The sequence below is a fragment of the Mustela erminea genome, chromosome 9 (assembly GCF_009829155.1).
Source record: "Mustela erminea isolate mMusErm1 chromosome 9, mMusErm1.Pri, whole genome shotgun sequence".
Classification (NCBI taxonomy): domain Eukaryota; kingdom Metazoa; phylum Chordata; class Mammalia; order Carnivora; family Mustelidae; genus Mustela; species Mustela erminea.
The window spans coordinates 16,234,518-16,695,387 of NC_045622.1; the positions used below are offsets into that span (position 1 = coordinate 16,234,518).

Here is a 460,870-nt window from a genome sequence, read left to right on the forward strand (position 1 = left end):
AGGTGTTTGAAGATGTTTTTTGAGGGGGGAAAAAAAAAATAAAGTAAAACATTAGCCTTGGGGGAAGGAGGCAAAAAGTCAGGATTATTTATAGTATTTGTTACAAGGGCCTGTGGTTCTTTTCCTTCTTTCGAACTGTCTTTCTGGTTTACTCCTTGCTCTGTTCCCACCATCACCAGGTCGTTTTGTACATGGGGCATCTAAAACCCCAGCATGAGCCCGAGTTCCCACTCTGGGGTCATGCCCCTGGCTTCCCATCCTGTTCCCCCCAAATCCACAAATTTCCTCGTGTCCCTTGCCTGCCTGAGAGCCATAATGGCCTCATGGGGACTGCTGTATGCAGACAGAACTCTGCTTGCTTTCCGAGATGTCCACGATTCATTTGGGCAACTTGCTTTCCCTCTCCTACCCAGTCACCCTTCACCCCAGTCAGGCATAGCCTTCTCCCTACCCCCCTCCTCTTGCCTCCAGGTGGTCCTGCCTCAACCTTGGCTCTGACACCAGCCTAGAACAGACCCGTTTATCCATGTCTTGCTCATCTTCCCAACCTCCCTTTTTTCATTCTCTGCGACCGCTAGTTCTCGTTCACTTTGCCCGATTCTTTCAGCCGTTGTGGTTCCCCCCGTGCTCCACCAGCCCCCTACATTGCCAGTTAGCAGTGCACGCTTATTTGGGTGCGTGCTTTGCAGAGCAGTGTAGCACATCCTGGGGAGGATCCAGCGGCAGGGATGAAAGCTAGCTACATCCGTGAAGTAGCTACAGTTCCCTGCTCATGAAGTACATGGCAGGCGCCATCCCTTTACGTGCCTAACCTCTAATCTTCACAAGCACCCTGAGAGGTAAGTGGCTTCTTCTGTCCCCACCCCCCACCACCTTTTTTTTTTTTTTTTTTTTTTAATAAAAGATAATTGAAACTTGTGGCCGTTCTGATGTCCCTAGTGGAATAGCTAGGATTCAAGAGGAGGTCTGGCTTCCACCAAAGCCTTGTCTTTATGACCTGCTGTGGAAATGGTTTTTCCCTTAAAGGAATACTTACAATCAAATAGTGAAGACAAGTACACGACTGTCGCTTTCCTGCCTCTCTTCCTTACTAAACCGCAAGTTACTTAACTCTGGACCAAGGGGCAGAAATTTGCATTTCATTTCAGGTGTTTGATCTTGGGATGGGTATGGACACAGCTGAACATAAAAAGAATAAATCCAGCAGCTGAATCATACTGAGCAGAGTAGAAAGGGGACAGGTAGTAGATGGGGAAGCTGGTGGAAAACTATACTAATGACCAACAAGAGGCTTGAAATCAGTGGTGACAGAATAGGGGAAATGGTAGAGTCGAGGCAGGGTTTACAGATGTTGGCATGTGAGTTACTGTGCAGGAGAAGAAGGAGTTAAAAAAGAAGAAGACTGTTTTGTGCACCTGAGAGATTGGTGTTGCCATTAACCAGAGTGGGGAAGCGTGAAGGAGGGAGGCTGCAGGGAAGCTACAAGTGTGCTCCTGGTGCCAAACTGAACTGAGTCCCCCATGTTAGTGTCCTGGCTGGAGGGAGAACAGGAGCCCTGCGTTCACAAAACCTCAGAGTGGAAAGCACTTCGCAGTCCGTCCGCTGACGTACCGTTTAACAAAATGGCGCGCCCACACAATGGAATATTATCCTGCCATTAACAGGAATGAGACACACCACCACAGGATGGTCCTTGGAGAATTCACGCTGAGTGAAGAAGCCAGTTATGGAATACCACAGATTGTATGATTCATTTACATGGAATGTCTAAAATAGGTGATTCCATAGAAACAGATTACTGGTTGCCAGAAGCTGGGAGATGGGAGAATACGAATGAGTATGGAAGGATCACAATGTTCTGGAATTCGATGATGGTGACAATACAACCTTGGAAATACACAAAGAACCATTGAATGGTTCACTTAAAAAGGGTGAATTCTATGGTATGTGAATTATATCTTTAAAAAAAAAAAAGGAAGGAAAAAAATAAGTACCTCAGAGATCGCCTACTTTGTTCCCCTACTGAGTGATTCAAGGCTTTCATCTGTTCCCTACTTACATTCCTTAAACATGCTCAGCGGCTCCTGCCACAGAGAACTCACTCTCCGTATACCTCATAGGGTTGTGCTGATGAAAAAGAAGGAATAAATGTGAAGTATGTAGTACCTAGCACATAGTCCACACTTGATCAATGGCAATCCTTTTTTTCTTACTTCTTGCCTGTCCTTTACAACACAAAATCCTAGCAAGAACTCAATAAGAACATACATGCATTCGGTCATCCAATTGCCTAAAAAGCCTGTAGCACCAAGTTGAAGGAATGACCTTGTTGGAATAATCTGTGGAAACATAAGGTTGGTTAGTGGTCTTGTTTTTTAAGACTCTCAACGGGGATGGGGCGCCTGGGTGGCTCAGTGGGTTAAAGCCTCTGCCTTCGGCTCAGGTCATGGTCTCAGGGTTCTGGGATCGAGCCCCGCATTGGGCTCTCTGCTCAGCGGGGGACCTGCTTCCTCCTCTCTATCTGCCTGCCTCTCTGACTACTTATAATCTCTGTCTATCAAATAAATAAATAAAATCTTAAAAAAAAAAAAAGAGGACTCTCAATGGGATCTACCGACGCTTTGACAGCCGATGAGGTCAGCTGGCTAGCAAGCTTATTTTCCCCTTCATGAGGCATGCACCCACTGTGGCCAAACATCTGAGGCGCTGTTGGACGGGGACAACGGTGTGACCTCTCATTAAGATGTGAGGGGAGCTCTGTATTTAGTTTCAACGTTTCACCCCCTGACCCAAAATGCCAATGATATTAAGAGTAAGATCAGTGTTTATTGGAAACGAGGCAGCTGACCCAAACCTTCCCAATAGCCCTCTGCTTTTTGGTAACTAAAATAGAGAAAGAAACCTAATTTGTAAAGGGAGGGAAAGTAATGAGTTGCTTCCTAGATTCTTACCCTGATCTCAGACTTTTTCTCCTGGTTTTGGCTTAGGTCAGGCAAATATGATGAAATGATAAGGCACAAAAATCCTAGGCAAGAGACAGTTTATTTAGGTTCAATCATCTAGAAGATTGGGACACCTTTTACAAGCCATTTGTTATATGACATTAGCCCAGTGCAGCCCTCGTGGTAGCTGATGTCTGGGTAATCTCTTGGATTGCTTCATAAAACACTGTAATAAACCCAACAGGAGAAGCCCTCAATAGCTTTGCACCAAGGGGGCATCAATCCTCCCACCTCTCATTCCCTCTGCTTCCTACTCCCCACCCCCTCACCCACTCACGATGCTGGGCAGCTGGAACCACGGAACACCAGGGTTCCTTTCAGAGGAACAGAACAACCAAAACGTCCCCACCTGCTTTTTTAACTGGCCAGTTGGTTTCCTGGTTTCAGTAGTGTGAAGCGTTTTTCCTAATCGATGTTTTAACCTCCTCCATATTTATTCAACTAGGTTGAATATACTCTATTAAATGGAACTCTGCGGATGGGAAAATAAATCTGAATTTCGCTTCTCTGGAGACATCATAGTATTTCTTATTATCTGAGGTTCGTGTTTTGCTAGGATATTAATGAGCTGTTTGCCTGCTGGGGAAGTCATTGCTTCTTCCTTCCTTCGATCGCCAAACAAACGGTCTTGAATGAACTTGGGAACCAAGCTTAATTTCTTGATTCCTCCTCTGAATCTCGTTTGAATCTCGTTCACTGTTCCTTGCCGCTGTAGGTCATTTGGTGCTCCTATATGTCCATTTCCTCTGACCCTTGCCACTGATAATAGGATTAAAGCCTCCACTCTGTTGCTTTTCATTTACTTCAAATTATTGGTGATTATGTGTGCTGTATTTTCTTTCTTTAGACCCAAGGTATAATTAGGGAAGAGAGCTGGACAAAAGAGTATTTTTTTTTCTGTCGCTCACCATGGTGTTGGGTGGAAAATGTCCAGTTCTCCGGGTAAGATCCCAGCCGGTCCATGTCTTTTGTGACAGTTGGGGGAGGGACTTAGCTACGTAAATCCAGGCGTGTGGTGGTAGCTTTTTTGTCTTATTTTGTGTTTAATAAGATTCTTCAGATATTGTTACTTTGAAGTACTGTTTCTATTTTATCTAACACTCATTAAGTGTCACCCACGTGCTCATTTGCACACGAAGGATTGAGAATCTAGAATGCTTGCAGGTTTAATTTCAACACTGGTGACTAAAAAAATATGTCTAATGGACAGTGTATGTCATCCTAGGGTATGTTTTCCAAATATTTTCTATGAAATTAATACATATTAGACCCTGCCCCTGGGAAAGATATCTATAAAACAAGGCACACTGGAACATACTTTAAAAGTCAGATTGATCTAAAAATGAGATTTAATTTTTGCTCTTGTTTTGAGTGATTGGTTGAATTTTCTAGCTATTTTGGGTTTGGGTCTTACCAGTGTTTTCCATTCTATAAAGAACGTTTTGGTCTTTGCATTTGGCCCAAGGCAAAATGGGTGGCTTGGCTCAGTTACAAAGAGCAGAAGTGTGGACTACAGATCACTTAATCAAGAGGTGACATAGCTTTGTTCCATTAAACATTTTGTTCCTCAGGTTCTATATGTATTACATTGTTGTGGGGGGAAGGCACCGGGCTGGCTCAATCTGTAGAGCGAGCAACTCTTGATCACAGTGTCGTGAGTTCAAGCCCCACATTGGGCATGGACCATACGTAACATAAAAATGAATGTGTAAAGGAAGAAAGGAAGGAAGGAATGTATAAAAATAGATAGGTATTACATCAGGATGGCAGAGTAGTTATTAAGATAGAACTGTAGTGGAAGGGGAGTTTTCTGGCTTAAAAATCAGAAGATACACAGGTTCTCTGCTCATCGGGGAGCCTGCTTCCTCCTCTCTCTCTGCCTGCCTCTCTGCCTACTTGTGATCTCTGTCTGCCAAATAAATAAGTAAAACCTTTAAAAAAAATCAGAAGATACAACTTGAAGCCTCATTGTTGACTACGACTTGGGTGATGTTCCCATCTTTGAAAGGGGGCTAACACCACAAGTCACAGGGCTATGATGAGAAACACGCATCTCTGATGGCAGCAGCAGCGAGAGCACATTCTAGACTGTGAACTGGGGTGCAAATGTCACTTGTCAGAGTGACAGGGAGATGGCCCAGGGACCTACATCATAACAGAATTGAAAGGTACGTATCGGGGCGCCTGGGCAGCTCAGTGGGTTAAGCCTCTCCCTTTGGCTCACGTCATGATCCCAGGGTTCTAGGATCGAGCCCCACATTGGGCTCTCTGCTCTGCAGGGAGCCTGATTCCTCCTCTCTCTCTCTCTGCCTGCCTCTCTGCCTACTTGTGATCTCTGTCTGTCAAATAAATAAATAAAAATCTTAAAAAAAAAAAAAAAGGTATGTATCTTGAGAAGTCTTTCTATGTGAAACCTCTATGTTTGGTTTTTCATGAGTGGGGTGTAGGGGCAGCGATGGGAGCTGGGGACTGGAGTTAAGGGGGTGGACTCCCACAGAAGGGCCTCCCCCTGCCTCACCAGAAGGAGAGAGGGGTCTTCCGGAGGGCCCGGACCACATCTCCTCACACCTGCCTCCCCAGCACCTAGGACAGCGCCTGGCAACAGGCAGGCAGTGAGCAGAACGTTCAGGAAACCCCGCTGAGGACTGGAAACACCCCAGCAGTAACCCTGTTATGAGACAACCTTTCTCTCCTCTGCCCCCATCCACTTTTTCATCCAGCTATACCGTAAAGCAGGTCCTGTAAGAGCATGAGAAGACACAAACCTTGTCTCTGGGGGTTAGGAGAGAGAAGACCTACATTCTACTCCGGTTAGTACATGTCTAAGTATTTATGTATAGGTATTTTTGCCTGGGTCTGCTTTTGCCTTTTTTTTTTTTTTCAGTTTAGCTTCTCTATTTCTCTTTCCCCGCCAAATTTTGAAGTCAACCATATCACCTCCACAGGCTCCGTAATTAGCATTTGAAAAGCAGCGCACTCCATCAGACTGTGGGCGGGGGGCAGGGCAGGATAACTTGGAGTCGATTTGTATTCCAAAGAACAGGGTATTACTGTGCAGGGCTGAGCTTTGCCCAAGTGCTTAATGCTTGAAAATGCATGAAGAAAACCATCCTTCCTCTAGCAGGTGGTACAGTCTGATTCCAAGGCATAAAATCTGTAGATATATTGAGATACATCTTCATTTTTCTCCACTCACTGTTTTCCTTCCTGAACGTGTATGCATGTGTGCACATTATAAGTCATTTAAAAAACAAGCACGATGTTCATCTATTCAAACTGGTCTTATTTGGGAACTCTCGTCCTGTCTTGTAAATAGATTTCCTTCTTTAACAAGGCCATTAATGCTATTTACCTAGTAACAGTTGAGTGTATCAATCATATTAATTTCGTCAATAGAGCATTTAAGTGATTATCACATTTTCTAATATTAAGTATCTTCACTGCATTTAAGAAAAAGTGTCCATGCATCTAAAGAGAAAAGCCCAAACACATAAGGCATGTGTTTACTTTCAACAATAGGAGTTACATTTCTCCAAAGATTGACTTTTTTTTTTTTTTTTTGCCTCGGGCCAAAGAGACAGACTGAGAACCCAAGAATTTAGCGATGGAAGATACCTCATTCAACCTCCTAATCCAATGCTGGAATCCCTTTTCTGACAGTCCTGGCAGATGGCCATCCATCTGCTTGTATACTTCCAGTGTCGGGGAGCTCATTATCTCCTGAGGCAACTCATAAATTCTTTCTTATTTGAGCTAAAATCGGCCTGTAACTTCTACCCACCGGTCTTGGTTGTGAAGCAAATAGGAAAGATCCTCAGTGTTTGAAAACAGCTACCACATCTTCCTTTAGTCTTTTTAAAATTAAGAAAACTGGATGCTTCTAAATTAAGACTCTCACCTGGAATCTGGAAGAGTCAGGACGTAAACAACCGAGTGTTAAACCATGCAGTACCCGGTACAAAACTTGGGCTGCAAAGCCGCTAGCGGGTAAACATCTCTTCTATCTTCAAGCCTGGCCACTGCGCAGTACAGTTCTGGAACATAACTCATCCCTCATTTAGCTAGGAGTAGTAAGAAATCTGTCCTGGGCGAATAGCAATCCTACTATCTTATTCTTTTTACTATTCTGAATTCCTTCAGAGGGCACAAGCTCCTAAAAATTGCTGTGAGATAAAACGTAAAGGTTTTCCTTTAGAAGGGAAAATTAAATGCACCAGAACATAAATTTTTGAAAGTAGGAACTATGTCCAGTTTTTCTTTCTTTCCCCCTTAGTGCCTAATATCATTCCTGGCAGATGGAAGCTGCCTGCTGATTTATGGTTTTATTGAGCTGAAAAAGCGAACCAGCCAACATTATGTTGAAATATACATGTATTTGGGAATGCACACTAACATCCATCTATCTATCTACCTATCTGTCTGTAGAGAGACATATAAACACAAGCATATGCACACACATATTTTTTTTTTTTTTTTTTTTTTTACCTTTACACTATCCTGGGGTCGTTTCATAGTAACTCATGGTAAGACTTAAAGCCACAATGCAGGCAAAGCTGTTCTCTGGATAAGCTGAAAACCCCAGTCACCTGGGATGATGTGAAAAGTGGCATCTTATTTACTTATTTACTTATTTTGGCATCTTATATATTTCTTAAAGATTTTTTTTTTTTTTTTAGATTTTACTTATTTATTTGACAGACAGAGATCACAAGTAGGCAGAGAAGCAGGCGGGAAGTGGGGGAAGCAAGCTCCCTGCTGAGCAGGGAGCCCGACACGTGGGGCTCTATCCTAGGACCCTGAGATCATGACCTGAGCTGAAGGCAGATGCTTTAACCCACTAAGCCACACAGACGCCCTTTTTAAAAAGATTTTATTTCTTTATTTGAGAGAGAAAGAGAGAGAGGCAGGGGCAGAGGAAGAGGGAGAGAGAGAGAATCCCAAGTAGATTACCCATTGAGCACAGAGCGTGATGCAGGGCTTGATCCCCGGACTCTGAGGTCAAGCCCCAGACTGTCACCAAGAGTCAGACACCCAAACGACAAGACCACCCTGGGCCCCCCTTGGCATCTTATTCTTGCGTCCCGAGGTGGTTGCACTGTGAACGCAGACCCTCTCCTGTGTCCTCTCACTGCTAAAGCAATCAGGCTTTGCTCCCAGATACAACAGGCACCCCCCCAACCCCCACCTTCCTTGTCTTCCCTCCCTCTCCCTCCCTCTCCACTGTAGAGCTTCTCCAGTCACTCTTGTTCTTGGAGCTCGAGAAGGACAACAGTGAAAGGGTGAGAAAACGTACAACTTCTTTCATCGTTTGCTTTTAGCCCTTCACCCAGTTTGACTTAAGTGGGCTTATCCCCTTCTCGCAGAGGTCTGTGCCCAGTCGTCCTCCATGCAGGACTCGCCCTAAGCCACAGGTGCCTGCTGCTGGCCTCCACCCCACCCAGCCTGCCGCCGAGACCGTGACCACGCGACGGAGTCCACTGTATGGGAAAGATGGCACAGAGAATACCTGATATCAGAGTGTGCCAGAACTGTGACAAGAGATGACATTTTTTTATTTGACTGAACCCCAAGAGGCCAAGCCCTGGATTTGTCTTATTTCCTATTTCGTCTCCAGGGCCTGACACATAATAGGCACCAAAGATTTCTAGAAGAAGAACAAATTGCCATGATGGCTTATCTCCTCTGCGCAGGAGTAAATGGAAACTGAGACACGGGGTGGAGACGACTTAGGTTCTCAGGTTGGGAGCAGAGCAGGCCTACAGGAGGAGAGGCCAGGGTATTCCGATCAAGGAGGATCCCCGTTTTCACTGTAATTTCCGTGTGAGCAGAATCCTGTATGCCTAGACTAATGAAATGGAGATAAGAGAGGTTGGGGGAAGGAGCTGCATCAGAGCACAGTCGTCAGGCTACGGCCATACCACCCTGAACGCGCCCCATCTCGTCTGATCTCGGAAGCTAAGCAGGTCGGGCCTGGTTAGTACTGGGATGGCAGAACACAGTCGTCAAGGGGAGATGGGGCTTTTTCACCATAGACATAGTCTTTACAGTCAGCGAGGCTGAGCGACGTGCCGCCGTGGGGCCTGGGGACTATGTACATCGACACCCACAGGCGCACATATCTGCTCTGGGCCGACACTCGGCCACAATGTCATTAAGCAAAACCATGGCTTAGCGTCTCTTCTAAGCCAAGAGAAGAAAGAAAAAAAATCAAAGTAAAATCAAAGAACGATTCTCTTTCTCATTTCAGTTCTGCTTCTCAGCTGGTCCTGTTAGACATTCTCCTTTAGGAGGGAACCGTGTATCCCCCAGACAGGTGGCAAGAAGGACAGAGAATTATGTCATTTAATCTGGAGTAGAGTGCGGTCCTCCAGCGGGGCTGCTGCGTTTGACCCCGTGGGGCGGTGAGGACGCTCGGCCAGCCCTGAAGTTGAACCCTACCTTCAGCTTAGGTCTGTAAAGGCTGCAAGCTTAGCGGGGACCAGTGGTTTACACTGCCCGTCAGGAAGTCTCATCTGGCTCACGGAGACCAGCGACAGAAGCAAACTCGATTTGCCAGAACAGCAGACCTCACTAACCCCTACTTCATGCTGGTTCATTCATTCAGCACATTTACTGGGCACCTACAATCCCAGGCATTCTGTTGTTAATATAGATTTTTTTTTTCAAGTCTGTATTCTCATTACGAGCTTGGGATTAACCTTCAAAAGGATCTTAGAAAAGAGGTGGTAGGTAAATTTAAGAACAACTGTTCTGCTCTGTGGGTATACCTGAGGAAAATACAAAGAAGGAAGAAGCTAAAAATAAATCCAGGGGAACAAGTCCGTAGTCTTTAAGCGCACGCAGACACGAATCGAGTAAGTAACGATTAGCTCTAATAAGTGCAAGAGAATTCTAGAGAGGGGAGCAGATTCTTGTAGGAGGAGATTCCTAAGCTGAATTTTGGGTGCATGTGTGTGTGCGCGCGCGTGCACATCTGTGTGTGTGTGTGTGTGTGTGTGTGTGCAGAGGGATGTGGTTTAGGGACCTTCCGGGCCGAAATCAATGTTAACATTCACAGAATGCTCACAGAAGCATAAAACAGGAGGACCAGGGAACTAACTGTGGGCAGCTTGGCACTGATGGAGCAGGAGGTGGGCAGTGGTGTGCGATGCGTGGGCTGACACGCTGTGCCGAGGTGTGTTGGACTCAGTTTTACTTTATAGGCCACATGGGGTCATGAAACGGTTTTAAGCGGAGGTGCTAAGCAGTCATGTTCGTTTTAGATCCCTCACTTGGGCAGCCACTTGTGGGGTGCTAGGGGGCCGATCTGAAGGCAGGGACATCTGTTAGAGGCTGCCGCTAAGAAGTGGTGACAGAGGGATGGCATGACCCCCGAGGTCAAGCATGCAAAAGTCACCTGGTCACTGGAGGCCTCAGTTGGCCCTACCGATGCAGTGGGCTCACTAGGCACTTGTGATGAGCCTTCACAGGGACCTTTGGAAAAGACGATCAGTAAAGTTAAGATCACGTGTTCTTTGCTGACAAAGGAGGAAGAAGCTATCAATAAACGTGGGAAAACAGACTCCTTCCTGTGCGCTCCAGCCCCCAAAGAACTCAGATCCACGAGACTCCCTCATGGTGCGCAGGCACTGCTGAACCCTGGCTGGGACAGATGCTTCAGTTGAGGAGTTCCGGGGGGGGTAGCCCCATTTCCCAGCTCCTCGGGAATCCCCCAAATGGTCTGGACTGACCTCCGCAGCCCATCCCCAACCCCAGCTGAGCTGGGGAACTTAGCCTGTCTGGAATCAAGTTCTGAGGGACAAGTGGCACTGACATTCAGGAGAAAAGAACGCGGAGAGAAGTGAGTGCTCCAGACCGCTCATCAGCTGAGAGCAGAAGAAGGGAGGTTGTTGTCCCTTCACAACCCCAGCGTGGGGCTGCTGGCGGGCTTTTCTGGCCCTGCCACCCACCCCCCGACTTGTAGAGGGACCCTTGCTTCTAGGGTTAGAGCCCTGAGGGGCAAGACAGACTCATCCTTGCAGGAAAGGGAGAAACGGGGGCTACCTCAGACCCATCAGCAATGTGTCTGACCTTGTCCAAAGCTCCTTCCCGCCTCCTTGGTTAATAGGATGAGCTCACCAGGCAAAAGAATAAGATGAAGAGTTTCACTCAGTATTTTTTCTCCCAAACCCTTAAGCTTCTACGGTCTTACTGATCTTGCATTGTTCCTGGAAAAGGGGCCCCGGGAACCATGCTTGGAATTTCACAGTTGGAGGTCATTTTAAAGATTATTTAGTTTGCTTTTCTTGTGTTTAGAGATGTGGAAACGGAAGCAGAGGGTCTTGAAGTCTCTTGCATCAGATCCCAGGGATCCCTCCAGTGTATTTTCTCCTGGGCTCAGGGCAGTCCTTCTGCCCATTTGGCAAATGACACCCAGACTGAGGGACTAGAGCTGGAATTAGAACTTCCTTCTGTGTAGCCTGTTCACCCCTGTGGCCTGCTTTGCCGGCTTCCTCCTCTGCGGAAGGGGACTAGTTTCACTTTGCCAGTTGATGTGAAGGTGATTGGAAAGACAGTGTGTACCTGCTGTTGTCGTGGTACACAGTTGGTGCTAAATAATGTCCTCCCTAGGGAGCATGATCCCGGCCAGCGTGGGGAGGTGGGGGATGGGAAATTGTGAGACACACTGCTGCCTGCAGTCTGGGTGGCAGGGAGGTGGCAAGGGCCGGCGGCCAACCCTCCGTGGAGAGTGCCATGCCAACCAGTGTTCTGTCCCTTCAAGCCTGAGACCCAACCGCCAAGGCTGAGAACAAACTGTTCACCGAGGGTCCCATCAGGCTGTGGATGTGGGGGCCGCAGCCCCGCGGGCCGGAGGGCTCTGTGATCAGTTCGGTTGTCAGCCAAGACCAACGTGTGTCGTGGAAAAGAGGGACCGATGTTTGCGGACCTCACAGAGCCTTGGACCTCCTTCCCCAGCCTCCTCCTGGGCGCAGCTGCGCTGTAGCAAACAGAGCACCGACTGCATGTCAGACGGCTTGGTTGCCCTCCCGGTCCTGCCTCTCGCTACCTCGCTCACTTGGGGCCCTGGGCTCTGGGCTGGACTGTGCTCCTCTCCCGGCCTTGGGGTCCTCATCCGTTATACGAGGAGATAGTTCCTCCCAAGATGTTTGTACTCGTCAAACAGCGCCCTGGAACCCGGGCGCGGGGTCTCTCTGGCTTTCGGGTACAATTCGCTTTCCGGTCCCAGCACGGAGTCTCCAGCTCCCCATCTTCGCCGCCGCCCGGCCGCAGTCTCTGGCAACCCCGCACGCTCGTCCCCCGCGCGGTTCCCCCAAGCCCCACAAGGGGGCGCCCTTTGCCCGCCGAAGCCTGTCGGGCTGTAACTCCGGGGGCCGGGACCGACTGCCCCCTCGCGCCGGGCGGTGCGGGCCGTGCCCGGGTGCCTCCCCCCCACCCGCCTCCAGGGCACTACACCGCAGCGCCCGCCTCTCGTCCCGCGGCCGTCCAGCTCCGCGCGCCCCTCGCGCCCCGGCCCCGGCCTCCCGCTCGGCCTCGGCCCCGGCTCCCCCGGGGCGGCGTCAAGTTTGCCTCCGGCCGCCCGGCCCCGCTGCCGGCCCGCTCCTCCTGCGCCTCGGCTCCGGGGCGCGCCGGACGAGGCCCCCCAGCCGGCGCCCGGGGTGTGCGGGCTGCCGGCCACCCGGCCCCGAAGGGGCGCCCCCCCGGCCGGCGTGCGCGGGCCGCCGCAGTTCCAGCGCTGGCCGCCGGGCGGCGCCCCGTGCCTCGGCCGCGCTCCTCCCGCGCTGCCCGCTCCCCGCTCGCTCGCAGCCGGACACAGACTGCCTTCAGCTGCCGGCGGATCGCGCTGGGGCCGCCGCGGCTGCTGCGGAAGCAGGGAGAACCGGAAAACAACAGCCCGGCGGCCCGGCCCCAGCTCAGCCCCCGGCGTGCGGAGCCGCCCAGGTAAGGGCAGGGCCCGCCGCGGCGCCCCCCAGCCCGCCTCTTGGGCTGCCCCCGGCGCCCCTCGCGTCCCGGCCGCGCGGGCCCCGCGCGCGCCCCCTCCCGCGCCCGTCCCCCCGACTTCTGACGTCTCTGCCTCTCCGCTCCCCCGGGGCCGCTGCCCCGCACCCTTCCCTGCCCCCCGCCCCCACCGCCTCCCCGGCGCCCTGCCTCCCCTCTCCCGCCTTCAGCCCGCCGGTCCCCTGCCCTCGGATCCCTGCGTCTCCCGGGCTCTGGACCCCATCGCTCCGCTCCCGTAGTCCCTCCAGTCTCCATCCCCGTCTCTCTCCCTCCGCAGCCCTTCCCCGGGCTCGCGATCCTCCCGCGCTGGTCCTCCCCTTCCCCCGTGCAACTCCCCGCCCTGCCTCTGCCCCCTGCAGGGATGCCGGCCCCTGCCCGCCGCCGGCGCGCTCCCCCAGCCGCCGTCACCCCTGCTTCCCGCCCGGCCCCGGCTGCTCTGCCCCATCCCGGCGCAGCCCCGGAGCCCACGAGGCCCCCCTCCCTCTTTGCTCGCTGCCATCTGCCTCCGTTGCCCCCTGCCCCTGAGCTGGACTCCCGCCACCACCACACCCCCACCCTCCACGCCGGGCTCGCTTCGGGGGACCGGCGTCCTATCAGAAATGACCCTCTTTCCCTGGACTCATGAGGCTCCCACCCACCTCACCCTAGTTCACCCGAGTGGGAAGTGAGGGAGAAACTCTGGAGACCTGCATTTGGGCGTGTGATGGGGGAGGGGGCTGAGGAGGAGGGGGGGAGGGGAGCTGATTGAGATTCTCTCCGGTGAGGACTGGCAGAGCGGTGAGCTGCTCAGACCTGGCCTGGGTGGAGGGCCGGCTTGCGACAGCTGGGACAGGGGTTTCAAGGCACTGAGAGCACCTGTGTCTCTTTCCCTGGCTCCCTGGAGCTGAAGAAAGTGAGAGAGGAGGAGCCGGAGCCCGGGGAGAGTTGGCCAGTGGGCGGGGGCGGCGGCGGTGGGGGGCTGGGCCGGGGCCCTCTGGCCAGCCGGCCTGCCTGGCAGTGGTGGGGCGCTGCGGCCCGAGCTTCTCCCCCGCTGGACCTTTGGTTGCACAGCTCTTGGCATCTCTACTTTACGCTGCCATCTTCCTCCTGGTGCTGTTGTCTGGTGATGCCAGGAGGTGCCACCTCCCTGCCTCCCTCCAGTGGCTCTCCTGGGCATGTCTCCCAAGGGCCTGGGTTGTCTGGAAAGAAGAGGGGAGCTCTGGGCAAGGCCGGGGCCCCTCCGATACCAGACAGAATGGTCCTGGGGGCTGGCCCAGAGTGCGGAGCCCTGCTAGGAGCAGAGAGCTACCTTCACTTAAGCTCCCTGTGGGTCACCTGGGTGACAGTGACACTTCCAGGAGCACCTGCCAACGGCTGGCATCCCCTATGACAGAGGCTGTCTGGGTTGGCAGTGGACATCCGAGAGAGCAGTGTGGTCCCGCTTTGTCCCCCGAGTGTCTGTGCTCCTGTGATCTGGCGCGAGGGGCCTGGGGAGGTCAGCTGGGTTCCGCGCCCCCCCCTCCACCCCCAGCCTGGGAAGGAAGCCCCAGGAACTCCACTGGGCATCATCAGGCCGGTTGTATTTGCTGAAGCTGCAGCCCATGCCTCATCATTAATCAGGTTTATTATTTTCCTCACTGGCTGGATGTGTTCCTCAAGGTCGCGACCCTTTGGAGAGTTAATCTAATATGCACACATTACAGTGTCTGGGTTTGTTTAATTTTCCGTATTTTGTTCATTTCTTGCGGAGCGAGACTTCCGTGGGGAGCTGTGGCCCGGGCTTGCCCACCAGCCTCCTGCCCGCCTGGCTGGCTCTATCCCCTAGCCCTCCTCCGGGCATGCCACCTGAGACCAGAGGCAAGGCTGGTCCCTGGAGGTCTTGGCAGTGCCTGGTGGGGAAGGCGGGGTAGTGAGTGGAGGGGCGCTGGGCAGGACATTCTGGTTTTTCTTTGTTTTTTTCCCTCTTCCCCCCTCCCCCAGGCGTCTTGATCATTGGCTGACATTTTCATCAGCACCAAAAGTTCTTCCCAGAGCCTGGGTCTGTGTCCCGGTCTGGCTTTCCAGTTTGGTTTTCCCCGAGGATGGAGAGGAACTTTGGAGGAGTGGGAGAGAAGTGGGGGCCGTCATGAGGGGATGCGGGGGGCTCCTGGAGAGTGGGTCTGAGCCAGACCTGTTGGGAGGAAGGAGGACCTGTCCTGGGCGAGGGGAGACACTGCTGGAAAAGCAGAGGAGTGGGGTGGCAGGGGCGGGTGCTGTGCGGCTGGTGGGGGGTGGGCCGTGGCAGGGAGTGTGTGGGAAGAAAGCCTCTGCCGCTACTTCTACAGAGTACGAATCCCTTATGTGTGTGATGAGCGCCGCAGTTTTCCAAATGCTTTTTAGGAGAATTACTTCATCTGATCTCTACCAGGGCCCTACAAGCATCTCATCTGCACTGTCGCCCTCTAAGGAGGGATCACTTGTTCCCCCAGGTTCTGAGATCCGGAGAACTTAGGTGACCTGCCCAAGGCTCTGCGGCCGCACAGGAGGCCTCCGGACTCCCAGCCCAGTGCTCGGGTCCTGCTACTTGTTGCTGGTGAAGGTCTCTGCTGCTCGGCCCTTCCTCTCCCTGTCCCGAGCTTCATTTCACCTTCACCTTCTCTAGGGTCAGCGCCACACTTTCCCCTCCCCGCGGGGGCTGGCTGGTGGTCCCCACTGCCTTCCCCACCAAGGTCTTGAATCTGGCTAATTCTTGGCTCTGCATTCTCAGCCCTAGACTGGGGGCTTCTGCACATGGCGGGGGTGTGGGGGGGGGCGTGAGGGAGGAGGATGTCCCGCCAGCCCCGTGCTTCCTCTTAACTGCCTCCCACAGAGAGTTCCAGGTTATTCCAGACACTGGTCTGGAAACCGCAGACCCCTAGGCTCTGTCTTCCTCCTCTGTCTCCCCCACCCCACTCCTGGGCGCCTTATCCCTTTGGTGTTCAGTTCTTTCCAGCACTTTTGCTACCTGGCCTGACCTTTCCTTTAGTACTGCTACTGCCCCATGCTGGACTCAGCCCCTGGATGATGGGGACACAGGCTCCTCCGTGGGTGGCCTGCGGGCTCTGTGTCCAGGCACCCTGCTGCCACACCTGCTTTCCCAGAAAGATGGCATTTGTAATGCGTCGTGACCAGGTCTCAGGAGCCTCAGGGCTGTCCCCCCCCCCCCCCCCCCCCCGCAGCTCCTGGACTCGGTTCTGTGGGGGTAGCTGGAGTTTACGGGCCTCCTCCTGTGGCCATGCTTTAGGCCTCTGGACCTGATCCCCCTCTCTGCCCCGCCTGCCCTCGCCCCGGGCTAAGTGGCAGATCCGGCTTCCTGTCTTCTTGTCACTCTCTGGGTGACTTTGAACAAACTGCTTAACCTCTCTCAGCCTCATTTGTCTCACCTGTAAAATGGGGACCATCTCCCCTGCCCGAGAGGCTAGTTGTCAGCATGGCTCTGTTTGTGTGGGCACGTGATCTGTCAATGGGAAGGCCATATGGAGGGCTCCTGTCACCCTGCTTCCTTGGGGTGATCTGTTGGTCTCCCTGCCCAGAAGGTAGGTCCCTTGAGGAGCAAGGCCTTTGCCTGGTGCCTGAAGTTTGTCCTTCCGTGCCCCGGTTTTCCGCACCCATGCACCGGCCCCTGCTTATAGCGGGAGTGGAAGAAATAGTTGTTGCTTGATGATAACATTTGGTTACATAAAATAGGGTATGCCTTACACTGAACAAACCCAACACGAAAAAGCAATTTATGCCACCGTAGCAGGCCAAGGTAAATCGTGGGAAGGAAGGAGGGAATCGGTTTAGCACCGCACACGCCGCTCATTGCACAGTCACCCCAGCTCCATGTTTACGGATGAGGAAAGGGGGCCTACAGAGAGCCCTTCTGAGCCCTGCCATGGTCCGGGGAGCACTCCAGAACCCCCCCTTCCTTCCCTCATACGTGGGCCTAAAAATGGGAGGGAGATGCCTCCTTATGGAAAGATCTGATACAGGTTTTCTTGGAACAACTCAATACCTCAGTCATTTACATAAGCAGCGTTTGGGTCTTTGGGGGCTCCTCAGTGAGGCAGGGCTTAGCGAAGCAGGTTAAGGATTTGGGGGGCAGCACAGGAGGATGCCCCCTGGATGGGACTAGGAGGGGTGCGTGGATGTGCTCAGGCTGCCGTGGACGCTGGCGGTCTGATGGGGCTGGAGGTCAGTGAGGACGGGGAAGGACTTAGCCGGTGAGGAGGGCTGCCCAGGCGGAGTGGGGGGGACAGGGGTGGCCTGAGGGGTGGGTGATGGGTGGGGACGGACTGAGGGGTCCTGTCTTCGGGGAGTCAGGGTGGCAGGCATAGGGTAGAGCTAACAATTCAAGAGGACCTTGAAAGCCAAAGAGAAGAGGTTCACTGGCTGCCTGGGGCTTGGGGGGTGTGGAGCCTCCTGGGCAGGCAGATGAGTGAGGGCCCAGAGAGGGCTTGAGGGCTGGGGGCACTGGCAGCAGGGGAGGGGTGCATTTGAGTGGCATTTCCAAGGAACAGCAGAACGTGAGGACAGATTGGAAATAGCAGACGAGGCAGCAGAAAGTGTCGCCGAGAACTTAGAGATTTGGAGCCCTGGAGGCTCCCCAGGATGGTAATGCCACTTCAGAAACGGGGAAGCCAGAAGGGGAAGCAGGCCTGAGGGAAAGCCGAGGAGTGTGTTCCCAGAAGTGCTGGGAGGCAGGTGTGGGCCCAGGAGCATTTGGGGAGGGAGCCTGGGTGGCCCGTGGACTCCTGCTAGAAGTTGCTCCCTGGTCTGTTGCCTCCAGGGACCCCCTGGGCTGAGCTTCCCTCCAGACACGTTCACAGGGGTGTCCCCAGTGCCATGCCCTGGGCAGGTGCTAAATAAATATTTGTCTTATTAAAGTGACCCCAAGTCATGTTTAACAAATGTTTGTTACCGAGAGAAATTCCTGGTGGAACATGGTGGGTGAGGAGGGGACCGGAAGACTGCGGGGGACTTCCGGCGTCCGGGAATTGGGTGTCTTGGGGCTCCCCCCGCCGTCAGAATCCAGGCTACTTCTTGCTGCCTCAGTTTACTCTTTGTGACCTCTGTCATCTCAGGCATATGACACACTCGATCTCAGGGACAGAGTCTCGGGCAGGCTCCCTGGCAAAGGGAGGGGGTGCGGGGGGCGGGCACGACCCCCACGACAGGGCACCACAGCGGCGGCCTGGGAGAGGGACTGTGGAGTAAACATATGTTTAGAATTAGAGTTTAAGGGCCGGAGTTAAAGAAGAGGATTTAATAGAATGAGAAATCAATAGCCCAGAGGAGGTTAAGATGTGTAAGTGAGAGCCTGGCTACAAGGTGCACTTAATAAAAAAGAAAATTTTAAGAAGAGCGGAGGACGGCTGCACGCTGCGGGGCGGCTAGGGCAGTTGCTGCCGTTCAGCCCGGAGGCTCCTGGGTAGGGAGACTGGGTTTCGGGAATCTAGTTTGGCTGTCCCCTTTTGGGGGCTGCTGTCTGTCTTTCTGGGTGGCCGGGGTGCGACAGCCCTGTCCCTGCCCCAGAGGCTGTGTGGGGTCGTGGTCGGCCACAGCTGGCTCAGATTGCGCAGGATTCAAGTCCCGGCTCCTGCAGCTGTCCGGCTGTGAGCTAAGGACCATAATAGTGGCCAAAGGAACCCTCAGCAGGTGACTGAGCACCCGCGAATGGTCACAGTTGTCGCTGTTACAAGTACGATTAAATTTTCATCTTCACAGAGTCTCTCCTAGCCCCGTTCGGCTCATCCGCCGCTGTGGAATGCTGTCCCTGGCGAGGCTGGTGAGACCGTGGGAACTGGGTGCGGCCCTGTGGGCCTCGGTGTGGTTGAGTTACTTGGTCCAAGTTGCAAGGTGGGCAGTGGCAGAGCTGGGGCGTCAGCCCGGGGCTCCAGGCTCCCTGGCCTGTATCCCTTCTGGGGGGCTTCGTGGCCCTCCACGCAGGAGCGAGAGGACAGGCAAAGAGAGACGTCTGTAACCCACGTGGTCCTATCTTGGCATCCGAACAAATTCGGGTTGGTACTGACCGGGAACTTAGTTCTCTAAGGCGCTTAGACCAGGAGCCCCTCATGGTCAAGGAGATGGCCTGTGTGTTTGTGTCTGGGGATAAGCTCACATTGTAGGTAAATACAGTAAATATTTGTTAAGTGGACAGATTAGTTGACAGCAACAACTCCTATGGCCATGATAATGGCGAGTATTTTTCAGATGCCTCTCCTGTACCAAACATGACACAAAGTGCTTTCTATATAGTAACTTCGCTTATCCCCTTACTAACTTTAAGCTTTGGGATATGGTTTATGGTGCTATGATTAGTTTAGGCACTACTTAGCCTTCTGTTATACCCATTTCACAGACAGGGAGGCTGAGATTCGGGGAGATGATTCATTAGCCTAAAGTCCCGTAGCTGGTAAGAAGCAGAGTTGGAATTTGTACCCAGGCGGTCCAATTTAAAAAAATATATATTTTCTTGTTATTAAGTAAACTCTCTCCCCAGCACAGGGCTCAAACTCACAACCCTGAGATCAAGAGTTGGGTGTTCTACCAGCTGAGCCAGCCGGCGCCCCTCAGGCTGTCTGATTTCAAACTAGGGGTCGGAAGTTTCTGCGTGCCTGTGAGGGTACGTGCACATGTGTGCACATGTGCGTGTCTGTGAAACAGGCACTGACTGTCCCCCAACTTCCTAGCTCCCCCTCCGGCCCCCTCACTGTCCTGTTCCTCATCTCATAGGCAGGGACGCCAGACACGGGGGACGCACAGACCTTCCACACACTCTCTGGCTTGTCTTTCCTTGACCTGATTTCTTTGACCTACCGAGGGAGCGGTCACTGGTACTACTGGGGAATCAGGGAAAGGCTTCTCTCCTCAGAGCTCCTGCACGGGCCCTGACTTCCCCCACAGAGGCCATCCAGACGAGAGCCGGGGGTGGAAGCTGGAATGAGGCAGACAGGAACCGCGGATGAGACTCTCTCATGACATGAAAAGTTTGAGGATTGGTGGCACTCGGGGGACACGTGGCTCCTTGAGGTTGCAGCAGTCCTGCCCTGCCTGGACCATTCCTTCCAGTGCACCGGGGTCCAGCCGGCTGGCGTGCGAGGCTGCCTGCGTCATCAGTTGGGGGGTCTCGCTGGGGTCTTGGACTCTCAGAGGCATGACGGGGTATCTCTGGAAGAAATCTGTTGGGACACTCCTGTCACAGTGGTGCTTTTTCATCTTTCCAGCATCTTCCTTGGCCTCGTTGTGTTCATACGATCATGACAGAATGTCCCCAGCAAGGTTGGTGATGGGATAGGAATTCGGGGATGTCTTTCTGGAGGCAGCAGAGACTTTTTCCGAGCTAGAGAAGACTGGAGTGGACGTAGGGAGGGCCAGAAGGGACCCCCTGGAGTCCTTTCCTGAGGGTGGCTCTGGAGTTTCTCACCAGCTGTTCGCTGCTCCTGAGTTTCCATCAGACGATCAGCCCTTATGCTGAAGACGCTAACGCCGCTTCCTGGTGGGTATCCCATATTCAGCGCTTACGATAATCTTGATGATTTCGCCCTTGCCCCAAGGATCGCTCTCAGAGGTGGACAGAGCTGCTAGGTATGATCACCTCAGACTCCCAGAATTTCCATAACTAGCTGAAAACCAGTGTTTCTCTATTGAAGGCTTATATTGGGATCCAGGAACCCTGCCCCCTGCCAGGGGCTCTTCTGAAGGTGCCTTCTGAAGGTCACCCGTGGTTCTTGCAAATAGTGGAGGCAGTGGTCCCTGGGCGCTCCTGCTCTTCCCAAGGTGGAGAATATTCCACACAATAAAACAATGTTTGTCCAGAAATGATGATGCCTATTTTATTGCTGGGAAAACTGAAATCCAGGGAGGGCATTGAAAACCAGTCTTATCCCTGTACCGAACTTGAACGCATTCATTCAGCGTCCTACTTGACACTCTCCTCTTGTCTACACACAGAATACCCACTGGCTAGTTATCCAGCCCCAGCTGTCACCTCTCCCCTTCCTCCTCTTCCTCCCCGTCTTCTGAAAGCTGACTTTATTGAGCACCAATTACATTCTAGATGCTTTACATGTATTAAGTTGATCTACCGACAACCAACCCCAAGAGTGAACCGAGACCCAGAGAGGTCGTGTAGCTTTCTCAAGGTGACACACTAGAACATGGTAGAGCCAGGACGGAAATTTGGCTTCCCGGGCCATGTCCTTGACCACTCCCAAGGCAGCCGTGAATGAGGGAAGATGTGAGAACACCCAGCCCGCTGTCTGGCATACAGAAGGGGCTCAGGAAATGCTAGCGATTTTCTTCAAAAAATACCAGAAGATTTTTACCTTATTCCCAAGCCAAATCTCCTTCCCATGGGTCCTCATTCTGCACCCCTCCTGGGAACCCCATAAGGCACTCCTGCCCCCCTTCCTGTTCAGTCCTCGGGCTGTGAAGATACCTCATGAGCAGAAGCAAAGCCGGCATCCAGGCTCTTCCTCGCTGGGTTTCTGTCCAAGACTCCCTCCCCCACACCAAATCCCTGGCTGGGAAGATGATGGGGGAGCTCAGAGAGGTCCGAGGCTAGGACTCATGAACAGGTAGTTGCCTGATCCTTGGCCACAGGGCTGTGCGGGCAGCTGCCACACATCCATCATAGGACACATTTCCGGAGCACCTCTGGGGTTCCAGGCGCAGCCACGGGCTGGCACTGGGTGGGCGCACCCCATGGCTGGGCCCTTACACCATGCCCGCACAGATCCAGAATCTGCCAGAGGCTACACTGGGTCTTGGGTCCTGGGGGTGGAGGGCTTGAGGCCTAAGGTGACTGCCTGCTCCTTTGGGCTCCTCCGAGGTCCTCTGAGGCTAGATGATGCTGCAGCTACCCCCCGCCCCCCCGTGAGGGCCAGAAAGTTCAGGTGACCCAAATCTAGGAGTACAGAGTGGGCAACTAGATGGAGAAAGCTCCCCATTTATTTGAGCTAAAATAGCACCATCCCGTTCGCCTTTGAAAAGGGAGAGTCCTGCCAGAGTCCAAAGTAAATAGGCTGGAACATGCGGTCGGCAAGGTGGGGTGCGGATTGGAAGTAACAAGGCCATGGGCTCTGTAGGCAGCAGAGAGTCAGCTGAGAGAGCGCATGTCCCTCAGCACCGACTGGCTGCTCTCTCTGCCCCTCTGCTCCTCTTTGGGGAGGGGGTTAGTCCCGGGGTGAGGGGGATGCTGGGGCCTGACATGCTGGGACAGAGCCAACCTCTGTCACATGTTCCCAGGCCAGGAAGGGCTGCTGCTCTCGTGTCCGTTGTCTTGTGTCAGTAAGCCCTGCCCAGGGGTTATTCGTTCCCTCTGACCTAGCAGTAACTGCCCAAACCCTCTCTGTGTCTTCTCCTCCGTGGCCTGTGCTTCTCCGAGGAGCCAGTAGGTGTCTCTGTTCAGCCTCCAGCCCCGAGCAGGGGAGGCACTGGAGCTACTCACCTAGGGGAGGGTCAGGCCACACTGATGCTGCGGGAAGGTCAGCAGAGGTCATCACATCTGTCTCTGCTGCACTGGCTCAAGGGCTGTCCGCTTCTCAGCTTTGCATTCTCAATGACTAGGACAGCCCCAGTACATAGTAGCTGCTCAATAAACATTTTGCGGCGTGGATGGCTGCGTCTGTTAGCTCCTTGTCGGCGGAGGCCGTGGATGGGGGAGCCCTCCGCTTTGCTGAGCCCTATCTCTGGAAAGCAGGGATGGGCTGCTTTAACTCACAGATGTGGGCGGCCGAAGAGTCGGTTAGTTGTGTGGATCTCAAAAGACATTTTCTCCTCAGACCGGGGGGCGGGGGGTGGGGGGCGGGCGGTTAGCGTGACCTGTCATGAGGCAGAACAAGTACGAAAAGCAGCCTGGGTTCTGCCTGGACCTTGACCCTAGGTATACACTTCACACTGTCCTCAAACCCAGCTGAGCCCTGCATGAAGGGCCGGGGGGTGGGGGGACTGGACGGGGCTGTCTTAGTGAGAGCAGGGGTGGTACCCACGGGTGAGGGGCCCTGGCGTGAGATCAGAGTGGGGGTGCTGTGGCTCCTGTGAGTCAGGGGGAGGGGCCGTGGGAGCAGGGACCTCCGACACCCAGTGTGACCTGGGCCCCTGTGCACTCTGGAATTCAGGTACTTGCAAGTAGAGTCAGCGGGGCGGGAGGGCGGTGTGCAGGGAGGGGTGTGGGGAATGCAGGCACGGAGCCTAGGAAGAGGCTGCCTTTGTGTGGAGACCATGAAAAGGGGCCCAGGATCTAGGGGATGAGAGGAGGTCTTGTTTGATATTTCATGCCCTGGATCCCGGGCCCTGATCATGAGCCACGTGGAAGCACAGCCTCAGGGACTCTGGTCACCAGCTGCTGGCCATGGTCATCCGGGGCCACTGAGTCGTCCCCACACACACCCCCTCCTGTGCCCATTTCTGCTGATGGGCGGCGGTGCCACAGGACTGAGCTGAGAGGGGTCTGCAGCCGAGTGTGGGCTCCTGGGACGGGGCCCAGTTCGCTCTGTGTGTGCTGTGGGCACTGGGCAGGATGAATTTGCCAAGTGAGATTTTGGCCGACCATCTCATTTTACAGATGGGGAAATTACTCAGAGAGGGGAGGCAGCTCACCCAAAGTCACACAGCTTGCAGAGTCGGAATTTCCCTGACCCCTGGTTTCTTCGGTCTCGTGCCTCTCTGACTTGCAAGGAGCTTCTTATCAAGCCAGGGGGCCCAGTGCCCTGCTTCCCTGCTCGCCCCACCTTTGGCTGGGGCCCTCCCCAGCTTCTAGCCAGCCCTCTCCTGCCTGGGCAGGGTGTGGAATGATCCACAGAAGTAGGCCCTGCTCTCTGGGAGTCGTGACTCCAAGCAGGATATGGAGGAGGGCCGGGCAGAGGCGTCCCCCCGGCTGGGGGAGGAGCAAATCAGTCACATCTAATAGAAGCCCATCTTAAATCATAAGGTGCTTCCTTTTTTTTTTTTTTTAAGATCTTTTTTATTTATTTGAGACAGGGAGTGCGAGAGAGCTGAAGCCTGGGGGCAACGGCAGAGGGAGAAGCAGGAGAAGCAGACTCTCCCACTGAGCAGGGAGCCCAATGTAGGGCTCCATCCCGGGACCCCGGAATCATGACCTGAGCCAAAGGCAGACGCCTAACCAGCAGAGCCACTCACGTGGCCCCAGAAAGTGCTTTCATTAGATCCTGTCTGACTTTATTTATATAAGATTCAGGAACAGGCAAGGTAATCTTTGGTGATGGAAATCAGGCTAGTAGCTTCCCTTGGAAGGGGGTGGCAGGGGGCCCTGGCCTGGGGACCACTGGGAACGCTTCATGTCTGGATCTGTGAACCCAGCGAATGGAAAGTTCCTTGGGCTCTTCGTGTGCGATGCATGTGCACTTTTATTTTTTTTCTTTTTTTTTTTTTTCATTTTTCAGTTTGACTTTATTCATGTGTTTAAATATTTAAGATTAGTAAATATATCTATTTTATTTTATTTTTTTATTAATTTATTTATTTTCAGCCTAACAGTATTCATTATTTTTCACCACACCCAGTGCTCCGTGCAATCCGTGCCCTCTATAATACCCACCACCTGGTACCCCGACCTCCCAACCCCCGCATGTGCACTTTTCTATACACATATCATATGGTCAATTTTAAAAGTTTTTATAGTGGTTCTCATGGCTAGAGACTGGTCACTCGGCAGAATGTCCCGGAGGAGAGCTAGAGTGACATTAATGGAAATAGCAGGTGGTGTTTGCTGGACACATTTTAGGCAGTGTTGCTCGTCATTCATGTGTATTTTCTCATTTAATCCTTATAACCAGCCTCATTTGACAACACTCAGAGGAGGGACATAAATGGCCCAATGTCACACAGCCAGCCCCCAGCAGAGGCAGGCCCAGGCCAGGTCTGACTGCAGAGCCGGCCTTGTCGGCAGAGTACAGAGGCCTCTGGAGCTGCCCTGACCCACTGGTCCGTCTGCTCACGGTGGGGTGGGGGGTGGGGGTGTGGAAAGCAGCGGGGAGCCTCCTGGACAGTGTTGTCTTGGCCACTCTGCTATGCCCGGTAGCTTGTGCCGGAATGTGCAGAACAGCCACAGCTGTCCGGCTGGTCCCAGTCTGGAGATGCCTCTAGAATGGAAGTGGACGGGCAGCAGGAGCCGGAAGGGAGGCAGTGTCCAGAGAGTCGCAAGTGCTGCTGGTGCTGTAGGGGTCTCCGAGGGGCACTGCCGGCTGGTGGGGATGGGGCCCTGTGGAGGCTGGTGCGAGGGCAGATGATAAAAGCCTCCAGGGCAGATCCCTGCCAGGTAAAAGAGGGAAAACCAATATTTCTCCCAGCAGCCGGTTGGGGGGGGGGGAGCTGATCTGCATAATGCAAATTCCCACACTGTCCCGGCCAGCTGGGGAGTTTGCATCTTCTCGGAGACCTCCCTGCTCCCCGGGAGAAGACAGGAGGATCCAGGGCACACGCTGGCATCTTCCCCTGGGCTGGGGGCTGAGAGGACACTGGGAAGTCAGGCGCTTTTGTTGCGCCTGACTTTTTGTCTTACTTGGCGAAGCAAGTCAGCCTAACTCAGACTAAGCCACCCTGACGTGTGGCCTTGTTGAGGGGGAGAGAGGTGTCATTGTGTTCGTGTTTATATGCAACTGGCAAACCAGACAAAGCCTTATTGTTGTCCAAGGTTTCCAATCAGATGGGGAAAAAGAGGGCCCTGGCTTCATTCCTGGTGCTGGAGGGCTTCTTAGCCAAGGACCCTGCTCACCTCCTCTGGGAGGCCTGCCCTGATTAACCTCTTCAGCCCCTTCCTATTATATCCCAGTCCTCAGCAAGGATGTATATATGCTGGGAAGGGTGTAAGTACATTAGCAAAGTTTGATTGTTTAGGGTTGATTTTGTCTTCAGTCTATTTCCAGTACCTTTTCCTATTACCCACTTTGACTGGAGGCTGGCTGAGGACAGAGAGTATGAGGACCTTTCCTTGGAGCCTCTCCTTGCGATTCCCTCTTTGAGCATTTGCCCATTGAGCCCAGCTGGCTGACTCGAGCTCCCTAGTGCAGCTTTGGCTCTCTACCTCAGGATGTTTGCACATGCTGTTTGCCCTGCTTGGAACCCCTTCCTCTACCACCTCTCCTCCTCTTGCTTTGCTCCTGCACATGGACTCTTTTGGGCAGCCCTTCCTGCTGCCTCCTGCAGCCTGAATGAGGCCCGTTTGGGTGCTTTGAAGCCTCTAGCCTTCCTTCCCTTTGGAGCGCTCCCCACACCACGTTGTAACTGCCCATTTAAGGCTTGGACTCTCTGACTGGGGCCTGAGCTCTGGAGAGCCAGGGATTGGATTGGGCTGTTTGGGCCACTTCTGGGATCCAGGCCCTAACACAAAGCCCCGCACGCGGGAGGGTCTCACTGCATGTTTGTGGAAAGAGGTGAGGCACTGAGTGCCAAAGAGAGATGAGAGGTTCTGGAGCTGCTCCGTTGGGAGCCCACTTGCTGGGCCTGCCCACATTGGAAGGGTTGCCCTTGTCTGTGGACTCCTTCCAGCTGAGTCTGAGCCCCAGAGCAGCTGCTAGAGGCAGGCATCGAAAGCCCAGCCTGGGCACCAGGGATCACATGGTTTTTGCTCTGCACCGAGTTCCTGACAGCGGCGCACAGAGGTGCATGTATTCCACAAACATGCCTGGATGCTAAGCGTTTAAGACCCCTGTGGGGACTAGGGATCAGGAAAGGTGCTGGCCCTTATTTATTCGTCCGTGGAACCAGGTAAGGGTAATTTCAGGTATCGTGCAGTTCTTGGTAGGGAGAACCCTTCCTCCCTCATACCCCTCACGGCCACCGCCCCCGCTGTGTGCATGTTTGCCAGCTTGCCGATGTAATAATACTCCCAGCAACTCTGGGAGGCGAGTGTTATTGACCCATTTTACAGATGAGGAAACAGAAGTTCAGAGTGATTAAGCTGACATGTTTGCTTCATGGCGCTAGACTGGTAGGTCGTAGAGCTAGGATCCAGGTCTTCTAGCATGCCCTGCCACAGCTGCCCTTCCTTCCAGGCAGCTAAGTGCCTGCTTAGGAATCAGGGAGCCCCAAGTGCAATTCCTCAGAGCACCCCCCTCCCCCTGCTCTCACTTGGCGCCTGGGAGTCCATGACCTTGGAAGGGCCTGTGTCTGACCACAAAATGCAGGTGGGAGGGAGACGTCTGGCTTTGACAAATAGTCCTGTGGTCCCAGGACATGCAGGGCTAATTCAAGTGCAAACAGTGTATTAGTATTTATTACTCATGCTCCACTGCTAATAAAATTTGAGTTTTAAAAATAATGGTGAGCAAATGAATTGGTCGATGGTCTGTGGGAAGAGGAAGCAGGGAAGGATATTTCATGGAGAAGAGTGACGGGGGACTTAGCTCCAGCAAGTTCCTTGCGGGGAGGGGTGGGCGGGTGCATGGGAAGGACTATTACTGGGGGCAGCTCTCCGCTCGCTGCCCTGTCTGGGACATTGTTCATCGGCATATTCACATCTGTCGGAGAGCCTTTGTCGAAGGTGGCGGCATCTCCAGGCTGGGTGCCCAAAGAGCCGTTTATATCATCTGTGCTTAAACTCCGAAATTTGGAAAGGCACTTCCTGCAGGGTCCCGTGCCCATGATCCAGGGGGTGTCCCCACCTCCAAAACCTGAGTTGGATGAGCAGGCTGAGCTCTGCCAAGCAGGGCAGAGACCTAAGGAGTTCCTCAGACAAACGAAGGGACATACCATAGGCTCTGTGGTGTTTGAGGATGTGGGAAAAGGGCCAGAGGACCCCAGGTGTTGAGGGGACTCGGAGCTGGGTAGCACTTTGGAGTGACGAGAAGTCTGATGGTCAGACCCCCTCCCCTCTGCGGGAGGCAGCACCCCTGTCCCTGTAATTCACTGGTCTTGCCTGTGTCTCAGGAGCATCATGGGCTGGAAAAAAGTATAATTTAAGAAAGAGAAGACTTGCTACTGTGTGACTTCAAGCAAATCATTTAACTTTTTTGGGACTTAGTTCGCTGATCTATAAAATGGGACTGCTGAGGCCTGCCTGGCCCGTCATGGGATCAAGAGGGAAAACAAGGCTGTGCAAGCAGAAGGGATATGATGGGCCATCTGGTGTTTGGAGACAGCGCTCACACTCTCCTCAAGAAACTGCTTTGCAGTTTGGGCTTTTGGAAGGCTTAGAAGATATGAGGGGACCTGGGGTCTGTGTGTGTAGGTAGTACTTACAAGAGATTTCGGTACCTATCTGTCAGGAGCAATAAAGGGGGCGTGGCATTTTCCTCCCCTCACCTTCTTGCCCCCCACATGGACCTGTTCCGTAGTGCTGTCCCAAGTAGGGCTTAGACACCCAACGTCACTGTGCGCTGGAGTGAGCGCTCTGCCCACATGCTGTCCAAGTCTCACCCAGCCTCGAGGTGGGCACCAGTGTGATCCCATTTTATTGGAGCGGGAAACTGAGGCCCGAAGCAGTGAGGGGCCTACCCAAGGTCACAGTTAGAATTGAGCTCTGCCCAGTTCCTTCAGCGCTCTGCGCCCTCAAGGTTCTGGCCCAAGGATGTCATGCCGAGGGTTGCATCAGTGACCTTGGGGTGACCCTGTGGAGTGGATGCTTTCTCTTTTCTCTCCTGTGTACCCCGAAAGGGAGATGTGCCCTGTCTTTGGATGCACTGAGCATGAAGATGGACTTCATTGCACCTGGCAGGTGCTTTGCCTTCAAAGCGCCTTGGGCTGCAGTGAGCAGGACTTCCAAAGGCCGAGCCAGGGTCTGTGGCCGCTCAGATGCCTGCCTGATTCTGATTTTGCCCTCTTGGAATCTCTGATGGTTCCTCTCCAGTTCTAGAAGTGACCCGGCCACGTGCTCTGAACATCTTTGCCCCAACCCCTGGTCCCAGCTCCGTGCACCTGCCCGGGCCCACCCTTCACCCCAGGATCTCTCGGTCTGGCTGTCCCAGTGGGGTCTGCCCCGGGCGCGGGCACAGTGGCCCTGCAGGGTTTGCAGGGAGCATCCCACCCCCTGGGAGGCATTGACTCAAGATCTCCCCGGAGGGGGAAAGGGTATTGTTTAGACATTTTGTGTAAATTAGTAATATTGTAACTGTTAATTGAATGTGCATCGATTGCCTGTCGGAGGTTTGATTTAATCTGTCCTTCCCTTCCCGGTCTCAGTCGACTGCTTCAGTGGTTTGCTTGGTCTCGTTTCTCTTTCTCTAATGTGGACGCCTCCCCGGCACCCCCAACCTTGGTCTCATTTCGCTGGCTTCATAATGAGCATCTTCTGTTTTCTGGCACTGGCCTTGGCCTCCCTGCGGCCACCAGTCCCTCCCAAGTGGATCCACACGACTTGTCCCTCAACTAGGGTTTTCTCAAGTATCTGGAGACCCAGTGAAGACAGACTTGGCCTGGTGCCTTTCTTTCGGGATTCGAATGCTTTGAGATGTTCGGAGGTCTGGAGACTTATGGGATGAGTCCTGGTTTTGCTGATTCATTCGTTCATTCATTCATTCATTCATTCATTATTTGGGGAGGCATTCACTTTATGCCAGGCCTTATGTTTAGCTCTCAGGGAACACATTTCCGAGTTCAGCATTTTGTAGTGAAGCTGGGGCAGTGGACGGATAACACAGTGCAGCGTAATGGGCTGAGGTGGAGGCCAAGGCACAGAGCCGGGGGTGCACAGAGAGGACATGGAAATCAGGCGTGGGCAGCAGAGGAGAAATAATACCTGTAATACAGCTTGAGCTGATTTCAGAGAACAAGTAGGAGTTTGTCTGGTAAAGAAAAGGTCAGAGGCATCTTAGGCAGAGGGAACAGCGTGTGATGGCTGGGCCAGGGCAGGAGCTGGGGCAGAGGTGGCCAAGAATAAGGCAAGGGGCTAGGGACGCCTGGATGGCTTAGTTGTTAAGCATCTGCCTTTCGCTCAGGTCATGATCTCAGGGTCCTGGGATCGAGTCCTGCATCAGGCTCCCTGCTTGGTGGGAAGCCTGCTTCTCCCTCTCCCGCTCCCGCTGCTTGTGTTCCCTCTCTTGCTGTCAAATAAATTAATAAAATCTTAAAACAAAAAAAAGGCAAAGGGCTAATCACAGTTACAATGGAGCAGTTCCTAAACATGGCTAAGGGTTTTCCTCAGATTATCTAGTTTGTACCTATAGCAATCCTGCATGCAGGGGCCAATAGGGTCTTTCATCTCTGCAGTGGCAAAGCCTGGATCCCACATGTCCTTGGTGGGAATTCAGGGATGCTGCTTCTCTCAGACCCCGCAGCTGCACGGCGGTTGTCTGGCCCCGGATTGGTGTGCCAGGGGTTGGGTCAGTGACCTTGGGGTATCCCCACAGTACAGCTTATGAAGGGTCTTATGTGTGTGCACTGGAATGTGTGAACTGTATCCCAAAAACTGCAGAGAACCACTAAGAAATTTTAAACAGAATAATAGCTCGATCAGATTTGTTTTTAGAAATAATCACTCTTGCTGCGGGATGGAGGAAGAAGGGGATGTGACCCGGAGCGCAGGCACAGAGAGCAGTAACAGTGTGTCAGTGACCCTGTGCAAAAGCTGGTGCCGCCTAAGGCAGGCGGATGGGTGTTCGGGTGGCGCGGAGGACACAGGGCACCTAGGGGTCGATTGTATATGGGTGAGGGGTGCTGGGTGAAAGGCAGGTGTTCAGGTGATTCTCAGATTTTTTTTTAAGCCAGAGTTTACAGAAATTTATTTTTGTAAAATACATGAATACATCTCATCCAAATAAAGTCCTGTCAAAAGCCAGATTATTACCTGTTCCAATTTCCAAATCAATGCAGGATATCTTTGTTGATCATGGAAAGGACTCATGCCCATGTTCCCTAACATGAGAAGGCATGTGCATGGCACGACATGCTGGTTCTTTCTGCCCACTGACCGGGAGGCTCGTATAGGGCCTGGATCTCACACTGAGGACCATAAGCTGATACACCATCACTGGCATTATTTAATAGCACTGTTTCCCCCAACACAGAGAAGATGCATATGAAAACTACCCAGGGTGAAAAAGAAAGCCTTGTGGTACTTCATACCCTCTCAATGTAACTGCAAGGCTCATTAGCTACAGAAATTCCTCATTAACAGTTACCCCGGCCAGGACGGGTGGCTTCTTCTCCCCCGTGTTGCTGAGACGTAATTGACAAACCTCACTGTAGAAGTTTAAGCCATCCTGCTGTCCAGCATGGATATTGTGGAATGATTGATTAATGAATTTAGTTACCACCCATCCGCTCATAGATACAATAAAAAGAAAAGACAAAAAAAAAAAAAAAAAAGCAAAAGAATTTGTTTCCTTGTGATGAGAACTGAGGACCAACATTCTCAGCAGCTTTCTGTGTCCTACAGCCGTGTTAACTGTGGTCATCGCCTCGTACATGGTCCCCCAAGGGCCAAATCGTCCCATAACTAGAAGTTTGTTTCTTTCAACTACCTTCCTCCAGTCCTCCCTCCCCTCTGCTCCCCACCTCTGAGAACCTCAAGCTGGTCTCTTGTTCTGTGAGTTTGGATTTTTGGTTTGGGTTTTATTTTTATTTTTTTAGATCTCACCTAGAAGCGAGATCATACGGTATTTGTCTTCCTCTGTCTGACTTATTTCACTTAGCGTAATGCCTTCAAGCTTTATCCATGTTTTTGCCAATGGCAGGATTTCCTTGTTTCTCGTAGCCGAATAATATTGTGTTGTATATATATATAGCACATCTTCTGTATCCATTCACGTGTTGATGGACACTTGCACTGTTTCCATGTCTTGGCTGTTGTAAATAACGGGGCAGTAAATGTGGGGGCACAGATAGGCCCTTGGCGTAGTGTTCTCATTTTCTTTGGATAAATTCCCAGAAGTGGGATTACTGCAATATACTAGTACTCTTTTTAAGGTTTTGAGGACCCTCCATAGTGCTTTCCACAGCGGCTGTACCAGCTTGCACACCCACCAGTAGTGCACGAGGGCTCCCTTTTCTCCACATCCGCACCAGCTCTGGTTGTCTCAGACTCTTCTTTTGGGGCAGCTGGGCGTCATTCAGCAAGGCCTGGTGTACAGGGAAGGATTGGATTGCCGTAGAAGATGATGGACTCAGCCCTGTTGTAGACTAGCTAATTTGCAGCGACCATGGTGATCTCCAATGGACAGTTGAATATGCCCACCCAGAGCTCAGGGCAGAGGCAAGGGCTGGGGTGCAGATTTGGGAACTGAGGCAATAGGGGACACATGGGTTTGGAGGAACTCCCCGTGAAAGACATTTTTTTAAAAAATATTTTATTTATTTATTTGTCAGAGAGAGAAAGCACACCAGGCAGAGTAGCAGGGAGGCAGAGGGAAAAGCAGGCTCCCCGCCAAGCAAGGAGCCCAATGCGGGACTCGATCCCAGGACCCTGGGATCATGACCTGAGCTGAAGGCAGCTGCCCAACCAATTGAGCCACCCAGGCCTCCCCCCCCATCATGAAAGACATTTAACGATAGAAGAGAAGGGGGCTGGTGACGAGCTCTGAAGACTGTCCACTTGGAGGGCCTGAGTCGGGGAAGGAACCAGAAGAAGTAGACAGAGGTAGAAGGACCAGCAGGAGAGAAGGGTGTCTCAGAAGGCAGGGTAGACATGGGGGAATGGTCCCAGTGTGGAGTGCTGTAGAAAGGTACATACGATAAGGCAAAAGCAAACAGTGTTTAGGGGTTTGGCAGCTCAGGGGTCCTTGGCAACCTTCCTGGGAGAGGATTGGATGGGTCAAGGGGAGGGGGAAATTCCAGGAGGGAAACGGTGTTGGACAGGACAGGAAAGGACTTTTGACAGTGGCCTCTGCAGCCTGGCCAGGAGGAGAGGAGAGACCAGGAAAAGTGAGGGCGAGGGCACAGGTTCAGGGAGGGCTTCTCCAGCCCGAGAAACCCAACAGCTTACTGACTGAGGAAGATCAGCAGAAGTAAAGCTGATGGTGACCAACCATCAGTTGCCCATTCAGGGCTCAGAGGCTTCCTGGGACTCAGACTAAACCTGGGATGATCCTGGGCAAACTGGGATGGTTGCTCATTCTGGGAGAGTTTACTTTCACTGGTTAGCTGGTCAGTCTTTGACAAAGGGCTTGTGTGGAGGAAGCCCTAATGCATAGTATTTACTGAATGCCATGGTGCGAACACCCTTGCTATGGTGTGAACACCCTTGCTATGGTGTGAACACTCTTGCCATGGTGCGAACACCCGCACCAGAATTCATTTTAAGCTACCAGCATGACATCACTGAAGGCAGAATTGGGAAGTCTCGTGAGGTGGTCTGGGCTGGCTCCAGCACACAGCAGAAGAGAGCCAGGGGGAAGGGCCTGCAGGGCAGGAGGGGCTTCCCCTCAACGGGGACCAGAAGGAGGAGGCAGGACTCTGGGTGAATTTCAGAGCCGTCAGGAAAGTAAGACCCTGCTTGGAGGGGGCAGGGTGGGCCAGGGACCAGAGGTGAGGCTGGGAGGGAGCCTGACCTTTGGGGCAGATGCGGTCAAGGGTGAAGGTGAGAGTACTGGAGTCAGTGCAGGTTTGGGGAAAGAAGAAACAACCGCCAGGAGCTGGGCGGCCCCGGGGAGCCAGGTTCAACATGAGGCAGAGGCTGTAGGTGGGCAGCCAAAGGCACTTTTGGATACACATGTCTGTGCCGTCATTTGGCTGCTAAGAGGGACAATGAGGGTACTTTCTTGCCCCACAAGTAAGGTTAGGGTGAGGTACAGCAGCACTGGGCCAGCCTGGGGAAGCAGGAGAGGCCCGTGGGGGTGCCCAGGGGGGAAGCACCTGGTCAGGCCTGGCCACGGGTTCAGAGCCTCTCTCCTCAGCCATGCCCCCCTTCTGGCTGCAGAGCTGAACACCTCGTTCGGGAGCCAGCCGGCATCCCGGGACTGTCCAGGCTCCCGTCGGTCACAGGGCTCAGCTTGTAGAGTCCCTCTCTGCTCCCTGCACTGCACTTTGTCTCTGCTCTTGGGCATGTTTTGGGGCTGACCCAGACAACAGGAGGCTTGGCTGGTACCGCTCGAGTTCTGGGGTGTGGGGATCCAGCACCGTGGCCTCGAAGTCGGAAGGACATGGGTTTGATTCCCAGCCATCATTTAAACTCCTTGGGCCCCTGGTCCAGAAGCTTAACTTCCCCCAGTCTCAGCTTTCTCATCCATGAAAGGGGAGTAACAATAGTCCTCGCTACAGAGACCAGTGAGGATTCTATGAAATAATTCACGGAAAGTGTTGGGCGCCATGCCTGGGGGCGCAGACTTCACTCAGTTACTGTTAGACATGATCGCTGTGAACGGGTGTCTGTTCCCGCTGTGACCGCACATGCTTTTTCCTGTCTGCATCTACCTCCTCAAATGAACAGGAGGGTGTTGGCTCCCCGTCCCTCCCCTCTGCTCTACTCCCTCCCTCCCTTCCTGACTCCTCCCCACAGCACTCACTTCCTGCTAATATGCTATATATTCTACTGATTTTATTTATCACTGGTCCCCCCTCACTAGACTGTAAGCTCCAAGAAGGCAGGAATGTCTATGTTTTGTTCACTGCTTTATCCCCAGGATCAGGAAGAGTAGCCTGGTATACAGTAGGTATGAAATAAGTATTTATTAAATGAATTAATAAGTGAAAGCCTCAAATAGCCAGCAATCTTTATTCTTTTTTTTTCTTTTTAGATTTTATTCATTTATTTGACAGAGAGAGAGAGAGAAATCGCAAGTAGGCAGAGCAGCAGGCAGAGAGACAGAGGGAAGAAGGCTCCTGCCTGCAAACTTTATCCTTGCTATTTGTGTCGGCTCTTAACTTACCCTTTCCAGAATCTTTTGCTATTTATAAAGCCTGATCTGGATGGTCTTGCTCTAGTATAGTGCAAACAGGTTGCTGTAGGACCAGGAGGGAGGGGACAAATCATTCTACCTGAGGTGAGACTAGGATACGATTCACCAAGAAGATGATGCCGCTGAACTAGGCTTTGAGGGATGAATAGGAGTTTCCTGAGTGGGCAGGAGAGGAAAGGCTATTCCAGGCAGAGCCAGTAGCAAGAACAGAGAGAGGCACGGTGATGTAAAAGTCCTTGGAATGTCTGCAGAAGAGTGAACAGTATCTGGGTATAAGGAATGTGATGCCTGCCGGGGGCTGGAGGAGATGCAGTGGAAGGCTTGGGACGGGGTCTGGCGATGTATGGAATCACACCTAAGAGAGGCAGACTTCATGGCCGGGCTGCCTGGGTCCCCGTCCCAGTGCTCTGGCTGCCAGGGGCACGCTTCTATTTGCTATGAACTGGGCATAAGCACAGTCCTCACCTGTAGGGCTAGAGTGGGGATTAAACGGGTAAAATATATGGAGCACTTAGTACCTGAGCAAAGTGATATAAAATATTAACTATTATTATTACAGCAGGAACTCCGCGAATGCTGAATTTTTTATATGCGCATTCGTGCACATATGCTCACATTTGCATTGCCACTTGTATGCATCCCTTGCTCCTACATAATGAACAGTCCTTAAGATACAAAAATGACGCTATAACCTGCCTTCAAATCAGCGGGCACGGTTTTAATTTTTCGGGGGTAGGCATGAATGTACATGAATACGGTATTAGTGAGCTCGGCCGGCTCCTCCCGACCACAGGGCTGCATTTATACCTCGGGGGGCCAAAGCCAGGTATAAATCTGAGACCCAGACAAACAAAGGTAATCATAAAGTCCTTCTTCGAGAGGAGGAGCGGAAGATTGTAAATGCGATTCTGGAAGCATCGCATTGAGGAATCGCGGAGAGGGTGAGAGGTGCCGGAAGTCTGCAGACGGGCAGATGGTTTCACAAAGGAGGAAAAGGCAGATTAAAAAATATTTTAAAGCAATAAGCGTTATGGCATTTTCCTCCAACATCTTGAAAGAGTTTACGGAGCAGATGGTTTTGGAGCGCTGGGAAAACAAAGAGGTGCTCACCGGGGCTGGTAAGGGTTCATGAAGAACATGCAAGGTCAAGTCCCATGTCCCGTTCTTTTTCAAAATCTTGCCGTGTTTCAGTATCTTAGACATGGGTGTCTTAATGTCAGGGAGCCTTAAGCCATGTCTTGATGGTGTCTTTAGAGATAAGATGGAAAGCTATGAAAAAAAAAGAAGGAGGAGGAGGGAAGGAAAAGCTGTAAACCGCCCAGTGGTATAGACAGTTGATCTGTAGCTGGCGGAACAGTCCGACCCAGGGCATTGAAGAAAGACCAGGCTGGACCTGGAGAGAATCCACAGTCCTCTCTTTAGTCATTCAGTTGCTCACGGTTTTGCTTGACGGATGTTAAGTGAACCGTCCCTGTAGGTCTCTAGTACCACGGGTGTCATCCTCGGCTCCGTCCTGGTGACATATCGATGTCTTGGATGGGGATAGGAAAGGCAGACTATTGAATTCACACATAGCACCAGGCTGGCCAGGAAAGGAGCTACGCCGCTGGCTGACATAAGCAGCATGTAGAATGATCGATAGGCAGAACGATGAGCCCAAACCAAAGGAGATGGAATTAACCAGGAGCGAATGTGAACTCTTGCATATAGATTTAAAAAAAAAAAAAAATCAATCGCCTGAACACAGGATGGGGAGGCCTGGCTTGGCGTCCTCCAAGGCAGAGGACTTGGCAGTGGGGCTGACCACGGGCTCCGTCTGCCCAGGTCGTGCTGAGAAAAGCATCACGTGGTCAGCCGCGGGGCATGTTCCCTACCCCACACCCCCCCCCCCTTAGAGCATGCTCAGGGATGCAGGGTGCCTAGAACCCAGAGTCTCATTCTGAGACATGGTTGATAAAAGCTACCCTGTGTCCCCGAGCAGGCAGGCGAGATGGCAAGGGGCTGCAGGGAGGTTAGAGAGAAGATGCAGAACGGCTGCTCGGGACATTGGAAGGTTTGCGGTGTGGCTAATGGAGAGGGCCTGACTTCTTTTTGTCCCTCTCCCTCACTCTTTGCCCCGCCAGTGGACACACAGGACCCCTCCTTTTCTTTCCCATGTTTCTGTCATCCTCTCCCTACCTGGCTCACGGATCCTTCAGAAATGACAGAGCGGAAAGCAGGCGGAAAGGCAGGTTGTGGACAGCAGGGGAAGCACCCGGCTGGAGAAGTTTAAGTGCTCTTGGGTCCTAGCTGCGGAGCAGGCTTCAATACAGTCACTGTCCTTGATAGGGAGGTCGCACTGCTCTTTGCTGGGCATGAAGACAAGGGAAATGCATGTGTACAGATGAGATCTGTGGGATCTCTGTATTGCCTGGGGGGGGTTCTACCTGGAAGGCAACGCCTTCTGGAAGTTCTTTCCAACCCTGGGGGGAGCATTTAATCATTCTTTCTTCTCTGGTTCCCAAACACTTTGTGTACCGCTTCTCTCAGGCATATATATGTATGTATTAATACATAGTGATATGTACATATGCTGTAGGTGTGTGTGTATATGGCGTATGTGTGTCTGTGTACGTACATTCGTGTGTATTTGCAAGCTACGCCCCCACCACACTGTGAAACCGCCTTCCCCTAGTTTCAGCTTCCGCCGTGGTCCCACGCCATGCGCAAAGTAGATGTTCAATAATGAATGAGAGAATCTATTGCAGAATAAATACACGTTCTTCTGTGTACAGGTTGGAAGGCGTACTCCCTCGTTCCTAAAAACCACCCGAACAAACCAACCTTTGCATAGGTTTCCCTTATTAGGGGGAGGGACCCAGGCTGGAGGGCAAGGATATATATTTACATGTCCTACAGCAAGGAACCCCAGGAAGGTTCACGTTTGTGATTTATTGCCAATGACAATGTTTAAGTAAAAACCTTGTCTTAATTATTTAGCTTTAATAAACAGGAGCGTGTTTTGATGTCCCCGCTGCAGACTTTCATATATCACACAGCCATAATGAGGGCAGAAGTCTTTAGCGATAGGAAGAAACAAACCACCCACCGTCTCTGAGGCTGCCTGCGTCCCTCCGGACGTGTGTCTTTCTCCAGGATGGGTCTGCTTTCCTGGACAGGTCTGGCATGGCACCGGGTCAGGGGGAGAGGGCTTGTTTTTGGAGACGCTGTCCCTTCCTGGGAAGAAAGAATGGAGCCCAGTAATTGGTTATGGGCAGGTTCTTGTAAGGGAAGTAGACACTGTCCTGTGGTGGGGAAGACACTGTCCCCCCAGTCCCCACCCCAGTCCACACAGGGCAGGCACGTCTGATCCCACACTGTGAGGTCAACCTTGTGAATGTCTCACTCTCCCAGGGACACGCATATCCAGCCTCTGCAAATCCTTGGGACTTAACATTCCAAGCATATTTTCTCTTTCTTTCTCCATGAGTTAGAATCAATTTTCACATTAGTAATGAAACTGTGTGTATTGCATTAGCCATTATCATTGGCTTCCTTGCCGCTCTGGGCTGGCTGGGCAGACTGTCTCAGGTCCCTTATCCCCCTGAAGTATGGAGATAGGCCAGGGGCTGCACTTGGCTGCTTGTCTGAGACCTTTAAACTGGCAGCCTATCTAGTCAACCTCATCGCAGAGAAGAAGAAAGTCAGGAGGGGAAAAAGAATGGGTTTCCATCCACAAGTCGGTGTAATCTGTGGTACACAGATTACCGGATGACAATGCTGAGTCCCAGCCAGGGCTCAGGGCTCCGACTGTGTCCCAGGATGGGCCAGGGGTCCTCCTGCAGGTGTCAGAGGGAAGGCCAGTGACCTCATTGGCCGAGGGAGGGATGGGCAGGTTAGAGGTTTCTTCTCTGCTTATTCTCTGCGCTGGGAAATCCCAAGTAAAGAAAAGGAAGCAGCCCAGACTAACTGCCCCTCAAGCTCCTGGTGGTCCCCAAAGCCAAAACCACTTTCGAATCAGGTGAGAGGTGCTCAACTCAGGCTGTGGCGGTGGGTAGGAGGTTAGCACCTGGGGCTCTCTGCCTAGGGGAAGGTGCCCTGGGGGGAGGGGGGGACGTGTCCCTGAGGGAGGAGAGTGTAGCTCTCTTGCAGGGGTTGGGGTAGCTTCTGGGGGCCTGTGGGATAGTCCTGGGTCTTGTGTCCCTGGGGTCTGGAAGAGGTTCTGGGTAAGAGGTCTGGCACATCGCAGAGTGGACCTCTGGGGAGGAGCCATGAGTGTCTTAAACTCTCCGTGGTGTCCCTTACCTCGGTAGCCCACTAGGGGGTCACCAGAAGAAGCAGTTTTGCAAAGTTTCCTTTGCTTTTTACAACACCACCATGGGAAAGAGTGCTATTCGCCCCTCTGCAGATGGACTCCGAGTCCAGTACTCTGCCTGGGATACACAGCTGCCCCTTGTGGCCATCTGCTGTAAGCAAAGCTGGCTGGGGACCTTACTTGAAGTATGGTAGGTCCCACAAATCGTATTTGATCTGGAGCTTAATTTGAGCTGCCATGAGCAAAGTTATTATCAATGCCAAAGTGGTTAAATATTTAAAGCCATGTCAGCTTCTCCTGACTGAACAGGATCCCCAAACACAGAAGCCAGACGCCTCCCCTGGGAGCCAGACGGTGGGTCTCTGCAGGGGCCGTGAGTGATGGGGGCTTCCATGGGGTTCCGTGGAGCAGCCCAAGGGCTAAGGAGGCAGCCAGGTAAAGGGAGTGAACAGCTCTAACCTACCTGGCATTCAAAGCCCTTCCCGGGCACCCCACCAAAGGCAATTTAAAAATTCTTGAGTTTCTGTGGGGCTAGGACTTGGTCATAGGTGGGGAGAATGTGACCACATAGGGTGGGGGAGGGGGCGAAAATGGAGTGCAGCTTGGTGGGGGGGGGTTGTCAGGGGCCCATCCAGGCCTCTGGGGAGGGATCACTGGGGTCCCAGGGGCTTGCCGCCTGTGGGGAAGGAGCAGGGCTCTCTACATGGTGTGGCATGCTGCTTTTGGGGGGAGAACCCAAACCACAGAGCGCAGGCTCTGAGCCAAGAGATGTGGCTGTGTCGATGGGTTTCTTTCTGAAGGCACTTGTCTGTGGTTTATAACCTGGGGTTTATCAACGTGTAGGGGTCCCTGAGAGGGTTCAGTGTCGGGGTACAAGGTCAATAACATTCATTAGGTTCTCAGGGAGGTCTGTAGCCTCAAAAATCCTAATAACAACCTGTCTGCTGTGTAAGGCCCTCCCCAACCTGCCCTGTATTTTATCTACCCCAACTCCCCAAACTGGGGTCTAGGCATAGGATTTAAGTAAAATTTCTTGAACGTTTTATGCTAGTTCAGGCTCCAAGGTCTTGGTTGGTGCCGCTCAGTGTCTGCCTCCTTTTCCACCTACCGAACTCCTGCTCATTCTCTGAGACCCAGCTCAAGCCTTTGCTGAGCCGTTCCTCTGGGCAGAGCCAATGGCGCCCTCCTTTGAGACCCCGTAATCCTTAGCCGGCTTTCCTGGAGCACCTATCACTCGGGTTGACACTTCTGATTCCGGAGTCTGTTTCCCCAGAAGACTGGAGGCCAGGGGTGCCTTCCACCTTCAGAGGAAGCTTTTTTAGTAGACCTTCCGTTCAGTGTGGTAATTTGACCTAAGTCCCTTCAACCACGTTAGAGCAGGCTAAGTTTGAGTCAACGGGGTGACAAGGGGGGCATCTTGTGGGTCATCAGAACTCTGGTCCTAAAGTAGGGGAGCGAGGTCCGGGCTGGAGCTGGAAGGTTGGGGATAATCACCTGCCTTGTCGTCAGGGAAACCATGTTTGGCCCATGTCACTAAGGGAGTGGAAAGAGGAAGTGGGAAGAACTAGGACCTTGTTGAGCACTTTGTTGAGCACGATGCATGTTCCCAGGTTGGGGTCAGACATGGCACCCGAGGTGTCTCATTTAATCACCACAGCAACCCAACGGGGGGAGTTCCTGTTTTCTATCATTTGGGTGTGTGGAAACTGAGGCAGAGAGCTGGCACAGTTTCCAAGGTCACATGGCTGGTCAGCAGTGGGGTCAGAACTCAACTGCTGTGGTCTGTCATGAGGCCAGAGCACTACCGTCTCCCATGGTGTTGGAGGGTGGCATCTTGGAGCTAGAGGAGGTCTGGTCCGGGCATGGTGGGGTAGCCCGCAGCTGGGGCTCCCCGAGGTGGGGCTCATCCCTCGTCCTGGCTGTGAGGAAACCTCCTGTTGTTGCTAAAAGGACTGAGGCATCCCAGACCTGCAGCCCAGCTCGCTCAAAACCAGCTTATCTCGTCTTTAGAATGTTCTTTTGGCTGCAACTATATTAAGTTAATTGAAGGTTATTTTCCTAAGATGCTTTTTTTTCCTAATTATAAAATGATACATGCTCATTGAAGACAGTTTAAAAATACAGGGAGGCAAATGTAAGGGGGTGGGAGGCATCCGTCACCCTACTGTGGAGTAGTAAGCACCATCAGGTGCCTGAAGACATTATTATTATTAAGCCTTCTTTACACATGAGGAAAGCAGATTCCGAGAGGTTAAGTAACTGGGTGAAGGTCACACAGCCAGGAAACGATGATGGCTGTCATAGACGCAGCTGGCTCCAGGGTCCCCGCTCTTTAGCTCCCCCTGTATTATGTGAAGTACCAACAGCAATGAATTTTGAAAAGGAGGAGTTGAAGCTGTTTACTGGGTTTTAACTACTCAGAACTCCAGAAATCTTGATTATAATTGTCAGGTAGGGACCACCGGCTCCAGGAATCTTTAGATAACAACACCTAGAGGGTCTCTAACTCAAGCTCTATGAAGACAGAACAAGAGTTATTGGGAACCACCGAGCTGCACTCCGTCACGAGAAGTTCACTCGGTCGGTGCTGTGTGATGACTGAGGGATGGAACAGTGAGGGGCGTGGCTCGGGGCCACTTCACCCGTGGGCCCCATGTTGTGGTCCGGTGTCCCACAGTGTGACCTGGGTACCCTTGGGTTCTCCCCAAGGTGGCCCTAAGGCCAGTGACCCAGAGGCCTTGGTCTTCTTGGGTTGGTTCAGGTGTTGGCCCTGAGACACAGCCGTTTTGTGTTTCCCACGGGGTACCCTGGGGCCGCATCCTCCCCGGGAACAGCGTGCGGGGACACCAGGCAGGAGCCCTCACTTGAAGACTGCCCCTGACCGCTGCCGCCTAGGCATATCGGTTTAATTGATTCATCCCCAGTTGGCAGGGGTTTGCTCGTGGATTTCTCAGTCTTGCACCCTGAGAAAGATGGGCTAAAACTAGATCTGGTCCAGAGAAGTGATCGGGAGTGTATTCCAAGGAGGTTGAGGGGGTGGAGAGAGGGTGAGCCGTGTGAGAACAGACAGGACAGTTTGGAATGACCCCCTCTGGAATGGCAGAGGACTTCCTGAGGGACCGTGCCTGCCCACCTCCTGCCAGGCGGGGGGTTGGATGGCTTCTGTGCCTTCCGTTCCACTAGCCTGATTCCTTCTCCCCAGAGATCCACTCAGAGCAGGGGGGCTGCAGCCTGGACGGTCGTCCGGCACCTTGAGGGGGCTGGGCCCAGCGTGTTCCCATGGGAGTCCTGTCCCAGAGTGTGTAGAGAAGGTGGAGGCGGGAGTCTGTGGCCCACACATGGAGGGTGCATGGAGAGGGCCTGGGTCTTGAGTGCCTCAGTGAGTCACTCCCCTTCCTGAGTCAGATACCCCTCCCCCACCCCCCACCTACCTCCCGGAGTCCCCTCCTCCCCATGTGGCTCCTAGGACCAAGGATGGAATTTGTGGCGGGCTTCAGGCCTCCCTGGATGGGACATAAAATGGAAATGCAAGAAGTCGATGAAGCATCTTGCTAGAGGAATCAGATGCCACTTCGATCTCTAATCTAGGCTCTGAAGCCGAGCACAGCTTCCAACCGGCGAGGGCTCTGCCTGGCTGTCCAGCTTCAGGCTGTTGCCTGCAGAGCCCCGGGAGCCTCCCCGGCACCCTGCCTCCTGGCTCTGGCAGCTTTCCCTCTGTGGGCTGGCATCTGTTGTGCCCCGGGCCCTTGCGTGGCCATCCCATCTACTGACTGCCCTCCTCTCCCCGCCTCTCCCCCTCCTCCTCCTCCTCGGGAGCCTGCACAGTGGTCTCCCCCTCGGAGCCTGGTCTGGAAGTCTTCCCTAGAAACACTCTTATCCTCCATACCCCGGGCATGCCCCCACTGTAGCCTTCAGCATCTGAGCTAGTTTGTTTTGACATCTCTCTTTGCAGCTGGACTGTGGGCCCTGGGACGTCAGAGACCTCGCCTCGGGCATCTCTGCGCGTCCAGATTCTAGCACGCAGTGACCTCAGCAGGTGGCTGCATGGCTGGAGGGACAGACAGACGAATGTGGGGAAGTGGGGTCACACCAGCCTGAAGTGTCACACACACATTCAAGACAGTAACCAGATAAGTGGGGGGTGGGGTGGGGAAAGGCTCTGGGGTGGTGGTTGGAGCTGGGGAGACCAAATAGGGAAGACTTCCTCCTATTTCCAGCCCGTCAGAGATGGTTTTTGTCCTAACAAAGACGCATCGGTTTTCTACATGGAAAATCAGAAGATCTGTCTTTGGGAGAGACCACAATTCCATGAGCTTGTCATTATTTTTTAATTAAAAGACAGCAACTGCCAGTATTTGGTAAATTCAGCCTCCTCCCTGTGGGTCCACTAATGTGCCGAATTTATTTTTTATAAGAATCTGTTACTGAACCTGCTTGGTGGAAAGAGCCTCGTTAGAGCTTTAAGGAACTTCTCATTAGCGGGATAAATGTGCCGGGTGCAGGGGGAGTGTGCAGCTCACTGCTGCTGGGCGCCGGCCAGGGTGAGCAGGCTGCCTGGCCTTATGTTGGGGGGGTACTCCTGAGCCTTCCTGCGGGAGCACACATGTGCTGGGGGGGCACCGGGGAGATGCACGGGTAGGCATCCCGCCAAAAAGTCTTGCCTGAGTCGTTCCCCCCCCCCCCGCCCCCATTACCTGGTGCCTGTACGCAACTCAGCCCACTGGGAATGCAAGCCTGCTGGACTCCCCAGGCCTGCCCCATCTCCCCCTACTCCGCCAGTTCCCTGGAGCTCCCTGATGAGTCAAAATAGCCATCGGCCGTGTTACAAGTGCTGGCGGTGGAAGGGGTGTAGAGGACCCAGGGCGTGGATATCCGGGTGATGGGCCTCTGATTCTAACTATGCGTTAGGGGTGGGTGAGGGTACACAGAAGACACTGATGCAAAGCCTTGATTCTTCTTCTTCTTTTTTAAAAAAATTATTTATTAGAGAGCATAAGAAGGGAGTGGCAGAGGCAGAGGGAGAAGCAGACCCCCTGCTGAGCGGGGAGTCTGACACGGGGCTCCTTCCCTGGACCCCAGGATCATGTCCCAAGCTGAAGGCAGACACTTCACTGACTGAACCACCCAGGCAGACGCTTCACTGACTGAACCAACCACAGAGCCTTGATTCTGAGGTTGAATTGCACAGCGGGGAGGCCTAGGGCACGGGGGCCAGGGAGGCGTTCCAGGCAGAGGGAACATCTGAGCACCGGTGTGGCGGTGTGGAGATAGGAGGGGGGCAGTCTGAGAAGGGCCCAGTGTCTCCTGGGCTGGACATCAGGCTTGTGGGAGGCAGGAAGGAGAAGCGGCTGGAGGCGGCTTCGTTCCTGATTGTCTCGCTGGGGGGTTTAGACATTCTCTACTGGGGCCCCAGAGACATGACACCATCCTGTTAGTCTCTGGGGAAGAGGGCTCCGCAGATGGCAGGGAGGATTCTGAGGGGGAGAGAGGAGGGTCTCTGGTGCAAATAGCCGAAAACAGAGGCAGGTCCCTGAGCCACCTGCCCCAGCCCCAAGGCCCCTTCTGTTGTCAGCAGACTTCTTCTTTGGGGCCAGACTTTGGCGTGGAAGCACAACTCCAAAGGAACTTTCTAGGCCTGAGAAGCATTATGTGTTAGAGGCAGAAGGGGCCCTAAGGTCACTCCCACAGCCCCTTCATTTTACAGACAGGACACAGAGCCCCAAGGTGCTGGGATTCATCCCAAGTCACTCAGAAGAGGGGGCAGAATTTGCAGGGAAGAAAGGGCGCTCTTGGCCAGGGGAGAACCTCCACTCGGGCACATGAGCCTGTGCCCAAATAATGCCAGTCAGACAGGTGGGGGGGTGCACAGCTGGAGGCAGGCCTGGGTGTGGTCTGGTAAGTGGTCTGGTCCGTGGTCTGGTCCGTGGCCAGGTCTTCCCTCCGCCTCGCTTCACCATCGCAGGCAGCCGTGGGAGCCGCGGGCTCCGAAGGATGCTCTTTGTTTCTTGGCTAGTTTTCACAGAAAACACACGTCCCCATGGGGTCCCGTTAGATGGCAGTTGTGAACAGACACGAAGTGTGGTGAAGAGAGAGTGACACCTTCACGGGGAGCTGCAGTGGCACGTGTTGAAAGGGCTCTTTCCTTCAAAAGGACGCAGAGAAGGAGAGAGGAGAGGGAGGAATGCCAGCACCCCTGCCCTGAGCCTGGGAAGGGGGACATGCCCCGAGGGCAGCTCAGCTCCCTGCAGGAGCCCAGAACAAGAAAGGGCCAAGGCTGAGGAGGGTGGTGTGGGGGCAGCCGCCAGGCTGGGTGCAGAGCAGGAGCCCAAGAGGCAGGTCTCTCTGAAGGGAAGGCAGACCGGGGAGATCTCTGAGCGGATAGAGCCCCTCGGGACTGAGGACTCCCCCTACCCCCAGCTGCCCAGGCTGCTGCTGCTCCCGGCCCATTGTGCCATTTGGAAAAGGCAGCCCTGTAAGGGGAGGGATGAAGATCCGAGCTCTCCCACAGCTTCAGCCGTTTGGTGTCCATAAATTAGCTTCTCTCATGTAAGCCCGTTTGAGTTGGGTTTTCTGTCGCTTGCCTGGATTTGGTTCTCAGCACAACAAAAGCTGCGAAAGGATTTTGAGCTGGGGGGTGACGGGCTCTGATTTCTATTCTAAAAACGTCCCTCTGGCAGCCATGGGGACAAGGAACTGTGGAGGGGCAAAGATGAGAACCGGCGACCACTGAGTCACGAGGGTTGGTCACAGAGTGGCGGACGCCGGGAGTCCCGGTCCAAGCTGGGACAGCATCAGCGGGTCTGCTGCTGGTGGGCTGGAAGGATCTGGGGCACTGGGGTGTGGACCGGGTTGCCGAGTGATACTGGAGAGGAGAAGAGTGCGAGGAAGGTGTGGCTTGGGGGCAAGGGGCTGGGGGTTCTCTTTAGAGCGGGCTACATTTGAGATGCCGGTGATACCACTGAATACGGAGGTATCAGGTCAGCGGTTGGATGGGGGCCGGTTGCCCAGGCTGGAGGTCCGGGCTGGGGAGTCGCCAGTGATCAAGAGGAAAGACAGTAATGTGGGGAGAAAACAGAAACACCGAGGAGGGGGAGAGGAGTGAGGACAGAGCCCCGGGGAATGAGCGCCAGGCAGAAGTGGAGAGACCAGCATGGAGGGGGAGCAGTTGTGGCCAGAGAGTGAGGAGGCCAGGGCCGTGTGGTGCCCGGCATGGCAGAGAAGAAAGGGCCCCGAGAAGGGGGAGAGGAGGGAGTGGTCAGCCGCACCCACGGTGCAGAAATGTCTGCAAGGTTGGGCAACATGGGGGCCCCGATCAGAAGCCCGGCCGGAGCGACCGAAGAGTGGACAGGAGGAGAGGGCTGGGGGAATGAGCACAAGAATGTCTTTGAGGGGCCCTGTGAGCAGGTCCGTGGGGACAGGAGCAGCGGCGGGGAGGGGGTGGGGGGGATGGGCAGGGACGGAGGTTCTAGGGCGCACATTCTATTTCTAAAGACCAGAGGTGGCAGAGCACGTGCACACAGGGATGGGAATATGGGGTCTGGGGACCAAAAGGATAATAGGGGAAAGCGGGTCACTTCCAGAATGAAGGCCTCGAGAGAGGGAGGGGTTGGAAAATGAATGGTTTGGCGTCTGATGGGAGAGTATTTGCGTGGATGACGGAGAAGGTGGCGACAGGCAGAGGCAAGTCTATAGATTCAGTGGGGGATGTTAGGGGTGCCTGTGGACTTGTTTTCCCTGTGGACTTTGGGGGGCAAGGCCATGGGGTACAGGGGACGGGCTAAGGTATAGAATGCCAGTCTGGAGGGGTTGGTGTCACTATACTGGGGATCTATGGAGCAGGGTGGTCACAGGGCAGTGATGATGATGAGTGCCTGTTGAAAGCTTGTGGCTATAAACTACAGGGCAAGTGGGCAGCCGGCCATGTGGGGCTGTCTGGACACATTCCAGTGCTGGCGTGCGGGCCTGGAGAAGATGCTTAGTTGAGCGCAGGTGGATGCGGGGTTTTGCCAGGTGAGAAGAGGTTAAGAAGGAAGGTGCAAAGGTTTGGAGGGTAATTTGCAAGGGACAGATTCTAATGAGCTATGATTATGCATATCCCCAAACTGGAGAGAAGACATGGAAAATGCAGGTTTGGGGTCATCAGGGTAATAGGCAGTGGTGAGGGTTTTGACAGGTGGCCAGGGGTGTGTGTGGGGTGAGGAGGAGGAGGGCCAGTGACCAAGCCCTGAAAGCCAGCATTTAAGGGGTGAGGGGGGAGCCTTCTGGGGAGACAGATGGAGGGAACTCAGGCAAGGTGGTGCCGTGGAAAGCCCAAGGGAAGAGAAGAAGCTGGGGCCGACCATAGGGCTTGCTTCTAGGCAGTCCCGGAGGCCGGAACTCTTCATTTGAAGGCCATCCAGGGCCCGGTGAGAAGGTTTTCAGAGGAGAGGTGGTGGGGGTGGGAGGTGCTGGCCAGAGCCAAGAAGGGAAGGGAGGAGGCGGGAAACAGTGAGTAGGGTCAGAGGATCAAGTGTTAGATACAGAGGGAAGTGGATCCGGGTCTGGAGAAATGAGAAATCGGTTAATTTTCCAAGAAGCTGTAGGGAGAGAAGTTATGATCTGAACTCGGGGTTATATTTGGAACCAGCAAACAGCACTTGGCTTGCAGGGCCTGGAGCTGTGGAGGAGAGAACCCTCTGGACCTGGTGAGGCGGGGAGAAGTTAAGAGGGGTCAGGGGGATGGACCGGGAGTGAGGCTGGCACTGCTAGATCAGGACCAGCCGAGGAGCCGCACCTGTGCCCCGAGGTGTCTCACCCCTCTGGGGGTGCTGAAGTAGATGGAGCTCTCCCAACCCCTGCTGAGTGTGGGAGGGGCCGAGGGAGGGAGGACTCAGGAGGGCCAGGCCCCAGGGTCAAGGACAGGCCGTTACCCCAAGAATTCACTTTGGCGAGCTGGGCTGGATGCGGGGATGCTAATATGACGGGAATGTTGTAGGTTTCACCCCCAGCCCCCACCCCCACCCGTACCTGCCCCGTGAAACTGACACGCACAAGGCTCTAGGAGTGAAAGAAAGGTGGATGAATATTGAAGTTAAAAACCTAGGGTCTAGCCCAGATGGGGCCAGCAGTGATAGCTGGGGGTTGCATGAGTGTTTTGAGCCCGGGATCTCACTGGCAGGGACAGTTTGTGCTTTAAAACAGCCCTGGAGAGTTGGGGGGATGGTGGGCAATTCGTTTTTCTCTGCCATGAAAGCCTCTGCCCGTCTCACAGCATGTTCTGCCCTCTCTCTTTGTATCAGGGTGGGTGGTCAGGGCTCTGCGTGGGAACACACTGTCTCTCTGTCTTGCGACCCCTGCAAGGCCTTCTGCCTCCCCTGGGTTTTCTTTTTCTCCAAGTTTCTCTTCCCACTTCCCCAGCGGGTGTGCGGTAGAAAGTCAAGGGGGAGCTCTGGGTCCCTCTTCCTCCGCAGGCTCCTGGGAGGGGCTTCGTTGGAGAGCCCCTGTGCATCTTTTCATCTCCTGGCAGGTGAGGGAGGTGCTAGGCTTGAGGGTGCGGTGAGGATGGCTCTGGCGGGGGTGGGGAGGGGACATGGCAGCCACGTTGCTGGGAGGGTGGGCCCCTGAAGCCCACTGGGTGGGGTGGTTGCTCCCACTGCCTGGGAGACCGCAGACTGCTGCCCACACGTCTTCCAGGCCTTGCACGCCTGGATCAAAGTGAAGGTGTCACGGTGTTATCCACCCATCCTTTTTTTAAAGATTTCATTTATTTATTTGACAGAGACCACAAGTAGGCAGAGAGGCAGGCAGAGAGAGAGGAGGAAGCAGGTTCCCTGCTGAGCAGAGAGCCAGATTCGGGGCTCGATCCCAGGACCCTGAGACCATGACCTGAGCTGAGGGCAGAGGCTTTAACCCACGGAGCCACCCAGGCGCCTCTGTCCACCTGTCTTTACCATGGCTTCACGCTTAGCTCCTGCAGATGGATCGACAAAGCCCCAGAAAGCACGGTGTTCGATGCTTTTTGCAGGCTGGGACCCCAAATGCAGAGCCCGGCTAGTGGCTTCCTGTTTATTCCTTAGGTCTGGGAGCCACGGTGGGCTTTGGGGTCAGATGAGAAGTGGAGAAGTTTCCCTGCGGCTGACATCAGCCCTCGCAGGTCTGGCCTTTGTTTCTCCAAGTCTGATTTGCACTGAGGTTGCTATGAACGCTTTCTGCTGGGTCGGCCATTTACTCGAGTAGCCTGGCCAGCACTCCTGACTTTCTCATCTTCCCTTGGTAAGATTCACGGCGGGACTGAGGCTGCTGCCACAGGCACACAGCGGGCATCCTTCTCTCTCCCAGCTCACCTGCCTTCCCTGCCCTACCCACTCCTAGATGGTTGACTTGGCGGCTAGCATCCAGAAGCATCCAGGGTCCTGATGGGGAAGTAGAGGAGGGGCAGAGAGCTTGGCCCCTGCTCTCCTGCAGTTCTGTGGCCGCCCAGGAGAGCTGTGAGTGGCACCAAGTATGCAAGTTCCTTTTATGTCTGTCCCAACCACTCTGTCATCATGAAAGGCCTTGGGGTCCGTTCCCACTGTCCCTGTTACAGATGCTCCTGCCCACTGCGAATCATGGCCAGGCTGAGGCCACTCGTCTCAGGGGCAACAGAAATTACTTTACCTTGGATTTGATGATTTGGGCAATGACAGTGTTTAAATGGGCACTTCCTGCTTATGTACGGGTCATATTTCTAGTGGTTTATTTACAAATTGGCTGTTGGCTACTTGAAACGAGTTCTTACAGAAATAGGTTTTCGGGTGATGCTTAGGTTTCCAAGCCGGTGCACAGAGGGCTGTTTCACTGATCAAACCTAGGGATCTGATAGCTGCAAGCGTCGGGTTATAGGTCAAGTTTACACTGAGGGAAGACTAGGCAGGGGTGGAGGTAAGCCTGGGTGAAGACGAGGGTCACTGACCCTTCCGTTCTACGGAAGAACGCCATCAGGCTGGGACATTCATTCATTCATGATTCCTTTCTTCACCTCACACCCATCTTCAGCTCCCCTTTGCTCCATCCTCAGAATATATCCCAAATCTAGCCCCTTCTGCTACCTACCACCACCCTGGTCCCAACTGCTGCCCTCTCGCCACCTCCCTGCTGTGTGCTCCACCCCCCACCTAGTCCCTCCCCACCCCCCACAGCCAGAATGAAGCTTTTAAAATGCAAGTCAGCTCAAGTCTTTTGCAAGGATCACGCAGAACTCGGTCCAGGAGGCAGGAGACTGGCACCCACCCCTTCCTTCTCCACCCCAACCATTCCACTTACCTTGGCCCCCTCCACCGCGAAGTCGGGGTCAACGTTTCTCGGGCGCCTGCTTTCTTTTGGAGCTGTCCGGTTCCCTTTTGTCCCTACATGTTCCTGCTTACTTCCTCAACATCCTGCGTGACCTCTGTCTTTGGAGCGGGCTTACCACCTACCCTTTGCTTTAGGATGACAAAATGGCACCTCCCTCCTCTCACCGGCTGTGTATACACCCCAGAGGGCAGGAGGACAGTTTTCTTTCTTTCTTTCTTTCTTTTTAAACTCCACAGGTTCATAACTGCAGTAATTCATCTCTTCTGCGCTCCTTCCTTAATTGTGAGTGGCAGTCACGTTCCCGCCCCCGTGTCAGTTTAGCTCAGCTCCATGCACCAGGCTTCGGATTCCTCCTCATTAGTCACCCTCCCTCCCTCCCCTGCATCTCGCCACCCTTCCCTCCTGGGCCCCCAGCCTTCTCTTCCTGGGGTGAGCTGATGCCCCACCTTGAGCTGACCCATCAAGGCTGCATTCTTTCGCCTGAAGGCACCCACCTCTAACTCCCACTGCCACGTTGGCCTGATAGGCTCAGGCTGCCCTGATTCTCAGGCAGGCAGCTGCTTCTTGGAGCTGCCCCAGAGCAGCTTCCGAGGCGGACTGTTCTCTCCTGCGGCTCCATCAGTGAGTTTCTGGGCCCTGTGTCATGGCTGCATGGAATCTGGGACTGCAGGAGCCCCTGGGGGTCATTTTGCTCTTCTCTTGCCCTCTGCCCTTCCCACCAAGGAAGAACCTTCTTCCCTGGCCAGGGACTGTCGTGTTCAGCATCCTTCTCTTGCATCTGCCGGCAGGCTTCTTGCCGCGGGCTCCTGTCCTTGCATCAGGGGAAAAGACAGCAGTATGTCCTGCTGCTGGAGTCACCCGCCTCTGGGGCTGCACTCCCCCTCCCCACGCCCATCCCATGCTTTTCTCTCGACCACTTGTTTACGGCTTCCCAGCCGCTCTGCTGTCTGGGTGATGGGAGCACCCAGCCAAGACAATCTGAATTAATTTTGCAAGTAAAATTTCATCAGACGACCTATCAAGCGCTTCACTAAATCAAGACATATTACATCTCGTGTGTGCCCTGAGCCCATTTATCATGAAAGTCAGCCCCTGAAACACCAGACAGGCTTAGGCCAGGAAGGAGGAACGTTCTTCTGTGAAGTGAGAAGGGTCTTCCTTATCTCTAGATGTGTGACCTGAAGGCCTTTGCTCTGTTCTTTTGCAGAGAAGGCACTGTTGATCGTACTTGAGATTCAGGGTCAGATGACCCTGAAACAGAACCCCTGCTTTGATGCTTCCTCACTGTGCAACTCTGTGCAAGCTGCTTAACCTCTCTGAGCCTGTTTTCTTGGGTGTGAAATGGAAATCATACCTACCTTAGAGGGCTGTTATGAGGTTAACTGAGATGAGCCTCCATGAAGTCTCTGTATGATAGCAAGGGCTGTATGAATGTGCATTCCTTTCTCCCATATGAGGTAAGTTAGAAACCCTATGGATGTTTTGGTTCTGACATGCTGACGTGGAGGTATCTGCATTCGACATGAATGATAGGAAATTAACAAGAGAGTAGATGCTTTGCAGGTTACAAGGACGAGTATGTAGTTGACAGAAGGGAGGGAGATGGCTTCAGGGTAGTTCCTGTTCACACAGAAAGAAAGTAGGCAGAAGATATCACCTTCCAGGCACGGTATGGATTCTGTAGGTTGGTCCCTCTTTTGTGTCTTTTTTTCTCGCCCTGACTCATCACCTGTGAGTTGCTGTTTTCACAGAGACCTCTGAGATCTTGATAGGACCTCACTACGGTGATGTTGATGGACCCTCCCCTTTCTGCTTTGTTGTTTGACTTTGTTCCTGTCACCTTTCCAGGCAGCGGTTGACTAGAACCATTTAGAAGCAGGCAAAGGGAGATAGAGACATGTGCTCTCTTATCTGCTGCCAACTTAGGTTAGGACTCCTTCCAGAGAAGTCTGGGGTGGTGACCCTCATGGGATGTGGCCAAGACCCCCTTTGTGACAATTCTCCTCTAAGCTTGGCCTCCTGGGAGCTGGGAAAGTGAGGTCCTGGGCTCCCCAGGACTGGTTTTGGAGGGAGCCCAGGCTCCCTAGTTCCCTCTGCCTTCTCGTCTGCACATGCAGGAGGCACATGGGCACCAGCGCTGCTGTGAAGGTCCCCCATATTTTGTTGGGGGCCTACCTGTGTTGTGCCTTGAGCTGAGAGGGCCAGACAGAAGAGTCTATCTGTCCACCAGGAGCTCCCAGTCCTGACTGGCACTGGTGGTGAAGGACAGAATGAGTTACGGGATGTAACTTATTTCTTTAAGAAGCACGATTAGGGGCGCCTGGGTGGCTCAGTGGGTTAAAGCCTCTGCCTTCGGCTCAGGTTATGATCCCAGGGTCCTGGGATCAAGCCCCGCATCGGGCTCTCTGCTCAGCAAGGAGCCTGCTTCCTCCTCTCTCTGCCTGCCTCTCTGCCTACTTGTGATCTCTGTCTGTCAAAGGATCACTAATGTGCCTCTCTCTCAGACAGAATACACAGAGCCCAAGCTGGCCATCCACCTCATTACTCAGGGTCTTATTAAAAACATCAGCTATTACCCGGATATTCTGGGTCCCACACCAAGTGGACCCGACCTGCTCCGTTCTTTACCCATTTTGTGGTTTTCACCTCTCCTTCTTTATCAGTTGCTTCTTGCTGGTTTTGCCAGCCTGCCTGCCTCCCTTGTGTTTTGCATTTAGTAAGAATAAACTCTATTAGCATTAGGCATACACTAGAGTCTGGAAGGGTCTCTCTTGTTTATTTTGAGGCGTTGTTGTTGTTTTTGAGAGAGCTAGAAAGCTTGGGGATGGGGGTTGGGAGTAAGAGGGAGGGGAAGAGGGAGAGAGAGAATCTTAAGCAGGACCCATGCCCAGTGTGGAGAATGACGTGGGGCTCGATCTCATGACCCTGAGATCATGCCCTGAGCTGAAATCAAGAGTCAGATGCTTAATCAACTGAGCTGCCTAGGCGCCCCCCAACACTGAGCTTATCAGTGAGTTTACTTAATAAAATAAGAAATGAAATCTAATGTGTCATAGTTGTATCACTAGAAAGCAAGAGAGTATTTCCATGAGCTCTACAAGAGACAGTATGGCCGTGGGTAAGACTTAGTCAAACTGGGGCTCCCGTTTCAGCCCTTCCATGTACTAGTTGGGCGATTTTAGATTACTCTCTGCCTCAGTTTCCTTGCCTCAGAAATGGGATGATTATAATGGCTGCCTCACAGACTAGTGAATTCAATGACAAGACTGCTTTTAAACAGCTTAGCGCATATCCAGCCCATAGTGAGCATGGGGATGTTAATGACAATGATAAAAAAAAGAGCCAAAACGTCTGATTTGGTGGAAGAGTGGTAGAGGTGGTATGACCTTTGTGTGTGTGGGGGTGTTTCTGGGGACCATCCCTCCCTGCCCAGGATTTCCTCCTCCTCCTCCTCCCCCTCTTCCACGCCTCTCGGAAGCTCTTTATTTGGTCTCAGTGCTAGATGGATATTAATGCTGAAATGTTAGGGTTGGAGATTTCCACAGCCTTTGAATAATAGGCATTTGGAAAATTAAATATTTCTGTCAAGGAGGCCATAAATCTTGGCTGTTTAGGAAGGTGAGAAATTAAAATTGCAGAACAGCTGGGAAGGGAGCGTGTGGTCCAGCCCCTGTGTGTGGTCTCAGGATGAGGGTGGGTGGAGCCCTGGGCTCCCAACTGCTTTGGAGCAGGGACAGGAGCAGGGACAGGAGCAGGCCCGAGGGGCAGAGGCAGTCAGGAGAAGGTTGCCTGTCGCAGGTTCTCAGCCTGGCAGACTTTGAAGTTCAGATGGTTTTGATGGAGGCTTCCTGCTTTGTGTTCTAGATCGGCATCTGGCCTGCTCCTGCTGGGCTTTAAGCCATCTTCTCTTCTTTCCCTCCCACTAGGGCTTTCCTGCCCACCAGCTAAGTGCCCCCACCCCCCTCCCCTCTCAGAGGCAGCGTGCGGCACCACGGACAAGAACTTGCCCTTAGTTCCTTCTGCTGCTGGAGAGCCACCCTGAAAGGGGGCAGCCCACTCTGGGCGTCCCCTGCTCCAGCAAAGGCAAAAGCTGTGATAGGGTCTTGTGTAAAAGGGTCTCCCGGACCACACAGAGGGGGCAGTGCACGTATTCCCAGGGGTCAGGAAACAGCAAAGACAAGAAGATAAGAGGTTGGATAAGGGATAAGCAGTTGGAACATTCCTGATATGCCGGGTACCTAGGAAATACAAGTACCAGTGAGAACAGACTGTCTTACCTTATATTGGGCATTGAGCTAAATTCTTTAAACACATTAATTCATTTAGCCCCAAGAGTCTTAAGATAACATTGTTACCCGCTTTAATAAGGAAGCTGTGATTCAGAAAAATGAAGTGACCTTCCCAGATGGAAGAGCTGAGAATTAAAACCCACATCTGACTTTTATTTTTTTAATATGTATTTTTTCAGATTCTGTTTGTTTATTTGAGAGAGAGAGTGAGTGGGAGAGCATGAGCAGGGTGAGGGGCGGTGGGAAAAGCGGACTCTTCGCTGAGTAGGGAGCCCAATCTGGGGCTCGATCCCTGGACTCTGAGATCATGACCTGAGCCCAAGGCAGACGCTTAACTGAGTGAGTCACCCAGGCGCCCCCACATCTGACTCTTAATCACTTTGGATCTCTTGCCAATAAGGCCTTGTTGAAAATTCAACAGGCAATCCAGCCTTGTTCCTAAGAAGCTCAGTCTAGAAGGAGAGCGGGTGAGTATATTTGAGGATGGATGGGCAGGGAATAGGGAGGGCTTCCTGGAGGAGGTGATGTTTAAGCTTCGTCCAGAAGGATATACAGGAGCTAGCCCAGGGAAGAAACAGTAGTAGGGTGTTGTTGAGCCGAGGGAAGAGCTTCAATAAAGCTATGAGTGAGAATCAACTGAGTGAGAGTTTGTGTCTAGGTAACAGGAAGCAGGTTGGAACTAAGGTACGCAGGACAGAGAATAAGCCAGAGAAGTAGCAGAGATCAGACATGAAAGGCCTTCTGTGTCACACTTAAAGACACCAGGAAGCCACTGCAAGGATTTACCCAGAAGGGAACAGGTTGAGATCCTCTGGGGGTGGTAGGACTGCTGGGTAATAAGAAGCAGAAAAATGAGGCTGTGGCAGATATCTGTGAGAACTGATGTGGGCTTTAACTGAGGCCTGCACATGGGGCAAACTTGACAGACTCTCTTAAAGGCAGAATCGAGGGGACTTAGTGCCCATTAGACATGGGGGGGTTGCCATGGGTAGAGAAGGGAGAAACCAGGTCTGAGGGGCCAGCATGGGCAGCCTGTACCCTCATACGTGTGGCCCACCTGCTTGGTGGCCATGGGGATCCTCACCATGGACACAAACCTCGTGTCTGGCCTTGTGTGGATGAAGGGGACGCGTTCCCTGGCTGTGGGATGCACGTGACCATTGAGATGTCAGTCATGCCGGCAGGGGCCCAGCTGGCCCAGCTTCCACCTCTTAGTCCCCTCCAGGCAAACCCATTCTTTGTCCCTTACAGAAGGAAGTAGGTTCTTCCTGTATTGGACATATGGATGGTGTCATTACTGGCCTCTTTTCCTGTATGGCCTAGGGCTTGCTTGGCCAGCCAGCACTGTGCTTGGCCCTAGCTGCTTCTAGGTTCCTAGCATATGGCCATGGGGAAGGCAGCTGTCGGAAAGCCCCCTTGTCTAGGAGCTCTAAGATCCAAGTTCCCCTACACTCCAGCTTCTCAGGGCTCTAGAGACTACCTTCTGGGGCCTGGATGAACTGGTGCCCAAGAAGAAGCTTGTGAAAAGGAGATAAGACAACCCCTAGATTTCTGGGTTTCCTGCGAAGAAAGCAGGATAGGTAGCAACCTTCACTTTCTGGGGTAAAATGTGAACTTTGAAAATCTGAGGACGGGAAATTAAGTTCAGTCTTAGGCCAAGCTAGCTAGGCCAGGGGCTGAGAGGGGACAACGGCAGCCTCCCGCGGTTTAAGGGCGGCATGGGTGGGCTTTGTTGCCGACCCAGATGGCTTCTCCTAGCTTAACAGGCCAAAGCACTTAAGGGATTCTAGCCTTTGGCCCTTTGGTCCTCCATCCAAGGAAATTAGATGTGGTGCTCCTGGTTATTCAGCTCTGAATCCCCCCACCCCCTTTCCTGCAGAAGAAGCCCACCTCCTGTTCAGAGAATTTATGGATCCCTGTGTGCCTGTTCTGTCCCTTCTGGCACCTGTCACACCTGGGACGGGTTATGCCATGGGGACCTACCTGGAGCACCAACCACCAGTCTGGCTGGACTCCTGACGGAAGCCGGAGGGCCTGGCCCCATTATCTTGCCCTCTAGGAGGAAGTGTGCCAGGCCAGGCCAGGCGTGTCTCATGATTAAATACAAGCTCCCAGGGAGCCTTTGAAAGGCTGAGTCGGGGGTTGGCGGCGGGGCGGGGTGGTCTTCCTCATGGTGAGAGAACAAGTGCAGGGAGAAAGTCGGGGTGGGGATCGGTGATGTCCAGGAGCACAGGATTCTCGGTGGCCGGAGGAAGGGACCCGGGGCCTGGGCGTGGATGGCGGCGGAGGCGGCGAGCCTGGCGCCCCCCGCCCGGCCCCGTCTCACCACGTGTGCCGAGGCCTTCGTTACTCTGGCAACTCGCCCGGCTCAGACGGCACCCGGCAGCTGAATTCAGCCCCTTGTTACGGGGGAAAATGCTCTCATTGAAGCGCCCGAGCGGAGCTTCTGCCTTTTATTGCGACCGGCGCCACCGGCTTCCATTTGTAAACTTATTAGTGTGCGCGCGCGGCCAGGGGCCCGGGAATCCGGGCGGCGGCGCGGGGCGACGGAAGGGGGCGACGGCCGCCGCATGCTAATCAGGGGCCGGGCCGAGCCGAGGGGTGGGCATCGGCCGCCCGCCGCGAGCGCCCCAGCCCAGGCGTTGCCCTGGGCCCTTCGGTCTCCGATTTCCTGCCCTTGCGGTAGGAGTGGAGTCGGAGCGGCCCACGGGTGGGGAGCGTCTTGGGACCCAGAGAGGAGACCGGTGTCTCCCGGGAGCAGACCCCCCCTGCACTCCTACCGGGATGGGGCGGCTCCCTCCCCTGCCCCGGGGGTGTCTCGGTCCCCAGGCCCGGGGCTCCGCGCAGCCCCAGCCCCGTGGGCGCTAGCCCGGCCCGCGAGGGGAGGCCCCGGCGCCCGGAATGATAATGCGCCCGCGCCTCCTTATTCTGAAGGGACCGGTGGTTAGCCGGGAAGTGGGGCCGGGCGCCCCGCTCCCAGAAGGCTCCCGAGTGGGCTGACGACCAGAGCATGGGCCTCCCGGAAGCCGGCTGCTCTGGACCCGTCCCCGGACTTCGCACAAGGGCAGCTCTTTGTTGACAGCGCCCCTCTCTCTCCACCCTCCCCACCGCCCCCCGGTTTCCTTCTCCCCGCCTCCCCCTTTCCGGTGATCGGCTCCACGTGGGGGCGGGGCGGGGGGGGCGTGTCTGAGCGGCGCCCTCCCCCCTCCTGTCCATTCTGCTGGGGACCCTTTGCCGGGGAGGTGGCGCAGGCTCCTGGCCGAGGCGGTGACGCTGGGGCAGGCGTGGGAGGACCGACTGCCGAGCCCACGTCATCTGGCCCGCGAGGAGCGCTGTGCTGCTCTCCTGCCAGCGGGCGGAGGGGCCTCGCCGCCACCGAGCAGGGCCACCGGGCCACCAAGCGAGCGAGGCTTCGCTTGCCTCGCTTGCCTTGTCGCCACCAGCTGCTGACCTCATTAGGGCTGGCATCATGGAGGAGCGGGCGGTTAAAGGACCAGAAGAACTGGAGCTAAGTGGCTGCGAAGAAATTGACAGCCTCCCTGGAAACTCGCTTCCCAATGAGCGGCTGCATCCCTCCTCCTTTAATTAGCAGGAGGGAGCTGGACAAGTTGTTACAACTGCAGGGAAAACGATAAAAGATGGCTTTGTATTAGTGTGGCAAATTTTATTAAACTGAGAGAAAGGGTAACTGAAACATGACAGCCGTGTGTGGAGTGCCTCCTGAATTTGTAATAACCCAATCTTGTTCTGAATCATCCCTGCGTTGGCAAACGGAATATAAAGCATTTAACAGATCCAATATTGTAGGAGGTACAACAGAGAACAGCGGAGTGGGAAAGGACAGGTAAGGGAAGAGGGCCTCCAACCCAGGGCAGCCTTGGCTGGTTAATGAGACTCGAACAGAAATACAGGGTCTGGCTCCGGGGTTTGTCTTATTAATTACTCCTGCCCCCCCTGGCTCGCTCTTACATCCTGGTGTTTCCACTTATAATTCAGAGGTAATATCTGGCCACGAGAGAAAACTTAACTAATAGCACATTAGTTGGTAGAGAATGGACAAAGCCATCTTTTCCTAATGGGAGTAGAAAGACAGGGTGTGCCTGTGGTTATCATTTTGATGATAGACATGTGCGTGAGGCCCAGACAGGTTAAGTCCCACGTCCAGGATTTAGTAAATGGCAAGCTTGGTCTGGCACCTGGGTCCGGCACCTGGGTCCTTCAGAGTCCAAAGTCTGTGCTTTGCCTGCTACCTTAGGTCTCAGATTTCAGCTGACAAATGAAAAGGGGGAAAAATCATTTGTAGAGGCCCTTGAGTGAGGAATTGTAGCTCTTGAACTCTAGGGGAATATCAAGATCTCCTGATCTAGGCAAGATACTATTTACTCTGCTTTTCAGAAGAAGTGATTCTGCTCCAGAGATGTGAAGCCACCTGTCCAGGGTCACCCAGCCGGGAGGTGACTGAGGAGGGAGACCAGACCACACGTTCCTTCCTACTGAGTAAAGCCTCAGATGTCCAATAATTGCATGCTTTATTAAAACAGGGTCTATTTAAGATGATTGCGAGCTGAATCTGCGGACTGAGCCTGACTGACTCCTGCCATTTCCTCTTCTGCCATCCTCAGTGGAGACAGCAACGTACATCACCGTCTTTCCTGTTGCTCCTCCTGGACTCGAAGGCTGGCATTTAAATCTGACCTCTCCCCTCACTCACTTTCTTCCTGCCAAAGACTAAGCTGGACCCTCTTGGGGGTTTCACTTCCCACTCTGGAGTGATTAACATGTCCCTTCTCCCGGCACACAGAGGAAATGAGCAAAGCACTTCTGTCTGGAAAAAGAGAGAGAGAGAGAGAGAGAGGACAAAAATATATAACACAACCCCAGGCTCCAGTTTGGGTTTGCAAAGTGGAAAACAAAACAGAACCATTTCCCAGGTACTTTTATGTTATTGCCTCTATAATGTGCCCAAAAATATTTTCCAAGTGATTCATCTACAATCCAATAAGAACAACGGCTGTTGCCATTCGTGGGAAAGAAGCTGGAGAGCATTAGTGAGCCATTTTATTTTATGAAGGGGAAGTGGCACAGGTGTTTGGAGCCATTTGCCTGAGGCATCGAGGCCGTTGCCCGGGGGCGTCTGTAGCTCCGGGCGGGGCAGCTGGCAGAGGTGCAGGTTGGCTGAGGCACCAAGCAGACAGTACCCCGTGGCTAACTCGGGACAGGGCTACCCAGGCTGGAAGCTTTCAACTTCAGCGCACTGGCCTCTCGCCACTCAAAGATCTCTTTGTCGCCTGCCGACTTTCAGAAAGTATCATTAATGGTAATAATTCACATTTGTAAGGGACTTTGTAGTTTCCAGGGCTGCCATTTAGCCATCATCTGGTGTGATCCTGAAACTGAAACAGATACCGTCATCCCCATTTTACAGATGGGAAGACTGAGGCTTTGAAACCTTTAGTGCTTTATTCAGATTAAGAGGCTCCCTTCTCCACAACCTCTCTTCCCCTGCTGTTTTTGTATGTCCCTGCCCCTCTTGTGAATGCTGGGGATTTTCTGTTGAATTCTGATGTAGAGCAGGAGGTATGGGCTTCTCTAATGGGTAATGCTGCACAGTGTCCGTCCCTGGGACAAGAAGAAGGTTGTTAACCAAGAAACAGGAGTGGTCAAGGGAACCTCAAGGTGGCAGGGGAGAAACTCTGCCAGGCCCTACTCTGCCAGGCCCTACCCTGAACACAGACATGGAGGAAGCTGGGCATAGGAAATGGTGCTTCTCCAGATAGGTGGGCAGGGCCCAGGAAGGGTAAAGAGGGAAACTCAGAGTGGGTCTAAGGGGACCACCAGAGGCCAGGTTGGATAGATGAGTGACCCTCTTGTTCCTTTCCTCTTCTTATTTCCAGGCTGGTAGAACGGTCGTATTGAATCATTCCAGTCTCATTAGTTGTGCATTTTGGATTAAGGCAAAGGACGGGTTTGCAGCAAAGCAATAGTGAGGGGGACAAGATGAATCTTAGGGGACAAAGGTCAGGGGAGAAGGAGCCTGCTGCCTGCCTCACTGGAAAGCCTCCCTCTCCTGCCAACCACGGAAGGCCAGGGTTTGAGGAATTTGAAACCTAATCGTCCACAACAATGTGAATTTACCTAACACTACTGAACTGTACACTTGAAAATGATTAAGACGGTAAATTGTATTTCATGTAGTTTACCCATAAGAAAAATAACTAGTTGTAAGAACTGCTCATAGTTGATGAGTCAAAGGTTTATGAGGGTTCTGACAACAGACAGTATTTCTCTGCCCTACCTTTTCCTAACCCTTCAGCCTCCCCTCTTCGAAGCAATGGCTTTCAACTTTTTATCTCTTTCTTCTGACATTTACATATCTCTAGAGTTCTAAATAATGTGTATGTATCGTTTAGTCTAATGCATCAATTATATTATCTATTGACTTTCTATTTATGCTAATGAGGATTTAGTTCTCTTCTGCTACGTCCCCTCTGATTCTTACCCTCGATGTAGGGTATTTAAATTCTCGTTAAATCAATATTCAGGATTTATACTGCGCCTATTTGACTGTGATTCACAGCTGACAATTATATTATGGTTATGTTTCTTTTTTTTTTCTTTTCCTGACGTTCATAACCTTGTTTTGTTTTTTGCTTTAATTTTCTCTGTATTTACCAAAAGCCTCTGAGAATAACTTTCCTGAAGGTCAGACTCATCAGACCATCAGTTTGTTCCAACACGTGTCTTGGAGACTTCGCTTTTGGACGCCGCTGTCATGTCCAGTTGGCTTATGCCTGGGCCTATGGCTCGGCTGTGATCCCCGGATGTTCCCTGCTCTGGTCCCAGGAAATCCCTTTGCCTTACTGTAATATACATGCCTTCTTTCCAGGGTCTTGCATCTTCTTTTTTTGGCTTGCTCCATTGTTTGGATGGAGTGCATTTACTGGGAGTTTTCGCAGGTTTAAAAGATGCGCAGTGACCAAAGGCCTGGTGAGGACAGGCCATGGTGTGGCGCTGTACACACCGGACTGGCATGTTCTTCACCTGGGGCACAGCAGCCTCCTCTCCCCTGGGTAGGATCTCCTGCTTTCTGTAGCCCCTGTGGTCTTTCTTCTTATCTCTTCCTCCTGCTGAAGGATTTTGAATTTTAGTAAGGCAGGGCCTTCACCCATGTCCCATTAGTAAGGGACAGAACGGTGACTTGAACCCATCTCCATGGCAAGCATGGCCATCTTGCTTCCACTCTGCCTAGAAAACTTCCCAAGGAAGGCAATGCTTTAGGAGGGGAGGGAGGAGGCAGCGTCCTTCAGCAGGCCAGCCAAGGCCTCCCAGAGACAGCCCCGCAAAGGAACCCATCTCCATGGGTTCAAGTCCAGCATCTTCTTCCAACTGAGCTGTGATCCGTACCCCTTCTACCACAGCAGGACCAGTGCTCCCAGGTCCTTGCCACTCACCAGCCGTCAGGCCTCATGCAACAGACCTCACCTCTAATTCCCTTCCTCTTTACCCAGTTCCATTGTGGATGCATGACCCCAGCCCCCTGCGCCCCTGCCTGGCCCCTGTCCAGGGAAGGCATGGTCCCCCTGACGTGAAACCCCAGAGGCTATAAGATGACCTGGAGGTTTATCCTTTTCTGGGTGGCTGGTCTACTTGGTGGAGGGGAATGTGGTTAAAAGGATCAAGGTCTTCCCTGCCTCCTCCCTTCGTCTGTCACACAGCCTTGCTCAGACCCCTTTGAATTGGCAGGATGTCAGTGGAGGGGATCCCCTCTACGACATGCCTGGTCACCTTTGCCTGGAAAAACTCAGGTCTGAATCAAACAAGGGAAGGCGTAGCGCATTGGGGAGAGAGTCAGGCTCCTCTCCATCAAGTCTGTTGTAACTCAGTAGGTGAGAGCATGTCATGGAAGCAAACAGGGCAGGAGAGCCTGTCCTTTGCGGGGCTGTCTCTGGGAGGCCTTGGCTGGCCTGCTGAAGGACGCTGCCTCCTCCCTCCCTCCTAAAGCATTGCCTTCCTTGGGAAGTTTTCTAGGCAGAGTGGAAGCAAGATGGCCATGCTTGCCTGAAGTCATGCATAAGTAAAATCCACAGATAATTCCCAAGCTCTGCTTTAGCCATTAGTTTTCATCTTTCTTGCCACAAAACCTTTCTCCAAACTGCTAAGGGAGCAATGCTGATTGATTTGTGCCTTTCCCCTTTATGTTTCCTCTGCTCCCTCTGTCTGCTTCTGATGAAGATAGAAATTAGCTATGAAATAACCCAAGTAAAGCCACTTCTTCTGCACGTAGATAGACAAGCAAGAGTCTTCAGTAATCCATAAACTAGATGATTAGGCCCAATGCCATTTACTGTTTACTTATTCATTTATTCATTCTATGCTGTTTACCCTATGCTGTTTACTCATTCATTCATTCATTCACTCCGTGGAATCTTCTTGATTGAAGAACATTCTAGGCTCTGGGGTGATGAAATCATAGCATCTCCCTGTCAGAGGTATTTAAAGTGCATTTGCAGGGGCACCTGGGTGGCTCAGTGGGTTAAAGTGCATTTGCAGTAGCGTGACCTCTTACAGACTGTAGTCACCCCAAGGCCATGAACCTGGATGGATTTGCTCGTTGGGTATGGGGTCCTCTGGGTCTGGCTTGGACGGCAGGACAGGCCGTTTGCTCAGAGTGAGAGCCCCGTAAGTGTGTGTTGTTGATGGTGATGCTTGGCCAATAACGCTAATCCCACCGTTGTCATCAGGGGATAAATCAGTCCTCGCGTGTATGAGAATTTCCCCTTGAACGTGTTTCCAAGGATGCTCAATCACACGTTTTATGGGTTCCAAGAGCTGAGGCATGATGAAAAGGGCCTTGGCAGTTGGCTGCTGGGGAGAAGTTGAGCAGAAAAGAGGGAGTCCGTGAATTAGAGCCCCGCTGCTCACCCATGCTACCCCGCGGCTGCTGAGGACCCTGGGCCTCCGCTCGGCGATCTTCAGCTCAAGCTTGGGAGTTCTTTGGTGGCCGCTCCCCTCTTGTCTCTCTGGGTGGGAGGAGGAGGTAGGCGTGGGGATGGAAAGTTGGCACCAGAGTACGTGGGACTCAGAATGGTTGTGAACAAGTGTGTAAGAGAGCAGAGGAGGACTGGGCAGGGGAGCGGCTGGGACTGGACTTGGACTCAGCAGGCCGTGGTCCTGGCCACCGAAGACCGCATGTGTATGGCCGTGAGTCGGGAACCAGGGAGCCGCAGAGGTTGAGGGCTTGGGGCTCAGGACCTGCTCCCAGCCCCTTCTGTGTGGAGGTGGCCCAGCCTGATGGCTAAGCCTGCGCTCACACTCCTGCTTCTCAGACTGAGGCCTGGACAGAAGGACAGAAGGACTGCCTCTCAGTCCAAGGCCTGGACATGGCTGATGGCGAGGCCTTGGTACTTCAGCTGACTCTCCTCCACCGACTCAGGGATTGGGGGCGTCACAGCCCTGAGAGCATCTCCTGTGACACATCCTCTCCCCTCCAGGACCAGCCCCAGGGCCTCCAGGACAGAGTCCCCGATGTAAGGTTTAGTTCTTTGTTACATGTTTTCTCTGCAACCTTATCTCAAGCTTCTGAGAACAAGTCAGGAACGTCTCCCATCATCTGAGTGTGCCCTAATGTGGGCCAGGTGTGTGACAGGGACTACGTAAGTGCTGGGCGGACAGAGCCGGGGCTGCGCTGCGTGGTTGTGCCAGAACGGATGGGGGACAGTGCCCAGAGATGGTGTCGCCAGGCAGGATGGGCCGTCATGGTTCTGGGTCTTCTTCCAGGGAGGGGAGGCCAAAGGGATGGAGATGATGGTGAGCAAACACTAGAAGGGTGCGTGTTCTGCCCCGGGGCCTGTTGGAACGCCTTACACAAGCGCCCTCATTTAATCCTTTTTTTTTTTTTTTCTCATTTAATTCTTAGTACAGCCCTATGAGGTGGGTGTTCCGATTACGCCCACTTCACAGATGAGGAACTGGAGACCTGGCTTACTCCCGTGCGCCCTTCACATCTCTTCCTTGGCAAAGGCTCGAATTCCCTCCACCTCCCTGTCACTGCATTCCTTGCTCTTCCTGGCTGTTTGCTTGTCCCGCTTCCCCAGGACTGACCGTAAGTTCTGTTTGCACAGGACAAGGCCTGTCTTGAACCCCTGTGTTGAACCCCTGGTAGCCGGCAGGTGGTTGGTATGGCGTAGAGGCCCAGTGCATGTGTTTGAATGAATGAATGAATGAATGAATGAATGGACAGACTGCAGGAGTGTCCCTTGCTCTCCACTGACGCGTTCCCCCAGGCTGCAGGCAGGGTGGTTCTTTCTTCTGTGTCTCCCCAAGGGGCCCATGAGCAGAGGGGTGCCCCAGAACCAGGCCCCTCTGTGGAAGCTGTGTTTGTTGAGCACCTACTGTGTGCCCAGGTTCATACTGAGTACCAGGGAAGGGGCCCTTGCTGTCAAGGAGTTTCCAGCATCTTCTGTGGAGAAATCCTTTCCTTTGAATCTCTCCTGTGCTGCTCACGAATAGCCCCCACTTCATCTTGTAGGAGTTGTAGGAAGGGACGAATGAGGGCAATTCTCGGCAGCCTTCGCAACCTTGGAGGACTCTGCCAGGGCCACCCTACCGCCAGCTAGACCAGCCGAAATGATTCAGTCATGCACCTTAGTGCTGGGATCTTTTGCTCGCTTCTTTTTGGGAACGTGAGGTTTTGTTTGTTTGTTTGTTTCAAAATTGGAAGCATGTAAGTTTTCTGCTCAGCCTGTGGCAGACCAGGGGTCTCTTTCCATTTACTGTCTCCAGTCTTGCCTCGCCTCGCCTCGCCTCGCCTCTCCTCTGCCTGCCCAGCCACTGCCTTGTACCTGGTGTAATGTTCCCTCCTTATTCCGTGGCTCCTCACAGAATCTGACCTGCATCACATCCCTCTGGGTGCCTGGGTCTTCCCACCATCTTCCACGCTCTCCTTCCCCACTGGGACATTTTTGCAGGAGATGCCAAGGGTTTTCTGCGTGGGGTGTTCTCCTGAGAGTGTGGACGTGTCTCGGCACGTGCCTCACACACTGCCCCAGGCACAGCTGTATATCCAACTCCAGCTCTTGGTGGGTTCTCTGTCCTTTTCCCTCCAGACACCACAAGTCTCTCCGACCTCCTGCTCGGCACCGCAGGGACATTGGCAGGCCTCGATGTCCTTGTGAACTGCGCAGTAGAAAGCTACTGAGGGGACCCTGAGCAGAGCTGCTCAAACGTGGTCCCCAGGGCATTCTGCTGCCACCGGAAGAGGCAGCTCCTTGTATTTTGAGGCGGCGACCATAGGAAAACAAAGTATGAATGGCCATAATTTCCTGGGCTCCTGAGCAAATTTGTATTTCATTCTGATTATTGAATGTGTTGCCTAATTGTAGCTATAAAAAGAAATAGTCCATCTTCCCCATGAAAGCCTGGTGCTGGCTAATTGTTGTTTAATTAGTTGATTCCAGTGGTCGAGGGGTGAGTGTGGAATTACAATTACAACTCCTATTATTTCACGGAGATGGCTGAATTAATTAGTGGGACAATAGGATTCCTCATTGTTGACATCTTAAGAATCCACAATAATAACTTTAAGATGGGTTGCAATCATGGAAGTTGGTAATGGATTTGTCTTCTCTGCTGGGTGAGACTGGACTTTAGGAGGACCAAGGCCTCCCTTTCTGTCCCACTCCCAGGGGTTGGATGGGAGTCTGCAGAGGCAGGTGCTCTCAGAGTTTTGGCAGGAGGAAGCAGGGAGGGATCCCACACCTGTGCTTGGCTCTCTCGTGACCTGAGTGGGTGGAGGCCAAGGGTAATGTGAGCTGGGGAAGAGGAGAAGGGAGACGGTCCAGCCAAGAATGTGCAGGGTTTGATTCAAGGTCAATGAAGAACTTTGCTTACAGCTACGCTGGCCAGGGGCTAGTGGCAGGGCTTTCGGGGAGTCAAGCAGTGACAAGGCCAAGGTCATGCAAGGAGCTCTTGGAACTGGATGGGTCCTCGGGAGCCTGTGTTCCCAAAGCTCTCTCTCTAACTACCAGCCTGCGCTGGGCCAGAGACAAGGTTGGTTCCTGTTTGGTTCCGGGTGACCTTCAGCCTTCTGCTTAAAATCTGACCTTAGCTCCTGCTGGGCATGCCCAGGTTGGGGTGGGGAGCTGGGAAGATTCTGCTCCCTCTCCTTCATTGTCATTTTCCGCCCTCTCCCCAGGAGTCACCAGAAGCATCCTCCACTCTGGATATAAAAGAGAAATATTGTACTGTAGCTTCAGCAAGAGAGGTGATAATGAGGATATAGGAGAAACTGTTTATCCAGGTAGTTAATATATGAATCATCCTGAAGGTCACGTGGTAGCTTTCTTTAAAAGAGAGATTCCTACCCTAGCCTCAGCTGCACATGTGGGCACGTGGGCCAGGGTATTGTTCTGCCCGGAATTCTGGATCTTGTTAGAGTTGGAGCCTGGAGACGTGAAGTCTGAGATGGTGGGGTGGGTGGTGGGTGGGCTGTGGCCTCTGAGGAGAGTGGAAGGGGGTGAGATCCTGTGGAAAGCACTGAATGGGGTGATGGAGATCTCTCGGATTTGAAGGACCTTCTCCCTTCAGGTTCTGAAGACAGTTGCCCAATGAGAGCTGGACGGGAGCCCTTTCCAGGTGCTTTGTTCTGGGTGCACAACTTCCCCTTCTCCCACCAGTGTCCCACTCTGTTCTTCCAGGGCTAGAGGCCTCCTCCAAGGGGACAGAGGGCCCAGGGTTTCTTGGAAGGCACATCATTAAGATTTAATGGGACATTTCCTGCCAGACAGAGGGATTGTAAAATGCGACTAATTCAGATAGCTAGGGGAGCACAGAGTCATTTCGCCTGTCGGCTCGCAAAGGCCAGACATGAAATTATGCCAGTCCCCTGCTTTCCTCTCTCCAGCCCTCCCCACCTCACCCCTGGGCTGCAGCTGTGCTGCTCCCGGAACAGCTCCTGGACAGTGGCCCACCCCACCGGCGGCCGGGTGTGCCGCACAGCCCGCAGAGGGTAGTTAGCAGCACTGGGAGCTTAATGAGGAACGCCACACCAGGCAGGGTCCAGGCAGCCACAAGCCCCTGTGCAGGGCACAGGCTCCTTGGCTCAAGCCCTGGGGACTCCAGCCACAGCCCAGGCAACCTTTTGATTCCCCTGCAGTGGGTTTTCCGGAGCCTAATCTGTGAGGATCCTATCCCTTTGGCAGAGGGAGCTGAACAGCTGAAGGAAGGGAGTTGGAGAAGGGGATGCGGTATGTGTGTGCATGTGTGTGTGCACGCGCCTGCGAGAGACAAAGGATCAGAGACAGACAGACAAAGGGAGAGAGAGGGGCCAGAGCGGGAGAAGGAGAGAAATAAGAGTGTGGGGGGGGGGGGGGCGGAGTAGAAGGGCAGTGGTTGCCTTCCCCAGGGCAGGATCATTTGGTCAAGGCTGGTCTCATCTGTGAGTCTATACCCACAGGAGCCTAGAAATGAGAACAAGGAGGGACAGAGAACAAGGAGTCCCACAGTCCTCTGGGGCTCTCTGCTCTGTACCTCAACTCTCGGGAGAAGAACATGCTGGATTAGATTCCCAGGAACCCCGAGAGAGGCCGGAGTTTAGAGCTGCCCATAGGCATAAGGTGGAAACACCTCTAGAGGTGGCCTCCAGAAGGCTCTGCCTCTTACAGCGGGTGTGACCTCTCTGAGGTCACGTAAATGAGAGGCTGCTGTTGCCAACCTCACAGGGTCGTCATGGGTATTCATGAGACAACACAGCCAGAACTTCTGGGATATACCAGTAAGCTGATGTTAGCCACCTTCCCTCCCTTCTGTGAAAGAGGTGCCTAAGGCAATGTCAGACACAGGCTTGGCTCTCCTTGCAACCTGGTGTCATCAGCCTCTGGGACCCGAGGACCATTCAGGAGCTGCCCAGCAGGACATGGGGCTCTGCCCGACCTGCCAGCTGGCCCCTACCCTGCCTGTCACGTATCCCTTGCTTTCTTGCGTGGCCCAACTTTGCCCATCCCCACAGGTACCCCAAGTGAGAGGTTTGCTAATGCCGCTAGCTTACTGGTGGCTGGGTTTGAGCCCAGCCTCAAGTTCTGGGCTAGTTACTCCGTCCAGAGTGGGGCTGAGGGTAGGCCATCTCTCGGGCAGTGCCGGGCCTCCCTTGTGTCTGCAGCTCAGAGGCAGACTCCTTCCTGAGGACACAGCATTTGTGGCATACCTACTTTGTGCCGGGCCCTGCCCCTAGCACCGAGGATTCCACAGAGGCTAAGGCTGGTGTGATGACTGGCTGTGAATGAAGGTGATCAAGATGTGATAAATGTCATGACGAAATGAAAACCCCAGAACAGTTGAGGTATGGGGGGTTTTGGGGGGACCTGAGGGGACATCCTTCTGAGGTGACGTTCTTCTGCTCAGATGTGGAGGGTCAGAAGGAGCTCTCCACATAGGTCAAGCCAGAGCCTTCTGGGTGAGGGGAATTAGGCTGGAGCAAAATCCCCCACGTGGGGCATACTTGGTGTCCCTGAGAGACAGAAAGATGGCCAGAGTGGCTGGCTCATGGCAGACGAAGGGAGGCTGTGTGGCGGGGCCAGAGCTCTAGGCGTGGCCTTGAGGGCTGGGCAAGAATTTGGATTTTACTCTCAAATGAGACAAGAAGACAGCAGAGTTTGAAGTAGGGAGTGACACAGTCTGATTTATATTTGAAAAAAGTGATACTGACTGCCCTTTAAGAATAAATTATAGGGGAGGAAGAATTAAGAAGTGACATATAATAGGCTGGCTTTGAGCTGATGGTGGCTTGGACGGAGGGCAGCCCTGGCAACAGCAGAAGTCTGTTGGGTGGGATCCAGATATGTGTGCTTCCCTTTTCTGAGGAAGGTACACTTCACGTACATTAAAATGCACTGTGTAACGCGAAGTTCTATGAATTTTGACAAAGGCGCACACTGTGTGACCAGAGCCACTCAAGATACGGAACGATCCCGTCAACTCACAAATTCCCCTGTGCCTGTTGTCAGCCCCTCCTCCCACCTCCTCCCCCAGACCCACCACCGATCTGGTTTTGTTCCTGTGGGTTTGCCTTTTCCAAAAAAGTCGTGTAAATGGAATCATATGGTACATGGCTTTTGGAGTCTTTGCCCAATCCATTCCTTCCCTTCATGCAATGCATCCGAGAGCACTCTTTGTTACTGCTGGGTAGTATTCTGTTCTATGAAAATACCACTTTATTCATTCACTTTTTGAAGGACATTCAGGCAGTGTTTCATGTTTGACAATGTCAGGTAAACCCTCGAGTACAGATTTTTATGTGAGTATAAGTTTTGACTTCACCTGGGTCAACCCCAAGGAGCGGAATTGCTGGGTCATCCAGTAAATGTAGGTGTCACTTCATCAGAAACCCCAACCTGTTTTCCAAGGTACCATTTTGCATCCACACTTAGCCATGGATGAGAATTCTAGTTGCTCTGAATCCTTGCCAACACTTGGTATTGTCCTTTTTTTAAAAAAAATAAAATGTTTTCCTCCATTCTAATAGATACATAGCAATATCTCCTTATGCTTTTAATTTGCGTGTCCCCAAACACGAATGATGTAAGTATGTTTTCATCTGCTCATTTGCAATCCCTCTATCTTCTTGGGTAAATTATCTAAGTCTTTTGTACATTTTAAAAATATATTTTAATTATTTAACAGACAGAAATCACAAGTAGGCAGAGAGGCAGCAGAGAGAGAGAGAGGGAAGTGGGGTCCCTGCTGAGCAGAGAGCCCAATGTGGGGCTTGATCCCAGGACCCTAGGATCACGACCTGAGCCAAAGGCAGAGGCTTTAAACCCCTGAGCCAGCCAGGCCGCCCTCTTTTGTACATTTTTGTATTGCTTGTTACTTTTCTTATTATTGAATTTTGTGAGTTCTGTATATATTCTGGATGTACGTTCTTTATCAGAACTGCGATTGGCACAGGTTCTCTCCCACTCTGTGGCTTATCCTTCCTCTCATGCGTACTCATTCTTGCTTGCTCTCTCTTAAATCATAAGACCAAGGATATTTATGAAAATAGAACAAAGACTAAAACAAGCATAATTCTTTTATCACAGACCAATCCTCTGTTGTTCAGAGTGTGGTTTCAGAAGACAGCTTCTATGAGAATCTTACCTTGATAGATTTTGTGTTTCTATGTTTTTTAATTATAGTAAAATACACAGAGCACAAATTTAGTATCATAGCCATTTTTAAGTGTATGGTCCCGTAACATTAAATACAGGTACGTTATTATAACCAGCCTCTAGGGCACTTTTCACCGTTCAGAACTGAAATCTTCACCCGTAAAGCAACAGCTCTGTATTTCCTACTCCTCCAGGCCCAGGTGATGACTATTCTTTCTGCCTCTCTGAAGCTGGCTACTCGTTAAGTGGAATCATACAATATTTATCCTTTTGCGACTAGCTTATTTAACCGAAGATAGTGTCCTCACGGTTCATCCATGTTACAGCCTGTGACAGATTTTCTTTCTTTTTTAAGGCTAAATGATGTTCTAGGGTATGTAGATGCCACCTTCCCTTTATCCATTCGTGTGTCAGTGGACATCTGATTGGCTTACACTTTTTGAAGATTTTTATTCATTTATTAGAGAGAGTGCATGTGCACACATGCGAGAGAAGGGGGAGAGGGAGAGGGAAAGAATCTTAAATAGACTCCCCGCTGAGTGCAGAGTCCTGACATGGGGCTTATGACCCTGACTGAGCTCATGACCTGAGCCAAAACCAAGAGTTGGACACTTAAGTGACTGAGCCCCTCTAGGAGCCCCTTGCTTACACTTTTTGATTATTGTGATTAATGCTGCTATAAAATTGGGTGTAAGCATATCTCTTTGAGATCCTGCTTTCAACTGTTCTATATTCTTTTCATTCTTTGGACAGTGCCTTTTGAAGAGCGGAAGTTTGGGGTTCCTGGGTGGCTCACTGGGTTAAGCCTCTGCCTTCGGCTCAGGTCCTGATCTCAGGGTTCTGGGATCAAGCCCTGCCTCGGGCTCTCTGCTCAGCAGGGAGCCTGCTTCTCCCTTTCCTCTGCCTGCCTCTCTGCCTACCTGTGATCCCTCTCTCTCTCAAATAAATACATAAAATCTTGAAGAGCAGAAGTCCTTAATTTGATAAAGTCTAATTTGTCAGTTTTTCTTTTATGGATTGTGCTTTGGTATTGTGTCTGAGTACTCATTGCCTGATCCAAGGTCACAAATATTTCCTCCTACAATTTCTTATAGGAATTTTGTAATTTTATTTTATTTTATTTTTTTAAAGATTTCACTTATTTTTTTGACAGAGAGAGATCAGAAGTAGGCAGAGAGGCAGGCAGAGAGAGTGAGAGGGAAGCGGGCTCCCCGCCGAGCAGAGAGCCCAATGCGGGACTCGAACCCAGGACCCCGAGATCACGACCTAAGCCTAAGGCAGCGGCCCAACCCACTGAGCCACCCAGGCGCCCCTAGAAATTTTGTAATTTTAGATTTGATTGTTTGGTTCATGATCCATATAGAGGTATTTTTAAAAATATGGTGAGGGGTAAGGGTTAAGGGTTCTTTTGTTCATTTGTTCGTATTTTGTTTTGTTTTGCATGTGGATAACCGGTTGTTTTAGGACTGTTTGTTGAAAAGACTACCCTTCCTCCACTGAATGACTTTTACATTAGATAAGTTTTTGAGCTAGGATTGATAGGACTTATGTTTGGGTGTGGAACACGAGGGAGAAGGAGGAATAAAGGTTGACTGAGTTTTGCTCAAGCATCTGATAGGATTATGGTGCCATTTTCCAAGATGGGGGAACTTAAAGGAGAACAAGTTTGGGAGTTGGGAGTTATGCTTTGGAAAAGCCCATGAGGCATAAGAGCATTTGGCAAGGAGACAGCTGACAAAGGAGTCTGGAGTTCAGGGCAGAAGTAAAGGCTGGAGATACAAATTTTGCAAGTCACTGGTGCAGAGAGACAGGTAAGCCAACACTGAGAGTGCCATGTGCTGAGTGTAGCAATAGAGCTTTGTGCGAGGGGGGCAGGGCTCTGGGGCAAAGAGTAAGGGCGGGAGCACGGAAGGGGCTTCGAGGGGGCCAGGTGAGTGGGTCTTAATGAGCGAGTGGGAATTTGCCGAGAGAGGACCTGGGGCATGGCACTCCCGGGGAAGGATCAGAATGTGCACAGGTGTAGGAGTATGAAGCACGGGGGTCTTAGGGAACCTGCAGCGTTTGGAGCAGCCAGAGGAAAGGCACCGATCGGGAGGATGGGGCGGGGCTGAGTCTGGGAGAAGACAAGGCCAACTCAGGAAGAGCTGCTATGTAGAGAGAAGAGTTTAAACTTCCTCATGGAGACCCAGGGTGAAGCAGTGACAGACTTTCTGCGAGGTCATGACCATATGCCTCTGCCCTCACATGTCTGTTTCAGACAAATAACCAGGGCCCTGGTGACAAGTGGGGACCTGGAGAGAGGAAGGGGGAAGGTCAGGGAGGAGGAGTTGGGTGCCTACGACAAGCTGATGTGTGCACTTGGCAGTGGTGGGAGGGATGGGAGGTTAGAGGGGCAGTGAGGACATTTAGGGCAAGTGCCCTCCTCTCTTAGGGCTCCCTCCTTCTGCACTACAAGCCAGTCTACCCTTCTTCTGACCCGTGGAGTGTGTTTGTCCCTCGGGATCCCTGATTAGATCAAACCCCACAATGTAGATGGTTCTCTGTGCTTTGCAATCCTGATGTGCGGTTAAAATCAAGGCACCTGCTCACTCCTGTCCACTCAGGCCCGGCAGCAAGGGGAGACCAGAGCCAGGCCTCCAGTGGACGGCGGCTGGGTCTGATCCTTCATCCATCGGCCTAATCAGACCCTGTCTGTCCTGACAGGAATACAGATGTGATGCTTCTTTTTCACTCTGTCTGAAATTGCTTTGTAATAACAGTAGGAGTTAGAGAGGCATTTTTATTGATTAAACAATCGAGGCGATCTGTCTTTACAAAACTGAAAATATAGAGGTGTCTCTTTCTCCCTCTGTATACATTACACATGCTTATTTATTAGCGGCAACAGTCTCTGCTTATAATCAAGCTGATGTTTATGATGGGCGCTGCTTTACCACGCCAGGCCGAGATGGTATAATGGGAACTGGAGTGAAAAGAAGCCTAATGAAATGACACTGACAATCACGGGTGAGAGGCCCCCGGGGAAGGCAGCGCCGGCGGGGATGAGCGGTTGGAGGGAACCGTGGAGCCATTTTGATGCGGAAAAAAGGATTCTCATAATGTCACATGGACAGAACAACAGGGCTTTGGACCAGACGCCTCAAGGTTTGAATCCTAGCTCTGCCATTTATTGCGTGTGTCACCTGGGAGAAGCTACTAAAAGTCTCTGTCACCCGAAATGGGGATAATGATGTCTCATAGGATGGCATATGCGAATCACTTAACACAGTGTTAGACCTGTGGAATTAGTACCTCGATCTTTCCAGAATGGGGTTCTAGGTAGGGCTGGGTGTGCTTGGTTTGGTAACTTGGGTAGTGAGCAAGTTCAGAGCTGCTCAGAATTAAAGTTCAGGCCCAGCTCATTCATCTTAGATCCTGCTTGCAAGGCTGGCTGCCGTCTGGAGCCTGCTGGTTTCCTGGGCCAGGTGCTGGTTAGCTGCGGTGCTAGGGGAGTCTTCCAGGGGAGGGAGCAGGCCGAGGGAGGTGGGTGAGTCACCTTTCCAGTCGAGGGGGTGGAGCGTGGCCTTGTTGGACAAGTAGGCTGCTGCTGGAGCGACTGGCTGCGTCTAAGAGATCTTTCTAATTCCAAACTGATATGGTGTAATTGTTCCAGCCCTGCAGAGCTCTGTAGGAAAACCGCTGGCAGTCGCTTGGCTGCTGGGTTTGCTAAATCGTTTTCCTGAATTCAGTTTATCATCCTCGATTGTGAGCCTCGGCACACAGACCAGGGGCCTGCAGGCTCAGGAGGGCAGGTGGCTGGAGGTGAGCGAAACAGATGTTTGGAGTAGCTATCTCTGCTGGTGGGCTGGATTTGGCCTGCTCTTGGGAATACCCAGAATCCAGAGGGAGGTGAAATAACTTAGGTGGGGTTCTCTGCATGCTTCTGGTCCTCAGGCTTCTGGGTGCTCGGATTTGGGGTCTCTTGGGGCAGGAGCTTCTTGCAGCATGATGTTCTTGGTGTTAAAATGTTAGGGTGAGGTGACCACCCTGCCAGTCAACTGCCTTCCTTACTGCTTGGCAACTGATCAGTAATTGCAAACCTGGTACCCGCTGTGTGTACGCACCAAAGGGGATAGGGTTTCCCTGGAGTGGGTGGTGGCAAGCATTGTATAAAGTCTTCATGGGCTCATCTGGAGTAGGTTTTCAGAGGTCAGGGAGTTACTGTGAATTAACTAACCTAGTGAGGAAGGTCTTACAGCAGGAGTGGGGTTTGCAGGATTCAGTCTGCAGGGTGGTCTGGGAGGCATTTCAGAAGGTCAAGGGTAGAAGCCAAGGTCAAAGTGTCTGGAATAATGAATGGAAGAGTTTGGTGTCAGGGAAGACTAGGGCCGGTGTTCTCAACATTTTGGCTCAGATGATTCTTTGTTATGGGGGCTGCCCTGGCATTGTAGGGTACTTAGCAGCATCTCTGGTCTCTACCTACGAGATTCCAGTCATACCAAACCCCTGAGCCCCCAAGTTGTGAAAACCAAATATGTCTCCAGACTTGTCAGACATGTGTGCAAAGTTGCACCCCTGTTGAGAACTGTTGGTGTAGGGGATAATGAGAGATAAGAGCGAAACATTGGCTGGGCCTTCTGGAAGGGCCTTGGGTTTCTTGTTAACATTGGGATTTCAGCTCAACAACAACAAAAAAATCAACCTGATTAAAAAATGGGCAAAAGACTTGAATAGGCATTTCGCCAAAGATGAAGGACCAATAAGCATATCAAAAGGTGTTTGATGTCACTAATCATCAGAAGTATGATCAAAACCACAATGAGGGGGGCGCCTGGGTGGCTCAGTGGGTTAAAGCCTCTGCCTTCGGCTCAGGTCATGATCCCAGGGTCCTGGGATCGAGCCCCACATCTGGCTCTCTGCTCAGCAGGGAGCCTGCTTCCTCCTCCGTCTCTCTGCCTGCCTCTCTGCCTACTTGTGATCTCTGTCTGTCAAATAAATAAATAAATAAAATCTTTAAAAAAAAAAACCACAATGAGGTATCACTTCACACTCACTGGGATGGCTACTATGAGAAAAATAAAAGTAAGTGTTGATAGGGATATGGAGTTGTACACCATTGGTATACCACTGTGGGAAAACAGTATGGCAGCTCTTCAGAAAATTGAAAGTAGACTTACTATATGATTTAGAAATCCCACTTTTGGGTGTAGATCCAAAATAATTGAAAGCAGGTTTTGAAGAGATATTTGCACACCTGTGTTCATAGCAGCTCTCTTCAGAATAGCCAAGAGGTAGAGGCAAACCACATGTCTATTGATGGATGAATTAATAAACAAAATGTAGCCTATGCATAGAATGGAATATTATTTGGCCTTAAAAAAGGATGAACTGTCTCATGCTACAACATGAATGAGCCTTGAGGACGTTTTGCTAAGTAAAATAAGCCAGTCACAGAAGGATAAATATGGTATGATTCCACTCATATGAGGCATATAGTCAAGTTCCTTGACAGTGGTTACTCGGGACTGGGGAGAAGGGGCAAAAGGGAGTTGTTTATGGGTATAGAGTTTCAGTTCTGCAAGAAGAAAAAATTCTGGGGATCTGTGTCTCAACAATGCAAATATACTTAACACGACTCAACTGTGTGCCTACCATGGTTAGGACGGTAAGTTCTATGATATGTATTTTTTACCACAATAACAAAAATTAAAGGGAGTTGGGACTTTCTTCTGGAAGTAATGGGGAGATACAGGTAGATGATTCAGAGAGGTTTTGCTGTGCAACCGTCTTCAGCATTCTTCTCCAGAACCTTTCACCTCTCCAGTATGAAACTCTGTACCCATTAGATACTAACTCCCATGCCTCCCTCCCCCAGGCCTTGGAGTCACCATTCTGCTCCGACTCGATAAATTTGACTGCTCTAGCTACCTCATAGGAGTGGAATTGTACAATATGTGCCCTTTCGTTTCTGGCTTATTTCACTTAGCATAATGCCTTCAAGTTCCTCCCTTTAAAAAACTGAATAATATTCCATTGTGTGGACATTTTGTTTATCCATTTATCTATTGATGGACCACCAAGAGCTTTTGCTCAGTTCCAAACTCCCTTTCCTGCCAAGGGTCCCCAAAGACAGACGCAGTGTGGGGCCCAGTGGGATGGTAATCTGAATGCAGCGGGGAGGCCAAGCAGAAGCCAATGCTGTTCAACAGCTTGCATTGGAGCCCAAGAGTGACCCCTATCTGGTTATACTACCTTAGTGGTCCTCAGACTTTACCAAGTACCCCCGTCATGAAGAGGACTGGTGAAAACACAGGCTGCTGGGCCCAGCCCCACAGTTTCTTATTCAGGAGAGAGTCAGAAAATTTGCATATTTATCGAGTTCCCAGGTAATATGTACACTGCTGGTCTGGGAGAGCCACTGTACTATATAATTTTAACTCAGTGCCCAGGCCAGACAAAACAGTTTGTAGGCTATAGGTGTTCAGTGCCTGGCCTCTTCCTAGCAGAGCTCAAAATCCTCCCCTTAACCCTGACTTCTGAATAGTGAAGACCTGTCTAGGAAGGGCTTGACAGATTGGAGACACTTGCTTTTAGCCGAGGATAAAGTCTCCGGAACTCCTATTGGCTTAGCCACTGGAACATTCTCAGTGCTGACTACCCCATTCTCTTGAGCCTCTTGAGTTAGGCGCAGCTGCTGGAGGACAGTGCTCAGAATGTCTGAAAAAAAATGCCAGAGGCATTGAGCCTTTGACCTTTTAACTTTGGGAGCATTTCTTGTATGCACTCCCTGCCTACAGGAGGATCTCAGAAGACAAAACATGACCCTACCCATAGAGGATCCCCTTGGGCCTCTCACTGCCCTCCTGCTGGCCTCGCCTCTTTGTCCACAATCAAGGCTCTCCTCAGCAGGGCAGAGCGCATTGGTCTCTTTTAATATATATTTAAAAGGTATTGATAGCCTAAAGGGCCGGAGGGACCCATACACAGCCCTGCCTGGGCGGCTGGCATTTTCAGATGTAAGCTTCCGTCTCCTTCACTCCTGAAAGGTGAGAGCAGGAAGGGGCCTCAAAAGTCATTCTACCTAAACCCCCGAGGCCAGAGAGGGAGGTAAGGGTCACAGGGTCATGCAGCCAAAGGGGGGACAGAGCTGGCTCTGGACCCTGGTCTTTCTTACTGATGCATCTTGCCAATTCAAGGACGTACCTATACTGAAGGTCAAGGTCTGGGGCCAGGAGGTTTCAGTGGCCTTTCCATCCATAAAAGAATAATTCCCATTGGCCTTCTCTTCTTTCTCTCTAGTGTTTCAGCTCCACCCAGTCGTCTGCCCCTTACCCTGCTCCTGCTTCCTCTCAGCTGGCCTGCCCTTACCCACAGGTCTCAGCACCAGAGTTCTTGGGTTCACCTGGCCTGGGCTGAGCATTTCCTCACAGCCTCAGACTTTGTCTTTCCCGGGGAGAGAGTGAAATCATCCTGTAGCTTCTGCCTTCCTCCCCAGAAGGGGTCCTTGGCTGTGTGGATCAGCCCGGTGGCCTGGGTCTCTGGTCCCAGACGAATTCTTGTATGGATTCCCTGCATCCTGATGTCCGGGGACCACCTGCTGCTGCCTGGCGGTTATCACCTCGCTGCTGTTTTTCTAGGCTGTGCACAGGGCCTGACATATGATTGGAGCTCAGTCTGATTGTAGAGGGATAGTGGATGCACACATAGGCTTCGTTCCTTCCCTTGAGTTGGATTCGGGTCTCAGGAACCCCAAGCCTGACTATACAGTGACTCAGACACGACTGAGTGACCCATGTCCGTGGGGTCTTAGGCCCTTCGTGCCACAGGGTCGCTTTTCTCCAGGCCCATCTAACCTTTATTTGGGGAGTACCTACCAATGCCAGGCACCTGCTAGGCCGTTTATGCACGTTATTGATTTTCTCAGCAGCCCTGGAGGTAGGTATCGCTGTCTTTATTTTACAGTCTGGTTAAATGAAGAGGTTGAGAGGTTAAGGAGCTTTTAAGAGCCTTGCCTTAACTCGTCCTCAGCTCTCTCTCTCCCTCCCTTCCTTGGCTTTCTGTTGCCTGACCCTGACCTAAGCCTTGAGACAGTCCCACATTGTGCTGGTAATTGCCAAGAGGCGGTGCGTTCAGCGGTTAAGTCACAAGAGCTCTGGCTTGTCCACGCGCGTCCTTCTTGTCTGGAGGGGTAAACTGAGGCAAGTCATCACACTTGGGGGATCCAGCCGTATCTGAGGACCCGGCTCTCTCCTCCTCCTTCCCAAGCCTCCAGCTGGGCTCTGGCAGGTGGGCCTGGGCACAACTGGGCCCCCTGCTGGGCAAGGGCGCTAATGCATCCGAACAACTCTTCAACTCCAAGTCACTTTTCCCCCGTCCTCTTGGTACGGTCTCACGGTAGCCAGAGCACTGATCGTGTCAGGGGTTTAGGTGAACAACATGTTGGAAGGGTGAACCCAGATAATCGGGCTGCACCCCGTACCCCCTTCTGCTCCTCCCTCCCTCCCCTCCGCTGCCCCCTCTTCTTGGGAGTTCCATGGGTCAGGACACTCACACACAGCTCTCCGCGGTCTTCATCCCATGCGGCCGTGGTGTTTGCCTCTGGACTGAGGCTCACAGACACCCATCTTTGGTGCCAGCAAAGGGCTATGCTTCCGTTTTGCTGGGCTGTACAGTTCCTGAGCTGGGTCTCTTTTTGAGCTCCCCTCCTCATCTGTATTTGCCGGCACAGGAGCTCCTGTTCCCATCAGATGAGTCAGGGGAGAGATCTTGGAAGAGTAATGAATTTGAGCAGATGTGTGTCAGTGTCCCAGGAAATAAGAGCTATGGGTACAAGCCACCTCTGGGCTGCTCTGACCACGAGCTCCGGGAACAGGTGGGCCTCTCTTTAGGAAAACCCACGAGGTCAAGGCTGTTGGTGTTACCAAAAGACCCATCACTTTACTGAAGTCTTTGCTGCTACTTTCTTTAAAATCGGAGCTCTTTTAGTTTATGTAAGTGGTTTACAGGTCATTAGGTACTTGACAGAGGGGCTTTAGGGACAGGAAAACTTTATGTTCGAGCTTAAGAACCCGGTGCCAATTACACATCTTTTAGAGATGAAGATGAAGCATCTCAGAAATTGTATGTAAGCCCTGGGGGCCACGCTGTCTGGCTCAGACGGGGCTCCCCACAAACTTTCAGAGATGGTAGGCAGGGATTCCTACAGAAAGGTCCCTGTTTCTCTTCAGGGATGAACTCTGCGCCCCTCTCCCGACCGATCCCCTACTCAAGGCTCCACCCCCTCGGCTGTCGGGGGAGATCACCGGACTGAAATATCAGAGTTCAGTTCATAACCTTTGAAGATTTACTATCTTATGCTTTTGTCTAGTGGACTCCCTTTCTGCACCCCAAAGCTCCCTTTCTTACCTTCTCTCAGTTGGGACCTCCCTGCTCAGCCCAGCGCCCTCAGGCTGAGCTCAGCATCGCACCCTGGAGCTGGAGGCGGACCCGGAAGGTCTGGGATGGAGCGTCCTCCTCTCCCCACCTGCAAGCCTGCAGCTCTCACACAGCCTAGCCAGAGCTCCGAGGGCGGGGCCTCCCGCGTGTGCTCTGGATCCCGGCCTGTCCCCTTCTCGCCCACCTCCCTGCCGGGATGGGTCCAGCAGCATATGGGGGCGTGCCCTCTTATGGGTCATCACGGAGAAAGCCACCTGCCACTGCCTACTGAGACACTGAGCTCCAGCTCAGCTCCTTTTCTTGGCCCAGCGACTGAGAACAATGTGGGCACACTCAGTCCCCACTCCTTCACACCCCCCCACCAGTCACTCTCCTGTCCACTTCAGTCTGGTCTCTGTCCCCACTGCTCTGCCCCCCACCTCCCAGCTTGGGGAGGCCACTGGTAGCTTTCACGTGGCCCGGTCCTGTGGACACTGCTCATCTTGGCTTCTCAACAGCAGGTAACACCCTCTTCTGCTTGGAGACCCTTTCTCCAGGCTCTGGACAGGATACTCCCCTGGCACCCTTCCCACCCCCTCTGCTTGTTCTTCCTTTACTCTTGTCTAAATATTGGGGGGTCCCCAGTGTTGGCCCCAGGCCTTCTCCTCTGTCCTCACTTCTGCGCCCTGTGGTCTTGCCAGGTAAGCTCACTGGTCGCCAAGCATTAAATACAATAGATACATTAAATACATTAAATACTATCCAGTGATGACTTCCAGAGTTCTCTCTTGATCTCTGGTCTTGCAATTCTATCTGTGTACTCGAATTTTCCATCTGAATGTCCTGCAGGTATTACAAACATATATATGTAAAAACCCAACAACCCAAACTCTTGATTTCTTTTTCCAGATCTCTGTCTCCCTAAATCTTCCTCATCTCAGTAAATGACATCCACCACTTTGCAAGGCCAGAAACATGGGAGTCAGCCCTGATTTCTCCTGTCTCACCTCACATCTCCTGTCCCACGAAGTCCTGCCAGCGTACTGCCCCTGTGTGTCTCATATTTATACCCCTCTCTCCATCTACCCTGCCACCTACCAGCTGAGGCCTCCATCATCTCTGACCTAGGACCATAGCTTTCGGATTGATCTCTCTGCTTCCATTTTTGCTGCCTGGTCTTCACAGAACATGGCATTTTAAAAACATAAGATGTCGCATGTTACTCCTCTGCTTCCAACCCTTCAGTGGTTTTAAGGATAATGAATAAAATCCTAACTCCTTGCTGTGCCTTATAAGGCTCTGTGTGATCCGGCCATCCATGAGATTATCTAGCCTTAGCTTATATGCTCTTCTTGATTGGTTGTCCTGCCAGCAACCCTTCCGCCCACCCTCCGTTATAGCAGAGGCCCGATTGTGTTCAGACTGGGAGAATTTTTCGTGAAAGAGGTGGTGTTATTTTCAGGGGGAGACAAGCCCTTCCCCCTTCCCCCTCTACTCCAGGAGGTGACCCTGGTGAATCTGAGCTCATCACGGGATGCTGCGACTCCGTGGCCAGTGACTGGCTTCAGGGTGGGTGTGCGACTGGTTCTGTGCCTTAGGACTTTAGAAGTGTCTGCTGGCCATGTGTAGGAAGGTTGTGTTGCCTTCATGAGAGAGTTGTACATAGGGGTGATGCCTCCAGGGTACCCTTGCTGCTTCTCAGATGTTGGATGAGGATGTGGTTCTGGACACCACGAGGGGGGACGCTGCCAACACTGAAGGTGGCAGACGACGGGGGCTGGTCCTCAAAGACATGGATGAATGGCAGAATCTACCCTGTGATCTACTATCTCCCTTAAGTGGGATAATAGATGTCTTTATGGTTCCAGTCACTTTTTTAGGAAGACTTCTGTTGCTTGTAATTGACCCTGTCCTCGCTGATATTCTTCCTCTTCTCACTGTGTTTCACCCTCATTGCCCTGTCAGCCCTGGGACAGGCCAAGCTCTCTCCTGCCCCAGGACATTTGCACATACTGTCCCCTCTGTTTAGAGCCTCTCCACCTGCTTTTCCCACAGCCACTGTTGGTCCATCCTTGGGTCTCTCATCGTTCTCACGTCATGGCTTCTTGCCCCTATTATTTTCTTTGCTGATACTCTGATTAGACTCATTTGTAGCTTCTAGAGCATTTTTTTAAAAAAGATTTTATTTATTTGACAGACAGAGATCACAAGTAGGCAGAGGCAGGCAGAGAGAGAGGAAGGGAAGCAGGCTCCCCGCTGAGTGGAGAGCCCGATGCAGGGCTCGGTCCCAGGGTGCTGGGATGTCTTCTAAAGCCGAAGACAGAGGCTTTAACCCACTGAGCCACTCAGGTGCCCCAGAGCACTTTTTATTTTATTTTATTTTATTTTTTTTAAAGATTTTTATTTGTTTATTTGACAGACAGAGATCACAAGTAGGTGGAGAGGCAGGCAGAGGGAGAGAGAGAGAGAGAAGCAGGCTCCCCACTGAGCAGAGAACCCGATGTGGGACTCTATCCCAGGACTCTGAGATCATGACCTGAGCCGAAGGCAGCGGCTTAACCCACTGAGCCACCCAGGCGCCCCCCCAGAGCACTTTTTAAAAAAGATTTTATTCATCCATTTGACAGAGAGAGATCACAAGTAGGCAGAGAGGCAGGCAGAGTGTGTGTTGGGGGGAAGCAGGCTCGCTGCTGAGCAGAGAGCCCGATGTGGGACTTGATACCAGGACCCTGAGATCATGACCTGAGCTGAAGGCAGAGGTGTAGCCCACTGAGCCATGCAGGCACCCCTCTAGTTTATTTTTAAAAGTATTTCTTGTGTTTACTTTTTTCTTCCCCTAGACTGTAAGCTCCATAAGGGCAGAGACTGTACGTCTCGCACGCCACTTCAGCCCAGCCACCTTACACAGTACCTCATGGAGAGAAGGTGCTCACCTCCTGTGTGTGCATAGATTGCCTGACTGAAGGAACTGTCTGATCCGTGCTAATTTTCCCACCTTTATCCTCTACTGCTCGGCGACCTGGCATGCTTTGTGCTGTAGCCCTGCCGATAGGATAGGGCTGTACTCTCTCACCTCCGGACGCTGCATGTGCCTCGAACAGTTCTTTCTTCTCTCAGATACTCCCATTCATTCGTAGGTCTTGGCTGAGATCTCACCTCTTCCCAGAGCCTCCCTCCCCAGATCGGGAGCCTTCAGGATGTCTTTCTGACCCACCAAATCCCTCACCAGACTCTAGGTCCCTAACTGTCTGCCCCTCCCCGCCAAGACTGTGAGCTCCTTGAGGGAATGCCTTCTTCCTCACTTCCTTATCACTGTAGCCCTAACACCCAGCTCACAGTAACTGTTCAATCCTTAGTTGCCGAACCGAATCCTTTGACTGACATTTCTGAGTGCTCCCCGTGCGTCAGACATTGTGCTAAGTGTTCAGGATACAAAGGTGAATAAGAAATTGCCTTTATTCTCACATTCTGGAAAGGGACACTGGCCTGTTAACCAGTAAATATCATATATTGTGGTGAGTGTGGGAAAAGGGGCTGTGGGGACTCGGGTGAGGGAACGTGAATTCTGCCCGGGGACAGGGCAGACACAGGGTGCTGGGAGAGCTTCGGAGACCGAGTAGGAGAACAGCTGGGGTGGGGGGGTTCAGGCCCACAAAGTTATTTCCAAAGAGGAAGGGTGATTCTCTGTGTTTATGTGTATTGGTATTTACAGAATGTAGAGAAGGGGCCGGGCTAGGGAGGTATGTTGGGGGGTGTGTGTGTGTGTGTGTGTGTGTGTGTGAGAGAGAGAGAGAGAGAGAGAGAGAGAGAAGGGCCTTCAGCAGCTAGGCCTGTGTTTGACCCAGTTCTCTCCTCACCTGGTGCTTCTTCATGTGTCAGTACTGGGTGGTGGGGGACTTCGGGCCCCCGGCTTGGTCCATGGCTACTCTCACAGAGCTGGGGACACACCAACCCCATACCACTCTGGCCTCAGGCGACTTTGTTCCTGGGCTCCCTGGTTGCCAGAAGCATCGCTACTCACCTCGGAGGGCTGGTCCCTTTCCTTCTGCTTCTGCTCCTTACCGGCCGGGTGAGTAGGGACAAGGCCCTTCCCGCTGTTCCCAAGGGGGGGGGTCTTGAGAGGCCTCAGGTGGGCTCATGGAGCGTGCAGAGCAGGGTGGGGGCTTGCAATGGCGGATCCCTCCTTCCTCATCCCCTCCTGGGCTGGCTTTACCCAACAGGGGTCTCCTTGCCCTGCTCTTGCCCCAGCCCCCGGCTCCCTGGGCACAGCCTTGTGGCGAACAGCAGAGTCTCCGTGTGACATAAAGGCCGTTCCTTCAGCTGCTTCTTTTTAAACAACAAAAATAAAATTGCCTCTCCGTCTTCCTTGGCTGCCTCAGCCGAACGCCTTGCCAACGTGTTTACATTAAGGGATCGGCGGGGGTCCTCTAGGTTGTGGGCTGTGTGTGTTTTTCCTATCTGGTGCGGCTCCCACTTTGTCTAATTTCCTGATACAGTGCAGCATGCTAATTTTTTCTCTTAAAGGTGTGAGAGGGAAAGGGAAATTGCGGCTCTAGACGAGTCCCTCCTCAGCGGCCCCTGTGCAGTACCCCCAACCCCACCCAGTGTCGTGCTCCAGCCCAATTAGAAACCTGCTTGGCTTTTAGGAGCCGGAGTGCCTGCCGACGAAGATTCCTATTCCAGGCCCTAATTACCGCTTGATGGAATGAATAAAGACATTGTGTTTCCTGCATTTTACTTACAGAGTTGCTGATGCAGTGAATGTTGGAGGAAACGTCTCTTTCCTCGGAGAGATTAAAAACCAAGTGCCTCAGCGACTGATCCAAGTGGCTGTTTTGGCGACAGACTCCCTCCTGCCCCTGTGTGGCCTGGCAGTGGAAGCAGACCTGGGGTCCCGAGTGGGATGGGTCCTGAGAGGGACCTGCACTTTCTCCTCTTCTTCATCACAGGGGGAGACCTGGGCTGGATTGTCTGAGTACAAAAGAGAGGGTTTATGTAGCCCTGGCTGTGTGTCCCGGGTTTTCACTCATTCTGTCCTATCGCTATTTTGCGAGGGCTTACTAGCCCCACTGGGCAGATGAGACACTCAGGATCCTGCCTGAGGTCACACACAGCTAGCAGGTGGCAGGATGGTGGTTTGAAGTCAGCCTTGCTGTGGTGCTGAGTTCATGGTCTTTCCGCACTGGCCCCTGGACACTTGCCTGGCCTGTTTGGTCCAGTCTGCCCTAGCCCTGGGTGGGGTGGGCGGCCAGTTCTTTGCCTTGAGAGTGGCCAGCAGATTACAGTGGTTAACTTCCACTGCATAAAAAACCTCCCCCAACCTTAGTGGCTTCAAGCAACAAACTTTATGGTTTTTCGTAGCTCTGTGTCCCCCTGGGTGTTCCTTGGGTTTGCACTAGCTCAACGAAGGCACGGTCTGGGATGGCCTCCCTCGGTCTCACCGGGGGCAAGACCCATGCGGTCTCTTGCTTCCCCATGAGACAGCTCGGGGCCTCTTCGTCTACCTATTTCATATGCAGATGAAACGTGGACACAGATACAGACACCCATCCTTCCTTTGCAAAAAATCGCCAGCGTGAACCCATCTATCTTTACTCATTCACAAGGCGGTGGATGGTTCCTAGCAGTGGAAGAGGGACATGCCAATGGAGAACCCTTTCTAGAGCCTCTGTTATTTTATGTTAACTAGTGTTTGCTTGGCCAAAGCAGGTCACCTGTTGGTGCTCAGATTCAAGAGGTAGAGGAGAGACCCATCCTCTCACTCGGAAGGGCTAGCGCGTCCCATTGCACAGGGCTTGCATCCCAAGATGGGGAAACTGGGATCGTTTTGCCATCTACCGTGAAGGGTGATGTTGCTCAGGAGGCTGTCTCAGCACTCCTGGTCCTGTCAACCAAGGGCTTGGCGAGGGGGACCTCCTGATCCTCTGTATCTGGACAGGATGTCACCAAGCCTGTTCCAAACAGTTGTTTCTTTTCTTTTTTAACATGCAGGGAATGTGGTAATTTATCCACATTCTCATAACCGGCTATTATCTTTCATTATTTTTTATTTCTCGGGACCAGATGCTTCCGATGCCTGGGAGTGCATGTTTGGACTGGGTGGCAGGCGCATCCCTGCGCCATGGCCTGTCGCTGGAGCAATGGTGGAGGGAACAGCTCTGTGTTGCCTGTCTCCTCATCCTTTCTCTAGGACTCATGGTGTGCCCCGGTTTCTCCATCTGAATTTTACACATTTCCCCCCACTATCTGCGAATCGCAGACCAGAGAGTTTTAGAGGTTCTGAGGAATCAGTGTAGGGATCGAGTCTCTGGGTGTCTTGCCAGCTCTGTCTCAGAGTCTGCATTCCGGGGCCCCCCAGCCTCTCCCCTGTGCCTCCAAGGCCATGGTGACCTGTTTTCTGAGTAGAAACGGTTTCTATGAGAGATCTGTGGAAGCCAGTTCCAAGGCCTCCCGCCTTGGTACTGTCGGGGTGTGGGCCTCATTTCAAGGTTGCTCTGGAACACTCCTTCCACCAGGGGGAGAACAGGGCAGCAGGAAGTAGAAGCTCCTTGGGTCTTTCCCCAGCTTCACCGTCTTGGGTCCGTCACTGTGGGAACCAGTCAAACACAGCAAGGCCCCCCCCCCCCCCAGGAGAATGACGCAAAAGTGAGATGCTTTGGGGCTGCTTAGCACTATTGGCTGGTTTTTGGTTTTTTTTTCCCTTCCTGCATTGGCTTGGGCACCTAGCCCTGGGCCTGGCCCAGGAGACACACTCCAGAGGGCAACTCACCCTTCGACCCCTGTGCGGGAGGCCCAAGGCCCCTAGTGGTAAGGCCCCAGGGAAGACGGTAGTGGCAGCTCTGGTGAGGATGGAAATGGTGGCTTCTGGTTGCCAAGACAGGCGGAAGAGAGGGGGTAGGTGAGAACCTGAGAGTGGGGGCCCCGAGACTATACCCCTGAAGCCTACGTGCTCTGTCCTCAGAGGAACTCCTGGGGCTCCCTGCTCCGGGCCCTGCCTGCTGGCTTTCCGCACAGCCATTGACTCCTGGTGCTTGTTCACTGTCAGCCTTTATGGGTCCCATTAGAGCAAGAGAGTAAAAGGTTTTATGAGGGTGGTTTTTTTCCCTTTGTCTTAAAAAAAAAGGTAAAGCGTTTTCCTGCAAATTAAACAAATGTCAAATCAGCTTTGTTTGCCTGAATGGCAGCCTTCCAGAAACAGTGCCTCAGGGTAACCCAGGGAAGCTGGGCTTTCCACTCCCAGGGCCTCCCCAGAAGGCCTGCCTGGTCCTAGTCAGCAGAGGGCTGAAGCTGGCTTCTTCCTGCTCCTCCAGTCAGGGCTGTAGGAGGTCCCTTCCCGCGAGTGGTTTGTATTATTGAGAGTGAAATTGGGGAGGGGTAAACCTGTAGCTTTCTTCACATCCTCAAAGAGGTGCTCAGCCCTAGAAAAGATTAAGGGCTCATGAGAACTGGTCCATCTCCCTCATTATGGACCAGAAGAACCTCAGGCGCACCCAGGCCAAGTGACCCGATTCGAATCACACAGAACCGCAGCAGCTTTTTGTTTAAAGATCAGATCCCCATGTTCAAGGGGAGGGAGGCTTTTTCTCACTTGCGGGCGATTTGCAAAGCAGCTTGTTTCTTAATTGATTGTGTGTGTAGTGGTGGTTCTTTTTGTTGTTGTTGTTGCTGTTGTTGGAATCACTCCCAGAAGTAAAGGGGCTGAGATGAGCAAAATAAATAAGGAATAAACAGGCCCATCGCGTGGGGGAGGCGGGAAGTAAAGCACCGCTGTGAGTTTGGGGGCGAAACTGATCAGAAGTGAATGGGCCACGATAGAGGCGGGGCCGGATGTGTCCTTCGTGCAGCCTTAATGAGATGGAAAAGGAGCAGCATCAATGATGAAAACCTGGAGGGAGTTTCTGTATTTTCTTTTCTGCCATAGCGGGGCCAAGGGGTTCGTGTTTTCTTTAAACGAGGAGCCCCAGGCTTTGGTGTGGCCCCCGACTTCGGCAGGCCCCTACAGGCCCTGAGGACTGACAAGGAACTCTAGCCTTCCAGGCCATTGATCCTTCCCTTTGATCTTGCCTGGGTCCCCTCCTCCCAGCTCAGTCACCCGCCAGGCACCCCGGGGCGGCTTCCGTGCGCTCTCACCCTTCTCCTTCATCAGGCGCAGCTCATTCAATTCCCAGCTTGTACCACTGACAGTCCTGATCCCGGAGCTCCGGGGGGCCGGCTCCCCGCAGATGGGCACCTCCTCGGTGTTACCATGGACGAGCGCAGCTCCCCCTCTTCTGCTCTCTCTGTAATGATGGGGATGCTGAAAACAATCTTTTGCGATTTTCAACTGATAAGAGTTTTTGCTTCCTGGGGCCGGTCTCTGTTTAGTGGATAAAACAGAACTCTGTAGGAATTGATTGCCTCCCCACTGGCACCTCGTAGGCCCGTTCGGGAAGCCCCAACCCCTTCCTGGGAATGCGAAGTTGGCCGGATTAGAGCCTGCCCAAAGAGGAAGGGGGAAGAAACTAGCTTAGCGTCTTACAGACATTCCCTAGCGCTGACGTCATCGCCACCCCCAGCGGTGGGCATTCATAGTCCATTTTGAAGATGAGATTATTTTCTTTATTGAGGCCCAGAGCAGGAAAGGAGCCCACTCCAGTCTTCTTCTTTTTTTTTTTTTTTAAAGATTTTATTTATTCATTTGACAGACAGAGATCACAAGTAGGCAGAGAGGTAGGCAGAGAGAGAGGAGGAAGCAGGCTCCCTGCTGAGCAGAGAGCCGAATGCGGGGCTCGATCCCAGGACCCTGAGATCATGACCTGAGCCGAAAGCAGAGGTCTTAACCCACTGAGCCACCCAGGTGCCCCCCTACTCCAGTCTTGACAGCAGGAGGCTTGACTATAGGACTGTCTGCACCCAAGGCTCATTGTCCCCATGAAAGGCCCATGTGCGAGGGTACCCTCCTTTCCTAACTGTGTTTTCATTGTTATCTTGTTAATGCTAGAAATACATCCATGCGCTCAGTGCTAGCTCTCATAACAGGGGCTGGAGGCAGAAGAGAAGGAGGAAGAGGACTGAGGAATAGTTTTTGATGGGGAATCTCCAGAGCAGAGATCACAAAGCGGGAGGAGGGGCTGGGTCCCGTGGTCCTGTGAGCAGACACGCTGTGTCCGGAAATGCTGTTGCTTTGAAACGACTTTGAACGCCTTTGAGCCAGGCAGACATTTTCCAGTGAGGCCACAGGCCCACCTTTCCCTCCTGCCACCTGCCTGTCTGGGTCACACTTATTGTATCGGCTTGGCTGGCTCGGGAGAGTGATTTTGCACATCTAGTCCCAATTCTGCATTCTGCAGCGTCGGATCTGTAGCTTGAAATTGGCCATTTTGGGCATACCCACATCGTAGAAGTCAGCAAACAGGACAAATCAGAGCTTTTTATTTATTTTAGTTAGTGGCTTATCGTTTGTGAGCTCGTGTACCTGCACACCACTACGAGGAGGCATTTGCTTTCGAGGCTTGTTCTAAAAACCTCTCCAATTTGTTCTAGGCGTGTTCGCCCAAGTTCATTTATTTAATTCAGTCTCATTCACATCTCTTAAAGACTCTGCATGGTGGAGGTCATCAACCCCGTCTTTGAAGACAAAAAAATACACGCAGGGTAGGGCCAGAGCTGGAATTCAAAGTCAAGTCCTTTGCCTACAAGGTCAGTGCTGTCTGATGGCTTAGCTCCTTGGTTCTCCACTGGTTAGTGGGTTAGTTTTGCCACCCAGGGACACTTGACAAGGTCTGGGGACATTTTCGGTTGTCACGGAGAAGGTGGCTCTCCAGGTATGAAGTGGGCAGAGCCCTGAAATGCTACTACAGATGCACAGTGCCTAGGACAGCCTGCAGGATTGATCCAGCGCTAGATGTCCGGGGTGCCAAGGTTGAGGCCCCCTGGCCTAGCTGGTGGTGCCCCCATGCGTATTTCTCTTCCTTTCCTCTCTTGGGAAGAGATGAACTAAGTAAAGGGAACTTCATCTTGGTCAGGAAGGGGGAGCCGCCGATTGTCCAGCTGAGGCAGATTCCAGAATGGGAGTGGTTCAGCCCTGCCTGGTTTATGTCCAGACCCAGGAACCAAAATAAGGCTGGAGAGGCTCAGTCATCCCTGAGCAGAGGGAGCTGGGCCCTGAATGAAGACATGGAAGGATTTCACAAGAAAAAGAAGTTGGGGAAAGGTGATAATGAGCAGAAAAAGCTCTGTCCCAAGAAGGGGCCAGTGGGATTCTGTTAGCCTTAAAGACTGAGTTGGGGAAAACGTAGGGCAAAATTCAGATGAAAGGTTTAGTCAGAATACAATGAGAACCACATTGGTGGTTCCCAAATCTGCCTCATTAGCAGAACAGGCCAGGTGACTTCAATAAGGGAAAAAATATATGTGGCCTGTCCCCAGCTGGGACTTAATTGGAAAGACCAGGAGTGGGGTCCGGAACTCTGAGTTTTTGAAAATTTCCAAGGTGGTGGTGATGACCCACCAAGTTGGAGGGCCCCCGGGATAGATGGGTGTGCGGGCTGTGACACGTCAAAATGAGGATTCGAGGGAGGCTAGGAATCAGTAGTCTTCCCTGTACCAGATGCTTGAAGACTTGGCCCACACCGTGCCCAGCTCTGGGCTCACAGCGGGAGGGTGCATGGGCCCCCTGTCCTCTAGGAGCACATGGAATGGTGTTAGGCACAGGCGGCAGAATCTGAGTCTCATTTAACTCACCAGTTAGATAGATACTGCTTAGCACAGGGTCTTTGCGAAGAGGAGTATGAAAGCCATCAGCAAGTTCCTAGCCGAGCATCAGGCCGCCGGGAATGTTCTAGAGCTGTGGTTCTCAGTGAGAGAGCTTCCTCTCTTTCAGTTCAAGTTCCACGTGGTTTGAGGATCTCCCCTGTGTCCAGGAGGTTCCAGGCTCTGGAGGCTACTGAAGGGAGGAGCCCTGGTCTTGATCATCAAAGAGCTTAGAGTCTGGAAGGGAGGCAGGTGTGGAAGGCCCCGAGCTATCACATGTAGAACGCCAGGCCCCGTGTACAGAGCGGTGTGTGTCCTACTTTCCCTGGGTCTGGGGCGAGAGTGTACAAAGGCCAGGGGAAGGCACTTAGAGAGAATTCCTGAGGAAGTTGCTGGATTTTTGCAGGAGGAATAAAGTTCTTTAGACAAGGAAGGGGCAGGAGGCATGTAGACAGCCTGCACGGAAGGTTCGAGCATTGGTGGTGGCTGAGAGCCGGTGTGTCCGGGGTGGGGGGGTGTCTCCAGATCCCATATTCCAGAGTCTACAGGCCCTTCATTCTTCCCTCCCTTTCTCTCTCCCTCTCTTCTTATCCTCCTGGGGAATGGCACATCTCAGGTGCAGACACTTGAAAAAGTTCATCTGCTCAGCACTTGATTTATCGGTCAAACCTTCGGTAACCGATCTCCAGTCTCATAAAATATTAAATACATCCATATATTGAATATCACATTTTGATATGTTTTCACGCCTCATTTGCCACCGACGTCAAGGACAGACTCACATTTTTCATGGCATGGGGCCCAGATTTGTCCTCGTACGGTGTTTTATTATATCCCCTTTCCCAACCCTCCACTGCGGACCCGCTGTTCCTCCATGTCTCACTGGGGCTGCCACACTGACAGCCCAGCTTGGCTTGGACCTTCACAGGCCCAGGGCAGAAAGGCCACATATATCATCCCCAGGAAAGGTTGTTTACATAGCACCGTAAACATCTGCAGAAAGGCAAGGCCTCTGCCAGTCATCTCCAGATCCTGCATCAGACAGTGGCCAAGCCAGTGGCAGAGCCTAAGGGGAAGAAGCTTTACATTCATTCTTCCCACCCATTCCAGTTCTTAGCTTGCAACGGACATTTACTGAGCACCTGTTACATTGTGTGCTGAGCTAGGCTCTGGAGATTTTAAGATGATATACCATTGCCTCACCTTCAAAGAGAAAGGTATGGATGCTATTCAGGGCACGAGAGGGCCGCAGGTGTGCAGAGAGAAGCGTGTCATAGGGACTGTGAGGGTGGAGAGGAAGGCGTGGAATTCTCTCGTGGGAAATACGGGGAGGCGATGGGCGGCAGGAAGGACTTCACAGGAGTGATCCTCGAGCTCAGTGTTTGACGAGGAGTATATGGGCAGAAGGAGCAGGGAGGACACGGACAGGCCTTGGAAGGGTGAAAGATCCTGTTCTTGAGTTGGGAACTCTTGGTAAGGTTGGGAGGGCGTGCTCAGGGTAGAGTCCAATGAGGCTTGAGGGTGGACAGAGGTGAGGACAGATCATGGAGCATCTCTGAAGCCATGAGGATAAAAGGCTCATGGGCTTTTTGGACTGTGTCCTCTAGACAGTGGTCTCTACTCCAGGGTTTCAGGCAAGAGAATGCGGTGATCAGTTGCATCACTGGAGATGGTTTCAAGCAGGACAGGCCATTTGGAAGGCTGTTTTTCTCAGCTAGGTGGGACACCATGAGGGTAGAAGCAGGTGTAGGAGCAGGATATCATTTGAGGCATGTGGGAAGTGGGCTTGACATTGGTGATAGAACCAGGATTGGGTGGGCAGTGAGGCAGGGTTCCCTCAAGGGCAGAGCCTGAGGCCAGGATTTAGGTTGTAAGAGGTTCGTTTAGGGGAGGTGACCAATGGCAAAGCGAGACAGGGAAGGGAAGGGATCCAATGCAAGGAGAATTAAAGAGCAGTTACAGCTACAGACACATGGGTTCAATCCCACTGGGGTCTCGCAGAGACAGTGGGGGAACACAGCTCCAACGTATCCCACCCAAAGGACCAGGAAGTTGGGGTCCTCATCATATAGTTCCCACATGGCATGGGCTCAGGTTGTGTCTGGGTTGAACTCCCCAGCCCTGCGGTCTGCGGGAGGAAGGCCCCCTGGACTGGGAAGTCCACGTACTTGCAGTACGGGGATGGTGCTTGCTGGGGATGGGGGCAGGGCCCCGCCAACACCTGTGTGGTGGGGAAGCGAGAGGGGCACGTCGAGAATGATTCCCAGGACAACTGGTTGGGTGGTGATGCCATTCGGAAAGAGAGGCTTTGGGAGGAGTAGTCATTTGGAGGCAGAAAGAGGGATGATGAGTTCGGTTTCGATGTGTTGAGTTTGGGGGGCCATGGGGAAGAATCTCATTGGTGCAAGCAGCTAGTTGATGGGATCTGGAATTCAGGAGAGGGATGTGGGCTCAAGACACGGATTTGGAGTTCCTTTGGGTGGAGATGCAGCCAAAGCCATGGGGTCAGAGGAAGTCATGGTATCATAAAGGCTAAGAGGAGAGAGCTGGGAAACACGAGCATTTACCGAGGAGGAAAGCTCAAACGCCACCCGAGGAGTAACCGGAGAGGTAAAGGACACACAAAATCAACCCAGGGAACCGAGGGAGGCAGTTTCCAGGATGGAGGTGGTTGGAGGCGACAGGAGCTTCTGAGAGAAGGTGCAGTAAGGTGGGACAGAAGGCGACCGTTGGGCAGTGAGAGGGTCACTGGGGGAGCATTTTCAGTTGAGTGGTGGGAGCAGAAGCTCAGAGCAGAGGCAGCTGTGTGAAGTTTATGAGCAAAGAAGTGGCAAGGTCAATGTGGCATTTTAGAAGATCATTCTGGAACTGGCTTACAAGATTGGAGAGAGGGGAGGCAGTGAGGGGGCTGCTTCGGGCATCCTGGATCCTGGCTTGGAGTGGAGCAGTGGGCTTAGAAAAGAGGAGACAGATGGGCGGCAGCTTGCGAGGAAGACCTGATGGGGCTCCAGCTCGCTAGGCTGAGCGGGGCCTGTTTGCGGTGGCTCTCCGGGCCGGCCCCGCCGGTCACCCTCGGCTGGGAGCCTGCAGACTCTGCCGTTATCATGAGCGTGTGTGCGTTCCGGGGCTGAATGCTGTTCCCATTAATACACATAGTCGCTGCCCTCTTCCTACCGACAGGGTGACCTTGGCCATGCCCCTAACCCCTCTGAAGCTCACAGCTTGGAGAAGGCAGTGAGGCCTGCCTCGCCCACCTCCTAAGTTATGGGGCTCAAGTGCCTGATCTTTTCAAAGCACTGCACAGGCTCGTGCGGGCTTTTAACTAGGGACAGAATGAACATTGGGGTCTGTATCTTTGGAAGGCCCAGGACGGCGTCCACTGACCCCGACCCTGCTGCCTCTAGCTCTCTGTTTCTCTGCTCGCTGGGCTCTGAGCCCCCAGATGTCCCCTTCTGGAAGCGGCAGTGTGTGCTGACCTTGGATGCTTCCACCTCAAGGTGGACAGGCCTGGCTGGATGGCAGCCTGTGGACAAAAAAAGTGACCTGCCAGCAGGAGCCCTTTTCTCTCTTCCCTCTTCAATTCAGGGCTGGTCTGCAACCCACTGGCAGGGAGATGATTGAACCTGATTTGCTGAAGTACAATAGCAAATTGATTTTGTAGCCACCAGCGCCTGTAACGAATTCCGAGTGAAGTTTGGAGAGCGCCATTGTGGGGTAATGACATTTTAATTGTGTGTCATATTTAGTCTGGCTATAATCTGGAGGCCTGGGGCAGATGCCCAACCCCACCTCCTCCCTCCCCCTGTAAGCCCAGTCTGGTTGTCCCTGATCGGAGGTTATATCCCCTCTCCCAGCCGTCTTCTGCCCCGGGGGTTTGGGCGCTGAGCAGCTGGGGGGTGACACTGGGGCCAGCTCTGGGCTAGCTGGCTCCCATGTGCCCCCGTCCTTACTCATCCTTTGTCCTTCCTTCTCTGCTTCTTCCTTCTCGCCCTCTTTGTGCTTCTTTACAGACCTGCCTCCTGCCCCCTTGCCCTCCTATCGCCTTGCCCTCTTCCACATTCTGGTTTTTGCTCCTTCGTTCCTCTCATCCCTCCTCTCACCTGCTGTGTGATCTTGGTCATGTCGCTCACCCTCTCTGAGCTACAGTCCTCATTTATAAAACCAGGTGGTTAGACTCTGTGGGGTTGGTTCCTCCGTTGTCCCTCTCTCCCTCCCCCGTGCCTTCTCCTCCCTCTTTGGATTTCTTCCTCTCACTTCTTGGCTTTAGTTGCATTTTCTTATGACCAGCCTGCCTTTAGGCCAGGCAGCCACGCTGTCGGTGGGGAGCGGGACCTTCCCCTGTCCACAGTACAGGTGGAGGCCCAGGCTGCCTTTTACGGCCTCCGAGCCGTCCACGGGAGAAGGATTTAGGAGGCAGCTGACTGCTCCCCTCCCCCAGAACAGCCAAGTAATTGAAGAAAACATGAATGTTAATGATGCATTTAGCATTTGGAAGTTAGAAGGGTGATTAATATGTTGTAAGTTGTATATTAACACCTTCACGGTGGCATAATGAAGACAAAATATACACTTGGAGATGAGATTGTTTATTCTTGTGTGCAGCACTCCTGGATCCCAGCCCCTTAAGCCTGAGAAAACACGGCGTTGCTGTGTGTGTGCTCAGGAGAGAGTGGGTGGAGGAACAGCTTTCTGGCAAAATGGGTCCTGCTAGTGGGCGGTCCCTCCCACCTGTCTCTCACCTGGCCCCGGAGCTGGGAGCTGGACGCGGAGGGCGGGAGCACGGCAGGCAGGGGCCTGGGGTCAGCGGAGGACCAGATGGCAGAGAACATTGTCCTTGAGAAGCAGCCTGTCCAGAGGAGAACGCAGTGTGTTCTTGGTGGCTCGTGGGGCGGATTCTAAGTCTTTGGAGGAGCAAACGGATAGGGTACTCTCTTCAGACGTGCAGAGAGGGCGAAGTGAGGGAAGATGATGGACATAGGAACACCCTGGGGCAACTTGAGCCTCAGGGACTTGGCCGTTTGCACACCCTGTTCTGAGGTGGTCTCCTCTCCTGGACGGGGGATCCTTGCTAAGTCACAGGCTGGCCCACGTGAGACACAGTGATGGGACACTCTGACTAGCTTCTTGTCCCCTGCCGATGCCTCGGGCAGGCCTTTTCGATGAGAGCCAGAGTTGGAGAATGTCGGAGCGGGAATTCTCGAAAGAGCCTCTAGTCTCCATCTCATGGCTGACCCTTGGAAGTGAGGCGCAGCTTAAGGCAGAACAGGGAGAGGGCTGGCCCCTTGCTTGCTTCTCCAGGGTGCTAGACCACAGTGCTGAACACAGGAGCTGGGGCCCCTTGACCAGGTCGCTCTTCTCACTGTGTGGACCTGTGGACCGCTCAGTTATCCAGGGGGCCAGGGAAGCGTCCATTCCTGACCTCCCCTCCCCCCACCCCACCCCTCCACCACTACCCATATTCCAAAGTGCGGAACAGTGGGTGGATTTGAATCTCAGTGCAACCTGTATGGCCGTGAGAAAGTCACTTCCATCTCCCGTTCACTCAGCGGGATAGTAATACTTAAGATCCGGCACAGTTGCGAGGCTCACTTGTATCCTGAACACACACACGCAGACGGGGTTAGAATCGAAGTGTCTGTGTGGATGGGGGCGAGGGTGTGCGTGAAATGTCAGGTACTGTTTTGGCCACAGAAAGGAGCCCCCCCAAACCGATGGTACTGAGGGTGCACTCTAACTCGTGGTCATCCCCGATCGCGTTCCTGGCTGCACACCTGTGACTCAGGATTCAGCTTAGTCATGTCCTCTGGGCCCATTGCCTTGCTGGCCACCCCTACCCCCATCTGGAGTTTCCCCCCTCGTGTGTGTGGTTCAGGCATTTACCCATCTGTCCTGTCACCGCCGCAGCGTGCTGGTCTCCTCCCCCATCTGACTGGAAGCTCAGTGAGGGCAGAGCCTGTGCCTCGCTCTCCCGGGCCTCCTCAGTATCATCCTTTGGCAAGTGTTCAATGACCAAATGAGGGATCTAACTGCAGGCCTGGTGAGCTCATCGTGGACCGCAGCCCATGGGCATGAACAGACCGGCATCTCGTTTTCCAAGATTAATCCTGCATCCTTCCATGCTACGCAGGGAACAGTGTGCTTTCGGGTCACAGGGTCTCGTCGTAGTGATGGGGAGCCTGAGACTCTGCTTACCTCCTTATGTGGCCAGTCAGGACGTCAGTCCTGCTACTTTCTCAAGACCTGCCCTGCTCACACTGTCTTTTCTGTACAGACTCCCAGGATACGTGGTTCTTTCTTCTCCTGACGTAGTTGTCATTCTGCCTTATCCTCTGTTCCCTTGCTCACACAGCCTGCGTCCCCCAGGGTCTTTGGGGATATGCCCCATCTCTATCCCCATCAACACCTCTCACCACTTTGAACTCTCAGGGTGTTGGTCTATAACAGGCTGTACTGTGAGTGTCACCTAAATGGTATTTCACTGAATGAACGAATGAATGAATGATTCCTACCGTACTGATAGTGCAGGAGCCCCTCCACCTGTTACCTCCTTTTTTGTCATGCTAATTTTCTTACTCATCCAGGGTTCTAAGCTCTCAGAAAGAAAGGATCTTTTGAATTCTGTGTCCTCCCAGTGCTGGGCAAATAATGTTTAATGGGTAATTAGTTGCTCATTGATTTCCTCAAATTCTCTGTCCTATTAAGACTTTTGAAGAAAAAAAAAATCTTATTAGCCTTGTTAAGGGCTGACAGCATCTGAAAGAATTGACTGAGCCTGGCTCCCAGTGATGAAACTTGCGGCACGTGGGATTCAACATGACGGGTGGAAATCCTAAGAGTTTTTTTGATCGTTTCCTGACAGGCCCTGATTCCATTAATGAAGGCAAAAGATCTCAGTTAAAGGGAATTATTAGACTTGACAATAGAAGCTGTAAATGCATCCCTCATTAATGACTTGGTTAATTGAGATGCCTCATCGTGGAGGGTAACCGGCTCTGGGGCTTCCCCTGTGACATCTGGGAAAGAGAGAGCGGATCTCCACTCGCTCCAGGTCAGGCAGAGACCACACCACAGCTCTGAGCTGCCACTGTGCATGGAGTCCAGAGCGAGGGGCCCTGGTGGGCCTGGGGAAAGAGAAATGACCATTGACAACTTAGATCCCGAGGAGGGGAGAGGGGCCGCGATCACATGACGCGAGCCAGAGGGTCTGTGCCTGAAGAGACAGTTCAAAACAGTCCAGCAAGCATGAGCGGTGGGGATGCTGGGGGGGGCAGTCATTTGAGGCCAGAAGGGCTGGTCTCTGCCAGGTCATCTCAGAGTGTGAAATCCTGGGAGTGGTAACTATTATCTTTACACAGTCGTGGTTAGGAGCCGGCTCTGGAGGTTGGGGAGACTTAAGTTTGCAGCCGAGCCCAACCCCTTCCCAGCTGCTTAGCCTCCGGTCAGTCCCTTACTCCCTGTGTTTCTTCCTCTCTTGTGTGGGGTAGCAGAGGAATCACAGGCACACCTTGTGTTACTGTGATTTGCTTCATTGCACTTTGCAGACACTGTTTTGTTTTTTGTGTTTTTTTTTAAATTTTACAAATGGAAGGTTTGCAGCCACCCTGCATGGACGAGGTCTTGTGGTGCCTTTTTTCCAACAGTATTTGCTCAGGCCGTGTCTCTGTGTCTCATTCTGGTCATTCTCACAATATTTCAGATTTTTAAATTATTATTATATTTTATTTATGGTGATCTGTGATCAGTGATCACAATTCCTTGAAAGTTCAGATTACGGTTAGCACAGTTTTAGCAATAAAGTATTTTCTAATTTAGGCATGGACACTGTATTTTATCATGTATTATTATTTTTAAAGATTTCATTTTATTATTTGAAAGAGAGAGAGAGCCTGAGAGGGGAGAGGATCAGAGGAAGAAGCAGACTCCCTGCTGAGCAAGGAGCCCGATGCAGGACTTGATCCAGGGACCCTGGGATCGTGACCTGAGCCAAAGGCAATCACTTAACCAACTGAGCCACCCAGATGCCCCTGGACACTATCTTTTAGACATAATGCTCTTGTGCATTTAACAGACTACAGCATAGTGTAAACATGACTTTCGTGTGGGCTGGGAAACCAAAAAGTTCACTAGGCTTGCTTTTTGGCGATAGTCATTTTACTGTGGGGGTCGGGAACCGCACCTGTGGTAAGTCTGAGGGGCGCCTGTATTCTCCGTATTTTGTAGAAGGAGATGTATCTCTCCATCGGGCTAGAACTTGGGTCTCGTTAATTCATGTCTTAGGCTTTCCACACATGACAGCCAAGGGAAAGGGGACTGTGTCTGTTTAATTAGCTAGTGTTGGTAAGAGCTTTGGAGATACAAAGCTCTCGATATGAGCTAATCCTCTTAATCTTTGTAGGGCTAATGTGTGAATGGAATATACAAGGCAAATAGCACGAGGGGTGGGGGGGAATGGAGCAGGAGTGCAGGGCAGCCCAGAGAGAAGGGGAGGGAGGGAGAATGTGTACGTGCATTTGCACACACATAACGTTTGTAGGCATGTGTGTGTGCACCTGTGGTTCATGCTTGCCTTGAGGGCGCAGCAGAAATGATGGAGGGGGCATATGGTATTGGAGAGGATTTGGGGGAATTGCCCTCCATGGCTTCCCATCACAGAAATTCTGTGATTCTGTGCTTGGTTGGGAGGCGACCCCAGGACTGGGGACAGGGAAATTCCTAAGTTCTGAATGCACATCCGTGTGGTCCCAGGGAATGATGTCAGAGCCTGGTGCAGAGTGGGCTTCCCACTCATTGTCTCAGGATGCCTGGAAAATTTAGGTGTTGGCCTGATGGATCCCTCTGGCAACATTGCCTGCCGTGCTGTAGCATGGACTGGGGAGTCTGTGAACCCTCTGGTCTGCTTTGACTTGGTGGCGGACACTCTTTTCTCCCAGGGTTCAGGTTTGGTGTTAAGTTATGGGTGGGTTCACCCTCTCCTCTGTTCCCTCCTCCTCTCCCTAAGAAGCCTCTGCCCGCATCCTCCCTAGCTTCCTTCTTCCTTCCTTCCTCCTTCCCTCTGCTGGCGGATGAACACAGACCCCCCATCACTGCAGGGCCTGGCCCACAACTTGTGCTAGGCTTGCTCCCCCAGAAGCAGAGGGGGCATAAAGGTGTAAGTGTGGTGGGTACCTTGGAGCCGATCCCAGGAAACAGTCATTTGCCTGAGAAACAAGATAGCAACGAGAAAGCAGACAGTAACACACGTTATAGGTTATCACCAAGGATGCCCAGTGCCCCGTCCATTGCGTCTGTGAGAGAGAGAGCAGAGCAATGGGCAGGATATCCTGACGACCAATGACTGCACATTGTGGCACTGGGTCTGCCTACGTACATGGGCTGCATGGGCTCTAGAGACCAGAAAGTTCTCAGGTAAGCCACAGGTGCCCCACAGCTGGGAGGCCTCTGATCGCTGGTTTGCTGAGTCTGAGGGGCAGTGGGCAGAGCCCACTCAGCCGAACTGAGCTGCAGACCAGACCCATGCTTGCTTGACCCACTGCGGGAGGGTAGCTTCCATGGCCATAGCCCGCTCGCTTGTGGATGGCAGCTAGCCTCTAGATTTAGGAGGATTTCTCCAATTTTTGTTGCCCGAAGAGCCTGGCAGTGATCAGACTTAGGAAAACTGCGAACAAGTCGTCGTTTCTCCAGGGTTTCCTGTGTGCCAGATGCCGTGCAAAGGGAATCTCTTGCATACCTTATCTTAGTTCTTACGGTATCCCATAAAACAAATCTCGTGATGCTTATTTTCCATTTGGGGCAACTGAGGTGCAGGTGGTTAGGGGATTCGCCCCTGTTCACACAGCTTGGAAGAGGCAGATGGGGCCCCTAACCAGGCCCTTGGTCCTGCCCTGCACAGCTCTCCCGCCTCATCACAGGCTCTGGGAGCTGGCGTATGCCTGTGGGTGGGCCGAGTCTGCGGGCCTCCTTGCGCAGACACCCGATGAAATTCATCTAAAAATCTGTTAATTACCCCCTGGATTATGGATCGATTGGTTTGCGCACCTGGAGGGATGGCAGCTGCCTTTAAACCAGGCTCTGAGGAATGGCCCAGCCTCTGGCCCTTTGATGAATTTGTCTCTGCCTGGCAGAGCCTGGCAGCTGCCCGAGCCCTGATCTCTTCCCCATTCCAGGAAGCCCAGCCATACCAGCGTCTGCTTGTCACTCTCTTTGTTCCGGGGAGCCCCTGGAGACCTCTCAGGAACACATTCTACCTGTTGGGTCTGGCTGGCACACTCTGTTCCCCAGGGCCTGCTACTGTGACTGCCATCAGGCTTCGGGATTATAGCTCACGGACAGGGGACCCCAGGGTCCTCTTTAATTGGGTGCTCGGTTTTCATTTGAATCATACAGCTGAGGAGCCCTGGAGTAGGAGATGTTGATTTAAATCCCACTAATTGCTTGTATGTCTTTGTACTTTTCTTCTCTGGGCCCCAGTTTCTTCATAAGCAATGGAATCCTGTATCCCTTCTAGCACTCTGATCCCTCAGGGAGACATGGGATGTGACCAGGTTACACAGAGGGAGGCAGGTTAACAGCTGTTTTCAGGCGTGGGTCTCTATTGGGTCACAGCTATCTGCCAGCTGACTTCTCAAGCACCCAGGATCCTTAGGACGGTCCCAGAGACCTTGGATCCCACCCGTCCTAGGAGCTTGAAATAACTGCTGGCCATCGATCTTCATGGGGATAAGCGGCAGAGGGAAACTGTGGAGATCTGTGCATGTAGTGTAGTCGGGGAGGAGAAGGGCTGTGGACACAATCAGATTTGAGCCCCTGGAATGTGGGCCAGCCCCAGGAACGGAGGGGCCAGTGGTTTGGACCAGACATGATGGATTATACCTGCTGGGCTTCTGGGTCAGTAATCCCTTCACTGAGGAATCCCCAGGTACATCTTAGCCAGAGCTCAGTCATAAGGACAGCACTGGAGAACAGAGCTTTCATAGGGGGGTCCTGGGGAAGAACCTGGTAGATTGTTCTTTCAAATTGGCTATGACAGACATAGGCCTCAAGGAGCCATTATGAGCTTTCTGTTTCTCATCAGATGGAAGCTGGCTACTTTGTTCCAGAAGATTTGACCCTAAGCTGTTCAGCCCGGGTGGATAGAATTGGAGGTTAGCCCCTACAGGGCTTCAGCCGGAGGGCACTGGGCTCAGCTAGCATGCCCGAATACCTTCTTCAGCCAGAGCCTGCCTTCAGCCCAGCTCTCTCTGCCTATAGTCTCTGCTTCCCCAAAGAAGACCACAGCATCAACCGAGCACCTGTTAGGGGCCTGGCACTGTGCAAAGCCCTAGGGGATTTCCAGGTGAATGAGACAGAGACCCTTCAAGGGCCTTAGCTCCTGTGGGCAGAGACAGGACATGTGCACGTGTTCCTGGTGCCCATGGAAAACAGCCCAGAAGAGGAGAGCGTGCCATGGACTGGGATATAGGTGAAAATTCTGCAGGATTTACTGGGGTGAGGGGCAGGTGGGAGTGGGGTTCCTCTCTAGGGCAGCTGCAGAAGCAAAGGTCTGATGGCAAGATTGCATCTCTGCCTGGCTTGAATGAGGGGTGGGGGGTATGAGGCTAGGTCTGGAACAAGGACCAGGAATCAGTGGGCAGCTCTGGCCCATGTGTTAGAAGGGAGGCAGAGCTTTGAGTGGGCTGGAGAAGACTGGAGATGGACAAGCACGAGCCACTGACTCCTGCCCAAGGGCCATCAGAGACCCAAGGCCAGAGGGTGAAGCCAGGGAGATAGCTTGAGGGAGCAGACGGATGGCAAACATGGGGTTTGGCTGTTCGGATTTTTACCAGATACCCCTTGGCCTCGGGCAGTGAACCGATGAACTTTTCTTGCTCTGAACATGCTGTGATACACTGTGATGACCTAGGCAAGTGATTCCAGCACCCCTTTCTGCGTCAGGCTATTTTTACTGGGCTCTGGGGGTTCCTCGAAGTTCCTCTTGGCCTCTGCGAGATGGGTCAGGGGTGGGGGTTCCCGGGGTGGTAGTAGACGACTGTGGCTGGAGCAGGAAAGCTCATGGAGGCCAGAGACTCTCACTGCCCACCTTCTCTGAGCCGCTTGAATGTTGGTAAAATGTTACGTAAAAGGAGTGAACTGTGTTTTCCTGGAAGCGATCTGAAACTTCCAACCAGACTCTCCGAACAGCTAAGGTTTAGGGCCAAAACACGTTCTGTGAGAGCAGTGTTCTGTCTACGTCGCTCTCCCCTGTATTCCCAGACCTAGCTCAGCACCTGAGCCTGTGTGGGCTATTACGACAAAATACCATAGACCAGGCAGCTTATAAACATTAGGCATTTATGCCTCACAGTTTCGGAGGCTGGCAGTCCGAGGTCAAGGTGGCAGTGAGTTCAGAACACCCACCTTTCCTCTACAATCTCAGGGGTGGAAGGGGCAAGGGAGCTCTCTGGAGCCTTGATGATGACTCCGATCCCATCCGTGGGGGCCCCACTCTCATGACCTCGTCACCCCCAAAGCCTCCCCCTTCCTAATACCATCACACTAGGGGTTAGGATTTCAACATATGAGATTTGGGGGAATGCATTCAGTTTATAGCAGTGCTTAATAACTGTTGGATGACTAGATGATTCAAAGGAATTATGGTTCCTTTGGATGGGGAATGCATTAAATGCAGACGTTCCTTAGCCCCGTGGAAAACTTCTTGTTCAATTTATTTCGTGTCTCTTTAGCGCCCGCCACGTGCTAAGTATTACAGTATTATTACTGCTACACGTGGCTCCTTCTAGCAGCCCCCACTTACTGGACATCTGTAATGTGCGAGGCATTGTGCTAAGCCCCTTACAAACGTGATGGCCTTCGTCCTTATGACAGTCCAGCAAAGTAGACATCATGACCCCTCCTTTATAAATGAGGCTCCGACCACAGTTAAGTTCCTTGCCCAAGATCGGGCAGTCAGTAAGTACAAAAGCTCAAATTCCAGCCCAAGCCTGCCTGACCCCCAAACCTGTATCCTCAGCCCTTATTTCAGGGCTGGGTGGCTCAGTGCTGAGAAAGAGGCCTCCTCTGGCCTTGTCCCTGTTTCCCCAGATTGGCTGAATTCTCTTTGTCTGCGTGTTACCATGGAGCTGTCTACACAGCCCGCCCGGTCCAAAGCCCCTGGCAGCTAGGAGAGGAACACGGTTGCTCTGAGTCCCAGGTGAGGTAAGGAAAGTGGCCGGGGCTCTGCGGTGAGTCTGGAGGATTGGGGGTGATCCTGAGAATCCTTTCTCCAGCCACGCTTTCTCACAGTCTGTCCTGCTGTCTCTGGTTAGCTGGCTGCTTGGACGCCTGCAGGCCCTCCTGCTAGACAGGATCAGGGGATCAGCACTTGGAGCTGTCAGGGAGAAATATTGGAATCATTTGAACAGGTAATCGTAGGATATTGTGAGCTTGTTCTGTGCAAGGAAAGCTCATTGGTGCAGAAACCCTCTCCCGGATAACCCATGGGCATGGCATCTAAGGGATTTCCTGTGGGTTGGACACAAAGGAGGCTTGTGTAGGGCCCTGCCAGTGGTCCAAAGGCTTGGGCCATAGGAGTGGTATCCGTGGTGCCCTACGGGCCAATGAGAGTTCATGAAGGTTGGAGGTAGGTAGCATGCCTTTGCCTTAGCCTGGGAGTTCAAAGACTAAGATCTGGTCCCACCTTGGTCGTTTCATTAACCCTGTCACCTTGGTCAAGTCAATGTTCTTTGGGCCTCAGTTTTCCCCTCGCTGAAACGAAGGGGCTTGCTTGCATGGTTTTAGTCCATTCACTCTATCATTCTGCCATCTCTAGAAGTTCTCAGTTGGGGCAGCAAAAGGGGCTTGGTGCTACCTAACACGGCATGGGATGTGGCTTGGGCCTGTCTTTCCATGTGTCTGGTTATCATTAACCATAACAGCAAATATACCTGGTGGGCTCTGCTGGAAGGGCATGATTTCATCTCTGCTTCACATGCGGGGTGAGTGACTCGCCCCAGGCCACATAGCCTGTAGGGGGCAGAAGTGAGTTATTTGTCTTCGCTTGGACTCCAAAGCCCAGGACCTCAGCCACGGGGCCGGTTTTTCAATCTCTCTGAACACGATCCCTTGCAAGAAATACGTTTCAGAGCCAGCCAACCCAGATGACCCCCAGAGAGATATATTATCAAACTCAGCTACTATGTCTGTGTGCTCTGACAGTTCTGTCTTCACCGCTCTTGGCTTTCTCTTTTTGGGATATCATTATTGTATTAGTTTCCTGTGGCTGCTGTAACAGACGACCGCAGACTGGGTGGCTGAAGACAGCAGAAGTATATTCTGTCGCAGTTTTGGAGGTTGGTTGTCCAAAGTCAAGGTGTTGTCTGAACTGTGCTCCTTCCGAAGGCTTGGGGTGGGGGGGGTGGGAGAATCTGTTCCGTCCTTCCCTTGCAGCTTCTGGGGGCTTCGGGCCGCCGTTGGCTTTGGACGGTGTCCCTCCAGGCTGCCTGGCCACATCCTCCCCTGCGTGTCTGTCTCTTCTGGATACAGGTGATTACGTTTGGGACCCACCTGATAGCCTAGGGCTCAGCCTTCCCTTTAAGATCCTTAACTGAATCAAACCACTTGCCCTATAAGGCAATATCTTCAGATTCCAAGGATTAATACATGGACTTAGGTTTCGGGGTACCCCTTTTATCTCACTACAATTAGGGACTCGTGAATGGTTCAGCGTATCTCCATCAGTTATCCTCATTCTTCTTCTTGAAGCTCAAATTGTCTCATCCTCAGCCAGACGAAGCCCCTTCTGGTCAGCCCCTTGCTCATCAGAGAGGATCCCAAACTAATCTAACATTGTACGTTAATTATACTGGAATTTTAAAAAGATTAATGATAAAATTTACAAAATTAAAAAAAAATTGGATAGGACCTCCATAATCTAGAAGCAGTCCCTTGCTCTCTGGCACAAGCTGGCACAGGCTTACCTGGGCATTCCTTGCCTCTGACCAGGCATTTGTCCAGGTTGCCCTGATTTCTTTCTGTAGTGAGCAGTATTTCTTTTGCAGTATCGTTCATTCTAGTTCATTAAAAAAAAATGTACTGATTATGCCTATCGACATGATTTCAGGGACCTGCAGTTTGAAAATCACGGAGCTGGGCTCTTCTGCTTTTCCTCGTCCTTCCCACAGATTTTTACAAGCTTCTATCCCATTTGAATGTGAAGTACCCCAAAGATAGGGCCAGATCTCCAGTCACTAGATCTCCCTTGGCCCCAAGACACGGTATGTGTCGGCTTCTAGCCACTAAGCCCCCCTCTTCCTTTCTGGGCTTCAGCTCGCTCCTCTTCCCCTCCCCTCCCCGCCTCCCCTTGCTCCCCCTTCCCCGGCTCTGCCCCCCTCTGTCCCTCTCATTCTCCCCTCCCCAGCCCCCTCTCCTTCCCCCCTCCCCACTGCTCAACCCCCTTCTCCCCCCTCCCCTCCTCAACCCTCTACATCACTGTGGGGCCTCCGATTTGCCATTCTGAGAGGCTAATGTGAAAATTGCTCACAGATGGCACAAACAATGTGGAAAAGAGCCTCTCTCTTCATTAGAGCAACACAGATAGTGTTTTTAAATGATTAAATTGTTATCGCAATAATTATGCCCAAATCCAAACATCTCAATGTGCCGCTCCAGCCTCTCATCGAGGGCTCCTGAGACCCCCATGGGGGTTCTTGGGGAGCAAAATCTCCGGAGCACCCAAGGACGGGCCGCCCAGTTCTTTCTGTGGCCTTCATCATGGGACCAAATGGACAGAAATCCGGGATGAGGGTTTGTCTCCACGGCAGCCCCTCGTCTCTGACCAGGTGCCCCTAAACTTTGGTCTTTGGTGGCCGGCTGCCTCTCTCCCAGCAGTCTTTCCTTGCTCCACCCCCAGGCTCTGAGTGCCAAATTAGCCCACAGGTGATCCTGGAGGGCTGGTCCTGTCCACCCTTCTGTGCTGACTGCCCGGCTTCTAGAAGTCATGGTTCTCTCAGCACCCTCTCTGGAGTTGGGGGCAGTCTGTGGAGGAAAGAAAACTGGGTGAAGTCCTTCACAGGACAGACACTCATCTCTTACCCTCCCCAGAGTGTTTGGATTTTTGGAGTGTCTTAGGGATCGCTGGCATTTCAGCCGTCCCTCCTTACCCTTAGTGCCTAGGTTGGTGATGGGGGGTGGGGACACACACACACACATACACACTCTCTCTCTCTCTCTCTCTTGCTCTCAGGTCTTCCTTCCAGGACTGGGAACCAGCTCTGCTTCCCTTCTTGCCCGCCAGCCCCCACCCTGCCTGCTGCCCCGAGAAGCACCAAATAAAGACAGCTTCAGGCATCTGGTGATCTGAAGGGGAGGCCTTGGGTGGAAGAGAGACTTAGGTACAGTGAAATACATCCGTGTTAAAAGTAAAGAGTAGCCATCAGGAGACTGCCTTTTAAACAAATATTTAGAGATTGATTTTAATTTCACAGTGTGGTCATCCGGGAAGGAGATCTAGATGGAGGGCAATAAAGAAGGGAATGGCCCAGGAGCAGCTGGGTGGGAAAGGGGAGTCTGGGGATGCCGAGAGACAAGTGGGTGAATTGTTAACAGACGGCTTCATTTTAGGTTCGGAATTCAGTGTCACTAACACAGGAAATGCTGATGGGTCAGCTTTTAAGCTGCTCTCTCCTTAGGTCTTTCTGTCCCCCCCTTTAACAGGGACAACTCCATCTGTCCAGTAGAGGAGACGTTTTGGTCTGTGTCTCAGTGGACGGATGTCCGACCTGGCTTGTATGTTCTTCTCGTCCCCAGTTCCAAGCAGGGTGCCAGAGACACGGTATCCTCATCCTCGGTGTGCCCGGGGGGAGGTGGGTGGACCGACCGGCGAATCAGCACTTCCGGGTGGAATGGTCATGGTGGGGGGCCGACTGGTCAGCAGGGGGGACAGGGTAGCCTCTGGGGGTGTGGGGAGGTGTCGGCAGTGGCCACCCTTGTCCCACCCCAGCCTCTGATGGACAGACGCGGCTCCATCCCCCTCCCATTCAGATTCTACATCTGATTAAGGGCCCTGACACAATATTTGAAGAAATATGAAAAGCCAAGTTCATCTGCCAGGATAGAATTACATTAAGGAGGATGAAATTAAAGGCTTTTCATGGAAAGAGATCTCGAGGATAATTTGATGGAAGACTTTAATTACTTCAGAGTGCCCCCCAAAAAAAGATGCTTTCAAGAAGAATTCATTTGGGGGAATCGCATAAAAATATAATGTATGAGAATCTCTTTGAGTTGTTACAGCTGCTATTGATCTAGTGCCTGTTGGCAGCCCACAAAAGGGGGCTTTGATTCCCTGCCCTCTCCTCTATGTGCTGGTGACAGATGAGGCAAGACTCGGCCACCAGGGGCACCGAGACCAAGTCATGGGAAGTGGGTTTAAGTTACTCTGATGAGACACCAGGGAGGACTTTGAAGCCATCTTGCCTGCTTTAATGGACTTGGTATAGATGCTCCTCTGGAAGGAAATTGATGAGTTTCCCCTGCCTTTGGAAGACAGAGAAGCACATCTTCTGTGAGTCAGGAGGCACTGTCCGGAGGTCGTGCTCAGGGCCACACAGGGTAGTGGTTCTAGGACCCCGTGTCCTGCAATCTGAGCATCTTTCCACTGCGAGACTGGCACTGCTTCCTGGTGCACTCACATCTCAAGCTCATTTCAAGCTGGGCTTTCCCCGGGTGAACCGAGTCCCTAAAACCCACCCGAGTTCGCTCAGTCCATCCCTCCATCTGAACCCCCGTTCGGATCAGAGCTCAGGAGTGACCAAGCTGCTGCCCATTCTTTGATCTGTACCCACACAGTCTAGAAACCCTTCCCACGGCCCTTTAAGCCTATTCCTCCTTGTTCAGGGTTTTTCTGGAAGGATGGTAGAGTCCGCTAGGCAGAGCTCTGTAGGGGCAAACAGATTAGAATGTTTGCTAGGTAGGCCTGTCCCGAAGAAGCACCTGCCGAATGTGATTGGCAAAGAGCCAAGCCTAGCAGCAAGAAACAGGGACGGTCAGCACCCCGCTTCTTGATGTGGTACCTGACGTCTGGAGGCTCTCGTGACTCTTCTCTGGGCTCCCCAGTCACTGGCGCCTGGGAACAGCCCCATCCATGCCGACCTTGTCTTGGGAGCCCCTGGGCCAGTCCTGGGGATGCATCCGGGCTTGTAGGGCTCCATGGCCATCTGCATCATATTCCAGCTTGTTTACTGTCGTATCCCCAAGGACAGAACCTAGTAGGTGTCTCGCTAATATGGGAGGATGAATGAGCATCACAGAGCTTAAGCGAATCCAGTCCTTTATTCATCAGAAATCATTCACACTGGCCCAGTTTACTCACGAAACCGACATGAGCTGGGAACCTTCGCTCTCGGTCTTCCCCAGAGGAGGCGGCGCATGGTCTGTGCAGGGAGAGCACTGGACTGAGAGTCATAAGGCTGAGTTCTAGCCCCAGTTCAGCCGGCATTGGCTCTGTGAACCCCCGTCTCCACACCACTCTGCCGTGGGGCAGGCAGGCTCTGCTCCCTCCCTCCAGGCTTAGAGAACGCTCTTCCTCTGTTTCCAGCTCTCTTCTTGGCCCTTTGCCTCCCAGAGTCCCAGGCTGGGGGGCGGTGGGGGTGGACTGGACCTGCCCACCTGCTGCCTCCCTGTTGTCCTCACCTCCTGCCTGCTTGCTTTGTATAACTGAGGCTGTGTCAGTCCTCCAGTGATCTGCTGTATACAACCCCGGGGCTGCCCAGCCGCACCCAACCCCAGATCACCTACTGGGGAGAAAGGCCACCTGTCTCAAGGGGCAGGAGCTGCTAGAGCAAAGCTCTCCATACAGCTATTGTCCTCTTGGCTTCTGGGCTACAAGCAGCATGAGCTTGTGGCCTGGGGGCACCTGCTAGAGCTGCCCACAAGGGCCTGAAGCATTTGTCCCTGTTGGAGCAGCTAAGCCAGGCAAGCAGAGAGGGGCCCTTGAGAACAGCCCCCATCCGGCTGCACACTCCCGAATTCCAGCAAGGAAGTGTTCTTCAGGTCCTAACATACTCCTTGAAGAATAAATGTCAAGGCACACTTCAAAGAAGACTCCCGAGCTCATGTCAGGGTGCTGCCGGCAATTGCTAGGCCCCTTAATTTCCCCAAGCCTCAGTCTCCTTGTCTGCAAAATGGGCCTAGAATGTTCACGACGAGATGGTTAGAGGCAAAGCTTGTGAAAGTGTTTTGAAAAGTATAGCCTTGGGGGAGAGGAGGCAGGGGTTCTAAGAAGGCTGGGCAGAGTGAGGGCGTGCTCCGTGGAGGGGTGCTGTAAAGATGGCTCAGATGTGGGGAGAAACTCAGAGGCTTGGTGAGCTGGTGGGTTGAGGGAGGGTGAGTGGGCTTGGTCTTCAGCCCCTGGCCCTTCATCTGACCTCTCTGGCCCAGGCTGTTCATGGATCAGACTGCTCTCTTCTTCCCGGCCTGGAGGAGTTGTTAATCTTGCCCTAGAAATAGATCTTCCGTCCATGACATCAGGAGACCCCAGCAACCCCGACAGCACTCACTGCCTCTTAGCTGCCTGTTCCCTTGGCAGAAAGAAGGAATCTGACTCTTGAAAACCTGCTTACTTGGTGTTCACGGAGCCTCTCTGATGACCACGTGACCCTTTGGGTAAGAGCATCCCTGGGGGATTGTAGGTTTCCCGAAGTCAGGAGCTGGGCTCCCAGCGTCCCCCTGACAACATGCAGCCTGTGCACAGAGGGACCTGTGGTGCAAAAGCCCATGATTCCACCGAGATTGCCAGGTCATCCCTGCACTGGCCCGTGTCTCTGCCAGACAGAGGAGGACGGGAGAGAGCAGCTCCCAAGGCCCTGTGGAAGCCTGCTCCACAGGACCCAGAAGGGCCTGGGAATAAGAGCAGCCTTGCTAGCTGTTGGGATGGAAGGCTTCTCCAGAAAGAGTGAGAAGCCCCCCGCTCAGTGCTCGTTTTTGTTTCCTATACCATGAAAAATAAATGTGAAGTAAAGAGGGTTTCAGGAAAAGATCCATCCCTCTTCCCTCCCGCCCTCCCTCTCTTCCTTAAATATTTATCGAACAAGCTGTGTATGCCTTCCGTTATGCTAGGACGCCGAGCGTGAAGAACATGTCTTCTGCACTCTTAGGAGCTCACAGTATAGTCAAGAAGATGGAATAACCTCCGAACGAGGCAGTCAGAGTGGGCATGCAGGCACCGATGGGGGTACTGTAGCCGATCTAGACTGGGTGAGCTTGGGGAAGCCTCAGGGAGTTGAGGAGGGCAACATGGAGGAGGCAGCCCAGAGCTAGGCCTTGGACCATCGCGGGGATCTGGAGAGGTGGGGGAGGGGGGAGGCACGTGGTGAGAACAGAACTGGTCCAGGGTGGTGGTTGATGATCTGAGTTTGTATCCGGTCTATACCACTGAATAGCCACGTGGTCTGAGACCAGTCGCCTTCCTATGTGAGCTTCAGTTTCTTCATTTGAAAAATGGGGGCAAGCACGGTATCTGCCTGCTAGCGCTGTTTGAGCCGAGCACGTGAGGCCAGGTTGCTCCAGAGAACGCGCACCTTCAGGAAGGGCGGCCATTGCTGTTCCCAGAAGCACCGGGGCCGCTCTCTCCCCTCTGCCTTTCCGCTGCTGCCCCTCAGCCTCCTCGTGCCCTCCCAGCCTCCCCATGCTCTCTGCTGGGGCCACAGATGTACCTGATGATGTACTCGGGCCCTTGGCCAATCCCCTCTCCCCAAGCAGGGGAGGCTGGACCACCTCGAGCAGGTGGGAATTAAACTCAGCTTCCCTCCAGCTCTGCTCCTTGTCCTCTCGGGCAGGAAGTCAGTGTTTCCCCGGGACGCTGTTGCTGTTTGTCTCGGCAGCGCCAGCCACCTCTGCCTCCCTGGCGTCCTCCCCAACCCCGCCATGCTGGGTGGCTGGGGAGCTGGCCTTTTGGGAGGAGAGGGGGCTGCTTTGCCCTCAGAGGCAGTGTCTGCCCACCCCTGCTGGAGCCTGACATTTTGTCTGCGCCAGGCCAGAGGCCTCTGAGCTAATTGGGCCCTTCCCAGCTGTCCTGGTGTCAATCCGCACCGTGAGCCTGTGGGACCCGCCGTGGACTGGCAAAGCTCGGGGGCAGAGGGCCCTGGCCACACAGGAGGGGCACCTGGCGTTTGGGCCGGGGGGGGGCAGCCCTCCCCAGCCTGGGTCTTGGAGCCCACCGAGCTCGTTGTGCCCTCCCCTGGGAGGGTCACAGGCTTCGGAGTCGCTCCTCTTTCCAGCCATCACAACCCTGCCCTCAGCTGCCGCTCACCTGTCAGCCTCTAGGGTGAACTTCTAGAAGGCCCTTCAGCTGGACTATGTGGGAGCTGAACCCCTCGGAGTAGGCAAGCCAGGCCTCCCGGGGCCTGCTCTTTAGCTCAGACAAAAGGCTGCCTGGCCTCTTTGTGATGCTCTTAAAGGATTCCTGAAACAAATCGAAATGTGCCTGAAGAACGAGGGTGAATCAGAATCTCCTTGGGTTGCGTGTGTTCCTGGCAGCCCTCTGGGAAGAGGGGGCCATCCAGACCTTGAAGCGACACTTCTGCCAGGGTTCTGAGCTCGCAGCCACGGCCACCCTTCCCCGCACTGCCGAAGGAGCCTGCCATCGGCAGAGAAGCCCGCCCCTGACTCCTCTTCCCCAGGTGCCGGGCTATGTGCGGGGGTCACTGGGACCCTGTCTCCGGAGCTTCAGGTAAGGCAGAGGCTCTCGGGAGCGAGCTTCTGTTATGGTCCGTGAGTCCGTATCGCGTTGAGCACAGATGAGCTGATGATTTACTCCTGGCCCTTCCGGGCAACACCACTGGGTGCTGGGGGAGGGCAGTGTAGGATTCTGGGAAGTACACCGACCACGGTTCTGGGGCCTCGGCCGTGGGATCTCGGGCGGGGGCCCTTCTCTTGCCAGACCTGCTTCTTCACCTGTGAGATGAGAACACGTGCTCAGGTGACCCCCGAGTTCTTGGAGAAGGGCTCTGCTTCTCGCCTGCATCTGCAGGAAAGAATGAGGTAGGGGCCGGGACGTTGGATGGTCTGGCTCTGAGTCCCAGCTTTGTCATTTACAAGGAGGCTTAGCCTGTGTCTGCCTCAGTTCTCTTGTCTGCAGAATGGGAATCATCCCAGCACCGGCCACTCTGGGCTTTTGGGAGAATTGGTAGAGAGGCACAGAGCACCGAGCCCCGTGTTTAGCTCTTAGACAGCACCTGGAACGTGTCATCTGTCCTGTCTGCGCTCGATGCTGGTGTCTTCATTGTCACCATGCCTTCCGGTTCGGACAGTGCTGGCTGTGAGGCTGGTTGGGAGTTCCAGAACACTTTACAGACTTTAACTGGCTCATGAATCACTTGGAGACCTCGTCAGAAGGCAGATTCTGACACAGTAGGATTCTGAAATGGAGCCTGAGAATGTGTATTTCTCACAAGCTCCCTGGTGATGCCACTGCCATGGTCCCTAAGCCACACTCGGAGTGGCCAGGCTGCAGGTGCATGGCTTGGCCATTGATGCACAGGGTGTGTTATCCGGGGCCAGGCCTCCGAGGGGGATGGGAGCCTAGTGGGGTCCCAGAAGAGAGGTGACCAGCTGGTAAGTTCAGCAGCCCCGTCATCATCAGAGAAAGAGAGGGCGGAGGCCTCTGGGGAGTGGGGCATCAGGTCAGGGGAGGTCTTCCCCGCTGATGTCATGAAAGAGACTTTTAAGATGATTCTTGCCGTGAACTCTTAATTTTCTCATAATTTAGAGCTGATTGTGATGATTGCCTCATGAGTCTTGGGCTTGTCTTTCAAATCCTTCCAAAAGCTCTTTGAGGTTAAGGGTCTGTCTCCTATTCCTCTTCACCCCAGAGCTCCCAGAATCTAGCTGGGCTTGTGAGAGGCGCGAGGGACACTTCTGCCTGGAACCTCAGCTGTAGAGCCTGATGGGGTGGGGATGTGGGCTTTGCGGGTGGCCCCTGCTGCAGGCCAGCATCGTCATGTGCTGTCGTGCAGCTGGTGGGGGCACGTGCCCTTCCCTCGGCAGCCTTCCACATCTGGAAAGATAGGGAGGGCAGAAGCCGTCTTAGAGATTTAGCAGGATTAAGTGAGACAAAGATGGAAAGGACCCAGCTCCTAATGGGGCTTCTGCACCCAGCTGCTCCCATGCTGTCCTCTTTATCTCCATTCTGTGTCTTCATCCGTATTCTCAGACGCAGCACGCCTTCTCAGAATTCTGGAGCCACTTAGAACTCCATGCTCATTGCCAAGGTCTTCACTGTACCGGCCAGGCCTGCCTCCAGGTTAGCTCCAAGCTGTGAAAGGTCTAAAACTTGTCCCTCTTTTTCTGAGTGTTCCTACCCCTTCTGCCTTTCCTCCATTCATCTTTTTTTTTTTGTTTGTTTTACTTATTTAAATTCAATGGGTGAATATGGGGTTACCATTAGTTTCAGATGTAGAGTTCCGTAATTCACCAGTTGCGTATCATACCCTGTACTCATCACACCCCCCGTTCGCCTTGCTGTGAACTTTGGTCCTGCAGGAATGATGTTCAGGTCTCACTGCCCAGGGAGTCCTGGGGGTGGGGTGGGGTATGTGCCCTTCCAGTCCCCTGTAGCCCTCTGCACTACCACTGGCAGCCCCCAGAGGCCTCTGTGTGTTCATGGTGAACACGCCTTTCTCCAGGGACCCCAGGCCCCTTCGTTCTGTGTGCCGGAATGGGAGTACTGTGCTCTGCTTAGCCGCTGGGGGTTGCTGCCGAGGGACATCTGGGTTGGGGGAGTTGCTGCTAATCCTTACTCATTATGCCTGTTTGTAACCCTCTTAGAGTTCGCACGTGGCTGCCTCCTTCCTCATGTGGAACCTGTGAGGCAGGCCCATTATTTCGCAGGTGAGGGGCCCCAAAAGTCACCTGGGTCACTCAGGAACACAGACGGTGGCACCTCTGTCCCCCCCCCCCCCCCCCCCGGCTGTAAGTGCCTTGTCTGTTGCCGTGGGGAACAGCCACCCTGGGACCACCCACGCAATGGCGAGGAGGAGCGTCGGCCAAGGGCACTGTCTGTGCGGTGACGATGATTTCCAAGTCTTCTTGGCCTGAGCCTTCACTTAGGATGAAATGCCGTCAGCAGGGTATTATCATAATTGGTGTATTTAAAGTGCTTAAATGTCTGAAGCTATGTCGGGCTTGCATGGCCTCCTGAATCAGAGAGGAGCCACTCCGGGGGGCCGGTCTCGGGAATCGCAGCTCCCTGATTAGGAGCAGACAGCAGACCGTCTTCTGGAATGGTCCCTGCGCCTCTCTGTGCACACCCGCCTGTGTGTGTTTGCGTGTATCTGTCTAAAAACCCTTTGACTTAGAAGTTTTCAGCACAGTACCCCATATCTGAAGTTAGGCTGCCTCACTTGTCGTTGGTGGGGCTCAATTAGGGACCTGAGAGGCTATTAACTTTCATTACTTAAGAGAAATTCTAAGCATTAAAACTACTGATGTAGCTTTTTCCTGTGAAGCAATGAAAATGCAACATTTCCTAGGTGACAGGGGGAGGGCTGGGAGAGGGTATGAGAACTCTCTCTCCCCCTGCCGGCTTCCTGGTGTTTGCTGGTGGGGAGCCAAGAGAGAGAGAAGGGAGGCGTGGCTGTGTTTGGAGATCTGGCGGGGAGAGGCGCCCCACTTGCAGAACATCTACTGTGGGATGTGCAAAAAGGCCACTGGGAATCTCTTTGCTTATGCAGCTGTGTAGCTGTGAGCCTGTGTCACAGGGGAGAGCTAGTATCGCGGTGAGCCATGCAGGCTCTGAAGGTGGCCAGACATGGGTTCAGATCTCGTTGCTTCTGCTTGAAAGCTGTACCATGTCAGAGCAGCTGCAGCGCCTTCCTGGACCGTGTCCCTAAAATGGGGCTCTTCAGACCCGCCTTTTGGTTTGCTTGATTGAGAGCGATAGGTATGTGAAGTGCGTCGAGTGGTACCTGTCAGGTGCTAAGTCCCCAATACACGGCAGGAGGCAGCCCCAGGTGCCCTGTGTTTGATGGCACGCTGTCTTTATCTCTCTAAGGTGGTTGGAGTAGTTCACAGACACCCAGATATGTGCTGGGGCCATGGCTGAGGTCCCACAGCCCATGGGGACTCCAAGGTGAAGGTGAGATTCACACCTTTACTGGTTCACACCTGTGCTGCCGCTTTCCACGTGAAGGCAGGGGGAGCCCAGAGAGGCGTCCACCCGGCACACATGGGCTCCTCCTCCCTCAAGGGCCCAGCCCTGGTTTGCCCCCCTGCAGAGCCTGTGTGCAGGGCCCTGCCCCGGGGTTCTGGAAAGAGCCCCAGGTGCGAGACTCCGGCCCGCCGGCCTGCCTCCCCTGAGAGGCACTTCAGAGAGAGAGAGAGAGAGAGAGAGAGAGAATATGTGTGTGTATGTGTGTGTGTGTGTGTGTGTGTGAGTGTGTCTTTGTTCCCCTGGGGACCTATTCAGGGCTGAGTCTGTCAGGCGGGGGACCTGTTGCTATGTCTGGGAAAACCACTGATCTAGAGACAGTGGGTTTGGAAAGAGTCTGGTGAGCGGGAGAGCTTCATCTCCAGATCTCTCGTGAGACCGTCGCTGGCAAGAGGAGGGGATACCCCCAGCCAGGGAGGGGTTTCTCTCTCCTCTCTGCCAGTCTCCTTGCCCGAGCCAAGCCTGGGGAAAAAAACAGACTGATGAGACCCAGGGACCTCGAGCAGTCCAAGGGGTTTTTTTCCCTGGTCCCTTATTTGCTTTCAGGACTGAGAAGAGTAGAGGCAGCCGGGTGTGGCTGGCAGCTGTCCCCAAGGAAGCCTTAGGTCCTGGTCCCCACGATGCGTCTGCTTCCTGCTCTGCCTGCTGTGAATTTTTGTCCGAGATCACAAACCTATAGCAATTCCCACGTGCTCAGGAGCAGGGAAATATTTGGATAATTCTTGGAAACGCGATAGAGCTGCCCAAAGGCCACTCAATCTGCTATGTAAATTAAGAGATGTAGGTCAAAATCCTGTTTGTTTTTTGGCAGTATAAAGTTGCAGTCCCTGGCAAGCCTTGCACGGACACACCCATGACATCCGCCACCTCCCCTCTGCCTGGAGCGCCTGTCCGTTTTTGCCGCCCACTCTCCGTACCTTGGGGTAAGGATGCACCCCCTGCAGAAGGTGCCTCCCTCCACTGTGGCTCATGCTCCCGGAAGAAGCAGGATGCTCAGCGTGTCCCACGGTCTTTGGGTGAAGCAATGGCATCGGGGTGTTGAAGGCGCTAGGGAGGAGCCCTCCACCCCACAGCTTAGGTCTCCTTGCTCCTGCCTGGCCATGGTTACTATCTGGAGTTCAGGCAAATCTGCTTTATTAAAAAGGACTTCCCCCAGGGAGGGGTCATACTGTTGAACGGCTTTTAGTCATGGACAATTTAGTGTGAATTAATTAATCTGATGCTTTCTGGTGTGACTGTAGATTAAGAGGTGTAGACTGCTGCTTGGAAGGGGCGTAGGTCACATGGGTGACTGAGAGATGGTGAAGGGCTTTGAAGACGGGCAGGACCTCTGCTTTGCCAGCTTATCTCTCATTTACCTTAAATTTTTTTTTTAAAAATTTTATTTATTTATTTGGCAGAGATCACAAGTAGGCAGAGAGATAGGCAGAGAAAGGGGAGGAAGCAGGATCCCCGCTGAGCAGAGAGCCCGATGTGGGGCTCGATCCCAGGACCCTGAGATCATGACCCGAGCCGAAGGCAGAGGCTTAAACCAGTGAGCTACCCAGGCTCCCCCGCAATTTTTTTTTTTAATTTAAACTTTTTCATGGAAGTCATTCCAGCGTACCAACCAATGAAGAAATCGTTAAGTGTATAGTTTTGAGTTTTTGCAGTGAACACACAGTTATATCCAATACCTGGGTTGAGAAACTGCACATTTGTCCCAGTTGGACCCCCCACAGGTCCCTGTGACCTGAAGGTCCCCACCATCCTGACTCCCAGTACTAGGGCCAAGCCTTGCCTCTTTCTGAAGCGCACAGACGTGGAATCACAGAGCATGCACCTTTTGTGTCTGGCTTCCTTTTGTTCAGTGTTCTTCTCCTTGTGGGATTCACCCGTGTTGTTATACCTTGTTCATTTCATGGCTGTGTTCCATTGTGTGACTATCTTGCAATTGATCCATTCTGTGGTTGGTAGATGTTGAGAAGTCTAGTTTTTGAATTTCATGAACAGGGATGCCTCCAATATTCTTGGACATGTCTTTCTTATTTCTCTTTGACCTCTCCGGCTAAATGGTGTTCTCCTGGAGACTTCCTCTGACCTCCACCCCCAGGAGAGCTTAGGTGCCTCTCTGTTAGCCAGCGTACCAACCAATGAAGTCCCCCCCATACCCCCACATGGGACTGCAGTACTCCATGAGGGCAAGAGTGTTGAACAGTAATATTTTCAGCTCCTAGGCTATGCACGGGGCTGAGTAGGTGCTCAGAAGTGTTGGTTGGATGAATGAACAGATTTAGATTTCATGTAGATCACGGTTTTGGCCAGGGCTGGTCCTTATACTAACTGGTCTAAGGAAAGCAGCTTAGGAAAGCTGTATTGGGGCATTGTGGGGACCCACCAGGATCCTCCTTAGAGACAGTGCTGCTCTTTGGGTCCTGAGTGTCCCTGGGAATGGGAGGAGTCCAGGACCGTGGTCAGGGGTGTCTGGCTGGGCAAGAGCATCCTTCTCTGGCAGTTTCACAGAGACCCAGAGATTAAACTGATGCCAAATGAGCTTCCCCCCACTCTGTGTCTCAGAGGGCCCCAATACCCTGGGCTGCCCTGGACGTAGGCCTCTGGTAGCCAGCTGGGAGGGAGGAGTCACAAAGAACAGATGAGAATGAAAAGAGGCAGAAAGGAGGAGCGAGAGCGAGTGTAGACGCACGACCAGCAATTTTTCCTTTCCTTTCCAGAAGCAAGGCGTGGGGACAGCCACATAGGCATGGAGCCTGCGATCTCGGGGGAAGCTGGTGACCTCGTGTTGGGGCTGTATTGTTTTCACTAGCAAGTGACAAAGTCGAAGCAGGAGCACGAGCCTGTAGGAATACAATGTCAGGGTGTCCTCCTGGGATGGGCTTTCCTCCCCCTCTCCACAGCCAGAGTGAGTACCTCTCAGGCTTGCTGGCTGAGCGGTGTTGAGCAAGCAGGCTCGTCTTTATTCATACACCTTTTGCTGAGCTGCATAGCAAATGTGCTGTGAATTTCAGTGTTTTAGAGAGAGAGCCTGATACATACGACAGGACTACCCCACCCCCCGCAATATCACGGAGGCTGGTCAAATTCCACACACATCAAAGCTATTTGGGGTGTCTTTGCTGTGTTTCTGCAATAAACATTACTTCTTAAAGAAGATCCACACCCAGAATAATTATTTCTCGGAGTGATCCGTGGCTAAAGCTGGTTTAATCTATTCGCTTGGCTCAGCCCAGTATTTTCCCTAATGAGGAGTGCCAGAGTGCTTAAAGCCCACACTGCAGAATGCTCCTTCTTTCTCCTGGGTCCCCTTGGCCTGCAGAACCTCACCTCCCCGACTCCTAATTATCTTGTTCCCGGTGACGGCATCTAAATCCTCATGTTATGCGTATATTTTTATTAATTTAACAAGTATGCGGTGCTTACTGTCTTCCAGACCCTCTTCTAAGCTCTTTAACAAATGTTAATTCGCTTAACCTTCACAGCTCTGTGAGAAGGCACATATTTTTTTAACCCCATATTCCTAATGAGGGCAACAAGGCACAGAGAAGTTAAGTAACCTGCACGAGATCACACAGCTAGCGGGTGGAGTTGGAATTTGTTCCCAGCGTCTGCATTCTTCATTGCCATGCTCTGCTGTCTCTCAGCTGTGTCTTCTAAAGTGGCATGATAAGCAGGGGCCTTTTTTCAGGACTGAGAAATAACTTTCTGTGCCTTTCTGAACGTTCTCCAAGCTGGCCCCTTGACCTTGGAAGAGTAGAGGTTCAGCCCCTGGGGAAGAAGTCACAGGCTGTCCAAAGGCTCTGCTGACTTGGGAGCACCACAGTCAGCTGCAAAGGTGACCTTGGAGCTTAGCCCCAAACGGTCTGAGCTCTGTATGGGAGGATTTCAAGGGCCTGCTGTTTATTCTCTTGCTGGACATGCATACCACCGGCGCTCTTGGCATCTCAAGGTTCGCTGTCTCTTCCTCCTGATTGTTGGTTCCTCTGTTCTTCTGGGATGGGGTCTCATTCTATCCTCTGCCCCTACCTGTCCCCCCACCCCTGTCTCTCCTCTGGTGGAACCAATGTCCACACAGTTGCTCATTCTAGAAGGCAGGAAGTCCTTCTTCCTTCTGGTTTCTTCATGATCCAGCTCTATACTCTAAAGAGGTCTCGATGCAAACATGCCTCTTCCTGCACTGTCTCTGTTATCCTTAACTCTCGCCAAGACACCCATCCAGCCGATCATCCCAGACCCCAGCCGGAACCCTCTAAAACTGTTTAGTTTCAGCCAGAGTGATCTTCCTATAAGTAATTCTGTTAATGTCACCGAGTTTACTTACAACCCTTCAATGGCTCACATTACCCTTAGGATAACATTCAAATCTCTTCGCTTGGCTGCCAAAGCCTTGCATGACTGGGTCCTGTGTGCCTCTGGGCATCATTTCTCACTGCTTTCAGATTCCTAAAGATCCCGTTTCCTCTCCCCTTCTGGCCAAGTCCGTAGGTGCTGTTTCTTCCTCCCACCACTCCCCTTCCCTCTGGCCGACTCTGGCTTCAACATTCTTGCTTCTGAGGATTCCTCCTGATGCCCCGACTGTGGCATGGGGGACCCCCCCCCCAGTGTTCCCATGGCAACCAGCCCACACTTCCTCCGGGATAACACTGCACCTTGTATATGAATCTGATGACTGCCAGTGTGTTTATCCGTTCGGCATAGTGTCTTGTGTCTCCAACATCCAGTACAGTGCTGGTTTGTGTAAGATATAAAACAAACAAATTAAAAAAAAACAAAAAACAAAATGTTTTAGTGAGCGAGTACTACATGAAAAGGGTGTTGACCAAGCAGCCAGGAGAGTCGGGTTTTAGAACCTGCTCTGGCACCAATTCTTGACCTTGATGAAGTCATTTTCCCTCTCTGAGCCTATTTTTCTATCTGTGAGCCGAGGAGCCTGTGCTGTGTGATTTCCAAGGTCCCTTGCTGCATGGAGATTCTGGGATCTGTCTTCACCAGGAGTTGGGTTTTCCCCAACTCTCAACTTCCCAGGCTGTGAAGACCCACCGTCCCCCTGTCCCTTTGCCATGTTGCTGTCCCTTCAGGATATGCTGATAAGCAGAGCCTGGCTTCCAGGCTTCAGCTGGGCTCTGACGTGGCCTTGGGTTCTCCTTGTATCCTAGACAAGAATGCCTTGAAATTCTCTGATGCCCTTCTTCTCACTTCATCTTGTTGGCTGTCAGAACATTGTAAATAGGAAGCTTCTAATGCCACCTTTGTGTCTGAATTGTCACGGTAATCAATAGGCCCGTCCTCCGATCTCCTCCAATATCCGTGCTCCTGAGGCTGCCCTACCCCCAGCAGAATTGGGAAGCTCCTGGGGGCCATAGCCCCCTCTTCAGAATATGCACAGCCTCCTCAGTGCTCTGCGTGTGTCACGTTGATAGCCGTGTACGAGAGGTTTCTCGTATTAGTTCTGCACCTTTATTGAGCGCCTGCTGTATGACACGCATTACTCTAGCTGCGTCGGAGGCCCGAGGAACAAAGGAGACCAAATTCATAGGGAGCTTACATTTTAGAAAGCGTGTGTTGGGGCAACCTATATAAATAAGAAACATAAATAAGTCAAAAAGTTACATAATAAACTAGGAGGCGGTCGGTGTTACGGGAAGAAAGGAAAAGTAGAATGGGGAGGATAAAGGCATCTGGAGACAGATTTGAGTCAAGGCCTGGAAGAAGGTGAAAGCATGAGCCAGTCTTTTGGTGGGAGAATGTTCTAGGCAAAGGGCAGAACCCATGTGAAGGCCCCCCGGGGGGATCGTGCAGGGAGTGCGCGAGGAACCTCGGGGACTTGGCGTTGCCCTTCACAGCGCACTCCCTGGTGCATAGTAGGCCTGTCCCCAGGCTTTGTGGGAGGTCAGAGCCCAGGCTGCTGGGCCTGCAGCCAGAGAGGCGACAATTAATCAGAACTGTGCCATGTACTAAATCTTCCCCGGCCCCCTGGGAGAAGCTGGCGGGTCTGATTCAGACAAACTGTTTGCATCCTGGCTCGTCGCTTAGCTTTGTGATCCTTAGAGAATTACCTACCCTTGCTGCGTTTCTGTTTCCTTGTCTTCGCAGGAGGGTTCTGACTAGGGCCTCAGAGGGTTTTTGTGGGACCGGATGGTGGGAGCACATGGAAGGGGCAAAGACACCCGTATGCACAGGGTGCAGAGTGGGTGCCCAGGAACGTCATTCCCCGGGATGCCCTTCCCTGGGTTTTGGGCAAGACATTTATTTTCTCTGAGCCTCAGTTTCCTCTTCCAGAAATAGTATAGTTATTCCAGCGCCACCTACTGCCTAGACTGTCATAGCCATCAGGTCACACAATGTGGATACTAGTACTTTCAATGTAGACGGACAGTTTCCAGGGGCTCCGTGTTTCTGTGTGTATGCACAAACGTATGCGCATATGTGTATATACGTGTGTATGATTGTGTGTGTGTGTGCGTACAGCTCTGCAGGACACAGGTGGGTTTCTTTTTCTTATGATTCATAAAGGCTTCAAGGACAAGGACATTTGTACAAGACCTTATGCTTCCCCACACTGGCTGCTCGAATCCTCGTTGCATGAAGGAAATCGTGCCGATGTAAAGGCCCTTTGCTGGAGTAAATGTGGACTTCGATCGGCAGAGCTCTTTGCTTCTAGGTAGCAGGAATGTGGGGCCATTGTGAGTTATATTTGGAATATATTTACTGGAGGCTCAACTATGTGCCAGGTACTGTCCTGGGCACTTCATATGCATTTCTCATTTAAAACGGCCAACAGCCCGACGAGGTAGGTGCTGCTATCATCAGTGTTCTACAGGGGAGGCAGCCCAGGCTGAGAGGTCCGTGCCTTGACCCCAGCTAGTAAACGAGGGGCCTGGCGTTAGGAGTCAGCCTTGCAGAGCTGATGCACCTGCCTGCCCCTCATGAGTGTCCTGAAATGTCCCTGCCCCTTGTCATGGTCTGATTTCTCAGGAGGAGGAAGAGGAAGGATTGCTCTGGTGGCCAAGCCCAGAGGGAGGTCCCTGCTTATAATCGCACTTCTCAGGGCTTTGGTAGGCCTTTCCAGGAGCGGGGGGGGGGGGGGGGGGGGGGGGGGCGCGGGGAGAGGAAGGGCTCAACTTTTCTTGCCTGTAAGAGACCGTGAAGATGGTCAAAGACAAGGCTTGTTTTCCACTGTGTACCCCAGTTTGTCCCTTTCTTTTTGGCTTCAGGGTATGTTAAGATCTTGATGGGACTATGAGAGCCTTGGGCTGCAGGCCTCCCGTTCAGATGCTGAAAACCTGGCTACGTGTGTGTCTGTGCACACGCGGTACATGGCGTATGTCTGTATGAAGGGTGCACGTGCGGGTGTGTGTCTGTGTGTGTGTCTGGGTCCTTCAAGACCAGCTTAATGGTCCTTGCCTGGACCGTGCCTGGCATCACTAGAGCTCTCTGCCTAGGGGTGGCACTGCTTTTTATCTTGGCTGTGTGACTGCCCGACCCAGCCTGTGCCCAGTGACGGATGTCTGTGCCTGACTCTCCTTGGAAGAGTGTCTCGTGTCCTATTCACTTTTCCCTCACTTGCCACCAATGCCTAATAAATGCACACCGAGCATCTGGGTGAAGAGATGAATGGTCTTCCTGCCGCCGTGGCCTACGCCAGCTTGGGCGAGCGCATCATTCTACCCCCGGGTGTGGGTTGGTAACTTCCCGTGGGGTGGTGCACTTGGCCGAGCTGGAATCCTTGTCATCCCAGCTCACGGAGGGATATCCGGCCGCATGCAGCTGACCCAGATGTTCTCCCCTTGCTCTCAAATCTGTGGAGGGCGCTGTGCCGGCCAGCCAGCTGTGGTCGGCTGGAAGACCTTTCTTCTGCAGTTCTGGAGTGTTCCCCATTTGGTGCCTGCTGGCTTCCTGTCCCCTTGCCTGCTGGCTTCTCCTTGGGTCTGTGTGGAGAAGGAAAGCGTTGGGAAGTCGTTCCTCCCCATGTTTAATGTCTTCCCTGCCTGCTGTGTCCCCCTGTGCTCAAGTTCCGGGCAATTACCCTCCTGCCGGGTTTTGTTGCTGAGCACAGCAGGTGGGCCTTGTTTGTAATTCACTTGCACCATTAACGCTGGGTTAGCACCATAAGGGCGACTGATCCACTCAGTGCCCCCAGCCCCAGATGCCACTTGATAGCTGGTTGTTAGATTGGCTTGGGGGTCCAGGCATTTCAGAGCTCCCTGAAATGTGTTTTCTCCAGTTGAAAGCAATGAGAAGCTTGATCTATTGGCGGTCACAAAGCACACACCATCATCCACACTAATGGGAAATCTGTACCCAAATGCCACCCCCCCCCCCCAATCACAGTGATTTGGCTCTGGACAATAATAACAATAGTCACAATAACACAGTAGCCATCTCAGTCAGCTCAGTATCAGGGCAAGCAGGGCACACTTTCTGTTTGCAGCTGCATTGCTAAGGTCATGGGGAATCTTTGAAAGCAACCTTAGGAAGAGTTAACATTTTCTCCATTTTGTGGGTGGGGAAACTGAGGCTTGGGGAGATGACTCACTTGCCCAGCGTCCCTGCTAGTAAGAAACTGAGTCCCGAATCAAGGAACGGTCTGAAGCAGACACAGAGCTTTGTGCTGCTAACCTCTGCCTTATGCGGCCTTCCTTTGGGAGGAATTATGTGAAGGGAGACGGGAGAGGGGAGAGAGCTCTCAACCTGCCATCCTAATTATTTTTTTTTGTCCCAGCATTGATATTAAGATGAGCCACTGAGCAGGGGAATGATGAGTAGGATTAAAACATCCTCTATAGGTTCACTTTTAATAATTAATCGTACATTTATTGAGCTCCAACTAGGTGGAAAACATTGTCCTAGGTGTTTTATAGAAAACAATGATAAATCATTCATCTGTTCGATCATTCTGAGAGATGGGGAGTCAGACATAGATTCTAGGACAAAAGACAAGGAATAAAATGTTGGTGGGGGAGGTGGAGGAGATTAGCTCGAACAAACCCTAGAGACTGATCTAGAAGACAATCTTCCTGACTTTCTGATTGCAGGTTATGAAAACATTTTTGGACACATCCTATCTTCTTCGATTTTTGGACAGCCTTGTGCCTGTTTTATGGGAAACTAAGAGCCAGAGAGGCTGGAGGACTGGACCATAATACAGGGAACAGTAGCAAAGTCAGGTTTGAATGCAGGCCTTCTGACTCCCAGTTCACTCATCCACAGAGTCCCTCCCCGTTGGGCCCCATCCAGGCCCTACCGGATGTTTGATGTCTCGTGTCCTGCTGAGGCTGGCTTTGGGCTGCCTTGGGCTCTGCTTTCCTTGGAGATCCATGAAGTCTGTGCTCTTGCCCAACGCTTGGCAGTCTAGAACCTTTCTTTTCCAGTCTGTGGGCAATCCAGTCTAGTGCCTTAATGTTCAGCTGTGCAGGGTCTGTTCCCTCCAGGCATGGCTTCTTCTACAATCTCAGGCTCTCCTGCAGTGGCTAAGTGCCCACTCCCCAGCCTCTCTGCCTTCCAGGCCATCTGGCACACCTCGGTCTCATTGATCTCCTGCAAGCGCAGCTCCATGATTCACCCTCCCTTGCCCAGAAACTTTCAGTGTGGCTCTTTATTGCCTACACGATAAAGTCCCAGCTCCTTAACCTTGGCATTTGAGGCCTTCTAGAATCTGACCCCTATACTTATCTGTCTCTGGGTAGTGTGCCTCTGCCAAGCTGGTTAGTCACTGCCCTTTGGACACCTCTTGCTTTTCCTGGTGCCCTGCTAGAAGGTCTTCCTTCCTAAGCAGCATGTGCCTGCACTGTCCAAGAATGCGGCTCACCTGTCCAGGCCTGGGGATGTTCTCCCCCTCTGTTTTCCCAGCGCTTCTTTCTCATTTGGTGACGAAGGCTGCCCTGCCTTGTCAAAGCTGCTTTGTGACTGTGGCGCATCATGCGTTCATAGGTGTGCTGCTTGTGATGTCCTCCTTTTCCAGGGCAGACAGTGCTCTGGAAGGTTCTGCGGCAGCGTTCTTGGAGGTGTGTCCAGGTCCCATCCGGGTGGCAGCCCCGTCAGTAGAGGAGCAATGCTCACAGCCTTTCTCTCCCCTTCTTGGAGAGAAAGGAGCTGGGCTCCCATGGTCATGGTCTGTGCTCCTTTCACCGTGGTTCCTAGGTGGGGCATACGGAGTGTGGATACAGCTCCCTACTTAGCTAAGGAGGTCAAGGTTCTCCCCCACAGTGCTTCTGAGACTATGGGTGCCCCGGACTTCCTGTCATCCACAAGGGAAGGACTGGACCTCTCTGGGCCATGGCAGAGGGAAAGTGATGGGACTTTGGCAAGCTGAATGCGAGCTGTGCTCTCCTGTGGCTTGTTGCAAATGCAAAAGCCCAAGGCAGCTGCTGGAGAGGGTGTCCTCTGCATCCCTAAGCCCCTCAGAGACCGACTGAACATGGCAGCCCTCCCACCCTGGGGTCTCTCCTTCAGAGGGAGGGCCCTCCTTTTGCCCAGGGCATGGGATCCAGCCAAGAACCAGAGCTCAGGTGTATGGGGGGTACTCAGAGGTGAGCACTGAGGCTGTGGGTAGCCTGGGGAGGGGGTGGGAGCTGTGGGCGGAGGACAGGAGAGCGGAGAGTTGGGCTTGGACTGTGGCTGGGAGAGTAGTGTGATCTCAGACCAGGTTCCAGGGTCAGCTCAGAACAACCGACGCCGACGAGGGCCCGGGCAGGCCCAGCAGTCACTGCGCACTTGAACCTGAGGTGTGTTTAGCCTCACTACACAGAACAAGGGGACCCAGGTTCAGGGGCTTAAGTAGCGTGCTCATATCTCTGAGCCAGTCATTGAGAAAGTTGGGATTCTTTATTGTTTTTTAAATTATTAAGTAGATTTCTTAATTGAAACAGCAGTCCAATCTCTGAAAATGCACACACACTGTAGAGAACACTTTAGAATGAAAAGCAAGTCTCCTTTCTACCCTAACTGCCGTTCTAGAACCCTCTCCCGGGGGCAACTGGCCAGCAGCCAGTGACTGTTCTCTGCACTCACAGAGCCTGGTGCCAGGCCTCCCCTACGCAGATGGCCGTCGGTGCCAACAGAATTGGGTGGCAGAGAAGAGGTGGATGGACCGTTCATAGGCTCTTGGGCAAGTCCCAGAGATTGTGTTTTGCTTTGATGACTGCTAGAATAAGTTCAGTTGCTTTGCATCTTGAATGGGACACCACGTGTTTGTTATGCACCTTTATCTTACTATATGGGGCTCTCTTCTTCTCCCCACCCCCCACTCATCCTCCACCCCGGGGAGAGCCCAGGGGGTCCATCCTGGGCTTCCCCGTGGAATGCAGACACCTAGGGAGAGTTGGTTTGGCCCCTGGTCTGGCTGGCACTTAGAAAAAGAGGACAGGGCCTTGCTTTCTGACCATGGTGTCAGAGACACCAAAAAGCCGATATGTACACGAAGTGACTGTGAACAGGACAGACTCCACTTCGGCTGGGTCAAGGGAAGGCTCCGGGTCTGCCACGTGCTTCTTCATTACTAACATCAGAGCGCTTTCCTCTGGCTTTGACCTCAGTGGCGTGGGAGAGAGTCTGCGTACCATCACCCGTGTGTCTCTTGTAACCCATCTTTGGCTTCTGATAGTTCAGTTCTGTTGAACCTCCCCTCCTGCGTCACACACAGCCCACCCAGCCGTGCCGGCTCTTTCCAGATCTCCTTATGGAGGGCTGCGGTGCGTACAGCTTCACTCTAGGGCATGGCCAAGCCTCTCCAGGACAACCCCTCTACTCCCAGACACACAGACAGATCCCGAGCAGGGGAAGAAGAGCTGTGTTTATCTGGAGGTAATTAAAACACTGTCCTTAAAAAGCAGTTTCTCTCTGCATCAGCCTTGTCGCCTGCTCACTCTCTGTTCCACTGTGGACACTCTTGCAAGGTCTCTCTGCTCTAAATGTGTTACCAACAGCTCCAGCACTGGGCAGTTTTGTTTCAAAGCCTCAGCTCACGTGGTCTCTGCTAGGAGCTCATCTCCCTCAGGACCCAGCCTGGTGGCCTCAGATAAATGCCAGAGACGTTCCTCACCCATCCCCAGCCAGTCTTGCCTGTCACATCCGACGCTGGGATTCTCTTCCCGCCTCCCCCAGCTCACTAAGACCGGTGCTTAACTTCCTGTCTTCTCACCTCTAACCACCTCCTTTGCACTGGAAAGCAGATTGGATGCTGTGGCCTCCTCTGCTTGTCTGGGAAGGTGGCTGGGTCCGGAGCCAGGTTCATGGAGGCAGCTGGCTTTAGATGCGGAGCTGTATCCAGGAACCAAGGGCCCCTAATGAGGGAGACGGGATGAAAAATACAAGAGACGGGGAATATGTTTCAGCTTTCCATCCTTTTGGACTCCCTGCCATTTCCAAAATGCACACTGCTGGCTCTCACCAGAGGCCTCTGGGTCTCCCCTGGGTCGTTCCTCTGTCTGGGAATCTTCTCCCTGCTCACTGTGTCCCCTTTAAGAGACCTGGCTAACTCAGGTCGAACCTTTTGTTCCCAGGGAAACCTTCCCTTCCCACCACATGAGGTCCTTCTGCCACACACTCCATAGCATCCTGAACTTTTCCTTCATTGTCTGTAATCATGGCATCCAGCTTCCTGGATAGGAGGACACTGTCCCTTCCCTGACTGTGAGCGCCAGGGCCTGGACGGTGCCTGCTCGTAGGCACTCAGTAGAAATATTTGTGGAATGAATAAAGTATCAATCCTCTAGTGTTGTAAAGGATATTTCTATGCTTTGGCCAGTCTGGAGGGAAGGAACAAGGTACACCATTTTGTTTAGAAAGCACTTTGCTCGTCTGTGAAGGAATGCTTCACTCATTTTCTCATTTGGTTCTCTTAGCAACCCTGTAAGGGAGATGGTCGAAGTATAACTTCCCATTTTATAGACGAGAGGTTAAGAGATGGGTCCAAAGTCCGCTCTTCTCCTCCAGTCCCCTCCGCTAGGCTGAGTCTGAATGAGGAAGGAAGAAGACCTTCTTCAGAGAAAGCTTCCGGATGGGGTTGACTTAGAGCAGCGTTTTGGGGATGAGAGAGCTGTGCGGTATTACGTGTGAGAGGCCTGGGAGGCTGCCTTGTTGGGAGAGGCTGTGGATGTGGTCCTGGACGCCTGTGTGTAGGGCTGGAGGGAGCCTTGAATGGTGGGTGGAGAGAGGAAAGAATGGAAGTTCTCACGGACTGATTGCATTACAGTTAGAATCTATTGCAACAGCTTTTCAAGGGAGGAGCCCTAGGCCATGGTTCATGTTTGCGGAGATGGAGCTCTCAGAGCTTAAGTGACCAGTTTAAGGACACAGAGTGGCCTGTAGGTTGGGAAGCGGGGGACACGCTCTGGCCCCTGGGGAGGGGGCAATTCTTTAGAAGTGGATTGAGGGCTTCAGGCTAGATCTACACAGGAAGTGGCTTGGAGGGGAAGAGAGACTGGTTATTCCTCATGTCCTGCTCGTTAGTGTCCGAGAATGGGGGAGAGCTGTCCCTTATCATGTGTCCTAAGTGCTAGCAGATTCCCCTGGTTGCTTTGGTCCTTGAATACCCTTCCTGAATATCAAGCCTGGGCCAGGCTGGCCACCGCTGTCTTTAGTTTATCTGAGGAGTCAGACTGGGTCCCACTCCCCAGCTGATGCAAGCCGCCTTTGGCTAACATGCCACGTTGTAACTCATCCCAAACTCCTGGACACATCTCCTGATGGTAAATCCCAAACACTGAGGACACCTGGGCTGTTCATTTGGCCAAGGGAGACACTCAGACTCCTTTCTCTGTTGCTTGCTTCCCCCGATGTGAAAATCGTGCAGATGGGCCCTAGATCGACTTGGATTCGACTCCTCTTCTTCAACATCATGATAATCATTATAATCATATTCCAACATTTCCTCAAGTACCAACTGTGTGCCAAGTTCTGGGATACAGAGAGAAGGCACGTGTAGAGAATAGTGAGTACGAACCGGTCTTGGAGCCGGTGGCCTGGTATTCCCATTGGCCCGCCAGGTGACCGTAGCAGGTCTCACGTAACCTCAGCAGTTCCGGCTGCCACATCGATAGGTGGAGAAAGTGTGAGAATCTGCCTCCCAGGGCTCTTCTGAGGAGCACTGAGGCTGAAACAGTATTCCACACATAGAAAGTGTATATTCAGTAAATGTTAGCATGAAGTCGAATTCTTAGAGCTGCAGAACGGCACCACTTGAAAGAACTTAGCGAACATCTAGACCTATTCCCTCATTTTACAGAATAAGAAACAGACTCAGAGAGGTTATCCCCCAGAGCCTGTGAACACTGGGTCCCTGCCTCCGGTCCTGGGGGGAGATGGAAAACTTAGACATGCTGCCCAACTCTATCAGGCCCCAGAGGTTGATCCTCCCTCAAGGAGACCACAGGGTCTGGGGCAGCGCTGCTTCCCTGACCTGGCCACCCAGCTTCCCTGCATGCTCCGTCCAAGCTGCTGGCTGCTGCTGGGAGTGTCTTCCAGCCAGGGCGGGTCGGAACAGCCGAGAAGCCCACATCCATTTGTCTTGAGGAGCCTGGAGCATCATGAGGAGTAATCAAGATCTTGTTGCCCACAGACGAGAGAAAACCTGTAATTAATCTGGCTGCCCCTCTGATTTCCTCTGTCATCCCTGCTATCAAACACCGTCTGGTGGCTGTCAGCCGCCTCTCGGACCCACCCTGGAAAATCATGATTAATAGTGCAACAGCCCTATGAGGACTGGAGAGAAAGAGAGAGAGACGGGAGAGGGACTGCTGACACATCAGGAGAGGAGAGGCCATTTAGCTCAGCTGGGCTGGTGGGGGGGTCCCAGCGGCATGCTTACTACCTGAACGCGGTCAGCCGGCAACATGCTGTGTGCTGTGTGTGTGTGTGTGTGTGTGTGCAAACCAGTGTGGCCTGGGGATCTTCAGGCACTTAGCGAGTTCTGCTCAGTGTAGGCAGCACAGCAAAGTGTGTCGGGAAGCTACTTGTGCAGAAGAGATGTTCCCCTGCTCCTCTGGAGCTCATGGTCTGGTTGTGGAGCCAGGTGGTAAGTAAGCACAGAGTGTTTGGCGAAGGCGTGTGTGCAGGCACGGGGAGCTGGGCGCTGTCCATGGTGCTGACGGGCCTGTCCTCCTAGCACCTTCCATCAGGCGTCTAAGTGTGGAAGTGGGCCAGAGATGTCTGGAGACTTTAGGGATCCTCTGGCCTGAGGAAGTTCACCTGTCCTGAGATTCTGGGGGGGAAAATGACAAATCAGGTTCTTTCAGAAGAAGTGGGGATGAGTGATTTTTGGTGTTTGTGTGAGGAAACTGCCCCTGGGTAGGTAAGCAGTAGAGCCCATCTCCTCCCGGAGCACATCCTTCCTGTGCTCAGAGAACAGTGGGTGTCACATGCTGCCTGCCACCAGAGCTTCCCAGGACAGCCTGTGCCATGGAGAAATGGGCTCTAGATTGTAGGCTCCTCCTGGGCAAGTGCTCCAAACGTCAGTCACGGGTAAAGACTTCATGCTGCCAGAGCCTTTTCCACGTATGTTATCTGACTGGATTCGTTCATTATTTCCACAGATATTTTTGAGTGCCTACTATGTGCCAGCCTGTGCTAGGCATTGGAGATACAGGTGGAAAATTCCAACGTGTTCCCCGCTCTCCTGGTGCTCATCAGCCTGTGAGGTAGGCATCACTGCTCGCATGTTCCTGACGAGGAGGTGGGCTTTGAAGGAAGTAAGCCCCTCGAGAGTGTTCCTTCAGTAAGGTCCAGAGCCACCCCCGCTGGCCTGACTTCCGTCCCGGTGTGGCCTGATCAGCAGGGTTATCCCATGTCATCCAGAGCGGTGCCCTCAGTGACACAGGAAAGGGCTACATGTCAACCTTCTGCCCTCCAAGTTCCCAAAAGTCCAGGAGTAAGGCCCAGCTCTGGTTACGTGGGGACAAAGACCCCCCAGAGAGCCAAAGTCATGCTTAGATACCTGCTTTGAACTAAAATTCTGCTGGAAAAGAGCAGCAAAAGTGCAAGAGACAGAGAAGATGTTTCAGCTTTCCACCCTCTTGGACTCCCTGCCGTTTCCGAAATGCACACTGCTGGCTCTCACTAGAGGCCTCTGGGTCTCCCCCGGGTCGTTCCTCTGGGAATCTTTTCCCTGCTCACTGTGTCCCCTTTAAGAGACCTGGCTAACTCAGGTCGAACCTTTTGTCCCCAGGGAAGCCTTCCCTTCCCACCACATGAGGTCCTCTTGCCACACACTCCATATAGCATCCTGAACTTTTCCTTCATTGTCTGTAATCATGGCATCCAGCTTCCTGGACATGGGAGTGCTGTCCCTCCCCTGACTGTGAGCGCCAGGGCCTGGACAGTGCCTGCTAGTAGGCGCTCAGTTCCTGCTTGCTTCCCTCCCCATGCTGTGATTCCTCTTTGCCCGGATCTACACTGTGATTTCCCCTTAGATTGTTTGACCTACAGCAAATATACAAAATGTACAAATCAATTGGCAATTTATTTCATATTGGTGTAAACTGAACATATGTCTTTTTTTTAAATGACCCCTTTACTGTTTTAAGTAAACTACCCCCAACGTGGGACTTGAATCCATGACCCCAAGACCAAAAGTTACATGCTCTGCTGAGCCAGCAAGACGCCCAAGCCAATGCCTTTTGGATGTCATCTGTTCATTGATTCATTTGGCCAATATTGACAGAGCACCTACTATGTGCCAAGTAGCATGCTAGGTACTTGTCACTGTCCCTCCCATCACCGCCGATGGTTCTGCAGGCAGACAGCCTTCTTGTAACTGGCTAGTGCCATGAGGAAGAATGTTCCAGGTGTGGTGGCAGCATATGGGGAAGAGATCACAGAAAGCCTCAGAGGGGAGATACTGCAGTGAGCCTGTAGAAAACTGTCCCCAGGCCATTGGGGGTCGAGATCACATCCCACGTGGGAGCTCTCATACAGGAGGCATATTGGGAAAATCAGGGCTCAGATTTTGCTGGAACCTGAGGTGCAATGGGCTGGGGGGCAAGGGCAGGTGAGCAGGATCCAGCTCGTGAAGAGTTTGCCTGTGAGACTGAGGAGTTTGCCCTTGATCCTGGAGGCAGGACAGAGTCAGGGGAGACTGAGCCTGGGTATGTCGTTATCATGTTTGCATTTTAGTAAGAATCCCCACCACACAGCTGAATGGAGAACCACCCTGGGAGGGAAGGAAAGACCCAAGGGAGGGAGGCCAGGAAGGCTGCTCTGACCAGAGTCCAGGTCATTGCTGAGAGACATCTGGATGGGGGTGGCGTGAGGGTGACAGACCAGGGGGATACAGAGACAGTCATGGGCTTTAGGAGGCAGAGCAGTCGGGATGGGGTGATTGATCAGAATGGCGTGTGGGATGGGAACCATCTTTCTGGCTTGGATGACGAGTGGGGTGTGGTGCTGCCTAAGAGGACGGAGGAGAGAGAAGAAGCAGCTGATGGGTGTGAGGGGTAGGGGGAGAGGTTACCCTTTGTCTAGGATGCAGTGTGTCTGAGGTGCTCAGAATTGCGGGACGCAACTGTATTATGCCAGGGCCCTGGGCATGAGATGAAGCCACACCATGCAGGTGGCAAGGAGCCACAGGAGGAGGGGAGCTCCCCATGGGGGACAATGTTCATGGGCAGGGGGCCTTGGTGCTGTATCTTCAGGATCGTTTCTTTTTCCTCCCTAAATTATTCAGATACTTTTAGTTGATAAAGGCTGCCCTCTTTGGTTCTAAGACCAGATTCATCTAAACATTAAAATGAAAATAAGACCTCAGATTTCTTTGTGCTTTTTGATGAAGAATCTGCAAGCTTCCTCTCTTGTTCTTATGTACACACAGTAAAGCTATATAAGAAAGGCCAGTGGAGTCAGAGACCTGGCTGTCTGGGGCTTTGCCTCCTGATGCCTATGTGACCTTGAGCTAGGCCCTACCCCTTTCTTGGATTCTACTTCCTTGGTGTGATTGAGATTTTCCTGTGGATTAAAGCAGAAAGAGACGGTGGAAAGAATTTTGCAAACCAACGAGCCTTACAATCATGAAACACCATGGTTCTTTTGATTCCTGTAAGGTTTGGGAAGAGATTATTTCTCATCTCTGTGCCCCAGATCATACAGTCGAGGCCCCAGAGCAGCCCAGGACCTCCGTCCTTGCTGTCCTTATGTGCGGTCTCCAGAGTCAGCTAGGCTTCATGGCCACGAACGACGGGAGGCAGGCCTGCATGGAAGGAGTGTAGTTGTGTCATCAAATAGAATTTACACAGGCTAATCTGACACCTTTTTAGCAGTCTGAATAATAATTACCGAGTGGCGTGCTGATCAGGCATAAATGGAAGGCATTTGACATAAATGATTATAGTTAGTATTGCTTTTATACAGCCTAACCAGATTTTTACAGTTCTTTCCTCTTTGACAGCTGATTCATTTATCCATTCAACACATATTTATTGAGGCTGTAATATATGCCAGGCCCTGTTCTGGGCCCCGAGGAGACAGACGAACAAGATTTCTGCTCCTTGCCCACCCCCCTTTGTTTGAGCTTGCATTCCAGTGTGGGAACCGTCACTGGACAATCAACTTTATCCATAGCAAGTCAGAATGTCAGGTTTCTCTGGAGACTGTGTGTGCTGTAATTCGTCCTTGCATCAACATCCATGAATGATAGGATGGAGATTCTGGGCCTGATTTGCCAACAGCAGAGTTGCCTTTGTCTTAGTCCTTTACCTTCCTTCCTTTCTTTCTTTCTTTCCTTTTTTTTTTTTTTTAAAGATTTTATTTATTTATTTGACAGACAGAGATCACAAGTAGGCAGAGAGGCAGGAAGAAAGAGAGAGAAAGGAGGAAGCAGGCTCCCTGCCAAGCAGAGAGCCCGATGCGGAGCTCTATCCCAGGACCCTGGGATCATGACCTGAGCTGAAGGCAGAGGCTTTAGCCCACTGGGCCACCCAGGTGCCCCAGTCCTTTACCTTTCTTTACCTCTGACTCCTAATAGCAGGTGATGGCTTGAGCCCTTCTATTCATTGAACAAGTTCATCCTGCACACCTGTTGTGTATACATAGACTGGGGAATCAACAGCAGGCTGGCACTTGTCCTTGACCTTAAGAAACCCACACTGGTTCCATGTGTGGGCACATGGCAATGTGAGAAATAAAATAAACAGAAATATTTTATTTCTCCCAGCAATGGGAGGAAAAGCTGTAAGAATCAGCATAGGCTGTCACAGTGGCACACAGAGGGGCCCTGGATCCTGGCAAATGGCAGGGGTCGGGGAGAGGAGCATCAGGCAGAGGGAACCAGGGGTGCACAGGATGCTGCCTGGTGCTGGGTGTGGCTGGAACATCAAGTGTGTGATCCTTAAATAAAGACTTACTGAAGTGTGCAACACACACACACACACACACACACACACACACAGAAAAGTGAATATAGTCCTAAGTATACAGCTGAGGGAGTTTTCACAAACTGACTGAACACACTTGCTGGGCAGGGGGCCTTGGTGTTGTATCTTCAGGATCGTGCCTAGAGTAAGCAACAGGACATTGTCAGCACTTCCAGAAGACCCCACATGCCCCTTCCTGTTACCCCAAGGGTACCCACCAACAAGGCTTCTAACAGTTTTTTATGCTACTTTTCTTTAAAAAAAAATTATTTTATTTGAGAGAGAGCACGAGTGAGCAGGAACAGGGTGAGAGGGAGAAGGAGAAGGAGAAGCAGATTCCCTGCCTCAGGGTGCCTTATGAGGGGCTTGATCTCAGGACTCCAAGATCATGACCTGAGCTGAAGGCAGACAGTTAACCAACCGAACTACCTAAGCACCCCAGTTTTTTATACTTTTTATAGAAAGAATCATGTCGTATGTGTGCATGTATGCTTCTGTTCCTAGTTTCTTTTGGTCAAATTATGTTCATGAGATTCATCATGAATCTCAACACGTGGTTGTTGATGATTAATTTTCATTTCCATGGAACCTTCTGTTGTGTGGATATACACTGTATTTCTCTGTTCTGCCTCTGGACAGCTGGGTAGTTTCCAGTTTGGGGAAGTGCAAAGTGCTGCTATGAACATTCTAATACATCTCTAAGACATCTGAGCACATACATTCTGTTGGGGATAGGCTTATTGTGGGGTTTCAGTGTCCCTACGGTACTGGTAAAGCTCTGGGTTTTGGGAGCATAAAGACCGGTTTTTCAAATCTGTTCTATCAACTTACACTTGCCTTGGCACCATACAAGAGTTCCAGTTGCTCCACATCCTTGTCAACACTTGACACTGTCTTTTTTAAAAAGTCATTCTGGTGGGTGTATAGTGGTTTCTTACTATGGTTTGAAGTTGCATTTTTTGATGCCCAGGGATGCTGAGACCCTCTTCCAATGTTTATAGGCTTTTGGATGCAGTTATTAGTGGACTGTCTGTTCTAGTCTTTGCCCATTTTTCTGTTGAATTGTCTGGATTGGGTGGGGGAAAGAATAATTTTAATACTACTATCCTAATCAGTGGTGACCAGGGGCTAGCATATCCAGGTGCTTACTAGCTCTGACTTGACCCCATTGATGGTGTGTGGCTGGCAGGCTGCAGACTCTGTTCTCAGGGTGTTGGTGGTCTCAGGGAGGGGACAGTACCCATGCTGCCTCGGGGGAGGTAGTCCTCTCCAAGGCTCTGGTTTTGACATCAGGCCCATTGGCCTCAGGAGGAATGGAGATTTGTGGAGAAAGGATGGGGAGGGGCTCATTTCCGTCAGGTAGCAAGAGCAGATGCGGAAACCAGCTGATGACCTGGTTTGTGTGCTTCTACCCTCAGTTTTTACTGAGAATGGACCTCTCGATCTGGGCCAGGGAGGGACTGATGGTGTGTAGTTCATCCTTTAGGCCAGGCCTGAGCGCAGCTGCTTTTCCCCTGTTATCTCGGTCTGTGGTTCAGCTCTCCCACCTGAGAGACGCCAAGCTAGTTTTACCTGCGAGGAAACTGAGCTGAGGGGTCAAGGACAGTCCTCCTGAAGGCCACCTTGCTAGCACATGGAGGAGTAGGACTTGAACCCAGCCCCTTCCCCTCACTGCTCCCCAGTGAGCAGAGCAGGGCATACAGCGTGTCTCCGGGGCAATGGCATAGTCTCGCCACCCCTTCCTCTTCGGCTCACTCATGGCTCTTGTTTCTCAAGAGCAGATGAGGGTTTTCATTCCAGTTAGAGATTTCAGAACCGTGGAGCCCCTTACATCATTTGGTCAGAGTTACTCCCCCAAACCCCCAGCTGGATCGGGGGGCTGGGGTTAGAACATGAGCCTTCTGTGGGCCTGGCCTCAGAAGCAAGGACCAAGGAGCTGGCCTAGAGCTGGCCTGGAGGTTTCCCTGCCAGTGGTTCTGCAGGGGATTGAGAGCCCTCCCCACGGGGCAGCTTTGGTCGCAGGGCTGGGTGGGTGGCTACCTGGCAGGGGCGTCAGACTCACCTGCTCCCTCCCGCCGCTCTCCCGCAGAGTTATGTCATGCCCAGACCAGCAGAGGGCTCCATGAGGATTTATAGAAGATGCCCCGCCTCTCGGCGCCTTTGGTGCTGCTTCCCGCGTGGCTAGTGATGGTCGCCTGCAGCCCGCACTCCTTGAGAATTGGTAAGTGGGGCAGCCCAGCTCTGGGGGATGCCCCCGCCTGGAGCCCGGGTGTTCGTGGGGGATATCTTGTGCGTTGTGCCCTCCCTGAGTTCAGCTGGGCTAGCGGTGGGGGTGGGCCGGGCTCACAGCTCCGATCCTGCTGGTGGTCAGTCTGTCCAGCCCCCTTGTGGGGAGAACAGAGACGCGGAGTCCCTGTTCCAGTTTGTGGCGGACTCGGCCTGGCACACGAAGGGTGAAGCAGGAGGGTGGGCATGACTGTGGGGATTTTAAATCCAGGGCTGGAGATTAGAGAAGAAATTACCTCTCCTGGTCTCTTATCAATCCAAGAAGGCTTCCTGGAGAGTGTGCCTCAGATCTAGTCAGGGAGAGCTCTCAGGGGCCCTGGCCGGCTGCTCGGCAGGGCCCTTGACATGGTGTGTCGGTTCTCCCTGGCCTGGTTCTAGAGAGGGAGGCAAGGCTACTGCAGTGGCCCACATTCTCCCCCTGGCCTTGCTGCTTGGGGACGCCCACTCTAGGGACAGGCAGGGGCTGTGCTGCTCCCTGTCCCAGCAGCAGCCCTGGTCCCGGAGCAAGGCCTTTCTCCCCTGGGAATACAGGAGTGCCTGGGAAGCCAGGTGCCTCTTCTTCCCCACGACGGCGTGAGCCTCATTCCCTATAGGCTCGGGCACTGCGAATATGGGTCATATGAAAACAGCCCTGACTGCAGGGACAAACAAGGAGAGTTTATGCCAGTGTGCACTGTGTGGTTGGTCCATCTGATGGCCCAGGACTGATGTAGGCTGTCATGGATTGGGGGATTGTGTATATATGGGGAACGGGGTCAGTGTGGACAGGTGGGTTGGGGTACAGCAGTGAGAAGCCCAGGTGGATGGGCTATTGGTCGTAAGAAGGCTGAGTTAACATCAGGACCCCTGGGGCAAGGTGAGACAAGAGCCCCAGAAGGACTCAAATCTAGGCAGCTTCTGCGGATAGGTACCCATGGGATGCCCCTCTTCCCAGACTGGGGTGGGGAGTGAGGGAAGTGGATACTGCCAATGAGGCAGGATCCTAGATCCTAGACCTGAACTTAAAAGTGTTAGAGGCTGATTGAGAAGGAAGGTATCTTGACGCCGAGTCCTAGGAGATTGGCTTTTAAGCCGCTTGCAACCAGGACTGGTCCAGAGTCCTAGAGGTTGGCCTGCTGGTGGTGGGCAGGAGGCCCCGGGGGGGCAGAGGCAGGCCAGCAGCCACGACCCGGGCTAGGCCCGCACCGTGGGCCAGAAGCCAAGCTGCAGGTCTCCGGGCTGCCCCGTGTGGACTCTTGGGCCCACTTCTCCATGCATATGCAACAGTGGCTGATTGGAATCAGAAATGCAGACAGGTGACTTAGTTCTTCCCTTCTCACTGCCCTCAGCTCGCCACTCTGCATGCTTTAAAGCAAGGAATTAAAAACAAAATCTTCCCTCCCTCTCCCCATTCGTTTTTACCGAACTTCAAAACCTAATTTAATTCTGCTTAGGAGCAATGCAAAACGGTTCGTATCCTTAAGATGCTTAATTTATAAGATGCCTACAGTTATTCAGCGTTTGCTGCGAGGTTTTCTCCCCCTCTAAATGAGCGGATAAAGCGGTAACCCATCAATTTCCATTTGTCGCTAATGGGAAGCGGAAAGGGATTGAGCCAGAAACGGCAGCGCCTCACGGCCTTGGCTCTCCTGACACCGGTTCTCCAGGAGGGGAACAGAAAGTGGAGCTGACAGATCCTTCTCTTGGCTGCGACGCTGACAACGGAGGGCTTCAAAGGGACCCCTCCTGCTCCCGCACCCACTCCTGGAGCATTGCTTGTCCAGTGCTGTCAAGATGCTGTTGGCCCTCTGTTTTGGTTCACGCCAGGCCACTTTCAGCCCATCTCCAGCCAGGCGCCCTGCTGGCTGGCAAGGTCAAACCGGGCCTCCTCTCACACAGAGGCCAGGAAGCAGAGTGAAGCCAACAAAGGGACAGAAAAGAAAGGCAAAACCAAAAGCCTGCAATGCCGGGACCCGTTTCCCCCGTCTCCTTGGTTATCCTGGGAGCCAGGAGGTTTTTCAAGTCTCCTGAACCTAATGAACAGAAAGGTGCTAATTACTGTGGGCTCCAGAGGGGATCTGGAGTGGGGCGGGGAGGGGAGGAGAAGTAGGTCAAGAAAACAAGTAGCTGAGCTTGGCAGCAGGCAGCCTTGAGCAGAACGGGCCGGACCGATGCTGGTGGGGCTGGCGTCTCCCGCGGCCCCCAGAGGCGCACGGGAAAGGGAGGGGTGTGGTTCCCCTTGCCCCTTCCCAAGGGTCACTTCTCCCTGCATTTGGTGCTTTCGGGGTTCCTCCCAAACTCCTCAGCCTCAGGAGAGATAGCGGAGAGAGTGAGGCTGCAGAAAGGATGAGAATCCCAGAGATGAACTGCCCCGCCTGCTCTGTCCTCAGCCCTGCTCTGTCCTCAGCCCTGCTCTGTCCTCAGCCCTGCTCTGTCCTCAGCCCTGCTCCATCCTCAGCCCTGCTCCTCCACCGGTGACAGTATGGATGTTTGCAAAGAGACGGCCGAACCCATTACGCTGCCCGGGCACTGCTGTTTTTCATTCAAGTGAGGTGCGGGGCGGGAGATCCAGCCAAATTGTCTATTACGGTGCCCGGTGTTTACCCCCCGAATGAGGTTTTGGGTAAGAGAAAGGGATTTTATTTATGACCGTGAGGCTGCCCGCATAAATTCCCCAAACTCTCACACATATGTCAGCCCCCTTCAGTCATCCGTCTTCTGAAAATGTCTTTTGATTTTGCTTCTGTCCCTCTGGGTTCTCTGAGTGATGACTGTGGGAGCCACAAGTTAATAAATGCTCAGAAGGGGACCCCACCCCATCTCTCCCGCCCTCTAGTACTTGGAGGGACTGTCGTCTTCTCTTAGAGCGATGAAGGATTCTGAAGATCCCATTCTCCAAGCCGCTCATTTCACATGTGGGGAAGGAGGCCCCAAGGGGATGTCGCAAGTAGGTGGCCGGGCTGGTGGCAGCCCACGCTAGAGCCACTAGTCATTGACCGCTCTTGCCCTGCTCGCTTGGCCGCCCACCTGCGGGCTCACCGGCCACTGGGAAGGAGATTGGCCACCCGCGGTATTGTCTCTGGTGCTTTTCTTCCACCCATTCCTGACATTAGCAAATGTTACCTTTGCCCCGAACACATGAAGTACTCAGTAAGTATTTGTCAGCTTTCTAGACTGCCTCCCGTTACTCGTTCCTTGGCCCCCGTTTCAGCCCCCGTGAACTACTTACTGTTACCCAAATAGACCAGGAGGCTTTGCTCTGGGCTTTCCCCTCCTCCCTCCCATGCGGGGGAGCTGCTCTCCCCATTCTGACTTCTCTTCCTGGAAAACTGCTCCCACGGCGCGTCTGCTTCCTCTTCACCCCCCGCCCCTCCTCTTCTCAGAAAACTCCTACCGCAGCTACCCCTTCTCCCCCTCCCTCTCCTCCTCTTCCTCCCCTATCACTATTCTCCCAAGCTTCAATGGCTTCCACTGCAAAGTCCTTTCTCATGATCTCCCTGTCCGTCCCGGGGAGAAATCATCTTTTTCCTGCCATGTTTCCCATTCCCTGGTACTTAACACCTGTTCCAGCACCTGCTGGGTCATGCTCTACTTATCACCAGACTGTGAACTCCAAGGGCAACTGGCCACCGGACACACTCCACGTATGTGAACGGATTGCTCAGATTCAGTCACTGGGTGTGTGGACAGATCCGCGGCCCCTTGCAAGACCAGGTTCCCCAAGAACACATTCAGTATCTTTGTTTTAACATACGGTCCTCTGGTCTTGCGTATGCTTAAAGGGGTAGACTGACTGCTGGAAGGGGAAGACAAAGGAGGAAAAGGAGGAGAAAATGTGCTCGGTCTTCTCTGGAACACATAACAAGAATGGGCTGAGGCTCTTCATTGGGTTCTGATGCTGGCTGTGACAGTAGATGCAGTGAGTCAACTACCCATTTACCAGTGCCCTCGACAGGTGTTTGTTGAGTACTCTGTGCCGAGCACTGAGGACTTGGAGGCGCGGTAATAATCACCAGAGCCCCTCCCACTCAAAAAGGCCTTCCTCTCCCCCACGACCCAGGCTTCGTAGTTCACGTATATCCGGCAATGTCCATGGCAGAATTAACCACCTGATGTTTAAGATGAAGACAGGAAGCCTTGGGGAGTTGAAAGATCACACAAGGTCGTGTAGATACTGAAATTGGAATCTGTCTCCAAAGCTGTCTCTTTCTACCCTGGGCCACCGCAGCTGTACACCTGGAGACATAAGGGCGATCCCATTATCAGAACACACATGTAAACGACACCGTGTTCTACCCAGTAAAGGAATTGACAGAGGGAGTCTTGGCCTTATGTCCTCTCCAGCTCTCCGTGGATTCTTTTACCTGCAAATCATTTCCCAAGGGCACAGAGAAAGTCCATCTGACCAACGGGGAAACTGAGGCCTGGGGATTTGAGAGGCTTGCTCATGGGGCACAGAAGTCCCGATGGGCTTGGGGCTCAGGAGACACATGAGCAGGTTATGGGAGCAGTTGTGTCTCTCTCAAGTTCAGAGTTTCCTGGCTGGTAAAGCAGCAGGAACCTGGATTTATTTGACGCTCTGCCTTACTAGGACACCCATGCACTTTACAACTACCATTTTTTACTTGGTTGGTTTCCCCCAGTGAGTTCCAAGTCCTGTACAGAGAACATTAAACATAGAATATTCAAATGTTATAAAGATGGAGATAATAAGAGAACTGGGGGAGGTAAGAGGGAAGAATTAAAAACACCATTTTTTTCATTCTCTTCTGCTGTGTATTAAATATATCTGACACACCGAGATCCAAATATACCAGCAGAATTCTGTGTCTTGCAAAGAAAGGATTCACCATGGGTTGTTTTTTTTGTTTTTGTTTTTTTTGAGGAGTGGGTTCCCCTCAATAATCTTACCACATGATGTGATTTATGGAATTTTGATGGGCACGTAACTTGTCATCTCTCTTCCAAACTGAGTCATGCAGGTAGGCAATCAATTGGTCTTTCATATTAGTGACAAATAGAAATTGATGACTTTCTCCTTCATCTGTCATCTAGAGAGGGAATATGGAAAGATTTCTGGGACACAGATCTCTCCCCTGCTGAACACCTTAGGGGATCTGTGTCTGTCTTTATGATGTCTGTATTCCTGGGTCTAACCCAGTGCCTGCCTCAGAGTCGTGCCCACCTAATGTTTGCTAGATGTGTGACCTGATGGCACGGTTTTGAAGGTGGAGCTTGACCGGTCCGTTTTTGGATGTCTCTCTCCCCAGAAATCGGTCAATGCTCAAAAACACCAAACAGTGTCATTTAACGATAAATGAGCAACATACGTAATTAAAAGAGTAGATATTTTACCGAAAAATCAAGACGTCTATGTGTGTGTCTATAAGCATGTGTGCCTGCGCCAGGCTGTCTCACCCTGCTCCCCCACCACGTCTGCTGCCACACCTGTAGTCGGGGGGAGGGAGGTCAGCTGTGTTTAGGTAGGCAACCGGGCCAGGGTGCTGTGCAGAGTCCCTCGGCCCATGATGTCATCATCTGCCTTCACCTGCAGCTTGCCTTCTTCCAAGAGTGCTACACAGGATGCTTTCATGAAGTCTGAATTCTCTCTCCACCTTCCCAGAGCCCATCGGTGCAGTATGACTTCAGGCTGTAGTCTTTTCTGCTGAGATGTGAGGATTGAGTTTGGTCTGGGTGGGTTTCATGTTACTGATAAAACTGGGGGGTCCCCATTAGGTGAAGTAAGCCAGCAAAGGGCCCCTCCTGCAATGCCACAGCTCCTGACTCCCAGCCATCTGGAGAGTTCTGTGCCATGGTTTGTGGTATGTAATGCGTTCTCACACCTGTGTTAGCTCAATTTCCCCAGCAACCTGCAAGGCAGGTGGGAGTGAGCCCATCTAATGGAGGAAGGTCCTGAGGTTCACAGAGGTTGTGACCTGCCCAAGCTTCTCCAAGGGAGGAGGGGAGCAGGCATGTCCCAGGTGGGTTAGCAGAGGAGCTCTGGGAAGCAGAGTTGGGGCACAGCTAAGGTGGCGGGGTCCTGAATAGCCTGTTGGCGGTACGTTCTTGCTCGGTGGAACTGAAAGCCACTGGAGGCCTGTACACCGTCACCAAGACCTGAAATCTGGCTGAGCTAAAGAGAATAGGCAAGTAATGGTAGCAAATGTGCTGTTTTCTTAAACAGATCGTGAAGGATCTTTGGGAGAAAGCTGGGAAAGGTCCCAGAAGTAGGGATATCAGAGCCAAGGAATGGGGCTCTTGTTCTGTAACTAAAAGTTCTATTTTAGAGAATAGAGCTGATTTTCAGATGAGTTTTGGTGTGTGGCTGCCTGGGTTCCCTTGTGTTAGAATGGCCTGGTTTCCCTTGGGCTCTCATTTTGCCCCTCTGCACGTGCCTGAGAGGAGCTGCTGCTCTGGTGGGTGAAGCCCAGCCTGGCAGAGACGCACCTGGTCTGGGAGAACAGCCATGACCGTATCACGTCAGACTTTTGGAAACTTGTCTTCAGCTCTGTGAGATGGTTTACAAAAGTCTTGAAATGGGGAGTGACTGGTTAGCAAGCTCTATTTTCTTCCCCCTGTGGTGGTTTCAGGTATGTGTGGGGACGGTGGAAATTATAGAGAGAAATTGGGCTGAGAAGTCAAAAACTGTCCATCAGGCAGACGGGATCAGCCATTCTGGGGACAGAGGCTCCCACAGCTGGAGGTGGCCACAGGGGTGGGACAAGGATTTCAGCCTCAAAGCCGGGGGTTGGACATGTTACCTCGAAGGCCACTTTGAACCTGGGATTCTGTGGAAGCATACTTTGGTCTGTGTTCATATGTCCATAGGGAGACATTTCATTATCCTTGTGTCCTCATTAACGACCATCAATAAGGGCTTAGAATGGAGGCAGCCATCTGCTTAACTTAAGCCCTGACCCCATCTGGCCCCAGATGCTTGGACAGGGCAGATAAGACAAGATAGCCCTCCTGATCCTTTCTCCTTAGTCAGTGTAGACCTGTCTGCGTGTTTCCCTTCTTCTTGCGGCCACGGGTCGGGGAGCTGGAGAATCATGGGGGGATGGTGGGAGCTGCTGAGTGTGTGTGAGCTGAGTGTCCGAGTGCCCGTGGGATACACGTGTGTGCGTCGGCAGAGCCCCCACATCCCCCTCACAGCCTTGCAGCTTGGCTCCAGGAACGACAGCAGTCGCGCTTTCTCTCTCTGGTCTCTGCAGGAGTAGACACACATTCTGTGTCAACTTGATGGGGCCTGGGCCACGGCTGCAGGGGAGCCCTGGGTATCAGGAGGCTGTAGACACCTGTGAGACTGCTCAAGTGTACTGCTGTGTCTCCCTGTGGGTTTCTTTCCATCGAGCTGAGTCATGGCGCCCAGCTGTCACGGCGGCTGGGTTGGTGGGGCCCATTTGAGCTCACATTGATGAGGAGGGCTGTGGAGAGGGAAGGGAGCCCAGACTGGCGTGGGTAGCGGGTGCTCAGCTTGCACCTCTGTTGGCATGCCTGGGGAGACCGTGCTGGTCTCAGGAGGCACCACAGCCCTTGATGGGGGCTCTTTCACCACAACTCCTGATGGGGGTTGAGATTCTCTCTGTTAGCATGACCCTTCTCAGAGGAGAGGGTCTGAAGTCCATTCTGAAACTCTACCCCAGGGGCAGACATTAGCCACATCCCCTCAGCTCCTCTCCCTCCCTCCCTCCATGTGTTGGGGTTGAGTGGCCATTTGTGGTGGGCCATGAGAGGGTGCCTCAGTGTCCCCTCCTCCTGGCCTTTTCCACCCAGACCCTCCCAGATGTCTGTGGCTATTCCAAACTGATGGGTGCATGGAGGGCAAGAGGAAAAGGGAATCAGATGTGTTCTGGGTAGCACTGGGGTTGGCTCTGGAAGGCTCTGGCATTGTGTGGGGTTGATGCCAGAGCAGGAACTCTAACCAGACTGCCTAGGTTTGCATCTGAGCTCCACTCTTTATTGTGAGGTTGTATGACCTTGGGCAAGCACTTAATATCTTGGTGTTTTAATTTCTTTATCCATTAACATGGGATAAGAGCGGTCCCCAGCTCAGGCTCTCATGAGAGTTCAATAATTGACCCCAGAGACAGTCCTTCGAGCTGCATCAGGTGTGCAGCAAGTGCCGGGACAGTGACAGCTGGGATGACGAAGAGGACTTTGGGGCCACCCTGTCTCCATCCGGCAGCTGTCCCCTGCCCGGGCCCCTGCCCTTCTGCACTCCTCCAGCAAATGCTATCTTTCCCCTTTTTCTAAAGCCTGCTTTAAATTCATCTTTTTCTGGGCGCTGGGACTCCGCACCTGGTTGGGAAACTCTTGCTTCCAGAATTTTCCGGGGCAAGTCATGCGCATGCTCATATGTGCACTGCACTGTGTTCACTGACGAGCACCCACCTCTCCCTTGTTTGAACTCCATCTAGCCCAGGAGCCTAAGAGCTTTTGAGAGACGGAAGTCTGTCTTCTCCACCCTCGAGGGGCACTTTGCACACTGCGGTGCTGGTCCCAGGGCCTGGCTAAGGGATGCAAAGGGTCTCCCATCTTAAAACGTCCCCAGCCTCACATCTGTCTTCAGCTAACGTCCCATGTCTCTCCTCCCCTTTACACAGAAACTCTGCAAGAGAATTACCAACTCAAAGCTGTCTGCATCCCCTGTCTTCTCACCCTCTCCGTGCGGCTTCCTCCCGTCCTAACATCATCCCCACCAGGATGCCCGCCGGACCGCATCCGGTTGTCGGTCCCGAGGCCTCATCTCACTGGCATTGATGTAGCCTCTCACTCCCTCTCCCTGGAAACATTTCTTGCTCTTGGCTTCCGGTCACGCTCCATCTTGGTTCTTGCGCTTCTCGCCGGCTACTCCCTCCCAGCGTCCTCTGCTGATTCCTTCTTGTCTCCCTGACCTCTGGATAGGGATGTGCCCCAGGCTTCGCTGCTGACACACCTCTCTCCTCACCCGCCCCTAGTGATCTCCCTCGGTCTCGGGGCTTTACGTGCGTCTGGCTTCTGTCTTCTCAGCTCCCGCCCCGACCTCTCCCGCAACGCCAGACTCCTGCGCCGACTCACCATCCCCACGTGGATGTCTGAGAGAAACTCAGACTTGGCATACCCAAAGTCAAGGTTTGGATGTTTCCCTCCAGCCTGCCGCTCCTCCTTTCTCCCCCATTCCACACACTGGAATATGCTACCCCCTCTTTTCTGACTTAGGCGCCAACCTTTGGAGTCACGCTGCATCCTCTCTTTCTCTGACATCCTGTATCTTTTCCACCAGAAAATTCTCTCCAACTATACCCAGAGACCAGCCACTTCTTAGCACTTCTCTCTTGCTTTCCTGTTCTAAGACTGTATCATCTCGCACTTGGGTTACCACAAAGCCTTTCTCCTGGTTTCTCTGCTTCCTGCTCGCCTGGTCACTTTCATTTATCAAAATGGCAGCAAGAAATGATTATTTCAAAATGTCAGTTGCACCATGTCAGTGCACCTCCCCAGCGCCTTCTCAGCCCAGAGTCGAAGAAAACAGCCACAGTGTCCCATGGGACTCTTCATGGTCTGCCCCACTGTTGGGTTACTTTTCCAGTTCCTCTCTAACCGGGTGACTCTTGTTCACCCACACCAACCGCGACCCCAGTAATCCCCTGCCTTTTTCTCCAACGAGGCAAGGACGCGCTCACCTCAGGGCTTTTGCACCTGCTGTGCTCTCTGCCTAACACATGCTCCACCGAGATCCCTGCCTGGTCCATGCCGTCACCCCCTGCAGGCCATGCCCTGCCCCACAACAACCCCCCCCCCCCTTACTTGCTTGATTTTTTTCCTTAGCACTTATGGCCACCTGGCAAACCAGTCCTGGTTGTTTCTGTGTCCTCCCATCAGGGAAAGCTCTTTGTTTTCTTCCCTACTGTTTCTCCAGCACATCAACAGTGCTTGGTGTATAGAAAGTACTTGCTGAATAGCTAGCGGACAAATGAATGATGCGGCCCCAGGGAGGGTCCCAAAGGAGCGTCCCATACGCCTGCCGTTCAATGGCAGAGACGATGATGGTCTCCCCGGACGCAGAAGCGGTTTTGAACAGGTGTTCCTTGTTAGGGACAGTGCAGCAGCCCTGCTGGCTCCCTGTCCTGCGTTCTCCCGTTCCTGCAGCCAACTCCAGGTCCTGGGGCCAACCTCAGTCTCATTCTGAGGAAGCCCAAGCCAGCAGTTAATGACTCAGCATCGGAGTGAATCTTGGCTGCTGGTCTTCCTTCGTCCCCCTCAGATGCAAACACCTGGCCGTTGACTTCTAATCACCCCCACCTGGGTTGCCGCTGCAGTGCCCAAGATTCTGTCTCATTGGCAAGTCTGAGACCTCACTCTGGCATTCAGCAGTGCCCAGGCTCCCCTGGGCCTCTATGGTCAGGCCTTGCTCGTCTGTCTTCTGAGAGCCCGGGGGCCAGCTGCGACCCTGCCGCCTGCTTCTGGCTCTTTCCTGCAGCCTCCTTTGCTGGCCAGGGTACCTGTCTGTTGTCTGCCAGCAGATGTTCCCAGTGCTGTACTCCGCCTGTCAACAGTCCTGATGGTGGGAGGGACCCCGATCTAACCCATTCCGCTTTGAAGACTGACTGTTGGTCTTTTCTTTCTGTTGAGCCCAAGTCTGTGTGTCCGTCTGTGTCTTCTACTTCCTGTCCCAGCCCTGCCTGTGGCTCAGGAGCATTCAGAGCGGGTGTCTGCTCTTCCCAGTGATGGCACCGCTGGGCTCCAAGACACTGTTCACAGCTCCTGGTATCTCCTTTCTTCCAGAGATCCATCATCACTGCCTTCATTCCTTCCTTCTCAGCATCCTGGTCACCCTCCTCCAAATGGGTTTTCTCTTTTCTTCTTTTTCCAGAGTATGCAACCCCCAGATCAGAGGCAATTGGAAGCAGTTAAGGCCCTCCCCTTAACTGCTTCCAATTGAACACAAGCTCCTGCTCCGGCTCCAAGCCCCTTGTTGGACCCACTCCCACCGAGCCCTGGCTGACCACTCTAGAGGTTAAGGAAAGCCCATCCAGGTCCCACCTCTGCCTGTGAAATGCTCCCCACTCCCCCTACCCCCCCGGCTCTTCACAGGCTGGGCTTTGCTCCCAGCCCCCAGAGTCAATGCTCCTATTGGAGGGCCTGCAGTAGGATGTCCTAGGGTCACCTGCGCAAAGACACCTGTGTTAAAGAGCCCAGGGCTGGAGCTCCACGATGTTGCGACCCCTGTGGTGTCTTCCCAGATGTGCTTTTCCCCATCCTTTCTAGTATGGGTCTTTTAAGCAGGGAGTGACACAGGCAGGGCAGGGAATGCCACTTGGCTAGCAATGCTCGTAAATTCCCCCTAGTGGCTGGGATCTGACAACATGAGACTTTGAGCTTTCAGCTCATAAATGAAAGAACAGGGATTTTCCCGGAGATGACAGAAAAGGGAAGCACACAGCCCGGGGGCCCTCAGCAGGAAGCTGTGCTAAGGACTTGGCCCAGAGTGACAGCAGCTGCTGGTCTGTGTGAGAGTCGATTTGCTTAGGGTGGCCCCCAAACCTCTGGGCAGCCACCCTGGGGTCTCAGGCCAACAGACCCGGCAAGGGGGCGAGCTGTGCGAAGGCCATCTGTAAGGAATGCTGCTTGTACTTTCTGGAGCCCTCGGGGTTTCTGAACCCAAGGGGACTCTTACCTGGAAACGGTGGTTGATACGACTTTCCCCTTCAGAGCCAATTTGGACGCCAAGAATGTCCAAGGAATTAAGGTTGTTAAGTGGATGTAAGTAGCATTGGTGGAGATGAGTCAAAGTATCTGTGATCCCTCCTATTGGAGCTCTCCTTATCCTTAATTAGCTCCTTCCTCATGGGCCCAGAGAGCATCGGCTTGAGCAGGACAGGTGGGCCAGGCTCTCTGGGAGGGCTGCCACTGTTGGTTTGTGGTTCCAGCCTGGGGCAGGAGGCTCCCCCTTGGGTCACGAGCCAGCGCCTCTCTTGGATTAAAAATCCATAGGTACGAATCTCCCTTACTGGCTATATTCCTTTAGGCAAATTACTGAGCCTTTCTTGCACTCAATTTCCCATCTGTCCACTGGAGATAGCAGTGTACTGTGGGAGGTTACTGTATTAACTGAGAGGAGGTACGTAAAATACATGGTGTGTGCATCTAGTAATATTTAATAAACAGTAGTTCATTTCCTTTTGTTCCTTAAAAAAATAGTAATACATTCTATAAAAAAAGCAACAATTTGCTCGACATCGGGGCCAGCATAATTTTTGGATGTTGTCATAGGGTAGTGGAATGGGGCTGGGCTTTATTGACAAGCAGTGTTGGAACTGAATTACGGTTTCAGCATGTGACCCTGGACAAATTACTTGGCGCCTGTTTTCTCCTATAAAAGGGGAGTGATATTACTTACCCTGGGTGATTGTTGAGGTTTACGTGTGATAACTTATGCAAAATAGCTAGCATGGTGCCTGATAATTTATAGGTCAATAAATAATAGTTATCAGTAGTTCTATTAATTATTATTACCACAGTTAATAATCATAATTATTATTACTGTAGTTTTCCATTGCTTGCCATAATGAATTACAATGAATTCAGTGGCTTTACCAAGAAACATTCATTATCTTACAGTCTGTAATTCTGATGTCCAACACGGCTCTTGCTGGGTAAAAAACTACCGTGTCGGCAGAGCTTTATCCTTTTTGGAGGCTCTAGGGGAAAGTCTGTTTCCTGCTCATTTGAGTTTTTGGCAGAATTCAGTACTTTGCGGTTATAAAATCAAGGTTTCCGTTTTATTGCTGGCTATCGGTTAAGGCTGCTCCCAGCTTCTGGAGTCTGATGCATCCCTTGGCTCGTGGCCCCCTTCTTTCTCCTCAGAGCTGGGGGTCAAGTCCTTGTCACATGGTAGCCCAGCCAGGGAAGGCTCTCTGATTTTAAGAACTCAGGAGATTATATTGAGCCTACGGGGACAATCCAGGATAATCTCCTCATCTCAGGGTCTGTAACCTTAATCACATCTGCAAAGCCCCTTTTGCCTTGGAAGGTAACACATTCGCAGGCTCCTGGGAGTGGGCGGTGGGCGTCTTTGGGGGCCATTATTCTGCTCTTCTGCTTGGACGGCCTCCAAGATGGGAGGCTGAGCCACTCGAAAGCGTTCTCACGAGCTGTGCCTTGTGCAGGGGGCTGTGCGTGCACTAGAACCTGTTTCCAGTCTAATCCTTGCCCCGAGCTGCCTGACTCCTGTTACGGTCAGCCATTTCGCAGGAGAACCAGGCAACCCAGAACACCAAAGCCAGTGCATTTCCTTGATGAGTGCAGAGAACCCCAGAGGACGGCCATCTGACTATGCCGGCAGTTGTACCGCATGGGGAGAGAGGGCCGGGAGACAGAGAGAGAGAGACTGTGTAGCAGGAAGCCCTTCATCATGTTGATTTAACGCGTCAGGGTTCTAAAGGAGTAACCTACAAGCTGAGTATTAGCTGAGGGCGTGTCACGTCGGCTTTGCTGGGCCTGGCTTGGAGTGATGTGTTTATTTCCTGCCACAGGGCCCGGAGACAATAACGTCCCCCAGGGTCTCAGCAGACTGTCTTGTACTCTGCCTGTCATCTTTCCAGAAAGGGACAGATCCTTCTTCCTCTAATGGTTTGAGGAGCACCATGATATAGGAAGGTGCTGCTCCGAGCAAGGAATTAGGAGACCTGGAAGCTGGTCCAGCCTGTCCCTCCGCCTCTGGGTACTTACTGAATGCTGACCGTGCCCTGCAGAGGGCTCACGTCTGTGGGACATATAGGACAGAGCACATGTTGTTACTGTTCTAAATACAGAAGGGCAGGACTCGCAGACATGAAGGAACCATGGGGCAGTAGGAAACAGGGAGGCATCCAGTGCTAAAGGGTCAGCAAGCAGCGGGGACATGGTGATCCAGGGACCACAGGCACATTGGCATTTTGGGTTTTGTTTGTGCTTCTTGATGCCTCTCCTGCTTCCATCTCAAGCGGGCTTAATGCAAGGGTGGTGGGCCAGCCCTTCCAAGGGCCTTAGTGCAGGAGATACAATGACATTTGCATTTACTGAGCATCTAATATGTGCCTGTCACCTCCTATGGATTATGTATTTAACATTTGGCAACAATTTCCAGAGGTAGTGTTGATAATGGCTGGTATTTAGGGATGGAAACTGAGGCTGGGCGAGACTAAGGTCACTCGTGCAGATCCTGGAGGACCCTGGAGGACCCTGGATTTGAACCCAGAGTATTTTGGCTGCAACCCTGTGCTCTGTCCTCCACACCAGGCACCTCCCTTTCTTGCCCCCAGCCCTGCTGCCCGCCACGAAGCCCCCAGGGAGAGGTGTGGGGAGAAGGTAGGCATGAAGAAGGTCTGTTGCCCCCACCACCCCCAGGGTCACTGGGACAATTCAGTTTCTTCAAGGAAGCAGAAGGCAGATGCTGCCCCTGAGCCCTCCTCCTGGTCCTACCCTTGCCGGCTTCCTTTGTGGACATTTGGGACAGAGAAATAGACTTGAAATTGAACCATAGGACTAGCGCTGGAGGCACCTTTAGGCTAAAAATGAGAGCAGAGGCTGCGCTGCTCAGAGGGGACGAGTCTGCGTGCCGCCTTTATTTATAGTCACTTATTTATTAGGTTTCAAATGATGTTTAACCAGGAATCATATGGCAGTGATCTTTGATTACTTATGCGGCTAATGGCTGAACATATATTATGATCGCTATTTATTCAGCCCTGTTAAATGTACCGGGTGTTGCTTTTCCTGGAAGCCACCAAGGAGAGGGCCCAGAGATTGCTTGCTGTGTAAGAGCAGCGTGGGGCCCCAGGGGGAGAATGGAGAAGGCGGCTTGGCAGGTGGTCCCAAAGACAGGGCAAGCCCCCCCTCACCGAAGAAATTTTTATAAAATGGGGCAATTCTTTGAAGTAGAGGGAGTGGGGATGGGAGTGAGAAGGAACACTCTAAAAGGGAAGAAGAGTTTGGGGTGAGATTTGGGTTTTGGGGGGGGCCAGAAATATCTAGCCTTCTAATAATAGCAACTTTTAATAAGTATTTATTGCATGCCAGGGATGGGGCTGATCAAAATTATTTAATCCTATCATCCAGGCCCATTTTAGAGATGAGAAAGCTGAGACTCTGAGAAGTTCAATCACATACCCCAGGTCCCACAGCTGGTGTGAGGCTGGAGGCCTGTCTGCCTCTGGACACTATATGCCCATTACACCATCCTGCCCAGCTTCAAAACCAGTACCCTTCTCCTCTTCTGATGAAGCTTGACGTCTTTAGTGAACAGCTCAGGAAGATAATGGAGAGCTTCTTGTCCCTGGAGCCCAGCAGTGTGGAGACCGGAGTTGCTGGCTTCTCTCTGCTCTCCCACGGTGCTTGATGAGCTCTCAGGATGAGCTTCTAGCCCCGGGGCACAGCCCACCCACCTGACACAGACCTGGGGGGCCACTTGGGGAGGGGCAGGAAAGGTGCCATTCGGGGTGGTGGGTAAACATTTACTCAGACAGTGGGACCCCCTTCTGCCTAAGCCGTGGGGCATGGCAGCCAAGAAGGTGGCAGGCGGCAGGGTCCTGGGGGCTTCAGGCCCTGATGCGCCAGGATCCAGAGCCAAGAAGTCCCCACCCAGATGTCTGAGGGGAGCAGGACCTGCCTCTCAGGAGAGCTTGGCTCACTGAATGACCCCAAGACCACTGCTACCACTCCCAGCCCTGGCCACCCTCGCTGTCACCTCTCACTTCCCGAGTGTTTCCCAGTTTCGTCTTTCTAGAAGAAAGTGCAAACTTCTTTCCAGGGTGTCCGAAGCCTTCACAGGCAGGCTGCAGACCTTCTAGATGGCATCATTGCTCAGTATCCCTCCCTCCTCCCCATATCCTGCCCCGTAGCCGCTCACTAGCTCCCCTTCCACCTGCTGGACCCACAGGCTTCTCCAGAACATGCTTGCCCATCAGGTGCCTGGGCCTCGGCCTCCTCTGCCTGAAACGCTCCCCCTCTCACCCTGCGGACTGGTGGGATTTTATTCACATTCAAGGCCTTGTTGACCTCTGAGCTCCTCCTGGGTCACCAGCCTGACCACCCTTTCCATGTCTTTCCATGTCAGGGACTTTGGCCTCTCCCGTGCTCCGCTTCCCAGGGTGCGTGTGACTCACAGGGACGTGGCGATGGGAGTTGTAAGCACTGATTTCTCTTTTCACCTGCTTCCTTGGCCTTGCTCATAGCAGGTGGTAAACAAACACTGGTGGAATGAATGAGTAAATGGATGACTCATTTGATCCCAGGCTGCTCTGGGGGACGTGTTTGTTCCATGTGGGACCGTATACCCACTGGCTTTGAAAATGGGGACATTGGGGCAGGAAACAGGGACTAAATGAGCTAAGTTACGCATCTTGAAATAGAACAGCAGAGAGCCTGGAACATTCTGGTTGTGGCGGGGAGGAGGGAGGCTGTGAACTGGCTGTCTCAGAGTTTGGAAGGGAGGGCAAGAGACTTGGGGTGGGGGAAGCGCCCTCCCCGTGCCCTCATCCTCCCTCTCATTACTGCGTGCCTGTCTCCAGCCTTTCCAGTTATAGTGGGATACTCTGCAGGAAGCCTTTGACCTTTAGAGATGGTATATGCTCAGCCCAGCATCTCAGGGACCCCCTGCCCTGCTTGGCTCTGATGCCCGATTCCCGCCCCCACCCCCCCCCACCCCCACCGGGGAGGCGCCCCTGCGCCCTGGGGTGGGCTGACCTCAGGCTTTGTCACCCTTCTTCCTCTTCCCTCCATGCCCTTCCCTTCATCCCTGCAGACACAGCCAGCAGCTGGCCGGGGTTCGCCCAGAGGCCGGGGGGCTGGAGGTGAGGGTTCCTACAGGCTCAGGTCAGGTTGGAGGAGGAACAGAGAGCCAGTCCATAGCTTCGAGTGGGGCAGCTCAGAGCTTGGGAGGAAAGCCCGGGATGAGAATGAGTCTCCGGCTGTGGCACCTGCTGCCGCTCAGGGTCACGGCCCCTCTCTGGACCTCCATTTCTCAAGCCGTGGTCCCCCAGGTTCGCCTCCAGCCAGAAGCCCTGGGCTTCTGGGCAGTTCCTCTCCCTCTCCGGAGGCTGCAGCAGATGCATGTGAACCTCCCTGTCGTCGTCCCCCTCTGCTGTTTCCTCTCCCCTCCCTCTCTTCATGCTGCCCCTCCAAGTATTTACTGTCCACCTGGGCCCAGATTATCCCCTGATTAAGTGCCATTTAGCTGTTGGCTGCCTGTTCCCTCCGTTTTATAGACACATTCAGCATGGCACAGAGGCCAAGGCCTGATTTTGGAGAGGGAGGGTAATGAGAACAGAGCACAGCGGCGGCCCACTTAGATTGGATTTTAATAAAGTTTCCAGCTAACCTAAATCATCCTCGTCACAGGCTGCCTAGAGACCGCAGAGTGTGACTGTCAGCCCGGTGCTGCCTCTCCAGGCTGGGGCAGACAGGAAGGTGCAGAACTGGGGTTTTGGGGGGGAGCGCTGCTGGAGCGGGGGGAGCCCTGTTGGAGAGGAAGTGCTTGCCCCCAGCAGAGGACCCTCCTTGCGGGCAGGGGCGGGCGCGGTGGTAGAGGGTCTTGGAGGGGAAGCCTATCACCTTCTCTTGGAGCAGCTGTTAATTAGTTGCAGATGATGAGATAATTCATAAAAATTAGCCGTGATTTCCTTCATTGTGTTAATATCGCCGGGCAATAAAACTGCTGTTAAAGATGACTTTTCTCTGCATCGAGGAGCAGGATGTCAAGGAAGAAAACAGCCCTCCTCAGGGGTGAAGGGAAAAAAGGGAGAACAGGGCCGCAGAGAGAGAATGACAGGGGGACGATTTCCCAGCTTTGGCGGAATCATCGGAAAGGAGTCCAATTGAAATGCAAATCCTGGGTGTCTCTGAGAGCACTGGCTGGGAAGAAATGCATTTGGTGGTGTCACCTTGGCGTTGTGGGCAGACCGCTGGGCCTCAGGGAGGGCTTCCCTGGCTGCGCGGGGCAGGAGAAAGATGGCAGTGACCAGAGGCTATGGCTCCGGCTTCTGCCCCCAGCAGCCCCTTCCAGCTGGCCGAGAATTTTCCAGGAGAATTCTCTGGAGAGGAGACACACTTGCCTAGGAGGCCTAGGAAGCATGAGCTAGCCTTGACCCCTTCCATGCGCCTGTCTCCCCCAGCTCTGCCCACTCTGACCTGGTGTCTGTTTCTTCAGCGTGCCCAAAGCCTTCCTGGGTTAGGGGCTTCACACACACTGTTCTCTTTGTCTAGAAGACTAGTATTTGCCCTGCTGCCCTTTGCTTTTCTTTTTCTTCCTTTTTTTTTTTTTTTTTTTTTTTGGGGGGCCAACTCCTGTTTGTCCCTCTGGTCTTTTCCGCAGATAAGCCATTGGACCGTACTTCTGGTTCCTGACACAGTTCCCACATTGTGTACAGGGACCAATCGATGGACTAAGAGTCCTTTCCCTGCTTAAGCCTCTTCCAGTTGCCTGTTACCTCCAGGAGAAGGTCGCAGCTCACGTGCATGTTGATAGTAGCCGTAATAATTTGCGAGGCCTGGCATCACCAGGTGCTGCAGACGGGGTCGCTTGCACGACGGGAAAGTATTTCCTCATGGGCTGGAGGCTGCAAGTCCGAGCTGCTGGTGTCGGCGCGTTAGCTTTCTCCTGAGCCCTCTGTCCTCGGTTGGCAGATGGTCACCTTCTCACCATCACCTCTCGTGGTCTCTCCTCTGTGCGTGTGCACACCTGCTATGTCTCCGTGCGTCTGAATGTCCTCTTGGCATAAGGACACCAGTCACCGGTCGGAGTGGATGAGGACACACCCTAATGACCTAATGTTACTTTCTCACCTCTTTAAAGGCTGTCTCCCCAAATACTCTGACATATAAGGGGTGAGGGTTTCAATATATGAATTTCAGGGGAACACAGGCCACTTCATTGTAGTACCCCACGTTTTCTGGCCCTTGCCTACCCTACCGGGCACATCGCCACCTCCTCTCCCAACTCTGAGCTCTGCTTAATGCGTCCCGAAAGTGCCCTACTTTTCTATCTGCCACCACACCCAGAAGGCTTTTGTCTGTAATCCTCTAAACGAAGTTTAAATGTCATGTGTCCGATGCGGTGTTCCCTGTTACATTTTCTGCTCCGTCCTAGTGCTCAGACCCTTCTACTGCATCATGATGCCTTATAAATATCTTTAGTGTAGGAGCGCCTGGGTGATTTGTCAGTTAACTGTCTGCCTTCGGCTCAGGTCCTGATCTAAGGGTCCTGGGATCAAGCCCCACTTTGGGCTCCCTGCTCACTGGGGAGTCTGCTTCTCCCTCTGTCCCTCCTTCCCACTTGTGTACGTGCTTTCTCTCTCTCTCTCAAATAAAAAAAATTTTTTTTTTAAGATTTTTTTTTTTTTTTTTTTTTAAAGAGAGGCAGGCAGAGAGAGAGATGGGGAAGCAAGCTCCCTACTGAGCAGAGAGCCCGATGCGGGGCTCAATCCCAGGACCCTGGGCTCAATCTCAGAACCCTGGGATCATGACCTGAGCTGAAGACAGAGGCTTTAACCCATGGATTAAACCCACCCAGGCACCCCAATAGATAAAATCTTTAAGCAAAAATAAATATCTCTACCATAGCAGGTTTGCTTATGAGTGTTTCCGGAACTTCTCCTGTTCTTTTGACTAGCACAGAGGAGATATGCCATCAGTTGTTGAATGAGCAAATGAACACATGGGTTGAAAGATCAGAACGTAGTTTTGGGTACCATTGAATAATCCGGAGATGATAATGGCCTGAGGTGATGTTGACTTAGATTAAGAGGGAGACAGTGGAGATGGTGAGAGGTGAACAGTTCTTTTTGAAGTTGCATCGACCAGTCTTGGTTGTAGACTGATGTGGAAGATGAAGGAAAGCTCAGGAATGATCTGGTTTCTGGCTTGAGCAGCTCAGTAGTCAGAGGGATCGTTTATGAAGAAGGGGAGAATGGGAGAGGGCAACCCTGATTGGGGAAGAGGGTTAGGAAGGGTGCATTAGGAAGGATTCCATCTGGGAAACAGGGAATTCTATAGGCATCCAAGTGGAGATGTCAGGGAGTCAAATGGAAATAATGTGATATTTAGAAGGGAGGTCTTGGATGGAGATATGAATATGGGCATAGTTATTAGTCTTTTAGGGAGAGAATAGTGTGGAGGACCTACAACTGAGCAACCTGAAATGTTTGCTCGGAAAAGAAGGATGATCAAGGCTCACGGGGCATTTTGCAAAAGAGACCTAGTCTAGTGAATCCACAATAAATCTCAAAGTTAAAGTATACATGAGGGGGACCTGGGTGGCTTAGTTGGCTAAGCATCTGCCTCTTGATCTCAGTTCAGGTCTTGATCTCAAGGTGGTGAGTTCAAGCCCCAGGTTGGGCTCCACACTACATAAAAAGAAAACAAAAAACAAACCAACTAAAGTATGAGTCTCAACCAGTCAAAATATTTTAACCGGCAAGAAAGGATAGAAAGTTGTGAATTTTGTGTCTGAGAAGCACATTAGCTAATGATGCTGGGTTAGCCATAGAAAAGTAAACAATTTTCTCAAAAAACCAGTCTCTTTTCTGGTGACCAGCGGATACTATGTCCTGCATTGTGGTTTCCCATCCTGTCCTGGATAAAGTACATGTTAGCCCTGGAGTCTCTGGTTGCCAGGCTAGGAGAAGTTGGATGTGTTGGATGATTCTCAAGGGATAAATCATGAATGCAGACTTGCAAGTATGAACAGAACTTTTCCAGACCATCAACACTTTCTGGTAAGCATTCTATGTTCCTGGGAAGAAAGAGTGAAACAAATAGTATATGCATTTGGTTAAAAAACATTTAATTTAATTAATTAAACTCACATTTAATTAATTTAACATTAATTAAATGTAAGTTACATATTACATGTAATAAGTAATAAAATTATAAAATTATAAAATTACATATTACATGAATATGAGTAATATTCATACTCAATATTAAGAGCAAACCGCAAGTCAAGATTCAGAAGAAAAAGAGTAGTATTTGATCCCTGACCTCTGAGAGCTTGTGGAGACAATACTGACACATAGCAAAAATTGAAGAACCATGCCAGACAATCTAATAACTCTAGTGGGACAAAACGTATCTTAAGCGCCCAGTGAACAGTAGAGACCATATATTGTATGAACCTAGCAGTGGGAGAAGTCACCCTCGCTATACTGAAGTAGTCAAAGGAAGCTTTTCTGTGCTCACCTGATCCAATTACGTATCTTGGGAGAGTGAATACAGGGTGCTCTGCATGGCGTGTAGGGAGTCCAGATGGAATGGAATGGAGTCTGCTTTTTCATGGAACATGACGTTTAGATCTGCTGCCATCTGTTGGTGAGTGTGGAAAGGAGCCAGGAATCCGGTCCTTAGGCAGTAGAAAGACAAAAGCTGCCACGAGTCAGGTGTTGTTACCTACCTGTCTGGGACAAGTAAGCCTTGGTCTGCTCCATTGTCATTAAAAATATGTCCTGTTCCCCATGCAGTGGGAATGTGGTCTCAGACCAGTAGCATTGACATCACCTGGGAGTATGTTAAAATGCAGACCCTCAAGCCCCACCCCAGACCTACAAAACCAGTACCTACAGTGTAACCAAATCCCCAGGTGATTCTCACGATCATTCAAGTTTGAGAAACACTGAAATAGTCCTGGTGATTTAAGCATCCTTTGGAGACCTCTGGGTGGCTCAGTTGGTTAAGCGTCTGACTCTCTCTCTTTTTTTTTTTTTAAGATTTTATTTATTTATTTGACACAGAGATCACAAGTAGGCAGAGAAGCAGGCAGAACGGGGGTGGGGTGGGGGGGGAGCAGGCTCCCTGCTGAGCAGAGAATTCGATTCGGGGCTCAATCCCAGAACCCTGAGATCATGACCTGAGCCAAAGGCAGAGGCTTAACTCACTGAGCCACCCAGGCGCCCCAAGGGTCTGACTCTTGATCTCAGTTGAGGTCTTGATCTCAACTCTGGTTTTGATCTCAGGGTCATGAGTTCAAGCCTTGCGTTGGAATCTACTTAAAAGAAAAAGGAATCTTTTGGGCTGCTTCCCAGACTCTCTTCCCTGGTAATTCTGATTGGTGGGACAGAGACAAGACTTGGAAATTCATATTTTTTGATAAGTATGCCCAGAAGCTGTCTGCCATCTGCAAAGTTTTGGAAGCTCTGCCTCGGGTGTGGCCATGTCCTTGGGTCAGACCAGCTTTCTCACCGTGCATACATCCCTCTGTAGGTTTTCTCTCCATGAAATTGTTCTGTTGAATCTTCTTTTAAAGAATGCCGCCAACAAAATGGCACTGCCAACCAAATGGTGCTTTCTTGGTCTTCATCCTCTCATCCTTTTTTACGTCTTTGTGACTAGTACCGTCTTGACTACCTCTTCCTTTCTGATCTCAATTTCCATTTAGATCTTTGTTGATCATGGTTTCCATTAGGCCAGGGTCATCCTCCTGACTCCTTCTCACTTTCTCCTCCTGACTCTTTCTTTGTCTCTTTTCTGGTTATTCTTCTTTCTTGAGCCCTTTATACTTTCCTTACCTTTTCTGGGCAGTCTTGTCCACTCTGTGGCTGAAGATACCATCTCTGTGTAAACAGCCTCCAGGTTATCTGCAGTCCTACCCCTCTTCAGCTCCAGCTGGGGGCAGGAGGTCCCACATGTGTGATAGCACCCTCAGGTGGTGGGTCAGTGGGGTCATCCTCAGGCAGGGAGTGTATGCGCTGTAGAGCTAAACACGTTTATATCTGAGTCCTTCTCTTCACGTGCCAGCTGAAGGATCACAGGTAAATTAATTTACTTTTGAGTCTCCGTTTACCTCTACAGAAGAGATGATTAGTACATCCTTCCAAGGATTATTTCCAAGTCCAGTTGGGATAATGGATATAAAAGGGTAACATGTAGTAAGTGCTTAATAAATATTAGATTCTTTTTTAGAAACATTTTTACTCATGATTGATACCTCTATCGAACTGAACTCAATTGCTGGTACCCATCTGTTCTCTTAGCTCTGTGTCTTTGCTCAACTTCTTCCCTCTGCTTGGATTATTTCCAATTTTGCTATCTTTCAGGGCAAGATCTGTTACTACCTTGGCCAAGTCTGTGATCAACTCAGGCCTGAATCAGCTTTTCCACAAAATTCCTGTACTTCTTTAACTGTCACTCTGATGTCACTTTATACCTTGTATTGTAATTATTTGGTTATGTGATATCTTCCCTATGAGACTAAAAGCTCCACTCAGGCCAGCCTATGACCTTACAATAGCTTTATTCTCTAAAAGCCCGAGCACAGTGCCTATCCATTCCACATCCTGGAAGCTCAGATGTCCTGCTGGTGGGGGGCAGGCTGCATTGCCTTTACAGGTGGAAGTTAATCCATTACTCTTCATTACATATACTAGCGGAGGGTGTAGAAGCAAAATAACAGACTGTCTTGACATTACTACTGTTGGCTTTGGAAGGCAGTGAGGTATTTGAGATTCAGATTTACCTTGCTGATTATGTTTCGTCTGGCATACATTAATGTGGGTTTGCATTCCATCAGCATGCACCATCTGGAAAACGAAGGGGATGATCCAGAAGCCTGCTGAGCAGTGGGAGAAGCTAGGTTAGGATTTTCGATTGTCTGGGGATAACCCCCGAACGAATACTCAACCCCACCCTAACTGAGCATTGGCTGTTTTATTATTATTCCTTTCTTAGCTTTCTCTGGTCAAAACCCTTTGTGACGACGTGGGCATTAGCCAGGGGCACGCTAATCACCTATCAGAGACATAAAATCCTTCTGGTGATGGAGCAGAAACACTTGGTTTTGAATTGATGTCAGACTATTAAAATAATGGTGACTTCTATTTGTATAACACTTGGTAATTTATAAAGAGCTTTCATGTATGTTATTGCATTATAATTTCTTGTGCCCTGAGGTCCACAGAGTAGCTCTCTATTGTATTTGACAAATGGGGAAACCAAAGCTCAGAGAAGTTTGAGTGACTTCCTGGGCTCTCTTAGTTAGACAGAGGCAGAATCAGGGACCACAGCCATGGCCTTTATAGCTTTTCCCACTTTACCATGTTCCTTTTATAAACTGCCACCTTTTAAAGACATTTAGTATTATTCGCTTGTAAAATTTCCAGGTGGTTCTTTTTATAGTTTCTAATTTTCTGGTGAAATTCTTTATTTTCTTCTGTTTTCTACACTTTCTTACCATTTTCCAACAAAGTTATCACGAAGTCCTTTGAACTCTGATATCTGGATCACCTATGGGTCTGTTTCTATCGTCTGTTTTTTTTCCCCCCCCTCTTGGATTTTGGTCAAACTATTCTATGTCTGGGCATAACTAATTTTTTTTTTTTTAATATTTAATGCCAGACATCGTATAGGCTGTAGACACTGTGACCTTCAAGAGAGGATTTACTTTTCACTCGGCAGAGTACAACCAATGATATTAATCTAATTAAAGACTGAACTGAGTCCCAGCTCTGTTGTGTTTTGATAAGGTTTAATCTACTTCACCCCTTTCTAAGGAAATAGCCAGCATTAATTGAGGACCTAGTGTGTTCACTGGCTCCCTTCTCTCTGGGTCCTGATTCTAGTCTTCTCTTCTCAGCACCTTGAGATGGCAAGAAAACCTGTTTTATAGAGGCTTTCTGCTAAGGTTTTTTTGTTTGTTTTTTGTCCTTCTGTTCCATTCAGCTTTAGAATTCTGTAGATGACCTCAAGGGAAAACTGGCCATACATTTGAGGCCCCTTACATTTCTAATTTCCTCTTTGTAGTGCTAAGTCTGCCAGAGGCTGTCCTGCCTTTCTTTGTCCCCTAGCAACAGCCCTATGCCAGTGCAAAGCCTGGACTCCCAGCCTCTCATCCTGTGCCCAGAAATGGCAAATCCCTCCAGGTTAGAAGCAGCTACAGAACATCGGCTCACTCCCCCTCAATTTCCCCTCTTTGTCATCCTGTCCTCTCTGATCCCTGTTGCTCCAGCAGGTCTGTGATGCCTTGAAACAGATGATTATTGTATTTTATTTAGCATTTCTACTTGTTCTCCGTGCAAGTATTGATCTGCCACAAACTATCCCATCCTACCCGGAAGTAGAAACAGATGTTTATTATTAACCTATAAAACCCACAGGATTACAAGGGTAATTCTTAGCTTCGGGTCTCAATAGGTGGCCCAACCAACTGGGGGTGACCCTTCCTTGAAGCATTCACTAGAGTCTCTGGACTGCCCTGCCAGAAGGAGGCAGGGAAATGGACGGGTTGTAAGCACGTGCCCGGAAGGAAGGCATTCATTAGGCTGAGGAATGAGCGTTCGGCAAGCTCTGGAAGCCTCACCACTCCATCAGGTTTCTAATGATTTTGTCAGAGTGTTAATCCCCCGGGTGAGCAGCGGCATTTTGATATCAGCAAACAGATTGTGTTTCAGCCCAGATAACCCAATATGTAGTCCTGCAAGAGAGCTGAAAACAATTCATCATATTTTAATGGGGTGGAGAGAAGCTAGGCAGGATAATTTATACTGGAAATAGGGCAATGGGGTTCACAGTGAGGGTGGGATGGCGGAGAGGCCCTGGACACGGGACCGGCCCCTTTGTGTACCCCAGTGGAGTGTGCTTGTGTGTGTGGGTGTGAAAGAAAGAGAGAAACCATATGCACAGAGTGTGCTCCGGGGATGTGTCCAGTCGGGGCCAGGTCCTGGGAATACAGAGATAAAGAAGACCAAAGTCCAGCTCTTGAGGACCTCACAGTCTGATGGTGGAGGTCGACAAGTAACACAGATGACAAATAACAGGGTGCTAGGTGCTGGGTGGAGCCCAGAGCAGGACAGGGCTTGGGTGGGCCAGGAGACGAGTGAGCTGACCTCCGAAGTGAGCCAGGTGGATGGGGGTGTAAGACACTTCAGGCAGAAGGAACAGGTTGAGGAAATGGGGTGTTCTAGTGTAACCATAACGTGCCCACCATTTTCAGAAACAGAATTCCCATTGTCTCTGCCATTGCCCTGGTTGGGTCTTTCTGACCCCTTGCCTGGGAGAACCTTCCCCCTGGTTCTGGTCTTTCACTTCCTGAGTCTGTTGTACACATCAAACACGAGTTTTCTTTCTGGCCTATAGACCTGGCCCCTGCTGTTCACAGCTCCAGAACCTCCCAGGGTTGCTCTTGTTTATCAAGTAAAGTACATCATCTTTGGTGTGTGTTAAGCCCTTTCACCATCTGACCATAACGTCCCTCCCTTTTACCATTCCCCTCTGTACCTTTCCCAGCCATACCCAGGGCCCTGTTCTCTGCTCTGGTCTTATTGGGCCACTCACTCTTCCTGTCGACTACCAGCATTCTCCTGCCCCCTGGCTTTGTTCCTGGCATTTCTTATACCCGATGAAATTCCATTCTCGACTTAAGACCCAGATCATATGTCACCTTCTCTCTGAAAACGTCCCTGATCTTCCCCATCAGAATGAGTCATTTTTTCTCTGCGTTACCTGATAGTTTGCTCCTTGGTTAAAAGCCCTCACATTTTGCCTGTCTTATGGCTTTTTGTACTCTATTGGCAACAGCCCGACCCACACTGTGGCAATCTCCTTGAAGGCAGGGAGAATGCCTCTTTCATCTTGTAGCCTCCATCAGCCTCACAATGCCCGTGGGTACCCGGTGCTCGATAAATATTTATTGATCGAATGAATAAATGAGTATTGAATGGGCTTTCCATGTGTTTTGCTCCAGGTGTCTCTTATTGTAATTAAAGGGTTTTTTTTAAGTCAATTTCAGGCAGAAAGCAAGATAAATTTTACGTGAGCTTTGAGAAGAACTGTAAAAGGGATTTATGGTTGAGTGGGAGGATCTGTGCAAACAGGTTGGGGAGATGCTCACAGGCAGCGCCGGCTCCTGGAGTCGCTCCAGACCCCTAGTGGAGAACCACGGCTGTCCTCAACAGCCATGGCCAAGGCCTGAGGCCCTCAGGTGGAAGGCAGCCCCCCACCCACCCGGCACAAGAGAAGCTTTGGTATATATGGTGTTGAAACACTGGATAAAAACACTCACTTCTGATGGGTCATGTGGAGGGCTCAGTGGGTTAAAACCTCTGCCTTTGGCTCAGGTCATGATCCCAGAGTCCTGGGATCAAGCCCTGCATCAGGCTCTCTGCTCAGCAGGGAGTCTGCTTGCCCCTCTCGTACTGCCTGCCTCTGCCTACTTGCGATCTATCTAATAAATAAATAAAATCTTAAAAAAACAAAACACTCACTTCTGAGAGAGCGTGTTTAAGGGTGTGAGTAGCATTCACATATAATCCTCTGCAGCCCCATGTTTGGAAATGGTCCTTGTGCTCTCAGGCACCTCTGCACCGTGGGGATAGTTCCTGTCTGGCATGTTCTCGCACTGCCACCCTGGCAAAGCCCACGTGGGGCTCAGACTGGTGACCTTGCCCTCTGGCCTTATGCTCCCACCAGCTGGGCCAGCTGCCACAGTAGGACCTCACTGCACCTGTCTCTATTTCCAGAGCGAAGTTGAGGCTGGGCCGCGGGCAGCCGGCAGCCGGAACTGGGACCCTGGCTGTCATGAATCGGATGCCTGGGAATAGGTGTTCATTGTGGAGACTGAGAAGACCTTCTTGGTAGCCAAGATGGGTCCCGAAGGAGCCATTTCTCCCAAACAGAGACAACAGCCCTGGGACCTGTGGCTTTCGCTTTCTGATGACTTGGCACCAACAGCCAGGTGCCGGCTTGTCCCCCCACTCCCCCCACCAGCCGTTGTTCCCAAGGTCCAGATTTAACTTTCTCTTATTTTAGTTTCAGGCCATTTCTTCTTTTAATGGTGTCCCAAGCTGCCTGAAATAATTCTTGCCCTTCTTTTATGTGGCTCTGTCTCGCATATTTATGGGAAGTTATCATGTCCTCGCAGGCCCCGGTTCTCTGGGTTCCATATTATGTGCCTTTAACCTCCCTTTATAGGTCAAGGCTTCTAATTCCTTTAATCATTTTTATTACCTTCCTTTGTATTCAGACACTCACCATAGCTTCTTTTAAAAACAGGAAAGCCCAAACTTCAGAGTGTGTTCCAAGAATGACCCGAATGGGGGGCAGCCGGGGACCCCTGTTGTGGAGGCTTTTTTGCTCCTTCCTCCCGATGATGCTCTTGTGTATTTCTTGTTTTATCTTGGCCTCACTATTCTCCAATCATCTACCCTAAACTTTCCCTTCCCATGCAATGGGCTTATTCTCCGTGTGGGCCAATTCCTAGACTTGCGATGGGGATGAGGACTCTTTGAGGGTGCCGAAGCTGAGATTAGGAGGGTTGAGGGTAGAAGGAGGCGCGAGGCAGCAGATACCCAGCGCCTGTGATGTCCCGGGCACAGTGTAAGATACGCCACGTAAGGTGGCTCATGATTCACACGCGAGCATATGAGGTATGTGTTCTGTCTCCTTTTGGCTGTTAGGGAAGCTGGGGCTCAACATTGTAAAATAACTTCCCGTAGGACGTATAGGTAATAAATGGCACACCTGGGATTTGAACTCAGGCCATGAGATGAGTCCAAAAAGCCTTTCTTTCCACTCGATGCAACCTCCTCCAGGAAAGTGGGAGAGACAGTTTTGCAAACGGAACATTACAACCCAGAGGAGCCTTAAGGTGAGGACTCTGTTTCCTTTGTCTTCATTAAACCTAGATTCTGGGGACTAGTGTCTTTCTTCAGGCATGAGAATAGGAAAAAAAAAAAAAAATCCAGATAACAAACTAACTTTCTTTAGCCCTGATGCCTGTTCTGTATCCTGAACTCAAGTTATTTCCGGCCTCTTATGCAGTGGGAAGCCTGTGCTTCCAGCTCCCTTGCCGCTGGCTTGAGGGGCGTATTGGGGATATCATTGTACTACCCCGACCGTACTGCTGAGCTGGTTGGAGAGCATTCTCAATCCTAGAGTTTGGGAATTTTCCCCAGAAGTTGATGTTGTACCCAGCCTTTTCCTCCTTCCCACCGGGGCCGCCGTGTCTGTGCCCTCCTATGCCCTGGATTGGCCTGAGCACAGACCCTCTGTGGTGGGTCTCCCATCCCATCCTCTCCGAGACCAGCCAGGCAGCAGAGGGAGGACATCATGGCCCAGCATGGCCAACCAGCCAAGGTTCAGTGGTACCGGGTAAAATGGCTACCTTCCTTGTTGCTTGGTGGGAGGTAAGGAAGGATCTACCACTGTTCTGGTGCCCCCCGCCACCTCCCTGCCTCACTCCATCATAAGAGTAAACACACAAGAGCAGTGCCCCATCAGGAAATGTCAAAGAAAAGGCTTGGCTCTTCCATGATGGAGACACCCCTCCCTCCAGAGCACACTCAGCTCTGGGGAAGGTTTCTGAGGCCACATGGGGGCACATCCCTCACTTCATACCCAACTATGGTCATCATGCTGGTCTTTGTGCTGGGCGTTGGGGAGACACATGAGTAAGACCTAGGACTCGTTTTCAAGGAGTGAGCAGTCTAGTGGGAGAGATGACACGTGATCCAATCATGATAACTCAGTGTGGCAATGTCAGGCATGGCGATCGGCAGAGGCAAGGCACCCGCCAGCCCAGAACAGGGGTGGCAGACACAGGAATGGTTTCCAATGAAGATACCCCCTGAGCTGGGTTTATAAGAAGACTGAAAGTGGGTCAGGTGAAGGAAAAGGATATGCCACAGGGGAATAAAAAGTAGGACAGTCAGGGAGGTGAGATTGGAGAGGAATCCAGGGCCAAGCCATGGAGGCCCAGTGTGTCATGTGTGTCGAAGAACTCTGGGATTAACAGTGAACCCTTGAAGAGGGTTTTTAGTGAGGAGAGCAATTTACAATTTAGATAAGTCATCTCGGTGGGAAGGTGGAAGGCATATTTGAGGGTAATAAAATTTAAAAAGAGAGACCAGTCAAGAGAAGTTTACAGTAGTCCATCTGTCCATCCATTCATCCATCCATCCATCCATCTGTCCAAGTACCAATCTGTCCATTCATCCTTTGAATCAATATTTACTGAGTACCCGCTTTGTGTTGGGCACTGGGAGAGTGTTGGGAATACAGAGATAGGTAAGAAAGGCAGAGTCCTGCCCTCTCAAGCTGGTACGGGAGCGGTGAGGAAGCCTGGACCCGTCTTGTAGAGCAGAGAGAGGAAGGGAGATGAAGTAAGGCATCATTTTGGAGGTCCGCTCGGTAGGATTTGGTCATTGATTGGATGGGGTGGTGGTGAACATGAAGGAGGAGGTAAGGATGTCTCCCATTTTCTCCTCTGGATGACTGCAGGGGCTGAGTCAACCTTGGCATCCCGATTAGGTCTATAACCGAAGGAAAAGCAGAGTGCCTGCTGTGTAGACTCAGCTATGAGACTCAATCACTAGCCCCATTCCCCCTTTCCCCTTTCAGCCCGACTGCCTTTTATTCCTTCCTATAAAAGTCCTGGGGCTGCCCCTGGGCGCCCGGGTGGCTGCATGGTCCATCCCCGGAGGCCGGCATCCACCAGGGGCAGACAGTGAGCGGCAGATGTGGGGGACAGCAGGTGGCCACGGACATCTAAGTAGAGACATCCAGTAAACACCGGACACACAGCTCTGAAACATGAAGGAGGGTCTGGATTGGAAGCATGGCTTTGGCATTGGCAACGGAGGAAACCACGAGAGCAGATAACATGGTTAGTCGGGGGAGGGTAGCATCAGAAGAACAATAATGGACTGAATGTCAGGATACCTTGGCTTGGGTCTCAGATTTGCCATTCATTTGCTGTGTGACCTGAGCTCTTCCCCACTTGGAGAGTCTCAGACACCCTTATCTGTAAAATGAGATCATCAGACTAGAACGGAGTTTCTTTTTTTTCCCCAAACTTGCTTTTAGAGGCTCAACGTTTTGTTCAAATAAAGTCACACACAGAATCCGCATAGGTACACATTGAGCCAGTTGAAGCGGGACAAATTGATGTCGAAGCGGGACATCAGGACGGGGGACTGGGCTCCCTTCTCCCTACCTCCCAACATCCAGCTGTGGCCCCCGAGGGTGCTCTGGGGAGCACACTTTGAGAACCAGAAATTAATGACATTTTTGAGTTCCCTTCCATCCAACACCAGCCTCCTGGAGCCTGATTCATAGGTCACTCGGGTGTGTTGAGGCAGACACGTGAGTCTCCTGGAGGTCACAGGGGAACTCGTGGGAGGCTGGGGAGGAAGAAGGGGCCCGGAGACCATTCCTGTGCCAACAAACTCGGGGTAATTTTTATCTTTCTGTAGCCTTATTAAAATCCAAGTCCTTTGATTTGTTTCACTTAAAAAAAAAAAAAAGATCGAGAAGCAAAGAAGAGCAACACAGACCATAAAACACGGCAGCCTTCCCCCTAATGATTCCCCGTTCCCTCCTGCGGTTGGAGTTCTTCCTACTTTATCATCCTCAGGCTTGATCACAGGAACCTGATTATTTCCTTTTCCCCTCCAGAGCGTTTAGGAAGGTTAAAAAAAAAAAAAAAAAAAAAAGGCAAGGAAAGAAAGGTCCTGAGCCTCATCTGAAGCTGCTTCTGGACCTCACCCCTCTGTCTCCTGTCAGGGTCCTGTGCTATTTACGGTCCACAGTCCCCGCAGGAGGAGACCCAGAGATCCCTGGCTAAGAGCCCTCGCCGGCCCTCGCTGCAGCCCCTCCTCCAGGCCCAGGGCTGCGCCTGCAGACACAGGTGGCCAACCTGTGTTCCTACTGTGAGTTTGCCAGCTGTTGCCCGATCCCAGAGGAGCTGTAAATAGGGGCTTGGTGGCCCTGGGCTTGTGCTTGGAGGCATGCCCCCCGCCCCTTCTGACCTGTCGTGGGGTCAGCCGGCTCTCCCTCCAACCAGGGTGTCTGCTGCGACCTGCCATGAAGAGCCTTACGTGGCTGGCCTCGGGATCATTTCCAAGATGCACGGTTTACCCCGCCCCCGCGAAAAGTCTCACCCTGTCCTCCCTGCAAAGCCAGAGAGACGGTTCTTAGGCCACATCAAGACATCGGCTCTTTTGGGGCGCCTGGGTGGCTCAGTGGGCTAAGTTTCTGCCCTCGGCTTGGGTCATGATCTCGGAGTTCTGGGATCGAGCCCCACATCGGGCTCTCTGCTCATCAGGGAGCCTGCTTCCTTCTCTCTCTCTGCCTGCCTCTCTGCCTGCTTGTGATCTCTATCTGTCAAATAAATAAATAAAATCTTAAAAAAAAAAAAATCGGCTCTTTAGCACCAACGGGGCTTGAGGCCATGCTTGTCAGAAATTTCATTTCTGCAGAAGAGGAGGAGAGGTCAACCCGCAGGATCCGGCCTAGAAGAAGGCTGTGGGTGGCGAGGTAGAGATGGGCAGAGCCAGTCCTGCCTCCTTCACCCCACCAGAGCCCTGTTTTGAGGTGGAGCGGCTGCAGGCCAACACCCTGTGTGACCAGCATGAGATGCAGGGTCAGGAGCAGCACGGCCTGGCTACTTGTGGGTCGGCCCTGTGGAAAGGCCTGGTGGGGCTGGCAGAGGGAGTCGCCGTGCAGACCGCTGCCCGTGGGCCGCTCCCCCCCAAGCACCAGCAAGGGCCGGAGGGACTCCACAGCGCTCACACAAAGCCCTGCCCTGTGGACTGGCAAAGCACGGGCCTCCACCCTGGTGCCTGGAGGTGCTCTTCTCCCGAGGGGACCTCCCTTTGTGCTCGTCCTTTCCAGGCACAGGGCTCTCTCGCTCTCCCTCGCCGGCAGAGGGATCCGGGCTACCTACTTCTGCAAGATGCAAGCACCTCTGTGACTTGCCCTACAAATGACAATAGCGCTAACAAGATCTAATTGGCTATTAAAGGAGAAAGCAGCCCTGTAGATGCTGCAGGCTAATTAACCCTGGGAGAGCGCAGAGCAGGAGGATGGATCTCTGCAGGGGCTCCGCCTGAGCATGTCTGTGCTGAAGTGTGTTTGCCCCAGGGGCAATCAGGGAGAGCTACGCCCTGAACGGTGGACCTCATGCCACCCACGTTGTGTCTCAGAGTCTTGCTCGGTGGGGAGGGAGGGGCAGGGCCCACCCCAACTCAGAGCCCGGGGCATCAGACCAGAATGGAACCTCAGGATCGGGTCCTGTGCACTCATTGTACAGATGAGGAAACTGAGGTCCAGAGATGAGGTAGGACTTACGCAAAGCTACAAAGCTAGCTGGCTGGTGATGGGGCCAAGATTGCACTTGGGGTTTGGGAAGGCCTGTCTTCCCTGCCTCATGTCCGGGACAGTGTGTGAGGTCCCCTTCTGTCTTGGGGCGTTCAGGGTCTAATGAGGGAAGCAGCCCCTTGAGGGCAGTGTGCAATGTGAACCGAGTAGCGAATGCTGTGCTCCACGCAGGCAAACAGGAGGGCTTCCTAGGGGAGGTGACATCTGAGCTACTTTTGAGCAAGATGATTCTGGAGAGAAATGTCAGGGGAGCACATATGGCAGAGGAGCCTGGGGAAGCTTGAATTCATTGAGGCCTGATGTGAGAGAGCCGAGGTTGAAGCGGGGTTTTGAAGTCATCTGTCCAGCATGGAGTCAAGGCGCTATCCTGGGCGTGGTGGGGAGTCAGCCAAGGAGGTGACTTCCTCATGTTTCTATTTGGAAGAGACATGGAGGCAGCCAGATGGGCTTGGGCTGTTGGTAGGACAGAGTCAGGGAGAGCTGGGAGGCAGCCTGTGCTGCAGGCCAGGTGAGCCATGTTGAGGATTTGGCCAAGGCCATGGCAGCAGGGACCGACGTGCGGGCCAGGAAGGAGCCTGGGTGTGACTCTCAGACCGTGGCACTTCCGTAGTGACCGTGTGAGCCCGCTCTGCTCTCACCGTCCTTGCCAACGGACTCCCCAGCTCATAGGTTCTCACCACCGAGCAGAGGCCTTTAGCGGTCTTCTGGTCAGCTCCTTCATGTCTCAAAGAGAAACTGAGGCCCAGTGAGGAGCTGAGATGAGGTGGGATACCCGCTCGTCTGGAACCCTGGTGTCTCGCCCTTGTTGAGCGTGCGTGTGTTGTCTCTTCTGAAAGAAGCTGCCTTCTGCCTCCGCCCATCCTTCGTCACCTTCCTCCCTCAGTTTCCCCCTTGGCCCCTGTGACTGGAGCCTTCCGGTCCCACCCAGGGCCGGCTCTGCCTTGCAGCTCCCCCTTGGATTAAGCCGTCAATCCTGTTCTCAGAGAAGGGACAGTTAGAGCCTGTGGTGGGTCATGGGAGTGAAGGGGAGCCACAGAGGACCCCCCGAAGCACCCGCCATCTCCAAATCCTCGACGCCCGACAGCGCGCTGTGTCCAGACTTGTCTCACCAAGTCTGACCTTTAAGACAGTGTGGCTCCTTGGGCACACGCCAGCTGCTGGGGGGACGGGTCGCTTACGACGCATGAGCTTTGAGTCAGTCGCTGAGCAACCAGGGCAAGACTAGTGTGTGCAGGACGGCTCCTGTGAAGATTCACCTGCACGGTCAGGCGTGCGGGCCACCTTACACTCCCAAAGGTGGGATTTATACTGGGGTGGGGGTGGGGCTGTCGGGTTGGGGCCCGCTTCTCTGGGAAGGGCCAGCCACGGTGAGTGGGGGCCTAGAGTGGTCTGGACAGAGGGTCTCCGCTCCTGCACATGCCCTGTCCTGCTCTTGCTCCAGGCCGCCCTCTCTGCTTCCAGGGTCCCCAAGGGTAGGGATAGAGTGGCTTGGCCAGAGCCCGAGTGGGCCCACTGACCTTTCTGGCTTTGATGGTGTGGTGTTTCCCAATTCAATCAATCCATTTTAAGTATTTTGAAAAAGTCTACTCTCCTAATATGAAATTCAGAGATACTAGAACGTTTCTGCACACATGATTTAAAAAAAACAAAAAAAACTCATCATGTCCTAAATATGACATAAAGGATAAATTAAAAGGAACTAACAGAATGGACTCAATACATAAATGCTTAGGCGTTATTACATGGAGAGGGCAAAAATGTGCCCCAAGTTTCCAGAAAGCCTCCTAGGGCTCTTGTTAAGAACCACTGGCTTTGGAGTTAGAGGGACTTCTATTTAAAATCTGTCCCTGGCCGCTGACAGCTGTGTGACCTTGGGCAGGTGAACCTCTTTGAGCCACCCGGCTCCTCATCTATGAATTGGCCCAAACAGTGGTTGTGCCCGGGGGGGAGGAGGTCTTAGCAAGATGCAGTGTTTTTAAAGCTCTTTGCCCAGCCCTGACTTCTCTCCTGCTTCCTCCACTCCTGATACCCATGTCCTGGCAATAGGTGAGATGTCCTTACCTTCGCCTTTGCTCTCTGCTTCACGTCGGGAAGCAATTTTGCGTTATCCCGCCCTGACCACCTGCTACTCCCCCCTCCCCCCCTCTCCATGGCTCCTTGTAGCCATCTCGGCAGCCCAGCCCCTACCTCTTACCTGCCCTCCAGCCTTCTGCCCTCTCAGACATCCCTGAGCCTCTGACTGTCCTTAACGCTTCTTTGGCTCCACGCCCGGGGGTGGGGGGAGTACCGATCCCAGGAGCCCATTTACCCCCTGCCCAAGGTAACTACATTTTCCTAGATTGTCAGTGCATCGTTGTAATCAGGGGAAGTGGGCTCTTGGCTTTCATCTGTCCCCAGGGAGGCGACGTCCCTGGGTAAGAGTTTTTAGTAAATACTCCATCACCCTTCCTGCTGTACATCATGGGGAGAAACCCTGTCTGGCTCAGGCAAGTCTTCCCGCCTGCATCCCTGGCAACCGCAAGCTCATACTTCACGTCAGTCTTTACAGTTCCCATCGCTACTAGAAGCTAATAGAACCGACTGTTGCAGTTCGCGCGGCTGCCGGTGGCCCTCTGGCCCCGGGTGGCAAAGCACCGTCCAGCTGTGCTGATCCTCTCTCGGTGGCTCGTGCTCCAGTCCCCCTCCTCCAAAGCCTGGGGCAAACCGTTTGCTCTAAGGAAAGATCCAAATGGCTCTTCCATGGCTTCGGGACACGTGGGTGGCTCCTGGGGATCACTGTAGGCTCCATAAGCCCATGAAGGGTAAGGTCTATACCAGGGCCTTTTGGTTCCTTCAGTTGCTGAACAAATACTTATTTAGTGTTTACTATGGACCAGGTACTGTACTAGGCACTGGGTATGAAGTGGTGAATTAAACACTTACCCCTACCTCATAAAGAATATAAATAATGGTATGCGTCACACGTGTGTGTGCACATGTGTGTGTGCGTGTGTGTATCTAGTCTGTTGGGGATGAGTATTAAGCAGAAAAATGAAATAGGGAAGGGGAGAAGGAAGAACCAAGGGAAGGGGCTATGGTGTCCTGGGACAACCTCGCGGGGAGAATGATGTTTAGAGACTGAGAAGGAGTGACAGAAGGAGTCCTGCAGATATGAGGGGAGGATCCCATCAGAGGGGGACATAGCAGGTGCAGAAAGCACAGAGATCAGAGGTAGGAGTGGGCCTGGCCTGTTCAGGGCACAACGGTGTGGGGGGTGGTGGCTGACGTGGCTGGTTCACTGTTAGCCCTGGCGGAGCAGCAGGAGGGGCGGTCAGAGACCTGGGCGTGAGGGTCCAACCACATGGGCTCTTCAGAGTAAAATGGGAACCAGGCAGAGGGTTTGGGGCAAAGCAAGGCCATGATCCAACTTAGATTTTTTTTAAGGGACCGCCCTGTTGCTGCTTTGAGAAGGGACTACAGGGGGCCAGGGAGGAAGCTGAAAGCCCCCTGAGGGGGTGTTTGCATGCTGCAGGCAGGAAAAAGAGGGAGTGTTCTGGACAGATTTTGAAGGTAAACCCAGCAGACTTTCCTGAAGGTTAAAATATGTGGTGCGAGAGGAAGTGAGGGGTCAAGAGGGACTCGGGGCTTTTGGCTTGACTCCAGATTGGTATTTGCTGAGACAGGGAAGGGGCCTGCGCTGGTGTGGGGAGAAGGTGCTCCTTGAGTTCAGTCTCGGGCTAAGGCTGAGAGGCGGGTCAGAGGACATGTGCTGGCAGTTGGGACATGAGCCCAGAGTTCAAGCTCCTGGACTCTGCTGGATCTACAGATCTGAACATTATCAGACCACGGATAGGATGTAAGGCCGTGAGACTGGGTTTGTGTGGAGAGAGAAGAGGACCAAGGACAAAAGTCTGGGACACTTCAACATCAGGAGGTTAAAGAAAGAAAAAAGAGATGACTAGATGGAGAGGCGCAACCAGGGCATAGTGGGAGAACCCCGTGAGCATGGTCTTCCGGAAGCTAAGGGAAGAGTGGTCTGCTTTAACAGAGGTTTCTAAGAGATCCAGGAACATGAGGACTGAGAGGCGGGATCACTCCGGTGGGGATTTTTGTTTTACTTATTTTTTTATTATTTTTAAATCATTTTAAAAGATTGATTTATTTCAGAAAGAGAAAGAGCACATGCATGTGAGTCGAGGAAAGGGACAGACAGAGTAGGGGAGCAGACTCTGCATTGATCGAGGAGCCCAACTTAGGGCTCGATCTCATGACCCTGAGATCATGACCTGAGCCAAGACCAAGAGTTGGCCACTCAACTGACTGAGCCACACACATGCCCCTCATTCTGCTTTTTAATGTTCCACGTTTTTGGAGGAGGAAGTTTGGGGAAGAGTAGTAGAGCTGGGGTGGGGATGTTTCTGAAGGGTCCAGCCCTGCAGAAAACAGATGGGGGGTCGGGAAAGAAGAGCTATTGGATCACAAGGGAAAGAGGAAGACATTAACATTCTTGCAAGTTTGCCATCTCATTTTATTCCCACAGCAAGTCCTGCTAGGGAGGTATTTGTAGTGGTATTCCCATTTTAAGATGAAGAAAATGAGGTGTAAGGAGGAAACATAGCTGCCTTTAGGTCTTGGACTCCTTTTTTTTTTTTTTTTTAAAGAGTTGGGGGATGGGACAGAGGGAGAGGAAAAGAGAGAGACTAAAGTAGGCTCCCCACCCAGCACGGGGCTTGACCTCAGGACCCTGAGACCATAACCTGAGCCAAAATGAAGAGTTGGACACGTAACAGACTGAGCCACCCAGACACCCCAGGTCTTAGAATTTTAAGTCAATGTTGGCCAATACAATTTTGACTGATGATGGAAATGTTCTGTGTGTGCTTGGTCCAGTATTGGGTCTGTGGGCTACCTGTGGCCGTTGAGCACCTGACATGTGTCTAGTACAACTGAGCTGTCTTCTTAACTGTGTTTAAGTTAATCTAGATTTATATTTATAAAGAGTGACCTGTGGCTAGAGTCCACATTAATGGACAGTGATGTTCTAGGTGGTGAAAACTGGATTTAAACTCAGTCTTCTGACCCCAGGCCTGGTGTCTTTTCTGTCTTTTGTCTGCTTCCCAAGAAGGTGGTAGAATGTTCCAAAGAGGGTGTCTGGCCTGAGTTGATTGATATGTTTTGAAGAGAACAGAGTAGGAGAAGGAGCTTATATATATTAAGCTAAGGGCTCGCCTAGAGTTCTTGTGTTTATTGGTCAATTTATAGGTTCTCCAGAGGGCCCTGAAACCTTTAGTTCCTACTGCTGAACCCAGGCTCTGTGAGTTGGGTGGACCAGAGAGGAAAACATACCTACTACTTGTGATCATTGATAAATCCTGCCATCCATCCATTCCCTCTCCTTCTTGAAGCTTTCCTTGTCTCTTGTGTCCCTAAGACACTCCTTTGAAATATTATTTAAACCTCTTTGGGGGCACTTAGGCTCTACCTTGTGTTATTGTCACTGTCTCATTAATGTCTGGGTCCCACCTCCTGAATCACTAATAAACTCCTGAAGGCAGGTGAATTATGTCACATCCTATTTCCTGTTCATGGTAGATACCAGAGGGTGCGGTGTAAAGGGCATTAGTCTCCATCAGCATTGTATCCTTAGAGCTTAGAAAACTGGCAGAGCTCTTTGGATGTCTGTTTAATAATTTAATGGTTAATCTTAGAGTCGTATAGTTTGGATTCAGATTTCTGGGTGTCCATCCATCCACCAGCTTTGCGACTCTGCACAAAATACTAATCTCTTTGAGACTCAGTGTCCTCATCTATATCAAATGTGTTTACAGACTTTCTTTTGTTCCCATGAGGATTGAATGAGGGAATGACTGTAAAGTTTTTGTACAGTGCCTGGCTCCTATCAGATGCTCATTAAGTGATGGGATTTTATTGTATCTGTTTTGGTGAGGTGTCTTTGGCTTATCTTTCACTAGACTATGATCTTCTGCAATGTTGGGACTGTATTTTACTCACCGTTGTCCTCTATAGCACTCACACAATGCTCCAAACATATTAGGATCTCTGGAAGAGCTATAAGTTTTATTGCTTGCTGGACACTTTTGGGCCAAACTCAGGAGATGCAGCTGGGTGAGACATGACCGAGATCCAACAGGGAGCATTTAGGTGAGCCCAAGCTTAGAGGGTTCAGGGCTTCTAGCTTGGCTTGAAAGCCTGCTTGTAATTTACAGACAGTATCATTGCTTCTCCTCCCCAAGGGGCCACTGAATTTCTTGATTGCAGGACTGTCCTGGATGATTCACCTATTAGAATGTAAGCTTCACAACATTTTAGTCTAGTTCTGTTCAGTGTTGTATCTAGAGCAATACCTGCTCCATGTGGTAGGTGCTCAATAAATGTTTGTTGAATGAAGGAATGTCCACAGATAGGTATGAGAAGCAGTATTTTATATAAGGGTTGTCATTTTTTTAAAGGACCAAATAATATTTTAGACTTATGAGACTTGTGGGCTTTCTTGTCTCTGTTGCGATTTACTCAGTTCTTCCATGATAGCACAGAAGCCGCCATAGACAAATACGTTGCAGTAAAACTTATTTACAAAACCAGGTGGCTCGTGGTATTCCAGTTGTCCCAGCATGGTCTATCAAAGAGGCTATTCTTTGCCCCATTGAATAGTCCTGGCACTCTTGTTGAAAATGTGTTGGCCAGAGACATTTGCATTTGTTCTGGATTCTCAGTTCTGCTTCATTGGTTTACATGTCTATCTTTATGACAGTACCATAATGTTTTGATTACTGTAGCTTTGTAGGTATTTTTGAAATCAGGAAAAGTGAGTCCACCTTTTTTTCCCCCCAGTACTGTTTTGACTATTCAGGGTACTTTGCAATATTATATGAATTTGAAGATAAGTTTTTCCATTTCTGTAAAAATGCCATTGGAATTTTGACAGGGATTGTATTGAGTCTGTGGAACACTTTGGGGAATACTGCTACCTTAATAATATTAAGTTTTCCAATCCATGAACATGGGATGTCCTTCCACTTAACTAGATCTTCTTTAATTTCTTTCAGCAATGTTTTTGGTTCTCAATATGCAAGTCTTTCAGCTTCTTCATTTAACTTATTATTAGCTATTTTATCCTTCTTAATGTTAACATGAGTGGAAATGATTTCTTAATTTCTTTTTTGGATTACTCATTGCTGGTATCTAAAACACAACTGATTTTTTTTTTAAGGTTTTATTTATTTATTTGATAGAGAGAAATCACAAGTAGTCGGAGAGACAGGCAGAGAGAGAGAGGGAAGCAGGCTCCCTGCTGAGCAGAGAGCCCGATGCGGGACTTGATCCCAGAACCCTGAGACCATGACCTGAGCCGAAGGCAGTGGCTTAACCCACTGAGCCACCCAGGCGCCCCCACAACTGATTTTTTTACATTGATCTTGTACCCTGCAACTTTGCAGAATTTAATAGTTTTAGTAATGTTTTGGTGGATTCTTTAGGATTTTCTATACATAGAAAAATGTCATCTACTAGGAATAAAGTTGGGCCCTTACTTTACATACAGAATCAAACTCAAAATGGATCAAAACCCTAAATATAAGGACTAAAACTATAAAACTATAAAAAGAAAACATAGGGGTAAATCTTCATGACCCTAGATGTGGCAGTGGGTTCTTAGATTTTACACTGAAAGCATAAGGAACAAAAGGAAAAAATAAATTGAATTTCATCAAAATCAGAAGCTTCTATGAATCAAAGGACATTATCAAGAGAGTAAAAAGGCAACTTACAGAATGGGGGGAAATATTTGCAAATCATGTGTTTGTTAAGAGTTTAGTATCTAGAATATATAAAGAACTCAACAACAAAAAGTCAACTGCATTTAAAAGTGGGCAGTGGATTTGAATAGTCATTTCTTCAAAGAAGATCTACAAATATCTATCATCTGTGCATGAAAAGATATTAAACTTAACTGGTCATTAAGGAAATGCAAACCAAATCTACAATTAAGTACCACCTCACATCCAATAGTTTGGTTATATGACAAAAATAAGCAAACATTAAAAAAAGAAAAAAACAGAAAATAGCAAGCATTGCCAAAGATATGGAGAAGTGTGAACCTTTTGTACACTACTGGTGGGAATGTAAAATGGCGTAGCCACTGTGGGAACAAGTTTGGCAGTTCCTCAAAAAGTTAGTGGTAGAATCATTGAATGGTCCACTAATCCCACTCATCGGTGGGTACCCAAGAGGAATGAAAACATGTGTCTGCACAAAAACTTGCATATGAATATCGATAGTATCCTTTTTTTTTTTAAAGATTTTTATTTATTTATTTGACAGAGAGAGATCACAAGTAGGCAGAGAGGCAGGCAGAGAGAGAGGAGGAAGCAGGCTCCCTGCTGAGCAGAGAGCCCGACGCGGGACTTGATCCCAGGACCCTGAGATCATGACCTGAGCCGAAGATAGCGGCTTAACCCACTGAGCCACCCAGATGCCCTCGATAGTATCCTTAAAAGGTGGGAACACCCCAACTGTCCATCAGTAGATGAACCAATAAGCAGATGGTAGTCTATCCATATCCACACTATGGAATATTATTCAGCCATAAAAAGGAATGGAGTCCTGATACATATTATGACATGGACGAATCTTGAAAATACTGTATAAGAAGTCGGACACAAAAGGACAAATATTTTATCATTCATTTGTGTGAAATATCCAAAATAGGCAAGTCTATAGGGACAGAAAGCATATTAGTGTTTGCTAGAGGATAGGGAGGGGGTGGGTTGAGGGTGATTACTGAAAGGGTATGGGATATTCTGCGATGATGAAATAGTTTTGAAACTGGAGAGAGTTCGTTGCACAACACTGTAAATGGAGGCACCAATACCACTGAGTTGTACACTTTAGACTATGTGTATGGAATCATAGGAACTGTATGAATTTCACCTCAGTTGTTTACCTGTGGGCGGGCCACAGTCAGTCCTTGTTCGAGAGCACTGTTTTCCAAACTGCCGGCCAAGACCCATTAGTAGGTTGGGAAATCAATTTAGTGAGTCACAACCAGCAGTTTTAGAAAGCTAAAAAAGAATGGACTAGAACACACCAGGGGCATCATGGACCGTAAAGAGTTATTGTTGCATGAAATGTTCTTTCTGTTTTATACATACATATAGGTATGTGGGTCTTGGTTAATGATGTGGTAGATATTTTTTCTATGGGTCATAGTTAATAAAACTTCAAAGCCACGTTTTACATAGTTCTGGGTCCTCTTTTGGGGTCAAGTCCATTGCCAAAGGCTAACGCCATTGTGTGCTTTCGGCTCATCTTCCTTGGAGACCTGGTGGCTCAGGCTACTGTTTGACTTCCTCCTTTAGCCACAGCGAGGCCACCAGGACGTCCCACCCCCAGCGCTGGATCCTGAACACCAGAGAACTGCTTCCCATGTCTGTTCTGGCCTGAGAAGCACTTTTTCGTGCTCAGAGACCATGAGCAGGTCCATTTGGTACCCGCTCAGCAGAGACACAAAAACCTCCTCCTGCCTTTGTTTGTTGATCCACCCTGAAACCCATGCGTCTCTCAGGAAGGGACCGAGGGCCTAGATCTGACCCTGATGTCTGCCTTTAACTCTCTTACCATCCTTTTACCCCCAACCATACCCCTCTAGGCGCTCTGTGTAGATAACTTGTTGACATTCCGTCCCAGTTTCCTCTGGTCTCCTGGGTTTTGTTCCTAGCTCTCATTTCCCGCTTCCCCACCCTCTTCCTCATGCCTGTGTCAGCTGCTGGGGCTCCAAGGGAGCTGGTGTGAGTGTGCACGTGGGGGTATGCTTCTGTGTCTGCACATGAACCTGCGCCCAGGTCTGCCCTGGGTCCTTCCCCTTCTGTGGGATGCAGGAGCTTGGGGGCCATGGAGAAGCCTCCCAGGGAATGGGATGGAAGCTGGACTAGAAAGGCTGATAGGCCACATGTGTGGTTTTCTGAAGTTTTAGGAGGGAGGGGACCCCTCATGGAATGGGGTTGATCTCTGACCCTAGACATACTCAACCTGCTGGGATCTTTGTCACTCCAGATGAACAGGAGCGGGTAGTCGGTTCTATGCAGTGTTGGAATAATATGGGAGATTCAGAGAGGAGGGCTTATGACCAAGGCCCTGGAGAGCTACAGCTGAATCGATGGTGACTAGTCCCAAGGCCTCTGCGGCCGCCTGCATGGTGGCCTCCTGATTTCTAATTGGTGGCCTTGTGTTTGTTATAGTCACCGCGTTAACATACCAGGTGCTGACATCTACACCCTATTGCCAAGGCATCAGGCACCACAAAGGGAATAAATACCCCTGAGTTCTTTCTGTCTCAGGGTTCCTGTGACAACCAAGTGGGGCCTTTTTGTCCTTATCAACACCAATCCCCAGGCTTGAGGGAATCTGGCTTCTTGGGAGGATGCTATGGCGTGATGCTCATTTCCAGAGACTCAGAGAGAAGAGCTCTGGAGAGCTATGGAGGGGGCTGAGCACATGTGATAGAACCACAGCCCTTGGGAGTGGGAGCACAGCTCTTCATATCAGTTTGCTGGCTGAGACCCACTCACTTAGCCATCAGCCTGCCCGGCACAGTGCCTCTGCTCAGGGCGAATCATCGAGGGGAAGCTGGAGGAAGGACCTGTCCAAGTGGGCTGAATCACCTTGGAGCTGCCCCTGCAGATCCCACATATTCGTCTCTACCTGGATCCATGTGGCTTTTAATCTCTGAAACCCTTTCTTGGTGGCAGACTAGCAAAAAGTAGGGGGAGTGACCCAAGAGTCTGGGAAACCCTGGTGACCTAACCCAGTCAGAGTCATTCATTAGCTCACAGATCTCCAGTGGGAAAAGCTCAGTGGGGGAGGGTTCTGGAAGCTCGTCCCTGATCCATGTCGCAGGGACGGGGATGGCTGATGGTAGGGTGCGTGTGTTTGGAGCTGGACAATCTGGTTCAAGATGGCTCACTTCCATGTCTGGCAGGTTGTTGTTGGTTGGAGACACAACAGAACTGAGGACCAGGGACCCCTCTCTTCCCTTCCACATGGATCTCTCCATGTGGGCTCCTCTACGGGCTACTTGAACTTCCTCACAGCACAGTGGCAGGGGTCCGAGACTGAGCAACCCGAAAAATGGTGCAGAAGCTGTGTTGTCTTTTATGATTGACCAGGCGAACTCATAAAGCCTCACTTCCCCTGTAGCCCCAAGCCCACCTAGATCCCAGAGGAGGGGCCACAGACCCCACCTCCCGATGGGAAGCATGCAGGGTCACATCCTAAGATGAGCATATGGGATGGGAGATGTGACCATTTCTGGAAACTAGAGTGTCCATATGAACCACAGAGACGGAAGAGCCGTTTGGATGTTATCCCATCCTTGGAACCCCAAGGAACTTAATGATGTAGTAATGAGTATGAAGGTAAAGTGATGAGGAAGTAGATGTTAGCCACAAACAACCCTTGTTTCTATCCTTCCCAGAGTGGGGGAGGGGGCAAAGGGGGGGCACAAAGCATTTGATTTGCTTCTTTGTTCTATGTGAAAGACCCTTTGTGAGAAAACCACTAGATGGGATTTCTATGTGTTGAGTCTCCCCACCCCTCCCACCTCTATCTCAGCTCAACAGAAATCCCTGATGAGTAATCCCGATCAGGAGGAAACCAGAAATATCTTCCTACTTAACAGGCAGGCAGAGGCGGGGATGAGCCCAGGGCTCGGAGGTGTAGCCCCAGCAGCTGGCAGATTGTCCAGCTTGGGTGGGTTTTTTTGTTTGTTTGTTGTTGTGTTTTTTTTTTTTTTTTTTTTTTTTTTTTTCCCTTTTGAATCTCTGGGCCCTGGAACAGAGCCACATCCTGGGAGATGCCCTCAGCCTGGTGCTCCTCCTGGGGCTGTGAACAGGCTCCAGAAGACAGACGCAGCTGCTGGTTCCAGAAATGAAGCTGCCCCTTTAAAGGTTAATTGCCCTCAGCTGTACTGGGCCGGAATACCGTTGCTGAGCCCCGCTGTCCTTCTCCTATGCTCCCTGCAGCCTGCACAGGGCGAAGGCTTTGGTGTAGGGCAGGGCAGCTGGGCAGTCCCAGATGTGCTGTCCACAGATGCTCCTTTTCCGTCTCCCAGCTCCCTCCCCCTCCAGATGGATGGAGGTTTATCTGTGGCTCCTAGGACTCCAGCAGGTCCCCTTGCTCCTTGATAGTGGCCCAAAGCCTGAGCCAAGTCTGTGGGGTGATTTTTACCTGCTTGGCCTGGGGATATTTCTAAAACCCAAGAGCTTGGAGGCAGACTCTGAACAGGCCGCTCTCAGGAAGACTGCCGGTCTGGGAATCCAGGGTCCTTTTGAGCTAGAGTTTTGGAAGTTGCGGGGTTGGGGACGGGGCAAAGATCACCTATTTAGAATGTTCCCTGGAGAAACTTACTTAAAATGCAGACTTTTCAGACCTACTGAATCTAGAATCTCCAAATCTGGCATTTGCATTTTATTTATTGATTTATTTATTTTAGAGAAAGTTCACACACATGAGTGTGAGGCCGAGGGGCAGAGGGAGAGGGAGACAAAGTCTTTAGCGGTGAGCACTGAGCTGGATGACGAGCTGGATCTCATGACCCTAAGGTCACGACCTGAGCCAAAAACCAAGAGTCAGATGCTCAGCTGACCGAGCCACCCAGGCACCCCTGGCATTTGCATTTTAACGAGCACCCCAGTGATTCGTAGGAATTCTAAAGCTTGAGACCCATTTGTAGTCCCCACCCCTAGTCGAGAATGCCAAAGGCAGCAGCCCCCATGACCTCTTTTGAGAAACCACCCTGTACTTTGGGTTGTGTTATGTGCTAGAGATGGGAGGATCAATAAGACATGGTACCTGTCAGGGAAAGGATACTCAAGAAATAGTTCCAGAAATTCCTGGACTAAGTTTTACCATCTGAAAATAAGGATTCACTTCCCTGACCCTTCTACCATCACCTTCTACCAGCTTTTGGAGTTATTTCCTAAGGGATTCTCTACAAATGCTAACTAGCTTATAGAAAATAAAAGGTCAGTTTGAGAAGAGTCCTAGGGAATTGATGCCATCTGGTTTTTGCAATGTGGGATTTTAATAATAACTATACTTTACTTTTATACAGCACCTTTGACTGTCCCTGCAAATAGACAAATCTAGAAGTGTTTATTTCATACACAGAATGCTTTGGACAGCTGTTCACACGTTTCCCAAAGCTCCTTCCTTTCTGAGGCTCTTTTAGGTTCTTCTGATTATACCAAAGAGTCTTCAGTTTTCCACAACTAAAAAACAAAAACAAAAACAAAAACCAGAGCTGTGTAGAAGAAAGCATCATGAACAGAGAATAAGATGGGATCTGGGTTCAAGTCCCCTCTCAGCCACTTATGACCCATGAGACGTAGAGTGTGCGTTTTTCTCCATTGCCCACCTGCCACACTGGTACCCCCGGCCTCCCTCACAGCGACCAGATGGGGACAGCAGATGACGGTGTGTTAAACACTGGACAGCAGCCACGCACATGCAAAGCATTCTAATGAGGAACAAGAACTCTGTGCTTTGATTTCAGAATTGCCTCAGGTCCCAGCTGTGAATAGTGGTCAACAAGAGGCAAAGCAGAAACAAAATGAAATGACCGACCCCATGTCCCATCTTAGATCTTGCCTCCACCAGTCCCCGTGTCCCGTTTTCCAGTGAACCCTTACAGCTGCGTTAAGAAAGAGGGTGGACAGATGTTATCTCTACAACGAGGAGATTGAACCAGATACTTTCTGGGGCGTCTTCCAGCTCTAAAATGAAAAAATTCTTCTATTTGTCAGATGAGAAAACAGAGTTGAACTGAGCTGGGGCAGGGGGAGGTTAGGAGGTCTGACTGAGATTCCTGGCTTGTTAAGGACAAAAGTCAAGAGGTGACAGGCACCTCTGGTCCTCTGTGCATGCTCTCCTGGCAGGCTGTGATAGCTCACCTTGACCCCCACACTGATGGAGCAAACTTTGCTTCTGAGTCTGGCCTTCTGCTGGGCTCCACTGGCCCCCCAGTTCCAGCTGTGCGAGACATCAGCCACGGGGGCCCCTTGCTCCTGAGCTCTGCGACTCACGGTAGAGCCTTAATAGATTGGAATGAATGGGCAGTTTCTGGCCTCTGGGGAGTGAGGATCCTTTGGCATTTCTTTGAGGAAGGAGGCACACTTCTAGACCCTGAGTCCATACTGGGTCTGACCTGTAAAGATGGAGGCCTGCCCGACCTTTCTCTCTCAGCTGCTTTGCCACCTTGGAGAGTAGAATGAACTGTTGTCACTTTACTATTTTAAATGTTAATGATTTGTATTATTTTAAAATCTGTTTGTGCGCCCAGAGGCCTCTTTGCTTGAGGCCCAGTGAGGAAGGAAGCAGGTAAATACATAAACAGGGAGCCTCCCACAGACTTCCACGTTCTCCAGAGCACAGTGCAGAACGTGAGCATCCGGCCTCCCAGCCGTACCCTGGAGGTCCACAGCAGGTAGGGAGGATGTGTTGGCTGCTGTAGGCCTCACAGCGGGCTCCACTGAGCGGCAAGAGGCCACGAGGTCCACTCCAGCCTCTCTGATGAACGCCGTGCCAGAGCTGGTTACGTCCGGGAAGCGTGCCTCCCTCGAGAGACTTTCAATATTAATAGCAACAGTGGCAAGTAGAGGCCGAGGGTAAACAGAAATGAGTTATAAAAATGCTCATTTCAAGGGCCACTTTGTTCGCTCCTGAAAGGAGCAGGCCAAAGTGAGGCATTTAACTCTTTGAGTCTTAACTTTCTCAAAGAACTGACCAAGTTGAGATGAGTGTTCTGCATTTTATCTGCTGTCTCAAGTGGGAGACCTCCCCGTACCCCTCGCCTGTCTCTGCCACAAGCCAACGTGTGTGGGGAGAAAGAGCATACTCACGCTGGTGTGACTTGTGCCTCTGGGCCCGGAGGAGCTGCGGATCTGTTTCACAGCACTGCTGAGTCACACCCTTGAATGGGGCATGTGTTCATGGGAGGGGTGTCTCCCAGGAAAGCCCAAGTCCAGCCAAGTCTAGAATCCCAGGGCAGATTCCCAGAGCAGACAGGGAGCCATCTTTCCAATCTCTGCCAAAACCACGTCAAACAGATCAATTCTTCCTGTACCCCAGGGAAGAATTCCCTCAAATGTCTCTTGCAGGACTGTCCAGTGGTAAAACATAGCCAGCTAATCCACCTAGAAGCCGCAGACGTCCTATTGGGAGGGAGGGGACAGGTGCTTCCTCCCCAGAGTTTGAGGCCAGGGCAGAAAAGCCTCAAAACTGCTGTGCAGGAAACAGGAGATGGGTTCCGAAGGGGTGAGAAGCTTGGAAGTCGTAGTGTCTGAGTGTACGTGTTCATACTGTAGTTATGTCAGTTCCTTTCAAATTGGTTCATTCATACATTCATGCATTCGGAAATACTTCTTCTGCACCTGCAGCAACTAGATACAGTAACAAGCAAACAGCAAACCGGACCAGGCCTCTGCCTGCCTTCAGCCTCATGCAGCGGGGAAATTAGATCAGTAGTGGTAACTGATTGTAACTGGGGTTAAGTATTTGGCACTAAGGGAGCTGGGATGCAGGGGCACCTGACCTGCTTTTGAAGGTGCTGGAAGCTTCCTCAGAAGGGCTGTTGCAGAAGCTGAGTCCTGATGTCCAGCCATGGTTTGCAAGTCGGGTGGAGCTGGTATGCTGGTTTGGGAGTTGACAGGAGAGGGGGCAGAAGTGGCAGAAAATGTGCCCTGAGAAGCAGGACTCAGGTGGGGAGACAGAACTTGGCCTGCTGGTCTCCAGAAGCGCCTTCCCCAAAGCAGCTCGTAACTATCCCCTGCTCCATCATGAAACACTCCCGGCAGCCTTCTGTACTCTGTAGAGGCCGTATCAGCTGAGGCCGTGGGCTCTTCTGGGTTTGTTTTCTCCTGAGTTCATCCTAGGCTTAAATCCTGCCAGGGACGGGGTGCTCACTGCCTCTTGAGGAGTGGCCTTGCCTGCTGGTCAGTTTTTCTTGATGTCAAGTCCACATCTGAGCCTTGTCACTTCTTTCTGTGAGTCCTGGTTTGGACTCATGGGTCTAGGGAAGTCGGCTCTTAGTTCTTCGGCTCTTAGTTCTTCTTGATGGTCCTTTACATGCTTGAAGTCAGCCACGGGGCCCCTTCCAGACAGGAATGAAAATTTCCCACTCCTTCAGCTGCTTGATTTCTATATATGCCACTAGCCCAGACTCTCTTTTCATCTAACTCGTCCATGTCCTTCTGAAAGCAGTGACCACACTGGTCACCGTTGTTGGGCATTAGTCTGGCTAGAGCAGAGATCAGAGAGGCAGTCCCCTCCCTGTCTCAGACCTTGTGCTATTATTAATGCAGCCCAAATTGCACTTTAAAAAAAAACAACCAGTCAGTCCTCATCAAGCTTGTGGTTTTAATAACAAAATGACAAGAAAAGCCCACGTGTTTTTCTTATGATAAACCTACCCAGGCCAGGTGTCCCCCGCCTATGGGTCTGCTATTTCTTGATTTGGGTCTGCTATGGATCTTGATTTATAGAATCCAAATGTAAAACTTTTGCATTTTCTCCCCAAGATTGTTTTTTCTTGGGAGCCCATAGTATTCTTCTCCGTTGGTCATTTTGAGTTTGGATTCTGTCACCCGACAGGCTGAGAGCAAGCCTTCGCAGATTTGTGCCCTCTGCACATTTGATCAGCTGGCGTGGGCTGTCCTCCCTGATACCTGCTGCAAGTCCGCAGACCCCGGCTGGTAACTCCGTATAGCAGCAGGAGGAAGGCCAAGTGGGCCCCCCTTGCAGGGCTGACACTGGGCTACTCAGTCATTGTCACGTTGTAATTGGCAAATGCAAAAGGAGTAGCGTGCTTTGTGCTCCAAGCCCTTTCCCGGGCTAGGTTTAATTGCTCTGGGATTTATGACGGGAGCTCGTAGGGCGTAATAGATGTGGCTGTGTCTCTTTCATCCTCGCTGGCTACAGAGGACTTCTAAGGGAGGAGGGAAGACAGGTAGGACTGGAACTAGAGCCCTACAAGGTGCAGAGTTGGCTGCAAGTGACTTGATGAGCCGTGGCTGCTAAGCTCGTCCTAAGAGATGGACGACATGAATATTCATAGTTCCGTTTGCCTAGGTGGTGTGTGTCTCGCCTTCTCTCTGCACGGCAGCCTTGGAAGAGTGGGAAAGGAGGGCTCGAGTCTCCATTTTACAGAGCGAGAAATCGAGTCGAGAATGGATTTTCCGCCGACTCCAGGTCCCACTGAGAGGCGGGAACAGAATGGAGGCTGGGATCTGGGTCTTAGGCTCTGATCCTCTTGCCCTGGGGCATCCTGTGCCTCCAGGATTGCTCACAGGATTCCACCTCTGCTCCCCCCTCATCCCTCTTCCCGTGTGAGCGAATGGGCGTGCCGTCATGCTGTAAACCAACGCCGGGTGGTGCCAGCCACTGTGTCCGCCTTTAGGACAGAGAACTTGCTGCATGCAAGGCCCCATGCTGCGCCCCACGTGGGATGCGAAGTGTGCGACGTGCTCTCCTGGCTTTCAAGCGGTAGGAGTGATGCTTAATAATGGCAGGAATTCACCCAGCTTGGAGGCTCATCTTGACTTCCGATCCACAACTCGGGGCTTTTGAAGAAAGGAAAGCGCCAGTGTACGTGTCTGTTGCAAACTAGAGTAAAGACAATAGAGTAAGGACAAGGGACTCGAGAAGGAAAGGGCTGACCTCTCTTTCCCCTTCCTCTCCCCTCCCCTCCTTTGTTTCTTCCTCTCTTCCTTCCTCCCTCTCTGTCTCCCTCCCTTCCTCCATTCATTTATTCTCCCAATTCTATTTTCTATCAACAACTATTTATTAAGAAACTGTTGTGCACCAGGCACCGAGCCAGAGGCTGGGGACACAGTGGTGACCAGGCAGATGCAGTTTCTAGCCTCTTAGGACTTCGCATTTACTGGAGGAGTCAGAGGACTGAGCACTTAATGGAAAAGGGTCAAACACATCCTGATAGACGGCATGTGGGGTACTGTAGGATCAGTTAGCAAGGGCCTGTGACCTGATCAGGCTGCTAGAGGAGCCCTCCCGGACGAAATCATAACTTAAACGGAGAACTGAAGTTTAAATAAAAGGTGGGAGTTAAGCACAGGTGTAGAGTGGGTAAGGGTGTTGTAGTCAGAGGAAGAAGCCTGTTCACAGGCTCAGGCAAGAGAGAACATGGTATTTTCAGGAAATGGAAGGGGAGGAGGAGGTGGGAAGAGGTCGACCTGGAGGGGTAGGTAGGAGTCAGATCATAAAGGGCCTTAGCAATCCTGTTGAGGAGGGTTGGACTTCAGCCTAGTACAGGGGAAAGCTACTAAAGAGTTTGAAGCAGGGGGGCGCCTGGGTGGCTCAGTGGGTTAAAGCACTCTACCTTCAGCTTGGGTCATGATCCTAGGGTCCTGGGATCGAGCCCCGAATCGGACTCTCTGCTCAGCAGGGAGCCTGCTTCCTTCTCTCTCTCTCTCTCTGCCTCTCTGCCTACTTGTGATCTCTATCTGTCAAATAAATAAATAAAATCTTAAAAAAAAATAAGTTTGAAGCAGGGAAGAACTGATCAGATTTCTATTTAGAGACACTCTTCCAACTGCAGTGAGGAGAATGAATTGGAGGTATTCAGTTGGAGTCCTGCTGATTCTGAAATGCTCTGGGCTTCCAGTGGGTCTGGAGCTCAGAAGACAGGTACTGCGGGCCATAGGAATGCACCACATCTGGTCAGCACAGGGACCTGAATGCTGGTCCGGGCCGGGTGCTGGGACTCAGCTTCAAGCCGTAATTGAGGCCCTGGGTGTGGTTGCTCCCACTGGAATGGAGCAGAGGGCCCAGGACCAAATCCTGAGTAGCACCAACCAGTGAGGACAAGCAGCTAATCAAGGAAAAGGAAGTCCGTTTTGGAGTCACAGTGGAATCCAGTGAAAGCTGTGAGTCCTCCTCAAAACAAACGAAGAGACTCAAAGCTCCTGGATGTCTCTGAGGCTGATTGGGGAGGTCTGATGAAGAACCCCTGGCCCCAGGGCACCTCCCTGGAGGGAGCCCAGGTCCCTGCTCCTTCGCCCTCCTCTGCCTTTCCCTGATTGTCTGCTTCTGGCTTTCCCCAACCTTCATGTTTCCTCTGCTAGACATTCGTTTTCCCCACCGATGACTTCCCAGTCAGGTATGGAGAATGACATTTGCAAAGGGCTCTGAAATTCTCAAATGCCGCTGGCCCTAAGCCATGCTCCTGCAACATTCGCTCACACCAGGCTGCACAGGTGACTCGCTGGCTGCTGTCTTGGGGCCAGTGGACTCGGGGCACAGATCCCACTTTGCAGGTAGAGCTGGAGAAACTGAAGCAGAAAATACAACACGGCCTCCTCTGGGTTCTGACTTCAATTAAATTCAAATAAGTTCAACATACTCTTCCTGAGCCCCTGCTTTGTGTGGAGCACTGTGGATTCCAGCTGGGGGAAATAACCCAAGCAAAGACACTGGGGCAGCACCACTCTGAACAGAGAAGGGGCTTCAGGGTGGCTTAAGAACTGGGTGCATGGGAGGTCTCCATGAGGCCAGAGGGTAGGCTGGATCCCGATGCTGGCAGCCTTAAATGCAAGGAGGATAAAGAGTCCGGGCTGTTCTGTGGGGCAGTAGGGCACTGGCAGCAGTTTCCGAAATGGGAAGGACCGTATCAGAGTCGAGACAGAGGAACCAGAGCCTGATTTGCAGAAGCTCAAACCTGGGTTTGTGCAGTTACCGAACTCATTAATTTACCCAACATGAATCGAGTGCCTGCTATTTGTAGGCTCAGATCTCAGACCAAAGCATGCAAAGATAAGAGGCAGCCGGTGCCTTCAAAGAGTTGGCAGCCTGGCTGGGGAAACAGAAACAGTGACAAATAGATAGGGAGAAAGCTCAGGCCCCTGGACATGCCCGCCATCCCCCCCCCCCCCGCCATCGCACCCTACCCCCCACCCCTGCACAGAGTCCCTTCCGGTAGGGAGAAGAGGAAGAGAGAATCTTCTCTCCGGGGGGTGTTCCTGGAGAGAGCAGAGAGCAGAGACCACCCTGAGCAGAGACCTAATGACGGATTCACGGGAAGGAAGTTCTCACTGTACTTAGCGGCTCAGGGCCCTGGTACAAAAGCCTGTTTGCACGTCTCCGAACCAGGATTTTAGCTTGGAGGGTTAGAGAGGGTCTCGGTGGGGATTAGGATCCAAATCCTCTAAACATTTGCTGTGGGGACCACTTTGTACTCAAGTGGGGAGGGGGTGGCGAGGAAGCAGCCCCCTGGCGTTCGGGCTGGCAGTCTGGGGTCTGGCCGAGAAATTGTCACCTGTGACCAAGTGACCTTCCAGTGGAGGCCACATGCCCCCTGCTTGTTGCAGACCTGGTCACCTTAAGGTGAGCCTGGCTGGGCTAACGCTGAAGAAAGGACCACACACACACACACACACACACACACGGTGGACAACAGCACAGGAGAAGATGCTTCTGGAACAGTGATCGCTCTGGGGTCCTATCAGAAGTGTTTGCGTTATCATTGGTGGGGGGACCCCTGATGCCCCTTTGGGTTTTTACATCCTTGTCTTGTCTACTGAGTCTGCTCACAGGAACCGCCAGCCTGTGGAGGACCCAGGAATGCTAAGGTCGCAGAGAAGGACAGGGCCCGCTTCTCCTCTCTGCCACCCCCACCCCGACCTCCCCGCCAGCCGGGGTGAGTCCCGAGCCAAGGCATTGGGCTCTGGGTGTGATCTGTGATCTGTGGCTGTATCCGCTGAGGGCTTCCAGCGTCGCTGTCTTGTAAGAAGGGAAATGAGTCTCACCCTCGCTCCCTGTCTCACTGAGATGATGGGAGGGGCCTGAATGGGCTGGGGAAAGAGCTCATCGTGGGGAGCACCCTGTGTGTGTATGTGCGCGCACGCGCATTTGTGTAGGGGCTTCTCTGTAAACCTAGCCTGGTGTGGCCTTCTAGCTGGGTGTGCGCACACGGGGTGCTGAGCTCGGCGCCGGGCTGGGGCAGAAAGTCTCCAAGGCACACCTCCCGGAGCCTCCTGGTGCCCGCCCTGTCCCCTGACCGGAGACAGTCGCCTGCTGCAAGAGGGCTTGAGGAAGCTGCGAACAGAATGAAGTCAGGGCAGCTTTTCCCCCTCAAGTGCCTGTCTAGACACACACCTGGTTCCAGGAGAGGAAGGTCGTAAGTCAGGCGCTTGCCGCTTTGGGTCCGGAGAAGCCTGTCATCTCTCCTCGATTCGGATGCCCTCCTTCCTCCATCTCCTCACCAGGAGCCAAGACAGGGCTCAACGCTGGAGCCACAAGACAGCAACCCTGGGACTGTCACTGGAGTTCTCAAGGAAGTGCCGCCCCGCCCCGCCAACCCTCCGACCCCCGCAGTGCATCTCTGAGGCAGCCGGGGCCTCCCAGCCACCTTGCCTCTGTCTTTACCCGGGCTTTCCAGAAACAGCAGGAAAACCTCCATCTCCGTAGATGGAGGGGTGATGTGGCCAACGTGTCTAAGTTGCTAAAGCATCCATATTCAGGAGTGGATGCTGGCCGGTTTCCATTTTCCCTGAGGACCGAGCGAGGAGAAACAGACGTAGACAGCCACAAGCCGGATTTCGGCTGGGGTGAAGAAAGAGCTCGCCGCCGGTGAATAGAGTGATTTGCTCGGCTCCTTGCTCCTGCTTCTCCTTGGTATTCTAAGCTGGGGACACTTAACCTCCAGCTGTAAGTACAGCCTTGTCCCAGCACGGGATTAATCCTGCTTCTGAGAAGGAAGAAAGGCGGGGGAGCGTCCAGCATGCATTGAGCACCGTCTGCATGCCGAGGCTGCGCAGGGCGCTCTTATCTCTATGCAGTTCTCCATTCGGACAGACAGGAGGACGTCCAGGGCTGAAGTCTGACGCGTTGGGAGGGTCAGCCCAGCTGCTGCTGCCTCTAACCCAGCTCAGGGTCTGCCGGCGCTCTGCCTTGACTTGGTCCTGCCTCGACTTTGCCCCCTAGCCTGGGCCCTTACCTCAAGGCTGCAGGAACCTCTTACTCTGTTTGCTGCTGCCTCCCGAGCCAGCTTCCTAGACCTTACCCTCTCCTTCCCTGGCATCCTGGCTGGTTTCCTTGCCACGATGACTCTGATCTGAATCATTTCATGACTGGTTGAGCCTCATTTTAATGAGAGTTGCTCAACGCCTCCGATCCTTTCTAGAATAAGGTGGTGCTTAAAGAAGGAAAGCAGTGGGTTTTTAACATATAAGAAGAATATAGCAATAGCAATTTCTGTGGACACACAGGAAGCAGTATTTCCTATACTCTGGCCAAGACAGAGCTAGGGGTGGGGATGGTAGTCGAGCAGAGAACAATGTAATAGAAGGGGAAAGCCTTTAGAGTCGGATCTGGCTTCAGATCCCAGCTCAGACACTCAGCTCTCTGTGACCTTGGGCCCAACTGCCCGGTCCCTTGGACCTCGAGTGTGGTCTCTTTTGGTAAAGTCAGACTGATCATAATACCTCGTAGTTGTGAAGATGAGCTGAGGTGAGAAGTCAGTCTCCTGGGGGCCTCCTGAATACGCTCCCTCCCTCCTTCCTGCTTTTCCTGTTTGCCTTCAGGCCTCGGGAGTCTGGCATTGTTGATAGACTCCCCTTCTCATCCTAAACAGAAATTCCATTTCAGAATCAGATTTATCTGGAATGAGAGAGTTAGGGAAGCTTCTCTCCCACCTCGTATTCAAAATCGAAATTTACGAAATAGGAAACTAGAGCACAACGGCTAGACTTAGACGGACGGAAGCTTTTTGCGTGCAGGTATCTTCTGGGGTCCTTCTAACCGCAGAGGATTTTTGTCCATGTGACAGAGAAGCCAAGAGGAGAGGCTGAAAGCTGAAGGATAGGAAATCTTAGGAATCTTTGTTTCCTAAAGATGAATCGGAGAAAGGAATAAGTAGATCAGACAAGTAAGATTTGGGGAAACTGGGATTTGATTGACAAAAATTCAAATTGATTCAGGAAACAACTTTCTTTCTTTTTTTTTTTTTTAAGATTTTATTTATTTATTTGACAGAAATCACAATTAGGCAGAGAGACAGGCAGGGTGGGGTTGGGGGGGAAACAGGCTCCCTGCCGAGCAGAGAGCCCGATGTGGGGCTCCATCCCACGATCCTGGAATCATGACCTGAGCCGAAGGCAGAGGCTTTAACCCACTGAGTCACCCAGGCGCCCCTGGGAAACAATTTTCACATGAAGCAAAGTATGCCTGAATCAAGGAGCAGCATGGCGCTGCCTTGTGTCTAGAAAGTGGAGCACAGTGTGTGTGTGTGTGTGTGTGGAGAGAGAGAGAGAGAGAGAGAAAGAAGCGAGGGCCACTATTGGCATGACCATTAAAATTACTTCTGCCGGTCACAGTCATAGCACATTAAGGTCTGCTAAGGCAGGATTGGTCATGAAATCGATCAACACTGCATTTTGTGTCTGTCTCTGGTTTATTGTAGCTTGTTTTCTCCAGACATCCTCTGATGCCTCTTTGGCTGTGAGCAAACTAATCCAGATTTCCCCACCACATTTCAGGTCTCAAGGCTGAGTCCCCCACCATTGTAGAGCTAGGGGGGAGAAGGGAGAAAGAGCTGTTTGAGATGGTGCCCCAGCCCTTGATCCCAGGTGTGGACTGTGTGGGAGGCAGGATGTGAGGGTCCGTGTGCTCTGGACTGGGAAGGCAGTAAGCTCTCAGGTGGGAGATGATGGTGTGTGGCCACGGGGAGTTGCGGGACAGGCGCTGACACTATGATGAGCAATTGGGAGGGTAGAGGCTGGGAAGGGGCGGGGAGAGACGTAGACTGTAGATTTCAGTTACGTTTTAAGGACTTGAACGCAGTGGGGTGCAGTGTAGGTTGGAGGGGGAGATACTAGACTAAGGGAGGAAGGGGTAACTGCTGTGTTTCAGAGCGCAATGGGAAGGACCGAGTAGCGTGAGGAGGTAGTAGGAGAGGAAGGGCAGAGAGAAGAATGGGGGGCAGGGAGAGGGGGTGGAGTTGAGGGTGAGTGAGTTATACAAATTGGATGTGTGTCTTTCTGGTAGTAATTACCGAGCACCGGACATCACGCTGCATGCCAGAGAGAGGATACAGCTTGAGCTCTCCTGGACTGACTTCCTCATGGAGGGTCTACATCCACAAAAATGGATGGATGACAGTAGCTATGGGAGCTCATGGGAGGGGCACTGGTCAGGGGCTCAGGGAGGTGGTTCTGGAAGACTTCCTGGAACAGGTGACCTCTAAGCTGTGAGCCGGTCAACCAAGCCAAGTCCTAGAATAAGGCAAGAGAAAAAGAACAGACACAAATGAGGCCGCCTGCTTGGCGATAAGACATCATAGGTGACCCTCGAGAGAACAGCAGTCTTGGGGGATGAGAGCTATGCCAGAGGCAGTGGTTTAAAATACAGTGTGTTTAAAAAATAATATAAATAAAATAAAATAAAATACAGTGTGTTAGTAGAAATTCTGAGGAATGGTAAGGCCAACAGATTGGGAGAGAACTGCCGTTGGAAGAGTGGCTTGTTACCTGCAGGTCTCCAGAGGCAGGGCCGTGCCAGACCAGGCGGTGGGGGGCATCCAGGGGACACCAGGGCTGGTCAGGAGGCAGAGGAATGAGAGTAACGTGGGCAAGAATGTTTATTGTGGGTTCTGTGGGAAGGGATGAGTGAGGCAGGGTGGGCGCCCTTAGGTTTGGCTCGTTTGAAGAATTCCAGTGGGTTGTGGAGCATAGGGGTGGCCCTTGTTGCCTGGTAGGTAGCTGGCCCTGGGATGATGGGGGCAGGTGGTCACTGGAGTCAAAGCACCCAATGAGGGAGGTGGTTGGGGGTGTAGGCTCAGAATTGGTCAATTTGTAGTTGGAAAGCGCCTCTAGCAAGAGGATCATTTACTGTCTTTAGGACTTGGCTAGCCCTGGGAGGGTCAGTCCGTGAGAGCCTCGATATAGAGAATGGAACACATGGTCAATGCAGGCCATTAGAGGAATGATCATAGGTGACATTTAATGACACTGTGCTTCGGGTGCTCTTCTTGGTAATTTATGCACTTTAGCTCTATTGTCACTGCTTCTGGAGGAATTAAGTACTAGTTTCTGGATGAGGAAACTGAATTCAGAGAGGTTCAGTAGCTTGAACTGAGTCACACAGCGGGGAAACCTCTGTCGTCCAACCCAGCCAGCGCTGGACTTTCAGGCGAGCCCCATCCCTGTGTCCTGCCGCCAGTCCGGTGGGGCCCCCTCACACCCCCGTACCCCCCCCCCCGGGGCAGGTTGCAGTAAAGGTCAAGTTGCATTCCATCAGCAGTGACCAGTTTAAGTAAAGCGGAGAATTTCTTGCTTTTCCACGCAGCGTTTTTCCTTTCCAGCCTCTGCACTTGAGCCTCCTGCTTCCACCGCGATAGAGGTAATGGCATTCTGGAGCAGGGTTAACAGAGGCTCAGAAGGGTTTTGAGTGAGGCTTTTCCAAAGAGATGTCTTGATGTATTTGGGGAACCAGACTCCCAACGTTGCTCTTCTGCAAGGAGCTGGCGTTTCTGTGGCTGGGCCTGAGCTGGCAGGCAGGCTTCCCCCTAAAACGGTGCTCCTCCTTCATTTGCATGCACACAAAGCATCTCCAGGCTTCAAGGAATCTTTTGAAGGGGAAAGACAAGTCTTTGCCGAAGCCTGTGGAGCATCCAGTGAACCCAAATGAGATTTACTTGGTAATTATGTTTTCCTGAAGGAAGTAGGAGGGAGGCGGTAACTAACAGGGCTTTATTCAGAGACACCGATTGCTCATCAGTAAATGGGGCTTTAAGAGCAGAACCATAAACAGAAGATTTGGAAGGGTTCAGATTCCAAAGGCAGCAGTGAGCTGAAGAGGGAGAAAGGAAGAACTGAGCGTTGGAGCCTATGTTTCAATTTCCAATAGACGGCCTTGCCTCCTGTTTGGGTGGCGTGGCTAAGGTTCCAGGGACTTCTTGAAGGTACCTTGGTGGGTTCACTGGGAGGCTGGAGCTCAACCCCCAGCCTAGGAAGACCTTCTCGAGGTCCATGAAGTGAAGTGTCTTCCTTTACCCCTTAAAGGTGATTAGACATGCAGGAAAGACTGAGCCTTCCATGTATTTGTAATCGGGGCAGAGAAGGGAAAAAGTAGCCCCTGGGAATCCCTGGGCTGCTGGTCGTTAGAAAGAGGACCTTGTCAAGGTCAGGACAGTTTGCAGCAAAAATGGCCTTGACTCCTGATTTTGTCACAGAGTTGCCTTGCCCAGACGGGCCACCATCTGGACTTCCCACTGTGGGAGGCACCTCCCTCCAGGGTCCAGGATCCGTGATTTCCACCCACTGCTCTGCAGGGCTTTGTTCCTATCACCTGTCCTTTGTGGGACCCTCAGCTGGAGGGAACAGCTGATAGGTCTTCTTGCGCCTAGCCTGTGATACGTCTCCTGGTTCTTAGCACAGAGAAGGCAGTGGGTAACGATCTGGACCCTGAACCCTGCCATTATTACCCAACCTTCAACCAGCTTTATGGTCTAGGGCAAATTGCTGAATCAGAGAAGGTCAGGACCAAAACTTCAGAAGCTGAGTTTCAGAGAGGTGTACTTGCCCTTGGTCGCACAATTATACACAAGGGGTCAATTTCAGGCTTTGGAACCAGATCGTCAACCGAAGTACTGGTTTTCCCACATAAAGTCCACATGGTTTCGTATGGAACCATCCTGCTTATTTCCAGAACTGGGTCAGTGAGTCTTGCCCAGCCTCCTTCACAGTGGGCAGGACATGTGGAAGTGCTTTGAAGCCAGGAAGCTCTATACCAGCAGTTCTCAGTGGGAGTGGTACCGATTTTTTGGGAACACTTAAAAATTTTGAGGTATAATTATATACAGTAAAATCCACTTGTTAGAGTGTACAATTCTGGGCGTTTTGGACAAACACACGCCCGTAACTCCGCTGCAGTTAAGATGTAGAACAGTGGCATCATCCCCTGGAAATGCTCTTGTATGGTTTTGTTGTCAGCCCTTCTTTCTGCTCCCAGCTCCTGGCAGCCACCGATCTGTTTCCTGGCCCCAGAGTTCTGCCTTTTCCAGAAGATCATAGAAGTGGAATCACGCAATGCTATAGGCTGGGGGTTAGGTCCTGAGGCTGGGCCCCCCATGAATGGGGTTAGTGCCCTTGAAAAAGAGACCCCAGAGAGCTCCCTTCCCCCTTCCACCATGTTAGAGAAGACGACCGGCTGTGAACCAGGAAGCAAGCTTTCGCACCAGAAATTGCACCTTGATCTTGGACTTCCCAACCTCCAGAACTATGAGGCACAGATTTCTGTTGCATAGAAGCCACGAAGTCTCTGGAATTCTAAGACATAGAGTATGATAGCCTTTGAGTCTGCCTGTTCTTCACTTAGCATAATGCATTTGAGAGCCATGTGTGTTGTTGCCTACAACAGAAGTGTGTTCCTTTTTATTGCCCAGGAGCAGTCCATTGTGTGGATGTGTCACAGTGTGTCTGTCTGTCCATTCACCAGCTGAAGGACAGTTGGGTTGTTGCCAGTTTGGGGCGACCATGAGCAAGGCTGCTATTTCATGGTCCTACAAACCGAGCAGGTGTTTTGTCAGCATGTAGGATCGCTTTTGGTTTCATAATAATTGAGGAAGGAACGCGGCTGGTGTTTGAGGAGCCAGTGCTCTTCAAGATTCAGGTAGAGTGCCGCACGATGAAGACGCGTCCTGCTTCCTACAAGACATTTAGGTGTTCTCCTGGGACATGCATGTAAGTGATAAACTTACTGACCTTTAAATACCTGAACCTAGAAACTAACTCCATTTTATTTGGAAAGGCAGAATATTCTTTTGGAAAAAAACTTGACTGTGCACTGAATGTTCTATTAATGTAACTATTAAGTAACTTTTGTTTTGTTCTGAAGTTTACCAAAAAGTAATTTTGGTAAAAAGCATTTTGGAGACATCACACCACTCTTCATCAGTCTGGCCAACTCAGCATATGGCATTTGAGTTGCTAACACAATAGTCCTGTGTTAGTCTGTATTTATAGTTGCTGTGCTCACAGTGATTCAAATAGGGTGCAAACATCTGACTCTTTCATTGTGTTTTTTGCGTTAGTCATACTCAAGTATTGTGTAATAAAATACTTGGTTTATTATAAATTACTTTTTAAATTATTTCCTTTTATTATAATTAGAATTCTATGGGTTTTCAAAAACTATGAGGCATACGTAGTTATAGATGGATTTTGTTTCAGAATAGAAAAGGTGTGTTATAAAATATTAGTTACAGAAAGGGAGTATTGGTTCTAATAGAGTTCTTGACAACTGTTCTTTACATGAATTGGGTGGTCTAGACACTTTATCTGGAAGCCTAGACGGGGCCCTGTCCTGAGTGAAATGTGAAATTGGCAAGTGGCAGTTTTAGAAAAATGTTCACATTCCAGAATTTGCTGGGGCACAGGGCCTGGCTCCCTCAGGCGTAGCCAGAGGCATTTTGGAAGACAATTCACTGATAAGTATTGATCGAGCACCTGTTAGTATCACTGCCCACGATGAGGATTCTCTCGGTGGGCGTGGTGGTGGGAAGGTATGCGCACTCACAATATTTATAGATACAAGTTAATGAAAGAGATCAATGCAGGTGCTATAAGTGCTGAGAATAAGATGAAACAGTTGACAGTTTTACATAGGCTATAAAGAAAGGCCTCTATAAGTTCAGACCTACATGGTGAGAAAGAGACAGTGTTACAAAGGTGTAACGAAGAGCACTGCAACCGTAGGGAACAGCAAGGGTATCGGCCCTGAGATGAGAAACATATGGGGATGTTTTGGGGACAAAAAAGAGCAGGTGCCTGGAGCAGAGAAAAAGTGGCAGAGGACGCGGTCAAAGGAGACACAATGCTCCAAATTATGCAGGGTCCTACAGGCCACGGTTAGGCGTTGGAATTTGGTTGTTGGCGGTGGGAAGCCTTTGGTTTGTGTTAAACTTGGGAATGATGTCATCTGACTTATGCTTTAGAACGACCACCCTGGCTGCCCTGAAGGGAGAGGGAAGGCAGAGAGACCAGGAAGCTCATGCAGAAGTCCAGAAGAGGAGGCTTAGCATGAAGCCTCTTTCCAAAAGTTCAGTCCTGAGTTTTCAGGGCGCCTGGGTGGCTCAGTCCATGAAGCGTCCTGAGATCTAGCCCCAAGTGGAGCTGTACTCTCAGCAGGGAGTCCACTTGGGATTCTCCCTCTCCCTTTCTGTCTGCCCCTCCCCTCACTCATGGAAAACAAAACAAAACAAAACCAAAAAAACAAGAACCCAAAGTTCATGAGCACTCCTTTCACACAAAAATGAAATGATTATATTCATACCCCATAAAAGTTACTGTAAGAGAATGAGGAGAGTAACATTCCTGGCAGGCAAGGAAAGCAGGTGTGTCCCAGCAGGAAGCCATGCTCCAAAACAAAGAAAAACAAAACAAAACCCACCCTATATCATGCTGTTCTCACAAAGAGCTTAAAGGCATTTAGCAACAATACCAGAAGTGAAACATAACACAAAATGGGGATTAGAAAAGCTTAGCAATTTCGCGAGAGAATTTAAGAAAGGATTAGAGATAAAAGAAAAAAAAAAGCCACCGTTTTACTAATAAAGACTAATGACAAGGAACATAACAGCAAATAAACATTGTCAATAATGCCTTATAAGAAATAGAAGGCATAAAGGAAGGAAAAATTTAAAACCGAAAAGAAATTAAGTATGTGATAAGCATGGTTTGAGAGGAAGTGACAAACACTGAAGAAGGCAAAGAAGATTCAATACATGGATAATAGGTATCCCTGGAGGAAAAAACAAACACAAAAAATTAAAGCAAGATCATGAAGCAAATCCTAAAAATTAGAATTCAGAAAAAAGTCTGAAATTAAAAATACATGCTTAAAGCAGCCCGTTGAGAGAGTTTGCTACGTTTGAGAACGCTGACCCAGAAGAACCAAGACATATTCTAGTACGATTACTGAGCCTTAAAGAAAAAGAATAAAATCTTTTGGGCATCTAAGCCGAAGAGAACGTGGCTGATGAGGGGAACAAAATGATACCATCATCAGACTTTTCTGCAGCCCTGTGTTATGACAGAAGAAAATAGAGTGACATTTTCAAGGTACTCCAGAAAGAGAAAAGTGACTATGAGAGGCAAGGATTTTATACTCCGTGAAATTGACCTTCAATATTAAGAGCACAAGCTATCATCAAAGAGCATGTATGAACTCAGAGAATTTTGTTCCCATGAGTTCTTCCTCGGGAGCCTGCTAGAGATTGAGTTCAGACACCAAATGGCCAGAGACACATTGACATGAGCCTGGGTGAGCATTAAACATGAGGTTCCTTACAGCGCGAGAACTACGGGAGGGGGTAGAAGGAATTACATTATATGATACAATGTCAACATGATCTGACAGTAAGACACAGTATATTAAGAGAAGCATAAATAGAGATAGCATTTGCAAAAACATTCTAAACCTTTCATAACACCGGTCATGATGTTCCCATTGCTACTGTTTTTCTAAGACTGTTGTATGTATGGTGTGGGGTAAAGCAAATGAATAATTATGGGTTATTCTAATTCCATCATTTCTGTGTCCTTGAGGCCAGAATTCTCATTGCAAAAAGAATGGAAATACAGATGGGGCAGAGCAAGGGCAAAGAAAAAAACCCTGTAGGCCCGAATTGGATTTTTTATTTTATTTTACTTTATTATTATTTTTTAGAAGATTTTATTTATTTATTTGACAGAGATCACAAGTAGGCAGAGAGAGGGGGAAGCAGGGTCTCTGCTGAGCAGAGAGCCCGAGGCAGGGCTCGATCTCAGGACCCTGAGATCATAACCTGAGTCAAAGTCAGAGGCTTAACCCACTGAGCCACCCAGGCACCCCACATATGTAATATTTCTATCTCTCTTTGTCTATTTTATTTTGCCCCCTGGCTCTGTCCACTGAAAAAGGCATAGCAACTAGATGCAGAGATACAACCAGATTATGGTCTTGCTGTTCCATTTCCCACTGGAAAACAAGGCTTCTTGGAGAAATGTCTGATCCCGTTTCCAGGCAGGAAATGTACAAAATAAGCCTGGAACAGGTCATGTCAAAGGCCAACATAAAGGGAGTCCTGCTGGTCAAAGATAATATTAAAGCTGAGCTGTAATAAAGATAATCATTGCAATGAATTAAAACTCATGTTTAAGCATGGGTTTATGATGTGTATATCCATGCATTCATAAGGACATTACATTTTTAAGTCAGTATTTTTTTTTTAAGTAATCTCTACACCCAACGTGGGGTTTGAACCCACAACCCTGAGATCAAGAATTGATGCTCTTCTTCTTCTTCTTCTTTTTAAAGATTTATTTATGTATTTGTGTGTGAGAGAGAGGGAGAACAAGCACGGGCAGGGGGAGGGGCAGAGGGAGAGAGAATTGCAAGTAGACTCCCGGCTGAGGGTGGTGCCCGACGGGACAATTGAATTTATGACCCCGGGATCATGACCTGAGCCGAAGTCAAGAGTCGGATGCTTAACTGACTGAGCCAGATAGGTGGGCCCTCATAATGTCATTATGAGGTCAGTTTTAAAATGTCATTATTAAAACTGACCTAATTGATCATCATCAGAGGATGACAGGGAGCAAATTTATTGTTGTGAAAAGCAGGTCAGTAAGGGAATTGCACAGTTACCTTCCTCTAGGAACCGTGCCCCTGGGTAATCAAATAATAGACGAAGAGTTGCTCTCATAAAAAATTATCCAGGCTGATGTATGAAAACTAAAATGATTTAATGGATCGAGGTCTAGATTTTAGACATTAAGCAACCAGAGTTGCAGATACAGGAAAAAGAAAAGGCAGAGGCATGTGCCTCATGAGGAAGGAGCTCAGTGTTGCTTAGTCTTGGCTAAAGGCTTGGACTTGAACTTGATAGGGCCTTTAGGTCTCGCTGCCGGGTCATGAGAATACAGGGACAGAGTTGCAGGCTGAACTGCTCCAGGAACACGCAGGCCACAGACTCGAGGCTGTGGGAGTCCCCACAGGGCAAGTGAACTGAAAATAAATTGTCAGAAAGAGAAAGAGTGGAAAGAGAAATCTGTAAATTTAAGAGAATTTAAAGAGTTTCCAAAAGTGGGCAAGGAATCCGCTTGGATGATAAAGCCATAAAAGAAAAAATAAAAGAACACAGGAAATTACTAGAAAGGTTAGGAAAGTGATTGTGTGTGGAGGAGAGGATGGGGCTCTGGTTGGGTCTGGGACCAGCAGGCCTTTGGGGTGGCAAACAAGCTCTGTGTTGCAACCTATGTAGTTATTATGGGGACGTTCACCTTATACTCACTCACTAAGCTGTTTACTTGTTTTGTGTGGTTTTCCGTATTTATCTTTTATTTTACCATAACCAGGTAGAACAATATTTTAAAGTCATGAATCTGTAAGTGGATTTTGAAGCCACGGGAAGGGTCGAGGTCAGCTGAGAGCGCAGACAGGCAAGACAGCCCGGGACTGAACCTTGGGGGCACCCCAACATTTGGAAGGCTGGGATGAAGGAGAGATGGAGAGGGAACGGTCACTGAGGCAAGAAAGCAAAACCACAGCGAGGGAAGATCAGATGAGCAGGTTATCAGGGACGATTTGGGAAGACGGTGTTTCGCAGGTAGATGCTTCCGAGACGACTAAACAGAGAGAGAGGCTAGATTACCCGTGGGCTTCAGCGCGATGTAGGTAATTGGTGACTTTAGGCAGCACCGTCTTGGAGTGGGGGAGATGAAGCCCGACAGGGCGGGTAGAAGTGAGAATGAATGAGTTGGAGACTGCAAAGACCATACCTCTCAGGGCACGTTGCATGATATGTAAGGCGGGGAGTGGGGGCGGAGGTGGGTTAGCAAAGCCCTTAAGCTCCCTTAGTGCCAGGCAGGACGGGCATCCTACCCAGCTCCGTGACACGGGCATTCTCTCTGAACATGAGCTACCTGGCACGTTCTTCTGCCAAGGTCCATCACCCTCCAGCCCAGACCCTGCCCCATCCCACCCCCTGCTCCTCCAGGGCAGGACGCTGAGCCCGGCAGCAGGGGACCCAGCTGGTGTCTTGTGAGCTGAGCCAGCAGGGCCCGGAGGGCAGGGGGTACCACGCTTGTGGACAACAACAGCCAACTGTTGAGAGGACGCGACTCAGATCTGTGAGCCATCAGCGAGGATTTCTGATCTCTCTCCCCAGCTGCTCTGGCAAAGCTGAGAGAGCCAGTTCTCCCGTGTCTTGTGCGTGCCTTCCTTCCAAAGCTCAGCAGCGGCCCTTTCTCATCTCGATGAGACAGGAGGGTCTGGCGGCTGATGACAAGGCAGACGTGGGGGGTGGGGGAAGCAGTTGGAGACACAGCCAGTGGGGAGCCAGCTCGGACTTGTCCAAATAGAGAAGCAGAGTAGCTCTTTGTTCATGGAAAGATCAGAGCCCAAAAGTTGGAGCAGAGAAACTTTAACAGCGGGTCTGGAGGCCTTCTTCAGAGCAGCCTGGCAGTTGAAAAGGGGGCATTGTAGCCCTTGATTCGCACCTGTACCCCAAGCTTCCACTGCCCAGTTTGGTTACTGGGACTGCCAATCTACCCACCCTGTAACCACGTACCTTGCCATGGGTATCGGGATGGAGAGCCAGACTTGGGGCTCCTCATTTGTATGGAGATGGCTACAGTCCCCACCTCATAGAATTGCTCTAGGAAATGGCTTGCTGTCCTAAAAGGGGACAGAGCCTGGGACACAGCAGGGCTGGTTGAATGCATCTGCCCTGGAGCTTTCCATGGGTTCTCTCTGGACACTTCTGCGAGTCTGAGGCTGGGCTTGCCTCACAGCTGGGCAGAGGTGGGCCAGGGCTGCACGTCTGCTCATCCGACCTGCCCACTGCCCGGGTTGTTGTGAGGAGTGAGGGAGCCCAAGGATGATTTTGTTAATGAGAAAACCAAGGCCCATAGGGGAGAAATCCTCCTCTCTGACATCTAGAGTTTTCTCTCTCACTCTCCTATATATCTATACGTTGGAGCCAGAATTCTACATTGTTCTGTGGATGAATAGCCTTTCTGTCCTCTGATGGCAGTGCTCAGCAGGGTTATACGTGCAAAGCCGTCACCCGGTATTTGTGGTGAATTCACACAGAACTGGCCAAGTCCACGCCTGCCTAGTATCTAAAGGGCAGGTCCAGGCTAAAGGGTGACTTTTGTGGCTATAAACAGAATCACACCAACAGGACCACTACACCCACCAAACTCATTACCCATGTCATAGGACAGCGCTCCACCCAGCAGACCTCACACATGCTCCTCCTCGTCCCCCAGGACAGCCCATCTGGTGGCCAGAGTCTGTATTTGGTAAATGCAGATGGCTGGTTTGCTTGACATTGAGCAGCTTGGGATCCGGGCTCCATGGACCATTGGCTGAGCTTGTGTGGATCCAACCAGATGTCTGGCATCGCATAGATCTAGCTTGTTCTGCGCTCCCCGCCTCCCTTCCTGAGCCCACTCTCAGCCCCCGGGGATTTTAATAAAATGCCTGAGCCTGGCGGGACTCCAGAATCTACAGTCTGTCATACCTGCACAGAGCATTGGGTTGTAGTTAGGCCACTGGGACGGTCCTAGGCTGCCTGTGCAACTTGCTTTTGATCTGAAGATCAAGGGGACTGAGGACAGTCCCAGCTGGTGTCTCAAGGGCAGTAGCTCTCAGCCGCTGGCTCCCAGCTCCACGTGAAGGGCAGAGCCTCCGGCTAGAGTAAGGGGAGGGACTAGGGCACCCCCCTCAGGAAACTGCTGACCCCACCTCATCCACAGCTGCCCCATGGCTCTGTCTCCGCTGGGGCTCTGAGCATTGAGCCCTGCCATGCACCGCACCAGCGGAGATCCCCAGCAGGCAGATGGCAGGGGAATGGCCCAGGAAGCAATCCACCATGGCCTGGTGACTTGGACAGCTATCTTTGATATCTACCTGTGATCCGGGCTTCCCTAGGTTGGTCCAGAAGAGCTGGTCCCTGCCACTGTGTTCCCAGGGAGCAGAGTGACTAGGGAGGGAGGGGAACATGGTGACATTTCCCCTCCTGCCCATCAGTCAGTCCCCTTCCTCGTAAGTGCCTCAGTTAGTACATCTGTCAAGTACAGTGGCCTCCTTCCCCCTTCTTCTGGTCACGTGCTTTGCAAAACGCTCTGATTATGGGCCATCTCCTGTCTCTTCCACACCACCTGGGCGCCCTCACCTTTTCATGGAGACAACATCTTCCCTTGGTTTTATATGAACCCAAGGGCTGAGATTGCACGGAGGTACCTGACCCTAAACCCATATTTCTGGGTCTTCCAGCTGGGCCAGGGACCTAGCCACTGGAGGGAGGAGGGGCCTCAGGGAGCCAAGGGTTGTGTGTAAGGCAGTAGCTCAAGCACGTTCCCTGGGGTAGGTCTCTGGTAGGTGCTCCAGAGCCCCCACTGCTGTGCTCCCCTCTCCCTCTCCCTGGGATGATTGCTAGCCTTGAGCATTTAGCAGAAGCCTGGTGTCACTCTGGGCTTTTGCATGCATTATCTCAGGTACCGTTCACAGTATCCCCTGTTGTACAGATGAGGGATTGGGAGATACTGGCTCCAGGTTTCACAGGTAAAAGGTGGCAGAACAGGGAGTGTACTCTTAACCCTTGTGCCATCCTGCCTTTCCTCAAAGAACGAGCATACAGACTTCCCTCCTCTGGTGGCCTTCTGTTCCTGCGATTGAATACCACACAAGGGACCTTAACCCTCCAGGTCAAGTGTAACATGCATCTGTTCTCCTGGGCGTCAATACACAGGCATGTGCCCATGTATGCACATACACAGACACGCACATCAGCAGTCATTGTTTTGCTTTTCATTCATTCATTCATTCACTCATTCATTCATTCAAACAACCAGAACCTGTTGAGCCCCAGTAATCCTTGTGGTGGATGCTGGGGCTTGAGAGGGGAGTGAGGCATGGTCTTGGCCCCAGGGGAATTGTCGGGTCAAGAGAACGGTCCTGGAGACAGACAGTGGACTGAAGCAGGTGCAGCAATAGAGGCGGAGAGGCATGTGCCTGATCTGGGAACCTGGAGAGGGGGAGCTCGTCCAGGAATGGAGGGAAGGTTGGGTATCATGGGATCTTGGAGTCAGCATAAGGAGGGCATGGGCTCTGGTCCCCGCCCGGCCAATGTGGGCTGGGGATTTGTTGCTGAGCTGATGTGTCTAAGGATGTGGTGTTAGGGTTAGCATGGACCAAGTCTCATAAATTTTTTTTAAATTTATATTTCACAACTAGCTTTGTGACGTTGAACAAGTTAGCTAATCTCCTTGAGCCTCAGTTGTACCATTTGTAATGCGGGAGTGATCTTATCTGCCTTGACTACTTTTAAAGATGATGGTAAGGAGAGAACCATTTAGTTCAGATGAAAGAGCTTCAGTGTGGGAACTGGCCTCTTTGCTGTAAGAGCTGGCCTGGCATTGTGTGCAGGGAAGCCAGGATCTCGGGGTTGTGCCTTTAGGTGCCTTGCAGAAGGACTCCAGTGACAGCAGCCACTGGAATATGATTCTTCCAACACCCTGATGTCTCCCATGCAGGGCGTAAAGCCCTTTGCAGTGACAGTCCTTGTAAATACTTTGCAATAACAACAACCTGTGTGATTTCAGGTGGGGGGGGGGCACAGGAGGCTGGAGGAGTGTGAAAGGAGCTGTTCAGTGTCTGTTAAGGCCAGGCTCCCATCAGACCCTGTGCAGACTTGGGAATGAATGTTCAGGAAGCTGTGGGATTCAAGCGTCTTCCTTCCCCTTGGGCCTGGACATGGACAGGATACCCTGGTCCCCGGCTCACGTCAATCAGTTTGGCTTTTTCTTGTTGGTGCATTTTACTTTGGGAATTTAATTCATACTAAAGAGGCAGGAAAAAAAAATAAAAATCCTGAAAGGCCCGTTCTCTGGCTGGAAGAGGGAGTCGGGCTGCAAACAATGACAATAATAATGTTAGCCACCATTTGCTCTGTGCCAGTCTCGGGCAAAGCAGGTGGCAGTGTCATACCAGCTACCGGCTGGCCACCCGGGGGATGGAGTGTTTTTTTCCCCGGGGGGAAGTAGATGAAGAAGAAGCAGGAGCAGAGATCAGCAGAGGGAGTGGGGCAGCGCAGGGTGGAAAGAATGGCATTTGTGAAAAAGACTCAGGAGGGGATGTACGGAAAAGGTAGTGCTGGAAAAAGCAACAGTTCTAAGTGGAATATTAATGGAATCCATTTTCTTGCTGTTTCCTGCAGGAACACTGTGGAAGTGCATGGGAAAAAAAATCACTTTGCAGTAATAACTGTTATTTATATAAGAGAACAGCATTGGATAGATCAAAATGTGAGGTTTCAAGGTAATAACTCGACCCTCACAATCATCATTATCCATTTAAAAGGCAATTTCTGGGCTAGCAAATTGATGGGGAAAAATGGCCTGATCCTACTGTGGTGGTAAATAAATTTATGTTTCAGTTTTATGGTTTGATTTCATTCTGAATCAGATGGGACTTGGGGGCTGAGAGAGTTGGGCAAGGATGTAAGTAGGAATGACCTTGCCCAGAGCATCTTTACTGAGGTCCAGATAGGACTGCTGGGGAGAAGCCGGGAGCTTCTGTCCCCATCCGAGCTGGAGGGCATAGAGTGGAGATGGGAGCATTTCCTGCCAGAGTCTGTGGGGGCATCTTCTGCCAAGTTTACCTCTAGCCCCTGCTCTTCCCCTTTTCCCACCTGCCAGTTTAACCACCATGCAGGAACATTCCTCTGGATTTTTTTCTGCTCATACTAAATCTATATGTTTTTTTTTTTTTTCTTTCCAAAACAGACGGGGAATTGTTCTAGACGTATTACATTGTGGTTGACCTTGTTCACTATACTGTGAACTGCTTTCTAGGTCAGTTTATAAAAATGCACCTACTTCTTTTTAAAAGCTGCGTGTTCTTCCTTTATATGAATATTCTATTGTTTAAGTCAACAGTTCCCCTTTTGATGAACATGTGGGTTGGCTCCAGCCCTGTGCATGAGTCTCTGTACATTTGCGGGAGACTTTTCTGGAGAGGAATTCTTCGAAGTGAAAGATTTGGGTCAGAGGGTATGAACGTTTGCATCAGAATCAACTAGAGCATTATTGACCTTGAAAAATGAGATCTGACAGCCTCTGTCCTATAGGTCAAATGGGTTCTCAGGATATCAGCCAAGTGGGCAAAATTGTGAAAGATCTTTCTGGAAGTTGGTGCTTTTGCTTATTTGGGGCCGGGATAAAGGCTGAGAAAGGAGATGGAGCTGGGTTTGTAATACACCATGTGGAGCCCCATCCCCACTGATGGTGTCAGTGGTGTGACTGGAAGGGATCTGGCGGGTAATGGTGACCCCCTTTGCCACTTCAGTTAGTGATGTAACACCTACTGCTGAGCAATGAGCATGAATGGGGCACTGTGGACTTGCCGTCCAGCAGCAACGCTGGGATTCCAATGGGGCTGTTTGGGAGCTCAGGACTTGGGTGTGGTTTTTAACCTCTTCCTGGGTGAGATCGGCGCCATCACACACAGCCCACAGAGCTCTTCCGTGGGTTAAATATTATAATTCTTGTAATACTGTTTTATCAAATAGAAAGCACTACTGAAATCCCAGTGTCATTGTTGATGATGGCTCTGAGGTCGATTTAAAGCCGACCAGTCCTTTCCCACCCACCCCCACCCCACCCCGGCCTCCACCACAGTGCTCAGTGTCCTAGGACCGCAAGCACAAGCGTGTGTTTTCTCCTCATGGCTCTTTGACCTTGGCAAAGTTACCAAACCTCTCAAAGCCAGACTTTCCCCTTTTGAGAACTTGAAGGAAACACAGCTGTTTAAGGGGCTCTGCTGGTTTTTAGATAGAGTGTGGGTTAGATAGGTAAGTAGATAGGACAGGTAGGTAGGCCAATGGGAAGGCCAGGGAGGTCAATCAGTAGGTAGATAGGTAGGTAAGTAGGACAGGTGGGTAGGAAAAGAGACAGATACGGAGTAAGACAGATCAGTTAGGTTGGACAGGTGGGTAGGCAGATACATAGGTCACGGGAGCAAGGTGAGAAGAGCTAACCGCCTCTTTCTCTAAACCCCCCTTCTCTCCTGGCTAAGAGGGGAGGGCTCTGTGCCCTCAGAGACCAAGGACTCAGAACACAGAGCCCTGGCATAGAAAACACCTGAGGAACCAAGGAGCTGTCCCAGACAGCAGATGGGCAGCCGCTCGCCCATACGCAAACGGGAGAATAAAGCCTCCATTTGTATTCAGCCACACTGTGGAGAAATCAAGAAATATTCAGGAGTTGTGAGCATCAGATGAAAAGGTCTCTCTGTCATCATCAAGAATCCCACATTCCTCAGAAGAGAGGCCATAGAGCTCAGGCCTTCTCACCTCCTCTTAGCATATCACTCAATAGCATTTCAAACACGGACAGCCCTTGAATTAATGAAGACACTGTGTGAAGGCGGGTGTTGGAGGAGGGGGACAGGTCCACAGACTGGTTAAGACGGTGGAATTGGGATTCCTGCTCCACCACCGGTAAGCTGTGTGACCTTATGTAAATTGCTTAGCCTCTCTGAGCCAGGGTTCCCCCTTTCTAAAACAGGGGTAATAACACCTTCCTAGCAGGCTTGCTGTGAGAATTAAATGAGGTAAAATGCCTAGAATAGAGCAAGCTTTCAGTACGGGGAGCTCTGTGAAGGATAGCATCCCTGAAATAAAGGTCGTGTATGCCATCGCCGAACTCCTAATGGCCAGTTAAGGTCCACATACTCAGGCCTTTCCCAGTACCAGCAGACACTGCCTTGATGTGCTAACAACCCCTAATGAGCGCCATGATCATCATTTACGTAAACAAGCAATTAGTGGGCAAGCAGAAGGCTCTTCCTCAGCATTTCCTATTAATCTGCTGGTCGTTAGCTCACATTAGCTGGAAGCTGATTAACAGCACGTCCTAACTGGCACTGGACGACCTCAGTTCTGAGTGAGACCTGTGCATTCCTGGCCTGTCTCGACGTGCCACAGTCCCCTCCCCTCCGAGGGTTTGTGACAAACCCAGTCAATGTGTGGACTGCTGAAGGTATCTGGAAGGAAGCCAGGGAGTGACGGGGAAAAAAATCCCAAACCTCCATAAACGGATTACCTTAGATGTAAAGTCAGGAGTGTTAAGGTGGTTTGAGGCTTGTGAGAAACTTAGACAATTAGTTGAGGCTCTAGAAATGGCCTCCGAGGTACTTAGAGCGGGGCGGTGGTGGGAGGGGCGAGAGGAGGCGTCCAGGCTTCTGGGACTCCTGGTTCCGTGCGCCCTTTGCCGTACTTCTGCTTAATGATTTACTGTGAGCACAGCCCAGTATTACTCTTAATATTTTTAGTATCATGGTTAATATGGCAAACTTTATTGTCAGATAACTTAATTGCAATTTTAATATGGTTTCTAGAAACAGGCACAGGGCCTGGCACAAACTCTTTGTGGACAGACACACACACACACTCACACACACACGGCCCAGTTCTGAAGGCTCACCGTCTCCAAGGATGCTTTTCAAACAAGACCCAGGGTCAAGGCCATGCAGGTCTGAGTCCTTAACATGACGTGCAGACTTGACTGTTTGCAACCCAAGCCCACGATCCAGTAACTGAACAGTTTAATTAAGCTTATCACTGCTACCCCGAGCCAGGCGCCTCTGTGGATTAATATAGCTCATTCGGTGTCCTCTCTAAGAAGTACCATCCGGGAATGTGATTCGGCTCTGAGAACCAGCCTTCAGCCTCTCCACTCCCCACCAAAGCCTGATCGGGGTGTTCGAGGTTGTCTCCCGAGGTGGTCTCTGGGAAGCCTGCGGACAGGGGCACTCCCCTCCCTCTACAATCCCCGCCAAACGCTCGGCTGTTGGGTCCCCTGGACACCTTCCCAGCCCCCGCCTTCCTCCTTCCATCCCCTTCCACCCCTGCTGAGCACTTTTAATTTGCTTGGAATAATTGATTCTGTCTTCTTCTTGTACCTCATTTTCTGCTCGCATTTATTTATCACTTTTAAACCTCTCCTGGATAGAAGCAGGCCCTGGCGTCTGCGGGGAGAAGGCAGAGCGGGGTGTGTGTCGGCGGCTGCTGTGTGGCAGACGGACGTCCAGCGCTCTTCTGGCCCTGGGATCCACCATTTCCACTTCCCTGACTCCCCCTGCCCTGGTGCCCTCGTGGCTGTGACCTCAGTGTCTAGAAAGCCCCTGGCGCGTGTGAGAGTAACAAACAGCCGGACACAATGATGAATGCACAGATGACGAAATCAAAGAGCGAAACATGCCTTGTCTCTTCCTGGCTCTGGCCTTTGTACCTGCCTCTCTTCTGATGGCCCGTGCCCTCCCCTGCACCTCACCCCTACTCAGCATTCACCACAGGGCTCCAGACCTCCATCCTCTGCATCGCCCTCGCTGGTCACCACTGGAAGTCATCTGGATCCAAACTCACTTCGTGAAAGAGGAAACTGACACTCCCCAGAGTCCCTGTTCCAGGATTGTCCCACAGCCGACCTAGGGCAAGGATTCCGATCCGGAGACCCCTTTGGAGCTCCACACTTCTCTCTCCCGGCACTTTGTTGTTTCTCCCCCTACAATTATTTAAGTTGTTGCTGGGGGACTGGTATCGGGTTATTGTTCTTGAAGACCTTTCACAAGGTAGATAGCAGTGTTTGCTACCCAGTATCGAGCCTCCCTTTAATATCTGCTCGGGTTTATGATAATGATATTAATATCATGCATCTGAGAATTTTAGTGTCCCATAGATATCCCGTAGCATTTTTTAAAAGATTTATTTATTTGACAGAGAGAGAAACCACAAGTAGAGAAGCAGGCAGAGGGGGAAGGGGAAGCAGGGTCCCCGCTGAGCAGGGAGCCCGATGAAGGGCTGGATTCCAGGCCCCTGAGATCATGACCTGAGCCGAAGGCAGAAGCTTTAACCCAATGAGCCACCCAGGTGCCCTTATCCTGTAGCATTTTGCATGTAGAAGATAAAGTTTCTTCTTTAAGTTGAAACTCCTGGGCAGTGAGTCACACAGGGTCCTTTGGGAGTCAGAGAGGCTTGGCAAGCTGCAGCCTTCTGTCTGCCTAGGGTTATGGTGGAAATCTGCTGCTCTTCCCCATACCCCCTACAAAGCATCCCTGACTTTCTCAGGAAAATGGTGATGCCCTTTAACCAAATTCCGAGTGGTCTGTGTCATTGGTGTGCGTGTTGGGATTGGGGCTGGGGGATTGAGGCCAAAAGAACCGGAGGACCTCTTTAATGCAGTCGGCCCTGTGTGCGCTTCTGACCACCCCTCGCCTAGATTGAGAACTTTGTAGGCTCCTGTTTCTAACTCACTAGCCTTGGCTCAGTGACTTCTTTCAAGTGTTTTAAGCTACCGTCTCCTCCTTCATCTAATGCCCTGAGGTGGGTGTATTGAAGCAGGAATGAGAGCTCCAAGGGTTTGGGATTTTGTAGGCAGGGTCCCATCCATGCTTGGGCCCTGGTACTTGTTTGTGTCCCCAGGGGAGTCCTGCCAGTGCTTCCTCCCTTTTCTCCCTGCCCATTGACCGTCTTCTGCTGATCTGATATGGCTGGGGAAGGCGCAGAGCTCTCCAGAACCCCACAGAGCAGCTGCCCTCTGGATACAGATGGCTAGGGTGCCTGGCTAGAAGGGAGGCCCCCTCGCTCTGTGACCCTGGGCGCTGGGGGGCATGGCCGGAAGGAGGGGGCTGCAATAGGACCAGAAGACTTCTCTTCGAGCAGCTCACATAGGGTGACAAGGAGTTAGAGAGAAGCAAACAGTCCTGCTGCTGTCCCAGGGGCCCCCTCCTTGGGGAGGCCATGCCGCCGGGTGGATCAGAGCCACCTGCAGAGCTTTCCAGGTGGGCTGAGAGGGTGCAACCCAGAGCAGATGAGCTCCCCACAAGGGGTCAGACCCCAAAGGCCTGGGTTTGCACAGCTGAGATTCAGAGGCCTAGCCAAGTGCAGTGAGCACAGCCCCAGAGCCCCAGAAAGGCGTCAGAAAGATGAGAGGTGCCCACCTCTGCTCTGCAGAAGGGTGGTCCCACCAAGGGGGCCTTGGTGTAACTCTCAGGAGGGCTGATGGGCTCTGGTGGGGCGGCAACAAGTTTCAGAACTCGTTTAAAATTTACTTTTATTATTTTTCGCTGATGGATGAGAAAGAGAAATCAGTCTCGCAGTGGGCCCCAAGTTTAGTGTTGTATGATGTGTGCACAAGAAGCCTTTGTGAATGTGCTTTCTTGGCAGGGCTGGCAGGGGAGGGGAGGGAAGGGAGGCCATAGCCTCAGGTAGAGTTTCCCAACGTGTTAGTGCTGGGCAGAGCCTCAGAAGTCCCAGTGTGACTTCCGTGTCTTACAGATAGAGAAACTGAGGTAGAGAGACGCAGGGACTGGCTGGAGCTGACACAGCTACTTTAAGGCAGAGCTGAGACAAGCCCGGCCCCATGTACCCCACCAGCTGCTCCGCTCTGTGGGAAGAGGAGGGATAAGCTGCTGAGCACAAAGATGGAGCCTCTGTTTCTCCCATGGTGGCTCATGGTGGTCATTAAAAGCATGTTACTGAATTGAAAAAAAAAAAAAAATTGTTGGGCACCTGGGTGGCTCAGTCATTGAAGCCTCTGCCTTCAGCTGAAGTCACGACCTCAGGGTCTTGGGATCGAGTCCCACATGGGGCTCCCTGCTCAGCGGGGAGCCGGCTTCTCCTCCTGTTACCCGCACTGCTTGTGCTCTCTCTCCCTCTCTCTGTCAAATAAATACATAAATAAAATCTTAAAAAAAAAAAAAAAAAAGAAAAACAATCCTGAAACCTGTGGTGTGGGTACACGCTGACCCTTCCTTAGTTGTCAAAGGGGATCGTCAGTTTGGAAAACTCTCTCTCATTCTTCTCCTTGTCTAGAGCACAAGCTCCTCAAAGTGAGGAACTCTGTGTGCCATTTTATTTAGATCGTATAATAATAGTCTCCTGATGAGCTATTCCGTACCGAGTACTTTAGAGAAATTATCCCATGTAATCTTCACCAAGTCAGGCCGTAGGTATTGTTATTCTCGTCCCCGATGAGGAATGGAGTGATTTGCTCAGAGTCCCGTGGCTGGTTTGTGGTTGGGCGAAGATCTGAACTGGAATCTGTAGGTCTTAAAGCCTTTTGCCCCATGAAAGTTAAGCAAAGAGGTCTGTCTCCCTGTAATATGCCCCCGTTGGCTTTGGCCCGTGTGCAGAGAAGGCAGGCTGGGGAGACTCCAGCGTGAGAATCTCGGTGGAGAGGAAGCAGGCAGGGCAATCTCACCTTGGCAAGACCCCCCCTGGCCAGGCCCCCTACTCGAGCACCGTTAATCAACTCTCCCGTGGCAAGCACAGAACCCAGGCTTGGCGGGAGGGAGCAGGTCCCTGTGCCCGTGGCTGCCAGCAGGAAGCACGTGGCAAGGAGGCTGCTGAGCCGAGGGCAGAGGACCAGGCAGGAGGTGCTGCAGTGCTATTACAATTAAAAAAAAAAAAAAAAGGAAGGGGGGGTAGAAAAAAAGAAAAAAAGCCTTGGTGGTTCTTGGCTCTGAATCCCAATTTGCATCTCATCTGGGAGTCATTTGCATAGGAAGTCCTATCGGTAGCTTTATGAAATAAAATAAATAAAATGAATGGGCTGGTGAAGCTGCCAGGCAGATTCCCAAAGCCTGTGCTCTGAGAGGGAAGTTATTGCTTTGTTGGGTTCTCAGGAGCCCTTACTGCAAGGCTGTTTGGAAGTGGGGCTGTGGGGAGGTGGAGGAGAGGCTGGGGGAGGGGCAGGGTGCAGCTTTGCAGAAGGGAGCAGGTCAGGGGCACAGGAAGGCGTCTGCCTGGACTCCTGCAGGCTTCTACTGTCTTCCTGCCTTGGGCCCTGCCCTCTCATTCCAGCTCCTCTGGGACTTCCGGGCTGGGCTCTGTACCTGCTTAACATCATTTTTCCAAGTTGAGAGAGCGCAATGGTCCTGGGGAAGCTCGTTGAAATGAAGGTCGCCTGGTCCCATCTCGGAGTCCGATGGGAACGTCAGAGGGGGACCCAGGGATGTGTACCTCCAGCATGCAGCTAGGGGCTGGGGAGGTCACTATTGGAGGACCCCTGCTTTAAGGTACAGGGGTGGGTGTTGACAAGATGCCCAGTGTTCCCCACAAGGTGACGTGTCCTCACCCCAGACCAGTTGTGTGCCCCTGCAAGCCCTGACCTCACACGAAGGTCTCTAACTTACTATGCCAGACCAGGAAAAGACCTTCAGATGGGCCAAGATCTGCCCAAGGTCACTCAGCCAGGAAGCAGGAGAGTTTGATTTTAAATGCCCCTCTCAAGACTCAAAATCCTGCTGTGTTTTAGTGGGAGGTCCTTGAAGAAGCAGCAGCGGCTTTCCTGGTGGACTTAAAGCCACCACTGGACCACTCCTGATGCTCATGAGTGGGGAGTGGAGGGTGTGAGCACATAGGGGGTGTCATGGTGGGCATAGTCCCTCGCACAATATCCGAGCCTTGTCAGCGGGGGTGGGGCCAGTCCACCAGCTGGGAAGGGTTGCCAAGGCCAGAGGAACCCCAGCAGTGGGGGGGAGTGGAGATCCCTGCTCCCCTCTTGAGCCCAGCCATTCTTCTCACACTCCAGGATAGTCCAGCAAAGCTGTGAATGGCTCTTTAAAGGTCAGCCATTTAAATTTGTTTTTTCCTTTTAAAGTGACCCCACTTTTGTAAATTGGTTATGTTTTCTTTCCTTCTATGGCAGCTGGGGGCCCCTCCTCTCCACAGTGTATCCTGGGTCGGAGGAAGCAGGAGGGCTGCAGGCCTGGGCTGCAGGGTGCCCTTGAGGTGCCACCTCCTGGGTTTGCCCCTCCCCCCACCATCTTGTGGCCTGCAGGGAAAGCATCCTGGGAGGGCAGGGTGCTCAGCGGGTGGGAGGGGGGTGCTTACCAGTGCTCCACCTGTCACTGTTCATCTCATCACTTCCTTGGCAGGGGAGAGGCTGAACGAAGGATGGGTGATTTGGCAAAGACAAGAAAGCTCTGGAGCCTTGCCTGGCTTTCCCTAGAGCAGAACAGAACTGCTTCGCCTGAGCCCCGCTCTGCATTCAGCCCGTTTGGGTGAATCGAAGGAATCTGAGAGGTCTCCAGGGCTTCTGGCCTAAGGCTGGGGAGCCAAGGCAGATGCTGAACCTGGGACCACCACTGAACACTCAGACAGCAACGTGTGTGTGTGCGCGTGCGTGTGTGTGGGTGTGTGCGTGTGTGTGCACACGTGCACCTGCGCATCCGTGAGGGATAGAGAGAGGGAGTAAGTTAGGGGAGCTCTGCCTAGGGATGGGAATAGCAGACAGGTTATCAATACTGGAGTCTAGCCTTTTGCCCTATTGTCATTGACCAACTGCGGCCTCAGATGAGACATTTAATTTCAATGGCCCTCAATTTCCTCTTCTGTAAAATAGAAGTCATCACCGTCCCAGCCAGCTGTGACTAGACAAAAGTCAAAACGGTAAGCGCGTCCCCTCTAGATGCCAGGAGATCATTACTCTGATGATACTGAATTCGAAGGAGAGGCCACATACCCTGTTTTCATTTTGGGCTGAAAGGGTCATCGCCTTTCACCTCAACAATGACATAGTAGTTATTCTGCTCCCAGGCCTGTTTTCATTGCTGGAAGGGATTTGAGAAGGAAGATCCAGCTCAGACCCTTGTTTGCCAAAGTTAGAATCGGAAGATCTAGAGGTCAGAGAAATGAAGACGTCCGAATCTGGGTGCCGGCTTTGTCTTGTTACCGTAAGGAGCTTTGCAGAGTACACTCCCGTAGCCTGCAACTCTCCAGTTAAAGCAAACATTCCAGTGGGTCTTGGTACGTTCACAAATGCATACACCTCTCAACACCATCACTTCTAGAATGTTCTCACCCTCTCAAAACAGAAAGCCGGTGCCTCTCAGCAGTCATTCCTCAACCCCCTCATCCTTCCCAGCCCCTGGAAACCACCAATCCACTTTCCGGTTCTGTGGCTTGACCCTTAGTGGAGATCTCGGGTGAAACGTGCCAGACAGGCTGTGGCTTTTTGTGTCTGGCTGTTTTGTGGAGCCTCATGGTCTCCAGGCTCAGCACATTGTGGCCGTGAGGACTTTATTCCTTTTTATGGCTGAGTAATATTCCATCGTGTGGGCAGACCCCGTTATTTATGCCTTCATCGGTTAACGGACATTGGACTTTTTTTTTTCCCCCCTGCTGTTTGGCTGTTGTGAGTAACGCTGTTCTGAACATGAGTGTCCAAGTTTTTGCATGGATCTGTGCTCTCATTCCTCTTGGGTGTATTTCTAGGAGTGGGATCTCTGGGTTATCTGGTAATTCTGTGTTTAACTTTTTGAGGAATTGCCAAACTTTTTCAAAGGGGCTGCACCATTTTATATTCCTGCCTGGGGTGATTTCTCCCCATCCTAATCTCGTGTGGTTTTGATCTGCATTTCCCTAATGGCTAAGAATGTTGAACATCTTTTCATGTGCTGATTGGGCGTTTGTATATCTTCTTGGGAGAAATATCTGTTCAGATCTTTTGCCCATTTTTAATTGGGTGATTTGTCTTTTTATTAAGTTGTAGGAGTCCTTTATATATTCTAGATACAAGTCCCTTATCATATATAGGATTTGCAAATCTCTTTTCCTTTTGTGTGGACTGTCTCTTCGCTGTCTCGATGGTGTCCTTTGAAGCAAGATATCTGAATCTGAATTGCAAAAAAAGTGTCCATGTTAATTACATTGAAACCTCATTAATTTGGACTCTGGTAATTTGGAATTAGTCAGGGCAGAGGTTCAAAGTCTGTTCATTCAACAAGCAGTGATGGAGACAGTCGGCAGTCAAGGGCCTGTGCTAGGCACTGAGGACGGAGGGGTGGATAAGGCAGTGCCTGCCTTTACGGTCCACAGTCTGCAAGAGAACGCTCCCCATTATCCAGCCAGTGGGCTGGGCTCTGATGGCAGAGCCCCGGGGAAGGAAGAGCTAACGCCGCTTTTCCGAAAAGGTTTACTAAGCAAATGAGCAGTGAAATCTATTTGGGAAAATAAAGTGCTTTTGAAGGCCCCTCCATCCCCGTGATGGCTTTCATTTCTGTGCTAACAGAAGATGCTGTTGGCCTGTTCCTATCCTGGGAGGAAACTTGACTTAGGTGCTTCTGCTGCTCCTCCTGTCCAGGACACTCTCTCACCCTTGACCTTCGTGATGACCTGGTGGGTCAATTGTTAGCGTCACTGTTTATGGAGGAGGAAGCCGTGACTTGGGGAGGTTGAGTGACTTGCCCAAGGTGACAGCAATTAATTATTGGCATGGGGTATTGGAGGTGTTCTTCCTCTAGCATCGTGTTGCTGTGCTCTGACCCCTACGTTGCAGACCCGACCTGACTCCAGCAGGGTAAACATGGTACCTTCCCTAAGATGGGAGTGCTACTTCCTGGCCTGTTGAGAAAGCTTGTCACAGGCTCTACCCAGAGCCAATGTATGGTATCTCTCTTGCAGCATGAGCTTGTCCAGGCCGCACCAGCCTGACGAACGATAGTGTGTTGTTGGCCTCCTCTAGCTGTCAGGCCTTACCCTCCCGCCATAGGCTAGGACTGCAGGCCCCAGCCTGCCATCAGATGCTCTCTGGGTCCCGGTGGCTCCTGGCACTTCTCTAACTCCGACCCTCAAGTATGCTTCGGTGTCCTGATGTGGAGAAAATGCGCCACCCTCTGCTGCTCAGGGAAGGAAGCAGGGCTGCCTTCTAGGCTCAGCACCTGAAAGAAAACCTGTCTCTTGTTTTTGCTTGTTCTTTGTTGCATGTTCCCTGGGGTTGGACTCATGGGATGACCATGAGTCCTGCTGGCCTCCAAATCATTTTGTTTTCCAGCCAGTTCTTAATCTCTTACACCAAGTTGACCATCACCCCCTCTTCTCAGTCATGCCAGTGGATCCCAGTAGCCCCACCCCATGTATCTTCCAGACTTCCCATTGTCCTGATGAGAGCACGTGGCTAGCTTCCAACCCTGAGCTTTCTGGGCAGTTTCATCATTTCAGAGACAGGAGGCACATTCAGTGCAGTGTCCAGGCCCATCACACCCTGGGGCTATGACCCAGACCAGGCTGCCATGGGCTTCTTCTCTACAGGCTTTATGCAGCCCACTTAACTCCGCTCCCTTTCCACCTTGGCCCCTCTCTGTACCAGACACCTGCGACCAAACATCCAGCCTGTGCTCAGCTCATTTCCTGCCTGGAGAGCACAGTTCAGTGGAGCTGATTTTTGTGCCCTTGAGTGAGCCCAGTGTACTTGCCCATTAGCTCAGTGGCCTGTGAGGGTCTCATTGGTGGCATGGCGGCAGCATCAGGTGGGTCTGCTTCCTGTCCCAGTGGGGGATAGGCTCCCAGAGTGGGCACAAGAGGCCACTGGAGGCACGTCCTTGGCCATCAGGAGCCACCAGCCCTGCAGAGACACCAGTAGATCCCCTGAAAGCAGCCTCTGGGGAGATGGAATGGAGAGGGCCGCCAGGTAGGGCATGGCAGGTCTTGTGTACTGGGCCATGGTCTTTGTGTCTTGAGGCTTTCTGGAAGGTGGTGTGGCCCCTGGAAGGAGAATGGGCTTCTTGCCAAAACCTGGCTTTTGTTTTCTCTGGCTGTGTCTTTGAGTAAGTCCTCTAACTTTTCTGAGCCTCAGGTACCTTATCTGTAAAATGTGGGTAATAGTATTACCTGTCTCATGGGGTTTAAGAGGCAAAACTATGTAATGGAAAATTCCAAGGATGGTGCCTGGCCCAGGGAGGCCTCAGTAACTCTTAGTCTCTCTTTGTTCATCATCTGTCCACCTCCAAAGCTATAAAAGGAAGACGAGCTCTGGGGTCAGGCAGCATCAGTGAAACCTCTGTCTCGCAGCCCTCTCTGTTTTATTTTTGGGGTTCCAAAATAAGACTCGGTCTCCAGAAAGGAGGAGAGCTGCATTTAAACACTGGTTTTCCCTCTCAGGCACGGAGCCACCGGTCTTCCTCTCTCTGCGGTGACCAGAGAGCCGTTACCAAGTCTGAATTATCTGTGGAGGAGAGATTAGATGGAGGCACAGGCAGAGCCCATGGGGGTCCTTCTCTCGGACCTCTGGGGACAGGCTTTCTCTAGTTCCCTCTGCACTGGATGTGGTTGGAAAACAAGAAGGGAACCGGAAGCATCGGGCTCGCCCCCAGACCTTTTCCCGGGCAGGCCCATAATGAAAGACTTTGCAGATTCCTTACAACTTAGGGAATTGACAGCATGGAGGCTAGTATCGTCGCCAGCAGGAGGAGCCGTGCAGTGTAAGTGATGTTCCCTGTAGCACCCCCCCCACACCCCGACTTCACCAGAGGAATCACCTCCAGCACCAACAGTCCAAGCCTCACGATGGTTTTAGCTCCCTGCCCAGGATGAACGTTGGGCTGAGATGCCCACTGGGGATTGTTCTCGGCCTCCTCAGGACCCCTGCAGATCCATGTGCCGGACATCCCTTACACTCAGGGCAACACAATCTGTCCTCCACCCCCTACCCTGGAGCAGGGGCAGCACATTGTTCAGTCCAACAGGACGCAGCATGGCTGTAAGACCTCCCCTTCACTCTACCTGCACCTTTGGCTATCCGTCTTGCTTTTCCCCATCTGAGGACGTAGAGGGCCCTGTGCCTGGCATCTGCGTTTCTGGAGTGCCTTAGCAAACTAGCTGCTTGCTGCTGGAGACTTCAGAGGACCTCTTAAGGCTTTGCCTCTGCATTGTCTTATCCCAAAGACTCTAAGCCAGCCAGTATTGCACAAACTGTAAAAGGAGCCAGTACTAAACCTATAGATTCAGTAGGGTATGATTTACGTTGGAGTAAAGGGTACCATTGTCACCTAAGTTTGGGAATCGGTGCATGTTCTACTCTTAGCAGCACCGAACCAGGGCCTCAGTGATGCCCAGCACCGTCTCGAGGTGTCTGAGAAATCGTGCAGTGAAGACAACTGCTTAGCTTTGTTCCTTGCAAATATTTAAATATCAAACCTAGAACACTCAATGATAGTTAAGTCTCTCTTGAATATATAGACCCTATATGACACGGAGTGAAACATTGCAGAAGATAAAGTGAGTACTGGAAGACAATCGCCAGATGTTAATTGGTCTGCATAGGCATAAATATGTGAGGAAGTCTTGGGTGTCTTACTTAATAACATCTCATGGGACACTGCTATTCCACAAAGTGAGGCCTGGGTAATGTTGTCTGCATGCAATTTACTTATTTGTTTATTTTAGTGAAAGACTTTATTTATTTGTTTATTTATTTAAGAGGGTGGGGGAGAAGCAGGGGGAGAGGAGTGAGCAGGCTCCGTGCTGAGCGTGGAGCCTGATGCAGGGCTTGATCCCACGACCCCGAGATCATGACCTGAGCCAAAATTAAGAGTCCGAAGCCCAGCCGACTGAGCCAGCCAGGCACCCTTGTTTGAAAGCAAGTTAGAGAGCTCCTGATAGCTAGGCCCATCGCGAGGCACTTGGGGTATAGAGGAGAACAAGACAAACGTGGTGTGGGCGGTAAGCGAGCCGGGAGACTAGCAAGGAGGCAGGGATAAACACTTGCTTATAGACATGTGCCGTGTGCTACGGAAGGGTGAGCCCGGTGGGAATGGTGTATAGCTCTGGCGCATATCTGTCTAGGAGGTCTCAGGTGGCCCGTCCTAAGACATTGCTATTTATGGTGAAACTTGAAAGATGGGGCCTGCTGGCTGCACAAGGGACAGGGAGAGGAGAGCTCTCTGGGCAGAGGGAATGGTATGTGCCAATGGCCAGAATTGAGAGCTGCTTTTGGTTGTAAGTAATGAAAAACCAAACCCAAAGCAGCTTAATGGGTAAGAAAATGAATCGGCTTCCACAACAGCAAGGGGACAGGTGGGCAGGTGTCACTGCTGGTTGTCTCTGGTGGCTCAGCGAAGGCAGTAGAGTCTCAGGCTTCTCCCCATCTCCTCAGTCTGCTGGCCACGCCCTCAGCTTTATCCTGACGTTGGCTCCCCCTCATGCTGTGGGCTTTCAGTAGCGATTTTCTTAAGTCTATCAGGAGACTGAGATCCAGACAGAGTTCTCTCTCTGCAAGTTTTAATGGACCAATTTAGAGCAACCTAACCACCCTGAACCAATTATTGTCTTGAGGGTATGCCTGGCTCTGAATGGCTTAGTCTGGATTCTTACAAGAAAAACACGGGTTGGGGATTACCACAATCGGCTTAGACCAGGAATCACCAAACTTTTCCCATCAAGGAGGAGATAGTGAATATTTTTGGCTTTATGGGCCATACAGTCTTTGCATATGGTGCTTTGTAGTTCAAAAAGCAGCCACAGACAAGACATATAAGTGAGGGAGCCTAGCTGTGTTCCAGTACAACTTTATTTATGGCTATTAATATTTTCATACTGTGTCATTTTCCTGTGTCGTGAAATAGTCACCCTCCTTTTTTTCCCCAACCAGGTTACAATGTCAGAATTCTTAGCTTGCAGACCAATCAAAAAAAACCTCCCAAGAAAGGAGTGGCAGGCTAGATTCGGTTCATGGGCTGCACACAGCAACGCTGACCTCCAATTGAGAATCAGCACTCTTTCCTGGAGTAGGGTTCAGTCCCTAAACCACACTGCTGTCACACGGGTGGGAGAGGTAGAATGGATCGGGGGTCAAGCTCAGGATCCTTCCCGGGTACGTTTGAGGGTCTGCAGGAAGCCCAGTGGCTCAACAGGCAAACTGGGCATTACAGCATCTGGGCAACTCTTCATGGTGCACAAAGCCCTTGTTAACAGCTCATGGGCAGCCCTTCCCTTCTTCCTGCCTGGGTGCTGCCATGACGCCTTCCTGGCTTAACTAATACCCCATTTAAAGAATTAATTTTGGAAAATTGTGGCTGGGCAATCGCCCTGTCATTTCCTACCGACATCAAAATCCACACACACTCACAGGGTCTTTGTGAACACAGGGCCCCCACTTTTGTTGCCAGACCCTAAGGAGTGGCTGCAATTAGTCAGTAAATAGTCACTGAAACACTCACCAGCTTTGCAGCCCCCCTGGGTGCAGTAGGGGAAGCGGGAAGGGTTGGATGATTCTGCTTTATAGCGAAGGCGTGGCATGCAAAACAAACACACACAAATCTTCCCAAACTCTGCGGTGCAGAGCCACCCGGATGGCAGTGGCATGATAGAATGACCTCGACTCCCAGCATCTGTTTATGCCACACCGTGAAAGTTAATGAGGGCTGACCCCCTGCAAAACTGGGAAGTCAGGCAAAGTGCAGCTTCCGGCTCAGGCCATCCTTTGCGAAGGCGCGTGGTGAAATCTTCCCCAGCCCTGTCACCATAGCAGGCTCCCTGTCCTTTCTGACTTTGCTCTGTCCTTTAAATAAGGACCCACTGTTGGCCAGTCCCGCTGGAGATGGGTTAACAGGATGTACTTTGTTCTGAATTTCAGTTGTGTCTCTTTCTCACGTTGTATATGCGTTTTAGTATTTTATGCTTAATTTTATTTCATGCAGTGAGACTCTGTCTCTGGAGCAGATCATTTCAGGTCAAAGCAAGCATGTGGTGGGGACTGATTTGGAGCTGGGAGAGAAAGGGCAGAAATCACAGCAATATTAATGTTTGGGTTTTACTTCATTGTTTGTAGAGTGCCTGTGCATGCACACACACATGCATACAGTTTCTCACGGGACCCTGTGATCTGGTAAGGCTATGACAATGTTGTCACCATTATACCCATTTTATAGGTGAAGATACTGAGGCTCAGAGAGACTAGAGGTGCCTAGTTGCTGTGTCGCTAGTATATTGGTGGGACAGAGAGTTGAACTAGAAATTCAGACTGTGTCAAAATGTATGCGCTTCCCAATGAGATGCTGCCCCTTTCCTAGCCCCGACCATCCTCACTTCTCTCTTGGTCTGTTTGTGAGGACAGCTGTGAAGATAAATCTAGTCAGGAACTTTTATAACTAACTGATTCATGTAGATAACCCCAAAGCTGATTAGGCTATAACTATTGAAGTTCCTTCCTTCCTTCCATCTATCTAACCATCCATCCACCCATCTTTCTTTCCTTCCTAGCTCTTGAGGGTAGAAATAATAAATACTGTGAATATTGTGCTGTCACTGCCTTCCAGTCATTCATTTATTTAATCAGACTTTGTTGGCATCTACCACATGCCAGGCTCTGTGCTAGATACTAGGGATGTCAAGAGGAGAGCTCCGTTCCCCTGCTTCTAGTAAACAGACAATTATCACGCAACACCTAAGTATCGGGATGGAAATTTGGGCAGGAGACAGTGGCTCATGGGAAAGGGCACCCAACCCAGTCTCAGAAGGTCAAGAGAGGAGTTGGTCTAGAAGCTGACTTTGGTGACTAGGCCAGGATATGCAGTTAAAAGACATACCGTCAAAGCAGGAATTTGTGTGCATGTGTGTGTGTGTGCGCACGCGCGTGTGCATGTTTTACATGGGAGAAATGAGAGCCTGTTATATTCTAAGGGGAAGGAGGATGGGAAGGTAGAGTTACAAGAGAAAACGTGTGAAGAGTAAAGAAGTGTTGGAGCTGGAAGGACTGGTCTTACACAGATGAGGGGTACTGCTTCCCCCTGGACAGCAAAGAGAACTGGTATTAAATATTGATGCCTTCGTTCAATCATCTAGTCATATTAACTCATTAGCTCTGAACTGAGCGTTGCGAAGTGCCAGCATTGCTATGCTAGGTCATGGGGATATAAAGTTGAAAATAATGAATTCAATACATATTTGCCAAGCATCTCTCTACTGTGTGCTGTCCTAACAATGACAGCAATAATGTGGTAAGTGTTTGTCGTGGTGCTTGCTTTCATTTGAAGATTTTAGCATCTATTATTTCATTTAATCATCATAACAGTACATGCTAATGTTGTTGCTATTTTTAGATGGTTAAGCTGAGATGCAGAGACCTGCCCGATGTTACAGAGCTAGTAAGTGGCAGAGGTCGGCTTTGAACCCAGTCAGCCTGCGCTCTGAAGCGCGTGGCTCGTAAACACTCAGTGTGCGGTCTCAAGCTCGCAGGCCCAGTGGAGGTGGACAGACGTGCAGGCAAACAACTAAAATACAGCAGATGTCTATTTCTGCCAGCACGGTTGACTAGATAAACTGAAACTCCTCTCCTAGAAAATACTAAGAAGTGTTGGATAAAATATAATAACAAAACTTTGAACGCTAGCTGAACAAGAAGGAGAGTCAGGAAAACCACAAGGGACCAAAAATGAAGAGAAAGCGGAAAAACGAAGTGGTAAGCATGTAAATTGATGCTGTGGCAGCTTGGAGTGAGGCCTTGGGGGCTGGGGTTGGGGAGGGTGTGGAATATTGCTAGTCTCCAGATTCAAGGAGTCAAGGAGTTTGGATTTCATTGGCCATGAAGAGGTAGGAGGCAAGATCTTGGAACTGTGTAAGATAGAGAGGTAGAATTGAGAATCCCACATAAAGACGATGCCCTCAGTGAAATGGGACTTATAAAATAGCCCAGTCTTAAGCACAGGGTGATAACTTGGGCACTGAGTGAGAAAAAATGGTCTCTCTGAGACTTTATAACCACAGGGTATCCTTAATGGGTTTGAGGCTGGAATTTATACTTCCTGCTAGTCCAAGAATTACCAAGTTGCAACATCGGTATAAAAAGTGGTAACAGCTTGGTAATGCTCCTGAAGTTTCTGATAAGCAAAGCAGAGCCCCACAAATGGATGTATCTTCAACCCTGGCTGCAAGGGATTTCCATAGATAAAGCCCATGAATGAGAGTTAGCAGGTGCAACAGATGTCAGGATGAGACCCTCAGGAAGTACAACTTGGAATCAATATGTTTGGCCAGGTGGACTTCACAGGCATTTACAGGTCATTCCATCCAGCAACCGCGGAATACACATTCTTCTCAAGGGCACATGGATATTCTCCAGGGTAGATCATATTTTAGGCCACAAAACAAGTCTTAATATGAGAAGGTTGAAATCATATCAAACATTTTTTAACCACAATGGTATGAAACTAGAAATGAATTACAAGAACTAAACTGGGAAAGTCATGAATATGTGGAGATGCAACGATGTACTGTGGAAAGACCAACAGGTCAAAGAAGGAAATTAAAGAGAAAAAAATATCTTGAGGAAAATTCAAATGGAAATACAGTATGCTAAACCTATGGGACGCAGCAAAAGCAGTTCTAAGAGGAAAGTTTATAGCAATAAACCTCTACACTGAGAAAAAAGAAGGGTCTCAAGGAAACAATCTAACAGCTCAAGGAACCAGGAAAAGAAGAACAACTCAGCCCAAAGTTAGTATAAGAAAGGAAAGGACAAAACTCAGAGCATCAATAAATGAAATAGAGACTAAAAAGATAGTAGAAATGGTGAAACCAAGAGCTGGCTCTTTGGAAAGATAAAACAGACAAAGCTTTACCTATTCTTACCAAAAAAAGAGAGAGGACTAAAAAAAAAAAAAAAGATATGAAATAGATGTTACAGCTGATACCACAGAAATACAAAGTAGTGTAAGAGACTACTACCAACAATTATATACAAATTGGACAACCTAGAAGAAATGGGTAAAAATTCCCAGAAACATAAAACTTGTAAGACTGAACCATGGAGAAATAGAAAATCTAAATAGACTAGGTACTGCAAAGGAGATTGAATCAGGATTGAATCAGTAATGAAAAACTTACCAATAAACAAAAGTCCAGAACTGGATGGCTTCTCTGGTCAATTTTCCCAAACACTTGAAGAATTAATAACAACTCTTCACAAACTCTGCAACAAAATGAAAAGTCACCCTATGAAAGAGGAGAGAATATTTTCAAGTTATATTCATAAGGGGTTAATATCCAAAATATGTAAAGAACTCATACAACTCAAAAGCAAAACAAAACAAAATAACCCCAATCTGATTAAAATTGGGCAGAGGACCTGAGTAAACATCTTTCCAAAGAAGTCATTCAAATGGCCAACAGGCAGTCTGAAGTAAGAATTTCTTCTTCCTTGGGAATCTTAGTTTTCCCTTGTAATACGTTCGACTGATTAGATGAGGCCCACTCACATTATGGAGAGTAATCTGCTTTACTCAAAGTCTACTGATTTGAATGCTGATCACATTCTCAAAAATGCATTCACAGTGACATCTAGACTGGTGCTATCACCAATCTGACTCACAGAATTAACCTTCATAAAGTGGGACCTGATAGTGTCTGTCTGTGCTCTGGAAGACAGAGTAGGAGAGTATGGAGTCAGAGATGTAACGGTCGGATCAGCAGGACCTAGGATCAAGGTGGGGGAGTGAATGAATGGATGAAAATCTAAGTGACAGCAGAGGGACTAGCATGCATGGCCCCTCTGTCACTGAGGCAGGAGATAAAGAAGTAGGTACAGGTCAGGGAGGAGGAAGAGGGAGCCTGGCCGTTCTTCCTTCACCCCCTGTTTTCTGTCCTGGACACCCTGGGGTGGTTTATGTTTTCAGTATTTTTAACTTCATTTGAGTTGGTGTTGGATGAGGGCCTTGTGACATGGCAGCCCCTATGCATGTCCTGGACGGTCTTTAGGCCTCTACTTCACACCTGGTCTATTGACAAGACTGGGGCCCTAGCTTCCCAGAACCTGCTGTAGATTGAAGAATCTGAACTCTCACATGTGAAACCGCACACAAGCCACATGGAGAGCTCCCTAAGGGGGAAAAAAAAAAAACGTGTGGGGAGGAAAAGACGGGATGTGCCTAGAAATGCAGCTGGAGTTGGGGGGCTGAGGGGAGAAGGAGTTAGTCCCCCTCCTCCCTTTGCCACCTGTGTGACTTGAACAGACCTAGGCTAACGGTCCTTGCCCCCTAGACCTCACCAGGTTATCTAAGGACCTAATGAGTTCACTTTGTAAATTATAAAACATGGCGATAGTGAGAGGTGCTATTTGTAGGAGCTTAACGTATGCGCAGAGCAAAGAAAAGGGAAATTTCCATTGTCTCTGGAGTGGGAGGGGGTACGATGAGACGCTGACATCATCTGGGGGAAGACCTTTCCCAAGCACCTACTGTGCTCCAGACCCCGTGGTGGGTCCTTGATATTCAGCTGCTTATTTAAACCCCATGCAACCCTGATGACAGCCGTTGCATCAGACAAACCAAGTACGTTGCCCAAGGGCAGACAGTGCTGTGGTTGAGCTGAAACTGGGGTTTGAGAGTGTCTGACCATCTCCCCACCACACAGTGTACCCTCTTGGGGTATTTGTGAAGTATTCTTATTATTGTCAGGAGGGCCTGGAGACGTAACGCGCAGCATAGTGATTATAGTCAACGGCGCTATCCTGGAAACTTCAAAGTTGCTAAGAGACTGGATCTTCATTGTTCTCACCACAGAAAGAGGTGCCGAGTGGTACTGATGTTAGCTCACACTGCAGGGGTAATCACGCTGCAGTCGGTAAGTGTAGTCAGCCAACACACCCTGTGCCTGAAACTAACACGATGTTGTACGTCAGTTACACCTCCATAACAAAAATGAAAGTGGAGTATGGTTGTTGGGGTCAGGCTGAGACTCTTTTGCTACCCGGTGGTCATTAGGCAGATAGTAGACCACGTGGTACAGTGGCAGCCTGGGAGGGCTTCCCTGAGAGGTGTCTTGGTTTGTCTGAGAAGCTGGGCAGGATGGCCTTCCATATATGTATATATATATAATTTGTTTGAAAGACCAAAAGAGAGAGAGAGATGAGCGGGGGAAGGGGCCGAGGGAGAGGGAGACACCGACTCCCCACTGAGCAGGGAGCCCAGTGTGGGTTGGATGACAGGACTTGGAGATCATGACCTGAGCCGAAGCCGGACACTTCACTGATTAAGCCACCCAGGCGTCCCTAAGGACTTCTATCTACCTATCTATCTATCTATCTATCTATCTATGTGACAGACCGAGATCACAAGTAGGCAGAGAGGCAGGCAGAGAGAGAGGGGGAAGCAGGCTCCCTGCTGAGCAGAGAGTCCGATGTGGGGCTCCATCCCAGGACCCCGAGATCATGACCTGAGCCGAAGGCAGAGGTTTAACCCACTGAGCCACCCAGGCGCACCCCCCCCCCCCAAGGACTTCTCATTGAGAGTGTTAATAAGGGGGGACCTGGGTGGCTCAGTCCGTTGCGTGGCCAACTCTCGATTTCAGCTCAGGTCAGGATCTCAGGGTCATGAGATGGAGCCTCGTTCCGGGTTCCAGGCAGAGTGCGGAGACTGCTGGGGATTCTCTCTGTCCCTTCCCTCCACCCCTTCCCCCACTTGCCCGCTCAAATAAATAAATAAAGTGTTACTAACACTGAATAAACAAGTTAGAAAAAGGCCAGCCTCCATGTGTTGTTGTTCCGGCAGGCGCTAAGCCTGCCCTGAATCACCAGTTCCGTTACTGCCGTGTAGACGCCACCGCAGTACCCTCTGATGGGTTCATGAATTAAGCATGCGTCGGGGGTGGCCGGTCACATGGCCGGGTACTAGTATCTCTGCTACGCCTCTGGGAGCTGCAGGGCCACAGGGGCAGGCAGGCCACCCGCACCACAGAGCTGGAGAGGGGATTGCAGTGTCCCCACGTGGCCGGGGCTGGCCTCCGGTCTCCCACCCGCTGGGCTTTGCAGCAGTGGGGCTGAAGCCTCCTTCCTTTTTGCCAGACCTCCTTAGGAATGTCTGATTGGTGGCCTTTACAGAGGTGACAGCCTCCATCTCGCCTTGCAACTCTGTCCCCACGGTGGGGGATGGGAGTCCGCTGGGGGCTCTTGAAAGGGAATTAGGCTATATGAGTGACCTACCACTGCCTAACGACTCACCCAGGAACTGAGTGTTTATTATCTTGGGCGGTTCCTGGGGGTAAGGAATCCTGGAGCCACCTAGCAGGGTGGTTCTGGCTCAGAGTGTCCCAGGAGGCTGCACTGGAGGTGTGGACCATGGCCACAGTCAGCTCCAAGCTCACCCATGCGGCTGTTGGCAGACCATGGCAGACCGCGGTTCCTTGCTGGCTGTTGAGTGCACCTAGTCCATGACTGTGTGGGTCTCTCCATAGGGCCGGTCACAGCACGGCAGCTTGCTTTCCCCAGAGCGGGAGGGGCGATGGTGGTGGTGCTGGTGGAACACAGTGTGAGAAGGGCCACCCCATCCCTTCTGTCATTTGCTGTTGAGCAGAGCAGCCCAGGGTAAGGTGTGAGGGGTGTGAATTCTAGGAGGCTGAGTTGGCCGGAGCCCCCCGGGGGCCTGACTGGCACACAGCCTAGCAGAGACTCTACTGGGACAACTGCTAGGGAGCTAGAAACTTCGCCTGGACATCCTCCCAACAATTTTAAAGATGCTGTTACAGCTTTCTCAACGAGTACCTTTGAGATCAAGTTCAAGTCTCTTTAAATGGCCTAAAAGGCCCCTCACAGCCCACCCGCCTCACCATCAACAGCTCCAGCTTCGTTTTCTCTCTTCTTTCCAGTCACCCCAAGTCCCGGCTGGGGTCAGCTTGGCTTCATGTCTCTGCCTCTGGACCAGCAAGTCCCCTTCCCCAGCCAGCAACTTTGTATTTCATAACCCAATTTAACGGTCTCCTGCTTTGTGAAAACTTCCTAGGTGACTCCCCAGAAAGAGGTCTCTCCTAGCACTCCAGAATCACCCCCCACACACATACACCTCTCCTGTAGCACGACTCGTTCCACATGGCAGGTGTTGCTGGAATGCCTGCTCTATCCGAGGCACTGTGCCAGGGCTGGACTCAAAGCAGTAAACACAGCACATAAAATTCCTGCCCTTCCCTGAGCCCTTCCCCGCATAGATTTACATCGCAGTGGGGACCCACACACCACAAAAAAAGCAAGGAAAGGCAGAGCGTGCTGGATATTGATAAGTGCTGTGGACAAAAATACAGCACAGCTGGGTGAGGGAAAGGGTGAGGGGCGGGGGGACGGGGGAGCTCTTTCTTGCTGGGTGCTTGGGAAAGGCTCGCAGCTGCTGCAACACAGAGCACAGGCTGGCAGGACGTGAGGATTGACTTGGGGGGATATCTGGAGATAGAATGTTCTGGACCTGTCATGTTGGAATATTTGCTTTCACTTCCATCTGCCATTTCTGTATACTCCTCGAGGGCAGGGACCAGGAATATGTCACCTCTGTGTCCCCACTGCTCTGCCCAGTGTTGGTGTATAGCAGAGGCTTGGGGAATGATGAATGTCCTTTGGGTGAGTGGCGGCAGACACGTGAGAGAGACAGGATCGGACACTCTGCGAACTCCCACAGAATCCGGGAGGACTGTTGGGGGAGAAAACCAAGAGAGAAATTTGTTTTGTGGATTAAGGGTTTGCTCCGTAGACATCCCTCTGTTTTATAGACAGGGGTGAAATGAACGTGAATTTAAATAAAGACTTTAGTCTGTCTTTAATGATGCAGTTATTAGACTGCATTTGGCAATGCGTCCCCTGACATAAAGTTTTAAAATCAGCCTTTTCAAACACTAAATTACCCTTTGGGTCTGCCAGTTCTAATGATAAATAAAGTGCAAGTTGACCTCATTACCATCAGATTCATGGAGTGGGTTAACGTTTGGTAGATTAACCAGTTCTAGGTGCCGAGGGATGAAAGCTACAAAATGATAGACTCTGCTGGAGAATCAGGGGCTAGAGCCACATCTGCAATCAAGTTTGTTACACCGGGATCGATGAGCCTTTGTTTCTAATCGGTGAGAACTCCGATTCCTCCACCATCTTCTAACAGAGTGGCCTGCAGATGCCTTGGCTGGGGCAGCCCGGGAGTACCAGATTCTTTGGGGGCAGGGAGGGAAGAAAGCCCTGACTCGGAAGAGGTGGTGTGAGATGTCTTTGTGAGTCCACAGAGTGGGTTCCCTGGGAACCCTGTGCTTTTGGAGGGGTGTGTCTAGCCCTCCACAGGAAGCACCCCTGCAGCTGGTCTGTCAGACGAGAGTGGGGTGAGTGCTGATTTGGTAGAAGAAGGCACTAGAACCTCTGTTGTGTGTTCCTTCAGGAGGGAGAGGGAAGGGCTTCGTGAAAGGTGTGGTTGACTGGTAGGGTTCTCTCTGCCCCCTGAAAAGTCCCTGAGAGGAGACTCTGTCCCGTGACGCAGAAGAGGGACCAACCGCCCTCAGAGGAGATGGTTCAGAGGCCTGTGTGAGGAAGGAAGTCAGAGTGGAGGAGAAACCCCCACAGGTCGTGTCTCTCCTCATCCTGAAAGACTAGACAGACAGGGTGGTCAGGACAGAGAAAAGTACAGCTGGTGGGTACAGGAGGGGAGAAAAATATCAGGAAGCTGTCCCCTTTCAATTACAAATACCCTGGTGGGGTGCTGGCGAAGGAAGAGAGAGCTGGGTTGACTGCCAGCCAAAGGCAAGAGGACATGGATGCCTCGTGTTGGCCACCAGACATTCTAGAACATGGAGGCCACTGTTGCTGGGAGTGAGAGCCTGGGCCCAGGGTCACACAGATCTAGATTCAGAGTCACAGTGTAAGTGGTCAGGTGATTTAAGGGGTCTGTTTTCTTTGCCATCACCTATAAAATAATAATAGTAATGCCCACTGTTAGGGCATTGTATGTGAAAAGTAAAAAGAAAAACAGATACAAACTGCCAGACACATGGAAACATCCAGAAAATAGTGATTTTCCCTAAATCACGAGAGAGGAATCTGCCTCAAGTCAAATAATTCCTTCTCTTCCTTCTCCCCCACTGCCTTCCTTCCTCCCTGCCTCCCAACTAGTCAGCTACTATGTATACATCACTTAGCACATAAAGGGTGATTTACTACACAGAACATTCTAGGAGAAGCATTGTGATATACTGGGCGGCATATTGTCGTGGAGCAAAGGATCTGATGTTTACTTTTAATCTCTCGCCACATCAGCTGCATGGACTTGAATAATTTAATCTTTCTGGGCTTCTGCAAGCTCATCTGTGAAATGGGCATGGCAGTATTTTACTGTTACCTCCTAGATTATTATAAGATACAAATGAGATCAGACGTGTGAAAGTGCTTTATAATCTATAAGAAAAACAAAAACAAAAATACAACCCAATTCTCTGGGGGCCTCTGGGTGGCTCAGTCAGTTAAGCATCTACCTTCAGCTCAGGTCATGACCCCAGGGTCCTGGGATCGAGCCCCACGTCAGGCTCTCTGCTCAATGGGGAGTCTGCTTCTCCCTTTCCCTGTGTCCCTCCTCCAACTCCTGCTCTCTCTTTCTCTTGTTCTAAAATAATAAAATCTTTAAAAGAAACGAAAACAATTCTTTGTATTTAAGAAATCATTTTTAGTTGTGGTAGAATATATAGAACATAAAACCAGCTTAATCATTTTTATGTGCACAGTTTGGAGATTTTACATGCATTCACACTGTTGTTGCTGTTTTTGAAGATTTATTTATTTGAGACAGTGAGAGAGAGAGAGGGAACAGAGGGAGAAGGAGAGAGAGAATCCTCAAACAGACTCCCTGCCAAGTCTGGAGCCCGACACAGTGCTCTGTCCCAGGACCCTGAGATCATGACCAGAGCCGAAACCAAGACTTGGATGCTTAACCAACTGAGCCACCCAGGCACCCCCATTCACACTGTTTTACAACCGTTAATTGCCACCACCCAGTCTCTGGAACTTTTTGCATCTTGCAAAACTTTGTACCTATTGAGCAATGACTCCTTATTCCCTGTGTCCTTGATCCCCTGGCAGCCGCCTTTCTATGGTCTGTCTCTATGAAGGTGAACGCTCTTAGCTATCTCCCAAAGGTGGTTGTACTTATCTTTTTGTTTCTGTCTTCTTTCATTTAGCATGATGTGTGTAGGGCTCACCAATACTGTAGCAGGTGTCAGAATTTCCCTCCTTTTTAAGGGCGACTAATATTCCATTATATCTATGGATGCCACATTCTGTTTACCTGGCTGCCTGTTGATGGACACTTGGATTGCTCCCATGTTTTGGCTACTGTGAGTGAGGTTACCATCAATAAAGGCACACAAATATCTCTTTGACATATACCCATATACATCAGCCTCTTTTGGATATGTACCCAGAGGAGGAGCTATGGGACCAGCTGGTAATTCTGTTTATAATTTTTTGAGGAACCATCATACTGTTTTACACGGCAGCTGTACCAGTTTCATTCCCATTAGCACTGCACAAGGATTCCAGTTTCTCCACATTTTTACCAACACTTGTTATTTTCTGGGTTTGCATGTGTCTGTGTGTTTTAAAGATTTATTTATTTCACAGAGACGCAGTGAGAGAGGGAACACAAGCAGGGGGAGTGGGAGAGGGAAAAGCAGGCTTCCGCTGAACAGGGATCCCAATGTGGGGCTCGATCTCGGGTCCCTGGGATCATGACCTGAGCCGAAGACAGAGGCTTAATGACTGAGCCACGCAGGTGCTCTATTTTCTGGGTTTGTTTGTTTGTTTGTTTTCTTCTTGATAATAACCATCCTAATGGATGTGAGGTAAAAAGAATTCAGAGTCTTTGTGGTTCACACAAGCACTTGATTTCATGGTAGCTTACCTCCTTCAAAACAGAAAACAGGGAGGCATACAGCATGATCGAAGGCATAATTTGGAAGGAGTTGAGTTTGTTCCGGGTGTGGTCCCTGGATTAGCAGTGTTACTGGCTCCTGGTGAGATGTTAGAAATGAAGATGCTTGGGTCCGGAAATCAGAAACCCGGGGGCGGGACCTGACGGTCTTTATTTTCACAGCCCTCCAGGGGCTTCTGATGCAAGCTCAAGTTTGTTCAGAGGAGTAGAAGCCAATGAAGCTGGGTGTGGGTTAGAGGCTAGTTTATGCGGCGTAGAGCTGGGTCAGGGAGTTCACGCTCTGCTTATAACCCTCTGGGGACTGCCCTTTACAGTGAGAATAAAATTAAGCTTCTCATTATGGCCCACAAGGCGATATGATCTCCTCTGTCCCCCTCTTCACCTTCCCTCCTGCCGTCCGTCCCGTCATTCACTTCACTCCGCCACGGAGCACCAGCGCCTGCAGGACCTGGAGGCATTGGAGGGGTGTCACACCTGAGGAGGGGGCTCCTGGCATCTAGTCCTCGTGACGCCCAACTTACCGTGACCCCCAGGACAGCCCCCTACAGCCAAGAACCATCTGGCTCCAGATGTCAGGAGCACTGAGTCCAAGAAACTCAGCTCTAAACCAGGCTGCTGCTTGCAGGAATGGAAAGAAAAGAAAAAAAAAAAAAAAAAGAATATTTCTATTTGGCAGAGTAAGATTTTGTCCCCATCTGTGCCTCCCATTGTGACTTTAAATCTTTCTCATAACAAAATCAGAAGACCCCAAGCACAGAAAATTCCTCTGGGAATATGGTGTGCCACGCTTTGGTCCTGTTTCTCTAGGTGCCTGTCTCGAGCTCTGGCTGATCTTGGTTTTTTTTTTTCCCTTCTTCCCTCTCCCTTTCTCTTTCCTCCTTCTCTTCGTCCTTCCTCGGTCCTCTTGCTTTTTCTTTCTTTCTCCTTCTGCTCCCTCCATCCCTTCTCTCTCCCTCGGTGAACTGCTCATTATGAAGATTTGAAGTTTAGTGGGTTTATGGTCTCAGTCCTTAATTTTTAAAGCAGGTAATTGCGTAGTCTATAGTAAATTAAATTTACTAGCTTTCTACTTCTGTGGCATATGGTGTCTGAATGGGGCTGCTTTTTATCTGTGTAGGTTAGCGCTATTTCTTTTCCTTTGTCCCTCTGTGCCTTTCGAATATTCTGATGGCAGCCACTCAGCCGCTCTTCCAGCCAACAACACGTCTTTAGGAAACTCAGCCAGTTACAGCGTGAGGTTGCCGAGACCGAGACCTGGTCTACCGAGTTGCAGTGTGGACCCTGGGCCGATGCCCGCTGTCAGAGTGCGCCCCCTCGATGTCTCGGGCTGCTCTTCTGGGTTCTTCATCACAAGGGCTGTTGGTCTTCCCTAAAGGGGCCACCCCACTCTTCCTCGATCTCACTCCAAAAAGCACTGCGTATGCAATTCCCCAGGGATACACTGAGGGGGGGCCGTGGACACCTGCTGAAGCTTAAATTAGTCTCATGGAGAAACAGGGTGCATAGAATGGGTTTTTGAGGGAGGACAGACCTGAGAGGTATTTGTTTGTGTGCGGTATTCTGTAGACCATGTGGGAGGTGCTGGCCTCAGGGAAGCTGACAGAAACCGAGTCCGAGTTCCTTCCCTAAATTCTAGATGGAGTCTCCATGGGAAATTTGCTTTCCAGCACAGAGAACAGGGACTGTCCTCCCCGCTCGGAAATAGTAATTACAGTGTGAGGTAGAAGGTTGACACATTTTGATGACATGAAGCTCCTCTCTTCCCACGTTAGGTAAAGGACAAGAGAAAGAGGATGACATTATTTGAATATATTTTTTGAATGAATGAGCAAATGAATATTCTGTTCTTCTCCCATTGTGAGGCCGCAGCTTACTTTCTAAACCCCCGTGTCCTCCTGGATAAATGTTCCCTGTCCTGGTCCTACTCCCAGGGAGATGACGACAGTGAATCAGATCTATTGCTTGGGCTTTGATCTCCTGGGATAAGAGACGGAGAACTCCAAGGTGCGAGCAGTCGAAGTCATGGCCCTGTGGATTTTTCGGGCCATATTCTTGCAAAGAACTCAAAGCTGTCCTAATCGTCCATTATCTCTCCCTTGCCCTTTTCTCTGAGTGGAGGGACATTAGCATCATCCAAACGTGTCAGACTTCTAGCGCCCGTTCTAATGATCATTTCCAATCCGAGGTGACAAGGTCCCACATTGTAAATGGTAGCGGGCGGGGTCCTCCTTTACTCACAGCTGTGGCGAAACTGGGGAGCTAAGAAGCCCTCAGTGCTCTGATGGCCCAGGCTCTCTCCGCAAACTCAGGGAGGGGGACCGAGGTAATGGTGATGTGGCCGGATGGAGACGGAGGCTTGGGTCAGCAGACCACACAGAGCGCTTGTGACTCAGAGGTGGGGGATTGTGGGGGTGGCACCTGCCCACTCCCCCACTGGACTCCCCTTTCAGAGCCTGCCTGGCACCCTCCTTGTGCTCTCTACCTCACTCCCCACTCCCATCACCATCGCCCCAACTCGTCCCCGAGTGAGAACAGGAGCCAGAGCCACCTGATGTCCCCACGTCCCGTGTTCTCGGTGGTGTCTACCCCACGAGGGCCTGGCGTCAGAGAGGTGATCAGTATGTGCTCACCGAATTGAATTCCCCAGACGGTGAAGCCGACCTGGGCTCAGTGTCCTCTAGAAGTGAGGCAGACCTCCTGGGCACCCTTGGACGTGCTCGACCCGTTAGGGCTCCCAGCAGCCCCCAGCACTCCCCGAGCCTCTGCCTTCATTCTGCTCCAGCCTATAACTCGGCTGGAAGGCTGTCACCGGCAGCCATTAGAGAAGACAAACGGGCAGCTCCAGCACCCACAGCTTCTCTCCCCCACCTGGCTCTGCGCGCAGGGAGCCTGGAGCACGGGGACGCCAGGCACTGTCCTGCCGCAGTCATGCATCTGGTCCCACCAAAGCCAGCCAGGGGAGCTGCCATGGACAAAGCTGGTGGCCCCCTCTGGGACCTTGAGAATTCATGGGGACTTCCTTCCCCGGGAGGAAACCCAGAGGGACGTGGCACAATCCAGAGAAGCCAGCTCTGGGTGACTTGGGAATATCAATGAGGTATGTGGAGACCTTACAGAGCGGCTGTATTACTAAGGCTCTAAATGCAGATGTAATCGCTGGTCATGCCAGGGACTGTGTTCATACATTTGTTTGCAGGGATGTGTCCTTGGTCAGCTGTGGGAGGATGAAGGAGGAAGGGATGGAGCTAAAGGTGAACCATGTTGTGAACGTCCCAACCATCAACACACATCGTGATCGGGTCTTTTAACAAGTCTGGAAGGCACGCGTGGTGTGTAGCGTTTGCCTGTATCTGCGCTGAGTCTTGGTCGGGAGGTTGGGGGAGGTGGGGATGGGAGATGATGAGACGTGGCTTCTGCCCTCGAGGTCCTCACTGTTCGGAGGGCTGTCTCGTGGCACCAGGAAACAGCGCTCTGCCCCCACCCCTTTCTCATGCACTGGCCGCATCGCCCACCTTCCTTGGGATCACTTCCCCTCGCAGCTGTGTGCTGTGTCTCCAGCTTGGGCTCCTCCTCCTGGCCTCCCTGTAGACCCTTTTCAGCTTGTCATGGAGCCCTATTCTGGGGAGAATCCAAACCTGTCAAATAGAGTGCTTCCCTTTCACCCATCTCCAGAGGCAACTGCTCATGAGAGAGAGAGAGACAGAGACAGAGACAGAGAGAGGGGCAGCTGGATTTCCCTGCTCCCCATCCTGCCTGTCCTGCCTTGTTCCCCGAGACAAGCCTCCACTGGCGCGGCACCTGCAGTTCTTACGTCGGGCTGTGATTCCTGGCTCACCACGTCCTATCATCTCTACCTTTGCTCTCACAGGATCGTCCCCAGCACCCATGGGTCTGTTGTCTCGTGCCATTGCCTCGGAGATACGTAACTTCCACCTCCAGCAGGCTTCTCCTCTCCATATCCCTTTCTAACCCATACTCAGGACTGTGGCCATGCTGGGTGACCTTCTGCCTTGGAAACCTGAAATTTCAAAATCCCACAGTCTGCCAACAGTACCCTAGGCTCCTGCTTTCCCCGTCTTGCTCCCTTTACTAAAGTTCTTGCCACATCCACATATCCACGTACCCCCAAGCTCTCCATAGCCTCTCAGCTGTGTGGGCTGTGTTCATTTAGATTTTTGCTGGGTTTGACCCCCTTTCCGGGTCTTGCTTTCAACTCCTGTGTCCCCTCATCCTGCCTTCCACACGGTTCCTCCCACCCTTGACTGTACAGACATCTACCTGCCTTGCTTTTGTCTGTGTGCTGAGGCTGCTTGCAAAAAAACAAAAACAAAAAAACCCCCCAAAAAACAAAAAAAAAAAGCCTCTCTTCATTTCATCTGGGCCCAAACAGAAACACAGTTACATGCCGGAACACCTGTTCTTAGCTTTCGCCTGAAACCACCTACAGCATCTTTGCCACTGTTGCAAAGATGACGTCAGAAGGTGACAATCTTGCCTCTTTTCAGAGATAATAGAAACTGTCGAGCTCAGTCTCCCTCAACTCCTTTCCCCTCCATGTTTAGTTAGAGCCGTACTGATGAGTATTAGACTAGCACTGACCGGCGTTGTAGCCACTAACATTGTCTGAATTTAGATGGACAGTTTATTTATTTATTTATTTTTTAAAGATTTTGTTTACTTATTTATTTGAGAGAGCATGAGCTCATGTGAGTCGGGCTGGGGGCAGGGGCAGAAGGTGAGAGGGAAAGAGAGATTTCCAAGCTGACTCTGCACTGAGCATGGAGCCCCACACGGGGCTCGATCTGACGACCCTGAGATCATGACCTGAGCCGAAACCAAGAGTCAGAAGCTTCACCTGCTGAACCACCCAGGGGCCCCTCAGATGCACTGCTTAAGGACAAAGTACACACTGGATTTTAGTATGAAAACAATATGAAAGATCTCAATGATTTTATATGGTATAAAGAGTCTTCTTTGGAAATTTGGGTTAAATAAAATATTTAAATTACTTCCATGATTTTGCCTGTTTCTTTTTCTTACTCGTTTGGAACGTGGCTGCTAGAACACGTCAGGTTACAGGCATGGCTCACGTCGCGTTTCTGCTGGACGGTACTGAGCTGGAGCTTCCGCTGCCTGGTAGCACAGCGAGCTGAAGGAACGTGCGGCATTTCCAAAGACAGAAGGGTATTTCTCTCAGGTGTGAGTCCCTGGGTCAGCCTTGGTCCCCGGCTGGCTGGGGGCAGGGGCCAGGAAGACGTGTGTAGTTCCCATGCATTCCTGTTGTCACTATTTACAGTCAGCAAGAAAAGGGAAGGCGAGTCCAGGGCAAGGGGACGGCCTGGATGTGTCATGGTTATTGCCACTCAAGCACGTTGTCCCCCTTTGGCTCCTGGCCTCCCCCAGCTGCCGAAGAGCCTGGGGAACATGGTCTGTGGTTGGGCCGCCGTGCATGCAGGTGGCACTTAAAAGAGTGTTTCATGATTAAAAGGAAGAATGGGAGAAAGGCCGTGGGGCCAGCGAGCGTCTCTGTGGGGGCCTCTCCTTCCTCTCACCCTGTCTTCTCAGCCCATGTGAACCTACACCCTGTGCCCTAGGCTCTTTCTCTATTGGCCTTTCTGCAGCCCTTGCTTCCAGGAAGTGCCCCCTTGCTTCTGACATGATCAGCTTCTCCCTGCCCTTGGGCTCCTTCTTCTGAGGCCCTCTCCTGGGAAGTCAAAAAACCCTCCCTTGGGCAAAGTGAGTCACTCCACCTGCTGCCCTAATCCCACTCCTTCCCTCCAAGACAAGCTCCTGGACTCGTTCACCTTCTTGTTTACCAGCTCCTTCTTGAGCAACTGGGTCGGCCTGCTATCCCCGCATTCTCCTGGAAGCTCTCACCAGGGTCCCCGGTGACCGCCTAGTTGCCGAATCTCCTAGAACATTCTCAGTTCTTATCTTATTTGACTTTTCTTCCAGCCTCAGGGCTGTGTCTCAGCCTCTTGCATCAGCTCCTCTTTCTCTACCTTCTCCCCCGACGTGGAGACCCCAGGGCCCGAGCCTCATCCTTCCTGTCTCTCCACCGTCCACCCTAGGCCAGATCCAAATTGGCATCACCACCCTGGCCCTGGGGTCTCCCAGGTCTGTGTCTTGAGCCTGGATTGTTCTCTGGGGAGCCAGGCCAGTGACTGTCTCTGCTAAACATCGTGCCCCGAGCTTAACAAATATGATCCCAGACTCATCCCCTGGGCCCGTCTCCAGAAACAGAACAGAACAGCCTTTGTCTTTACACCCCTGTGTTCTCGATGCTAGTCAATGACATCACCGTCTCCACCTAAATAGTTGAACCAGAAGCCCTTCACATCTCCTCCTACCCGCCACAGGCAGCTGCTCTGTTCGTTGCATCCCGTGAATCGTGCTCAGCTCTGCCCCAACCCTCTCCAGCCCTCACCGTCCTGCCCCTCACCCCCTGCCTCATCTCTCTTTCCCGGGCTCTTGACATCACCCCAGACTCCTCTTCCCAGCTCATCGGTCAGTTGCCGCCCCTGTCCATCTTCCATGCCATGAGTGATGGCGCTGCAATGCAAATCTGATGACATCACCATCTGTCGAAGGTCCTTCTGTTGTCTCCTCCGTTCCAGTTCCCTGGCATGACATACAAGGTCCTTCCTGCTCAGGCGGCCTCTCCTTCCAGCCTCTCCCGCCAGGTGTTTGGGCCACTGACACCGGCTGAAGCATTTAGAAGCTCTGCATGCTGGATCGCACCTCGTTTTCTGGCCTCCCTGGGAGGCTCACTGCCTGCTTCAAGGTTGTGTCTTCCATGAAGCCTGGGGCAGTATGTGGGAGGCAGTAGCCGCTGGACACCTGTGTGCAAAAGATACATAGATCGAGACCATCCCAACAACTTCTCTCCGCTACCCGGAAGAATCTGTGCTTCCTGCAAACTCTGTGGTTTTCCCTCTTAAACCACTATTGTCTCTAAACCCCTCCCTGCAAATGTCTTTGAGAGCCAAAGACCCACTCGTAGTTTTTTGCAATTTCCCAGCACCTGGATGGCTTACAGATGGATCATAATGGGGTTTGGTCATAACACTTAACCGTATCAGGTTGTGGCTATTTGATTTTATGGCCGTATTCTCCTCTGGACACTTTAAAAGCAGAGATACATCTTATCCTTCCTCTACGTACATAGTGCCTTGGTTAAGATAGATGATTTAATAGGTATTTGATGAATTCATAAATAAAGGAATGATTGAGTGGATGAATGCATTGCCTGTTTCAATTACAAAGCACAAGATTAAGTGCTAAATGAATGGCACAGACTCTCCAGAAGATTCGAAGAGGCAGAATCAGGGCGGCCTAGAGTCGTCCAGCACCTGCCTGGGGTCCGGGTGGGAGGGAACTTGAGAATGGCGCATAATTTAGGTAGGGTTTGGATATGGGTAAAGAAAAGCAGAATGCTTTTCAGGAAGAAGAGACTACCTCGAGAAAAGAGAGGGCAAAGTAACAGGCTCCACTCAGCGTTCAGCAAGGACTACCTTGATCTAGCTGAGTGGTCAAAGAATTTGATAGAATGTGAGCCTGGAAAGGTGTGTGATGCTAGATTGTGGAGGGGGTGGATGGGAGGCAGGTCAATCCACAACATGGAGAAGCTGGGTTTTCACAGGGGGGAAGCGAGGGTTGTAGTGGGAGTAGAAAGAGAGCAGGGGTTGGGGGCACATCCCTGGGTGGTCCTCGGTGACTGAGCAGGTCCAGTGGCGGGAGGGCTGGGGAGAGGCAGAACCGCTCCGCCATGGATCACGTGTGGGGAGGCAGAAAGAGCCCCCCCAACCCCTCCAATTCTGCGAAAAGATAAAGGGTTACATTTGGAGCATGGAGTTTGGAAGGGCCTCCAAGGGGATATTTCCCCTTAGCAACCAGAACTAGGAGTCTGATGTGTGGATGGGGAAGTGGGGCTGGGGGTAGGGGATTTTGGAATTACCTATGTAAGGCTTATAGTTGAGAATGAATTCTTCAGGGGAAGTAGACAATGAAGGAAAAGTGGACTGAGGGTGAGGCTTAGGGAACACTGCCAGCTAGGGTTCTATAAAAGGGGAAGGAGCTGGAGCTCGGAGGGGCTTGGAACAAAGGTGATCAGAATGGAAATCAGGCAAGCGTCATATCAGAGATGTTAAAACATGACAACCCAGAAAAAGCCTCCAGTCACATGTAAATCAGAGACTCAAAATCCTAAAAAAAAAAAAAAAACACAAAGATTTGTAAGGAAGGAGAACTTTAGTGAATTCAGAGATGGTGGAGGCTCAGGATGGAGAAGATGCAGAGGAATTGGAGGCAGTAGGTATAGATCACAGAGTTTAAAATGTCTCATTGGCTGAGGGTGAGGAGAGAGGGTAAGAAAACGTAGGAAAGAGCCAGACGAATAGTAACTTTTTTCTCATCAAAGTGTTTTTTTAAAAAAATTGAGGGATCACTTCCATACGATAAACTGCCTACATTTTGAAGCATACAGTTTGAATAAGCTTTGCCGTTTGTACACCCGTTACACCATCACCACAGTCCTGATGATGCAGTTTTCTGTCACCTAAGAAAAGTGTCTTGGGGCCATTCTCACTCCTCACTTCCCCTCCTTCCTCTGCTCGGCCATCCCAGGCGATCCCCAGATCGGCAACCACCGATCTGCTTCCCATCACTACAGTCTAGTGTGTATTTTCTAGAAGAATATATACATGGAATCCTAAAGTCATGCTCTTTTTGTCTGACTTCTTAAATTCCGTTTTATTAGTGAGTAGTATTTTGTTGTAGGGGTATACCACAGCCGGTTTATTTATTCCCGGATGGGTGGTTGTTTCTGGTCTTTGACTATCACAGAGCAAGTTGCTATGAACATTGATGTATGAGTTTCTGTGTAGACTAGGTTTTCCTTTCTTTTGGATAAACACCTAGGAGTAGAATGGCTGAATCATATGGTAGGGGGAGGTTTAACTTCTTTAAAAATGACCAAACTTTCTTAAGTGATGATGCCATTTTACATTCCCACCAATTGTGTGTGAACATTCCAGTCCTTCCAGATCCTCACTGGCTTGGTGTGGTCAAGCTTTTTAATTTTAGCTATTCTAGGAGGTTGATGGCAAGATCTCATTATGGTTTTAATTTCTATTTCCCCAAGACTAATGATGTGGAGCGTATTTTCACATATTTATTTGCCACCCATGTAACTTCTTTGGTGAAGTATACATTCACGTCTTTGGGACATTGCTTAAAAATTGGATCGTTTGCGGGGCACCTGGCTGGCTCAGTCAGTGGAGGGTATAACTCTTGATCTCAGGGTTGAGAGTTCAAGCCCCATGCTGGGTGTAGAGATTACTTAAAAAAAAAAAAAAACTTTAAAAATTGGATTGTTTGGTTTATTATTGAGTTTTAAGGATTCTTTGCATATTCTGGGTACAAGATCTTCAGCACATATATGCTCTTTGTATATTTCTCCCAGCCTGTGTCTTGTCTCTCCGTTCTGCTCATGGCATCTCTTGAAGAGCAGACATTTTTAATTTTGAAAAAGTCCACTTTGTCAGTTTTTTTTTTTTAATTTTATCGATTTTGCTCTTGAAGACATTTCTAAGAAATCTTTTCTAACTAAAAGTCACAAAGTTTTCTTCTAGAAGTTTTATAATGTTAGGTTTTACGCTTAGGTCTACGATCTGTTTTGTGTTAATTTTTATGTATGGTACAAGATGGGGTTGACTTTTTTTTTTTTTTTTTCCTCAATGTATGGATATCTGACTGTTCCGGTGCAATGTGTTGAAAATATCATTTTTTAAATGCGCTTTTGTCAGAATCAGCTGGCCATGTATGGATGGATCAGAGTAGTAATTTCGAAGGAAGGAATAGAAGTTGGCATAACATCCCTCAAAAGCCAAGATGAATTTGGCTCAGACATTTACGGAGTGCTTCCTGTTGTCAGGCAGGGTGCCAGGCACTGGAGATAGAAAGATTAAAGAGGAGATGTTAAAGATGAAACTGATCATTTGGAAATAGAGTATGTGTGGGGCTCTATGACTGTACATCCTTGTGGCCCTTGAGCAACGTCTGTGTTCAGAGAAAGCTTCCAGAAGGAGGAGAAGTCTGAGCCGAGGACTCATGCCGAATGAGAGCGGTCAGTGAGCCACGGTGCAAAGGCGGAAGGAGAAGCATGAGTACAAGTGCCCAGGGACCCGACAGCGTGCGTGTGCGTGCACGCGTGTGGGTTTAGGTGGTGCTATGGTCTTTCGGTATTTCTAGAAAGTAAAGAGGGATGGGAGAGAAGCAGAACATAAGATTCGAGAGAGGGAGCCAGGTCTTGTGTACCACACCAAAGAATCCCATTTATTTTGAGACCGAAAGCTAAAAGCAGGGGTTTGTGCCTTTCAGTGACCAGCAGCTGCGTGTGGGCATGACTGAGGACTGCCACGTGGTGGCTGAACGTTTGGTGGGAAAACCAGGTGAGAGGCAAGAGGTTGCTGCTGAGTAGTTGAGAGGAAAGGGCTGAATTTGGACCATGAGGCTGAGAGAGAGAAAAGGGGACAGAGCTGGGAAATAGTGAGGGGCAAAGCCAGAGCTGTTGGAGGTCAAGGATGGGGATAAGGCCACGAGGCCTGGAGGGCCGGCGCTCTCATTAGCTAAACTTAGGAAGAACGTAGGAGGGAAGAGGGTGAGTTGGCTTTAGGTCTTAATCAATTTGAGATGCTCATCGAACATTTATGTGGAGATGTCCTCAGGCAGGTGGGCGGCAGTGATGGGTCAAGATCACTTAGGCAGCCTGTGGGAGTGAGTCAAGAGGAGGGCGGTGCACAGACCTGGGAGCTCTCCAGTGTTGCAGGGTCAGCTAGAGTCAGTAGACCTTGACAGAATGGGCAGAGAAGCAGGAGGAAAGCCCCAGGGGCTTCGTGTCATGGAAGCCTCCAAAGCTGAGGGTCTCAGGCAAAGGACTCCAAACTCGGGACTCCAGACGCTCAGGACTCAGGTTCAGAGGAAACCAGCAGGCAGCTACCGAGTGGACTGGAAGCTCACAGGCTCCGAACCCAGGTGGCCATTAAGAGCTGTGGGATCTTGGCCAAGTTGCTCACCCTGCCCCTCGCTCAGTTTTCTCACCCGTAAAATGGGGGCAGTATGTTGCACGGTTGTGTGAGGATTACCTAAAGCAACGCACGCGATGTTCCTGGAATGGCCCCTGGCAGACGGCGAACAATCATGCCGGCTAGAGATAGAATTGAAGAATCCAAGTGTCCCTTGACTTCACAACGATGATTGTTTGGGTGACTTTGTACGCACAGCACGAGTGGGCCGGTGGGGACGGAAGGCCGGGGCGGATATGAGATGAAGTCAAGTCAGCGAGATGTAGAGCAGTCACTTGAGAAGTCTGGTTTGGTTTCAAGGTAAGACGGCAGGGCGAGCCTAAGGGTCATACACGATCTGCACGGTCCATGTTGGGTCTCTGAGCAAGTCCTCGTGAAGGGGAATAAGTTAGTCTGGGGGAGAGTTGGAAGGCCAAGGGGAGAAGGGAAGCATGGTGCGGCAGGGTGTCGGGAGAGGAGAGCTGGGTGTGGTAGGGCTCTCCTGGAACTGGGTCCCTCGTGATCTGAGCCTGTTGGAAAGGGGCACCTAGCTGGTCCAATTGGAAGAGCATGTGACTCTTGATCGTGGGGTCATGAGTTCGAGCCCCATGTTGGATATAGAGATTATATACGTACATAAATACATTAAAAAAAAAAAAGAGGTAGAAGGACAAAGTATAGACAGTTCCCTGCAAGTGGCTTCGTATTAACCTCTCTATGGACAAGAGAGGGAGGGGGAGCTGGGTGGTGGCTAGAGGTGAAAATCCAGGGGATGGGTCTTGTGTCCATCTCTCCTGTTCATATGTTAAAGTACTAACTCCAGCACCTCCCGAGTGAGACTGCACGTGGAGACAGTGTCTTTGAAGAGATAATTAAATTAAAATGAAGTCATCAGGGTGGGCCGTAATCCAGTATGACAGGTGTCCTCGTAAGGAGAGGAGATGAGGATACCGCTGTGCACAGAGGGAAGACCGAGTGAGACCGAGACCGCAGGGAGAGAACGGAGGAGGGAGGCCTCGGGAGAAACCAGCCCTGCCCACACCTTGATCTCTGACTCCTAGAAAATAAATTTCTGTTGTTTAAGCGCCCCTCGTCTGCCCCGCTTTGTGATGGCAGCCCCAGCAGACACAGTCTAGAATGTGAGAGGGAGTGGGCCAGGCGAGGCCAAGGGCAGAGGGTGGTCCTGCGTTGCCCCCCAGGTGAGGAGGAAGGCTGTGGGTTTGGGCTGGAGTGGCCTGCACAGTGGCGTGGCTTTCTCCAGCAGGAGGGATGACAGGGACCCACAGGAGTCCGGGATACAGAAAAGGACACGAGAGCTCAGAGGTGAGCAGGGGAAGCTGGTGCAGGTGACACTCGGGCTAGGAGCGAAGCCGGCTGCCTCCCTGGAACTCCAAGGGTCTCTTCTTGTTAGGACAGGGCTCTAACCGGCTGAGCTGCAGAGCTGACAAAAGAGCAATGGAGCCTGCCTGTCAAGACTCTCCTGTAAAACCTCTTTATTCCCCCCTTTAAGAGTTAAGAGTTATCAGAGTGCTTGGAAATCTTCAGGAGGGAGATTCTGGAAGATCCGAAGGATTAAGGGAGGTTGATTTTCCAACCTGAGGTGTCACTGCTGGGCTGTCGGGGCTAGTCCTGTTCCAGCTCACCCAGGCGAGCGGAGAGTAGAAGTGCCAGCCCCCAGGTGCCCGGGAGGACCCCAGCGGCCCTGCAACCTGGAGCACTGGTTCGGGGGGACCGCCCTCTGCCTGAGCAAACAGCGAGTGCTTCTGCACCGTGTCACGTTATTCTTTCACTCAATAACCATTCATTAAGGGCTCCTGCACGTGCGTCTGGAATTGTACAGGAACAGAGATGAATCAGCGCGGCCCTCAGCCTCAAGGAGCCGGCTGCCTCGGGGAGAAAAGACGGAGAAACAGAGAGGCATAATAAAAAAGTCAAAAGTGATTCGTGTCTAATGAAAGGTACAGAGAAATTTCTGTGGGAGTTTTAAGGAAGAGGGAATTAATTTGGGATGGGGAACCTGGGAGTTTCAAAGGAAGGAGAGATTACTCTGAGCTTTTTAGGTTCAAGCTAGTTGAGGAAAATTCTAGAGAGAGATGTAAAAGGTAAACAGCCCTCCAAGGCAGTGTGAGTGGTCTCTTGGGAAACCTAAGGAGAGCATTGGGCTGGGGGTGTCAGGGAGGGCTTCTTGGAAGAGGTGGGTCTCAGGGGAATAAGGGACAGAGCTGGTGTCAGCAAAGGCATGGAAGAGGGAAGGCAAGCCAGCTCTTATCCTAACATGGGGGTGCTGTCGCTGTGTGAGTGGAAGGGGGTGCTCCAGCTAGAAGGGCATTGGGAAGCTAGACTGCAGAGGGCCTGGTTTCATCCTAGATACTCAAATGGGACCCACCCTCGGATAATGGGGAGGCCTGAGGACTTTAAGCAGGCGAGTGATAATCATGGCCACACTCACGGGGTGAACCAGAAAGGATTAGGGTGGGCACAGCCAGGCCTGCTAGCCCCAGGGAGGCATCCTCTCCAGAGTAGATGTAGGCCTGGGCCCAGAACATGGAGAGAAGACCTTAGGGTAGAGGTGGACCCAGAGTCAAGAGGCTGCTTTTTCCTTGGCACGAGCTTTAGAACTCAGAGAGAACTGGAGGGAGGTAAAGCTATTGGCTCGTGGGAAGAAAAGCCCAATGTCAGTGGGGAGGGTCACCAGCTCCCTGGGTGCAAGAGAGGCCTGTTGAGGACCTGCGATGTACAGATCACTGTGCATGAGTCCCCACAGCTGGAAACCTGGGGAAGACCCTGCTCCCTGATCGCCTGTCCCCATCTCAGCCTTGTCCTGGCTGTTGCCCTAGACCTTCCCGTGTCTCCTAGCTCACTTCTCTGCAGAACAGTCCTGGGGATGGCGGCTGTGCCAGGTGCTACTGCTCCTCAGTAAGCAGTGGCTGGGAGCTCGGAGCATCCTGGCCAACGCAATCACGGGGCATGTGCGACAGAGCGCCGGCCAGGAGCATCAACGGCACACTCGGTCCTGAGCACACTACTCTCCACCCCAGGGGCCCCTCGTTGGGGACTGCCAAACAGCAAGGTGCTCTTGGTAACCGCCTGTTGGGAACGTGTTCTTCTGGTGTCCTAACGGGGCCCGAGTTGGTCTCTCACCCTTTGTGTCCACAGCCCCAGCATCTGGGTTCCTGTTACCATCCTGATTATTCTGATCCCAACACATTTGATGCCAACCAACCATCCAGTTGAGGCTGTTCCAGACAGGAGTTACCATTGTCTAAAACCCCAAATCTAAAGCAAAGTGGTACTCAGAGCGCAGAGGTTGGATGGAGTGCAGAGCCCTTCTTTGGGCCCTGTGGGGAGGGACAGAAGAAGGAGGTACTCAGGGGACCGCCTAGGCCCCTTAATAGAAAATCCCCACGTTCCCTCTTCCACACCTGGCCATGCTCCCTCTGTCTCAAAGTATGTCCGGTGACACTCTGTGAGTTGATTCTGTGGTGTTCCGCGGCTGGCTGACGTCCCGTACATCTGGGTTTGCACTGGCACATTATCTCTGTCGGCTCGGGCTGCCATAACAAAACGCCGCAGCCTTGCTGGCTTCGACAACAGACATTTATTTCTCGCAGTTCTGGAGGCTGGGAGTCCAAGGTCAAGGTGCCAGCAGACTCGGTTTCTGGTGAGAGGACCCTGCTTTCTGGCTTGCCTTCTCGCTGTGTCCTCACATAGTAGGAGAGAAAGAGGACTCTCTGGTGTCCCTTAGGACACCCATTCTATCCGATCAAGGGCTTACTCTTAAGACTTCGTATCACTTTAATCACCTCTTCAAGGCGCTGTCTCGAAATGTCGTTGCGTTGGGGGCTAAGGTTTCGACATGTGAATGCGGAGGTGATGGGGGGCAATATTTAGTCCATGGCACGTGTCCTCAGTGCACACTGTTCAAGAAGAGAGCACACAACCCTGAAACAGACTATTGGGTGTGCGGTGCCTCCTGTGGTTTAGGTGTGGTTGTGCCCATAGGATGAAGAACCTTAGAAGATTCCAGAGAATGTTGTCCCTTTCTTTCCACCCTATGAGGACCATGTGAGAGGGCAGAGGTCCGCAAATCAGGAAGCAGGCCCCTCGTCGAACCCAATTCTGCCTGCACCCTGATCTCAGGTCCCCCCACCTCCATCCAGAACTGGGAGAAAGAAATGTTTGCTGTATAAGCCATCCAGTTTATGGTATTTTGTGGCCGCAGCCTGAGCTAAGACACCCCTCCCTAGTACACCCCCTTCTCAGCAGCAAATCCTGACGAAGACAAGTTTTACTAGAAGGAAGATAAGCCTTGGTTCTGGGTAGAGGGTCTGCATGAGGCCGACCTGGGGTCACCTTCCGTCTCTCCCCCTCACCAGCGCTGTGAATGTGAGCACGTCCCTTGACCTCTCTGACCATTTTCTCATCTCCAAGGGAGGATAACAGGAGGAACGCACTCATCTCAGAGTCATTACAGAGATTAAGTGAGCCCATATCCACTCAGCACTTATGCTAATGTCACGGGATAAATGTGGGCCTGTTCACATAAAACTCAAGTGTCAGGGATTCCGTCCCTCTTTCTCATGACTTGTGTGTGATGGTTATGCCAATTCCTGACATTGCTGATGCCTCTTTTCTATGTTTTAGGGTTAGACTAATGACTTCTATTTTATTTTTAACAGCGAAACATTTTTCCCCCATATCAAGTCTCCCGTGGAACCCCAGTATCCAAAACTGATGGGTGTGGAGGTGTGCTTGTTGAAGCTGGTGGGGGCTTGGGACGGACCCCCATGTGGTCTCTCCCTCTGCTTCCTAATGGAGCCCAGGGCCCTCCAAGGAACACCATTTAAGAATTACTTCTACAGGGCACCTGCGTGGCTCAGTGGGTTAAAGCCTCTGCCTTCGGCTCAGGTCATGATCCCAGGGTCCTGGGATCGAGCCCCGCATCGGGCTCTCTGCTCAGAGGGGAGCCTGCTTCCTCCTCTCTCTCTGCCTGCCTCTCTGCCTACTTGTGATCTCTGTCAAATAAATAAAAAATCTTTAAAAAAAAATCACTTCTACAGGCTGCCCTACTTCCTTTCTCTTCCTAGAGTCTTCCTCCTGGCACATCGTAGCACAATATTTTAGGTGTTTGCTTCCCGCGGAATCTTGTCATCCTGGTCTCACTTTCCTGAGGTTACTTGGGTAGTTACTTTGGGTGTCCTCAGTCTCATCAATCACACATGTGTAGCTCTTTGGGCCACTCTTACAGGTGGTGATCACTCCAGGTGTGTGAGGATTTTGCTGCATAATTCCCAGAAGCCCACTTGAATGGCGGGTCTTGGGATGCGTCTCTGTTATCCAACGTGTGGCCCAACCGATGTCAGTGAAATGGGACTTTTATCATCCAGCAAGGCTGTGCATATAAACACATCCACACATCACGGGGGGAGAAAGGCTTTGTAATATTCTGTGTCCCGGATTTCGGGTTGGAAAATGGGTCACAGTAGGTGTGGGAGCGGTGTACAGAAAAGACAGCGTGGGACCTGGGTCTCTTCTGTCCACGCCAGCCGCAAAGATTTCACATGTCGGCGAAACCCATTTGGATCGATACCCCATGTCGCTCTTCTGAGCCTTCAACCTCTGAAAGATAAGCTTGATGTTTCTTCTTCTTTTTTTTCTGTAAGAGCTTTATTAAAGTGTAATTCATATGCCACATGATTCACCCATTTAAAACATACAACTCAGTGGTTTTTAGTGTATTCACAGAGGCGGCACCCCCAAAAGAACCACTGGGTACGCATTAGTAGTCACCCCCCCATTTGTCTCAGTTTTCCCACCACTGCCACTAGGCAACCACTGATCTACTTTCTATCTCCGTGGATTTGCCTTACTGGAAATTTCTTACCAATGGAATCATCCCGTGTTTTTTTGCGTCTGGCTTCTTTCACTTAACATCACGTTTTCAAGGTTCATCCGTGTGGTGGCCCGTGTGAGTCCTTCGTTCTTTTGTCTTGTTGAACACTGTCCCATTGTATGGACACACCACATTGGTCTTATTCATTCATGGTGACGGGCACTTGGATTTTCCAAAATTTTGAGTTGTTACGCAGAGTACTGTGACGAGCATATATGCACAAGTTTTTGTAGAGATCTGCAGAGATTTGCAGTCTTGTGACTTCCTCTACCAAGAGAATGAAGCCTACCCAGAGCTAGGTTTGTTGAGCCTTTTGGTACTGTGCCAAGCACCTCACGCAGACTTTCAGGTTATCTTCACGATGGCCCAAGGAGTGGGCTCTCTCCCCATTCTACAAGCGAGGGAACGGGTCTCAGAGCTGCTGCGGGGTGGACCTGGGATCTGAATAGAGGTCTCTAGGCTTCCAGAACTCTTACCTTTAATGCTGCTTCTGGAAGATGGGCCGCTCATGGAACTAAATGACTCCAACCACTCATTTTAAGTTACACCAGTCAAATGCGTGTGATGTGTCGCTTACAGACATTATCTTACTGAATCCTCACACCACCAAGGCCCTGAGGTTGTCTTCCTACTCTTCATGCTCAGGGAGGAAAAGAAGTTCCAAGACCCTGCCTGGCCCACCAGCCGACATGGTTCCTCAGCGTCCGAGCCTGGAGAGCTGGCGTGCGGCCGAATGTGCCACGACTCCCCCTGTCATGCCTGGTCTCCTTTCCCCCTCTCCTGTCTCAGGGAGAGTCCTGCACATGCCCAGAATACCATTTTCCAAGGACGGCCCCTGTGTCCCTTCCTTTGCACGTGTGTACCTGTGTGTGCGTGTCGGCGTACCTCCAAGCATGTCACCACATCTGGGTCTGGTACACATAGACCCCGGTGGCCTGCTGTGACATCTCGGGGTTTCTGAGGTGGATAGGAGCATTGGAATTCATGGCCGCGCATGGCTACAAACCAAGACCCTCAGCATGTGGAGGACTTGCTTTTGGACTAGTTCCAAGAACGGCACGGAGGCGGAGGGGAGGGGAGGCGGGGAGATGCCTGGCAGAGGTGGCAGTGGGGGGAGAGGAGAGACTGGAGAAAGAGAAGGTAACAGGAGAGGGTACCAACTGTCTCCGTGTGGTTGCCTGCCCACAGCTGCTATCTTGGATGACCCCATGGAGTGCAGCAGAGGGGAGCGGCTCTCCATCACCCTGGCCAAGAACCGCATCAACCGCGCTCCTGAGAGGCTGGGCAAGGCCAAGGTCGAAGTGGACATCTTTGAGCTTCTCAGAGACAGCGAGTACGAGACTGCAGAAACCAGTACGTAGAATGAGCAGGGCTGCCCTCTGCTTTCCCTGCTAGCAAGAGGGGTGAGGTAGTGGGAGCTACACCCGTCCCCAGGCCTGTGGTTAGAGATTTTCTGGACAGGGGCAGAAACATGCACCAGCAGGCCCCGAAGGGCACAGTCTGGGGGAGATCCCCAGTTGTTGTTGCCAAGTGTGTGTGGAGTAGAAATAAGACAGGATGCTCATTCATTCATTCATTCATTCACACACTCATTCATTCCTTCATCTATGGATTCATTCATCTCCTGGACGTATTATACACAAACCCCTGAATGAAACCTTGTGCGTGATTAAGAAAAGAGGGGTGTAGCCAGCTTGGGGGGGGGTCACTTAGTCAACGCACATCTGATCACCTATCTTGCTTATTTGTGCGGAGGGCAGCACTGTGGGACTTGGGATGGAGTTTGACCGCTCTGTGGGTAACCTTGGACAAATTACATATCCCTGTTTAACCTCAATCTCTTCATCTGCAAAATGGGAATGCTAGGCTCTCTTTTGCCAATCTTGTAGGTTGTTGTGGGGTTTAAAGGATGCGAAATATAGCAAAATCTTCTGTCAGTTGCAGGGGTTTACAGACATATACAGTAGGGCACTCAGATCCCCCGTGTGGAGCCCCTACCATGTGCAGGGTACTGCTTTTAATTCTACCAACACGAGAGTTAAGTGTTCTTGTCCCCACCTTCACAAGAGAAGCTGAAGCTCAAAGACGATGAATAACTTGCCCATCCACAGAGGGAGTCAAGGGCTGAGCCGGTGCTGAACCCTGGAGTCCTGAGCTCACGCTGCAAGGCTGCACCGAGGCCACCATGACCTCCCTGGAATTCCCTGGTGTGTTGCTGGCTTCACCTTGACAACTTTCCAGGATGAGCTTCCCCAGTCAGCGGGCCGGTGACTCAGAGCCGAGCTGGCCATGAACAACCCCGGTGCAGAAGGAGGGAGAGGAGCCCCTCAGCCTGGAGAGGCGATTAGGTCTCTTTCCTAAGATTCCACCCCATCTCCTCCCTTTGTCACCCATTTTAACCTCAATGGCAAAAACAGACAAAAAGACAAACAACTTGCTCAGGTATATATTGAGACAGCTGGTCTTCTGGGGCAGGAGAGGAGGATTCAGCAGTGCTCTGATCTCACATTAGTGCTGTGAGAGAAGAGACACACCCCACCGGCCCAAGTGCAGTAGGTAGGGTGTCCTGTGGATCCAGACAGAGCAGGAAGGGAGGAAGACAGAAGCCCTGTCTCTGCCTTGGGGACAGTGCCGAGAACAAGGTAGACACAGAGGCCGCCGTCCCCTGGCTCGCAGTCTCTCCCCTGTGTGTGCATCAGCGGCAGCTTCCGTTAGCATCTCTTGGTTTGCATTTCCAAGGTAGAGGATCTGCTGGGTCCTGCTCATCTTGCATGGCCGATCTCACCAGTCACAGGTGTTGGCCAGACGGGCCTAATAGCTATGAGCATCCAGGCTTAGGGACCAAGGATGGGTTCCTGCCCTATAGACAGGACTGGTGAGACCAGCCAGATCAGTGGACACAGTTTCGTCCCAATGGGGGAATGGAGGCAGAACAGGTGCCTGAAATAGCCACGCACTTATTCAGTCAATCAGGTAATACATATGTAGTGAACACCAGCTATACTCTGTTTTAGGCCTGGGGGATTCAGCAAGGAGCTGGTAGAAATCCTCGTTGGCAGAGAGATGAAATTCTAGCACAATGGAAGTAAGATTCCAATTTCTCTGCGTCTTCTGAATGAGATCAGAAATACCAGTGATGACAACTTGTGAATCTCCTCGTCTGATCTCTGGTGGTTCCTTGTCCAGAAGGACAGGTCTCTGACAAGGGGCCAGATTCCTAGATAGTGCTGTAGAGTGTTCTTCCAGAAGCCAGCTCCGAGCCCCTTCCTTCTCTTGGGTTCTTCGGGGTTTCCCTGGTGGAGCAGAGAGCACAGATCGTGCACTGGGATTGGAGGTCTTTACCACATGTAAATTTCCTCTCCCGGTGACCCAGGCAGCCTGGCTTCTTAAAGTCAATACTTCTAAAATATTAAGCCAGATGAATCAGGGGAATAAAAGAAACTGGTATTTTTATTCCACGTTCGAGAGCTTTGGGGCATCTTTTTCATGCCCTTCTTTTAGGCGCCAAGTATTTTTATGAGCTCGTAACCCTTGGTTCAGCTTTTACATCTCAATGTGTTTGAGGCATGATTAGCATTTGTTAGAAACAGGGCTTCTGGATCTTTCTACCCCAAAGGCCTTTCATCTGAAGCCAGAGCTGTTCCCCCACAATGGATTTTAAATACCACCCAGATAGTTCACAGGAAGGTTCCAGCCCAGCCATTTCCCTCCCAAAATAAGGGAGAGAACGGGCAAGTGCTATTGGCTGAAGCCAGGCGGGGACTGGATTTCTCAGTGGCAGTGTTGGGGGAAGGAGGAGGGAGACGGGGTCCCTGGATCAGGGAGGGACAATAGCTCTACGACGCCTGCTTTGGGGCATCTGTGTTACAAAGAGCAAAAACATGGATTTTAGGATCAGACGGGCCACCTTTAAACCCTAGCTCTACGATTTATTAGCTATGGGACAGTGGGCAAGACGCCGACCCTTTTGTACTACAGTTTCCACGCTGATAAAATGAGGGTAATGGTGACACCTCTTACTGGGGTCTTCTGGAGCACACCACAGGACAACGGCGAGGCGCCTTGCTTCAGGCGTGGGACTGGCATTCTGTAGGCAGCTGCTGTGGACTTGGCTGTTGGCTCCTCCCCCCCACCTCCTCTGAGCAGGCTTCCTCCCCCGCATCTGCCTCTCTCCTCTGTTCAAAGTTCAGCCTTCCGTACACAGCAGCCCTGTCTGCCTCCCAGCTCTCCCCACGTGGCCTGTCTTCATGTCAGCTCCCCTCCCGAGGTGGGAGAGGACATCATAACTGGACATCCCCTTTCTCTTTCCAGTTCTCAGGGCTTGATGCCTCTGACAGCGTCGAGCCTTTGGGCAGTGCCATGGGCCACCCAAAGCCAGCTGCTGCTCTGTATCCGGGGCTGTGTTTTCCCCAGGTTAGGGGCCCAGGGCTAATTTGCATTATTAACTTCAAAGGATCTGAGTCAGTCTGGGCTCCTGAACAGCGACCCCAACCTCACACCTGTCACCCCAGGCCAGGTACTCTGCTTCCAGCGGACCAAGGAGACCCTGGCGGTGATGTTCTTGGTTGTGGAGAGCTGAGGTGCTGCTCTAAGTTGGGGTGGTAACATACCAGCAATGGACAGTGGTACCTCCTTGCAACAATGGGTGAATTTGCAAAAGCTCTGTACGAATCGTGCTGTCATGATTCGTGTTCGGGGAGGGAATATCAGTCGAGGGGAACAATGACTATTTCAAGAATCCAAGACAGCTAAGTGTAAAGCAACTGAAGACGCCGGCATCCCGAGTTCCACCTCCTCATCTGATGATTCAGAACGAGGCTGGGAGGTGGGAAGTACCAGACGGGGTGTCATTAATAACAGCCCCGGACACTGGAAAGTTACAAGTACAAAATCACCTCCTACTGTATCTTGTTCACTTAGATGTTCGTATAGTGGGTTTGTGTAAAGCGGGGGTCCTCCGTAAAGCTTCCTCAAACCCGAGACCGGGTCCCTGCACCTCCCTGCTCCTCTCACCATCGGCTCAGGCTTCTTGATGTCTGGCTTCCTGACTCTCTCCACGCACCCCCGCCGATCTGAAATAAGAGGGATGAACAACACCCATGAGGTCATCCCCTTCCTGCCTGGCCCTTTCCCTCCCAGCGACTGTATCTTCTCTCCACCTCAGCCTTCTCTGCAGGGAGGGTCCCACGGGCCCTGCCCCCTCTCTGTCCCATAGATCAGTGTGTCTCCCGCGGCTGCCGTATTGGACTTAACGGAGTGCCCACTCCCTTATCATCCAAACACCCGGAGGCACCTGCTTCCGCCAAAGCCAGTTTGAAGTTTAATTTACTGCAGAGCTAGAAGCGGGGGGCCTCTGTGTCAACCGCTTGCCTCTGCCGAGGTTTGTCTCTGTGAGGCCAAGCGTGCTATCAGCTGTCCACACGGCTTCCCCTGGAAACTCCAAGAACGCGCGGGTTATCCGGCCCCACGTGGCCTCTGGGTGCCTGGAGAGGAACCCGGCGTGTGGAGCTTTGGCTGCAAGCTTCCTCCTCCTGCATGAGCTCCCCGAGCTTCTCACAGGCTCCGTGGCTGTGACCTCGGGTGGCCGGGAGCCACCTCTAGTACGAGAGGGTGAGCATCCCCCTGTCAGTTCAATAGAACAAGTCCAAGGCAGCATAAAGGGCGACGATGAGAAGTCACAAGAGAAAGTCACATGCGTAGTGATGAGTCACTCAACAAGTATTCCTTGCTCCCCACTCTCTGAGCTCCCCACATCACGCATGCACAGTATGGACTCAGAAACATATTGGAATGCAGTGCTTAGAAATCGTCTTGTCCAACCACCTCATGGTTGGGGGTCAGATGGGGAAACTGAGGCTCATAGCCTTCAGCAGGAGGCGGTTAAAACCCAAACATCCGAAAAGTGACATAAAGTTAAGTAGCTCTGCTGTGTGGTTCAGCTCTGCACGGTGGGAAATAGGGCTGAGGTGTAGCCGGTGGTCAGGTAAAGCCTCTGGGGGGGACCGTAAAATGTTTAGTGGGTGGAGAGCAGGGAAGCAGGGATCAGGGCAGGAAGCCACAGTGTCTTGGGACACAGTGACAGATGGGCGTGGCTGCAGCACAGAGGTTCTGTGGGGTGGTGGGGAAGCCCAGGTTAGCAGTGTAGACCGGGACCAGGTTCTGGAGTTGGACACACCAGGATCCTAATCCTGGCTCTACCAGCACCTTGGGCTTACCTTCTGTGCCTCGCATTTGAGAATAATAATAGTTCTTTCTTTAAGACGTTTTAATTTTTTTTTTTAAGATTTTATTTATTTGAGAGAGTGAAAGAGAGAACAAGAGCAGGGGGAGGGTCAGAGGGAAAAGGAGAAGCAGGCTCCCTGCTGAGCGTGGAGCCCTGGGGCTCAGGCTCTATCCCAGAACCCCAGGACCCTGGGATCACGACCTGAGCTGAAGGCAGGTGCTTAACCGACCGGTGCTTAACCAGGAAGCCTGGTTTTCTGAGGATTAAATGAGATGAGGCACTTGTAAGACTTGGAGTGGTGCCGGATATAGGGTGAACTCTTGATAAATTTTACACGGTAGCAGTAGTAGCAGAGGAATTCTTACAGTGAATCCTCCTCTCGGGATGATTACAAGGCTTCAGGGAGCTAGCGTGTCTACCAGCCTGGTGCCTGGCGCCCGGGACGCCCCAGTACATGCTCTCATGGTGGTCTGCGACCAGGCTGAGGGCTTGGAAGAGAATATCATTAGTGACGGGGGGCTGATGGCAGTTGGTGCTCTCTGACCAGGGAGAACCCCACCACGGGGCATGAAGGGGCAGAGGTCTCACATTCTCGCTCTCCTGTGTCCCCTTTCTCAGCTCGGGGATCAGCAACCCCCCCCCCCCCATTCAGCCCACTGTCTGCTCTCTGGTGGGGTTTGAGAATGGACCACACTCCCACAGGCTCTGGTTCAGGTGAGGATACAGTTCTTCCAGGTGGATTGAGGTGATGGGAAGGATGCTGGGTTCTCCCAGCCCCCTCTGGCCCACCTCATTTTCAGCCCCCGTTGGCGAGCCCTGTCCCCCACGGGGACTCAGGGAGCTCTGAGTAGCTCCCTGGAAGTGCCCTGCCTGCCCGCCCCCCCCCCCCCAGCCCAGGAGGCCCCTCCTGCCCTACAGGGTCTGGAATCCGTGGTGCCCATGGTTAACCCCTCTGTACTCTCTGCATCACAACCAGACCCTTCCTCTCCCTGGGAAGAATCAGAGAAGGACTTGGGATCCAGGCTGGAGCTGGTATCTTGAGGGGAAGAAATCCACCCCCCCCCCCTTATCACACCCCATTGTGGTCTTTTATTCCAGCACCTTCTCTGACCCTTGTCTTCTAGTGCCTCCGGTGGCTGGGAAACTTTGTTGCCATGGCAATGTCACTCATGTCTCCCCATTCCCTCTCTTTCAGGCTCCTGGGGAGGCAGAGATAGAATGTGTCCCCCCCCCACACTCCTGTCCCTCCCACAAACTGCTCAGGGCCCTCACGCAGATGTCTGGATCCCCAAAGTTTCAGAGCCGAGGCCCTTCATAAACAGTTTCCATTCGTGTTGAGCAGAGCAAACCTAGGGAACGAGAGAGTGATTCCCAGACCCCAGGAAATCCTCGGGCCACGGGGATTGGAGCATAGCGGATCATTTCAATTCAGTTGAGCAAACATCTTTTGAGCAATTCCTTTTTGCCAGAGTCGAATAGATGCGACCCGAGCCCTCAAGGAGTTCCCAGTCCGGTGTGGGAGATGGGAGATGGACACTGAGAACAGAAGGCACATGTCCACAAACCTGCAAGGCTAGATGTTTTTAGAATCCAGAACTCTCCATATATTGGGAAAGTCATGAGGTGCATACACCATATCTTAAGTAACATCTCCAGGTGGGGCCTGGGGCAGAACCCCCCCAGCATACCTGTATTCAAATATTCACATACTATAAATAGCCTCACATCTGTTTAATAGATCAGATTTGCCACCAAATGAACTTGATGAAAATCATCGAGCTTCAGAGCCTTTTGGATTTTTGGAAATGGGAGTAAGAGATTTTAGCCTTCTATAAGAATTTATTTTTAGGAGAAGCTTCTCTCTATTGAGGCACAACATAATGAGCCAGCTTGGGGTGGAAGCTGGCCAAGAATTCAGAGAACAGGGAAGCTGATGGGCCTCAACAGCGCCAGCGTAGGGCTGACTCAGAGCCACAGAGAGATGTGCATAGAAGGAGGAGGAGGGTTCTTCTTACCTAGGGGCAAGATCTGAGTTGGGCACTGGAGGATCAATAGGAGTTTTCCAAGTGAGAGGGTAAAAGAGGGCCTAGACCATGGTCTGGGGGTGCTAATGGTGCTAATGGACTCCTTCTCATAAAAGTGCTTCTATTCTTTTTTTTAAGATTTATTTATTTATTTGAGAGAGAGAGAAAGCACATGCTCAGGCAAGGGGAGGGGCAAGAGGAGAGGGAGAGAATCTCAGGCAGACTCCCTGAGATCATGGCCTGAGCCAAAACCAAGAGTCGGCCACTCACATGACTGAGCCACCCAGGTCCCCCACAGAAAAGTGAGTAAAATAAAATAGGATGACCAAGGAAACCAGTTACATGAAAATACGGTTAAAATATTTTTCTAATGATATATAAATAAATGTGCTTCTTTATTAATGTATTAAATAGCCAAGCCTAGCAACAGGTCCAACGGCTAGCCTGATTTTGAAATAATAAAACGATCTCCTAAGATTATCTCTAGCACTGCAGGGTGGCAGGAAAGCATTTGTGATGTTTGCTGGCGACAAAGTCAGAGGTGCTGGTAACTTACCGTGGTTTATTTCCTATGTTCAAAATGGAAGGAAATGGCAGAGTTCAGTTAGGAGAAAAAAGAGTGATGTCATTTTTCTCCCCCCTCCAAAGTGCTCACAGGCCACTGACTTCTACCCCCAGATCTGAGGCAGCAGGTTAAGAATCCCTGGTTGGGTCAGGGAGAGCTACCGGGGAACAGGCTCGAGAAGGAAAGTAGGAAGGAGCTGGGTGAAGGAGCCAGAAGCAAAATGGGAGAAAGTTCTGGAAAGGTAGTATCTTGAGGAGATCCCATACATTTGGATTTTACTTGCTTCTCAGAAGAAATTTTTCTTATGACAAGTTATGAAAGGAATACATGCGCATTATAAAAAGTAAAGGGGAAGAAAAGGGAGAAGAAAGTCATTTCGAGTCAGCAGTCCCCATGAACGTCCAGCCTCATGAGCCATGGGAGGCTGCACCATACCGGGCTTAGCGTGCTGACCCCGGGCCCAGGGACTGAGGGTGGGAATCCTGACTCTGACCTTCAACCTTTTTGTCCTATTTTCTCATCCATAAAAGGAAGTAATAGTTCCAACCTCATCAGGTCGTTCTAAGAACTAAGTAAGTCCATTTGTACGAAGTGCTTAGAATGGGCCATAATTAGCATTCAGGAAATGTGGGCTTTTGTAATATCTTCTGGTCATTCCTGAGCTCATAACTGGTTTTTGTATTTACTTCATTGCAGCGTTCCTATCTCTCTACATATAATTTTATACCCTGCTTCTTTCTTTTCATATTATTTCATAAATATTTTTAATACTGTTATAAACCGCTCATAAGCATTTTAAACACCTAAGCAGTATTTCATGTGGGTATATGACCCACACTTTAGGTAAGTATTCCCTTAGGATTGGACCCTTAGATTATTTCCAATTTCCCACGGAAAACGTGGAGCAGGCTTCTGTGTGGTTCACCTGCTCTTTATCGAGCACGTAACCCCAAGTCAGGCCCTCTGCTAGGTATAGAGAACACAGATGTAAGTAGGACCAGCTTTCTGCCCTACAGCTACCACACACCTATGTTTTAGGTTTACAGTTTGTCTCACAGTCTGGAGAATGCGTGGGAAGTGAAGAATTCTGGAGACGAGAGAAACCCCTTAGGAGGCAGGTGGCAAAAGGGGACGGACTTAGGACAGTCACAATGGGCATGGAAAGGAGGGGACGGTGGGCAAGCAGTTTGGGGGGTCAGAACCCAGCCGCCGGTGGGGTACAGTGTGTGGGTTCAGTGAGAGAAGCCAGGGGAAAGTCACAGGGGACTTCCGCTGGGAGCTTATGGAGCTAAGTGGGGTGGAGTGCAGTGATTCAAGGCTTTGTTGCCTAATCTCTGAGTTCAAGCCCAGCTCTGGCCTGTATTACCTGTGACCTTGAGCAAGTTCTGTCAATGTTCTAAACCTCCATTTCCCCATCTGTAAAGAAGGGAAATACTGAATCTTCTTCCTAGAAGCATGACTGTCAAATCAGATTTTAAGTACCTGGCTCACGTGTTGCATGGGCATAAGAACGCTGTGTAGAATGTCAATGTCGTTCTAAGCACTTCGGGTCTATCAATTCGCTTTAATTCTCCCACCACCCCTTACTGTTAGAATTGCCGTTCTAATGACGGGGGAGCAGTCCAGAGAGGTTTGGTAGCTTGCTCAGGGCCTCACAGCAAGAAATGACAGAGCCAGAACTCAAACCCATGCAGTCTTGCGTCAGTCCACGCTCTAAATGACTGTGTTTTCTCCCTCTCTGCCGTGGATGTGATGAGTCCCTGTGGCAATGTCCGGCAGGTGTTTGGAACGAGACTCTGTAACCCAGAACATAGGTCAGAGTGCAGGATCACCTGGGCAGGGACGAGAGTGGAGGTTAAGGCAAGGGTGACGTTGCCAAGGAGAGGGAGGCACGGATTGAACCTGGATTTAGCAGGTGGAGAAGGGAGAGGAGCTGACAAAGGCAGTGAGGAAGACTGACCAGAGACGCAGGCAAGAACCAGGGCTGGCTGGTGTTAGGAAATTCAAAGGAGCAAGGCCATCATCAACAATGATGTAAATGCTGTAAAGAGTAGGGTGAGAACCACCAAGATGTCCCTGATGACCTTGGGAAGCAGATTCAGTAGAAAGAAATGGGGTGGGGACCTGGTCTGGAGGGGTGCGAAGGGATGCGTGAAGCGAGCCGCGGGGAGGTGGGCAGCTTCAAGGGAACAGAATGAGCACCAGACAGGAAGGGGCCGGCACACTCGAAGTTGGACACTGGCTCTGACCTGTGTGGGGTGCGTGACTTGGGAGGAGTCACTGGACATCCCTTGGATGCTCTTTCCTTGTTGGTAAAATCAGGAGCTGAGATCCAGCCCCGAAGCTGTTGTCGCCTGATGGCCGATGACTAGCAGGCAGTAAGAGCAAAGCTGGCTGAGACCACATGGGTTAACCTACAGGGAAATTGCTTGAACCGGGCAGAGCCCTCTTTGGAGATGGGCCTGTTCACCGTGGCTTTGTCATTGGGAATGGCTCTGACACAGTACGGATGAGTCCCCTCCAGTACCCAGCCTCTTTCGAGTTCCGCAGCATAGCAGGATCCCTGCCCAAGCCTCAGGCCGGGAAAAGAGCTTGTAGATCTGCAATTTGTGTGGTAAACACTAGGGTTTGGACTCTGAGGCTCTCCCCACCGCCTGTACCCCATGAAGGAGATTGCGTGGCCATGTGAGCCAATGGTGAGGACCGTACCCTAGAAGAAACAGCAGGGGTGGCTTTGCGGCCGACTCAGCGAGGAAACTTGCACTGATCCCTTAACCTCAGTTTACTGACCTGGGAAATGGCTCGGCCTTACTCTTGACGTGAGTAGGAAGAAAATGTGTCCAGAGACAAGCTTTGAGTTTTGCAGGGAGGAATGCCTTACAGCATGTCAGGGAAAGTCAGTGCATATCCCCTGGGGGCAACTCTTGGGTTCTAGTATCACAGTGTATGTCCTGAGAATTATGACAGATTCTGTATGTCAGAACTTCCGACTTCTTCTCTCGTCCCTCCTTTCTTGGTCGCTAGTGTTTACAAATCTGAGATTCTCTCCTCCTCTCCTGACCACACAGCCTATCTGTCCACTCATTCATCCAATGAATATGGGCTGGGCACCTAATAAAAACGTGTGCTGGCCACTGAGGAGGTGAGGAGTGGGCGTTCAGAGAGAAGGATGGCTCAGCTCCTGCCCTGACGGGGTTTGAAATCTGGTGGGAGCTGAAAGTCACCTAAGCAATAAGCTGAAACAGACACGTTTGCAAGTGTCTTAGTTCAGAGGGACAGACCAGGGGCCTCGGGAGCCCGGGGAGAAGATTAATTCCACATAGAGGAGCCGGGGAAGGTGTGAGCAGGAGACATTTGAGGTGCTCTTTGACAGGAGAATGTCCAGTGTAGAGGAAGGAAGGGCTCCTTCTCCACGGGGAAGCCCCAGAGTCAGGGAAGCAGGTGCACCACGGCGGGGTCTAGGAGAACGGGAGTGACAGAGGCGGTGTTGAGACAGGAGACCCCCTCCTTGCCGCTCACTCTCTTTTTCTGCCTCTCCTTTTCTTTTTCTTATGTCTCCCCTACTCCCTTTGGCTTTAGCGGAGTCTGACTTCTCCTCTCTTGTCTGCGTCCTCCTGCCCTCCCTTTGCACCCCTGCTTGTCTGCCTTTCTCCCTCCCCTTCCTCTTTACATTTGCTAGGCTAACAGATTGCACGGCGGGTGACTGTTCCGTGAACGGGGCCCTCCACCCCTGTGGCAGCCGTGCCTCGCTGTGCCTCCCAGGACCCACCCTGCCGGATGGAGTCTGCAGGTTCCCGCCATTAGCCTCTGTCCTTCAGTGACAGCCAAGACAATTTATACTCCCTGTTGGCTGTGGCCGTATGTTGTCATAACCTGGGCCATTTCCTCATTTAATACCGTCCATAAACTCCAATAAACCTGTCCCGGAGTCCCTTAGTCCAGAAAAGGAGAGGCACGGGGTTTGGAAGGATGGGAAGGTGGGAGGGGGAGACGTGGGGGCGGGGCTTAAGGTGAGGGTCCAACAGGTGAAGGTTGGACTTGAACCTGACACCCAAGCAGGGCACCTGGCCCCTGTCCCACCTGATGAGTGCCTTGTTTCCTTTCCCGCTGTCCACGCTCTGTCCCGTTGCTGGCTGCAGTGTGTCAGATCCTCCCCAAGGGGGTGGTCGCTGTCCTGGGACCCTCGTCCAGCCCAGCTTCTAGCTCCATCATCAGCAACATCTGCGGGGAGAAGGAGGTGAGTGCCCTATGGGGTTGGGGGGCCATGGGCAGGCTGGCAGCCTATGCCTCGGGCCCCAAAGTATCACAGATTCTCAAGGTCTGGAAGAGCGCATTTGGGCCTGGTCGGTGTTACCAATAACAACAACAACCAAACATTGAAAAGAAATGGTCCTTTGTTGGGCACTTTCTTTTCTCCAGGTGGTTTGGGTAGAAGGGACACAGAGGAGAGGTTTTGTAACAGAATTTTCTTTCTTTTTTTTTTTTTTTTAAGACTTTATTTATTTATTTGATAGAAAAATATCACAAGATATCTCTGCCTGCAGAGAGGCAGGCAGAGAGAGAGGGGGAAGCAGGCTCCCCGCTGAGCAGAGAGCCCGATGCGGGCCTCGATCCCAGGACCCTGAGATCATGACCTGAGCCAAAGGCAGAGGCGTAACCCACTGAGCCACCCTGGCACCCTTGTAATAGGATTTTCAAACCTCAAAGACCTCTGGGTCTTTGAGTCCCCAGAGGGCCCCTTGGTTGTGGTGGGGAGAGGGGAGAGGCTGTGGGGGGTAGTGGTCCAGGGGCCACCAAGAGGGCGGGAGTCTGAGCTCCCCAGGAAGTTTTGAGACTATTTGTTTCGACACTGGGATTCTGGCAAAGAATGCCTTTGGGACTGCTACATCTTATTGCTAAAATAAAGTTGGAAACCTCTGTCTTATAAATTCTCTAGAATCTTCTTCCCCATTCACCAATTTCCGTGTTTACTTCTTCAGTCAGAGAAATCTTCCTCAGGTGTCCCCTCGGCCTGGAGCCTCTCTAGTGTCCGTGTGGAGTTCGTTTCCTCTGGCTCCAGTTCTGTGGGGGATAAAGGCAGTCGGGGATGAGTTTCTGAGTAATAGCCTGCTCCCCGGTCCATCAGCTCTCTCCTTCCTCTTCCCCTGGAGAAAACAAACTCAGAAGTTTGTTTGTTGTTTAGCTCATTGCTGGAATCCTCCTGGCTTCTAGCTTCTATCCGTCTTCCCCTTCACAGAAATCCCCGGGTTACAGTGGCAGAGTGTCCCTACAGCCTCTCTCTGGCCTCAAGGGCCTTCTAGCTAGGTCTCTTGAGGACAGATGGAGCTTGGTGGTGGGGGCGAGAGTTCAGGAGCCGGGAGGAGGGCAGGCAGAGGGCCTGGGGAAGGAAGGACCAAGCTTGCACCTGTCCTGGAGTCTGGAGGCTCAGCCTTCCAGAAACATTAGCTTTGGGAGGCTCTGATTCTAGAACCTACTGAAGGACAGACTCCGCCTGAGCAAGCTGTCCCTATCCTACCCACTTGGGAACCTACCGCCTTGATGCCGCCACCACTTCTCTTTATGACTCGTAGGCTTGGCCAGAGTCCCTGACGCTTGGGGCAGAATAGCTAATTTCCCTATTTCATGAAACCACTTTCAGAATCGTGACCTGCGCTTTGAAGTGCTGGGCAGCCCTACCCCAGTCCCGTGGCTGGTTCTGCTCCCTTAGGACTGAGCCCCTGCCCTGTAGGCTGGGCCCCCTGACCCTTTTCTGGCCCGGGCCAGGTCTCTGTTGACAGCCCCCATCCCTAGCCCCTCAGATGTCCTGAAAGATGACTCTTGATCCATCCCAGGCCAAAAAAGGAGCCTCGGCCCCCATCGCACCCCCTCCACCCACCCCCTTCTCACAGGCGTCGGCCCCGGAAAGTTGGAGCTGATGTTTAATTTAAATCTTTCTTGCCACACTCCACGGGGCACTCAGATCTGTGGCAGGCTGTTACTCCAGCAGCCGCTGGGATCCTCACCGAGTCTGGTTGCTAAGACTTCAGCCCCCCGTTTCCTCTTTTCTCCTCCCTCCCCGCCACCCCCCATCACACTGCCTCGCCATTCCTTCTGGTCATCCCCCAACCCCCATTCCACAATGGCCTCCTCGTGGGCTTCAGTAGATGTTTTATATTAGCTGACACGTTTCCCTTAACCCCGTTTAGCATTTCAGGCGAGAGACAGGGACCCTGATTTACAGCCATCTCCCCGACCCTGCCACTCTGGCCCCTGTGCCGTTGACCTGCCAGCCAGGTCATGTTGCCCAGGGAACGGCCAGCCGGTTCCCCCTCCTTTGTCTGGTCATGTCCCTTCCAGAACAACCTTTCCTTTCCGTTCAGATTATGCATTTCTTTTTCATATTTTATGAGGCTGAACTGGCTCACACTGATTCCCCTCCGCTCCAGGGAGAAGAAATGGAGTTCTCACCAAGGAGTCCGTTCCTTTAAATGCCGCTAACATCTCTATAGCCCTGTGGCCGGCTCGTTCTGCCTCACCTCTCCTTCCCCACACACCTCCATGGTGATGGGGACGGGACTGTTGGATGCATTTGCAATTGCAGATCAATTCTGGATTGATCTTTGTCCTAGAGAGAGAATCAGGGGGATTGGCCTGGGCCGTCCCTGCGCAGCCCCATCAGAGCAGCTGGCCGATCTTCCAGCAGCCTTCAAGGTGGCGGGCTGTGCTGGAGACGTCCCCCCGACTCCACTTGCTGGAGGAGCCCCTCATCACACACATCCCCTCACCCCCGCAGGGACAGCTTCAAGAGCTTTTTCAGGAGCCCCAAGATTTGGGGAGAAAGGGGAAAGGGAAGGAGAGAAGGCATTGCTGGGACACTTATGACATGTTAGGTCCTAAGCTGTCCACAAGCAGGCTCTCATTCTACCCTCCCAGAGATCCATGAAGCACCCATTGGTGTCTCCGTGCTAGGAAGCATAGACAGGTTAAGCAACTGACCCCAAATCACACAGCAGAACTTGGCTGAAAACCCAAGTGTATAACCTGTAAAACCCATTTGTCCTTCATTTGCCTGAGTAGCCTTCCTGATCCATCTCCAGGGTCTGTGGCTTGAAAGGTATTTCTAAGGGTACATTCTGTTGGGGTGATTAGCTGGAGCCCTGCAGTCCGGATGGCCACGCACAGAAGGCCTGGGTCAGGGATGCTCAAACGTATAAGCTGATCGGTCTGGCCACCCCAGCCTCCCCTCCCTTGCTTGGCCTTGGCCTCCGTCTTGGCCCTTTGTGACCTGTTTTTCCTTTCAAGGTGCATTTATTATTCCTTTTAGACAGATTGTGCGGGGTGGAAAATATAAGGAAGAAAGACCCTTTATGACAGTCCTCAGATCAACCTCAGTCTTCTAAGTCTTCTCTTGTAACTCGCCAGGCTCTCTCCAGGACTGCATTTTTCAGTCTCTGCTGGAAAACATTGGTTGCCTTCTCTCTGTGGTGCGAGGGCTAATCCTGGTTGAAGGCAGGAATTTTCTCCCTAGTGTCTGCTAAGTCTTCCCCTCCTCCCCACCCCCGCCTCCAATCTCAGAGGAGCTCTGGTCTCGGGCTGACCTCTCCCAGAATCTTTTTGTTCTGTTTTGTTTTAATTTTTTTCTCTCCCAGAATCTTACTAGGACAAGGTGGCAGAATCCTATAGACACCATCTCAACATCCTTCCAGACTCTGGGGCAGCCCCAGCCAAGAAAATTTCTGCTGTCATTTCTAAATAACCGATTCCCAGAGCCAATGAACTCACCACCAGGAAGTTCTTCCTGCTCTCTACCCTCAGTCTTACTTGCTTTAACATCCTTCCAAACCCATGCTTGCTGCGACCTGGCCCTCCCCCAGGGCGCTGGTCCTATGGGAGGATGTGCACTGAGGTTTCCTGAGTCCATCTCCAGTAGAGGTACCAGGTGGCTCTCCTGGCTCCGGGTACCAGGAATGAGAGAGAACAAATAAAATCAAGGTGGATGGCAGCTTATTACGCTTTAACTTTCCTATTACCTACCCGATAGCCTTAGCCACTGATAGAACAGCATCAGAGGCTGCTAATATCTCTTCGCGGGAGAAGAGAGGTAGGAGGCAGGGGCAGTGCCTTCCGGAAATGTCGGTAACTGACACAGAGGGAAACGGACACTGTCCTAATGAAGCCAGAGCACGTTTTTATTTACCTGGCTCCACTTGGAGGCTCTCTGGACGGCTTCTCAGCCTGCGACGCTCCCCACTCTGTGTGTGTGTCTGCAGAGGGACCCATCCCAGGCTGTCACACAGGAAGTTGGTTGGGAGCTGGTTTGTACACACTTGTCGGCCAGGCGGGGCTGAGGGGGCTCCTTTCTTAGTCCCCAGGGCAGTATTTTTCTCTTTCTGCCGCCTCTGCTCTGATTTATTAACTAACAATAAAATATTGTAAGGATTATGGCTTCCAGACACTTTTGTCTGGCTATGACTGCCCTCTCGGGGCCACAGTCCCCCGTGCCAAGGTCCACAGGGCACTTATACAGGTCTCCGGCCAGAGGGCTTCTCATCCTGGGTGTTCCTATTTTAAGCATCGTGCAGGACGCATTCTTGCCTTCCTCCTCCGGCGTGGGTGTCCCGAGTCCTGCAAGCTCCATCTCCACCGGAGTGTGGCAAAGGCCTTCCCGAGAAGAATCCGCCGTCCACAGCCTCGTTTCCCTCATGCCTGCTTTCCTTTGCACTCATTCTGGATCCTCCCGGACACCGGTTTTTGCCCCTCCTCCCAGGTCCCTCATTTCAAAGTGGCCCCGGAAGAGTTTATCAAGTTCCAGTTCCAGCGATTCACAACCCTGAACCTCCACCCCAGCAACACGGACATCAGCGTGGCTGTCGCTGGGATCCTGAACTTCTTCAACTGTACCACCGCCTGCCTCATCTGTGCCAAAGCAGAATGTAAGCTTCCCCCGCCCCCGGCGCCCCCCCACCCCCGCGGCTCCGCCCCACGCAGTTCCTTTGTGGATTTCCACCCGCCCAGGGCTTTGCCCTTGGCTCTGGATCCGCCTGGTAGGGGAGGGCTCCCTCTGCTGGTGGGGGTGATGATCAGCAGCTTCAGGCATTCCCACGTGTCCTTGGCTGTTTGTGGTCTCTGTGTGTGCGTGTGTGTGTGTGTGTGTGTGTGTGTGTGAGAGAGAGAGAGAGAGAGACAGAGAGACAGAGACAGACAGAGAGACAGAGAGAGACCGGGAGGGAGAGAGGGAGAGAGAGAGCGCGCCGTCCAGGAACACCCTTTGCCAGACATGGGCAGAACAGAGAGAACTGGGTTACAGGGAGACTGGCCAACATCCAAGCCTTTTTGCATCTGCAAACTCAATTCCCACATTTTCAGCCTCATTGTGAAGGATCTACAAAAAGAGAGAGAGAGGGAAAATGTAAAATTGGATGCATTTTGTACTTGACGGGCTGAAGAGCTTCTTCCCCTGGAGAGCGGGTTTTGCTGATGGAACAAGGTCCAAGGGCAATGCCTGATAAAGCATTTTTTTGCAAATGCAGGTTTTAGAAATACGGTTTCTCTGACTCTTAGACAATTTGTAACGTAAATTTAGTGTTTATGAGATTTAGCTAATTTGAGCCAGCATTTTCTAGCAAATCTGGGCATCTGTGTGCTCCCAGTGACAGCTGTGCACCCACATGTGGTCAGGCAGGTGCTGGGCCCTGCCTGTCCCGGGGGCCCTGTGCCTGAGCCCCAGGCATCTGCATCCCGTGTAGCTCGCCGGCAGGTCCTGGCAGGCTGCACTGGCCGACCTATGTCCTCTCCGTCGGGGCTCCTGTTCATGTGGGTTCTCAGATCTGCTCTGCCCGCTGGAGTCCCTTCTCCACCCGGAACCCCTCCAGCACCTGTAAACAACCACCCCCTCCCAGCCGAGGGACAAAACCACTTTCTTCACAAGGCATTTGCACCCAACTGCCTCTCTGTGATGGCCATTCAATTCACTTACTTGCATAAACACCGATTTGAGATTTACTCCGGGCTACCCCAGAGAGTAACTGCGTTCCAACTGTGTGTACTTTTTATATAGTTTATTTAATTATCACAATGATCCAGTGGGTTTGGAGGTGTTGGAGTTCCCCGTGTCATAGTTGACTCAAACTCAAAATCCAATTCCTCGGTCTCACTGGCTCCCCACAGACAGCACAGACGCAGAACATTTCCGCCATCAGAGAGAGTTCTATTGGACAGCCCTGCTTTAGATAGTAAGTGTTTTGTGGCTGAAATTTTAAAAAAAAGTGTGGGGGAGGAATGTTTGGATAAACACTTTACTCTGTTTCGCCTCATGGAGATTCACGGCACACATTAGCACAGACGCACTGAGTTGTCCTGTGGCCAAAACACCTATTTAACTCTTCTCTCCGAATAGGATTGACCATAAGTCCCAAAGGGATACTGATCGAGTAGCCCACAGGATGCTAGTGTTTGATGGGGTTGAGGACCATGGCATCCCACCAGGTGGCCCTCCTCCTGTGGCGTCCTCCAACCCTGTAAGGTGGAACCCAACCAAGGATTCTCCCCCTGGAAATTTCTGCCACATCCCCTCAGGCAGGACTCCACAAGAGTGCCCCGTGCATACAGCGGGAATGTTAAGAGACAGAGGACAGGCCATCAGTCTCTCCCAGCAAAGATTCTCCTGCTGTGCAGGGTCCAGTGTCTGAGCAACCTGATGGGAAGTTCTTTCTTGTGTCTAGCCACAGTCCCCCTTGCTCGTAGGGCGAGCCCTGCTCTCTCTGCTTCAGCTCTTCCTGGCAAGTAAGTTGCTCACCTGTTTGCTGAGCATCTACTGTGTGCTGAGCTCTTCGCCTGATTCGGTTGCCTCGTAGGGCAGGGTTCTTTCCCTTAGAATCATGACCTTCCTTGACATGCATGACATTCATACAATCCTGTGCAGACGGCAAAGCCCTTTCACGTACATTTTGCCATTTTATGTCCCTCCTCCCTAGTCATTCTAGAACCAAGAAAATAGTCTTGGAGCTGTTAAGGGACTTGCTTGAGGTCATACACAGCTGATTTTACATGGAAAACCATGACTCTCACTCAGGTCTTTTGAGTCAGGAGTTCCTCACCTCCCCTTCTGTCCTCCTCATTTGCACAGACAACTTCAGAGTAGTGGCTTAGGGCAGGCTCCGCCTGGCAGGTCCGGTGTCCTTTGAAGGGCAGAGATCTCTCCAGAGCAGCGTGTCCCCCTTGCTCCCTCGAGCTGGGTGTGGGATGGCTGAGCACAGACCCAGTCCTGAAGAGGATGAGCCTGCCTGAGAGCCAGAGGGGCCAGGCCACCACCCAGGCAGGACTCGTCAACCACACAGTGCTACCTCTTCTTGAAGAACTCATCCACTGAGGTTGCCCGGTGACTCCAGGCCCCACCTCCTGGGGCCCAGGGAAGGAAGGTAGGGCAGAGCGGGAGAAGTTCAAGGGCAAAGAGGATTAAAATCTAATCAAAGGATGAAGAAATCAGGGGCTGAAGGGAAATGCAGCTCCGAGCTGGGGAGGAGGTGAGCTTCTGTCTTCCTTATTAATGCAGGGCCAAGAGATGCCGCATGTTGAATTAGAAACAGGCATCTAATTCTATTTTTCAGCCATCAAAATTAGGTATAACGGAGACCGTTCCACAGGGAATCCTACCACCTTTTTTCTTTCTTTCCAAAAGTAGAGTTTTAATAAGCAGATTTTAGACCAAGTAGAGTTGTATTGTATTTTACATTATTTTTCTTTCATGGGATTAAAAATCAGGACGTCTGTATGTGCCTAGTTCTAATGAGGCTGGGGAGTGAAGGGAGATGTGGTGAGGGGTCCAGGCATGCTGTCCTGGGAGCCCCCGAATGGGGAGAGTCGAGGTTCCCCACCGTGGCCCCTGAGGCCCGTTTGGTGCCATCACCAAGCCTTGCCGCAAGGCTACCTTTTGAGACTCTCAGGATGGACCCAGGGCCTTCAATTTCCTATAGTCACAAGGACAACATGCTAGATATTTTCCTGGTATATTCGAGCGGACTCAAAGACTAATTTTTTTTAATGTTTGCATTGATGTTTCTAAGTATTTTAATGTCCTTTTTGTGGCTACGTGTCCTTCTCCCATCTGTTTAACACCTGTGTGACCTTGGGAGAGTAACATAGATACTCTCCAGCTTCCTGTTGTCTTATCTATGAAGTGGGAACGATGATGCCTCCCTTGCCGGATGGCCAAGGGGATTAAGTAGGACGAGATACCCAAAGAGCACGACACAGGGTGCATACCTGGGCAACAAGAGGCACACGTGAGTTTTTCTTTCCTTCCTTCCTTGGATCCCTTTCAAACAATACCAGGTCAGGACCTGGAGCAGAGTGACCAGAGTTCAGCACTGTCCTTCCATCATCCCTGTGTTGGCTAAACTCTGTCCAGGTGGTTGGAGAGGAGCAGACTCTGATCTCAGGGAGGAAGTACAGTTGGAGAGAAGTCCAGAAGGGTGCAGTAAAAAAAGAACCATCTTGGGAGCCAAAACAAGCTTCTCTACCACGCATGAGCTGTGTGATGTTAGACAGATCACCGTACCTCTCTGAGTCTCAGTTCCCTTCTGCTAAAGTGGGAATAAGACTGCTTTTCAGGGCATCTGGGTGGAAGGTATCTGGCCCCAGAATATAATAAACATTTACTTATTTTACCCTGTGATCCTGGCTGTGGCAGTGGGGGCTCGGAGATGAGAGAGTAGGGCTGATACTCAGAACCCCTTGTGAAAATGGTGGGACTCTAGAGGACCTTCCCCACACCAGCCTCAGGAAGCAACACGCTGTGGGAGGCCTTCTGCTGGGAGCAATACAAAAATTAATCATTTAGTGAGAACTCACTCTGCTACGGCTTTAGAAATTATCCCATTTGAGCCTCGTGATAACCATCTAATATGGACTTTATAAACATTCCTATTATCTGCATGAGGAAAAGGGAGATTAAGTCTATTTTCAACACGCATGGTTCTTGTTTCCTCTTCTCCCTGCTTGTTTCAATGCTGTGGAAAAGACAGAAGAGAGGCACCATTTTTTCCCATTCTGTGGCTGGGTTGACGCCTTGCCATGCCAGCTCAAGTGGGGAATCAAAAGCCGGAAGCCAGAATCAGGAGACCTGGTTTGGGTCTTGGGCAGTCTCGGGTTTTCTAGCTCTATGATTTGTCACTGCACCCCTCCCACCAGGCACACCTGCCCTCCCCGAGCCCTGGGGGTGGGGGCCAGGGTGGGGTGTTCAATCAACCGTATATGAAGGAACTGAGGAAACGTGAGAGACTGCTCAGGGCAGGGGCACCTGCTGAACCCCACTAGGGAAGGCGCAAGCTGGAGACACGCTCCAAAGTTCGGAGGCAGTGGGAGCGCGGAAGCCACACTCTTCCGACACCCGCCCTTGTGTCAGAGAAGATGACGGGCTGCAGGGCCGAGCCAGGCAGAGCACGGTTTGCCCGTGAGCGGAAAATCTCACCTTCTCCCTCATTGCCTCTCTGTCTCCTCCTCTGTCTCCTGTGGTCTGGCCTCGCAGGTCTGCCCGTTCCCAGGGCCAAGCCCAGCTGTGAGATGAGACAGACCCAGGAAGCAGGTGCCATGGGTCATTCAAGCCCTTGAACATGCTCTGTGTCCCTTCCCCATGGTGACTCCTTGGACTCTCATTCCCCGTCTCCCCGTCAGAATCTGCTCGTGGAAAAGGTCTGAAAACCACACACCCTGAGGCACGAGGGCTGGCAGCAGGAAGGGGCATGAAGCGTTACTGGGTGTAGGGCAGTGCGGGCACAATGGCGAACCATGGCATCTCCCCAAATCCCCGCCACAGTCCCCCGAGGTCAGTTTTACATCCCCAGCCTCCAGCAAGATTTAAAAGTGCCGTCCCTCCCTGGAGTATTAGCATCTCCTATAACCAGAGCCCACAGCCGAGGGAGTCCGCCAGTGGAGAGGGACAGATGCCAGTTGAAATGGGTGTTTATTCTTATTTTTTGATACAAGGGTCCTTTGTGTCCCCCACAGACCCATCACTTAGGTATTTGTGTCCTAGTCCTGCGGCCCTGTCCAGCCCCGGCTGTGCCTTTCACGGCTTCTCGCGCCTCCTCCCACCCCGCCTGACCCCTGCCTTCTAGTCGCAGAAGCCAGCCTCCCTCCTGCTTCCCAGAACAGCCGGCCTGCTGAGGCTCTCATCCGTCCATCCCGTTGGATCCTGAGCGAGGCTAATAGGTTCCCCAGGTCCCTCTCAGCCTTGGATTTGGCAGGCAGACCTGCTGCTGGGCCCGGGGCCCCCCAGGAGTGGAGGGCTGGGGCAGTGGCAGAGCGGAAGCCGGGAAAAGAGCAGCTTTTAACCCCTCTGGTGGCAGCTGCCTTTAGGAAATCCCTTAGTTCCATTAAACAGATAGAGGTGAGGAGAATGACGTTTGGAAAATTCTACACCACATGCAGAAACTCCTGATGTTCTTAATATCGCTAAACCACACTTCCCCTTCTGCAAATTCCTTGCACGGCCTAGCATGAAAAAGGATCCCTTTCTGATTCATAGAACTAGAGAATCTCTGGGCTAGAAAAAACAGCAGTGTTCTTCTAGTCCAACTTTCCATCCACTGGTGTAATTCACTGACAGCTGGCAAGAGGGGCTTTAGTCTTTCCTTAACTACCTCCAGTGACAGGGAGCTCACTACCACTGCATCTTGAGATAGCTTGAACAGAGCTAAGTCTGTCTCCCTGTGACCTCCCTCCACTCTTTATTCTGACGTGTCGTCCTTGAGGCTGCCAGGAGCAAGTCTGTCTCATGAGGGTCCTTCACACTCTTCCTCAAGCCAGGGACCCCCTTCCTTCAGCTGCTCCTCAAGGCACGTGGTGTCCTTTCCCCACTTGGCACTGATGCTCCCCTGCTCTGTGGGGCTATGGGGTCCCGCTCTTCCCCCCACAGCCTCAGTGTCTAGTTCAGCCCCCCAGCCAGGGCCATGCACCCTGCCTCACACCGGGCATGTGCGGAAGAGTCTGAAATGGGAATTCCTACGGAACACCGTGAAATGCTTCGTGTTTACGTATTTCCTATAATATGCATATACACATACATATATGCTACCAAGTGTTTTGCGTGGTTTATAATGAAGGACCATATTTTGTGGATTGGGTAATAAACCCGGGAAGAGGAGGAGATGGGTGAAGGACAGTTAGGATGGAAAGGGTGGGGGAGGGGGTGAATGGAAACCGGATTTGTGAAGCATCTTCTAGGAAGGAAACCAACACTGTCCTGCTTGCCTGCCCTCCTTGTACTAACCATGTAAGATAGTAGTTGTCCTTACTTTACAGATAAGGTCACTGAGGGACAGAGGGAGTCGCCGCCACTGGCCAGTCCCAGCAGTGCTAGAGCTGGGACCCCCCGGGGGCTCCCCTGCCACCCTGTGCTCTGTTTGCTGCTCCAGGTGCAGTCCAGGCTGGGAAGGCAGTGACTGATAGGAGATCCTGAGTGGGATACAGACTCTCTGCACTACCCCACCCCGCCGACTCGCTGCCCTTCCACTCCGCCCCCCACCCCCCACCCCCCGCCTCTCAGCACACATGACAGAGTGTGCTGGGTAAGATGGGGATGCTGGTTCCTTATTTAAAGGGCAGCAGAGCGCCCCACAGGACAGTCCAATGGGGTACACTGGGCACTGATCGGAGCAGGGGCCCCAATTTATCTGACATCTGGGAGGCTCTTCCCTGGGAGCGCAGGGCACCCGAGAATTTTAAAGAGATGAACAGTCCTGGCTGCCGTGGCTGGGCATCTCCATGCGAGGCCTAATCCTGCCATCTTCCAAGCTTCCCTGTCTTGTCCCATGAATTTCACTGCCCCTTTGAAGGATCACATGGGATTTGGCCTCTTTCCCAGGCAGGCTCTAGCGAGTCTCCCTGCTACGTTCCAGGGTCCGTGGCACTGTTCTCGGCCATCACTCGCCTTGCCCCTCCAGCTGCGGTGCTCCCTCCTCCCTAGCACGCCCAGGCAGATCTTTTCTTGAGCCAAAGAGACAGCCAGCTGTCCAGGAACACTGGCTCCTGTGGCCTCCCCTGACCTTCTCCCCTGACCTTTGTGCAAGTCGGATTTTGTTTTTCACATCGCCTCTGAGGAAGACGTGCATATTCTCTCCATTTTTTACATAGACCTAAAAAAGGCAGTCCCCATGGAAAACCGGGTGATTTAAGGCATCAAACAAAATATGGGTTTGACTTGAGCTTTGTGGTGGACTTACTTGCAAGTCCCTGCCCTCTAAGCTTCCAGAGTCTGTATCTGACCCACCCCTCTCTGCTGATGTCTTGGCGGTCCAGGGCCTGGCCCTCAGGACATGTGCAGTATTGGTTGAACAGATTTGCACTGTGGTCCCTTTTTGTTCTGTGGGCTGTTGTGGCGATGAGTAAAATACAGGAGAAGGAAGGCTGAAACCATACGTTCCAGTTCCCAGCATGCTTCTGCATCTCCGTGAGTTATACCCATTTTACAGATGAACAATGGAGGCTCCAAGAGGTTATATGACTTCTCAAGATCACACAGCTGGGGAGGGCTGACTCTGAGCTTGAATCCAGATCTTCTGTAAATCAGTTGCAGGAAGTGCCCAGCAGTATCAGGGCCCCTTCTGATAAGGGTGAGAGCCTGCAGGGCCACAGAGAGCGGGGCAGATTACAAGTCTCCTTTGATGCCCTGTGGGGGAAGGAAGGGAAAGGCCAAACAGCTATGATGCCTTTTGAATGACAGCCCCTCCCAGGGTTTTCCCCTCCGGGCTGCAGCCGCCAGCTCCCCAGACCACCTTGGTGGGACCCAGGACTGGAGGATGGGGGTTGGCGTGACCTTCCCAGAGCTCCTGTCTTTACCCTGCCAGGTCCCTGGGTTACACCCTGCTACCTTGTCCTTGTTAGAAAACACAGTCACCGCGGGTTTTCCTCCCCTTGTCCAGAGATGCATACCCCCAGGCCGCTCCAAGTTCTGTGCCTGTGGTCCCTGCTGCTTGTGTCCTGGGAGGCCTCTGGCCATATAGGAAGATGTGAAAGTAGAGATGAGAAAGTAGGAACCTCATCACAGAGATGAGATGAGAAAGTAGGAACCCTGGTCCCTGGTCCCAGCTGCTTTCCTGTGTGAAGAGGATCTCTACAGATCAAGGGAGGCGGCTGCGATGCCCTTCAGAGGCCTCTCTCTCACCTTTTCATCCTCAATGATGTAGGAAAGACATTAGGGTTCAAAGCCAACAGCCAAGAAAGAATTCTTGAGAGTCTTTGGTGCAAAAAGCTAGTTTTATTAAAGCACAGGGACAGGACCTGTGGGCAGAAAGAGGCTCCTCTGGGGTCATGAGGAGTGGACCATTATATATTTTCAAGTTAGGAGGAAGTTAGGGATATAGTGGAAGTCTCTAAGGAATTTGGAAGTCGAGTTTCCAGGACCTTGAGGGGGCTAGCTATGGTTGGGAAAAGGTCAGTTATTACCATCTTATAAAACCTTAGTCATGAGACCATTCAGATGTAGATCGGCGGGCCATATGCTTTGGGGGGTGTTTGCCAACATATATTTTGGGGGTTTAGAGGTAAAGGAAATTTCTAAAGGAATTCTTAATGTGTTGAAGTAGACTTACGGGCTCCTGGGAGTTGGGAGGAGACAGTCGGGCTGGGATTGCCCTTTTCCCTCAGCAAACTGTCAACATGGAGAGACAGTTGCGTCCCCAGAGGAATGCCACTATGCCTGTTTCAAGGACTTGTCTGTGGGCTCTAGGAAGGAAGGAGATTTAATAATTTCTCTTCTGCCTTTGTTTCCCACATCACTTAAGGGTCAGGAGGGTGAGGAACCTGTGCAGGGAGGAGTCTGGGGTCATTTGGAAGACATCCCCACCATGACTGTGCTGTAGCTGGGGCAGGAGCAGGAGCGCGGGGGCCTTGACTCAGAAAGCCAACCCTTCCCTTGCCATCCAGTGTGCGGAGCTACTCATCTCGTACCTCCTGTTCCCCTGTGTGGGATTAAAATGCGTTGTAGGATTGTTGTAAGGACTTGAGGACAAGCCATGTGGAAGGTTTAGCTCATTATCTGGAACACCGTAAAGAATCAATAAACCCTACTCTTGTCGTTGCTTTTGGGAGCAAATGCCTGTACTTTTCTTTCCACTGGAGTTGAGACCATCTCTAACCAAGAGACCCTTCCCACCCCCAGCCCCACCCCTCCCCACCCCCACCACTCCCACCCTCTTCCTGGCCTGCCTCTTCAGAGGCAAAGCTGAATTAAGACCCTTGTGTCTCAGTGACATCATTCTGGAGACCCTCCTCCCACCCCGGCTCCTAGACAGCAGTTAGCTGAGGTGGGGGCGGGGAGGGGATCCCATATTTTCCTTTTGTTCCCAGCCTACGTTCTTGCCGTTGGAGCGCAGTTCAAAGCCTGTGCTCTTATAATCTTAATAATACCTTGTCTTAATGCAACCACTATGCTCTGAGGAGTTCAAAGGGTTTTGGTGAGACCTGTTTCCTGGACCTTGTGATCTTGAGGGAACTGCTCCCCCACATCCCTGAGGAAAACAAAGGCCCCGCTTTCCTAGAGTTAGATGGGACCTTTGTGGGCCTTTGCGATGGGCGAGGCCTGGGCTTAAGCAATTCACAGATTCCTTCATTTCATCCTCAGCAACATCCTGGGAGCTGGTGGCTTATTCTCGTTTCTCAGATGAGGAAACTGAGGCCAAGGGCCGTGGCCATGTGAGAAGGTCACTTGGTGTGTGAGCAGCCAAGTTAGGGGGAAAAACCAGGCCTCCTGGTCTCTGAATCCAGGTCTTGGCCGCTGGGCAGTGCTGTGTGGGAGGAGTGGGAATCCTCTCATTCCTGTCAAGGGACCTCAATCTCTGTTTAAAAGAACATTCCTGATGGAGATGGAGGAGGCGCGGGGGCTTAGGAACATTCTTTTGACTGAAGCTGGAATACAGAAGCCCACAGAGGTTGAGAAGCTTGCTCAGGTAAAGGGGCTGCTGCTTTGCACCAGCAGCGGGGGCCAGACCCATGGCCCAGCCTCTGGCCCAGGGCCTCGCTCATCCTGCCTGTGTCCCGGTGTCTCCCAGGGAAGCACCGGGGACCCTCAGCGCCTTCATCCTCTCTCCCCTCCAGGCCTTTTAAACCTGGAGAAGCTGCTCCGGCAATTCCTTATCTCCAAGGACACCCTTTCAGTCCGGATGCTGGATGACACCCGGGACCCCACCCCGCTCCTCAAGGAGATCCGGGACGACAAGACCGCCACCATCATCATCCACGCCAACGCCTCCATGTCCCACACCATCCTCCTGAAGGTGGGAGCCAGGCCCGGCAGGCGCGGTAGGCGCGGAACTTCCTTGCCCCTCCCCCCTCCCCCTCCCCCTGAGCTGGCACACTGCTCCCTCCTTGCCTCAGGTGTGGCCCAAAAGGAAAGGCCAGATGGGGCTGATGTTGGAGAAGCATCACCTCCCGGTGCAGCCAGAACCCTCCCTACCAGGGTCTGTGGGGTCTCAGGAGGGGCCACGGCCCTTGGGGGCCAAGGCTCTGTGCCAAGGAATATAGAAGTATTTCCAGGTGTGGACAGCCAGGGCAGTCCGACCAGTGTAGTACAGCAGAGTGTCAGCCCTCTGGGTCCTCCCTGCACAGCGTACTGGTTTCCCAAGCGCTGCCGTGGGGCTTCCCAGCCTAATCCTCTCAGTGCCTAAATGGGGCTCGTACCCCATCTTCCCTGGACAGACGAAGAGACTGGGACTCTGGGCGATGAATGGCAAGGAGCAGAGCTGGGCGCGTACCTGCTGTCTCTGATAGCCGGTCACCAGCTTCGTCTACCGCAAATACAGGGGCAGGGTGGCAGGCCCCAGATTGGAAAGTCAGGGGTGGCGGGGCAGGGGGTAGGAGGAGTCCATGCTGGAGAAACAGCGTGGGACCAGCTGGGCAGCCTCGGCGTCCTCAGGCACCGGCTCCCGGCCTGGTGGCTGGGCTCTGCCTGCGATTCCAGATAGAGGGACCCTGCTTGCAGGCCGCTCCGTAGCTCCTCCAGCCCCTCCAGGCACACTGGCTTCTTCTAATGCCGTCCTAATTGCACATTAAACGCAACCTGCCATCTTCCACTGGGGGAGCAAGGCTTCTCCTTAACCTCTGCCAAGCTGTGGGGAGCCGAGCAGACACTCGGATGATTGTCTCTTCCTCCCCCCTCTCCCCCCCACACCGCCCCTCCCCAGCTAGTTTTTGTCTCGGAGTTAATAAGAGATGTGAATGAGTTCTCTGAGTACCGAGGGCTGTCCCTTCAGCCCGTTGCTATAGTAATTCTCCGCAGCTCCAAACCCACATCTGTCCGGGTGCATGTACGCAACTCAACACACACACTCAAATGGAAATTTTCTTTTTTTCTCTTGTTTTGTGTCTGGGCCTCTGATGGATGAAGTCATCAAGAGTGGAAGAGATCCTCTAAGTTTCAGGACCTCAAAGAGGTCAACTCCCCAGAGATGATGAAGGACAGAGAGGGAGATAATGGTCGTCCGTCGCCATGTCCCCCTCCCCCCGACCCCATCTCACTCCCCTTGCAGAGGCCAGACAGAATGCGCGGTGCCCCATGTAGGAGCCAGAGCCTTCCCGAGCCGCCCCCATGTGGAAGCATTTTGGGGACAGCCCTTATAATAATAATGTTAACCTCAGGACTAGTTCATGGCTCCCAGCTTATGTGGTTGGGCTCTTTTTGAAAAAAATAATACGCCTATTGTTGAAATTTTGGAAAGCACAGAAAAGTACATAGAAGAAAATAAGAATTGTTATAGCTTTTCCCTTCTTTCTTATAAGCCTCTGCTTTGGGATAGGATAGGATAGGATCTTACGGGTATACATGGAAAAGAAAGACATTCCATCACCCAGAGACAGCCACTGTGAAATGTTGATGTCTCTCCTTTCTGCCTTTATAGACACATTTGTTTCTTTTCAAAATTATTATCACCCTGCACATACTCTTCTGTAACCTGCTTTTTTTTTTTCACTTAATTATATGCCCTGCATTTTGCTTATGTCATTACATATTTGTCTACAAATACTTTAATGGCAACATCATTTCTTATCATACGGATATGCCGTAATTTATTTAACCATCCCTTTATTGTTGGAGATACAGGTTGTTTTCAATCTTTCGCTATAATAAACAATACAGGATGCGCATCTTTATACATAAATCTTTATGCACATTCATGAATATTTTTGTAGCATAAATTTCCAGAAGTGAAATTACTCAGTTAAAGAGATGCATGCTTTTAAGGATTTTGATATGATTTGCCAGATTGCCTTTTCAAAAGGCCATAACAATTTATACTCCCACCAGCAGCGTATAGGTATCTTATGGTACCCTTGCCAATACTGGGTATTTTCATTAACAACAATTTTTTTGGTTTTTAATGGCTGAGTTTTTGAAGAAAACTCCCCCTGTCATGATAATTAATAGCAATTGTTTCTGCTGGGTGGACAGTAGCAGGCTTTCCTGAGACCACCTATTGGCCTTGGCCTTTGTGACCTTGACACCAAGCGCATCACTGACCAGTGAGACTTTCGAAGCCGGCTCCCTTTGTTCGCATCTGACTTCCTGGTGACCCCAGCATGCAGGCCCCACATCAGGCCCCGGACTCGGGCCGTGGGCTCGTCCTTGCCTGGTTAACAGCACAGCCTTGGGAGTGCCCCAGGGAGGCTGGACTCAGTGTGGGAAGCTGTGTGAGCAGAGAGCGCACGGAGCTTCTGGGAGACTCACCGCGCCCACGTGAGCCTGGCCGCAGAGCTTGGCAGCGCTCTGCTGTCTCTTGATTTCAGAAGGATTTGCAGAGTAATCCCCTACTTTATTGAGCAGCTGTTCCGGCAACAAACTGTGTGTTTACCCAGAACTCAGGTCTTAAAAACCAAGGATCTCTTGTCTTTTATCTTTGGGCAGCAGATTTCGCAAGTGGGTTCTAAGCGTCTGACGGTACCCCCTCCCCACCCCAGGCCCCAGCCCCTCTCTGTCGCCAGGTTAAGCGGGGTTCCCACCTATCCAGGCAGTGGTGACAGGCACTGGCACTTTTCTATGGACAGAGTTGAGTGTGAGGGGATGGGAGGGGCTGGCCAGCAGGCCATACCGGCCTCTTGGAAGTGGAGGGGGAAATGTAGTTTTGGAGGAAGAAGAGAGGCCTCGAGTCCCCTGTGACCCTCGCATCCTCTTGCCCCAGGCCTAGAGCCCTACTGTACCTCAGTTTTTGTCAGAGCGGTGGCAATAGAAGGACCCAGACTGCCCTTCAAGGAACCTGTGAGGGCTCCTGTGAGAAGGCTCACAAAGTTACTGGAGCTCCTTGGGAGGTAAACACTTTGTAAAAGGAAAATGTAATCATCCCTGGCCTTGTTTTCCCCTCATGCACCTCAGCGGGCAGGACAAAAGTGGCTTCCCAGTGGCCCTGGGGCTGCAGCATACATGATGAAAATCTGCCTGTCAGAAGGCATGAGGGTCCCCGGGAGAGCTGAGCTCATTATTTACCTGATCTACTTGTCGGTGTCTGTAGCACTTGTCACACTCAAAGTCGGGCACACTGACAGGGGAGGTTGGTGAGGGGTGTCTGTGAGGGCTGCAAAGATCAGACAAAAGGGAGGCTGTTCTGATGTCGCGGCCTCCCAACTGCGGCACGATGACACGCGGGTGTGCTGTGATCAAGGGTGAGGCATGTCACCGGCAGCTTGTTCCTTACTACTAATAAAGGACCAAAGTTTGCAAATGATTCGCTTGTTTCCTACATTACTGCAGATTCAAAGACTCTGATGAGTCTTGCTCGCTTGCCTTTGACAAGGGTTGAATTAATTTGGGAATCGCCTGTAACCCGCAGACTCTCCTGTCTCTGCCTCAGCCCCTAACAGAGCTGTCGGGACTTCCATCAACACCACGGTCCTCCGGGGAGAGGACAGTTAGGTTAAAAGGACTGAAATTAGGCGGCCTGGCTTTAATTTCGTCTTTCCCCACTTAGGAGACATGTGGTCTTTGCAAGTTACAAAGCCTTTTGGTGTTTCGAGATTCTTCCGCAGTCAGATGAGAGGTGGCGGAGTAAGAGGCCTACCTCATCGACTTAGCCCAAGTGAGATGCTCTCTAGCGCCTCGCCCATGCTAAACAGTGGGTACATGGTAGCCACTGTTACTGCTAATAGTTTGGCAGATAATTATTTTTGTCTGTTTTATTATTTGCTTCATTTCCCTGAAAGTTATTTCGGTTTCCATAATATCTGGTTGTATCCATGGGAATGTGTTGGGCATGAGAATATCACCTTCTACGAGTGTCACTGCAGGGGTGGAAAGCTGGGGTGGTGGTGGAGATACCTGACTCTAGAGGCCAGTGTTTCTGTTCTTCATCCTCCCAAAGTCAAGGGCAGCTTAAGAACCAAAGGGTGGTGGGTCAGACAAATGGTGGACGCTTGGAACCCTCACTGCTCACTCACTCCCAGTGAGTTTTTGTTTTCTGTCTAATCTCTATCTCTTCCCTTTGCAGGCAGCTGAACTAGGGATGGTGTCGGCCTATTACACATACATCTTCACTAATCTGGTAAGGCATTTTCACAGCTCACCTCCTTGCCATAGAGTATCAATAACTAGGATCAGTGGGGTATGATGGAATGAAGCTTGGGACATGGAGGGAATCAGAGCAGAGGAGCAGAAGTCAACCAGAGAGGCAGGATATTCTAGAAACGTGGAAGTCCAGGAGTACCTGGGCTTCCCATCTGAACAACTCTTGGCCTTGGGAGGACGGGAATTTGGGGAATCTAATGCCTCCATCCACACGCCGCCGGCTACCTTGCACTGATTGGGGTAAGAGTGCAGATGTCGTAGAGTTGCTGCCATTTTGAAATGGCATAATTTAATCTCCATGGAAGCATTTTGAAGCTGTAACATACTAAGAAATGGGCATGGTCATTGTGAAGGATACACACTCAGAGAATAGAGGGAACCTTGGGGAACTGGTTTAAAAAAAAAATGTTATGACTTTTTACTTGAAATGATTGTAGATTCACAGGAGTTGCGAAGATAGTAGAGCATGGTACCAGGTGCCTTCAACCGCATTTCCTCCAGTAGTTACATTTTACGTAATGGTCATAGGGTATCAAAACCAGAATATCCAAACCTCAGATCTGTCCATCCCGTGTAGATGTGTGTCAATCCCGTTGGAACCAGGACAACACCATCTCGTCACCACAGAGATCTCCCTTGTGCCACCATTTTATGGTCTCACCCGTGGCCCTTCCCCCCACCATCCTGAATCCTTAACCACCACTCATCCATTCTCCATTTTGACACTTTTTTCCTTTCTAGAATGTTATATAAATGGAAGCATGCAGTATCTGACCTTTGTCACGCAGTGTAATGCCCCTGAGACCACCTGAGTTGTTGCCTGAATCAGTAGTTTGTTCCTTTTTGTGGCTGAGTCATTATTTCTTGGTATAGGTATACCACAGTTTGCTTAACCATCCATCTTTTAAGAGACATTTTGGTTGTTTCCTGTGTTTGGCTGTTAGAAACAATCCTTTGGAGAAGGGTTTATTTTATAAATGCATGAGATGTCAAGATTACTTAAAGCAGTGGCCCCTCCATGGTGACATGCTTCTGAGCACCTCTTAACTAACAGGAATGGGACCAGGCATTAGGGATTAAAATGGGAATAAGGAACAAAACCTGCCTTGGAAAAATTAAAAATACTTGTTGTAGTGCAAAGTGGCAAATTCTACTAGACGTGTGTACAGAATGTTCCAGATCCTGGAGCAGTCAGGAAAGGCTTCACCAAAGAAGGGACCTTTAGGTTATGCCCTCATTGTGGGGGGTGGTGTTTCCTAGATAAAGAAGGGAAGAGCATTCTGGGTTAAGTAACAGCATATCCACGTGGTGGTTTGAAAGGACATAGGCTGTCCAGGAAACAGGGAGTCATTTCGGACGTAAGGACCACTCCCGGGATGCGCCTATGCCAATTAATGACCATTCGCTTATCTATTTACACTCCACCCTTGCAAGTTACCTCTGTAGAGGACTTAAGGCAGATATCCATCAGTTTTAAGATCCTTGCTAAGTTAGGAAGCAGAATACAACCTCTTGACTCTTAAATCTTAGAATGAGAAATGTTCTTGAGAAATTATGACTTTCTGGGGTCAGCATGTGTGATAGGGCGACCGAGAAGATGGTGCAGTGTCCCTCCCTGGATGGAGGGACCAGGTCTCCTGGAATAGCCTGCCCGGGCGAGGACAGTCCTGTCCAAAGAGATGGGCTGGGACCCTCTGATCCTTGTTCATTTCCAGCTGTAGGTTTTTATGAATGGCACTTTCTTTCTTTCTTTTTTTTTTTTTTTAAAGATTTTATTTATTTATATGACAGAGATCATAAGTAAGCAGAGAGAGAGAGAGGGGGAAGCAGGCTCCCCGCTGAGCAGAGAGCCCGATGCCAATGCCGATGCCAATGCCGATGCCGATGCCTGGCTCGATCCCAGGATCCTGGGATCATGACCTGGGATCCTGGAAGGCAGAGGCTTTAACCCACTGAGCCACCCAGGCACCCAGAACGGCCCTTTCTTGGGGTTGCTGTGGAATGGTTCACCCTGAAGCATGCTGAGGCCTCTGCTCTGAGTGGAGACATCTTAGAGGAATGGAGTGTAGCTCCTTTTCTGGAAAGAATTCTTGAGACATCTTTGGTGCAAAATGGTGGTTTATTAAAGCATGGGGACAGGACCCGTGGGCAGAAAGAGCTGCTGCCCAGGGGTTGTGAGGGGTGGCAGGTTATCTATGATGGTGTTGGGGGAGGTTAGGAAAAAGGGAGGTTTCTCTACAACTTTCATATGCTAAAGAAGACCTACAGGATACCAGATACCAGAGGCCTTGCCATTGTCAAGGTCCTTTTCCCCTTCTTAGCAAGGTGGGTTTTTTTTTTTTTTTTAAAGATTTTATTTATTTATTTGACAGAGATCACAAGTAGGCAGAGAGGCAGGCAGAGAGAGAGGAGGAAGCAGACTTCCTGCGGAGCAGAGAGTCTGATGAGGAGCTCAATACCAGGACCCCAGGATCACGACCTAAGTCAGAGGCAGAGGCTTTAACCCTCTGAGCCACCCAGGTACCCCCTTAACAAGGTATTAACATTAAGATATTTGGGAGGTTCCTAAAGAACGTCACATTTGTCCCACCCAGGAGTGGGGGTGGGGGAAGGTTGCAGGGTGTTGGTTTCTGCTTTATCCTCAGCAAGCCTTCTGTTCCCTCATCACCCCCACAACAGGCTTGCCAGAGAGCCATTCAGCATTCCCTCCTTCTCAAGGCCACCACCGCCACAAATCTACCAGCTCCGTTGCTGGAATTTTTACTTGAATTCTAGCATACATACACAGATCATTTGTGCGCAGCCCAGGGAACGTTTTCCAAGGGAGTACACCTGTGTAAGCAGTACCCAGATCCCAAAATAGAACCCAAGCAGCACCCCAGAAGTCCCCCTCCCGCCTCCTCCCCGCTGCTACCCCGCAAAATGGAAAACAGAAGGAATTTCTTTGTTTGCTTATTTATTTATTTATTTATTTATTTTTCTATCCTGTGCGGCTGCTGCTGTAAATCAGAGCATTAACATGTAAAAAGGGAGAAAAGGATTCGATGAGTCCCAGAGCACCTCAGGAGCATTTGCTTAAAAGTAAGGAGATGTCTGGGGAAGCCCGGGCAAGTTGACTGGAGCAGGTAAAGGAGATTCAAGTACAATCGGGCTCCATCTGGCCCCCCCACCCCACCCCAGTGGGATGCTGAGGGGAGCAGAGGGGAGAGGCAGGCCAGGGGCGCCGCACACGTTTAGGCAACCCCGTCAGCAGAGGAGGACAAAGCTAAGCCTCAGGAAGGCATGGAATGTGAACTCCCAGGACAGTCCCTAGAATAAGCTGGAGATGCTTGGCTTGGAGATTTTGAAGAAAGCACCCCCACCCCCAACCTTCTCAGGACTGATAATAACGCGTGTGATGATTTATCTAGTGGGAAAAAGTACAGGCCTATGAAGTCAAGAGACCCAGGTCAACGCCCCATTCTGCCTTACACGCTGTGTGGCTTTGGGGAAGTCGCACAGACTCTCTGAGCCCATTTTCTCATTTGGAAAATCTTAAATGGGGGGGAAATCTTAAAATCTTACAAGGTCGTCGTAAGGATAGGTAAAAATGCATCATAAATTGAAAAGTACTATGGGTTTCTAAGGCGTATTTTTTTTTTTTTTTTTAATAACACGGTGATACGTTCAGGTTTCAAAGAGCTTTCTCCTTTTCTGGCGGCATGGAAGTGAACAAGCTGAGCTCTGGGAGCATGCCTCAGCCAGAGAGTTCTTTGAACCTAGAATTACTAGGGCTCACACAGTTTGTAAGTTTGCGAGGAGAAGTCAAAACAGTCACTGTATGAATGCTGATGGTTGAGTAACACTCGGGAAAATAGAAGCAGGGCCACTGCAAAAATCAGTCAGTGGGAGGATTTTCTGGAAGCCTCTTGTTAGTGCTTTGACTTTCTGGAAAGGACAGGCCCCTATTAAGAGGAAAGAAACTACTTTTAAGTCCATTCTTCCTTCCTAATTGACCTAGGAGTCTGGGAACGGAGAAGGAGGGGCCTAGTTCCTGCCCCACCTACCACCACATACAGATGCTGCCCAGACGTTAATATTTCTTTATTTCTTTGAATTCCTCAGGGATAGCCATCACGGCCCAGCTCTCTGATTTCTGCCACGGTGATGCGGCGGGTGTTTAGATTAGCTTTTTGAAAGCTTACACATGAGCTGGAAAGGCAGGGGCCTTTGTATTTGGTAGACGTGATTCAGAACTCTGCTTTGACTAGCTACTGGCTGTGTGATCCTGTGTGAATAACTTAACCTCTCTGAACCTCAGAGACCTCGTCTGTAAGTGGACACTATTAACACGTGCCTCAAGAGATGGTGTCTGTGCCGCACCTGGCTCATAATACAAATTTAGTAAGGAGGAGATATTATTTATGAAGTCCTATTTGTGCTTCCCCTGTGCTAAAAAGAACAAGAGATACTAATTTTTCTGTGCAGCCTCTAACGGCCTGTAAAAGTGACTCTCACCATGCCATCCGACTGATTTGCCGAGAATGACTCAAACTTAGTAGTTTAGGCGTTATGCCTGACTGAACTGACCGGAGTAGGGTTCATGTGTGTCCGCTCTCATTCTTCATTCCCACCCAGGCATTAAGAAGGCAGATCGACACCTCTGTTTTTAGTTCTCTGAGGAACCGCCGTACTGTTTTGCAGAGGGGCTGCACCCATTACGTTCCCACCAGCAGTGCACGAGGGTTCCAATTTCTCCACAGCCTCCCCAACACTTGTGATTTCTTGTCTTTTTGATTCTAGCCATTCTGACAGGCATGAAGTGGTATCTCATTGTGGTTTTGATTTGCGTTGCCTTGAGGATGAGTGATGCTGAGCACCTTACCACGTGACTGCGGCCTGCCTAAGTGCCATTCGGTCCAGTAATTCCATTTCTGGGTATATTTACCCAAAGAAAACAAAAACGCTAATTCAGAAAGATATATGCACGCTCTATGTTTAAGCAGCATTACGTGCAGTAGCCAAGATATGGAAGCAGCCCAAGTGTCCATCGATAGATGAGTGGATAAAGAAGACGTGGTGTGTGTGTATGAACATGTGTAATGGCCTATTACTTGGCTTAAAAAAGAATGAGATCTTACCATTTGTGACAACATGGGTCATGGATGGACCAGACGGTATTATGCTGAGTGAAATAAGTCAGACAGAGACAAATATTACATGATTCTATTTGCATGTGGAACCTGAAAAACAAAACAAGTGAACAACAACAATGACCAAAAAAAGAGACTCAAACATAGAGAAGGAACTGGTGGGCGCCAGAGAGGGGGGCCACGGGGGGATGGGTGAAATGTATGAAGGGGATTAAGATGTTACAAACTTTCAGTTATGAAAAAAATAAGTTACAGGGATAAAAAGTACAGCATAGGGAATGTAGTCAATAATAGTATAATAACTTTGTATGGTGACAGATGGTGACTATACTTGCCGTGGTGAGCATTTCATAATATATGTTATTGTCGAATCACTATGCCATACATCTAAAACTAATATAATTTTATATATCAATTACATTTCCATGAAAATTAAAAAAAATTTATTTTCATTTGAAAAAGAAGGCCAGATGATTTAGGGCATCTGTAATAAATAAATCCAATTGATTGCTCTGAAGTTTAATCAGTTAATTACCCATTATAAGAGTTGGGAGAAAAATCTCCATCATGAGTCAAACTTCTAAACCTTCAATTCAGTTGACCCTCTAGACGAACCATTTTTCTCTCTGTCAGAGTGGGGCCAGCAGGAGAGTGAGGATGCCCGCCCTGAGCTTTGGGGGTCAGGGGTAACTGACAAGGAAGAGGAAGGGAGCCAAAGTTAGCTGAGTGAACAGATGTTTAGCATCTTTTTTATACATCTATTTTTTTAAAGATTTTATTTATTCACTTAACATACAAAGAGAGATCACAAGTAGGCAGAGAACCCAACGCGAGACCCGATCCCAGGACCCTGGGATCACCACCCAAGACTAAGGCTGAGGCTCAACCCAATGAGCCACCCAGGCACCCTATACATCTATTTTGAAATGGGATTTGGGGTGGTTTGCACTGGTGTCAGAGGTTCAGTGGGCAAAACAGCTTCTTGCCCTGTTTCTGGTTTTGCTGGGTCAGGACTCAGCCCCAGCAGAGTGAGTCTCTGATCAACAGGTGGCAAGGAGCCTCTGAAGGTACCCGGCTAAGGTGGGAGCTCAGGACAGGGGATTGGTGATCTTAGAGACAACTTTAATGGTAAATTAAGAGCCACGATGTGCATTTGGTCAGTGATCCGGACAGGAACCCAGAGGGAAGCAATTCATGGCAGGTGCACCAAGGTGAGGGTCAAGAGTTCAGGCCCAAACAGGGGGTAAAGCAAGACAACCAAGAAAATAATGCTTGAGAGTCCCCAAAGACACAGATGCATGAGCAATCTGAAACCTGTTTCCTGCCTTTATCCAGGTTTTTTTTTTCTTCGTTTTCTGAAAGTTCTTAGTGGGGTGAAGCATATATAACATTCGATTTGCCATTTTAACTATTTATAAGTTTACGGTTCAGTGGCATTAATTGCATTCACAGGGTTATCTGACCAGCATCCCTATTTCTATAATTTTTCATTACCCTAAACAGAAACCCGACATCCATGGAGCAGTAACTTCCCATCCCCCTCCTCCTGGCCCCTGATAACCTCCTATCAGGTTTCTGTCTCTACACATTTGCCTCGCCTTAGGTATTTCATAAACGTGGAGTCAGACCATATTTGTCCTTTGGTATCTGGCTTATTTCACTTAGCGTCCTGTTTTCCAGGTTCATCCATGTGATAACATGCAGCAAAACTTAATTCTTTATTTATTCTTAATTCTTTATTCTTTATCTAAAATATACATAACGTAAAACTGACCATTTTAACCATTTTTAAGCATATCTATCAGTCATAATAAGTAGTAAGTTCTGCAGCCATTACCACCAACCCTTTCCAGAACTCTTTTCAGTTTCCTGAGCTGAAATGTTGCAGCCATTAAACACCCATCCCTTCTTCCCGACGGCTGACGATCATCTGTCGCTATGAATGTACGATCATCTGTCGCTATGAATGTGCCTATTCTGAGTACCTTTCGGTGGAAATACGCAAAATTTGTCCTTTTGTGTATGGCTTATTTCACTTGGCATAAAGTCTTCAAGGTTCATTCATGTGTCAGCATTTCTTTCCTTTTTAAGACTGAGTAACATTCCACTATATGCGTTCCCATTCATTCATCAGGAGACACTTGGGTTCCTTCACCTTTTGGTTATCGTGGATAATTCTGCTATGAATGTGAGTCTACAAATACCTGTTTGAGTCCCTGCTTTCAGTCCTTTGGGGCATATACCTAGGAATGGAGATGCTGGATCCTATGGTAATTCTGTGCTTAATTTCCAAGCTACCACCATACTGTTTTCCAGAGTGGCTGTGCCATTTTACATTCCCACCAGCAATGTGTGAGAGATCTGGGTCCTCCCTATCCTCACCAATACTTGTTTTTATTTTTTAATAATCTCTGTCCTAACGGGTGTGACGCAGTCAGATGTGTTTCTCATTTCTGTTTGGAGTTTGCAGATCAAAAGAGGCAGGACCCCATGGCTGAAGTTGAGAGTCAAGCTGATGCAGAAGCTTTGTAATGAAAGAAAGTAGCCAGCGTGTAACAACCCAGTCAGACCTGGTGAAAACCCCCAGGTCAGGAGCTTCCTAGCTGTGCGGCCCTGAAACTCGGGGAACTCGGTTTCTTCATGTGTAAAATGGAAATAATAATATCCATTTCAAAAATTTTTTGGTAAAATTAAAATTTAGCTATTGAGAAGCAAGATGGGATTGGGAGGGAGACAAACCATAAGAGACTCTTAATCTCACAAAACAAACTGAGGGTTGCTGGGGGGAGGGGGGTTGGGAGAAGGGAGGTAGGGTTATGGACATTGGGGAGGGTATGTGCTATGGTGAGTGCTGTGAAGTGTGTAAACCTGGCGATTCACAGACCTGTTCCCCTGGGGCTAATAATACATTATATGTTAATAAAAAAATAAATTTATTTTAAAAATTAGCTATTGATAACACTTTGGATCTGGTAGGTAATGCCAACTACCATAACAGATAAACCCTCCAATGTCTTGGCTTTACGCAATGGAAGTATATTTCTCATTCAACTCACGTCCCGAAAGGGTGTTCCTGATCAATGGGCAGCCTTTCATTATGTCATGCGGAGGCCTAGGTTTCTTCTGGTTTATAAATAGGTCCTCTTAGAGGCCAGGAATGGGAGAAAACCGTGGAGGGTCAAACCCAGGAGGATATTATGGTCCAGGCCTGGGAGCAGCACATAGTATTTTTCTCCCCTCATGAGTCCATTGCCTAGCCCTTGGTCACAAGCCTGCCCCTCCCTGGAAGGGGGCCGTTGGAAAATACAGTCTACCGTGTACCCAGGCAGAAAAGAAAATAGGCTTGGTGATCAGTTAGCAATACCGCCACGTTATTAAATTATTAATCATTGTCACGCATCTCTCTCATGTGTGCCGGGAAAGCAATTAGCGTGCTAAGCCCTGGCAAGTCTGTTTAGAGGTCAACTGATCCTGTCTGTGGAAGTCTGATTAGCACCTCGATGTAAGGGTATCAGCTCTCTAATACATGGACGGGTCTGCCCCTCTGGTGGGGCAGGCCTGAGATGGTTATAGATTCTCTGAGCGTGTTCCGCGCCTGAGTGTGGAAGGAGTCTCTGTCCTCCATTTGGCCTCGGGCTTTGGTGGGGGAACTGCTGTTCTACAAGACTGATGGGAGTTTGGATAGAGGATACGAGGAATTAAGGGCCTTTGGGCAAAGCCCAGTTGGCCTCTGAGACAGCAGAGATGCCATCCGAAGAGAGGGGGTGAAGGAGGAGACACAGTTGGAGCTAATAAATCTGGAGGGATTAGCCAGCTACTAATGAACCCGGGGAGACTTACAATCACTGCCTAATAGAAAAGATAAAATCACCCTAATCTATTGTCAGAGAGTACAGATGGGCCCGTGCAAAAGGCAGGAGCTACCGCCTTGGTGGGGAGAAGCGTCGAGATTTAAGGTTAAGGGTCAGAAGCAGTGAGATGTCAATGGAAGGCAGGAAGTCATTGGGCCCTGGAGGCAGGAGGTTTGCCTCCTGGGCTGGCAGGTGTTGCCGGTGGCACAGCCAGCTGGGTGCTGGGACAGCTCCTTCACTGTCATGCCCCAGGCAGGGCCCAGGACTTGGTGTTCGGGGAACCACCATTGTGCCAGAGGCCAGGCTGCCATTTGTGGGGTGTGGAGAGAGGCGGCGAGCCCTGCAGAGTTTTTCCCTTGGGGAGTCTAGAGAGAAGGGCCCAGGTGCTAGCTGTGCCATGATGGAAGGCATGGGGAAGGGTTACAGTAGCGGGAGGCCTCATCTTCTAGGGGACAGGCAGTGAGGAAGCTGCGGCTTCTATCTCCAGACAGGGACCCCAACTGCTTCCATCTGTCGCACTGGTCTAGGCAAACCATTGCCCCTTGCTGGGCTTCATTTAATCATCTGTAAAATGGGTTGTGTCGGGTGACCTCTCAGGGTCTTTTCAGCCCTCGACTGAGGTTATCCTACACCCTGTTGGGGCATTTCATTTCACAGCACCCTCGGATTGAGAACGTTTCTTAGAGATGGGGACTGGGGATGGCCATGAAATTGGAGGGCCCGCACGGACCATGGGGGCGGTTTCTGTTCAGCTGATAGGTCCTCGGACCCCTAAAGAGTAGCCGGGTCCCAGTGAGTCTTGCAGAATGTAACCTTTCTCTGCCCTGTCTCTGTCTCGTTTGGACAGAATGAATCTACACAGCCAATTTTTCTCCTCTGGGTTCATTTTATTGTCAAGCAGATCAAGCCTATGTTTATTTTTCTAAAGGTCTATCAGAGAGATTAGCCATAAGTAATTGAAATTGCTAAAATTATTATAGAAAGGGGAGCCAGGGCAGATGGGGAGGAGAGAAACCAGAGGAAGGGAGCATGCTCACCATCTATCCCTTCTGCTCCTTCGTTGGCGAGCCAGACATAGTCATCTCTCGGGTCTTATTTAATGTCACTACCTCAAGCAGTCTCCTCCAACACCACACTAGGCTGGGTCCTCTGTGATACTGTCCTACCACCCTGTGTGCTGTGTTCTATAGCATTCATCTCAAGTGCGAATTCTTTCTTCTGTATCTGACCCCTCCACCAGACTTTGAACTTCATGAAAGTGAGACCAAGTCTGTCTTGTTGATCCCTGAACTCCAGGTGCCTACTGGCACATAGTAGGTGCTCAATAAATACTTACTGAGTCAATGAAGGGAGCAGTTCCTAACAGGGTAACGTTGTTGGACCAGGAGGGCTGGCCAGGTGAGATGGCTTATCTCCTTGCATCCAGAAGGAAGTCAGTACATCCCACGAAGCCCATCCACACTTTCATAGCCCTTAGGGTAACTACTCAGTCTGGTATGATGCCCTTCCTCCATTCTGGGCTGGACAGACTTGAAAGTAAGAGCGTGCAGGATGCTCAAGTGTGCTTTAGTTCAGGACCCAAGAGACAGCATTCCAGGGAGTTCTGATGAGTGGGGTAGTATCAAGACCTGAGCCCCAAGGTGGGCACCAAGAATGAACACTGGGGTAGGAAGAGGCTGAAGAGTATAAAGGTAACCCAGCTGATTGTGCTGTGTGCACTGATTGGGCTGCTTTCTGTCCTGGCCACACCATGTCCAGGCCAGCCTTGGGCAAGTGGCCTCTTCAGGCCACCTGAGCCCTGGAGCCGGAACACGATGGTCTTTGGGACCAAACCTCTCCTTCGTGGTTTCAAGGTCGTTATGAAATTATCTGGTCCTGTCTGCCGTCCCCATATGCCGTTTGGCATATGAGCTTGGGTGGATAGAAAGGATGGAAATATGGTTTAAGGGAGGCAGCCAGGGTCTCAGGTCAGAGAGGACGGGAGTTTGAAGCCCGGCCCCACCATGCGTTAGAGGTCCACGGGGCACGTTATTCACTGGTTGGAATCTCAGTCATTCCTTTCGTGAAATGGGAATAACAATTCTTATAACATCATTTAGTGATGGAGGGTTCCTCATCCTCAGTGGGCCTGCCCACTTCCCTGTGGGGGATTTCCATCTTTAGACCTCAGTTTCCCGACTTCCTGCCTCTAGTTTTCTAAAACCCCAAAGCTAGTATCAGAAACATTTCCAAATTGGCCTCTCACCTGGTTAGAACTACGGTTCCCATGGTGCTCCCGCCCCTCCCATAGCTTGCAGTCTTTTCTGAAAGCACACACCACACGTGTTCACACACGTGCATAGACATGTACTCACATTGCTACACATACATACAGGCGCGCGCGCGCACACACACACACACACACACAGCTAGGCCCACGGCTACAATGCATCCTCAGACAACTTTCTAGTGCCAGAACAATTGATTCTAAAGTGTGGTTCACTGTAAAATTATTAAGTCTATCTACATTCTTCACCTTTATTGAGCCTTTTAGGAGAACCACTCTGTATAATACCGTACACTTTGGTGAATAAATACGTTTTTAGTGTAATGAAGAAAAGAGTAATGGAGTGAGTGAAAGCTCCGTCTGGGCCTCCAACACCTTCCCCTCCCCCACACCAGATGCAAACCCTATGAGGTAGCAGGTCTGGCAGGAACAGATCTCTCCGGGTCCCCTACACAGGTACACCAGCATCTAAAGGACAAACTCTCCATCCAAATTTGTGCTCTTTGGCTGCCAGCCCTCCTGGGTCTGTTCTCCGAGCTAGCTCATTGGTAGGGAGGGGGTGTATTCAGAAGGAGAAATGGCAGGGAGAATTAGAAGGAGATTCAGGAAGTATTAACTAAAGAATTATTCTTTACGTTTGCACTTGGGAAAACTGTGTCTGGCTGCTAGAAGCCCCTTGGCCCAAGTTATAGGATTATAAAGTGCTTAGCCAGCCATGATTTAGTGACTTACCTCCGCAAAATGCTTAAGCCAACCATACATATGCAGCAAAGATTTATGAAGTGCCTACTGTGTGCTGGGGGAATGCCAGCAGCAGCGTGATGGGGCTGGGAGAGCTCTGGCTGTCAATGCGAGGTGTGGAAGGCCAGAGAAGGGAGCATTTAGGGCCTCCGTGGGAGCATGAGAAAGGTTCACAGACAGGGTCTCCTTTAATCATTTACTGAAGGATGATTAGAGATGAGAATGGGGGAGGGACATGGGGGCAGAGGTATAGGGTGGGTCAGAGCTAGAGCACAGGAGCGGGGCTGGGGCTGGAGCAGGTGGGGGTGCGGGGGTGGAGAGGGATGGAGCCGGAGCCAGCAAAGCAAGGTGCAGGTCACAGGACCCCAGCAGAGCTGCTGGGCTTCTTAGCCTCCCATTTGCAGGCCCAGGGTCTTGTCTCGGCTGTCCCGCTGATTGACCATGCGTGTAACTCTGAACAAGTCCTCTCTCCCCTGGCAATGACCTAGAGGGTCTCCAAAGACCTCTCAACCCTGATGTGTTACTGCCTCTGTGGACTGGACGAATATTTGATGACTGGCCAAGGGACTTCTCCAGGCCAGCATTTTCCACGTAGAGGAGGGGACTTTCCTCTCCGTGGCTTTTCCATGTCCTCCAGTGCCCCCTAGAGTCCAGGTCCCCGAGGTGGGGCAGCACACCTGACTTGTGAGCCAGGTGGGTCTTTCACTTCCCCTTGTCCAGCAAGAGCCGTCCTCTCTCCCGGGCCCAGCCCACGTCACCTGCTGGATAACGGGCCTCCCCGATCTCAAAATCCCGTTTGTGCTAATGTTAATGGATGATGATAGCATTGAGTTGGAGGAACCCTTGAGAGGATCTAACTCAATCTCATCGCTTTCCAGTTGTGGAGAATGGCTGCGGAGAGTGCATGACTTGCCTGAGCTCTCAGAGCGAGCCATGAGTGAAGGGGGGGCGGCCCCCTAGTTCACCGGATGGGCACTAACGGAGTGTGCATGGTGTCAGCGACGCAGTGATGCATAAAGCCCCAACTTCCAGGGGGTCAGCCTAGAGGGGGAGATAAACCCAAGTAAATTATTGTTGGTCAGCAAATGGAAGGAAGGGATGATGAGGGCATTCACAGGGCATTATGGGGCCACCAAAGAAGAGCCCCCTGGCCTAGCCGGACAGGCTCAGGGAAAGCTTCCTGGGGAAGGCTACATACACCCAAAGGGCTTTAAAGAATCTACGGGGCTTAGCCTGGTGGAGATGGGGGATGGGCAGGACAAGCTAATTGAGAGATATGCACGGTTTCATATCTTAGACAACATTTGCTTTTTAGCCGAGGCCTTAACCAAGGAAGTGGACAATACGGAAACCTGTGAAGTTGGTGAGGAAAGTTATTTTGAGGTAGGAAGAACCTTTCAGAGCCTTCACGACTTCAAGCATAGGCAGCCAACTTTCCTAACCGTGGAAGACAGGGCAAGAGGGAAGGTCAAGCCCCAAGTAGACCTGAGTGAGCACCATGAGGCCCAGACGCCTGATACACTTCGGGCTCCCTTGGGCAGCTGTCAACAGTTGTCCCCCTGCGAGGTGATGGTGCCACTGAGAGAGAGAGAGAAGTGAAGCCAGGGCTGCCTGGGGAAAAGTGGGGAGATTTGGCCAGTTTTACCAGCAGGGTGGCCCTGATGTCCTCAGGAAGCAGCTGCTGTAAGCATCTGATGGACACACTTTTCTGCCGATCCAGAGTCTGGCACATTCCTAACGGTGAAGCAGGCTCAGCCTGGCCTGGCTGAGTAGCCCCTTCTCTGCTCTCCCCAGTTGGCAGGGTCTCCCAAGCCTGAGCCCTAGGGAAGGAACAACCCCTTCCTGGAGAAGGAGAGCTGCTGGCAGCTGTGGTGGCCGTCAAGGGAGTGGGTGACAGTGGGCACAGGTCCAGACCCAACTCAAGATGCCAGGCTACCCTGGACTGGTGGGGCTCATTTCCCATCCTCGGTCCCCCTGTGTTATGGCCACACTTCCCATGGCCGTTCCTTCCACAGAGCTTCTGGAAGTTCTCTCTCCGTCCTCTGGATAGTACCCAGTACAAGGCTCTAGACCAAGAGGCATTTGAATCAAGCCACTGCCTGTCTGGGCTGACAGATGTGTGATTACTCACCAAGTCATCCTGGGCAAGGACCCCCCTCCTTGGCAAGCCAGGTGACCAAAAAAGAATCATCCCAAGCGGCCCCTGGAGGCTTCTCCAAGAACCACCGGCTTGGAGATATTCCGCACGTGTTCCTTTATCCGCTCTTTACCCAGAGCGAGGATTATTCTCCGCTGGGGCTGATGAGTCCGTAGATCTAGGGTGGAGCGGTGGGGGAAGTGAGGCATTATTGTCAGTTATCCTGGAAGAACCAGGCGCCAGTGGCAGGGAGGCAGGATCGTTGAAAATGGAAATGACCCAATTAGGCCTTTATCCCAGAACTTGGGCTGGGAGGAGGAACTCGGCACCTGGGCTTCGCAGTGGGCTCTGGTTTCCAAAGCTGAGGCAGGAGCTTCCAAGTACACTTGAATCCTTCCCGCGCGGGGCAGGGGATATGAGAACAGAGTGAGTACTGCCAGGAAAATCAATGGAAACCGAAGAAGCGTTCAACAGGGGGTTTAGAGACCCTCGCGGAGTTTAAAAAACTGCTTCGCTTCGGAGGAGGCAATTATCAGACAACCCCTTTGCTGATGTTTGACAAACAGCATGACCGTGAATGTGGCTCCCACGGGGCTCTCAGAACTAAGGTTGAGATATTCGTGTATCATCCATGTAATAGAAATTGAAACTCACTTGTTCCCTGAATCTGCCCCGACACACACACCCTCACACGGCACACACAGTCTCTCATCCACACCCGTGTATGTCACTGACTGGGTGCACCAGACCGCGTATACGAAATAAATCAATTGAAATAAGAACTAGACTCTGGGGACTACTCTGATTCAGTATCTCCGGAAACATAACAGAAACGTCCCCCTCCGGCTGCCCAGGACTTCCGTGTAATAGAGCTCCGGAGGAAGGGAAGACCTGCCTTGCCATTGGTCACAAATTTGTTAAAGATTCAGAAGTTCCAGTAATTCAGTGAGAGAAGCCTTGACCTCCCCTTCTGTCCAGTGATCCAGCCATCCCCATCATCTCTGAGCATAAAAATCGACCCATTTCCACAGCTGGGATTGTCGCAGCAGTCACCGACGTGTCAGACGCCATTCGAAACTATTCCATTCAGGATCTCGAGGCCCCAAAACATCACGACCGGAGAGGTGGTCCATTCCACAAAGCAGGAAAGCAAGGCCCAGAGAAGCTTGAGAGCCTTGACTAAGGTCATTCAGCCAACACATGCTGAACTTGTGCAGCTGAGAATCTGCCCTTGACCTCCCAGCCCACATCTTGTCCTTATCGAATGGATATTTGTGGCTTTTTCTGTGCTGTATTAACTTTCTGCTGCTGTACGACAAGTGACCACAGAGTTAGCAACTTAAAATAATGCCAGTTATTAGCTCACAGTTCCGTAAGTCAGATGTCCCGCATGGCATGGCTGGGCTCTCTGCTCTGGCTGAAATCTGCCGTCTATCTTCTCATCCGGAGTTCAGGGGCCTTTTCTAGGCTCCTTCGTGTTGGCAGGATTCGTGTCCTTGCGATTCTAGGACTGCAATCTCTGTTTTCTTCCCGGCTCTTAGCTGGGAACTGTTCACAGCATTCAGGGCCACTCTCCGGTCCTTGGCTGGGACCATCTCCATTACCTCCCCAGCTCCTCTCACCCATGGAGAACCTCCCTCTGCACCAGGCCTTCTCATACTTTGAATCTCTGCGGTTTTCTTCTTCTGCAGCCAGCCGGAGAAAACTGTTTTTTTGAAAGAGCTCATGTCCTTAGGTTAGAGGCACCTGGATAATCGGGACCTCATGATCTAATCATAGAAGTAGATCCTGCTATAGTCCCAGTCCCAGTAATTGTGTGTGTGTGTGTGTGTGTGTGTGTGTGTGTCGAGGTGGGGTGGGTTTTGGGAGCTCACCTTAAAATCCTGCCTACCTATGCCAAACTTGTAAGTCCATTCATTTCTTCCGCCATCCGCTCCCCCATCATCTGCAGAAAGGATGGACAAGGAGGGATCTAGCCAGGGAACCAGGAAGAAGAGACCAGAGAGTCTTGGGGCAGGAAGTGGCACATCTCCTGGGAGCTGATACAGCCGGATTCTCTCTGCTGGCCCACTGCAGGGCTCCAGGCAGAGAGCACCCCCAGCCCCTGAGAAAAGCCTGAGAGCCAGAGTCCAGAGGGGAAACTGAGGCCACTTGGCACTGCGGCAGCTATCACGGAGACGCCTGGCACGGAGGAACTTGGGCCCTGCAGAGAAGAGCGTTTGGGATTTAATGAATGTTTGGAAAGCATAGGGAGTCTGAGAATAAAAGACATTATGGCAAATCGTATTATTATTATTATTACATTATAAGTGCTATTGTATTACAAGCACCATTAGGAGTAGCAAGTGCTGTTATTATGAAGCAATCCAGCTTCTCTGTCCCCAGCGTCAGACTCTACTCAGTGTCAAAGGCATCAACAGCTCTATTAATCCCCATCCGAGGCTTCTCCCCAGCCCCGTCTTTGTGGTCCCGACACCTCCTGTTCACAGCCCAGCGGTAAGCAGGACCCCTGCCCATCCGGCCGAGGTGTCCAGCAACAACCCACACAGTGGATACCTCTCCTGTCAGTGGCAAAGCTGGGTTGATACCTTGCCTGAGCATGAAGATCCTCCTGAAACCATGCCTGATGCTCTCTCCCTCGTGCTGACAGCCCTCTCATAGCTCCCTGTGATCCTCAGGGTAAAGTCCAGAGCAGCCTCATAGGCACTCCCCTCCAGGCTTTACCCTGCCCCAGTCCCCACCACCCACGGCTCACCCCAGCCAGACTGTGAGACTCGCAGTTCCCTGAATGTGCCACACACCCTCGCTCCTGGGGCCCTGCGCCGGCTGTCGTCTCTGTCTGGGAAGCTCCTCCTCCCACCTCGCCATCTGGCTGCCTCTTGCTCATCCTCCAGGCCTCGTCTTGCAACCAGCTCTCCGCTTAGGAGGATCAACGGAATTTCTGAGGAAAGGGACCACCTTTCCCGGCAACTCAAGTGCTCATCCTGACCCACCGTCTGGGACTCGCCACCCGCTTGCTGCTAAGTATACGTGTCCGGAAGAGAGGGATGAGGTCGGTCGTGTGTCTCGTGCCTGATACAATGTGTCAGGTGATGCTCAAGTTTTTCTGGAATGAATGAGGTGAAAAGGGCCAAGATCTGAAACTCTCCTGTTAGGTCCATTGCCCTTCCCTGTGGGAAGATGTATCTGTGAGCCCAGTGGCCCAAGTCCCAGTCCTGCCTGAGTCACCTATGTCCTGTCTGATCTGGAGTGTCCCTTGTGGGAGCCCATCGCTTGGTCCTGGGGCAGAGCTGCCGACGGGCAGAGTCAGGAGGCCGGAGCTGCTGTTTGGGAGCACTGCTCATCTTCCTCAAAACCTCCTTAGAGCCCTGGGGAGAGGGGGATGGGGGTGCCTGGAGTCTCTACAGGCCTGAGGTTCCACACCTGATGTGTGACCAGGAGGTCCGATCAACAGATCCGGAGTGCGGGGGGGACTCAACTCCTGATAAGGGAGGCAGGCCGGCAGGGAAGCAGTCGCCCTCCCAGCCCATGGGGAGAGCACGTGTCCACAGCTTCTCATGTGAGGTCGACCCACGGAGGCTTCAGCTTCCCAGTTGTTTTATTTTATTTTATTTACTTGACAGAGAGAGAGAGATCACAAGAAGGCAGAGAGGCAGGTAGAGAGAAAGGAGGAAGCAGGCTTCCCTCTGAGCAGAGAGGCCGATGCAGGGCTCCATCCCAGGACCCTGAGATCATGACCTGAGCGGAAGGCAGAGGCTTTAACCTACTGAGCCACCCAGGCGCCCCACCTTCCCAGTTAATAACCATTATTGAGCCTCAGAGGCACAGACCAGTCTTCGATAGACAAAATGAAGACGATCTCAGCTGCTGGGGTACAAGTGGGAGGGTTCTCCCCCGACCCCCCACTGGCCTCTGCCTTCTTCTTCGTGGGAGCAAATGATCCAAAGGCTTTGGAAAGGTGGTCCCACCCTGATGGGTGTTTACAGGTGGACATTAATTCATTTAATGAATGTGTATTGTGCATTTGCTAAGCCCAGGCATCGAGTAAGGTACAGGGAAACAGATCAATGAACAAGACAGAATATGGTCTGCGTTTGAAGTCCTGTCTGGAGATTCACATTGGGAAAGAAAAGCAGAGAAGGGACAGAGTCCCTGGGAGGAAGGGGTATGCGTGTTTAGGTCATGGGGATAAATGAATAGGAAGCATGTGGGGAGAAGAATCCAGGAGATTTGGGGGCTGAGAGGTTTAGGACCAAATCTCCCATTAAATGGAATTCACTGACAGATACGAATTAGTCTCCCAGCTGCTGCTTTCTTCAAAGACCTATTCCACAAAGAGCAGTTGCCCGGCCTGCAGAGACCAGAGGCTTTGATGCAGATTTCATAGACAGACAGGAACCCAGGGTGGGGGGGTGCCAGGGTGTGTGTGTGAAAGGGTACCCAGCAGACTCGACTCCTGGTGGCTCCAGGGCTTTCCTGAGAAAGGCTGAGAGTACTTGTGAGACACAGGTCTGGGGCCTGACTTCTGTCCCATGACTTCTGCCATGCCTTAGGTTCCCTGGGAAAGATGAATGGCTATAGCCCTAAAGGAGAGCCTTGTGAAGTCAGTGACGTCTGGGCTGTCCATGGGGTAAGATGGGGGACAGCCTGACAGATGCTTCCTGCTTAAATTTAATTAGTAAATAGTGTTGACTTTTTTTTAAAAAAGATTTTATTTATTTATTTTAAAGAGAGAAATGGGGGGGGGGCAGAGGAAAAGGAAGAGAGAGAATCCCAAGTAGAACCCCTACTCAGTGAGGAGCCTCCTGCAGGACTTGATCCCATGACCCTGAGATCGTGTGACCTGAGCCGAAATCAAGAGTCGGATGCTCATCCGATTAAGTGTTGACTTCTTTCTCTATGTTGTGCACCAGTGTAAATACTGGTAATATGAGTGTGTGTCCGGAGCACCCAGTCCTGGGGAAGTAGCTTTGAACAAACTCACGTGATAAAAGGCTCTGAGTGATGATAGGGATAGCCGTGAAGTATAGTGGTGGCCCAGTGGAGGCCATGGCCAGTTCTGCCTGCTTTGGGTGATAGAAGAGGTCAAAGTGAAGAATGGCAGAGAGGTAGACAGGAATCATAGCATGAAAAGACATGTGTCGGAGCGCCTGGGTGGCTCAGTGGATTAAGCCACTGCCTTCGGCTCAGGTCATGATCTCAGGTCCTGGGATTGAGCCCTGCATCTGCCTCAGCATCCCTGCTGAGCAGAGAGCCTGCTTCCCCCTCTCTCTCTGCCTGACTCTCTGCCTACTTGTGATCTCTCTCTCTCTCTGTCAAATAAATAAATAAAATCTTAAAAAAAAAAATAAGACATGTGTCAAATTAAGGAGTTTGTTTTTGTCCTGTTTGCTGTAAAAAGCACTGGGAAATGGAGAGCGACTCATGATCAAATGCATAGTTTAGAACGATCCCTCCAGCAATAGCACCAACAAGGAGCTTGGAGAAATGCCAGACTGGAAGAAGGGAAACCAGTTAGTTGTTAGTCCAAGACAAAGCTGGTGAAGATCTGAATTGAGGCAGAGGGGAAGGGGATGGAGGGAAGGGGAAAGACTCAAGAGATCATTGACGATGTAAAATATTCTCCAATGACCATGAATGTACCCACCCAGGAAAGAATGAGATGGGGAACGTGATAGAATGGGAGAAACAGAAGGAGTTATTGATTCTGGACCAAATGATGGGTGGATAAGGGTCACATTCACAGATAAGCAACCAAGGGAGGAGGTCAGATTGGGGGTGGGAGATAAGGAGTTCAAGTTTGGGAGTGACATCATCTTATGGATATCTTCCATCAATCCAGCTTCATAATAATGGCTTAAGAAATTGGAATCCTCTGGTGTTCTCAGTACTCCTGGGGTGAGAATATTAGAAGTTGTCAGTCATTAAGAACCTCAGTGAAGGGCACATGCATTTGAGTTCATACGGTGTCTCCTGGTGACCTAGTTCTGAGTACACACTTGGGAGACATGGGATAATCAGCACTGATCTTATATGCCAGTACCCGGATCTTAATCCCACCTGTCTTCTGGGCAAGATGGTTAACATCCAGGCGCCTTAGTTCCTTTTTCCCCCAAATGGGGATATGAATGTCCTGTCCGGTCTGAGTGTGCTCGTGAGGACCAGAAGTGATACGTGGAAGTGTTTCGTAAGCTATGTGGAACCATGTCCACAGCAGTAGTAAATGTTATTAACTCAGTAAGAAATTGATGTTTAATGAATGGCTTGTGATTTGCTTGGTGCAAGCTGCTGGTCACCTCTCTCAGACAGCAAGAGGCCAGGGCTGGGCACGGAGGTGAAGGGACCAAGGGCAGATTCCTCGTTGAAAGCAGCCAAAAAGCAAGAGTATGTTTGAAATGTCATTGTTAAGAATAGAAACCAGTTCTGGAGGGAAAGGGTCTATAAAGACAATCACAGCCTGATTGGGTCCCGGTGGCCCAATTGCGGGACATTTCAGAGGTCATCAGGCATCAGGATGGCACCGTTTAGGGGTTGCCCGTGGCCTGGCGGGAAGGGAGCTCTTAGATTCTTGGGCTGCTGAGGGTTTTACGCAGGACTGGAGAGGCTCATCTTCGTGGTGTGTCTGGTGGCCTCCGCGGTCTCCTCATTGCCTGTTAACAATGCCTCAAAGGGCACGCAAGATGCCTGCCTCGAGCGATTGTCATTGTTCCTTCTACTAATACTAGTAACTCAAGGAATTCATATCATCCTTTGAATCAATGGAGGGCTTTTCCTGTGTGTTATCTCTTTTAAGCCTCACATCAATACCGCGGAGTGTCATTTCCTCCACTTCGTACCGAGAAAACTTGTCTAATTAAAAGAGATAAAAAATGAAGCGATTAAAAAATGTAAAAACCAAGATTGGTTTTGCAACATGGGTTTATATTGAGGAAAATCCAGGACCAGATACCCAGAGAGACAGTATATGCCTTCGAATGTTCTAGCTCTGCATTGATACCTGTTCTGTCCGGAACAATTATTCTCCTAATCATTTCATTAAACCAGCGAGCCAGCTTTTGGTGTCACCGACTTTCTCTAGGCACTAAGGACACAGCAATGAGTGAGACCACCCAGTAAGTGAGATGGCAGGGAGGCATCCGTGCCTCAAATGATGGTGACCTTAGAGGGGTTTTAAGGATGACTGAGGCTCCTGAAGGACTCATGCCAGATGGTCAAGGTTATGAAGCAGCATCATCACCTTCTTCCCTTTGCACCTTAGCCACACGCACCTTCAGTTCCGCCACCTTTATTTCCAGGCCCCCCTCCCCACCTGCATCCACCCGGTGTTTGCTCCTATCCCTTCTCTGGGCTCTTCACGCTGAATGGGGTGGAGCAAACCTCCCTCTCCCGGGTCCTCAAGATCATCGCTCAGTGGCTCAGTCTGGGGCCCCGCCCCAAGCCCCAGACCCCTATGTAATTAAAATCCTTCTCATGGAGAGATTTTGTGGATGTTTGGTATGTTCAGGCTACAGGTGTTCATTTTGTAGCCGTGAATCTTCTCATCGGTCTTTAAGTTGAGCTCTACGTCCTGAAATCAATTGTAACTCAATTTTCCAGCTGTTTTTATAGCATCTCATAGTGAACTCGGAGGGCCTCTGGTGGTTGGTGCTTCCACATGGAGGCGAGTGGGGGGGATGAAAACCTGGAGCGCTGGCTTTGACGTCAGCTGGGCCTGGCTTTGAATCCAGTCCCCTTTGTTCACAGCCGTGTGCCCTAGGGAGAGCCGCTTCACTGTTCTGGGTCTTGAGGCTGCTGAAGGCAGCCTCACAACGGCAATGATCGCTCCTGTGTCATCGGGCTGCTGTCGGGAGGAATGGAAACCCGGCTCAGAAAGTGCTCGGCTTTGCCAGGCCCACAACTGGTGGTCACTGCGTTGTAGCAATTATTATTATTCTAAGTATTGCTTTGTTATAATTATTTATGGTTGGAAGATCTGGAACTTCAAGCCTTCTGTCTTGACACAAATAGCCACACCGTGCAATTAACACCTTATGGTGACTTGTTTAGCAAAACTTTTCTCATTTGACGAGTAGCTAAAAAAAGCTTCTTAGAGAGTGAGAGAGAGGAGAAGCCCCCAGGCCAAATATTTCCCTTTGTCAGGATCCAGCCAGTGGCATAGGATCGGGGAGAAAGAAAGAGAAAGGGGGCATCGTGGAGGGTGGACTGTGTTTGGGGAGAACAGGAATCAGATGTCGTGAATGCCTAACGGTGCACGAGCCACTTTCCGTGGATTACCCCGGCAAGGCAGATGTACTTTTCCTGCATTTTACAGGTGAATAGGCTGAAATTCAGAGAGGTTACTGACCTGCCCAGCATCTCCCAACCAGTTTGTGGCCAAGTCAGGATTGGAACCCAGGATCATCTTAGTTCTTTTTACTACATCCTGATGTGTCCTGATGAGACTGCCACATTGCACAACTCCAGGGGCCACCACTCTCACTGTTGTGGATGTCAACGGCACCTGGGAGTTGGGCAGTGACGTAGCCCTAGCTCCTGAGATCAGAGGTGTGGTCTCAGATAACGGGCTGTTGCAAAGGAGAAATGATGAAGGCCGGACCTGGTGGGGTTGGAAAGGAGGGACAGACTCAAGAGATTCAGGGAACATTTGAGAGACAGATTTGACAAAATTGCCCACTGACTGGAAATGGAGTTAAAAGATGAGGAGGATTTGCAGTTTCCAGCTTATGTCGCTGGGGGAATAGCAATGCGCTTCCTGGGTTAGGAATACAAGGGAGAAGGGGCTGCCGGGCTGCCGGGGAGACAGAACATTAGAGATTGTCACCTCTGCTCACTTCCCATTTTGCCCAGACCCAGGCCCAGGCAATGTAGGGGTAGGGGATGGGTTGTATCCAGGAGCCCATGTTTTACCTTCTTGCTTTTCTTCCTAAAGTCGAGCACAGAAACTGAATCTGGATCATTCAAAGTTCTTGTGCTTTTAGCTCTAGTCGACTGACCTTGTCCCCTGACCCACAGCCTGCCCTTGCCCTTGGCTCTGTGGCTGGAGAGCCAGGAAGTCCCTGCAGGTGGCTGGTGAGTGGATGCCTGTTGGTGGACCAGGACACTGGAAATGTCTCCCCTGCTGGAGAAAGTGAGGGGCACTCCCTAGGTTGTACCATTCCCGATGACCTCTCCGTGTCGCTCTCAAACCCTTAGCCACGAGGCTTTCCTTCCAGGCCTGTTCAAAATGGCCCTCATTCAAGGGTTACCATCCCCTGTATCCGTTTGTAGCTGCGACATGAACTTTGACGGCAGTTATGTAGTTCCCTGCAAATCTTTGCACACTCAAAAATTCACACACACACGCACACACACACTCTCTCTCATACATGTGTGCATGCATACACATTTAAAAATGTTCTAATGTGAAAGCCAAAAGATAAGAAAACAAGCTGTCCGGAGTTTGTTTTTCAAGATACAACAATGCAACCTCCAGAGGATAATCAGGGCGTGGTGCAAATTTTACTCCTGTTTGTATGTCTTCTGTGGGATGAAGACAGCAGACTAGGAGACTAGGTAAGAGTTAGGCGCCCTGAGGACCCTGGGGTCCTCGGTCAGTGAGAAACGTCTTCAATCAACAGCCCTGAGCCAGCATTTAGGAGACGGCTTGCGGGCGTCAGGCACTCTGCTGGGGGCAGCGTGGGGTTCAATGACAAGCCTGACATTGTTGTTCTCTGTAAACATACAGGCCTTTGGAGGGAGAGAGGCCACGAGAAGGTAATGGTAGTGCAGGGGATGTCACAAATTCATGCAGATTTGGGGTCACTGTAGATCCGCGCTTGGTCTGTTCTGCTGCTCAGCTTTACCAGGTGGCCCCTGGCTCTGTTCTTCACCCTGGTTCCCCTCATGTCACAGCAATGGACTCCAGTCCCATTGGGAGCGGGGACCCTCAGGATTTCCCTTCCTGAACCATTTATAAGAAGAGAATGAAGCCCCCCCACCCCGCCCTCCAGTAAGAACCTGTTTAACCCCAGGACTTCCAGCCCTTTCTCTCATTTCAAGTACGATTGCAGCCAGTGGACTGTGTGGTCGGTGGGGAGGGGGCACAGGGAACCAAGTGAGCCAGGTGTGCTTTCCTACAGCTTGTGGTGGGCAGCAGGAACCAGATGGCTCTTAATCCTGAAATTGTTAATTTTATGAAATATCCCTCTCAGCACAATGTTTCCGCCACTTGATTTGGGGGTGTATAATCCATATTTTCTTGAATGTGTTTGGAGTAGCATTTCCCAGGGCTCCTGGGTGGCTCAGTTGGTTAAGTGGCTGACGCTTGATTTCCGCTCAGGTCATGATGTCAGCGTCGTGAACCCCAGCCCCACGCCGGGCTCTCTCTCCCTCTCTTTCTTTCACTCTTCCCACTTGCACGCACACAGTTCTCCCGTACCTCTCCCTCAGAAAAGAGTAGCATTTCCCAAAGTACATTTTGTAGAACACTACTGTGAGACCCTCATGGGTTTGGGGAGAAAGAAGTGTTCCATGGTAATACATTTGGAGGGTTCTGGGTTGAACAAAATTTAAACAAGCTACTTTCCTGCAGGATTTCTTTAAGTTTTTCATACTGCTAGTGTGCGTGATGAATCTTGAAAAGACAGATATAAATAATATGCAGTGTCTTCTCACCTTAAATGGGAACCTTGTTTCTGTGAAATTTCTCTTAACATCCTGGAAAAGCTAGTGTCCCCAGGAATACATTTGGGCAAACACTGGCTTAGAAGGTGTTCAGTGGTGTTCACCCTGGCAGTGGTCAGGGGTTTCCCATTATTCATTTAGAGTTCAGCCTTCAGCAGCAGCAGAAGAGTCCAAGTTTAGACATAAAGAGGCACTTCCTACCTGAGAGGGCCCTCAGGGAGTAGAGTCTAGAGTGTCCCAGGAAATTATGATAAGAGAACACACCATCCCCTTTTTTGTCCTTTTGTAAGCTCTCCCATGAGTCATTATAAATAGAATGAATTATGAAGGAAGCTCCTGGATCTTTTTATCTTAAGGGGGCCTTTGAAAAAAAGATATAATTGAGGGATAAGAAGGTAGGAATTAAAAGCAAGAAGACAGACGGGCTGACTTCTAAAAGGGTCGTCTCTAAGTGCCTGTAATTAACTCATTCAGTCTTCCTCTGCCCAGAGCACAGAATTGAAGGAAACACCTTCCTAACTCATGTTTCCTAAATAAGTGGAACTACCGTTGAGGGCCGGAAGGTGCCCGAGAGCTCAGGGTTGTGTATCGGTCACTGTCCTACGTTGAACACTTCCATGTGCAAAATACAGTGTAAAGCCTTTTGCGTGCATTTCCCATGTTTCTTGAAATAGCCTGTTGGGTAGCTCTCAGGATGGTTCCCATTTTAAAATGAGGATCTGAGGCCCAGAGAGGTCCTTCCCTAAGGGCATCTAGTATGGTGCGGAACCTAGATCTGAACGCCAAAGCCCTTACTCACTATACGCACCTACTGCCATGGGGAGTGTGTAGACATCTGAGACATCAGGGCTCCCTTGAGATGGGGCTCCTTCCATCAGGAGGTGTCGGAGAGAGGGTGGAGGGGAGGAGTGATGAGGAAAGCCAAGGGAGAGGGGGCACCTTCCCGCTGATGAGGCCCCTTGGTTGCCTGACAGCAGCCTGGCTCTGTGCCCCCGCCACCTCCCCCCCGGTCCCCTTGCCAGATGCATCTCTTCTTATTAGCCATCTGCCCCTCGTGCTGCTGGGAGCCCACAGCGCACAGGCAGCTGCCCTGTTCGAGAGCCCAGAGATAATATCAGCTTACGAGTCAATACGTTCTCTGGCACGTCTGTGTTCCCCTAACGGGAATGCGGCAGGATCCAAAATATACTTAATCCTTAACCGGCTCCACGCTGTCAGGGGTTGGAGGCTCCAAAAGAGCCTTTGTCATTCTAGTTTGTAAGCTGTGGTTCATCAGGCTGGACTCTGGGCGGGGAGCTCTGGCCCACGGCCTCAGGCCTTGGCAGCGGCTACCATAGGTGAGTGTGCAGGGACAGGCCAGGGGCCCTGGCCGGGCTATGTCTTAAGAAAAGGAGTCTGCAATGCGGTGTAAGCAGTGCTTTGGCCCAGCTGGAAAGGAAGCCCGGGGCTCCTGCCATCTGTCCCGATAGGCTGAGTGGCTGTTGGGTTCGTCCTGGGCTCTGTAACTACAGAGCTCTGTGCAAAGTGCTCGGAATGAGCGTGCGTTGGGTGTGACTTCAGGGCATGAACATGACCTGACCTGTGCTGGAAGCCATTCTTCCAGGAGCAGGATTGGTGAGCTAAGTAAATGCACACCTGCTTTGCCGGGTTTCCTCACACACAGCCTTGGAGGGCCCGCACACCTTGAGCTCAGCCCTGCGGGAGGAGGGCGATTCTTCTCCCTTTGACATTGACCCGCCTCCATGGGACTGGTGCCTGCAGGTTTTATCTTGCTGGGAGAGCAGCTGACTCCAGCCAGCCAGGGCCCTGGAAGAGGGTGGTGGCTCCTGGGAGCATGCCCTTGAGCTTTTAAATGTCACTAGCCTGGATGGGGTCTCTCTGACTCCCTCATTCAAAGCAGCTCCCCCTACTCCACTATTGTTCCCGTAGATGGCTGAAATTCTGTTTTTTTGTGTGTGCTTACTGTCTGTCTCCTCCAAGAACCCACAGCCTCCTTGAGAGCAGGACATGAGTCTCTCTTGTTCGAATCTTTTGTGCCTGGAATATCTTTTGTGCCTGGGTCTGGCTCATGATAAGTACTCGAGTATCTGTTAAATGAATGGGAAAATGTAATAATAAGCGAAGGCACAACCCTATGGGCAGACCTCCAGGCTGAGATTCTTCGAAAGCAAACCTGGCTTTGTCACTCCCCTGACAACAGTCCCCTCCGATCCCAGCCCCTATAGGATGAAGTGTGGGTTTCCTCACCTGCTGGCCAGGCTGCTGAGCTCTGACCTCTGCTGACCTCCCCAGCCTCCTCTCTTCCTGTTCACTCACCCCTGTATCCCCCGTGCTCACCTGGCAACTCCCAAGCATTGCTGTGCATGTGACCTTGGGACCTGCTGAGAAGGCGGACTCCCAGCCCTCAGCTCAGCTGATTCGGATTCAGTGGGTGTTGGGTGGGGCCCAGGAATTGCCACAGTTTTAAAAAAAAGATTTTATTTATTTATTTAACTCACAGAGAGAGATCAAAGTAGGCAGAGAGACAGGTAGAGAAAGGGGGGGGAAGCAAGTTCCCAGGACCCTGAGATCATGAGCTGAGCCGAAGGCAGAGGCTTAACCCACTGAGCCACCCAGGCACCCCAATATTTTTTTTTAAAGCTATCTCGGAGAGTTCCAATGGCAGGTGGTCCGGGGACCACACTTGGAGCAGTGCTGCCCGGTCCGAGTACCCGGCAGGCAATTGGCTGACAGGGCCACAATTTCTCACCTCCGTGCCTTCCGATCACAGCCGCTGTGGGGACTTCTTTCTGGAATCACCTTTGTCCATCCTCATTTGCCACCCAGAGGATGCCTCTGCCTTCTTCAAGGCTCAGCTCAAAGGGTCACACCATCTGTGCACACAGTCCTGCTTCCCCCACGCTCACTGGACTTTTCCTCTCTCCATGCCGCGCACGTTACACGTACCCCTTTCTTAGAGATCATGCTACTTATTTCTCTTTCCTCCTCTCCTCTCCCAACACTGTGAGCTCTCAGAAGAGCCATCCATGGTTCTCTCTGGATCCTGAGTACCTAGCAGAGTGCCTGCCAGCAAACATTCATGGGACTAGAAGGAGAGCCCTGGACGTGCTCCATCCCCATGCCTCTGCCCTTGCTAACCCCCTTCTCTGACTCACGGGTCTTGCAGGAGTTCTCACTGCAGAGAATGGACAGCCTTGTCGATGACCGGGTCAACATTCTGGGATTTTCCATCTTCAACCAGTCGCATGCTTTCTTCCAAGAGTTTGCCCAGAGCCTCAACCAGTCGTGGCAGGAGAACTGTGACCATGTGCCCTTCACGGGGCCTGCGGTAAGTACCCGCCGGAGTACTGTGCCTGTTTGCCTCCTCCTGCAGGTACCCTCCTGGGGTCCAGCCCAGTCCAGGCCCCCGCTCAGAGAGAGGTGTGCACCAGTGCTGGGAAGTGGTTACAAGGGAGGTTTGGGGAGGAATGAGCTGTGAGCAGCAAGCTTCTTGGAGGCCCGTAGGGAGAGCCCTGTGCAGAGGGACAGATCTGTCATTGAGTGATATCCTGATGTCCGTGCATGTCCTGTGGCCAGACTCCCAATCGTGCTGTTGCTGAGAACTGTCTGAGTTGAGGATCCACAGTCCTCCTCTTGGAAGGTACTTGTAGCTCATCAGGTCCTCATTTTTCAGGATAGGAAACCAAAGCCCAGCCTGGGAATGGGGCTCGGGGTGGGGACGTGGAGGTCTTGTTCAAAGGTGAACATCAAGCCTTTCGAAGGGTGATGGTAGATTCTGAGATGTCCTCACTCCTGGTGCAGGGCTCTCTCCATCCTGCTGGACCACTGCTGGACCCTCTCTCATGCAGAGAGGCTATCCTGTGCCCTCACCCATGTTCTTCCTCTTTGAACTTCCTTCCTCTGCTCTATGTGTGATGGAAGCAGAGTTTTCCCCAGCATAGCGCGCTGGGTTTGATGTCCTTATTCTGTGGGGTAGGTCCAGTATGCGGGCTTGTGTCCGTCTGTTAAAAGGTGAGATCTCAGGAGACCAGGATTGTCTGGCTTTCTAGGTCCTATCCCACCCGTGTTACATTTAAGCCTCCCAAAGCCTCATAAGATAGCTCATGTGATGCTCTTGTAACTTTTCCAAGGTCTGCTATCAGTATCTTCACTTTGCCTATGATGTAACTAGGCCCAGAAAGGTTAAGTAAACAGCCCAGGGTCACAGAGCTAGTAAGCAGAGGAACCAGCATCAGAACTCAGGTCAAAGTTTTAATCACTATGCTGTTTTCCCCCTTCTAGGAGCTTCATTCGTGGTGCCACTGCACACTGGCCTGGCAAGTGAGAGTAGTTAGTGGGTGTTTGTCAAACGAATGAGGGAGTCAGGGAGGAGGAAGGCGGAACAGTGAGCTAGAGACAGAACAAACTGGAAAAGAGGTAGGCCCAGGAGGTGGCAGTGGAAACGGACACCCTCCTGGCGTGGGACCTTCCCTGGAGGGCTCCTAAAATAGGAGCAAGACCTGGCTTTGATACATGTCCAGGGGCAAGGGTGTTTCTGGGTATTTGCACAAACGGACACCTAATTAGTGGTTGGCCAAGGTCATGATCCAGAGACAGGCTTCCTGAAGGCAGGCGCGTGGATGGAGGGCCCTTCCAGCAAGCCGTGTACCTCAAGGACTGCATAGGCTGCTGGCAGTCCTTGGAAGGAAGGAGTAACTAAGGGGTCAGAGCTCATGCAGAGCTCAGGGAGCTGTGAGCAGGGAGCCGGGTAGAAGGACACTTGAGAACTGAGTTTCAGGAACGGTTTAAGGAGCACATTCCGACAAAGTATTTTAGACCTGAAAGAGGTGAGAATCCACAGGAGGGACTTGGCAGGGGTGAGACATCGGAAGGAAAGGGCTTCTTCCCACCAGTAGATGGGTTTGGGACAGCCCAGGACATGCTCAAGCATGGTAGGATGAGGCTCGTCCCTCCCAGCCGGATGCAGACCTGTCCCCTGCTCTCCCGGCCGGTCTTGCAGCCATGGCTCCCAAATTCTGATGAGGTGCTGGCAGCCTGGGAAGGCTCACGGGGTAGTACCAGGAAAGGAAGCAAAGCTTGCTGCCTGCTCTCCAGCCCAGACTCCTCCACATTCGGCACCTGGCCTGGTGAAATAAAAAAGTCTCTGGGCCATATTTCTAGTTGCTCTCAGAGGGGCTCAGCCCTTCCATTTGTGCTCACAACGACCACAGGCAGGCAGAGGAGAGGCCCGCCCAGGACCTAGTGAGAGGGCTTGCAAGGACTTGACAGGCAGGCCAGCCGGGGACCGGCCGTGCTCACATGCGCCTGAGAGACCACTGGCCTCGGAGGCACAGAGGACCTGGATTCAAACACTGGCCTTGCCGGGTTCTTGCTCTGTGATCTTTGGTAGTTCCATAACTCTTCTGAGCCTCTGATTTTTTTTTTTTAAGATTTTATTTATTTATTTGCCAGGTAGAGAGGCATCACAAGTAGGCAGAGAGGCAGGCAGAGAGAGGGAAGCAGGCTCCCTGCTGAGCAGAGAGCCCAATGCGGGGCTCAGTCCCAGGACCCTGGGATCATGACCTGAGCTGAAGGCAGAGGCTTAACACACTGAGCCACCCAGGCGCCCCTGAGCCTCCAATTCTTTACCTGTCATTTGGGGCTGATTCTGCTCGACCATTTTAGGAGATTTTTCTGAACATAAAATGGAACATAAGTCTATCTTCAAATCAGTTATTCACTAAATGAGCTTATTTAACACGTTATAGGGCCGCCTCAGGGAGAAGTATTAGGAGATGTTTCTGGTAGTTTTTGCCGTATAAATGCTGAGTAACAATCAACCCCCAAATTGCAGGAGCATGTGACGTGCAGCTCTCTTGTAGTTCATGGATCCGTACATCAGATCGGCTTGTCTGGGGCTTGTCTGGGGCGTGAGGGAGGATTAGCTACAGATTCCTAACCCAGCTGGAGTTCAGCACATCTGAGCCCTTCCCTCTGTGAATCGGGCCTCGGCCTCGCATCTTCTCAAGGCAATGGCAGGGCTGTGACAAAGCAAGTAGGAATGCACCAGGCTTTTTAGTGCTAATTTCCCAGAATGGGCACACAGCGACTGCCACATCATGTTGCTGGCCAAAGAAAGGCACACAGACACTTTCAAAGTCAGGGAATGAGGAAACAGACTCTGCGCTTTTGGAGAAGGAAAGTAAGGAGTTAGAAGGAAAAGACCTGAGTCCAGGGTAGAATGAAGGATGGGGACCCAGCCCGTAATCCACCCCGGTGAAGCAGAGCCAAAGCCTTTACCTTTCGGGATTCGTGATGTGTGAAGTAAGATCTGCCTCCACCACTAGTTAAATGGTCCTTGTGGGATCTTGCCCTGTGGAACCCGAGTGAAGCCCCTTAGTTCTGCCTGGAATGGTCAGGGAAGGCTTCCCGGAAGAGGTGGATGCAAAGACCACATTGCTGCTCGCTGCACGTGCGGGACACCGTGCAGGGTGTGAAGGCATCCAGGGTGGAGCAGGGGCCGCCTGTCCGGTCATACGGAAGTAGCCCTCCTGATCTCATTTTTGTCCTTCCCCATTCAGTCTTGGACCTCCCAAAGCCTCAGCGTCCTGTGCTCCCCAAGAATGTGGGGGACCTTCAGGGAATGAGGGTTTCTCTGGAGGCTCCCTCTACATTGGGGGTGGAGAACAAGAGTATAAGCCTACTTCAGAGGGGCGATGTGAGGAGAGGAAGCGTGAGCCTGAGACCCAGCCCCGGTCCCCGGGAGAGGACAGTCCGTCCTGTGTCCCGGATTGTGGTGCTACCTCAGTCAGCTTTCTCTTGGCCGAGCCCTGCTGTTTTCTTGCCGACGAAATAGGGACGTGTGTTCTTTCTAGCTCAGGAGACCAGGGTGCTCATTCCATGTGTTTCAACCGAGCGCAGAGCTGAGGAACCCTGGACCCTTCCCACAAAATTATCCCACCTCGACCTCTTCTTTTCCTATTCATGACGTCCTATAGCAGATGAGAGTGGTCACACGCCCTTTGTTTGGTAAATGGAGAAACTGAGGCACAGAAGAAGGAGATGAGAGCCCAAGACCGCCTCTCTGTGCCAAGAGCCTTGCAGCCACCATCTCCGTGGCCTCTGAGGAGGAAGGGAAGCTGTTACAGAAACTCCTCACTTGGAAGAATATGGAAAGAAAGCTCCCAGCTTCAAACAGCAACAAATCCTTCTCAAGGCTTCTCACTTAGCAACTGCCTTTTGAAAAGCGGTGCCTCTTCCTGTCTCTTTGGGGGTTGAAATTCCCAGCACAAACAGCCCAGCCCTTTCATTTGCTGGGGAGCTGGAAGGCGAGAAATAATCAGTTCCAGGAAAGCCCAGGTCCGTCTCTCCCCCCATCCAGCTTTCTAAAAAGGCTGCAGCCAGCCAGCTCCTCCACGGGACCCGCTCTCTCCTGCCTCCAGGGTCCTCTTCTCTCTCGAAGTTCCCCTCTGCGCTCTCTGTCTCAGGTCCGGTCTCTCTTCCTTCTCGTGCCTTCTCTCTGGACTCTTTCCTTCTCCTTTTCCCCTCCCCCAGTCACCTCCTTCCCTTCTCTTCCCCTTCCCCTTCCTCTCCTGCCCTCCACCTGCCTTCTGCACCCTTGGCGTCTCTCTTGTCCCGTTTCTCTTCCTCCTGAATTGTGTGTGCCCCCCTTGTGTGCAGGGCAGCTGCTCTGAGGACACAGAGAGGGAGCATCTGAGCTGAGGGGTTAGTCATCGAGAAAGAGAGCGAGCAAGCTGGGCTCAGCACACAGGGACACACACACACACACACACACACTCCGGCCCGGGATGCATCTCCAGGTGGCTGACAGCACGTTTCTCTCTTGCCTCCCGCCTGACGCTGTGCGAGCTGTGGGCGGGGGAGCTGGGGATGGAGACACATACCCACTATTTCACGTGCCGTTCCCATTAATCACACTGCAAAGAACAAAATTCGTAGAAAATCGTTAAAATTACAGATGGCTAGGTTAAGTAATTAGAATTTAGGCTAAAACAGATGTTTGTAATTAAGTGTTTATTTCATTGAATGAAACCCAGATTGTACGGACTATTCGATGAGATTTTAATGGCTCCTGTCCTGGTCTGATTTGGGGGGACAGAGTTTAAGCTACAGAGGTTCAGAGACGAATGGGCATCCGAGAGAAGGGGATCCCAGTGGTCTGGGTGAGCGAGCTGCCCAGGGAGGGGGAGATGAGGTTTACAGGGGTGTGTTTGGAAGATATTCTTATTTTTCCTTCAGAGGAGGGGGCGGAAACTCAGCCACTGTTCCCTGAGTCAGATTGATTTCATCTTAATTTATACAGTCTTTCGTTCCCCTAAACAATTTACAAACAGCTCAAAAGGAAATAACAATGAAGAACCAAATGATAATATAAAAACAAGGGAAATCAAGAGTCCCTTGCCAACAACATTTTGGTGCCAAGAAAAGAGGAGAGGATTTTAAACAAGGATTGAGCCGTTCGGGGGATTTAATATTTAGAAGATCAGGGGCAGGGGAAGCAGAGACAAGACGAGAGAGGCGTGCGCACAGATGGGGCACGGAAGCCACGGAAAGACAGAGGCGGGTGGGGAAGGGAAGGGCCATGGGATGGGAGACGGGCAGGAGCAGGAACGAGGGGAGTCTCCGCCCAGACTGGAGACAGGGACGGAGCGCTGTGCTGGTACCAGAGCCGCCTTCTCCCAGGTGCAATCCTGAGTGCTTGCCGGAGCTAAACTAGTAAATAATAGCAGAGAGCCAAAGCAAGGAGAGCAGCAGGCTGCTTTGGGATGGCGATCTGCAGTGAGCCCAACTGTCGATGAGACAGAGATCCTAGGCCCTCCGGTCAGAGGTGACCTGGCTGAGCGAGGAGATGGGCATCTGGGGCGGGCTGGGCGGCGGGGCTCAGAGAGGCAGCTGGAGGATCCGGGCGGAAGGCCTGGGAGCCTCACCAGGAGTCTGCGAGACAGGGGCTGTGTATGGAGGACTCTGAGGAGACCCAGCTGGGAGGGATGGTGTTCGGGGGCTTAGAAAGTTTCTGCTCGGATGGGCCCAGGTTCAGCCGTAGAGATGACCCGTGAAGCCCGGGGCTCACTGGGGACTGCCACCGTGTCACCTCTCTGAAGTCAGTATGCAGATGGAGAGGAGACAGGAAACTTGAGGCTGACCCCCTTCCACTCACCCCTGCCCCCATCATCCCTCTCGGCTTCTGTTCCTAGAAGCGCTGGCAGATACCACGAAGGTCCCAGAGCACAGGATGCCCAAAGAACACTGTGGACGGGCACGTGCCCCACTCCCAGCAGCCGGATCATTTGCTAATAAGAGAACATCAGCCAAGAAAACCGCATCCCAGACAAGTGGGAACAGCAAGCAGGAGGCAGGAAGGAGCCTGGGGGCTGGTGGGAGGGTGTGAGGAATGGCGCGGAGAGCGGCGTCTGCCAGTCTGCAGGGACTGGGGTCTGCCAGGGACCAGCACACAGCCTCCTGAGAAGAAGGGCCTCTAGAGGGGGATGAGGGGGCCCAGGCCTCTCTGAGGGCAACCGTGCCCTGGGAGGAAGGTGGTCCCTGGGGCCTTGGTACTGGCTAAGGTGCATTCAGCTTCCAACAAGGGAAGTCTTGTATTAAATTGCTTTATGCACCAAAAGGAAACATGTGACCTCGTGTCACAGCAAGTTGGGAGGGAAGGCAGACTCTGGACGGATGTTTTTGGAAACCCAGTTTTCTTCTGTTCCTCCGTCCCCTCTGTCAAGCCAGTGCTCAGGCCAGAGCTAGGCTGGCTGCCGCAGGCCCAGGCGCCGTGTCCTGACACGGCAGTGCCGAGAGGAGAAGGAAGGACTCCCTCTCTTGGAGAGTTCTGGGAAGTGATCCCTCCCCGCTGGTCTCCGTTCCTGTCTCTGGGGATCAGAATTGGGCTGCTGGCCCGTTCCCGAATCAATGATGGTGATGATGGAAGGATTCCTGGACCACTCAGGATCCCCTGAGAGCTGGGGGTGGATTGGCCATCCCTGCAGCACGTGGGGAGTGGAGGAGACCCGCGCACTGTGGGAGCTCTGCTGGGGAGGAAAAAGGGGAGAATGGGTGCTGGGTAGGCAATCGATGGTCCTCTCCCACTGCCGCCTCTGTCCTGCCCTGTCCTGTTCTCACGACGTTTCTAAGTGGCTCTTTACTGAGAGGCTAGTGTGAGGACAGATAACCAGTCGGACCAAGGGGCAAATTGGGTGATGGCCAAACCCAGGACGAGAGAGAGGCCTGCCCACTACCTTTCCTTACCCCCAGCTCTGGCCCACGAGTCTCACGCTCCTGTCTGCTGTTGAGAAGGTCACCACGTCAAGAAGACTGCCCATGTTGTCCCGGGAGGCTGGGCATGTGAATAAATCTGACAGGGTAATGACTCACCACCGGTTTCTCGAGGGGACGGAAGGACAATGTCGTAGACACAGAAGGAAACCAGACTGGAGAAAGGGTCCTGGGACTCCGGTCCTGGCCCTTCCTCTGTCCTGCTTGGTGACTTTGGTCAGTAGGTGAATTCTTTGAGCCTTGGTTTCATCACTGATAAAATAAGAGAGTAGGTCTCTTTGATGTCTAGGAGGCTTTCCTGTCTAATAGGCCGAGATTTTGAGACTCTCTGAATGGACAGATTAGTGGCAAGACAAAGGAGAAGGTGGGACAGAAATTAGTTTACTGTATCCTTTAAATAGCCAAACAGAAGGATCTGGGGACCAATGTCAGTGGCGGTAACCAACGCCCCCCTCCTCGGGTCAATGTTTGTCTAAGCTGGAAAGGGAGAGTCTGTAGCATTGATCATTTCCATATGTCCTTTTGGCAAGGAAATGTGAGAGGTCCATTAATAAAGGAGCCACATGTGCTCGGGGGAAAATGAATTATGTGCAAAGGACAAGGACAGTTGTAGGCTCTCTGAGAAGCATTGAGCGCCTTGCAGGTGAGCCTGGGATCAATGAAGAAGGAGCTGAGCTGCAGAGGGGAAGGCGGTGGGGAGGAGAGAGCAGGAGGTGATGGGCAGGAGGGACTCTAGGGAGGTGGCCGGTCAGCACGGCTCAGCCTGACTGCAGAGCTTTCTACTGGTCCTGATCGCTCTGTTTCGTGCTCCTGCCTGCTTGGTCTTTAGGCCACAGGGCACTTCGGGGCCAGGGGACAGAAAAGGAGGGGTGAGGGAGCTGAGAGACCCAGCCCAGGCACAGCGGGTGCAGGGGCTCCTGCCTGTGTGGATGTCTTGAAGGAGAATGGGAGACGTTGAGATCTCGGTGCTCCCACATCGTAGGAGCTGAATAAATGTGGAAAGAAGGAAAAGAAGGAGCCAGAGAGGGATGGAGAGGGGAAGAAGGAGGAAGAAGGCAGTTTTGCAACGCAAGTGAATGCGGATCAGGGCTGGGATGCTCTCTGGGCTGTTCTCCCTGTAACTGACTTTTAGAAAGAAGATCTGAAGTCAACACCGCCCCCCCCCCAAGTCGCTGTCACAGCACTCCTTGCCCAACAGGCAGCTCAACTGCAGAGGGAATAAGTCCCTGTTCCCAGCGTGTTTCCTGCCTTGAGCTCCCCGTTCTTGCGACTCCCTGTAGCCTTCGTTCAGCCAGCACCTGCTCCCCGGGCTGACACCTGCCAGCACCCAGGGGGTACACAGTTGGCAGAACACGTTACAGACACGCAAGCCAGAGGGCTGCCTCTCCTTTACGGGGAGCCGTTGTTCTCTCCAGGCTTCCAGCGTGCTCGGGATTGCTCAGCACGTGCGCGAGGGCTGGGATCTAGACTCTGGGTGTCCCCGTCCCCGCCTCAAGATGCTTACACTCTGTCTTGAGAGCTCGAAAAAAATCCCAGAGGTCATCACATGGTCTCCCTGCCTCCAGCCTTGGAGGGGTTAGACTCCCAGGGCCTGGCCAGGGAGGAAGAGGTTATAAGAAGTGACAGATCCTGATATGACTGCCCCTACAGGGCCTCCCACTCAGGGCTCCTGTGCATTTTGTCTCTATTGTCATTTACACTCAGTAGGTTTTCTTGTTGGGGACTGTATGTGAACAGCCAAGTGTCGTCCAGGGCAGGCAGCTTCTGATTTTCCGCCCCTACCCAAAGCAGCAAACATTGGGTTAATACATGGGGCAGGGCTTTGGCTGAGCCTCTGTGGGCAGATTTCACCCAAAACTTAATTCAATTCTAGAAATGTGTCTTGGGGGGCCTACCACATGCTGGGGCCCGGTGCTAGATGCTAGGTGGGGTATAGAGATGATGACCCTACCTGTTCCTGCCTGAAGAGCTTGCAGTTAGACTAGGGAGAAGAAAATTTGAACAAGCTGCCTGGGCTTCTACCCTGGGCTCTGACTCCCTCTGCAGAATCATGCCTGCCTGCATTGCTGGTTTCTTGCCTCTTCCCCTCCCATGCGCCCCCCCCAAGTGTGTCCCACACTTTGCACCCCTGTGCATGTCCAGTTCCACCTCTGGAGGCCCTTTTCCCTTTCCTCAGCTGCTCCCCCTCCCAGATCCAGTGATGTCTCTACCAAAATCCTTCAGTGCTCAGTTCCCACGCTGTGTCCTCCAAGAAACGTTTTCTTGATCATGCAACATGGTCTTCCTCTTTGGACCCCACCCTGCCCTGCCTTGACCTTTGTGTGTCCGCTCACTCAGTTTCACGTTACCCTTGTTTGGATCCTGTCCCCCGCCCCGTACACCCTCTCCTATCCATGGCAGCCTCTTGCAGGAATAGAGTCTTGCTCAGTTTGGGTTTTGCGTTTACCAAGTGCTTTGTAAGTACCCATCACACTGAGTAGTACAGAGCAGTTGACCGACAGTAGGAATATCCAGGGAGACGCCATTTCCTGGGGTCTTCTAGGAAGAGGTGACCTTTGGCCGAGCATCGAGCAATGGGCAGATCTGAACGTAGTGTCCAGGTTGCTTCCCTCTTCCCGAGATCGGTAGCCCCATCCCCTTCTTGGGGATTTCGGACAGCAACGGGATTTGCTACCTCCTTGGGGCAAAGAAAGAAAAAGACATCCTTGAAAGTGGTTGGGGCTCCGAGGCACAGCTGGGTGGTCCAATCCCAGAGAAGCCTTCGCCACCCCTGCCTGCCTCGGGCAAACACCTGAATGCTTCGGGGAAGTGGAGCTGTCCCAGAGCCAGGCAGTGGCCCCGAGCAACAAACAAGGGCCCTTATTTCTTCTTTGTTTCTCTTTTCTCTTGTCCCCCTCCCTTCTTTTCTTCCTCCTTTCCCTTCTCCACCCCCTTCACACCCATCCCTCCTTCTCCCTGCGCCCCCCCCCCCCGCCCCTGCCCTCCTGCTCGCCGTCCGCCCCCTCCCAGCTGTCCTCAGCCCTGCTGTTTGATGCTGTCTACGCCGTGGTCACCGCCGTGCAGGAGCTCAACCGCAGCCAGGAGATCGGCGTGAAGCCTCTGTCCTGCGGCTCGGCCCAGATCTGGCAGCACGGCACCAGCCTCATGAACTACCTGCGTATGGTGAGGGGCCGCTGGGGCCCCGCAGTGGGGGGTGGGACGCTCTGCTTGCCGTCCTGCGCCTCCAGGCCTTCTTGGAATATCCCAGCCCTGGATAAAACAGCCATCCGCAGTGACACCATTCCCTGCACTGTGGGCCACCATTGTTCCCTGATCCCTGACGCCCCACTGAGGAGGCATAGTCTGGAGCTGGCTTTCCTGGCCACATCCAGCTGTGGCTCCCCTGAGGGGGTGGACATGGATCTCTAGGCCACGAAGAAGACCTCTCCTGTCAGAGAAGCCTGGTGCAGAGTGGGTTTTGCATTTAGAGTCAGGGGTTTCCTGACTCCCTGCAGACCCAAAGGTGGGTGAGCAGCTTCCCAAAAAGGATAGATTCTGTTAACAAATAGCACCCTGGGGGAGGAACACAGGAGAACTGGAGTTCAGGCCGCCATCTTGGCACTGTGTTGTTTTATGTGTGGTCCTTGGGTGTGGGGCATCCTTCTCCGACTCCAGCCCCAGCCAAGTCTGAATTCATTCCAGAAACATCACATTTGTAGTCATAAGATCCTGTGGTTGAGAGACAGGCAGGAGAATGGACCTTGATGGTCTGCTTTCTCTCAGGCATCCTTAAATAGCCCGTGTGTGGAATGCTTAGAGCCAAGTAGGACACGGGCCCTATTTTGTGCTGTAACTCACTCTCTCTTGGACAGGTAGAATTGGAAGGTCTCACCGGCCACATTGAATTCAACAGCAAAGGCCAGAGGTCCAACTATGCCTTGAAAATCTTACAGTTCACCAGGAACGGTTTTCGGCAGGTAAGTCTGGCTCCACAGCCATGATGGCCCATCCTTCCTCATTGTTCCCTTCTGCGTCCCCAACCCTCCCATCCCATATCTCCTTGGCACCCAGGATGGCCCCTTCTCTCGGTTATTGCTGGGAGCTACAGGTTGCCTCCTATGCATGGCTCCCGGCATGCACCAGCCTCCCCCACTTCCGGCCACCAAATCAGCTAGTGTGGGTCAGGGACTGCAGCCTCAGCAGAATACCAAGAAGGAGGCCATCATGCTCTGTAGGGGAAGGGGGGCAAGAGGGTATCACATAAGGAAGAAATTCCCAGGCCATGCCCACCATTTTGAATTATTCTACTCCCTGAGTTTCACCCTAATGCTGGAGCCAGCATCAGACTCCTGAGAGCACACAGGGAAGGAACCAACTGGGTCCCTTTGGTGTTGGAGTGGATGGGCAGCTCCCTCCTGCTGGCTCTTTCCTGACCGACCCACGCCCACCCATGCTGCTCACAGCCCTCCCCTCCTGTCTGCTACCTATCTTCTCCCATCAGCTCTGGATAGCTCGGTCCTCTGAAGCTCCTTTTCAACCCCTTACTGCTCCCTCCTTTTTCCATGAGCTCATTCTCCCTCTGTCCGGTCCCCTCACATCAGCGGAGACAGGGATCTGCACAGCCCCTCCAGGAGCCTCCCTGAAGGTCTCCCAACTGCCCCATCATCTGGATAATCAACCCCCTATTCTTAAGCTAACCCTCCTCCAGCCTTAGAAAAGCCAGAGAAATCGGAACTGATGAGCTAATTATAGCAGGAACCAGACGCACTGGAGGGCTTCTGGCTGTCAGAGTAGCTGAGCGCAGGAATGTGGCCCGGAAGGGGCTACAGTCACCTTTCCTCAAGGTTATCCAGATTCTTTGCCCTCCTCCTCCTCTTCCCCTTCCTCTCCTCCCCCTCCATCATCATCATCACCATCACAGAGCAGCTTGGCGCTTCCTAAGCTCTTACCACCGGCCATAAACCATATTGGTTGTGTCCTATGTGTTTTCTCATTTAACCTTACAGACTAGGTGCTTTCCATTTATTTTCATTTTATTTGTTTGTCATCTGCGCATAGAGACAGTTAATCTGGATACCATCTATTTCCTTTTCTTGTCCGGCTCAGTGGCTAGAACGTCAGCATTCAATATTGATAAGTTGTTTCTGCTCTTAAGGGGAACACTCTGGCCTTCCACCATTAAATGTGCTGCTGGCCCTGGAACTCTATAGATGTTCTTTATCAAGTTGAGGGCTTTCCCTTCTCTTTCTAACTTCCTGAGAGTTAAATTCTGTCAGGTGCTCTGTCTGGGTCAACAGGTAGAATTGTATTACTTTTCTTCTTTAGCATGATCATAGGGTGGATTATATTAATTGGTTTTCAAATGTTTAACCAGCGTCACACCCCTGGAATAAATCCCACTTGGACAGAGTGTATAATCTGTAGGCATTGTTGGATTTGGTTTGCTAATATTTTGTTGAGGATTTAACATCTATGTTCTGAGTGGTTACTGCCTTGGGCTTGAAGGGTTTTTTACTTAATTTTTTTTATTCCTTTTGTCTGCTTTAGGTATCAGGGTTCTGGCTTCACAAAATGAATTAAGAAGTGTTCCCTTTCTCTTCTGTGTTCTGGAATAAGTTGTATACAACTGCTGTTAATTCTTCTCTAAATGTTTGGTGACACACTCCAGGGAAGCCATCTGGGCCTAGAGATTTGTTTTTCAGGAACCTTTAAATTACAAATTCAATTTCTGAAATGGTTATAGGACTATGCAGGTTATTTGTTCCATCTTAGTTAGGGTTTGTTCTTCTTAGTTGGTAGTCGGTGATAGGTACTTTTTTTTAATGCCTATTTTATAAGTGAGGAAAGGATGCTCGTGGAGGTGGCCGGACCTGGCCTTGAACAGTTAGCATGGTAGCTGACATCTCTGACTCTGAAGCTCGCCTTCTTAATCGTTATGACAGACAAATCATGCCTCAACATCGCCTTGGTAATTTGTTCAAAACACAGGTTTTTAGACTCCTCTGTACAAGGGTCCCATTGGATAGACCTCGGGTAGGGTCCAGGAACTGATGTGGTCACTGAGTATGCAGGGGGATTCCAACAAAACCCTAGACTACACTGATGAGTCCTGGCCACACCTACATCCTGCCACTCTGTTCCCATGTCTGAGGGGCTCCGGTTCAGCCCTTCCTTCCGGGAGGACAGTGATTATGCTAGGCCACGATGCCACATTACCTTTCTTGGAAAACAACAAGATAAAAGGAGAGAGTCCAGGGTTAGGTAGATAACCAGAAACGTTGGGCTAGAGTATCACCTAATGGTCATCTCATTTCTCTAACCAACCGATGAGCATGTGCTCAGTATGAGTGCAAGTTCTGGCTTCCCCGGCTGAACATTTATGCAGAAGAAGCAAGTCCCTACGAGTGTGGATTTGACCCTAAAGGGTCAGCATGCCTCCCTTTTTCTATGCGATTTTCCCTAGTAGCTGTAACATTTCCACTCTTTGATCTAGAAATGACACCGCTTCCTTCTGTCAGGTACTGTGCTGGGCTCGGAAGAAACCAAGCTACAGAAGGCACAGTCCCTGGCCCTGAGAGAGCTCACAGTCAGGGGACACAGGAAAATAATAAGTGCAGTTTGGGGTTAGGAACCTCAGATCATGCCCTCGGGCTTCTAATTCCCTGAACAAAGGAAGCCTGTAGGGAAATTGCCAGGCGGACTTCTGTGAGCCCCAGTATGCTCATGGGCTGCGAAATGAAGAACGTTCATTCCTGTGTTCAGTAAATACCTGTTGTGCCTACTATGGTCCTGACTTTTGTCTAAGCACAGGCTTTAAAGAATGGGCAAAGTGTCTGCTTTCCTGGGGCCTATATTGTAGTATGGGACAAACAATGGCAAACACATCCTACATAATACAGCGTCAGTACTGATCAGCGCTATAGGAAAAATTAGAAAGGGTAAGGAAATGAAGCGCGTGGGGATAATCACGGGGAAGACGTAGTTAGGAGAACATAACACTCATGCCCAGCCCCAGATGCACTCCATAGAAGGTTCAGTCCCAGGCTCCCCATTGAACCTCACACCTGTGTTCAGAGCACTGCCTGGAAGGGGTCCCCTTCCAGCCCCCTCCCACCAGGCAACACCCACAGTGGCAGAGTTGGTTGGAAGCTCTGACCCCATCTTCTGCTTGAATGACAGCTGGTTAGGCTCAAAGTACCTCTTTCCCTTAACTCTGCTTGTCCAGTAGGCACTACTCAGGCTGGGAAGAAACGGCATCGCCAGCCTCCAGGCCCCAGCTCAGCCCAGCCCAGCCCAGCCCAGGGCAGCCCAGTACAGCCCAGCCCAGCCCAGCTCAGCTCAGCTCACCTCAGCCAAGCCCAGCCCATCAGGGGATTCTGGTCTGCAGCATCCTGAACAGTGGCTACTGGTCCTTCTTCAGCTGCATACACGGTTGGTGTAGGTAGGGTGTCTCCAACCCAGACGTGCAGAGGAATGACCTAGGTGCTTGCTGTAATCGTACATTCCCAGGCCCCACAGCTGTAAATTCTGAGTCAGTAAAAGGGGTTGCCTTGCGTAGGTCTGCATATTCTTGTCTGGCACCCAAAGAGCCAATTACAATATAGGGAGGCCACAGGCTGTGTTTTGACAAATAGTGCCCTCTGTGCATAGAATTTCCTCTTGACCTCCCCCCACTCCCATCTTTTTGAGCCAAGGAGTCCATCAAAGAGGAAGACGTTTCTGGTCTTCCGCTACCCTAAGGGATGCACATTATTCTAAGATTTTATTTTAATACCAATTAGTTAACATGCAGTGTGATATTAGTTTCAGGTGTACAAATAGTGACTCAGCATGTCCCTGTGTCATCTGGGGCTCATCACGACCCGTGCCTTCCTCCGTCCCCGTCACCTAGTTCACCCCTCCTCCCACCCCACCCCTTTCTGGTGACCAGCAGTTTGCTCTCTGTAGTTAAGAGTCTGTTTCTTGGTTTGCCCTCCTTGTCTCTTCCCCCCCGCCCTTGGCTTGTTTGATTTGTTTCCTAAATTCCACATACGCCTGAGATCATATGGTATTCGTCTTTCTCTGACTGATTTCACTTAGTGTATTACTTTCCAGATCCATCCATGTCATTGCAAAAGGCAAGCTTTCATTCTTTTTTATGGCTAAGTAATATTCTTTATTATCACATCTTCTTTATCCATTCATCATTGGATGGACACTTGGGCTGCTTCCATAAGCTGGCTATTGCAGATAATGCTGCTATAAACATCGGGGTCCATGTCTCCCTCAGAATTAATGTATTTGTGTCCTTTGGGTAAATACCCAGTAGTGCGATAATTGGATCGTAGGGTAGCTCTATTTTTAACTTTTTAAGGAAGCTTCATACTGTTTTCCAGAGTGGCTTACACCAGTTTGCATTCCCACCAACAGTGCACGAGGGTTCCTTTTTCTCTAGGGACACACATTCTTGATTGGATTTATAAAGTGGATTGCGGTAATCCGCTTTATTACCCATTTTTCTTCAACAGATCTGGTGACTGTCCTGCTACTTCCCTGTCTCGCTCAGGCTCTGCGAATACCCGTGAATACCGTGCAAGTTGTATCATGGGCACAGACAGAGCTCTGCAGCTCTGGTCCCCAGGTCCCATCTCAATCACCAACCCAATCTTTGCCTCTTGATAGGTGTCCTTCCCCTGATTATTATAGGATGAAGAAATGGTTTGGGGAGTGATAATTACTTGGGCTTCTTTTCCAGGGTGGGAGGAAAGTCAGTAGCTCTGCTTGAATATTCTTCCAATGCCATCCAAGGTGGTGCTGGCAGGGGAAGGGAGAGCGACCAGGAACAGAGGCAATAACATCTCTTGAATACCTGTTGTGAATCAGACACCACATGGGCCCTTGGCACAGATCCTGTCTGACATGGGGGACTGCCCTTGAAGGTGGATAAACCCCCACATCACACATAAGGAAACTGTTGCTCCAGGAAGATAAGGAACTTGACCCGAGTTCACTATTAGCAAAGACTTTGGGCAGAGCTAAAATTCACCCTCAGGCTTGTCCAACCCGAAAGCCCATGCTCTTGGACCTCCTGCTCTTGGCTTTTGCTCACTTTCTTGGAATCCCTGAGCTCCCAAATCAAAACACTTCACTCAGGTCTGTTGCTTTGCTGTCACCTGCCCCTGGTGACCTGCTGGGCTGGGCTTTCTTTAGTAATGGTGTCTTCTCCTTCGGATTTGGTTTTGTTCTTTCTCTTCCTGTCTGGGCGAGTGGCTATTAAGAGCTGGTTTTGATTATTTAGAAAGCACCACACAGGGACCCAGTGGGTTGTAATTGGTAAAATGTCTGAACCAAATGCCATATTCCCTGCTGGTGGCTGATTAAGGGATTATTGCCATTTTAAAAATAGTCTTTCAGAATTGAGGTGTTTTTTGTTTGTTTTGTTTTGTTTTGTTTTGTTTTTTTTAACCATTAAAACAATTACTATTTTGATTCTTTTGGAGAGGGTTTTCCATCTTGGAATTCTGTGGAGCTCCTATTGGAGACTGTTTGGGGGGAAATGTTCCCTAGAGTCCCATAAGTGGTATTTCTGAAGCTGGACCATCTCCCATTTGCTTATTTATGGGCCCAGAGGTCAATGGTATTGCTTTAGGGTTCCCCAAGGCCATCCTCTTGTTCCGCCTATGTGAGCTCTCCATTCTCTTGCCCATATTCTCCGTTTCTGTTCCCCAGAAGATGTCCTAGATCACATTGGAATAGTATAATCTCCCTTCTTCATTCGGGATAAATCAGATTTGGAAGAGACAAGGGGAACAAAGAAAGAAGCAGAGCATGAGAGGGCCCTTAATTTTCTTCATTTAACTTAGTCTAAAGATCAGAGATTCTGAGCAGCCCCCAAGTGACTTTCTTAGGGCTATAGTAGGATGAGTACACCTTTTATCTGAGGATCGGAAAGGGCTTAACAGGCTCTAATTAAGCCTTTGGGAGAAGGAGGGCTGAGGCATGGGGGCCTGACATCCCTTGCTAAAGAGGTAGATCTCACTTTTCCTATTGGATCCCTGTACATCACAATGGGGATACCTGAGTTTTCTTCCCGTGTGAAGGTGGTAACTCCTCAAAGTTTGACCTTGTTAAACCCGAGGATTAATGAAACTAGATTTGCACGGTACTCTCTTCTGCTTTCCCGTGGCTAGGTAGAACGTTGGCTCTGCTGACATAATGAGATAATAGGTTTCCTCCGTGATGCCCCATGCAGAGTGGTGTACATAGATATTTAAAATTTCCCATCTTGTATCAGTCATACATAAAGGCTACTCTCTCCATCTTGCAGGCAAAGAAACTGAGGCAGAGAGAGATAAAGTAATGTGTCCACATCCACACAGCTAGTAAGTTCCAGGCTTACCTGAGTCCAGGCCAGGCTATCTTCAAAGTCCATGGTCTTTTGACTCTGCATCTGGGCCCCAGAATGCGTTGGGGGAGACCTCCAAGGCCTCTAGCCTAATCTTCCATCCCAGTGCAAGAATGTTTTCCATAATGTCCCCGAGAGAAGCGGCCACCCTGCCTCTCCTTGAGCCTTCCCTGGGCTGGGGAGTTCACTACCGTTCAAAGAACATATTTCCAGATCTTCTAAGCAAAGGGTCAAAATCTGCCTCCTCATTCTGCCTTCTGAAGCAGCTGCAATGGCCCACTTTGTGTTCTTTTTACCAACTCTTCAAATATTTGAAAATAGTTTGATTTTTCTTCATTTATTCACTTCTTCCTGAAATTTTGCGTAACACTGTTGGAGCACCTTCTCTGTGTCCAGGGTGGGGAATGCAAGATACATGAGTCATGATCCCTTCAAGAGCTCATAATCTTTGGGGAAAGGCAAAAATTGTGGTCAACAATTACCCTAGTGAGCCTCTGATATCTTTCCTTCTGCCAACAACAACCCATAGCTGTTCCCAATATAATATGGCCCCCAAACCTCACACCTCTGATGCTTTTGGGTTTGTTTTGGTCTCCATCAAAACACGAAGCTCAAATTGAGGACCACACTCCAGATGGGGTAAAATGGGATAGGGCTGAGAGCACTGGCTCACAAATGCTAAATTTCCATTCACCGCATTAGCTTGCGTACTGGAATTAGCCTCCGAATCTTTGATTCGTTCAGAACTCTGGACGTTGGGGTCAATTACTTGTTCTACTTGCACCCTTGCCCCCAAACTATGCAAGGTTATTTTCACGTGAACTTTTCGCAAAAACCATCCCTGAGCCACCCCTCCCATAGACCACTTGTGTACTTAAGTCTGTTCCCATGGAAATGGAGAGATATGCAGATCTGGCCAAGAGTGGGCGAGGAAAAAGCCTTGAGAACTGATGGCCATGTTTCGTTTTCCAAAGCTGATATAAACTCAGCTTTTCAAAGGGCTGGTTCTCTGGAACGACTTGAGTGTAGTTCTAACGAGGCAGGGGATGAACCAGATGGCTTTTGTGAGTCACCCTCGCTAGCCAAGAACTCAGGGGTCCCATGTCCTCCAGAAGGTTCAGGGAATCCAGCTCCAACTTCCTGAGTTCCTGTGGGACAGCCTGCCTCTCTCGAATTTCCTCTCCTGCCGCCTTCCTCGACAAGCCCGCACACAGGCATGCCGGCCCCCCGTGCGGGGAAGTCTGGGATCGGGCAGTGTTTGTGGTCGTAGAACTCGCTTCAGCAGCACCCCCGAGCCGTGTGAAGGCAGCCAGCTATATTTCTCACCATGGCTCTCTGCGGCCGGGGACACTAGCAAACAAATTCTGTTGCTTTGATGGCAATCTTAACAGAACTGTTGGTAGGATCCCCTCCTGTCTCCACCTCCAGACCCTTTTCCCCACTTCAAAAGCAAACAAACATAGAACAACAGAAAACTCTAGAAAGACCCTGTCACATGAGAGTCTGTGCTGCCATTGCCTGTAGGTGGCATTGGGGGAGCAGTGAGGAGGGTGTCCCCCCTCCGTGGAGAGGCCCTGCCCAGCATCTGTGCCCTTTGGCTGATTCCCTCCCATCATGAGCCTCTGTGACAGCGCTGGTCCCATGTGCTAACGAGAACAGCCATTAAGGCTCAGACAGGTTCCCGGGTGGAGCGGGGGACGTTGCTCTGAGAGTGTCCTGATTGCTAGTGTCTAATACATTTTCAATTTGAGAAAGGAGTTTACCATAAATATGCAGATCCTTTGAAGCTGCCTTTGCGGAGCCTGGCTTGGAGCGCGGGAGTGGGGGTTTGATTGCTGGAAATCAGCAACCTCGAGTGCCAGCTCGCTGGCTGGGGGACAGAGCTGACAAGAGTGGGCTGGCTGGGGAGGCTGCTCAGTGGGCCATTCCCCAGGAGCCAGCGAACCAGCGAACGCTTTGCCTTTGATGAGGAAATTCTGGGATGGCAAGCAGCTCTCCGGGAGAGGATGGGGGCTGTTTTGAAGGTTACTGAGAAGTCATTTGCGTCTTCTTTTTAATTAAGGAGCCGGGAGAAGGGGAATTGGTCCGAGGTTTGAAATAGCTGATGTCTCCTCGAATGTCATAGATTCTTAGAGCCGGAGGAGCCCTGAAGGGTCAACGGGTCCAGGTCTCCCTCCGGAGAAAGCGGACAGGCGTGTGTCACTCCAGGTCCTAAGACCCCTCGTGGCCCCGTTTGCTCCCAGAGTGAAATGGCAGCTCCCCAGTGAGGCCATCACACTCCAGGCCCTGCTTACCTTCAAGCCTCCTCTGGTGCTGTGGGGCTTGGACGCTCTGCCTCTGCTGGGGGTTTTCTGACCCTCATCCTTGAAAGCAAAGCCAGCCCCGCCCTGCCAAGAGTGGGGCTCAGCACAGGCTTGCAGAAAGCAATGCACCAGCAAAGAAGAGATTGGGGTGTGTGCAGGGAGCACCCCAGACTTGTGACTCTAGCCCTGAAGAACTCACATCCAGCAGGGATGCTGGAGCCCTGGGGACCTAGGATTTTGTTGTGAGAGCTCTCTAAAAGCTACCTTTCCCCAGTTTGTTCAAAGAGAGGGTTCTGATGACAAGCCTCTGTGTTGGCAACTGAAATTTGAAGCTGTGAAATGGGAGGCGCCCCAAATCACCACACACGTCTTCCCTTCCCCCAGAGAGTACCGTCTGTAAGTGAATTAACGCACTCTTCCATCCCTCCTCCCAGGAGGGCATCTGGCTTTCCTGGCCACCCCCCAGATGACAGACGGCCGAGGGGCAGATGAGCTGGCTTTGGACGGTTGTGGCCTGAAGGTCCCTCTCTCCTCCTGTCTCCCCGGCCCGCGTGCATCTGGTTTTTTCTCCCAAAGCACTGGCACTTCCTGCTTATCAGCTTTGACGGGAAATTCACCGACTGCAGAAGCTTATTCACACATCAGCCGGCAAACAAATTAGAGCTACTTAAATTTTCCAAACGGGGGGCTGCTTTTGGGCAGAGGAGCGGGGTTGCAAAGTGCTGCATTTTAAATATATTTCTTGTACTATGCCCCATCACGCATCCTGCCGGAGCCCAGCCTGGGGAAGTTTGCCAGTGCAGAGTGACTCTTCTCCGCGCCTCTTCAGCCAGCTCATGCCTGGGAGAGCTAGAAGAGGCCGAGCTGCTAATTTGGTCTCATGAAGCAGCCCACGTCATCAGCTCTGCTGAGAGGTGGGCACGCCACCGACCAGAGGTGTGGGCAGTTGAGGGCAGTCAGGCCAGCTCTGGGGGTAGCCCAGGGAGGCGAGGGGGAGCCGTGTGCCGAGACCCTAGCATTCTATTCCTCTGTGTCCCCCCTCCTCCCAGTAAAATAGGGCTGATGGTCTTAATGATACCTGCTTTATGGACTTTATAAAATGATCGTGAGCGCAAAACGAAAGGCTGTTTGTAGATGTGCTTGGAGGATTCTGCCGTACTGTGCAGAATTGAGTCCTGTCCTCTCTCTCCTGGAGAGGCCTGTGTCTATATTTCTCTGTCTTTGTACGCAGCGTTCCTGGAGTCTTGCTTGTAGCCTGGTTCAGGGCAGAAACAAGGACAAAGCAGGGCTGAGCCATGTGTTTACCTCACCCCTGCTCCGAGTCCAGAGCGCTGCGGGAATGCCAAGAAGCCCAGCCCCCGCTTGGGGAGCTCAGTTCTGCCACCCAGCCCCCCCTTGCTGCAGGAGGGGCTCCCCGTGGTCTTCCCCTCCCCTACTTCTCTCCTTCTCCACCCCTAACCTCTGTCCTCCATCTGGTCCTTCATGTGGCAGCTTCACACATGCCGCTTGGCTCTGGGTGGGATGAAGATAAGCCCAGAAGTCACGGCTCCCTTCCTGGGAGAATCGATAGAACTTTCTAGGGCCTACCTGATGTAGCACTGCCCTGACGAGAGCTGCCGATGCCCCCAAACTAGAAACTCCCCCATCTGCCCAGAGTCCCGTGAGGCCCAGCCACATGCAACCTCCCTGTGGCCCCGCATCCCGGTGGGGGCAGCGACGGGCCGTTCTCAGGCCTTCCCTGCAAGCTTAGCATCCAGCGGACTCTTGAAAGACAGGGAGCAGCCAGGCTCCTCCAGGCCCAGACACTTCATTAGAACCATTAGTTCAATTGGCATCTGCCGCTCAGAGCTCAAAGTTGTGTGTTATTAGTACAACTGCTTTCCCAAGACACTTCTCCACCTGGCGAGTTTAACAAATGAAGCCAGGAGCTCTCCATGCCCCGACCGTGGCGTGTTCATTGGCAGTAATTTCCTTGGAAGATGAAAAATCTGAGGCATGCCTGAGCACTCTGATGAATTCTCTCCTTAGCAGCTAATTTGAAATCCCTACTAGCTTCTGGGAGGCGGGAGAGGGATGTGCAGCTGGGTTTCCCTGTTTCCAGGCTCTCCTGTGCACTTGGCCGGTGCCAGCATGAGCCGGACTGATGTTGGTCCTCCCCCCGCCCCCAGAGGCTCGGAAGAGAGTCTGTGAGATTGTTGATCACACCAGCGAGAGGGAGAGAGTGATGTAAATAAAGGAAATTATTCAACTTATAAAGTACTTCTGTCCAAAAAAGAGAAGCAGAAACACAAAAAGGAAAAGTCGTCTGGGCCCCCTCGCTGCCCTGTGTGGGGAAATTGCCCTTCGGAAGGCACGAGCCATTGGGAGAGCCTGGGAAGTCCCCCGAGTGTGTCTCTGGGGAGCGGCATTTTCAGTCCGAGCTGCCTGCTACACACTGAGCTCCGCTCCTGCCCTGGACAGTATTTATCTGTCGCCAGAGTCCCTGAAAATAGCCGCTATGGGTCTCTTCTCCTTGGCAGCCGGAGCAGTAAGGGCCGGGCCAAATGCCACTTGCTATCCCGGAGGTCGGGGATTCGGGATGGAGGTCTGGGCCCATCTCCGCACGAGCCAAACACTCGAGCACACGCACAATGCAACTGTCTCCTCGTTATTGACGGGTTCCGTTTTTGCAAAACTGTCTACCCCCTAGCACCTGTCTGTGTCCCAGAACCAGTACTCGGGGCAATTCTCCGGACAGGGAGAGAAGAGTGGAAACTGAGGCAGCAATAGGCACGTTCCCGGCTGAGGCAGAATGGGCAGGATCTGCTTCTGCTTTCGGTCCTCGTACTGTAAACCTGTGTCCTTTTTTGTGGTCTACTTACTGCCAAGCCTTTCACACCGGTGGGTTTGTTCCTGGTGCCAGTGCTGTTTAAGATGACCGCCCCTGCCCCCCAGCGGAGTGCTGAAGTGATAGGTAGCGGACGGAAGCACCAGAAAGCCATGGTGTGCCTTCCGGACAAAATGCAGGTGTTCCAGAAGCATGGTGCAGGTGTGAATTGTAGTCTGTTGTTCAGTATGAGTGAATCGACAGTATGTGTGATGTACGGTGTGGGTAAGCGGAAACACACATAAGACGAGGTTATGTGTTAACTGGTTGAGGAAAATGCAACAGAGGCTCCTTGGAACTGAACCCTGCTTCTCCCCTAGGAGCAGTGACTCAGCATCCCCTAATTCAGTAATTTCTGCAAATAATGACAACCTACTGTGATGAGATTCAACCAGGAGAGACCAGGAATGAGTCCACTTAAGATCTGTTGAACTTGTCCTGTGGTGGTCTTTTCTCTCTGCATTCACTACCCCATACTCCTACTTTCTTATTTTTTTATAATGTTCCTCTGTTCCTTGATGCCCTGGCCTTCCTCCTGGTTTCCCTGGTATAGAAGTAGAAGCTAGATCCTACAATCTTGGGGCCAAAAGGAGTAATAAAGGTCCTCTAGACCAGTACTCTAATCAGATGTTTGGATTCTTGCAAGTGTGTTCTCATGAAGTAGAGTCTGTGCTTGAATGCCTCCCATGTCAGGGAACTCACTACCTATAGAAAGTAGAAAGCTCTCATTATTAGAAAGATTTGCTATCTAATGGTCAGAATTCTTTTGCCCTTTTTTCTGCTTCCTGGGTCCACACATCTATTCTATCCTTCCCATTGTTTGCCTTTCCTTTTTCCTTCTATAGTACTATTTCAGTCTCCTCACCTTCCTGGTCAATTCCTTGGAGTATACGCTCGTTTGTCTGTGCTTTGTTTAAAAAGCAGTGGCTGGAACAACTCGCAGGATTTCAGGTGTGGTCTGAGTAGAAGAGTACCGTCTTCCCTCACATCAGACCAGCCATTCCTTTGTCAGTGGTGTCCGCAGTGTAGAAGTGTTAATACCACCGATTAATTTAACTAAACTAAATTTAACCGATTAATTTAACTAAACACAGTGTCTTAGCTCCAAGACCAGGCTCTACTAGAGGGAAGCCAGGCGTCAGCCATGGGGCACAGGGAGAGCTATTTCATGGCAGGAGGGAGAGGGCCCTTCCTCACATCCCTTTTTGGTGGCCACCTTTGTGCCTGTGCACCTGAGCTTCTGGTCACCTCTCCAAGGCCTCTGTGTTGTCCCTCTCAGGACTGTCCCTCCCCGCCTTTTCCCCCAAGGCACTTTGGAAAACTATACCACATTATAAATACAGCTGTCATTTTTAGGAATTCAGGTTAGAGCTGGATAGGACTACACTCTATCCTTCCTTTATAAGAGAGGTAAGGCTGAAAGGAAGTGACTTGCCTGAAGGAATTTCTTAACATAATTAGGCAGATATTTACTGGGCACCCATGACACGTTATAGGTCAGGCATTGTCCTGGGAGCTGGAGCTACATAGGGGAATTTATCAATGCAATCACCAACTGTTTCCTAAGCACTGATGCCCTGCTAGGCTTTAGGGATGTGATAGGGAGCAAGACAGAGCCTCATCATTCATGGAGTGTACTGTGTAGTGGGGAAGACAGACTGGAAACAAATAATAACTGAAATAATTATATGATTACAAGTGCAATGGGCGCTGCTCTCCCTTCCCCTCTGACCCTCCCACTCATGATCTGTCTGTCTCTCAAATAAATACATAACTTCTTCTAGGTGGGGAAGTCAGAATCAAAGAGAGGGAAAAGTGTGGATTCTCAGACAGGAACCTTGTAGCAAATAACAATGGATGAGACGTGATGATTCAGATGTTTACTAAATGTTTAATGACATATCCATAGCCGGGAAGAATTAGAATCTTGGGGACAGTGGAGTCTAGTGCCCCTGCCTGGGTTTGAATCTGCATTAACCTACCCTTCCCAAACCTCAGTTTTCAAGTCTGTAAAATAGGGATGGTAGCAGTACCTCCTTAGTAGTGTCATTGGGAAGATTAAGTAAGATGACGAATGGAAAGCATTTAGTCTAGTATCTGGCTCACAGTAAGTATTCAAAAGTATTAGCTTATATAATTTTCTTAGTCTTTGAGTTATACGTGATGAGGACTTGGAGTTTATGGTGGCCAAAAATGTGTTTATTGAGCATCAGCTTTGTTCCAGGAGCTCTGTTGGGCTAATGAGAGTGAACAGGCAAGCTGTCCACATTCCTGTGCCAGGCACTTTCATACTTTGGGAGCAAGACTTCCACATGGGTTTTGTAACCCAGGACGCATGGACACCTGCCTGTACGTAACTGAAACCAGAGCTTATGAATCATGGCGGCTCCTGCCGTGGGCAGTACTCTCTGATCTAGTCTGGATTTAGATTTCATTTTTAAGATGCAGGTCTTGACCCACTAAATTGATTTCAGAAACCGCTAATGGGGAGCAGCCATGCTCGAACAAAACACCACCTTAGACCAACTGAGTTGTGGCTTAATAAGCACAGGTAGACATTCCTTTGATGCGAAGTCTTCCCAGTTTTCTCAGGGCTTGTTTCTGATCTCTTGCCTTTGGTATTTACTATGGTTATCGTTTGATCCTGAATTTTCACAGCATTCTGCATGTAAGCATATATGTTGTGTTAAAAGCATATTTTGGCTAAGAGAACAAGGTCTTTGATCAACATCAGCAATGCCCTTTGTTCCCCAGATCACCCCCTCGGGCCCTCCACTGTGTCCTTCCTTGTGACCCAGTCTCCTGCGTAAACTAAGCTTTTATGATTGGAGATACCGGATTTAAATTCTATAAAAGTTTAATTCCTTCATGCTTGGGGTGTTTGCGGTAGGGGTTTAGTTTAGTAGGTCAGTTTTGAACTGACCTTCAAGCCAGGTACAGCCCTATGCTGTAGAGACTCTGAAACTGTAACTCAGTCTCTGTTAATTCCGGGGGTCTCTAGTCATGGTGTCTCACATCTGCCTGTCGTTGGTCCTGCCTATAGGTCAAAAATCAGTTCTGTGCCCTCAAGGAGACCCTCACGTGTTACTGTGTTCATCCTTCCTCTTGAGAATTTCAACTTTGAACCCTGAACCTGAGGTCAAGAAAATGAGTCCTTGGTTATGGTTTATCCAACTTCGGCTGGTCCCAGAGAATAAGGATCTGGAATAAAACAACAACAAAAAAAGCTTGTATTGGGATAGGACTTTAAATTTGTGTCACATCTGGGATTGTCTCAGATCAGCCCAGTAAGTGGAGAAGAAAGGGAAGGCCTACCCTTACCTCATAGGAGGCAAAATTGACTTCCCAAGCCACATGGCAAGGGCAGGATGGAACTTGATGTCAAATCTCCTGGCTTCTGGTCAGCTGCGTGGCCACCAGACAGACAGTACTTTATTATCTTCCATTCCCATGGCTGCTTCTGGCTCATCAAAAGCCATTTTAATATTATCTTGGTTGATGGTCAGCTACAGTGCTGTGCTATGGGCAATGGGTTCGTTTATTTCCATTTTATGGATGAGAAAGATTCAGGGACGTTATGTGACTTGCCGAGATCACACCGCTTATGCACGGCAGAGTAGGAAAGAAGATGTGGGTCTTCTGGGGCATCCCCCAACCCTCCATCCCCTTGTGTCTAGCAACCTCCCTGCACCTTGGCCTCGATTTTGTGGTATCTTGTAGGAGACTCCCTTCAGGGCTGTACTGTCCAAAGCACAAGTTCATAGTCATCAAAGAGGTGTGTGCAAAGGCCCAGATCCTAACATCAAGAGAGCCTGCAGCCGTCCTGACTTGACCAGACAGTACAGAAGTAAATAGAATGTGGCTGCAAATCCCAGTTTAACCTTCTGTTCGCTAGAATCCACAGCAAGCTGCCTGACATCTCTGAGTCTCAATTCCTTTGATTCTTTCATTAATTCGTTGAGTCTTTCAATAATAACTTGTATCAAGTACCTATATTAAGCATTATTACTGTTGTCGGAAGTGTCTACATCTCTCAGGTGGGAAAAATAATAGGATTGTTATGCAGAATCAGGGAAATTTATGTGAGCAAACCAGTGGCGGAGTGCCCAGCATGCAGAGGTGATCGATAAGTATTTGCAAACTCTGGCTGTGGAGCAGAAGGCCCTGCCTGGCCGTGGAGTGATGTCAGCTTCTCTAGAAGCTAGATCCTGGCAGCGCTGAGTGCAAAGAACAATCGTTCCAATGTACATAAGATATTAAATGTCACAGAGCCCATACCCACAGATACAGGCAAAGATGGGAGGAAATCCCTTGGGGCTTTATTTTTTTTTTTCTTTAAAGATTTTATTTATTTATTTGACAGACAGAGAACACAAGTAGACAGAGGCAGGCAGACAGAGAGGAAGGGAAGCAGGCCCCCTGCCGAGCAGAGAGCCCGATGCGGGACTCGATCCCAGGACCCTGAGATCACGACCCGAGCCGAAGGCAGCGGCTTAACCCACTGAGCCACCCAGGCGCCCACCCTCCTTGGGGCTTTAGAAATGAATCCCTTTTCACCTACTTGGGAGAGAACAAATAGGCAAAATGACAGCTCTGAGTGATTCCAGGCAGGGAGGGAGAGGGCTGTGGTGGAGGGGCACATGTGGCTGCTGCAGGCAGGACCTGACCTCCCGAGGGGACAGCAGAGGGCTCTCCCTTGGAGGCATAGCAAGAAAGACAAGCAGTGAGCAATGATCTCGTTGCTGAGCACATAATTAGAGCCCGAGACATATGTTCGGAAAGAGAAGAGAAGATAGTTTGGGGAGAAGTTTGACTTTGGGAGAAAAAGGAGAGAAAGGCCACTTGGAAGCAGTGACTTTTGAACTGTAGCCTGAAGGACTCACATCTGTGACCTAGATCAGGGCTTGGAAAACTTCTCTGAAGGTCCAGATGGTAAATAGTTAGACTTTGCAACTCTACGCTCGTCTATGAATGCAGTCACCGATAGGAAGTAAGTGAATGGATGTAGCTTGTGTGCTGATAAAACTTTATTTCCTAAAACAGGCAAGAAGCCAGGTTTCGCCTGTAGTCTGTGGTTTTGCAAGCCCTGAATGGCTGAATGAGGCCTGGGGGTCAGGGTGGGTAGGCAGCACAGAACATTCCGGAGGGGGAATGGCATGCGCACAGACCCTGGCAAGAAGGGACACGTTGCATTTGAACACGTCAGCAGGACTGGCACACAGACAAAGCTGGAGAAGATAGTGTGAGATGAGCATGGGCAGTGGGCAGAGGCCCGCCGTGCAGGGCCTGGTAGGCTGTGGGAAGGCCCTTTATCCTTAAACCAAAATGGGAAGAATTGCAGGGTGTTAAGCCTGGGTTAGAGGAATCGTATTTGAGATTGTGTCAAGACCACTGCCCGCTGCCGGGTGAACAGAACAAGGGACCAGAGTGTCCCCTCGTCCAGAGGGAGCTCAGTAAGGCCAGGGAAGGGGGAGACTTGGGGAGGTTTGCTGACTTGCTTAGGGCCCCTGGGCTTCGCGGTCACGGTGTAGATGTTAATGTGGCCCTCCACGCCCCACGTGACATGCTACCAGCTCTTTCGGGAAGCAGCAGGGGAACACTGGGGTCATGGCCCCGGACAAGCATTTCCCACGGCGTATTGCCGAGGGAGTGACCACCTTGCTTCCACCGATCTGGGGTCACACACAGACTAAATGCAGGTCTCGGGCACTCCTTCAGCTGTTCGGCAGTGGCCTTTCCAAAGGACTGCGGGCAGTCTGTATGGATGCCCCAGAATCCATTCCCCAGTGCCCCGACAGCCCATCCAGCCTTATCTGGCTTCTCCTTACAGCAGTTCATTGGAGCTCCGTCCCTTGGTTGCTTGCCCAGGGGTTAAACACAGCTATCCTGAGAGCGGTACCGAGTGGCAGTTCACAAGGGAAAAAGACACTCTGAGAAGTAGACAAATTAACTTATCAAAGCACAGAAATGAAGGCAAGTGGCCGTCCCCATTTCAGTGACACAGACCAGCATTTATCACAGCACAGGGTAGTAACTGCCTTCGCAACAATGACACTGAAGGAAGGTCAGGACTCTCACTCTATTTAACAAGACAGTGGAACGTGTAATTCTCTTCGAAAGAATTTTTGGGAACAGTGTTTTCAAATAAATAATTAAAGTCTCCAAAATTGTACTGCTTAAGGAGCAAAATTATTATTAATTCATATGAACACAAATTAACATAAATCCTGCGTCCTTTAGAAATGGTAGATGAAGGATTCTTTCTGGGCACACACAAACACTGCCCGTATCATTTATTTACGGAAATGTTCACATTTGACGAAACACTCTAATCACGAGATGCTTTTCCCAGGAGCATCAGAATCAGTTGTGAAAAGAGGTACACATTTTTAAATATTATGATCTTCAGGGAGCGGCACATTGGCCTTGTCTTGAATCCTGTGTTTTTTCACTTACCAGCTCGGTGACTTGTCTTGAATCCTGTGTTTTTTCACTTACCAGCTCGGTTTTTTCACTTACCAGCCCATGATAGGGCACGGAAGAGATGCCATCTTCTGTCTCAGACCATGGCATTAAAAATTAAATTAATGAATGCTTGCCTAGTGCTCACATACATACCATGTCCTTTAGTCTCGTTAAGGAGTCTATGAGGTAATAATTACTATTTTCTGCCCCATTTTATAGATGAAGGAAACTGAGGTTCAGGGGGATCGAGCAACTTACCTAAGGTCACACAGCTCCTCAGCAGAACTGCCATGTTAAACTCGGGTCCCCCCGACTCTGGGGCCACTGCATTCATGGTACAGATGGTGCAGACTCAAGGGCAAGGAGAGGCTGGAATCCAGCATGCCCAGCTGAGCACCTGCGTGGCCACACCAGCCCAGGGGGAGGGTGCATTTTTCTTACCTGCATTAAGGTGTCGTCAAGGCGATCAGTGCCGTCCAAGTCCATGGACATGGTGCAGAGGCAGAACAAGTGGGAGAGAGAGAAAGTACAGGGAGGGGGCCGTGGGAAGACATCATTTGAACATAATCAGGCCGGCGCGTGTGGGCACGCAGAGGATGACCAAACAGCTGTTCCTGCAGGAAGTTTGGGGGACAGGTGTCAGCAGTGTGGAGCGAGGGAATCTGGCTGGAGGCAGAGCTACAGATTGCCAGTGAGGAGAGCTGTGTCTCCTGCCCACCCCTGGCATGTGTGTGGCGTGGAAGGGGCCCAGTGGGTGGGACAATTAGCCTGTACCCCAGGACGCCTGGCTCTGTCTCTCCCTTTCCCTCCCACCGCCTTTCTGTAATTAGATTGCTCTAGGTAATAGCTGCCAGGCTGCTTTGTTGCATCTGATGAGTTTATTAATTTCTTGGGGACTAATGGGAGGGTGGGTGGGAGATTCATTTCCTGACTGGAGCTCAGGGGCTAATTAGTCTGTTTGCTGTGTCCCCAGAGGTGGGGCGGGGCGGGGTGGGGTGGGGTGCATTGCTCAGGCTGTCAGATCTGGCTCCGGATAAATCATTTCTATCTCTGGCTTTTTTGGGACCCTCTCTGATGGCTTGGGTAAGATTGAGGAGTCTGGCCTGGGGGCTGGTTAGTAAAGATTGGGTCCTCCAGGAAGAGCAGAGGTGGGGCAGTGGGAGTGAGAGTTGCTGAGGTCTTGCTGGCCCTCTTGGTGTGAGGTGCACATTTAGGTGACAGATGAGACTGTGAGAAATTCAGTCCTTGTCCCACACATCTCAATGGTGACATCCAACCCAATTGTTTATGTCCTTCTGTCTAAATCTGGCCCTTCCCACCTGAAGAGACCACTGGGAGCCAATTCTAGCCATTTTCAAGGTAGGGAAATGAGCCTTCAAGAGGAGTCATCTCACTTGACATTGGCAGTGGAGTGTCAAAACCCAGGACAGAAAAGCGGTGCAGGGTTCTTGCTGGATGGCTGATGTTCCTTTCTCTGGTTCGCCAGGCCTGCTTTCATGGAACCCGTGTTGGCATTGCCACCCAGAAGATAGCAGCAGACAGGAAAGTCTTGTTTTAGGGGTCAGAACTCCACGTTCAAGCCCACGCACCACCACCAGGCGGGTGACCTCAGGCAAGCCGCTGAATGTCTCTGAGCCTTGGTTTCCTCATAAATCAAAATGTCAACGCTTCCTACAAAGTTGGGGGGAGAGTTCAAAGAGATGATAGAACACATCTAGCACGACAGGTGTCTTGTCACTATTGCTCCCATTCCACTCTGTGCTAGAAAATCATCCTCCCCACCCACTTTCCCTGCAGAAGGAGGCAGGTGGGGGGCTCCAGCAGCAAGCAGATGAGGCCGGTCCCTTCCAGAAGCAGTAGGGGCTCCAGAGAGCTAGAGGGGGCTCACTTGTCTTCTGCCCACACTCCACCGGCAGCAGCAATCTGCTGATATGAAATGTTGGCTTCCCCTGCTTCCAAGTACCAGCCCCCAAGCAAGATGCTGGGGCGTGAGCACACACCGGCCAGCCCCACACAGGCTAGTGGAAAAGACAGGCAAACACAATTGTGCTGTAGGACATTGGAAGAGCCAGACAGGATGGCCGTGAAGGCTTGCTTGGGAAGACGCACCTGGGGCTGAAGCTTGGGCTTCTCTGCTGCTGGGTGAGACGACCCTAGGACAAGGTAGCCGAACTCTTATCTCAGCCATCAGTTGGTTTATCTGTCAAATGGGGTCTCCTGTGTGGATAGCATGAGACTCTGCTTGTAAACGAGAAATGAATGAGTGTATGTCCAGGACCCATCTGCCCTTGCAGCGGTGAAGGCTGCCGCTCCTCTCCACGTGGCACCCTCAGAGGGGCTTGGAAGGCAATTTGGGGTCATCTCCCCTCTGGCAGATGGAAGGCTCGCCTATGAGACCATCAGTCCTCACTTGACCCTCCCCTCTTTAAGCTGCCGACCATGATGACAGAGAGAGGGTTACTGACTCCCCCAGACCTGCCACTCTCCAGCCCTACTGAGTGGGGGTTGGGGCCAGGGGTGAGATATGTCTTCATGGTTGTTCTGTTTTCCAAAAGAGGAACTTGGAGCCCAGCTCTGGTAAACAGAACCGCATGCCATCCATGGAGCTTGGGAGGGTTTTCCAGGAAAGCTGCTGCTGGTGCCTAGAGGTACCTGGCAGAGCTGGACATGTGCATTTCACTGGGTTTCCAGCCAGTTGTCAGCCATGTCTCCTGGATGCCCACCTCCAACCCAAGAGCCACAGAAGGGATTTGCCAGGGGCTCTGGCTAGTAGAAGTCTATTGGTGTGTCACACATACATACACACACACACACGTATTCATACAAGAGGTTCCACTGAGAAAACAAACCATCTAAACACCCAGTGAGGTTGAGTTTAGGTATAGGCGACATTCTAGAAAGGAGACCTGAGTCAGTTGGGTGTTTTTCCAGCTTAAAGGGAAGACAGTGGGGAAGAGGAAGGAAAATAGTGTCAAATATATTCTCACAAGGACCCAGTGACGTTTCTGGGATTATTTCCATTTCACAGATGAGCAGACACACTCAGAGAGGGCCAGTCACCGTTCGGAGGTTATCCGTTGGGGATCCATGCTCCTGGGGCCGGGCTGAGAAATCTAGCGTAGAGCTGGTACAGCCAGGATCTCAGCTGGCTCTGAGGAGAAGGCGGGCAAAAATTACCACCCCCGCTGACAGATGGGGGAACCACGATTCAGATTTAAGTAACCTGTCTAGGTTCTCACAGCTAGTGAGCGCATCAGCCAGGACGATGACCCGGGTCTTCCCTCTTCTGGTTCATTCACGCACTGAGCCCCTCAAACAACATTCACTGAAGGGACGAGTGTCTGTCAGTTCTGTCCACTCTACTGTTCTGGTTCTTATGTAGGGAATCAGAATTATGGGCGGTAGGCTGAAACAAAAGAGCTTTGTGTCTTATTCCTGCCTTCAGGTAATGTAGTTCCCCATGTTTTGTTCCCCTCCGTGTGAACGAATGTCTCGGAACTTTCCTTTTTCAGCACCCCCCATCTTCCCGGACCCCCTCAACCCTATGGAACGGTAACCTTGCCTTCGTCCAGCCCCTCTCCATACTCCATTTCCCTGCCTCCTTCTATGGCTTCCATGTGGTTCGGCCCGAGGGAGGGGACTGGCCTCTCGGCTCCTTCCAACCCTGGAGGCCCACCCACGACCTCAGTAGCCCTGCTCCCCAGCTGCCTCCTCACCCCATTCCTTCCCAGCCCTCTCTCCTGTGTCTCCTCAGATCGGCCAGTGGCACGTGGCGGACGGGCTCAGCATGGACAGCCGCCTCTACGCCTCCAACATCTCCGACAGCCTCTTCAACACCACCCTGGTTGTCACCACCATCCTGGTAAGCGGGGTGGTCCTGGGCCTCCCAGCTGCAGCTCCCCGGGGTGCCTCCTCCAGCTCCCAGCGCGCCCGGGCTTCCCAGAGAATGCGAGATGGGAGCTCTAATCACAGCACCGAGGCCAATTTATGACAGTGTAATTACACGCAAGTTGCTGTTTCATATGGAAATGATATTTGATGAGTTCCAGAGCAGCTGGGGAAGAGGGATGGAGTGGAGAGACATCCCAGGTTGCGGATGCCTCTTCCAGGGGCACCCGGACAGCCAGGGTGGCTGTGCCTGGCCCAGGGAAGGGGACCTTCTGACATGAGGGTGGGGGAGGGGAGGAGCCCAGCAGGGGACTAGATCCAGTCCGACACCGTGGCCCCACTCTTTCACAAAAGCCTACCTCATTTGGTGCCTACTGTGTATAAAATATGCCCCCTCCCAGTAGATCCCCAAATTTCCATGGGTTTTTATGACTTGTTTCTTCATTTCCAGATGGTCAAAAGAATTCTCCATCTATAGAGTAAGGAACCATCTGCCTTTTTTATTTGATTCAATTCTCGTCAACAGTTACCAAAGCCTCCTCCCCATGGGTCAGGCACTGTGCTCATTCCCAGAGACACAAAGATGAGTAAGACATGGTCTCTAGCCTCAAAGAGGGTATGATTTAGTAGACAGTAGGGGTCAAATGCATTCATGGCCAAGGTTGTCATCTTCTCCCCCTGTAGAGACCTCATGTTTTACAAGATTTATCAATTAACCCAACGACATATATTAAGCAATAATTAGTTTGTTCCTCTCCCCTCACTTTTCCCCTCTGAACGAATCAAAAGCGTATTTGCCTGCCTGGCGCAGTGTCTTATCAGCAGGAGATAACCACTGTGGCCACGCTGATATAATTCCAGCCCAAAGCAGAGACTCGATGCACTAGTTAGTCTGCTCAGGCTTATCATTGCTGAATGCGCGAGGTCTGCAAATGCGTCTGTTTCTTTAGGCTTTTTGAGATAATGAAAGAGCTCGGGGACTTCCATCCCTACCTTCATGAACTCCTGGGGCACAGGAACATTAGACTGGAATTCTTGATCTACTGTGGGCAGAGTGCAATCAACTTCAGGAAAGAGGGGCACACCTGCCACTCTGGGAGTTGAAAGAGAGAGGGGTCCCATCCCATTAGGAAAGTCAGCAAAGCTTCCTAGAGAAGAAGGGGCACTGAAAACAGGCTCCAGAAGACAGAGCGACAGGGAGAGAGATGAATGAAGGACAGCATTATAGAGTGTTTAGGAAATGCTGAAAAAGGCAGCTTCTCCAGGAAATAGGCCTTGGTCGAGAGGGGAAAAGTTGAGACCAGAAAAGTGGCCTGGGCCCATAGTGCTTCAGGACCTGGATGCCGTGCTGTTGAGTTTCCCCTTCATGTTAGGAAACGGAGTCACTGAGTATTTTCGTGCATTTATTTAGTGACTCTTTGGGGGGCACTGCTGTACACTGGGCACTGTTGTAGGTACCCGGGAGTGGAGAGAGCTAGAGGAGGGGAGTCAGGGTGCCGGAGCACAGGTGTCCATGTGGACGTGACTGAACTGGGGGAAATCCGGAGCAGAGACCTGTTGGGCGGAGGCGGGAGCCAACGCGGCTATCTGGGAGAGAATATTCCGGGCAGAGGCCAGGCTCAGAGGGAAGAATGGAAAAAGTGGTTCCAGTCCCGGGGTTTTGTCACTTCCCCTCTCAACTCCAGCCTTAGCTTCTCTGAACCAACGTGGAAAGGCCAGAAAGATTGGAGGGTAATAGTGTCATCACGGCCCCTCCTGAGGTCTGGTGGAGCCTGGCGGACCTGGGTGATGGTGAGCTGATGTTCCGGCTGAGCACGACAGTGGGGACCGCCCTCCTGCCAACTTCTCTACCTCAGAAGTACTTCTTGAGTCTGTCCCTGGCTGTCTGTCCCCAAAGCCCATCCCCCAACTGAGGCCCATGTCCCTCTTTCACCTGAGCGTGACCTCCCTGGAGGCTCCCTTCTCCCTTGCTCAGTCTACCGCCCATAACACTCTCTACCACTTTGTGGGCATGAGCTTTCTAAGGAGGACCCACTGCCCCTGCACTTGGACTAGAAACCCCTCATAATCAGGCCCAGCTCGCTGTACCCGGTACCTGCTTCCTCTCCACGTGACTTGGGCTCTGGTAGTCCGGGACTGCCCGGCATTTCCTCACCGTATCATGCCATTCCCTGCTTCTGCACATGCTGTTCCCTCACCCCAGAGTACCCCTCCCCCAATACCCGTTTCTCTCCGGAATTGCCTGTGCACCTTTCAAAGCTCTGTTGAGATGTTACTTTTTCCATGAAGTCCTCCCTAACCTGACTCTCCCCATCTCTAGCACTTTGCCCACACTTCTGTTGTGGTTCTTTCTCCTGTTAGAGGTGGTTGCTTCCGCCCTACTCCCCTTCTAGGATGAAAACTCCTCGAAGATTGGGGTTCCTGGCATAAAGTGGGAGCTCAGTGATTGGAATTTGAATATAGGAGTTTCTCCCTCCAGGGTAGGGAGATGTCCCTTAAAAGCCAGCCAGAGGGTGTGAGGGACGTGGGGACATCACTGGGTTGTATTTCCTGCCTCTCAGGGGCTGGACTCAGACGGTGCTCAGAGTTTTGGCGTGAAACCACAGGGACGCTGAGACCATGGGTTGTGCTACTAGATTGGGAAAAGCCATCTGACTCTATGTGCGTGTGCGCATGTGTGAGTTCACATGTTCATATATGCACATGTGTGTTCGTAAAGGGTGACAGCAATGTGTCAGGGGACATTTAATAACACAGTAAGCAGAGTTCAGACACAGATTTTGCCTCGTGCGTGTGTGTTTGAGTTGGCGGCTACAAGTCAACAACTCTCTCCAGGAATGATTACCTTAATTTAGTCCCTGGGGACCATTTGTGGGTTATCCTTGGCAAGTGGTAATCCAGAAGGGCTTATCCCTTAAAACTCAGCACACATCCCTGTTGTCTCCTGTTCCTTCGGGGGTACGCCTGGGACATGGGAATGATGTATTTGCACAGAATTAGCCGGAGCTCTCGCTCCCTGGGCACTTACTGTGTGTCAGACCCCAAGTTAAACATTTTGCCTGTGTTACCTCCTTCATTCTCCCAACGCTCCTGCTGAGACAGGGGCCCTGCTCCAGGCCAGCGTGTGGTCTCCATGTTCTCCAAAGTGCTGGTGAACCCCAACCTTCCTGATATATTGAGTCTGTCCCCTGCTGTCTGTCCCCACCTGTCTCTCCCTCCAGGATTAGTCTTTTGTATGCTTACTTTGAACATGTCAGTGAATTTTTCCATTACCATGAGAGTACGGAGTATCTGGGGAGAAGAATTTCATGAAACTCCCAGGGTTAATTAAAGATAGACTAGGGGGGCACCTGGGTGGCTCAGTGGGTTAAAGCCTCTGCCTTCGGCTCAGGTCATGGTCCCAGGGTCCTGGGATCGAGCCCCGTGTCAGGCTCTCTGTTCCTCAGAGAGCCTGATTTCTCCTCTCTCTCTGCTTGCCTCTGCCTACTTGTGATTTCTGTCTGTCAAATAAATAAATAAAACCTTTAAAAAAAAAACAATAGACTAGGATGTTGCCAGTCCAGGGTTGGGATGCCCAGCTAAACCCTATTCTTCAGCGCTGTTCCCTCAGTCCATGAGTACCTAATGCTGGAGCTAGATGGGGCTCCCAAAGAAGGGGAAGAGTCCATCCAGGTCCCATCCAAGGAGCACATCCTAGAGGAGAACTGGACCCCTGTGGGGCCCTGGCGGTGAGTGTAGTGGGAGTTCTGAGAAGTGAGTTGGCCTCAGAGGAGGTGATGGGACCCCAGAGACAGAGGTGAGTTAGGATAGGCAGAAGAAGAGGAGGGCGAGCACTTGAGGCAGAGAGAAACCATTGAATTAAGGACAGGATGTGCGGAAGGCAGAGTCTGGCCTATCTCACTGACACAGCAGTGAACTTGGTCATGAAGCGGAACCACATCACCTTTGACTCAGAGCTCCCTCTCCTTCACAGACAACATTCTGTCTTCTTCTGTCCCATTTCCCACCCACATAATCGCTCTCCCATACCATCCCCTCATGACCTCCGATCTGTCTGACTCTCCATCTTCCCCAACCCAACACGAGCTCAGCAAACCGGCATTTCAGCACCTCCGTCTCTTACCTTCTAACACAATCCCCACCATGATGCTCAGCGCTCCCACCTCATATCTGTCCCACACCCAGCTGTCCCTGTAATCCCTGCTCCCAGCTCTCAACCTCCCAACTTCAGCTGGGCCTTGGCACCCCCTGGGCTCATGTCTTGTTCCTTCTGTGTCCTAACCCCTGAGCAGATCTGTCAAACCCTTCTGCACACCAAGTCTTCAGTCCTGCCACCAACCCAACTGTGGGGACTGACATGGATTCCCTGCCCTCCGTCGCCTCCCTTCCTCTCTGTATCCCACGTCCATCGATGCTTCCACCTCACCTCCAGGCCCGCTTCCCAGCATCACTCTCACCTTGGCCCTGTCCCCTTCCACAATGCCCCAGCAGCTAGCACTTCTCTTGCTCATCTCTCCATCTGCGGGATCCTTCCCCTCTGCCTACAAGTATACCCACATCCCTCCTATCCTCTGATACCATTGCCACCCCCTTACTCATGCCCAGCTACCCCTCCAGCTACCCTCCAGTTTAGGGGATCGTAAATCGTGCTGTTGGTGGACACTAGGGGAGTCCTTCAGCCCTGTGGTTTGCAGACGGGGGAGCTGAAGCTGCAGGAGAGACATGGCCAGTAGCCGTCGGGTGAAGAGGTCATCTGCCTGCCTTCCTTTGTCCCCTGCCGTCTCAGAATTCTGGTCCCTTCTCTCATGTACCTCTCATTTGTTCCCCATTCCTACAGAGTCCTGCCAGCCCCCCTGAACCTGCCTTGGAAGGGTCCCAGCGACACCTGGCCCAGGTGCCCTTCACAGCCCTGCTTCCTCTCTGTGTGGGAAGGTCTGCACTCTCCTTCCCCCTCCTTACCTCCTTGGCTTTCAGTGGCCACATTTTCCTGATTTTCAGCTTTTCTGGCTACTTCTGCTTTGCCTTTTCCTTGGGCAGCTCTTCATCTTCCCACAGTGGAAGATCAAGGTCTTGTCCCTCTTCTGTCCTTCCTCAGGGCTTCCCCCTCGACGGCCTCACATGTCCGGCAGCTTCAGACACCCCCTCGGTGCAGAAGCCTCCCAGGTCCTGCCCTCGTCTTGCTCTCACTTCCCATTTGAAGCATTCGACCAGGGCTTCCTCCTGGACAGCCTACCAGCACCCCACATTCAACATGTTCCCAATCCTCTTCCTTTCCAAACCATCCCTGTGGGTGAGGTTGCCGTCCTCAGTCGTCCACTCAGGCCCCACAAGTGTGAGGGCCCCTACCCTCCATGCCCCACAGCCCCTGCTGTCCAGCCTGACCTTCTCGCTGTCTCTTACAGCTCCCAGTGCTCCTACCCAAGCCAAACTGTGGCTCAGGACTCAGTGTCTCCCATCAGGAGACAGTCCGGCCTTTCCCCCAGGTGTTCTGTCTTACAATCTGATATCCTCAACCCTTAAGTCTTGCAAACCCTCCCTGCTTCCGTTCCGTGTGTGTACGATGTGTCTCCACTTTGTCCTGGCTTCCGAGGCCCATCGGACCCTAACCCATCTAATTTATCCTCGCAGCCACCCCCGCACACAACCCACACTCCAGCTGAAAGGAGGATCCATTGTGCCCTGAGGAGGCCATGCTCCTTCTCACTCATGATCATGCCTTGGGTCTTGCCTTTCCCCTGCCTAGGATGCCCTCCACTCACACCTCCCCCATCCATCTTCCATGCTCCTCTGGTCCAGTTTGGATTCTGTCTCCCCTGTAGAAACTTCTCTGGACATTTCACCAGAAAGCCCCATCCTCCTTCCCAGAGCTCTCATGGCTAGACGTGCTCTGCCTTGGGTTGCAGCTGGTCCGTGGGTGTTCTGACCCTGCCCTGCTGCGTTGTCGGCAGCCTAGTATCTTGTGATGTCCTATGATAGGTCTGCATGCAGTAGACAAGAGGAAGGGAAAGGCAGAATGGATGGAATGGGGGGTAAGGTTGGATGATGACCTTGAACAAGGTGGAGGGTCTTCAGCTCAATCCTCTGTGCACTGGGGACCCTTGCGTGGTCCTGGTAAGAGAAGTGCCTCGAGGTTGGGAGGAGAGCTCCCTGCCACCTCCAGAGCAGCCCCCGTTACCCACATCACTCCCCTCCCCCCCACACCTCGGCCTTGGCACCCCCATACCTTGTGGCTGAGACACCAGGAACAAGATGAGAATGACAGCTGCCCAGTTTTGCTGCAGGAAAACCCGTATTTAATGCTGAAGGGGAACCACCAGGAGATGGAAGGCAATGACCGCTACGAGGGCTTCTGTGTGGACATGCTCAAGGAGCTGGCAGAGATCCTCCGGTTCAACTACAAGATCCGCCTGGTTGGGGACGGTGTGTACGGTGTTCCTGAGGCCAACGGCACCTGGACAGGAATGGTCGGGGAGCTGATCGCAAGGGTAAGGAGAGGGGAGGTGATCTGGACTCGGAGGTGGGCCAGGGAGGGAGGCAGAAGGGCATAGGGTCGTACCATATATTCATGAGCCATCCACGTATTCAGTCCATCATGCATTTTTCATGTAGTTGTCTGTTGCACAAATCTTTTCTGAGCCGACACCAAGCCAGGCACGGCTGGTACACATCGGTGAACGAGACCACCATGGTCCCTGCCCTGTGGCTCTCCCAGCTCAGCACCTGTTCCAGGTAATGGAGGTTTTGGCCAAACAACATGGATTTGATTGTTTGGGGTCCATTTCTGGAAGAGCCTGGTGCTTTTGTGTGTTCTGATGATTTCACTGTTCAGTAGTACCCCCTGACAGAGCTTGGACAGGCCTGGGAGAGCAGAAGGCATCACATCCTTTGACTTTGACACTGGAGAGGTGCTATCAGGGGAGATACAGTAAAATAGCAGGGGGAAAGGGATGGACTGTCAGAGCAATTGGTCACAGTTATGGTTATCTTGCTTCTCGTCTTATTGTCTGTGGTTGTTAATGTGCTGTTACAGACCCAGAGTCAAGGTGCACTTGGATAGGCTGTAGGTTTCCAGGGTAAATGCGGGGACTTGGTTAAGATGCAGGTGAGCATCACAGAATGTCAGTCATTTGCTCAGTTAGAGCAATGATAAAGTTCTTCCAGGGAGAATTCTCTTATTTTCTTGGTACACACTATTAACACCCGTAAAAATTAATTAAGTCATTACTGATTCAGTGTCCACGTTTCCATAACCGAGTTTTTGTGGCCAGAGTCCTGCTGATGGGAATTCTGTGCAGAGAGCTCAGACCTGGGTTCCTAGCGAGACCTTGAACCAAGCCCTCTCCCCCTCTGTGCTTTCCAAGTGCAGAAGGAGCCCCTGCAGGGCTTCTGCAGCCTCTCTGTGAACGCCAATGTGCAAGGTGCTTTACATACATTATCTCTAATCCTCTTTAAACATAGCTTTTAGCTAGTTGTTATCCTCATTTTACAAACGAGCCATCTGAAGCTCAGAGGGCTTGAATGGCTTGTCGGAAGCCACAGGTTAATATGAAACGGGGTCGGGATTTGAACTGGATCTGTCTAACACCAGGACCCATGGTCTTCCCACCACCACCCACCACTGCAGCTGGACTGTGATGTCACGGAGAAAGGTATCCTTCTGTCCAGGCCCTTCCTGTCTCCTTCCTTTTGATGCTCCCTCCCTCCACATCTCCCTTCCCTTCAGTCTGACTTTTTTCTTTTCATTCCTTCCTTCTTCTTTTTTTTTCCCCCTGCCCTTGCTCTCTTGAGTTAATATGATTTTAACCCTTCCCATGTACCGCACTTGGGACGTGGGAAATTTTTGTCATCCTAGTGTTCAAGGATAAAAATGTTAGGCTGTTAAAAAAGCTGTCCTTGGTGGTGTGTCATGAAACGGTCTATCTGGACATGAGCATGAAAGATATTGAAGAGCAGAGGAGGAGGGGTGCTTAGAAAGGGTGGCCTGGCAGGAGAGACAGCATTTGCAATGACCCGGCGGGGTACATGGCCAGACTTGTGCAGGGAACTGTGAACGCTCCAGTGTGAGCTGATTTTGAAGTGAGGCCTTGCTCCCAGGGAGACGTTTGCACACAGAGGACTGATCAATCAACAGAAGGCTGCAGAAGGCCTAGAAGGAGCCCTGGGGACATCTCACAGGGGCAGGGGTTGGGGGTGAAGATTTCTTCCGACCTGTCTGCTCTCTTTGAGATTCGAGCCCACCCTGCCAGCGATGCCCTTGCTTCAGCACAAAAGGACGTGTGTGCTCCTTCTCCATTCAGCCCCAGAGCCCCTCCTGGAACAGATTTCTGGTTTGCATCTTGCCCTGCAGCCCTGTGGTTAAACCCCAGAGAGCTGACATGCCGAGCCTTTTCCTCCTCCTCTTCCCAACCAGCTTGGTCACCTTGAGCCCATTTTTTTCAGTACCCTTGGGCTGCCTGGTGACGGGTAGGGTGATTTCAGGGATGCCAGAGTTAGTGTACAGCCAGTCCCCTTATAAGCCCCCTAAGGAGCATTGACATAGGCCGGCAGGGAGAGGAGGGGAGTCTGAGGCTCAAGGACATGCATTTTCATACCAAAGGACTTAGGCTATCAACCAGGGATCCTAAAAATTCCGCCCAGGCGGGCTTTCAAGCACAAACACTGTTGCTTTGGTCTCATCAAGACTTGGCTATGTAATATTTTTTTAAATATTTTATTGATTTATTTGACACAGAGAGATCACAAGGAGGGAGAGAGGCAGGCAGAGAGAGGGGGGAAGCAGGCTCCCCGCTGAGCAGAGAGCCTAATGTGGGACTCCATCCCAGGACCCCGAGATCATGACCTGAGCTGAAGGGAGAGGCTTAACCCACTGAGTCACCCAGGTGCCCCACTGGCTATGTAATACTAATTAATTAATTCCTAAAATCATTAATTCCATAACCACTTATTAGTTACCTTCTGCTATTCAGATGCTGGAGATACAGTGGGGGACAAAGTGAACATGGACTCTGCCCTCATAAATCTTACCAGTGAGAGATGGATGTTGATGAGAGATCATATTACTATATAATTTCCAGGGGTGCCTGGGTGGCTCAGTGGGTTAAAGTCTCTGCCTTCTGCTCAGGTCATGATCCCAGGGTCGTGGGATTGAGCCCCGCATCGGGTTCTCTGCTCAACAGGGAGCCTACTTCCCCCTCTCTCTCTCTGCCTGCCTCTCTGCCTACTTGTGATCTCTGTCTGTCAAATAAATAAAATCGTTTTAAAAATCAAAAAAATATTACTATATAATCTCCAACCATAAGTGCAAGTGAGGCAAAGTAGAAGGAGCTATGGGAATGCATCGTAGGGCAGCGGGATCCCGTCGTGGGAGGCAAGACGGCCAGGGAGGGAAGTCTTTTCCCTTTGGAAGAATAGGCCCAGAGGCTGCTGAATGCCGGGGGGGTTGGTCCTGGGCAGGACTGGGTGATGCAGCGACCCCACGCTCCCCAGGTTCAGGCTTTGATACGCCTACCAAGATGGTCCCCTTGGTTTACGTTAGTCCTGAAGCCTGGATCCATCCTGTGTGATCAGACAGGGACATTTCAGAGGCTGGAACAGCAGAGCCTGGAATGTTCTAGCCAGAAGAAACTTCCGAGCCCACCACCCCTGAATCTGTCCCTTCTACAGTTGAGGAAACAGAGGCTTGGAGAGGTTGACGATCACATGGCTAGTAAGTGCAGAGTCAGCACTGTAAGCTCGGATCTCTCTGACTTCAGCGCTCATGGTCTCAGAGGACACAGATCCTGATGCTAGACGGACCCAAGGTTCCATTTCTGGTCACCTTCTTCTGAGCTTCCGTTTCTGGTCAGCTCCTTCCGGATGTGCTGAGTCTGATTTCTCCTTGGCTGAGGTTCACTCCACAGAGGGTCACATTCCCCATGCTTCCGGGTTGTGCCCCAGAACCCATGGCCACCTTCAAAGAAGTCAGATCCTGAGGCAACAGTGACAGCACCCCTAGAGCCAGCCACGGTGGACGGGCCTAAGCCGCTGAGTCACCTCCCTGCCCACGGCCTTGCCTGCGGCCAGATGAGCCCGTGCAACCTGGGTCCCAGGAGGCCTCGCGTACTCCTGTCTCTCAGCAGCCTCGGGAAGCCTTGGGGCTTGAGGCTGGAGGCACAGGAAGAAGGGGTGAGGTGGGGCTCCACGAAGGGTCAGGAGGAGCAGACGGTAGGCTGGGCCAGCCGGGAGGGTGGAACGCCACGCTGGCAGGGCCTCAGCCACTAAGGAAGTGATAGAATGTGCTGTGGATTGTGAGGACACAGCTGCTGTGAGGCCACCTGCCTGGGGCCACAGGTAACACTGAGCAGAAGCCCTCTTTTTTTTTAAAGTAAGTTCTAGGCCCACCGTGGGGCTTGAACCCTGAGATCAAGAGTCCCCTGCTCTACTGACTGAGCCAGCCAGGCGTCCCTCAGGAGTGATTATGACTAGGCACATTGAGGCATACCAGGTGTCTCAGTGCCCCTTTCTTGGCTTAAGGAAATGGCCTTCCCCCATTCGAGAAATGGAACTAAGCCAGTCATGATGACAGCTAAGGGTGTAAACGATTGTTTATAGCATCACACCAGGGTAAGTCAGAGATTTCTTCATGGGGGTGTAGCGGTTCTGGGCCAGGGCCTCCGTGTCAGGGCTCAGGGCTTGTCCTGCAGGCACTTGTGGCTTTGGGGAAAGAAAGCGTGCAGAGGGGAAGGCATCCAGCGTGTGTGTGTGTGTGTATGTGTGTGTGTGTGTACAGGGCTGCCCACCAGCTTCCCCTGGACAACTAGCAAGGTGAGGACAATTAGAACTGCAGCAGGAGAGAAGAATACTGGACATAAAGGGGGACCACACACCCCACACGGGGGGTGGAACCTGGCTAAGAAATCTCTTCCTTTAGAGTATTTGAAGAATACAGCAGCTTCCCGCACATGTGAGTGAGACGGAGAGCAGTGCCGAGGTGTGGACCCTCTCCTGTGGGTGTTCTAGAGCCTCTGAGTTCATGTCCATTGTCACCTGCTGACCCAAGGCCTTTGGGCCCGGACACATGGCGTATTAGTTGCAGAAGAGTGTTCGAGCATGTTTACGGCATCTGTTTGGAAATCACCAGAATCTGTCTCTTGGCACAGATCCCGTGACAAGTGGGTTCCCATCAGCTGGACCAGGTAGATGGCCTCTCATGCCTGTGCTATGTTTGAGCAGCGGAGAAGAGAAGGGTGACTCTTTAGGGAGGCTGTTGGGTTTGGATTCATTTTGCCTGACTCAGAGCTTTCTCCAATGAGCCCGCAGGCCTGCCCACAGTGATGGCGTGTGTCGGTGGAGGTGTATTTGGTAGAGAGGAGGGGATGGACTAGAATAGTGTGAAGTGGGAGGTGCCCCAGGACATGTCTCAGGGGTCCTCCTGTAGCACTCCAATAAACTTATTTAGAGTTTTCTTTGAAATTGTTCGAGGCATTCAGATACAAAGATGAATAAGACAGGCCCCAGGGCACTCTTTGGTGAGGACAGTTGGCTGAAAGCACGATGAGAAAGACAGTGATGGGAAAGAGCAGGGTACATAGAGAGAGGGCTGGAGAACAGGCTCCTAATTCTGCTGGTGACATCTAGGAGAGACACTTGGAGGAGGTGACACTTGACCCGTATCTCTAAGGATGAAGAGAGGTGGACCAGACATGGAGGGACATGGAGAGAGAAGAGCCTGCCGGGAGGAGGGAGCACGAGATCCTGGGCCGAAGGAGCATGGATAGTTTCCATCTTAGGTTAGAATATCCAAACGGATCGTGGTGGGAAATGAGGTTAGGAAGCAGACAGTGGTCATTGATGAAGGGCCCATGTGTCCTCCTGCGATGTGGAGCAGGGACAGTGATGGGGGTGGGGGTGAGACAGTAGCAAGGAAGCCATGGAGAAGGCTTTACTGTTGCAAGAGGTGGTAAGAACCAAAAGCAGCTTGGGCGTTCAAAGAAGGTACACATCCAAAGGCTATCTGAAAGGTAACAGTTTTTCTTCTATACAAAAGAATATAATCTTTTTAAAAATATATGTTTTAAAAAAACAAAATATTATTTATTGTTCCAGCATCCAGTAGTACCCCTGGTTACCATTTTAGTTTATCATCCCTCTGATTTCTTAACAAATATATATACTTTACAGAAGTAACAATAGCAATGGGGTCATAGTGGATGTGCTGTTTTGTAACCTGTTGAAAACCCCTTAATAGATCAATCTTCAGGACTCAGGGACCAAAAGAGTGCGGACAATGCAAGAGGAGGGCCACAGTAAGAAGACTCCCAGATTTCTAACTTGGACATCAGGGTAGATGATATTGCTAATCTTTGAGGGGGAAAATTCAGGAGAAAATCAGGGTGGGAGGAAAAGGGAGGACGAATTTCGCTTTGGAACTGGGAACTTTGAAATGCGTTTTGGACGTCCAGGTAGAGGTGTTCCTCAGAGAGCTGGCTACCGTGGGCTCGGCGCGCTGAGGCAGTAGCTTCTAGAGTGCCCCGTGAGTAGGAGGTGGCTGCTGACGCCATGAGGGGGGAAGAATGCCCCAGGAAAAAAAACACATCCCCAAGAGGCTTCTAAAGGCCACAGAAAGGGAAAGGATAAAGAAGTTTTGCAGCCCTTGAAAGGAGGTACTGAAAAGCATTTCTCAGATTTAGCAGGATGGGAGTCACTGGCTGGAGCAGTCCCAGTGCAGAGCTGGACTGAGATCAGCCATGGTCAAGGCTGATGGCATGGTCTTTAAAGAAGCCTTGGCTTTTGTGGGAAAGCGGAATGAGGGGTTGTAGCTAGAGGGAGCTGTGGAGCGGAGGGCTGGGCTGTTGCTTCAAGTGAACTCACTATGGGAAGGGCTGCTCAGAGTTCAGAACTGAGCACAAGGCCTGGGACAGAACACAGGGTGGGGTTCACTGACACTCCAGTGTTCCCATGCCCGGCCCGGAGTGTCTCTGTCCAGGGTGCTGTCTCAGTATTGCTTCCCCTTTGTGCCATGATTTCAGGTCCGAAACCACTTGCACAAGCACTCATGCTTTACTTTTCACCACGGTGCTATCAAGTAGGTACTTCTATCCCTGTTTTACAGAAAAGCAACCTGAGGCTTAGGAGTACAGAATGATTCTCCCAGTGTCCCACAGCCGGTGAGTGGCGGGGCAGGGTTAGGCTTAGGTTTTGAGTCCTAGTAGTCCACGCTGGCACATGACCCCATCCCCCTGGAAGGGCAGCCTCCTGAAGCCACAACTGGCATTCACTTCAGAGATGTCCTTCTAGCCGGAGGTTTTGGAGGGTGCCTGGGACTTGGTACCCACATCTGGCTCTGGCCCATGAAGGGATTGCACTCCATCTGGAAGGTGAAAGATCTGGGCAGAGGACCTCCATGACACCTTCCTGTCTCACTCTGCTTGGGTGAGGCATCCTTGTTGGTAAAGCCCGGAGTACTGGTATCCTGAAGGGGAGGAACTGCATTTCACATCCATAGGACCCAGCTCGAAAGCACATTCAGGAAGAGAAAGAGTCTTCCTCTAGCTTCGAAGTGCAGAACCATCCACCCTGTTGACATTCAACACCATGTTGGCAGAATGGCATATTAGGTTCAAAGAGAAAAGGGCTTTGGAAGGCTTAGAATCAAGGCTCATAAGCCTTTGACATCAAATTGCTCTTACCAGTGACATTTTGATGAATTAAGTATAAATGAAGCTGAAATGCCTCGTTCCATTTCCTCTACTGGGCCCCTTTGAGAAAGGATTGAGGAGCCAGTTTGCCAGAGACCTGGTGGGGTGGGCCGTGAGTGGCCTTGACCAATGGGGAAGGCTGTCCAGAGATATTTTGCAGAGCTAAAAAAAATACCGCAGCAAGTCCCCTGGGATTGCTTTTCACCATGAAGCCAGAGAATATTTTAACTGCAAATAGGTCATAGAATTCTGTTCTTTAAAAGAAAGATGCCAATCCAAGGGGCTAAAACTCTGTGTTCAACCCTTACCCCCATGCAGCAGCCAAGCTCAGGGAGAATTTTACTCTACCTTCCCCAGGAAGGCCTGGTTTCTGAATTTCCTCAAATCAGGAAGAGATGGGCTTCAGTGATCATTCACTGACTCATTGATAGATTGATTGATTGATTCATTCGTTCATTCATCAAAGTTCACTCTCTAACAAGCATTATTTGGATGTGAACAGCTGCCAGTAAGGAGTCCAGCATCACTTTAAGAGGCCGACAGGTAAAGCAAGAATTATGGTACAGGGCGATATATTAATAGTGATGGTGATAATAATGATGATGATGATGATGATAATAATGGCTGACATTTATTGTTTCCTATGAGCCCAGCACTCTTCTAAGCACTTGAAACACTTGACTATATTAACTCCTTTAGTCCTCACAACAAATGTTGCATATGAGGAGCCTGAGTCACAAAGCTGACAAGGAACCTATTTAAGGTCAGGCAGGTAGTGAGTGACAGGGGCAGGTCTGGTAGAAGTATGGGCACATGTGAGCGGGGAAGGGCTCACCAAGGAAAGGACGTAGTAAGGATGAAGGATCATCTTGGTAGAAAAGACTATCCTTGGTGCAGCCAAGGCCGAGATACAGACCGACCGGTGTGGGCGGTTCTGTGTGGCTGCAGTCAGACACGGGAGGGAGCAGGGGAGAGTAGGGTTATAGGCAGGGCCCGTTGTGATCAGATTTATGAGTTTGGATATTTAAGCGTGTCGAGAAGACTTTCGGGGAGCTGTTGAAGAACACGGTGGTCTGTTTTGTTCGAAGATGGGAGTGCCTTAATTGGCTTTGGCTCCTGAAGTTTCCTGTGGTAGCAGAGAGGGGAGTGGAGGGGACAAGGGAAGACCAGATGTGGGCGTACTCATTAGGCATCTGTCCCATGATCCAGGTGGACAGATGGCCATCGAGTCAAAGCTGTCAAGCCATGGTGGGGGCAATGCCCAGGAAAAGATGGTGATACGTAGGGACTTCAGCATTTGATTCTAGGACCTGGTGAGGGGCTTGGGCTTCCCTTCCTGAAGGCCTTTAAGTGCAGGTTTGGGTACCTGCCTCTTGGGGGAAGACGATGACTCTGGGAAAGGTCCTTTCTGGAAGAGCATCTTGAGGGAGGCGTGTCTTGTCGCCATGCTGGCTTACGACTCCCAGAGGCTTGGGAAGGGAGGAAATCCATCTTGCCTGGCTCATTATTCACATACCATTGTCCTTGAGAAGAAAAGGGCCAGGGTTCTGGACCACATGTTGGGCTACAGCCGCCCCCGCCCTCCCTCTCAGCAGTGCCTGCTTTTACACTACTCTGTCTCATTTCCAATTCTCAAAGCTGCTTTTCCATCACGTACCTCCTTTTACCTACCTGATAAAAAGCTGATAAAGCGGTCTTGAGACTACAGGCACACTCCCCTCCTTCAGAGACGACTGTGTCAGCAGCCACCAGTGCAGCGGGGCTCTCCTGTCTACCTCCGTGACTGCTTCCCTCTCCCCGTTCAGGAGCGCCCTGCCTGCACCCCGCAAGACGGGGCCTGCAGAGCCACAGGCCGAGGCAGGGTGAGCCCCCAGGTTCAGCAGATGGTTCTGCCAAGGCCTTCAGATGTCCTCCTTCCTCTTGCTCCCCTTGGCCGTGTGTGTCTCCTCTGCTCCAGACACTTGGTGACATCTCTGCTTAGTTCAAAGCTGAGTCCCCAGGAGTAAAAGACCGTAGGAGTATCAAGGGCCAGGCACGACACAGGAGCTCCTCTTGCTGCCCCGCAAGGGGCCCGCGAGATGCAGGGAGTGACTTTGGCCGAGTTTTCCTGTCCTCTTTGTCTGCTTGCTGGAATAATGGGGAGGAGGGAATAGACTTGCTCCAGGAAAATGGCAGTAAGGGGGATGGCTCTGAGTGGCCTGACACTTATATCCTCAACCCCCTTCTCCTGGAGGTGGGTGTTATTGTAACTGCTTCCTTTTTACAGACTAAGAACTCACAGCCTCAGAGAGGCCAACACCTGGGAGTGCTAGATTTTAAAACCAGGTCCCTTCCCTTTAGGAGCTTCCCTTTAGGGGCTCTGCCTTTAGGCTCTTCTGCCTGCTAGAAGGGCAGGCAGAGAAACAGAAATTATTTTAACACAAGATGGTATGGGATAAGTCCTAAATTAGATATACGAAGTACATCATACTTGAATAGCAACATTGGAGGCAAAAATGACTTCTGAAGGAGGCTGTTGGGATAGATTCTTAGTAGAAGGAAGAATAGCAGCTCCTTAAGGGCAAGCACGGCATCTTACTCATCTAGACCTCATTATGCACCCAACTCGGTGCCTGGAACACAGCAAAGCATTACGAAACAGTTGCTTTGAATCCTACAGAACAAGGCGCCATACACTAAGTATTCCGTGCATAAACTTAGCGAGATCACCCCTCGTCCTTTGATGCCGTCTCTTGGTGGCAACCCAGCTATCAAGCCAAGGCTTAGAAAACCAGGCTATCAATCAAATAGTCTGAATCAGCTGTGTAGCACTGTGTAGGTCACAGTGCTAGGGGCCTGGGACCAAAGGGCAGACCAGATTTGGTTCCGTCTTTGGAAGGTTACCGTCGTGGTGATGTAGAAGTAGGGGGAGCACGGGCACATTGAAGAAATGTTTGCTCCATTGTGGCCACAAGAGATGTGAGTCTGTGGATAGGGGAGCCCCAAACCAGGCAGGACCAAGTAATGACATTGTACACCACTGCGAAGGTGAACAGCTTAAATCCTTCTGTCCCCTAAAGCAGTCTTCAAAAGCGTGAGGGGCAGAGAAGCTCAGCCCAGATTCAAGAAAAGACCTCAGGGCTCTGCCTCCCTGTCCTTCCAACCCTGTGGTCATTCTCTTCCACAAGAGGAGTGGATGTGGGTATGTCCGGGGGCCGGGGGAGGGTGGAGTTCAGCCGTGTTCACAGCTATGTCAGCTGCTTCAGACTGGGAACTCCTCCAAACCCCATGGGCTTCTAGAAGCAGCCCGGGAAATTGTCAGAAGGCTCACTTCTTGGGAATTATTTCCGCCGTCCCCACGGAGTCCAGCTGTTAAGGGGAATGAGGGGTCCGCAAAAGGAAATGGAAATGTATTAATTAAGGCATCTCTAAAAGCCTTCCAAGAGATTGGCTTGCTGTTTCACAGAAGAAACAGGCAGTAGGGAATTGATTTGGGGCAGGGGTGGGGAAGGAAGCTATAGAAGAGGGTATCTTATTATCTTCTGAGGATCCTCTGGTCCTAAATGCCCACCCACACGGCAGAGCTGAGATGTTATCTGCAGGCTCATTCAGGCTCTGGGCTCTAAGAGAGCTTTCAAGAACTCCAGTTCAGTATCAGGCACTTAACCTCTCTTTCAGTCCCCAAAGCATATTCTTGTTCACCACCCAATTCTAATAATTCAGTTCCTGATTATTCTTCAAGCCGAGTCTCTCATATAGCTAACCCCAGTCCTTGGACTCCCCTTTACCCAGGAATAAGAAACTTATCCCTGAGCCTGAGGCCAGGACTCAACTCGTCCTGATGAGATATTCCCATCCTCAGCCAATATTACCTGCCCCTGGATGCACTGATTCAACATCAGTTGTGGCTTCAGGTTGGTAAGGCACAGTCTTTACTTCCACTGAACTCACATGCTGTATACATGGAACCTCCAAATACAGTTGCACAGCAGCCCTCACGCTGCTTGCCAAGCAAGTACTGTGATCTGAGCCTGTAACTACCTGTAGATCATCTTCTTAAAGAGAGAGCCTTTTGTTGGCCAAATCACATGCCCACTAAATCTACTGGGAGGGCGAGCTTTTATATGTCATAGCATGGTCCCAACCACACTGGGAATGGGACTGGGTATGTGAAAATCATGCGGCCATACATGTGATATATGCAAAATAGAATCATACAAAACTTTGTGGGAACACAGAGAAAAAGGGAAAGAGTTCGTCCCCAGGAAGCCAGGCAGAACTTTGGAGCAGAGCTAATGATAATAATAGCTGTCGTTTACTGACTCTACTCCTTGCCAGGCATTTGTCATATATCAGTTCCTCTCCAACAATAATCTGGAAGGATAACTATTATTATTTATATTTTATAATGAAGATGCTGGGGTTGGCCCCAGCTTAGTGGAGAGGCTAATTCAAGGTCACACAGCTAACAAGGGATTGATCTTGAATTCAAAGTCACGGCTGTCTGACATCAAAGTCCACAGTCATTCTAATTCACTGAGATGCCTGAAAGGGAGGTACAGTCAAGTTGGACCTTGATGGACAAGTAGGAATTTGACAAGCACCAGGGGGGAAAGAGTCGCAGGCGGGGAACTGTGTGGGCAGACGCGGCATCTGAAATGGTTGACAGCTTTAAGGAACACGAGTCGTGCACTGTGCTCTCTTCCCAGGCTGAAGGGAGGTCAGCAGCTTGATGCTGGTGATGCCTGAGAGGCACATCTAGGCCAGGTAATGAGAATGACCGTGAGGAGTTGGGACTGTGTTTTAAAGACAGTCGGGAGCCACTGGCGTCTGTAAGCAGGATTGGATCCTTAGTGTAGAAATGCGTTGTAGAGCCCTAGTTCTCAAACTGTGGTCCTTGAGCCAGCAGCAGCAGCATCACCCAGGACTTGCCCGAATTCCAAGTTCAGGGGTCCCATCCGGACCTACTGAAGCAGATACTCTGGCATGGGGCCCAGCAGTTTGCCTCTGAACGGGCTTTTCAGGCAACTGTGATGCACGTTCAAGTTCAAAAGCCCTGGTTGGTGATGTGTGGGCACGCATCTCCGATTTGGGAACCGCTGGTGCCCATGCCTCTCCACTTTGAGAACCATCAGTGCCCATGCAGCTCAGTAGACGGATGGCATGGGGAGGCCCTGGAAGCCACAAGACCAGTGTAGAGACTACTGAATAATTCAAATGAAGACGTGAATAATGGTAGCAGCACTGAGAGTCGAGTCGCGGTAATGGATGAAGCAGGCTTTGCGGAAGTGAAATGGATGGGCCTTGGTTATCCAACGGGGAGAGAGCAGGGAAGGGAGGGTGACGGCAGACTCCAGGCTGACTCCCGCCCTCTGATTTGGATGACAGGTGGCTGGTAAAGTCATGAACTGAGAAATAGTACAAGGACAAAGAATAGCTTTAGGTGGCAGAGATGTACATGACATGAGTCTGAGGGCAAGAAAGACCAGAGGTCATGGGGAAAGGCCAGCGGGAGGGCAGAGCTGGGCCTGCTCTGCCTTTGGGAGTCACTGGGATACACACGGTAGAGAAATGGAAGGACTGGCTGTGCTCATCCCTGTCCTCACACCCCTTTCCTGCCCCTCGGGCCCTCGTGTAGATCCCTGCTCTGCCAGATGGGAGCCATGAGGGCGAGTCCCCCAACGTTCCTGACCCCTGTGTCCTCATCCTCAAAATGGAAGTGCTAGCGGCCACCTCTGAGTTAGAGTATGAATCAGTGACCTACAGTCTAGGCAGTGTGTCTGGCATGTGGTCACTCAGGGAGCGTGAGCCCTCTCTTTCCTGTCGCTGGCATCTGTTACCCATCTCTCCAAGCACAGGAGGCTGTGCTTGTGCTTCCTCTCTGGGCTCACAGCTCAGGTCCTCAGCCTCCCCACCATCCATCCCCGTCCCTCCAACATACACATGCATGCAGGCATGCCCACCTGCTCCTGGAGGTACACACAGCCCGGGCTGGGTTCTTCCCTATCCTGGGATGGCCTGGGCTGTGTCCTTTGGCTACACCATGCCCGGTCACTGTATAAAATTACCAGATCAACACAGAGCAAGCAGCCCCCGCCCAGTCCTGCTCCTATAGTGGGGAGGTCCCGCAGCCTTCCAGAGGTTCTATGCAATGGTGGTGGCCTGCTTTGTTGTTCTGAACCCCCTCTTTTCTTGCCTTTGTGGGGAAAAGGGGCACAAGGAGCAGAAATTCCCTCCAGAGGGAGGGGCCCTCTGGGCCATCTCTTGGGGAAAGAGGCACCTCTTTTAGGTGATGAGGGGCTGGTAAGTCCACGTGTCCTCTTGGGCTTGAGTTGAAAGTCAGGGTCTTTCCCTGAACCTTATATTAGTGGCTGAATCTTCCTGGGCCACCATTTGCTCCCCTGTTAAATGAGCATATTCATTTCCCCTATGTTCTGTCTTGCATCGGCCTCAGTTTCACTAATACCGCTGGGGTCTGAAGGACTGATCCAGAGCCCACAGGGCTCTGACTCTCCCCCTGTCACTTGGTTCTCACTCTCTGTGCTGCACCCCTACTGACATTGTCTTTGTCCCTTGGACACAACATGCTTCATTCTGGCACATGGCCCATACGTGTGCTCTTCATTCTTCTTTTTTTTTTTTTTTAATATATATATTTATTTGAGAGAGGGAGAGAGAGTGTGAGCAGTGGGGAAGGGCAGAGGGGGAGAGAGAGAGAGAGAAGCAGATTCCCCACAGAGTAGGAAGCGTGATGCGGGGCTTGATCCCAGGACCTGGAGATCATGACCTGAGTCGAAGGCTGACACTTAACCAACTGAGCCCTCCAGGTGCCCCATTTGCTCTTTATTCTATTGGAAACCTGTCTTCCCCAAGTCCAATATGCTGTTTCCCTTTCATTATCTATGTCTAAGCCAGGTGTCACCTCCTCTGAGAAGCATTCTTTCCTGCCACCCTAAGGGACCTCCATCCTTTCTCTTAGTCACACTCTACCACATTATTTTGTTGCATTATCTTCCATGAAATCATCATCATCTAAAGTCGTCTTGCCTATTATGGAAGTATTTGATTCTTGTGTGTCTCCCTTCTCTAGAATGGAAGTTCTCAGAGATCAGGAATTACATCTGTCTTAATCATCTGCATAATGGTATAGGACCCAGAATATAGTAGTACTCAATAATTGCAGGATGGATGGATGGATGGACGGACGGATGAATAGATGGGTAGGCAGACAGATGGTTGGATGGATAGGTTGATGGATGGATAGACAAACAAATGGACAGATGAATGGGATGCTATAAAGGCAAAGAACGAACCATTACAACCTCTGACCCCAAAGAAGTTAGAGCCTGGACAGAACAGCCCAATGCCAAGAATTAGCTATAGATCTTCAGACAATCCCTTGGACTAGTACTAGGGAAAGCACACCAGTGGCCTAGGTTTACTGCTGCATTCAGTAGGTTGGGCTGTTGGAGTTGATGCCTTCTCTGGGGCTGCCATTTCACAAGCAGCCGCATAGGCCTGCATAGGCTTCCCGTAAATCCCTGCCTCCTCTTCCTCCACGCCCAACCCCACCCCCCTTGGCACGCCCATATTTTCTTGAGAAAGAAGAGCTTCAGTGACCCCACTCCTCTGTCTTCTCCCCATGAGGTGGGAATGTCCAGGGTTAGTTGTCTGGCTCTAAAAATGGACCCAGGGTCTCCTGATCTGTTCCCCGAGTCACATCTCCACCACTGTCCACCTGTCCAGCTCCAGTTGGCCTAACTGGCTGTTTGCTCAGCGCCCCCCCCCCCAACCACACACATTTATCTTCTAACTGCCTTTGTCATAAACCTTGTCCCCATTGTACTTGCTGACTTTGTCCCCTGAGTCTGTGTGTTGAGGGGTGACAGAGGCCTGAACATCACAGAGCAGACTCGAGGATCACCTGCCTGTGGCCTTCTCAGTGCCCCTCACCTGAGACTCATGTGCTGTGCTCCAGCCCTCATGCCTCCCTCTGCTGACCTTCTGCCTGTCCCTTGGCTGGAAAGTGCTCTAAAGATAATCCCGGCCCTGTTGGGTGAGCCCTTGCTATGTACCAGAGACAGTGCTAATAATTGCTTTCCAAATATTATCTCATTGATTCCTTAAAGAACTTTACTAGGTAAAGTCTCATCACCCCCCATTGTGTAGACCAGCAAACAGGCTCCGAGGCTAAACATGTCCAAGGTCACGTGGCTGCAGAGTGGCAGAATCAGGCTCCGAGCTCAGATGGGTCCACAGCATGTTCTTTTAATTACTGCACAGAGCTGCCCTGAGCACACGCCAGGCTTTGCTTCCCTAGCGGGACCTCAGTCATCAGATCCTGCTGCCGGGGCTCCCCGCCCTGCCCCAGCAGGCAGGCCCTGCTCAGCTCTCGTCTTCCTCTGAACAGAGAGGCCTGCTTCAAAGACTCCCAGAGTGACAGCTCCCTCTGTCCTCTGGCCATTCCTCACTCACAGAAATGAATTTGCTCCAGAAGGTCTTGCGGCGTTCAACTTGCTCACTGCCGTGGCTTGGCCTCCCCATCTCACGGTTCCTGGCCGGCATCATGATAGGCTTTGTGGGGCTTATTCGCAGACTATTTTTCGTGCCATCCTCGAGCTCGTCAGGAGCCACTGACATCCCACCATTTGTCAGCATGAGAACCAGGCCGGTGTGGTTCGTGCCAATGGCAGCGTTGGCAGTGATGGAAGCCGCCGCGAGCCCTGGGCTGCTCCAGACATTTCCAGAACCTGAGGAATTATTTCTCATCTTCTGCAGCCCTCAGATAGGCTCCCTCCGCTGCTTGGCGACAAACTCCTGCTCCGGCTGTCTCTACATTTGCAATCTAGGCAGCGAAACAAAGGCCTACATTTTTTTTTTTAAACGGCCGCATGTGGCCCAGTCAGTAAACTTGGACTGCTCAGATAGACACCATCGACTCTTGCCAAATGGATCCCTTCTCCCAATTCAGGAGACACCCGGAGCAGACTGCCATGACCTGGAGGGTGGTGGAACGGTGGGCCGGGGTCCTTGCTGGGGCCCCAGCCGGGAAGTGGTGAAAAGCGGGGTGCGGGCAGGAGACCTAAAGAGAGGAGATGGGGTCAGGAGCTATAGCCAGTGTGTCCATTGGCGTCATCCTGGCCGAAAGTGAAGACGAGTCAGTTGCAGCAAATCAGGTCGAAGGGTTCAACCTTCTGGAAACCCCCACCGGGCGGGATGGTGCATCCCACAGCAGAGGCCACGTCCTGGGGGCTTCAAAGGGACTAGGCAGAGGATGGAGGCTGGACTCTAGAATCAGCCACAGCATAACAACGGCAGTGAGCACTTACTGAGCACTGAACATTGACTGCATCAGGCCCCGCACCTTAGCTCATTTAATCCTCACAACCCTATGAAACGAGCAAACAAGTTCAGAGAGGCTAAGTGGGTTGCCTGAGGTCACACAGCTATCAAGGAGCAGACTTACACCCAGGGCTCTCGGACAGGGTTTCAAGATCCACCTCGAGTGGGGGCTGCCCAGGGCTGGAGGGTGATGGCAGATCCCAGAAGGGAGGACCGGCTACCTAGGGGTGTGGCCTGGTGTTCAGCAAAGAGTTTTTCCCTCCAGAAGTTTTGTAGTTTTGTAGTCTGTTCAGCTGTTTGGACCAGATGAGGGATCTAGACTTTTCTGCATCCAGATGCAAATACAAATCTAATTAAAACATGCAGCTGTTCCTTTCTGCCCTTCTTGAATTAGAAGTCACCCAGATATTTACACGGAGATGCGCAGTAGACACGCCGGGCCTAAACTGACCTTTCTCGGGGTGTGTGAAATCCCCAGCCTGAGGCACAGTTATTGTGACCTTGGTAGCACCCCCCACACCGCGTGTTTTCTGGGCCTTTCTTTCCCAAAGAGTCATCACGAGGCTCCGTGTCAGACTTGAAGGTAGCCATTCTTTCTTCTGCTTGGGCAAACCACTGAACTTTTAAAAAAAAATTTAGATATAAATAGATATATAGAAAAGTACAGAGATCTTTAAATGTCAGCTTGATGAATTATCTCAAAGGGAAGGTACCCGTGTGATCACTCTCCAGGTCAAGAAATAACACCATTAGTAGGACACAGAAGGACCCTCGTTCCTGCCCCACCAACATGCCTCCTCTTCTCTCTACAGCCCCCTTCCTGCCCAAAGTTAGCCATTATCCATGATTTTTTTCTTTTTAATTTTTTATTTAAACTGATTTGGCCAACAGAGTACCTCGTTAGTTTCAGCTGTAGTCTTCAATCATTTATCATTTGCATGTAATACCGAGTGCTTATCGCATCACGTGCCCTCCTTGATGCCCGTCACCCAGTGACCCCACCCCCACCCGCCTCCCCGATCTCCGATTTAATACCTCCTGACTCTGCTGAGCCTTACTCTTCTGTCTCTAAACTGGCTACTGCTGACCTGGCAGGTGTTGTGGGGCTGAAAGCAGTCTGTGCAAAGCCCCTTGGGGATGTGATTATAGGTGGGCACACAAGCCACGTGGGACACAGTGGGACACCTCTCAGAAGTGGATCAAATACGCTTCATCACCCAAGAAGTGTGGCCAGAGGTTCATGTGACTTCTCTCACTCGCCTCTCCAAAAACCTACAGGAATCCCTGAGAAAATGCCCTTCTGCCCTTTGCAAGGGTTTTGACTTGTGCGTGTACTGGTAAGAGAGGAGAGAAAGGCTGGGAGCGTCCCGCGTTCTGGGTCTGATTGGTCGCATCATTGCTCCCTTCCTCGTGCCGTTGGCTAGTTTGGGGGCTGGTGTGAGGCAGGGCTGGGACCTCCCTCCTTGTCCAGCAGGATCGTGAGGCGTGGGCAGAGACGTGGAGGGGAGTTGTTGGCACGGAGCAGAGAGGAACAGCGGGGAAGCCTCTGGGAGTTCAGCAGTACTTCCCACAAAGGGTGGTCATTGATTTCATCCCACAAAAACCATCCTAATAACGGGACGGTTGAGTGACACTGGGTTTCATTACAAGGCTGACAGGTGGGAAAGGAAACGAAAGCAAGACGGCCCCGTGGGCTAGTGGTATGGTCAGATTCCTCGGAAGCCGCTTGCCTGAGCCTATGTGACCCGCTCCCGCAGTGTCGACTTGGAACCTTGAGGTCCCAGATAAATGTTGAGCCGATGTGGTCAGTGCAAGCCTTCTGCTTATGAAGTCAGGGCTGCAGGACTGATCCCCACGTGGGCCGGTGAGCCGTGCTCTGTGGTGGGGCCCTGCACTGTGCCCCAGTACTCACCCTGTGCCAGAGTGGGTGACGGGCCGAGGGTACAGACTTACTAGTGACCATTCCATGCCTCTCAACGCCTGTCCTTCACTATCTGGAGGGATTTCTCGATTCCAGGGGAAAGAGGGGTGTTTGTATTAGAAATGAGTGTGTCATCTTACACATTTCAATAGGATTCTATTTTCTTTATTTGACACGTGATTGCTGGCATGTCTTCAGAACATCGCGTGTGATGGTGAGGATGACGATGTGGTGACATGGAGTGAGCAAGCCGAGCTCGGGCATCTCAGGGCTTCAGGGCACATGTGTAACCTGCTTGGACCCAGCTGTCGCTGCTGTTCCTTCTTTGTCCCTTCCCAACCACACAAACACTGTGTCATGAACATAACGCACGTTGGTTTTTCCAATTGTAGGATTTCTTTGCATTTTCTCACAATCTATGCCGATGTTTTTGAAGCAGTATTTTTTAGTAGAATTGAAGTTGATCCTTTAATGTGGAGCCCACAAATAAAAGAGCTTATGCCTCTGTAGCATCTCCTGTTCTGGGCATTGTTCTAAGGGCTTTCACACCGTAATTCATTTGGTCTTTGGAAAGCACGTATGCAATATGTAGGATTCCTGTACCCATTCTCCAGATGAGGAAACTGAGGTACAGAGAGATTAGGTAACTTGCCTAAGATAAGTGGCTGGTGAGTGGCAAGGTCGGCCCTGGAGTGTGTTCTCTTAGTCAAAACACAACTACAAAATTGCTCCCCCAGCGCGGAGTCAAGGTAAGAGAGTAGTGCGAACAGAGCTCCTACTTCTTTGATTCCCCTGTTCGTGCATCAGATGTTTATGGGGAGCCCACCAGATTGCAGGCCCTGTTCAAGTCTCTGGGGGTACATGTGCATACAAGGAGGTACAGGCTTCTGCCTCCTGGAGATTGCGTGATAGACAATAAACAGCTAAATGAATAAACACAGAGGACAATTTTGCATCATCATTTTTGCTGTGAAGATAACGCAGGATAATAAGACAGAGAGTGTCAGGGAGGGGGTCCTTTAGATGGGTACACGGGGAAGGCCGCTCTGAGATCTGAGCAGTGGGACAAAGCCAGCCTAGTCACAGCCAAGGCCAAGGCAGAATACCGCCGCCGGAGGAAGAAGGAGATGTGAAGACGCAGATGAACTTGGGAGGTCAGAGGAGCAGGATGAAGGCCAGCATGACCCACGGGTGGCGAGTGGGCAGCAGGGCACAGGAGGGCTGGGGTCAAGAATGACACTTGGCCCTTTAACGACATGGGTTCGCACGGCGTGGGTCTGCTCATACATCGATGTTTCCCTGTAAATACAGTATAGTATTAGAATGCAGAACAATGTATTTTCTCTTCCTTATGATTTTTTAAAATTATGTTATTTAAAACCAATTAATTAACAGTGTATTATTAGTTTCAGAGGTAGAATTCAGTGACTCATCAGTTGCATATAATGCCCAGTGCTCATTATATCACGTGTCCCCCCACCGTCCATCACCCAGTTACCCCAGCCCCACCAGCAACCCTCTGTTTGCTCCCTATGATAAAGAGTTTCTTATGGTTTGTCTCCCTCTCTGATTCCATCTTTTTAAATTTCTCCCTGCTTTCCTCAATGCTCCTCTGTTTTGTTTCTTATCCTTTTGATTTTCTTAATAAATAACACTTTCTTTTCCCTAGCTGACTTTATTGTAAGAATACCGCAGAGCATACCATACAACATACAAAATAGGTGTTAATCGACTGTTCGTTATCCGTAAGGCTTCTGGTCCCCAGTAGGCTATTCGTCGTTAAGTTTCAGGGAGAGTCAGATGTTACACATAGAGTTTCGGCTGTGCGGGGGGCCAGCGCCTTATCCCTGTGCTGCTCTGGGGTCAGCCTGTCCTATTTGCTGAGAAGTGTGTGCAGGTTCCTTTCCTGGGGTCCTTGCACACCCGAGGGCCTGAGAATAGCATTAACACAGTCCATAAACTTGGAAGGGACAAACTGACACCTCTTCTTTGCTAAACTTAAGCTCAAATATGTTATTTCCTTCAATGACAGCTGTGGGCAACAAACGGTCGTGGTATTTTAACCACACCTGCGCCATTGTCATTGCTGGTGTCACTGTAATGTTGCTCTTAGACCGACCTCTGGCTCTTCTGTGCCCCGGTAGCGCAAAAATGGAAAAATATTTTGACAGTCGTCTTTCTGCGCCCTACAGTTAGGCAATACAGCGAATGGGAGAAACATCTGTAAATGTTTCTAAAGAAGGGGTTGAGAGACCTCAGCAGAGTGCGAGAAGGGTCCCCAGGCACAAAAGTGATGAAGAAATCAGTATAGGATAGAACAGTGTAATCTCCGTTAGTTTCTCAAAAGCCTCCTGGGGCTACAGTCAGAAGAGGGGACAGTGAGAGGCAGGACCACACCCGAGCTGCATTTACATAGGTTGTTACCCCTCATCCTTCCAGCAACCGTAAGTGATTTTGCCCATTTGAGAGAGCAGGAGACCGAAGCCCAGACTTGAGGTAATTTGGCTCAGCTGGTGGATGGCGGGGGGCTGGGATTTAAACATCCATCTCTCTGTGATGCCAAAGGACAGGAGGGTCCACAGCCCGTGAACGGGAGCCTGGGACAAGAGGTCAAAGGTGAATGGCATCCGCTTGGACCCCCGCACCACACCACCTCACCTGTGGACGAATGAATGGCTGGCCCCTTCTGACTCTGCCAGATTCTGAAATCTGCCCACATAGGCCAGTAATGCAGCCCTGAGCCGAATCAACTAAATATTTCATGGGGATTTTAATTTAACTCTAAAGAAATTCATCCAGCCCTGAGAACAGACTGCCCCTTGGAGTAATAGCACTGGGGAGCACTTGGGCCCGTAGATGACATGCCACTTCCCCAGGAACGCTAATGTGCCTGGGACGTCTGCTCCCGAGCATTACGGAGGAGGGACTCCGCCCAGCGAGCACAGAGAAATCCCGCAAATGTGGCCTTAGGTTGGTTTGTGAAAGCTGTGATCGGAGCCTCCCTCTGAACAGGGAGCAGGCCTTCTTTGGGGCCTGGGTGCTGGCTGGGTTGGGGTGTGTGTGTGCATGTGTGTGTGTGTGAATGCATGCACGTGTGTAACAGGTGACCAGCTGCCTGCTCTCCTCTGTTCCCTCATCTGTGTTTCCAAATCCTGGGAAGGGAGGAGAGGTAGGGCTGGCATCTGGTGTCCCCAGCAGATGAGGACACGGTTTTGCAGGCGCCCGGTGAGCCCCAAGAGCGAGTTTATTCTTGACCCTGTGCACAGCGGGAGGAGTGGGAAGTCAGCCTGCCTCCCACCCCTGGTGAGCAGATGTGCGCACTTCTCAGGCTTGTTATTAGAAAGGCCTAAATGATGACTTTTCGCAGAAGCTCGAGCCAGGAGTGGGAGTGAGCTCCCCTGTCTCCTTCAGATCCTGCTGCCGCTCTGCCTGGTGACCTCGTGAGTCATGGCAGGTTCCCTGGGTCTCTCGCTAGGCGGGGGAGGAGTGGGGAGGGAGAAAGGCACCCAGCAGGTGAATCGATCCAAAGACAGGAAGTAAGCAGATAATCTAATTTGAAATGGGCTGAGCTGCAGATGTTAATCTGCTCACTGCGCAACAGGAAAGGACTGGGGGCCGGTGAGATTCTGGAAGGAGCTTCTTGCAGCCAGTCCCGCCTCATCTCGCTGGGCCCAGGGTGGGCCTGTCCTCACCCTCCCTGTGCCTTCCCCGGGGCAGCATGAGAGCACAGGCCGGTTCTTCTCCTGCCTGGGGTTCCAGGGCATAGACCTGGGAGGGCGTGGGGGGGAAAAGGAGCCTGCTGCTAGGGATGTGGGGCATTGAGTCTTCTTTAGGCTGGAAGAGGAGGATTGTATCTGACCACGTCTGGATCATGACCTGAATCTGGTTCTACCGTTCTGACTTGCTGATAAAATCCCTCCTGCGTACAGGCTTGCGTCAGACTTCAGCCTCATTCTGTGGTCAGCGAGGAGGCCCTCGAGGGTAAGCCACGTTCGGTGGGCTGTCCTCCTGTGTCCTGCAATGTTGGCTGTGCTGGTTGTCCATTTAGGGATGTATTGGGGGCCCACTTTGGGAAATCCCCCTTGAACGGTGCAACCATCAAAAAGTACACAGCCCTGGGCACTGGGTGGCTCGGTCGGTTGGGCATCTGCCTTTGGCTCAGGTCATGATCTCAGGGTTCTGGGATCGAGCCCCACATCAGGCTCTCTGCTCAGCAGGGAGCCTGCTTCTCCATCTCCCTTTGTGTTCTCCCTTTCTCTCTCTCTGTCTCTCTCAAATAAATAAAATCTATTTAAAAAAACAAAAACAAACAAACAAACAAACAAACAAAAAAACGGTACGCAGTCCTGAGAACATGTGGGTCTGAAGCCAGCTTTCTTATGTCCTAGCTTTGTGTACTTGAGCAGGTTACTAACCTCTTTGGGCTTCGGTTTCCTTGTCAAACAGGGCCAATGGCAACGATGAAATGCTACATATGTTAAGTATTCTAAAGACCTTGTCCCAGGAGCTGAGACAGGCACCCAGATGCCCACACCAACAGTAATAACAGGAGGGGCAAACATTTACAGAGAGTTATTCTGTGCCAGGCCTGGCTTGAGATGGCATGCTCATTCGATTCCCATAGAGACTCTGTGAAGGTGGGAACTGTTGTCCTGCCCCCTTTAGAGAAGAAGAAAGTGAGGCACAGAGAAGGTGAGTGCAGAGCAGACAGCCAGCTAGTAAGTACAGAGTTGGAGGAGGAGCCCTGGGCCCCCTGCTCTGATCCAGGGCAATGCGTGGCATACGCCCCTCAGTGGTACAAGCAGTGTGTTATCGCTTTTGCTGATGGAGCAGAGGAAGGGCTTACTCCTGGGGAGGTGACAGATGTTTTTGCAGAGCAAGTAAACTGTGAATGGACCTTGAAGACCCAGTGGTTGTGGGTTGGACATTTAAGGTGGAGGACACATAGGTCGTTGGAGCCACTGCTGTCGGGACGTGCAAGGTGTGTTTGGAGTCAGGTGCTTGGGGCCCCAGGGGATGCTGGGAAGTGAGGCTGAAGTCACTGGAGTTCACAGGATTGTGGATAGTTGGCTAACAGGGAGGACAGGTATGGTTGTCATGGTGTGAAAGTTAATTTTTTTTTTTTTAGAAAAATGAAGATGGTCTTTTCTTGCCTCTCTTGAATCTTTTTTCTTCACTAGAGCCAACTGAATTGGTTGAGGGTTCAGGACACAGTCTCTGAAGCCCAGCTGCCCAGGTTTGAATCTGGTTCTGCCACTTACTTGCTGTGCAACCTTAGGCAAGTTCCTTAACCTCCCTGAGCCTCACGTTCCTGATCTGTAAAATGGGGTAATCATAGTAGCTTGCCCCATACAGGTCTTGTGAGCGCTAAGTGAGATAATATGCAGCAGGTGCTCAGTCCATTACCTGACACACAGGAAGGGCTGTAGGCGTTAGCTGCCTTAGTGTTACAAATCTTATCTTGTAGGCCATCCACTGCTTAAAATACTCAGGGTCCATCCGATTCCTCTTCAGTGTGTTGCCTCTTCTGCCTGCCTCTCCAGCCTCCTCTTACAGCATGCGCCCCAGCCTTATGTCCTCCAGCCACTCTGGCTTTCTTCCAGCCCCTGGAATGCACCAAGCTTCCTCCTGTCTCAGGGCCTTGGCACATGCTATCCCTTCCCCTGGGAGTGCTCACCTCAGGCCACCTCACAGGTAACTCCTGCTCAGGCAACTGCATCTCATCTTGGGAAAGCCCCTCCCGCCCCCCCATCCCACCCCAGACCTCCCAGACTCTGTCAATGCTCTGTTCTACCTTCTCGTGGTGCCTTCTAGACCCCTTCATAAAACCTGTTACAGCCATAATTTTACAAACATTTACTCTAACGGTCTGATGATGGGTCTGCCTCCCTAGTGGACTGTCAGGGGCCGTCAGGGGCTATGCCTGTCTCTCAGCACCTTGCCCACTGCCTGGGTCAGGGTGGAGAGTCAGAAAAGAGGGCTGAGGGAATACTGAGCATCGCAGATGGAGGAAGAGGCACCGAGTTCTGCACATTGTCCCTGCCTACCCCGAGAGCCCACACTCAGGTGGGGGGAACCCAGAACATAGCACTTACAAGAGCTCGACGAGCTCAGTGTCCCATGTCACCCTCAGCCAGAGCCTAATGTACATGATCCCTCGCTGCCAAGCCAAGCTTGGTGGACTCGGAGCTCCTTCCTGCCTGGGTGTTTACGCGTTATGCCAGCCCCGTTCTCGCAGCCTTAAGCAGGCCTCGCTTCGAATTCCGTAAGCCTCCTCCATATACCGGGATCTCCCGAGACAATTATCTTGGAATGAAGGTTTCCAGGAATGCTCAATACCACCTTATTCTGTGCAGCATTTTCTCATTCCGTCTGTGGCCTCCCAGAGCTTTCCAGAGTTAAGTAACACAATTACAGAGTTAAATAAATGACAGCAAAGAATGCGAGGCACTGTGGGGCCTGAGCGCAGGTGAAATAAAGTGTGTGCATGCAGATGGCGCCTGCAGAGGGGCAGGAAGCTGCTGGCGCTGGGGAGTGGCCGGCTGCCCCAGGGGGCAGGAGGCTGGGGTCATCAGGGTGCAGGGAGGGGAGAGTGCTGTAAAACAAAAACAAAAACAAACAAACAAACAAACAGAGAGAAAAGATCTGGAAGCTGATCACAGATAGCACCATGGAAGTCAAAGGAAGCTGGGGAGGTCTTTTAATCTGCTGTCCCCGGAGGAGAATCACATAACAAGGAAGAGACTTTGGGAAATGACTGGATTTGGTCTCCAAGCTGGGTGTCAGCTTTTTCCTTGAGTTTTCTAAGCAGTGGGACAGGATGAGGCCTAAGAAGGTCCTTATGTGAATCTTTGGAGACAGGCAGTCACACCAGTGTTAACACAGCTCTGTGTCTGTCCCGGGATAGGCCAAATGTCCAGGGTCCCCTGCCCTACACGAAGCTAGAAGAGTCCTGGCTGCCCTCCCGAATGTTCCTGCTCAGCATGGGTTGGGATACTGTTTGCAGAGACTCTTGTAGGCCTCCTGGTGGCAAACGTGTGCCGGGTACTTTCTTTGCACTGGGCCCCGTGCTCGCGTCTACAGAGTTTCGTCTCACTCAGTTCCTTAGCAAAGCTAGGAGGTAGGTCCGATTATCATCCCCACTTTACATGTGAGGAAACTGAGCCTCAGGGAGGTTGAGTGACTTGCCTAAAGTCACACAGCGAGTCGGTGCATACTAATGGAATCCAGACAGATCTGTCCCATCCTGAAGGCTGAACCTCAGCCCCTCATCCCGCGGCCTCCACAGCTCCCCCAAGGCCCGGCAGAGCTCTCCAGGGTGTTTGGGTTAGAAGACTTGCACTCCCGCCATCTCTCTTAACTTGCACAATAAAATGAGTCCCAGAGAGGCTGAGTGGCTAGAGGCATGCGTCTTCGGCCCTGTCCCATCCTCTCCTTAGCTCAACTCTGTGGCAGAGGGGGGCTGCCCAGCAGGGGAAGGCGGGCTGAGGCCACTGGCGGTTGACCCTTGCTGCTGGGCCCTGGCTGAGAGAATGGGAGAGCGTTTTGCCCAAAAGGGGGCAGCAGCTCTCTAAAAGAGGAGGAGGACACAGAAGAGTGCTTTGTTCCCTTCAGACGGTCCAGGATCCAGGGCTGCCATCAGACTCCTTCCCGGTGGTAGCTGTGTTCTCAGGGAGGTGCCAGGTGGGAGCCAGGGCTCAGGCAGATGCCGCCTGGAGCCCTGCTGTGAATTTGCGGCCTTCTTCGCAGCCAGGCCCCAGCTCCCAGGAGAAGCACGGCAGCCACACTGAGCCTCCAGGCTTTGATAGCAATGGGGGCAGTTGCATGACCCCTATTTAAACTCCATGAGCCAAAGGATAGTCTGTTTTGGAAGTGACCTCCAGGCCAGCTCCAGCCTGCCCTCCCCTTGTAAATTCTGCAAACATCCAGGAGATAAAAGAGGGGGATCTCTCAGTGGCAGAACATGAAGCTCTTCAAAGAACACTTTCAATCAAAACTGGGGAGGAGAGAGGTCTTTCTCTCAGAGGGAATGTATTTATATGCCCCTGTGTGCGCGCGCACACACACACACCTCCACCCCAAGACCGGGAACATCGTAATGTATACAGAACTTTCTGCCACTTCTCTTTTATCAGCCCTCCTTCGGTTCCCCTGGCTCTGGGGGATGCCTACCTTTTTTTGGTTTCCCACTTTGTGGAGCTACACTCCCAGACCTGCTGTCCAGATGGGGGTGTCCCTTCCTGAACTTTCTGGATTTCTTCCCCTAAAATAAAATGTCCCTTCCCGGGGTCCCTGTCGGCTGCTAGTCTTTGCTGACCAGGCTGCGAGTTTCTTCCTCAGAGCTCCTTCTCCTCGTCTGTTCCAGAACATTCAGTTCTGCGGACCACCATCATCTTCTTGAGCAAAACAGGGGCCCGTGGAAGTAAGCTCTACCCGTTTGAGGCAAGCGAAATGCGAGTGTGGGGTTTGGGAGCTGGAGAAGACAGTTTAGAGGGCATGTGGTGGGGGCCTTTTCATCTGACGGGATGAAACTTCACCCCAGAAAGTGGAGTAACTCGCCCACGGTCAGAGTGAGCCGTGGCCTGGCTGCAACCAGGGCCATGTCTTCTGATGTCCTGTCTACAGCTCTTTCTGCCCGAGAGCGCGGCCCTCCTGCCCCGAGTGGCCAGAGATGCAGAAGGGCTGGGGCGGACGGGCAGCCTGCCCTCCCCTCCCTCCTTCCCCTACGCCGATGGTTGCTGGCATCGTACACTCCCAGCCCCCTTGGCTTGTTAGTCTGGTTTCATGGCATATTATCTCCTCATCTAAGACTGCTTTATAGCATAATGTCTTTTTAACTAAGGTGAAATAAAATGAACGCACGTCTTTTGGAATAACCGGATCCCCAGAGGTTGTCGCTAAAATTTCGGGGGGTGTTGAAGCCAAGGTAGATAATTACTATTCTCTACTGAGTTGATTAAATAAAAACAAAACAAAATAAAACAAAAAACACCACCACGAAATCTCCATCATTTCTTTTAGCTTGCCACGGCTTTTTTCCATCCCACTCCTTCCCTGCCTCCCCTGCCTGTAACTTACTCCTGCCAGGGGCGGCGGGGCGGGGGGGGGGGGGCAGGAAAGGCAAGAGGGACCGACTGGTGGCCAGGAATCAGCAGTGTCCACATGAGGCGGTTGTTCTGTTTGGCCCCAGTTTGGGAAAGGTCTCTCTGTGAGTAGACGGAGATGCCCTGTCCGAGCCTGGGGCACACACTGTCCCTGGGTATGTGGCCGTTCTGCATGCACCCGGGAAAGGCTCTACGGCTTCACCATGACATCATGACAGCTTTTATAAACTTGTGAACCGATTTCCAAATTCCAACGCAGCATTTGCCCTTTTGGGATGTGTGGGTGGCTCAGTCGGTTAAGTGTCTGTCTTCGGCTTGGGTCATGATTCCGGGGTCCTGGGATCGAGTCCCACCTCGGGCTCCTTGCTTAGTGGGAAGCCTGCTTCTCCCTCTCCCTGCAGTTCTCCCTGATCCTGCTCTCTCTCTCTCTCTCTCTCTCTCTCTGACGAATAAATAAATAAAATCTTAAAAAACAAAAACAAAATTTGCCCTTTGGGGGCGAAAGCTGTAGGTGAGGAAAAGAAACCTGTGGGTAGAGTTGTTGAGTTCAGTTAATTGGGGGGGCAGGATCTGTGTTTTTAAATAACCAGAGAAAGGACTAAAAGCTGTGTTTATCTTTGCCCACTTTATCCATTTTGGTTTCCTCCTCTTTTCTTCCGTTCTTTCAGTCCAACCCAACTGACTCTCTCGTCTCCTCCTCCCAAGGTTCATGCAGGGCTTGGCTGCCGACTAGCTAGAAGCCCGCCTGTGTGGGACCCGGCGCTGCACCTGCTGGGTCTTTGTGCTGCGTTGATTATCTGTTGGCCTACACCTGTGCTCTCAAGCGGGCAGAACTGCCATCAGTGCCACCGTCATGGAGGGGCCGAGGTTCTGAAAGACCCAAGCAGCCCTCCACAAAGAGCCCCCAAATGAAAGCATTAACAATCTTCTAATCAAACTTCGTTTTTTAATCTCAAGGGTTGATTCATTTGATAGCAGTAATTAGCACTCTCTTGGAGAAATACAGAAAGAGCACAATGAAGCATTCACATATTTCATTTTATATTGAAAAATCTCTTACATCCGCACCCTAGTTTCTTTTCTTGGCACCTGGCCTGCCTTTATAAGGCCCTGAGTTCGTTAACCTCTGCCAGATTACATGGCTGCGCCAGCAGACAGAACGTGGATGGGGAGTGGAGGTGCGAGGTCGAAATGCGGGAGAGACTGACCTTTGCCAAGAGATTTATCCTTCTTGTACGCAAATCGCAAATTCCCTTGTGTGCGGAATGAAGACCAGCATGTCTCTTCCTCTATTTTCTTTGCAGTGATTTAGGAAGAATCGTGCACTCGTGCGCGTATGTGCGTGCGCTCATTCAGAAGACGACGCCTGGCCTGTTCTCAGATTGCTGGGGACTCCACTTGTCCTCCTTTCTGTCTTCCTCTCTTCCATCAGCTGCTCCACTGGAATTAGAAGAAGGAGTTAAGCTGACATGGAAACCAGGGGAGGCCAGTCTGAGATACACGTCTCCGTTATAAAACATGGTTCTTTGGGGCACCTGGGGGGCTCAGTGGGTTGAGCCTCTGCCTTTGGCTCAGGTCATGATCTCAGGGTCCTGGGATCGAGCCCCACATCAGGCTCTCTGCTCAGTGGGGAGTCTGCTTCCCCCCCCAACCCCCGCCTGCCTCTCTGCCTACTTATGATCTCTGTCTGTCAAATAAATAAAATATTTTTTTTTTAAAAAATGGTTCTTCCATATTAGTGGATGTCAGAATCAGCTGCGCAGCTTGGTACCAATACAGATGCCTGTGTCCTACCCACCGTCTGATCCAGGGGGCTCCGGGGTGTGACTCAGGAATTCGCATTTTAGTCAGCCTCCCACATGATTCTGATGCAGGTGGTCAGAGACGAGATGTATGAGATGTTGAGAATCCCTGTTAGAGAATCTCTGGGCAGGGTCCTGGCACGGTCTTCACCTCACATCCTTGGTTTAAGGACAAGGCCAAGGATGTCTAGGGACTGGCCTAGGTTAGGGAGTTGGTGAAGGACCGGAACAGAATGCTGGTTCTGGGCTTTTCCCCTTTGCACCATGCACGGGGAAGCAGACCAAGAGGAAGTGAGTTTGCTTTGCCAGGGGATGGGTTTAAATAAGGGACGAGGACGAACTGTCTGGCAAAGAGGAACACTGAGGAAGCCGATTGTGTTGAATTCAGACTCTCATCAGGTATGGGCATCTGTGGTGTCCTGCAAGGGCCAAGAGCACAGAAGGAAATGTCTTCAGAACAAATTCTGGTGACTTTTACATGGAAGGCCACAGAACCTTCTTTTACTTCTTTGGCGCCTGAATTGTAACCTGAGCAGCAATATAAGTGTCCAGGGCCCTGGGAGGCCAAGGTCCAGTCCCGGCTCTGACAAAGACGAGCTCTGTGGTGGTGGCGCTACCCGCTCGATTGCTTGGTGCTGTTAGCTTGTCTCTCTCTTCCGTGCTTACATCCGTTTTCTCGCACCCCCAAGACCCCCACCGCGGTTCCTCTTCAGGCTCGCACCTCCGTCAAGTTCTGTGGACTGAGCAAATTAGGAAGTTGAATTTTAAAACGACTTCCTGTTGAGAATCCAGCAGCCTCTGTGCCCATTCTCCCTCTCCTTGGGCATTTTGAGATGGTCCCTGAACAGTCCTCTGCTGTTTGTACTTACTGATGTGTCTAGAGGCGTCTGGCCACAAGTGTGCCCAAGTTCCAGCTTCAGCACCATGTCCTCTCGTGAATGATTGTTCGGGTCTGAGATGGCTCAGGGCCAGCCAGAGTCCCTCCCCACACTGAGAAGCCAGACCAGAGTGACATCTCCCCAGTAGGGACGGCCTCTGGCCACAAGTCTCTGTCCCTGCATCTCACCTGGGCCGCCCCACTGATGGGATCTGTCTGTCCCTTTCAGAAAGCGGACCTGGCCGTGGCGGGCCTCACCATTACTGCGGAGCGGGAGAAGGTGATTGATTTCTCCAAGCCATTCATGACTCTGGGAATTAGCATTCTTTACCGAGTTCATATGGTAAGAGACTTATTTTATAAGCATTTATGTCATTAAAGTTATTTGCATGCAAACACTGAGTTATATGGTAATAATGAATGACTCACAGAAATATTTAGATTTCAAGACTTAAATGCAAATGAGCTGGGCTATTTTTTCCCGCATCAGCTGTGCGGACTTGCAAACAAGAAGAATGGAAAAGTCACACTTGTGGGCTTTCCAGTAAAAATTGCTTCTGCCTCACTGACTAGGGATGGCTGAGAGCGAGCGCTCAACCCTGGTTGTGCCGTGTGTCGGTGAGTGGACCCATTGGTCACTCTGCTTCCTCCTAGGGACAGGGTCTCCAGTCCAGATAAGTTATCCCAGCATTTTCAAGGACTTTGCTGATTCCCAGGTGCATCTCTGTTCACTCTCAGCATTGTCTGGTGAGGGAATGCAGACTCCATCCTCTCCGGGTTAGCTATATTAGTGAATAAATGATGTCATTTATATCTGGCCTGTCCCCTTTTTGACATCCTTCAAAAAAAAAAAAAGAGAGAGAGAAAGACTTCTCTGCTTAAGTTGCCTAGAGTGAGTAGAGTAAGGGTCTAAATGAGTTTGGGAAGGCACACCAATAGGCGTGAGGACAGACCTGATGGAGGACCCTGGCCAGTGGGGGAGGATCAGGAGAGTAACAGGGCTACAAAGGGAATACTAGCAATGTTGCCAGGACACAGTTGCCTGAACCAGAAGAGCCTCCCTCTCATCCTTTTAGCCAAACTGACTCTGAATGCACAGCTATTATAAAGATTCCCCAATGCTCAAGTCATTCTCGGTGTCCGAAGTCACACTAACCTAGAATACTGCAGGGTGTTACCCGGCGCCACAAGGCTGCCCAACAGGGAAGGGATCAAGCGCTCATCCCATGTGCCTGCTGAAGAACAGACCCTCTAGCTTCTGACCCCTTCCCTGGCCCCACATCCCAGCCCTGGAGAAAGAGGATTGTCTGTATTCACAGTCCCAGCCTGGGCTCACGTAGCCAGGGCTGCTAGGGCATCGGAAACTGCAGCCCATTTCTGTAAGAGGGAAGGTCCCCTTGTCACAGAGCCCATTGGAGCAGCTCCGAGGAGCACTATCCAATGCTGGACCTCAGCATCCATCATGATCACTGCCTGGCTTAGAAAAGGAAGTCACGGCATTTAGAAGAAGAGGCAACATCGAAATCCCAAGCTCCCCAGGCTAAGACAAAAAGCAGTGTGAGGATTTGGGCACTGTTGGCGCTGTCATTGATGTGGCTGTCTTGTGAATTAAGGGCGAGAGCGATGTCCCCCGCCTCTTTTCCACGATGATGAAAGCTCCCGTTCATTGAGCAACTCTTACATCCCAGACGCTCTTTCCAGCCCCTGCAAGGATCTTGACTGTGGTCATGGGTTGACTTGTGTCCCCTCAAAAGACATATTGAAGTCCTAAGCCCCAGGACCTTATTTGCAAATAGGGTCTTTATAGATCTAATCAAGTTGAGATGATGTCATACTGGATTCGAGCGGGCCTTTAGCCAAGGAGGGGTGTCTTTGTAAAAGGAAGAAAATGTGGACCCGGGGGAGAAGAGCGTGTGAATTTGGAGACAGAGTAGCAGGATGTCTCTATAAGCCAAGGACCACCAAGGATTGCCAGCAACCACCAGGAGCTAGAGGTGACAAGCAGGCATCCTCCCCTAGAGCCTTCAGAGGGAGCATGGCCCTGCTGATACCTCGATCTTGAAATGCTCACCCCTGCCTGGGAGACTATACGTTTCTATTGTTTTAAGTCACCTAGCTTGTGGTCCTTTCTTCTAGTGGTCCTAGGACACCAATACCCTCGTGTTGTTCTTGTAAGTGTAAGTGCAGAGATCGCACCCAGGAATGGTGTGCTTCGAGCCTGTGCTGTCTCTGGGACACCAGGCGGCTCCCCTCATTCATGTGATCTTTGAGTAACTTGTCCTGGAAGGCTTTCTTGTGTACCTTTTCTCATCTGGTCCTTAGGACTGTTGTTTGAGAAGAGGGAAGGTATTAGAATTCCAACTTGACAGTAAGGAAACTAAAGTCACACTTGGAACTGACACATGGTGGGGCCTGGAAGCCAGATGTTCTAACTCTTGAGACAAGGGTCCTTGTCCTCTTACCTGTCCGTAGTCCCTGGGTGATTTTCCAGCTAGCACTGTGTCTTAAACCCGCCTCACCCCATTCCTGCAACTGAGCCCCGAGGCAGCATCCCAAAGAAGTGGGGGAACGGAACATAGGACCTTTCTCCAAATCATATTACTATGGCCAAGCTGTACAACCAGGCTCTGGCCTTAATTTCTTGATTAATGCCAAGGATACGAGAGCCCCACTCACAACCCGATGGACCGGGAGGAACCATGTAGGTAAAGGCTCCTGATCCCTGGTGTTTCTACTCATTGCCTGGGACGTCCTCTGCTAGGCTACCCTCACCACTGGGCACACCACTGCCTGGAATATCAACTCCAGCCAGAAACATATTCCCACTCACCAGTCCTCTGGACATCTTTAATTGGATTGTTGGCCAGATATTACCCACTACCGCAAACCTATGATTGTATTAGTTCTTGGAACATGAAGTTTTACACATCAGCTTCCCTAAGCTATGGTGCCCAGGGTTTGATCAATCACTATCTTAGATATTCCATGAGAATATTCTGTAGATGGGATTAACAGCTGTGTTCATTTCACTTTAAGTAAAGGAAGTTACCCTTGATAATGTCGGTGGGCCTCATCTAACCAGTTGAAGGCCTTAAGCACAAAAACAGGTTTCCTGGAACAGAAAGAATTCTGCCTCAAGACTATCCCTTAGAAATCCTGCCTGAGTTTCCAGCAGGTGCTATAGATTTTGGCCTTAACTGCTCCCACAATGGTGAGAGCCAATTCCTTAAAGTAAATCTCTACACACACACACACACACACACACACACACACACACACACACACACATCTCCTACTGATTCTGTCTCTCTGGAGAACCCGAAGTCATACGTTCCCCTTGCTGGTCAGGAGACCTCCCCACTTCCAGCCTCTTCACTGAGGCACTGATCTGCCACATGGCTGCTCAGAGCTGATTTATAACAGGGGGCCGAGCTGAATAAAAATTGAGTGCTGGATGAACACCTTACACTAAGCAGAGCTGACAGTTTATGCATTTATTCAACAAATATTTATTGAGTGCATTCTGTGTGTAAGGCAGTGTGCTTAGAAAGTACCAAAAAATCAGCTGGAGAGAACAATCCTGAATCAATGAAACCAGGGGAGACCTGGAGAGAACAGGTCTGAGATGAACTTTGCTGTATCTGAGTTGGCAGAAACAGCTAATACCACAGGATAGCTCCGTGGAGTTCACCATGAAAGCCTCAATCTGAAATTACGGAGAGAAGCTCTCTCTCCTATAATAGTGTTAGGTTAACAAAAATAAAGTTGAATACTGGGGGTTTATTCTTTTGTGAATTTTTCTCAGGTTGAGAGTATTTATTATTTTTTGACTTTTTCTCAAGTTCATAGTGATCATTTTGTGAATTTTTCTCAAGTGGAAAGTTTATTATTTTGTGAATTTTTCTGAAGTTGGTAGTTTCTCAAGATGATTAATTTCATTTATAATCTATAATGGCCCAGAATCTATATCTTAATTCTGTATCTGAGGTCATCTGAGTCATGAGTGATTGTTGCCAAGATGTGAACATCTGGTGATGATGAAGCCTGTGTGCAAAGGTTAAAATAATTAACCCAAAGTATAAATGCCTCTTTTGAAAATATTGCAAAACCCTCCTAAGTAGTAAGGGGTGGCAGGTATGTGTCTGAAGTCTAAAGACAATAAGAAATAGTGTGTGAATTTACAGTCATCCTAGATTACCTAGGGTTAGTTTCTCACGACCATGGGATCACCAAGTGTCGATGACGTGGTATTTTCCTTCTTCTCACTGTTGGGGTATAATCTCTGTTTCTGCTCAGGCATTTCTAGGACCAAAATGGGAAGACTCTTTTGCTATTTGGATGCCTTACTCCCTGCCACTCAGAGGCTGACTTAGAATTCTGGCTTCAGCATTTGTTACCGTCGATCCCTCCCACTTCCCCACTTTCTAGAACTCTCTCCATTCCAGGTTCCAGGTCACTGTCTCTTCCTGTTCTTCCTCCTACCACCCTGATCGTTGCCCCTCCAGCATTTCTGTTGACTCTCTCTCTCTCTCTGCCTGCCCCGTGAATGTCCCTGGTGCATTTCCCTTCTCTCTTTGACAGCTCTCTGCCGCATCTGTAAATCCAACCCTGGCCATTCCCCTGAATTCTCGAAGCTATTTCTAGCATGACTAGACATCACCTGACAATCTCACGGGCACCTCAAATTCGGTGTCACAAACCATATTCTGTAGAATTCTTCCTCCTCTTCCCCTGTTCCATCTCACCTCATGGCATCTCCACCCAGTCCCCCGAGCTACCCTTCACTTCTCTCACTGCACACATTCAGTCAGTCAGCTCACCTCCTAGATGGTTCTCAAGCACGCCCTCCACCCCCACTGAATCCACCTTGCTTCAGGCTTTCCTTATCTCTGACCTGAATTGCCATCCTGGTGGCCTGTATCCTCCTTGAGTTCACTGGATGAGAGGTGTGACCCTCCCATCCAGTACTGCGTCCCCATCAGAGGGCCATAGTCACTTCCAGCATTCATGAAAAAGCAGTGGAAAGTTCTGGAGCCAGATCTGCCATGTACTTGCTGCATGTCCCCTGTGTCTCAGTTTTCTCATGTGCGACAATGGGTTGTCATGCAGATTTAATGAGGATACGTAAATGCATAAGTAACGCACCTATAACAGTGCCTGACCTGTGCACAATAGGGCATTAGCTTTGTATTTCGTAAATGCATGTGACTTGCTGAGAGTTAGTTTTTTAGTTTACTGCTATTTTTTTTTTTACTAATGGAATCATATCAGCCTCCTACTTAAGATGGTTCACTGACTGCCCATCACTTAACAAGACCAAGTCCCTCTTTCTGAACATGGAGAACACAGCCCATCTTTCCTGTTCCACTCGTAGCTCCTGCTATAGGCATCCTCACCACATAGCACTCACCGCTTCACCAACACACAAGCCTCTTCTGATCTAGGTTTGTGCCCGTCTTCTTGCCTCTTGGCCGCGGAACAAACTCCTCTCCAGCCTTCGATACCCAGCTCAAATGTCACTTGCTCTTCAGTGTGACTCCTCTGGATGGAGCTGTTGGTCTCTTTCCCTGAGCAGCAGCTCTCTGCCCATGTATTTGCTGCACTGTACTGGTCTTTATCTCTTTCTCCCTAAGTGGATCCTAGTGGGAAGAAGGTACCCTCTTGTCAGGCCAGAAGCTCTTATGATACAGTTTTTGATGTGGAAACATGATCATCCCAAACAGGCTATATTGGCTCCATAATTACAGAAAGAAGAAAGGCAGGAGGGAAGGCTGAGGGAGGTACCCTGCTGTCCTGTGGGCAGTGAGCACCACTTTCTTTTGTGGCTCCTAATGGAGCAGCACGGAGCCCAGGAGCCTGGCTTCTGTCAGGAGGCCTCATAGCCCAGGCAGCAGGATGAGTGACTGAACTAGATTTCCTGTTTCTTTTCTGGCCTTAATCTCAGTGGTCTAGATAACAAGAGGAGATGGGAGGCCCATGTTTCAGGCCACCCAGGTACATCTGCTCCAGGCCCGCACGGCTTTCCCCGGGACTCAGTGCTCCCTCCCCACCATTGCCTGCACAGCCGGCATACAACCTAGCACCCACCTGAAAAAGCATTACAATCCCTGGTCAGGGCTAGATGAGCTTCCAAACCATACATACAGGGTCCAGCCTTTAGAGTCTGGGTACCAATGAGATCTGAGCACCCCTACTATTCCAAGAATGTGAATGAAATAACGGGACATCTGAAGTTCAAGACTCTCTTGATTTCCATGGCACATCAGCTCATTCAGTATACGCTGAAGCAGTAAGGAACCCAGGGGCATCTGTACTCTGGGGTTTTATGATTCTGACGCCCGCTGTGAGGACTCCAATATCTATGTGAATGGAGGGGAAAAGAGCACAGGGAAACGAAAACATTCATATTGAACATCAGAGTATATTGTGTCGTTTTGCTGTCTTTTTTTTCTGCAACAGCAATTTGCCTAATGATGTTTTGCTCCGATTAATATTAAAGTAAGTCTGCATTCCTCCAGCACGCACTGACTGTTGTAGGAAGGCGTCATCTGCGTGTGCCAGACGCCAACCTGAGATTTGACGCTTGGCACGTATACCCCCTAAATGGATAATTACATTTAAAAAGTTCAGTGTTGACATAGTCAAGGTGGTTGGGTGTACGTCAGGGTACTTGTGTGTTGACTAACATCTGTCTGGCATCTCTTTATTTATGAAGCACTTTTGCATGGAGTCTCTGCTTTAATACAGCACCCCCCCCCCACGGAGGCACAGTACCATGGTCCCCATTTTATGTGGAAGGATGCTAAGGTCTGCGGTGGCTAGCGGGACCATGGAGAGAGGAGAGAGCACAATGGTGGAGGGGGCACTGAACCCAGCTTTCTGGTCCCCAGGTCCATACGCTTTTAACTACCCATCTTTATGGTACAGTTAGGTGCATTTCTCTATGTCAAGGCCATGTGTCGGGGGAATGTTCTAGAGCTTTTCTAATCTGAGAATACTATCTATCCTATACTATCCTATCCTGTTTAGTGTCTCCAGACAGCCAGAGTATCTACGACCTCCTCGAGAGCATGCCTTTGCTATCTTCCCTCTGTAAGGTCCTCACCCATCTTTGATTAACAAAGTGGAGAGGTTTTATGCTCTGTCTTTTCCTCTTCTTAACTCTTAGCTAGAGTCTTCTCTGACAAGAAAAGTTAAAAAAAAAAAACAGTGATTAAAAAGTGAGAGAGGCATAAATGCCAACATTAAATTAATGCCCAGCATTTTCACTGGATATATTACCCGTTTTTTTTTTTCAAGAAGGTCTGTTTCATTTCAGAAAGACTGTCTAGAAGAATGGAGAATGATGCTAAGTAAACCAGTGAATCATTTCTAATACTGCTTAATACCCTGCTATAAGGAAACAGAACGTGCAGAGTTCTGTTCCTTAAGGCTAAGTAACATGAGAGCCCATAACATGGAAATATGGTTTCCTGGGTGTATCATTATTTTCATATTGGTATTTTATTGGGCGCTCCTATCTCACAAAGCTCCAGGTGTTCTATCAATATTACTGTAGTAATTCTCACATTCCCCCTTCATGTTGATGGCCGGGTCCCATTTTCTGGAAGAAGACAATGGCACTCAGAGAAGTTGAGTGGCCTGCCTGGAATCACTCAGCAAGTCAAAGTCAGTGCCAGGATTGGAATTTACATCTCCTCGTACTGGATTTCCAAAGAGCAAAATGAAAATAGATCTGCTAGCGTGTGGGTTACATAGGCAACAAACTCATGTGGGTGTTTTATGTGAGGAGGAATTAATTGCTTGCCTCTTTTTTCCCGTTGGCTTTAGAGGTGGGAAGTGCATGCTAAACCCAACTATCATCAAGACCGTCTATTGCAGACACCCTGAGAAAAGTTACCTGTGGGTTCCTGGGGCGGGGTAGGAGGAAATCCTCTTCTTCTGCCTCTTCCAGAAAGAGGCATGGACACTGCCTGCTTTTATCTCTTCAGCCCTAAAGAGTCTTTTATTGACTGTGGACCACAGCTGGGAGTTGAAGGAGACCTCTGAATGCGTTGCCATTTAGTTGTAAAGACCATGTGGAGGACAGGAGGAGCCTTTGTCCTTGGCTCTGCAGGAGAGGAGAGAGGGTGCAGGGCAGGTAGAGAGTCGGTATCACTAGCTTGTGTGGTGTCAGCACAAAGGAAGGGGTGACCAGGATGCCCAGCCCCTCTAGGGACAAGGGAGAACCCACCACACATCTGACCCACTCTGTGCCTTCGTTGGAAAGGCCGAGGCAGAACTGAGGTTGGAATCCCTGGCTTCTAAGAGCCGTCTTTCCAGAATAGAGCCTGGTGTTGCCTTAATGGCTTCCCTGGAGAGCCCTGGGAACCCTCATGACTCATGGGTTATAACCCATAGAAATTCTAAGTGTTAGAGAACGTGACTGTGGCCACAATGGCATTCTCTCCCCAAACATCATTCGCATGTGTCACTGTAGGGCAGAAAAAATATTTCTTGTCCATTGAGGGAGAATTAATATAAAAGGAAATTCCACTGTCCTCCCTCCCCTCACTCATGGCTACCATTAGCCAGAGGAGAAGCCAACACACATGGCTTTTACTATGTGTGAACTCATCCAGCTCTTAAAACACCCTCCTGAGGTAGGTTTTATTGTTACCCCCATGTTACAAAAGAGGAAATGGAGACCCAGAGAAGTTAAGTAACTTGTTCAGGGTCACATAGTTGTAAATGATGAAGCCAGGATTCAGTCCTGGGCAGGCTAGCTACGGAGTCTGTGTTTTAATTTACTGCCTGTCCTGTATTACCTAGCTCTGGTGTCCTTATGTGTCTGGCTCTAGAGTCTGGGAAAGCAACTGCGTTCTCACTATAATGTCATTTCTTCTAGAATGAAGTTTCATTGACTCAACAGATTCTCTTTAAGAACAAGAGTAATTTTTGACATGCAAGGGGAGTTCACTGCCACTTTGTAGCACCCTCTCTAACATTCGAAGGGTCTCCCCATGCTGGGATGGTGATCTATTGGTGACCAACCCCTTGGGTGTCTCCCATCATCAGACAGCATCAAGAATGCTGGCTCTGGTGTGGTCAGCCTGAAACACAGTACAAAAGTCCAGGAGATAGGGGCTTCCGGGTATCTGGGTGGCTTAGTTGGTTAAGGCTTTGACTCTTGGTTTCAGCTCAGGTCATGATCTCAGGGACATGAGATCAACCCTGAGCAGGGCTTCACACCCAGTAGGGAGTCTGCTTGAGATTCTCTTTCCCTCTGCCCTTCCCCTTCGCTCGCTCTCTCGAATAAATAAATCTTTAAAAAAAGCCAGGGAACTAGTTAAATTTTGGTGGCATCTAATTTTCAGTCCATCTGCAGTGCTTGGCCTGTCCTGGACGTCTACGGCGTAGACTCTATAGAGCCAATTATCTATCTTCAAAGTGGTTGCAGTCACCTGAAGAAACTGGTCCACCTTGCAGCCCACAGGACATGTATGAATCAGTAGAAATGCCTATAAATACAACAGAGTCCAAATAAATGATGATGGGTACAAATAAATAATGTTCAAGAGGGCTTCATGGGGTTGACATAGAGTAGGTTGGGATTCTGCTGGCACTGGGGAAAAGACGTGAGATTAATTAGGGGGTTGATTGGAGCAAGTTGCAAAGATAAAAAGGAGAGGAAGACGCGGTACGGCGGCCATCTGAACGAGGGAGAGGTGGCATCTCTGTGGCGCGGTGTGATGAATGAGCACCAGAGAAATTGAAGCCATCGCCAGTGATTTGAGCAAGGCACTTAACCTCCCCAGGTCTCCATTCTTCCATCTGTCAATACAGAGAACTGGGTATTGAAATCAAGAGGACATAGTGAAACATTCTGAGTTCTCCGGAAGGAAAGTATCACCATCATATATCCTCTGGGTTAGGGAGAGTCTGTTATTTGGAAGAAATGCCGGTGGTATATGACACCGGATTTGCCCCCAAACACCAGTAACTCAGATGCCTTTGGGGGAAAGAAGCAATACAAGGCATCCACATAGAAGGAAAAAAATAGTAGTAGTTCGGAGCCTGCAAATAATGTACTTCTCTTTGGCATCCTATAAACAGCCTGGGCTCCGCCTAAACTAAGGCCGTTTATGCCCAGACCCAACTCTCACATAACTGCCCACTCCTTGCTCTTCTGGTTGGCGTCAGTCAATCACAAGTAGAATCAGATGTTCTCTTGCCAACATGACTGATATGTTTCCAGCGGAGCGATGTTTACGTCTTGATCCTTGTTTGTGTGATGTTCGATGTTTTATAACTTGAGTCTCCAGGAATTTTTCCCACGACCGTGCATCATTCCTTATCACCCCTAACCAAATATGGCAGCTTTAAATAGTGCTGTCATTTTCCTCGATTCATTCGTTGTGATATAATCAGGTATAGATTTCTGACATTGAGCATCTAATGGGGTTTCAGATTCAGAAACCAACAATGAAAGATCCCCCCCGCCCCGAGTATCTCTCAATTGAGAGACACGGAGTGAAATCATCACGAGTGACAGGGCGCTAAACTTCATGTCCGTTTGCCCTGATAAACTGGGGGGTGTGGAAGGGCAGGAGGAAGGAGGAGCTGGAGAGAGCCGGCCGTGTGTAGAGGGGGCGACTACCGCTGAGCGGCCCATTGGCGATTGAGGCCCAGAGTTTCCAGACCACTCCATTTTGTGAAAGACGCCAGAAATCTGGACTTTTATATGAGGCTTGTCAACTCATGATAGCCACGAATGTAGAATGGGTGAACACAGCAGGGGAAACAGGATGTATGACAGCTGTCTGTGGTAAGCCAGCAGTGTCGCCCCTTTGACCTATAGGGGCTCTGACCAAGGCCAGAGAAGGGCGTGCACTTGCCCAAGACCCCAGAGTAGATCATGGAACTCCATCCTGCTCATTGCATTTCACTGTCCTCCGGAAAATATCCGGGGGCTTGGTACCTAGGTTTCTGTTCCTGGCCCCATCCTTTGGCTCCCTTGACTCTGGCCAGGCACACCCCTGGGCTGGGGACCGACCACGTCTCCCCACAGCGTGATGGTACCTGAGCTCTGAGCTTGGTGTCGGAAGATGAGCATTTGAGTCCCAGCCCTCCCACTCACTGGCTGTGCGACCTTGGATCCACATCTCTCAACTGCCCTGGGCTTTCAGTTTCTTCACCAGTAACATGGAAATAATAATCTCATGGTACCATTTTCGAGGTTAATCTCTTTTTAAGGTTAATCTCACTATGCATCAGTTCACCCTCCAAACAAAAAAACAAGGTGCCTGTTCCGTTAGCATCCTTGTGAGAAAGACGTGAGTGTCAAGAAGGGGCGCTGTCATACTCCAGCGACGTGGACACCAGCGGCTCAAAGCCCCTGCGCCCACCATGCCGTCCTCGAGGAGGGTAGGGGGACACAGGGTGGTACATAAGGGATACTGAGGGCTCTTCCCCTTGCCTAGCACGAAGCCTCCCTCAACCTAGGAAGTGAAGTGGCCCCAGCTGTCCCTGTGTTTGGTCTGCTGGGATCAGGGCTGGCTAGGTGTTGGAGCAGCCCCTCTGCACCTTGGACCCCAGTGCCATTTAAGCCAGTCAGCCAGAATCCAGGGGCAGGGCCATCTGGGGCCAGACCCACATCCCTATATCTCCTCTGGCCTGCCCCGCCCTGGCCAGGGGCCATCCTGACCCACTGAGAATCACCCACAGTGAATCTGGTTTTGTCTTCATTTCCAGGGACGCAAACCTGGCTATTTCTCCTTTCTGGACCCATTTTCTCCTGGCGTCTGGCTCTTCATGCTTCTAGCCTATCTGGCCGTCAGCTGCGTCCTCTTCCTAGTGGCTCGGTAAGCTCGCCGCCCCTTCCCTGTCCTCGCACCGCCACCTCGCGTCCACCTCGAGAACTGCATGGGGGGGGGAGTGGGAGGGGCGGGTTCAGAGGACCTTGGGGCCACACTGGAGGGGTGGGAGGGGGACTGGGGACCTGACCTGCTCTCTGCTGTGCTGTCCACCTGGCACCACCCATCCCCCCACCTACTCACGGCTTCCCTACCATGCAATGGTGCAAACAGGCCAGTTTGTCTGAATTTGCTTCTGTACCCCTGTCTCTTCCCCATTCTGTTCCCCAGTCTCTAGGCCCCCAGTTTGGGTTTGGGTCTTGGAGGAGAGAGGACGGGAGGAGGGTGGCAGGAAGAGCACTCTGATTAAGCACTATGCCTTTGGCTGCCCTGGCATTAGACCTTGCCAGTATCTGCCACAGAGTGAACTGAATGATGACCAGAGCTGGGGGACCGGAGGTCTCAGGGCATGGGCGACAGAGAAGGTTTCCTCTGAAGAGGGCCTGGCCCTTCCCCAGCCCAGATCCGCCCGTGAAAATACAGCTGCCTTGTTGAATGGGAGCTGTGGAGGATGGCACAGGACAGGAGGGCGGGAGGGAAAAAGGCATTTGCAAGTAGGGTTGATTTGCAACAACGGGTCCAGATCAGGGTTTGGGGACAATTAGGCCCTCCCTCTCCCCTGCAAACAGAAGCTGTCCCTGGGCCTCCCGAAGAACATGAAGGCATCCCATGGCTGAGGCCTCCCATGAATGTGCACAGAGAGGGTGGTCGCTCTCCGGGGCTGGGCCGTGGGATCAGCCTGGGCTTCGGGACTGCCGGCTTCCTATCCAGAAGCAGAACAAGCCCAGGGCTCAGGGGTCACCGGTTCAGAATCCACACTCTATGCTCAGCACCCAACTCACCATAGCATAGGACCAGAAAGGGCTGTTACTTGGGAGCAGAGAACCATGGGATGAACTTCCGGAGAGCTGGTGGCGGCTCTGTTCCGGCTGTCTCCCTAGTGGTCTCTTCGGGGCCACAGTGGCAGGACTCGACAATTCCAGGGTATGTCCCACCTCTGCAGGCTGAGGCCTTTCCCTAGAGCATGTCTGTTCAACAGCTCAAGGAGAACATGTGCTCTCTCTAGTTAGAACACAGAACCCCAGGGCAGCTCCCAAGCCTGCCCAGGGAGCATTGCCTCACCCAGTCTCTGCCTCTTCCAGTGGAGATCAGAGCCACGTTCAGGAAAGTCAGCCTGAGCCCATGAGATCCAGCCCAACAGAAGAAGGCCTTGCTCACAGGCTGGTAGCCTTCAAAGGCTGCTGTGTGTGTCTCTCAGGTGCCACCTTCCCCCCTCGGGCCTGGAGGCATTGCCACTGTCAAGTATCTGTTGTCAGTGACAACGGGCGAGACATGCAGGAGGCTGGCATGCCTCTTCTCCACTTCACCACACTGTCGGCTGCTGCTTTTAGGAAGCTGTCTGCCTGAGCCCTGGTTCATGGCTCTGTAATTCACTCTTGCCCCCTTTGATTGAGCCCCAGTGTGTAGCTATTCCCATAGCTCTCGGGGGACCTTGAGGGCCCTGGAAATGGTCGGAGAGCTTGGTTCCTAGATATACAGACACAGACGCCTGTTTTATCCTGCCTGCTGCAGCCTGAAGCTTTTCACCCAGCTCCGGGGGCTTAAACTGCCCCCCTTCCTGGCCCTGCACACACACACACACACACACACACACACGCACTACCTCAGGATCCGACATTAACAAGAGGACTAAATAAAAAAAATACCACACACACACACATTATATCATATATGTATAATGCATGAACCTGGGTTAATGCACCTACCTTAGGTACAGGTTTTTCAAACAGGGTACCCTGGGGCATGAGGGCTCCTGGGAGGTACCAGGGACTTTGGAGGGGTGGTGAAAGGCTCGGTAGCCAGAGCTCTGGGCCTCAACTCCTCTTCATCCAGACCAGTTCCACTTTTATCTCTTGATCTATTGTACTTCTGGGTGAGATTTTGAGGGGGGAAAACCTATCTGGAAACCACTAATCTAAGGCAGCCGTTCCCAAGCCGGCTGATATCAGAGTCACAGAGGAGCTTTTAAAAATATGAATTCCCGGGCACCTGGGTGGCTCAGTGGGTTAAGCCGCTGCCTTCGGCTCAGGTCATGATCTCGGGGTCCCGGGATCGAGTCCCGCATCGGGCTCTAGTCCCGCATCGGGCTCTCTGCTCAGCGGGGAGCCTGCTTCCTCCTCTCTCTCTCTCTGCCTCTCTGCCTACTTGTGATCTCTGTCTGTCAAATAAATAAATAAAATCTTAAAAAAAAAAATATGAATTCCCAGGTTCGATCCTCTCAGCATCTCTAGGGCCGAGGCCAGGGAATCTATCTCTGAAGCCCAGTTCTAAGAGCCTGCGGGCTTGGAAACCACCGAGGACAAGCCAGGTCTGTAGGCCATGGGGAGAAGGAGCATATCTCTGGACACGGGCCAGCGATGACACGCTGGCATTGTACTCAGGAACAGGAGGGGCTGTGGCCATGTGGGCGAGCCGTGGCAGAACAACAAGCAGGCTAGGCCAGGGATGGAAAGGCTGGTGATGAGACTGGCACCCGGTTCCACGCCCTGCTCGGCAACACCTCCGTATGCATCCCTGTCGGCACAGCTGGGGGGTTTGTGTGGGAGTGGGTCGAGGAGGGAAGGCATGCATCTGGGGGGCATGAAGAAAGGGCATCAGAGAGGGACAGTGGGAGGGAGAGGCAGGGGGCTTAGAGAAGCCTTTCCTGACCCTGTGTGCCCATCACACTCACCTTCGGAGCCTTAGAAATGCACGGAAGCAAATCAAATCCTCTGGGAGTGGCATCTTATCAGTGGTGTTTCTTTGAAAGCTCCCAGGTGAGTCTGACACAGAATCAGGGCTGAGACCCACAGCCCAGGGGACCATCTAGGCCAGGGTTTCTCAGCACGGACCCGGGGCATCACGGTGAGCCAAGAAGCTGCCGATTCTTAGTCGGCACCAGACTCCCTGAATCTGAAGCTTCAGGCGCTGAGCCCAACAGTCTGTGTTTGAACAAACCTTCTTGGTGATTCTGATGAAGGTGAACATTTGCGAAGCACTGTTCTGGCTGAGGGTTTAAACACTGGCTCTGTGGGGTCCTCCGGTCCCTCTGTGACCACTTAAGGGGGCTGAGGGTGGCCCCCTTAAGAACACAGCACTTCCCAGGTGTCCCCTCCCGTCCCCTGCCACATGCGGCTTCTAGTCAAGGAGGCTGCACATTAATCTGTTTTGTGTTTGGAGTTCCACATCATGACTTGTTTTGAAAAAATTAAAAAAAAATTTTTTTTAATTGAAGAAAAGCGGTACAAACTCTGCCAGTGTAGTCTAAGCCCCTTGGTTTTGGTTGGGAGGATCCTGGTCCAGCAAAGGGAAGTGGCTTGGTCAAAGCCACAGGCCTGGGACTGAGTACAGAGGTGAGGACAGAAGGGAGAGCCCCCCTCTACCCCCGCCACTGCTCTTTCCAGTGTGTTCTTCACCCCCACCCTCCCTGGCACTGGTCTGTGTTCCTTTTCTCCCACAGGTTGACCCCCTATGAGTGGTACAGCCCCCACCCGTGTGCCCAGGGCCGATGCAACCTCCTGGTGAACCAGTACTCCCTCGGCAACAGCCTCTGGTTTCCCGTCGGGGGCTTCATGCAGCAGGGCTCCACCATCGCCCCTCGAGCCTTATCCACCCGCTGCGTCAGTGGCGTCTGGTAAGATCCGGGGCAGAGGAGGGGCCAGGCCCAGTGGGGTAGGGACCCCTGGGGGGTCCTCGGGTGAGCCCTGCCCTGGCTGCAGGTAGCCAGGAAGCTCACAGAGAGCTCTGCCTTCCAAAACAGACTAGCAGGGACCTGGGCTGCATTCCACCAGCTCCAGAAGGCTTGGGAGCACTGGCTTGAGAGCACTGGCTTGGGCACACTTTGTACCATCTTTTCCTGTTCCCCTTTCCCTCTGCCTTGGAGGTCTGGAGACAGAGGGCAGGGAGTCAGGGCGGGAGAGGGGATGCAGAAAACTGCCTTGTAGGCACACAGCCGAAGGGATTATAAATTCCTGACCTGAAAATGACCTGAGGTTGAGTGGTTCGGCCTGCCAAGGCATATGCAGATTTATGCAAATCGGGGTGTGCGGCGGGAAATGCCTGCTGGAAGAATGGAAACCCGGCTGTCACACATCTGGCCCCTCTGCCGGCTTTCTCCACCTTCCTCCCTCTGGGTCTGGCGCCGGGACCTTGCCAGACCTGCCCACCTCGGCAGGTGTGGGCAGAGGCAAACTCTTAGTGGCTCGGAGTTGGACAGGCTCTCCGGGGGCAGTCCCCACGCGCAGGTAGCCAGCCTGGCCTGCAGCTCCCTTCTCCTCCTGGCTCACCCAGGGCAAAGAGAAGACGGTTGAACGATTTGGTGTGTGGGAAAGCAGTCTGAAAACTTGAAAGTGCTACATAAATATGTGAACTAATCATTGCTGTTAGACCCTTATGGGGAGAAATGAAACACACACACACATATATGTGTTGTATGTACACAACAGACAAGAGGCCAGCTGGCAGAATCCCAGTTCCCCAGCCTTGCTTAAAATCCCACTTTGCGTTTGGCTCTCATAGCCTAAAGGACTTACAGCCTCGGGGCTCTCCGCTCCTTCGCAGCCTGTGTAAGCCAATGGAGAAGGGAAAAGTGGTGTTTCCACCTTGAGCACCAGTGTCTGGACAGTTACCAGAGGGACACTGGACTGGGACTGATGGGGAGGTAAAAACACAACTGGGACAGTGACCCCCACCCAGCTGGGGGTTTTGTTTTCACTGATAAATGATAAATACAGTAGGATTTAAGACATCTGGGCAATTACCAGGTAATGCCCAGAAACCACCATGTAGATCAAAGGAAAGAACTGGGTTTTAATGTTCCCCGGGAAAAGGGGCGGTCTTGGGAGGGAAAAATCGCAGAGTTCCATCAAAATCCTGGAAGTCAGGCAGAAGCCATACAGACAAGCAGAAGTCGGCCGCAGACTCTGATCTCTTTCTACTTGGAGCTGTTCCTTCCAGGGGGTGTATTCCTGTGTACTTCTCCGAGGGCTCCATCGCCGGCTGCACACCACCCCCCCCCCACCCCCGTCAGCTCCCCAAGCCCCAGGCATTCCCTCCTCCAGAGAATGTCTGCCTGAGCGCCTGGGAGGGCCACCTGTCTCACAGGCTAGCCCGGCCCACTGGCTCAGCAGTACTTTAAATAGCTGTCGGGGGCTGGGAGGCTCCCTTGTGTCTGGGGGAGGGGGGGCCTTGACTTGTTAGGGAGATCCTCTGCCCCTCGGAGCTCTCCGTTATCAAATCAAGGCCTCCGTTTGATCAGCTCCCTGAAGGAGTGGGAGAGCCAGAGAGAGGGCCATTGCGGCCTGCCTTAGATTCGCCACCCTGAGCAAGGGACGAGAATGCCACATTGCTAACAAGAATGTCAACTTGACAACTGCTAATGACCCTTTCACATGGGAGCAGGGCTCCACTGACCCCTCTGGAGAGAGCATATGAGAGAGTGTGTGATTCCCTTTCTCAGCAGAGATGAGAGGCTTGCCCCAAGCTGCTTGGCTCTCTGACCCATTCCTTTGTGACCAGCCGTATAAAGTACCTCGAGGCCAGCCACGGTGGGAGAGAGGCCAGAGTGTAGCCAGGGGGCTGAGGGAAACTGCCCAGCCAACTCTGAGGTCAAGTCCACACCCGGGGCTCATGAACCCATGGTGCTACCCCGGGTAGCTAAGCCCCTTCAGAATTCTGGCCTCCATGTGGGGATGGCTCACCCCACCTCCCTGGCCTCCGCTGGGGGATGGTCAGAAGAAAGAACTTGCAGCAGAGTGTGAGAATGGAAGCAGGAGCAGGGAAAGCAGGTCTTAAGGACGGAAGGACACCTGGCCCTACTTACAGGTCACACGTAGGGAAGGTGGCCAGATGCTTTTCTTCCCATAGTCAGTGGGAAGGTCTGTCTCTACAGTTCTATCTCCCATTCCTCTGGTCCTTTACAGAGGATTAGTCACCAGCGACATCTTATCCCATTTGATCTCACAATTCTCCGAAGACAGGCAGAACAGGCATTACTATCCCCGAGCAGACGAACCTGGAGGATGTAGGTGGCTTTCCCCCCAAGGTCTCACAGGTGGAGTGGAACAGGCCAGAACTGAAACCAGGTCACCTCCCCAGGGGTCTGGCATATAGAGGCACTCACTGAGTTGGTAGATGACCTTGTCACCTCCCACCTGGGAGGCAGCCTACAGGAGTCCTTGGACACAGTGGTAAAGGAGACAGTGGGACTTCCCACTCTGAAAAACCCCCTGGAATCTGTCGGCCTCTGGCTCCTTTGGCAAATGCTATGCTTTAGTCGACAATGTCTTCATAATGAGGAAAGCCTCATTAATTCAGACTCCGCGGATTCAGAACCTGTGATTATCCAACCTCAATTATGCCTGGATATGTCTTTGAACCCCTATAAACAAATGGATTGGGATGCAGAGCCACACTGCTGACCAGATGGTAGAAGGCTTATTTAACCTACTTAAGTGAACAAACTAGTTGTAATGGCATTAAGCATGTACACTGCTTGAGTTGCAAAATTATTCTCATTTTAAATGAGTTCGTTTTACCCAATAAAATACCCCTCTATTTTGAAATAGCGCATTACAAGAGTAGTTTCTTTTTTCTTCTTTTAGATTTTATCTATTTATTTGAGGGAGTGAGAACGAGAGAGAGAGAGAGAGAGAGAGAGAGAGAGAGCATGCGCAGGAGGCGGGGGGGCGGGGCAGAGGGATAAGTAGACCCACCCTCCCTGAGCAGGAAGCGAACCTGATCCCAGGACCCTGAGATCATGACCTGAGTCAAAGGCAGATGCTAAACTGACTGAGGCATCCAGGCACCCGCAAGAGTAGCTTCTAATTCTAACTTCTCAGCAGTCACAGGTGCTTATCACCAGTTAATATTTAAGAGTTTCTTGCTGGTAGAACTCATTTTAAAATACGGATTTAGGGGCGCCTGGGTGGCTCAGTTGTTAAGCGTCTGCCTGCGGCACAGGTCGCAATCCCAGGGTCAAGATCAAGTCCCGAGTCCAGCTCCTTACTCAGCGGAAACCCTGCTTCTCCCTCTTCCGCTCCCCCTGCTTGTTGTGTTCCCTCTCTTGCTGTGTCTCTATCTGTCAAATAAATAAATAAAATCCTTAAAAATAAAATATGAATTTATCCATGTGTTACTTGGCAAGTTCCTTTGCTTCTCTGAGCCTCCATTTCCTCATCAGCAAAATCCGGGTAAGACTTACCTCCCTTAGTTGTAGGGAGTGGCAGGTGCTCAGCCCATGGCGATGCACATCAGATTGTAGGCTGCATCATGAGAAGACAGGGGCAGCCCCCCAGCCCTGGCTCTAAACAGAGCCCCCAGAACTGGCACCCTCCGCTCATTCACTAGCTCATTTCTCATGGTCTCCAAGATGGTCTCATGTGCATGGACATACCTCTTTTGAATAGCAACCCAATAATCATCTCCTTTAAGAAATGAGGGGGAAAAAATTAATGGTCTTCTTTCAAGAAAGGCTCACAAACTCTGTTCATTTCTGTTGACATCATACGTCCTGCCTCTGTTTTCTTCCCCCACGGAGCTGGGAGCTCCTTCTGAAGAGGGACTCCTGGTCTCTTCTGTGTTGCTGCAGGACTGGGGGTGGGGACTAAGACTCCTGGGGGTGCCTGGGTAAGGATGATTTCCTGGTCTTTTCTCACATAGGTGGGCATTCACGCTGATCATCATCTCATCCTACACGGCCAACCTAGCGGCCTTCCTGACCGTGCAGCGCATGGATGTGCCCATTGAGTCAGTGGATGACCTGGCTGACCAGACCGCCATTGAGTATGGCACAATTCACGGAGGCTCCAGCATGACCTTCTTCCAAGTAAACCCATTGGGTGGCTCACCGACATGGGGAACTGGGCAGAATAGAGTTGAGATATTTGTCCTCTAAAGATAAGAACATCAATCTTCATCACATTATCTCTAACATCTAGTTTGGAGGTTCACTTGCGGCTCATCTATGTCCTGCTCTATAAAGTACCCTTGGAGTTAATAGGTGTCCAACCATCCAACTACCCAAGATGTCCATTTTCTCATGAAACAAGTCCAAGGCCTTGGACTTCAGTTTTCTGTTTTCCAAACAAGCCTCAGTGCCTATCGGCACCACAACAACTGAAGACATCATGCAAACACTGGTGTGGATAGACACACACACCCAGCTAAATTCTCCCAGTCTTCTTATTTGTAAAAATAGAGGCCAGCATTGGATCTGGGATTGATACGTTGGTTTAGGGTCAACAGAAAGTGGGTGACACTCCTCCTTCAGACAGTGTCTCTTAGAAGTCCCAATGACCCTGAGTTCACTGCCTCCTGCCTGAAGGATGGCGAAGGACACAACCAGAATTTCCATTCTTCATTCGGTCCAAACCCGGAGGTTGGCAGCGAAAGTCTTCTCTAGGGTAGATGGGGCAAAACTGATTATCAAACCGCTAGGCAGAGTTTGCAGTGTCTTAGGACCCTGTTCTTTCCTTGCCTTCCTGTGAGAGGTTTCAAAGTCACAGCCCCCTCTCTTGCCATAACAAGTGGGTCATTGTGAGATGGAAGGGAAAATGTTATATGGACAATAATGAGGGGACTGAGTAAGAAAAGGGCCAGGATTTTAAGGTCCACTTTGATTCCCTCCCTTTTAAAACCAACATTTCCTGTCTCTTGTTCTAATCTTGCTTTCTTGTGTTCTTTTCCCAGAATTCCCGCTATCAGACCTACCAACGCATGTGGAATTACATGTATTCTAAGCAGCCAAGTGTGTTTGTGAAGAGCACTGAGGAGGGAATCGCCAGGGTGTTGAATTCCAACTACGCCTTCCTTCTGGAATCCACCATGAATGAGTACTACCGGCAGCGAAACTGCAACCTCACTCAGATTGGGGGCCTGCTGGACACCAAGGGCTATGGGATTGGCATGCCAGTCGGTATGCAGGAGAGGAACAGCCTCTTTGGGTAGCTCCATCCAGGCAGGGTCAGAGTAGCTAGGACCACCGAATGCAGCACTGAATTCGACAGCCCTGTTCTAGAACCAGTTAACAGTGACTTTAGGTGGGCATTCTTCAGGTTAAAAAAAAGCAAAAAACCCCCCAAAAAACAAGCAAACCCACATACTTCCATCAGAGTTCTCAATCTTTAATTATGGCAGGTCAAATTGATTAGTTATTGTGCTCGCTTCAAAAAAAGCAAAAAACCCCCCAAAAAACAAGCAAACCCACATACTTCCATCAGAGTTCTCAATCTTTAATTATGGCAGGTCAAATTGATTAGTTATTAATTGATTAATTACTCAAGGACATGTTGATGTCCTTGGTGGATGCTTCAGGGCTTTTGTTTTCCCCTCTTCTGCTTCCTGTCCTTTGGCCCTTGCTCCGTTGATGGACCACTAGCAGTGGGAAGGGGAAGGTAGAGATGGTCAAACTTAATTAATTTTGCTATTAGTGTCCCTGGGGAAAGGCTTATTACAAAAGGAGAAAGACATGATGAGGTGAGGTGGTTTTCAGATCATCTGTGGGACGCATCTACTCCCAATCAGTATAAGTCATTGAAAATGAACAGGAGAACTCAGTATTCAGCTGACTGTGGCCTTCCAGGCTGTTGTAAGATGGTAGGGATGTTTGACTTCCAGAGAGGTCTCCCAGCTATGCTTTCTAAAGGATATTCATGCTTTGGGCCTTCTCCTGCTGATAGTGCCTTCATCAGAAGGTGAGGGGGAGCCCTTTGAACTGCTTTTTAGGTTGGAGAGGGAATCTGAAAATGTTCCCCTGGTGCTTGGAGCATGTACCCTTCCCTCACCCATCATGGAGAGCCACACTGTATGGCACTGTCCTTGCCCAACATTGTTCTTCTACAAGGCTGTCCTGTACAAGGCAGCAGGGGGAGAGGCAGCTACTGAGGCCATCAGACCATGTGGGGAAAGCAATATATAGCACATACATCTTTGCTGTCATCTAACACACTCCTTTTTTTGATCATTACTTAACTTAGAATTCTTTTGGATTCACTATATCCATGGAGTGTGAAAAGCATGGGTTTGGGGACAGGCAGACCTGGGAATGCTCCTGGTTCTGGACTGTGGAACCTCAGATTGTTTAAGCTCTCTGAGTCTGTTAACCCATCTGTAAAATTGGGTTTCTAATGCCTACCTTATAGAGTAATTGAGGGGTAAACCTAATAATCAGGTCAGGTGCCTTAAACCACAGCGTCTCCCACTTATGCTGTTTGGGGGGGAACATGAGTGCCCTCCCCATCTTTTCCCTAACCCCCTATGTTATTTGGTAAAAGCAGGTGACTTCTTAAAGATCGATGGGAAACAAAGCCAATGAGTGTAGGCAAGGATACAGTTCATTCTTGAGCTCAATGAATTCTGACACTAGCTCTTCTGTAAACCCAGAGGCCTCACTCCGGGCACTTGTAAGACCACATATGCCCTTCTTACCATCATATTTCATTGATATTTATTAATGTGCAGATTATGGCCCTCTTTGAGAGATTTATTGGCTTCCATTTTGTTTCAAGATGGTGGCGTGAACCACAAAACACACTTTAACATGCACCTTGATCAGGATCTAGCTGTTTAAGATAAATTTCTTTAAATTTCAGTTAAATTACTGAAATCTCAAATGCTTTAGAAGTGTTCATGGACCAAACCTGTTGAGAGTTGACACAAAGCAGGCCAACTTTAGAAATTTTTATCAATAATGAAAGAAAAAGAGAAGGAAATACATTTCTTCTTCTGTATCTGGCATGATGCTATTTTCACATGTCAGCCTACCTGCGAGGTAGATGTGGTCCTTCTCACCCTAGAGGAGAGGACTGAGATTCAGGACAACAACGTACTTGTCCAAGGTCACAAAGCAGGTGGAGGAGCTGGGTTTGAGCCTAGACTGCCTATCTCCAGGTTCAGTGCTTTGCTTTCTAGATCATGTTGCCAGAGGATCCCACCCACTCAACAAGATAGGATAGGTGAGCTGTGGACTTGTCCAGGTTCTCAGATCAGGTTGGGAAGAGCATCATACAATCCAGTGATGAGAGAGAATTTACATCCAGCCGAGGTTACATCCAGGAAAGGCAGCGTGTGTGTCGTTTTTAAGTGGGTGGAGGGAGGGGTAAGGACATAACCAGAGAATAAGCTATGTGCTTAGACCCAAGAAAATTAAGAAAAACAGCACACGGAATGAGAGGGAAAATTAGTAAAGTGGTTTAGGAGCAAAGCAGGCAAACATGGAATAAACAGAATAATCCTTTCATGGAGCCCCTGGGGTGCTGTTGAGGTTGGGTTGAAAAATGCCTTGAAAACAGGTTGAAATGCCTGGCTGGGCCGGACAGTTGTCTGTAAACCTGGAATGTTCATCAGTCTCATGACGTAGCCCCATCTGGCAGTTCAAGTAGCTGACCGCTGCAGGTGTGTAATAAGTACCTACGGCACACAAGGCGTTCTTGATGTTGGCCCACGTCGCATAGACACGTTCTGTGCCGCAAGCTTGTGGATTTGCCTGCCCAGGTGTAGTTGTATCTCCAGGAGGGAAGCTTTCCTCTGTGGGTCATGGCTGTCAGAGTCCTGAGATCTGGCAGCTGATCTAGTCCCTGGTCTGTCAAAGTGCAGTCTGTGGCCGAGCAGCAAGGCATCCCCTTTGGAGCTTGTTAGAAATGCACAACCTAAGGGTACCTGGGTGGCTCAGTGGGTGAAGCATCTGCCTTCAGCTCAGGTCATGATCCCAAAGTCCAGGGATCGAGTCCTGCATTGGGCTCCCTGCTCAGCAGGAAGCCTCCTTCTCCCTCTGCCCCTCACCCCACTTGTGCTCTCTCTCTCACTCTTTCTTTCAAATAAATAAAATCTTAAGGAAAATAAAAGGTCCATGGAACCCACGGATTCAGAGTCTGCAGGTCAACCAGATCCCCAGGCCATGCGTATTAAAATTGAAGAGCACAAATCTATTTGTTCCAAGCTTTGGCCTGAATCCTTCACTGTAGCCTTTTCCCCTGAGGCATCTGTCCACATCAGGCCTTCACAGAGCTTGAGCAGGAAAACTGAGCAGTTTAGCTGGTCTCCAGCCTCTTGGCAGCTTTTCCTTTAAGATCTCCAGCCTCAGCCCGTACTGAGGCATTGAGCTTCCCATGGTTTCATTTAAGCCTGTTTTTGTGATTAAACCTAAATTCCAGAACCAAAGCTCCTTGACCATATTCCATTAGAAAAATTAAAAAAGAATTGCAGCGAACAGAAGCCTTCTGTCTGAGGAGGGAAGGAGGAGTGGTATACACAGGGTGATGGACGGGGACAGGGGATTGTCGGACACTCAGCAGGCCGGGGGGAAGGTTGGGCTGCCCGTGACTGGCTTCTGCACACAGATGGGGGAGAGGTGGCTTCTGTCACTCTCTCGGGTGGCTCTTCTCCCCCTGGGGGCTGCCCTGGGTAAACAGGTGTCAGGTGTGATGTAGCAAGAGTTACAGGTGCCTGGGAAATTTATTTAGATCAAGCAGAAGACAGACAGCTGACCGAGGGAGAGGTCTGTGTCACACACGTTTTTCCACCCTGGCCTCTTGGAGGCAGATGGGAAGCCTCATGACCAGCTTCCCTAGTGTCCCTAGGCAGGTCATTAAACCCGAGTAGAAAGTGGTGGGGAAGCGGGGCTCCATGGGAACCCCAGAAGCCGTCACTTGACCCTCACTAGGCTCTCAACCATGGGCTGAACATGACATCAGCATAGAGAGAAGGAAAGTAGAAAGGCCCAGAACCCCTCCTCTTTGTGGAGGGTCCTCAGAACCAGCCAGGGGGAGAGCCGTGCTCCTGTGGGGACCCCTGCCATGTCTGTCCCTCTCCTCCTGGGGTTAAGTGACCAGAGTGCCCAGGAGGTGTACTGAGGGAAAGGAGCAGAGTGATGCCTCACAGCACACTTACACCCCGTGTTCTGGGCTCTCCCGTGACCCCACAGGTTCGGTTTTCCGGGATGAGTTTGACCTGGCCATTCTCCAGCTGCAGGAAAACAACCGCCTAGAAATTCTGAAGCGCAAATGGTGGGAAGGCGGCAAGTGCCCCAAGGAGGAAGATCACAGAGCCAAAGGTAAGCGGGTTCAGGAGCGTCCCCTCCTGCTCTGGGGGACAACAGCTTGTTCTGGTGTTGAGAGTCCAGGTGATGGTCGCTGGAACACACGGAGAGCAAGCCTTTGAAGAAGTTAGGGCTGGGCGGGGCTGGGCTGAGGGCTGGAGCCTCTGAGAAGGCTCCCCCAGAGAGGCCAACCCTCCCCTCACCCGTCTCCCCCATCCCCTGAGTTCTGCTTTGGTTTTCTTGTCAGGCCTCATCACGCCCTGATACTATACGTTCAATTCATGCGTTTGTCTACTTTCCATTTCTTCCACTGGAATATGTGTCATGCGGACAGGACTTGTCTTCCTCACAGGGCTGTCCACAGGGCCTGGCACGTGGATGTTTTATTGAATGAATGAATGAGTGAGTGAATGAATGAAGTCTAGATCACACTGGATAGAAAGCAGTCACCGGCTGATATGTGTGGTGAGGGAGTGTTCAGGGTCCCTGAGCACCCGGGGTTTTTTGTAGGGGGTTCGCCCAGGATAGTCCCGGGCTATATCTGTTGTCGATCGTTTAATGCCTCTTAGTTATTTTTAGAAACCCCTTTATGTCTCGTAATGTCCTGGCTTGGACAATAAATCATATGATCGCCCTAGTCATCTAAGGCAGCCTTGCTAAAATATGTAACAAATTTACTTATACATGCTGTCCCCTAGGAAGGCGGCTGAGGAGGGAAATGAGTAATACTGTATGCTTCCCTCTCTGCCCAGCGTGAATGATTATCCGTGATGAGACCGTGAACGAGTGACTTTGTGTTTCCAAGTGTGTCTGCGTGGGAATCCGTCCTGCAAGACTAGGTCTTGGGAATATGGCCTTCTGGGTAGTTTAGTGGCCTTTTCTAAGTTAGAGGAAATGCTGCTCCTTCCCTCATAGGAAGCCACGGAAGCCACATAAACCTTGGCTTTCCGGTCCCCAACGATCAAGTGTGGAGGAGAGTAACTCTGTTCAGAAAAAAGAAAGGAAGGAAGGAGAGAGAGAGAAAGAATAGGAAGGAAAGGAAGAAAGAAGGAAATGAATGAATGAATGAATGAATGAATGTGGGTATCAGAAAACTTCTGTGGATTTGAGGGCGCCTGGGTGGCTCAGTGGGTTAAGCCGCTGCCTTCGGCTCAGGTCATGATCTCAGGTCCTGAGATCGAGTCCCGCATCGGGCTCTCTGCTCAGCAGGGAGCCTGCCTCCTCCTCTCTCTCTCTCTCTCTGCCTGCCTCTCTGCCTACTTGTGATCTCTCTCTGTCAAATAAATAAATAAAATCTTTAAAAAAAAAAAAAAAAAAAAAAAAAAAAAAGAAAACTTCTGTGGATTTGATAGAATGAAGTAGATGTTGAAGATGTTTAGGACCTGAGTGGTAGGGAGGGTCGGAGGAGGGGTTGCCAGCAATGGGCCCCTTGAGGAAGATGCAGTAGGAATCCGTGCTGTGGGCAGGGGCTCCATGGGCGCAGCCGGAGCCAAGCAAGGTTCCCGCGGGGAGAGCGGAGCTGTATGGAGGGTTTGTCCCGGGAAGGTGTGGGTAGCGAAATGCTCCTGCATCACCCCCTCCCCACAAAAAGACACGTGGATTGAAAACAGTCTAAATCTGACTAGGCCTGGAACAGTCAAAATAAAATGAGCTTATTGATAAGGTAACATAGGTCAATGTTGTTCTGTGATAAGAGTGACCTTCAGACCGGTGGGGAAGAGCAGCCGTCTTGCCAAGCGAGGGAGGGAACTGGTGGTGGCTTTTGATCTGGAATAATCTAAAGTAGAAACAGGGAGGTGAATCTGGGCCCCAGAGCAGAGGGGCCTTGAGTCCATCCCCTGACCGATGACTGAAATAGGAGAGATGTCCAGGTAGCTCTCTTTGTAGAAGCCCCTGGTCTGCTCTACCCCCACTCCCCCAGCGGGCTGGGTGCCTTCTGTGGCTTGGACAGAGAACTCAACGTTCTACATTGCAGCTCCTGGTCTCTGCTTGGCAGATGGCCCCTTAGCCATGGACCCAGTCTTGTTTGTTTCTGTGTCCCTAGCCTCCCCGACAGAGCCTGGCACATACGAGGGACCCAGTAAATATTTGTGGGATCTGTGACTAAAGCTGCTGGCTGGTAGTTGTCAAAAGCTACTAATGGCAGTGTCCTCCTGGGTCACATTAGCAAAGTGACCGATGAAACTGATTCAGTGACCTTCCTGCACAACCTTCACCCCAGAGCTATCCACGTAGTCAGGTCGTTCCTGCCTCTGAGCAGCTGACCCAGAGGATGCGGTGATGCAGAGACACTGTGGATGAGGGAGGCTGGAACACCATGGGGCGGGGGGGGTGGGCAGGAGTCAGGGCTCAGAGCAGTGTAGGGACCCCAACAGACTCCTGCAGTGTCGTCCACCCCCACCCCAGCTGGCAGCTAGCTCTGCCAGCTCCAGATCTCCCTCCCTCCTGTTTCCCACTGTCTGTCGGCTTCCCCGGCTTTCCCTGCCTTTGTCAACCCGATCCCCCATTTGATCTCTAGGAGCACATTTCCCCTCGAGGCTCACTGCTGAATTGCTCCCATGTCTCCAGTTTCCCCCTTTCATCCCTGACCCCGAAACCTGGCCACAGGTCCTTCCCTTTTGTGCATGTATGTCTTTGCCGGTGTTTATTTAGGCATCCCGCCGATCCCAGAGAGAAACAGTAAAATTGGCAAATACGATGATTTGGGTGCTTTATCGTGGTCACTCACGGGCCCCTGTCTGGATCATCTCTCCCACTCAAGGTGTCACTGAAGTCCAGTGGGCTTCCCCCAACCCCCCTCCCACCCTCCAAGAAGGGAGCTCATTGACTTTTACTGTCCTGCCTACCTGTTTGTTCTACCATCAGCTACGAGGATAGTTCTCTTCCCTCGGGCAGTTTCTAGAGGGTTCAGGATCATGAGCCTTGGTTCAGATGGATCCCACTCCACAAACAGCCTTGTTACAGACACTAAAGAAACATCTTTGAGCCTCAGTTTCCTTCTCTAGGAAATAGAGATGACGATGAATAATCATGTCACCTCCCAGGGCTATTGTGAAGATCGAATGACATAAATCATGTTGAATAGACCCTCTGCAAAAGTGACTGGCACGAAGGAAGTGAGAACTAATTTTATTCCCAAATCTAGTCCTCGAGGAACAATTAAGGCACCGTGAGAGTTCTGAACAGTGTCCACGGCCACAAGCATGCCCACTCATCATGTGCTCCTTAAGGCTAGATAGCTCTTCTAAAACCCACACTTACGACATCTCTTTTGCATCTGTTGACATTTGTCCCCCACAGACTATAAAAAACTCAGATGCAGGGGCTGTGTCATATTTATTTTTGTATCTTGGTGACCAGCATTATCACATGACATCCATGTTTTGATGAAAGGATGAACCGTGAATGAATGAATGAATGAATGAATGAAGTGGGCAATCATCTCAAGGACCTCCAGACTGGTACTACTTCCTATGCCTGTTGCCTCCCAAACAGGAACCCTGACCCCTCCGCTGGTGGCGTAGAAATGTTAGCATACCCCCACTGCATCCAATGTGCTTTGTAAATCAGTGCATATCAGACGCTGTGCTAGGCTCTGAGATTATGGAAGAGACGAAGACATGGCCCCATCCTCAAGAGGTTTAGAACCTAGAGAGGCACAAATCATCACTATAATGCTTGCACTGTAGGAATGCTTTATGAGACCCATAAAGAAAGTGTTTATGAAGCCCAGGGGAGGAAGTGATTAATTCTGAGCAGTGGTCAGGGAAGACTTTAGGGCATTTGGCCTGAGCCTTGAAGCATGTATCAGGAGTCACTGCTTTAGGAATGTTGTAGAGCGTAGCTATTGCGTTCAGAAACTGGTTTGAATAAGTAGGACAAGGTTGGAGTTCAGAGAGCATTGAAAACTTGTAGGAAGCATTTGGACTGCAAACCAGCATATCCCAAGCTTTTCGTTGGTAGGAATTAATAGCAGCAGACACCAAGCCTATACTCTTGGGGGCCTGGAGACATCCACTAAAACAGCCCACTGTGCTTAGAATGTCCTTGGTCTCCTGTTTTATTCAAAAAACACATGAATTTTGCAACTTACAATGTAACATAGGCTTGTTTATTTAAAATGGTTTTTCCACCTCAACTCTAAGTAAAATTAGTGTCCCAGAAGATGCTTCATAAATATCCAAGGGCATTGCCAGTGCCTTGGCACCCTGGGCTGAGTTTGAGAGTGTTGGCTCCAGACTTCAGAGATGCTGGGCTAAGACGGGACATGATGAAAGCAGGTTCTGGGATGGAATTCTGAGCTGTCACTGGCATTCATGGTCTCAGGGGACAGTCCTTGCCTCGGGAGGAACAAAGAATCAAATTATTGACTTTAAGTTCCAACAGTTCTTACAACTCAGCAGAGACAGTGTTCTTAGAAGTCAAGGTTTTTGATTTGCTGGAAAAATATTTTGCAATATGGAAGGCTAATACCTAAAGGAAGCTTGGCATGAAGCTGGCACTAGAAATTAGAGAGTAGAAAAATAATACAAGACCCAGGCCACATCTGCAAACCAGATTAAAAATAATAATAATAATAATAACAACAACAACACCCTGGCCAGGATAGGGAGCTTCTGAGCAGGAAAAGGATATATTAGAATGTGGAGGGTCCTTAAGAAGGAGCTCTTTACCTTGCTGGGACACAAGACAGGAGCAGATAGAACTCCTAGATTAGTTGGGGATTCTAAGAGGTAAAGAGATTTTTTTGTTTGCTTCTGGAGTTTGGAAAGCCCCAGAAATATGTGTCATACTACAGTGAAGAGAGGGCATGAGAGATGAGACAGGGAGGGAGCAACCAGTGACAGGCTTGCATTTTCCTAGTCCCACAGATATTGGAAATCTAAGTGGAACCCAGCATTAAGACCAGACACCTAACCCATTCCCATGACACATCATCTCCTTCCTATCCTCAGACCCGGACTACATCCAGGGGTGAAGTGAGAACAGAGGAAATACTGCATTTGGCTTAATTTAAAGCCAAAGTGACTGAAGTCTCAAAGTTTTTGGCGATCGGTGGAAATGGGAGCTAGGGGTAGATATCAGGTAATTTATAAAAAACTTAAGTTAGAGTTTCTGCCAAGTGGAAAACCCTGGGGTTTGGAAATCCTTCCCCAGTCCACAGAGGCTGACGCTAGAGCTCAGGAGGGAAGGAGAGGGGAGGCACACAGGCAGATCGGGCTTCCGGGGAAGTTGGAGAGGTCATAACAGGAGGCTCCACTCTGCCCTGGGGACGAAATGTTCCCTGGCACAGAGAAGAGAACGGAGCAGATGAAAAGGGGAGAATAAAGAGTGAGGTCGCCCTGCCTGGGTCCCAGATGTTTCAGGGGATGCTAGGGTTCTCTTAACTAGGCTGTGTCCACTCTCTCCAGCCGCCCTTTGGAAGGAAAGGATGGGCTGTATTAATACATCCAAAGCGCCCCGTCTGGGAGATGCTGTGCAAGTCGCCATAAGAGCCAGGGCTCGGCTCCCGTCCCCAGCCACGGCAGCTGGTGCCAGTTTAAGGCAGTGGCCCCATTTCTGCCGTGGCCGAAGCCCAAACAAACACGACTCAGAAAGCTGAAAGGGCTTCCTCGCCCAGCAAAAGTCCGCATGAATCCCTCTCCAAGCCAAGCGAGAAGCACTAGCCTGGAACGAAGGCACCATCGCCTGGTCTCTCTCTGGCAAATTAGCCATCAGACTTCACGGAATGTAACTTCCTGCTCCAGGGAGCCCCTCCTGGGGCAAAAGAACAGGACCAGCGTGACCCGAAAGATCTCTTCCTTTACGTCTTTAAATGGTTGCCAGGAATGGAGCCACAGGAACTTTTTTTTTTCCTTGCATCTCAAACCCAACAAAGGGCAGTCATATTAAGTTGCTTTCCAGAGCGGCTCCTGGGTGATCTTTCTTTCCCTGATGTGAGTCCGTTGGCTTTCCCGTGAGCCTAAAGGAAGGAGGAGACTATGCAGCCGGCAGAGAGGGATGGAGATGAAGGGATGATGTGAGGAGGGTCATTTTGTCAGAGGCTTCTGAAACGGACAGTGGCTGTAGGCACTTTGCTTTCAAGTACAGCTGGTCCCTGACTTAACGACGGTTTGACTTCCGGTTGTTCCATTTCATGATGGCGCGCAAGCAAGACTCATTTAGTATACCGCGTACTTGGAACCTGGGGTCTGGATCTCTTCCCAGGCTAGTGGTGTGTGGGACGATCTTCTCCCATGATGCTGGGCAGCAGCAGAGCGCCCAGTCACCCTGAGATCACCAGAGTCAAGGCTGATACACCAACAGCCCTTCTCTCTCCACACAGCCATACCAGGGTTCACTTACAGGATAGTGTTCAGTCAATTACATGAGATGTTCCTACACTTGGTTACAAACGAGGATTTGTTCAAGATGATTTTGCCCAACCGTAGGCTAATGTCAGTGTCCTGAGCACATCTCAGGAGGGCGAGGCTAAGCCATCATGTTTAGTGTGTTAGGTGTAGTAAACTCATTTTCCACTTAGGATATTTTCAACTGACAATGGGTTTATTGGGACATAATCCCATCGTAAGTCGAGGAACATCTGCAGTGTGTACCAGACAGTGGGCAGTAGCTAACATAATTCTTCTCCACTTCGTTATCCTATTAAAATGCGAGAAATTTCAAAGAGAAGGATCTGGTGCTACCCTCCTTCTAATCCAGTATTACAGCTCAAACATCATTGCCAAGTTCCAGAGAAGAACCCTAACACTGGGATGATGCCGTCAAGCATGATGAGTCTTTTTGTCAGGCCTCCCTTGGCTTTGGTGAGAACCACACTACCCCTTCCCCATACCTTCCCCAGTTTCCTTCCCTGCCTGGAGCTCAGTGACCATCTATCGTCATCTGCTGAAAAATGAAATGGTAGAGTGTATGGAAGCCTTGTTCCAAGCTCTTTCATTTTCTTCTGCACTTTCTTTTCAAAAACACTTGTTTTATTTATTCTCTCACTCAGCCCCTATAAAAAGAAATCTCCGTTAGCCACTCACAAATGCCGGCACCCTGATTCAAGGGGATTGGGTTACCGAAGGCTTTGCAGAACAATGGTTGGACAAAAAGGTAGCCGGTAAATTCCAAGGAAATTAAATACCTTTATCTTGAAAAACACAAGCTCACAATTGGGCTTCAAAGGAACATAAATACACCACCAGGCTGTGAAAATCAGGGTCCCCTTTCAAGGATGGAAAAGGGGCCAGTGGTATTGACTCACAGAATCCTTAGAGAGCAGGAAGTTTGCTGTCTGGCCCAGGGGGATGTGAGACATCTTAGTGAGAGTGGGGGTGAGGGATGGGTGGGGAGTGGACTCTGGGGTTGTTTTCCTCTCTCTCTCTTCTCAGGGGGCCCAGTCTGATGATCCCGGTTCTCTGGTTTCTCTGGAGAGAGCCAAGACTGGAAACCCGAATATGGGAGTTTAGATAGTGTCTCAGAGAGATGCTTGCCGAGGAAGCTTCTCCCTAATCAAATCAGATTGACTGTTGAGAGATGGAGAAATTCCCAGGGGATGCCAGTTAACAGGATCAGGAACAGAGGCAAATGGTGGCCCAGTGTGTTTGCCGTCAAAGGAGGTGAGCAACCGTAGAGCCTACAGCTCAACTTTGTGCAGCTGCGGAGTCAAGGTGGAGTCAGTGAAGCATTGATTCAAGCGTTTGATGTAATGTTGTCAAGGGGAGAAGGAATTTTCTAAGTGGAACTCACCGCCCATACATACAACCATACATCACCCCTGTCCAAAAAGAGTGACCCTCTTTTCCGGTCACTCTGGGTAGGAGGAGAGGTCCCAGGAATGAATTCGGTCGTCAGAGCGTGGGGGTGAGCTCTGTAATCTCATCCCTGTCGCAGAAGGAAGGCTAGTTCCGGGGAGAAGCCGTGTGGGGCAGGGATAGGAACACAGGCTCTGGCTTCAGTTGGGATCTGGCCCTTGCTGCTGGCCGTGGGACCAGGGGCACGTTACCCGACTCCACTACGTTGATTTCCTTGTCAGAAAAATGGAGGCAAACATGGTAGCAGTTTCACAGGGATTCAATGAAAATGTTTAGCCTAGTAACTTTGCTGCCAGGAAGCAGTCATAAAGGTCAGCTTCATTTTTATAGAGAACATGAGCGGGGGCAGTGAAATGTATCTAGATATCACGTCTCAGCTGTAAAAACTTGGGCCACTTAACTTTCTTGAATTCCTGTTTCTTTCACTGTAAAATGCCGACAGTGGGCCTTTTTTTTTTTTTTTTACAGTGTTTTTAATGATAATTGAACAAGATAGCAAATGTTTTTAAAAATGAGGCGCTTGAGCTCATATTTTGATAAATTGTAAAGTGCCTCTCCCAAGCTTGTGTTTTGATAAATTGCAAAAATTATCAGATGCCTCTTCCATTCCTCTTCGACGTCGTGTCCGTTCGCCTGCTGTCACTCTCTTCCGTCACTGTCTGGAGACTCTGCTAGTCTAGTCAGGGAATGTCACGGGAAGAGTGAATGGCACGCTTTGCTGTTTCTGTCCTCGGCTGTGCACACCTGATGGGTCCCTTTGTATTTTCTCACAAGGTCGTAGAGGTCAGCTCACACGTGGTCTTGTGAAGTTGCTATTTACAGTAAATAAGTCTCGGAAGATGGGACCATTTAATATATTTGCGTGGAGGTAGGTGAATATGACTTTTGAGATAGAAAGTGCCCGAAAGTCATTTTGGTCGAAGAATTCAGGTGTCTATCAAGAGTTTTCAGTGTGGGTCGCTGCACAGAACTTCAGCACACTGCCTGGTGCTCAGCTCATGGAAGCTTCTCGAGAAAGATTTATTGATCCACATCCAAGAACAAATACATGGGATCGTAGTGCCGGTCTCTCTGCTCTCTGTACCCACCTCTGTGGTTCTTGCGGCCTCTGCCTCTTTGCCTCCCAGGCTAGACCTACCCCTTGTTCAAAAGGAGCATCAATGCTTCTCAGTTGCCAATTTCCACAGTGCCACCGGGAGATATGCAAGGGGAGTACAGCACGTGACTCCAAAAAGTGATCACTTTCAGGTCAGAACTGAAGGCAGAGCAGTTGGGTGGAGATTCACATCTGCTCCGAGGTCCTCTCTTCCAGGTTGCCATTCCCCTGTGTAGTTCTAGAGACAAGGAAAGTTGTTGGTTTGCATTTGTCAACTGTAATTTGTATTTGCGGCCAAGCTAGGAGTGACACCAGGGTTAGTGTTTAATCAAGAGTTTTCAGGGGGAGCTCGGTTCTGTTCCAGTTGATACGGTCTTATTGCCGGGGCATAGCTGAGGCTCTGAGACTCAGGTGTCAAGAGAGACTATCAGTCTGAAAGCCATCTGTCTAGGTGGCTTCTGTGGTGTACAGCTAAGAAGGGAAAGGGGCTGTGATTAGCCGACTCCCCCCTTGCAGGGGCTGAGGCGGCTGTGAGTGCATGGAGGGCCTGTGATCAGACTGGAGGGTGTCCGTGCTCGAGGAGAGGCTGTGTGCGGCAAAGGCATTCGACTTTAGGAGAGTGACTGATGGCAGCGTTAAGTAGAACTGCTGGGCTCTGCTAGCACTCGCTGCCTGCTCCCACTCCATCTGTTTCTCAACTCTGACTATGCCAGCAATCTATTCCTGCCTCCACTTTCCAATAAGTTCCTAAAGGCACCGAAGGCTTACAAGCTCACTCCTGGGCGGGGAGGCCGCCCAGCCAGGATTCAGCACACTGGAGCGAACAGCCATGATTAACATGCTGGACCTGAAACTTGAGAAGCTGGGAAAGCAAGACCTGGGGGTGTTTCAGTGACGAATGCTTTCTCCCCACATCCTGTTAAAACCTCAGCTACTCTGAGAAGCTTTCCCGGATCTGATCAAACTTATCCCAGCTCCAATCACCTGTCTGTGTATAACCCTCCCTCATGCCCTTGCACCTGCTGGGGACCCAGTACCCTGGGTCCACGTTGTGGATTAGCCCATGTCAGAGTTCAGTTCTGCCTTGGCCAGCCACTCCGCACAGTCTGGGCCATCTGCTTCTGTGACCGGGCTATGAGCCCCCGACAAGGGCTGTCACACTTTACTATTATTTCAAACAGAATTTAATTAGGAATGAATATATTTCACAGTATGGATCCGAAGCTTTTGATGATGCAGAATTCTACGTAGGAGATGTCTTTATCCTCTTACTTTCTGTTCATTCTTTGCACAAACATTTATCGGGCTCCGATTACGGGCCAGGCACCGTGATTGCGAGGTTACAGAGCTGAGCGAGACCTGGATATATCCCTCCAGGAACTCATAATATAGTGAGAAATCCAGAGATAGCAGATCAAACTAGGGCATTATTTGATGCAATGTTAGAATGAGTCACAGTGCATGATCAGTGAAATACCAAAGCCGTATATCTAACAGAGCTAGGTAAGATCAGGGAAGGCAGCCTGGAGGAAGTGACCACTCCGCAAAGCCTTAAAGGAAAGGTGAAGTTTAGCGCAGTGTGTGTCTGGGGGTTTCAGGTAGGCTCCAGGCAGAGGAGGGTACAGAAAGAAGACAGGGGCAACAATGCTATGTGCTGGGAAATATGAACAGTAACTAGAGATTTCTCGCAGTTAGATTTTGCATTTTGGGAAGATCACTCAAGCAAACTTAGTGGAGGGTAGAGTTGAGCGATACAGCTGCAAGCAGGAGGTCATTTCCAAGACTGCTGAGTAGTCCAACCAGGCGACAGTGGGAGCCTGAACATGAACGAGGAAAGCAGTAGCAGGGAATGAGAGAAGGGTGAGAAAAGTAACAAGTGTTTAGGAGGCAAAATCAGCAGGACTTGGTACTAGCCAGTGCAGGAGGGGGAGGCAGGAGACCAAACGCAGGGAAACGAGGAGAGAAGGTGCCTTAGAGCCAGCAAAAGGCATGGAGAAGTTTGCAAGAGGACAATGTCTTTATAAAAAGTCAAGAAGGAGATGTGATTGGCAATGCCAAGTGCTCTAAGAGGTCACTTAAGATCACGACTGGAAAATTTCCAAAAGGTTAGAAACGTGATGTTCGTTGGTGACCTTGGTGTGGGTGGTTTCAGTGGTGCAAGACAGAATTGCGAGATGAGTGATGAGTGAGTGGGAAAAACAAAAGTCGATTCAGATAGAACCATTTTCTTCTTCAGCTTCCCTGGGCCTAAAAGGTTTTCAAGCATCCAAAATTATGTTTGAGGCCTGAAAAAATGTATTAGCTTCAAGATGCAAAAAAGAAACTGCAAAATTAAATTAAGACACGTTTAATTAAATATCTCCAAAATGTAACATTGTTTCGACCTCATTAATTTTTAAATTTAATATTCATAAAAACTTCATTACATTTAGAAACAATTTTGGGGGTTAGATTTTTCTCATTTTGCAAACATTCCCTTGTATGCACAATGATTGCTGAGAAATCACAGCCAATTATACATTAAATGTTGCCTGCTATTCAGTCACATCACAAGCAAAATTTTAAAAATGCATTTAATGTTAAGATATGGGTGCATTTTCTTCTACTTGCTGTTATGTGAGAGGGGGGCCTCCAAATGTATGCTTTTTTAAGGGCTTTAAAATGTCTTAAAATAGTTCTGATATAGACAACTGTTTCAAAAATCTTGGCCAGGGAAGGAAGGAGAGAGAAGGGGTGTTCACTAGACAGAGCTGGAAGGGGAAGGAGGTTTTCTTATTTTCTCTCTGAGAAGAGCGGCACGTGAGTATGTGTCTACGCGTAGGGAGAGTCAGGGGCAAGAAGAGAGTCAAAGGGTCCGGGTGATGCTGAGACAGGCAGGGAGCCCAGTTGGCAGAATTGGCCCCGCTGAGAGGGCTTTCCCCTCTGCAGAAATAAGAGGGGAGGTTGAGGCCTTTCAGGGGGATCCTAGTCTGTTTTTTTTTCTGTTTCAAGTGCAACTATCTGAAAGTGACCAGAGAGTCTTACAGGACCTTCGCAGTCACTTGGGGGGTCTGTTTACTTGAACAGGTGGGCATACCTCATCTAGGTTATGGGGCACCACTTCTCCTTCACTGAGGCCCTCCATCCAGCCTTCTCCACAGCTGAAGTATCACCCATGGAGTTCACCCATGATGCTCAGATGTACTTCCCTCCACCCATGCACCTGCTCCTGGAGCGGACACCAGAGCATCCCAGCATCTGTGCCCTTTTCTTTCTCAAGGGTCCTTTCTGTTCGCCCCACTCACGTGGGTCCTGATGTTCCCATGGTCAAAAAACTTTCTGCTCAAATGATCCCAGGTTAGAGGGGCAGGTGTTAAAATGAACCCTAACCTCCTTCCTCCCAGAAAGTAGAAATCTTCTCCAAACCCTATATGCCTTCCCTTAGAATTGAGTTTTTAAATATCCCTTTGTCTGGGGTTATTCAAAAGAGAGGATCCATAGCAGATGATTAGTGTAGGCGCCCCTCCCTCCTCCCCCCCACCCCCACCCCCATCCCTACATGGGCTGGGCCATTGTCGCAACAAAACAAAAAAGCAACAGACCTCCACTCTGAGGCTTTGTGAGAGGAAACCCGAGGCATCTTGAAATGGCTCCTGGCTACGTAGAGCTATTTTTCCAGCTCTCCAAGATGCAGAACTCATATAAGCTCATTTATAGTGGTGTATGAGGCTGGCTTTCCCTAACGCTGACGTAGCTCCGTGTCCCACCCCTGATTACACAGACACTGAAATGCGCGAGCATTCCAGACTAGCACAGGGCATAGGCTACCCTCCTGGCAATTTCCTGGATCAAAGGTGCTTTCGGATCTACGACGGTGGCCCCTGTTGAATCAGGGTCTCATGGGCTTATGACACGCTTCTGAAGTTTGGGTTTCTCTGATGCCAAGTAAAGCATCCGGTGACACAGCTAAACTCAATGTTTGACACTGTGGAAATGAAACAAGCGTAAAACCCTACAAATATTTACTGAGTATAGGCTATCTGCCAGGGATCGTGCTTGGTGGGGAGAATACCACTGGAAACTATGCCTGACCTCAAGGAACTTTGTGATGTATTTGCTCTGAAAAATACTAATCTCCAAAAGAATTTTAGGTCTGGCTAGAAAAGAGTCACCTGTGAAATGTATTTTCAAATGCAGATTCCTGGGCCCCACTCCAGAGATATGGATTCAAGAGCTCTGGTGGTGTAAGGACGAAGAGTCTGTATTTTGAACACGCTTCCCACGTGGTTCTGATGGCCACCACTGGTCCAGAGGGATAAAAACGTTCTGTCTCAATACGTGTCTTCGTAACCTGTTGACCCAGATACAGAACTGGAATTTTTTTTTCTATCCATAGATTGGTTGAAAAACTGCTTTATATCCAACAAAACTGGTATTGTAAAGATGGACTAAAACTTTTATGAACCACCTAGAATTTATAGGTATTTTGGTATCATGTCTCTGCAGGATAAATCAAGTTTTCCCTGACACTTTTTTAAAAAATTTATTTATTTATTTATTTTAGAGAGATTGAGAGAGAGAAAGAGAGTGGGCAGTGGGGGGCAGAGAGAATCCCCAGCAGTCTCCCCACTGAGCACAGAGTTAACATGGGGCTCGATCTAACGACCCTGAGATCACGACCTGAGCCAAAACCAAGAGTTGGACGCTTAACCGACTGAGCCACCCAGATACCCCTGACCCTTTTCTTAAAATCACCCTCACCTCCCACCCCCAGAAGGCCTTTTGGAGGCTTCTCACCAGACTCCTCCTTTTCCAACTCGACTCTCCCTCCCCTCTTCTACTCCAGCTATGCCACACCTTTTTTTTTTTTTTTTTCCCCTCAAAAGAATAATTATATCTCCTGCAAGGAAGATGTGTGAAAAGCATCTACAAGACTCAGGTTCTGGTTGGTTAAACGACTTCCAGCATTTTGGTAGAATGAGTATGACTTATAGCGCTCTTATGTTATTTTGTGTTTGTTCTCACTCTCTTGCAGGACTGGGGATGGAGAATATTGGTGGAATCTTTGTGGTTCTTGTCTGTGGCTTAATCGTGGCCATTTTTATGGCTATGTTGGAGTTTTTATGGACTCTCCGACACTCGGAAGCTACTGAGGTAAACCTTCGAATGGGTACGACCTGTGGTATTGGCCGATCGGCTCACACACCTACGAAAGTCATTTCAGACAAAACCTGTGAGATCCCGGAAGAGTGGGGAGCACACACGGGACAGCGAGGCAGAAAGAGTCCCAGTCCCACGGGCAAGTGGTCTGTGTTGATGCTTCATCTCTTATAATCATACCACCGCAGAAAGTACACTTAACTCCTGAGCTTCAGACTCTTTTCCAGAACAGCCCAGGTGGTAAATACATAATGTGTGTTTTACTCACAACGAAGTCTTCTACAACTGTAATATAAGGTGTAGTGTGAGCAAAGAGGAAAAGCCCAAAGTACCAGGCTACCAGTGGAAGGGACGACTTTGTTTCTTCTGTCTTTGGTATGTTTCGCCTTACTGGTAAAGATGTTTAGAGATATCCCAATTCACATAAGGCCAAGAAGTACATCTTCCTTCTCAGGGATTTTGGGTCCGTTTAATTCCCAAACCTGTAGCTTAAAAACTGGGTTAATGTAAATTTCACACAGACTGAGAAGTCTGGATAGAAGGCAGAAGACTTTATCCCATTCTTTCCCATTCTACCTCTGAGAAGGGGCACCGGTCCTGACATGCTGAAGGCATTATTTGGTTTTTAAAGCATGTTCACTTTTCTCTCAGTCTCTCAACTCTGGGTCGTTGTAAGCCTCCTCCCTTACACTGGAAAAACAGGGATATACATGTGCCCCTCCGTCTTTGGGGTCCAGCCTCAGGCGGGGCCTCAATACAGCACTGCCTTCTGCTCCTTTTACTTTTCTGTGCTCAGACTCTTTCCCATACCCACTAGGACTTCCAAACCATCACCTGCTCGTCACATCCCTCTGTCCCTTCATGCTAACGGTTAATTTTACTCCTGCCCACTCCCACAAATCAGGAGTGGCTAGCCCCAAATTAAAACCCCACTGAAAACTTTACCCACAGCTAAAGCCACCCCTGCAGCCACCGCAGATGCTCCTGGGTACCCCTCTCTCTCTGTCCTCATCCCACTTCCCTCGGCTACTCCAGGATTTCCCTTTTTCTCCCTTTTAAGTTTACCTTTTTCTCCCTTGTATGTTTGCCTCTTGCTCTCTCCCCAAAATCTAAAATTATGCTCTATTTTGAAATAATAATATTGGGGCGGGGCAGCTGGGTGGCTCAGTCAGTTAAGCATTTGACTCTTGATCTAAGCTCACGTCTTGACCTCAGGGTCATGAGTTCAAGGCCCTTGTTGGGCTCCATGCTGGGCTTTTCAACAAAAAGTCATAAAATAGTAGCAGTGTCACTATTACTCTTGTGCTATCCTTCCCCTCCTCCAAACCAGGGGGATCCAGCTGTCTCCAGTTCCTGACCTCCCATCCAGTCCTCAATGCAGGGCAGTCTGACTCTTCCCTACCCCTGCACTGAAAAGTCATTGCTAAGAGATCTAACCCCTCCCAATAGACAAAACCAAAGAGAACCCAAGGGGCCTTACTGGACCTCAGTGTGCCCTTCATGAAGTGGACAGTTCCTTCCAGAAGCTTTCTCCTCCCTTGCCTTGCCTGACACCAGGCTCTCTTGGTTCCCCAGCCCCACCCCAACTTCTTCCCCCAACTTTACTGGTTTTCGTGTATTGTCCACTCCTAAAATAATGGTGCTACTTACTTACTCTGTAAGACTCAGTTCAGGGGTTCCTTTCTGAAACCTTCCCCAGTTCTCCTGCCTTCATCCTTGGATGGGAGGAGTTGATCATTTCTCCTCTTTTCCAATACCACTACAACCTGTTGATCAAGCACTTAGACACTGTATTGCAATTATTTTCATATCAACCTCCCTACTGAACATTGTATTGCCTAAAAGCCAGGACTGTGGCCACTATCTTATTTTCGTGCAAAGCACAGTGCTTGATACATAGTTGACAGCCGATAAATGTATGTCTTGTCACATGTAATAGATTAGGCAGGTGCTATTGTTTTAGCTTTACGGTTATTACTGGAAGCACAGAGATGTTACGGGACTTGCCCAGAGTCTCTGATATTTAGTAACAGGGCTCAGTTTAGGAAGGGTTTAGATGAGTCATATCCCATTAGATGATATTCCTTCTCTGCAGCCACTCCAGATAGAGGATCTGGTTATTCTTAAAAGCTTAAGCACCCTCAGGATATACCTCGAAAACCTCAGTGAGAACTTCTAAGAGCTAAAATGAAGAGTAAAGGCTCCATTAGCTCTTTGGCTCTAGTAGAACAACCATTCCATTGACAGAATAAGAAGACTGGAAGAAAGACCATGAAAGAGCAGGTTTTTTTCCTCCTGTCATCGTCCCGGAAAGCATCCTTTCCAGCACAGAGTAGAGAACTAAACAGAGCGTGCACGTGCTTTGGAGTGGATAGGTTTAGGTTCAAATTCTGGACCAGCTCTTGGTGAGTCAAGTGATTTTTCACAAGGTCTATGACTTCGCTGAGCCTCCCTTTCCACATCTGTGAAATGGGTAGAGTAGAAGTAGCAGCCGTGCAGGGTCATGATTCTTCACCCACAACTCTGAAACCTAAAAGGCTTGGAAAGTTCCAAATTTTTAAATATATTTTGTACAAAGTACACTGGGCGACAAAACTTGCACAGGTCTGAGGCTAGCATTAATGTTTGTGGTCTTTGTCCCACTCCGTGTAAAGGTATGAATGTTTTGCTACAGAAATGCTAATGGGCCCTTTTCCAGTTGTATTGATAAATAATTGACATACATTACGGCATAAGTGTGAGGCATAGAGGGTAATGGTCTGATTTACCGATACTGTGAAATGATCACTGCAGGTTTCGCTCGCATCTGTCATCTCATACAGATACAATAAAAAAGAAGGAAAAAAAAAGAAAACCAATTTTCTCCTTGTGATGAGAACTCTCAGGATTTACTCTTAACAACTTTTAATGTGTTTGAATATAGGGTCTGCCCTAGATCCCACTGGCTTCGATACATAGTATAGAGCATGGGTGTTGTATAACCACTCTAAAATCTAAAATATTCTGAAACGGAGCTGGCCCCGGGGGTTTTTTTTTTCAGGAGGCTGTGGACCTAGAGGGTGGTGATTGCTGTTCCTTTTGTTGTTATATTGAGTATTCTTTCTAGCTATAAACACTCGACCCAAAGAATGAGAGTCTTTAGCCTGAGAACAGAATGTTCACGGAGAGTGAATTTTTCAGGTACTTGAAACACTGACCTGCAGAAGAGAGGCTTTTACTTAGTAGGCTTCAGGGTATAAATCTAACAGGGATGGATGGAAGGAAATTTTAGGAAGACGAATTGTGACGTCTGTAGAGGGAAGAACTTTTTCATGGGCTCTGTCCCAACATAGTGAGGCCAGTGTCTTTGGAGGTGTGCGGCAAAGACTGGGCGACCAGCTGGCAGGGTGTGGAGCACTATGGTAAGGAGCGCGTTCAAATGCTAAGTGGGAGGTATAATGAGGGGATGGGTTGACAGGTCTTCCCAGTATCTCCATACCTACAATTATTCAATTCGGAGACTCTGCCCCCCGCCCCCGGCCACCCAAGCAGACGTGCAAGGGACAGGCCAGGGACCCGCAGGGGCTGGTTCTGAGACGTTGAACTGTGACCTCCTCCTCCCTCCCCAGGTGTCCGTCTGCCAGGAGATGGTGACCGAGTTGCGCAGCATCATCTTGTGTCAGGACAGTGTCCACCCCCGCCGACGGCGAGCTGGGGTGCCTCCGCCTCGGCCCCCCATTCCCGAGGAGCGCCGGCCGCGCGGCACCGCGACGCTCAGCAACGGCAAGCTGTGCGGGGCCGGGGAACCCGACCAGCTGGCGCAGAGACTGGCCCAGGAGGCCGCCCTGGTGGCCCGCGGCTGCACACACATCCGCGTCTGCCCCGAGTGCCGCAGGTTCCAGGGCCTGCGGGCGCGGCCGTCTCCCGCCCGCAGTGAGGAGAGCCTGGAGTGGGAGAAGACCACCAACAGCAGCGAGCCCGAGTAGCCCCGGGGGCGCCGGACACGTGCAGGCCGGGCGGGGAGGTGGGAGGGCCGGCCGGGGGCGCTGCGCTCCGCGGGGAGCCGGGACTCGTGCGGCGTCCACGCTTCTCGCCCGAGCCTGGATCCAGGAACTTGACCGAAAGAGCGCAGAGAGCCTGCCGCCCCGGCCAGACCCAGCGCCCGGGGCCGGGAGCCGGGACCACCCAGAGACGTTGCACCCCAGCGGCGAGGGGACGCCCTCCCTCCTGGCCACAAGGACCCATCTTCTCCCAGTGGGCCTTTTCCTCCCGCCAGAATTACAGAGTCTGGGGTGGGGGTCCCTGCTCAGACCTGTCCAATGAATTGGTGGAATCATCAGTGGAATTTCCCCTAGGAAGGGGCCATTGTACCCTGGGTCTAGTTCTTACAGGAAAACAAATTAAACTCAACAGGGAAGTTTTTCTTTTCTGGATTTGTATATTTTTGTTAATGTTGTTTTGTTTTCCCTTCCCCACCTTCGCCCGCCCCGCCCCACTTTTCTTCTTCGTGTTGTCTCAATTCTAGCCATTTGATTTGGGGGGGGGGGTTGTTTTTGTTTTTTGGAGGGGGAGGCTGCGTTAGGCATTGGGAGTCTAAATAATCCGTTTCTTTTTCCTAAATTTTAGGACATGGAGTGGCCAGTGCATTGGATTTCAGGTGCCGACCTCTCTTTTCTGAGTGGGGGTTGGGGGCTCCAGTGAGTGTAGGAGAAGGGTCTTGGGAAAAATAAGGTGGAGAGTCTCAAAAGTCCATTAAAGTAATTTTTTAAATGCCCAAATCCAATCAATTCATGGTTTACTCAGAGAGACCTTGAAATGCCTGGGATTTCAGGGGTTACTATGTCTTCTCTTTCTCTCTCTTTCTGACTTTCACTACCACTGGGTTTGATTTGGTCTTTTGTGAAGGTGATCTCTGAAGAACAGAGACAGGGGAGGAGAGCAGAATGCACGAGGTGTCCTGGGGCATAAGGTGTCCTGGGGCCACAGAGTGGCGGTAGAACACTTTTCCCATACCCTGGCTTGGCTTCAGATGGAATGTGCTAGTCACAGGGGAGAAGGGGGGTGGGGCCCCCCTATTGGTACGGTGCATCCTTTGTCAAGGGCATCTCTTTAACCAAACTCAGAGGCTGCCTTTGAAGCCAGACGCCCAAGACTATTGTGGATTGGGTGATTTCTTTCTACTAGATGTGAAATCTGGGTGCAGGGGTGTGTGTGTGTGTGTGTGTGTGTGCATGTGTATGTGGGCGAGTGTGTGCTGTGTGTGTTTATTAAGTGGAAAGAACTTTAAATAATCAAGAAGGTGCCAGGTTTTTAGGACACAGGTGGGGTCTCACAGCTGATACACCCAGGGCTGGAAACTGGGGCCTGTTGAGCTCTAACCTCAGCTGAGGCAGAAGTCCCCTCGTGTGAGTTTGAGTAAAGTATTTAACTTCTCTTCCATCTCTGAAATCAGAACGACTGATGCTTTCCAGGCTCTCAGATGGCTGCTGGTAACTGCGTTCTCTGTGAGATGTTTGTGGGGTCCAACACACTCAGCTGAGGGGAAGGGCTTCCCAGCATCTCTGTGACCTTTGCTTGGCTTCACCAGCTGGGAGTTTCATGCAGAGTTTTCATTTTCTGATGGAAAACAAATTCTATGCAATTCCTGATTGTAAACGTAGACAATTCAGAGGGAGACAGAAATAAATAGCCCCTACCACCACCGTCACCACCGTCACCACCACCACTGTCACCTCGAATCCAACTGTCCTCACATTTCTGTTCTGAATGTACTAAAATAAAGACATCTCTGGAAGATGATGAGCTTAATTCCATGGGTTTTTTTGTTTTTTGGTGGTTTTTGTTGGTTTGTTTGTTTTTACCATTTGGTAACAACAGCTTCTTTATGCCAGTCCTGTTAGTTAAACTGCCATCCTGGGGGCCAAAATGGGACCCTGATGATTTCCCTTAAGGACGCCGGTAGTGTCCTAGGCTGACCTTCTCTCTCATGAATTTGAATCTTTTTTTTCCCCTCTTAAACCATCAAATGATGGCAAGCTCTGAAAGAACTCGAGTATTTTTTTCAACCTTGCCTCGAGTCTCGTGGATTTGGTGGGAAGGGCACCGAAGACCGCCTGACCGCAGACCCCAGTGGTGCCCTACTGTTCTAACCCACAGCTCCGTTCCTTGCTTCCTGCAGTGTGGTCTCTACTGTCAGATCACACTGGGGCGGGAACGGATTTTTTGTTTTGATTTTTTTTTTTTTTTAAACAACTCGTTTTTATGAGCAGGATATCTTGATCAATAGCCAACTTTTTTTAATGGATTAGTGAAATAAAAGTCCCCATGAATCATTTATGAAGTCTGTGTCCTTCACCGCGTGCAGTGAAGATAAGACTGACCGCGCTAGACAGTTTCTATTAGCTGCGGGGACGGTTGCTGTGCCTCGCCCGAGCTGGCCCGTGAACCTGCAACCAACTAGTCCTCTTCCTTGGTTCGCCTCCACTTTTTATCTGTTGGTTGTCGGCTTTCTTTTCCATTCTGTATTTTCTATCTGACTCTGTATACTGTATAAAGCGGTTTTTTCTTGTCTGTTTATCTTTCTTCAACTGGAATATTTACAATAAAACAGAAACAAACCCTGAAGTGTTAGTGATGGGTGAAAGCTGTTTGGGTTTGGGAAGGATAGTTTGGTGTGTCTGACATCCAGGTACGCTGAAAGCAAATAAAAATAAAAACCTACTTGGTGTCGTCCCCTCCACCTGCCCTCCTCCCTCTCTCTCTCTCTCTCTCTTCACCCTCTCTCCCTTCTCCAACTCCCCCACCCCCTTTGGCCTTTGTTCAGATCCCAGAAAAATCTAGGTGGCTTCTTTCAATTTGTAGTCCTGGGAGTCTGAGCCAACCCCCCTCTCCCCCCAAACGGATACACATGTTAATGAAGTTCGGGATTCGTAGGGTTTTGTCTTCCTAAATGCACTTTCACAGAATAGCCATCAATTGATACCCGGGGTAACTCTAGTCAGATATCACCCCAGATTCCACTGGGAGCTTGAAGATTACATCAATTAAAATATAATACTTTGCTTTATTTCTTTTAATTGCCTTGCAGGGCCCCAACCGTCACAAGATCTCTACCCCAGAACCCAGGTGGGGTGTAAGTTGAGCGTGTAGACGGCCGAAAATCTTTTGGCTTCCTCTAATCCAATGGTCATAGGAGAATATTCATCCTGGGAACTTGCCAACCGGCCGCCTTATTGGTTAGGTGAGACCGACATAGCGTGATAACCAATCCACCTGGGGCCACTCTGTGAAAGTTTATTAGTTTTGGATTCCAAGGAGTTGAATTTTCTTTTGGAATCCAAGGGGGACTTCCCCATGGTGTAGGAGTCAAATACGTGAGCCGGCAAGGGCCGGGGCATTTCAGACACGGCAGATTGGTGGTTGGAGTGGAGCTTGAGGAACCATTTGTGGCTCTCCCGCCAATGGGGTGTGCACAGCAAGGTAAAATAGTCTGGAAACGATAAGGGAGATTTAATTCCCTGACTGGTGGTTCACTCTCTTGGGGTAATAACAAAGAGGCCTGTTTGGAAAATTCAGAGAAGGAATCCTTTCATAAGGATTTTGCTGAAGGCTGATGCTTCCTATGGGGCCCTCTCAAGACAGAAATTAAACCTCTAGTTGCCTTGAGTTATGAGTTATTCCCGTGTTTTCTGTGAAAGATGACTTTCTCCCCATAGGAAAATCCCCACTGTTACCCAAAGGGTGCCTCAAGGGGGTGTCAGCCTGGTAATCCAACAGTGTGCCTCAAAGATCAGTGATGTCAAGCCTTCAAAAAGCTCTTCTCATAAAGAAAAATATATATATTTCACTTTTTTTTATTAAAAAATGCATTTATATAAATATGAGTATAAATATTTATCTATGTATCTATATATCTACATATAAAGAGAGATATATTTTACAACTTGGTGTGGCTACTAGAAGAAAAAAGTGGGCAAGTTTTAGAACTGAAGGTGTCAATAAATCTGTTACAATTTAAAGACCAGCAGGTAAGAGAAGTTCTATCACTCTTGATAGAATATCATTTTTCAAATTTTATTAATGCCATACTCCTAAATCTGGAGAATGAATGAAAAAATACTAGTATCATACAAAGAGCACCAGTGTTGAGAAAGAAAATCCACAAAGGCAATCAAATGGAAAATGACCTCTCTTGTCAAAAATAACAGAAGACTTGAGAGCCCAAGAAGGAAGGAGCATGCAGAAACTGAGCTATAATCTGTCCAGATATTAGCTAAGGGCATGCATATAAATATTTTGCTGGCTGGGATGTATTGAAGTGCATCAGGGAATCAGTGCCTTGTGACTGAGGTTTTGTCTGGGGACTTGACCCTAGTGACAGGTAAGACTGCGTTGACTCCATATTATGGAGGGTAGAGATCAAACATGTGACTGCAATGATCCTCCTTCTAGAAAATTAGCTAAAAGATACTGCTCACTATATTCCTTGTGCCTAACCTAATGTTCTCTCTTGACTATGCCAGAAAAGTCAGAGGGACCAAAGGACTTCTCATCCTGTTGGCACTGTTTTGATGTTGGTGAGTGACCTTGAGAGGGGATTTCTTTAACACACAGCACCACATTAGATTCTGTGGGATGTAGTGAGGAAAGGGAAGAAATTATTTCTATTCTGCCTGGGCAGACAGAGCTCACCTATGAAGACCGATGGAAGTAAGACATGAGATATCCAAGTGCTGGAGTGTGTGACTTGGAATATAAACCACATAGAAATTCAGAGGGGCCAAGGACCCTATCCACGTGGTGGAGATGGGCTTAGTGGAGGAAGCAGGACTGTGACTTGGGGGTTGTTAAAAACGGTTTTCAAGGCTAGAAAAACAAGGCTTTGCTTCTTCTCCCTTGGCGTGCGCTGTGGTTAATTCACGTTGAATTGAGCACTCTTACAATGAGAGATCGCTTTTGCCTTCATCCTCATGCTCCTTTTTGTGGGATTCCAGCTCTCCTACCGTGCGCTTTCCTATTTCCAACACTGGGGATTTGTATCTCTGTCTCATTTCTGGGTTTCTTTAAATTACATTAGTGGGATTCACTGCAGAGACAAACAATCTAGCCCTGCAGAATACAGAAAGACTAACTGAAGTAGGCAACGGAATGGTGCCAAGTGGAGAATGAGCTCAAATATTTTTTAAATTGGGGGGAAGGAGTGTGAATACAGAAGTGAAGGTGTGGAACCAATGTGAACAGTTAATTCAGAACCAACCTCCCCCCCATTTGTGATGTATAGGAACATCGAAAATGATTTTCCTTTTCAGTCCATTAAACCATCCTGTTATCCATAGTACAACGGAGTCTGCCTCAAAAGTTATTCTACTTGGACTGTTTTGATTAGGTTTGTGGTAGCTTTGCCATTAAGAGTAACAGAATGTAACTTCCATTTCTACATCATCTGTAATCCTGGAGCACTAACTGAGCATGAAAAAGCATGTCAAAGCCCCAAAACGTGGTCAAATTTTGAAGGTCAAGGAGTCATCCACAGGCAGACAGCACCCAGCAGCATTACCAGGAACCTGGGTCTGCCCACGCGCTCCAGTGTGGGGACAGGACTTGAAGAACTAGCTTGAGGAGGATCAGGTGAGAAACAGTTCTGTACAGAGAGATTTATTTTTCTTTGCTTCTTCCCTTTCCCCTTACATAGGCTGAACCATGCGTGTGTGTACGTGTGTGTGTGTGTGTGTGTGTGTGTGTGTGTCTGTGGTTTAACACACAGACCTGCAGGTATGCCAGTGCTCCCTATGCCCATTTCAAAAGAGAGAGAACGCTTTGCATTAGCACTTCAGCCTTTCTCCGTGCTGCTTGATAATATTGCCAGGTTTAGTCCTCTGGCTTAGTTCCCACTGAGTGATCTTTGATGTAATTTATTTCTAAGCCAACCGTATATGTAGATGCAGGAAGTAAAAGGTGTTTTTCCCCCCATTCCCAGTTGAGTGTTAAGATGCCTGAGCTGACTTCTTAAAACCTCTTTCCCTCTGTCCCCATCAGCTGCCAAGCAAAGTTCCTCTAGTGTTAAGAAGTGAGCAAACAAAAAGCAAAGCCAATAGTGTTACTGAACATAACCTGTGAGAACAAGAGTAAGTCTTCCATTTACACTCTGTCCTTATCAATAGTCCATTTTAGTCCTTATAGTCCAATAGTCCTTATCCATGTCCAATTCAGGCAGAAAACAATTTTCAGAAAGGTCAGGACAATGGAATTGTTAAAATCTGAGTGGTCGAGTGGGCCAATCAAGTACAGAATTCAGAAGTAACATTTTTAATCAGCTAGCACATCTTTTGCTCCAAAGACAGCGGCAGGTTTGCTGAGCCTGCCCTTATTTCCAGAGGATTTAAGGTCTTCCCTGATCCAGACCAGGCTGATCTTTCAAACTTCTCCAGACCCTTTTCTCACCTACCCTCCATCCACCCTGCAATCCGTCCACACCACTGCCTGGTCCGGCTTGATCCTGTGTATTCCGTGCTTTTCATCTGTCTTCGCTTGGACAATGCTCGCCTCCTGGAATGTCCTTCCCAGTCATCTCTGTATCGCTAGAGCTTACCGACTGAAGAACGAGCTCACATCCCATCTCCCCCTGTGAAGCCTGCAGTGACCCCCATCCGCAGAGGAGTAAGGAAGTAACCTCTCCCTCTACTGAACATTCCCAAACCTTTTCAATGGCCCTCAGCACCTTCTGTCACCTTGAACTGTATGTACATGATACATGTGTTGTTCTTACCCCCACCGACCAGAGTAAGGCACGAAAAGCGCAGAGAACTTGCCTTTTCCATCTTTTATTCTTTCAGTGTAGGATTCCTGGCATATACTGAGCTCCCGTGAAGGAATGTCTGAACGAATGAGGCAAGTTCAGCTGAGACCGAACGTACATAAAAATGCTGCAGGGGGACACTGAGTGGCAGCAGTATGTTAAGAAACACTTGATCTAAAGCAGTTGTGCATAGAACAGCTTAATAATTTATACCAGGCAAGAATATGATTTACTTTATTTTACTGGGCACGAACCAAGTGGGGAGAGCAGGCTGATGGCATCATGGGCTGTTGGAGCGTGAGTTCCAGTCGATAAGGACAAGGGGATATTTTCTTCCAGCTGTCTACAGGCCTTCTCTCTAGGTTAGAAGGATTCAGCCTCCCGACTCCCATATGCCAGTTTTGGAAAAATCAATCAGCCTTCTCCCTTCTCTCCTCATTATCCTCAAAAAGTGATTTCTGCTCAAAATAAAATTACCAAAACTTGGTTTTGTGGGCTATCCATTTCAATAGAAGTCCATCAAGGTGGTACTTGCTCAGAGCAATGGGGCTCGATCTTCTTTACCAACGTAATCAAAATCAAGTTCAGTCTCCTCCTACTTGCCAGGAAAACCCAAACCTCTCCCCTTGGTGGTTTGTTTTTAAAATGTAAGACACCGTCACAGTTTGAAGGTCAGTGAGTTACAACTCTAGCATGTAGACTGATCACCATACTGAGAAGTCTGGTCAGTTTCGGCGAGTTTCAAAAATGCTGTTTTCTTGAACATATTCCTTAAGGTTCAGGTATACACACACACACACACACACACACACATATATATACACACACGTATATATATGTATATTATATATACATATAAATATTATATATATATATGTAATACACATGCATTATAGAAACTTTGGAAAAATCCAAAAAGGAGAAGAAAAAAAAACAAAGGAACCTAAATGGCAGTACCTAAAGAAACTCAGTATTAAAATTGTGTCTTCTAGTGATGGCTCCATAGCTCAGGGGTTAGAGCACTGGTCTTGTAAAATTTTGTCTTCTAGCGATTTTTATGTGTTTTTGAACCATGGTGACCTTATGGTGTGCTAGTGCATTATCTTTCTCTCCATACACACTGAGCTTATCCAACAAGATCGTGAGCTACTTGAAGGCAGAAATTAGGTACCGCACTTCTCTGGGGTCCCTGGAATAGCAAACAGTAAGCCTTGCTCAGTGCCCTCCACCATAGTAGGTGCTGGAGTCATGAGTGGCTTCGTCCCTGATTTGTTTATCAGTCAATGAATGAAACAAAACTATAGAACAAGGTTCTTGACCTTTGAACTTTTACAATCCATGTTAAAAGGCCAATGCACAAAGCATTCTCACCTAAGACAACATAGGACTAAATGTCAAATGAAGGATGGATACTTGTAGGATAATTCTTCAAGGTGACCCGTGGGGAGGAAAGTGGCCTGGGTGGGACTTGCCTGGAGGGGTTAGCTACGATGGAAGAATCTGAAGTTCTTTCTCCCTCCTAACCATCCAACAAGCCCCCAGTAGAAATAGGTTGATCCACCTCCAGCCAGTCCTCATTATCCTATCCAGGGCCAAGCAGCCTCTCCATGGACTGTCTCAGAGGACTTGCTATATTCTGCAAAAGCAGAAGAAACCGGAGCTCCTTTCTCTGCACAAGGGCAATTACCCAGCTAGGGTTTCCTCTCAGCTCTGGGACAAGGAGGGAATTCTAGGCTATGTAGCCACACGGTGGATAACTTTCTCCACTGGTCAACCTATGAGAAAGGGGTTTTAAAACTTTTCGTAGTTTTGTCCGCTCGGGCGGAGGTGTTGAAACAGTACTCTCTGCTGCCTGGTTATCTGATCGTCGTGGTCTCGGGGCCCCCATTATACGACCTGTGCTGGAGCATTCTGGAACGGGGTAACTTGCCTTAGCTCTGATGGGCAGCATGTGAGGGACACCCCGGGGACCTAGGGGGCTTCTCAGATGCCCTGAATTCAATGAAGAGTTCTCAGCTTAATCAGTAGGGGCATAGCCATCAGGTGGATCTGAAGGATTTTCAAGCAATCGTATTGCAGGAGTGCCCTGGGTGTAAAGAAACTTATAATATCAACCCACATTTGGCACGCTCCAGCGAAGGTTGTGACAGCTTGTCTGACGGGGTGCCCGCCTCTCTAACAGCTCTTTTAATTCCAGATGAAATGAAAATTCCCTCCTTAATAGTCATTAAGGCTCCAATTTTATTTCTCATTATTAAACCATGAAGTTGGCCAAAACATTTAAATGAAGCAAAATGAAGAGATTTATGGGCAAATTGGAGCCTAGGTGAAAAATTGAAACCTAATCTCCAAAGATTAAGAAAAACATAATAACCACACTATTGAGGGGGGGAGAAAAAAGCAAACCTCAGAGTAAACAGGGGGAAATGTTCTTTGGTATTTTTCCCAAAGAACCAGCTCTTTAAAATTGAGTTTTTGAGATGATGATTTCATGCTTTGTAATACCCACATGATTTGAGAACTGTTGGAATAAGACTTAAATGGTATTTTAGTCTCCGCGTAGAACTAGAGAAGTATGTCAGATTGATAGCCCTAAGCAGCCGACAGCCTCCTGCAGAGAAAGAACACTGTGGTGAGGGTAACATGAATTATTTCAGATCCCCCTTGCCCTAAAGACAGACTCCTGCCAGGTGGCCAGTGTGGGGGTCAGAGATTAAGCTTGTTTGATCTTCCGTGGCTCCACTGAGAGGGCCAGGAAGGGGCTGTGGTGCCCGAGGGAAGGATGTTTCTAGCCGGCTGAGTGTTCGTGGGTAAGCACAGGGCTGAGGCCCTGTTTGGAATCCTTATCAGGGGCCGTCTTCCTCCCAGAGGAGGATGCTGCTGCAGGGGCAAATTTGAAATGCTAACTGAGAGATGGAAGGTTCCAGAGGCAGCCACTAAGCCAGCCACCCACCACTGAAAGCATTTTAATTTAAGACCAAAGAGTGTCATGGATAATCATAATCTCATCTGTTGGTCCTAAATCTCTTCCAGCAGTGAAGAGAGGCAGTTACCTTAAGGGCAGTGAGGACAATGATTGCTCCCTGGGGGCTTTCAGAGAAAAATCCATATACCTCCAAATGAAACAGCTAAGGCTTGTGCTGAAGGTACATGGTATGATCTGGAGGCTACTGTTAATTATTCCTGGGTTCCTGCTGTCCCCCAGATACTGCCTCTCCCCCATAAATACGCTGGGGTACCTGAAACTATCCATAGAGTGTACAATATGAAGCTAATCACTGTCAGTCAATTGTTATCCAATAGCAGAGACAAGGCCTGGGAGAGGTCAACTTTTGTGCAGGTGTTCGGGGCTCACGTAAGGTGCGGGGCCAACAGACCTGCCTCCAAGGATGCTGGGTTGCAAGGAAGCTGGTCCCAGGGACAGAGGAGTGGAGCGGGGGAGGAAGGGAATGAATATTTCTTCCCTGTCTGTTGTGTTCCAGACATGATACAAGGTGCTTTCACCTAAGCAATCCTATTTCATCCTCGTGGTAGCTCTTGAAGTTAAGAGTGTGTGCACTCTTACCCTCGTTGTAGAGCTAAGGAACTGGAGGCTCCGGGAGCTAAAGTAATTTGCCCAAGTTCACAAACCTCTCCTAGCATGGATGTGAACTCAGATTTGCCAGCTGCAAAGAGCACCCTCTTTCTGCAGCGTCATGCCAACTCCCTGGAAACTAAGGAAGAGGGGGCTTGTTTCACAAGTGAGGCAGCCAGGATTCACCTGCCCAGCAGCCAGTGAGGGACACTGCCTCCCTCTACACCCCTTCCGAGATCGGAATGGAGGTAGAATCTCTACACAAGAACGGGAGACTGGACTGATAACCAGATTTCAGTCCCCTCAAGATTCACCTTTCCCTCGGAGTCTCGTCACCCATCGCTGTTGCCGCCATCTTTGTCTCCAGGGCCATTTCTACTCTTTCACAAATCGGACTCAAGGGGTCTTAAGACTCTTTCCTTCCTTCCCTGTAGTAGGGCTGCAATAAGGCTAACATGATGAAATAAGACTTAATTAAAGGCTCTGAGATAACAAAGGGAAAATAAACACGGATTAAGAGGCAATTTACTAATCAGGCCTGGGATTTGTGGCTGGTCCCCAGAGGATGGCCCAGCCTCACAAGGCACCTCAGGCGCCAACGCTGCCACTCCACCCTGCCCCACCCCATGCACCTGAGAACATCTTCAAGCATGTCCCAGGACATGTCTTCACATTTCCTTTTTTGTTTGTTTGAGAGAGAACACAAGCAGGAGAGGCAAAAATCTCAAGCAGACTCTGAGCTGAGTGTGGAGACGGACGTGGGGCCTGATCTCATGACCCTGAGATCATGACCTGAGCTGAAACCAAGAATCCTCAGCTTAACCCACTGCACCACCAAGGCACCCCCCCAGCTGTCTTTCCATTTCTAAGCAACACTTTCCTTGTGCAGATAGATGCCAATCTTGACTAATTTATTTATTGCTAACACCAAATTCATAACCCAATCTGAGTAGAAAAAGGGGAAGAACTTTTTACAACTTGTTAAAATATGAATACCAGTGACATTTTTATTTTTTAGTATAACCCCTCAAAGCACTGGCAGCAACTGGTTTCCTTGACCACAGTCATCAGGACCTCATGGAATAAATTCTTCTTATGTAGTATCTGTTCCATTTAGAACAAGCTCTATTTTCATAGAGCTACCAAGTCAGCTATTACCAAACACTTGAAGACTTTCAAAACTACAGTGGACTATTTCACACCCATCAGCGCTACACGCAAACAACGAATCATGGAACACTACATCAGAAACTGGTGACTAACGTAACATAATAAGAAAGTAATTCTTCCCACTATAACATCTGATGCTCAGTAAGTATTTATTAAATGAAAAAAAAAACCTACAGTGGAATATCTCATACCCATCAGGTAGGTAAAAATAAATAAAAATCTGATAAAACCAGGAGCGCCTGGGTGGCTCAGTGGGTTAAAGCCTCTGCCTTCAGCTCAGGTCATGATCCCAGGGTCCTAGGATCAAGCCCCACATCAGACTCTCTGCTCAGCAGGGAGCCTGCTTTCCCCCACCGCCCCCTGCCTGCCTCTCTGCCTACTTGTGATCTCTGTTAAATGAATAAATAAAATCTTTAAAAAAAAATCTGATAAAACCAAAGGCTGATGAAGATGTGTGGTCAAAGAAAGTCTCCTCCATCTACTGCTGCTAAGAATGTAAACTGGAGAACAATTTGACAATCGCTAATAAAGGTAGAGATGAGGAACACCCAGTAAATCATCAATTCCATGTCTTAGCACGCGCTCCAGAAAAATTTTTGAAAATGTTCACATGTAGACATGAATGAGAGTATTCACGGCAACAGTCTGTAACAGCAAAATAAACAGACCTTTTTTAAGAAACTGGGAAAAAATGAAATGTACACCAATAAAGGGATAGATTTTTAAAATTATGATTTAATCAGTGCTCTGACACAATTCACAGTTGTGAAAGTGAATGAACCAGCTCTACATAGTTCCATATGGATTAGCCTTTTGATATAATATTGAGCGCAGACCCTACATCCCAGGTGAACTATGCAGTCTCTCAAGTTTAATCATTGAGAAAAATGTTTGCTCAACTATTCTTCAAAGCAGCATTAATTATATGGACATGGCCGCAGCTAGGTATTTTGGGAAGTAGAAGTATGGATCTCACGTCAACAAGGACGCTTTTCCTTAAGGAAACCGCTCATGGTTTGAGTGCATCTGTAACACGCTGAGGCGTCACTGTACAGTGCTGGCAGGCCCTAGATGTGTGCTGAAGAAATGAAACAGGTGCAAACGGGAAAACCAACCCCCAAAGCAGCTCCCTATCACAAATGCACAAAAAGGGCAGTAACCTCAGTACAGGAATGCAGATAAGTGGCTTTTAATGAGAATGTGTTAGGTCAACAGAAATCCGGAGGAGACTGTTCAAAAACTCAGATTGCGCTGTTGCTACCAACAGAGTGCAAGGATTGAGAAGTGCTTTCTCCCTCTCTACTAGAGTATTAATTCTACTCAAAAGATCAACAGAGTGATTTCTTTTTTCAAATGATGTTTAGTCCTCTTGTGCCACTGGGAAGAAAATCATACAAAATAGGAAGGGATCGTAAGACATGGGGAGTGGGGGGAGCCTCCTAATTAAATTGTAGAAATAAAGAGGCGGCTTGGTATGGTGGAAAGTCAGAAATGGAGTTACAGTCCGCTCCACTACTCATGAGCTCTGGCAAATCATGGCATGGCTACCCGGTGCTGTGCATTCAACTCCAGACCACCGCAATATAGCACGTCAAATGAATGTTTTGGCTTCTCAGTGCATATAAAAGTTATATGCACACTTTACTATAGTCTATTAACTGTGCCATAGCATTATAGATTTAAAAAATGTACATGTCTTAATTTAAGAATATTTTATTGCTAAAAACTGCTAACCATCATCTGAGCTTTCAGAGTCATAATCTTTGCTGGTGGAGGATCCTGCCTCCATGTCGATGACTCATCAAGGTGGGCATTGCTGAAGGCTAGGGTGGCCGTGGCAAGTTCTCAAAATGAGACAACAGTGAGGTTTGCTACATCACGTGACTCTTCCTTTCATGAACGATTTCTTTGTAGTGTACAATACTATTTCGTAGCGTTTTACACGCAGTAGAACTTCTTTCAGAACTGGAGTCAGTCCTCTCAAACCTGCCACTGCTTTATCAGCTAAGTTGATAATGATTCATGATTCTCATGAATCACGAATGTCCTTAATGGCATCTAGATTGATGAATCCTTTCTAGAGGTTTCCAATTAACTCTGCCTACCTCCATAGAGGAATCAACTATTCAGGACAGCTACAGCCTTATGAAATGTATATCTTGAATAATAAGACTTGAAAGTTGAAATCACTCCTTGATCCATGGGTTGCAGAATGGATGCTGTGTTAGCAGACATGAAAACGACCTTAACCTCGTACATTACTGGCAGAGCTCTTGGTTGACCTGCTGTGTTGCATGAGCAATAATATTTTGCAAGAAATCTTTTTTTCTGAGCAGTAGGTCTCAACCGTGGGCTTAAAATATTCAGTATAAACCAGGTTGTAAACAGCTGTGCTATCCTCCAGACTTTGCTGTTCCATTTATAGAGCTCAGGCAGCGTCGATTTAGCATAATTCTTAAGGGCCCCAGGACTGTGGAGTGGTAAGTGAGCACTGGCTTCAAGTTAAAGTCTCCAGCTACGTGAGCCCCTAACAAGAGAGTCAGCCTGAACTCTGAAGCCAGGTTTTGATTTCTCTCTAGCTATGAAAGTCCTAGATGGCATCTTCATCCAACAGAAGGCTGTTCCATCTGCACTGAAACACCTGTTGTTTCAGGAAGCCACCTTCGCCGTCGGAGCCAGGGCTTCTGGAGAACTTGCTGCGGCTTCTACATCAGCAATCACTGCTTCAACTTGCACTTCTCTGTTACGGAAATGCTTCCTTAAACCACATGAGCCCACCTCTGCAGCTTCCCACCTTTCCTCTGCAGCTTCCCCACCTCTCTCAACCTTCACAGAATTGGAGAGAGTCGGGGCCTTGCTCTGGATTAGGCTTTGGCTTAAGGTTGGATATTCTATCCAGACCACTAAAATTTTCTCCGTATCAGCAATAAGGCTGTTTCATTTATCTTTCATGTGTTCACAGGAGGAGCCGGAGGAGCACTTTTAATTTTCTTTGGGGACTTTTCCTTTGTATTCACAACTTGGCTAACTGTTTGGCTCAAGAGGCCTAGTTTTCTGCCAATCTCCACTTTCGACATGCCTTCCCCACTAAGCTTAATCGTTTCTAGCTTTTGATTTAATGTGGGAAACGTGTGAATCTTCCTTTCACTTAAACATTTAAGAGACCATTGTAGGGTCACTAATTGGTCTGATTTCAATATTATGTCTCAGGAAATAGGGAGGCCTGAGGAGAGTCAGAGAGAGATGGAGGGATGCCTGATTGGCGGAGCCGTCAGAACACACACAATATTTATCAATTAAGTTTGCCATCATATGTGAGCTCCCCAAAAGCGTTACAATGGCAGCATCAAAGGTCACGGGTCACAGATCATCATAAAGCGTACAATGAAGACAGAAGATTAAAATATTGCAAGAATAATAAAAAATGTGACCCAGGGACATGAAGGGAGCAGATGCTGTTGGAGAAATGCCATGATAGCCTTGCTCAACACAAGGTTGCCACAAACCTTTAATCGGCAAAAGATGTAATATCTGCAAAGCCCAATAAAGCACAGCTCAGTAAAATGAGGTGTGTCGATAATCTCCAGTGTCTTATTTTGTAAGATAGAACCTCTTGCAGCGTTACTGGGAGGAGTGCAGAGATAACGCATATAAAGAAATGGTAGAGCTTGTGATGGTGGTGATTATCCTTTTCCAGGCTGCTACTTCTCACTGCTGTCATCTATACCCTCCTCTGAATATTTATGATGCTGATGGGAAAGGCACAGGAAACTTACAAACTGATCAAAATTTAAGTCAGTAAAACATTTACTAGCAAGATGTAACTTTCTGCACTGAGGTGATAACCAGACCATCCATTTTATTAATATAGTGTTTTTCTGGATTCATTTTACTCTACTGTTTGCACATTATTGACGAGCAGAGAGCTGACTATATAGGGTAGACTGGCCCCCAGTAGAAGCATTCTCTTTGGTGAGATGCTTCTAGCTGAGCTGGAGGGCCTTTATAAGGAACAGCCCGATGAACCTGACTGACTCTACTGTAAAGACTGTGTTTGGATATGAAATTCACTTCATTATACGGTATCTGTTTCACTAGGCCTCTGGCAAAACCCCCTACCTGATTTTAGTGCCAAAACCAGCTTAAAACCCCTTGAGCAATTGGTTTGATCCCATGGAATCCTCTGAGTGGACAAGATTCCTTTCCTTTGAATCCACATCTGGAAAGCTCAGCGTGAGGTCTACAAACTGTCATCACTGTGTGTGCATGTTTTAGGTCTTGGAGTCATTTTTGTTCCTGCCCCTCTTTTCTCTGCTTTCACCCTGCTTTTAGCTGGGAGAAGACACATTGAGACATATATATATGGCACATATTTCTCCATACTAATCTACAAAAGAAATTATGTAGTGCTGTCATTCTGGGTGGTGTAAGGATGGATTAATATACCATGGACTAGTCTCAGGTTTTGTTTCTCCCACGGACCCTTCCTATGCATGTGTTAAAATGCAGCTCTTTAAAAAAAAAAGGCAGTTAAATTGTTAACTCCCATCTAGATCCTAAGTAAGTGTTTTCCCAGGACATCATTTAGACTATAGTGTCGCACCTCGGGAGATGAGGTATTGAAGTGCTGCTTGAGACATGCTGGGAAAACTCTGGAAAATAACTTGCTAAGAGAAAAACAGTTCAGGGAAGCAATTTTATCTTCCATTTTCCTGGTGGGATGCTCTCTGTTGTGTATGTGTAAGCAACAACCTATTCCATATGCGGAAAGAGCAGAGCAGTGCCAATCTGAGATATGAAGCAGCGGCACTCAACAGATAATTTACGGGGCAGAGAGTCAAGGACTCAGAACTCCTACTTCCCCAGTCATTGTCCTTGTTACGCATGAAGGACCGCCATTACACTTCCTGAATTTTGCTCTCTGGTGTTTCTGCTTGGAAAAAGAAATTTATATATATTAACGTTTGCTGTACGTTCAAAAGTATATCTTAAGACATTCAAATCACATGCCTTGTCCCTGACTGAGAAGAGGACATACAGCTCAGGATGACGGCCAAACGTGAGATGATGGGCCTCCATTCTAAGCAACACATACCCCCCTCTTTTAGGAAAGGTGCAGGGACATATCCCTCCCGCCAGCAAAGTTACTTCATAACTCTGTAATTCTTTTTTTTTTTTCTCCCAATTCTTTTTGAACCAAGTCCTGGTGAGGTGCAGTGAAGATGGATGTGATGTCATGAGGGAAAAGTGTGAGGAAAGATCCCTTCTTTTATGCCTTCTTTTTCCTCAAAATGCTGGAATGTGTGCTTTCTTCTTTCATTGTAGAGTTAATGGAGAAAAGGGGAAAGCTTGGTCTTGTGGAGGAGAGGTCCACAGAGGAGTTCCTCAGGAACATGTAGGAACAGAATTAGCTGCCCTCAAACAGGACACAAAAATCTCTGTTCTTTCCTTAAAAAGCTAGAACACATAGCTTCATTCCCTCCAGGACAGGTTGCTCAGATGAGGGACACACAGCCTAATGGCTGAGCTGCAGGCTCTGGAGTAAGGCTCCTCACTTCAATTCCCAGCTCTACCACTTCATACTGGATGGCTTTCAACAAATTGTTGCACTTAATTTCACTAACCCTCATTTTTCTCATCTATGCAAGGAAGATGGTAATAATAGTCCCTGCTTCATAGGACTGCTGTAAGGAGTAAATGAGACCGTCCCCATAAAGCAATTAGTATAGTACCTTAGTATATTAAGCACCAAAATATATCAGTTGTTATTACTTATTGGATCAAAGTCATTTTAAGGATGGTTGAGCCACAAATTTTTACTTTTAAAGATCCCTTTTGAATGCGAAATTACTCTTCATGCTTCCACATACTAGGACCACAGTTATATGTTCAGTGTCCAGTGATTAAGAATTGGAATTTTTAAAATTACAGATGTGGATGTACATTTTTTAAGGGGCCATGTGTATTTAGGTGCTGTTATTTATTCAAGGTCTGGTCCATATGGGGATTTGCAGACCCCTCACCAAGCCTGAGTCCATAGCTAAGGAAACAGGGCCTCCCTGCAGTCAATCCTCTGTGTTTTGCAGAACAGTAGGGTGCAGTGATGTGTTTATAAGGTATTCCATGACAAAGGGCTCCAAGGCCAAACATGTATGGGATATACTGTATGTTATAAAGTTAAACCATTTTTCTCTATGACAGGACATCTTGGAGTATTCATAATGCAAATATGGACAGTGATTCTCCAAAAGATAAGATGTTGCTTCTCCCAGACATTTTTTACAAAAGTGTGTGTGTGTGTGTGTGTGTGTGTGTGTGTGTAAGAGAGAGAGAGTGAGTGAGAGAGAGAGCGAGAGCGCACCTGTAGCGACTTGAGAACATGAGGCTTGGAAATTCACCTTCACTAGACCTCCTTTCACTGGCAGGAATGCTGAGTAGCTTCTAAAATTCCCCTGTTGCTTTACTACCAACAACACTGCTGTTGACCTCCATGCTACCTACTTCAGAGCACCTCTCTTCTTAAGACACTATAGTCCTTTAAATAGGCTCTTCAAAGGGTTGCCTCATTCTCTGAGTTTACAAACTCTTCTGTGAGAAAGTTCCCAAGGAGTGGCCTCAAAGAGTTTCCTGCTTATTCTATGTGAGCCTTCCTTTCTGCACACCACAACGTTGTGACTCAGAATGATCTAGCCACCTTGACTCTTCTCTACCCCCACGCACATTTCCTTCCTATCTCAGAAGCTGGGGAAATATTTTTCCCACCTCTTTTCAGTGAGCTTTGATTCCAGTGTCTTCTGATCCTGGAACAGGAACACTCACTTCTCCTTCCACTAGACTCAAAGGAACCTGTTCCATGCTTCTTTGTTGGACAAACAACATTTTCCCTATTTGCTTGTTCATAAAATAAATATTTATAGAGTGCCTATCTGAGTCAGGCATCTGTGGAGATAGAGATAAGTATATTTTGGAGGTAGACAGCACTTGGTAGAGTCAAGAATGAATTCCACATTACTAGTTTTGGCAGCTGGTGTGGAAAGTGGTGCTGTTTACTAAGATGGGGAAGATTAGTTTGGGAGGGAAAGCAGGGAGGAGACTGAAATTTTTTGATGCATGTTAAATTTGAGATGTGTAAGGACCATCTATATGGAAATATTAGAAAGGCAGTTGCAAATCTAAGTCTGAGGGTTGAGAGATGCCTGAGCTGGTGATTTAGAATTCATTAGCATGAAGATGTTCTTTAAATCCTGCGCAAAAGATGACATGATCTAGGGATAAATGAAAGAGGACAAGGAAAGAAGAAGCCCCAGGGAACTTAGGGAACTCTTAATATTTGGAGGTAGGGCAGAGAAGAATAGACCAGTCAAGGAGGGTAAGGAGGAGCAGACAGAATGACAGAGGAAAACAAGGAGGAAGTAAGATCCCAGAGGCCAAAAAAGAAGGGAGAGCTTGAAGGAAGCAAATGCTACTGTGAATTTAAAATAAAACGCATCATTAATTACCCTCATAAGAGTGGTCAGTGGAGAGGGCTGGAAAGAGAATCTACATTGGAGTCAACCCAAGAGGGAATGGTGAAAGAAGAAGCAGAGACAAGTGTAGCCAGCTATTTTGAAGAAACTTTCCTGAGAAAGGGCAGAAAAATAAAGCAATAGGAGAAAGGGTATAGAATGTGAAGTCAAGAAGATGGGAAATACTAGAGCATGTTTATAGGAATGGGCAGTAGAGAGGAAGACATTGGTGAAGCATAAAAAGAAGGGGGAAACCAGAAGGTAGAAGACTTTGGGTGGATGAGAATAAAAGATATCTAGAACCCAAAGGGAGGAACTGGCCTTTGACAGGTGAAGGGATACCTTCTCCATTTTAGCAGCAGAAGAAATAGGGGCGAGTTCAGGTCTTTGGGGGGAGGTATAGGAAGATAAATTTCCACTGATGGTATTTATTTTTACTAATGAAGTCTGAAGTGAGGTCATCCACCTAGCAGGAAAGAAGGCCAGGAATATGGAAGTCTGAGGAATGAGGAAGTCCTCTTAAGGAGTGGGAAACTAGAAAAACTCAGAAAGACGGATGACCGGTACCGAGTGCCCACGTGCAGTTAGAGATGTAGTCAAAGTGCATCCAGTCAGCTCAGTTGTGTGATACTCTCTAGCCCCACTCAGCTCCTCTAGTCCTAGCACAGTTAGGTTCACATTTAGGCACTGCCATTGGGGATATTTGCAAGAGGGTGTGTATATTAATAGACCATGGAGTCCAAACTGTATGCACCCACTACAGTGGCTGGTACACAGTGGACAGAATGTATATCTCCCCTTACATTGCTTCCACAATTCATTTATATAACCTCAACAAAGTTGGAAAATTTCAGTTTTTTGATTGGAAACAGTATTTGGGCAGGAACCCAAGTTCTATAAACCCTTGAGCCTTGTCCTACTATAATCATCTAATTCTTCACTTTCCTTTCCTCATTATGGTATCTGATGTACATATATATCAAATACACACACATACACACATATACTCACACAAGAGACAAGGACATTCTGTATTTTTGTGAGGTCTTGGCCTTAAACCTTTCCCTTGAGGAATGTCAGGTCTAAGGGGTGGGGAGTCACCTGTATAATAAGTTACTTGTCAAAGCTATAATGGGAGAATGTGAAAAGTCCTTGGAAGCATAATGGAAGGAGCAATTTAACTTTTTCTGGTAAATGGGGATGTCTTCACAGAGGAATTGACATATGAGCTCAGACTTAAAAGACAGAAGTTTCATTTAAGCCTTAACTGTTCAGTAGGAACTCACTTTCAAGAATGGAAAGGACTTATAATAACAGCTAATACTTACTGAATGTTTACTATGTGTGTGTCAGGCACTAAGCACTTTAAATACTTTAGCCATTTAATCTATAAATAGGTTCTATTTTGACTCCTATTTTTCTAATAAAGATAAGAGATTGATCTCTCTGCTACCGAGAGGTCCAAATAGGACTCAAACCAGATCTTAGTGACACTAAAGCCCAGGAAGAGGAAATAGCATGAGCAGAAGTGTGGGGAAGATGAAAGAGCATGAGATGCCTGTGTAAGGGAGAGCAGACTGGGCAGGGGCACAGCGGGGAGCAAGTACAGGAGCATGGAGCCAGAGAGGATAGGAAGAATGAGGAAGATGAGCCAGGAGATCTAGGTTGTGACCAGATTCTAGTCCTCAATTTTGAATGGGTTCTAGTTGTCTATTTGCTGTACAACCAACTTCCCCAAACTTACTGGCATAAAACAATCCTTTTATTATGCTCATAAATTTGGTGGGTCAGGAATTCAGAGAGAAAACAGTGGGAATGGCTTGTCTCTGCTCCATAAAGCCTGGGGCCTCCACTGAAAACTCAGGGCTGAAGACTGGAAATACATAAAGGCTCAAGGCTCTTCTCACGTGTCTGGTGGTTGACATTAGCTGTTGGCTAAGACCTTAGCCAAGGTTGTTGGCCAGGGTTGTTCCATGACCTGACCATGTGGCTACGTTAGCTTCCTCAATATGGTGGCTGAGTTCTAAGCACAAGTGTCCGAAAGACGTGGCATTGTACTCCACTGACTGGGGGAGTCCAAGGACCACTCAGGTTCAAGGAGAGAGGACATAGGCTCCACCACTCGTGGAAGGAGTGTCAAAGAATTTGTGACAAAAAATTACCACAGAGTCAGTAAGTGAGGTCATTAAATGAAGAGGGATCTTTAATTTTATGAAAAACTAGTCTACTACCCACCAAGGTGATGTTTATTGGTATACAACTTCCTCACGTAAAATGTATGAATAATACTAGTTGTTCTGCCAGAGTCCCTCCTGAACCTTTCTTTTTCTCATTTCCTTTCCCCTTTCTGCACTACCTTACTTCCCTCATTTATAACTTTACATGAAAAGAGCCAACTTTAAAAGAGTCGTATGGGAGTACCTTGAAGATTTTTAGAGAAAAATAGCTATAAAATCCTAAAAAATAAATAATGAAATAACATGTAACAGAATTTTATATTGAAGAGGATTATCTTCCCAGTACCTCAATAGTTGGCTGAATCTTTTGGGCTAACATTATGTATAATACTTTTAATTACACTCAGTATTATTTCAAAATTGGTACAATTTTTTAAAATGACATATTCACATTGCTCTGTGGAACCTCCCGAGGTAGGTGAACAGCTAAGCCTTCCAAGACAGATGGATACCTGTGAGCAATATTTAATCTTAATTGCACGCCAAGTTTACGTATGACATGTTCCTGGCTTGGAAGGGATGCTTACTGTGACACAACTTTGCTGAGCTAAATGGTTACAAACAGTGGAGAACAAACAGCTGCATTATTGTGAGCCAGGATTTAAATCATGCCTAAGAACACATTTGATTAGATGCTTCTCTGCATCTTCAATTGTGCTTACAAATGGATCTTTAAAGTGTAACTCAATAATATAATTACTAGTTCAATTACATTCCAACATTCTCTATTAACTTGTTTATTCCACAAATTTTGTTGCCTAACTACCATGTCCAAGTCTTGAGCTAGTCACTGAATGCTATCAACAAACTATAGATCAAGAAGTATGTCATTTTTAGAGAGATTCCCACTTTCATGATTACTCTTTACTGGATAAAATACCTTGGCTTTGCATGAAATTTATCTTTAGAAGCTAAAGGTGTAAGTGCATGAAAAGGTAAGAACAATATCTGGCTCAATCAGGATCTCAGTGCATGTTTCACTTCTATTATTATTAAGGCCAAAATGCTCCCTAAAATTCTCTCAAGTTCCCATCTCTCTTCTCACTGTATTTCTTGAATTAGGTCAGGGATTAGTAAAAATAGCAAAAAATATATATATTGTGGTAGAAATGATTTGGAAACTTCTACTTCTAGCATGAACCCTTTGAAACTAAATCTCCCTTGGAAGACAGCTAGAAAAACTGGACAAAAAAAAAATTTTTTTTTTAATTTGTTTGTAGGCATCAGGCAACTAGTAAAGGAAGGAAAGGGATCAAGATTCAAGGGAAAACAGAATCCAGAGAGGCACTGAGGCTGTTTCCCCTGTAGTGTCTGCTGATTGAAGAAGAGAACATTGAGGGCCTTATAAATTGAGCAGTGTTTTCAAGAGCCTTATGGGACCAGGAATACAAAATTGAAGACATCAATTTGTCTGAGATTTGACAAGGAAGGCCTTGATGATCCACCATGTGTTGGTTAGGTCCTTGTCTTAAAGAACTATTTCTTGGAAGGATGAACTGGAATTAGACCAGCTCACAAAGATTTTAAAGCCTAAATTGAAATAATGTCTGAAATTGGATTAGAGTGCTCAGAGATTACTGATGCCCTAGTTTTGTGACCAAGGCTAATCTAAATTCTTTCTGGAGAAATATAGCCATTACCTTATGCCTTAAATTATTGTTACAATGTTTAACCTAAAATTCATGTTCTGTGATTAAAATTAATCAGGATGTGAAGAGATAAGAAAACATGAAAGAAAACCAAGAGAAGCAATGTATGACCTATAAGACCTTCAAATAATAAGCTAAAAGGCACAGACTTAAAAATAACATGATGAAATATTCAAAAAAGATAAAAGATTAAGAATTTGGGCTGAGAACTTGTAAATTATAAAACTCAAAAATTAAAAGAGCTCAATGGATGGATGGTATAACAGATTACAGACAGCTGAAGAAAGAATTGATGAACTGGAAGAGAGGTTAGAAGGAAATATCTGTACGAGGTTATAGAGAGGGAAATACATGGAAAATTCCTAAGACACAGAGAATAGATCAAGAAAGTATAACAGACATGCAACAAGTGTCTGAGATGGAAAGAACAAATGTGTCATATAGCTGGTAAAATTTTTCAAAATTGATGACCTTCCAAAAGAAACAATGGAAGCTAAAAGATAATGCAATGATATTTTCAAAGGGCTGATGAAATCTGCCAATCTAAACTGGTGCAGCCACTGTGGAAAACAGGAAGGAAGTTCCTCAAAAAGTTAAAAATAGAACTACCCTACAACCCAGCAATTGCATTACTAGATATTTATCCAAAGGATAGAAAAATAGTGATTTGAGGGGGCACAGGCACCCTAATGTTTACAGCAACAATATCCACAATAGCCAAACTATGGAAAGAGCCCAGATGTCCCTCAACAGATGAATGGATAAAGAAGATGTGGTATCTATTTACAATGGAATATTACTCAGCCATCACAAAGAATGACATCTTGCCAATTGCAACAACATGGATGGAATTAGAATGTATTATGCTAAGTGAAATATGTCAGAGAAAGTCAAATACTGTATTATTTCACTCATATGGAATTTAGGAAGTAAAACAGATGAACATAGGGGAAGGGAAGGAAAAATAAGATAAAAAACAGAGAGGGAGGCAAACCATAAGAGACTTTGAATTCTAGGAAACAAACAGGGTTGTTGGAGGGGAGATGGTTGGGAGATGGGGTAACTGGGTGACAGGCATGAAGGAGGGCATTTGCAGCTGATGAATCACAAAATTCTACCCCTGAAACTAATAATACATTACATGTTAACTAAATTGAATTTAAATAGAAAAAAATTTTTTAAAGAAAATATCTGCCAATCTAAACATCTAAACTAACAAAAATGTCTTTTTGGAATACAAAGTTTAGATAAAGACTTTTGCTTAAGATAGAAGTAGGAGAATTAATAACGTCTGGTCTATTCCTATAAGAAATACTAATGTGTCTGTCATACAAAAGAAATGAGTCTAGAAATAAGGTTGGATAAGGATAATAGGAGGGAAAAAAAATAAAATTTGAGTGATGTCAGGAAAACAGAAGATTAGGAAGCTCCAAGATTTTGTTTCCCCATAAACCATTAAAACAAAAAGAAAAACAGCCAACCAAAAACTATACTGACCGAACTTTGTAGGTGCCTTGAAAACAATTAAAGGTATACAGCAACCAAGCATGTCTAATCAAGAAAAAACATCTTCAGAATCATAGGGAAGCGCGGTGGTGCTTTTGCTTATCCTCCACCCATTCCACCCCCCCCCACACCCCGCCACCATGCAGTGGTGACAAGTCTTGGTTTTCAGCACCAGCAACCCAGTTCTCCATCTTGAACAAAAGGGAGCAGAACAGACCTTACTTGAAAATTGTTCGTACTCAGTTCTGACGCGATTGGCTCACTCATTCTGCCTTATACACTTTGGACTATCAGTGGGGAAACTGGTGGGCACTGCTAGTAAAAGCTAGAAGGGGGCTGTAAACCCCCGAGGCAAGAGATTATGGGTAGAGACATACAATATAACATCAAAGGCCCTGGGAAGAAGCTAAGGTGAGACTCTAGAAAATTAGTACATTCAAAAGCGGCCATATATACAAAGGAATTCAGAGGTCACATGCATGCCCAGAAAAAAACTCATTCTCAGAAAAGTCTTGAGAGGACTTTTAAGTTTTCACCTTAGGCTGATCTCTAGGCTCAGAGGACGTATAGCTAATCTGTAAAGGACCGTTCAGCACAGATCCCGTCTTCAGAGACAGGGAAACAAGGTTATTGTATCTCTCTCTCTCTCTCTCTGAGTGTGTGTGTGTGTGTGTATTTCTGTGTATATTTGTGTGTTATTTGTTGGTTTCTAGCTTTCAAGGAAATCTCCATCAAAACATTGGCTGAACATGAAAACAGAGAATCAAATGAGCTCACATGACAAGGAACAGTCCTTCCAAAAGTAGTTTGTAAAAGCCTTAAAACAAATCTTCAACAAGTTATAGCCTTCAGCAATTTAAAAAAAATTTAAAAACACAGTGAATCCTAAGGATGTGGGAGAACCTCATTTCCAGAATTACCACATCATAATAATCAAACATCTTGGAAGCGTGCTGGGCCCATATAATAATCAAACATCCAGTTTTCAGCAAGAACAAAAATTCACAGGGCATACAAAGAAACAAAAAAATACAGCTCATTCAAGGAATAAAATAAACTGACAGAAACCATCCCCAAGCAAGTCTAGACATCAGGCTTACTAAAAAAAAGACTTTAGAACAAAAGTATTAGGGGTGCCTAGACGGCTCAGGCAGTTAAGTGTCGACTCTTGATTTCAGCTCAGGTCCTTATCTCAGGGTGGTGAGATTAAGCCCTTGTGTTGGGCTCTGCCCTGGGCCTGCTGCCTGCTTAGGACTCTCTCTCTGCCCCTCTCCCCATACAAGTGCTCTCATCCTTTAAAAACAAAACAAAAAAAGTCATACCTATGCTCAAAGGCCTAAGGAGAAAATGGACAAAGAACTAAAGGAAATCAGGATAAGAATATATGAACGAAATGAGAATATCAACAAAGAGATAGAAAATATAAAAAGGAAGCAAACAGAACAGACATTCTAGAGTGGAAAAGTATAATAACTGAAATGAAAAAAAATTCACTGCAGGGGTTCAACCACTGATATAAGTCGACAGAAGAAAAAACCTCAGTAAACTTGAATTTAGGACAATTGAAATTCTTCAGTATGATGAGCAGAAAGAAAAAAATAAAGAATGAAGAAAAATGAACAGGGCTTAAGGGACTTGTGAGACGTCAGGTGGATAAACATGTGCCCGATGGGAGTCCCAGAAAGAGAAGACAGGAAGAAGCAGAAAGATTTTTTGAAGGAAAAACCTTAGGACAAAACTCCCCTAATATGATAAAAGATACAAACTTTCACAAATCCAACAATCTCAACAAACTCCAAGTAAGAGAAACACAAAGATACCCACGCCAAAATACATTAGAATCAAACGTTTACGGTCACGTAGAGAGAGTCCTGAAAGCAGCGAGAAGCAACATATCACATATAAGCACTCCTTCGTAGCTCTCCCTCCACCTCATTTTATGTTACTGATGTCCCAAATACTGTGTGCTAATTAGCAAAGATTTATAGTTATTTCACACATTTGTCTTTATTATTAAAAAAATTTTTTTATTTGAGAGAGTGAGCCAGCATGAGTGGGGGGAGGGGCAGAGGGAGAGACTCTTTAAGCAGCCTTTGCTGAGCCACTCAGGTGCCCCTCGTGCATTTGTCTTTTGCATCTTGTAGAAAATGAAAAGTGAAGTTACAAACTAAGATAGCAATAATGCTAACTTTCATGTTTGTCCATGAATTCATATATTCACACTGTTTCAAGTTACTGTAGAGCATCCTTTCATTTCATACTGAGGCACTCCCCTTAGCATTTCTGTAAGTAAGCATTTCAGTAAGCCAGGTCTGGTGGTAATGAACTCTCAGCTTTTGTTTATCCGGAATGTGTTAATTTCTGCCTCCTTTTTTTCAAATACTTTTTTTAAAGTGGGCTCCACACCCAGCATGTAGCCTAACATGGGACTTGAACTCACAACCCTGAAATCAAGACCTGAGCTGAGATCAAGAGCTCGACATTTAACTGACCGAGCCACCCAGGGGCCCCAAAATGTATTTCTCAGAGGGAGCTTCTCTCCCTCTGCCTTTCCTCCACTCATGCGTGCGCTCTCTTTCTCCAATAGGTAACATTAAAAAAATAATAATAAAAGACAAATGTGTGAAATAATTATAAATCTTTGTTAATCAGCACACAGTATATAAAGATGTCATTTGTGACATCAATAACGTAAAATGTGGAGGAAGAGCTATGAAGGAATCCAGTCTTTGTATGCAACTGAAGTTAAGTGGGTATCAATTAAAGTAGATTGCTATGACTTTAAGATGTTAGATGTAAGTCTCATTGTAACCACAATGAATATATCTATAGAATATACACAAAAGGACATGAGAAGGGAATCAAAACATGTCACTACAAAAAAAAAAAAAATCAACCAAACATAAAAGGTGGTGGTAATGGAAGAAATAAGAGACAAAAATTCTATAAAGCATATAGAAAACAAGTAGCATAATGGTAAAATTAAGGTTTAACAGTAGGCTCTTTTTTAAAATATAGATTATTTATTTATTTATTTACAGGGATAGAGAGATCGCACAAGGGGGAGGAGGGGCAGAGGGAGAAGGAGAGAGAGAATCCGAAGCAGACTCCCCGCTGAGTCTAGAGCCTGCTCTGTGGCTTGATCTCAGGATCCTAAGATCATGACCTGAGCTGAAATCAAGAGTTGGATGCTCAACAGACTGAACTGTCCAGGCGCCCCCTTGTCAGTAAGTATTTTAAAAATGTAATTGGATTAAATGCCCCCAAGAAAAAGACATACATTGGCAGAATGGATTAAAAAAAAAAAACAAAAACAGAATCCAATGACCGTCTCTAAAGAGATTCCCTTTGTATCCAAAGACACACTTAGGTGGAAAGTGAAAGGTTGGAAAAAGATATTCTGAGCAAATAGTCAAGGGAACAGTAGTGGCTATACTAATATCAAAAGTAGTCTTTAAGTCAAAAACTGTCGTAAGAGACAAAGAAGGGCATTATATATCCATCAAAGGGTCAATGCATCAAGAAGATGTCATAATTATACACCTACATGCACAAGACAATGGAGCACCAAAATACATGAAGCAAACACTGACAGAACTGTAGGGTGAAAGAGACAGCTCTACAATAATACTAGGAGAATTCACTATCCCAGTTTCAAGACTGGACAAACAGGAGAGCACTAAGGAAACTGTCTTGATCCATTTGGGCTGCTGTAATAGAACACCATAGACTGGAGGGCTTAAGAACAATAGAAGTTTACATCTCACAACTGTAAAGCTAAAAGCCCAAGATCAAGGTTCTGACAGATACGGTGTCTGGTGCAAGCCCACTTCCCGATTCATAGATGGCCATCTTCTCACCATGTCATTACATGGTAGAAAGAAAAGGGGTTCTTTTTGGTTTTTGGTTCTTTCTGGGTTCTCTTTCATAAGGATACTAATCCCATTCATGAAGGCTCCAACCTCATGACCTAATCACCACCCCAAAGGTCCCACACCTCTTAATACCATCACATTGGGATTAGGAATTCAACATATAAATTTGAGGGTGACATAAATATTCATTCCATTGCAGAAACAGAGGACTTAACACTGTGGACCAACGGAACCTAACAGACATATACTCCACCCAACAATAACAGAATATACATTTTTCTAGATACACATGTAACATTCTCCAGGATAGATCATCTTTCAGGCCACAAAACAATTTTTTATCAATTTAAAAGACTAAAAGTATACAAAATATTTTTCCTTGTCGTAGTGGAATGGAATGAAACCAATGGCAGAGGAAAATTGGAAGATTTACAAATATGTATAAATTAAACAATGCGCTCAAATAATCAAATGGGTCAAGAAAGAAATCACAAGGGAAATTAGACAATATGTTAAGATAAATGAAAATGAAAACATACTGAAAATTGAGACGTAGTGAGAGTAGCCAAGAGGGAAATGTTTAGCTGTGAATGCTTCCGTTAAAAAAGAAGATTTCAAATCAACAACCTAAATTTACACCTTAGGGAACTAGAGAAAGAAGAAAAAACTAATCTAAATCTATTAGGTGGAAAGAAATGATAAGAATTGGAGCCAAGATAAAATAGAGTATAGAAAAATAATAGAGAAAATCAAGTGAAACCAAGAGTTGGTTCTTGGAAAAGATTAACAAACGTGACAAACCTTTAGCTAGTATGATGAAGAAAATAATGAGTGAAGAACATAAATAACTAAAATCAGAAATGGAAGTGGGGATATTTATACTAATTTTACAGAAATAAGGATTATAAAAGAGTTTGAGGAACTGTGGTATGGCCAATACAATGGATAGCCTGGATGGAATGGGCAAATTCATAGAAACGTACAGCCTACCAAGACTAAAGCTGGAGGAAATATAAAATCTGAAATAGGCTTCTAACTAGTAAGGGGATGGAATCAGTAATCAAAAACCTTTCAACAAAGAAAAGTCCAGACAAAATAGTCTTTAAGGTAATAAGCACCACTGGAGATAAGTGGGATATTTCACAGTGAGAAAGTTCAACTTACCAGCAGGAGAATGCAATTGGAAACTGGTTTTTATCTTATAACATACTACAAAAGATGCAGATCAAAAATTTTCAGAACTACAAGAAAGAATTTATCTATAGTCATAGAAATTTTAAATATCTCTAGGCATCTAATGAAACAAGCAATGAATCTGTTATAACAATTGTTACAAAATCAACTGCTAACAAAAAGTAAGAATATAGGAAGATTGAACAACACAATTAGCAAAACTGATCTAATTGCTTGTATACTAAATTGAACTCAACAACTGTTGTATACATATTTCTAAGCACTCAGAAAAATCATCTCAAGTTTATCATGTGCTTAGCCATAAAGCAAGGCTCAATAACTTCCAAAAGACGGAAATCCTACGTGTTCTCTGACCACAGTTTGACTCGAAATTGATTTAAATATCCCTTAAAAATCTCCATACATTTAGAAGTTAAGAAGTAGTCTCCTCCTCCTCTTTCTCCTTCTTCTTCTTCAAACTATTTTTAAGTTCAATTAGCCAACATATAATACATCATTGTTTTTTGATGTAGTGTTCATTGATTCATTAGTTGGGTATAACATAACACATAGCTCAAAGAAGAAATCACAAGGATTATGGACTGCATATTCATGTCCCACCAAAATTCCTATGTTGAAATCCTAACCCCCTATAGAATGGTATTAGGTGGGGCCTTTAGGAGGTTTGGAAGGTAAAATTTAAGTGAGGTCTTGGGGATGAGGACCAGATGATAGGATTAATGTGCTTACAAGAGGAGGAGACTAGAGTTTCCTCTCTGTCAGTTGAGGGTATGGAGAAGGAACCTATGGAAAGCCAGGAAGCAGGTCCTCACCAGACCCCAATCTGCTAGAGCCCTGATCTCTGACTTCTCAGCCTCCAGAGCTGTGAGAAATAAATGCTTGTTGTTTAGGCCACTCAGTGGGTATTTGTGTTATAACAGCTTGTAGTGAGTAAAACAACAAAGGAGATGTGAACTGAGTAAAAATAAAAATACAACTTAACAAAAGTTGTGGGACTTAGTAAAGGAGTGCTTAGTGGAAAGTTTATAGCATTGAATGCCTGTATTAGCCAAAAGAGTAAGATGTAAAATTAGTAGTCTAGGGGCACCTGGATGGCTCAGTGGGTTAAGCCTCTGCCTTCGGCTCAGGTCATGATCCCAGGGTCCTGGGATTGAGCCCTGCATCGGGCTCTCTGCTCAGCAGGGAGCCTGCTTCCCTTCCTCTCTCTGCCTGCCTCTCTGCCTACTTGTGATCTCTGTCTGTCAAATAAATAAATAAAATCTTAAAAAAAAAAAAAAGATGTAAAATCAGTAGTCTAAGCTTCCACTTTAGGAAACTAGTAAAAGAAGTGCAAATCAAATCCAAACTAAGCAAAAGGAAAAAAAAACAAGACACCCCAGAAATCGATGAAATTGAAAACAGGGAATCAATAGAGAAAATCAGTAAGATCAAAAGCTGTCTAGCTAGGCTATCTAAATAGAAAAGAAAAGAAAAACAAATTACAATGATCAGAAGTGAATGAGAGGCCATCACTATGGATTCCAATAACATCAGAAGGATAATAAATGTAACAAACAACTCTATACCCAGATATGTGATGACCCAGATGAAATGGACCAATTCAGTGAGATGTAATTTGCTAAAACTCATGTAGGAAGAAATAGACAATCTGAATCGTCCTACATCTGAAAAAGGTACTGACTCAATCATTAATAACCTTTCAAAACAGAAAACACCAAGCCCAGAATTCAATTATATATAATTCAAATTATATATAAATTGTCTACAATCTCTTCCCGAAGATAGAAGCAGGAGTACTACCTAACTCTATGAGGCCAGGGTTACCCTAATACCAAACAATGAGATTACCAGACAAGTAAGTTACAGAACAATATTGCTCATGAACATAAATGCAAAAATCCTCAAAAAAATTATAAATTGAATCCAACAATGTGTAAAAAGAGTTATGTACCATGACCATTAAGGCTTTATTCCCAGGTAGGCAGGACTGTTCCAACATTCAAAAATGAATGTTTTTGAAAAATTAGGAAATATTTAAAACTTAATGATAACGAAAATGCTATATATCAGAACTATGACCCACAACTAAGCTGTATTTAGAAGCAGATATGTAGTTCTAATGGTATTTTTTAAAAAAAGAGGAAAGTTAGAAAAATAGTAGTAAATTATATCCAGTAAGAGCAGAAGGAAGGAAGGAAGAAGGATAAAAGTAGAAAATAATAAACAAGCAAAAACTGAATGGAGAGATTTGAGAAAACTGTTCTTTCAGAAGACCAACAGAATTTGTGAGACTAATAAAGGAAAAAATACATGGCAAAAGTAACCAGTATCTAATAAAAATGAGATGTCACTGCAGACCCTGCAGCTCTGACAAAGATAATAGGACATTATAAACAACTTCAGACTAATGCATTTGAACATTTATATGGGGTGAGCAAATTCATAGAAAAATACACCTTACTAAAACTGATACAAGAAGAAATAGGGATATCTGAATAGTGCTATAATTAAGAAATATATCAAATCTATAATTTAACACTTCCCATATAGAAAATGCTAGGTTAAACGGCTTTGTTGGAAAACAATTGGCGAAGGAGTTAAAAATGCCAATATACAAGATTTTCCAGAAATCAAAAAAAGATAAAGCCTTTCACTTAATCTTATGAGACCCATAAGAAAAAAACAGACCAAAAAGAAAAAAATAAGAAAAAAAAAGATCAACTCAATAGAAAAAAGACCCAGACTCTTCCTGAAAGAGATTATCAATTTGCCAATAAACATGCAGAGACTCAGCTTCCTTGTCAGTAAGGAAATGGAAATTAATCCAAAATAAGATACCAGTACAGAACCATCAGAATGGCTAAAATTTAAAAAGCTCACAGTACCAGGTCAATTTTGTTTGTTTGTTTTAGATTTTATTTGTTAGAGAAAGAGAGCACCCAACCAGCAGGGAGGGGAAAAGGAAGAGGGATGGATAAGTAGACTCCCCGCTGAGCAGGGACCCCCTCCATGTCCCCCCCGCCACCCCCGGGGGCTGGCTCCCAGGTGGGCTCAATCTCAAAACCCTGGGATCATGACCTGAGCGGAAGGCAGACGCCTCACTGACTGAGCCACCCAGGCACCCTCACAGTACCTGGTTTTGATGAAGATTTGGAACAACTAACTCTTGTATGCTGCTGTCAGCAATGTGAATGGGTAGACAGCCACTAGGAATCTGTTAAGTAGTATCATTTAACGACCCACCATCCAATGTCATAGTTCATAGCCATATTGGTTATTGAACACTTGAAAATTGGATAGTGCAAATTTCTATAAATGTAAAATACACATTGGACTTTGAAATTTCTTTCTTTCTTTCTTTTAGAAGACTTTATTTATTTATTTGACAGACAGAGATCACATGTATGCAGAGAGGTAGGCAGAGAGAGAGGAGGAAGCAGGCTCCCCGCTGAGCAGAGAGCCCGATGCGGGGCTCGATTCCAGGACCCTGGGATCACGACCCCAGCCGAAGAGAGAGGATTTAACCCACTGAGCCACCCAGGCGCCCCTGGACTTTGAAATTTCAATATGTAAAAAAGAATGTAAAATATCTGATTCAGAATTTTCATGTTGATGACATGTTGAAATGATAATATTTTGGATGTACCGGGTTAATAAAATGCAAGCTTGGGGCACCTGGGTGACTCAGTGGGTTAAGTGTCTGACTCTCGATCTTGACTCAGGTCATGATCTCAGGGTTATGGAATCGAGCCCCATGAGGGGCTCTGTGCTGAGTGGGGAGTCAGCTTGGAAATTCTCTCCTTCTCCCTCTGCTCCTCCCCACTGCTTGCACTCTTTGTCTTCTTCTAAAAATAAATAGATAGACACATAAATATTTTTTTAAATGCATGCTCAATATCAATTTCATTCTTTAAAAAACTTTTTAATGTGTCTACTAGAAAATTTTAAATTACATATGATGACTAGTACTATATTTCTAGGACAGTGCTGATCTAAAGCTAAGATTCTTTAATTTTATTCCTGGGTATATTCCCAACAGAAATATATATGTATGTACAGTAAAAGTTAAGCACAAGAATGTTTATAGCATTATGCACAGTAACTAAAAACTGTAAATAGCCCAAATGCCCTTCAACAGGGGAATAGATTGATAAATAAATGGGGTATGATTACAAAATGAAATACTAAATTTAGCAACAAAAATCAGTGAACTACAGCTATATGCAACAACATGGATAACTCTCACAGTATTAAATATTTAAGTGATCTCATATGAGTCCACTTATATAAAGTTTAAAAGTGGGAAAATAAGCTACAATATTAGAAGTCAGAATCCTAGTTTGGAGAGAATAAGGGCAGTAGTGACTAGGAAGGAGGCTTGGGGAGACTGGCAGTATTCAGTGACTCGGTAGGGTGATGTCACATGGTGGGTTTTTTGCGTTGTGATAATTCATTGGGCTGTACATTTGGGTACATTTGTATGTGTAGTAATCTGTGTCTATGTTAGTAAGGCTTACATCAATTAGTTGCAAATGATTTTAATAAATGCAAGGCCTCCTTGAAAATTGAGATCCATTATGTAAATTGCAGAAAAGCAAATTAAGAGTTTTTTTTTTTAAGACTATATATTCTGCCCAGTAAGGAAATCTGGACAGTTTCTAAATCGTTCTAAGTATGACTCTCCAGTTTAAAATAAAAATATCTCTGCCCTTTGCTTGGTCAGTAAGCTTGGCATAACAGTCCATTTCCTGACAGATATGTCAATAATGCTGACAAAAATAAAATACAGAATCTCAGAATTGCAGACTTTAAAGTGACAATGAAACCTAACATTTTTTTGAGTTGTGATTTCTTTGTGAATCTGATGGAACTTCCTCTTGAAAATGCATGTATGTGTAATATCGGTCTCTACATCATATTTTACACATGATTTCGATTGGCTCACAATTGGCTCATGATTTCATTGGTAGTTTGTCCAGTCCAGGTTATTAGGTAGATAAAGCAGAAAGAGGTTCCAGTGACATGGCTGATTAGTGGAAAAACCACGACCGATATTGCAGACTCTTAATTTCCAAACAATTATTATTCTTTCAAGCGAAGTGGTTGCTTTTCTCTTCTGTGTTCTCATATGTGTACTGTTGTTGTTCACATATAATTCTCAGATATATGATTGAATTCTCCTATAATTCTGTCCTCATCCTATTGCTTACTTGAGAGATGCCTTCAGCTAAGATGACTCCCTCTTTTCAAATAATATACCATTAATTGTTCTACATCACTGTTATTTGAGTATATGCATTACCTTCCCAACGACACTGTGGGAACCATGCCTTATTCATCTTTGTTTTCCCCAAACCACCTAAGTGTAAGGAATATATTCATTATAAAAACCAGCATTTGTTACTTTAAAAGGATGTGCCAATATACAACTGAAACTTCATGACAGAACTCTATCCCTTAATTACAGGGTGATTATGAGCTCGGCTTCATACTGACCTAAATATGAATTCAGCCTCTGCCATTTACTAGCTGTATGTTCTGGGTATATTGCTTAACCTGAGTCTCAGTGGTAAATCCAAATGGACTTCATATGATCACTGTGAGGATTAAGGAAATAATCTACATGAAATATCTTGAGCAGATCTGATACGTAGACTTTGGCTAGCTGTGATTATCATTATGGCATACTCAACCCTTGAATTAAAGACTCTGCTCGAGAAACACTGATTTAGATTCTTAGAATCAGACCAATCAAGCAGTCTACCCAATCCAGGAAATATTCACACATTGTTCCAACAGAGTCTGCTTTGGCTTAACCTATCCCAGTGACAGGGAACTCGTTAGAATCAACTAAAGCATCTCCAATTCTTCCAGAGTTCTTCCTTACTATTAGGTTGAACCAGATAAAATTGCTGTTTCTAGGGCAAAACAATGGAATTATCAACAATTTCTAAAAGAAAATGACCAGACCAGGAATTTGCCTTTCTATTACTGCCTCTCACTTTAGTTCAACATTTCCTCTCTCCTTCTACATGACAATCCTTTTTTTGTTTTTAAACTGTAATACTATATTTATTTTCTCAAAAAAAAAATT

At 50.3% G+C, this 460,870-nt stretch overlaps 1 protein-coding gene across 2 annotated transcripts; it reads left to right on the forward strand.

Moving 5' to 3' along the window:
* The first annotated feature begins 12,730 nt into the window (after positions 1-12,730).
* GRIK4 (glutamate ionotropic receptor kainate type subunit 4) lies at positions 12,731-427,912 on the forward strand. 2 transcript variants are annotated; one of them, XM_032359115.1, is made up of 22 exons: positions 12,731-12,941; positions 131,632-131,736; positions 137,531-137,662; positions 253,498-253,662; positions 259,151-259,246; positions 265,261-265,358; positions 269,868-270,033; positions 280,193-280,371; positions 284,569-284,622; positions 312,601-312,762; positions 322,716-322,868; positions 323,558-323,662; positions 345,458-345,565; positions 351,873-352,076; positions 382,522-382,635; positions 394,026-394,135; positions 397,686-397,859; positions 401,885-402,050; positions 402,914-403,139; positions 407,145-407,273; positions 421,168-421,286; positions 424,901-427,912. In XM_032359115.1, the coding sequence occupies exons 3-22, from the start codon at positions 137,581-137,583 to the stop codon at positions 425,255-425,257; spliced, it is 2,967 nt and encodes a 988-aa protein (XP_032215006.1). In that variant the 5' UTR covers positions 12,731-12,941; positions 131,632-131,736; positions 137,531-137,580; the 3' UTR covers positions 425,258-427,912. The 2 variants fall into 2 exon arrangements, with proteins under 2 accessions (XP_032215006.1, XP_032215007.1); XM_032359116.1 differs by lacking the exon at positions 259,151-259,246 and having other exon boundaries at positions 12,733-12,941; positions 424,901-427,911.
* Positions 427,913-460,870: the final 32,958 nt, after the last annotated feature.

What these genes read in the sequence shown, in the direction of transcription:
- GRIK4 (XM_032359115.1), top strand. Translation starts at nt 137,581, where the DNA reads ATGCCCCGCCTCTCGGCGCCTTTGGTGCTGCTTCCCGCGTGGCTAGTG. An exon ending in CATCTGTGCCAAAGCAGAAT is followed by an intron (nt 270,034 to 280,192) that starts GTAAGCTTCCCC and finishes TCTCCCCTCCAG; the next exon opens with GCCTTTTAAACCTGGAGAAG. An exon ending in TGGGATTGGCATGCCAGTCG is followed by an intron (nt 403,140 to 407,144) that starts GTATGCAGGAGA and finishes GTGACCCCACAG; the next exon opens with GTTCGGTTTTCCGGGATGAG.